Source organism: Phyllopteryx taeniolatus, chromosome 5, assembly GCF_024500385.1.
Source record: "Phyllopteryx taeniolatus isolate TA_2022b chromosome 5, UOR_Ptae_1.2, whole genome shotgun sequence".
Taxonomy (NCBI): domain Eukaryota; kingdom Metazoa; phylum Chordata; class Actinopteri; order Syngnathiformes; family Syngnathidae; genus Phyllopteryx; species Phyllopteryx taeniolatus.
The window spans coordinates 22,670,444-23,174,211 of record NC_084506.1 but is presented as its reverse complement, the minus strand read 5'-3'; the positions used below and the strand labels follow the sequence as shown (position 1 = coordinate 23,174,211).

At 41.2% G+C, this 503,768-nt stretch overlaps 11 protein-coding genes, 5 long non-coding RNA genes and 1 other non-coding gene across 35 annotated transcripts in view; 10 read left to right on the top strand and 7 right to left on the bottom strand.

Moving 5' to 3' along the window:
* Nucleotides 1-36,215: 36,215 nt before the first annotated feature.
* On the bottom strand, nucleotides 36,216-96,716 carry kitlga (kit ligand a). The gene is made up of 10 exons (XM_061773879.1): nucleotides 96,393-96,716; nucleotides 57,395-57,505; nucleotides 51,157-51,213; nucleotides 49,509-49,661; nucleotides 48,185-48,362; nucleotides 45,564-45,623; nucleotides 43,846-43,943; nucleotides 43,566-43,675; nucleotides 43,413-43,467; nucleotides 36,216-42,208 (listed from the first exon to the last, which is right to left on the bottom strand). Exons 1-9 carry the CDS (start codon nucleotides 96,405-96,407, stop codon nucleotides 43,437-43,439), a joined length of 813 nt encoding a protein of 270 aa, XP_061629863.1. The 5' UTR covers nucleotides 96,408-96,716; the 3' UTR covers nucleotides 36,216-42,208; nucleotides 43,413-43,436.
* A 559-nt stretch (nucleotides 96,717-97,275) lies between these two features.
* On the top strand, nucleotides 97,276-120,143 carry LOC133478169 (uncharacterized). Of its 2 annotated transcripts, none has more exons than XR_009788608.1 (4): nucleotides 97,276-98,353; nucleotides 105,895-105,956; nucleotides 106,061-106,117; nucleotides 119,809-120,143. It is a non-coding gene; the product is annotated as an uncharacterized LOC133478169 (long non-coding RNA). The 2 variants fall into 2 exon arrangements; XR_009788607.1 differs by having other exon boundaries at nucleotides 97,276-98,675.
* Nucleotides 120,144-152,498: 32,355 nt separating this feature from the next.
* Nucleotides 152,499-171,935, top strand: LOC133478165 (uncharacterized). Of its 2 annotated transcripts, XR_009788604.1 has the most exons (3): nucleotides 152,499-152,846; nucleotides 170,778-170,874; nucleotides 171,148-171,935. It is a non-coding gene; the product is annotated as an uncharacterized LOC133478165 (long non-coding RNA). The 2 variants fall into 2 exon arrangements; XR_009788603.1 differs by having other exon boundaries at nucleotides 170,778-171,935.
* On the bottom strand, nucleotides 154,537-245,238 carry si:dkey-106n21.1 (solute carrier family 23 member 1). Of its 14 annotated transcripts, XR_009788591.1 has the most exons (16): nucleotides 244,901-245,237; nucleotides 207,291-207,422; nucleotides 201,113-201,270; nucleotides 197,944-198,124; nucleotides 196,445-196,626; nucleotides 187,974-188,091; nucleotides 186,000-186,156; nucleotides 177,611-177,864; nucleotides 173,122-173,286; nucleotides 169,960-170,068; nucleotides 165,591-165,762; nucleotides 162,046-162,259; nucleotides 158,791-159,309; nucleotides 157,213-157,332; nucleotides 156,312-156,407; nucleotides 155,283-155,299 (listed from the first exon to the last, which is right to left on the bottom strand). XR_009788591.1 is itself a non-coding variant. In XM_061773875.1 (13 exons), the coding sequence occupies exons 1-13, from the start codon at nucleotides 244,985-244,987 to the stop codon at nucleotides 155,290-155,292; spliced, it is 1,821 nt and encodes a 606-aa protein (XP_061629859.1). In that variant the 5' UTR covers nucleotides 244,988-245,226; the 3' UTR covers nucleotides 155,157-155,289. The 14 variants fall into 14 exon arrangements, 4 of the variants coding, with proteins under 4 accessions (XP_061629858.1, XP_061629860.1, XP_061629859.1 ...); XR_009788594.1 differs by lacking the exon at nucleotides 157,213-157,332 and having other exon boundaries at nucleotides 155,255-155,299; nucleotides 201,113-201,305; nucleotides 244,901-245,238; XR_009788590.1 differs by lacking the exon at nucleotides 157,213-157,332 and having other exon boundaries at nucleotides 155,255-155,299.
* On the top strand, nucleotides 178,735-185,542 carry LOC133478164 (uncharacterized). Of its 3 annotated transcripts, none has more exons than XR_009788602.1 (4): nucleotides 179,046-180,970; nucleotides 181,591-183,855; nucleotides 183,957-184,129; nucleotides 185,280-185,542. It is a non-coding gene; the product is annotated as an uncharacterized LOC133478164 (long non-coding RNA). The 3 variants fall into 3 exon arrangements; XR_009788601.1 differs by having other exon boundaries at nucleotides 185,277-185,542; XR_009788600.1 differs by lacking the exons at nucleotides 183,957-184,129; nucleotides 185,280-185,542 and having other exon boundaries at nucleotides 178,735-180,970; nucleotides 181,591-183,910.
* A 244-nt stretch (nucleotides 245,239-245,482) lies between the features above and the next one.
* LOC133478166 (uncharacterized) lies at nucleotides 245,483-255,304 on the bottom strand. Its single transcript, XR_009788605.1, has 4 exons — nucleotides 255,239-255,304; nucleotides 247,811-247,925; nucleotides 247,348-247,438; nucleotides 245,483-247,235 (listed from the first exon to the last, which is right to left on the bottom strand). It is a non-coding gene; the product is annotated as an uncharacterized LOC133478166 (long non-coding RNA).
* A 1,079-nt stretch (nucleotides 255,305-256,383) lies between these two features.
* dusp6 (dual specificity phosphatase 6) lies at nucleotides 256,384-262,404 on the bottom strand. Its single transcript, XM_061773872.1, has 3 exons — nucleotides 261,569-262,404; nucleotides 260,097-260,525; nucleotides 256,384-257,521 (listed from the first exon to the last, which is right to left on the bottom strand). Exons 1-3 carry the CDS (start codon nucleotides 261,996-261,998, stop codon nucleotides 257,187-257,189), a joined length of 1,194 nt encoding a protein of 397 aa, XP_061629856.1. The 5' UTR covers nucleotides 261,999-262,404; the 3' UTR covers nucleotides 256,384-257,186.
* Nucleotides 262,405-273,070: 10,666 nt separating this feature from the next.
* poc1b (POC1 centriolar protein B) lies at nucleotides 273,071-315,662 on the bottom strand. The gene is made up of 12 exons (XM_061773869.1): nucleotides 315,196-315,662; nucleotides 314,896-314,980; nucleotides 312,220-312,391; nucleotides 311,421-311,600; nucleotides 310,464-310,571; nucleotides 310,268-310,383; nucleotides 310,077-310,210; nucleotides 309,196-309,264; nucleotides 307,881-308,033; nucleotides 307,647-307,814; nucleotides 275,957-276,274; nucleotides 273,071-275,157 (listed from the first exon to the last, which is right to left on the bottom strand). The coding sequence occupies exons 1-12, from the start codon at nucleotides 315,229-315,231 to the stop codon at nucleotides 275,044-275,046; spliced, it is 1,653 nt and encodes a 550-aa protein (XP_061629853.1). The 5' UTR covers nucleotides 315,232-315,662; the 3' UTR covers nucleotides 273,071-275,043.
* Nucleotides 315,663-316,045: 383 nt separating this feature from the next.
* Nucleotides 316,046-322,641, top strand: cep41 (centrosomal protein 41). Of its 2 annotated transcripts, XM_061773870.1 has the most exons (11): nucleotides 316,046-316,735; nucleotides 317,010-317,073; nucleotides 317,167-317,214; nucleotides 317,284-317,345; nucleotides 317,550-317,619; nucleotides 317,694-317,826; nucleotides 318,835-318,995; nucleotides 319,799-319,866; nucleotides 319,980-320,094; nucleotides 320,181-320,396; nucleotides 321,908-322,641. In XM_061773870.1, exons 1-11 carry the CDS (start codon nucleotides 316,703-316,705, stop codon nucleotides 322,039-322,041), a joined length of 1,104 nt encoding a protein of 367 aa, XP_061629854.1. In that variant the 5' UTR covers nucleotides 316,046-316,702; the 3' UTR covers nucleotides 322,042-322,641. The 2 variants fall into 2 exon arrangements, with proteins under 2 accessions (XP_061629854.1, XP_061629855.1); XM_061773871.1 differs by lacking the exon at nucleotides 317,167-317,214.
* A 760-nt stretch (nucleotides 322,642-323,401) lies between these two features.
* cpa5 (carboxypeptidase A5) lies at nucleotides 323,402-329,960 on the bottom strand. The gene is made up of 12 exons (XM_061773868.1): nucleotides 329,838-329,960; nucleotides 328,552-328,827; nucleotides 327,466-327,544; nucleotides 327,235-327,369; nucleotides 326,514-326,618; nucleotides 326,335-326,436; nucleotides 325,387-325,488; nucleotides 325,185-325,295; nucleotides 325,025-325,115; nucleotides 324,253-324,452; nucleotides 324,093-324,177; nucleotides 323,402-323,655 (listed from the first exon to the last, which is right to left on the bottom strand). The coding sequence occupies exons 2-12, from the start codon at nucleotides 328,614-328,616 to the stop codon at nucleotides 323,468-323,470; spliced, it is 1,263 nt and encodes a 420-aa protein (XP_061629852.1). The 5' UTR covers nucleotides 328,617-328,827; nucleotides 329,838-329,960; the 3' UTR covers nucleotides 323,402-323,467.
* A 1,457-nt stretch (nucleotides 329,961-331,417) lies between these two features.
* On the top strand, nucleotides 331,418-344,469 carry tes (testis derived transcript (3 LIM domains)). Its single transcript, XM_061773867.1, has 8 exons — nucleotides 331,418-331,649; nucleotides 334,936-335,021; nucleotides 336,298-336,370; nucleotides 337,296-337,721; nucleotides 338,976-339,392; nucleotides 342,027-342,242; nucleotides 342,497-342,655; nucleotides 344,019-344,469. The coding sequence occupies exons 1-8, from the start codon at nucleotides 331,623-331,625 to the stop codon at nucleotides 344,208-344,210; spliced, it is 1,596 nt and encodes a 531-aa protein (XP_061629851.1). The 5' UTR covers nucleotides 331,418-331,622; the 3' UTR covers nucleotides 344,211-344,469.
* A 797-nt stretch (nucleotides 344,470-345,266) lies between these two features.
* trnan-guu (transfer RNA asparagine (anticodon GUU)) lies at nucleotides 345,267-345,340 on the top strand. Its single transcript has one exon. It is a non-coding gene; the product is annotated as a tRNA-Asn (tRNA).
* A 1,735-nt stretch (nucleotides 345,341-347,075) lies between these two features.
* Nucleotides 347,076-349,686, bottom strand: LOC133478676 (uncharacterized). The gene is made up of 3 exons (XR_009788734.1): nucleotides 349,577-349,686; nucleotides 347,785-347,888; nucleotides 347,076-347,703 (listed from the first exon to the last, which is right to left on the bottom strand). It is a non-coding gene; the product is annotated as an uncharacterized LOC133478676 (long non-coding RNA).
* A 15,514-nt stretch (nucleotides 349,687-365,200) lies between these two features.
* cav2 (caveolin 2) lies at nucleotides 365,201-371,588 on the top strand. The gene is made up of 3 exons (XM_061773866.1): nucleotides 365,201-365,622; nucleotides 366,781-366,968; nucleotides 369,728-371,588. The coding sequence occupies exons 1-3, from the start codon at nucleotides 365,470-365,472 to the stop codon at nucleotides 369,876-369,878; spliced, it is 492 nt and encodes a 163-aa protein (XP_061629850.1). The 5' UTR covers nucleotides 365,201-365,469; the 3' UTR covers nucleotides 369,879-371,588.
* Nucleotides 371,589-373,108: 1,520 nt separating this feature from the next.
* On the top strand, nucleotides 373,109-382,892 carry cav1 (caveolin 1). Its single transcript, XM_061773865.1, has 3 exons — nucleotides 373,109-373,251; nucleotides 374,380-374,574; nucleotides 380,293-382,892. The coding sequence occupies exons 1-3, from the start codon at nucleotides 373,216-373,218 to the stop codon at nucleotides 380,632-380,634; spliced, it is 573 nt and encodes a 190-aa protein (XP_061629849.1). The 5' UTR covers nucleotides 373,109-373,215; the 3' UTR covers nucleotides 380,635-382,892.
* A 15,971-nt stretch (nucleotides 382,893-398,863) lies between these two features.
* Nucleotides 398,864-477,764, top strand: met (MET proto-oncogene, receptor tyrosine kinase). The gene is made up of 22 exons (XM_061773864.1): nucleotides 398,864-399,099; nucleotides 404,120-405,125; nucleotides 406,745-406,942; nucleotides 424,998-425,201; nucleotides 430,853-430,978; nucleotides 431,116-431,292; nucleotides 433,975-434,132; nucleotides 434,534-434,651; nucleotides 435,242-435,378; nucleotides 437,705-437,869; nucleotides 441,208-441,307; nucleotides 448,364-448,573; nucleotides 455,019-455,168; nucleotides 458,919-459,072; nucleotides 460,385-460,519; nucleotides 464,211-464,465; nucleotides 464,962-465,042; nucleotides 470,374-470,555; nucleotides 472,017-472,126; nucleotides 472,833-472,998; nucleotides 473,407-473,543; nucleotides 475,919-477,764. Exons 2-22 carry the CDS (start codon nucleotides 404,121-404,123, stop codon nucleotides 476,184-476,186), a joined length of 4,236 nt encoding a protein of 1,411 aa, XP_061629848.1. The 5' UTR covers nucleotides 398,864-399,099; nucleotide 404,120; the 3' UTR covers nucleotides 476,187-477,764.
* An 8,352-nt stretch (nucleotides 477,765-486,116) lies between these two features.
* Nucleotides 486,117-503,768, top strand: part of LOC133478153 (F-actin-capping protein subunit alpha-2) — an 18,952-nt gene continuing 1,300 nt past the window's right edge. Inside the window, exons 1-8 of the mRNA XM_061773862.1 lie at nucleotides 486,117-486,259; nucleotides 498,933-498,996; nucleotides 500,352-500,403; nucleotides 501,257-501,320; nucleotides 502,077-502,283; nucleotides 503,301-503,380; nucleotides 503,465-503,543; nucleotides 503,609-503,680. Of these exons, the coding sequence (XP_061629846.1) occupies nucleotides 486,140-486,259; nucleotides 498,933-498,996; nucleotides 500,352-500,403; nucleotides 501,257-501,320; nucleotides 502,077-502,283; nucleotides 503,301-503,380; nucleotides 503,465-503,543; nucleotides 503,609-503,680 (738 nt within the window). The 5' untranslated portion in view covers nucleotides 486,117-486,139. The remainder of the gene's footprint in view (nucleotides 486,260-498,932; nucleotides 498,997-500,351; nucleotides 500,404-501,256; nucleotides 501,321-502,076; nucleotides 502,284-503,300; nucleotides 503,381-503,464; nucleotides 503,544-503,608; nucleotides 503,681-503,768) is intronic.

The following is a 503,768-nucleotide window of genomic DNA, read 5'->3' as shown; positions in this document are numbered from 1 at the left end:
GAGGCTGACGCTCTAACCAGTCGTCCACCGTGCCGCCAATCCTACATATCCAAAAATCTAATTAACATCTCCAGAAAATATGCTGTAAACGGTAAAGACATTTTGGCATTAAAAGTTTAAAAAATATTACTTTAAAATATTTTTTTTTTCTTAGACACAATTATGACTGTTTGATAGATAAAACTGCCAGCAATTAAAATACCCTTAAAATTTATTGATTTTCAAAAGGAAATTAAGTGGGCCATGTCTTTACCGTTATTCAGCAAATTGTATTAAAATGACCCACATTATGATCTATTGTACCAAACGCTGCACTGAGATCCAATAAGACTAGAACTTGCACCTTTACAGAGTAAGTGTTCAACCTTATATCATTTAGCACAGTGATAAGACTTTGTACTGTGATGAGGTTGCAAACCTGATTGAAATTTGTCATTTAAGTTCATAAAATTACTGAGTACTCATTCACTGCCAGCCTTCTCAGTTAAAATGGATATTTGACTTCTATAACCGTCAATGGCAGTGAGTGATTAAAATACACTTTCTCAACAAACATGGGTATGAAGTGGAGATTTGAGGTGGGCTTACATTTTTTTTAAGAAGGGTCTTAATGGCAGCTCCTTTCAGGGGTTAGGAAACATGCCTGACTGAAGTGTGAAATTATTTGCTGCAGATCAGTTAAAACTGACTGGAATAGTTTTCAAAAAGTCAGGTGGTATTGAGTCAAGACAGCAATTTGATTGTTTCAGCTGCTGAACCGTTTCCTCTACAGTTTTTTTTTTTTTTTTTGTCAACTGTATAAAATTCTGACATGGTAATTGCGTTATTCCTGGATGGTTTTTAGGACATGTTGCTTCAGTTGATCATTTTCCTGATTTGTGTTGATATTCACCTGATGCTGATGGATGTATTTTTCACTAAACCCCCAATTTGACACCCTAACCATTGTTTATAACACTTACCCAGGTTTTAAAGTATAATTTGAAACATTACCCTGACTTGAAACCAAAACACTAGCTTAAAACCTTAGACCTGATGAACCCCAAGCCTAACTTGAGACCCAAATGTGCAACATGATATGCCGTGATGTTTTATCAGTTTGTCTTAGCTGGAGGTCTGCTCTCATGAGTGACAGTCTTAGTTATCTTTAGGTGGAAGTTATGCTGGTGTGTGTTGTTCTCTTATTGGCCTGTCAATCGTGTGTTTGCTACCACTGTGACCTCCCACTCTGTGTGTGTTTGTGTGTTTTTGTGTGTCTGTTCCTCAAATAGGCGGCACGGTGGACGACTGGTTTGAGAGTCAGCCTCACAGTTCTGAGGACCCGGGTTCAAACCCCGGTCCCGCCTGTGTGGAGTTTGCATGTTCTCCCCGTGCCTTCGTGGGTTTTCTCCGGGCACTCCGGTTTCCTCCCAAATCCCAAAAACATGCATTAATTGTAGACTCTAAATTGCCTGTAGGTGTGATTGTGAGTGCGCATGGTTGTCTGTTTGTATGTGCCCTGCGATTGGCTGGCAACCAGTTCAGGGTGTACCCCGCCTCCTGCCCGATGACAGCTGGGATAGGCTCCAGCACGCCCGCAACCCTAGTGAGGAGAAGCGGTTCCGAAAATGGATGGATGGATGTTCCTCAAATATTAGCAACATGACGGGTGCAGACCGGCATGGGCCTGTCATTTTTCTTCATTTTTGTTCAGCTGTTTTGCATGTTTTTCAACTGTCAATCACGTGTCCATAATGTACACACAATTTTTCATCGAGGAGATAATGACAAATAGTCCATTCCTGTGTCAAACTGTGGTATTTATTGTGTTGAGGTGTATATACAGGTGTATCTCAGTAAATTTGAATTAGAAAACTTGTACTTGTATTACAACTTGTACTTGAAAAATTTATTATTTTAGTTGAATTCGAAGTTTTTTAAAGTTAAATTTTTATTTTCGAAAATAATTGTACCAGTCATGCATGACACCAACCACAATACCCAAGATGAAAGGGCTGGACTTGGCTTCAGGCATCCTTACCAGCCAAAAAAATAATATGAGCATCATATATTTTAAAAAAAAAATTCTCCATCTGTGTGGCAGATGTGCTAACGTGTCAGCCAACGTGCCGCCGTGTGTGTGTACGTGTATATACAGTGGGTACGCAAAGTATTCAGACCCCTTAAAATTTTCATTTTTTGTTATATTGTAGCCATTTGCTAAATTTTAACATTTAAGTTCAATTTTAATATTTAAGTTCATATTTTTTCCTCATTAATATACACACAGCACCCCATATTGACAGGGAAAAAATGGAATTGTTGAAATTTTTGCTGACATTAAAAAGAAAAACTGAAATATCACACAGCCATAAGTATTCAAACCCTTTGCTGTGACACTCATATTTAACTCGGGTGCTGTCCATTTCTTCTGATCATCCTTGAGATGGTTCTACACCTTCATTGGAGTCCAGCTGTGTTTGATTATACTGATTGGACTTGATTAGGAAAGCCACACACCTGTCTATATAAGACCTTACAGCTCACAGTGCATGTCAGAGCAAATGAGAATCATGAGGTCAAAGGAACTGCCTGAAGAGCTCAGAGACAGAATTGTGACAAGGGACAGAGCTGGACAAGGTTACAAAAACATTTCTGCTGCACTTAAGATTCCTAAGAGGCCAGTGACCTCCATAATCCATAAAAGGAAGACGTTTGGGACGACCAGAACCCTTCCTAGAGCTGGCCGTCCGGCCAAACTGAGCAATCGGGGGAGAAGAGCCTTGGTGAGTGAGTCCTCAATGGTGGGTAGGGGGGTACCGACAATCCTTTCAGCAGTTTTGATTGTCCGTTGCAGTCGAAGTTTGTCCTTTTTTGTAGCAGCACCGAACCAGACTGTGATGGAAGAACACAGGACTGATTCGATGACCGCTGTGTAGAACTGTCTCAGCAGCTCCGGTGGCAGGCTGTGCTTTCTCAGAAGCCGCAGGAAGTACATCCTCTGCTGGGCCTTTTTGAGGACGGAGTTGATGTTGGTCGCCCACTTCAGGTCCTGAGAGATTGTAATTCCCAGGAACTTGAAGGTCTCGACGGTTGACACAAGGCAGCTGGACAACGTGAGGGGCAGCTGTGGCGAAGGATGCCTCCTGAAGTCCACGATCATCTCTACAGTCTTGAGCGTGTTCAGCTCCAGGTTGTGTCGGCCGCACCACAGCTCCAGCCGCTCCGCTTCCTGTCGATATGCAGACTCGTCACCGTCCTTGATGAGGCCGATGACAGTGGTGTCATCTGCAAACTTCAGGAGTTTGACAGTCGGGTTTGCTGAGGTGCAGTCGTTCGTGTAGAGAGAGAAGAGCAGCGGAGAGAGGACACAACCTTGGGGCGCCCCAGTGCTGATGCTGCGTGTGGATGAGGTGGCCTCCCCCAGCCTGACCTGCTGTGTCCTGCCCGTCAGAAAGCTGTAAATCCACTGGCAAATGGCAGGTGAGACGCTGAGCTGGAGAAGCTAGGATGAAAGGAGTTCAGGGATGATGGTGTTGAACGCTAAGCTGAAGTCCACGAACAGGACCCTCGCGTAGGTCCCTGCACTGTCGAGGTGTTCTAGGATGAAGTGCAGTCCCATGTTGACTGCATCATCCGCAGACCTGTTCGCTTGGTAGGCAAACTGCAGGGGGTCCAGCAGGGGACCTGTGACACTCTTGAGGTGGTCCAGCACGAGACGTTCAAAGGACTTCATGACCACAGATGTCAAAGCGACAGGCCTGTAGTCATTCAGACCCGAGATTGCAGGTTTCTTGGGGACTGGAATGATGGTGGAGCGTTTGAAACAGGAATGTGGATGACACATCGGTTAAAATCTAAATTCAAAGTGCAAGCCACATAAAATCAGTGGACAATAACATCATGTTCACACATGTGGATGTCAATGACAATAAATTTGCCTTTTTGGATTGAGATGTCCATATTGGAGAGGACAAAGGCCTCCATGTTGCGGTTTACAGAAAACCCACACACACTGACCAAGACTTTTTGACTCACACCACCCTCTGGAACACAAAAAGGGCATTATCCTTACCCTACAACATGGAGCGAATAACATCCCAACCAGTCAGACAAAAGAGGCTATAAGATATTTAAAACCTTAAGTGCTTTATAAAATCAATTCACTCCCCAGACATGACAACACACAGATACACTTGTTAGTAAAGTAAGTTTAAAAAAAAAAAAGTGCTCAAATCACAATAAGTGCATGTAAAACCACAAGAAAAATCATACTCATAAATAAATAATTTAAACAAAGTGCAAGTGTTAAGGGCTCGGTTAGGGTATAGGGTTATTTTTTCGAGGCATTTGTAATGTGCTGTCAAATCTACTTTCAGTTTTCAAACAATGAAGGACTCCTTTCTGTGTTGCAGCAAGATCGCTAGAAATCGTGGTAGCTGATGGCTCATGACAGCTAATCAATTAACGCATGTTTTCCATGGAGTTTGACGAGGATTGTGGCTCGCTTGGGATTGGTCGCGGATCAGGGCGTGGTTTCAAGAAGACTCCTGGCTCGCTGCTTGGGAAGTTGCGAAACTCGTGTATGATCAGTTTTATCATGACAATGCGGATATTGTTACATCACAACAATGATCTGGTCGGATTTGGAACCAGATTAAGTTGAAGGGAAAAAAAGAGTACGGTATAGGATTATGCATTGCTCAGGTATGAGTTTGTTTTTAGGGATCGGGGGGTTGTGTTTCCTCAAGTTAGGTTTTGGTCTAGTGTTAGGGGTTAGAAATTGTCAGGGTTAGGTCAAAAGTTTAGTTTTCAGTGACGGTTTGATAGAAATTTGGGTTTTAGGGGTTACGGTTATATTTTTAATAGGGTTGAGAGTTAGGTATTGTTAAGGCTTTTAGAGTTAAGGTTACAAGAGTTAAGGATTTGAGTTTGGTTATAGTTGTCAGGTTTGGTAATGGTTTAGCTTCGGGAAAAACGTAGGGGGTTTGGTGACTGGTACGGGCAAGGTTAGAGGTGAGGGTTTTTTTTTGGCGAAGTGAAAGTGTTAGGGTTAGTGGTAAGGATAAGGTTCTGGGTTAGAGGTTAGGGTTTTGGTTTGGGGAAGTGCAAGAGTTTTGGTTAGGGTTAGACTTTGTTAGGGTTAGCCTTTAGGTTCTAGATGAGACATTAAAGTTAGTTTGTTTGGGTTAGGTTTTAGATTAGTGGTAAGTTTGTTTTGGGGTTTGGGTCGGGGTTTGTTTTTAGCTATAAATTAAACAAATAGTTTTTTATGGTCCCCGTTGCGGTGGTTCGGCACAGCCTCGTCTTATTTTGGTGGGCTCATTTCCTGCACCACACTGCTTGTAGTTTGCTTTATTGTTTCAGGCTGGGCTGGGCATCTTGTGGAGAGACACTCATTCTTGCGCACCTGCAACCATTCCGGAATCAACTGGGTTTAAAGAGCCCGCCGGATCGACAAGCAGGCGCCAGATGATTTCCGCTTCCACAAGTGGTACTTCGGCCTCCGAGCACGTGAAAATTCCTGGTTTTGATTCCGTGTTTTTTCTCCACCGGTGCTTTTCAAACTTCTCGTCGCCATGTCCTTCGCCCAGCCTGACTCTGCATTGTCTCAAGTCTCTCTTCTCCCCAACCGACCCAAGAACCACCTCGCCGACCCAAGAACCACCTCGGCCCTCGTGATCGGCTTTCTTGCTTCGCCCTAGCAACCAACCCAATTGCTGCTCGCCCTGTGACTGCGTACACGTAATCTCCCCTGATATATTAAACAAAGCATCCACTCTAACCATACGTCTCCTGTTCGCTTTTGGGTCCACATCCGCATCACTAAAGACAACCGTAACACCCCGTGGGTCATTTGGGTATGCGACACACTTAATGATCGGCCAATAGACACGAACAAATAGTCCATACATTAGACAACACCGACAGACATAACGAAGAACATACTTGACACGCTATAATACTGAAAGCACCCTTCATTATGACCAGGCTAGCTGGATCTCTACCAGTATCTTATTTAAACTGCTTTCAGGGTTTTATGGCTTGTGGAACACAAAAGAAAATTGGAAATGTTGGGCAGGCTACTTGGAAAATGGGGTGAGCTAAGCTACGAGCTATTCTACATTAATGTAGCTGAAATACATTGAAGATACACACAAGAGGAATGTAGCTAGCTAAGCTACAATAACAAGACAAACGTATCTTAAATACATTAAAGGTACTTTAGATGGGTGGAGCCTCTAAAAGACACAAACACAAAAACTTTGTAATTGTTCTATTGGGGTATAAATTAATACTTAACTATAGTCTGATTACTATTTTATAAATAGCAATGCTCGACATAGCTCCTTACCGCAATAAGCCATGATATTTGAGTAACGTGTTACCGGCAACAAAAATAACAGTGCTGTCACTGGATTAGTCCAACACATTGATATTGCAATGGTAGTAAGAAGCATGATTAATCAAAGATTTTAGAATGACTTTTTTTTTTAATATATCATCATGCGTTACTATATTGAATATAGCACGGACGTTAACATTGCTGAAGTAAGACTTCAACTAGTTGTGATGACTAGCTTATTTAGCTATGTTATGTTATGCGATGTTCTCTTCATGATATAGGCTACCAAGTTGTGTGTCCTCACTATTTGGACCTCGGCTACTGCCCCATACCATCAGACCGAAATGAGCCCACTCTGATCCGCATAACTCTATTGGTGAGAAAAGTCCTTGAGCCAATATATAAAACCTGGATTCAAATGGAATTCCCTAGGTTAAATGTCTGCAAGAAACTTAGGTTGGTAGTGTTAAAAGCAGATGCGAAGTCCCCAAGTAGAATCTTAGCATGTGTCTTTGGTTTCTCAAGGTGAGTGTGCAAAAGGTGCATTAACATCAGCATTGCATTGTCCACCCCACTGGAGACATGATAAGTGAATTGCATGGGTTTGGAATACAATGTACCTTTTTACCAAACATTAAAGGCACGACATGACCAGTGATGTCATCGCTATTGGTCGGACGTCATTGGACTCTGTGGGTCTTGGCAATTTTGGAACTGGTAAAATTGTAATCTTTTCCACAGGATAGGAACTTTACAGAGGTTTAGGGAGGATTTAATAAAGTCAGTGTACACAGTGGCTAACAGTTGTGCACAGTGCTTAAGGATATTACTGCAGATTTTGTCAGGCCAGTGCTATTTCATGGATTAATGGAAAAGCTCAAAGATATACAATTGTCTGTCGTTTAGGACGTGTGTTTGTGGGGGTGGGGGTCAGCACGATGCCAGTTCCAGTATTTCAAAGCAACATTCCATATTATGTTCCTGGTGGCCCCATTTTAGGCCACTGGGGACAAAAGAGGAGGGTTGTGAGCAGGGAACGGGGGGTAAATTGAGGCCCCGGATTTCCGACACGGGGTCCAACCAAGCTCCCTGGTGTCTAAGTTACATCCATAGAAAAAACTTTTGACAGAATGTGTCAAATATGAGCAACCTCATCAGAATGAGACTGACAGTGAGGGAATGTACTGGCATCCATAGCAGACCACCGGCTGTAACATAATGCTCCTTTGAGCCTTCGGGACTCAGCAACCCCTTCCCCCACGGCCTGTCATGGCATGGTGATAGACTGTGAGAAAGGGCCAAAATCCCACAGCGCGCTACGTTCCGGGAAAACGAGGCCGCCGGGAGCTTAGTGTAAATGTAGCTTCAGCTGGTTTGCCCTTTCCAGTCACTCACCTCCATCCAGTAGCAAAGTTTTATATAAAATCTCGTCACTCTGTGAACTCACCTCACTGCGCTATCATTGGTTAAATCGGTGTCACGTTTAACGAGCACCATGTTGTTACCCTGCGTCTCCATTCTGCCCCCACAGCCCACCACCATACACAGACACACACAGGTGTGCGGTAAACTACGCTGCCATTTTGTAAGTGGATTTTTTTTCAAAATGGTTTGTTGTGGGGCTATCGGCTGCTCCACTTGTCCTGGACAAGGTGTAAAGATTCATCGTTCCCCGAGAAACCCAGAAAGACTCCTAATTCTTTTTTTTTTTTTTTTTTTTTTTAACATTTTTGGGGGTTTTATGCAGTATACAAAACATTGAAATACAATATGAATACAAAATAGATACAATACAAGATAGAAAAATAAACCCATCCCACACAGAGCACATTTTGTGTTTCAACAGGAAAAAGTAAATAGACAAAATAACTTGGTAAATGACTCCATTATTTAATTTCATGTTTTACATTCAGCAGCTCAGTCTGGTGTTAAAATGGATTGCACCTCGTTAATTAGGACCAAAAAATGGGTTCCAAGTCTTATTGAACTTTCCTAACTCTCCACAGATCAACAGGCCAATTTTTTCAAGGCAAGAGATGCTATCCCCTAAGCAACTTTCCATCATGGTCATGCCACACTACTTTGTAGTGTTCTTCTTGGGTTTAGTGTGGGTTCGTTCTTAAGCTTAAGCACTTTTTCACATGACTATTAAAATCTCTTAAAATGACCTTAGCGATATCAGGTGACAGTGAATTGAGTTTGTGGGACAGATTGAAAATAACCCCACCCGCACGGGTCTGCTTAGTGATTGTAGCGTGCCGGTCAGTCCTGACCACAAAGAAGGTGCGGCGTCGCACCTCATTGGACGTCATGTTGTTATCCAAGCATGTCTCTGTGATAGCCATGACACAGGAAGTCCAGTACTTTTGCAGGTGTTGGAAATTAACAGTCAGCTTGTCAGTTTTTGATTTTGGGGACAGAGCGTTGATGAGCATCGTGACAGGCAGATGAAGTTTGTTTTTCAGTCTCACTCTTCACCGTATATGCCCTTTAGATCCTCGTTTGTGCTTTGTCTGTCCATTTCTTTGGCTTGGGCCTTAGATAGTTTGGTATAGAGTTTACTACGACTGCATGATCTGTAGATAAACGATCAGACATCAGTATAGGAATTCTTATATTATATCTTATATTGGAATGCACCCGCCATGCCAGTGACGTGAAAGTCAATAGTAATCCATCCATCCATCCATCCATTTTCAACACCGCTTATCCTGGTTAGGGTCGCGGGACGCTGGAGCCTATTCCAGCTGACTTCGGGCGAAAGGCGGACTACACCCTGAACTGGGCGCCAGTCAGTCGCAGGGCACATATAGACACGGACCACCATTCACACTCACATTCACACCGTCACTGAGTGGGAACTGAACCCACGCTGCCTGCACCAAAGTCAGGCGAGTGTACCACTACACCATCAGTGACTTGTCAATAGTAATGTATTTTTTATTTATAAAGCGCTTGACAGTAAGAGCAGATATTGAAAGAAAAAAAACCCAAAAAAAACCGGATACACAAAATACAGAGTAGAATTCAAACATTAAAAGCCATCTTAAAAAGATGAGTTTTGGTGTGGGTTTTGAAGCGGTACAGAGTGGTGCAAACACGGATGTGTTTTGGGAGTGTGTTCCAGAGAGAGGGGACAGCTATGGCGAAGGCTCTGTCGTCCCAGATCCGGTGCTTGGTCCTGAGGGGTACGGAAAGTAGGTTTGCATCAGAGGAATGGATGGGGCGGGAAGGAGAGTGGTGGTGGAGCAGGTCTTTGAGGTAGGACGTAGGCCTGTCATGATAACACATTGTTGGGACAATATATTTTCCCCAAAACTATGACGATACATAATTTTTGTTTTGTTTTGTTTTTTATGCCTTTGAAATCATGTAAATTGAGGCCCGCCCTCGGGCTGCAGGGCTGTGTGGTTGGTCCGCTTAAAGGTTAGAGGACAAAAATTAAAAAATTGTCCTTGATAACGCTAGAACCCCTTTATATACCACCACTGCCATTTCAAAGTGATTATATAGCAGATACACAGCAGTTAAAACGATAAATATGATGGAGAATGCGCCTTCTGCTTTTTGCATCCCGGGCCTTCCAGTCTTCGTCTCTTTCCGGCGCTGTGATGTCACACAAGCCAAACATCCTGTTCATTCGGCATTGTGTGCTATTGTTCCCTGCTATTGGTCCCGTCCTTGTATATTTGTTGTCATATGATTTAACAATGTCACGATGGTTTATTGTCTGGCATTTGGTTGTACAAATGGTTCAGGCAGCGGCAAGAGTTTTTTTTGGGGGGGGGGATTTCCAAGTGAAGAAGGAATACGTGACCAGTCAATAGGGAAAGTCAATCGACAGGTGAAGAAACGTGGTCAGCAAGCATTCCAAACTGTGCTGATCACTTCGAACTGGCGTGTTTTGAAAAAGGCTGAGCAGAAAGCATTGGATACAGAGGCAGTAGCTGAAACGCTGTTTTGTTGTAACGCAACTCGAGCGAGGGGCACACAATATATAGGAATACTGCATACTATGTAAAAGCTTGTGCCGTGTCACTGAAATATATATGAATATATAATACGTATAGTCATGCTAAAAAATATTGGCACCCCTGGGGTGCCATTATTTCAAGCCATGACTGTATAAAAAGACATGCTTTTGACATACCGTCACATCGAGCCAGTGATGTGACGGTATGCAGCTCTCTTTTGCTGCTTGGCTGCTCGTCATCGTCACTGTCTGATCGGCTCAAACGTACGCTTTGACGATCCCAAGTTCAGTCGGTTGCTCCTGTACGTCGAAATCCTCCTCCTGCTCCACATATTCCAACACTCACCATTGCGTATAGTGTGTAGCGCGCTGTGTTTGGCAATTGCAACCTCACTCCTGGTAGCACTTGCGGAGGATAGAGTAACCACACCCCGGTGTCTTGAGCTCCGGGTATGTTCGGGGAGGACACAATATGCGTCATAAAAACCTTATTTTTAGCTAAACTATGGTTGAAAACTTGCTGGAAGTTACGTCTATGTACAAGCTCATTTCCAATTAACTTTGGATCTTGTGTTAAACATAAATAAAAACAGAATACAATGATTTGCAAATTATGTTCGACCTATATTTAATTGAATACACGACAAAGACAAGATATTTAATGTGAAAACTGATAAACTTTATTGTTTTTATCAAATAATCATTAACTTAGAATTTTATGGCTGCAACACGGGGTCCCGAAATCAATGTCCTGTAGGTGCTTAAGGTAACAAAGCTTGTTCCTTGCTCTGGGCCAAAATGTCGTTTTCTTTCAAGTGAGTTTCACTCAAGATTCATACAAGTGAAAGTATTTTTCCTTGGGGCAAAAATGTCAGCGAATCTCTCTCATTGATGCACCCTCTTTCACACCTGCAACATTCCAAACACCAAAGTTCACACACTTTTAATGTCTATTCACATACATTTAACACACAGTTAGTTGTATTTCAGTTATTAGTTTTATTATTCTTGTAGTTGTGATGTTAGATGTGTTGTTATTGTACCTATGTTGTTACGCGTGTTACTCGTGTTGTTACTGTAGTTGTGTATGTGTGTTGTTACTGTAGGTGTGTAGTTGTGCTGTTACGTGTTGTTAGTTGTTAAATGCCTTGTTATTTTTCACTGTAGGTGTGTTGTGTTGTTTTGCTGCGTTTGTTGTTATTAGGGTTATGCATGAGTCGGTGGTGACTTTTAAAAAAAAAAAGAATTTTTTAATCAGTTTATTTGAAAGGGGACAATGCAATTTCATAAAACACATGAAATACACATGGTTAAAAAAGCCAGAATTAGCCTGTAGTCCCCTGGCCATGATGTAAAAAAGCAGTAAAATACATCTACAAGACAATATAATACAGGATACATAATCAAAGACTTACTATACTATTAAGAGAGAAAACCACAAATCATTTGATCATAACAAAAAAACAACAACATCATAACATACTTGTATTTTAGTGTTGGCAGCTATAGGTGTTAACTAGCCACATTTTCATTTTTTTTGTGAAGGCCTTGTATGTTGTAAGCAGTTTGACCTCCTCAGGTACTGAGTTCCACTCACCAGCGCTCCTCACTGACCAGGCTGACTTACTGAAAGTGCTCCTGTGCAGAGGAATGAGACAGTCACCTCTGACAGAGCCTCGAGTGACACGCTCAGAGCTGTTTCTTTGGCTGATGAACTCAGCCAGAGGAGCTGGAGCCAAATCATGCAGTACTTTATAAATCAAATTTAAATCTGCAAATATGTGAAGACTGTCCCAGTTTAAAAGACAATTTTTTTAAAATTGCACAGTGATGATAGTGCCTTGGTTTTTTATCCATCACTTTAATTACTTGTTTGTACAAAACTTCCAATGTTTTTTTTGCATTCTGACCAGCCTGGGACCAACTGGTTATGCAATAGTTAAAGTGACAAAGAATCATTGAATGTAAGTAAATTTTTGCGGCTTCAGTTGACATTTCATTTCGAATTGCACGAAAATTTGCGAGGTTTAATTTGATATTTTTACACAATTTGTCAATATGGGCTTTAAAGGAAAGCTGTGAATCTATTATTAACCCAAGATATTTGTATTGGCTGACAATTTGCATTTTTTCTCCATTAACAAGTATGTCGGGGTCAGATGATACTCTATTTGTTTTAGTGAAATACATGCCTACAGTTTTAGAAACGTTTAGCTGTAGACAGCACTCCTGCAACCAAGTTGTGACACAGGACATTGTATTAGTGCGTTTAGCAGCAACAGTATCTTTGGAGCGACCATGAACAAAGAAAACTGTGTCGTCTGCATACATTACGCACTCTGCTTCAGAACAAACAGTGGGCAAATCGTTCATATGAAGACTAAATAAAAGAGGGCCTAATATTGATCCCTGAGGGACTCCAGAGGTTAGCCTAAGAGACTCTGATCTGCAGTTGTTAACTGATACAGATTGTGTTCGGTCATGCAGATATGATTCAATCCAGCTCACAGCTTTGCGAGAGAAGTTAAAATTTGAGAGCTTGGTAAGAAGAACAGAGTGATTTACTGTATCGAAAGCTTTCCTGAGGTCCAAGAACACCGCCCCTACAACTCCACCCTTGTCGAGAGAAGATTTTATTTTCTCAATGAAGAGGCATGTAGCCATTTCAGTGGAATGCTTGGATCTGAAACCAAACTGCATGGCGTGGAGAGAGGGGGAGCTGCTGTTTAAATAATGGACAATCTGCTCTGACACCCATTTTTCTGCAACTTTGGAAATGGCCGGAAGAATGCTTATAGGTCGGTAGTTATTCAGAGAAGTTGAGTCACCGGATTTAAAGACAGTGGTAACAATAGCAGATTTCCAGGCCTTTGGAAAGTGACCAGATGAAATAGAAAGATTAATGATTGAGGCAATAGGAGTAGCATGAGTTGAACCTAGATCTTTGAGCATGTTCGTGTCCATTCCAAAAACATCCTTTGCCTTAGATGGTTTGAGTGAATGAATTAAATCGATAACTTTGGTCTCAGTAATATTTGTAATAGTAAAGAACTGCGTTGCAGACAATGCAGGGTATTCCTTCCTTTGTTTTACTGCAAACCTAGAAGAGATTTCTGACACAGATTCAATGAAGTAGTTGTTAAAAGCATCAGCCATCACTTGAGGTTCCGTCAGGATGTTTCCATTTAATTGAATTTGCATTAGTTTTGTTTTGTTATTTTGTGTATCACCGAATAGTTTTTTAATATAATTCCAGGTTATTTTTGAATTTCCCTTCGCACTATTCAAAGCAGTAATGAAAAAGTCACCTTTAGATTTTCTTATTTCTTTCACTACCCTATTTCTCAGTGAAATAAAGTGGTGTCTATTGTATCCTGATTTGACAACTTCAAGGAATGATCGCGTTCTTTCATCAGTTTCAGAATAAATGTGTTTAACCAAGGAAGGCCATTCTTTCTAGCTTTTAGTTTAATTATCCGTGTAAATTGTATAATAATTTCTTGTATTTTGTTGGCAAATTTAGAACAATCCTCATCAAAATGTTTACCAGCGAGTAATGCATCCCAATTTACTTCTTGGATAGAATCTTGGAAATTTTGTTGTTCATGTTTTGGTATCCTATTGGATTCAGTGGTGGCCAAGGGTTTGAAGCGCTTTTTATTTAATTTTCTTGTGACCATTATAAGATAGTGATCAGACAATCCTGTGACCATATTGTATGGCTTCAAGATCCTTTCTGGCCTATTAGTAAAAGCTAGATCAATCTGAGTTCGGGTGGAGTTTGTAATTCTCGTAGGGCCAGTAATTACCTGAGTCATATCCATATCATCCATAACCCTTTTCAATTTTTTCCTAACTTTGTTAACTTCCCAATTAACATTTAGGTCACCCATTATTATCACCTCTTTTGCAAGATTGAGTTGTTTCAGTAAAATTTCCAGCTTTTCATAAAAAGCTGCATTTGATGAGGGAGGCCTATAAATAACTACAAGAATAAAAGACATTTGCTGTGACAAAGAAACAGTTAGTCCAATAAATTCTAATTCATTCTCATCTGTAACATGTATTTCATTACAATTAAAAGTGTCCTTGGCATAAATCATAACACCTTCTCTCTTAGAACCCTGTCTGTCGTTTCTAAACATTTTATAACCAGGTATAGATAGTATTGCTGAGGGCGAAGATTCATGGAGCCATGTCTCAGATAGGCAGAGGAAGTCAATATTTGAGTCAGTGAGAAGGTGATTGACCTGATCACTTTTTGTTAAAATGCTTCGTATATTTAAGTGTGCCGGCAGTGGTGGACGCCCAGCCGGCAGAGGTGGAGGCCCAGCCGGCAGTGGTGGAGGTACAGCTAGCAGAGGTAGAAGCCCAGCTAGCAGAGGCAGAGGCCCAGCCAGCAGAGGCAGAGGCCCAGCCAGCAGAGGCAGAGGCCCAGCCAGCAGAGGCAGAGGCCCAACCAGCAGAGACAGAGGCCCAACCAGCAGAGGCGGAAGCCCAGCTACCAGTGGTGGAGGCCCAGCTAGCAGTAGTGGAGGCCCAGCCGGCGATGGTGGAGGCCCAGCCAGCAGTGGTGGAGGCCCACCCAGCAGTGGTGGAGGCCCAGCTAGCAGTGGTGTTGGCCCAGGTGGCAGTGGTAGAGGCCCAGCTAGCAGAGGTGGAGGCCCAGCTAGCAGTGGTGGAGGCCCAGCCGGAAATGGTGGAGGCCCAGCTAGCAGTGGTGGAGGTCCAGCTAGCAGTGGTGTTGGCCCAACTAGCAGTGGTGTTGGCCCAACTAGCAGTGGTAGAGGCCCAGCCGGTAGAGGAGGAGGCCTAGCTAGCAATGATGTTAGCTGATCTAGCATTGGTGTTAGCCCGCCTGCTCGAGGTAAAGGCCCAGTTGGCAGTGATGTTGGCCCAGGTAGCAGAGGTGGAGGCCCAGCTAGCACTGGCCCAGGGTTTAGTTCAACATCACCAGCCAAAAGAAGTATCAGCAAGAGATTAAATACACCCAGGAGTGGTTTGCCTGTGACAGCCTGTTCCTGCTCACCTGGGGGTGGCCTAGCATGGCCATAGTCCAGTACCCTTGTGAATAGCATGTGCTGACTCCATCTGGCTGGATACAAGGTTAGAGTGTCCCTTTTTCTTGGACATGTTGAATTTAGCAGAAGATAGAGGGTTATCCAAACAGCAAAGGAATACGTTGATAGCATAATCCATGGTCCTATTTGATCTTTGGATGACTTTTTAAGCAAACGCACAGGACCTGCCAAACTGTGTGGCTGCACCCCGGCAGCCATCTTGTTTTTGACTTGAATTGTTACTCGAGGCTATGATTGAATCCGAATTTTTTGACTCAAATCAGAACAAATTTTAGAATATCGTACTACAACCCCAATTCCAATGAAGTTGGGACATTGTGTTAAACAAAAATAAAACCGGAATACAATGATTTGCAAATCATGTTCAACCTATATTTAATTGAATACACTACAAAGACAAGATATTTAATGTTCAAACTGATAAACTTGATTGTTTTTAACAAATAATCATTGACTTAGAATTTTATGGCTGCAACACGTTCCAAAAAAGCTGGGACAGGGTCATGTTTACCACTTATATAGTATATCACCTTTTCTTTGAACAACATTCAATAAACCTTTGGGAACTAAGGACACTAATTGTCGAAGCTTTGTAGGTGGAATTTTTCCCCATTGTTGCTTGATGTACAGCTTCAGCTGTTCAACAGTCCGGGGTCTCCGTTGTCGTCTTTTATGCTTCATAATGCGGCACACATTTTCAATGGCAGACAGGTCTGGACTGTAGGCAGGCCAGTCTAGTACCCGCACTCTTTTACTATGAAGCCACGCTGTTGTAACAGGTGCAGAATTTGGTTTGGCATTGTCTTGCTGAAATAAGCAGGGGCGTCCATGAAAAAGATGTTGCTTGGATGGCAGCATATGTTTCTCCAAAACCTGTATGTACCTTTCAGCATTAATGGTGCCTTCACAGATGTGTAAGTTACACATACCATTGGCACTAACACAGCCCCATACCATCACAAATGCTGGCTTTTGGACTTTGCGTCCATAACAGTCCGGATGCTTCTTTTCCTCTTTGGCCCGGAGGACACGACGTCTACAATTTCCAAAAACAATTTGAAATGTGGACTCGTCGGACCACAGAACACTTTTCCACTTTGCATTGGTCAATCTTAGATGAGCTCAGGCCCAGAGAAGCCGGCGGCGTTTCTGGGTGTTGTTGATAAATGGCTTTTGCTTTGCATAGTAGAGTTTCAAGTTGCACTTACGGATGTAGCGCTAAACTATATTTACTGACATTGGTTTTCTGAAGTGTTCCTGAGCCCACGTGGTGATATCCTTTACACATTGATGTCGGTTTTTGATGCAGTGCCGCCTGAGGGATCGAAGGTCACGGGCATTCAATGTTGGTTTTTGGCCTTGCCGCTCACATGCAGTGATTTCTCCAGATACTCTGAACCGTTTGATGATATTATGGACCGTAGATGATGAAATCCCTAAATTCCTTGCAATTGTACGTTGAGGAACATTGTCCTTAAACTGTTCGACTATTTTCTCACGCACTTGTTCACACAGAGGTGAACCTCGCCCCATCTTTGCTTGTGAATGACTGCGCAATTCAGGGAAGCTCCTTTTATACCCAATCATGGCACCCACCTGTTCCCAATTAGCCTGTTCACCTGTGGGATGTTCCAAACAGGTGTTTGATGAGCACTGGGTTTCAACTATATATTTTGTCATGTTAGTCCTGGAACCTTTCTGACACACCTCATATGCTACCGTCAGCATTAACACTATCTCCATTCATTTACTATTGGACCAATCAGGCCAAGTTGCTATTCTAGGTCTAAGCGACACGGCCTTCCTCTCGGCCCAACTCAACTGTGCTGTGCCACCAGGTCCAAGTGAGCTTTCCTTAAAGGCCCAATCATCCAGTGCTGAGCCTCCACACCTGACACAGCAGTGCTATGCGCCCAGGCCCAAACAAGCAGTGATGCACCCATATTTCCGACATAGCTGGTGCTGGCCCGACCCAACGGTGCTGTAACCACTGACCCGACGTAACAGCGCTTCACCCTCCCAGGTCCCACCTAGCGGTGCTGCCCCTCCAGGGCTGACAAAGCGAAGCTGTGCCCCCAGGACTGTGGAGCGGAAGAATGCCTGCTGACCGAAGTGATGGAAAAAAAAGAAAATATTCCTTTTAGGATTTTTTTTCTGTTCAAAGAATGGGGAAGAATGTGGTGACGCCAGCATAGAATGCATGAGCATTTTCTTTGGCTTGAGTTCTGCTGGCCTTCAAGCATGTTATAACAAACAGAAGCCAACTTCCACCTGTTTGCAATGATGCTGAGCAAGCCAAGCGGCGTACACATGGAAGCCATTAGCATCATAAAAGTACATTTTACGCAAATGACCGCATTTGAAGAGGATTTGTCTTTCCTTTCCTGATTTATTCCCAAATGTAAGAGATGCAGGAATCGATACAGACCCATGCCAGTTGCTGTATGTGCACTACTAAGCAAATATGCTGCTTTTTATGGATGTATTTGTGCGTTTTTATGATTTTTGAATTTGATTTTTGTTGTTGGTTTCTGGGGATTATGCTAAAAATGGTCTGTGCACTTTCACATGAAAAGATGACTTTAGAGACGAAGTCATTAATCAAATGAAATAGTAGTATAAAGTATTTATGTCATCATCTGATGTATACTGCATGTGATGTGTTAAAAGCTATCATGTGTTCATGTGTGGTCTTCTGGCGACCTGGCTGAGGTGGTAGAGTGGTTGTCTCCCAACTCGATGGTTCTGGGTTCGACTCTCAGACCTTGTTACCATGTTGTTGAGCAAGATACTGGACCTCCAGTTGCTCCTGATACTATGTCATCAGTGGCAAATAGGCAAGACCTTACCTACCCTTGAGGGGTACAGACAAGCTATACAAGTGAAAACCTGTTTACATTTACCATGTATGCTATGACTTGTACAGTATTTATATGTGTCACTTATGTATATGTTATAATATGTATGTTATCATTTATGTGTATGTTTTCTTGTGTTCTTATGTATATGTTAACATTCATTTACAGTATATGTTATTGTTACGGTTCCAGCGAGGTGTATCGGAGTAACAAAAATGTTAACCTGTATAATAAAGTAGAAAATAGATGCAAATGAAACCACCACAAAACCACCACTTCCGCCTCATATTTTTGTCATGAAAATTAAGAAAATATTCTTGATCTCATTAGTGCATTGAAAATTAGAATCTTGACCTCAGCATAAATGTAAACAATAATATTAATAATAGTAAAGACAAAGTAATTACGTGTCTAGTAATTACTCAAAATTACACCTTTTTTAAAATCCAAATGTGGTCCCCCTACTTTAGCGGTGTCAAATTATCATATTTGTATTTATCTATATATTATTAATGTATTATCATGTGTTTTTATGTATGTTATTATGTACGTTGTTCCTATCTTTATCATTTATTTATATATTATCATGTGTTTGTATGGCTTAGCATTTATGTATGTTATTGTGTTTTTATGTACAGTATGTTATAATTTATGCATTTATATGTTATTGCTAATGTATATAATAGGGATGGGTGAGTACCAATACCAAGTATTGTTAGCTGATACCAGCATTATTTCAAGGTATCCGATACTTGTGAAGACTGCTGATACCAGTGACTGATACGTAAGGCAAAACAAAATCTGACATTCAAGTCCTCCTCGCCAGTAGTTGGCGCCACACTGCGGTGGTTTGACACTTTGGTGAATCATCATCTGTGTCAGAAAGAAAGGTTTTTGTTTACATTTATCTGTTATCGTGTTAATTGAAATTCCATGTATCTAAAGTACAAGTGGTTTTGGTACTCAGTATCTATGAGTACTCGTACTGGTATTGGTCTGAAAAAAGTGGTATCAAACATCCCTAGCATAGAATGTAATGTGTTTTAATGCACATGTTATCATTTGTGTATATGTTTTCACATGTTTTAACGTTGATGTTCTGTTTTATGTTATCATTTACGTATATGTTATCATATTCTTTAGTTTTTAGTTTATGTATACGTATGTCGTTATGTTTTGATGTATATGTGACCATTTGGTACTTTGATTTATTTATTTTTTGCCCCTCTACTTTCATGACAGTAAAGTGTGTGCGTGGGCGCGCATGCGTGTGAGTGAGTGAGCGTGACAGTGCTTGTTAAAGTTTGCTTGTTATTTTGCCTGCTTTGAGGTCTCATCAATAATGTTAATACTCTCTGTTATGACTATGTAATATTTTTCCTCCTTTTGACACTTTTGGGACCTCTTTGAGCAACAATAAGATGGTTAGTGGTTCTCGGCAACACCCTTCCTACACACGTCAAGCCAAATATTTTGATTCAATAAAGACTTGAAAGACGATTATGTTATGAATTTCAAACAAAAGAAAACATTGTCAATCAAGAAAAAGTTCTTGCTTGTTAGATCAAAGTGTTGAATGGAATTTAGCTTTTATGTTGAAGTTATTGATTGAAGATGTTATTATTGAAGATACAATAATGCAATAAATATGGCACCGGGCAGCACAGTGAATTACTGGTTTTCACATCTGCCTCACAGTTCTGAGGACCGGGGTTCAAATCCCGGCCTCGCTTGTGTGGAGTTTGCATGTTCTCGCCGTCCTTGCGTGGTTTTTCTCCGAGTACTCCGGTTTCCTCCCACGTCCCAAAAACATGCACGGTAGGTTAATTGAAGACTCTAAATTGCCCGTAGGTGTGAATGTGAGTACGAATGGTTGTTTGTTTATATGTGCCCTGCGATTGGCTGGCCTCTCGCCCAAAGTCAGCTGAGATAAGCTCCAGCATCCCCGCGACCCGAGTGAGGAGAAGGGATACAGAAAATGGATGGATCGACGGATATGGCACGGTTCAGTTTAACAGTACTTATTTTTACATTTGTACCATGGTTAAATTGGAAAAAATGAGACGCCTGAAGTGAGAAGCAAATTGGACTGTTCAAATAAACGTTTAATGTGCATGTTATAGTAATCATCATTCTTCAATGAACAAGACATATATAGCACCGTGAAAAAATATTTGCCCCCTTCTCAAATTCTCATTTGTTTTGCAGTTTCCACAGAGCTCTGTGGAGATTTTATGGCCTTCTCTTCCTTGCGGAAATTGTTTTACAAGTAATTCAGCATCACTGGAGGGTTTACTTTTTTAAGGTCATGACACAGCATTTCAATCAGATTCAAGTCTGAACTTTGATTAGGCCACTCCAAAACCTTCATTTTGTTTTTGTTTTTTTACACCATTTTTTTTTTTTTTTTTCCGCCATTCAGAAGTTGACGTGCTGGTGTGCTTTAGATCATTTTCCTGCTGCGGAACCCAAAGCAAAGTAAAGCAAATTTATTTATATATCACATTTCATACACAAGGTAACTCAATGTGGTTTACATGATTAAAAGCATTTAAAAACGAAGGCTTATAAGCATTTAAAACAAAGAGAAATAAAAATACAATGAAAACAGCGTATAGTGGAAGAGAGATCATTTAACATAAAATGTACATTTGTTTGACTATCTTAAACATTAAAGTGGGGAAACTATGCAAAAAAAAAATTAAGAATTTGAGAAGGGGGCAATACTTATTCACAGCACTGTAAATACTAAATACAAGTGTGAGGTGCCTAAACATGTTCGACATTCAAAATGTTTGCTCATCTCTCTCTCATAATTGATGGGACGAACTGACATTCACCGCCTAATCTCTATCTTCTCACAAGCTGTGTTTAGCTCAAATCCAAAGCGATGCAACGCCGGCATCTACAGGGATCTGTTAGTCACTGCAGTGGTCTACACATCTGAATTTTACTGGCAAGCTGGGTGAGACCCTCTGCCACACCTACCCGTTGAAAAACCCGTTGAAAAACATATACAACCCCAATTCCACAGAACACTTTTTCACTTTGCATCAGTCCATTTTAGATGAGCTCGGCCCCAGAGAACCCGGCGGCGTTTCTAGGTGTTGTTGATAAATGGCTTTTGCTTTGCATAGTAGAGTTTCAAGTGGCACTTACGGATGTAGCGCCGAACTGTATCTACTGACATTGGTTTTCTGAAGTGTTCCGGAGCCCATGTGGTGATATCCTTTACACATTGATGTCTGTTTTGATGCAGTGCCGCCTGAGGGATCGAAGGTCACGGGCATTCAATGTGGGTTTTCGGCCTTGCCGCTCACAAGCAGTGATTTCTCCAGATACTCTGAACCGTTTGATGATATTATGGACCGTAGATGATGAAATCCCTAAATTCCTTGCAATTGTACGTTGAGGAACATTGTCCTTAAACTGTTCGACTATTTTCTCACGCACTTGTTCACACAGAGGTGAACCTCGCCCCATCTTTGCTTGTGAATGACTGCGCAATTCAGGGAAGCTCCTTTTATACCCAATCATGGCACCCACCTGTTCCCAATTAGCCTGTTCACCTGTGGGATGTTCCAAACAGGTGTTTGATGAGCATTCCTCAACTTTCTCAGTCTTTTTTGCCACATGTCCCATCTTTTGTAGAACATCTTGCAGCCATAAAATTCTAAGTTGATTATTTGCTAAAAACAATTAAGTTTATTAGTTTGAACATTAAATATCTTGTCTTTGTAGTGTATTCAATTAAATATAGGTTGAACATGATTTGCAAATCATTGTCACTAATGTTTTTATTTGTTCAACACAACGTCCCAACTTCATTGGAATTGTGGTTGTACTTCGGTGGCATTATATATTGGATTCCAGTTGACGAATATAAATGTCAATGGCAGTGAATGAGTTAAACAGTGGTGTGTAGACTTTTTCTATCCACTCTATATGTTTTTGTAAGTAAAGACAATATTGTCTTCCACAAAGTTAGCCTAAATATTTTTGTAAACTTCAAAGTCAATTTGGTCAACCGAACGAACTCAAGAACCCAAAGTACAATAGACCCCCACGATAGGGACTGGGTCGGACCGCAAATATGCAGATAAGTGATTATATTTGCATTGAATTTTTATTTTATTTCAATTTTTTAACCAAAAATTCTTGAATAAGAGGGGATGAACCGCCACTAACCGTTTTGGGGGTTGGTTCACCCCTAAAAAGGAAAAAAAAAACTTTTTTTTTTTTTTAATAGATATTTAAAAAAAAAATAAAACATCTTGATAGGTGAATTGTAAGTATGCACTGTATTTTTTTCAAGACAATTTAAGTTATAAAAGAAATTAAACCATGGTTTTGTAAACATCAAATACCATTTTGAACTAGCTACTTTTTTAGGGTAGATCAAAGACAACATTCTATGAACCAAATGTACATGTTTTTGTGTACATCACAGACAATTCAGAACTTGTATTTATTTTGGAAAGACAACGTTCAATGAACCTAATGTACATAGAATTTTAAACATCACAATTTAGAGCCTTCTCCAGACCTAAAATACGTTTCTGGCACTGTACGACTTTCTAATACAGTGATCCCTCGTTTTTTCGCGGTTAATGGGGACCAGAACCCCCCGCAAAAGGTGAAAAACCGCGAAGTAGGATTTGCCCCCCCCATAGGAATTTTTGTGTGTGTATGTGGGTACCAGAATGTGTAAAATATGTAAACAGTATTTATACTTTACATATTTGAGAAAAAGATTACAACAGTACACGTATTTACTTAAATCTTTAATTATAAAACCTTACACAGTAATTAACATTCATCAAGCTTGCCTCCTGAGAGAGGCGAAGAGGCTTGCGTTGGTGGTGGAGGAGAGGCTCTCACTTGACTCGTAGAGGCTTTAGGCTCATTCGCAGACTCTTCTGCTGGAGGCGCTGATGGCGTAGCTGGGGTTTTACCTTGGAGAAAAACATGGTGATGGGTAGTTGTTGTCTTTGTTTTTTCTTTTGCTTCAAAATTCCCCTGCACAAGGACATAACCCCGTCTCTTATTATGCAGAGTTACCACACGTTTCGCAGTTTTGCGGATGTTTGCTTCCTCTTTCTTGATGTACTGCACTGTTGATTCATTAATGCCATAATGGCGTGCCACAGATGCATAACTTCTGCCCTCTTTGATCATATCTAAAAGTTTCACTTTTATGCTGATGGTCATCATCTTCTTCTTCCTCTTGGGTGCCCCGTAGGAAGCTTTCGCAGGGGTACAGCGCTTAGGCGGCATTGTAAGGGCTTAACTAATCCCAAAAAGTTATCGCTTAAACAAAAAAGTTATCACGAACACAACACTAAGATACAGTATGCGAGACAGTCAACAGCGTGGACGAGACTGGTGAGACACAACAAGGGAAGATGCTGGGTGAGGCTGCGATGATGCGCAGCCAATCAGCTGACGGGATAGATCCACTCGTGCTCTCACTGGTCGAGGTCGCGGCGGGAACCAATCATGCGCCTTGTATGAGTGCCCGTGGCATGTACAGTACAGTACAGGCATGTACAAAGCCTCTGAGTCAACTCATCTCTTTGTTTGGCATGCAGGGAAACCTTGTCTCTCGTGCATCAATATGAAACAACACGTCTTTCCGCAATATGGCTGTATTTTTTTCATTTATATTTTTAATTACATTTTTATTTTTTATTTTTTTGATGAATATTTTGGGAAAACCCCTGAAGCCGCAAAACGTGAAGCGCGAAGTGGCGAGGGAACACTGTATACCTATTTTGCAAATATCAGCGTCAATTATCAATGAACCTATTGTACAAATACGTATCAGACTTCCACCCAGGTAACGTACATGTCTTTGTAAAGATCAAAAGACTATTTAGTCTTCTACAACCCTAAACATCAAACATCAAAGACACATTTGAGCCACTCAGCTGCCCTGTAACAACACATGCAAAGCAAAGGCTTGGAAAAAGTCTTTCTGGATTGATGTATGTCAGCGACATGCCGCTCGTATTTTTCGAATCTTTTGGCGCCGGACTGTCATTGATGATCGTTCTGAGTGGTCGCTGTCGCTCTGTCGCTTCTCATGAATATTCACAAAGACTGGTCCTGAGGCCCCGGCACAAGCTCCTCTCTGTGCAGCCCCTGAAGGATTCTCCTAAATGTCAGCTTTGACTAATCGACGCATGGAGCTCTGTTCCAAACACGGTCATGTGCTGACACAGCTAACAAACAGCTGAGATGAGTCTCTATTTAGTCCTTTCTTGAATTCTCAAGAGTGTTTTGCAAGTCAATTTGGGCCTTGGTCAAGTTTTGGGTTTTTGGTCCTTTGCAGGCACCTAGGTGACTGTGGTTTTGGTCAGTGGTCTGTTGCAGGCGGTTTCGGTCATTTTTCTGTTTTGTGGTTTTGGTCATTGGACTGTTGCAGTTGGTTTTGGTCTGTTCCAGGTGGTTTTGTGGGTTTGGTGCTTGGTCTGTTTCATGTTTTCTTGCTCTGCTGCAGATGGTTTTGTGGAGCTCTGTTTCAAATGTGGTCATGTGCTAACTCAGTTAACACCCAGGCAAGGACAAGGATCCATGTTGTGGTTCTCTCAAGCTGTTAATGTTTGTCTTGGACATGCCCAATGTCAAGGATGCCAAACTCAAGCTTTCATGTCACACAATTCATACGTTTGGATATTAGCACTGTTAGAAGTACAAACAAACACACACACACACACACACACGTTCGCACATTACCGCCTTGCAAATGGTACATCACAGCTACATACTATAGATTAATACCAGGCATGTACATACATTAAAATGGTATTTGGACTGTTCAATGTCGTCATTAGAGTTTCACTTGGTTTGTTACTTGGTCAGTCGAAGGTGGCTCTGTGGTTTTGGTCCTTGAGCTTTTGCTGGGTTTTGTGGGACTGTAGCAGATGGTTTTGTGGTATTGGTCTTTTGTCTGTTTTAATGTACTTTGGGGTTGTTGCAAATGGTTTTGAGATTTGGTCCTTGGTAGAATGTACCGTAATTTGTCATTTATAATGAGCTTTTTTCCCCCCCCCAAAAATTGTCAAAAGTCAATAGTATGCATTATACATAGGTATAGGAGAAAATGAAAAAGACTTTCACAATTTATACATGTATGTCGCCATCTAGAGGTTAGGAAAAAGCTGTACACTTTCATTCCAATATGCCACCGCCCCCTAGAGGTTATGAAAAAGTTGTACACTTTCATTCTAGTATGCCACCTAGAGGTTATGAAAAGGTTGTAGCCTACACTTTCATTTCAATATGACAGGGGTACATATGACTGCATATATGTACAATTGTCCTCATAAGTTTACATACCCAGGCAGAATTTGTGACATTTTAATTTATTTTTTTATACGATTGATGACTGACCAACAACCATCATTAATTTCTTTATGGTTATGTTTTGTTTAATGATAATGTTTTTCTGAAATGCTTGACAGTTTAATTTGAATCCCATTAAAATCAAATTAAATGAGTTTCGCCTAGTCCTTCATGTTTTCTTGAAAGAATTGTACACATCTTACAAATTCTCCCTGGGTAATCAAACATATGAGCACAACAGTGTGTTTTGTCATTTAGTAAATAAAAGTATGGCTGTGAATTTCAAAATAAGAACAAATAAAAAGAAAGTATTATGTGTTCAAATAAAGTGCTTAACTTCAGAATAATTCTATGAAAAAAAAAGAAAATACAGATAATATTTCATGTTTTGGTATGCATAGAAGTAAAATCATGCATTGTAAAAACGCATTATACATAGGTTGAAGGGTTTTCCAGAATTTTCAGGTCAATTTTGGGGTGCGCATTATGCACGAGAAATTACGGTAAGTGGTTTTGGTCCTTGGTTTGTCACAAGTGGCTTTGGTCCATTTGAGGTGTTTTTAGTTGTTGCGGGTGCTTTTATGTGAGTGTGTGTGGGGGGTGTTGGTTCTTGATTAATTTCCAGGAGTTTTAATTTTTGGTCCTTGGTCCATTTCACATCGTTTTGGTCCTTGATCAACTTCTAAATGGCAGATACTGCCAGCCATTTTAGAGAATTTTGACTGGTCTTTCAAGACCCACTTAATATTATAAACTGAAACTATCTTGAGAATTGAGTAAGTAGATTCTCTTCTTTGAAATGCGATGTTGACTCAACACATGGACCGGGTTGAACTTCCATCCATCCATTTTCTTTCCCGCTTGTCCTCACTATGGTCGCGGGCTGCTGGAGCCTTTCCCAGCTATTTTCGGGTGGGAGGCGGGGTACACCCTGAACCGGTCGCCAGCCAATCGCAGGGCACATAGAAACAAACAACCATTCACACCTACGGGCAATTTTAAAGTCCTCAATCAACCTACCCTGCATGTTTTTGGGATGTGGGAGGAAACCGGAGTGCCTGGAGAAAACCCACCCAGGCACGGGGAGAACATGCAAACTCCACACAGGCGGGGCCGTGATTTGAACCCCGGTCCTCAGAACTGTGAGGCAGATGTGCTAACCAGTCGACCATTCCGCTGGGTTGAACTTCAGTGGCATATTTATACATGGTGCCGTCATTACATCACGACACACACTTTATACCAAGGGTGTCCAAACTTTTTCCTTTGAGAACCCATCCATCCATCCATTTTCTGTACCACTTATCCTCACCAGGGTCGCGGGGATGCTGGCGCCTACCTCAGCTGACTCTGGGCGGGGTACACCCTGAACTGGTCGCCAGCCAATTGCAGGGCACAAATAAACCAACAATCAGTCACAGTCACATGCACACCATTGGGCACTTTAGAGTCATCAATTAACCTACTATGCATGTTTTTCGAATGTGGGAGGAAACCGGAGTACCCAGAGAAAATGTCCCCCACCCCACCGTCCCCCAGTATCATCCGTGCCCGTGGTCGAGTGCTAAGCTAATGCGCTAGAATGCAGTGTTGATGTCATGTTGATTGTGTGACGTCTGACAAAGAGCAGGTGTCCCTAATGCCACGGCTTTCAAAAGAACGCGACCCCGCTTTTGTTTGTGCGCTCTCTCTTTCAACGCTATCGTCTTTCCTTCCTTTTTCGATGTGAGAGTGAAAATGGAGGCGGCTCTTCGTCATTCAAGAGGAGACAAAGTGACAACACCCACGCCAGCACCAACAACATCCTTTTAAGATGACAAACTCAGCCGCGCTTTATTTCCTCTTTCACTCCACTTTTTAAAGCTCATTTAATTGAATCAAGATATTCAATTATTTTTTTTAGGTTGAAAAATAAATACGTTAATAGATAATTTAAAAAAAAGGATAAACTGCCATCCATCCATTTTCTATGCAGCTTGTCCTCATTAGTGTCACAGTCACAGGTGAGCTGCACCCTAACCCATCTGATTTATGGCACACCCTAGACTGGTTGCTAACCAATCTCAGAGCACATATAGACAAACAATAATTTACACTCACAATTTAAGAGTCTTAGATGAACCTAATATGCATGCTTTTGGAATGTGGGAAGAAGCCAAAGTACCTATAGAAAACACACCCAAGCACAGAAGGAACATGCAATCCACACCAGAAGACCAGGGATCAGATTCGAACACTCGACCTTCAAATTGTGAGGCAGACATGTTAACCGTTCGTCTACCGAGTTGCCTGATTACTTTTGATATTTTACCTTTTTTTTAATTTGTTTTGTCTTCTTTTAATGTTTAATTATTCATCCATCCATCCATTTTCTGAGCCGCTTCTCCTCACTGGGGTCGCGGGCGTGCTGGAGCCTATCCCAGCTATCAACGGGCAGGAGGCGGGGTACACCCTGAACTGGTTGCCAGCCAATCGCAGGGCACATACAAACAAACAACCATTCGCACTCACAGTCACACCTACGGGCAATTTAGAGTCTCCAATTTATGCATGTTTTTTTTTTGGGGGATGTGGGAGGAAACCGGAGTGCCCGGGGAAAACCCACGCAGGCACGGGGAGAACATGCAAACTCCACACAGGCGGGACTGTGAGGCAGACGCTCTAACCAGTCGGCCGCCGTGTGTGTGTGTGTGTGTGTGTGTGTGTGTGTGTGTGCGTGTGTGTGTATATATATATATATCTATATATCTATAGATATATATATATATAGATATATATATATATGTGTGTGTGTGTGAGTATATATTTTGTATATTTTTTTACTTTATTTTTATCATGTCCTGTTCTTATAGTTCTTTGGTATTTATTCATTTATTTAATTTTTAACCTTTTAAATATTTTTTTTACCTTTGATTGTATTTACCTTTTAGATGTCTTCTTGAAAATGTTTATTTATTTACTTTTTGTCATTTTTATTCTTTACTTTTATCTTTTATTTCTTATTTCTTGTACCTTATTTTAATCTTAATCTTTATTAATTATTCATTATTATTATTATTATTAATCATAGTTTTTCTATATGTGCCTAACAATGAATATTAACCAGTGCTTTGTTTGTCTGTATGCAACTTGACTTTGAGGCACATGGAGGCGAGCTGTTTAAAGTGACTCACTTGCCCTGAATGGAGCTGAAGGGGGGAGGTAGAGGGGTGGGAAAGGGAGTGGGGGGAATCCACTTAGTCACAGCGAACACGGCTGACCTAGGATCAGATGATGGGGGCCGGACTTGTCGCGCGTGTGCTGGTTGGAGTGATTCATCCAAGTGCCACCAGGCCCTCGGCCCCCTTCTTCCTGTCCCTCACCCCCCACTTGGCCTCCCACGCCGGTGACTTGCTGCCTTTCATTGTCGCCTGTGTGCTGCTGCTCCTGTTTAAACACTGTAGAAAAATAAAGCATAAAAAATTCACACCTCAACCTTCCTAAGTAGAAAAATAAAGGAGAATAAACATCACACCGTGCAGTTTCAAGGCAATCACCACGGTGTGCTCAAGGTCTTTGGAGATGTTCAAGGGCTTTTGGTCCTTGGCATGTTCTTTTTTTTATACTTGTTGTTAAAAGAAAAGGTGATGTAACACAGTGGTAAACATGACTCTGTCCCAGCATTTTTGGAACGTGTTGCTGCCATGAAATTCTAAGTTAATGATTATTTGCTAAAAACAATAAAGTTTAACAGTTTGAACATGAAATATCTTTTCTTTGTAGTGTATTCAATTAAATATAGGTTGAACATGATTTGCAAATCATTGTATTCTGTTTTTATTTATGTTTAACACAACGTCCCAACTTTATTGGAATTGGGGTTGTACAAATATATACCCTCATCTGTGGTGATGGTGGTGTGCTCTTCTTGCCGTCGCTCTCTCCCATTAATCCTGAAATTGTGTCTTTTGTAGTCGTATTTTTTGTGTAACTTTCTCCATTACCAATAATTCTTGGTCGGTGCTTTCATGTCCTTTGTTTTCGTTTAGATTCCATGGAGTTTTGTTTCATGTTTTACTGTGTCCCATGTGGTTCATGTCTCGTGTGCTCATTTCGTTATGGTTTCCACCTGTTCTCAGCCTTGTGTCAACCTATCAGCTCCCTCCAGCTACTCGTGTCTTGTCCGGGTGTTCCTTGTTGTCTCGTTAGTTTGCTTTTATTGAGTTCCCTTGTTGTATGTCGTCTGTCATCCTGTCATGTTTCTGTAGTGGTTAGTTCTTCGTTCACTGGTGTGTTTTTTTCCCCTTCTCAACTTTGTTAATGTAGCCTTTTACCTTCATGATCCTTGTTTGCCTTTTTGGCTTGTTAAATTAAAATTCCTTTTTTTTTTTTTTTTAGATTCCTGCACTCCTGCCTTGCCTCCCTGCTTCTCTCCAACTGGGTCCTCCACCTTCTTGCCTCCAAGCAAACACCACAGAAGACACTAACCCTGACAGGTGGCTCCATAAAATAATCTCATGTGCTTTTTTTACTCGCTGATAGCAGCACTTGAACAAGATTCTCGTCCGTCTTTTGGATTACATTTGTCTTAGATTCCCCAAGTACAGTGGTGCCTTACTTGAAATGGGAGTGACCTGACTTAGGAGGTTTTTTTTTTAGGTATGACTGTGGTTCGGACAATACATTTTTTTTTGGTTTGACTTTTGAGATACAGGCACTGTGGTAGAGAACTCTCCTCAACTCATTTCACAACAAGCAGCAGTTTGACAGATAGAGGCTTCAAGCTGCTTATCGCTACTCCCAGTTAAGGTTTACTGTTAAACTCAACATACAACAACAATAATTACATGTTGCGTGTTTAAAACGAACACATAGCTTTGCCTTAATAAAGTCCATTTATGCTAACAAACAATGCAAAATGCCGTAAATGGGCCAACGAATAACATCCGTGTTGCGGTGTTATAACCCTTGAATCAACACATATTTGAACACAAACCGTGGAGCAATACATGTAGACAGACAATATAACAATACTCAGGCATATTATTTGTGAAAAAAGAAATACAAGGAATAGGAATTACAGCAGTTTACTGAATTATTTTTTAAACCCTTCTTTGTGTAGACAGTATATATATATGTACAGTGGGTATGGAAAGTATTCAGACCCCCTTAAATTTTTCACTCTTTGTAATATTGCAGCCATTTGGTAAAATAATATTCTCATTAATGTGCACACAGCACCCCATATTGACAGAAAAAATTGAATTGTTAAAATTTTTGCAGATTTTATTAAAAGAGAAAAATAGAAATATCACACAGCCATAAGTATTCAGACCCTTTGCTGTGACACTCATATTTAACTCTGGTGCTGTCAATTTCTTCTGATCATCCTTGACATGGTTCTACACTGTCATTGGAGTCCAGCTGTGTTTGATTATACTGATTGGACTTGATTAGGAACGCCACACACCTGTGACCTTACAGCTCACAGTGCATGTCAGAACAAATGAGAATCATGAGGTCAAAGGAACTGCCTGAAGAGTTCAGAGACAGAATTGTGGCAAGGCTCAGATCTGGCCATGGTTACAAAAAAAATTCTGCTGCACTTAAGGTTCCAAACAGCATAGTGGCCTCCATAATCCTTACATGGAAGACGTTTGGGACGACCAGAACCCTTCCTAGAGCTGGCCGTCCGGCCAAACTGAGCAATCGGAGGAGAAGAGCCTTGGTGAGAGAGGTAAAGAAGAACTCACTGTGGCTGAGCTCCAGAGATGCAGTTGGGAGATGGGAGAAAGTTCTAGAAAGTCAACCATCACTGCAGCCCTCTACCAGTCGGGGCTTGAGTTTTTCGCCTTAATTCTAAGTGGCATGTGTGGAGAAAACCAGGCACTGCTCATCACCACTCCAATACAGTCCCAACATTGAAACATGGTGGTGGCAGCGTCATGCTGTGGGGGTGTTTTTCAGCTGCAGGGACAGGACGACTGGTTGCAATCGAACAAAAGATGAATGCGGCCAAGTAACGGGATATCCTGGATGAAAACCGTCTCCAGAGTGCTCAGGACCTCAGACTTGGCCTAAGGTTCACCTTCCAACAAGACACTGACCCTAAGCACACAGCTCAAATAACGAACGAGTGGCTTCAGAACAACTCCGTGATTGTTCCTGAATGGCCCAGCCAGAGCCCTGACTTAAACCCAATTGAGCATATCTGAAAAGACCTGAAAATGCCTGTCTACCAACATTCACCATCCACCCTGACAGAACTGGAGAGGATCTGCAAGGAGGAATGGCAGATGATCCCCAAATCCAGGTGTGAAAAACTTGTTGCATCATTCCCAAAAAGACTCATGGCTGTATTAGCTCAAAAAGGTGCTTCTACTAAATACTGAGCAAAGGGTCTGAATACTTATGGCTGTGTGATATTTCAGTTTTTCTTTTTAATAAAGCTGCAAAGATTTAAACAATTCAGTTTTTTGTGTCAATATGGGGTGCTGTATGTACATTAATGTGGAAAAAATGAACTTAAAGCATTTTAGCAAATGGCTGCAATACAAGAAAGTTTGAAATATTTAAGGGGGTCTGAATACTTTCTGTACCCACTGTGTGCGTGTGTGTGCGTGCTATATATGTGGCATTTTTTCCTATATTTTTTCTGGTTGGGCTGGAACTGATTAATGGCATTTCCATTCATTTCAATGGGAAAAGAAGATTTGCGGTAAAAGTGATTTGTGTTACAAGTGTAGTCACAGAACGAAATTATTAAACTCGACCACTGTTGCATTTGTTTTTGGTAGTTCATAACCTTTTTTTTTTTTTTAACCCCATCATATTCTTTTATCTTCTGGCAAGACCAGAATTTACAGTTTGTACCGTATATGGACTGCATCCATGTGTTAACATGCTCTCCAGCCTCGTTGCTGGAAAGATACCTTTTATTTCCCAGTCTTTTCAGTAAAAAAAAATATAATAAAATAAATCAGACCATATTTCTCCAGATCCTGGAGTTAGTGGATGTGCATCGTGTTTTATAAATGGGCAGCCATTCTTCCTCAGTTAGTTTTTTAAATTCCTTTTTTCCATTTTTCTTTGCAAAACATCCATCAATCCATTTGCCGCTTAGGACTGAATTTGTTTGCCAAATGTGAAGCAACTCAAAATCTTTGTGTCTTAATCCATATATCTATTTTATTAGTTTTTGTTTTTACATCCAATTGGTGACCCAATTTTCTTAGTAGATCTTTTTGTGTTATTACATTCCGTACCTAAGTGTCTGTCATCCCTGTTCTATATTTTTCCATCTTGCAAGATACTTACCATTGCACAGATACATGATTTGATTTAAGTGGCATAGAAGTATTCCTTGAGGTTTGGCGAAGCCAGTCCTCATCTTTCTCTAGGGAGCTGCAGCGTATTGTATCTGGTTCTGGGTTTCTTTCCTCATAAATATAAACTTGTATATCCACCTCTTCCCACTCCATCAACTGCTTTTATGGAATGATTATCTCTATCCTAGAACTGAAGTCCAGAATAAAAGATGGCCATCACTCCAAGTCTCCAAGTTTTTGTTTTGTTTTGATAAAGGGTTTTGGTTCTTTATCTATTGCAAGTTGTTTTGTGGTTTTAGTCCTAGTTCTGTTTTTGGTGGTTTTATGGCTTTGGTTCATTGCAAGTACAGTAGAGTCCAGCATATTCGCAGTTCGGCATTCGTGAATTCACCTGAAAGAAGTTTTGGGAACCTAGCCTCAGTTATTCGCGGGATACTCCCCAATTTCCAGTAAAATGGCAAAAAAAATAAATGCAGAGGTCAGAAGGTGAAGGTTGTACCTACACACACTCTCACTCAGTCTGCTCCCAACTCATCCAATCACAAATTTAACGCCATCCGTGTTTTGTGATTGATAGTCAGCGGGAAAGCATAGATAAGATGGTGACGCCCACTCAAAAGACACAGTCAGTCTGGCATTTTAGTTTCAACCAGCCATTTTGACTCAGTTACACTTTCAAGACTGTTTTTTTTTTAAAAGCAGACCACAAAGCCAGTTCCACCAAAAAAGCTGGAAATTTGATAGGCATGTCTATTATGAAGAAATTTACAAAAAGTCTCAAGAAGCCATGCCCAAAAAGTAGGCCATTTTGATTTGAACCTGCCATTTTAAACTCAGTTCCAAGTGTCCTTCATTTCTGAACTCGTGCCACCAAATTTGAACCACGTATACTAGACAGATGTACGACGCAAAATGGACATGAATTTATCAGTTGGATGCAGTTTTTGGCGGCGTGTCCGCTCCCTCCTGCCCAGCAAAGTCACCACTGGGAGGCAGCCTGTCGGACCTTTCACAGGAGTATTACAGCACAGTCCGACGCGACGATAAGCCTCCTGTTACGGCCTCTCGGGACGGTGCCGTACGGGGGTGGACGGGGGCCGTGTATTCTCCCGTGGCTGCGGGGAAGAGCGGCATAATGGCCAGGACGCATCATCATCGCGGCAAGCTGAGAAGGCCTGACCTGTGACTGCGCTACTGTGCTCATTCCCACACGCCTTCAGCATGCCGCATAATGACACTTTTTGTTAGACAGGGAGGGAGGGCGAGAGAGAGAGAGAGAGTGACACAGACAGTGTAAAACATTTTGTTTGGGTTTCAACCACAGGGTTAGGGTTTAACGTTTGGGTTAAATTTTTGGATTTTTCAACTTGCGCTAAGGTTTTACACAGGAGTTAGGCTTTCAAATTAGGGTTTGAAGCCAAAGTTAGGGTGGCAAATTAGGGTTTACCCCAATGTTAGGCTGAAAAACAACGGTTAAGGTTTCAAATCAGAGTTTGATGCCAAGGTTATGGGTGCAAATTAGGGTTTCGAGATTGGATTAGGGTTTCAAACAAGTGTTATGGTTTCAAAGTTTTAAACTGGCATTCACACCTATGGGTAATTTAGAGTCTTCAAATAACCTACCATGCATGTTTTTGGGATGTGGGAGGAAACCGGAGTGCCCGGAGAAAACCCACGCAAGCACGGGGAGAACATGCAAACTCCACACAGGCGGGGCCGGGGATTGAACCCCGGTCCTCAGAACTGTGAGGCAGACACTCTAACCAATCGTCCACCGTGCCGCCTAATTTATGAATGTTCCCTGAAATGTTCACATTATCACATTTTGCTGTGCTCAGCATTGAGAGCAAGCATGCAAAGGCACTGGACCTACAGGTAGATATTTTTGTTCAAAATTTTGCCGACCACCATAATAATTGTCGTCTTAAATTGGCTTAAAGAGCTTTGTGAATATATCTGATAAATCTTGCTAATGTAGACTGTGTGAAAGACTGTGACTAAATATAGACTGTCAAATATTTATACTAAAAACTTTCAAATTGGAATTGTTGAGAATTGTTATTGTATAGGGGCGGCACGGTGGTTGACTGGTTAGAGCGTCAGCCTCACAGTTCTGAGGACCCGGGTTCAATCCCCGGCCCCGCCTGTGTGGAGTTTGCATGTTCTCCCCGTGCCTGCGTGGGTTTTCTCCGGGCACTCCGGTTTCCTCCCACATCCCAAAAACATGCATGAATTGGACACTCTAAATTGCCCGTAGGGATGACTGTGAGTGCGAATGGTTGTTTGTTCCTATGTGCCCTGCGATTGGCTGGCAACCAGTTCAGGGTGTACCCCGCCTCCTGCCCGATGACAGCTGGGATAGGCTCCAGCACGTCCGCGACCCTAGTGAGGAGAAGCGGCTCAGAAAATGGATGGATGGATGTTATTGTATAGGCTACAAGCACTGGGTTAGTGTTCAACATTAAGCTACTGTATGTTATTCATGTGATATGCATAAAACTTAACAGGGAATGCGGAAAATGAAATCTGAACTCGAAATGTGTGTGTGTGTGTGTGTGTGTGTGTGTGTGTGTGTGTGTGGGAGTGGGTTATAACCCCCACCCAACTAGACTTCCTGCCACCCCAGGTAAAATCTTTTCGAACTGCCACTGGCGTGCGTACAGCATTGTCACTGCTTTTGACTGGTGTGTCAACAGACAATGTGAGCGGGTACCCCTATTAAATACAGAATGAAACTGAGAATGGTGATAACTGCTGGCTACTTAAATTTGTCGATGGAGCTCAGTATTTGTCTCCAAAATCACGTTTGACCAGCGGTCTATCCTGATGTGGTCTGAGCAGGCATAAGTTTAGACCGACTTTCTGCCACCAAATCGTCACTCCGCCGTGTCAAAGGACACACCCTCGTCGCAATGGAAAGCCCAGCTTGGCCCAGACCGGTCTACCAAATTGGCAAACACGCGCAGTGAGCCTTGCGCTTGCATGACAATCGGAATCCGCTGGCTATGAAAACTGAGCTCTTGGTGCATCTCCTCTCACCCACACACAACCTTTAAAAACACCTGGGGGGAGCTCATCACAGCTTGGGAATCCCTGATGGCCTTTTCCAAACATTTTAAACCATGCAACCCCTTCTACAGGCAGACACTCGTCAATCCAGATTTGCCACACCCTGATCACCTTTCAAACATTTTGTGGAGCTAATACGTCACACTTTTTGACTGACATGTAGCTAATGAGCCTTTTCGTAAAAAGTCAAAAGTGTTTTGAGCTGGAGTGAATGCCTGAAGGGGGCATGTTGGGAAAGAAAATCATGCAAATTACTCAGGATACATGTACTTTATTCATATTGTTTGTATGCTTGTTTACATTTATACAAAAATAAAGAATACAGTAGAGTTCTCACCCAGAGTAGCAGCTGGGCATTCATCATCATCATAAACATAATAGTAATAATAATAATATCAATATCTGGCGGCGAGGTGGACGACTCATGAGCACATCCATCTCACAATTCGGAGGTTGTGGGTTCAAATCTGGGCTCTTGCAATCCTGTTTGGAGCTTGCATGTTTTCCCCGTGTCTGCGTGGGTTTTCTCCGAGTACTCCGGTTTCCTCCCACATTCCAAAAACATGAATGGTTGGTTAATTGAAGACTAAATTGTCCATAGGTGTGAATGTGAGTGCAAATGGTTGTTTGTCTGTACCCTGCCTCTCGCCCAGTCAGGGATAGGATAGAGCGCCCGCAACCCTTGTGAGGGTAAGCGGTCATGGAATGAATAGATAGATGAATATCAATATCTGCCTTTTTTGTGAGCCAACCAGACTTATTCTGCAGCTCTTTTGATTGTCCCACCATGAGGTTTAAAAAAAAAAAAAAAAGGCATTCAGGACCAGTAGGAACAATGGAATTCTGTAGATGGGCGAAAGTTCTCGAAACAAATGCACCACTACATTTTCATTCATTCACAGCTTTTGTCAAAAGTCAACGTGTAGGTGAAAGACGAGCTCTGTCGCAACAAGGCGGGAGAAGAAAGGGCAGAATTGTAGCAGTAGCATCTCTGGTCAGAACACTCCAGGATAAATGAGCTCCTTTTTTGAAGCAACAAATACGCTACGATGCTAAGCTAACGACAAACGTGCAAAATGTACTGTATATGGGAAAGCAAACAAGTGGATGGCAAAGGCGAGCAAGAAATCCATTCATTGACAATTATGCCCATTGTGTGGAACTGGTTGTCCATTAATCCTCCTGTTATCTTTTGGGTCAAAATAACCCTTAGTGATGTATACAACTCAAGACAAAATATTTTTTAAAAATAGGATGAAACTTCTTATGCTGGCCTTGTTCTTGGTCGTTAAAAAATTATGACAGCTTACCATGCATACTGTATGTTGCTGGTCATATGGGCCCGTTGTAAGGTTAATGGAAATATGTTTTTAAATGTAAAAAAGGATGGAACTTCTTGTTCACTTCAAAAAAAGATATGTCACAGGTCAAATTGACCCATTGTAAGAGTTTACACTCAATACTCAATAAAAAATATGTAAAACAAAATGTAAAACAACAACAACATTGTTGTGGGTCAATTTGACCCATTCTAATGTTCTTGATCATTTGATTCTTATCAGTGGTTAAATATGCATTTACATTTTGTTAAGTTCTTGGTCTTTTTATGGTTAAACAGCCAGGGGTCGCATTAGCCCGTCAACATAAGTGCTGTAGCAAAGAAACTAATGTAACAGGAAGGGTCATCACAATCACTTGAAGCAGGAAACAGGAGTTCAGAACAAGATAAGATTCCGTCCAATCAAACAAAAGGCACAAAACTACAAGTGGACTTCCATTCAAAGAAATTCAAAGAGAACTTGATCCATTTGATTACAGTGTGGATGCTGTTGTCATGAGCAAGAAAACAATTGATTGTGATGATAGATACAGAGTAGCTGTCTCTTAAATCAAAAGCAGCCTGATGTTTTGACGATACCTGAGACTAACATGGACAATTTTGAGTTAAATTGTTATTTTTATATTGTTAAATCTAATTTCATTTGGAATGAAACGTGTAAATTTGATTTTTAATGTAGTTTTAGTTTGAATTAAAGTCAAAATTAGGTGAATAATAACGCTTTCATGTTTTGATGATCAACTTTGACTGATGATTTAAAAATATTTTTAGAAATTTTAATTGAACATAAAATATCACTCAATCATTATCAATCACATTTTTCATTTAGTTTTCCATCCATCCATCCATCCATTTTCCGAACCGCTCATCCTCATGAGGGTCGTGGGTGTGCTGGAGCCTATCCCAGCTGACTCTGGGCGAGAGGCGGGGTACACCCGGAACTGGTCGCCAGCCAATCGCAGGGCACATATAAACAAACAACCATTTGCACTCACATTCACACCTATGAGCAATTTAGAATCTTCAATGCACCTACCATGCATATTTTAGGGATGTGGGAGGAAACCGGAGTACCTGGAGATAACCCACGCAGGCACGGGGAGAACATGTAAACTCCACACAGGTGGGGCCAGGGATTGAAACCAGGTCCTCAGAACTGTGAGGCTGATGTGCTAACCAGTCGCCCGCCGTGCCGCCAATAAGCCGGTACGTGATCATGGACAATTTATTTTTAATTTAATTAAATGTTAACTTTTTAAAAAAATTTAAATTAAAACTTTCATTTCAAATTTATTTACACAAATAAGAGTTGAAATGAGGCCAGTAAATACAATATCCAATAAATATGTCATATGTATGTTTTGACAATACCTGACACCATCAGGGACAATTTTAAGTTAATAAGATTTTATTAAACATTTTACAATTTCTTATTTGTTTTAATTCAAATTAAATTAGTGCAGTAATTACTATTTTATTACATTTTGTCAAAATATTTGGAGTCCAAATTTGACAAATAATATTTAGTATACATGTTGTGTTAATGTTTTTTAATTTTTAAATATAATTTATTTATACTGTAACATTTTCTGTAACATCAATCAAAATGTATAGGCTTTGTCATGTAAGCTTTTTAAATTTCATTTTCATTACCCATTTTTAAATTAAAATCATTAAATATTTTAGATAGAAAGTAAACTTTTGACAAAATTCTAAATGTTTCATCATGTTACTTTAACTACAATTTTGAGGCCAGTAATTGCCTACAAAATGTTGTGAATGTAGCATCTGTACTGTGTGTGAGTATCCCGATGGTGACTCATGCTTGTAGCCTTAGCGCAGTTCGCTTTAGGCACATCAAGGACGCGCAGAGAAGTGGAAGCAAATGGATGGCTGGACGGATGAAGACGTCTGCTGTATGTTAGCCGCAAAGCAGCCTCCCAGAGTGGACGTTTTATAGGGTTAGCCTCCACTGGTGCTATGCTAATTGACGTAGCTTTTTGACTTTGACATTAATCAGACCGTTGACTTGACTTGACCATTGACGTAAGGCAAAATAAAAAAAATTAAAAAGGAGGATGCGCATGTTTTTTTGTTTGTTTTTGTTTTTTTTAACCATGTATATCATTAGGCTATGCTAGGCTAAAGGCGCAAATGAGCGTTCATGACTCTTTTAATGCGTTATCGTGTTGTCTCCCTTAGTTAGCATATCAGTGTAGCTTGTGTTTGAATACAGTGGAATCTCCAAAGCGACAATCTAAGTCCAGCGGGCAAGCGTCAAAGGACTAATGAAGAAAAATATAACCAGGGAGTGACGCCTCATTCAAAAGCAGCAAGACAGCAGATGGCACAGTGACAATAATGAAACGAAAGAGTGGTAGCAGCCACGCTCGCGCTACAACTGGCTGCTGTAGTCTTTGTTTCTTTATTGTCACACCTCATCTTGTTTTAGTTAACTTATTTTTATACAACCCCAATTCCAATGAAGTTGGGAGAACAGAATACCATGATTTGCAAATCACGTTCAACCGATATTTAATTGAATACACTACAAAGACAAGATATTTAATGTTCAAACTGATCAACTTTATTGTTTTTAGCAAATAATCATTAACTTCGAATTTTATGGCTGCAACACGTTCCAAAAAAGCTGGGACAGGGTCATGTTTACCACTGTGTAACCTTTCACCTTTCTTTTAACAACATTCAATAAATGTTTGGGAACTAAGGACACTAATTGTTGAAGCTTTGTAGGTGGAATACTTTCCCATTCTTGCTTGATGTACAGCTTCAGCTGTCCAACAGTCCGGGGGGTCTCTGTTGTCGTATTTTACGTTTCATAATGCGCCACACATTTTCAATGGGAGACAGGTGTCTAGTACCTGCACTCTTTTACCACGAAGCCACGCTGCTGTAACACGTGCAGAATGTGGTTTGGCATTGTCTTGCTGAAATAAGCAGGGGCGTCCATGAAAAAGACGTTGCTTGGATGGCAGCATATGTTTCTCCAAAACCTGTATGTACTTTTCAGCATTAATGGTGCCTTCACAGATGTGGAAGTTACCCATGCCATTGGCACTAACACAGCCCCATACCATCACAGATGCTGGCTTTTGAACTTTGCGTCCATAACAGTCTGGATGCTTCTTTTCCTCTTTGGCCCGGAGGACACAACGTCTACAATTTCCAAAAACAATTTGAAATGTGGACTCGTAGGACCACAGAACACTTTTCCACTTTGCATCAGTCCATCTTAGATGAGCTCGGGCCCAGAGAAGCCGGCAGCGTTTCTGGGTGTTGTTGATAAATGGCTTTTGCTTTGCATAGTAGAGTTTCAAGTTGCACTTGAAATGACTGCGCAATTCACGGAAGCTCATTTTATACCCAATCATGGCACCCACCTGTTCCCAATTAGCCTGTTCACCTGTGGGATGTTTCAAACAGGTGTTTAATGAGCATTCCTCAACTTTCTCATATTTCTTTGCCACCTGTCCCAGCTTTTTTGGAACGTGTTGCAGCCATAAAATTCTTAAGTTAATGATTATTTGCTTAAAACAAAGTTTATCAGTTTGAAAATTAAATATCTTGTCTTTGTAGTGTATTCAATTAAATATAGGTTGAACATGATTTGCAAATCATTGTGTTCCGTTTTTATTTATGTTTAACACAATGTCTCAACTTCATTGGAATTGGGGTTGTACTTCAATGACAGTTAATGATATATATAAACAGAGCTTAGGTTTTTATAGTTGTATGACTTAAAGAGCCTGTCAAGTGAATTTCAAAATACATTGTACTGTACATGTTTGAAGATAATTGCTGAAAACGAAGACTGAGAACTATGTAGTTCTTAATTTGGAAATATAATGTTAAAATGTCTTTCACCATTTCAGTATCCCTGTTTTATTTGGGTGTAGTTAAAATGGCGTCAAAGTGACGCACTTAAGAGCCTGCATGAGTCGCCCCTCCCACGCTATATAAAAACTTGAGCGCCTTATCCGCCGCGATTGCGATGTGCTGTTTGCTAGCTAGCTTCGCCTCCATCCCGAAAATGCATCATCCTTTCAGATAGTTGTCTGCCGTTTGAGAATTGAGTGAACGAGTTGATTTTTCAGGATAGTGAAGCCTGATTTACTCAGTGATTTTTGTGATCATTCAAATTTGGCAGGGTTGTTAACAACAGTCTTCTCTGCGGTGTCAAATTTACATGAGATATTTATTTTAACTTTACAGGGGCTTAACAGCTTTTATGACAGTTACAAATGTTAAAAGTGTTTATTTTATTATATGATATTTGCATTTGTTCCTAAAGGCAAAAGTGTTTTGAAGGTTCCACTGTATGTGAATGTGTTCCTTTTCCCTATGTAATGTCATCTTTTCCCGCCCCGTGCCTTAACCTAACGGTCTGCGAACTACACAGCGGAATGAGTGTGCGGCGCAAAGGTGCTCCTGGAGTGTGGCAATAAATAAATAGAGCATGCACGCCCCACAAGGAGACTAAAATCGAGATGATGATCTTGAGGAATGATCTTGAGGGAAGAGGGGAGGATATCCAATGAGTGGAGGTAGTGTGGGGGGTGTCGTTGGCGTGGTCATAATCCGGTTTTCTCTTCTTTCTGCTTAAAGTTTATGACAATGTCAGAAAGTACGGGAGAAGAAATATTGGGTGGGGGCAGGGATTTCTAATAAAAAAATCTGTCTTTTTTTTCTTGTTGTTTTCTTACTCCTCGATGAATGAACACAGTCTTAAAGCAAAAATGAAAAGCTTATCCGTACAGTAGAACGGTCGGCGGTGGGTGGCAAGACCATACAAAATGGTGATGGTTGGTGGCGATCGAAGCAGAGGGAGCAGTCTTTGTTTCTTTTTTGTTTTTGTTTTTTTCCTCTATGGGAACGTCATTTTCATCACCTGGAGAGCCACACACACACACACACACACACACAAATATTATTAGAAATTAATGCACAAGACGAGTCAAATAAGACTGGCATAAATCACCCAAAATTTGCATCGGTGGAAATAAGACTATCCTAATTCTCAAATGTTTTGCAGGTTAAAATAAGACCCAGATCCCATAAAACTACCATAAATAGCATAAAAGTCTCACTGGATCAAATTTATGATAAATAATGTACAGTTAAAAAAAAATCTTAAATCAGCTAAAATATGTGCAGTTAAAAAAATTTAAAATTAAAACATGACTACCCTAAATCGCACAAAGATTGCACAGGTTAAAACAAGACTATTGCGAGAACCACAACATTGGATTTGTTCAACTTAGATTATTGTTAAAAAATAAAACAAGATTAACGGAAATCCCTGCACAGGTTAGAACAAAACTACCGTAAAGTCCCTCAAAAAAAAAAAAAAATACACAAGATTACCTCAAATCCCTTAAAATGTTTTATTGTTAAAACAGGATGACTATAAACACTTCAAACGTTACATTGGTTTACAGGTTTTAGACTACATTAAATCGACCAAAGGTTGTGAAGGTTAAACAAGACTACTGTAATGGCCACAAAACTTTTGAAGGTTAAAACAAGACTACTGTGAATAGCCAAACGTTTTGCTGGTTACAACAACACCAACGTAAGTCGCCTAAAAGTAACACAGGTTCATAAAGAGACGAATGAAAATGTATCAAAAGTTGCACTTGTTCAAAGAACACTACCATCAATCTCTAGAAAGTTGTACAGGTTGAAATGAGACTAGTGTAAATCCCATAAAAGTAGTTCTGGTTAAAACGAGACTACCATAAAGCTCCCAAAAGTTGTGCATCTTCAGACAGCATTACCATAAATGTCTCAAGTGTTGCCCTGCTTAAAACAAAACTCTAATATCTCTAATATCTCTAAACAGCTGCAGAGATAACAATCAGACAACTGTAAATCCCTGAAAAGTTGTACTGGTTAAAATAAGACTACTCTATGTGCAGTTTGAAATGAGACTACCATAAACTCCATACAGGTTGTGCAATTAAAACAATAATTAAAATTAAATTAAAACAAGATTATCGTAACTCTCCCCCCTTAAAATTCCAGACGTTCAAATGAGACTACTGACACAAATGTGACAAAATAATGCAAATAGAGAGATCAAAATGTCTTACCAACTCAAGCAGTTGTAGGGTTCATTACACAGTTTCAATCATGTTCAACCTGTTTCTGGGTCAAGGAAAAGAAAGAAAAGAACAGTGTCAGATGGGATGGGAAAAGGAGCAAGGATTGGGTTTTTCTTAACAAACGAGGAAAAAAACCCATACTTTTTTGTAATTTGGGGCTCTAGCGGGGGTGCGCTCCCTTCTGTTCCTGCGAAGAGAACGCCTTCTCCGGGAGTCTGCGGAAAATCTTGGCTGTTCCGTCGCGATCTGAGCTGCTCAGGGCAGAGTGGAAAATCATTTTCAATACAGTAATACAGTAAAACGTCCGCGTGATGTCTGCAGTGGTTGGAAGGCCGCCGGCTCTGCCGCAGTAAATTCCAGGGAAGCCATCAGCTACTAATTTAAAATAAAAAAATAAAAAAAAGTGACAAGCATGACTCACCTTCCAGATGAGCAGCAGGATGAGAGCCAGGAACGGAATAAAGAGTAAAGACAGGAGACTTCGCTCCACAACCTCCGGAAGCAGACGCGCTCCTTGGTCTGTGCAAAGCAACATCAAGAACAGCAGCAACATCAACATCAATCATGTCGACATCTTCGTCGTCATCATCGTCAACGACAACAACAGCATCAACAACAAAAGCAAACCCCAAACATCATCATCAACAAAGTCGTAATACAGATGGAAAATGAGCTTTTTGCTAAATCTGGAGCAAGCATCTCTTCATGTCTTTTGATATTGGTTAACGTAGGTGCACATTGTCCATAAACACTATATATATATATATATATATATATATATATATATATGAAACACTACTTTGAAGACCGAAACGTGACTTGAAATCAGAATTTGATTGCCTAACCGTTGTTTAAAACCCTAACCAAGGCTTTAAATCATATTTTGAAAACACAATCCTAATTTGAAACCCTAGCACTAAACTAAACCTGGCTTGAAACCAAAATTGAAACCCTAACCCTTGTTTAAAGCCCTAACCCAGGCTTGAAACACTTACTTGAAAACCCTAAACCAGATTTGAAACCATACTTTGAAACTAACCCTAACTTTGACTTGTAACACTACTTTGAAAACCAAAACCTGTCTTAAAATCCTACTGGTAAAAAAGTTTACCAGTAACCAGGGGGAAAATCAGTTTGCGGCGGTTTGACTGGTTAGCACATCCGCCTCACAGTTCTGAGGACCCGGGTTCAAATCCCGGCCCCGCCTGTGTGGAGTTTGTATGTTCTCCCAGTGCCTGCGTGGGTTTTCTCCGGGTACTCCGGTTTCCTCCCGCATCCCAAAAACATGCGTGGTAGGTTAATTGAAGACTCTAAATTGCCCGTAGGTATGAATGATTGTTTGTTTATATGTGGCCTGCGATTGGCTGGCGACCGGTTCAGGGCGTACCCCGCCTCTGGCCCGAATATAGCTGGGATAGGCTCGGGCAAGCCCGAGACCCTCGTGGGGATGAGTGGAACGGAAGATAAATGACTGAATGAAAATCAGTTTGTGACTAACCCCGTGGACTCACGTCATATAAAAGATCTTCATAAGCACTTTCTGCTTTTATCATTTTCAGTTTGCCAGTATGTTTTCATGAAATGAAAAAAATCACACAAAAATGTTTTTTCTTGTTGTTGTTTTTTCGCTCGACAATGTCCAAAACCAACAAGCACTTTAATTTAATCTCACAAACATGATCTCATGATCATTTGCACGTGAAATGTTTTTATAACAGTTCCCCTGACCTATAAATCAGTTCCTGTTACATTTTTATATGTGGCGGAGCGTAATTGTTCTGTCTCAGTCAACTGCTGACTTTTTACACAAGTATGGTTAATTCAGTTACATTTTATCTTAATTCGCATGACAGGTTAAAAGGTTATAAAATGGAGCAGGCTATGGTGAGTCGCAAGGGTTCAGGACAACAAATCCATCACGAAGGAGGAACTTCAAAGCAAAGCGATGGGACCAAATGTCAAATCTGACCAGATCTGTCAATCAGACCAGCTGGAGTAGTTTCACGGCTACGCACTAACAATTGCACACACGCACGCGCGCATGTGCGCGCACACACACACAAACACACACACACTTCAAACATACTCATACACAGTAGCTTAACATGGGAAGAACAGAAGAGACTGAAAAAAACTTACGTGTTTGGCAGTCGGTGGGCACGTCACACTCTGAGGTTTTATTGCTGGAGGACAGCAATTCTAAAACAAGCAAAGAGAAACAGATTTATAGATTTCAAATAAATATATGCACAGCGGTGCCGTGACCACGCTCGTTACGCAAAACACTTAAATCGCAAATCATTTTTTCCAATTAAAGTGAATGGAAATGCCAATAATCCGTTTCAGCCCCCCGTAAAAACAACAACAAAAATTTTAATTAGATAAAAGAACACTTTATAATAGTGTACTCAGTAAAAGCATACATTAATGACATTGTTAAATAGAATGTAAAAAACTGAAAAAGTTAATGCCACAATTTTTCCCCTTCAATTCAATGGACATTGTGCTGCTCCTGGTGTGCTTTCCTTGGCCACCTGCAGGCGGTATAATACAGACATAGAGACATGAAAAATAGTTTCACAACTGACTCAGTAGGCTGCAGTAATAGTCATTTTTCGCAAAGGATAAGGAATATATGCCTGCGAGTATTGTAGTATTGTCTGTCTACATGCGTTTGTGTTCAAATATCCGTTGCTTAAAGGGTTATAACACTGAGACACTGATGCTATTCGTTACAAGCCGTCTATGGAGTTTTGCATTGTTTACAGACTTATCCCAAAGAAAAGCTATGCGATTGTTTTAAATACACAACATTCACCGGTAATTCTCTTTGTTTTATGTTTTGTTTGAAGTATTTAAAGTGGGAGTGGCAATAGTCAGCTTGAAGCCTCTTTTTTGACAAATTGAAGAACTGCTAACTACTGCTTTTTGCGAAGTGAGTTGAGTTCACTGCCACCATACAGAAGAATTCGTATCTCACATTTTTGCAAGTCAAAGCAAAAACAATAAAAACCAGTCGCTTGAGGGCTAGTATCTCAAAAAACTCGGGAAACCAGGTCATTTATGAGGAGGCTTCACATATGTCGTCACTCGAGGGAAGTGGGGGGAAAAAAAGGAGCTCTCCTTGCCACATGTGAAGGGTTATTGTAATGCCGTCGCATGTGGGCAAGGAGAGCCAAAGTCGCCCTCGCACTTTCAACCATTTATTGAACGGGACAAATAGTCAATGGCACAAATACAAAATGAGAACACTCACAAGTAGCTGCAATAGAACAGACTAAGCGGCCATGATCCTGACATCACTCACTACGCCGCGCCCCTTAAAGGCACACATACAACTTCTTGTGACTTTTGGCTTGTATGCAGAAATTGGACTTCATAAAACCAGTTTATTTCTTTATATTGTCATTTATTATTGTTAATTTCTTTTTTAAATCATAGTGGTATTTTTGTTTATTAACAACACAACCAAAAATCTGTGGTGTTTTTTTGGGGTGTGCTGCAATAGATGAATGACATTTCAATTAATTTCAATAGGGAGAAGTGATTTGAGACGCGAGGAAATTGACTTGTAAACTTGGTCACAGTTATGCTGTCAGTAGTTACAGATGTAAAACAAAAATGTTCATTTCACTCCAACATACGTATACCTTTCAATAGCAAAATCAGAGAAAATGGTGTTGTAGTGTTTCCACAACTGTACGTGAATACAGTATTGACAGTAGATGATTTCCTCAGCTGTGAATCCATGAAGGTGTGAAGACTGTGACACATTTGTACGCGTTAGCGTTTGACGCCGCAATGCTAGGAATACTTGTGTGGACTAACAAGGGAAACGTCAACATTTTATTTGGCCGAGACAATGTTCCACTTCTTAAAATAACTTTCCCACACAGCCGAGAAGCACTCGTTCAAAGTTCAACACAAAATGTTCTGGAAAAATATGCCTCCAAAAAGTCAAATCGAGGACAATGACAGAAAATATCAACAGATTTCAGATCAATGAGCAGCTTCGGGATGAGCTGGCTATTTTTGTGTGTGGGTTGTGATGCCGCGACAGATGCGTACCAGTGAGATGACGACCATAAAATTATAGATACAGTCATAATATGAAAAAAAAAATGAGAAAGTCGAAAAGTCCATGACGAGTGGTCATTTTACAGGGATTAAGTAGCAAAAGTATGAAAGAGACTTGTTCATGTTATGAGAATAAAGTTGAAATTATGAAGATAGACATTTTTACAGGAAAAAAGTTGCAGTACAAATGGAGTTACAAGAACGTTATGTTACAGAAAAATATTCCAAAAATCATCATTATAAGAAGAAAGTACAAATAATATAAAAATGTTGGAACGTTAGACTATGAATAAGTAATATTTAATGAAAATTGCAATATATATATATATATATATATATATATATTTAATGTTTACCCAAAGAATGAACTTGAGAGATGAACGGAATAAATAGTAAAGACAGGAGACTTCGCTCCACAACCTGCGGAAGCCCAAAAAGTAATGAAGTTACCAGAACAAAATTTTAAAAAAGGATAAAAATTTTTGTCATGGGAAAAAATCCACAAAAAAAGATTTCACAAGAAAAAAGGCGTAATATTATGAAATAAAAGGTGTACTAATTTGTAAATATTTTGCAAAGTTAGGAGATTTTTCTTTTTTTGTACTATTACGGACAAAAAGCAATATTGTAACAAAACAACTGTACTTTTTGATCAGCATCTACAGGCATAGGCGAGCACATACCTTTTAAATATTGTTCTGTTTGCATGTGGGGCGTGGTGGGGCAGGGAGGCGGCTCGCAGTCGTCAGAGTCGTCTCTGTGCTGTGCGCTCGCCAGGAAGTTGGACACAAACTCAAAGTATTGCTCCGTGGGCCACCGCTCCTCGTGGAAGTGGCACTCAAAGTCGTACATGACAGCTTCCTGCTCAAGCAAAAAAAAAAACCCACATTTTTTTACATTTGACTTTTTTTTTGTTATGACACTTGGGGGAGGTCATTTGTAGACGAATTTAAAAAAAGAAAGTTAAAATGTGCACGTAAAATCTATACATTTTTGAAATGTATTACATTTACTAAATTTTATTTTTATTTTAATAATAAAATAATTGTCCATTCTCATTTAATTTTTTTGTCTATTACGTATAATGAACTTTGACTCAACAAATTATAAAATGTTGAAAATAGTAAAAATAGCTATGCAAAAATACCGCATGTAAAAAAAAAAAAAAGTTCAATTTAATACAAAAATGTATTGGAATATTTATAATTACAGTATTTTTAACCAATATTTAATAAAAAGAAAAAAAAAGAAAAAATGTTAAGGTTGGTAAAATAGTTTATTTTGACAATAAAATAATACATTAATTTTTAATGTCATGAACAAATCATTTAATTAGAATTAATTAACCAGTTAAAAAAATGAATATGCTAACGTATATATCAAATTCTTTATTCACTAATATCATTTTATATGATCATAGCAAAAGAATTAACCAATAATTGAATGAGAACACTAATTAATAATTTATTCTCATTTTTTCTTTCCTGGGATAGGCTCCAGCACGTCCGTGACCCTAGTGAGGATAAGCGACCGGAAAATGGATGGATGGATATAATTAATGTAATTATAATTAACTTAACCCATTATTCATTAAAATAATTTGTTTAAATATATTTTGAAAATGGTTTATTTTACAAATATTCTCTATTGTATTTAACTGTTAAATGTGTATCTATGCAGTTGTTTATTTTAATATTTGTTTTCTTTTATCATTTAAATTAATGAATTAATCAGTTATTTATCAAATACATTTTGCAGGTAAATGTATTCACAAAGTTATTTTCCCAGTATTTGTTTTTGCTTCATTATTTACAATACATCAATTAAACGATATTTAATGAACTACAATACCCATCCCTCCATCCATTTTCTGAGCTGCTTATCCTCACAAGGGTCGCGGGAGTGCTGGAGCCTTGAACTATAATACAAATAGTTAAATGCACACAGTATATACAAAAATAGAATAAAACTAATCAGAATAAATAGATTTAAATGACCAGTTCTCACCACGGAGCCCATGTTGAGCCGTAGCTCTTGGAGCATTTGTATAAATATGCTAATGTCTTTTCTGTTGGACGAAATGTTGCCAAACTTGTGCGCTAAGTTTTGTAAACTCTCCTCCAGGTAGAAGACGTTGAGCTTGACCCAGCACATCCCACCCTGACAACACACACGCACGCACACACACACACACACACACACACACACACACAAATCAACAAATGTAGAAACATGCATGGAACATTTTCACATAATATTAAAACTTTGTATAACATGACAACATTTTTGGGTATTACTCTTTGACTTTTTATTACGACTTTGTTGTCGTGACTTTAAAACTTCCCAATGTAATATTATAGTTTACACATTACAACTTTTTATTCCACTTTATAAGGTAGTATTACAACTTTGTTCTCATGACATTACAACATTTCTGTTAATATATTCAGATTATTCTCTGATTATGAAACATTTTCAGTGTAATATTATGATTTTCTTTTGTCGTAACAGTACACATTTTTTTCGAATATTAGTCATTGGTTCATATTACAACTTTTCAACGTAATATGAAGACTTTGAACTCCTACCATTACAACATTTTAGCCATAAAAAAGTAGAATATTACAATATTATTTGAGCTTGTAATATTACAATATTTTATACGTCAATTGCAACTTTGTTCTCAAAACATTACATTTTTGCGTAATATTATGACTTGATTTATTATTGTTACATAATGTATTATATTACATGATATGATTTTTTGCAAAACAATTTCTTAATATTAGTACGTTCCTCTTATAACATTACATCTTTTCAACCCCAATATTATGACTCTTCACTCATAACATTACAACTTTTTTTCTTAATATTCTGACTTTACTTTCATATTATAACTTACATAATTATTTTTATTGTAACATAACATAACATTACACCTTTTTGTCTTGTAGTTGTAACTTCTGATTCTCTCAATTTTCTTCTGAATATTACATCTATTCCTGTAAAATTAAAACTTTGAAAAATTATTACTTTTGTTTCATAACATTACAATTTTTAATGTAATGTAATTTGTTCTTGTAACGTTGTCATTGTTTTATATTACAACAATATTGTCTTAAAATTGCAAGTTTTACTCATACCTTTTTCCCTTAATATTATGACTTTATTCCCATAAAAATAAAACTTTTCACAGTAATATTACTTAGTTTCCTTATTCTTGTAACATTACAACTCTTTAAAATTACCATGACTTTATTCTCATAACATGACATCATATTAATGTAGTAATACTGTATGTCTTTATTCTCGTAGCAAGCCATCCATCCATCCATTTTCTTTACCACTTATCCTCACTAGGGTCGTGGACTGCTGGAGCCTTTTTTTTTAATTACTATTTTGTGTATATATTTTTTTTATTCTCAAAACATTAGAATTTTATCATGATACGACTATTCTCCTAACATTCCAACTTTTTTTTCTGAACTATTCTTGTTGCATTTCAACGTTTTTTTGTGGTATCCTTTTCATGTCATGTGAATTTTTCTGCCTTTTGGCAACGTTTGCATCACACATGTGCGACATTTGACACAAAGCTGTCCGAGAACTTTCAAGTCACCAAATGGTTTCACTGAGGGAAAAAAAAAGACCTTACCTCTTCTTTTGGAACGTAATGTACAGGAATTTTGTAGTCTTTGGGAATATTATGTTTCTGTGGAAAGGCAACAAGAAACAGACAACGTGAATGTTAAAACACAACTGAGCGTTAAACAAATGGAGAGGCAGATTGTAAGGCAGTCAAGCGGATTTCTTTTGAAGTAAAAAATGTCAAAGCCTTTGTCCAACTAATTACTGTACTGCACTTATTATGTTGAGGCTTGGTGGCTGCGATAGGAACAATGCACAGTAAAAATCCAGATGTTCTTTGTCAACTGTGTATCCTCAAAGTAAGATTCTCAACTTGCAACTCTCATGGTCAGCAGTTTGTACTTTTTTATTTATTTTTAATGCTTAAAAAGATGTAATGTTACAAGGATAAAGTCAGCGTTGGAATTTCCTCAGAATAAAATCAAATTATTTGGAAAACATTTATGTTATGATAGAAAAGGCTATATAATGTCGACAATAAAGTTACACCTTTACACTAGAAAAGCCAGGGTTTTCTTACTCCTGCTGCAATGCCTCGAGGACAGCCCACAGGCTCGGTGGTTTAAAATTAACAACTCAACGGCCTACAATTGGCCCCCTTTCTTTTGTAAATGTGACCATTTTTGCCAGATTAGCGGTACACAGACGTGACACGCTGATTGTCTAACAGGGACATCGGAATGTGGTCGTCCACAAGAAGGCTCAGCTTGAAAAAAAGAAAGGACTATCAAAGGTTTTGGTCAACACCACCTTGTGTGATGTTGAAAATAGCATAGGCAAGATCCGAGGTCTGGTCACGGGGGCAGTAGCTTTAGCAGGGACGCCCAGACTTCCCTCTCCCCAGCCACCTCATCCAGCTCTTCCGGGGGGATCCCGAGGCGTTCCCAGGCCTGCGGAAAGACGTAGTCTCTCCAGCGAGTCCTGGGTCGTCCCCGGTGTCTCCTCCCGGTGGGACATGCCTGGAACACCTCACCAGGGAGGCGTCTGGGAGGCATCCGAATCAGATGCCCCAGCCACCTCATATGGCTCCTCTCATACTCAGAGGAACAGCGACTCTACTCTGAGATCCTCCCAGATGACCGAGCTTCTCACCTATCTCTAAGGGAGAGCCCGGACACCCTGCGGAGGAAACTCATTTCGGCCTCTTGTATCCGGGATCTTGTTCTTTCGGTCACGATCCACAGCTCGTGACCATAGGTGAGGGTAGGAACGTAGATCGACCAGTAAATCGAGAGCTTCGCCTTTCGGCTTCGCCCCTTCTTTACCACAACGGACCGATACAAAGTCCGCATCACTGCAGACACTGCACTGATCCGCCTATCGATCTCCCGTTCCATTCTTTCCTCACTCGTGAACAAGACCCCAAGATACTTGAACTCCTCCACTTGGGGCAGGATCTCATCGCCGACCTGGAGAGGGCATGCCACCCTTTTCCGACTGAGGACCATGGTCTCAGATTTGGAGGTGCTGATTCTCATCCCAGCCGCTTCGCACTCTGCTGCGAACTGCTCCAGTGAGAGTTGGAGATCACGGCTTGATGAAGCCAACAGAACCACATCATATGCAAAAAGCAGAGATGCAATAGTGAGGACACCAAACCGGACCCCCTCTGCGCCTCGGGTGCGCCTTGAAATTCTGTCCATAAAAGTTATGAACAGAATCGGTGACAAAGGGCAGTCTTGGCGGAGTCCAACCCTCACCGGGAACGAGTCCGACTTACTGCCGGATATGCGGACCAAACTCTGACTCCGGTCGTACAGGGACCGAACAGCCCGTAACAGGGCGTTCGGTACCCCATACTCCCGAAGCACCCCCCACAGGACTCCCCGAGGGACATGGGGGGGGCCTTCTCCAAGTCCACAAAACACATGTAGACTGGTTGGGCGAACTCCCATGCACCATCGAGGACCCTGCTGAAGGTGTAGAGGTGGTCCACTGTTTCATGGCCAGGACGAAAATCACACTGCTCCTCCTGAATCTGAGATTCGACTTCCCGATGGACCTTCCTCTCCAGCACCCCTGAATAGACCTTACTAGGGAGGCTGAGGAGTTTGATCCCCCTGTAGTTGGAAGACACCCTACGGTACCCCTTCTTAAAAAGGAGGACCACCACGCCAGTCTGCCAATTCAGAGGCACTGTCCCCAATGTCCACAAGATGTTGCAGAGGCTTGTCAACCAGGACAGCCCTACAACATCCAGAGCCTTTAGGAACTCGGGACGAATCTCATCCACCCCCGGAGCCTTGCAACCGAGGAGCTTTTTAACCACCTCGGTGACCTCAACCCCAGAGATAGGAGAGTCCATCTCAGAGAACCCAGACTCTGCTTCTTCATGGGAAGGCGTGTCGGTGGAATTGAGGAGGTCTTCGAAGTATTCTCCCCACCGACTCACAACGTCCCGAGTCGAGGTCAGCAGCGCCCCATCCCCACTATACAGAGTGTTGGTGGTGCGCTGCTTTCCTCTCCTGAGACGACGGATGGTGGACCAGAATTTCCTCGAAAACATCCGGAAGTCTTTCTCCATGGCCTCACCGAACTCCTCCCATACCCGGGTTTTGCTTCAGCGACCACCAAAGCTGCATTCCGCTTGGCCAGCTGGTACCCATCAGCTGCCTCAGGAGTCCCACGGGCCAAAAAAGCCCGATAGGACTCCTTCTTCAGGTTGACGGCATCCCTCACCATTGGTGTCCACCAACGGGTTTGGGGATTGCCGCCACGACAGGCACCAACCACCTTACGGCCACAGTTCCGGTCGGCCGCCTCAGCAATGGAGGCGCGGAACATGGTCCATTCAGACTCGATGTCCCCCGCCTCCCCCAGAACATGAGCAAAGTTCTGTCGGAGGTGGGAATTGAAACTCCTTCTGACAGGGGATTCTGCCAAAAGTTCCCAGAAGACCCTCACAATACATTTGGGCCTGCCAGGTCGGACCGGCATCTTCCCCCACCATCGGAACCAACTCACCACCAGGTGGTGATCAGTTGACAGCTCCGCCCCTCTCTTCACCCGAGTGTCCAAGACATGAGGCCGCAAGTCCGATGACACGACCACAAAGTCAATCATCAAACTGCGACCTAGGGTGTCCTGGTGCCAAGTGCACCTGTGGACATGCTTATGCTTGAACGTGGTGTTCGTTATGGACAATCCGTGATGAGCACAGAATTCCAATAACAGAACACCGCTCGGGGTCTGATTGGGGGGGGCGTTCCTCCCAATCACGCCCTTCCAGGTCTCACTGTCATTGCCCACGTGAGCATTGAAGTCCCCCAGCAGAACGATGGAGCACTCTCCAGCACCCCCTCGAAAGACTCCAAAAAGGGTGGGTACTCTGAACTGCTGTTTGGTGCATAAGCACAAACAACAGTCAGGACCCGTTCCCCCACCAGAAGGCGGAGGGAGGCTACCCTCTTATCCACCGGGGTGAACCCCAACGTACAGTTGCCGAGCCGGGGGACAATAAGTATACCCACACCTGCTCTGCGCCTCTCACCATGGGCAACTCCAGACTGGAAGAGAGTCCAACCCCTCTCAAGAGGACTGGTACCAGAGCCCAAGCTGTGTGTGGAGGCGAGTCCGACTATATCTAGTCGGAACTTCTCGACCTCAAACACCAGCTCGGGCTCCTTCCCTGCCAGAGAGGTGACGTTCTACGTCCCCAGAGCCAGCTTCTGTAGCCGGGGATCGGATCACCAAGGTCCCTGCCTTCGGCTACCGCCCAGCTCCCACTGCACCCGACCCCTATGGCCCCTCCCACAGGAGGTGAGCCCATGGGAAGGGGGACCCACGTTACCCTTTCGGGCTGTGCCCGACTGGGCCCCATGGGCGCAGGCCCGGCCACCAGGCTCTCTCCTCCGAGGCCTGGCTCCAGAGGGGGGCCACGGTGACCATCATAAGGGGTCTTTGAACCGTGCTTTGTCTGGTCCCTCACCTAGGACCTGTTTGTCATGGGTGACCCTGCCAGAGGCATAAAGCCCCAGACAACTTAACTCCTAGGATCATTGGGACACACAAACCCCTCCACCACGATAAGGTGACGGCTCAAGGAGGGGCATAAGCAAGATGATGATTATTTTCCACAAAATAATGGCGAAACAGTCAACAGGCCTCCCTCCTATTTCTTCCGTAGTCCATATTCAAGTGGCCTTGTTGAAAACTGCCATTGACATTTTGATTTTTCAATATGGTTTTATTTCATTTATTTTGAAGTTTTTTATTGCGGTACGTTTTTATATTTTTCTTGATAGCACTACTTTTCATGTGTATGTGTATGTTATATATACATACTTTTTTCTTTTTTTATAACCATGCAGCACTTTGTGCGACTGTGGACATTGTAAGTGTGTTATATAAATGAACAGTGAAAATCCTGGTGAAAATAACAAAATGAGAAAATAAATTGAACACAATGCTGTGAGAAACTATTGTACACTAGTTCTAAACCGCTACCTCTCTCTTGTTACATTACGACACACTGATTTTGATAGAATTGACTGGCTGCACGCTAACACAACACTGCATACTTTTTGTTTGATACATGTCATGACAGATAGACACCCAGATCTCCTTATAAACATGGTTACATTACACACGGACACAACAAACGCATAAAATATAAACACAGGGTACGTTCGGAAATTCAGTCCGACGCTCTCACCGTGCCCCGAGATTGTGGTACTCAGAGACAGAGTGAGCTCCATTTTCAATAACTTTACTAATGAACGTGTTGGCTATTCGCAGGGATACGTCAGTAACTATAAATTATATGTTTATAAAAACGTCAAGGTCTGTATCTGTAATGGGATGTATCAAACAAAAGTGTATGCAGTGTTGTGTTAGCATACAGTCCGCTGGTATTTGCTAGGACGCCACAGGGTGGAATTTCCCTTCCGTTAGCCGTTTTTCCTTTCCTTTCCGTAACAAGGAACAAAGCAACAACAATGGCGACCGTGGAACAGTGTCTGCTAGAACAAATGGACCTAGATGACCAGATGATACGTTTAATTATGCTGCAAAATCAATTGAGAAGGCGGCAGCGTAGGTGCTATGTGGAACCGGGAGGAACGCTGATTACATCATCACAGCATGTGACTAAAACGGACCAATCACGAGAGATGATCTCCACGGCATTCTATGCGCAACTATTTTTGCCGTGTGCGCGTCAAGCTACGCAGAGGGGCCGGGCGGACCAATTCGTCGGTCACGTGATGCAATGCGGGCGTAGTCGGCCGCGCGACCGCGGGAGTATAGAGAGGCCTTCAGTTCTCGTTCAGTAACTGTGTCGAGAGTAGAGAGTAATTGCTTCATTTACAGAACAATGGTGACAAGATTGTGAAGAATGGTGAAAAAACTGAACGAGCAAGCCCTTTCGGCATGCAAATTAGAAAAGCCAAATTGCTGGACTGTTCACACCTACCTGAGTTGGGATATTAGTTCAAACTCATCCAGCCACTGGGCTCCTCTTGAGGCATTATACAGTAGGTAGAAAAGCCAAATGTCTGGGCTTTGGACATTCTAGTGTTAATATGAAAATGCAGAAGTAATATCACAAAAAAAGGTGTAATTTTATGGGAAGATGTCATAAAATTAAGAAAAAGATTATGGTGAAAGGTCACTGTATTATTGAAAAAAGTTGTCAAGCTACTGGAGTAAAGTCCTAACATTACAAACAAAAAGCTGCTGATTGTGGGATAAAGTTTGAATTTTTTACAAGAATATGTATAAACGCACGCACACACACACGCACACACACACACACACACACATATATAAATATATAGGTATATGTATTATATGAATATGCTGTAATAGGATGAAAATGAAATAATATATTTTTTAAAAAGTTGTAATCCAGTTAGAATAAAGTAAAAAATATACGGAAAAACCATGTAATGTTTATCAGGAAAAATTTGTCACATTTTTAAAAGTTACGTTATGGGCAAACGCCTGAACATTACCAAAAAAAAAGTTCTACCATAAGTTGCAGTACGAAAGAAGTTGTAATGTTACGAATTTAAAGTTGTAATATTGGGGAAAAAAATAGTGTAATGTTCAAAGAATAACTTTGAAATATTATGGGAAAAATGGTGTAAACTTAATGTTTTGCATGACAGATTTACTTTAATTTGCTACAAATTGTAATGCAAATGTACAGTATGGATGCTGTTTCAATGGACCATAACATGGGTATGTAAGAAAAGTAGACTATCATTGGAATCGTTTTGGATAGAAGCAGCATTTGTTCTTACCAAAATTGAGAGTCTCGACACGTCATCTGTCACTGGGTTGACGTCAAATTTACTTGAATGCACCCCGAGCGTGATCAGCAGCAGTAAATGGACAAAGACGCGTATCCGAATCTGACAAAAACACAAATAAACAACAAGTCAATAACAACTTAACAGTCACATGTGCTGGGAGTCCATTCCTATGGAATTTTCCAATTATAGGAAAAGAGTACTGCCTATTCTTAGAAAGGAAAAATAAATATCAGGCTTTACTCATTCTGTGACTGTTACTGTTTTATGACAATCAAGTCGTAAGATTCCAAAACAAATGTTGTAATGTCACAAGAATCCAGGATATCCCTTTACTTGGCCGCATTCATCTTTTGTTCGATTGCAACCAGTCGTCCTGTCCCTGCAGCTGAAAAACACGCCCACAGCATGATGCTGGCACCACCATGCTTCACTGTTGGGACTGTATTGGAGTGGTGATGAGCAGTGCCTGGTTTTCTCCACACATACCGCTTAGAATTAAGGCCAAAAAGTTCTATCTTGGTCTCATCAGACCAGAGAATCTCATTTCTCACCATCTTGGAGTCCTTCAAGTATTATTTAGCAAAGTCCACGTGGGCTTTCATGTGTCTTGCACTGAGGAGAGGCTTCCGTCGGGCCACTCTGCCATAAAGCCCCGACTTGTGGAGGGCTGCAGTGATGGTTGACTTTCTAGAACTTTCTCCCATCTCCCGACTGCATCTCTGGAGCTCAGCCACAGTGATCTCTGGGTTCTCCTTTACCTCGCTCACCAAGGTTCTTCTCCCCCGATTGCTCAGTTTTGGGCGGATGGCCAGCTCTAGGAAGGGTCATCTCAAACATCTTCCATTTAAGGATTATGGAGGCCACTGTGCTCTTCGGAACCTTAAGTGCAGCAGAAATGTTTTTGGAACCATGGCCAGATCTGTGTCTTGCCGCAATTCTGTCTCTGAGCTCTTCAGGCAGTTCCTTTGACCTCATGATTCTCATTTGCTCTGACATGCACTGTGAGCTGTAAGGTCTTACCGTATTTTCACGACCATAAGGTGCACCGTATTAAAAGGCACAGTCTTAGTTACGGGGTCTATTTCTGTATTTAACACATACATAGGGCGCACCGTATTATTGGGCGCAGGCATGGTAAAACATACGCTAGCTTAAAACATACCGTAGCATGCATGCACACTAAAACAATGTTTTTTAAAAAGGCAGCGGGAGCAAAACTGAGTTCGGTTGTACTTTATTGAAGTATTTAACAATTTACTCACGTTATTTTTTGATCAATCCTCATCCACAATTCCATCAAAGTCCTCATCTTCTGTATCCGAAATGAACAGCTGGGCAAGTTCTCCATCAAACACGCCAGGTTCCCTCTCGTCATTGTCGGAGTCAGTCTTGTTACTGTGCGGCTCCTCAGAAATGATGCCGGCTTTTACGAAAGCGCGAACAACAGTGCAAGCAGACACGTTAGCCCAAGCATCCAAAATCCATTCACAAATTGTGGCGTAACTCGCCCGGCGCTGCCTCCTAGTCTTAGTAAAGCTGTGTTCACCATCTGTCATCCATCGCTCCCACGCCGCTCGCAACTTCACTATGAACGCCCTGTTTATACCGATGTCCAGCGGTTGGAGTTCCTTCGTCAAGCCTCCCGGAATGATGGCAAGCTCCGAGTTACTGCACTCAGTCGAATGGTGACTGTAGAGACGCTTCTCCTGGCTGTTCTTTGCTCATTAATCCATTGCTCGAGTTGGTCTTCCAACTCGGGCCACCTCGCCTTGTTTCCACGGAAACTCAGCTTCGTCTTCTTGACTTGACGAAGCTCGTTTTCCTGCTTCCTCCACTTGCGAACCATGGATTCGTTGATCTTGAATTCTCTCGCGGCTGCTCGATTCCCATGTTCCTCCGCGTAACTAATAGCTTGCAGTTTAAACTGTGCCTCGTAAGCGTTCATCTTCGTAGGTGCCATTTTCGGGGGTCCTTAGCCAAACTGATGCACATACTGGAACTATATACCGACTGGGGGCGTGTCTTTAGCGTCCTCTGTCACGCGCACCCTTCCCCCTTTACATCCGCATGCTGTCCTCAGTCATGTCCGCCTTTCCTCTATATAACCAGCGTGTTGGCAGGAAATGCTCCCAGTCAGTCAAGCGGAGCGCTCATCAAAGTCACACAACAACATTTATAGATTTTGGAACTTGGTGCACACATAGGGTGCGACGTATTATAAGGCGCCCTGTCCATTTTGGAGAAAATGTAAGACTTTTAAGTGCGCCTTATGGTCGTGAAAATACGGTATATAGACAGGCGTGTGGCTTTCCTAATCAAGTCCAATCAGTATAATTAAACACAGCTGGACTCCAGTGAAGATGTAGAACCATCTCAAGGATGGTCAGAAGAAATGGACAGCACCCGAGTTAAATATATGAGTGTCTCAGCAAAGGGTCTGAACACTTATGGCTGTGTGATATTTCAGTTTTTCTTCTTTAATAAATCCTACATGGTGGATTATAATGCATCAACATGTCATTCTATACACTACTAGTTCTATGGCTACTGCTGTGGTATAATTGGACGATATTATTTATTACTTACAACGGCCCAACAGGCAACAGGTTAAAATCTCTGTTTTCTGTTTTAAATTTGATGTTCATTTTCCTTGGGTCCCCTGAAATGCTGCTTTTGTATTTATTTTTTTTCTTTTCACATTGTTCGTTGCTCCAAATTTGAGTGTAATTGTGAATATTGCTGCTGTCACCATCTATCCATCGAATTAAAGTCCTAACATTTTGGAAAAAAGTAAGCCAAGTCTTGTCGGCTTAAATGTTGGTTAAATAAAACCCAAGTTAAAGATGTGATGAACAGAGAGCACAAAAAGAAAACTGAAGGAAGCCTGCTAGACAGTTAATACATGATTTATTTGTACAACCCACTAATCACGCTAAAATCTTGTTTTGGCGTCACATTGGGGCGTCGCAGTGCACCACAGTTATTAATTTATTTAGGTCGACAACATTTCATAGTTAGATAATCAGTTGATCATCACAAGACATCTGCAGCTTAAGGAAGACAAATGTAAAACTTACATTTTTATCACCACGACTTACTTTAAAACTACCAAAAGTACCACACTTTTTACACAGAACCCAGGTAAGCAAGATATTGCTTTTTTTGGGATCAGATAATGTGACCTATAAAATAGTTGTCATACAGCAACAATTGCTTCTAATGTAACAAGGCAGAAGAAGTGAGGGTTAGGCACAAAAACCTCACACCCCGCATTCCAGAATTGTGGAATTCCTGTTCACACAGGCGTTGTCCTGCCTCTGGAAATTGTCCCGGTCGATTTTCTTCCCCGATTTCATGTCTGTGCATCGGTACTACAAAGATCTGCGATTTATCTGTGTTCACAAAGAACACAACAGGCATGTCGAAAGAAAGGCCGATAGTGGTGCTCAAGCACATGCCCTTTTTCCCTGGATGAAAAAAGTGCCTAATTTTTTTTTGTATCATCCATATTTAAAGAATAAAAATGACCCTTTCTCATCATTTCCCCACAAAAGCATTTTGACATTTGACGGGCATTCATTTGAATTGTTGTGACAATTGTCAACTGATCGAGCACATGCTCTCGCCTTGCCCCTGCCTCCTCCTCCACTTACATCTTATGTAGTACTGAGCGCCAGAGACACGCCATCCTTCAAGTAGATCATTAAATTAGTGTCTGGTGTGACGCATAAAATAGTTGTCAGATGGCAAAAATTGCTTTCAACGCAAAACTTCACACCCATCTGTTCCGAATATCCTTTCACAGGTGCTGTCCTCTGTTACCACTTATGGGTGGACTACAACTCCCCAGTCCATGTTGGTACCATTCACACAGAACAGCGACAGAAAAAAACAACCACAAAAAGACGGCTTTGACAGAGAGATCAAAGCAGAGAAATTCCAGGGTCAATATGTATTTAAGTACCACCGCTGAAACCAGAAACCTTTACAGGTCGAACCCTGATTTTTTTTATTGGGGTAGCTGGGAAATAGGGCTGAAAAGTCCCGGTTTCAATAGGTAAGTGTAACATACATTACATTCAAACATTCAAACCTTTTCTTTCTTAAGGTCAACACTTTCTAACAATCGGGCCAAAATTTTAGCATTTTTCCCTTCCTTGTGATCAAAGTCAGCAAAGACCCAATCGTTGGATGTCTCTGAAAGACATCCTTAGAGATCATCCTGTGGTGTGTGGTGTGTTAAGAGCGATTTCTCAACCCTGACCTGCTGTTCAATATTCCTGAAAACCTTATGCGTGCCATCAAAACTGAGTCGGGCTGAGTCATAGACACATTGTGATGTGAAACGGAACAATAGTCAACCAGGAGGCCAGGAAGTACAACTCTCATAAGTTCATCCATTTTCTTTGGCGCATATCCTGATTCGGGTTGTGGGTGAGCTGGAGCCTATCCCAGCTGAGAAGCAGGGGACCTGTCGTCAGCCAATCCCAGGGCACATATAGACAAACAAGTTTTTGCACTGGCAGTCACACCTTGAGACAATTTAGGGACTTGGATTAACCCAAAATGCATGCTTTTCGCATATGGGAGGCAGCCGGCGTACCGGGAGAAAACTCAGCAAGCACTTGGAGAACATAAAAGCCAGTGATGTGGAGTAACGCAGTACAAATACTTTGTTACGATTAAGGATGTCTCGATCCGATCATGTGATCGAAAATCGGGTGGATCACGTGATTTGCAGCTGATCGAGAGCAGGTGAAAAAGATCGGTTTTATTCATTTTCTGACATTTCAATGTCACAAAGTGACAAAATAGTCCAAAGGCACAAAGCTCTTGCCAAATGGAACCGCAAGAGCTTCATTTTATATTAAACAATGTTACTTTTCAGGGTATTTTTGGTACCGGTATAATACAAGTGACTGAAAGAGACACACAGACTTGTGTGCTTGTGTGTGTGCGTGCGTGACACTCACGCACAAACACAATCTCTGCCCTCCCTGAGCGTGCTTTCGACATTTTAATGACACCCCAGGTGTAGTTTACTGTTAAACTAAGCAACAAAAATAATTACACATGTTGTATATTTAAATACAAGACAGACGTGAGAAATTTAGATTTAAATTTAAAATTTAAAAATCGCCATCTTAATGCTAAGAGTGAATGGAAACCCCCATTGACAGGCTAGCTAGAATTAGCATTAGATCACAGGTGGGATTTACCTTCGAATAACAAATATTTATACACAAACTCCATAGTAACACATATAGAAAGGTAATATAACAATAATCTTCTTTTTTTCTATTTTTTCTTTTTTTTATACAGCGAAGGTGTCGCTCCATCGCACCACACCGCCCTTACGAGGCCAAGGCATGCACAGCAGGAACAGCAGATACAGTCCCCCCCCCCACGACTTTCTGACATGAAATCAGACTGAAATTTTCCTGTTTTAGGTCAATTAGGATTATCAAAATTATTTGCATTTGCTAACTATACATTTCCCCCCCTATATTTTAATATGATTATTTTACTTGTTACAAATCTATTCTTTGGTTGTTCTTTTAAATATTAAAAGTTGAGTTTTGGCACTTATACGTATCGGATTGGGACTCGGTTTTGGCAGATACCTAAAATCAAAGACTTGGTTGCAAAAGAATTATTGGGACATGCCAAGTTACAATACTTTTTTTTAGTTATCGTTACTTGAGTATTTAGTTTTCGGATGACTTTTTACTTTTCACCATCTATTTGACAATAGATATCTGTACTTTCTACTCATTCCTTTATCAAAAAAGGCTTGTCACTTTTTTCAACCTTGGTTGATGATGAAACATAAAACACAAATGGAGAGAGCTAAGATCAACTGTAGTTGGGTTCTTGTTATAAGGGAGCATTGACAGTGATGATGCAACAGTTTTAGAGAAGCAATAGCTTTATTTAAAAGAATTGTTTGATGTCGTTAGCTCCAAGGATTGATAGCGAACACGTTGTCTGGCATGTCTTTCTAATCTGAGAAAAAAAGAGAAGAAAAAAACACATATAGATAAGGTGTATTTTTTCAGTTGTTATCATCTAATTTAGCATTTCTTGTGAGTCAGTTCACGTTAGCAAAGCGATGGGAACACGTTGTTTTGATAGCTATGTCCTACTGGATTTTCTTTCATCTCCTTAGGAGCGCAATGCAGTTAATCATGCATCCATTATCTGAGCCGCTTCTTCTCACTAGGGTCGTGGGAGAGCTGGAGCCTATCCCAGCTATCATTGGGCATGAGGCGGGGTACACCACCCTGAACTGGTTGCCAGCCAATCGCAGGGCACATATAAACAAACAAGCATCGGCACTCACATTCACACCTACGGTCAATTTAGAGTTGTCAATTAACCTACCATGCATGTTTTTGGGATGTGGGAGGAAACCGGAGTGCCCGGAGAAAACCCACGCAGGCACGGGGAGAACATGCAAACTCCACACAGGCGGGGCCGGGGATTGAGCCCGGGTCCTCAGAACTGTGAGGCTGACGCTCTAACCAGTCGCTCACCGTGCCGCCTGCAGTTAATCAATAAAACTTTTATTTTCATACTACAAAAGCAACATAAAGGGCTTTCCTTTTTTCCCCAACTTTAACTTCAACAATAAGTCAATTTCAAAGTCTCTACTTTTTCTTGCTGTTACTCAAATAGAGGAGTAGATTAAGTACTTCTAGTTTGAACAACAGTCTTCTTTTGTATCGCTACTTCTTTTTAAAGTACAGGGTGAGTACTTTTGCCACCTGTGACGAAACCGTCACACAGGAAGGCCAGAGCCGAGATTCAAACTCAGAACCTCAGAACTTTAAGGCAGACGTGCTAAGCACCGTGCTGCAACATTTTTTATTCCCGCTTTTGAACTTTGGAATAAATAGGCGAGGATAGTAAGAACCTTGCCTTGATATGCGTCCAAACAGCCTCAAACTCACCCGCCCAGCAGGCTTCGTTCACATCAATCCAAGTTAACACTAAAACGCTAGTGGCTGTTTTGTCTAGTTCCATTTGGAAATTACTTTCAGACCACCGGCGGCAGGGCTCCCCCATCCAGTCAGTTGCAACACTAAGCAAAAGCTATCAGATGACAGCGCGCTGTGGCCATGGGTGTGGCGTTTTCTATGCAAATACTGCTCAAACACGGCGAGGATCAGTGTCTCACTCAAGAACAGCATACCATTCACACAAGAGGATCAGCTCAGTGCCTGACAGCTACATGAAGGACGTCTTCCCAAATGTGATGTTTCGAAGGAAAAACCACACACACACAATGACCGTGGTTCTTTGTTTCGAGTACACATGCTCTGCACTTATTAACATCAACGCCAAACACCAAAATTGTCATTGATGTTTACAAAAACACATACATCAGGTTAATTCAAGACTAAATTGTTATTACTGTTTACCAATACATGTATATTAGGTTTCTTGAAGACTAAATTGTTGTCAGTCTTTGCAAATGCGCGTACGTCACGTTGATTAAAAACTAAAGTGTTGTCAGTTCTTAACCAAAACGTGTTAGGTTTATTGAAGACTACTTGCTTTACCTAAAATAAAATGTGTCAATGTCTCAATTGTGATCAATGTTTACAAAAACACATACATTAGTTTCATTAAATGTTTTTTTTTTTCGTTTTTTTTCAACTTATATTAGGGTTGTTAAAGACTAAATTGTCCTTGCTTTTAAGGTTCATTGAAAATTTAATTGTCTTAAATGTTTACAAAATGTATATAAGGATCATTTAAAGACTAAACTCTCTTTTATGTTCATAGGAAAACATCAATGTATAAAACGAAGAGGCCACATTTTCTTGATTGACCAAGGGGAAAAATTAACAAATCATTTAAATACATTACAATTATTACAGTTTAATATGTACATTTCTAACGGGATAGAAGAAACTGACTGGTCTCTACTTGTCACTTCAGCTGTAATTAAGTGATTAGGATCACTTCTATTACATTCAACATAAAGATCATAGTGAACCACTATGTCAATTTATGCCAAAGAATGTTTCCCAAGAAGCATTGCAGGTGTTTATATAAGGCGGCATCTGAAGTTTAGCCCAAAAACTTAACAAAAAAAACGTTAGCAATTCCCAAAGGGATGTCAGCAAGCTGAGCCTTGTCGGATATGTTCTTTTTGGATTGCCACACTGGTCTCGCAGGGACTTGTTGCAATTTGTGCGAAAAGCGCTTACGTCCACACTTTCCGTCGCTCACAACAGGAAGAACGGCGAGCGGCGGTCCCCTAGGTGGCAGGAAGGACGTAAATAAAGCCGTAAAAACAAAAACAAAGAGCTATTCATTTTCTAATTGTCATCCTCAGCGTTGTTTTAGGGATGTCTTGAAAGGGGGGAATCCATGACTAATAGGGAATCCATGACTAATAGCTCAAACTCCAAGATAAATAGGCTCGCTTCAACATTGAGACGCCACCCAAAACACGCGGAGACTATGGTACAAAGCATATTATTCTTTAAAGACACACTGAAATCCCTGTGAGGCATCTTGTTGGTAGAATCCGCTGGGGCCAGCAAGAAAAATAACTGACACCAATATACACTCACATAATCCACGACCACCTTTCATACTGTCTGTCAAAACCGGCTTTGGAAAAAGGGGGTATCAACACTGAAAGGGGTAGATGAAAGCGACAAGGTCAAGTATCAGAGGGGGACGGGTGCTGTGTGAAAGTGAATAGTGAAAAAAGTAAAGACGCACACTCAGATTTTCTCCTGTTTTCCTGCTCTGTGTGAAAGGTACCAAAAAGGAATGGAGGGAGCAAAGAGACCCACAAAGCTTCCGGGCTTCGGTGGTAGTAACAGAAGTGGAGCAGAGGCGGGGCGGAGATGGTGTGAAAGGGAACAGTGGTAAGTCACAATTTTTAACACCGTGCACCCAGCTTTACCCCAATGTGGTGTGCTATCTGTGTGAAAGGTACCAACAAGCAATGGTGGGATAAAAGTGACCTCGAAAGTTCTCAGCTTCAGAGGTAGTAAAAGAGGTAGACCAGAGGCAGGACGGCGGTTGTGTGATAGCTAATAGTGGAAATCTGCAACATTTAACACCGCGCGTTCAGTGTGAAAGGTACTCACAAGGAATGGAGGGATGAAAGCGACACAGAAGGTTTAGTACTAGAGACGGGACAGCAGCTGAGTCCAAGTGTATAGTGGAAAACCGGAAAGGGGGTGTAAGGTTTCACACAGGATACGCTGCATTTTCTCTGTGTCGCTGTTTTGTGTAAAAGGTAAAGACATGGAATGGGTAGCACGAAAGCAAACCAACAAGTTCCTGGTTTCTGAGGTAGTATCAGAGGCTGAGCAGAGGCCGGACAGTGGTTGTGTGAAAGGGAATACTGGAAAACCGGTAAGGGGGAGTTTGACCTTTTATTCTTGTGTTGCTTTCATGGGTGAAAGGTATCGAAATGGAATTAGTAAGCACAAAAGTGACCTAGCAAGTTCTCGGTTTCGGAGTTTGTGTCAGGGGCATAACAGAGATGAGATGGTGGCTGTGCAAAATGGGAATAGCAAACGCTCTTGCTTTTTCACTGCTTTTTCCGATGTCGTGTAGGGTACGATTCAGTCTTTGATATACACCACATACCGTACCGTGTTGGCCCTCTCTTCACTCGCACAGACAACTCTACTGGTCCATGTTTATCTGTAAAACACTCATTGGCAAGAGCCCACCCTATCGTTGCTCTCTGCTCACCATGCATACCACCACCCGTACTTTCCGTTCCATCAGTTTTATTAACCTCTTTGTTCCCAAAGTCTGCACTACTTTTGATCGATTTTCTTTTCAATTTTTACATTTTTTAGTGTTGCTAGACTCCATCCATCCATTTTCTGAGCCGCTTTTCCTCACTAGGGTCGCGGGCGTGCTGGAGCCCATCCCAGCTATCATCGGGCAGGAGGCGGAGTACACCCTGAACTGGTTGCCAGCCAATCGCAGGGCACATACAAACAAACAACCATTCGCACTCACATTCACACCTACGGGCAATTTCGAGTCTCCAATTAATGCATGTTTTTGGGATGTGGGAGGAAACCGGAGTGCCCGGAGAAAACCCACGCAGGCACGGGGAGAACATGCAAACTCCACACAGGCGGGTCTGGGGATTGAACCCCGGTCCCCAGAACTGTGAGGCTAACACTCTTAACCAGTCGTCCACCGTGCCGCCGTTGCTACACTCGACAACAAATAATACAACTCATCTCATTCATCCCAATGTCATTGTTTAAAAAGGTAGTGAGGGATATTGTACATGATCGCTGCACCTGTTTTTAGCTTATGAGCCTTATATTCATCATATGCTATGATGTAATGTAATGTATTATGTACATATGTAACTATATCACATCGTACAGTTAGTTATTGTCGTTATTCGTATTTGCTTTTATTTTGCTTTGTTTTTGTCTACAGCCAAGTCGGCATTGCAAATGACAATTTTCGGCCCTCTCCCACGGGCGCCGTCTAGGGCTATTCACTGGAATTGTGAGTTACTTAGTAATAATAGCTTTGCTTATTTCATGCAGTTAGCCATCAACCTCTGCCTACAACCCGAAAAATGCATCTTCATAGAAGTGTTATGTGTTATTTGGGGTAGCGTCTCTGTTGTGGTGACCTGCAAGCAGCTCACACAGCGAGCCGATGGCGAGTTGGACGGCTCCACTGCAGAGTGGCCTGCTACTAGCGGCTAGGCTAGTACTCATTAGCCACTAGTTGGCTCATGGTCCAGCGGACCGACATTGGCTCCGTCCAATACTCCACAGCCTTACCCATTGCGACCCGTGTAGATCCACACAACAGAGATCCTTAAGGGAAACATAACTGTTTATTACGTTTGCTAGCCAGCGAGTTAACGAGCTAGCGACCTTACCTCAACAGCGGTGGGGTCGTTTAAAACATTTAAAACTCTGACTTGTTGTGTGTGGGTGTCTTTAAGGGAAGTTAATTGTTTATTAAACATAACCACAGCGGCACATGTTATTCAGCCAGTAGCTGACTACAGAAACTTGAGCACACAGCGTACGAGCCATCGTATTCAATTGACAAGTGAAGGCCTGTCTAGAGTGCCATAAATGGAAACGCCCACACGGTCAGAGCCTTATTTTACATACATGGTGATTTTGTTCATTCATTAAAATTTGGCAGGCTTTTTAAAAAGACTCTTCTCTGTGGTGTGTCAAGTTTACATGACATTTTTTGGCCCACTTTGGTGCATCTGTAACCTCAAATGTTTTTGTAAACATCAAAGACAAATTAGTTTTCAATTTACCAAAATGATGTGTTTTATAAACATCAAATACCGTTTGGAACCTAATGGGGGGGGGGGAAAAACAGTAACCATCAACGAACAACAATTTAGAATCATCAATGAACCTAATGCACGTTATATAAACAAACAGAATTTGCTCTTAATGAAGATACCATAATTATGTGCTTTTGTAAACAGCCTTATATTCAGCAACATCATCGTTTACGCACATGAAAATACGGTGACTTTCAAACAAAGCTGGTCTACGACAAAGAGCTTGTTTTTAAATATATGGGAAATGGTCGCTTCCAGGTTCACACAACAGTGCTAACCATACTGTCCCATTATTATTATTATTTTTTTAATTTGCTTTCACACAGCTGTTGTCCCGCCTCCGCGAAGCCTGATATCTCCAAAATTGTGGAATTCCTGGGTTACCTTAATCCCCCATTCCATGTCAGTACCTTTCACACAGCAAACAGTGTGACGTATGAAGTAGTTGTTGTATAGTGACAATTTCAACACAAGAAGGCGGTGAGATTCCCTTTCACACCGCCATCGTCCTGCCTCTAATGTGACTTCAGCTCCAAATTCCATGTCTGTAGAACAGCGACAAAGAAAACAGCTATCTTTGTGACGTATTAGATAGTTGCTGGACTTTTGCTTTTTTTTACCGGCATCTTAAGACACACACAAAAAACGCGCATATGTGAATTCACGAATAACGAACGAATACACGTTTTGTGACTTTTGTTGGTGGTCGGCTGTCAGATAATATGTGTTCAATTAAAGGTTGGCAAATATTGGCTTAGACTCATGCACATAAACTGTACGAGCCCCCCTGGCCTCCACCAGAACCATCTTTGGACTCAGTAAAACACCTAAGCTAAAGTCCATCGCATGCTGCTAGTGTTAGTAGCATATCGAAAGTTGGACATTTTGCAGCCCCACATATGGAGTCAGGCTTTTCAATGCTCCCACGTGTCGTCTTTACTATGACACAATTGTTCCATGTTTCCCCAGGTCAGAGGGGCCATAGCGCAGTGGTTGTGTGAGCCTTATCTTAAGGGTCCACAAAATCTTTTTCCATAAATTATGCGGTGTCAAGTTTAAAAATTTGGGAATAAAATGTTTTTTTATAAAATTACTCATCCATACCTTAGCTTTGGGCTGATTAAAATCTGATATGATTGTGACGTATTATCACATAATTCTGCATCTCTCTCACACTCTTTTGTCATGTAGAGTTGTACAAGTGAGGCAAGACAACCTTGGCTTAGAAGCACATAGACTACTCATGAAAAAAAATAAGGGTATTGGGGTTCTGGGTGGCGGTACAGTGGTTGATTGTTTAGCACATCTGCCTCACAGTTCTGAGAACCAGGGTTCAAATGGTAGGTTGGTTGAAGAGTCTAAATTGCCCGTAGGTGTGAATGTGAGTGCGAATGGTTGTTTGTTTCTATGTCCCCTGCCATTGGCTGGCTGTGCCTTGCCATTTGCTGGCGACCAGTTCAATTCGCCCGAAGATGGCTGGGATAGGTTCCAGCACGCCCTTGACCCGCGTGAGGGTGAAGTTTCAGAATAAATCTAAAATTCACTTTAACCTTTACAAGTGAACTTAATTTGACCTCTCAAGTCTTGAATTCATATGTCCACTCACATGCACACCTACGGGCAATTTAGAGTTGTCAATCAACCTAGCATGAATGTTTTTGGGATGTGGGAGGAAACCAGAGTGCCCGGAGAAAACCCACGCAGGCACGGGGAGCACATGCAAACTCCACACAGGCGGGCCCCAGAACTGTGAGGCAGACGCTCTAACCAGTCGTCCACCGTGCCGCTAAAAACAACTTAAAATAAACAATTAAAACAAAAACAAACAATAAAAATACTAACCAGTGACTGAGTCTTAAGCCGGGTTGAAAGCCAGAGAATAAAAATGGGTTTAAAGATGGACCGTGAGGGGGCTTCTCTCATGTGCAGAGGAAGATCATTCTGTAATGTGGGACCAGTGGCAGAAAACTCCCTATCCTCTCTGAGCTTCAGCTTAGACCTCGGTACCTCAAGAAGCAGAATTACCATATATTTCATTTGGTTACGTACTAAACCATCCATCCATTTTCTGTATCACTTATCCTCACTCGGGTCGCGGGCGTGATGAAGGCTTTCCCAGCTATGTTCGGGTGAGAGGCGGGGTACAACCTGAACCAGCCAATCGCAGGGGACATATCAAGAAACAACCATTCGCACTCACATTCACACCTACGGGCAATTTAGAGTCTTCAATCAACCTACCATGCATGTTTTTGGGATGTGGGAGGAAACCGGAGTACCTGGAGAAAAGCCATGCAGGCACGGGGAGAACATGCAAACTCCACACAGGTCATAAATATCAAGGTTCAAATGTGGTCTTTAGGGGTATACATGGTAGTTATGTTTAATTTGAATTAGGTGGTCCTTGGGGGAAAAAAATCACCCTGTAAGTGGCCCCTGCATTTAAAAGAGACAAGAAATCCTCAAAGCTTTCCGGAAGTTCAGTGTCACAAAGTACTGCCCGTCAAAGCCACTATTTTCCTGCGTCACAGTCCTGTGGTGAAAGGTGGAAGGGGAGGTTGAAATTGCCCCGCAGGGTTACCGTCATAACGGGTGGTCCTTTAAGAGGGAAAATGTGTAAGGGAACTTTAATTAATACATTCAACTTTATTGCCAGTGTTTCTATTTTCATTTTTTTTTATTTACAAATGCATTCTGGCAACAATATGACTCATCTTGTAAACTGATGACTGAGCACATTTTTACTGCAGCCTTTTGCTTGTAAAATTCCTTATTTATTCTCGCAGTATTGCAACATCAAAACTTTCTGAAAACACTAGGTCAGGCGTGGCCCAGGGGTCACATGCTTTATTCTGGCCCACGAGCATTACATTATCAAGAGTCCTTAAACATTTGTTGCATTTATTTAGCCACTTTCTTGTCTTCAAATTGTTGAATAAAAATGTATTAATTGATTAAAAACATTTACCTCATTAAATAATTGTTTAGTTTAATTATTGTAAATAACATAATATTAGTATTGTAATTGTTAATTAATTATAATAACATTTTGATAATTATATTTTTTATAAAATAAAAATGGGCATGAATTATTTTTTTACTATGAAAATAAACTCTTGTCAAATTAATTTAGACATTTCTCCCTAAAGTTGGTTAGTTAGAATGTCTGAATTCATTTTTGTTGTTGTTTTGTTTTATTCATTATCTCATTAAACAACTAGGTTAGTTATTTATTCTAAATAATAAAGTAAAATATTTGTCAACTTATTGAAAAATTAGTCAATTAATCATGATATCTTCTTTTCCTTTCAGCTTGTCCCTTTAGGGGTCGCCACAGCGCGTCATCCTTTTCCATGTAAGCCTATCTCCTGCATCCTCCTCTCGAACATCAACTGCCTTCATGTCTTCCCTCACTACATCCATCAACCTTCTCTTTGGCCTTCCTCTAGCTCTCTTGCCTGGCAGCTCCATCCTTAACATCCTTCTACCAATATACTGACTCTCTCTCCTCTGGACGTGTCCAAGCCATCGAAGTCTGCTCTCTCTAACTTTGTCTCCAAAACATCAAACCTTGGCTGTCCCTCTGATGAGCTCATTTCTAATTTTATCCAACCTGGTCACTCCGAGAGCGAACCTCAACATCTTCATTTCCGCCACCTCCAGCTCTGCTTCCTGTTGTCTCTTCAGTGCCACTGTCTCTAATCCGTACATCATGGCTGGCCTCACCACTGTTTTATAAACTTTGCCCTTCATCCTAGCAGAGACTCTTCTGTCACATAAACACACCTGACACCTTCCTCCACACGTTCCAACCTGCTTGGACCCGTTTCTTCACTTCCTGACCACACTCACCATTGCTCTGGACGGTTGAACCCAAGTATTTAAAATCCTCCACCCTTGCTATCTCGTCTCCCTGTAGCCTCACTCTTCCCCCACCACTCCTCTCATTCATGCACATATATTCTGTCTTACTTTGGCTAATCTTCATTCCTCTGCTTTCCAGTGCATCCCTCCATCTTTATAACTGTTCCTCCACCTGCTCCCTGCTTTCACTGCAGATCACGATGTCATCTGCGAACATCATGGTCCACGGGGATTCCAGTCTAACCTCATCTGTCGGCCTATCCATCACCACTGCAAACAGGAAAGGGCTCAGAGCTGATCTGTGATGCAGTCCCACCTCCACCTTAAATTTGTCTGTCACACCTACAGCACACCTCACCACTGTTCTGCTGCCCTCATAAATGTCATGTATTATTCTAACATACTTCTCTGCCACTCCAGACTTCCGCATGCAGTACCACAGTTCCTCTCTGGGTACTCTGTCATAGGCTTTCTCTAGATCTACAAAGACACAATGTAGCTCCTTCTGACCTTCTCTGTATTTTTCCATCAACATCCTCAAGGCAAATAATGCATCTGTGGTACTCTTTCTAGGCATGAAACCATACTGTTGCTCGCAAATACTCACTTCTGTCCTGAGTCTAGCCTCCACTACTCTTTCCCATAACTTCATTGTGTGGCTCATCAACTTTATTCCTCTATAGTTCCCAAAGCTCGGCACATCACCCTTGTTCTTAAAAATGGGCACCAGCACACTTTTCCTCCATTCCTCAGGCATCTTCACACGCGCTAGAACTCTATTGAACAAGCTGGCCAAAAACTCCATAGCCACCTCTCTTAGATGCTTCCATACCTCCACGGGAATGTCATCAGGACCCACTGCCTTTCCATTTTTCATCCTCTTTAATGCCTTTCTAACTTCCACCTTACTAATCATTGCCACTTCCTGGTCCACCACACTTGCCTCTTCTACTCTCCTTTCTGTCTCATTTTCCTCATTCATCAACTCCTCAAAGTATTCTTTCCATCTATCTAGCACACTACTGGCACCAGTCAACATATTTCCATCTCTATCCTTAATCACCCTAACTTGCTGCACAGCCTTCCAATCTCTATCCCTCTGTCTGGCCAACCTGTATAGATCCTTTTCTCCTTCTTGAGTGTCCAACCTGGCATACATGCCATCATATGCCTCTTGTTTGGCCTTTGCCACTTCTACCTTTGCCCTATGTCGCATCTCAATGTATTCTTTCGCCTCTCCTCTGTCCTCTCGGTGCCCCACTTCTTCTTAGCTAACCTTTTTCCTTGTATGATTTCCTGTACTGTGAGGTTCCACTACCAAGTCTCCTTCTCTCCTTTCCTGCCAGAATATACACCAAGTACTCTCCTGCCTGCCTCTCTGATCACCTTGGCTGTAGTGGTCCAGTCTTCTGCTCCTCCTGTCCGCCGAGAACCTGTCTCACCTCTTCCCGAAAACACTCGTCCTGTCTCATCTTCCACCACATGGTTCTCTGCTCTGCCTTTGTCTTCCTAATCTTCCTCCCCACCACCAGAGTCATCTTACACACCACCATCCTATGCTGTCTAGCCACACTCTCTCCTACCACTACCTTGCAGTCGGTAACCTCCTTCAGATTACATCGTCTGCACAAAATGTAATCCACCTGCGTGCTTCTACCTCCGCTCTTGTAGGTCACCCTATGTTCCTGCCTCTTCTGCAAAAAAGTGTTCACTACAGCCATTTGCATCCTTTTTGCAAAGTCTACCAGCATCTGTCCCTCCAAGTTCCTTTCCCAGATGCCGTACTTACCCATCACTTCTTCATCACCCCTATTTCCTTCACCAACATGTCCATTACAATCTGCACCAATCACGACTCTCTCTCTGTCTGGGATGCTCAGAACTACTTCGTCTAGCTCCTTCCAGAATTTCTCTTTCACCTCTAGGTCACATCCTACCTGTGGGGCATAGCCGCTAATCACATTATACATAACACCCTAAATTTCTAGTTTCAGCCATATCACTCGATCTGATATTCTTCTCACCTCCAAGACATTCTTAGCCAACTCTTCTTTTAAAATAACCCTACTCCATTTCTCTTCGCATCTACACCATGGTAAAATAATTCAAACCTTGCCCCTAAACTTCTAGCCTTACTGCCTTTCCACCTGGTCTCCTGGAAACACAATATATCAACATTTCTCCTAATCATCATGTCAACCAACTCCTGAGATTTTCCTGTCATAGTCCCAACATTCAAACTCCCCACATTCAGTTCTAGGCTCTGTACTTTCCTCTTCTCTTCTGCCGAAGAACCCGCTTTCCACCTCTTCTTCTTCGACTTCCGACCCACAGTAGCTGAATTTCCAACGGCACCCTGCAGGTTGATGGCGCCGGTGACGGACGTTGTTAACCCGGGCCACGACCGATCCAGTATGGAATTCTTTGGATGAACGCTCATATTTGTTTGGCAAAGTTTTAAGCCGGATGCCCTTCCTGACGCAACCCTCTGCATTTATCCGGGCTTGGGACCGGCCTACAGTTTGCACTGGCATGTGCCCCCCATAGGGTCAATTAATCAGAATATAATGTAATATAAATAGTAAAATATTTTTTATTTTAATATTTACAATACATTTTTAAATAATACAGGTACTTATTGCATTATTCAAATAAACTATTTTAAATTAAATTTGTGACTTTTGAAGAATCCACGGTCACGTTGTTTTTGATGCAGTTCGAGAACCCAAAAGACGAACGGAGCCCTGGAGTGTAACTTTTATCACCCAAGTATCACACTATAGAATGCAGGACTGCGTGCAAACCTGTTTTAGCCTGTTTGATTTTTTGGAAGACGCTTAATTGGAAAACACAGTGCTGGCCAAGATGATAGATGTGCAGACCTTTAATTAGCCAGTAAGTCACAAGTTCAAGTAGCTCAAAGGGACTTTGTTTAATCAAATATATCACAAATGTTTTATTTGATTTCAACCAGAAATGCACATGGCTAATGGCACATGGTGTGCTGTTGAACAAGATTAAGATTCTTATCTTGAGGGCATGCACTCAGGAAAAGCAATACACCTCTTTCAAATATTTTACAATCTCCGCACTCCTGTGATTTGGACTGTTTTGTTTACCTTCTGGCTCCATACATGCACGCTATTTACTTAGCTGCCAAATTCGCATTGTACTGAGCCAAGAGGGTTGAAGTTCAAATGTCAATGTAGCGCTCAGGGATGAAAACAAATAACAATTACAGATAACATTTCAGATGTTGCACATTATTGTTTAATTTTTGTTTATTCTTTTTACTATTAGCATTTAGAGTCACTGAGATTCTGAGTTGTCTCCCAGGAAAAAAAAGAACAGAACCGTAGAAAATTTCAACAACGACAAAGAAGAAGACAACAATAAGGAAAACGACTCAATGAAGATAGATGTTAGAGAGCTACGAGACATGGCACAAAGCTGCTATGTTACTCCCAGCAAAAGAGAATAAACAGAGGAAGAAGTGGCAGACTGTACAAAACAACAACGGCGACAAAGACAACAGCGGTGCTCGGGGACTTGGTAAAAAGCATCCCAGGTGGTGGCAGTATTTTTTACATTTTCTTATAGTTTTAAGGGAAAACAAAAAGAAAACTTATTTTACTTCATCATATTTTTAAACATTTGGAGCCTGTGCTAGCTAAACGAAGAAGAAGACAGGAACCATAGAAGAAGACAAGAACAAAGAAGACATAACAGGTGCATATCATTAACCTAACAGCATATTTGCGTAAGTCATTTTTAACTTGGGGACTACTGGCACTATATCAATAAAAAATACCAATGTGCTTCTGAAAAACTGTTTTTTTTCTTAATGTCTGTAGATTATCAGTCATCCAGGTCATAATCATCCTCAAAAGTTGAATCGAGGGAATGGACTCTTTGTCTTGTTGAATTTGTTGTGTTTTTTTTTTTGTGTTCTGAAAACATTGAAAAATTACTTATTTTACTGTGTTGTAAAATAAAGTGATTACTGCAATATTGCAATAAAAAAAAGACAACGACCAAGAAGAGAACATCAGAAGCTTATGTTGATGCTGCAAAACTCAAAGATTCCACAGTATCGACACCAAACATCATCCAGATATTTTCCCTGTTAACAAAGCCTAACTAAGAATAAAACCATGAAAACATGTTTTTTTCACATCATGGTTTTAACATTGTCACAGCAAACAATGGGAGAAAAAATAAGAAGCAAACGTAGAAGAAGAAAACAAGATCCATCCATCCATTTTCCATACCGCTTATACTCACCAGGGTCGCGGGCGTGCTGGAGCCTGTGCCAGCTATCTTTGGGTGAGAGGCGGGATACACCCTGAACTGGTCGCCAGCCAATCGCAGGGCAGATATAGACAAATAACTATTTGTACTCGCATTCAATGTAGAGTCTTTAATAAACCTACCATGCATGTTTTTGGGATGTGGGAGGAAACTGGAGTACCCGGCGAAAAACCACGCAGGCACGGGGAGAACATGCAAACTCCACACAGGCGGGGCCGGGGATTGAATCCCGGTCCTCAGAACTGTTAAGCACATTTGCTAACCAGTCTCAAGGAGACATTCAAGACAAATTCAAGTACTTGTACGTTGAAGAGTGCTACGAGGAAATTCGCCCAAATGAGTCACATTCGCAAGGAGGTACTGTATACTAGACAGATGGGTGATGATTAATGGCTAATCTTTTTAAGTTATGCTATCAAGTGTGGACAGAGCATGGCCTCGAAAGATCTTTTCTAGGATTTGCCATAGATAAAAGTGGGGGGGGAAAAATAAGCCTCCAGCACCATTTTGACAAATCCACACGGAATTGGGTGGACGTGTCTATCTTAACAGGACGCACGTAAAAAGTCTCAAGGACCAATACCAGATGGGCTGTGCTACTTTGTGAAGTTTTTTTGTCTACGCCATCTAATGTGGGCAGAGAATGGGGACAAAATATTGCAATAATATCGTACAGCAAGTCACTTATAATGTGTCTCAGGGAAATTTTCCCCTGCATGAAAAGAGAGAGGAAGCCAGCCATTATGGTTAGAAGAGGGCATTTGTGTCATTTACAGGGGTCCTTCAAAAGCAAACTGCTATCATTTTAGATCAGGCAGTGGCCTGCGTGACTGATCTGAGGACAATGGCCACATCGACGCTTCCCCCGTTGCAGCTAAAATGCATCATTAGCTGGAGTTAATCCCATAAAACGAAACATGCAGGGCCTCGCATGACACGGGTTCCGTGATTTCACGCTAATCTCCAGCCCTCCGTCATTGTTTTGTGATACGTTTCATGGCGAGGATTAGCGGTGAACATGTTTAAGGCTGTCCTGGCCGTCCAAATGTTAATCTCAAATGATTGTTTTTTGGTCACATAAATTTGCTTTGTAGGTCGAACGGTAGCTGCAGTTAAAACATCCATGGTTTGACTTAGCAAGTTGAAATTTGGTAGGCAGATCTATTATGAGTAGGCACACAGAAAAATGTGACTGCAAGCATGAAAACACACAGGAAGTCTGCCACTTTGGTTTTAAATTCTCATTTTGGGCTCATTTTGACCATTTCCATGGGTCTTAATAAAAGGAACTTGTCTTTGGGATTGTATCCGATTGCTACAAAATTTCAAGCATCTATAAAATCCATATTAGGCTAATTTTGGCCCGAAATGAGGCACTTATACTCGACATCTGGACGACGCTAAATTTAAATATTTTTTTAGTTATCGACATTGTGTGTAGGTTGAGCATGTTGATGAAGTTTGGTGATGTCATATACTGCCCTGCAGTTCCATTATTGGAGCCGGGAGGGCATTTTGTGTCCTCTCTCTCCCCCCTCCCCACACTGTTTTCAACACGTCTTCAATTAGCCTCATCACCACCGGTGTATATAAGCCTGCCTGTTCCCGGAAATCCTCGTCAAAGTATTGCAGCCTCTCCTAGCAGTACCACGGCCCACCTTACTAGTAAGCCGCTGAAGTCCTCGTTCCCTTGTTAACTCTTGTGTCTCCTTGTTCCCAGTGCTCCCCTGTGTTCCTGACCCACGTCATTCCTGCCACCAAGCCAGCTGCCTGTTCTGTCCACTGCCTGCCACCTGTCAACGCCGTCGCCGCCTGCCAACACATCCACGACCACCTCCATAACCTTTCCTCAAGAAACTGTTCATCATTTTACATCTGCCTCCGCCTGCTCTTGGGTCCAGCTACTCCCCACACGTGACAGAATACTTTGGCCACTATGGACCCAGCAACTCCGGAGGCACTGAAGAACGCACTAACCCTCCAAGGCGCCCACATTGGACGACAGGACAAAATACTGTAAGAAATCCCCGAAACGCTCCACTCCCTTTCGCAACAGATCTCCCTCCTTTCCCAACAGATGCAATCCATTCAACCCCCTGTAAGTACTCCTCCCGAGCCTGCAGCCTCCGAGCCACCCCGCTTCCCGTACAAAGAACCTCATGTCCCTCTGCCCGAGCCTTACTCCGGGGACCTAGGTGCACGGAGCCAGTTTACTCTTAATTGCTCATTCGTATTCAATCTCCAACCGTACAGTTATCCCACCGAATGTTCCAAAGGAGCATATGTCACTAACCTCCTCCGTGGCAAAGCAGCAAAATGGTCAACTTCATTATGGCACAACTCCTCCCCGGTCCTCCTTTCGTTCGATTCCTTTTCCGCCAAACTCCGTAAGGTTTTCAATCACCCCATTCAGGGCAAAGAAGCCACCCGTCGTCTCCTCACACTCACTCAGGGCGCTAAGTCCTGTAGCAGAGTATTACATTGACTTCCGTATCCTTGCGGGTGAATGCGGGTGGGATGACGCAGCCCTTAGGGGAATCTTTTCAAATGGTCTCGCCGAACAAATCAAAGACAAGCTTGCGGTCCGGGACGAGCCCTCCTCCTCTCCCCGTTGCATCTGATTAATCCATGCGAATAGGTAAAACACGTTTAGATCCACAAGAACGTCAGCATTGTGTCATCCAGCGGCTGTGCATCTACTGCGGTCAATCTGGTCATTTTATTTCCTCGTGCCCCCGCCGACCAAAAGATGTCGCGGTGAGCCAAACCTCCGTTCCCTCAAGCTCTCCCTCGCACATGACTGTTCCCGCTTACATTATCATTTCTGCTCATTACACCCCCATCACTGCCCTTATTGATTCCTGTGCCGATGATAATTTTATTCATGAAGAATTAATTCACCAGCTCCAAATCCCTCTCCAACCACTTTCGTCCCCGAATAAAGTCACAGCCCTGGATGGCCGAGTAATTTCCCCGGTCACCCACCAAACAGTACCCATCACACTCCGTATTTAAGGCAATCACCGTGAAAACATTTCCCTTTTTGTCATTCCATCCCCTGAGACCCCCTTAGTTCTTGGTATTCCCTGGCTCCGAGTCCACAACCCCGCCATAGACTGGACTTGTTTATCCATCAGCGGATGGAGTTCTCATTGCCATTTCCACTGTCTGCTCTCTGCCGTTCCACCACCAGAAGACCCACCACCCTCTGTGGCCACAGTGGACCTGTCCCAAATTCCAGAAGAATAGCATGACCTCTCCCCAGTATTCAGCAAGGACTTGGCCATCTCGCCAATTTCTACTGCCGATTCATCCGTAATTACAGCAAGGTCGCTATTCCCCTCACCAGGCTCACATCCACCAGCTCCATCTTTCAGTGGACCCCGGCAGCCTCACAAGCATTCAATAAACTCAAATCCCTGTTCACCACTGCTCCCATTCTGCATCACCCTGACCCTTCCCTCCAGTTCATGGTGGAGGTTGACGCCTCGGATGCCGGAACTGGAGCAGTCCTCTCGCAGCGAGACCCCACGACCCATAAACTTCACCCCTGTGCTTTTTTTTCCCGTCGCTTATCTCCAGTGTAAAGGAATTATGACGTCGGAAACCACGGGCTGCTGGCCAGAATATGGGCCCTGGAAGAATGGAGGCACTGGCTGAAGGGGACTAAACAACCATTTCTCATTTTGACTGACCAGAAAAACCTCGCTTACCTCTATACCGCTAAACGTCTCAACCCCCGACAAGCACGCTGGGCACTATTCCTCATCAGATTCAATTTTAGTCTCTCCTTCCGTCCCGGTTCCCGTAACAGCAAGGCAGATGCCCTCTGCCATATTCACTCACCACCCTTTAGCTCAGCATAACCCGAATCCATCCTTCCAGCCTCCTGTTTTGTTGGAGTGGCCACGTGGGAGATTGAGCAGGTGGTCAAGGAGGCCCAAAAGAACCATCCTGATCCCAAGACCAGGCTCCTGACCGCCTGTTTGTCCTGGATTCAGGACGTTCGGAAGTCTTACAGTGGGCCCACAACTGGCATCACCCGTACTACCCAGTTCATTCAACAGCACTTCTGGTGGCCCAGCCTCTTCAAAAACACCGAGAGTTCGTTCAAGCCTGCTCCGTCTGCGCCCGAGGCAAGTCTTCTCACTGACCTCCAGCTGGCCTGCTGCGCCCCTTGCCTGTTCCCAGCCACCCTTGGTCTCACATTGTCATCGACTTCGTAACCGGCCTGCCCCCCTCAGAAGGTAACACAGTTATTTTCACAATAATTGATCGCTTTTCCAAATCTGTCCATTACGTACCACTCCCCAAACTACCCTCTACCTTTGATACTGCTAACCTCCTTGTCTAGCATGTCTTTAGACTCCACGGTATTCCCATCGATATTGTCTCTGACAGAGGTCCTCAGTTCTCATCCCTGGTATGGAAGGAATTCTGTAAAGCAGTGGGCGCAACGGCCAGCTTGTCGTCAGGATATCAGCCGCAGACCAACGGCCAGACGGAGTGGGCAAACCAATCCCTAGAATCAGCCCTCTGTTGTGTTGCCGCACGCAACCCTACCTCCTGGAGCTCATTCCTCCCGTGGATTGAGTATGCCGACAACTCCCTCACCAGTTCCGCTAGCGGTATGTCCCCATTCATGGCTTGCTATGGTTACCAACTCCCATTATTCAAAGAACAGGAGCAGGCAGTGGCAGTCCCCGCCGTCACGGATCATCTCCAGAGAATCCAGGCAGTGTGAAAAGACGTCCAAGCGGCATTGACCCGGTCCGCCACACGCAATAAACAGCTCGCGGACCGTCATCGTTCCCCGACGCCCAAATACAAGGTGGGCCAAGCTGTCTGGCTTTCTTCTCACGACCTCCCGCTTCAGACAGAGTCCCAGAAACTAACTCCGCATTTCATTGGTCCCTTCCCCATTACCAAGATCATCAATCCCACTTCCGTCCAATTGAAGCTTCCACAGTTCCTGAAAATTCATCCCACATTCCACATCTCTTTGCTGAAGCCTGTCTCCACCTGCGCCCTACTCCCCACACGTGACAGATGACTCGCCATTGGTTCACTCGCGTACCCCAGGGGTTTTGGAAAATTGAAACCCGAAATACAATTTCACTTTAGAACATGAATTTTGGTAGGCCATGCCAAAAAAAAGAAATAGAAAACAGGACGTTTTTGTCTGAAGTGACTATTTTATTTCCATGACTTGCCATAAAACATGAAATTCTACTGACTCAACTCCACAAGATCAGACATTGACCAAAGGTTCAGTTGGTAACATGAAATTTGGTAGGCATATTTATCCTGAGAAGACCCACAAAGACTTTAGGAAGCCATGCCCGAAACCAGGACAGGAAGTCTGCCATTTTGGTTTAAAGCGGCCATTTTTGTGACATTTCCAGGGATCCATCAAAAGCAAAATATTTTGCCCAACTGCCACCAAATTTGATGCACATAAAAATTACATTTTTTGTTTTGTTTTTTGTTTTGGTAATTACATGTGGGTAGTGTGCCAGCCTAGTTAGAAGACTTGTCTTGAAGCAAAACAATAAATAACTCATCTCTGGAAGCGTTGGCATCCTTCAGACTCTGCATACTGCCATCAAATCCTCCGTCCTGCTTGCAGCTTTAACATTAAACTGGAGACCAAAAGAGCCGCTGATGGCAGTAAAATTATAAAGATAAGAAACTCCCGACTGCCTCTGAAGTCTTTTATGTCCCGGGCATCATTATCTCCAAACATGCCGATAACATCAGACCACTACGCAGACTAAAAAGGCTAAATACCAAAGCAGGCAGAAAAACACGAAGTGTGCTTTGTGTTTTTCCCGCCGTCGATGGACTCTCGCTTGCTCGCTGCTCTTGATGTGCTAATCGATTTAGTCTTTGAGCTCTGCCCGTCTGCTGAGGAGCACTTAAATCATTCGATCTAATACGGATGAAGAAGAACAGACAGACGGGAGTCACTTGAGGCAAGCAGGAGAGAGTCTCCTTACTAATCCGACAGGCAACTAGACGACGCTTTTTTTTTTTTTTAACACAATCACAAATACCAAAATATTACAAATATGAATATGTAACCCTAAGCCTAGTTTGAAACCCAGCGTTAAAACCCTAACCGAAGCGTGAAATGTTAATTTGAAACACTAAGCCTTGTTTGAAACCCTAACCAAGTTGTTTATTTATTTTTGTATTGGTTTTTTTAAACCTTAATTTGAAACACTAACCTTGCTTGAAAACTGTGATTTGAAACGCAAACTGTTGTTTGAAACCCTATTTTGAAAACCTACTTAGTGGATCCACACTGTCACTCTTTGGCACCCAATGCACCTAAAATGATGAGCGCTGCAATCACAAGCAAGAACTGGACTGGCTGTTCCAAAGCATAGCCGTGCTGACTTGAACCAGGCTGGACTGGACCATTTGGTGGAAACGGGGTATGCTTTACGTTAATGTTAGCTCTGGGGTGTCCGTGCTCCCTGCAACATGTTTGCATTAAGGTGATGAAAACGAGATGATTCAACTTTACTACTAGTTGTTTCTTTTTCCTGGTGGGTATGGGGAGTGTCTATTTGAGGGAAGCGTAAGCCGATAACGCAGCCGCTAGTTAATCGGAGACACGGCATCTATTTGAGGGATGACCCCGATTTGACGTCATGCGAAGCTAACAAAAACAACATACTATATCACAATTCTACCAAGGGATCCCCTGCAAGGTTTACGCACGAATCACTTACAGTATGCAAGTAAACATGGCCTCCACTTAATTTATGAAATATGCTTTCTCTTTCGGATAAAAAGGGGAGGGAACCAAATTTAAAGTCTTTTGTAATATTGTGGCTTTATTCTCATAACATTGATTTGAAATGATTTCCCCTGATATCATTTCAACTTTTGGTAGTAATTTTAGGACTTCTAGTTTAGTTGCGACTGGAGGGAGGAGCCTCATTGTGTAATTGCAATACACCAGAGGGATCTGTGAGCTGAAGTGCCAGGATGAGGCAATCATTTTGCATTCACACAATAGCAGACAGCAAAAATAAATTGTGTTCTTTCTGATATATATGAATATATATGAATTTGTAAAAGAGTCCGAGCTATTGCATGTCTTTACTGTTATTCCGATTGTATAAAGAAAGAAGTTAATGGGTTTAATGAGTAATTAGGATCATTTATGCACTTGTATCTGCAGAGTTTGAAAGGCTATACATGTAAATTGTTCACCTCACACAACTTTTATGAAGCTGGTTTTGTCTCTTTCTCTTATGCACTTTTTGTCTTGAAGCGTCGTTCAACGGGCCATTAGTTTTATAAGATTATAAATGTTTCTGTAACGTTACAATTTTCTTTACTTTTTCTGGTAATATTACATTATTTTATTAACATTAAAACTTTTTTCCTTAATATTACAACTTTATTCCCATTTTTCTTTTCAGAATATTGAAACATTCTTCCCGAAAGTTTACAACTTTTAATTGTAATATTACATCTTTATTCTTGTTACATTGCAACTTTTACCCGTAAGATTAGGTCTTTACTCTAAGTATTTTGAGTTTTTGATAATATTAACTTGACCTTGGAGATTTTTTGTGTTCTGACCTCATTCTCGTAAATTAAAACTTTTTTCTGTAATATTGCGAAATTGACATCACAACTTTTTTTCCCCTGAATATTCCGTTTTATTTTCATAACATCACAACTTTAAGATGACAACTTTTGCCGTAATAGTGTGACTTTATTCTTCTATTCTTGTAACATTACAACTTTTACCCAGACTATTCTGACTTTATTTCTAGCATCTGGACTTTTTGGATTATATTACTTTACGTTACAATTTTTCTCATAATATTCCAACTTTGTTCTTGAAACATTTCAAAATTGGGGGTCGTAATTCATCAAACATTGGATTCTGATTGCCATTAGTAACCTGGATTGCACAAAGATGTGTTACTCATCTTCCTGTGTCCATTCCGCAAACAGTCAGACTAATTTTATTCCCGGAAAAACAAATTTTATGGTTTATGCAACCGTAAGATTCCTGGAATGGGTAAAGATGTCCCTCTTGATCTTCCATTTTGGTTGCATGAATGAGTGATGGCTGGTCCTCATTTGAGGACATGACATCTTCACTCAGAGGCACCATGTCCAGCTTGTTAACGCAGCTGACACGGTCTGCTGAGAAAGGGTAAGGTCACATCGCCAACAGATGTGCGTACTTAGCAAAGCAACACAAGCCAAGCCTCAATGCTAAGTTCCATCAGCCTTTCTTAGGCGTTATTGCATTATAAATTAGCTTTAATCTACCAGACCTTCATCATTATATAGTTTGGTTGAACATTTTGGTTTTAAAATACATGATACACAGCTCAATTGTGTTTTATGTAGCAGTTTTACAGTCAACTTCAACTGGGAGTGACAAATCAAAAGCTTGAAGCAAGAACGCTTTGTCTCCTAATTGGAGAACTGAGTCTTCTTTTCGTTTCCTCCAAGTGATATAATACGATAGTCTCCCATTTCTTGACAGCGAGAGAGTGAGAACAGAAGCTAAGGAGTACTTTAAAAAGTGTGCTCTATGAGGTTGAAATGTGTTAAAAGCTTGTGTGTGGGGGGATAAATTACAGATATAAAAGTGTCTTTATTTGGGCTCTCTGTTGTGGATTTTCACCTTTCACTGTTGGGTCTGGTATACAGTATATCCCTGTGATAAATGGGTTGGCCACCAAGACTTGACTTGAATGGCAAAAATTCACAAAAGATCGACACCCCCCCAAAAAAAAAAAAAAAAAATTATATATATATATATATTAATGCAGTAGTTTAAACCATTAGGCCAACAAGCCAGATTTGGTCCTCCGCATCATTTTATGCAGCCTGCAAAAGCTGGCCTCAATGTTTCTTTGACTTCTGGCGTTTGTAATATGGCAGAGTGCTTATTAGGGTTCCCACGTAGAACATATTAGGTAAAGTCAAATCACGCTCGAGCCATATGCAAAGTCTGTAAACAAATACAGTGCAGCTCAATGCCTGGCTAGCAAACATTATGGCTCACCAAATGTTTAAAAAAAATAATAATAATGATGCAGTACAAACGCAACTTTTATAAGCCTTTCTCGGGCTCTTCAGATAAAGCTAACGCAATTAATAAATTTAATGTTTTGTCTTTTTACAGCATAATAATTCACAAAAACTGTTGCTGGATGCACTGGTCTGCATTGCTCAGTTCCTATTACTAGGACTACAAACTAACTAAATCACTTTGTTTTGCATTTTTTTCCCTTACTGTACTTAATCTGAACTGAAATGTAACCCTAAAACCAAGGTATGCGCCTAACACAGACGTTTAGCTGACCGTTACCTCGATATATATAGCACTATATCAGCCCAAATCACTTCAATATCATTTCAAACTCATCTTACACTTATTCTTACTTACTCACTCTAATTACAATTGGAAATAAATTTATTACAGATTATATGATTTGGGGAAAAAATGCAGGACAGGAAATCATCAAGCCACCTACAAAGGACAAAGGACCTAAAGCCCTTGCAGTCGTGTAAGGACACGTTTTGGTCCTTAGTAGACCAAAACCAATTACAATGGACCAAAACCACCAGAAACAGACCCAGTACGACAATCACTTGCAATAGCCCAAGGATCAAAAGCACCTGCAACGGATCAAATGCGCAGTGGAACTTTAAGGATGCTGGCATGTACTGCATGCCACTGTTTCACCAATACCAATTACTACTTTACTATTACACATTTTATGTTTTTTTGTGACACGACAACAACAAAGTCACAATATAGAGTGATACCTTGAATTATGAGTTGAATTCAATCTGGGACTTACTGTAGCTGGAAACTCAGTTTATTCAAATATTAAATCAATTTTCCCCGTTGAAATTGTTTGAAATTCCATGAATCTGTTCCAGCCCCTTCCCCCCCAAATATCACCACCATTTTTTGTTAATAAATAAAAATAGCACCACACTGTATTAAAAAACAGTTAAGACATAATCAAAGAGAATGTAAATAAATTTTATATCGTATAGTGTAATAATTATTGTATGGACTGTCGTATTTGAGCGTTGGATGTGTACCTTTAAGGGTTGTGGCCTTTTGAGTGACATCAGGAGCTTGAGTTGGGGTGGCCACAGTTAGTCTGTGTGTGAGCACCTGGACATGAGTTGTGGCCAACAGCAGCGGCTTGCAAGTGTTCTCATTTTGTATTTGTTTGTTTGACTGTCCAGTTCAATCAACGGCTGAAAGTGCATCAACAGTTGTGTCTCTCCTTACCCACATTCAAGGGCATTGGAGTACCTTATTTGCTACATTCCCCCCCCCACACACACACACACACACACACATCACTCCAGCAACTGTGTATCTGAAGCTTGCTCGTAAGTATAATTTTGGCTCACAGCAAAAAGCAAAAAAAAAATAAATAAATAAATTGACGAAGCGACATCTCGTCACTAGCGTAGCCGGAAAGTGACAATTTCTTTCAATGCAACAGCTGTTAGTCAGGTCTCTAACTTCACAACCCCAGTTCTGACTTTTCGAGATTCCCGTGCCGTCCCGTATCTCTTACACCTCTGTTACTACTTCAAGCCTCTTTCACACACAGATTCCGCAAAATGGCAGAAGCATGATGCCAGCATCTGGTGTGACAGATAAAAAAGTTGTCGGAAAATGACGATCGCTTTTAATGCAACAGGGCGGGAAAAGTGAGTGATTTGTGAGGGGTTAAACTTCACACCCCTGTTACCACTTTCAGCTATTCAATTTTACACAAATCCTGCTAAATTGGCATACCAGACCAACGCAACAAGATGGTAAAAGTGACTGTGGGGTACAGATACAGTAAGTTGTGTTTTGCGAAATCTGCCACTTCAAACGACAGGAACTCCGCATCGGCATCTGGCTTCTGCTACCGTGTGAATGTCCGAAACAAACACCCCCCCCAAATCACTCCCGATTGTTATATACGTAAGAGGCTAGCCTTCAGTGTTTCATCTGTTTTTGGTTTTTTTTTTGTTTCATATTACTCTAAATTACAACCAACAAGCTGTGGCCGGATTCCCTCCACTTTGATGTGGCTCTGCTATGGAAAATCTAGGCCCCACAGAACAATTTGCATTAAGTGAACACACATCATCTGATCAAGACAGAGAAAACTTCCTGATATGCTTTACATGTCCTCAAAATGGAGTCAGACAATGCGGATGGCTGAAGAGAACGTTTAAAACGTGCAGTCTCATCATCGCACGAAATGAGGACAACCCGTCAGGCAGTAACGTCACTACTAAATAACGTTTAAATACATGATCTTGTTGAACAAACAAACGCTAAAGACAACATTTTACAGTCATGTGCAAATGCAAATGTATTTTACAAAAACTTAAGATTTGTTAAAGATAAAATTGGGTTGGATTTTACAGTACTGTGTATCGTGTTCATAAATAAGGCAGAGGAAAAAGTGAATTACTATTTTTTGTCCTCATTGCACAAAGTGATTGTTGCAGAATGCTAGTGATGAAACGCTGAAAGTTCCTAAAATTTGGGTTTTGGTGATTACAGAAAAACATCTTTTCCCCCAGCTTTAGAAAACACGAAAGTCATCCATTAGTTGTAGTAGTAAAGAAAATGTATGTTACCAATCTTCCTTTTAAAATAAATCAAATAATAGTTGGATTTCAAAACTATTTATCCATCAAGTTGTTGTGTTTATGTAATTATATAAGGCAGTAATTCATTTATATTGGTTCACAGTCATAACGTTCCTCAGAGAAAAGCCATAACTACAACATGGCCCGTCACAAAAAAGTTTGACAACCAAAATAAAATTAATTATCCTCATTAAATATAAACATTTTCCTGATGTACTTGTCTTGCTTTGCAATGAAACAAAGGGTAAAAAAAAAAAAAAAAGAAATTTTAAAAAAGCAACTTATTGTTATTGATATTATTTCAGCTATGATTTTACTGGTTTGGCAGGTTTTTTTCCTCAAAAATAGATGTTTAACTGGTGTCAGAGTGTCCTTGGAAAAATGTCTATACTGTAAGGAGTCCCGAGCTGGATCCAAAGTTTGAGAAGCCCTGTTCTAAACAGTCAAATACTAAAGGCTAGACAGGAAGCAATGTGAGGTTGTCACGAGAAAAAGCTTTTAGGAATAGTCTGAATAATACAAAGAGAGCAAAATAAGTGGAGCACTACAGAGAGGAACGTCTAGATGGAGTTCATAGATTGGCTACGAGAAAGAAAAAAAGATGGAAAAGAAGGTAGCATTGTGCTAACAGCTGCACGCTAACTCAAAAATAAGGCTAAGTAAAATTAATTACAAGCGTGTTTCTTGGAAATACAACACATGCACACCTCCATTTAAGTCTGCCATGCATAAATCCAATGTTATTTCCTAGTATCGATACAATCGATTGATTACCTTTTAAAATGATTTTAATTCATACATTTTTGTCTGGAAGGATAACTTGTCCATTATGTCACAAAAAGCTGAACATTTTGTAGTTGTAATGGTTTTAATCTGTTTAATAAGTAATAAGTAAAGCAATGTGAAAGGATAAGTTAAATTTGTAAAATGTCTATATTTATTATAATGGGATTTTGTTTTCATGGAAAATGTGGACTTGTGGGAAAAGTGGGAATTTTTTTGGGAGTGTGAAAAGTACTTAATGAGAAGTCCTGAATGAGTCGAACATTTTGACGTTGTTTGAATTGGTTGCGAAACGTGGAAGTTTTAGAAGAACAAAAAGAGGGGGAAATAATATTATCATTAAAAATGTTGGTGCAGAATAAAAGTCACTTTACACTGTCTTTTTTTCTATTTCGTTTCAGGAATATTAGAATGCTCAACAACCTGAAGTCAGTATGGGTAAAGGCGCTTCCATTGTTTCCGCATTGCCATTTTGGAAACACAGTTTCATCCAGACTACATTTTATCAGAGTTCTCGTCGGCATGTGTTCCATGCATGTGCATTGGTCGGACAGAGAAGACGGAGAAGATACGATGTGGGACCGCTGAATGAGAATTCAGCACACTTGTGCAGGAAATGAAAGTTTTGAACTATTTACCTTCATCCATCCATCCATCCATCCATTTTCTACTGCTTATCCGAGGTCAGGTCGCGGGGGCAGTAGCCTTAGCAGGGACGCCCAGACTTCCCTCTCCCAAGCCACTTCATCCAGCTCTTCCGGGGGTATCCCGAGGCGTTCCCAGGCCAGCCGAAGGACGTAGTCTCTCCAGCGTGTCCTGGGTCGTCCCCGGGGGTGTCCTCCCGGTGGGACGTGCCCGGAACACCTCACCAGGGAGGCATCCGAATCAGATGCCCCAGCCACCTCATCTGGCTCCTCTCGATGTGGAGGAGCAGCGATTCTACTCTGAGATCCTCCCGGATGACCGAGCTTCTCACCCTATCTCTAAGGGAGAGCCCGGACACCCTGCGGAGGAAACTCATTTCGGCCTCTTGTATCCGGGATCTTGTTCTTTCGGTCACGACCCACAGCTCGTGACCATAGGTGAGGGTAGGAACGTAGATCGACCGGTAAATTGAGAGCTTCGCCTTTTGGCTTAGCTCCTTCTTTACCACAACGGACCGATACAATGTCTGCATCACTGCAGACGCTGCACCGATCCGCCTGTCGATCTCCCGTTCCATTCTTCCCTCACTCGTGAACAAGCCCCCAAGATACTTGAACTCCTCCACTTGGGGCAGGATCTCATCCCCGACCTGGAGAGGGCACGCCACCCTTTTCCGAATGAGGACCATGGTCTCAGATTTGGAGGTGCTGATTCTTATCCCAGCCGCTTCACACTCGACTGCAAACTGCTCCAGTGAGAGTTGGAGATCACGGCTTGATGAAGCCAACAGAACCACTTCATCTGCAAAAAGCAGAGATGCAATACTGAGGCCACCAAACCGGACCCCCTCTACGCCTCGGCTGCGCCTTGAAATTCTGTCCATAAAAGTTATGAAAAGAATCGGTGACAAAGGGCAGCCTTGGCGGAGTCCAACCCTCACCGGGAACGAGTCCGACTTACTGCCGGATATGTGGACCAAACTCTGACTCCGGTGGTACGGGGACCGAACAGCCCGTATCAGGGGGTTTGGTACCCCATACTCCCGAAGCACCCTCCACAGGACTTCCTGAGGGACACGGTTGAACCCCTTCTCCAAGTCCACAAAATACATGTAGACTGGTTGGGCGAACTCCCATGTACCCTCGAGGACCCTGTCGAGGGTGTAGAGAGGGTCCACTGTTCCACGGCCAGGACGAAAACCACACTGCTCCTCCTGAATCTGAGATTCGACTTCCCGACGGACCCTCCTCTCCACCACCCGTGAATAGACCTTACCAGGGAGGGTGAGGAGTGTGATCCCCCTGTAGTTGGAACACACCCTCCGGTCACCCTTCTTAAAAAGGGGGACCACCACCCCAGTCTGCCAATCCAGAGGCACTGTCCCCGATGTCCTTGCGATGTTACAGAGGCGTGTCAACCAGGACAGCCCCACAACATCCAGAGCCTTTAGGAACTCCGGGCGAATCTCATCCACCCCCGGGGCCTTGCCACCGAGGAGCTTTTTAACCACCTCGGTGACCTCAAACCCAGAGATAGGAGAGCCGCCTCAGAGAACCCGCACTCTGCTTCCTCATGGGAAGGCGTGTCGGTGGAATTGAGGAGGTCTTCGAAGTATTCTCCCCACCGACTCACAACGTCCCGAGTCGAGGTCAGCAGCGCCCCATCCCCACTATACACAGTGTTCGTGGTGCACTGCTTTCCTCTCCTGAGACGCCGGATGGTGGACCAAAATTTCCTCGAAGCCGTCCGGTGGTCTCACCGAACTCCTCCCATACCCGAGTTTTTGCTTCAGCGACCACCAAAGCTGCATTCCGCTTGGCCCATCAGCTGCCTCAGGAGTCCCACCGGCCAAAAAAGCCCGATAGGAATCCTTCTTCAGCTTGACGCCATCCCTCACCGTTGGTGTCCACCAACGGGTTTGGGGATTGCCGCCACGACAGGCACCGACCACCTTACAGCCACAGCTCCGGTCGGCCACCTCAGCAATGGAGGCGCGGAACATGGTCCACTCGGACTCGATGTCCCCCGCCTGCCCCGGAACATGAGCAAAGTTCTGTCGGAGGTGGGAGTTGAAACTCCTTCTGACAGGTGATTCTGGCAGACGTTCCCAGCAGACCCTCACAATACGTTTGGGCCTGCCATGTCGGACCGGCATCTACCCCCACCATCTGAGCCAACTCACCACCAGGTGGGGATCAGTTGACAGCTCCGCCCCTCTCTTCACCTGAGTCTCCAAGACATGTGGCCGCAAGTCAGATGACACGACCACAAAGTCGATCATCGAACTGCGACCTAGGGTGTCCTGGTGCCAAGTGCACGTGTGGACACCCTTATGCTTGAACATGGTGTTCGTTATGGACAATCCATGATGAGCACAGAAGTCTAATAACAGAACACCGCTCGGGTTCTGATCGGGGGGGGGGGCCTCCCAATCACACCCTTCCAGGTCTCACTGTCATTGCCCACGTGAGCATTGAAGTCCCCCAGCAGAACGATGGAGTCCCCAGCGGGAGCGCTCTCCAGCACCCCCTCCAAGGACTCCAAAAAGGGTGGGTACTCTGAACTGCTGGTTGGTGCATAGGCACAAACAACAGTCAGGACCCGCCCCCCCACCTGAAGGCGGAGGGAGGCTACCCTCTCGTCCACCGGGGTGAACCCCAACGTACAGGCGCCAAGCCGGGGGGCAATAAGTATACCTACACCTGCTCGACGCCTCTCACTGTGGGCAACTCCAGAGTGGAAGAGAGTCCAACCTCTCGAGAGGACTGGTACCAGAGCCCAAGCTGTGTGTGGAGGCGAGTCAGACTATCTAGTCTAGTCGGAACTTCTCAACTTCACACACCAGCTCGGGCTCCTTCCCTGCCAGAGAGGTCACATTCCACGTCCCTAGAGCCAGCTTCTGTAGTTGGGGATCGGATCGCCAAGGTACCCGCCTTCGGGCACCGCCCAGCTCACACTGCACCCGACCCCAATGACTCCTCCCACAGGTGGTGAGCCCATGGGAAGGACATCATTTACCTTCACATTCTTTTACATTTGAAATAAATTATAAAGATGGGGATATTGGCAGATCTCCTCACACAAGCATGAGGCGAAGCAGACGTCTGTTGTTGGTGGTGGTTGCTCTGGCTCATGCATTGTTAGCGGGCTTAAAGTGTATGCGTTCAGTTGGCAGAGTCACAAAAATTCGGTTGCGCGCGGTGAACCGCAGATGGCTGCGAGTACCCTCATGCACAGGAGTGGATGATGATATTTACATCAAATGGGCGTGGCACGGTGGCCGACTGGTTAGAGCGTCGGCCTCACAGTTCTGAGGATCCGGGTTCAATCCCCGGCCCCGCTTGTGTGGAGTTTGCATGTTCTCCCCGTGCCTGCGTGGGTTTTCTCCGGCACTCCGGTTTCCTCGAGCTCTACTCTGATCTGATTGATTTGAAACAAGACTTGAAGTAAGATAATAATCAATCAATGTGAATATTTTCCAAATGCACTTGTAATTATTTGCACCCCAGGAAATTGAAAAAAAAAGTCAATTGTCATTATTTATAGCTTATTAGGTTAGGAACATATTGGTCCAGCCCATTTGAGATCAAATTGGGATCGATGTGGCCCATGAACCAAAATGAGTTTGACACCGCTGGTCTAATGCATAGCTGTTAATGTTAACCCTCTGATGCATTACTAATGAGATTCCTATAAGTAGCTGTCCACTGTTGTGACTGCATGCATCAGAGAGTTAATATAGAACCCACTCATGCGTTGGTCAAAACTACAAGACCACACAATCATTGACATTTTACTTACATCTTTAAGCAAAGCAAACTACATCAGACAACATTCTTGTTTTTTTTCCCCTCCTTCCATGGTGACTTCAGGTAATGAGGCGTTTGTATCAGTATGGGATGGCCACTTGATTAGGGATATCGAGGAGGACTGCAACCCGTCTTGTCGTCTCTGTGGTTTTGCACACAAAACATCCCGACAGCTCATATCTCGTATTTAAAAGAGGGTTTTGGACTTTATTAGTGGAAGAGGCAAACAAACACAGGTAAAGAAAATAAGCCAGCAACTGCATAAAAGCCATGTTTTGTTTCATTTAACTCGCCTCAGAGGACGTAGCCTGAGTGCAAAACCAAAAAAAAAAACAGCGGTCTATTAAGAAGGTATTGTTCCATCCTAGGGTCATTGATGGTGTAGTGATAGACTCGCCTGACTTTGGTGTGGGCAGCGTGGGTTCAGTTCCCACTCAGTGACGGTGTGAATGTGAGTGCGAATGGTTGGTGTCTATATGTGCCCTCCGACTGACTGGCGAGCAGTTCTGCGTGTCGTCCGCCTTTCGCCCGGAGTCAGCTGGGATAAGCTCCAGCGCCCCGTGACCCTAACCAGGATAAGCGGTGTTGAAAATGGATGGATGGATGTTCCATCCTAGCAGTACCAAAAGGGACAAAGAAACACCATCAATATGTTCTTTACAGAAGGGCTTAATGGGACATAATAATCAAAATAGGAGAAAACAAAGTCTACGTTCCTTAACAGGTAGGCATGAGGCCAGATTCAAACCCAAAACCTTCCAACTGTGAGGCGGATGTGCTAACCATTAGTCCGCAGCCCTGCCCCACATAAATGTGATAGTCAAAATAGTAGAAAAAAACAAGTGTCAAGTCAAAGGTTGAAGTGTTTGAACCTGAGGACGAAGTAACCTGAAGCAGTGGTGGTGCGTTTAAATACCACTTCTTCAAAAAACATCTGTGAGGTTCATTGACTCAGTCGGAGATAGTAAATTGTTTACAAAAACATGTATGCTACTACTACTACTGATAATAATAATAATAATAATAATAATAATAATAATAATAATAATAATAATAATAATAATAATAGGCGGCACGGTGGGCGACTGGTTAGAGCGTCAGCCTCACAGTTCTGAGGTGCGGGGTTCAATCCCCGTCCCCACCTGTGTGGAGTTTGCATGTTCTCCCCGTGCCTGCGTGGGTTTTCTCCGGGCACTCCGGTTTCCTCCCACATCCCAAAAACATGCATGAATTGGAGACTCTAAATTGCCCGTCGCCATGACTGTGAGTGCGAATGGTTGTTTGTTTCTATGTGCCCTGCGATTGGCTGGCAACCAGTTCAGGGTGTACCCCGCCTCCTGCCCGATGACAGCTGGGATAGGCTCCAGCACGCCCGCGACCCTAGTGAGGAGAAGCGGCTCAGAAAATGGATAATAATAATAATTACGCAGTCACTGATGGTGTAGTGGTACACTCGCCTGACTTTGGTGCAGGCAGCGTGGGTTCAGTTCCCACTCAGTGACAGTGTGAATGTGAGTGCGAATGGTGGTCCGTGTCTATATGTGCCTTGCGACTGACTGGCGACCAGTTCAGGGTGTAGTCCGCCTTTCGCCCGAAGTCAGCTGGAATAGGCTCCAGCGTCCCGCGACCCTAACCAGGATAAGCGGTGTTGGATGGATGAATAATTACGCCGTGGTGGTGCATTCATGGACCACATCACACCTACATTAGGTTCATTGACTCAAAAGTGTTCCAAAATAACACATTTTTGGAGACAGTTTTGTTTTACAAAAATAGTACACTATGTTCAACCATAATAACTTAATAAAGTGCCTCTGAATTTACCCAATGGTCCTTAAGTCCTGAACCGGTGGTGCATTAAAGGATCACATCTTATCACAGAAATCACCAACATCACTGACAACAGTCATAACAATTACCTGGATTTACATAGCGCCTTTCAAGGGCGCCAAAGTACTGGAACAGTGGCGCGTTCAAGGACCCCGCCATCTCACAAAATCACCACCATCCGGTTCATCAATTCTAAATTGTCTTTCATGTTAACAGTAATCATAATAATATTTTTTATTTATAGCGTAACATTCAAGGGGCCAAATGACACAAGTACCTCTTTAAGCAGTTGTGCGTTCAAGGGCCACATCGTCTCATAGCCTTTCAAGGAACCAAATGACGATTAAATCCTGAAGCAATAGCGGCATTATGTAGCCACATCATCTTACAAAATCACTTTCACTAGGTTCACTGACGGAAGTAAATTTTAGCCTTCTATGTCCTGAGCCATCCAGGATAACAGTCCCCCCCCCCCCCCCCCCCCCCCCCCCAAAAAAAGCAAGATTTAAATATTAAAACTATGCTGCTGTGCTATGTCAAGTAAAATCGCAACTGTACACACATCGATCTTCGCGGGACGCCATTATTAAAATCAGCATTGTACGTGCGAAAGTGTCACACGCAACAGCAAGAAAGAAAAAAGCTGCAACAATGCATGCAATAACAATTAATAATAATAATAATAATAACAATAATAATAATAACAATAATAATAATAATAATAATCCACACTTACTTTTGGCTTCTTCATATGGAACGACAGGGGACAAGCTCGAGTGTGCGAAAGCCTATTTTATTTTACTTCTACGGGCAGGAAAGGGGTTGTCATCATCTTGTGTGCACATATCCAGCGCGTCAAAATTAGTATCCAAGAAGAGGAGGCAAAAAAATACAAAAAAACAAAATCAAAACTGAAAATAAAATTATTAATAATAAAAAAAATAAAAAATAAATGAAGGAGAAGAAGGACGTGGTAGGACGACTCAAGTCAGTGACAGAGTGAGTGACTTTTGCAGGCGGCGTGCAAAAAAAAAAGCGTCTGAGCTTTGCGCGTACATCCAGAAGGCTTCCGCCGGGGGGCGGGGGGTGGTGGTGCGCAAAGCTTTATAATATGGAGTGCAAACTACAGCCAGAGAGAGAGAGAGAGACACGGCCTCCTACTCTTTCTCCGCCCCTGAGGAGTAGAGAGGTGGCGTTGACTTTTACAGCCGCGCGCATGCACTCGTTTTAACCCCCTCCTGACCGTCCGCGTCCAACTGCCTTCCATTTCACAAAAAATAATATGCCGCTGAGTAATCGCACTGTTTTCCAAACGTCCAATCCAAGATAGCGGCGGTTGTAGGATCAGAGATTTGAGAGGGGGTCTGCGATTTCATTTGAGCCTAAAACTGGTCTACAAACACCTGTGCCAGTCAGTAAGCTATTTTCAGTAGCACCTTGGCTTTATTTAGCATTATCACATGTACACGACATGACAAAAAGGGTGATTTCTCTAATTCCAGATGAAACAGAGGACAGTGGTGCTGTCTGACCACCTGAATCGTTTCCTAGCTAGAGAAAAACGTCAGCTAGCTTCAGCGTCCCTAAAAAGTGGCTTCGAACCGTCTATGCTCGACGACCTTCCACCAGATGTTGCAGAGTGGGTTCAGGTAGCACTGATGCTGGAGCGTAAGGATGGAAGGCCTTATTACCCCCTCTCAATAACAAATATTCATCATGACAAAAAGAAAAATCACACAGCGCACACCCAAAGAAAAATATTTGGAAAAGATATAAATGCTTAAATAATGATGACCTCGTTTCAATGTGTTCACTATTTATTTTGTGTGAAATCGTGGCCTGTTTAAAAGTACACAGGGTTGATAGACTCGCAGGAAGCCGTTTGTTGTGCTTGCTGCCATCTAATGGAAGATAATTTAATCGTTCTGTCTTTCCCTGTACATCGCTGGGATAGATGGATAAACAAAGATATGTTTGTAATTAGTAATTGTTAATTTTCTAACAAACGAAGCAAAAATGGCACCACGACACCCTGGTTTTGAATCACTGCTGTAATGTACATTTAAAAGGAAACAATGTTTTTGATTGACAAGAACACACACAATGTTCCTGTTTTTGTGTGATATACCTTCATAATCTCAAATACATGTATATTTTTGAACTGAAAAGTTAAACATCTACAATGTTAGGTTTATTGACTCGAAATTGTCTTTGATGTATATAAAATTCATCTTGTTGGAGACAATAAATTATTTCCAAAAACATGTAATGTTCATAGGAGACAGAAAATGAAAAAAGTTGACTCCAAATTGTCTTTGATGTTTACGAAATGAGTATGCTAAGTTCATGGAAGACTGAAAACGTCTTGGATGTTTATAACAAAATTGGTTCGTTGGAGACGACAAATGATTTTGTACAGTAACTCTAATTACACTATTGTGTCTTTGATGTTTAAAAAATCAATTAGTGTCCAAAAGACTCAAGTATTTGTATGTTTCAGGCAGGCGAAGTTTGGCCAGCTAAGTTTTGGGTCCTTTGTGGCTCGTGTGTACGCAAACGGTTGAGCGTGGTAGAAAAGAGAGAGCGGCACTGCTAATGGTTCCGTAGTTAATTAGTGTGACCTAGTTCGATTTTACAACCCGTCATTTGGGAGCAAGAGGTGTCTGTCTTCCTTTACCGAGTGTGCGTCCTTGAGAGGTGAGTGGGAACCGCCACTTCTATGTTCATTATGAGTTTTCGTGAAGTTAAGTCCTTCCGCTACCTGTCGAGTTGTGCCGCTTTAGCATTAGCAATGGTTAGCTGAATGTCTGTTTGTCCTTATTTAATGTGCCTTATTTTCCGTACAATGAATAAGCCTATTAACACATTTGGTTAGAAATATCTCTCTTCAGTTAGGAATTCTGTCCTTTGTTTCTCATTGTAGAGACCACAACCACATATAAACAAGTATAAACACAGACGCATACAAGATACCTCAATCACCCCAAATAACACAAAAGTGGAAAGTAAAGCGGACAAAGTAAAAGTGGACAATATTTGATGTTTATTCGAAACTGTTGGAATGAATTTACATTTATTTGATGATGTTGTATAAAGTTGAATTGCACCATCAAACTGGCTCCTTACTCCGCCATCTTGGGCGCTCTGGCCGGCACTGCAACTTGTGTAAGATAGAAATTTGAACTCCCCTATTACAGTCACTATTTACACATATCGACATAAGTATTAGTCTGTGTCTTTAATGTTTCCAACCCAGCAGACTCTGTTAATGTGTTTACAAAAACCCTACATTTAGTTAATTACTTTAAAATTTCTTTGTTTACAAAAAGCACTTTGTTGGTGACACTCAATTGCTTACAAAACATGTATGCTATGTTCATAGAAGATGACAAATAATAATTTAAAAAAATGGACTCAATTCTTTGTTTACAAAATTAGTACGCTAGGTTAATTGAAGACTGAATTATCATTGTTTACAAAATCAAATCAAAGCTTGAAACTGCCATTGTTTGTCTTTTTTAAATCCTTTTTTCCCTTGTTTTGTTTCAAAATTATGTTTAATTGTCTTATGTTCACCGTGTATTGTGTGCAGCACTTTGTTTCAGCTGCGGTTGTTCTTAAAGTGCTCTATAAATAAAATTGAGAGTTGAGCGAGGGAAAACCTATCATGTACGGAATGTTTGGTATGTTGACTCAATTGTCTTTGTTCACAAATCTTCCATGTTTACAAAATTACATACATTAGGCTAATTGGTTGTAAATTGTCTTAATGTTCACAAAGGGTTGACTAAAAATTGACTAAATTAAAAAGTAACATGTTAGGTTTTTGAAAGTGTCTTTGATGTTTACAAAATCACATTTATTGCAGGCAATGTAGAATATAAATTATGTCCATTATTAAAACTCCCCGTCACCTTATCGTGGTGGAGGGGTTTGTGTTTCCCAATGATCCTAGGAGCTAAGTTGTCTGGGGCTTTATGCCCCTGGCACGGTCACCCATGGCCCGTCCTTGAGCTGTCACCTTATCGTGGTGGAGGGGTTTGTGTGTCCCAATGATCGTAGGAGCTTTATACCCCTGGCAGGGTCACCCATGACAAACAGGTCCTAGGTGAGGGACCAGACAAAGCATGGCTCAAAGACCCCTTATGATGATGACAAACGATGGACTTGTTTTTCCCTTGCCCGGACGCGGGTCACCGGGGCCCCCCACTGGAGCCAGGCCTGGTGGTGGGGCTCGAAGGCGAGCGCCTGGTGGCCGGGCCTGCACCCATGGGGCCTGGCCGGGCACAGCCCGAAAGGGTAACTTGGGTCCCCCTTCCCATGGGCTCACCACCTGTGGGAGGGGCCATTTGGGTCTGGTGCAGTGTGAGCTGGGCGGTGGCCGAAGGCGGGGACCTTGGCGATCCGATCCGAGAAGCTGGCTCTAGGGACGTGGAATGTCACCTCTGGCAGGGAAGGAGCCTGAGCTGGTGTGTGAGGTCGAGAAGTTCATTGGGCCGCAGGGACCCAATGTTACCCCCACAGCCCCCCCCCCCCCCTACACCCCCACCCCCTCCACCCCCAGGAGAGCAAGACGCCCCCCCCCCAACCCGCAGGGCCCACAATTCAGCCAGTCCCAGCCCGAGGGCGGGAGAGTGTCCCTTGTTTGTTGGAAAGGAGGGCGGATAGGGGCACCCGACAAGGGAACGATAAGGGGGGGTAACCAAGGAGCAGCCGCGGGCCATGAGAGGTCTGCCCCAACACCAAGCAGTTATCCAGCTCGGCCTCAGGAGCACCGCCATGCAAGTAAGTGAGACCCATCTCCCCCCCTGTTACTATGACTGCCAGGTCCCCGACTGGCGGTCATTGGCCCTACACAGTGTATCGGTGCATTCAAATCTGGAGAGGTCAATGAGCCGAGTGGGTGGGGGCAGGGCTGCCAGGCACTATTGCCTAACAGCCAAACCCCCACGACCCACCGCCCCCCAGAGATAGGTGTATGTAGTGCATTAAAACATGGGGAGTGTGTGTAACGCATTTAAAATCTAGGGGGGGGGGGGGGGGGGCGCACGGACCAGGAAACAGCACAGACATGCTGAAACCCGATCTGACACCCACACCCTCCTGATCCCATACCAGTCCCCTCTTCAAACCAATTTTTTATTCCTTTGCTTTCAACACGACACACTGCCCTTATTTTAGTATTGCAATTTGTTTTGATTATTTTTAACTTTGTTATTGTTTTTGTTTAATTTTCTTTTTTTTTTTTTGATTTAGGTTCAGCACTTTGTTTCAGCTGATGTTGTTTTTAAAGTGCGCTATCCATAGTTGAGTCGAGCTTATTGTCTTTGCTATTTACCAAACAGATGCTATGTTAGTAGAAAAATAAAACGTCTCTGTTTACAAAATCAGTTTGTTGGTGATAATACGTTGTATTTGAGGCAAAAAAAACACAACCTTACATTAGGTCTATATAGACAATATATTTTCTTTAAAAAAAATAATGTACATTGTTTTTTACTTTGAATTGTCTTTGTTTACTAAGAACACGTTTGTCCATTGAAGACTAAATTGTCTTTGACAAAATCATGTACATTGTTATCCTTGACTGTAAATAGTATTTCATCTTTACCAAAATTACAATAGGTTCATAGACTCCATAGTGTCTTTGTCTCACAGTCTGGTTTGGTGCTGCTACAAAAAAGGACGAACTCCGACTGCAACGGACAATCAAAACTGCTGAAAAATTGTCGGTACCCCCCATCCCCCACCCCCACCCCACCCCACCACCCCTACCTACCTACCCTTGAGTACTTGCACGCTGCCAGAACTAAGACAAGACCATGCAAAATCTTCTTGGACCCTCCGCATCCTGGTCACCACCTCTTCCAGCTCCTTCCCTCAGGTAGGCACTACCGAACAATGCAAACTAAAACAAGCAGACATTCCAACAGCTTCTTCCCTCTTGGAATTAACTTCTTTAACAGTTAAATTGCAATTCCATTGTAACATGCCAATTTTTTTGTCTTGGATTTGTTGTCACATTTCTGTCGGGCCAATTATACATTACTCTTGTATTACACTGTAGCAGTCTCGCCATGCTGCACTATTTGCATATCTGTTGTTGACCAATACTGGCCACTCGTGCCTGAGTATCATCTGCAACATTTGCACAATCGACATTGTCCCAGATTATCGCACTACTAGTCACTTTAAACTGCATACATTTCTTGAAATCTCTGCACCCTTTGCACAATGGTCATTGCACCGGACTATTGTTGTATTAGTCATTTCAAACTGCTCTAAGTGCAAGAGGACTTGGCATCTTTTTTCCACAATTGTCAAAAAATTCTACCGGCATTACCACGTTACCGGCAACCTTTTATTGCTCAGTGACCTTTTACTTTTTATTTTATTATATAAATGTCTTTTATATCTCAAAAGTATTCTGTTGTTGTACTAGAGCAGCTCCAACTGCCGGAGATAAATCCTTGTGTTTTTGACATACTTGGCAAATAAAGATGATTCTGATGTTTAATCATCTACATTGTTTTCATTGACTCAAAATTGTCTTTATTGACCACAATCGTTCACATTCACTGACTCCAGTTTGTCTTTGGTGTTTAAAAATGTACACTACAATTTGTCTTTGGTGTTTAAAAATTTACACTGCGTGTGGTGTGAGTGACAGGTAATCAGTCAAGGGTCTGTCGCCAGCATTCAGCAGTAAACCTCAGCCTCTCCCCTTGTGGGCCCCCCAGCTGATAAGGATAATGGATGGATTCTCAACAGTTCCTGTTTGCAGAGCTGCATTAGCACTGTGAGGAAATGGGTTACCCTTTTATGTACAGCAACATTAAGTGAGCTGACTCCTTTTTGCCGACAGGGATGATCATCACTGTCACGCTTGTTTTACAATTGTAGGAATGGGTACTGAACAGACCGTTTTGTGCTCTCTGATGTGGACCGTTGTATCCCCAGACACAAGATCAACACAAGTTCCAAGGAGACCACTTCCACCCCTCTGTCGTACAAATTAAGATAAAAAAATGTCTGTCCACAGGAAATAACATTTTAGCCCAAGCAGAAGCCTGACAAATCAGCACGTTGCACCATGGTTGCCAAAAACAAACAACTTATTGATGACTAAATCTTTTGGTTTTTCTTTTTAAGCATGTCATGTTCAGCTGCCGGGCCTTGTACAATGGTGGATCTGTATGCCTTTTGTGCTGGAACAATTTTGCTGTGCAACAGGGGAGTTTGAAGTACTTTTTTAAAATTATTATTATTATCAGAATCATCTTTTATTTGTCCAAAAAACACTTTTGAGACATAAAGACATTGACCAAAAAAAAAAAACATTCACTGAGCAATAAAGGTTTGCTAGTTATCTGGTAATGCCGGTACATTATTTTTTTTTGACAATTGTACAAAAAAATGCAGAGTCCTCTAGCACTTAGACCAGTTCGAATGACTAATATTGCAATAGTCCGATGCAATGACCATTGTGCAAAGGGCGCCGAGACTTCAAGCGAGTAGTACGATAATATGGTGTTTATTGGAAACGCAGCCGGACAGAAAAGGGTTTTGGGCGACAGACAGAGTGGATAAGGGGCATAGGGGTGCGAACCACAGCAGAATAGTGAGACTGTCTAAATATTTGAGCACAAGTAATATTACAACAGTCAAATCGTGTTCCTATTTGTTGATAGGGTGGGGACATCCTGGGACATGCAATAACTGAACAAGATGAGAGAGGACCGAATGGGACAGGACCAGATGGCGCCTACCCATGTGGTCGCCTCGGTTATGCGCGCTCTAGTATTGTTTTTGTTTTTCGTTCGTCTTTGGAGACATTACACGACTCACTTACACAAGGGGAGACTTGCTAAGCATAAAGGAGGCTACTCCGGACTTTCTTTCACCAACTTGCAAATCCGCTAAATCTTTCCCCTGAGTTACTCACTGGAGCAACGACCGCGGTCTTTGGCGCATGGAGGCGGAGGCGGCACCGCCACAGAGTGAAGCGAGCCTGTATCCAGGTGAAGCTCCGCAAGAGAGGATACAGAGTGGCGTTTCCGTCCATCCACCTCGCGAATCTACGCTACCTACCCAACAAAATGGACGAGCTTCATCTTCTGATAAAGACTTTGGACGTTCCGCCGCCATGTGCTTTACGGAGACTTGGCTTTGTGACGCTGTACCCGATGGCACTGTCATGCTTCGATCTTCACAGGGCAGACGGCGACATGGAATCACCGGGGAAAACAAAAGGCGGCGGGATATGCTTCTATATCAACGAAAAATGGTGTGCGGACGTCACGGAGCTCAGCACACACTGCAGCCCATTTGGAGTCGCTGTTTTTGAACTGTAATCCATTCTACTCGACTCACGAGTTCGCATCATTCATTCTGGCTGGTGCATACATTCCGCCTCGAGCTAACACGAACGCCGCACTGCTAATGCGGCGTAAACAAAACGAAATAATAAAAAAAAAAAAAACGGACTCCTGCCACCATCGGACACTGGCGTGCACAGGGGTCTAAAATGAGAAGATATGATTTGGTACCATTCAGTGATGCCGGTAACACGTGACTCCAAAAATCTGCCATTCTGAGTAACGAGCAAAGTAATGTTTCAGTTACTTCTTCAATCCAACAATAGTTACTGTTGCAGCAGCAATGTGTCTCACCAAATGGTAATTTGTAGCTGGTGAATCAAATGGAGAGTAGTCCATATGTGCAGAAGCATTTAACCGAGACCACCCATTTTTCCAACAAGTAGAAGAAAGCAATTGGGGAAGTGATTGTTTATTACCCAATGCACAGAGACGGTGCACTACCATAAAAGTGCAAAGAAATGCACAATTTCACGTTATTTTGCATGGTAAAGAGTGTATTTGATTGTTGTTACGTTTTTATTTACAGATTTAAGAATACAGTTTTACTGGCGTCTTAAATATTTACAATGAAAAGTGAGAACTCACAACTTTGTCGGTGAGCTCCTTGAACGCACTGGACGGCTGACATCAGAAAGTTTCCTCGCATCAAAATTACTGTGTGTGTGTGTGTGTGTGTGTGTGTGTGTGTGTGTGACTCACGTTTACGTACACGCCCGCACTAAGGCACGCGCGCACAGTTGCTTTCATGGACCACATTTGGCAGTCTACTGAGAATGGTGTGTTTGTTTACGTTTAGGAACTTAATGTATTGTGTTGGCATGTCAAGTCTGGTGTTGCCACAGTTACCTTGAAAAAGTAACTTAGTTACTTTACTCATTACTTGAGCTTAACAGTAACTTAGTTACTTTACTGATTAGTTGATTTCAAAAGTAACTAAGTTGGAAAAAAGTAACTTTTTAGTTACTTTCAGCAGCTGCCGAGTGGCAGGAATATCACTTATGCACAGTACAAAAAGAGCATGAGCTTAACCGTACCCATTACTTGGTACTGTACGCCACACAAGTTACAGAATGATGTCATCAACATGAAAAAAATAACTTAAATATTAGTGAAGTTGAAGCCACATTAACTCATTCACTCCCAATGCCGTGCAAAGACGTCAATGGCGTTTTTTTACCGGGGATGGGTAGGGTAGGGTCTTGTGCAGTTTGTGTGATCATCAAGCCTCTGGATAACAGCAATGAGGAATGGCACCCTGTAGAGGCCAACAATGCCTTGAGGTGAATGTCCCTCCCTTAGAGGAAGAAGGGGGGTGCAAGAGACAATGAGAAGACATAATCTATAGTGCAAACATAAGGGCAGGAAAATAGAAGACAAAACAAATCTAAAAAAAAAAAAAAAAAGCTAGTACTAGAAATGTATTGCGCCAGGGCAAGAAAAATATTCCCCCGACCGACAGGAATGACGCCTTAGATCATGCGGGGGGAATAAAGGATGACGCTCCGAGCCAATCACTTTGTTGCAAATCTATCGCCCAAAATGCCGGCCCATACATCTGGCGGGATGCTCTCGGCCGCTTGCCGGCTGATCTGCCGACCAGGATTTGAATAAATGGGATCCGGAATTGTCAGATGCGTGAACTCCCGTTTGGATAGCCAAGTTTCATCCCGAGCTTCCTCCAATGAAGTCCGACAAAGGCGAAGACTTGGGTAACTCGTTTGCAGCCAGCGTTAGCTACATTTAGCAAGCAAACATGCTCCTTCAATCCTTGTTACATAAAAACATAATTTAGTCCCACTCGTTCACATTACATTGTAACATCTGTTGCAAGTACTGATTAGAATTTTCCATTTACAGCTCGTCCATCTTCCAGGAATTCCAGACCTGCGAGTCGAACGTCTTTTAGGATTGCCATGAAGGTAATTATTTTTTTTTTAAATTTTTTTATTTTTCACCCTTCCACAACACATCAATGAAAAGTATTCTCTAGTAATCGTATGTATTTTTTTTTTTAAACTTACAGGTTATGCATCCAGCAGACGTTCGACTCTCATTCCAGTACGCAGTGCAGACAAAAAAGGTAATTGAAAGCTTTTTTTTTTTCCCTCCGCGTCCTATGACCGCAATTTCAACAATATATTTTTATAGTAATAGTTATATTTCTAAACTGCATGGGTTGTGCTTAGAGCAGAAGTAGTAACTGGTTTCAAGGAGAATGACAACCACAGAAGATCCCATTCACTGCCACAGAAGAATAATATCCAGAATTTTGCTAGAATTTATGCGCAAGGTAATAAAAACCTGGACTATTGAGCAAACGGTAAACGAGGAGAATTTGGAGGAATAAATTGCAAGTGTGGAAACCCCATTTTTTTCATGCATTTTTGTCTAATGTAAATTCTGTACCGTTATACTTGTAAATAAATCATTTTTTTGTCAAAAGTACTTTCTCAGTGTTGTTGGTTTTGGTGTTTACATCGTCATCGGACACAATATTCTGTGGGGCTTGAAAAATCTGTGAAATAGCTCGAAAATGCCTGGCAGTCTAGGGGTTCCCTGCTCAGGAAAAGGCTGGCAGTGAATGAGTTAAATGAGCAACTTAGAGCAGACTTAACATGCCAAATAGCCACCTAAATATAAACTGGGATCTTTTTAGAATCAATTTTAGCCCCCTTTTACACGACTTTGAAAAGTTATGTACAAATGACCCCAACTCTCTCTGTAAAAGACATCCTCATTAGCTGAGTTTTGTGTTAAAATGGATAAACCACTGGAACTATTTTGTTGCGGCTCTGATCGGCGTGTGAAAGGCGCTTTCATACTGTCCGCAGAATTCAAACATTTTTTGTCTGTAATTGTCCGACAATTTTCAATAGTTTTTCGAAATGTGGGTACAATCTTGCAATAGACTGTGAACTGTAGTCCCTGGTTAATTGTCCCTGTCTTCACTCACGCAGCCAAAGTCACTGATCCATTATGTGTAAAACACTCATTGACAAGACCCCACCCTATTGTCGCTCTCTGCTCACCATACCTACCACCACCTGCACTTTGCGTTCCAACAGTTTTATTTACCTCTTCATTCAAAGGTCCTCACTACTTTAAGGCTCTGATGCTACCATTTGGCGGGATCTCTGTTTTGAAAGGGGCTTTCACACTCTTTTACAATTTAGCAATATGCCCCCTTCGTTGAGGTCTATGTAAAAGGCAAAGGCGAGCAAAGTCTTTTATTACATAGTCGCAGGATCTGTGTGAAGGAGGCTCAAGGAGTCTGATAATTACGATGTCATCTCTTCACTGGACAACGTTATCCTATGCCTCCAATAACAACCAAATGAAAACCCATGACAAGTCACGAAAAGGGGCAAAACACTGGTGTAAAGAGCACGCAGAGGGAAGGCAGTAGAACAACGCCGCCGCTAAACTCATTTGCATGTTGCGCAAGGTGATAAAAACCTGGACTATGAGCACATGGTAAACGAGGAGAATTTGGAGGAATAAAGTGCAAGTGTGGGAACCCCATTTTTTCATGCATTTTTGTCTAATGTAAATTCTGTACCGTTATACTTGTAAATAAATTATTTTTTTGTCAAAAGTACTTTCTCAGTGTTGTTGGTTTTGGTGTTTACATCGTCATCGGACACAATATTCTGTGGGGCTTGAAAAATCTGTGAAATAGCTCGAAAATGCCTGGCAGTCTAGGGGTTGCCTGCTCAGGAAAAGGCTGGCAGTGAATGAGTTAAATGAGCAACTTAGAGCAGACTTGACATGCCAAATAGCCACCTAAATATAAACAGGCACACCATTCTCAGTAGACTTCTTTAAAGACTCTTAACTGATCAATAGACAGACAGACAGACACACAGACTGTAGCAACCCTGCTGATTGTGTGGGGGTCCATGAAGGCAACTGCGTGTGTGTGTGTGTGTGTGCGTGCATATTGTGTACAACGAACCTTAGTATTATCCTCTTTAGAGAAACTTGAAGTAGTGACTGTATTTCCAGTTTAAGTATGCCAGTCCCTCGTCAGAGTCGTCAGCGTCCATTGTCTTTGCGCCGGTGGCTGCTTGGGTACACGTGAGTTGACTATGTGCGGAAAAAGTGCAACACGTCACGTGACGTAATTGCCCCAGACGGCTCCGTTTATATGTATTTCGCCTTTTTTTTCAATATTGTAGTTAGTCGTCGTGTGCATTTTAGTTATGGATAGTTAAGGATATAGTGTGTTTCATTAGTCATTACTAAAACAAAGGCTGAAAAGTCTACACTTATGACATGCACCGTGTCTGAATCAAGTGTCTTGGTTATTGACTTGCCACATGTTCCCAAGCACTGTAATTTGTTCATGATAAATATCTGTTGCCTGACCATAAATATTATTATTCAAAAGCATATTAAGCTCTGCTTCTTGTGAACAAAAAAATTATTATTGGCAGATAAACCAAAGTAACTGTAATCTTACTACTCTAACATGAAAAGTAGTCATGGCGATATGAAGCCTCATAAAGGATCGTAACGCTTCGGCCATTGGTTCGAGTAATGGTCCATTTCTTGATGCTTCATGTGCACACGAAACTACCTGCTGACCAAATGTATAATTACAGGCAACTGTATCTTAGGCCACATGATGTGTGACGCATTGCAATATGGTGGTGGTTGTGGCACCTGGAAATAACTGATTGACAAAAAAAAAAATGTGGACGAAATTGTGTCGACATGAAATAAGTATTGTGTGCGTAACTGTTTCCAAAATCATCACAAGTAATCATATACAGGCACATCTTAAAAAAAATTAATATGGTAGAAAACGCAATTGATTTCAGTACTCACACATAAAGTCATTAAACACTCGGGAAAATACTTTTCAGAGGGCAAATTCCTGCCTAAATTCTACATTAAAAATAGATTCCATTGTTTCATCATAGTTTGTTACATTATCTTCTAGTTTCTAGAGATGGTGAATTCGGAATTGTCATTTGCTGTAAGCTATAATCAAAATTATACATGAATAAAAAATCATGAAATATTTCAGTGTGTGTGGTGCATCTCTAGAATGAGTTTCACTTTTTGAATTGAACTACTTAACTAAATTACGCTTTTGACACTATTATAATTTATTGAGCTGTACCAGGATGGCAGCTTTTGTAATAGTTTGTCAACTTTGGAGAATGGCATAAATCCACATTTTCACGAAGCTGCTTGATGGGATCTAAATTGCTGTGTCAAAGTGTCACACATTGTGTCAAATTCTGAACCACTTCCTGAAGTGGTACAGTGGGGCAGCAAAGCTCCCGACGGCACCATTTCCGGCCCCTCCCCCAAATGAAGCAAGCTTCGATACGCGCCTCGCGGACACGCCCGCTTCATTACTCGACACGCCTCGAAGGCTTGGCACAACCCGTAACATCACTAACGCGTAGATTTCTTATGATGTCACCGGACCACATTTCACTGGTCAAGTCTGGACCAAGTTGCTGATTTAATGTGGGTTAAACTACACTAATATTTAAGTTATTGGTTCATGTTGATAACATGATTCAGTAACTTGTGTGGCGTACATTACCAAGTATTGGGTACAGTTAAGGCTCCTTTATACTCGCGCGGACGGCAACCGCGGCTGTCCCGCGCTTAGTTTCCCTTTATAGTCGCGTGTAACCTACTCGTGCAGTTTTGAAAAGGTACTGCAGTTCACCTCCAAGTCAGGGGTGTCGCTACAGCTTGTATTGGCTAGGACGCCACAGGGTGGAGTTTCCTCTGCATTTTTTTGGCCATTTCCGCTCGCCGTTTTTGCTTTCCTTTCAGTAACAAGGAACAAAGCAACCACAATGGTGACCGAGGGACAGTGTCTGCTAGAACAAATGGTCCTAGACGACCAGATGATGCGTTTAATTATGTAATTAATGCTCTGATGCTACCATTGATCTCGTGATCTCTGCTTTGTGATTAAAAATCGATAGAGAAGGCGGCGGCGTAAATGGGATGTAGAACCAAGGGGCACGCAGAGTACGTCATCACAGCATAACTAAACGATCATGACTAAAACGGACAAATCACGAGAGATGATGTCCGGCGTTCGACGCGCAGCAACAATTTTTGCCGTGTGCACGTCAAGCTACGCAAAGGGGCCGCGTGGGCCAATTGGCCAGTCACGTGATGCAATGCGGGCGTTGTCGGCTGCGCGACGGCGGGAGTATAAAGAAGCCTTTAAGCTCATGCTTTTTTTTATACTGTGGATAAGTGACATTACTGCAACTTGGCAGCTGCTGAAAGTAACTAAAGGTACTTTTTTCTAACAGTTACTTTTGAAATCAAATAATCAGTAAAGTAACTCGGGTGCTTTTAAGCTCAAGTAACCAGTACAGTAACTAAGTTACTTTTTCAAGGTAACTGAGGCAACACTGGTCACATTACATTTTATTTTCATTACACATTACATTACATTTCTGCATGACATTCTTTCCCAGGCAAACAGAATCAAGGTTCACCATTTTAATGAAAGGTGACCAACTTAAAGTAATCAATTTGCTTATGTCTGGCAGAGATATTTGCTAGTGTTACTTACTCTTATGACCAGATTTAGCCATTGGTTAATGTTGATAGCTTGTTTATTTTTCCAGTTTTACAGTGTTGTTTTTTTAGCGATTGCTAGAATTTCAAGTATTGGTTGAGCATGTTTATTTGGAAGATCTATACCTTTTAAATCACATAGCAGACAAAGATTAGGAAAAATCAGTTCAAAACTGAGGAAGGTTTCTGTGTAACTAGTGATGGGTATTATAATACTATAACATCATTCATATGACATCATATTTGGCTAGCTAAGTAAGTGTTTGAAGTTGGGTGCGTCAAGTCCTCCTCCTGTTTTACCTTTCTGAAGGCTAGCTAGGCTGAAAGCGGTTGAAATCGAAATAGTCTTTTGTGATTACAAAAACAAGTACGTTAACGTCATTGAAAACTCAAAATTTGCTTCGCTGCTTCCAAAATCATGTACCTTAGCTTCAGTGAAGATGTAATTGTGTTCATGTTTGGATCATTGCAGACTAAATGGTCTTTGATGATGATAAAAAATTGTACATTTGGTTCATTGAAGACTGCTGGATTTGTGACTAAATTGTCAGTTTACAAAAACAGTATATTAGCTTCAATGAAGACTGTTAACTATAGATAAAACATGACCATTAGCTCAACTGCACAAATCTTTCATTGACATTAACAAAAAGATGCATTAGCTTCATTAGTCTCAAAATGTTCTTTGCTGTTTAGGAAACGGTACATTAGTTGTATGAAATGGTCTTTGCTGTTCACAAAAACACATGTTCACTTCATCAAAGGCTTTCAATTTCCTTCAGCCACGAACGTTAGCTTAATTGAAGACTAAATTCTTTGATTACAAAGACACATACACTAGGTTCGTTGAAGACTAAATGTTCTTGGTTGTTTAGGAAAACAAACATTTGCTGTATTGCAAAATACAAATTATTCCCATCATTCACAAAAGCATACATTGGCTTATTAAAGACTAAATTGTGTTGACTGATTAGAGAAACACACATGCTAGCTTGATAATTTTCTTTGCCATTTACAGAACAGGTACACAAGGTTCATGGAAGACTGGAGGTTCTTCATTCACCCCAAAAAAAAAACCCTCACATTAGCTTCATTGAAGAATAAGGCTACGTTAACACTGCAGGGCATGATGCCTTATTCGGATTTTTGTTAAAGCCGATCTTTTTACGTAGTCGTTCAAATTACACAAACAAAGACCACTTCTAAGGTTGATGAAATGTGTCTGTGATGTCACGCATGAACACAAAACACGATGTCACGTTGCGCATGCACACAAACACGTGGCGTCGCGTTTATGGAAATAAATATGGCCTCTTGTGTAGATCTCATCATGACGCAGTTGTGGCAATTTCAAGGATTTTGTTCAACCAGAGCCAACATTTTCTTATTTATAAGTTATAAAGGATCTTTTCGGCAAAAACAGTTTTTTTTGCTCCTTCGTCCAGTGTTGCTTTTTCCGGACTCTGTTTTGTTGAGCAATTGTGTCATCTGTCGCCTTTCGATGACGGATAGGTCGGATGAGCACGACGCACTCGCATCGGCTTCATATCCACAGATGCATGTCATATTGGGCAGGAAAAAAATCGGAATTGACTTGCAGTGTGAACATAGCCCAATTGTGTGTGTGTGTTTTTTTTAATCTTTTACGAAAATACAGGTTAGCTTCAAAGATGACTGTAAAAAAATTTAAAAACACATACTGTAAGTTAGCTTTATTGAAGACTAAATTGTCTTGGATGATTACAAAAACCTGTTAGGGTCACGAAAGGCTAACTTGTATATTGGTGTTAGTCAGTATTGTTAGTTTTACCAAACTGTGTGCGGTCTTGGAGTCAAGTGCACATCACTGTAGTTTTTCGTTATACACTAGGTGAAACTTTCCATACGTAGATGCAAATAACTGAGCATTATTGGCCATCGAAAGTTCAGTTTCATGCAGACATTTTGGGGGCTTTATCTCTGTTCCTATTTATCCTTGAAACCGGATGAAAGCTGTCAGGGGCAAGGGTTATAAGAGTGTGTCGGTATCTGAATCCAGCTTGGTGGACTACAACAGGCGGCCTTGTGAAATTCTGTCCCAGCGATGACAGAGATCCCCGTGATCTTAACAGTGTTTTTCTGTATTTGTTATCAATCCACATATGACTGAGGCTCTTGTCTTTCGACGCACATGTGACCCAGTACAAATGTCAACACTCTGCTAACGGCACTTTTTCTTGGTTTTTTTTTTTTTTTTTTTTTTTGGGTCACCACGGGGTGTATATGGGCAACGTATGTAAAATATTTGTGCTCAAACACACCCATTTAGACACAGTGAGCCCCAGTGTCTCATCTATGTATTTTATTTTATTTTTTGCTGCAAGTCAAAGCAAGTTTTTACTGTGGATTTCAGTGGAAAGTAAAACCAGCATCTTAATTAGAATGCTATTGATTTTGAGAAGACTTGTCATCAGCTGTAAATTTATGGTTAGTGTTCCATTTAAAAGACTAACATAAAAAGCTGCTGTTGTTTCTTGATTAGGATTAATAGGAATCAGTATGTACCGTATATCCCCTTTTCACAATGCCTCAAACCACCCATATTTTAATGTTCAACTGGGAATGAAGGGGCAATTTTCCGCCATGTAAGAAGGCAACAGAGCTGTAACAGAAGCGGGACGACACCCGGGTCAATGGGTATTCAAGGTGGGTGTGAAGTTTAACACCCGACTCTCACATCTCCCTCACTGTTGTCAAAAGCAATTGTTGCTGTCAGACGCATTTAATAAAATCTATTAGGAAAAGCTACTGTTCTTTCTTGACTGGGATCTTTTAGAATCAATTTTAGCCCCCTTTTACACGACTTCGAAAAGTTATGTACAAATGACCCCAACTCTCTCTCTAAAAGACATCCTCATTAGCTGAGTTTTGTGTTAAAGTGGATAAACCACTGGAACTATTTTGTTGCGGCTCTGATGCTGCAATTTTGCTGAATCGGCGTGTGAAAGGCGCTTTCATACTGTCCGCATAATTCAAACATTTTTTGTCTGTAATTGTCCGACAATTTTCAATAGTTTTTCGAAATGTGGGTACAATCTTGCAATAGACTGTGAACTGTAGTCCCTGGTTAATTGTCCCTGTCTTCACTCACGCAGTCTTTTATTACATAGTCGCAGGATCTGTGTGAAGGAGGCTCAAGGAGTCAACTCTCATGCTGTGTCTTTACCCTGGCTGCCTTTTACTGACATTTAAGCAAAGTATCTGATAATTACGTTGTCATCTCTTCACTGGACAAGGTTATGCTGTGCCTCCAATAACAACCAAATGAAACCCATGACAAGTCACAAAAAGGGGCAAAACACTGGTGTAAAGAGCACGCAGAGGGAAGGCGGTAGAACAACGGCGCCGCTAAACTCATTTGCATGTTGCACATTCATGACAAACACAAAACCAATTGTGTTCCCCACTCCAGTCATCCGGCACACATGCTTATGCTGCACAAACCAGTCAAAACCTTTATTGGGGGTCCAGGCAAGATTTTAAGTAACATTTTGACATTCTTAAGTAACATCTAAGTCTAAAAAGAAGTTAACCATCACTTAATAAAACTAAAATAAGACTAATTTACTCACTCTTTGATGATGATGTCCATAGAGGGAAACCCTGCATATTTGTGGTTTGGCAATTATTGCACATTTTCACTATTCGGGGCAGGGTGTGGTCCCTTTCACTGTACTACAAATCATTTTGGCCATTTCCATTTGACTTGCCGTAAAAACACAAAAAACTCTAGTAATGAAGTCACTTTGCACTTAGTAACATGGAATTTGGGAGGCATCATCAGTAAACCCACCAAGAAGAGACAGAAAAGGGTTAGGGTTTTTCGTTTCGTTCATTTTCGTTTCAAGCAGCCAGTTCCATGACTTGCTATAAAACACTTAACTCTACTGACTCAACTCCACAAGGTTGGCCCTCGACAAAATATTTCACTTATCAACTTGAAATGATTTGTAGTTAGACATTTCTGTCATGACTCATGAGTACAAAGTCTGAGAACCCATTGAAAATGCAATGAAAGCCTGGCATTTTGGTTAGAAGCCATTTCTGTGACATTTCAAGGGGTCCTTCGAAGGTGAACTCATCTTAGAGATTTCATCCGATTGCTACCAAATTTTAGCTGCTCATACGAGACAGATTGGCGACACTAAATTACGAGGAATTTGAATCATTCCGTATTGGTGGAGCATGCCATGAAGTTTGATGACTCACCATTGGTTAAGTCATGCATCCAAGAATTTTGGGAAAATTCAGCCCCCAAAGACAGATTCACTTAGCAACATGAAATTTTGTAAACATGTCTGCTGTATCGTTAGTATACCCACAAAAAAAAAAAGATGCCCAAAAAGACAAAAGTCAGGAAGCCAACTCCTCCTTGAGATTTTGCCCCATTGCTAACAAATCTGAACCACGTATAGATAGCTGACGCTAACTTGGGAGGAGTTTGACTTTTCGCCATTAAGTCTGGTCGCAGCATTTCCCGAAATTTCATATATTCAACTCTAGTAAATGACCTGCACAAGGTAAGTCTTTTGCATTGGGCTCGTTCTTCGCCGCTTGCAGCTTCAATTAATTTAATTACTATGCTCCAGTTTGGCACATCCTGCTCTTTAAAAGTCATATTGTGTGTCAGCAGCTGTTTAGTTCCTTGCACCACATGCTTTCAGCAGCATACCTAACAATGTATCAGAATTGATGTGATTCACTGGCACAAAACCACAGTTTGACAATAATTTGCTTCAAGTTTTATGACTGGGAGCATTAAACAAAACATTCTTTTCATTTTGGTGATGTGTACAATGAGGCTTTTCTAACTTGGACATGTCTTATTTTTCTCAGTAATAGGGAAAACTGGCCTTCTGTTTGTGCACAACTTTTACAGATTACACATTCTCTGTCACATGTCGCCTGCTATTTTTGAACACTACTCACTCACAATGGTCACATCACAGTGGATTGTGTGTAATGTTCTGTGCTTCTGCCTGCTGGCGACATTTTCCCCTGTGTCCGGTCTCATCGTGTTCATTGGTGGGGGCAGTCTCCTAGCCACACACCTGTTTGCAATCAACCTTGATTGGTATTTCGGTGCAGCTCCAGTGGAAGGAAGGTGCCGGAGTAGGAGTGTAACGATTCGATTCACATCACAATTCATGGTTGCCGATGCAATTCAAGGATGATATTGGTGGAGCAAGTGTAGTATCACAATACATGTTCATAATTGACTTCAACGAAAATAAAATAGTTTCAGACGCACTTGCATAAAGACTAGTCGTCTGGTCCTGATTAGTGTTATAACTCTTATCTCATTTGTTATCAAAGTGAATAAGTAATGACTTAGATTACAGTTAAGTGATATTGCAGCTTTTAAGTACCAAAATGACCTTTTCTGTCTGAATTACTCTTGCTTCCTACCACAATCTGTTTAGGCAGCAACCTAATTGGGGCTAAAACAGCTGGGTGTGGTGAATGTCAAGAAATCCCTTGACCCAAATTTTTTTTCCAAGAAAGCCCTTCATGCAACAGCAAAAAAGTGGCAAAATTCGAAGGGATCAATTAATAATTTTGTATTTCAGTGGGCGCTGACCTACGTTTTTTACTTTTCACCAAAATTATGTTAGTCATGCTTACAAGACTATATCACAGCAAAAAACAAAACGAGATATTTGCTTTTGTTTCAAACTACAACCTTCTTAGGCAGCTATCCAGGCTCTTTGCCTTCAATGTCATGAAATCCATTGAGACTAATTATATGCTGATTCCAAGATCTCATTGGTAAATCATCCATCCATCCATCCATTTTCTGAGCCGCTTTTCCTCACTAGGGTCGCGGGCGTGCTGGAGCCTATCCCAGCTATCATCGGGCAGGAGGCGGGGTACACCCTGAACTGGTTGCTAGCCAATCGCAGGGCACATACAAACTAACAACCATTCGCACGCACAGTCACACCTACGGGCAATTTAGAGTCTTCAATTAATGCATGTTTTTGGGATGTGGGAGGAAACCGGAGTGCCCGGAGAAAACCCACTGATCAATTAGACAATTTATATACATCTGTGCTGAATGGCTGCAGACCCCAGAAAGTCAGAGCTTGTCATCAGTGGGACGGGTAGAGAGGGTGTAAACCTTCAAACTCCTCGGTACCCACATCAGCGATGACCTTACATGGACCCACAATGCACAACAAATCATCAGGAGTGTTGTATCCAGAATGAAACTAAAAAACAGCTTCTACTCACACGCCATTAGACTCCTGAACAAATGCCATCACAATCTGTGAACCACACTGTGCAATATTTCTTTTGCTCACTTGAATGTTTACACTGTGCAATACCTCTGCAACCTGCAATAGTTGAATGCCTGCATCCTTGCAAATTACATGCCTATTTTATTGATCTGTCATTATTAACATTTTTCTTTTATCTTTTATATTCTTTGTATAAGTGGAGGAAGACTACAACATAACCTCGTTACAGTTGTTGTATAATTTCAAAGATAATGGACGTTTTTGTTGTTTGACGCCACCGGTTTAGCAAATTCACGAGGCTGGTTGCTCATGAATTTCATTGACAAATGTCTTTCAAGACGATGACTTGTGGGATAACCTAGCTGATATAGATAATAAATCAATTGAATTATACAAGTGACAAAATTCTAACAGATCAAATAAATTATCCATGATGAATAACCAAAATAACTTTAAAATTGTGCTGGTAATATTTTTGTTTTCTGAAGTGTTACACACATTTTTTTTTAAGTAATTATGGTTACAAATGACTTTTTCCCAAAAATAGTTGAATTAGTTAGTAATTATAACTTCATAAATGTTAAATCCTTACTTTTTCAAAAACACTTCAAATATGAGGTTTCACAGATCATGAAGTAGAACACTGTAGACTGGTACTTTATATAATCTAGTATTTATTGGACTTTAAACCCTGCTATTGGTTGGCGACCAGTTCAGGGTGTACCCTGCCTGTCAGGGGTGTGTGTTCCGGTTTTTGTCTTCCCCGTTTTCCACACACCTGCTCCTGAGAGCATCGTGTCTCATTCTTTCTCGTCGCCAGTTCGTTGTACCTTGTCGTCGTGTTCCAGCATTCCTTGTTTCCACGTCAAAGACTCAGTAAGACTAGACCCTGTTCCGATTATCGACCTCGCCTTTTTGCCTCATGTTTTTGGATACTGTTGCCTTTTTTTGGATTGCCTGCCTGTGTACCGACCTGTGCCCGTATATTAAACCTCTCTTTTTTTGAAACTATCCATTTGTTTTGGAGTCGTGCATTTTTGGGTCCTATCCTCGGTTCCGTTCATGACACTGCCTCTCGCCCAAAAATAGCTGCTTTAGGCTCCAGCACGCCTGTCACCCTAGTGATAAGCGGTTCAGAAAATGGATGGTTGGATGGACTTTAAACCGGCGGCACGGTGATCGACTGGTTAGCACATCTGCCTCACATCTGGTTCAAATCCGGCCTCGCCTGTGTGGAGTTTGCATGTTTTCCCCGTGCCTGCGTGGGGACCCCTTCAAAATCCTAACACCAATTAAATATACTACCATGTCTTCCCCAATAATACTGGTACTCCGGTTTCCTCCCACATTCCAAAAAGCATGCACGGTAGGTTAATGGAAGACTAAATTGCCCGTAGGTGTGCATGTGAGTGCAAATGGTTGGTTGTTTATATGTGCCCTGCGATTAATCGGCTGGAGACCAGGGTGTACCCCGCCTCCTGCCCGCAGTTAGTTGGGATAGGATCCAATATACCTGTGACACTAGTGAGGATAAGTGGTGTAGAAAATGGATGGATGGACTTTAAACCACAATTACAGTAGGCCCTAATTGAAGTACTTTCTTCACTACTAAAAGTTTCAACGTGAAGTGCTTTTACCTCAATGTAATGCCAAATTTAACAACCTGTCACACAGCTTCTAGAAAATTGGTACATACTGTACTTTCACATATTTTCAACAAAATATTCTCCCCAACAAGGTTGTGAATGTTCTCATTCATCCAGGTAATTGAATTGAAACTGATGCAACGTTACTGCTCGATCACAGCCTCTAAGACAGATCCACACATTTTAACCCTGAACAAATATTTCACTTGCTCGAAGTTTGTCTTAACACCACATATTTTTTGATTAATGGGAACATTTTATAGAAAAAAATATGGCTGTGCTATGGGATCCCCGGTATGCTTGATCGTAGCAAGCTTGTACTGTACATGGAGGACATGGAAAGGAGGGCTCTGAACTCTATGGGAACAACTCCCAAGTTTTTGGTGCAGATATATGGATGAAACATGGGTTAAAATCCAAAGCCAATAAGTGCAAGCTTTCACTGAATTTCACCAAATTGGGCATAATCAAAACCTGTGGTTACCCCAGCTGTTCATTTACATCTCATTCCAGAAAGGACAAGCGCAAGGTCTACAAGAGTAACAGACTCAACAATATTGTCATTCTGTATGTATCAGGTCTGTCTGAGAAACCGAAGGATTTTTAACCAACACAACATTCCAGTACACTTCAAACCTGGTAACACCCTGAGTCAAAGGCTGGTACACCCCAAAGACTGAACACTAAATCCACAAAAAAGCAACCTGGTGTATGCACAGATGCATATATGGGGGAAACCAAGCAATCACTGAGCAGACACATGGCACAACACAGAGGGGCAAACTCCCCAGGTCAAGACTCTGGTGTCTACTTGCACTCCCAAGAGAAACAGAACTCTTGAGGACAAAAATGTGTATATTCTATAGACAAGGAAGACATGATTTTAAAGCGGAGTAAGAGGCCAAAAGAGATTTACGACATCACCTATCTTCCACTTACAATTCCAAAGTGACTCAATAATTCTGCCTCCAACATTAACAAACAAAAACACAGCCTCTTTTGTTCTTGAGGCAGCTCCATCACCTTTTTACAAGTGATGAAGCCTGCTCAGATGAGAGGCGAAACGTCTTCTAAGACAATCAGTCCACTTGTCATCGATTCAGTGCCCTCAAAATTCTCCATAACAATTAAATTATTGGCTACGGTACTGTAGACCAATTTGAATCCATCTCCTCCGTGCCATGTCTCCTGTACAGCACAGAATGCGTTCGGCTTGCTAAATTTAAATTAGTGTTCGATTGCTAGCAGTGTGACTCTAAAGTGCCTCCTGTTTGCAGGTTTTCTCCCAGTCATAACCAACAATGTCGACGAAACGTGCTGCACCGACAAGGGCACCTGCAGTCGCACCCAAAAGGCAAAGGAAGGTGCTAACTATCGAAGGTGGCATGTCTGTTTATAAGAATCTTCTCGCCCAGAAGAAAAAAGAGCGGCAACAACCATCTATAACTATGTTCTTCTCGAGGAAAAAAAGACAGTGGAAAAGGACGCGAGAGCGGAGCGGCGTCAGGACGAAGAGGGATGGTCAGAGGAAGCGTGAAATACGCGCGGGTCACAATTAATAATTTCTTACGTTTCCAACCTCATACGCTGTTCATTAAAATTTAATTTATTTCTAAAAATTGTCATTTTGTCAAATGTTTATATTTTTATTTCTTAAATGTTTGGGCCTTAAAACAGGTTTTGTTTTACCTTTGTTTCGTTATGGAATAATAACAATTTAGTACTTGTTTTTCTTACAAAGGTTTGAACTTTGAGCGTGTTTAAACGAGAGAAATGTGAGAAAATGTTAATGGTGAGGTTTACAGCCTTAAAACATAAAATAATTGTAAAAATTAAAGTTTCGTACTTCGCTGATTTCACCAATCGCGGCTTATTCCTGGAATGTAACCCCTGCGATAAACAAGGGAACACTGTACTGTATTAGATTGTAGTCCTTGTTTGTAAAATGGTCACTGAAACTTTTTAAATACTATGGGTTCCCAGTCATCGAGGTTAAGGTAATCCGCAGAACATGCAGATTTTTATATCCTAGTTTGAGTCGTGGTTCCTGAGCATGTGCGACGTAGGGGTGCACAGGGCGGCATTCAAGTCAGGACCGGCACGGCTACTTTTGATATACCATCCTTCCTCCAATATGCTAAAACACGCAACATTTGTGGGAAATTCATGAAATACTTTCCAAAGAAAATCCATCATTGGTTAATGCTTCTGTCATTGGCTGGCAACCAGTCCGGCGTGTAGCCCGCCTCTCGCCCGAAGATGGCTGGGATGGGCCCCAGCACGCCCACGACCCTAGTGAGGATATGCGGTACAGAAGATTAATGCTTCTGTGGCATTTTTAATACTTGCTGAACCGCAGAGCTAAGGATTATGTGTAATTTTGAAGGGAAAAAATAATGAAACCAGATGAAAGCAGGCTTTGGATAATGCTATGTGGACAGCTGCATAGTCAGAAGCTTGATTATGGTCAAAGCTTATTCTTTTTTTTTTTTTTAAAACATTTATTTATTTTATTTATTTATTTTTGTTCCCCCCCCCACCTCCGCAGGTCACATCAAAGCTACCATTCACTACACTGTCATAATAAAGGTGCTAAATGTGCCCTGAGGTACATATTTGTCTACACGGTACAAATTTAAACGGTACCTAATGGGGCCCTGACAATTTGTACCCTCATGGTACATATTTGCCTACGAAGGGTACAAATTATCAGGGTCCCAATGTGTACCCTGGTTAAGGGTACAATAGGTGTATACCCTTGAGGGTACTGCCCCTGTGACAAGCCATTGGACCCTCAAAGGTACAAGTTAGGACAAACCTGTGTTCATGAGGTCTAACATGAAATAGAAGAAAATATATTTAAAAAAAAGACAATTTATTAACATAAATTTTTACTTTTTAAACATGAGACATTACCTATGACAAACACAAACACATTTTCACCAATAAACACTTTAAACATCAGACAATAACTTAAATGTTTCACTTTACAAAGAGAGGAATAAAGGCATAGGAATATAAAGGAATAAAGTTCATTATTTTGGTCCCAAGGCCCCATTTGACAAGAGTTAAATCCATTAAATGAGCTGTTGCAAATGCACAACTGGTAGTTTAGGGTTAGGTTAGGTTAACCTCTGACCAATACTGAAACCTCTCTTGTATAAGCCATCTTCCACTCACTGTCCACCAACTGTACAGTTGGATAAGGATTGTCAGAATCACTCTGTTTGAAGAATTGGGGAAACAAATAATTTCAGTCACACCCAGGAAAAGCACATTCCTTGTGCTAGCAGTTCTTAACAGATTTATTGCCAACACTCTCAAACCAACTTGGGGTGAGGGGATTGACACTGGGTATGGAAAGGAATGGAGTGACCATGAATTTCCCACACAAGTCAACAAATGCAGCTTTATTTGCAATACCCCAGACCAGAAACCCCAACCAGATCCTTCCATACCTCTCCCATTGTGATGAACTTGTCAGTCTTCTCTTTAAAGATGTGAGGCAGCAAGACCAGAGCAGCACAGAAGTCAGTATCTATATGGTAAAATGAGGAAACAAAAATAATCAATAATCTTTGAATGCCCATAAAGCTCTGGTTCATAGTGGTTGATAGCTTCCACAACCAATTCAAATTTGGATAAATTGTGGCGGCACGGTGGACAACAAGTTAGCACATCCGCCTGACAGTTCTGAGGACCTGGGTTCAAATCCAGCCTCACCTGTGTGAAGTTTGCATGCCGGGAGGACACGACTTCCACAATTTCCAAAAACAATTTGAAATATGGACTCGGACCACAGAACACTTTTCCACTTTGCATCAGTCCATCTCAGATGAGCTCGGGCCCAGAGAAGCCGGCGGCGTTTCTGGGTGTTGTTGATAAATGGCTTTTGCTTTGCATAGTAGAGTTTCAAGTTCCACTTGCGGATGTAGCGCCGAACTGTATTTACTGACATTGGTTTCCTGAAGTGTTCCTGAGCCCATGTGGTTATATCCTTTACACATTGATGTCTGTTTTTGATGCAGTGCCGCCTGAGGGATCGAAGGTCATTCAATGTTGGTTTTCGGCCTTCCCGCTTACATGCAGTGATTTCTCCAGATTCTCTGAACCTTTTGATGATATTATGGACCGTCGATGATGAAATCCCTAAATTCCTTGCAATTGTACATTGAGGAACATTGTCCTTAAACTGTTCGACTATTTTCTCACGCACTTGTTCACAAAGAGGTGAACCTCGCCCCATCTTTGCTTGTGAATGACTGAGCAAATCAGGGAAGCTCCTTTTATACCCAATCATGGCACCCACCTGTTCCCAATTAGCCTGTTCACCTGCGGGATGTTCCAAAGCCTTGCCGCTTACATGCAGTGATTTCTCCAGATTCTCTGAACCTTTAGATGATATTATGGGCCGTAGATGATCATCATCTTTTCCTTTCGGCTTGTCCCTTTAGGGGTCGCCACAGCTCGTCATCCTTTTCCATGTAAGCCCATTTCCTGCATCCTCCTCTCGAACACCAACTGCCCTCATGTCTTCACTTACGACATCCATCAACCTTCTCTTTGGTCTTCCTCTCGCTCTCTTGCCTGGCAGCTCCATCCTCATCATCCTTCTACCAATATAGTCACTATTTCTCCTCAGGACGTGTCTAAACCATCGAAGTCTGCTCTCTCTAACTTTGTCTCCAAAACATCGGACCTCGGCTGTCCCTCTGAGCTCATTTCTAATTTTATCCAACCTGATAACTCCGAGAGCGAACCTCAACATCTTCATTTCCGCCACCTCCAGCTCTGCTTCCTGTTGTCTCTTCAGTGCCACTGTCTCTAATCCGTACATCATGGCTGGGCCTCACCACTGTTTTATAAACTTTGCCCTTCATCCGAGCAGAGACTCTTCTGTCACATAAACACACCTGACACCTTCCTCCACCCGTTCCAACCTGCTTGGACCCGTTTCTTCACTTCATGACCACACTCACCATTTCTCTGGACGGTTGACCCCAAGTATTTAAAGTACTCCACCCTTGCTATCTCTTCTCCCTGTAGCCTCACTCTTGTAGCCACGATCCCTCTCATTCATACACATATTATGTCTTACTTCGGCTAATCTTCATTCCTCTGCTTTCCAGTGCATGCCTCCATCTTTCTAACTGTTCCTCCACCTGCTCCCTGCTTTCACTGCAGATCACAATGCCATCTGCAAACATCATGGTCCACGGGAATTCCAGTCTAGCCTCATCTGTCAGCCTATCCATCACCACTGCAACCAGGAAGAGGCTCAGGGCTGATGCCTGATGCAGTCCTACCGCCACTTAAATTCGTCTGTCACACCTACAGCACACCTCACCGCTGTTCGACTGACCTCGTACATGTCCTGTATTATTCTAACATACTTCTCTGCCACTCCAGACTTCCGCATGCAGTACCACAGTTCCTCTCTGGGTACTCTGTCATAGGCTTTCTCTAGATCTACAAAGACACAATGTAGCTCCTTCTGACCTTCTCTGTATTTTTCCATCAACATCCTCAAGGCAAATAATGCATCTGTGGTACTCTTTCTAGGCATGAAACCATACTGTTGCTCGCAAATACTCACTTCTGTCCTGAGTCTAGCCTCCACTACTCTTTCCCATAACTTCATTGCGTGGCTCATCAACTTTATTCCTCTATAGTTCCCACAGTTCGGCACATCACCCTTGGTCTTAAAAATGGGCACCAGCACACTTTTCCTCCATTCCCCAGGCATCTTCTCACACGCTAGAATTCTATTGAACAAGCTGGTCAAAAACTCCACAGCTACCTCTCCTAGATGCTTCCATACTGCCACAGGAATGTCATCAGGACCAACTGCCTTTCCATTTTTCATCCTCTTTAATGCCTTTCTAACTTCCCCCTTACTAATCATTACCACTTCCTGGTCCAACACACTTGCCTCTTCTACTCTCCGTTCTCTCATTTTCCTCATTCATCAACTCCTTGAAGTATTCTTTCCATCTAGTTAGCACACTGCTGGGACCAGTCAACATATTTCCATCTCTATCCCCCTGTCTGCCCAACCCGTATAGATCCTTTTCGCCTTATTTACGGTCCAACCTGGCATACATGTCATCATATGCCTCTTGTTTGGCCTTTGCCACCTCTACCTTTTGCCCTGTGTTGCATCTCAATATATTCCTTTCGCTTCTCCTCGGTCTTCTCAGTGTCCCACTTCTTCTTAGCTAACCTTTTTCCTTGTATGATTTCCTGTACTGTGAGGTTCCACCACCAAGTCTCCTTCTCTCCTTTCCTGCCAGAAGATACACCAAGTACTCTCCTGCCTGCCTCTGATCACCTTGGCTGCAGTGGTCCAGTCTTCTGGAAGCTCCTCCCGTCCACCGAGAGCCTGTATCACCTCTTCCCGAAAAGCTGCACAACACTAGTCCTGTCTCAGCTTCCACCACATGGTTCTCTGCTCTGCCTTTGTCTTCCTAATCTTCCTCCCCACCACCAGAGTCATCTTACACACCACCATCCTATGCTGTCTAGCCACACTCTCCCCTACCACTTCCTTACACTCGGTAACCTCCTTCAGATTACATCGCCTGCACAAGATGTAATCCACCTGCATGCTTCTACCTCCGCTCTTGTAGGTCACCCTATTTTTGTGCCTCTTCTGGAAAAAAGTGTTCACTACAGCCATTTGCATCCTTTTTGCAAAGTCTACCACCATCTGTCCCTCCAAGTTCCTTTCCTGGATGCCGTACTTACATGCAGTGATTTCTCCAGATTCTCTGAACCTTTTGATGATATTATGGACCGTCGATGATGAAATCCCTAAATTCCTTGCAATTGTACGTTGAGGAACATTGTCCTTAAACTGTTCGACTATTTTCTCACGCACTTGTTCACAAAGAGGTGAACCTCGCCCTATCTTTGCTTGTGAATGACTGAGCAATTCAGGGAAGCTCCTTTTATACCCAATCATGGGACCCACCTGTGGGATGTTTTGATGAGCATTCCTCAACTTTCTCAGTCTTTTTTGCCACCTGTCCCATCTTTTTGGAACGTGTTGCAGCCATAAAATTATTAAGTTAATGATTTGCTAAAAACAATAAAGTTTATCAGTTTGAACATTAAATACCTTGTGTTTTCAATTAAATATAGGTCGAACATGATTTGCAAATCATTCTGTTTTTATTTATGTCTAACACAACATCCCAACTTCATTGGAATTGTAGATATAGTATATATTACAATATAATTTAATTTTAAACGGGGTTATAAAAATTTCATCCCCCAAATTTACAAACGTAGAAATTTTACATGGGATTATATTTCCATCCATCCATTTTCCGAGCCGCTTCTCCTCACTAGGGTCGCGGGCGTGCTGGAGCCTATCCCAGCTATCATCGGGCAGGAGACGGGGTACACCCTGAACTGGTTGCCAGCCAATCGCATGGCACATACAAACAAACAACCATTCGCACTCACAGTCACACCTACGGGCAATTTAGAGTCACCAATTAATGCATGTTTTTGGGATGTGCGAGGAAACCAGAGTGCCTGGAGAAAACCCACGCAGGCACGGGGAGAACATGCAAACTCCACACAGGCGGGGCCGGGGATTGAACCCGGGTCCTCAGAACTGTGAGGCTGACGCTCTAGCCAGTCGCCCTATCTATTCTATTCTAATCTACTGTGTTCCAGCATTCCGTACAACAGTAGCCTCTTCTGAAATGGTACAGACATGGTCCTTTTGCCAGTCTGGAGCGTTTATGTTCCTTTTATAACCATAAACAGTACTTATTTGTACTTAGAGGTTCTATTTTAAACCCTGTAGGGTACATCACAAAATGTTGTACCTTGGAAATCATAATTGGACCGCAACAGTACCCTTATTTTTGACAGTGCACTGTGCGAGTTTTGTTCGTGAAACGGGGAGTAGAAAGGTATCTTCTCTACTAGAGATGGACAATCTATTAATTATCGCTAAGAATTAATCGTTTGTCTCTATTAAATGCTTTAGCTATCGCATAAACACTGCCGAAAAACGTTGACATTAATTTGGACGACACAACTCACCAGTACTAATCACTTAACGATTGTTACAATTCACTACTGAAGGCCATGGAACACAACTGAAATAAATCCCCCTATAACAGAACAAATTTTCCATTACACCAGTCAGGATTTAGGGAATGTCGTGAAAGACGCATCTGGTGAAGAATAATAACTTTGAGGACTACAAACCACCAATCTTTCATAACATCACTACTTTGCGGATGTTGCCAAACCACTGCATGAGAACAGTTATTGATGTAATTGACACGTACAACATCAGACATGTCTAATCTCCAGCTGCTACTTTGCGGATGTTGCCAAAAGAATGCTGGCGTAGAAAAAAAACTTTGATGGCCTTGAAACGGATGAATGGATTTAATAAAATAAATAACACAGAAAATGTGTATGTAAAACTTTATTTTAAAATGAAATGTGCCATTGTAATATTTTTTTTATTATTATTTATAATTATTACAATTATTATTATTAATTAACCAATTGTGTTAATAGGCCAGATAATTTGCAGTTAAAATGCGGACATTATGTAAAATACAGTTCAAGGATTGCTCCGGACGCCGCGTGTGGCGCCAAACAACAGAGATACTTAAGGGAGAGAGAACTGTTTACAGTATTACGTTCGGTAGCCCGTGAGCTAACGAGCCAGAGAGGTAGCGAGCTCGCTAGACTGGTGGTAGGGTCGTCTAATATGTCAGCGCCTCGCTGGTTGTTTTTGTGTGTGGATTTTCACAGAGAGACCTAAGGGAAAGTTAACAGTTTATTAAACACAGCAACGCACGTTATTCAGCCTGTAGATGACTACAGACATTTGAGCCCATACAGCTACTGTACAAACCTATTTGACCGATAGCTGAAATAAGAGTGGGGTGTTTTTTTTGTACCGCATTCAGCAGACATGCCAATTTTTCATGATTTTGGAGCCTCGTTTTACATACTACCTGATTTAAAAAAATATATTCATTCAAATTTGGCAGGCTTGTTAATATGCTTCTCTGTGGTGTGTCAAATTTATAATACATTTTATTTTCACTTTACAGGGCCTTTAACTACGTATACTGTATGCTATTATTAATAATGACTGCTATTCATGTGAAGACTGATTAACGAGAGATTTTTTTTTCCCCCTTTGCGGACTATGCTTCACTATTTGCTGGCAGTTCGAGTGTGCTCTGGAGTGTTGGTATTCTTTTTTTTTATTGCTGCTTTTAATTTATTGTACTGAAGAATGTTTCCGCCTGTTGTTTGGAATTCTTGCAACAGTTCATCACGTGTACTAAAAACATTTATCGTTAAGTAGTTGTTATAGGTTGTCAATTCCATGTTGTCCCCGTGTGCTAAAATGAAGGGCTATATTGTTAATTTCGAAATCTGGATTATGACAGATTGGGGAGAGCATACTGGGAGCTAATTGAGATCCTGTAGAGAGCAAAGACCGGTGAGAAGAGCAGAGTTAATAGGCAACTCATGATGCTCCTCATTGTGGTGCATCCATTTGATGAGGTATTGTAATTGGTTAGCAAAATAATAGTGTTTAAAGTTGGGAGCATTTAGGCCTCCCACCTGTTTACTTTTCTGAAGAGTGGATAAAGTAATTCTATTTTTCTTATTTTTGGAATCAAAAATTATTACGGCAGAATCTAATGTTTGAAACCATTTAAATGTGGTCTTAAATGGAATCATTGAGAATAAATAATTTATTTGCGTTAAGGTTTTCATTTTTATTGTGACTATTCTTCCCAGTAGTGATATAGGCAAGTTATTCCAGCGTCTTAAATTAGATGAGATTTTTTTCCAGAAGTGGTGTATAATTTAGATTGGTTAGCGTGAGTTTTGGCGAAATATTAATACCTAAATACTTAATGTTTCCTATAGGAATGGGGTAATCTGGGATTTGAGTTGCAGGATTCCATGAGTTTGCTGTTATTGGGAGTATTGTTGATTTTGCGTCAAGTGACATGATGATTGCATTTAGATTTTTACGCTGTGACATGCTTATTAAATTTAACAGACGTCTGACATTATTTTTGGAACTTCTACCTTTAATGAAACCTATCTGGTCATAGTGGATTATCGACGGTAGTACCTTTTCAAGTCTCGCTGCGAGGGCTTTCGAAATAATCTTTATCTAATTAATCAGTGATAAGGGCTGATAATTAGCTGGGAGTGTGGGCTCTTTTCCTGACTTTAGTAATAATTTAATTGAAGCCGTGTTCATATGGCTACTTATTTGACCTTTACGGTTTATCTTTTTGACTGGTCTGAAAAATAGAGGCGCTAGTATTGGCCAGAAATGTTTAATGAATTCAACGGACTGGTCCGGACTGCATATTTTTTAATGTGTCGTGTAATTCTGTGATGGTTAAAGGAACATCAAGACTGTCTTTAATTTCTCTATTTAATTGAGGAATATTTAGATCCTTATTAAAAATTTCAATTTCTTTTTGGTCTTGGTTGTTCGAAGATGCGTATAAAAATGCGTATATTTCATTTATTTCTAGCGGTGACTGTGTGCAGTTTCCGTTTGAATCTTGAATGGCTGTAATTAAGGACTTTATTGCGCTGAAGTTGGTTCGCAAGAAATGTTCCTGATTTATTATTGTACTCAAAGTTAGTGTATCTTAACTGTTGTAGAAAATCTGTTCTTTTTAATAAGATGTCAAATTGATGTTTTGCCTTTTGAAGTTGGTTTCTCAGCGTAACTGTCGAATTATTTGCATATTCTTCTGTGAGGTGTTTAATTTGAAAAATGTGTATTCTCTTTTTGTACGGGTTTTCAGCCTCCATATGTCCACAAGACCAAAGTCGTCCACATACTGCGCTAATATATTGGGGCATTGTGGCTGATTGCTATTTCTGAGATTTGAGCGATCTATTAGGAGTTTTAGTGTAAGGTTAAAGTTGCCTCCCATGATAATTGTAGAATTGGCTAATAAGTTTAACAAGTGTGAAAAGAGCGCATGGAAAAAAGGCTAGATTATCTTTATTAGGAGCGTATACATTGACAATTGTGTGAAGTTTGTTAAATATTGTAGCCTATATAATTATGTTGTTATTATAATTATTAAGACTCAAACTTGTCTCTGGTGGTCACGAAAACACTTGGGACCATTGATAACTAGATTGTCTTTGATGTTAATCTTAGATTCTGTGAGAAAGACAAAAGACAAAGTGTGGGGATGAGAGTGACTCTTGAACCGGCTCCTTCAGGTTTGTTTGACAGCTGCGGTCATTCTAGCAGGATAATGGGCATGTTAAAACCTAGGCTCCCAAATAACCTTACATTTTATCATTTATTATTACTGCACATGATCTGCCCCGATAATTCCACACCACATTACACACATCTGACATTAAATGACATGAACGTTCCTTACAATAGTAGTAATTTCCCTTCTCAGTGTTAAAGATGCCAATATGTTCTGTAACGAAGATTAGCCTTCCTGTAGACTTTGAGGTTTGGTGGCTCCACAATGTTGTTTGTGTCCATTTTTATTCTCTGGAGCTATGCCACCTCACCTTGAAATTTTTTGTATTTATTTTTTTCAAAAGAAATCAAATGCGATTGGTTACAAAATAAATATATAATAATAAGAATAATATATACTTTACCTGTTTAAAAATCCACAAAATCATCTGCCAAACAAGCAAATACAATCAGAAAAAAACATGTCAGAAAAGAGACAAGCAAATACAGTGTGTTGTCTTTACTTAATGAATTTTTTCTTTTCATTTTGTCAGAAAATATGTACCAACATTACAATTTTTCTTCACTTTCTATAGATATTACAAGCAATTTTTTTCTTTACCACATCCCTTCATAACATAAATTGAATAATGTCATACAGTGGTGTCTTGAGATACAAATTAGATTTTTTCCATGACTATGTTTGTAACTCAAAACACATCACAAATCATCTTTCCCCATTGAAATGAATAGAAAAATGCACTCTATAATATATTTGATAAAAACATGCATCCATGACACCATTAAATAGAATTAAAACGGATTAAATGTTTTTGTCACATTTTTTTCCTTCACTGCACATTGTGCTGCTCATTCTGCTGTGTGTCTTGGCCACCTGGGGGCAGTATAAGACACAGCTATACTGTACTGGAGACTCAGTTCCTCTCTGTTTCTCAGTACGGCAGTAATATTAGTCTGTCTTCACAGAGGATAAAGAATATATGCCTGTGAGTATTATTATATGCTCTGTCTACATGTGTTGTGGCACCATTTGTGGTGCTTAAAGGTTAACAACACGGCCACATAGATGCTAATTGTTAGCCCTTGTGACCATGGAGTTTCCCATTGTATATAAGCATTAAGGTAGTGGAGGCTACGAGGTTGTTTTCTTTGTTTTGTTTATAGTTTGACAGTAACCTTCAGTTGAGAGTGGTAATGAACAGGTTGAAGCCTTTTTTTTTTTTTTTTTTAAATAATATATAGTAATTATATCTGCCAAACTACCGCTTGTTGTGCAATGAGTTGAGTCACCTTCCACAATACAGCACTCTATCTCAATATTGTGCTCGCAAGTCAAGGCAAAAGGTCAGCCCATCGACAGTACGTATTTAAAAAAAAAAAAAACCTCGTAAATTGGGTGACTTGTATCTCGAGGCACCACTTAAATCCTGCGTTTGGATGTCACTAGTTTCCATGACTTCTGATTTTTAATTCAATTCATTCCGAAAAATATATAAAATAATGAAATACTGGGGGAAATGTATTTACATAATAATATGATGAGTTGATTATACGTTTGTGTTTTGAACAGTCATTACAGCCTTCATAACTACGATGTGGGTTTCAAATGAGTTTGAAACCCCTGGTCTGAGTGAGCAAGATACTGTAACTGTACTGTAACATGGAATGCACGCAACATTGTGGAGCAACCATATGTCAAAGTTAACTGGAGCACTAATCACCACTAAAGACGTAGTCTAATTACATTCTCACATTAAGATCTTTAACAGTGCAGACTGAGTGGGATATACCGTAAGTGACATAGCTGCCTGGAAGAGATACATGGGACGGACACAACATTGTGAAGCGACCACACGTCAGAGTTGAAAGAATTGGCAATCAAATTGTCAACTCAACATAAAGTAAGTTTATTTTTTTATTACTGCAGACTGGGCGGGACAAGTAAGTGGCCGATCATCTTTAATAGAGCAGAATGCTCATAGTAGACCTCGGACTTGCTGTCTAAATCCCCAATCGCTATTCGCGTTGACAGTAACGAATGACTACACAATCACAATCGAATCGTTACTCCTTGTACTATTCCGAAATAAAGACATGTCGTTGTCCAACAAATGAAAAATCCAATTTGATTATTTGAAAACTATCTATAGCCCCCTAGTTGAGTCCTGATCACAGTGACTCGTGACTTATTTTGGCTGGCACGTTTTGGCAACCGCTTTTTGCCAAAACGCTTCTTTGTAGTTTGAAATGGCTTACTTTAACCAGGATCCCTCACCACATCGTGGCTGTGGTCTGTTTTGTGCCGGTCTGCTTCTACAAAGCCAGCTAGTCAGCTTAGCTGCCAGTTAGCAGTAGCTGGCTAGCTCTCGTTAATCATCCGTCACATATTGAATGAATCTTGCATAAGTTTATCCAATTCTCTTGCCGCAGTCACAGTATGCCATGAACATCCGTACAGCTCCTCACGGCCGCAGAGATTATCGTCTCAGAGAGGACAGCTATGTGCAGCCATGATTCATGTCAACCTACAGGACCTGGAAGCTACTGTAAAACTGTGCATATGCACATGTCAAAATGTCGGCCGTAAAACAAAGGAAGTAAATACGGTGGGGCAGCATCTTGTCTTGGTATGTTGTTCTTTGATTCGTTTTCATTTGAGTCCAAACATTCTGACGAAGTGTTGTTTTTTGTTTTTTTGGCGTACTAGCGAGTTGGCTCGACTTACAACTGGCTTGTTCGTAGCACTAGTGCAGAGCAAATACTAAACACGTAGTGTTGATCCATGGAATATAAACATGGATGACACAATATCGTGGCGCGACAAGAGTCTACAAAATGACAGCATTTTTATCCGATTTTTACTTGAAGATGGACATTCGTAACCAAGTATTTGTCATGAGTTGCCTTATCAGTGATGGGCACCTCCCACTACATGTTTCTCGTAATGGCTGTTCAGTCAGGGATCAAGAAGCCTGGGAACAGATGATCCCTGGCTGGCTGCCGCCCAGCGTGGGGCCATCGGGTTCATGTCTTGGAGAAAATAGAAAGTTGTCTAATCTTCCACCTTGCATCTTGACACTAGCCCCCTGTGACTAGTCGCAGCATCACTGCGCTAAAAACTTCCAATTAACCTGTGATCTGAGTCAAATAAAAACAGCAGTTGATGGCCATGTTGTGTCATCACTGGTAATCCTTCAGCAGTGATTCTCAACTGGTAGGTTGGAAGTAAGCTTCAACCAAGTGTATTTTTTCAGAATTCTCTATAGCAGCCGTCCCCAACCACCGGTCCGCGGACCTGTACCGGGCCGTGAGGCATTTGTTACCGGGCCGCAGAGAAAGAAAGACCAATTTATATCATTTCTGTTGTATTGCAATTCACGTGTCAATGTGTTTTATTTTGAAAATTGACCGGATCTTCTCAGCCGCACCTAACTGGTCTGTGGTGCAAAGAAGGTTGGGGAACACTGCTCAATAGCAATTCATTGATTTCATAAATGCAACACAATATAGTTTTTCTTATATGCATACAGGTAAAAAAGAAAAAAACAACACCAAAAAACGATATATGCAGTATTATGCTCACTTTAAATGTCACAACGGTTTTGTGACGTGCATTTTTTTTTTCTTTCTTTCTGTGGGAGACTGTTGAAATGGCTCTTTGGAATTTGGTTTTATTTGTTTTGCATAATCATGCTAAATGTATTTGTCCTACGTTACAGTTTTCCATCCATCCATTTTCAGTACTGCTAATCCGCAAAAAGAACGCTATGAAGTTGCACAATAAAAACAAAGTTAGTGGTTGCTTGAGGCTTTTGAACAGGTCTGTATGAACTTGATAGATTTACGACATCCAATCGAAGCAATTAATGGGCGATAAATCATATGCTCCATAAGCAATAGACCTTTATCATCTGTAAAACAATCACATACTGTTGTTAGCTTGTAAGCATAAATAATAACATGAATCAATTTTCTTCTGGGAGGCGCTGGTAGTGGGTAAGCAGGAACCTATCTCAGCTGACCTTTGACGAGAAGGAAGCCAGTGACTGGTGACCAGTCCAGGGTGTAAACCCGTCTCTCGCCCAGTCAGCTGGGATAGGCGCTAGCGAACCCGTGACCAGCACTGTAGGAAATGGATGGACATTACTTAGCATTTACACGAACGAGTTAACAACAGAATAGCAGATGATTCAAGTACACTGCCTACTTTGGTACAGATAAAATTTATTTATGGCCCTTGACTGCTGTAATAGGATGTCATAAATCTATCAAGGTTTTAAGCCAACAAGGGTTGGACCGGTTTTTTTTTGTTTTGTTTTTTTTACTGCAGTTTCACTCAAGACACAATTATTGTTTAGTATCGCAGTGAACTCTGCGAATTGTGAATCGCCAAATGCAACTACACCTTCTCACCAATTTTTCTGTTGACCATAACCAAAACTAGTAGCTGGAAAACTCACCTATTCACACCCATCGGTGTATTTTTGTGCACTGTCTGTGACGCCCTAAAATGGCGCCCACACGCTCTGCTACTTTTAAGGTGGAGTAGCTTGCGTTGGTTGCCGATTGATAGAACAGTGTGATGAATGAATGAATGTATTAATTGTCTAGGGAGCTAACGGCTAATTTCCAGGTTAACGCTCTGTGCTGACTCAAGAGGCCGTGGGCAAGCAGACGTAAGAAGGCGCTTGAACTTAACCAGGTGGCCTCTACATTTAAAGGGATTTGACGGGAGGGGTTCACGACCTCTGCCGGTACAGCAGACGACCCACCTCTGCCCCCCCCCGCACAGCTTTAGCATTAATGCTAATCTGCTTAAGTGGCAGGCGGCGAGAGATCACCTGGCATGTTGTTGCAGCCGTTGCAGCGTGTTGTGTTGCAACTTGCTTGCTAATTAAGAGCACGCTGACCTGGAAATGCTGAGCTTGCAAATGCTTGGCAGCGATTGCGTCGACTTGTCAGAGAGAGGTTGAAGCGGGGACATGCTTTGGTGCTGCTCCAGCATCCACGAGGACATTTAGAACAGAAGCTAGTAGGGCTGTCACTATCGAATCTTTATAGAATCGATTCTCCTATGGATTATTGGTCAAATAATCATTGCCCCCTCACCGCTCCCCCCATTATTATTTATTTTTTTATTATTTTACTACAAATTGTATTCCCATCTATGAGGGACAGACTTCGATACTTCAACTACATATGTTAGTACTGAGTGTATGGTATACATTGGTGTCCAAAAGTTGAGACAGCAAAATCTAAAGCATCTTCTTTTTCTGCTCTTTGTCTGTCGCGTGTCTGTTTTGTCGACCAATTGTAACATTTATCGCCATTTGATGATCCATCCATCCATTTTCAACATCGCTTATCCTGGTTAGGGTCACGGGATGTTGGAGCCTATCCTGGCTGACTTTGGGCAAAAGGCGGACTATACCCTGATCTGGTCGCCAGTCAGTCGCAGGGCACATATAGACACGGACAACCATTCACACTCACACTGTCACTGAGTGGGAACTGAACCCACGCTGCCTGCACCAAAGTCAGGCGAGTGAACCACTACACCACCAGTGACATCCCTTTGATGATGGATACTGTAAGTCGGATGACTGCGCCCTGAGCGTCCATATTGCACTTGCGTCGGATACATATCCGATCTATATCTACATAAGAAAGAGGCACAGGTTGGATATGATAAAATCGGAATTGTACTATTTTTTAAGTCGACTTAGCTGAGTTATTTTAATTTTTGTTTTGTTTGTTCTTTTTTTTTTTCTCCCCCCAGCCCTAGAAGCGAACTGTAGCTCCACTCGGGGTGCGTGGCCGTTGGTATTACACAACAGTGTCGAGTGACTGGAATGCTAAACGCCATCTCCACATAACATAACGTCATCTTTAAAACTGTAGACTGGGTGGAACCTGTAAGTGACTCAGGTGTACCTAAATATGGCCGCACGCAATTTTGTGGAGCAACTACGACGCTAATCGTCATGAGAGATGACCACAAAAATACACGATCCAAGGCAGACTGGGTGAACAAATTAGTATCATAGCAAGGGTAGCAAAATTCCAGGGTCTTTCAAGGATGGAAATTAACAGAATTAAACAATTAATTGAAGGTTGGCACTTTTTTACCGTTTTTTGCTCGCTCTGCTTGTTTCGCCTCTGTTTTACGTTTTTTCTTTCTGATAAACTTGTTTTTCTTCAAAAAAAAAAATAGAAGCAGTGACTCCTGGATATTTTTAAACCTGTGTGACTACACTTTTTTTTGTAGGTAGTCCGTTGTTGCCACATTCCAATATTTTCTGATACCCCCTCTCCATTACGTGAGCGTGGCCTGCTAATTAGCCCAAGCCTGCTATTACCAACAAGAGCAGCAATCAAGATGCCTCCCTTTTCCACTGAGGACTGTCACGGACTGCTACAGAGGATGTCGATCCTGGAAACAAAAATCCACCATCTTGAAGTGTATGTGGATGTAAATGGACAGTCGGGGAATGAAATCACTCTACCGATGTCTCAAAATGGTGAGCAGAAGTGTGCTCACAGACAGCCACTTAGCTCAGAATCAGAATCATCTTTATTTGTCAAGTAGGTCCAAAACACACACAAGGAATTTCTCTCCAGTAATTGGAGCTGCTCTAGTACGACAACAGACAGTCAATTGACAGAGAACACTTTTGAGACATAAAGACATTGAGAAAAACAGTCACTGAGCAATAAAGGGTTGCTAGTTATCTGGTAATGCCGGTAAATTATTTTGTATTAATTAAAAACATTTTTTGGGGACAATTGTGCAAAAAGATGCAGAGTCCTTTCACACTTAGAGCAGTTCCAATGACTAATATTACAATAGTACGGTGCAATGACCATTGTGCAAAGGGCGCCGAGACTTCAAGGGAGTAGTACGATAGTCTGGGACAATGTTGATTGTGCAAATGTTGCAGATACTCCTCAGTCAGTGTGCAAATGGAGCAGATGCTACTCTGGCATGAGTGGCCAGTATTGGTCAAAAACAGATATGCAAATAGTGCAGCGTGGTGAGACTACTACAGTGAGTGCACGAGTAATGTATAATTGGCCTGACAGAAATGTGACAACAAATTCAAGACACAAAGACAAAAAATTGCCAACATGTTGCAATGGAATTGTAGGTTAGGTGTTTAAGAAGTTGATTGCAAGAGGGAAGAAGCTGTTGGAATGTCTGCTAGTTCTAGTTTACATTGATCGGTAGCGCCTACCTGAGGGAAGGAGCTGAAAGAGCTGGTGACTGGGATGTGGAGGGTCCGAGAGGATTTTGCACGCTCTTGTCTTAGTTCTGGCAGCGTGCAAGTCTTCAAGGGTGGGTAGGGGGGTACCGACAATCCTCTCAGCAGTTTTGATTGTCCGTTGCAGTCGGAGTTTGTCCTTTTTTGTAGCAACACCAAACCAGACTGTGATGGAAGAATACAGGACTGATTCGATGACCGCTGTGTAGAAATGCCTCAGCAGCTCCTATGGGAGGCCGTGCTTTATCAGAAGCCGCAAGAAGTACATTCTCTGCTGGGCCTTTTTGAGGACAGTGTTGATCTTGATCGGCCACTTCAGGTCCTGAGAGACTGTAATTCCCAGGAACTTGAAGGTCTCGACGGTTGATACAAGGCAGCTGGACAGCGTGAGGGGCAGCTGTGGCGAAGGATGCCTCCTGAAGTCCACGATCATCTCTACGGTCTTGAGCGTGTTCAGCTCCACGTTGTGTCGGCCGCACCACAGCTCCAGCCGCTCCACTTCCTGTCAATATGCAGACTCGTCACCATCCTTGATGAGGCCGATGACAGTGGTGTCATCTGCAAACTTCAGGAGTTTGACAGCCGGGTGCGTTGAGGTGCAGTCGTTCGTGTAGAGAGAGAAGAGCAGCGGAGAGAGGACACAACCTTGGGGGGGCGCCCCAGTGCTGATGCTGCGTGTGGATGAGGTGGCCTCCCGCACCCTCACCTGCTGTGTCCTGCCCGTCAGGAAGCTGTAAATCCACTGGCAGATGGCAGGTGAGATGCTGAGCTGGAGAAGCTTGGAGGAAAGGAATTCAGGGATGATGGTGTTGAACGCTGAGCTGGAGTCCACGAACAGGATGCTCGCGTAGGTCCCTGCACTGTCGAGGTGTTCTAGGATGAAGTGCATTCACATGTTGACTGAATCATCCGCAGACCTGTTTGCTTGGTAGGCAAACTGCAGGGGTCCAGCAGGGGGCCTGTGACGCTCTTGAGGTGGTCCAGCATGAGACGTTCAAAGGACTTCATAACCACAGATGTCAAGGCATAACCACAGATGTCAAGGCGACAGGCCTGTAGTCATTTAGACCAGAGATTGAAGGTTTCTTGGGGACTGGAATGATGGTGGAGCGTTTGAAACAGGATGGTACTTCGCACAGTTCCAGAGATCTATTGAAGATCTGAGTGAAGACTGGAGCGAGCTGGTCCGCGCAGACTTTGGGGCAGGATGGGGACACATTGTCCGGGCCTGCCGCTTTGTTAATCTTTTGTTGTTTGAAGATGCGTCTCACATCTCGTTCGCGGATGGTTAACGCAGAAGACGGTGTGATAGTGGTCGGTGGTGCGGGGTGTGAAAGTGTCCTTTTCAAATCTGCAGTAGAAGGTATTGAAGTCGTTGGCTAGTGTGCTATTGTTCTCAGCTTGGGGGGATCGTCACTTGTAATTTGTCAGCGATTGGAATGCATGCCAGACTGATTTAGAGTCGTTAGTGCTAAACTGTTTTTCCAACTTTGCTGCATAGTTCCTCTTTGCAATGTTAATTTCTTTAGTCAGCTGGTTTCTAGCTCGATTATACAGGGCCCTGTCCCTGCTTTGATATACGTCCTCCTTAGCTTGGCAAAGCTGCTTAAGTTTGGCAGTGAACCACGGCTTGTTGTTGTTGAATGTGCAAAATGACTTTGTTGGTACACACACACATCGTCACAGAAACTGATATAGGATGTGACAGGGTCCTTATATTCATCCAGGCTGCCAGCTGAATTTTCAAAGACACTTCAGTCTGTGCAGTCTAAACAGCTTTGAAGTTCCATCTTTGCTTCATTGGTCCACTTTTTCACTGTTTTCACTGTAGGCTTCGCGCATTTAAGTTCTTGCCTGTACGTCGGTATTAAGTGAATTAAGCAGTGATCAGAAGAGCCCAGGGCTGTACGAAGTTTGGCACGGTATGCGTTTTTTAGCGTCGTATAGCAGTGGTCAAAAATGTTATTTTCCCTGGTAGGACAGTCGATGTGCTGCTTGTATTTAGGGAGTTCGTGGTTGAGTTTAGCCTTGAAAACAACAAAAAGGACGGATGTGGACTGTAGAAACGGTAATTGATCATCAAGCAGTTCTACCTGGAAACCCTAACCTCGGCCACGCACCTGTCATCACTCAGCCCTCATCATCACCTGCATAATAGCCTGCCAGATCCCGGAATCTCTTGCCGGAGTATTAACGCTCTCTTGCGGTACAACGGCTCTCAAGCATCTCGTAAGCCACGCCACTTCTTGTGGTTTTTCTGACCTCTGTGTTTCTCCTTCTCCTCAGTGCTCCCTTTGTGTCCCTCGCCGAGTTGACTCCTTCCACCAAGCCGCCAAGCCCGCCGCCGGTCCTCGCCACCGCCTGCCACACTTTCCCTGCCTCAACAACCCGCCAGCATATCTCAAAGACCAATTCCATTCCCCTTTGTTCAATAAACTTTTCATCACAACCTCTCAGCCTCTGCCTGCTCTTGGGTCCCGTCTGAATCAACTCGTGACAGAATACTTCGGCCAGAATGGACCCAGCAACCTCGGAGGCGTTAAAACATGCACTCACATGCAATCCTTACACTCCCTTACACAACAAGTCTCCCTCCTTTCCTCAATGATGCAAGCCGACCACCCAGCAGTAAGTACTCCTTCCGAGCCTGCAGCCTCAGAGCCACCCCCCCCCGTACAAAGAACCTCATGTCCCTCCGCCCAAGCCCTAATCTGGGGACCTAGGTGCATGTAGCTAGCTTCTTCTTAATTGTTCACTAGTTTTCAACCTTCAACCGTACAGTTATCCCACTGAACAATCCAAGGTCGCATTTGTCACTAACCTCCTCTGCGGCAAAGCAGCCAAATGGTCTACCTTGTTATGGCACAACTCATCCCCGGTACTTTTTGATTCGTTTTCCGCTGAACTTAAAAAAGTCTTCGATCACCCCTTTCAGGGCAGAGAAGCCACCCGCCGCCTCCTTACGCTCACTCAGGGCGCTTGTTCCGGAGCTGCATATGCCATCGAGTTTAGGATACTCGCGGGTGAATGCGAGTGGGATGACGCTGCGCTCAGGGGGATTTTTTATTAACGACCTTTCGGAACAGCTTAAAGATGAGCTCGCTGCCCGGGACGAGCCCTCCTCTCTCGAGGATCTCATCACACCTACCATTCATCTGGATAACAGATGTTGAGGGTCCGAGCACGCAAGATCATCTGCACCTACGACTGCCCCTTCGTCACCCCCCACTGCACCTGAGGAACCCATGCAAATTGGTCATACCCGACTAGATCCCCAGGAACGTCAACGTCGTGTCATCCAGCGGCTGTGCATTTATTGCGGTCAATGAGGTCATTTCATTGCCACTTGCTCCCTGCGACCAAAAGACCATGCTCGCCACGGTCTGAGAGCGCCGTGGTGAGCCAAACCACCATTTCCCCTAGCTCTTCCTCCTGTATGACCGTGACGGCCCTGCTTGCATTCTAGGTTTTTAATAAAGTTCACGTTGGAGAAGATGTATGTGGATCCGAAGAGTGCCAGGACCCCAAATGCATACCTCTTCATATTTATGTAGGGCATGGCATTCCATGTTTCAAACACAAGTTTGTCCTGTTTGGGAAGGTTTGCAATGTCGCTCCATTTGGGATTCTGAGCAAGAACGGCCTTCTGATGGGACACATTTTCAAGATCTTGAACATCGACACCCAGATGTCCTTGTCGGCGATGTCGGCCAGTTCCATCTCCAGATCAGGTTTACTTACACCTGCAAATGCAGTCATGTTCAACAGGGATGGATCGATGCTCAGGGGAGTGACAGGGAAAGAAAAGGTGTTTTTTTCCCCCTCTCTGAACTCACAGAATCGTTTCCCAAATGATGTTTGCATTGCAGTGATTGCAGACTGCAAATACTGTGAATTTATCACATTGCCAGTTTGTTGGAACTCTCTCAAAGAGGGGAAGTGACACAGTGTACCTCGCTGTAAATCATTGGCCAACACTGTCAACTTGTGCTCAAATCCCAACACCTCTTCCAGCATGTGCCAGAGCTGTGCCAACTTTCCCCCGAGGAGATGTGCTCAACGTGTTTAGGTGTGCTTTCATACCAACCATGAAGTGGGGTTTTTCCCAGTCATTCTGGCTGTTCCAGCTCAGGAAAGGTGAGCCTTTTGCTGCCAAGGAAGGTTTTCACCTCTTCCAGACACTCTGCAAAGCGTTTCAGCACTTCTCCTCTGGACAGCCACCGGACTTTATGCAGCAAGATATCAGAATACGTGCTGTCCACCTCATCCAGTAATGAGCGGAACTGACGGTGATTTAACCCTTTTGCCATTATTTTGTTGACAATCTGAATGACAACATCCATTACTTTTGTGCATAAAGGGGGAAATGTTTGCTTACAAAGTGCTTCTTGATGCAAGATGCAATGGAATGTGAGCAGCTTTCTATTCAGCGACTTTTGCAGTAAAGTTACAAAGCCCTTCTGTGCTCCTGTCATACACTGTGCCCCATCAGTAGCCACTGACACCTAGACAGCCTCACAGATGTCCTCCCCCCGTGTTTGGCCTTTTAGCAGTATTAATTCAATCATTTCTTCCTGTGGCCCGGCAGCGGTCGCATATCGGCAGAACAGCGCTATTTGTTCAATGTCATTTTTGTCTTTGGCTACATCACAGGCGATTACATACGCCAAAGCTGCATTGATATCGTCAATCTGCTGTCTGGTGATGTTTTCTGCCATCTTCACAGTTCTGTCTTGGACAGTTTTCGTAGAGAGAGGTATCTCTTTTTTTCTCTTATTTTCCATCCATCCCTCCATCCATCTTCTACCGCTTATCGGAGGTCAGGTCGCGGGGGCAGTAGCTTTAGCAGGGACGCCCAGACTTCCCTTTCCCCAGCCACTTCATCCATCTCTTCCAGGGGGATCCCGAGGTGTTCCCAGGCCAGCCGAAGGATGTAGTCTCTCCAGTGTGTCCTGGGTCGTCCCTGGGGACATGCCCGGAACACCACACCAGGGAGGCGTCCGGGAGGCATCCGAATCAGATGCCCCAGCCACCTCATCTGGCTCCTCTCGATGTGAAGGAGCAACGGCTCTACTCTGAGATCCTCCCGGATGACCGAGCTTCTCACCTATCTCTAAGGGAGAGCCCGGACACCCTGCGGAGGAAACTCATTTCGGCCGCTTGTATCCGGGATCTCGTTCTTTCGGTCACGACCCACAGCTCGTGACCATAGGTGAGGGTAGGAACGTAGATCGACCGGTAAATCGAGAGCTTCGCCTTTCGGCTTAGCTCCTTCTTTACCACAACGGATCGATACAAAGTCCACATCACTTCAGACGCTGCACCGATCCGCCTGTCGATCTCCCGTTCCATTCTTCCCTCACTCGTGAACAAGACCCCAAGATACTTGAACTCCTCCACTTGAGGCAGGATCTCATCCCCGAACTGGAGAGGGCACGCCACCCTTTTCCAACTGAGGACCATGGTCTCAGATTTGGAGGTGCTGATTCTCATCCCAGCCGCTTCACACTCGGCTGCGAGTTGGAGGTCACGGCTTGATGAAGCCAACAGAACCACATCATCTGCAAAAAGCAGAGATGCAATACTAAGGCCACCAAACCGGACCCCCTCTACACCTCGGCTGCGCCTAGAAATTCTGTCCATAAAAGTTATGAACAGAATCTGTGACAAAGGCAGCCTTGGCGGAGTCCAACCCTCACCGGAAACGAGTCCGACTTACTGCCGGATATGCGGACCAAACTCTGACTCCGGTCGTACAGGGACCGAACAGCCCGTATCAGGGGGTTCGGTACCCCATAGTCCCGAAGCACCCCCCACAGGACCACCCGAGGGACACGGTCGAACGCCTTTTCCAAGTCCACAAAACACATGTAGACTGGTTGGGCGAACTCCCATGCACCCTCGAGGACCCTGCCAAGGGTGTAGAGCTGGTCCACTGTTCCACGGCCAGGACGAAAACCACACTGCTCCTCCTGAATCTGGGATTCAACTTCCCGACGGACCCTCCTCTCCAGCACCCCTGAATAGACCTTACCAGGGAGGCTGAGGAGTGTGATCCCCTTGTAGTTGGAACACACCCTCCTTCTTAAAAAGGGGGACCACTAACCTGCCACCGAGGAGCTTTTTAACCACCTCAGTGACCTCAACCCCAGAGATAGGAGAGCCCGCCTCAGAGAACCCAGACTCTGCATGGGAAGGCGTGTCGGTGGAATTGAGGAGGTCTTTGAAGTATTCTCCCCACTGGCTCACAACGTCCCGAGTCGAGGTCAGCAGCGCCCCATCCCCACTATACACAGTGTTGATGGTGCACTGCTTTTCCCTCCTGAGACGTCGGATGGTGGACCAGAATTTCCTCGAAGCCGTCCGGAAGTCTTTCTCCATGGCCTCACCGATCTCCTCCCAGGCCCGAGTTTTTGCTTCAGCGACCACCAAAGCTGCATTCCGCTTGGCCAGCCGGTATCCATCAGCTGCCTCAGGAGTCCCACAGGCCAAAAAGACCCGATAGGACTACTTCTTCAGCTTGACGGCATCCCTCACCATTGGTGTCCACCAACGGGTTCGGTTCTCTTATTTTATTTAGTTTTTTGAAGTCCGAGAATAAATGTTCTGAAATCTTAATGAATGTTTCTCTGAGGTATTCTCCATCTGTAAATGGCTTCCCATGCCTGACTATTTCCCGAGCAGCCACAAAACTAGCACATGTAGTTGAATTTGCTGTCTTAATCCACTTCTTGAAGTGACTTCTGCTCACATCAGCCTTATGTAACAGCTCTGAAACGGCCTTTTTTCGCTCCTCTTCCTCGGGATATTTTTTCGTAAAGGCAGAGTGTTTGTTCTGGAAATGTCTTGCAACGTTTGACTTTTTGTTGTTTGCCAATTTTTCACTGCATCTTAAGCCGACTGGTAAACCAGTTTCATCAGCGGTGAAAGCAAAATAATCTACCCACGTAGCATTAAATGTTATCTTCAGAAATTTTTCTTTTCTTGGATTTATCCATCATTTACTTTCCAGGCAAGGGTAAAAAAGCTCAATAAATCGCGATGGTGGCGTGCTGGATTAATCTGGGCTGCTAGACGTGAGGTATGCCAGGTATACAAGATATTCGAGTGCCGCACATCGGGGGATATGACACATATTTTGGGCGATAAAAATATTAGTTTTATTTTAATGTTACTCATTTACCATAATCTTCAAATTTAAAATTATATTTAAAACAAAAATAAAATACATTTTAATAAAATACTTATTATAATATTTATTTTCCAAAGTCACAGGGAGCCACAACAGAAGGATGAAAGAGCCACACGTGGCTCCGGAGCCACGGGTTGCCGACCCCTGATGATAGTTTCATTCACGCAGGTATAGTACAAGCTCCAACTCCCTCTCCAACCACTCACGTCTCCCAAGAAAGTCACAGCCCTGGATGGCCAAGTCATCTCCAGTCACCCACCAAACATTTCCATTCACCTTGCTGATTTCTGGAAATCACAGGACTTTTTGTCTTTTACCCCATTAGTCCTCGGAATTCCCTGGCTCAAAAAACATAACCCCACCATAGACTGGACGCACTTAGCCATCACCGGATGGAGCCCTCACTGCCACTCACACTGCCTGCTCTCTGCTATAATGCTCTCTGGTAACCCACCACCATCTGGCACGCCGGTTGACCTCTCCCGTGTCCCAAAGAATATCATGATCTCTCCCCTGTTTTCAGTAAAGACCTGGCCATTCCTCAATTAATCTGCTGCCGGGGGGCCCCTCTTCCCTCCAGCCGTCTCTTCAACCTTTCCCGACCTGATAAAAAGGCAATGGAAGACTCCAGCCACGACTCTCTGGCTTTCGGACTCATTTGATCTTCCTCGTCTCCAGTAGGGACCGGCTTCTTTTTTTGTTGAGAAGACAGACACCACTCTCCGCCCCTGTATCGACTACCTTGGACTTAATGACATCTCCGTGAAAAATAAATCTCCGCTTACCCTCATCGACCCCTCATTTGAACCGCACTGTGACGCCCAGATATCCACCAAATTGGACCTGCAAAATGCCTACCACCTCATCCGTATCCAAGAGGGGGATGAATGGAAAACTGCTTTCAATACCCCTCTCGGACACTTCGAATACCAAGTCATGCCGTTCGGATTAACCAACACCCCCCTGTCTTCCAAACCTTCATCAATGACGTCCTCCGCGATATGTTGCACCGGTTAATCTTCGTTTACCTGGACGACATTATCATTTTCGCCGCTCCTTTGAAGAACATCGCAGTCATGTACGCCAAGTCCTCCAGCGCCTCCTTGAAAACCACCTGTATGTCAAATCCGAAAAATGTGACTTCCACCTCCGGACACTTTCTAGGCTACATCATCTCCAAAAGACAACTACAACCCGACCCTGCCAAGATCCAAGCAGAGTTGACTCCTATCACGCCGCCAAGCCCGCCACCTGTCCTCGCCACCGCCTGCCACACGTTCCCTGACTCAACAACCCACCAGCATATCTCAAGGACCATCTCCAGTCCCCTTTGTTCAATAAACCTTTCATCACAACCTCTCAGCCTCTGCCTGCTCTAGGGTCCCGTCTGAGTCAACTCGTGACAAGATCATTCAGAAGCTCCAAAATTGCTTTGCTGAATAGACGACATGCGGCGATCATTTTTGTTTCTGGCATATCAAAAATGTTGACACAAGTGGAAAAGATCTGTTCTCCCTTAGGTTTGATGAATCAGATTGCGCATGATAAATTAATATATTTGCATATACTCCTCACAGAATGCACAAAAAACAAACAAGACAATAATATTGCAATTTTTTTTCTCTCTGTCTGTCCCCTCTCAAACCCTGTTCTGTCCGACTGAACTTTCAATTTAAATCCATCACAATACAAATAACCACAGAGGGAGCATATCAAACTTCTCGGTCGCACAGAAAACTGTTCTGGGCCTTCTGGCATAAATAGGCTGTTTCCTTATCACTTAAGAACAGAGTTAGCTGAGCGTGTAACTCTGTGGACGCACGCAACATTGTGAAGTGCCCTGGTAACTAAATGTTGCTTACATTGAGCCACATAGAAATTCTATCAACGCCATCAAAATCTTTGCATGGACGTGCTAGCACACGCTAACACTTGGCTTTCACGCCTTGAGGCTTTAATCATTTTTTAAAAAAAAGCACACCTTGAGGTTGTTAGCATAGCCTGGATTTTTGCCTTGAATCCATGTTAGTGTAATAACACAAACGCGAAGATTTGAATCACAGTTGGCATCAAGGTATTAACTGTGTGCTCTCCGGTTTGCTTTTTCTTTGCAACAGCCTTAACCTGAAACGAATTAACACAGGAAGTGACATCACATTCAAGCATCACTTGCCACAAGCAAACTGCCATCACTGAGCATTGATGGGTGCTGATTATTAAAATAAATAAATAATGTATATTAAGTTAAAAAACTAATCATTTAGCCTGGATTAAGAATTTTTTTAGGGGGGTAAAGACCCAAAACAGTTGGCCTAACCACAAACAAATAAATCATTTTGGGGGGGCTTCAGGCCCCCCTAAAATAGGGCGAGCGATACCACTGCTTTAAAAAGTATTTGAATAGCTTGGGGGCAGCGCAGCGACTGTTTTGTATCTTGCTCGCGTTAAACCCGGAAATGTATGTCTCTACATTAATAAAAAGGTACTGTAACACCGCAGTAGTAAACGTATACGGAGTAGTATATGTACTCTGAATATTGAACTATTGACAATTTCTCTCCGCCAATTTTATTTACCCCGTGTGTTTTAATAGCTGTTTTATACGTTGTTATATATTCACCCACGGAGGTGCGGGGAGGTGGGGACTTATTGGCACAGCCTACATCATATCGAAACGACGGCTGTTGTTGTAATGCAGAATTCCAGCATAGGGGGCCGACAGTTAGACACAATTGCTTTAATAATAACAAAACATGCATGTGTGTACATGACAACAGTGAATTTAATCAACTTCACTGAGGCTAAATGTGGATTGAGCGATTTCATGAACACATTTTACACCCAGAGGCAAATTATTTAACCTTCCATTTTTCATTTGATAAAATATCCTCATGTGCTCCTTGTAATCAGTGGCCATCCTAGTTTGAATGGTACGCGAGCCCCCCCTTTGGCAGTCCGAGCTTGAATGTCGCCCTGTGTGAGCCTTCTCCTTTGGCGGTCTAAGCTTGAATGACACCCTGTGCGAGACCCCCCTTTGGAGCCTCCTACTCCCCCACCATGCACCCCACCACCAACAACAACACACACCCACACCAATAAATAACACACTGGTGTGGACCTTATATTTTCTCTCAAATGCATTGAATTATAAACAAATAAACAAGAGGAAAGATAATAACAATTAAGGAAACAGAATTTCCTAAACAAATCTTGCATTGCATATGCATCCATCCATTATCTGAGCCGCTTATCACCACAAAGGTCGCGGGAGCACTCGAGCCTATCCCAGCTATCATGGGGCAGGAGGCGGGGTACACTCTGAACTGGTTGCCTGCCAATCGCAGGGCAGCATTGCATATCCATCCATCCATTTTCTTCTGCTTATCTGAGGTCGGGTCGTGGGGGCAGTAACTTTAGCAGGGAAGCCCAGACTTCCTTCTCCCCAGCCACTTTGTCCAGCTCTTCCGGGGGGACCCCGAGGCATTCCCAGGCCAGCCGGGAGACATAGTCTCTCCAGCGTATCCTGAGTCGTCCCCGGGGTCTCCTCCCAGTGGGACGTGCCCGGAACACCTCACCGGGGAGGCATCCTAAACAGATGCCCGAGCCACCTCATCTGGCTCCTCTCAATGCAGAGGAGCAGCGGCTGTAGTTTGAGCCTCTCCCAGATGACAAAGCTTCTCACCCTATCTCAAAGGGAGAGCCCGGACACCCTGCGGAGGAAACTCATTGCAGCCGCTTGTATCCGAGATCTTGTTCTTTCAGTCACGACCCACAGCTCGTGACGATAGGTGAGGGTAGGAACGTAGATCGACCAGTAAATTGAGAGCTTCGCCTTTTTGTCATAGCTCCTTCTTCACCACAACGGACCGATACAAAGTCCGATCCGTCTGCAGTCTGCACCGATCAGTCTGTCGTTCCACTCTTCCCTCAAAGACCCCAAAATACTTGAACTTCTCCACTTGGGGCAGGATCTCATTCCCGACCCGGAGAGGCCACTCCAGCCTTTTCTGACTGAGGACCACGGTCTCAGATTTGGAGGTGCTGATTTTCATCCCAACCGCGTCACATTCTGCTGCGAACTGCTCCAGTGAGAGTTGGAGATCAGGTCTTGATGAAGCCAACAGAAACACATCATCTGCAAAAACCAGAGATGCAATACTGAGGACAGAAAATCAGACCCCCTCTACACCTCAGCTGCACCTAGAAATTCTGTCCATAAACGTTATGAACAGAATTTGTGACAAAGGGCAGCTTTCGGAAAGCGTCACCGAACTCTGACACTGGTTGTACAGGGACCAAACAGGCCATATTAGGGTCGTCGGTTCCCGATATCCCGGAGTACCCCCATCAGGACTCCCCGAGGGACACGGTTGAACGCCTTCTCCAAGTCAAAACACATGTAGACTGGTTGGGCGAACTTCCATGCACCCTCGATGACCCTGCCGAGGGTGTAGAGATGGTCCACTGTTCCACGGCCAGGACAAAAACCACACTGCTCCTCCTGAATCTGAGATTCGACTTCCGGACGGACCCTCCTCTGCAGCACCCCTGACTATACCTTACCAGGGAAGCTGAGGAGTGTGAGTCCCCCTGTAGTTGGAACACACCCTCTGGTCCCCTTTCTTCAAAAGGGGGACCACCACCCCAGTCTGCCAATCCAGATGCACTGTCCCCAATGTCCACGCAATGTTGCAGAGGCGTGTCAACCAGGACAGCCCCACGACATCCAGAGCCTTTAGGAGCTCCGGGAGAATCTCATCCACCCCCGGGGCCTTGCCACCGAGGAGCTTTTTAAGTACCTCGGTCCTCTCAACCCCGGAGATAGGAGAGACCGCCTCAGAAATCCCAGACTCTGCTTCCTCATGGGAAGACGTCTCGGTGGAATCCCCCACCGACTCACGTCCCGAGGCGAGGTCAGCAACGCCCCACCCCCACTCTACACAGTGTTGATGGTGCACTGCTTCCCGCTCCTGAGATGCCAAATGGAGGACCATAATTTCCTCGTAGCTGTCCGGAAGTCTTTCTCCATGGCCTCACCGAACTCTTCCCACGCCCAAGTTTTTACCTCAGCGACCACCAAAGCTGCATTCCGCTTGGCCAGCCAGTACCCATCAGCTGCCTCAGGAGTCCAACAAGCCAAAAAGGCCCGATAGAACTCCTTCTTCAACTTGACGTCATCCCTCACTGCTGTTGTAAACCAACGGGTTTGGGGGTTGTCGCCACGACAGGCACCGACCACCTTACGGCCACAGCTCCAGTCAGCCAGCTCAGCAATGGGGGTGCGGAACATGGTCCACTCGGACTCAATGTACCCCCCCCCCCTGGTGTCCCGGTGCCAAGTGCACGTGTGGACACCACACTTATGTTTGAACATGGTGTTCGTTATGGACAATCCGTGATGAGCACAGAAGTCCAATAACAGAACAGCGCTCAGTTTCTGATTGGGGGGCGTTCCTCCCAATCACAACCTTTGAGGTCTCACTGTTATTGCCCACGTGAGCATTGAAGTCCCACAGCAAAACGATGGTGTCCCCAGCGGGAACGCTCTCCAGCACCCCCTCCAAGTACCAAAGGGTGGGTACTCTGCACTGCTGTTTGGTGCATAGGCACAAACAACAGCCAGGACCCGTCCCCCGACCCGAAGGCAGAAGGAGGCCACCCTCTCGTCCACCGGGGTGAACCCCAACGTACAGGCGCGGAGTCGGGGGCGAATCAGTATGCCCACACGTGCTCGGCGCCTCTCACTGTGGGCAACTCCAACCCCTCTCGAGAGGAATCGTACCAGAGCACCAGCTGTGTGTGGAGGCGAGCGCGACTATGTCTATTAGACTATACACTCATCTGATCGGCTTGATCAGTATGGGGCCAATAATTAGGCTTTGTCGTTATTCGCCGATCTGATCAATGACGTCATTGAGCGGCTCCGCAAATCACATTCACTCCGCATCGCCATCGTGTACAGTACATTTTAATCCAAAAGCTATTTTATTTTTAGCCTTGTCGTGTGTCTTCTGATGTATTACTGTAATATCTGACCACCAATAAAGTTATTGTTAAAAAAAAAAAAAACATGTCGGCGATGTGGGACAGACAACATGTAATGCCTGGATCAGACTGCCAGACAAATTTGGTCTTTCGTGATTGCACTATGTCAGACTCCAGCAATAAAATCTTGTATTCCAATACCACCGCATCCTGTATTTTACGATCCCTGGGCTTTATCTTGTCACCTCAAACGCAACTGGATACACTCGTTACCATGGCGAAGACAACAGCAATAGATCGCGCAAATTTATTGTGTGGGGGGGGAAACAAAATAAATAAGGAAAAACGTGGTGGTCATCACCGATGCTCCGGAGAGGATGTTCATTCAAACACAAAACACATTTGCGTACATTAGACAAATGTATATAGTGATGTGGCGGCACGGTGGCCGACTAGTAGACATTCCAACAGCTTCTTCCCTCTTGCAATCAACTTCTTAAACAGCTAACTTACAATTCCATTACAACAAGCTGGCAATTTTTTGACTTGAGTTCGTTGTCACATTTCTGTATTATGTATTACTCGTGCACTCACTGTAGTTGTCTCGCCGTGCTGCATATAGTGGCCACTCATGCCAGAGTAGCATCTGCTCCATTTGCACACTGATTGAGGAGTATCTGTAACATTTGCACAACCATTGTCCCAGATTATCGCACTACTCGTCACTTTAAACCGCATACACTCCTTGAAGTCTCAGTGCCCTTTGCACAATGGTCATTGCACCGGACTATTGCGATATTAGCCATTCGAACTGAGGACTCTGCATCTTTTTGCACAATTGTTGTTTTTTGTCAATGTCTTTATGTCTCCAAAGTGTTCTGTAAATTGACTGTCTGTTGTACTAGAGCGGCTCCAACTACCGGAGACAAATTCCTTGTGTGTTTTGGACATACTTGGCAAATAAAGATGATTCTGATTCTGATTCTGACTGGTTAGAGCGTCAGCCTCACAGTTCTGTGGACCCTGGTTCAATCCCCGGCCCCGCCTGTGTGGAGATAGCATGTTCTCCCCATGCCTGCGTGGGTTTTCTCCGGGCACTCCGGTTTCCCCCCACATCCCAAAAACATGCATTAATTGGAGACTCTAAATTGCCCGTAGATGTGAATGTGAGTGTGAATGGTTGCTTGTTTGTATGTGCCCTGCGATTGGCTGGCAACCAGTTCAGGGTGTACCCCGCCTCCTGCCCGATGATAGCTGGGATAGGCTCCAGCATGCCCGCGACCCTACTGAGAAGAAGCGGCTCAGAAAATGGATGGATGGATGGATGGATGGATAAAATTTAGGCCACATCCCCTGGCCCATCGAACAACATGAAATGTGGTGGGGTGGTCCATCATGACCGGACAAAAAAAAGTCTCAGAGACCCATGCCCAAAAATGAACAGGAACTACCCACTTACAAAAATGTATGACCCATCAGCGAGATTAATCAACAAGAAATTTGGTCCATCTTGACAGGCTGCATGAAAAAGTCTGAAGGTCCCATTTGGACATTTGGATTTTATGGTGATTTTTTTAAATTTTATTTTAATAAAAACATTTTTAAAGGCATTTTCCTTTCTAGTGCCCCACAAAATTATGCCCTTTAACCAGCCTTATCAATCAAGGTGAAATTTGGTGTGATGGTCCATCACAACTGGACACATGGAAAAAGTCTCAAGGACCCACACATGGAAATAAACAGGAAGTTGGTTCTTTCTTCTGTGAATGGCAGGTATTGTCCTTCAACCAACTCCTCCGAGGAAATTCAGCCAAATAACCCCACTTCTGAGATACTTGATTGGCAGGCCTCAATAAATTGCAAAGGATGGAAAAACAGGAAATTCAAAAACCTCCAAAAAGAATAAGAGCTAATTACAAAACTCGATCTGGTGCTGCATGTCAAGATTGACACGTAGAATGGTCAGTGACTCTGTGGACAGCGAGCATGAGGTCGGCCAATGACTATACGGCGACGACTGGCGCTTTAAATGACTGGCTGAATCTGATGCGCACATGGAACAGCAGACACAGTGGAGCCGCATAAAAGCCTTTTTTTTTTTTTCTTTAAACATGACAATTGATTAGTTCAAGAGCATCGAGCACGAGTCATATGGCAAAGCAAATTTATTTATATAGTGCATTTCATACACAAGGTAACTCAATGTGCTTTACATGATTAAAAGCATTTATCTATCCATCCATTTTCTTAACCGCTTATCTTCACTAGGGTCGCGGGCGTGCTGGAGCCTAGTGATGGGACGAACAACACTGGTGCATCAGCACACGAGTGATAAACCCCGTATTGGTGCGTGTATCGCTTTAAGAAAAAAAAATCACGTGACCAATACAGGAAGTGTGTCGTTTTGATGTGCCGCGCCAAATTGTGTTTATAAGGAAACAAACTGTGTCGACGTGTTGTGGATTTGTTGGATGGAGTTTTGCTGTTGCTGTTGCTGTTGGATTTTCGATTTTCGATTTTTGCTTGCCCTCACCTTGTTCCACTGACTTCATGGATTGTTCCAAGAAGTTTTCCCCTGTCAGGAATAATGTTGATCTTTTGACTCCAAATAAGGTAAATCTTTTTCTCCTTTGGGCATTGGTTACTGTTAGTTTATTAAAATTAAATATGTTTGTACTCTTTTCTGGTAAGAGGTTTGAATTGTTTTCAGCTAAATTCACTTTTTATTGTATTGTAGGTGAAGTGTCGGCTCTGCTCCACAGAGCTAGCTTACATCAATAAGAGCACTTCATCAATGCTGAGGCATTGTACAGCTCGGCATGGCAATTAAGAATTGGCAGATATGGCCTTCAGATGGTAGAAGGCAGTTTTACTAATTGAATTGATAATACTGTTGAAAGTCAGGTCAGACTCTATCAGAACGCCAAGGTTTCGGACTTGGTCTTTGGTTTTTAAAGAGAGTGACTCCAGGTATTTACTAACAGCAATCCTCTTTTCTTTATTGCCAAAAACAATTATCTCAGTTTTGTTGTGGTTTAATTGAAGACGTTTTTGGCTCATCCAGTTATCTGTTTTAGACAGTGACACAACACCTCAATTGAACTGTAGGCATCTGGAGGCACTGCTGGATAGAACTATGTGTCATCTGCAGTGCTATGATAGTCAAAATTAAAGTTCGGAAGAATTTGACCCAAGGGTAGCATATACACCCCTCCTTGAGCCGTCACCTTGTCATCGTGGAGGGGTTTTGTGTCCCAGTGATCCTAGGAGCTAAGTTGTCTGGGGCTTTATGCCCCTGGCAGGGTCACCCATGACAAACAGGTCCTAGGTGAGGGACCAGACAAAGCACGGCTCAAAAACCCCTAATGATGACAACAAACAATGGACTTCGTTTTCCCTTGCCCGGACGCGGGTCACCGGGGCCCCCCACTGGAGCCAGGCCTGGCGGTGGGGCTCGAAGGCGAGCGCCTGCACCCATGGGGCCCAGCCCGAAAGGGTAACGTCGGTCCCCCTTCCCATGGGCTCACCACCTGTGGGAGGGGCCATAGGGGTCGAGTGCAGTGCGAGCTGGGTGGTGGCCGAAGGCGGGGACCTTGGCGATCCGATCCCCGGCTACAGAAGCTGGCTCTAGGGACGTGGAATGTCACCTCTCTGGCAGGGAAGGAGCCCGAGCTGGTGTGTGAGGTCGAGAAGTTCCGACTAGATATAGTTATAGTTAGATATAAAAAAGAAAAAAGTTACAATTTTTAAATGAGTTTTGAATTTTAATAATTCTTAAAAAATTATTCTATTTTTGTATTCAAATATATTTAATTGATTTGATTATGATTAATTACCCAACATAAGAAGAACAATTACAAGCATATGCTACTGGTAAAATCACTGGCTCGATAGTTTTGTGATCCTCCCTGACCGAGGGTTTGTGACGGAGCGGCTGGTGGTGGCGGTTGGCATCGCAACGATGGTAAAATTGTCTCGGTCACTGTTAACTGTCCATCTTCTTTGTCGTACCGGGTCACTGTTGAACAAGTTAAAATAAAAAGCAGAATTGAATCGCTGGACATAACGGGGTGCACACCGCACTGTTGGCCGGAAGAGTTATCCCTTCGTCTTTAAAAAATAAAAAACTTCAGATGAAATTTTTAACTCAAAAACTACCAACACTGAACTATTGAATATACCTATGACCTATACCTATATCTATAATATACCTATTATCTCACATTTAAAGAATGTTATTTTTTTTGTTGGTGTTTTGTTCCTGCTGCCCTCGTGTGGTGAAATGATAAACTTTAATATCTGATGACATATTTAAAAGGCATTTATTTATAGAAAAATTCAAAAGAACATTTTGCAAATCAAAACAGTGACATAACAATTTTCATTTTGGCCACTAAGTCCATCATCTGTACTCGCGGACTTTTGGCTTACATTTAGTACAATTGTTAGTATGAAGCACTTCTTTATTTATTTTTTCTTTTGTAAAAATACAAACATTCTCAGGATTTTTAGTGAGAATAAACATTTTAAGAGTTATCGAAACAAAAACTGCGAAAACAATAACAACAAAAATGCTCTGTATTTACCATATTTTCATCAAATAGTGAGCTCCTTCTAATAGTAGACACTTCGATCTTCCCGGAAGTTACTGTAAATTTAAAAGCAGAACATTTTAAAGAACACCAGCTAACAGATGCCTCCTTTGTCTGCAGTTGAGTAAAAAAGGGGGAAAAAACGGCCCCGTTTGCAACTATTTGGAATTTCATCACCTTTTTTCTCTATTACTGAAATGTAGTAACATCCATTATGTTGCATTGTCTGTCGACTTGTGTTCGTGTTGAGTGTCAAATGAGGTTAACAAATAGGAAGCTGTCACAGCGGGGCGGCCGGCATCGCCTGCTGGCCGTTCTTGTACGACGGCAGGAAGGGCAGGTAGCGGAAGACGCGGAAGCGTTGCCAGATAGCGTCGCAGAAGGGAATGTTGTAGCACGACTGGTCGCACGTGGCCTGGCTTCCCTCTTTTGCTGTCTGCTGCCACTTGCGGAGGCCTCGCTCCTCAGTGCTGCCTGGAAGATAAAGAGGAACAATGCGGGGTGGTTAGTGGATTCGTTTGAGCACATTTTTTTTTTTTGCGGAAAAAACTAAATCCCCTTGCAAATGCGTACTGCTTCAACCCACTTCCAAAAGCACAGTCAGTGTTGCCAACTTAGCGAATTTTCTGAGCCCTCTAGTGACTGTTTAGAAAAAAATCAACTCGTGCCTTTAATTCTCACTAAAAAACAGACAACACAGTTTTGTTTTGTTTTTTTACATTGTCTCTGAAACAAAACATTTTTTTTCCTAAATGAATATATAAATAAATTTATCAGAAACAGTCTAGTTTTTGAAATGTGGTGTAAACACTTTCCTTAATAAACAAGTATTTTAAATGTTCAACAAATTTGGTTCATCTTCATCTTCCTAACGTGGAAAGGGATGGGACAGGGTGCAGTAGAGGAACTTGGAGATTCAGAACAAGAACAGGTTGTATTGAGCACATTTGCAAGGACACACAGGATTGCTGTCTAAGCAAAATTACACCGGGGTTATGGAACAATAAAAGCATGCAAAGGTTATATTAAACTTATAAAGGTTATATTGGTAACCATTACATGGTCCAGATCAATGCTGAATACAAATATATGCTGAGATTCTGCGGTTAGGTGACTTTTTAAGTAAATATCAGGAGGTATTTTTCATAGGGGGAAAAAAAACTTAAATAGGTGACATCACCATTAGTGAATTGCAAATAGGCAGGGGGTCGCTGTATCCATAGAGAGAAAATATTTATAGCTTAGTGTCAGGAAAGATCAATTCGAACTCAGAAGGGGGAAAAAAAAGCATAACTTGTTGTCAGTGTTATTGTCATTTGCTTTTTCTATACATAAAGGGGGGGAAATGCTTAAAATTAGAAATCAGATTTTATAGAAAAAAAATATCATTTTTGGGGAAGGAAATTTTATTTTAAAGAAATATCAGCCAGCCCACGGTATGTGGCTGTGTGCTGATGTACTTGGGAACGAGGCACTTGGATCCTACCTGGAATGGTGTTGTCCAGGATGAAGCCGAAGAAGCCGCCGATGAACATGTGCGTGGTGAAGAGCACCACAATGATCTGGTCTAGCTCTTTGACTCCTTCAAAAGATAACACACCTTTTGTGACACTCGTAAAGGAGAAATGTGATCAGAATTAATAATGGACATTCACAGAGGGCTCAGAGGTCAGGGTGAGATGGGGCCAATTAAAGCAGTGGTCCGAAAACTTGGGGGTCTAAAAAATTTACATTATTTTGTTGAATTTCTAAAAAAAAATAGACATACTGACTGTACAAACGGTGGGATAATATAACATTTACTTTCTTAGCTTTGGGCCCATTAAAAACTATTGATTGTGATTTATCACACAACATCAATGCACGAATTAAGTCGAATCGTGTTTTTTTTTTTTTTTCTTTAGAACAAAACGTAATATTACAAGAATAATTTTGAGAACAAAGGGCACATTTTTCCCAAATATTTTTTCCCGACTAAAGCCATCTTTTCCAGAATAAAAAGCGTAATATGAGAATAAAGTTGAAAAGTTTCAACACGAACGCTGTCAAGTGCCATTTGGACAAAAATAGAGCCACGCCAACTAGCAGACTGGCTATCACAGCGTCATTCAATGGTGCATAACTTAGGCCTGGTAAAAACAAGCATTGTTCAAATCTTTAAAAGAGAGAAAAAATCAGGCACAGTTGTGGTGTGCGCTGACAGGCTCAACACACCGCACACAGAAAGAGTTCTCCAAGGGAGAAATCTCATGTGATCACAAGTGAGCTAACAAAAACGAAGAAGAACAAACACTTATACGGCGGATATTTTGCGGCGATGTTTCACGAGTTTTTTCAAAGGGATCGGCGGCGGGAGTCTGGTAAGTGTGGTCGCAAAAATCTCTCACCTGTAATGAACGGACGAAAGGACAACAAAGCCCCCTGTGGGCCCGATAAGGAAAATCCTTCGCAAACATGGTTCTGCTTCCTTTTGGAAAACTTTTACACCAGCCGGTGAAAATGATGAACTATGAATGGATAAAATGTGCTTATTTGTCACCATTACTAGCACAAAGTCAAAAAGGAAACACTTCGTCATGTTTTAAATTGGTTCCCTGTGTAGTGTTAAACTCCATTCTTATTTTATGTGGCGATAAATACATGTTCATTATGTGTACATCTGCTTGCTCAGAGTAGTGGTGGTGCTGGACAGTAGCGGGCTAGCGGCCCAACAGGACACGGTCAAACAAAACAATAAACAAGCAAAGGTGGTACGAGTAGTAGTAGGAAAATTCATAGAAGAAGTAGAATCAGTAGCACAAGTAGTAGAAGCATTCAAATTAGTAGCGGCAAATAGTAGTAGTGGTAGAACAATTCATAGAATTAATAGCGTGTGTAGTAGTCGTATATAGTAGTAGAACAGTTACTAGAAGTAGTAGATTTAGTAGCGGCAAGTAGTAGAAGTAAGTAATAGAAGAGTATTAGTAATAATAGAAGTAATTAGTCTTAGTATTGGTAGTAGACGTTATAGGAATGATAGTGTACAGTAATAGTATTACTTGTAGTAGTAATAGTAACAGTTGACGTCGTAGTAGTAAAAATGATTATTATTAGTTATTATGACCAGTTTTGGGTGTACTAGAAAAACTAGCGGTACAAGTAAGCAGTAGAATTAGTAATGGCAACTTAGTTAGTTAGAGCTCTCAGTACCATGAGGCACGCATAGACCGCAATTGCGGTTTCTATAATCTGTAGGTGTTTACGGGAGCAGGTGATTGGCCCACTGCCCAACCTCAGCACCTGGAATTCCATGGTGGTCTCCCATGCAAGTACTAACCAGGACCAACCCTGCTTAGTTTCCGAGATCTGACGAGCTCAGGCACTCCCAGGGCAGTGCACGGGATGTGATGATAAGTAGTAGTAGGAATATTATTTGTACCAGTATAAGTAGTAGTCTGAGAATCTACTTTGTACCTAGTAGAAGTAGTGGTAGTAATAGTGATAATAGAAGTACAGTAAGTAGTATTAGTATTAACTATAGAAGTAGTAGTGTAAGTAGTTGGAGAAGTAAAAATAATAGAAGACATAGTGGTGACAGCAGTAGTCGTAGAACAAGTAATAGTAGTAATGATATTTATTTAAAATTCATAATAATAAATAGAAAATGTATTGTTATTGTAGTAGTAGTAGTCAAAGAAATTAGCATTAACAGAAGTTGTAGAAGTACAAATTGTAGTAGTAGTATAAGAGTAGTAGTAGAAGAAGTAAGTTTTAGTATGGGTGAATAGTATTGATAGTAGTACCAGAGGTAATTAGTAGTAGCAGAACTTGTAGTAGTGGTAAATCGAAGTGTTTTTGAAAGCTTGAAGTCATTCCAATTGGAATTGCGCTCACGAAAAACAGAATTGCTGAAAAAGCGAATGAACGGAAAATTGAGACGTCGGACTGCTTTGAATCCACTAAGGTTTATTTCACATTAGACCCACCAGTGCGGTCAACTGTGCAAGTGTAGCAGTGACTATGCGGAAGCGTTGCTTCAGGTCCAGCACGCAGGTCAAAAGTTCATGACCTCGTCTCAAGTCGTCTGGCGGGCGGGCGAGCGACAGTCGAGCAAGGGAGCGAGCCGCGGGGCCCTCCTGCGGCGAGCGTTGTTTATCTCAGCCGGGCAGATTACAGCCGATGACACGCGGGGCCGGCAGCGCCAAGAGGATTGGGGAAGCTAAGCGGCCTAGTCCCGAGACCGGCAGACCGGTCCCACCGCGGATTAGCACTTTCCTCAGAAGATACCAGGATCAACTTCTTATGTCAGCGCCCCTTTCATCTCCGGCAGTGGCGTCGCACTTTGGCTCCAAATCTCGGAGTCGTCACGCTGAAGCGTCTCCCCGTCCATGTTGGCAATGCCTCTCTCTCCAAAGGTCAACACGGTGTCAGATGCCGTGTCTGATGCATATCAGAGCATCCGTGTCGGATGCTCTGATATGCGTTTTAAGAAGCGCTGGGCATATCTGCAGTGGGAAAAGTATTCGTGTCTCAACAAGTAGTGCAGTTAGTAGTAGAAGCAGCAGAGGTAGAAACAGTACAATTAGTAGCAGCAGTATTTTAGTAATAGAAGTAGAAGAGTAGAAAAAAAAGTAGTAGTAGAAATATAATTAGTTCTAGAAGAAAAAGTACTATATTAGTATGAATACCTGCAGAAAAAGTAGTAGTAGGCCATAGTCGAATAGTAGCCGTAGTAGTAGAAGAATAAGTAGTAGTAGTTGAAATGGTAGTAGAAGTTGACGTGAAATTAGAAATAGAAACAGGAGAGGAAATAGTTGTGGAATTTGAAGTAATAGAATTAGTAGTAGATGTAGAAATAGAAGCAGTAGTGTTAGTAGAAACGGTAGAATTAGCAGAAGTACTGTACTTGTAAAAATAAGTAGTAGTAGTAGTAGTAGTAGGGGAAATATAATTAGTTCTACAATAAAAAGTAGTATAGATACTGTATCTCTCTTTCTCTCGCTCTCTCTCTACACACACACACACACACATACACGTATATATCCATCCATCCATCAATTTTCTGAGCCGCTTCTCCTCACTAGGGTCGCGGGCGTGCTGGAGCCTATCCCAGCTATCATCGGGAGGGACCCTGAACCCTGAACTGGTTGCCAGCCAATCGCAGGGCACATACAAACAAACAACCGTTCGCACTCACATTCACACCTACGGGCAATTTAAAGTCACCAATTAATGCATGTTTTTGGGATGTGGGAGGAAACCGGAGTGCCCGGAGAAAACCCACGCAGGCACGGGGAGAACATGCAAACTCCACACAGGCGGGGCCGGGGATTGAACCCGGGTCCTCAGAACTGTGAGGTTGACGCTCTAACCAGTCGGCCACCGTGCCCCCCCCCACACACACACACACACACACACACACACACACGTATATATATATTAATATATATATATAAAGAGAGAGAGTGAGAGAGAGAGAGAGAGAGAGAGAGAAGTAGGAGAGGAATGGTAGCTTTTGTAGTAATAGTAGAAGTTGCTGATATGTGAAATTAGAAGTAGAAACAGTAGTAGAAGTAGAAATTGTTGTAGATGTAGAAATAGAAGTAGTAATACAAGTAGTAGAAGGAGAAAAGTAGGAGTAGTAGTGGTAGTACATTCTAGTAGTAGAAGTAAATACAATAGAAGCAGTTGTGGTAGAATATGTTGTTGTAGAATTAGTAATAGCAGTACAACTACTATTACTAATCGTAGAATAGACAGAAATAGAAGCAGTAGTCATAGAAAAAGGTTAAGTAGAGGTAATATTAGTAGAAGGAGGAACAGTAATAGAGGAAGTAGTAGTAGCGCTAGAAATAGTAGTAGGACATTCTAGTGGTAGAAGTAAAAAAATAAGTTATAGTAGAATTAGTAGTAGTAGATGTAGAATTAAGAAAAAAAGTTGTCATAGTTGTGATACTAGTTCGATAGGAAGTAGTAGTGGGACCAAAGGCAGTAGTCGTAGCAGAAGTAGTAATAGTAGTGGAAGAACTAGAAATCGTAGTAGTAGTAGTAGTAGTGGGTCTGAAAAGTTGAGTCTAGTGTGAAATTCCTCATCCCTCTTCAAAGTGAAATTGAAAGAATTACATATTAGTGACACTCGTGTTCATAGCTGAGGAAGTACTAGTAAAATTAAAATAGAAAATGTCTCCACTATAGCACTTGATGACGACAGGTGTTGAAATCCATTTGTTCCTTAAGTGTTGATGTGAGCTGTCATAGGAGCTGTTCAAGAAGTAACTTGTCTGAAGTATCCGAGCCTGCCCCGCAGCTGATGCTACGTATAATTAAGACAGAGTTCAAGGCAACCTTGCGCTTGCCAAGAATATTCATCACCGCCGCCCCCCCCCCCCCCAGAAAAAAAATGGAAGCTCACATCCGAAGACGACAAGAATGGTGTCTCAGCAACGCCTCCGGCCGTCATGAACGGAACATAGGACAGGACCCAAAATGCACGACTCCAATACAAATGGACAGTTTAAAAAAAGAGAGGTTTAATAAACGAGCAGAGGTCGGTACACAGGCAGGCAATCCGAAAAAGGCAATAGTATCCAAAAAACGTGAGGCAAAGAGGCAAGGTCAATAATCAGAACAGGGTCTAGTCTTACTATGAGTCGGTGACGTGGAAACAAGGAATGGTGGAACGTGACAACAAGATACAACGAACTGGCGACAGGAAAGAATGAGACACGAGGTTAAATGTATGGGGTAATTAGGGTAAACGAGGCACAGGTGGGGAAGATGCTCTCAGGAACAGGTGTGTACGAGACAGGGGGAAGACAACAACCCTAACACAAACCCATGACAGTTGACAGTACCCCCCCCGCCCCCCAGCCCCTTAAGGGCCGACCCCAGACGGAGCCCCAGGATGCGCAACGTGGAAGTCCCGAATGAGGGCGTCATCCACGATAAACCCAGACGGCACAAATGAACGTTCCTCAGGCCCGTAGCCCTCCCAGTCCACCAGATATTGAAACCCCCTCCCCCTCCGACGAGACGACAACAGCCGCCTCACCGTGAAGACAGGGCCCCCATCCACGAAACAGGGGGGAGGTGGGGGCCTGGAAGGCGGGACCAGAGGAGACTCCCGGGCGGGTTTGAGCAGGCTGACGTGAAATACAGGGTGGACCCGCATCGACCTTGGGAGCCTAAGCTTCATGGTGACAGGGTTGATGACCTTTGTGATGGCAAAGGGCCAAACGAACCTGGGAGCGAGCTTCCTGGACTCCACCCGGAGTGGAATATGCTTGGTGGAGAGCCAAACTCGCTGACACACTTTGTAGTAGCCGGTGACCCCCTACGGTCAGCTGCGGTTTTGTAGGACCGGCCTTGGCGTAGCAGCATCTGGCGGGCTCGCTCCCAGGTCCCTCCTGCAGCGTCTCACCAAGGTTAATGCAGCTGGAACTTTGGATTCTGGGGCTACGGCAGGAAACAGAGATGGTTGGTAACCATGCACAATGTGAAAAGGCGATAGACCAGTGGATGCAGAGGGGAGAGAATTGTGAGAGAACTCGACCCAAACCAGTTTCTGAGACCAGGATTGTGGCTCCTGTGAAGTGAGACATCGGAGCCCAGTCTCCAGGGGCATCATGTACAAAGACTTGCGTGGATTTCCTCCTAAAACATGGCGTACGCTCAAATCCAGAAAACGTTCAGATGTATGAAAGTCTGCGTACTCATGAATCCAAGCACATTTCCTTCGTACATTCCAATCAACGTGGAAATGAGCGCACATGTTGGAGTAGACGACTCCTCCCTGTCCACGCCCACATTTGAATATGCCAATCATATTTAAATGAACCCTGCACCTGAGATGCCGATCTCTGCATGATCAGAAAAAAAGGAAAATGAGCAAGGTAATGAAGAAAAATATTTTTTCTGAATGTGAAGTTGCTCAATGAAGTGGAGGCACGCAAGAAAATCCTCTTTGGCACGCTCTCCTACGGCGTTAACAACACGCGAAAGAGGAGTGAATGGGACAGCGCGTGTGCGGCTGTCAATGTTGTGGAGACAGAATAGCGCGCACACGCTGAACTAAAAAAGAAGTGGTCAGACATTAAGGTGGCTGTGAAGCGGAGGACAGCTGCCCACCGCCAAAGTGTGGCCAAAAAAAGGCGGAAGAACCGGCGCGGAGGGCCTCACCCGTTTGAGGAGAGAATCGTGGGTGACGCTGCTCTCTCAGGGGTGACGGGAGCACGTGGCTGACTATGATCACCCCACAAGGTTAATATTATGTATTTTTTATAACTCATAACAAATGTGTTCATACAGCAACTACACTCAGCCTTGTGAGATAAAGGTTCATGCGTAAATGTTGTATGTGTGGTATTTGTAATAAATCTTTTGAATATCAAATAGAAGCACATCAGCATATCAAAGAGGATATCAAAAGCTTTGACTCCTTTTTGATTACTCAATTTATTATTTTAATACACAGGAGAGGACACGCACACTGACAAAAAAAAATCCGGTTTTTTTTAGGAGAAGAGGGGTAAATTATGTCAATTTTAACACATTTTAATCATGTGCAACTGATGTACAAGTTCAAATGAAGTAAATTCAAAGGACTCTTTATTTCAGTGCATGCGCTGGAGTCACAAAGTGATTGTGAGGGTAATAGGCGGCATAAATGATCGCCTTGATCAATTAATAGGTGTCCTCACAAATATCAGTGGTTCATTAAATACACTATTTAACAAATGAATTCTCAGTCCTTGCCTCAATTGCATTGTTGAAATCAAATGTTGCCGGGCATGAATTGTTCATTAGTGCTAATTATTCATGTGTCTCTGGTGTGCAGATTTATTTATACAGTTTCCCCGCATCACCTCTAAGTGTCACCAAAGCACCAAAAGCTGCAGAAACGTGCGTACGCCAGCCGTGCAGTTGGCGTGACGCACCGCACATTTCCACGGTCATTTCACTCTTGATACATCTGAACTTTGCCGTGAAAAAGAACGGACGCCACGTTTTGTGCGTACGCACCTTTTGTACATGAGGCCCCAGGTCCTGGTTCAGCCTCTCGGTTTGTCCGTTGGTTTCAGGATGAAACCCAGATGACAGACTGACGGTAGCAGCTATTGGACTGCAAAACTCCTTCCAAAATCATGAAATGAATTGGGGGCCCCTATCAGATACCACATTCTTGGGAAAACCATGCAACTTGAATACCTGGTTTATCATTAACTCGGCAGTGTCTTTAGCTGAGGGGAGTTTCGGAAGTGCAATGAAGTTTGTGCACACTTAGAGAACCTGTCAACAACTGTGAGAATGGTGGTATTTCCTTTAGAGGCCGGTAATCCCGTCACAAAGTCTGTCTGACCAAGGACGTTGTGGTATTGGCAGGGGTCGCAACTCCCCAGAAGGGTGTTGACGAGAGGGCTTGTTAGCAGCGCATACCTGGCAAGCATTGACGTAATTAATAACATCCCTCCTAACATTAGGCTACAAAAGCGCTGTTCGACCACAGATTGCGTTTTGGCAATGTCTGGGTGACATACAGTCCGGTTAGTGTGAGCCCAGTGGATGACTCTTCCCCTTAAGGTCAGAACCACATAAAGCCGATTTTCAGGGCAATCTTCAGGGCTGAGAGTGTTATTCAGAGCCTGTTTTACCACAGTTTCAACATCCCAGACTAAAGCAGAAATAAAACATGACTTGGGCAAAATAGTCTTAGGGTCGGACAAAGAATTCTCTTCGCAGAAAACACGTGACAAAGCATCCGGCTTACCATTTTCAGAACCAGGTCGGTAGGATAACGAAAATAAATCTTGTGAAAAACAGAGCCCATCTAGCCTGCCTCGCATTTAATCTTTTAGCAGACTTAAGATACTCAAGGTTCTTGTGATCTGTCCATACTAAAAATGGAATCTGTGCCCCCTCTAGCCAGTGCCTCCACTCCACCAAAGCCACCTTGACCGCCAGCAGTTCACGGTCACCTATGTCATAATTTCTTTCAGCTGGAGTCAGTTTTTTAGAGAGATAAGCACAAGGATGTAACTTACCATCCTTGAGACATTTCTGGGAGAGCACTGCTCCTATTCCGGCATAAGACGCATCAACTTCTACCACAAACTGATGTTTGGGATCTGCCAAAGTGAGCGGAGGTAAAGATCGATTTTAGTTTCTGTAAGCCTGACTGACAAACCGGGTTCCACACAAAGGGTCCGTGTGGCGAGGTAACATCATGCAAAGGCGAGGCTATAGAACTGAAATTTCTAATGAATTTTCTGTAGAAATTTGCGAACCCTAAGAACCTTTGTACATCCTTGCGTGACGCGGGAGTGGTCCAATTAATCACGGCATCGACTTTGCAAGGGTCCATTTTGACTTCACCTTGAGCCAGCACGAAACCCAGAAAAGAAACTGACGTCTTGTGGAACTCACATTCCTCAGCCTTGACATAAAGTTCATTCTGCAATAGCCGCTGCAACACAGAGCGGACATGAATAATGTGAGCCTCCTCATCCGGGGAGAATATCAAAATATCGTCCAAATAGACATAAACATACACATTCAACATGTCACGCAAGACATCATTGACAAGGTTTTGGAAAACAGCTTGAGCCTTAGTGAGTCCAAAAGGCATTACCAAATACTCGTAATGTCCCGTTGGTGTGTTGAATGCTGTTTTCCATTCATCCCCCCCCCTTACCCTGACTAGATGATACGCATTTCTTAAGTCCAGTTTGGTGAAAACCTTGGCTCCCTCCAGGAACTCAAAGGCAGTGGATATGAGAGGAAGGGGTACCTGTTTTTCACAGTTATCTCGTCGAGACCCCGGTAATCGATACAGGGTCGCAGGGTCTTGTCCTTTTTGTCCACAAAGAAAAATCCTGCTCCCACAGGAGATGAAGATGGGCGAATGAACCCGGCTGCCAGTGATTCTTCCACATACTCCTTCATACCCTTGTGTTCCGGCCCTGAAAGAGAGAACAACCTCCCGCGTGGAGGTGTTGTTCCAGGCAGCAAGTCAACTGCAGTCATAAGGTCAGTGGGGTGGAAGGGATTTGGCTCTGGACTTGGAAAAAACATCTTTAATGTCATGGTAGCAGCTGGGCACTTGAGATAAGTCATGATACCCAGATGGGGTTTTTGGACAATTCTGGGCGCAATTGCTGCCCCATGACATAACATGCCCAGAGGACCAGTCAATGTGGGGGTTACGTAATTTCAACCAAGGGTTCCGTAAAATAAGGTCATATTTCATAGCGACAAAAACATGAAAACTAATGCGTTCCGAGTGAGAATCAGGAAATGTCAATGTGAGTGTTTGGGTGAGTGATCTTGCCCATAAAACTGCCGTCTGCAGCATAGGTGTTGCGATGGCGTTTTACTTGAAAGGTTCAAAGGTGCATACGTCTAACGAGGAGGGAGTTGAGAAAATTCAATCAATACAGATGTCTGAATATTTTGATCTGGAGAGCATAATGTCACTTTAAGAAGAACCCGGTTAGGGTCTTCCTTAATGAAATTTAGGCTCACCGCTCTCGTACCCTTGTTGCCGGCACCGGCAACATTGACGTGACAGTTGCTCACGGAATGACCCAACTGACCACAGTAGAAGCACCGCCCTTCCCTCAGCCGGCGTTGACGTCCCTCAGGGGAGAGACGGAACCTGTCCAGTTGCATGGGTTCATCTATGGTGACGCTAGCCAGTGGATTGAGACCGGCAACATGGGATCTGCCTTGGTTTGGCTGGTCACCGAGGCTCGTCCTCCAAGTGCGTGGTGACACATCCCTCAGCCGATCTACGTCCAGCTCGCGATCCAAAAGCCTTTTGTCGATTTTTACGGCAAGAGCGATGAGTGTCCAAGTCGGTCGGCAGGTCTAGTGGGACCAAACGATCCTTGACGGCGGGGGATAGTCCTTGAAAAAATGCATCGAGTAGTGCCCTGTTGTTCCACTGACTCTCAGCTGCTAGAATGCAAAACTCAATCGCGTAATCTGACACCCTGCGCTTGCCTTGTTGTAAGGTGACAAGGGTTGCCCAAGAATGACACGCCCAATGGGTGCCCAAGAATGACACCCGGCAGAATTGCGTCTCCATTCAGCAGTAGCCCACGCCTCCGCACGACCAGTCAGGTGGGAAATGACAGAAGCCATCTTTGCCTGCTCAGTGAGTAAGGCAGCTGCCTGCAGCTCAAAGTGGAGTTCGCACTGCGTGATGAACGGCTTAATATTCCCAGACTCTCCAGAGAACCTCTCCGGTCGAGAGAGCTGTGGGCAGACACCAGCGGATGTGGCAGGTGGCGGCATGGTGACTGCTTCACATGGAAACGATAGTACAGTGGCATCGGGTGCTGTACCAGCTGGTTCCTTCTTCTGAACCATATTCATTAGAACTTAAAACTGTGAGGCCACCTTTCTCATCATAGTGTCCTGATGCTCTGACAGTCCCTTAAAATGAAGGTGGAGGGCAGCAAGCTGCTCATCCTGCTTCGATATGTGTTGACCCTGCGCTTGAAGGGCTTTGCGCACCCGGTCTGAGTCTGCTAGGTCCATGTTATGGCCAGTTCGTTCTGTCATGAACATAGGACAGGACCCAAAATGCACAACTCCAATACAAATGGACAGTTTAAAAAAAGAGAGGTTTAATAAACGAGCAGAGGTCGGTACACAGGCAGGCAATCCGAAAAAGGCAACAGTATCCAAAAAACGTGAGGCAAAGAGGCAAGGTCAATAATCAGAACAGGGTCTAGTCTTACTATGAGTCGGTGACGTGGAAACAAGGAATGGTGGAACGTGACAACAAGATACAACGAATTGGCGACCAGAAAGAACGAGACAGGAGGTTAAATGCATGGGGTAATTACGGTAAACGAGGCACAGGTGGGGAAGATTCTCTCATGAGCATGTGTGTACGAGACAGGTGAAACACAACAACCCTAACACACACCCATGACACCGGCAAGCCGTTTGAGCATTTATTCGCTATCTTTGATATCCAGCCTAAGGTCCATGTATAAGTATGCGCTTTGTCCTGACTAGTAGGACAATTCAGTGCACTAGTAGGAAATTGAATGAATTCTTAAACAGCTTTGTGGAAAATAATGACTGAATTATGAATGAAAAGCATTTATTTGATGTCATGTACCAATGCGGCAAAACTGCACTAGTTGACAACAATGCGCTACTAGTATTACTCGTGACAAGATAATATTCTATTAGTTAACATTTATAGCTTCACTGGTAGATGTCAACAAGTGCACAGTTTGGCCTCACTCAGAACAAAGTTGTCCTACTAGTGTGCAGAAATGTTACACAGTAGTGGTGTCTTTTTTTCTAATGTGCCCTAGTTGTTCAACTAGTGAGCCGAATTATTTTACTAGTGAAGTCAAATAGCGTACTAGTACGTGGACCTTAAGATGGATTTCAAGGGTATCGAATAAATTCCCGACCGGCTTGTCATAGCGTCCCCTAGAGGCCGAGCTGCCGGGGTTAGAGCTGACAAAGCCAGTTACAAACATCCGTTCCCCAAAATCCTCACTTCAGCCCAAACAAACAAGCAGTCAAAAGCAGACGTTAAGGCAATTAGGCTCTTCAAATCTGGGCCAGTGGACTCAAAGGTGAGCGAGCAGCCATTGCCATCTGGGCCCCGTGGGATTTGGGAAGGACTCCCGGGTTTTATGGGAGATTAAGGGCTGGCACCACCGCTGCCATTCTGCTGAGGTAATCTGACTGCCAAGACGCCCGTTCTCCAACACACTACAATGATTTCTCATCATATATACAAAACATTTCAAATTCTGTCTTTTATTTTTACTAAAATATGTCTGTCCCTTAAAGTTGCTGTCATTACCGCCACATTGACCATTTTCAGAAGCAATAAAGTTTATTCAAAATCTGATTCTTTAATTCCCTGTGTCATTTTGTCTTGTCACTCAATCACATGCTAGGGCAAAGAGAAGTCAGACATTTTGATAACTGGAAGCGTAAGTTTTTTCCTCATTTGTACCTTTAAGTCACATAATATTTTTATTGCATGCCATTACCAAACGGCTAGTGTTAATATGTTTAAAGATTTTCCTGTAAAACCTTGATAATCATATAAAAATGTTGTACAGGACTAGCTAGCTAAAAGAAACATTTAAGATAACTCTACCAGAATAGCACAGTTAGCTAAAAACTTTGAAATGTCATTACCATCACATAGTGCAGTGTGGTGGTGATGACAGAAATGAAAATCAAAAGTGCCCGAAATCAAATAAACACCCACAACAAAATGTAGACATACTGAAAAAGGCAAAAGAGGCTTGAAAAATAACCTAAATGATAACCAAGGCTGCTCATTCCCATGTGAGTGCAAATAGATCAAGCCTGTCTGTGCTGGTTTTGTCTTTCCACTGAGGCTTTCAATCATGCCTATCTATGAAGTCCAGTTGCTAGTCTACACACCCTTGTTCACATGCCAGGCTTTGGCAATATAAAAACGTGAGAGCTAGATAAATGATTTCAAGCTTTTTTCCCACCATTAATAAAATAACAAAATATCCACATAGACACGTGGGAAAATGTATTATGGACAGATTATAACAAGATTGAACTTTTTGGCCAGAGTTCTAACGGGTATGTTTGTTGCAAACTAGGGCAGCACGATATTGTGCTTTTGACTCTCATGCCGTGAAACAATCAACTTTGCGCCCCGTAGTCCTTTTACTCGTACAAAGCTGTGGAATTGGATGGCATATGTCAAATGTGGTGATTTATGTGCAACTTCCACATCAGACTAAGGCATATAAAAGAAAACCAGTTCAATATTTGTTAATGATCTTGTCCAAAATAAATACATTAAAAATAAAATCACATTTGTAAAATTAAACCAATTTTAAACATATTCAAATGAATGAATAAAAAAAATTAAATGACTGTCTACTGTACCTTATATTTTTTTTCAAACTAGAAAATTTAAAATGTTTACCAAATTAAATGTAATTAAACAAAAGTGAAATAAAATTAGAAAAATATAAAATACAAAACCAGCCATGTGACTGCTGCCTTAAATTCTGTGTTTATTCTTTTTAACTCAATTAAATTAATTATAATACAAATGTAGTTAAAAAAAAGATACAATTAAAATGTTAAAAAAAGAAAAAAAACATAAAATGGACTGGTGTTACCTGTGTCGATGATGCCTGGGTTGGAGTGAAACCACGTTGGCAACACAAGACCGTTGAACGTGGAGAAGCCGAGGATGAGCAGGTTACGAGACGAGTTGAGGTCCACATACTGAAGACATAAAAAGAGAGCATCTACAGTTTACCAAATTTATTGACAGATGCAAAGTATTATGTTGCTCTTGTTCTCATTGCCTCAGCTGAAATCCATTTAGGAACATGCAATGTGATATCATATGGAATGTTGGCATGGAGAGAAAAAAATAATCATTCTGGAGTTTTAGGATTTACTGTGGCTGTTGAGTTTTGTTTTCCTTTGTATTTTATCAGCCTACCCAAGTAATGATCAATTTATATTCTGTTGTAGAAAAAAAAAAGTTTAGTAAAGAGAATACATTTTTTTTTTCTCAAGAAAGTCATGTTTTTGAGGGAAAGGAGTTGTATATTTTTTGAGAACAGTCATATTTTTCAACATAAAAGGTAACAGTAAAAGAATTAAGTCAGTTTTTAGGGGGAAAAAAGTCAAAATAATGCAGGCTAATGTGTGTATTTTTAAAAAGGTAATTGTTTGTTTATATGTGCCCTGCGATTGGCTGGCAACCAGTTCAGGGTGTACCCCGCCTCTCTCCCGAAGATAGCTGGGATAGGCTCCAGCACGCCCGCGACCCTTGTGAGGATAAGCGGTACACGGTATGTATGTATAATTGAAAACTTACGACAGCAAAGTAGTATTTTTCCAAAGATAAAAGAAAAACATTCGTGAGAGACTACGCATGGACAATGTGGGAAAGACCTATTCATTTTTGTTTCTGTTTTTCTAGAACGCCTCCCCAAGTTGCTTCCCCACTGCTAAGAATTCTGGGAACCAGGATAGGAATGGCGAATACTGCTGTGAGGGATGAAATCAAACAAATGCTTGTATGAATTCTCTTTAAGTCATCATGTCTCTTTCATGAGCTTGTTTTTCTTTTTTTCTCTCCTACTCCAAATCATTTCCACATGATGGGGAGAGGGCCTGGTATTTATTGCTTACTGTTAAATGCCTGCAAATAATTTCTTCCCCTTGAAGTGTTAAAATGCAAAGGGCCTGTTCATGCCTTATGTCTGTGAAAATAGATACACTCGTGCGTGCGTGTCTGTGTGTGTGCGTGTGTGTGTGTGTGTGTGTGTGTGTGTGTGTGGTCTTTCCAGGTCAAGCACTATAGCAAGGTCATATCACCTGACTGTGGGAGCACCAGGGAGGATGTGCCCCACATCCCACCCCTAAAACAACAAACATGGCCTGTTTGCCATCTGAATGAGCAGATGCTGATGTCTATTTCTCAGCCAAAATTGAAAAACAAACATCCATTTGAAAATATGATGAACTACAAAGCCTAAATAAATTAACAAAACCACTATTTTTTTAAACTATATACAGTGGTTCCTTGATTTACTTTAATTGTTTCCGTGACAAAGCTCAGAACTCAGTTCACTTCAATTAATACTAATTAAATTAATTGAAATGCCTTTAACCCCTTTCAACTGTTACGGTCTGAGTTTTCCTTAGATTTTTCATATTTTCAGTTTTGGTCATATTAAGGTCACGTTATGTTTTTGGGTGTGCTTAAGCTTATTCCTTTCTTGCCGAAGTGTTGGAATGGGGCAGGGGGTGTTGCTGACCATTCACAGAGCTAAATAAGGGAACACCTGATTCCTGATTCGACTCATCCACTCCTCTAGAAAAGCCTGCCACCACTTTGCCCAAAAATTCTGTCGAGTTCAGTAGTGCTTACATGTGTCTGCATAGTAGTTTATCTCCAGTGGGCTATGGTTTTTTTTTTTTTTTTTTTAATCAGTTTTTGCTACCTGCTACCCCAGAGCTCACTGTGGTGCCTGCTACTTCCTTGTCACCCACAGATAAGTTCTCCTGCCTTCCTAGTTTAATTAGATTTTTAGCTAAAATGGTTTGTCTCCTTCAAATAAATTGCTAAAGGCGATAGTTCTTTGCTTTTCATGGGCCCGCTTGTTTTTCCAGCCATAACAGAATTTTCTGGCCACAAATGGGCCGAGCAGAGACGACATCTGCTCAAAAGGTTCTCGTAATGAAAGGTCTACAGCAGTTAGCCGCAGGAGTGACTCAGTTTGGCAATAAATGACCACCATCGTCGCCCAACTCACTGTCCCAGCCTCAGCAGAAAAGCCCTTGGACGTAACGATCGCCCCATACCATCTCCGCTACCACAGGAACCCCACATCACCAAACCCGCTAAGTATCTCGGTAACTTAGGGACATGTTCACAATTTCTTCACCTGTGTTGTCTCGTGTTTAGCCAGCAACCAGTGACTTATGTCATCAACCATGCAGTGAAAAACTGCATTTATTATGAGTCCAAGCTTCAGCATGGGCAGTGACAATCTCAATTAACAATCCAGGTTTATGCTCCAACTACATGCCGTTCACTCAAAAAATAAACGTTTTTGATCATCCTGTTAAGGGCAAATAAGAAACAAGTCAGCTACTCACTTTAAAGCGAGGCCGTTTCAGTTTTGTATTTTGGCAGCTGAAAATGGCTGGAATGAGTCGGCACTGCAAGGGTTGTTTCTGAAGGGTTTATCCTTCAAAAGTGGTCTGACTCCACAACAGGGCTCCATATGAAACATGTACCCTGTGGGTGAAGCAAGGCTCCACAACTTTTATCTGAACTGGACTTCTTTGCCATTGATAAACTGCTTCCCCTAGTAGGATATCACGCTTTCACTACGCCCTCAGTGACTTCAACTGATGTATGTTTTGTGTAAAGGCGTCATCTTGTTGGAGTCATTAAGTGCACTGAGGAAGCGTTGCACTTCTTGGCAACGGTCGTCTGTGGATTTTGAGTTATCCATTATCTCATCTCTTTGCCTTTGAGAGAGATTTTATTTTCATCTGACCATCTCCTTTGACTGTGCTGCAGGGAGTTAGGAAGTTCTGGGCATCTTTTTTTTCCTCCCCCATCTCTTTCAACTGTAAGAATGACTGGGATGTAGCATATATCACTTTGCCGTCCCAATACATCTCCCAAAATAAATGTACATGTGCGACACTAATACGGGACGCAACTATTTGCCGTATGCAGGCAGTATATAAATCAATGACAAGAATGTTTGAAATACGTATGTATTATATGTATAGTGTACATTTACCTGTAGGTTCGATATTCCCACAGCGGCGATCATTCCAAACATAATCAGAAACATGCCTCCGATAACTGGATCCGGAATGGTAATAAAGATAGCGCCAAACTTCCCGAAGATTCCCAGGACAATCATAAGAATTCCAGTTGTCTGCAGTACCAGTCTGCTACCAACCTGCAATGTACAGTGCAAGGGAGTCAAAAGTCTTTATCATAAGCAGAAAAGAAGCATGTAAAAAGGATAAAGCTTTTGGAGAGTTTCCACAATGTCGGTCGTGGGTCAGGGTTGCTGTGGACTTGGATGCGGATGGGTGACATGTCGAGTGCATCAATTGTACGCTCAACATGTTAATATATTTTGCCAGCGTCAGGCTAAAACCTTCTATGTCCAAATTCAGTCAATTTCACATTTTTCACAAATCAATACTATTGGCCAGTCCCTTCATGGGTATATGTTATTTTGACTCATTATTGACAAATATAATGTGTTGAAAATAGTTTGCTCCCTTTTATGATGCAATGTTAATGGCTCAACAAACATGCAGTTTGTTTTTTTTTGGTTCCCTGAAAAGTGATGGTTTGGAGATAAGAGGTTTCTGCCCAACGCCAGAGACATTTCACGGAGGAGTCTCAAACAACTTCATGCAGTCCTTTAAAAATCAGTAGTGTTCGTGGCCTAACTTGGAAAGTTTAAGGAGGATGGGTTAAAAATAGGAAGGAATGACTTTGGGGCTTTGACCACAGCAATATTGGATTTGGATTCCATCCATCCACCCATTCCATTTTCTGAGCCGCTTCTCCTCATTAGGGTTGCATAAATCCACACAAGGAGACAATCTGAGAGACTGTTTTGCTAAATTAGCCACATATATGCCACTCACTCAATCGAGATACATTATGTGAGGAGCAGCCCGAGGTCTGCAGCGATGGGAACGATTTAATCAGAGCCTTCTCTTTGGACCAGTAAAGCCTTGCCAGCTCCAAGAGGTAAAAACAAAACAAAAAACATCAATGATCCAGTTCTAATTTTGGCTGTCATACCAAACCAGTGTGAACATGTACGGTAAAAAAAATAATAATAATTAGCGCCTTGGTATCCCTAACCACCAAAACCTAACCCTGAGACTAAACCCGAACCCACAAATCGTAAAATCGTAAACATTCTCCAAGATAATTGGGGTTCAGCAGAGGGACTTTAGCTCTGATTGGGACAAAGAGGTGACTGAAAAAGCCATGAACATGATCAAACAAAAAGAACCACAATCATAACCCAAACCCTAACCTACAGTACCCCTATCCAATCCGAAACCCTCAACTTAATCCTAAAATCTCTAACCAACCATAACTGGCTAGCTAACAGACTCCTAACCCTAACTAAACCTAACTCCAAACCTGAACCGCGGACAACCTGAAGCCTGCGGTTTACCTTCTCTATCCACACCGGTACATTTAACAAGGCGCATTCCAAGTAATATGTACGACGTGACCCTGGTGTATCCTTCGTAAAGTTCTCATCGCGTTACGTGATAGAACTGACATAAACTCATTTAGCAGGAATTTCTTTTTCAGAGAAAGTGGGGAGGAGCAACATGAGCTGCAGCAGAGGGAAGTGTTTGCCTGAGTGTTAAGGCGTTTCCTGTTAACACCGCTGTCATGTCAGATGGAAGTTAGAAAAGTAATGAACACCGGAAATGTGCTGGGTCAGGCTTTTTTTTCTTGGTACATTGACACATGCTGCTGTTGATGTTGAATGACAGAAGTCAACCTGAGGCGTAGGGTACAGCCCCTGGGTGATCCTCTGTCTATCGCAGGACTGACGTTTAGTCTTCACATTGTTGCTGTGTAATAAAAACCATGCTGTCACGCCATATTTCTGTTTTATTTCAGGAGCAATAAAAAAAGAACAATATAATTCCATTTTCTCATGTGGCCGCAGACGGAATTCAATTATTATAGGTAAATCAGGGGATTTATTAGCTGCATAAAACATCCAACTTGTACTAATAATTGTGACATTACAAAACTCTTAAAATGCCTTTTATTGGCTTTCATTGTTGCAGTTTATTACAGCCCACAGACACCATCGTTTACACTGGTAACATAAGGGTTAACATAAGACAGGGCTTCAAATTAGGTTTTTAAACCTGGGTTAGGGTTTCAAACCTGGGAATCAAACCAGGATTAGGGTTTCACAAAGTTGGGTTTCAAGCCGGTCTTCGGCTTTCAGACAAGCGTTAGGCTTTCAAAGTAGTCTTAAATCAGTATTAGGGTATCAAATTGGAGTTTCAAATGAAGATTTCAAACGAAGTGTAGGATTTCCAAATAATGTTTTGAGCCACGAATAGGGCTGGAAGTTTGGGTTTCCAATTAGGGTTTCACTAAGGTTTAGAGCACTGTGTCAAACCGGTGGCCCGGGGGCCAGTTCCGGCCCGCCACATCATTTTATCTGGCCCCCGAAAGCAAATCAAAATTGCTCATTGTGTTCTGGTGTAATACCATTGAGATATTTGCAAGCATTTTTTGGTTCCCAATCCCCCTTTGAAAAGAAATGTAATAGTTTAAAAACATGTTCTTATAACCTTCTGATTTCAAAACTGGTTATTCATCAATGTGTTGTGTGTACTGTATGTTTACAGTCATAGCGGCCCTCTGGGGGAAGTCATAACTACGATGTGTCCCGTGACAAAGATGAGTTTGATACCCCTGGTTTAGAGTATCAAATTAGGGTTTGAATGCCCTGTTGTACAATTTGGAGTTAACCACATCATTGTGAAAATGTTCCCCAAAGTTCAAACAATTTTGGGAGGTTGAAAGTCATGCGAGACTTCCACAAATCTCACGAGACTCCACTTGAGTCACTGCTGCGTTAAACGAATAACTTGGGACACGTATGCAAGCCCGAGCACGGACTAACGGTTAAAAATTAGGGGGAGAAGCTTCGAAATGACCATCAGTGCACCTCTTTAGGCCTCACTTTAGGCAGCATCTCAAATATCATGCTAGCACAAATCTAGTATTACATGGACGCCAATTTGTGGACGCTGCCGCTGACAAGCAGATGACTGAGGCCGCTTGCTGTAACTTTGTGATCCTTCCAAGTAAAACAAACAATGACAACCCTGGTTTGTTCCTTGGAAAAATTCTCAACACTCCACCTCAGTGGTTGACACTAATAGCCTTTGACAGGAACTCTTCTTACATGGAGATACTGGAGCGGAGCAGGAGCAAGTGTTTAGCGATAAGGAGGTGCATACACATTTGTTTCTTCGGTACAGTGAACCAAGACTCGTTATAATCTTTTGAACTGTAAATATAATCCAAACTACAACCCCAATTCCAATGAAGTTGGGATGTTGTATTAAACATAAATAAAAACAGAATACAATGATTTGCAAATTGTGATCGACCTATATTTAATTGAATACACTACAAAGACAATATATTTAATGTTCAAACTGATAAACTTGATTGTTTTTAGCAAATAAACATTAACTTAGAATTTTATGGCTGCAACACGTTCCAAAAAAGCTGGGACAGGTGGCAAAAAAGACTGAGAAAGTTGAGGAATGCTCATCACACACCTGTTTGGAACATCCCACAGGTGAACAGGCTAATTGGGAACAGGTGGGTGCCATGATTGGGTATACAAGGAGCTTCCCTGAATTGCTCAGTCATTCACAAGCAAAGATGGGGCGAGGTTCACCCCGTTGTGAACAAGTGCGTGAGAAAATAGTTGAACAATTTTAAAAAAGTGAAAAAATGTCAAAATAATGTAGGCTAATGTGTGTATTTTTAAAAAAGTAATTGTTTCTATGTTCCCTGCAATTGGCTGGCAACCAATTCAGGGTGTACCCGCCTCTCGCCCGAAGATAGCTGGGATAGGCTCCAGCACGTCTGTGACCCTAGTGAGGACAAGCGGTGCAGAAAATGGATGGATGGATGGATGCACTAAACTTCACAAATTTACCTATATGCGTTTTTTTTCTGTGACACCCATCCCCAGCTATTTGCTGACAAAAATCACCTACAATATTTGCATTTTTCCTCTTCGCAAGATACCACAAGGTGGCGACAAAGCCCTGTCTAAAGTAGTACAGTAATTGGTCCAAGGAAGTATATTGAAGTGATACAGCTTGACTGAGAGACAAGCGTTGTTTGTCGGGGAGGAGCTAAGTTTAGCTTGGGTTGTTACGGAAAGTCTTTACACGCTGTACACATGCACATTCGGTGCATTTTTTTCCAAACTCAAATAATCTGGAAGTCATTTATTTCAAAGATAACTTTGTAAGATAAGTTTGGAAATTACATAAAACTGTTCTGTTATCAGTTTGGGTTATATTCACAATTAAAACTATTAAAATTACAAACATTTCAGGGGGGCATCAATTACTTGTGGTTTTTCCTTATTTGCAGCATGGATCGGTCCCTATCACTGCAAAAACTGTAAATTTAAGATATCTTAAATTTGTGAACCGCAAACCAGCAGGGTTTCACCATACCTTGGTGAGACCGAGCGCGGCGATGTTCTGACTGTAGGAGGTGGTCCCATTGCCCGTCCCCCACAGGCCAGCCAAGATGCAGCCGATGCCCTCCACGGCGATGCCGCGGTTGATGGCGTGAGTCGGTGGCGGCGGCGCGCCCGATAAACGGGCACAGGCATAGTAGTCGCCGATGGACTCCATGGTAGAGGCCAACACTCCCGCCATCATGCCCAACACCGACGACATGCTGACGGTGGGCAAGCCCCACTGACCTACGAATGACGGGTTTATGGATTAAGCATCAATTTCCCAGGAAAATTAGGGCATATCTCACTGAAAATTACACTGAATTTAGACCAGAGGTCGGCAAACTTTGGTGCTAATGTTTTCATTTTCAAACAAACAGATGGGCCATTTCTTTCACAGATGAGGTAAAAATAATAATAAAAAAAGAGTTAATGTGTAATAAACCAATCAACCAATGACTTGATTGTACTAATGAACCAAAATAAACCAAATTAATATTTTTTAATTCACCAGTGTTAGGAAAATGCTCAGTGGGCCCAATAAAACAATGAAGTGGGCCATATGTGGCCAGTGAGACACACTTTGCCCACCCCAAATTAGACATTTTAAGACCACCCTCTTTTTTCTTTGCTACACCAGTAATGTTAATGGTTCGAAGTAACCCAGTCTGTTTAATCCTCCCCCCCCCCCCCCAAAAATTAATAAATGAAAAATTCCCCACATTTAGAATGTGTCACAACTGATTAGGTCATTTTTCTAAAATGTATCTTTAGCATGTGTAGGTGCTTTAACATTTACAAATACTGGTAATTGTAAATGAAAATAAAAATAAATAAATAAATAAATAAAAATATGTATATATATATATATATATATATATATAAAATAAAAATAAGAAAAAAACGTTGAGGCCAGCCAAAGAAGTTTTCTCCTTTTTCTGCTTTTTTTGAGGGAAAACAAATTCTTACACGCATCAGTGTGACCTGCCACACAAATATTTCTGGACACCCTGTTATCATCAATATTACATTTTAAATCACTTTCAGTTGGACCTCCTTTGATGTCATAAGACACAACAGCATGCTTTTGTTCTGACAAATAACCCCTCTTTTGGCTTCAGAGGAAATCCTTTGTGGATAATAGTTTTTGATTGTAACTTTGATATAATTTCTTGTGGTTTTCACTTTGAAAAAATAAGATTATGATCATATGAAAGGAAGGGCCTCTTAAATTAGATTATATGCGAAATATGCACCCACATACACAAACACACACACAGTGTGTCTGTGAAGTGGTACAGAAAATGGATGGATATATAGGGGGGGCACAAAACTTGTTTTGATCAATGTTGTTGTTATTTGCTTTTTCTACAAACAGAGAGTAAAAAATGAATACAAATTTTTAATTCTTTAAAAATAAATCATGGATTTTATTTTAAGGCAATATCGCTTAGCCCTTGTCCAAGCAAGGCTAGTTTCTGTGGTGGGAAAACATTTAATCAGTCCCTGCTTTCACATTACATCAGCGCAGTGAACATGGAAGTAGTCGAGCGACCGGAGCGTCGAGGGAAGCAGTTGACAGTCCAGAACCAGTCTAGAAGGTCATGCATGAGGAACTCATTGAACTTGAAACACAACACAGGGACTGAGTGCTATTGGAGGGCATGAGTTAGATAAGTGCAACAGGACAATCGATCAAAAATCTTGTAAGGAAGTTTGCACAGTTTACGCTGCCAGGTGCTAAGATGATGCGAGAAATGTTGCCATGTGTCCAGATGTTTGTATAAAACATCAAATGGTGCCGCTTTTATGTGGCAGATGTTGTTTACTGCCCGCCTCCGAGGATCTTCATCATGGCTTTTTGCCACTGGATATCATTTATTCACAATTAGTCAGCAAGAAAGCAAGCAAAGTCAGAGAGAGGAGAGTCAGGGAGATCTGCATTTGATACTCGTCGTTAAGGGCTCTTCTGAGGAACTCGCTGGGGGAACACGTGAAGAGAAGACAATATTTTTGTCAAGGGCTCATATATCTCATTTATACTGTATTTTCTGTTCGCAGCAATGTTGTTAATGTAAGCACTGCACATCAGCTAGCAATGGTGAATTTCATCAAATTGAATATACCTGTAGTGCAGTGAATTCTACACATAGGAATAATATTGTTGGTACGTACACCTCTGCTATTGAAAGAATGACCCACAATTGCCTCTGGTCTCTTTTACTCTCGTGGCCACATCCAGGGAGGTTGGTTACAGTCCCGTGGACCCTAAACATCTGTATATGTGCAACTGTAGTCACAGGAATATCACGTTCTATCAGTACTGTTCACCAGCACGATGTTCTACAGAGCCAATGGGCTTTTTTTGTAACACAGCGGCCGGTGTCGGCAGCTGGGGCATTTCGACTAGGTGAGCACGCATTTAAGAGACCTAATTATTTCGGTCAGACCCCGCGTGGGATTGACGCCAGGGAAAGCAGGGTGGTAAACTTGCAGAAAAAGGTTCTGATTGCTTTTGGCAGTGGTGGAAGACGTCAATGGCTGCCTAACATAAAGTACAGTAAGTACACAACTAAACAGAGTTATTTTCGAGATTTATATTGAGAAAATTAGAGTATATGTTAATCGTAAGTGGTTTTGCTGCTTCCAAAAGAAAGATTATAATTGCCTTTATTAGTAATTGAGACTTTAAATACTGTATACTATCAGCGATGATCTTGCAACACTATCATTTCAGACTCACCTTACATCCCCTAAAAAAAAAAGTGGCTTAAAGATTGTTTGACTTTGAAAAAATCCAGAGGAACTGTACGTCTACATGCACATGCAGCAGACTCTCCGTAACTTCCACGAACAACACAGGCTAAACTTACAACATACAAATAAATTACTTCAAAATACTTCCTTGACACCACAGCTACGTTCTTATTAGCCAGGTTTTGGCGCCATCTTGTGACATCTTAGAGCATTACAGAAAGAGCACCAAAAATAACAAATAGGTAAGTTTAAAGTGAACTCCGATTGAAATGACAAATAGATTTAATTTTGCAACTACTGACCTCTACGACTGAAATACAGTGGTTTATATTTATAAATTATTCCTATGTTTAAAAAAAAAAATTTGTTTAGACCATAATTTGATACGTCGCTGGCATGTTTTAGCGTGGGCAAAGCATTCTGGGAATGATGACGTAGAATGGCTGTTTTGTCAAATTGTTACGTTGCTGGTCTCTGCGGAGTTAAGCTAGCCACTTGCGAACAACTTTTATCATCAGCGAAAAGAGTTAAAAATGCCATACTACGCTGCTTTGAGATGCAATTTCCAGTCATGACAGAATGCAAAAAAAAGGAGGTAAGCATTCATAGCTTTCCCAAAGAGAAACAGTGGGAGGATGCAGTCGGAAGAGTTGAGCTGCCGAAAGATCCGAGGTTGTTCGAAGCCTTTGATCGCACCCGGCTCATGAGAAAGCTCACCAGTGTGTCTGGGTATAAACGACGGCTTAAATCCAATGCAGTGCCGACTATCTTTTCTCACAAGGAGCCTAAACGGCTGCGTGTGACAACAGAAAGCCGAGCAAAAAGACACGAAAGACAGGAGGCGCTGGCCGCATAACTTGATCAGCCCACTTTCAGCAGCAGCAGTTGTTGTCAACAAACCATCGCCTCCGGACACTGAGTTAGCAGTGAAAAATAGTAAAATAGGTATGCATATAACTTTACTCTCAGTTATTACTGAATGCATTTATAACATCGGTCAAAACGAACAGGTACCATGGGCAGCGGCAGAAATGAAACTCTTTACAGCAGTCTCTTTCTCAGTCGGCATTGGCAAGCAGCAGCTATAAATACACCACTGAATAGGACCAACTCGAGTTTCTTCCCACCCGTCATCTTCATCCTCATTTCTTGTTTCTTCCTCTCTCTCCTCATTTCCCTGATCACACGCTGGCTTGAACTGAAATGGCTGAACAGTGTTCATCGCTGCCAGGGGCTGATACTGTGGCTACTGCGAAAAAGTCCGGGCATCGGGCAAATCCCCATTTGACGTCACTAGCCAGAATGCACTGTGACGAAAAAACAATGGCGGCCTATGTTGAAGGTACGTTTTGTAAAAATACTAGCGGATTAGGCGCCCTCCGGGTGTCTTAACCCTCTAGTTCCTGCGGAAAGCCCAATACTCCAAACCTCATGAATAGTTCACATGCAATAATATTGTACACATAAACAGTTGAAGGTTTTATTGCAATGCTTCAGGATAGACAATATTTTATTTTTTGTCATCGTATTCTCTGCCACTATACACAAAGCATTAGATCTGCCAATCCTTGAGCAACCAACAAAACTGACCATGAGAAAAACATGGAGAAGGCAAATCCAATCCAGCAACTTTCAGAGACAAACCTTGTGACTTGTTGATACTCATTGCAAAACAAATTGATACTGGAAACTGAAGCCTTCTGAATTGAACTGGTAAATCATTATACAATGGTATTCGGGGTCGAACTGCTGTCTCACCTTTAAAAGGACCTGTGATTATAATAGCTTCAAGCACGTTCTATATACTTGAAGTTCAAAGTTTATGTGTCCGTTTTCAAAGAACTTTCTAGAGCAAAAACGTTTTCTTGCACGTTTTTGAACGTTCCTGCACGTTTTTGCACCTTCTGCCATGTTTTTGTACATTTTGCACGTTCCTGCACATTTTGCAATAAGCCTCCATCTATATACTTAAAGCTCAAACTTTGTGTCTCTGGAGCGGGGACGTTTTCTTGCACGTTTTTGAGCGTTCCTGCACGTTTTTGCACATTCCGCCACTTTTTTGCACGTTCCTGCACGTTTTGCAATAAGCCTCCACTTATAGTACATGTTTCTGCATGTTTTTACATGTCCTTGATCGCATGTACTAGTAAGAATTACCTGTCATGATATGATATTATTAGTTTGGTATTTAAAGAGGACGTCGAAACCTTGGAGTTGTGCAGGAACATGCAAAACGTGCGGGAATGTGCCGCAGCATGGGGGGGGGGGGGGTGTGCGGGAACGTGCAGGAGCGTTCGGGGACGTGCGGGATTGCAGTTCTTTGAAAACGGACACACAAACTTTGAGCTTTAAGTATATAGATATAAATATGGAAATGATCATCGAAGTCTTGTTGTTTTGTTACTCAAGTCAAAATCGATCATATATACCAAACATGTCATTGCTACCAGAGTTCACTTTAACAGAGAGTAGACAAAAAGGCTCAGGGCGTATTTGTAACAGATGGAACAAGTGATTTCTGATGGCAAAGCTAATGCCCTCCAAATGGGGTCTTAATGAGCGTCAGCTTTGCCATAGTTGTCGTACCAGCTGTCTTCATTCATCATCGAGATGAAGAAGTACTTCCATGCAACAAGGTCTTTGGATTATTGCAAGGACAGCACTGTGTTATTGTGACATTTTTAGATTAATATGTGGGGGGTGAAAAATAACAAACTGATCTGCAGATATGCAGCTCTAAACTTCAATTTACTGACTCAACTCAACGCTATTTATAGAGTGCAAAAAACAACACGAGCTGAAACAAAGGGCCGTACAAAAATCACCTATAAATCAAACTTATATAACAGAAATAATAATCATTATGATACATGAATAAAATATTCCTTTTTAAATAAAAATGTTAAATTCTAATCTTTGAAAACATGCAACCAATTCCCTCTCACTTTACTTCACTTTCGTGCTGGCTCCTGTCTCTCACGTTTTTGACTCAGTGCGACATCTCTCTGTCTCTCTCTCTCTCTCTCTCTCTTGCTCTCTCTGTCTCTCATTATTTAAATACTAACAGTATATTGCAAACGAGTCCTCATCTTTAGTTGGGCACTTACTGCCGTTACCATGAGCAGCTGATCAGCTATTAACACTGTTAGAATAAATGTACATTTGTTATCCCATATTTACTCTTATAATATTTTCAAAGCATGCATTTAGCAGTATAATGTTGATTGTATCATAAAAGTTGATGTTGTCTGTGAAGAGGACTGTGCCCTCATCAAAAGATAGCGACTGGAACATTTTGCGCTCAAAGGTTGAAGCAATCAGCGCTGATGAAGAACACATCTGCACAATGAGTCATGTATGTGATTGTTTTACGTTGCTGCTGTGTGTGCCCTTATCTCAAGATAAGCAGCAACGTCTGTGTAACTAGGAACCGCCGTGAGAAAATAAAAAGAGAGGGATCGGCAGAGTGTGCTCAGAGCGGTAGGAGATTGTAACTGCGAACAACTCTAACCGTTCTCCTCACGAGTATATAAACCATCTCTTGTCTTCCTTCCTTGTTTATTGTTTATTAAATGTTCTAGGTAGTTTGAACCTGACAAACACCCACCACTTAATAGCGACCCAGACCTTTCTCTGCATCATCTTGAGGAGTTTACCACTACCACCCAACCCCACAAGCTAGCCTGTCAGATCTTGACTGCAATCTTCCATTATGCTACTCTTTGTCGTCAAATCATCTCGCTATCAGCCATTGGTGAGCGCTACTCTTTCACGAACATCCTTCTAAAAAACTCAACATTTGAATTACCCCCATGAGCATTGTTATGCATCCTCGGGTCCCTTAAAATAAGCTACAGAAACCAGGGCTTTTATTACCACTATACCATGTGAAACACTATCACATCAAAGCCAAAAGGTACGTAGAGCTGCATCGGGTTTTGTTGGATGCACAGATTGGCGACAGCTAAGCGTTAGCTTCTGATAAGTGGCACATTGCTCATTGATGACACAGTGTGAGGGATGTGTCTGCTGCTTGCGCCACATACACAGATCCACACCCTGATCGACAAGGGTAATTCACTGGCTGGGTGTAGTGTTGCTTTCAAAAGGGAAAATAGAATCCCTAATATCTTTGTAAGGGCTCGCGTGTGCTTCGCAATCCACAGCCGCATTTTTGGATTCCGGGCTCACTATATAGCCACTTTACCCCAGGACATCATGGTAATGAAATCCATACTCACCACTGGCCCAGCAGTATTTCTGGTGCATAAGAAAAAAATAGGATGTGTGAAGAGTACAATAATTTTTTGATCCTTGGGAGATTTTGAAGAATGCAACAGAGACATGTTATTAAGACATCTGAGAGCTCTTTTAAATTGTGGGGAAAAAATCCATAGTCTGCTTGGTGTCCGCGGACCACCTGTATGAATTATCATCTACCGTTTGTAACAGCACAACTTGTCTGATTTTACATTTAGAATTATCTCCTATAAAGGATTTCCAGTAACCTGTGTTGCTCATTGTCATTATGTCAGGGTAATTGGTATGTATTTAATGTTTACACTTATAGACTCCAGGTACTCCGGTGAGACACGGTGCTATAGGAAGGCTGACTCCCGGGCACACTTGAAAAGAGCCTTCCTCTTTGAAATGAGCAGAGGAAAAACAGACAACACCACAGGCGGTGCAAATCCATTCAAACGTGTTGCTCAGAAATATGTGCCATTTATTGCCTCCCCCCAAAAAAACAGAGGGATTGTGTGTGCGTTCCATGTGTGTGTGCGTTCCATGTTAAAGTGTCAAAGGCGTGCCTCCTAAACACCGTGCTCCAGTACTTACAAGTTAAGATGGCTTTTACAGTATGTGCTTAAACCATATATTGGTGTTAACACTTTGTTTAGCAGCTCTTTCATTGCTCCATTACAAGCCCGATGACAAGCTCCTGCCCGATGACAGCTGGGATAGCCTCCAGCACGCCCGCGACCCTAGTGAGGAGAAGCGGCTCAGAAAATGGATGGATGGATGGATGGATTGTCCACTGTTGAATCGAATCACTTGAATCAATCCCGTCTTGTAGTGATGGAGGCAATTGAAGTGCTCTATTTGCACTTGGAAGAACATTCAGACAGCTTCTGCCATCCCAATAAATATATTGGTTCAAATTTGATTGATTGTAAAACATTTCAGTGAATTGTGTGCAATTGAAGCAATGAGGAGGAGGCAAAATAGACTGCACTACTTGCACTGAGATAGAAACAGGAGTCCAGCACGTTCAGAAAGTTTTTCCCATCCAAATAAAAATAATACTTGTAACCCCAACCCTGACTTGAAGCCCTAATTTGGAACCGTTACCTTGGATTTAAACCCTAATTTGAAACCCTAACTACTTGAAACCTAAATTTGAAACCCTAACTTTGGATTGAAAACCTAACCATGCCTTGAAACCCTCACCTTAGCTTCAAAATGGAGTGCACTAGACTGTTGGCGACCTCATTTTTTTTGAATAGCCCGAACATGGTTATGGCCACCCAATTTAAAACATATGACAGCAAATGTTAGTGTGAGTCTGTATGGTGCTCAGTCAACATGCTAATGCTTTGAAGTAGTCGTTTTCGGGGGATTACCTGGATAGGGAATGTTGAACCAGGGCGAGTTGGCGACGGCGTCCAAGTTGATGTCGGTCCTCGCCGAGAAGCCGTACTTGTCCGACTTGGATGGCAGCACGTCGAAAACGGTCAAAAGGAAACAGACCAGCCAGCCGCCGCACATTCCGAACAAGGCCTGGAGTTTGGCAAGCAGAAATTCTGCATCAGGGAAATTACGACGTGCGCAGCGCTTGAACAGATGCAGGCTGCCCGAAGCCAGAGAAAATTCCCTTGAAATATTTTATTTGGACAACCTGGATTTGGTCTTCTGACGTTATCAGGACATGTTGCTGTATGTGTAGGATTATACGGGGCAGATAATGCGCAGGGATCAGGGTACACGAAGCTTCAAGGTCGGCCATTAGGGTTTTTTAAAACCTTAAAAGCTACTTTCATCTAGGTTGAGGGTGCTCTTACATTAAGTATTTGTTTGCCTGCTTGGTTTTGTTTTTTTCTCTGGGGTTAATGAAACAACCAGTGAAATTTTTAATCCACCTTAAGACTTAATGCAGGTGTGACTTCTTGTACTGGTGTCATCGTATGATGTCTGCTGCAGATCAGTAAAACAGAGGCTTTAAACCGTGACGTTTGCTTAAAACCTCTGTGTGAAACCCTAACCCTGGCTTGGAACCTTAATTTGAAGGCCTCAGCTTGGTTTGAAAGATTAATTCGAAACCCTAACCCAGGTCTGAAACCTAATTTGAAAAACTAACCTTACCTTCAAACCCTAAATTTAAACCTCACCTTGAATCTCAAATTTCTGTTTGAACCCCTAACCCTGGCTTGAAATCGTAATTTGTAACCTTAGCCTTTACCTCAAACCCTAATTCGAAACCCTCACCTTGACTTAAACCCCTTACTTACAACCATAACCTTTGTGCTAAACTAACCAAGATTGGAAGCCTAATTTGAAAACCCTAACCCTGTTTTAGAACCCTAATTTGAAAACCTAAAGCAGCCCTGAAATTCCAATTTGAGTAACTAATCGTTGCTCACTAATCAGTTGAAACCCTCACCTTGGCTTAAAACCCAAAATTTGAACCCCTAAACATTGTTTGAAACTCTAAAGCAAGCATTCGTAACCCTCTCCTTGACTTGAAACCGTAACCAGAGTTTGAAACACTAACCCATGCTTGAAAAGTTGAAACCCTTAACCTTGGCATGAAGCCTTAATTTAAACTCCTAACCCTGGCTTGGGACCCCAATTTCAAACACTGCCCTTGTATTTGAACCTTGATGCAAAATCTAAACCAGGCTTGAAACCCTAACCCTTGTTTCAAACAATAATCATAGTTTGAAACACCAATTTGGACTTAACTGCAAGCGCTCCAACCAAATTTAGCCGGAATATTGAAACTGAGTCTTTATTTAAATCAGTGGCAGTTGTGGACCAAATTCATTGGGGCTGGGGCCAGAGGTTTTGTCAGAGGGGCACAGTTTTAAACACGCACTCACACACTGATTTAACTCTAAGGCCTAAAGCGGAGAACGTATCCTTTTTAAGAGACCCTGTAAAATCAGTCAGGCGGAGTGGTGTTTCGTAACATGGACAGGGCTGGGCGTTGGCTTCTCTTTCAAGTGTTGCTTTCAAAAAAAGCTAATTCCATCACACCAGGACGCCCTATATCGTTTGTGTATCTAACGTTAAAGCGCCCACTGAAAGATGAGAATTCGTATTGATTCTTTCGCATCCAACGCCAGGAACGGAAGTGACTCAGAGTGCTCTTGGGTAACGCTCTGCCACTCAGCTTGACATGTCATGCCAATGAAGAAACACAGCTACTGCAGCCCAGTACATTCCAGAAAGTCACGCTTGGCATGCTCCAGGAGTCAGGCCAGCATCACAGGTGCGAGTGTGTATGCGGTTACTCAACAGTCATATCAAAGCATAATAGTTTGTATGGCAGACCGGCTGAGGGCAAAGGAGTTCAAGCGTGGAAGCTGGTGACTCACCGAGAAGAGCTTGAAGAGAGGGTAGTGGAACACTGTCCACTTCTTGTCCTTGTAGGCAATCAGCGGCACGTCCACTCTGCTCAGGTACTGCGAGAACAGCAGGATGAGGCACACAGTGCTGTGGATGCATGATACACAACAGTGCCATCTTACACATTTTACTTTATTTGAGACTCGAACCTAGTATGAGACACTAACCCAGGCTTGAAATCCTCATTTCAAATCCTAATGTGAAACCGTAACCCTGCCTTGAAATAATAATTTCATACACTAACCTTGGCTTCAAGTCTTAATTTGAAACCAAAACCCAGACTTGAAACTCTAATTTAATATACCTTCAAACAATTGTTGTAAACACTAACCTGGGCTTCAGCCCATAGGACCTAATTTAAAACCCTAAACCTGAATTGAAAATTTGAAACCTAACCCAAGCTTGAAACCCTATTCTAATATATAACCCTAGGCCAATCTTGAAACATAATTCGAAATACTCACCTTGGCTTCAAATCTTGATTTGAAACCCCAACCCTGACCTCAGGCCCTTAATTCAAACCCTAACCCAGACTTGAAAAATGATCCGAAATCTCACCAAAGCTGGAAACCTCAATTTGACACCCAAACCCTTCAGAATTCTACTTTGAAACCCTAACTTAAAACCCAATTTTAAACCTGACCCAATCTTAAAACCGTAATCTAATTTAAAACCATACCCCAGTCTTGAAACCATAATTTTAAACACAAACCTTGACTTCAAAACTTAATTTGAAACCCTAACCCGGCCTTCAAATCCTAATTTGAAAAACTAACTGGCTTGAAACCTTAATTTCAAACTCTCACAAAGGCTTGAAACCCTAAACCTTGCTTGAAATCATACTTTAATTTGAAGCAGTAACTTTGGCTTCAGATCCTCATTTGAAACCATAACCCTTGTTTGAAACCATCATCCAGGCGGGAAATTCTAACTTGAAAACCTATCCCTGTCTTGAGATCCTTGTTTAAAGCCATAACCCTAATAGAAACTTGTAACCACAATAGAAAACTAGAACTAGTTTGAGTAGGCTTGAACGACTAATTTAAAAGTTTAGCTATTAACTGTGGTTTAATTTCTTTTCACACATGAAAATTAAAGAAAATACGGTGAATTCAGATATTTGCTTCTAAATACATTATACATTTTTGAGGATAACTGCCCAAAACATGTGCCAAGACTGAGACCAATGTATTACTGAATTGTGCATTGAAGTGTTTTCCACCATTTCAGTTGTTGCTGATTTTGTGGATGTGGCTAAAATGGAGCTAAGTGAAGCACTCCTGGCTTGCAGGACTCGCTTCAGAACAACCCGGTGACTATTTTTGAATGGTCCAGCCAGAGCCCTGACTTAAACTCAATGGAGCATCTCTGGAAAGACCTGAAAATGGCTGCCCAAGCTGCAACTGCATCCACCACTATAAGGTTGATGTAATAAAAACATTAAAATATATTGAAGCCATAATTTAGTCATGATTATGATTATGACTGTCGCACGGAAATGTTCTTGACAAAATTTTGAAAATATGGAAATTCTGACAAAATGGGACAAATTGTTCTGGAAGGGAATTTTTATAGGTCAGCAGCTCTGTGTATGTACATATGTTGTGGGGTTGTGAAACTACTTTGATTCAATACTTTCAATACCTTCATTCCAATATGATATGTGATATTTAATGTCACAAATTTATATAAAATATGTTACATTTTCGCTGCTCACTGAGGGTGCATTCGGAAACTCAATCTGACGCTCTATTCTACTCCGAGAGTGCGCACATTCCAACAACGCACTGAGTTTCCGAACAGTCCGGAATTTAGCAGAGCACGCTTGCATTTCTGAACGCACCCCGAGAATCATGACGGCCTCACGAGCGACGCCATATTGATATGCGTTATTATATCTTATCTGTTGCTACCGCGTACGTTTGACAGCATCGGATTTAGCGTCTTAGTTGACTAGACGGCAGATTTAGCTTGTAGCACCACGTCACATAGCACATTTCCCAAGTGAAAAAATAAAGCGTAAAAGAAGGGCAAGTTACTCTGCTGCTTTTAAGAAGAAAGTGATCACTGTTGCCCTCAGAAGGGAACCTTACCGTATCATCGAGCATGGATTTGAGTCGATCACCATCTTTTTTCTTGGCTAATATGAGAACTCGAGTAGAAATACAGGGTGAGGAAGTGACACGGACATCAGCGCATACACACAAAGCATGCTTTCAGTCCATTCAGTGGACACGGCCACAGTATTTGAAAGCGAAAATAACGGCTTGAGTTTTAACGATTTTGACGCCTACTTAGTGATTTTTTATTATTTTTTACCAACATGCTCCTCTGTGGTGTGTTAAATTCAAGCCATATTCATTTTCAATTTACAGGTACTTTAAGAATGTTAACATATTAGTTGGAGAAAATTTTCCAGTAATAGATTAATTTTATGTCCATTTCTTCCTGTGGGAAAAACTGTTCAGAACGCTGTGACACTTTCTTGCGGTGTGATGTATTACATGTAAATTAATGTGTTGACAAGCAGCTCATCTGCAGATGTTAAAGAGCAGGACCGCAGCTCTCCCCCGGCTTCGGTGGAAATGTATTCCTGGGAATACATTTTGTCGTGATGCAAAAAAAAAAGAAAAATGGACCTTTACGTGGCTGAAGACAGTCGCAACCCTCCCTTGTACCCCCCTACCCACCCTTGAGGACTTGCACGCTGCCAGAACTAAGACAAGAGCGTGCAAAATCCTCTCGGACCCTCCACATCCCGGTCACCAGCTCTTCCAGCTCCTTCCCTCAGGTAGGCGCTACCGATCAATGCAAACTAGAACTAGCAAACATTCCAACAGCTTCTTCCCTCTTGCGATCAACTTCTTAAACACCTAACCATTACAACATGCTGGCAATTTTTTTACTTGAGTTTGTTGTCACATTTCTGTGGGGCCAATTATATATTACTCGTGCACTCACTGTAGTAGTCTCGCCACGCTGCACTATTTGCATATCTGTTGTTGACCAATACTGGCCACTCATGCCAGAGTAGCATCTGCTCCATTTGCACACTGATTGAGGAGTATCTGCAACATTTGCACAATCAACATTGTCACAGATTATCGTGCTACTCGTCACTTTAAACTGCATACACTCCTCGAAGTCTCGGCGCCCTTTGCACAATGGTCATTGCACCGGACTATTGCAATATTAGTCATTCGAACTGCTCTAAGTGCTAGAGGACTGTGCATCTTTTGCACAATTGTCAAAAAAAAAAAAAAATGTACCGGCATTACCAGATAACTAGCAACCCTTTATTGCTCAGTGACTGTTTTTCTCAATGTCTTTATGTCTCAAAAGTGTTCTCTGTCAATTGACTGTCTGTTGTCGTACTAGAGCGGCTCCAACTACCGGAGACAAATTCCTTGTGTGTTTTTTGGACATGCTTGGCAAATAAAGATGATTGTGATTCTGATTCTGATTGTTGGCCGTGGGCACAACGGCAGGCCGATCTTGAATTATGCAAGTCAATCATTCATTAAAGAAAGCGGGCCTCCATTATTCAAAGCAACAATATAATAACCGATCAAACTTGTGAAGAATGCTACATGAAAGAGAAGGAGTGGGAGAAGTTAATGCCAACCATGTGTGCTGGGCGCGATGCTGCTATAATTCCTCATTATGAGACAGCAAAACAAGCTAATAACATCCTCATTGACGCAAGACATCATGCATTGTCTCCATCTCTAAATACTACAGTCAAATCATCCGTGCCGGCTGCCCCTTCGAGACAGGCAATTACATTGTTCTATACACCACAAATTAACATTGTTCATGCCAGGGAATTGTTCAAAACATCAGTCCAACCTGGCAAGCGTCAATGCTGAAAATTAATTTTTATCTCCTTGAACACTAACCTAAATCAACAACTGCAAGAATTCCTACATACACCTGGAATTTGTGACCATGTACGAATCATAAAGTTGGACGAGAAATAAAATTAGTTGTCTTTGGCAATTATAAAACCATGCATGATGGGTGACGTGAACACTGTAACCTGTCTTTAATGTTTGCAAAAACCCAAAGATTAGGCTCACTCAAGACTCGAAATGGTCTTTTATGATTACAAAAATGCATACGTTAGGTTCATCAAAGACTAAATTGTTTGATGATTACAAAAACACATACGTTTGAATCATCATAGACACTAAATTGTCTGATATTTACCAAGTAGATTACATTAATTGAACACTAAATTGTCAAGGATGTTTACAAAAACGGTTTATCTGAGACCCAAAACATTATATATTTTTGTATTTATTTATTTATATGAATTTAAATAATTTTATACATATATTTTTTTTTTTTATTTGAGACTATAAAATTTCTTTGACATGTACAAAAATGCTTATTTCGGGCACAAAATTTTCTTCTATGTTTATACGACCATGTACGTTAGTTAGATTGATAAAGAGAAGACTCCTTTTTGGTACATACGTTAGGTATAGATATGTGCCAATATCATAACCTTGAGCAAGAATATTGCGGTTTCACGGTATCATGGCATAGCAACTATAGCTCTAAAATTTGTTATTTTGAAATGTTTGGGTAAATAAAAAGAACTTTTTTTATGTTGAACATTCTCCATATGTACATTACTTAACGTAAAAATAAATTCAACATTTAAAATTTTCTACATAAAATCTAAATACAACAGCAAACATACTTTTCTTTCTCAGAAAATAAATAGCTACTTCTCTGCTCTTCTCTGGTTTGTGAAGTAATGTCAGAGCATGTTAGCAATGCTAGTTAGCCATGTTATCTGCCTTGGTAGCAAGTCTATAGTGTTTATTTCACCAATTGTAGACACACTAACTCTGGTAGCTGGTTGCTAGCGTTCATTTCAAGACAGCATGATATTAATAATGTTACCTTATATTTGTTGACGAGATGGGTGTTGCTCTTGTAAACATGATATTGCACCAGCACCGGGAGGGGTAGTGGTCATGTCACTTTGCCTGTACTGGTGACTCCAGAAAAAGAAAACAAACAAAAAAACGCCCCCCCCAAAAAAAGATCATACCGCTGATGGAACGTTTTAGCAGTTTTGAGACTGTGACTTTTTAAAACTGAGCTATACCTTGAAACCAGTAACCGGTCCATGCCTAGTTAGATTTATTTAAATTTGTCTTAAGATTTTTACAAAACCACATACAGACCCTTTCCAAAAAGTTAGAGTATCATGGAAAAGTTTATTTCCATAATTCCATTCAAAAAGTTAAACTTTCATAGATTATAGATTCAGGGCTCACAATTTACACTATTTAAAGTATTTATTTGTTTATTTTTACATAATTTGGGCTTCCAGCTCATAAAACCCACGAAATCCGGAATTCAAAAAATTAGAATACTGTGAAGAAAACAGCCCAAATTTTGCAGGCCATAAATGTTTTCAACTGAGTGTCACACACTAATCATCTACTAAACTCAAATCACCTGCATAGGTTTCTCCAGGTGTCATTAAATTGCTTCAGTTTGGTTCAGTTGTCTCAGTTGGGTTCAATATGGGGAAGACTGCAGACTTGACAACTGGCCAGAAGACCATCATTGATACCCTCCATAGGATGGGTAAGCCACAAAAGTTCATAGCTAAGAAGGCTGGCTGTTCACAGAGTGCTGTGTCCAAGCATATCAATGGAAAGTCTAGTGGAAGGACAAAATGTGGCAGAAGAAGATGTACCAGCAAAAGAGATGACCACCGCTCAGGTCAAGCCGCTTCTGAGCCTGAGCCAACGTAGAAAGTGTCTCAACTGGACCAAGGAGAAGGAGGACTGGACTGTTGGCCAGTGGTCCGAGGTCATTTTTTCCGAGGAAACTAAAGTGTGTGCGTTTCTTTCAAGCTGCTTGAGGTCTAGTGTGAAATATCCACAGTCAGTCATGATTTGGGGAGCAATGTCCAGTGCAGGTGTTGGTAAACTCTGAATGTTTTAGAGGACTTCATGAATCCTTTTGCTGAGGATCTGTAGGGAGATGCAGATTTCATCTTCCAGCAGGACCTGGCCCCGCCCCATACTGCCAGACGCACCAAAACCTGGTTTGATGCCTATGCCATCACAGTGCTTGACTGGCCACCCAACTCGCCCGATCTAAACCCTATTGAGAATCTATGGGGTATTAGCAAGAGGAAAATGAGGGGCACCAGACCCAAAAACAAAGAACTGACAGCAAGCATCAAGGACTCTCAGCCAATGCCACAGGCGGATTGCCTCAATGCCACGGAGCATCAAGACAGTGATTAAAGCAAAGGGATTCCCAACCAAGTACTGGAGATTAACATATCGTTTTGAAAGTACATATTTTGACTGATTTAATGTAACCCTAATTTCTTTCTTTTTTTCTACAAAAACTGAAAAGTACATGGTGATTTCTTCACAGTATTCAAATTTTTTGAATTCCTGATTTTGTAGGTTTTATGAGCTGGAAACCCAAATTATGTAAAAATAAACAAATACATTCATGAAATTGTTTCAATTGTGGGCCTTGAATCTATAATCTATGAAAGTTTAACTTTTTGAATGGAATTATGGAAATAAATAAACTTTTCGATGATATTCAAATTTTTTGGGAAAGGGTCTGTATGTTAGGTTAATTGAAAATTGTCTTTGAGGTTTAACAAACAGGCACGGTGGGCAACTGGTTAGAACGTCTGCCTCACAGTTCTGAGGACCGGGGTTCAAATCCCGGCCCCGCCTGTGTGGAGTTTGCATGTTCTCCCCGTGCCTGCGTGGGTTTTCTTCCACATCCCAAAAACATGCATGGTAGGTTAATTGGAGACTCTCAATTGCCCGTAGGTGTGAATGTGAGCGCGAATGGTTGTTTGTTTGTATGTGCCCTGCGATTGGCTGGCAACCAGTTCAGGGTGTACCACGCCTCCTGCCCGATGATAGCTGGGATAGGCTCCACCACGCCCGCAACCCTAGTGAGGAGAAGCGGCTCAGAAAATGGATGGATGGATGTTTAACAAACACAATCTTGTTAGATTAATCGAAAACTAAACTCTCTTGTGTTTACAAAACCATGTACGTTCGGTTCATTAAACTCCTGTCATTGATGTTTAAAAACTCATGTTTGCTTAAAAATTGTTAAACGGTAAATGTCTTTGATTTTTACAATGTAAGCATTGGGTTTATAGAAGACTTTTAATCATCTTTGAAGTTTAACAAAACCACGCACATTAGGCTTATTGAAAATCGCTTTTGATGTTTTCAAAAACATACATTTTGGTGAATTGAAGACCATCTTTCCTATTTACAAAAACATTTGCGTACATCAAGAAGCAAGGAATAGACTTCAGAATAAAATTGTTCCCAGTGTTTTGTAAGCTCAACGTGTGTGTCTTGACTTTGCACACGACTAGGCTACTTTGCGCCTCTCTGGTGGATACTGGCTAAGAGTCTCTCAGTGCAAATGCAGAAGTTGCTCACTTCGAGCTGGAAATTACATTGAGTGAAGAAAAGTGCTTCATGTTAAGCGTCTGCAGCTGCAGACCCTCTGTGACAAAACCACTTGTGCTGACAAATCCCACTTAATAACTTAAGCTTTTCAGCACCAAAGTCACAGAGAAAAGAAAAACCACCATCAAAACGCATGGGGGCAAGGGGATGAAGATGTAACGTTCTCGCAGTAGTGGCATCAACCTTTCATCTGCAACACAGATTCTCCACAGATGGACAGGGCCTCTTCACCGAAAGCAGACCCGAGGCCTCGTTCAAGGTCTCCACTTTGAAAAGGGGGCTGCTGATAATAATGAAATATGCTGCTGTAAAAGATGAGACTCCACAGCGCATCCTTGATGTGTTTCCTGTGTCTCAGGACAGAAGACATCTCTCACGGACGACCACATGCAAAGTAATGACTGAAAATGTCTGTGTGGCGTCTTTGTCATCCAGGTAAAGGTAAATTCACAAAAGTTGAATTGAGGCAACTGGACTTCTTGTTTGTTGATGTTTCACCTTTTATCCAAAACGCTTCTTCAGTTGTAACATTTTAAGTTTGAGGTCCCCCTATTTATGTCTCTCCTCTCTATGTGGGAGTGTGCCCTGGATGTGGTCACAATAGGGTTCTTGCTGTTGCCCTTTAAAAACAAATGTCCAAATTCTGTATAATAAGGACCCTGGTTTGAAAGAGTTGTGAAAGAAGCCATTTACAGTATGTCAAACTAGAAAGGTCCTCTCTGAACAGAGGATGAGGTTTGCGCCACCTATTTTCTGCTTGCAACAATGTCCTGACATCTCTCCCCCAAATAATGTCTCATTCCACAGGAAGAGTGGCCACTAACAAACTGTTTTGCCACAAGGCAGGTGACTGACCGGTTGGTATGCAGGACGGCTATCAAACTTCATTGCCTTCATCATTAGCATTAGAATGTTTTTATCAGTTATTAGCTGTGCAGACTCACAGAGCAGCGATCCCCCAGTGACCGCCCGACTTCTTGCCGGCCTCTGCGAACAGTGAGAGGCCGATGAGGTTGATTGTCGGCGCGATGGCCAGTGGTCCGATGTATCGGAGCACGAAGCCCACCAGGCCAGTCAAGCCCAGCATGATCTGGACCAGCGACGACACCAAGATGGCTCCCTGGATCTGTCAAGTGAGGGATGAAACGAGCCACTTGTCTTCAGTGAGTTGTGAGGTGATTCAATGCATTTACTATACGTTATAAGTTATGATACTTACTCCAATTATGCAATATGATACCCCTCAGACTAAAAGGCTGTATAATGTACTCCAATTACCAGAGGGGGGACCAAGTCGTTGCTTTGCAAGTCACAAGTAAGTCTCAACTCCTGAGTCAAGTCCCAAGTCGAGATAGGCAAGTCATGAGTCAAGTCGCAAGTCCTACACAGAGTTTTGAGTCCTTTCGAGTCATTTTAACATCAAAGTGATAATATATTTTAATATAAATAATATTTATATATTTAATTCATATATTATATACTTATATAGGTGGAACGGTTGACATCTAGTTAGCACATCCGCCTCACAGTTCTGAGGACCGGGGTTCAAATCCCGGCCCCGCCTGTGTGGAGTTTGCATGTTCTCCCCGTACCTGGGTGGGTTTTCTCCGGCCACTCCGGTTTCCTCCCACATCTCAAAAACATGCATGGTAGGTTGATTGAAGACTCTAAATTGCCCTTAGGTGTCAATGTGTGCGCGAATGGTTGTTTGTTTACATGTGCCCTGCGATTGGCTGGCGACCAGTTCAGGGTGTACCCCGCCTCTTGCCGAAGATTGCTGGGATAGGCTCCAGCACGCCCGTGACTCTAGTGAGGTTAAGCGGAACGGAAGATGAATGAATTAATGAATTAATGAATGTGAAACTTATCACGCTATAGCATGAAGCCATTTTGAAAAAGACATTGTAGATGTTTAAAGTTTCTACGGGTGCTTTGAAATGGTCGCCTTCCCCATTCACACGAGCGAGAAGGAAGCGCTTTCACCCGGTTTGCCGAATGCGGAAGTAGTTTGCGTATATACATCCAATTATGATATGATTCTCTCCAATTATTATATGATTCTCGCAACACGATCCGATTCACTCTAATTACAATGCGATTAACTGCAGTTATGATGCTATTTCATCCAATTATGATACAATTCACTCCAATTACAATATGATTCTCTCTGATTCCAATACAATTCACTCCAATTATCATACACGTGTCTCAATTAAGATGCGATACTATTCAGTCCAATTACAATGCAATACGATTCCCTCCAATTACGTTGCGATTGACTCCCAACTACGATACGATTGACTCCAGTTACAACACAATGTTCTCTGAGTCTGTTTCACTTATTTTCAATTATGATAAGATTAAGCTCCAATTGTGATTCGGTCCAATTACGATGTGATTCTCTTTACATGTCGGTTCGTAGCTAGGAGCATGTTGGACTTACCTCGCGCATTCGTGACATCCACACCTCGTCGCCGCTTTCCATCATCTGCAATGGGCTGGTGCCGTTGTGCCCAGACAACATGGCGGGCCCTTGCAGGGGCGGACACTGCCACTTGGGTAGTGCCAGGATGGCGAGAGTGGGAGTGATGAAGCTAAAGGTGCCGCCCTGGAGGATTGGCAGCCTGCACGCCAATGAGATAAAATGTCATTAGACAGCAGAAACGCACATCTAATAATGATCATAATACGTCTAGTATGTCCATCTAATACGTCCATCCATCCATTTTCTATACCGCTTATCCTCATTAAGGTTACGGGTGAGCCAGCTGACTTTGGGCGAGGGGTTGGGTACAGCCTGGACTGGTCACCAGCCAACCGCAGGGCACATACAGACAGACAAGCATTCACACTCATATTCCTACCTAATGGCAATGTAGAGTTCTTTTTGGGATGTGGAAAGAAGCTGGAGGACCCAGAGAAAACTAGGAAGAACCTGCAACCTTCACACAGGAAGGCCTGAGCTCAGATTTGAACCCTAAACTTCAGAACTGTGAGACAGATGCGCTAACCACTTGTAAAAAATGTGTAAAAGCAATAAGATATTTTGCAATGCATTTTTGTTCCTTGAAAAAAGGCTCAAAAACCTCGTAGTCATAGCCATTTTGGTTTGGAGCGGCTGTTTTAGGGTAATTTGGCCATTTTTTGGTATCTCGCCCTAGAGTGTTTGTCCCCTTATTACAAAATTTGAAGCACATATACTGCAAAACCGGGCGACGCTAACTTAATTAATGCAAACGCTGATGTTAGCTCTGGTGTCTGTGCTCACTCCCACGTCTTACATCGAGGTGAGAACATGGGCTTTGAAGTGGTAGCTTGCGGTGATAAGCAAAGAATTTAGCCTCTTTCACACTAAGCCATCTAAGCCCGGATATTTTCCGGCTTCTGACATAGTAACAGAGGCATAACGGTGTCATGTACAGTTATCGAGAAGCAACATCATCCAACACCTTTCTTGATTAAAACTCTACAGCTAAATGAGCTGAAAGTAGTATAGTTGCCATCTAGCCTTTTGAGGTAATCATACAGTAGTTTGGCCCAGAGCGTTGAAGCCAGGTTATGTAAAGTAGGACTTCACACAAAAGTTTGAAAAATTGGAATGACCCAACTAGGTCAGCAACTCTATTAATTCATGGGCGTAAAGGGTGTGTGTTATCACTAGTGCAGAAAAACCAAAGCGCAATAAAACATGTATTTTTTTTCCTCTTTGTGTTAATTTAGAGCAATTAATTACAGAAAAAAATTACGTTAACTGTGCCCATTTTCCCACCTCGACTTTACAAAAGGTCGTTTGTCTTGGATCCCATTGGCAATGTGAAAAAAATGCAAAGCAAATAAAGATTAGATGTGACCCAAGTGTTTGCCGGGATCTGTGTTTATGTTGCGTTTTGGGTTCTTGCGACCTGCGTGGGCCGGCACCTCAGACAAAAGACTCTTATTTGCTCAGGTTTTGCAGTACAGAGCATGTCCAACTTCATTGTGCTCCATATGTGTGGGAGGCAGCGGCGCACTCATAAAGATGGATGCATCACCAACCTCATGATCATCTCCCTCACTCCCCCGCAGGCGTGCTTAACGGCAGCTCCCGGGAGTTCTATAGACACATGAGCTATACGCGCTAAGCTGAGTACACATGAGTGGAACAGGAGGGAAGGAGCGGGTGAGCCTGATTTGCAAAATTTGTCTGGGCATGAAATTTGAGAAAGTATGTGTGCGTGTGTGTGTGTGTGCGTGTGTGCGCGCGCGTGTGTGTGTGTGTGTACAGTCCTCAGCAAAATAGGTGAAACACTGAGGTGTGATTGGTTGACACTAGGCATCGCCAACCACTCTCACAATGTCATCATAGCTTCACATTCTTTAATATTTTGTACAGGTGCAACAATGAATCAATTAATCAACAAGTAATCGATTATACAATTCATCAATAATGTTTTTTGGTAATCGATTAATCTGTGTGAGACTTTAACTTCTATTAGACAAGGCTTTGGCCTAAGTACATATGTCAGTCTTTCAATAAATAATGGTGGATAGATTATCCACCAAAAATCTGCAAATACAGTAGATGAATTTGAGAATGCCAAACCATGATCTCTGGAGTAGGATTAATAAAAGTTGCGAACAAAAATGAACAAGCAACCTCGCACTCCCTTTTCCATGGCGAATCCTTGAAATGATCAAACTTATTTTTTGCCATGCTATATTAGATTACAGGCAATCTTGGCAATTTAGCGTCGCACATCCGTCTACTTAGATTGATGCTCATTTGGGGGGATTGCCGAGTACATGCCCTGGAATTTGGTCGAAATGGGTGCTTGAAAAACAATGACTGACCTGTTCAATTTCGGGCATGGCTCCTTGAAACTTTGTTGTTATGACAGACGTTCGCCCAACTTCATGTTGATTGGTGAAACTGCTGTTGGGGTTTCACCAGGATACACGTTTGCAAAAATTTGTTCAGTCATGGTGTAATCAGAAACCTATCTATGGGTGAAAAGCAAGCAGTTTGCTCAACTTTCCAGGAGATGCTGTTGAGTTAGTTTTGGGTGGATGTGTTCAGGATAGAATTTATTAATCTTCAGCAGGATATAGACACTTGCAAACATTGATTTTTCAGTCATGGTGTAACCAACATGAAAACCAAATAGGTTTAGTAATTTCCTCAACTTCCGGGGTTCAATCCCCCGGCCCCGCCTGTGGCGAGTTTGCATGTTCTCCCCGTGCCTGCGTGGGTTTTCTCCGGGCACTCCGGTTTCCTCCCACATCCCAAAAACATGCATGGTAGGTTAATTGACAACTCTAAATTGCCCGTAACTGTGAATGTGAGTGTGAATTGTTGTTTGTTTGTATGTGCCCTGCGATTGGCTGGCAAACAGTTCAGGGTGTACCCCGCCTCCTGCCCGAAGATAGCTGGGATAGGCTCCAGCATGCCCGCGACCCTAGTGAGGCGAAGCGGCTCAGACAATAGATGGATGAATTTCCTCAACTTTTCAGGTACCATTATGTTGACATAATCAAGAGTCTTGCAATATTTGTTACATTTATTTTCGTTTTTCCATTAAAATTGGTGAATTAAAATCTATTCCTTAATTAATTTCCTCTCATAAAACTTTTACCTGATGCCAATACCCGTCTGAAGCAGCGTGCTGAGGCCGGACACAAAGAAGATGGTGCAGATGAGCTGGCTTTTGGCCGCGTTGTTGTCACCGATGCAGAGCGGCTCAGCCAGGATGAGCGGAATGGCAATGATGCCACCAAACGCCAGGACGTAATGCTGCGACAGAGTGGACATCTTTGTTTGAGTTGAATCTATAAACAAGTCACAATAGCTTTTTGTATTAAAGAAAATACATCATGGGAAGCTAATTGAAAACATTTAACTAAGTCTTTTTTTTTTCCTAAATTCACGATGGCTGTTTTATCTCAATTGCTCGCTTTGACAACCTCCTGATGGGACAAGCTGAAAATCACACACACACACGCTGTATAATTCAATGTCACCTAATCCACTGTACGTAATCCACTTTAAATGATCAATTCTTTCGGAATCCTTACCTGAATACATCTATGCTATTTTGCCTATGTGAGATTATCTCAGTGATACACAAATTACTCTAAACTGAAATCTGAAAGGGTTATTGATTATGTAAGGAGGAAGACAAAAAATAAAACATAAAAGTCTTACCGGAATAGATGGGAAAAGAACACAAGGGTTGGCCTTTGCAGTGATGTGACGTGAGGTTCATGCGGGTGAGGCACTGACATTAGAGCCAGATTTACAAACGTATGAGCCAAACAGAGTCACGTGGCAGAATGACATTAAAAGCTGCTTAAAAATTATACAAAGCAAACCAAATGTATTTATATAGCGGATTTCATACACAAGGTAACTCAAGCATTCCTTTAACATGCATAATATTTGGCCACAAGAACCATTACATTTCCAGCTGTTGGAAGGAATGTATTAGATCTCACAGTTACTTACTTATTCAATAGGCTACGCCATAAATTACTAGACGGTGTGCAATAAATTCATTTTAATAAGCCAGTCCTTATGGGTGAACTAATCGGTTTGAAAACAGGTTATTTTCTGACCTGATGTTTGAATCAGATCTGTAAGTGCCAGCGTTGGTATTCTGTTCTTAATTAGATCCTGTTTTGATTGGTAGTCCAGCTTTGAGAAATTTTAAGATGCGATATAATATCTGGTGGCCACCACACTTCTGAAGCTGCGGCTCGGGGCTTCCTGTGTTGAGTTTAGGTTTTATCTCCTCCTGTACTCCTCCCACATTCCAAAAAGAACCATGTTAACTTTATTAAAGACTTTAAATTGCCCATAGCTGTAAGTGTAAGTGCTGGTCTGTCTACTGTTGTGTCCTGTAATTGGCTGGTAACCAGTCCAGGATTTACCCATCCTCTTGGCCAAAGTCAACTGTCTTCAGCTCACCTGCGACTATGTGCAATAAAGACTCCATCCATCCATCCATCCATTGTCAACACCGCTTATCCTGGTTAGGGTCACGGGGTGCTGGAACCTATCCCAGCTGACTCCAGTCGAAAGGCGGACTACACCCTGAAGTGGTCGCCAGTCAGTCGCAGGGCACATATAGACACGGACAACCATGCGCATTCACATTCACTCTGTCACTGAGTGGGAACTGATCCCACGCTGCCTGCACCAAAGTCAGGCGAGTGTACCACTACACCATCAGTGACTCAATCAAGACTCAAATTCGAAAACATATATTTTTTGTTTTTTTAATGAGGATAAGCGGTATGGGAAATGGATGCATAGATATAATGTGTCTTCCATGTTTGGTTTTCATTTCTAACAGAATTTTAGAATGGACGGACTTCAGCTACACACTTGATTTTGCAGCTAGCTAGGGCTCTGCGCAGAAGAATGGCAGCAACTTAAACCTGTGAGCTCTTGTATGTCCCCTTTCAGTTGTGGCAGAGTACTGTCTGCCTCAACTCATGCCGGTTTTATGCCATCCAGAAATCAGTATTAAAAGTATTATATACATTAGTCTGAATGTGAAGAGAGCTCAGGTGACTAAGGTTACGTGCTTGAAAACCGCAAGGCATGAAGGGAACAATAATAGGTTGTCACTTAAGATAAAGTTTGATGAAGAAAGGCTCCCAACAAGTTAGGGTTATACTTTATAACGCAACCCCACCGCCGGTGAGGTGCTCGAAATATCAGAAGAATGGGCATGTAGCAACTATTTGCAGAGGCAAGCAAAGCGCGAGATATGCTGGGGAACATGAATATGTGTAATGGACAGATGGAGGAAGTCAGGATAAATACACAGTTTGGCAGTAAGAAACATGGCTCTCCTTTTTGGCAAATTTCAATGAATTTCTTCATTACGTTTTCACGATGATTGACATGCGCTGAGAACATCTCTTCAGTGCTTCATTCCAAACAGCCTTCGTCATGTTCTTTTTTCAAAACTCTGCAGTGTTCCAAGCTGTATAAGTGCAGGTGGTTGAAAAGAAGGCTAAGCTGTCATCATACCTCAACGATAGAGCCAATTCCTATCATCATAACAAACTAGAGTTTTTCAGACGCTGCCTATGCTCTGCATTCACACTACTGCTGACGCCACAGGGCAATCAAACATATGCTGTCTTTCACCAGGATGTTAACATTCTGTTTCACCTCGTTGCCTGTTTTACACATATTTTTTGGTGACATTGCGCTTAAAATTAGACAGATTTATGGTGATCTTTTTGAATGCCTGTAGAGTAGGTCAGAGGGGGGGGGGGGGAGTCAGTTTGAAGGCGGAGGACGCTTCAAGGGAGGGAATGTTCCCCACCACGAGCATTGGGGAGTACCGCCATTCCGGTGATCCAACACTGACGCTGCTGGTTGTGGAAGGTTCAAACAAGATGGCCAGTTTTAGATCTTCTCCAACTGTGAACAAATCTGCAAGGCCTGACCTGGTTGTACTGATAAAAAAGTCAAAAGTTTTGCAAAATTCAACTTCTAAAGCCAGTTCCGCTGAGCTACTTGAGTTTTGGTAAGCATGTCTATTATGAGTAGACCCCAAAAAAAGATAAAAAGATATGCCAGAAAAACACAGAGAAGTCTGCTATTTTGGTTTGAAGCAGCCATTTTAGGGTAATTTTCCCTATTTCCTGGAGATAATTTCAATTTAACCATTTTCCAAAACTTTGCCTCCAAAGCCAAGAATTTAGGATGTTATGGCTGTGCTGGGCGGCACGGTGGCCGACTGGTTAGAGCGTCAGCCTCATAGTTCTGAGGACCTGGGTTCAATCCTCGGTCCCGCATGTGTGGAGTTTGCATGTTCTCCCCGTGCCTGCGTGGGTTTTCTCCAGCACACCTGCGACCCTAGTGAGGATAAGTGGGACAGAAAATGGATGGATGGATAGTAAGATAGGCAATTGGAAGATGTTTGTCTTTGAAGGACAACTGGAAATAGTAAAAATGTTGCATTAAAATGTTTATGTTAACGAGTTTAATTTTAAAATGGCTGCTGCAAACTGAAATGGCAGACTTCCTATACATTTTTGAGTAAGGCTTTTTGAGACATTTTTGAGGGCCTACACATGATAAACATGCCTGCCAAATGACATGCAGCTAAGTTAAACCGACTTTGGGGTGGGGCGTGTTGCAAATAGTTACATTGCTATTATCATCAGAAATTGAAAGGCGGTGAAACTTTCCAATGACTCCGTGCTGCGTACGGGTCTCACTTTGCACTTCGCTTCCCGTTAGTCATCAGAGCAAGCTTTTTTGAGCACTCAAAAAGCTTGAGTTATGAAAAGCGCTCTGTGTAAAAAGAATACTGCTTGGATGTTTAGGTCCAAACTAAGCTGAGTGGGCAGCTATACCATGCTAGTCAATTTGCTTCAAGGGCCCTAACTGCATAAACGCAGTCTTGACAGAAATGTATTCAATACAATTGCTGAGTATGACGTAAATCACAGATGTCAAACTCAAGGCCCAGGTGCCAGATCCCGCCCGCCACATCATTTTTCAAAAGAAAGACATGTGCCTCGACTTCGTTTCTTCCAAAAAAAATAACAAAATTGCAAATTGTCTACAGTTTTAAATGTTTTTTAACGTTTGTATACTGTTATTGCAAGCATTTGCTTTGTTACAAATACCGCTTTTAAAATAAAGTGAAACTTCTGATTTCAAAACCAGTTATCCATCAATTTGTTGTGTAAATGTAATATTATGAGGCAATCATATATTTGTATGGGTTCACAGTCATAATGGCCTTCCGAAGGAAATCATAACTACGATGTGGCCCACGACCAAAATGAGTATGACACCCTGATGTAAAGCCACGTTTTAATTAGCCCTTGGCCTTGTACCGTCATCCCAGTGGGACGTGCCCGGAACACCCCACCAGGGAGGTATCCGGGGCTTAACCTAACCAGATGAAGGAGTCACCTCATCTGGCTCCGCTCACTGCGGCGCAGCAGCGGCTTGACTCTGCGCCCATCCCGGATGACCGAGCTTCTCACCCTATCTCTAAGCGAGAGCCCAGACACCCTGCGAAGGAAAGTCATTTTGGCCGCTTGTATCCGTGATCTTGTTCTTTCGGTCATGACCCACAGCTCATGACCATCGGTGATGATGGGAACGTAGAATAGATCACCCAGTAAATTGAGAGCTTCGGCTTTCGACTCAGTTCCTCCTTCACCATGGCAGACCGATACAGAGTCTGCATCACTGCAGACGCTGCACCAATCTGCCGGTCGATCTGCCACTCTTCCCTCACTTGGGAACCAGACCCCAAGATACTTGAACCACTTGGTGCAGAATCTCATCCCTGACCCGGAGAGAGCACTCCACCCTTTTGCAACTGAGTACCATGGTCTCCGATTTGGAGGTGCTGATTCTCATACCACCCGCTTCACACTCATCTGCGAAAAGCTCCAGGGAGAGTTGAAGATCACAGCTTGATGGAGGCAACAGAACCACATCATCCACAAAAAGCAGAGGTGCTACACTAAGGCTACCAAAACAGCCTCGGTTCTGCCTAGAAATTCTGTCCATAAAGGTTATTAACAGAATTGGTGACCAAGAGCAGGATTGGCATAGTCCAACCCTAAGACCGAGACAAGAGACCATAAAAATCTATTTTAAAAACCATAACAAGCTTAAACAGTTAAAGAGCATTTGCTCTTTAATTTTCATTTTCTTTTAAATATTATATAATATAATATTTTTTTTCAATTAAATTCGTGCAAAAAAAATAAATCCTTGTAGGTATTTAAAAATGTAATTCGAGTGTAAAACTAGAGTACGAGTGTTGCTAAGAGTGCAGAAATAGCCAATTTGGTTGATTTGGCATAAGCTACATTGCCTCTCTTATTTTCTACTCTTTCCTCCATTCTCTTTCTTCCTTTTCTCCAATGGATTTCTACATCAGAATCAGAATCATCTTTATTTGCCAAGTATGTCCAAAACACACAAGGAATTTGTCTCCGGTAGTTGGAGCCGCTCTAGTACAACAGACAGTCAATTTACAGAACACTTTGGAGACAGAAAGACATTGACAAAAAACAACAACAAACAACAATTGTGCAAAAACATACTCACCACTGTCTCACTAACCGGGAACTGTGAGTACTCAATCCATAATATTTGTGCGCGACGAACATCAAGCCTTCTACCTGTGTTGGACTGTGGCACTAGTACCTTGTGAGTGTGTGTGAGTGAGTGTGAGCCCACATTTTCTTTTATTATTTGGTACTTGGTATTCGATGCCATAATCACAGTTGACCATTTACTGTTTTGGAAGCCTTACCTTTATTCATTTAGTGAATTGGGTGCAGTTAGAATACATTTGTTTGGCCTCATTTTACAACGGATCCTAAGTTTTGAGCCTATAGTCTGCATTGTTTTACATACATCATTAATAGGAATTTTAAAAATATAGAAATATATTATAAAAAGTGTAAAAGGAAGCTATTCCAAATATTTCCACGGTTAATTGAGGCACCGCCAACAGTAATTAAAAATGAACTGTTAAATGTTTATCAATTCAGGTAACAGTGCCACGTAGTTAAAGCAGAACCCAGGCCCCGCCCAAAGTGGGAGGGTGCTACACATACATCGCCCAGCAAACGAGTTCATTACGTGCTGCTCGTAACCTTGAAACGTGTGCCGGGACCGCTGTAAACCAAGGACCCCTTCTAGTTGTTATAGGATCTTATTGTCCAACATTGTGTTTGGCCTTTTCAACGCAAGCTTAATTGACCTTTTCCAGAAGCTTTCGTGGACATAACAGCAGCTTGAGATGAATGTACCTGGAATCCGAGCAGGATGCAGAGGTACCAGGGCGGCCGGTCGTTGAGCACGTAGATCAAGTCGGCGCCCGAGTCAGCGGTCTGCTGCCGGGCCTCCACGTCCACCGCTGGCTGCTCGTCGGCCTTTTTGCCCTTTGTAAGAAGCGCATCGTCAAATTAAATCACCCAATGCAAACACACTATATAAAGCACTTGTGAATCCCAATCGACAACATGGATAACACAGCAGAGGGTTTTATTCAGATTTGAATCTTGGCATGTGTAATGGAACGGCTCCACTGCTTCACTGAGAAGCAAATACTGAGCATACGCGCTGAAATTTATTTGGATTTCTGACATGCGCAAGAAGCTAGGGGTGTTGCATAATCACACCCACACACATACACACACACACACACACACATACTGTGAAGGTTTTTTTCAACCCCGGTATTCCACAGAGGTAACGAGACCTATGTATTGAATCTGTTAATACAAATACGTCAGCACCTCCCTATCCTCCGAGTTTCCTAATTCATATCTTGAATTAAGACCAGAGTATTTTTTTAGGGGCCTACTCAAACCACAACATGTACAGATTCAAGTCTATTTAGGTGTGTCCTCGTCATGTTTCTAGGCATTTCTATCGTGCAAGGTGTCGGTGATCATGAAAACAACTGCCCAGTTGTGCCCTATACGTTGCAAAAGCAGGGATTTATCGACATGTTGGAAACTTATGAACCAAGCAAAATTTGTTTTGAATAATGTTATTGTCATTTGCTTTTTTTATATAAGCAAAGAGGGGGGGGGATGGGCTGAGTTTGTATGTATCACCACCTCTTGCTTTGGAATGAGCAAAGCTTATTTTATAAGGTGATTCCTTCAACGTGGGCAAGTGCCGGGTGTGTGTGTGTGGGAGGGGGGTATAAGGAATAGCAGATTTGCATACAACATCACCATGGTATGTTTGACATGTGGTCTAATTCCATTAGCGGCCATGACATATTGAGTTACAGCCAAGAGATGAAAGTATGACTCAGTATGGCTTCCATTAGTGGATGGGGGCCGTCATCCTTCCACCCAGTCAATTTAGCTGAAACTGTCTTTGAGCATAGGAAAACCTTGTGCAGGAGCTACAGGTTAGGGTTAGAGCTGGGGCGGAGGTCCAGTCTACTGCGTCTCCCGTGTGCTGTTATTGTTATCGTGATTACGTCGTCGTCAGTGCTTTCCTTCGTGCCAGCGCTCGTGCAACATCTGGAGAGCTTTGCAACCAACTCAAAGCCAAGCAATAACTATTTTATAAGGAGCAAAGTGGCCCGTGTGTTTTTTCCTTGAAAAATATGACTTTTTTTATTATCTGGAAAAATGAACATTGCTGCAAAATTTAAATTTTTTCCTTTATAAAAACAACAGCTGTATTTTCTAGTATTACTATTTTTTAAAATATGGCTTTATTTTCATAATATTTAAACATTCAAAAAATCTGAAACGCTTTGTGTCGAAAAAGGGATATTTAAAAAAAAAAGACTTGTATTAGTGCTTTTCTTTTTATAAAGTAATCTAAAAATTACAACTTCGAAAAATAAGCCTGTTGTTGTAATATTACAGTTTTTTTCTCTCCCAAAAATCACTTTTTAATCTAGAAATGTATGACATAAATTATTTTGGACTTTTTTCTTGAGCTCATACTTCTTCTCAAACATTTTATCTAGAAGACTACAACTTTATACTCAGTTATTCTCATTTCTTTCTTGGAAAAATCTTACTTTATTATCATAATATTGCTACTTTTTTACTGCGTAGCTAGAAAAATTATGACATGAATTCACTTAGGATTTAGACTTTTTTTTCAAAATAAAAGAAAAACAGACTTTAATCTAGAAAAATAAATGTTTAGTCTTAAAAATGTTCACTTTGTAAAACATAAAAAACACTTTAATCAATAAAATGTCTCAGTGTAAAAAGAAGTTAAACACTGTTAATAGCAACAACAACAAAAACAACAAAGTAATGCAAAAGCTTCATGTGATCTTGCTCCGAAGACCGATTTGTGCTCCTTTTTTTACCGTGTCAGCACTTTTCTGCTGTACATAAAGGTGCTTTTGATACCTGACCTCACTGCCACGTAGCATGACGTCCAGTGAGACGACGCACTACTAACACAATGCAGTCAGAAATAGCCACAAGGGCTCTTTTGTTGTCGTGTTGAATCCAATAGCCTTTGTTATCTTGTCTTTGGTGTCGTGTTTTCGTATTTATGTCACAACAAAGCATCCTGTTCAAGCTCAGGTTTAACAAGATGTTGTGGTACAGTAAATGATAAGGGCGTGTTCCCACTTAGAAGCTGGGTCTCTCGTCCAGATTTAAAAAAAACTTAAAAACCTGGTCGCTACCAAACCAGTGAAACCTAAAACATGTTGCACACCAAAAATGCGAACCCTGAGACGTAACAAGTGGGGCATACCCAGGGTTTTACTCTGTATAAAATTCGGAGGCCTGGGAAAGACACTTGGCCACTGCCCCAAGAAGCTCTGACATTATGAAAACCATTATCTGACCGGAGGCATTTTGAACATCAATTGCAGTAAACACCAAAGTGTTGACCATATCCAGATCATTTCAACTCACGGGAAACTGCTAGTTTAATGCTAACCTATTATGTGAAACACTATAGACGAGCTAACAGAAATTAACATTTTTGTTGCAGCAGTTATATCCCTTGCTACTTCAACACAAACGGAGAAGAAACACATAGAAACAGAGCATAGAACATCGACCTGATGTATACCAAACAATTGGTGTGTAACAAACAAGTAAACCCTGTTGCGTACCATACAAATAATGAATGGTGCACACCAAAGAAGTAAACCATTTGTGCAGCCCAAAGGACCAAACTGTCAGGACAAACTAGAGAACCCGAGCTGTGATGTACTGTATCCTTATACTTTTTAGCTACTGCTGGATGCTAAGTGTTGGCATATTTATGACCACGAGGAACAAGGGCCACATGATACGTGGATTAGGGGGGCTTAAAAACACAAAGAGGTCAACTCCCTGTTCAGAGAGGGCACACGGGACAGATCGCTTTCCTCGGCATCGTACAAAAACTCCACCAGTTCAAGTCACTCTGCTTTCATCACACTAACGGCTTCTTTATACTCGTGCGGACAGCGACCGCGCTGACGTCACTGCGGCTATACTGCACGCAGTTTGCCTTTACACTCGAGCGCAACCCACGCGCGCCGTTTTGAAAGTGTGCTATGGCTGGTATTGGCTACGACGCCACAGGGTGGAGTTTCCTCTGCATTTTTTGGGCCATTTCCGGTAGCCGTTTTTCCTTTCCTTTCCGTAATAAGGAAAAAGCAACCACAATGGCTACCGTGGAACAGTGTCTGCTAGAACAAATGGACCTAGATGACCAGATGGTACGTTTAATTATGCTGCAAAATCGATCGAGAAGGCCGCGGCGTAGGTGCTATGTGGAACCGGGAGGAACGCTGATTACATCATCACTGCATGTGACTAAAACGGACCAATCACGAGAGATGATCTCCGCGGCATTCTACACGCTGCAACAATTTTTACCGTGTGCGCGTCAAGCTACGCAGAGGGGCCGCGCGGGCCAATTCGTCGGTCACATAATGCAATGGCGGCGTTGTCAGCAATGGAAACTTTTGACCCGAGGTAGGTGCTTTCAAGCTGCAAATGTTTTGCCAAGGTTTCCTTGCCTCACTCGTAAAACTCTTCATGAGAAAAAACTTTGAAGGAGGTGAAGGGGGTTCCTGTTACGTTTACATGTCGTTAGCCTCAGAACATATTTGCCTGTCATTTTTAATTTCAAACACAAAATTCCAATATGGTTGCTAAAAACTGTGTTTTTATTCATGTCTTTATAGCTCCTCAGTCATCCAGGTCACAGTAATCCACAAAAGTTGAATCGACTCTTTTTTTTCGTGTTTTCTTTTTTTTCGGAAATGTTCAAAAATGACTCGGGCAATGTGCTATTAAGCTTACGGTATGGACCAGTCGAGCCATGATGCTAGATTGGTTTAACAATAAAATATTATGTTTACCTTTTTGATTTTGCTGTGTGAAAGTGGTAAAATCAGTTCATTGATTTTTGTGAAAACATTTTTTTAGATTTTATTTGAAGGCCATATAACACAGCCCTACTGCAAGGCTTGGACAGCAGTGGTCTCTCATATACACTGCAGGACTTAGTGCCCAACACTGATATTTTATTTTATTTTTGGGTTATTTACATGGATTTTCAGGTGACCAGTGTCCAACATCCCCTGTGTTCACATTTACTAAACAACTTAAACCACTCACACACTCAACAACTTTTTTTCTAGAAAATATTGCTTTATTTTCTGAATATTAAGATTCATTTCTCACAAAATGAGATTGTTTTCATAAGACAAAAATACAACTAAAATTTTTACTTTTTTTTTAACAGCAGGTGATGCCAAAGCAATATTTTTTATGAGATGCGGTTTTGATATGAGCTCAAATACAACAAAAAAAATTATTTTGTCAGACATGATTTTTGTTATCAGTCACTACATCCATCCATCCATTTTCTGAGCCGCTTCTCCTCACGAGGGTCGCGGGCGTGCTGGAGCCTATCCCAGCTGTCATCGGGCAGGAGGCGGGGTACACCCTGAACTGGTTGCCAGCCAATCGCAGGGCACATACAAACAAACAACCATTCGCACTCACATTCACACCTACGGCCAATTTAGAGTCTCCAATGCATGAATGTTTTTGGGATGTGGGAGGAAACCGGAGTGCCCGGAGAAAACCCACGCAGGTACGGGGAGAACATGCAAACTCCACACAGGCAGGGCCGGGGATTGAACCCCGGTCCTCAGAACTGTGAGGCTGACGCTCTAACCAGTCGACCACCGTGCCGCCATCAGTCACTACAGTAAACATCTATTCAAAAGCTGTTTTCTTCTCATTGCAAGTCCTCATGTCATAGTTGTACGTCACTACAGTTTTCTTCTATACACACGAGTAGTGATGTTTGTGTTGCGCATCAGTCACTACAGTTAACATCTATTCAAAATCGTTGTTTTTTTCTAAAAACATATTGAAGTCAAAGTTCCGGTTTATTCACTACAGTTTTCTTCCATACACGCACGAGTCTTGGTGTCAAAGTTGTATATCAGTCACTACAGTTTTCTTCTATACACACGAGTATTGATGTTTGTGTTGCGCATCAGTCACTACAGTTAACGTCTATTCAAAATCTTTTTTTTCTAAAAACATGAATATTGAAGTCAAATTTGCGCTTTATTCACTACAGTTTTCTTCCATACACGCACGAGTCTTGGTGTCAAAGTTGTATATCAGTCACTACAGCATGCAGTCATTCAAAGGTAGTTGATCAGATATGCATGAGTCCTAATGTCAACAGTCACTACAGTGGCCAGCTATTCAAAAGCTCTTCTGTGCAAGTTTTCTCCCACACATGCATGTGTGTTGCCGTCTGTTTTGCACATCCGTCACTACAGTGGGCATGTCATTGCATACGCTGCCACCACAGGTCAGCTCCAACCTTGTGCTCACCATCACATCATTAGTGTGTCTGGTACATTGCATAAATCTACCAACATCCCGCATGCTGACAGGCGCGCTGTCACAACAAAGTCACGTAAATAAATGGAGGTTCTAGTTAAATCTTCACAGCCAACTTGAAGGCATGAGTTCATGAGGCCACACTTCAAACGACACTAAACACATCTGCTTCTTGTCCCAGCAGACGCTTGCGTCTGTTTCAACGTCAAGCAGGTCATTTGTGGCTGTTTGTGGCCATCTGGTGGTGGTCCGCCTGCACTGCTGTGCTGCGCAGTGAACTCTTCTCGAAAATGGAATTAATATTCTGTAGTGGAGTATCATACATTTGTTGGGTTTCAAGAAAAATTCTCATTTTTCAAAATAAAAGGTCGCTTTTTTTCAAGTAAAATTAGTATTTCTACCACAAGTCATAATATTTCAATAGTCATACTTATTCACTTCTTATGAAATATGACTTTAACCTCATAAGACTTTGAGGTTTCTTTCTCCAAAGATTATGGCTTTCCCCCGTAAAGTAAAAAAAAAAAAAAACTTTATTTTGGAGGAATGTTTTTATTTTTATTAAATAATTATTTATATTTTATTTTCATTACACAATATTACTACTTTTGCATTAAAAATTTACTTTTTACTTGAAAAAATGAATTTATTCTTCTCAGATTACAATTGTTTTCTAGAAAAATACAACTTCATCTGAATAATGTTAGTACTTTTCATTACAAAATTGACTTTATATTATCCATCCATCCATCCATCCATTTTCTACCGCTTATCCGAGGTCGGATCGCGGGGGCAGTAGCTTTAGCAGGGACGCCCAGAATTCCATCTCCCCAGCCACTTCATCCAGCTCTTCCGGGGGGATCCCGAGGCGTTCCCAGGCCAGCCGAAGGACGTAGTCTCTCCAGCGTGTCCTGGGTCGTCCCCGGGGTCTCCTCCCGGTGGGACGTGCCCAGAACACCTCACCAGAGTGGCGTCCGGGAGGCATCTGAATCAGATGCCCCAACCACCTCATCTGGCTCCTCTCGATGTGGAGGAGCAGCGGCTCTACTCTGAGATCCTCCTAGATGACCAAGCTTCTGACCCTATTTCTAAGGGAGAGCCGGGACACCCTGCGGAGGAAACTCATTTCGGCCGCTTGTATCCGGGATCTTGTTTTTTCGGTCACGACCCACAGCTCGTGACCATAGGTGAGGGTAGGAACATAGATCGACCGATAAATCGAGAGCTTCGCCTTTCGGCTTAGCTCCTTCTTTACCACAACGGACCGATACAAAGTCCGCATCACTGCAGACGCTGCACCGATCCGCCTGTCATTCTTCCCTCACTTGTGAACAAGACCCCAAGATACTTGAACTCCTCCACTTGGGGCAGGATCTCATCCCAGACCTGGAAAGGGTACCCCACCCTTTTCCGACTGAGGACCATGGTTTCAGATTTGGAGGTGCTGATTCTCATCCCAGCCGCTTCACACTCAGCTGCGACCTCTTCCAGTGAGAGTTGGAGGTCACGGGTTGATGAAGCCAACAGAACCACATCATCTGCAAAACGCAGAGATGCAATACTGAGGCCACCAAACCGGACCCCCTCTATACCTCGGCTGTGCCTCGAAATTCTGTCCATAAAAGTTATGAACAGAATCGGTGACAAAGGGCAGCGTTGGCGGAGTCCAACCCTCACCGGAAACGAGTCCGACTTACTGCCTGATATGTGGACCAAACTTTGTCTCCAGTCGTACAGGGACCGAACAGCCCGTATCAGGGGGTTCGGTACCCCATACTCCCAAAGTACCCCCCACAAGACCCCCAAGGCACACGGTCGAATGACTTCTCCAAGTCCACGAAACACATGTAGCCTGCTTGGGCAAACTCCCATGCACCCTCGAGGACCCTGCCGAGGGTGAAGAGCTGGTCCACTGTTCCACAGCCAGGACGAAAACCACACTGCTTCTCCTTAATCTGAGATTCGACTTCCCAACGGACTCTCCTCTCCAGCACCCCTGAATAGACCTTACCAGGGAGGCTGAGGAATGTGATCCCCCCGTAGTTGGAACACACCCTCCAGTCCCCCTTCTTAAAAAGGGGGACCACCACCCCAGTCTGCCAATCCAGAGGCACTGTCCCCGATGTCCACGCAATGTTGCAGAGGCATGTCAACCATGACAGCCCCACAACATCCAGAGCCTTTAGGAACTCTGGGCGAATCTCATCCACCCCCGGGGCTTGCCATCGAGGAGCTTTTTAACCACCTCTGTGACCTCAACCCCAGAGACAGGAGAGCCCGCCTCAGAGAACCCAGACTCTGCTTCCTCATGGGAAGGCGTGTTGGTGTAATTGAGGAGGTCTTCGAAGTATTCTCCCCACCGGCTCACAACGTCCCGAGTCGAGGTCAGCAGTGCCCCACTATACACAGTGTTGATGGTCCACTGCTTTCCCCTCCTGAGACGCCGGATGGTGGACCAGAATTTCCTCGAAGCCGTCTGGAAGTCTTTCTCCATGGCCTCACCGAACTCCTCCCATACCCGAGTTTTTGCTTCAGCGACCACCAAAGCTGCATTCCCAGCAGACACAGCAGACCCTCACAATACGTTTGGGCCTGCCTCGTCGAACCGGCATCTTCCTCCACCATCGGAGCCAACTCACCATCAGGTGGTGATCAGTTGACAGCTCTGCCCCTCTCTTCACCCAAGTGTCCAAAACATGTGGCCGCACGTCCGATGACACGACCACAAAGTCGATCATCGAACTGCGACCTAGGGTGTCCCGGTCCCAAGTGCACGTGTGGACACCCTTTTGCTTGAACATTGTGTTCATTATGGACAATCTGTGATGAACACAGAAGTCCAATAACAGAACACCGCTCGGGTTCTGATCGGGGGGGCCGTTCCTCCCAATCACGCCCTTCCAGGTCTCACTGTCATTGCCCACGTGAGCATTGAAGTCCCCAAGCAGAACGATGGAGTCCCCAGCGGGAGCATTCTCCAGCACCCCCTCCAAGGACTCCAAAAAGGGTGGGTACTCTGAACTGCTGTTTGGTGCATAGGCACAAACAAGAGTCAGGACCCATCCCCCCACCCGAAGGCCGAGGGAGGCTACCCTCTCGTCCACCGGGGTGAACCCCAACGTACAGGCGCCAAGCCGGGGGGCAATAAGTATACCCACACCTGCTCGGCGCCTCTCACCGTGGGCAACTCCAGAGTGGAAGAGAGTCCAACCCCTCTCGAGAGGACTGGTACCAGAGTCCAAGCTGTATGTGGAGGCGAGTCCGACTATATCTAGTTGGAACTTCTCGGGCTCCTTCCCTGCCAGAGAGGTGACATTCCACATCCCATGAGCCAGCTTCTGTAGCCGGGGATCGGATCGCCAAGGTCCCCGCCTTCGGCCACCGCCCAGCTCGCACTGCACCGACCCCTATGGCCCCTCCCAGAGTTGGTGAGCCCATGGGAAGGGGGACCCATGTTACCCTTTCGGGCTGTGCCCAGCTGGGCCCCATGGGTGCAGGCCCGCCCACCAGGCGCTCACCTTCGAGCCCCACCTCCAGGCCTGGCTCCAGAGGGCGGCCCCAGTGACCCGCGTCCGGGCAAGGGAAACCTTGATCCATTTACAGTTTTCATCATAGGGGTTTTTTAGCCGTGCTTTGTCTGGTCCCTCACCTAGGAGCATGGGTGACCCGACCAGGCGCGTGAAGCCCCAGACAACTTAGCTCCTAGGATCATTGGGACACACAAACCCCTCCACCACGATAAGGTGACGGCTTCCAGGAGAGGGACTTTATATTACTGCTTTTTAATGGCAAAAAATAAGGCTTTAGTCTCATAAGAGACCGATTTTTCCTGAAAAAAAAACCACTTTACATTTAAGAAAGAATACAATTTGATTTTTGTTTAAATAATATTTTCCCCTAAAAATATGACTGACTCCTATAATATTCAAATTTTTAAACATGACATTTATTTTAAGATTACAACCGTTTTCTCAAAAAAAAAAACATTTTAAAAGAAGACTAGATTTTCAAAATAAGATTATTCTTACTCAATATTGGTGCTTTTTTTCTAAAAAAAAAGTTGCAATCTTATAATCTTATAGTATTTTATGAGACTAATTTATGTCTCATAAAATACCAGACAATTGTAAAATTGCGGCTATTTTCTTCACAATACTATTGCTTTTCTAAAAACAAAATAGCTATTCTTGTATTATTATTATTATTATTTTAGTTTTCCTTTAGAATATATAACTTTATTCTCATAACACGATGACTTTATTCTTGTAGCATAATTTCTTTTCAGTGTGGTACAAATACTCCTTTGCAGTTATGAGTTAGTAAATTTACAGTATACGATGCATTGGACGCTTGCCTGTGAACCCGCTAGTGTGTCCAATGTTATGTTAAGCGTGAATATTTGGTGTGTAGCCTCATGTGCACCTTCCGAATCGCAAGTGAACGGATGATCTGGAAGTGCTTATGTCAGTGACCACGTTTACGTTTTTCTGCTAAAAGGAAAAGTAATTACATTATTGTGATAATGTAACAGTCACATTTTTTTTTTAGATATGAATTCAGAATAGTAGTAGAGCAAAGTTGTATTTTTATCCCCAAGATAAAAAGTTAGAATACAGTGAACACCCCCATATACACAGTTCTACATTTGCAAAGTCATACATTCGTGGATTTTTTTTTTTTGTTAAACCAATTCTCAATTTTTCGCACAAAAAACAACCAATTCATTGTTTTGTTTTTTTTGCGCAATAAAAGTTGTTATTTGGTGCCATCTTGTGGCATCTTGGTGCCAAGCAACTGTGTTCAATTGGTTGAGGAGCTTCAATTAAAGAAAAGTAGTGTTTTGCCAACATCTTGTGGCAGCTGTAGGCAATTATAATTTCTCATAGATTTTCATAATCTGGTCTCTATCTAACAAATGCTTTTAACACTGTATTACAAGAATTATGTGCTACTTTTTTCGTTAAAATTGTGACATCACAACAATAGTCTTATTTTTGTCATGAAAAACATCTCTTTCTTTTTATAAAAGAAAGCTATTCCAATTTTTACATAATTGTGTTATTCCTTATCCCAATTTTACTTTAAATTTATTTTCTTAAAAAAAAAAACTCGACACACAAAAATCTTTTTGTTTAAATTCACACTTTAGCCGGTCCCTGGTTTTTCACTCACCCCAACACATTAGCTGCCCTCTCTGAAATGTTTTTAATATTCCATCAGTCACATGGTCCACAGGAAGTTGCATCATTCAGCAAGCCATGGGAAAGCCAAAAATAAGTTCACTCATTATTTTTTCTGCATAGTCGATGATATTTCAGTTATGACTGGGGGTGGGGGGTGTTAAAATCTCGACTTAGTCCTGTTCCCTAAATTACTTGATGTGTGTTTACTTCCAAAATACATTTTTGTGTTCAATCACTGTTTTACGTTCTTGTCAACATGCTATTAGCATAAATGTTATGTGGCTATATTTCAAGCATTTGCTATTTCTATGCTAAAAACTCACTTCAGTTACCTTCAGTCCTGTTTCGCAAATGAGTTGTTTCAGTAAAATAAAACAATGTCATAAAAAATGTTTAAGTTGCCTGAGACATATTTTGAGTTCTTCAATGTGTATTATTAGATTTAGAGTTGAAAAACGACATAAATGTGAGTTCCTTTTGAGAGAACAAGCACATGGCACAGATTTCAGTGGAATGGCCCAAACGCTTGCCTGTTATACTGCTAGTGTGTCCAATGTTGTGTTCAGCGTGACTATTTCCTCTGTAGCGTCACGTGCACCTTCCACGTCACAAGCGCACAAATAATCTTAAAGTGCTAATGTCAGTGACAATAGAAGCACTTTTGTCTTCTAAAGGTCATCACAAGTTTTGACACATTTGGATTATGTAACGTAGGCCGGAACCAATCAACAGCAGTGTCATCTATCATTTCATTTCATCGCTTCAGGGAGATAAATGTGCCGATGGAGTCACAAAAGTTGACCCGATAAAACCTCAGTCGATAAATCTGACACATTTCCCTCTGTTTTGCCTGCACTTTATCTGATCATTCCAAATACATTTCTACGGACAAAGCTGGTGAGGTGTTGTTTTTGACCACAGGAAAAAAACTATGGTTTTCCATTCACGTTCACAGTTGAAAGTTTCCACCATTTGTTACAGTGAGCGCATGACATGAGCTCACAAACCAACAAGCAGAAAGTAGACATTCCCAAATTACGGACTAGAGTTTCGTGTTTTAGCATCGTCCCCGTGTCTATTGTACGTACTACAAATTTGGTAGCAACATCTTTCGGACAAGTTCATCTTTGAGGGGCCCCTGAAAATGGCCACCTCAAACCAAAATGGCTCACTACTTGCGTCTGTTCGGGCATGGTTTCTTCACTTTTTATGGGTCTCCTCATGAAAGACATGCGTACAAAATTGTATTTTGCTAAGTGAAAATCTGACTTTGTGGTGTTGAGTTCAGTAGTTTTGTGTTTTATGGCAAGTCTGTTAGAATGACACATCTGTCATTGTGAGATGAGTCTAAAATGTCCGCTTCAAACCAATATGGCAGACTGTTGCGACGTAAAACTGGTTTTGGGGGAGTGATTTTATACATACGTATTTGTATGTATGTATGTATATATTTATTTATTTCACTCCTGTTTCCTCACACATCCCAAAAACAAGCGTGGTAGGTTGATTGACAACTCTAAATTGCCCATAGGTGTAAATGGTTGTTTGTTTCTATGTGCCCTGCGGTAGACTGGCAACTGGTTCAGGGTGTACCCCGCCTCTCGACCGAAGATAGCGGGGATACGCTCCAGCACGCCCGCGACCGTAGTGAGGATAAGATTGAATTTATTCAATTATCTGAGGGTGCTACCAAGCAGACAAGTGCAGCTTCAAACCAAAATGGAGGACTTCCTGTGTCTTTTCAGGGATGACTCCTGGAGATTTTTTTTCCAAATTTCACATTGCTAATTGAAACTGCCAGTGGTCGTCGCTGTGTTTCTTTGACCCATGGCGCGAACAAAGGTCTTCTTGTCCTTCCGACATTCGCTATACCGATTGGATTTCCTTGTAGCTGGTTCATTGTTAAAGTGACCACCAGAGCGTATGGAATGTGCCGTGCCCATTTTCTGCTATATACTGTATTTCCATCCATCCATTTTCAACACCACTTATCCTGGTTAGGGTCGCAGGGCACTGGAGTCTATCCCAGCTGACTTTGGGCGAAAGGCGGACTACACCCTGAACTGGTCGCCAGTCAGTCGCGGGGCACATGCTATATACAGTATACTGTATATTTTACTACTAAGAGCGGTTAAGTACTTTTTACCTTCGTATGATTGTTATGAATGGTAAAATCTTCATAATATTGTATAAATGACAAAACATGGGCTTCGGAGTCAATAAAGGTTTGATGATGGCAACATTTTGACCCTGGAACAGATTGTTGATGAACAATTAGGGAACATAAAAATGTTGGGAGGTGAAAAAAACGGATTCTTTCGCTTGCGGAAATTGTTTTGTCTCAGTTGACGGCCCAATATATCCCGCTTACATGCGATTTCACCTTCTTCTTTTAGAAGACATGGTATCATGTACAGTGGATATAAAATGTCTACACACCCCTATTTAAATTCCAGGTGATGTAAAAAAATAAAAATAAAAAATGAAATCAAGATCAATCATTTCAAAACTTTTCCCACTATTTATGTGTCCTGTACTCAAGACAACTCGATTGAAATATTTTTTTAATTATTTTCAAGAAAGCAGGTAATCAACTGAGATCATGTGTTTGCACAACTGTGCACGCGCTCAGAACTGGAATGTGGCTCATGTCACATTCAAATTAATGTCAAATGGGAGTCAGTACACACCTGCCACCATTTAAAAGGCTCTGATTAACCAAACAAACTTCTAAGACATGTCCGCCAAATTTCTGAGACTGAAACTGGTGGGTTGGCCTAGGTTTTTATAAAGTGTTCTAAGAAAACTTTTGCACCGCATGGTGATCAGTCCCTGATAAAACAACAACAACAACAACAACAAGGCTGATGTCAATATTTTTCTGATTGATACGCCCACTACAAGTGCACGTTCACACACAAAAATATATCATTTTCCCAACAACTTCATTCGAGACCATGTCGCAAAAATGAGTAAAAATTGAAGTTTAGCAGAAAAGGTTTGACTTTATAATATAAAGGTCTAATTTATTAATCATATGCAGGTATCACCCCTCTTTTCATTGGATTCCATAGTAACTTCTGGTACCCTTTCCCATGTACAAAAATGTCCAGGGTATAAAAGTTGAAAGTCTGGGTGTTCTTTCTGCAGTAATGTTGTGAAACTGTCAGTAAGTGTTCTTATTTTATCACAAGGAATAAAACACTGGGATGACTAACTTACTAATATGGGATAGTCAACGAATGAATGAATGAGGGTAAGTAATTGAGTAACATCTGTGCTTCGGGCTGTTTGTTTTGTCAAAACCAATCTGCTCGTGCAAGCTGTGGCAGTCTGTGGACGTCCTGCCGGCCGGCATTCAGCTGTGAACACGCCGCAGAATACTTTACGACCACTACGATCACTAGCCCATACACAAGCTTTATGTGGGATTTTTGAATATATTTGCCTGTCTGTACACAATTCCACTAACTATTCATGCTGGTATCTGGTATTCTTTTTATTTTTTCATGTATCGTTGTCAACTATTGAGTCATTCATGTCCAGTTTTTGTGACATACAACGCTGCTATTCTTGCTGCTGTTCACATTCCCTTCTTTATGTACAGTATATATGTCATTGATTTAAGAGGCACGGTGACCGACTGGTTAGAGCGTCAGCCTCACAGTTCTGAGGAGCGGGGTTCAATCCCTGGTCCCGCCTGTGTGGAGTTTGCATGTTCTCCCCGTGCCTGCATGGGTTTTCTCTGGGCACTCCAGTTTTCTCCCACATCCCAAAAACATGCACGTTAATTGAAAAACTCTAAATTGCCCGTAGGTGCGAATGGTTGTTTGTTTGTATGTGCCCTGCGATTGGCTGGCAACCAGTTCAGGGTGTACCCCGCCTCCTGCCCGATGACAGCTGGGATAGGCTCCAGCACGCCCTCGACCCGAGTGAGGAGAAGCGGCTCAGAAAATGGATGGATGTCATCGATTTATTCCTGCATAGTGTAGGAAATTGTTGGAATTTTGATCCATTAAAAGCTGTTTTATACTGTAGAAAACAATGCATGTGTGGTAAAATATAAACTAAGTAAAATAAGTGAAATGTTGTTTAAGGTGGAAGGGAGCATGTGGACCATCAGCCTTCCAAGGACGTGTGCTCAGTGAGGATGTGCGAGCATTATTGATTGACGGCTCGCAGCTCTTTTATCTTCGTACCACTATTCAAAATCCCACATTTCCCAGAGACAGACACTTGAACATTCCGATTTCTTCAAAGCAGAGGTGGGAGTAAGTCACATACTATATTTGCAAGTCTCAATTCATAACCTTCAAGTCTCGAGCAAGTCCCAAGTCACTGCTGGAAAAAAAATCAAGCAAGTCGAGTCGCAACTACATTTCAAGCAAGTTGATTCAAGTCTTTACTTGGTTTAAGCAAGTGGCAAGTCAAGTCGTAATATAACCTAATGGGCTTGGCCAATGGAGAATGAAAGCGATTCATAATTAAGGGAATAATATACGACATAAAAATGTTGCCAAATCTTCAATAAAAATGTGAACAAAATCTGCATTCCTCCTGTGTCCTCTACCTTAATTAACTCACTCAGTTGGGTTTGTTCGTTTATTTATTTAGAAGCACTGACTCTGGACAATTGACCACTGCCACTAGATTAAAGGTTACGTTTCAAATGCTATCATCTCAATTTGAAAAACATACTGCAGACAGCTTTATCAAAGAGCTGACACAACAGATCACATTTTAATGGTAAAACTTCAATCACCACGTTCAGTCGTATGAAAATTATATTCAAGCATAGCTACTCACAATTTGTACTGTACTTACTAATTGTCAAGGACTTTTTTATCACCGTGATTGCAAAGTGAGCCGATACAGCTAACCTATAAGGCACCCGGCATCTTCTAGCGCCAATTCTTTAGTCATGCCCGCTTTTTTTTTTAATCTTCACAACTGACCGCTAGCAACGCTGCTTCTCCATTCAGCAGTTGTCATTATATTTTATTTTTTATTTTATTCTACTTTCTGCTATAGAGTCCACACCACTTCGCCTCATTAGTAAATAAGAGAATGAAAAAAAGAGAGTTTTGCGTGCCTATGAACCGAAACGAAAGGTTCAGACAATTATCATAAACCGTTCCCCCCCCCCCCCCCCCCAGTTACGTTACTTAGCTGTACTAAAACGTTCACAATCAAATCATTTTTATTTGTAATCATCCCAAACCAGTCTATGAAACTTAATGTTTGACCAGCTAGCTAAACTGTTACATTAGCTTACCTGTCTGTGAGTTTTGTAGTGACGAATGTTCGACCTCATTGTTGTTGTCTTTAATGTGCGAGTTCCAAACCATGAAGGTTTCCATCCTGTTTTTCAAGGAGTCTTTCAAAAAGGGACTCATCTTAAAGATTTGGTCTGATTGTTACCAAATTTGAAACGGATACACTCGACAGAGGGACAACACGAAATTGCAAAGAAGACTTTTCATAGTTGCATGTGGGGCGGACATTGCAGCAAAGTTTCTCAACTCGCTATAAAACACAAAACTAACAACGAGGCTATTGAGTGGAGGAACTTTTTAAAATTATTATTCGGCCCCAAAGACGATTAACATAGCAACATAAATACATTTTGGAGGGCATGTCCATCATTAGTAGATGCACAAAAAAATGAAGTGACCAAAGCCCACATGTATGAAGTGCTCTTGAATAATTATGGTAGAATTCAATTCTTATTGTACAACCCCAATTCCAATGAAGTTTGGACGTTGTGTTAAACATAAATAAAAACAGAATACAATGATTTGCAAATCATGTTCAACCTATCTTTAATTGAACACACTACAAAGACAAGATATTTAATGTTCAAACTGATTAACTTGATTGTTTTTAGCAAATAATCATTAACTTAGAATTTTATGGCTGCAACACATTCCAAAAAAGCTGGGACAGGGTCATGTTTACCACTGTGTTACATCACCTTTTCTTTGAACAACATTCAATAAACGTTTGGGAACTGAGGACACTAATTGTTGAAGCTTTGTAGGTGGAATTCTTTCCCATTCTTACTTGATGTACAGCTTCAGCTGTTCAACAGTCCGGGGTTTCCGTTGTCGTATTTTATGCTTCATAATGCACCACCCGTTTTCAGTGGGAGACAGGTCTGGACTGCAGGCAGGCCAGTCTAGTACCCGCACTCTTTTACTATGAAGCCACGCTGTTGTAACACATGCAGAATGTGGTTTGGCATTGTCTTGCTGAAATAAGCAGGGGCGTCCGTGAAAAAGACGTTGCTTGGATGGCAGCATATGTTTCTCCAAAACCTGTGTGTACCTTTCAGCATTAATGGTGCCTTCACAGGTGTGTAAGTTAACCATGTTATTGGCACTAACACAGCCCCATACCATCACAGATGCTGGCTTTTGAACTTTGCGTCCATAACAGTCCGGATGGTTTTTTTCCTCTTTGGCCCGGAGGACACGACGTCCACAATTTCCAAAAACAATTTGAAATGTAGACTCGTCAGACCACAGAACACTTTTCCACTTTGCATCAGTCCATCTTAGATGCAAAGTCCAGCGTTTCTGGGTGTTGATGATAAATGGCTTTTGCTTTGCATAGTAGAATTTCAAGTTTCACTTACGGATGTAGCACCGAACTGTATTTATTGACATTGGTTTTCTGAAGTGTTCCTGAGCCCATGTGCTGATATCCTTTACACATTGATGTCGGTTTTTCATGCAGTGCCGCCTGAGGGATCGAAGGTCACAGGCATTCATTGTTGGTTTTCGGCCTTGCCGCTAACATGCAGTGATTTCTCCAGATTCTCTGAAACCTTTTGATGATATTATGGACCGTAGATGATGAAATCCCTAAATTCCTTGCAATTGTACGTTGAGGAACATTGTCCTTAAAGTGTTTGACAATTTCCTCACGCACTTGTTCACAAAGAGGTGAACCACGCCCCATCTTTGCTTGTGAATGACTGAGCAATTCAGGGAAGCTCCTTTTATACCCAATCATGGCACCCACCTGTTCCCAATTAGCCCGTTCACCTGTGTGATGTTCCAAACAGGTTTTTGATGAGCATTCCTCAACTTTCTCAGTCTTTTTTGCCACCTGTCCCAGCTTTTTTGGAACGTGTTGCAGCCATAAAATTCTAAGTTAATGATTATTTGCTAAAAACAATCAAGTTAATCAGTTTGAACATTAAATATCTTGTCTTTGTAGTGTATTCAATTAAATATAGGTTGAACATGATTTGCAAATCATTGTATTCTGTTTTTATTTATGTTTAACACACCGTCCCAACTTCATTGGAATTGGGGTTGTAAGAAAAATACAATGGTAGAAAATATGTTGATGTTGTAGAAAAGAATGAAATACAGCTACTGTAAGTAGCAATGCTGTGTATGTACACGTACCACAAGGTATTATGCATTGTGACAAAGTGTCAAAAACTGTAGAAATCCTTCATCTTGGCTTTCTACAGCCCAAAGTCAAACAAGGTGCAATCTATTTCACTGACATTTAGCACACTTTGTTGATAATTCCACTTCCAGAGTGGCTTACTGCTGTAACGCTGTGAGGACAAGAATCACAACTTCTACAAATATTTCCTAAAATGAAGTTTTGGTTTAGTTTTTGATCATGATGTGGGTGAACTCACCCCAAAAGCCTCGTTGTCGGCTCCCAGATCTTTCAGGCCCAGTTCCAGGCGCTCCTCCTTGACGGTGAGGTGCATGCTGCAGGCGGGCAAACGATAAACAATGCCCCAGGAGTAGTGGGGGGAAAAAAGTAGTGGTACTAAGACAATGGGTCACCACGGCAACTGAAGCTCACAGTCAAGTCACAAGAAAGGGATTCTGGGATCTCCCGCCCCCTTGACTGTACTGTATGGTCATGTGATGCGTGACCAGGACTGGTCCTGTGAGAGCGCGTCCGTCACATGTGCCGCTTCATTGGTCACCCTCGTTATCAGCGGCACGGAAAAGGTTGAGTCGCCCCTTTACCCGCCATCAGTTCACGTCCCAAGCATTCTGGTGCACTTCATGTGGAGATCATCATAAAGAATCTGACTGTAAAGACCCCAAATGCAGTTTGGACAGGTCCACCACCAGCTGTTCCATTCAGTCAACTAACTAACTAAATAACTAAATTTACCATTGCGATGAATGTATTTACCATAAATCATTCCATTTTAAAACCTTTATCAACTGAACAGGTCATGTGTTAGGTAAGGTTGAAATTGTTCACTGACCTATGGATGTAAACTGTCCTATATGGATGGATGGATGATTCATGGATGGATGGATGTAATGTGGGATGGCTGCATGGATGGATGAACGAATGAATCGATGATTGGCTTTCTGGATGGAGAACTGGTTCAATGATGGATGAATGCTTGTTGGATGAATGGATGGTTGGTAGCTGGATGGATGGATGCATGGATGGATAGAATGTGGGCTGAAGGTATGAATGAATGGTTGAATGAATGAACAATTGAGTGGATGGTTGATGGATCGGCTAGCTAAATGGATGGATGATGGAATGATCGTTGGACGGAAAAATGGTTGTGTGGATAAATGAATGGATGGATGGATTGGTCCATGGATTATTACAATTTGTAGATGGATGGCTGAATGAATGTTTTGGTGTTGGATGCATGGTTTGATACATGGATGACGATGGATTAATAACTTGATGAATAGATTGTTAGATGGAAAATGGTTGGCTGTATCAATAAATGAATGACTAGGTCTGGTCTTGGTCAATTATCCAGCTTTGTAAACAGAAGCGGCCACATTAGAGATGAGTGCCGTAGTAAAAAAAGGACTCATGACAGTCTACACTCAGTGGGGTCTCCACCATCTGACATAACAAACATCTGACATTATCATGTGTCACATTCACTCTATTCACGTTAACGCCCTATCGGAGGTCTGCTGGTTTCCCCTGTGCCTTACCTTTCTCTTCCTAATCTTGATCCACTCAATGCCCTAGCGCAGTGGTTCTTAAACCTTTTACACCAACTACCACCTAAAAAAACACTTACTGTAGCTCTCCAATGACCAACATCAAAACACACTCGCTTTGTATGTGTTCATCTAACACGACACAGGTTTTATTCCTAAAGAGTATATTTCATATTATTGTAAGCCACTGTAACATTATGCGTAGTTTGAACATTCCCAGTGAGCTAAAATATACACAACTATACACAAAAGGTAAATGAAAAATTTAATTAACAAATGTTTAAAAATAAATAGTTCTTATAGATTAATACAAATGTGTGAAATAACAAGCAAACAAAAAAGTAAACACACCTGAATTGTACTTAGGCAGAGATTTTTTTCGCGTACCACTAGAAGAACCCCATAATGCCACACGTTGGAAATCAGTCCGAACAAGTCAAGCGTGGAAAAAAGACCGCTCTTCTTTTTGCCCATCCAGGCACGATCAATGGCTTGATGACAAGGTGAGTCTCATGTCATGAGAGTCGACTTGGACAAAATACTCTTAATTATAAGCAGCATAAAATAATAAAAATGGAAGTAATAAGTATAAAGGTCAATAAAACAAAGGAAGAAATGGACAATTAAATAAACATAAAACAATAAAATTGGCACACATCCAATAGTTAAAATGTGATGGAGCATAAGTTTCTCCTTCATTTTTTATTTATTTATTTAAATGACCAATTGTTTAATCTTTATATTTTTTAAATAATTATATATCTATATTAGCTGGGACAGGCTCCAGCATACCCGTGACCTTAGTGAGGGTAAGCGGTGTTGAAAATGGATGGATTGCTGGTTTTATATATATATATATATATATATATCCATCCATCCATTTTCTGAGCCGCTTCTCATCACGAGGGTCGCGGGCGTGCTGGAGCCTATCACAGCTGTCATCGGGCAGGAGGCGGGGTACACCCTGAACCGGTTGTCAGCCAATCGCAGGGCACATACAAACAAACAACCATTCGCACTCACATTCACACCTACGGGCAATTTAGAGTCTCCAATTCATGCATGTTTTTGGGATGTGGGAGGAAACCGGAGTGCCCGGAGAAAACCCACGCAGGCACGGGCAGAACTCCACACAGGCGGGGCCGTGGATTGAACTATATATATATATATATATATATATATATATATATATATATATATATATATATATATATATATATATATATATATATATATATATATATATATATATATATATATATATATATATATATATATATATAAATATATATATATATATATATATTTCTTTTTCTTTTAAGTACAAGTCAATAAAACAGACCAGGTCGAAGTGACCTGTTATATTTTCTATAATATGGGATCTCCAGGCGGCACGGTGGAAGACTGGTTAGTGCGTCTACCTCACAGTTCTGAGGACCTGGGTTCAATCCCCGGCCCCGCCTGTGTGGAGTTTGCATGTTTCTTCCCGTGCCTGCGTGGGTTTTCTCCGGGCACTCCGGTTTCCTCCCACATCCCAAAAACATGCATGGTAGGTTAATTGACGACTCTAAATTGCCCATAGGTGTGAATGTGAGTGCGAATGGTTGTTTGTTTGTATGTGCCGTGGGATTGGCTGGCAACCAGTTCAGGGTGTACCCCGCCTCCTGCCCGATGATAGCTGGGATAGGCTCCAGCACACCCGCGGCCCTAGTGAGGAGAAGCGGCTCAGAAAATGGATGGGTGGATGGATGGATGGGATCTCAATTTCATTTTTATTTTTTAACTTTGGTAGATGAATTTAAAACATACATTTAAGTGTGTCTTTAAATTTTTTATTATTTAAAAATAATCAAAATAACAGGAATATCTTTTGAATTGTTTAGTCATTAATTACATTTAATTATATTCATTTTTCATTTAATTACTTATTTTTGTTATTGTTTTTTAATTAATTAAAATGTATTTAAATTATTGCTTTTTTAATACAATGAAAACTATTTATTATGCACTTTAATTTGATTATTGAATTTTAATTTAACCTCATTTATATTGCTTTTTAGTTATGAAACTATTTGTTAGGTTTTAAGAAAATTATCTTTAATGAATTTGAATATATTTTAGGAAAAAAGTCATTCAGAGTGATTGAGTGTCTACTTAAATAAGTACATAACCAGCATATAGACAGTATACCGGTAGCGTAGTTAGGTCCTTTCACATGCTAACCCACCAAAACCTCAAGGCCTTTGATTTTACAACATTTGAAATAATTGGACACCCTGGCAAGTCTTGCAAAGACACATTGTCCTTTTTTTTACCTCTTTCAGGAAACCACATAAGCACAACCAGTGCTAATGGATTTAATGTAGTGTAGTCTAGTTTACCATCCAAGCGTCGAGCATGACTAAATTGTATGATAACGTTAGTAAAATCAATCGGGAGCCTTGTGACGGCGAGTCCATGGCTGCCGCACATGAGACCGCGTCAAATGTTGCCCCGCTAAAGCTTCGCCCCGAGTCAGCGCGTGTCATTGTGACAGGAAGTTAGCGTGACCTCAAGGGGCGTCCAACTATAGCGGAATGACGTGCAGTCCTCACCCACGTTAATTCGGCTGGCTAACCGCGCGAAATAGACCTCATGTAGCATTACCGTTGGCAAAAGTGCTAAAAAGTGAATAGCATTATTTATTCTTGTTATTATTTATTTATTTATTTAATGGATATAACTTACAGTCTTCTAATCCACCTATGTTGGACTTTTATGCCTTTTGTCCCTTAATGGCCTTCGTACTTCCAAGTTGAGACGCCACGTCACATAGCACCTGAGGTCTGTAGGCCTATACAGTGGGTACGGAAAGTATTCAGACCACCTTAAATGTTTCACTCTTTGTTATAGTGCAGCCATTTGCTAAAATCATTGAAGTTAATTTTTTTCCTCAATGTACACACCGCACTCCATATTGACAGAGAAAAACAGAATTGTTGAAATGTTTGCTGATTTGTTAAAAACGAAAAACTGAAATATCACACAGCCATAAGTATTCAGACCCTTTGCTCAGTATTTAGTAGAAGCACCCTTTTGAGCTAATACAGCCATGAGTCTTTTTGGGAATGTTTTTCACACTTGGATTTGAGGATCATCTGCCATTCCTCCTTGCAGATCCTCTCCAGTTCTGTCAGGTTGGATGGTGCATGTTGGTGGACAGGCATTTTCAGGTCTCTCCAGAGATGCTCATTTGGGTTTAAGTCAGGGCTCTGGCTGGGCCATTCAAGAACAGTAACGGAGTTGTTCTGAAGCCACTCCTTCGGTATTTTAACTGTGTGCTTAGGGTTGTTGTCTTGTTGGAAGGTGAACTTCGGCACAGTCTGAGGTCCTGAGCACTCTGGAGAAGGCTTTCGTCCAGGATATCCTTTTACTTGGCCGCATTCATCTTTCCTTCGATTGCAACCAGTCGTCCTGTCCCTGCAGCTGAAAAACACCCCCACAGCATGATGCTGCCACCACCATGCTTCGCTGTTGGGACTGTATTGGACAGGTGATGAGCACTGCCTGGTTTTCTCCACACATACCGCTTAGAATTAATGCCAGAAAGAATCTTATTTCTCCCCATCTTGGAGTCCTTCAGGTGTTTTTTAGAAAACTCCAAGCGGGCTTTCATGTGTCTTGCGCTGAGGAGAGGCTTCCGTCGGGCCACTCTGCCATAAAGCCCCGACTGGTAGAGGGCTGCAGTGATGGTTGACTTTCTAGAACTTTCTCCCATCTCCCGACTGCATCTCTGGAGCTCAGCCACAGTGATCTTTGGGTTCTTTTTTACCTCGCTCACCAAGGCTCTTCTCCACCGATTGCTCAGTTTGGCCGGACGGCCAGTTCTAGGAAGGGTTCTGGTCGTCCCAAACGTCTTCCATGTAAGGATTATGGAGGCCACTATGCTGTTTGGAACCTTAAGTGCAGCAGAATTTTTTTTGTAACCTTGGCCAGATCTGAGCCTTGCCACAATTCTGTCTCTGAACTCTTCAGCAGTTCCTTTGACCTCATGATTCTCATTTGCTCTGACATGCACTGTGAGTTGTAAGGTCTTATATCGACAGGTGTGTGGCTTTCCTAATCAAGTCCGATCAGTGTAATCAAACACGGTTGCACTCCAATGAAGGTGTAAAACCATCTCAAGGATGGTCAGAAGAAATGGACAGCACCTGATTTAAATATATGAGTGTTAGATTTATGGCTGTGTTATATCAGTATTTCTTTTTTAATAAATCTGCAAAAAATTCAACAATTCTGTTTTTTTCTGTCAATAGTGGGTGCTGTGTGTACATTAATGAGGGGAAAAAAGAACTTATTAAAGAACTTGATTTTAGCAAATGGTTGCAATATAACAAAGTGTGAAAAATTTAAGGGGGTCTGAATACTTTCCGTACCCACTGTATAGGCCGACAGACCTCAGGTGCTATGTGACGTGGCGCTACAAGATAAATCTGCCGTCTAGTCAACGAAGACACTAAATCCGATGCTGTCAAACAGATAAGATATAATAACGGATATCAATATGGCGGCACTCGTGAGGCCGTCATGATTCTCGGGGTGCGTTCAGAAATTCAAGCGTGCTCTGCTAAATTCCGGACTGTTCGTAAAGCGTTGTTGGAATGTGCGCACTCTCGGAGTAGAATAGAGCGTCAGATTGAGTTTCCGAATGCACTCTCAGTGAGCAGTGAAAATGTAACATCCATCCAGCCATCCATTTTCCATACCGCTTATCCTCACTAGGGTCGCGGGCATGCTGGAGCCTATCCCAGCTATCATCGGGCAGGAGGCGTGGTACACCCTGAACTGGTTGCCAGCCAATCACAAGGCACATACAAACAAACAACCATTCGCACTCACATTCACACCTACGGGCAATTTAGAGTCTCCAATTCATGCATGTTTTTGGGATGTGGGAGGAAACCGGAGTGCCCGGAGAAAACCCACGCAGGCACGGGGAGAACATGCAAACTCCACACAGGCGGGGCCGGGGATTGAACCCAGGTCCTCAGAACTGTGAGGCAGACGCTCTAACCAGTCTTTCACCATGCCGCCACCCTGATTTAAAACAAAATGTAACAATTTAAAAAATTAAAAGTCTATTAAAGCAGAATAATCAGATCTCAAACGTCAAAATTAAAACTCAGCACTCTATTTTGAAAACAAACAAATAACATTGTTGAAACAAACAAATAACATTGCCGATAGACTGAATTGGATAGTTTATGTATGCACAATAGTTTTTGGTGTCTATTTTGTGCAATGTACTTCTTGTACGCATACAAGAGTATGTAAGAGGAAGAGATGTACCGTAATTACATCTTCTCTGGCATGCTATTTATATTTCCTATATCTACAATTGCTTCTGAAATTATGCAAATTTCCCCATTGTGCGACTAATAAAAGTTATCTTATCTTATTTTGCAAATATATATAAATAATAATCATATACGTTTAACTTCCCGTGTGCAGTGACGTACTAATTAATTTTCGTTTCAGACGCGGCGTCCCGTGTGGACGTTTATTGTTTTATATTTATATCTCTAAACACGTATTAAATGGCCTGTTATTTTGTTGTTCACAGTTGGTTACTCTCTGCGAAAATGCGGTTCCAGCCAGACCTATTTAACAAGGGTATTGTTTCATCAAATGTATATATATATAAATCGCATATGTATGTACAGTGGGTACGGAAAGTATTCAGACCACCTTAAATTTTTCACTCTTTTTTATACTGCAGCCATTTGCTAAAATCATTTTTGCTAAAAAAAAAATTCCTCATTAATGTACACACAGCACCCCATATTGACAGGAAAAAAAGCGGAATTGTTGAAATTATTACAGATTTATTAAAAACGAAAAACTGAAATATCACACAGCCATAAGTATTCAGACCCTTTGCTCAGTATTTAGTAGAAGCACCCTTTTGAGCTAATACAGCCATGAGTCTTTTTGGGAATGATGCAACAGGTTTTTCACACCTGGATTTGGGGATCCTCTGCCATTCTTCCTTGCAGATCCTCTCCAGTTCCGTCACATTGGATGGTGAATGTTGGTGGACAGCCATTTTCAGGTCTCTCCAGAGATGCTCAATTGGGTTTAAGTCAGGGCTCTGGCTGGGCCATTCAAGAACAGTCACAGAGTTGTTCTGAAACCACTCCTTCTGTATTTTAGCTGGGTGCTCTGTGTTGTACGGAGAGTACCCACTGTATAGGCCGACAGACCTCAAGTGCTAAAATATCATTTCACCTTTAATCTGTTTTGGGTTTCAAATTTTGAAATCCAATTTTAAAACAGTATTATGTTAGCATTTAGGCTAACAAACTAACTATAGCATAGCATAATTTAACAAATAAAACAATACGTGTTTTCATTGGAGCAAACTTATAATATGTTTTCCTTTGTCTATATGTGTCCTGACACTGACTGACGATCAGTCCATTGTTTGTCTGTATGCCGGGCCCCTGACATTTGCGAACGACCAGCCAATTGTTTGTCAATTCAACTCGTCTCTCAAGGCACCACTGTACAGGTAAGGTGTAATATTTGTCAGTGCTTATTGTTAGCTAATTCAGCCTTTTTCGTTATGTTGTTTTATTTTGTTCATGCTGACCTGTTATGAGTTCAAGATTGTCCTGTCAGATTTTAGCTTGCAGCAAAGCTTCAGCCAGTGATTTGTTTTTCCAACTCAGTTTAAAGAAAGTTTAAAATTAATTGATAAATGAGGGAAACTATTTTGCAGAGGTGGGACCAAGTCAGGACGACTGGTTAGAGCTTCTGCCACACAGTTCTGAGGACCTCGGTTCAATCCCCGGCCCCGCCTGTGTGGAGTTTGCATGTTCTCCCCGTGCCTGCGTGGGTTTTCTCCGGGCACTCCGCTTTCCTCCCACATCCCAAAAACATGTGTGGTAGGTTAATTGACAACTCTAAATTGCCCGTAGGTGTAAATGTGAGTGCGAATGGTTGTTTGTTTGTATGTGCCCTGCGATTGGCTGGCAACCAGTTCAGGGTGTACCCCGCCTCCTGCCCGATGTTAGCTGGGATAGGCTCCAGCGCGCCCGCGACCCTAGTGAGGAGAAGAAGCTCAGAAAATGGATGGATGGGACCAAGTCATTGCTTTGCAAGTCACAAGTAAGTCAAGTCAGCTCAAGTCTTTGCCTCAAATCCCGAGTCATTTCCCGAGTCAAGACATGCAAGTCCCGAGCCAAGTCGCAAGTCCTACACTTGGAGTTTCGAGTCCTTTCAAGTTATTTTACCAACAAATTAAAAATATGTTTTCATATACAGTATGTATTTATACTTAATTAATATATTGATTTATGTATTTAACATACAGTATTTGAACATCCATATTTATTTATATAAGACAAATTTGATAAACAACTTCATTGACCCTTTATAAGAAAACTAGGGGGGTGATCAAAAATGTTCCACCTTCAGAGCCACACATCAAGAGGGGGACTTAGTTTATTGCCCCTTCTAAACCGATTGATAGTATGTTTTGAGTTATTCTATGAAAATACTATGCTATGACTTAGTTTTCTCACTTTATTTCTGAAGTGATATTAAACAGCCCTGTCACAAACTAAGAATTTGTATCCAGTAGTGCAGCAATTAGTAGTCGAGTTTTCTACTGACAATTATATTGGAATAATCAAGTATAATGATAAAAATATAATTTTACTTGCTTAAAGAGCAATTATATATGCACAAGAGAAAATGAGAAATTTCACTTAATAATGAACAACCAATTTCCTCTTTTATATAATCAACAGTATTTTTCTTAAATTCACATTGTGCATATAGCTGCATTTTCTTGTCTACAAACATTTCTAGTTAGGTAATTTCAAACAAATATAAATAGATTTCAGTTTAAACTTTGCATTTCTTGTGAGTATCAAAAACACAAGGTATTAATTTAAAAAAGAGGAACACAGGTGTGTCCTCTTGTTATAAAGGTACAATTGTATCCTACTGTGGTATCTCAGTCGGAACACTAGGGGGCACTGGTGTAACTGTTACATCAAAAAGAGGCTAAGAAAAGGACACAAAGAAGAATGTAGTTTCATGTCGAATAGATGCTAGCTGTGTGCTGCTCGATTAGTAAATAAAGTGATTAAAAAAAATAAAAAATACAAGACTGATTGTTGAGAACACTGACTAAACCAGACTGTAATGTACAGGGAGCCCAAGACAGCACACGGTTGGCCCGCCCTGTAACTATTTGGGTGATCGGTTACAAAGCTAGCTGCTAATTCTAACGCAAACACGCATACGTGACGTCAAGCCACAATGCAATGTGGATTATTTATTTAAAAAAATATTTTTATTTTTTTTTGCAATAATTAACGTCCTTATTGTTACGTTAAATGTCGTTGTCTTTTCTGTGTGTGTTAACGGTGGTTTTGGGAATGTATACCTTAATTAGCTGTCACATTTATTGTTGATTAATGCTGCGCTGTTTTTTGTTTTTATTTAAATGAAACCATTAATTTAAGGTAGTGTGTGATCGAACGACTTCTTGGTCAAATCCTCTACCACCGTGTTAACTATTAAAAGATGATAAGAATTAACTATAGACCAGCAACCAAAACGTTGCACATATAGCAACAGAAAGAGACAGCTAGTGTTGGTTTCTCAGTGCTTTGGTAGCAAGTATTTTCAAATCAAGTCCAAGTCCAATTCAAGTCACCAGTCATTGCTTTTCAAGTCCAAGTCAAGTTGCCAAGTCTTTTAACATATTGTCGAGTCTAAAGTCATCAAATTCATGACTCGAGTCTGACTTGAGTCCATGTCATGTGACTCAGTCCACACCTCTGCTATTTTGTGTTCAGAGGCCAAGGGACTTTAAAAAAAAAAAATCATTTATTTATTTATTTATTTTTATTTTGTGTGAAAGTAAATTTACTTAAGTAAAAGAGTTAAACAAGGAGGCTACTACTGTACTTCTTCCTGGGAATAATGAGGAGTACTTGCCATTGTCAATAATGGCCGTCAGGTGGCGCTGTAACCTAAACCAGGAGGCAGTAGTATAGTTATCAGTGAACGCATGCGTCAATCCTCGCTCAGTGAGGAGAAGGGTAGATTAGATAGAGAGAGAGAGAGAGAGAGAGAGAGAGAGAGAGAGAGAGATAGATAGATAGATAGATAGATAGATAGATAGATAGATAGATAGATAGATAGATAGATAGATAGATAGATAGATAGATCTGTTAAACGTTACAGGCAAATTCTAAGTCACATTGACATTTAATTGTCATAAAAAAAAGTTAGTCACTTTAATAGTTAAAAAAAGAGTTAAAATCCTGTGTGCCCATTTACAAATAATGTAAATAATCTGTTCCATGGTCATGCCTTTATTTAGTGTTTAGGCAATGCTTAGTCCTTCTTAACTGTCATACAAGTGTGAAATTCTCCTCTTTTTTTACAGAATGGAAAAAGGCAGTTGATCCCCCTTCCTCTCTCCCTTCTTCATCTTACATCCTCATGAATGAGCCCAGAAAGTATGACATCATCGTTTTTACCCCCCCCCCCATCCCCACACATCCATGCTGCAGCGACATCATCCTGCAGGATTACAGTTTAATCTGAGGAAGATGAAGATGAGGGATGAAGCGCAAGGAGGGCGGAGGGACTCATTCATCATTTTAAGGCCCTCATTCAGTCATACATTCATTCATAGTCGCAGTCGCTGTGTTACATAAGGAGGAAGGAGGAGGGAAGGGGGGAGGTCAAGTGAAGGATGTGCTGGAGGGGGGGGGGGGGTCGGAGGCAAATGCGACCTCCTACCTCACCCCCTCCCCCGTGATGCTACGGAGGATTCCTTCATCTTGAGGATGAGGATGGTGGTGATGGTGCACTGCACTTTAGCATTTAGCACAGGCGCAGGACGAGGATACGTTTTTCTGCTGTACCGGCAGCCAGCAGTAACTATATTCGATACTCACTACATGTAACGAGATTATGGAAATTATTGCAAGATGTATGTAACTGTGGCGGCACGGTGGACGACTGGTTATCACATCTGCCTCACAGTTCTGAGGACCCAGGTTCCAGTCACAGAAAATGTGTAATTAAATTAGTTGCATTTGGACATTTGCATGATTGCAATTTTAGTTAAATTTGAATAATAGCTGTAAAAAATCAGATATTTTTTTTTCACATCACTTCCTTCTTCTAAAGCCGATGCTTGTGATTGGCTCTCTCTGGTCGTGTGCCATTCTCCTGTAGTCTCAAACATAACATTTGTTTCCAAATATGACATTGAAGCGCCACCTTTTGGTGCGATCTGTTAGTTTGTCTTAGATTTTTAACAAGTTATACTCGTAATTACACTTGGACACAAAAGAACAGTGACTTTTGAAAAGCTTTATCTTTTTAATTTGGGATTTTTTTTATGGAACATTCACTCATCTGGGTTGTCATATGAAGCGCTATTATTGAAATTAAACTAAATTTAACTATAATTAAATTTATTACTTAAATTATATAGGAAAATGTGATGACTAAAGAGTTCTCGATAAATTAAATACAATTATTTTGAAGAATTTGACCAATAGCGAGATGGAAAGAAATCAAACTAAAGTTAAGTTATAATAATTCAAACATGTAGAAGATTTTTACCAATACAGATGTGGCAATAAATGAAATGAAATTAAATATGGAATGTCACCAATGCAGAGGTGGTTGTGTGTGTGTGTGTGTGTGTGTAAATGTGTGTCACTTACTGCCAGTCGCTTGCAAAGCGATGACACAAGACATGCGGTGGGGATATGAGGGGAGTTTATAAATGGACCGCAAGGCATGAATCATAAAATGATGATTAACCCATTGCATAAGCTTGTCTGAAGACCTCTGTTCGAAAGAAAAACACACTTTTGTGCCTCTTTCTCATTTAGGGTATTCGTTTGTTACCTCGGTCGGGATCAGAAACTTCTCAGCCAAAACATCAAAAATACGAGTCAAAGGAAGCCTATGCATTGAATCAATTCATGATACAGTACTGAACATCTGTTATAATTTCTTCTCTTCTATTCAGATGTAGTCTACATAAATGGCTGGCTGGCTGGCTGGACGGATGGGTGGGTGGGTTGATGGATGGATGGATGGATGTTTGGCTGGATGATGGACAGATGGATGGATGGATGGATGGAAGATGCATGGTGGGAGTTGAATGAATTCCTGGAAGGTAAGATGGATGAACAATTTGATGGAGAGATCCATGGTGGGTGGATGGATGGATGGATGATCGAGTGAATTTTGGATGGATAACAAATAGATGCCCCTCCTGGAACCCGTCACCTTATCGCGGTGGAGGGGTTTGTGTGTCCCTATGATCCTAGGAGCTAAGTTGTCTGGGGCTTCGCGTCCCTGGTCGGGTCACCCATGGCAAACAGGTCCTAGGTGAGGGACCAGACAAAGCACGGCTAAAAGACCCCTATGATGAAAAATATGAATGGATCTAGGTTTCCCTTGCCCGGACGCGGGTCACCGGGGTTGGGTGCAGTGCGAGCTGGGCGGTGACTGAAGGCAGGGACCTTGGCAATCCGATCCCCGGCTACAAAAGCTGGCTCATGGGATGTGGAATGTCACCTCTCTGGCAGGGAAGGAGCCCGAGCTGGTGTGTGAGGTCGAGAAGTTCCGACGAGATATAGTCGGACTCGCCTCCATACAAAGCTTGGGCTCTGGTAACAGTCCTCTCGAGAGGGGTTGGAGATAGGAGGGCGGTGGGTCGTGGGTGGGGGGGAGGTTGGCTGTTAGGCAGTACTGTCTGGCAGCCCTGCCCCCACCCCCTCGGCTCACTGACCTCTCCAGATTTTAATGCACCACACCACTCGTGGGGGGGGGCACTGATACACTGGGTAGGGGCAATGACTGCCAGTCCGGGACCTGTGGGGCAGTTGGCTGGGGAGGTGGCATTGGGTCCCTGCGGACCCCACCGTTGTCGGGGCGCCTCAATGGGGCAGGCGGACCGCCCTGGGTCCCTCGGTGTGGGACATGTCCCGTCCGCCGAGCTGCTCTCGGGTGGACCCCTGGGCCTGATCCCGCCCCTCGATTGATTGGTCCACCATCTGGCGTCTCAGGAGGGAGAAGCAGTGCACCATCAACACTGTGTATAGTAGGGATGGGGCGCTACTGACGTCGACTCAGGACGTTGTGAGCCGGTGTGGAGAATACTTCGAAGACCTCCTCCATTCCACCGACACGCCTTCCCATGAGGAAGCAGAGTCTGGGATTTCTGAGGCGGTCTCTCCTATCTCTGGGGTTGAGGTCATCGAGGTGGTTAAAATGCTCCTCCGTGGCAAGGCCCCGGGGGTGGATGAGATTCGCCCAGAGTTCCTAAAGGCTCTGGACGTTGTGGGGCTGTCCTGGTTGACATGCCTCTGCAACATCGCATGGACATCAGGGACAGTGCCTCTGGATTGGCAGACTGCGGTGATGGTCCCTGTGATGGTGATGAAGGGGGACCGGAGGGTGTGTTCCAACTACAGGCGGATCACACTCCTCAGCCTCCCTGGTAAGGTCCATTCAGGGGTGCTGGAGAGGAGGGTGAGTTGGGAAGTCGAATCTCGGCTTCAGGAGGAGCACTGTAGTTTTCGTCCTGGCCGTGGAACAGTCGACCAGCTCAACACCCTTGGCAGGATACTCAAGGGTGCACGGGGGTTTGCCCAACCTGTCTACGTGTTTTTTGGACTTGGAGAAGGCATTCGACCGTGTCCCTCGGGGGGTCCTGATACGGACTGTTCAGTCCCTGTACGACTGGAGTCAGAGTTTGGTCCGCATATCCGGCAGTAAGTCGGACTCGTTTCCGGTGAAGGTTGGACTCCGCCGAGGCTGCCCTTTGTCGCCGGTTCTGTTCATAACTTTTATGGACAGAATTTCAAGGCGCACCCGAGGCGTAGAGGGGGTCCGGTTTGGTGGCCTCAGTATTGCATCTCTGCTTTTTGCAGATGATGTGGTTCTTTTGGCTTCATCAGGCCGTGGTCTCCAACTCTCAATGGAGCAGTTCGCAGCCGGGTGTAAAGCGGCTGGAATGAGAATCAGCACCTCCAAATCTGAGACCATGGTCCTCAGTCAGAAAAGGGTGGCGGGGATGAGATCATGCCCCAAGTGGAGGAGTTCAAATATCTTGGGGTCTTGTTCACAAGTGAGGGAAGAATGGAAAAGTAGATCGACAGGCGGATCAGTGCAGCGTCTGCAGTGATGCAGACTTTGTATCGGCCCGTTGTGGTGAAGAAGGAGCTAAGCCGAACGGCAACGCTCTCTATTTACCAGTTGATCTACGTTCCTACCCTCACCTATGGTCACGAGCTGTGGGTCGTGACCGAAAGAACAAGATCCCGGATACAAGCGGCCGAAATGAGTTTCCTCCGCAGGGTGTCCGGCTCTCCCTTGGAGATAGGGTGAGAAGCTCGGTTATCCGGGAGCATCTCAGCGTTGAGCCGCTGCTCCTCCACATCTAGTGGAGCCAGATGAGGTGGCTGGGGCATCTGATGCGGCCTCCCTGGTGAGGTGTTATGGGCACGCGAGGACGACTCAGGACGACTCAGGACACGCTGGAGAGACAACATCTTTCGGTTGGCCTGGGAACGCCTTGGGATCCCCCCCGGAAGCACTCGATGAAGTGACTGGAGAGAGGGAAGTCTGGGCGTCCCTGCTAAAGCTACTGCCCCCACGACCCGACCTCGGAAAAGCGGTAGAAAATGGTTGGATGGATGGACAAATATATGAAGGGATGAATGAACAGGTAGATGGATAAGTGACAAGGTTATTGGGTGGATGGTGGATGGAAAGCAAGCCTCATTTATTGTCACCTCTCAATGTTGATTTGAGAATCACGTATTTTTAATTTTTTTTTTACAAAACAGCAAACCCCAGCAAAATATCGCACTTCACTCTTCATGGTCCCGCTTTTTTGTGTTTGATCATTATTGCGCAATAAAAATGATTTATTACTTAATACTTGGAAAAATATGACTATTCTCAAAAAACTTTACTTTTTCATGAACAAAAAAAGTTCTCATTTTTTTTCTTGAAAAAAAATTCATTTCCGTGAAAAATTTACTTTATTCTTTTATAAGTGTAGTACCTTTTTGTGAAAAATGTATTTCCCTGAAAAAAGTGTTCCAAAATTTGACTGTTCTTGAAAAATACGTATTTTCTTTTTTTAAAATTACTTATTTAAACGTTCTTTTTATTATCAAAAAAGTATTTTCCCTTAAAAAAAACAGCCTTTTATTCTCAAAAATGAAAAAAAATCATAGCAAAAATATGACGATAACTAATTTTTGCTTGAATACAAAACAGAATTTTAAAAATATTTTTCAAGAAAAATACATGCTAAAAGATTATTTGTTCTTAAACAAAAATATGACTTCTGAAAAAAAAAAATTCTCCCAAAAAAATTTTCCTCTAAAAAATATGACAAAAAACTTGAATGAATCCTACGTTTTTCCCTGTAAAAATAGTACTTTATTCAAAAACATTATATATGAAATAACATTTCTGCTGCAAATGAATAAAAACACAATCCCCCCAAAAACCTTTGTAGAAAAATGCGACCTAAAGAAATTTGGCGTAGGTCGACGAAAAATATGAATACTGTATTCTTGAACAACAAAAAAAAAACTTTTTCAACATTTTTTTGTAATAAATTCCCCAAAGAAATCTGCCTTTTTTTTACTTGACATGTACATTGTCTAAAAAGCTATTTTTGGTGTTTGTAATGGTGAGGCAGCAGTCAGGAGATGTGCTACAGTCTATCTGTGCAGCTGTGTTGTCTTGGCCGAGTGGAAAAGGGTCAAAGTTGAGTTTGGCTGTAATCTGCTTGCTTATCAGGCGTGTGTGAAAAAGACCCCCGACCCCCACGGCCCACCGTCATCAATGGCGACCTTGTGTACTTCCTGCGTAGATGAGGTCAGTTCTATTTGGCAGGATGCTCAGGAATTTTTACGGCACCTAAAGTCTGCCGGGAATTCCTCAAGTGTTCCACTTGAAAGCGGGCTCTTAAAGCGGGGTCACGGGTCAGAGGTAGAGTCAATAAAGCCTGACCGGGGTGAACAATGGCAGCTTTCAAAACACTTTACACTTTTTTCTTTTGTTCACTTTGTTAGGGACAGGAAGTCAGACATGTTATTCTTTGTCACTGAGGCCAAAATAACAGCGCAAGTGGGGGGGGGGGGGACTAACCCTTCAAATAAAATACTGTATACATACTGTAACTCACAACAAGCAGACACTCACTCACTCACTCACTCACATGGCCCTCTCCCAGCTTTTTGGGAACATGTTGCAGGCATCAAATTCAAAACGAGTGAGTATTTCCAAAAATAAAAACAAAGCTGATCAGTTTAAACATTAAATATCTTGTTTGTGTGTGTGAATATAGGATTTGCAAATGATTTTACTCAAATTTTAATTTACGTTTTACACAACGTCCCAACTTCATTAGAATTGGGGGCTGTGAGTCATTAACTAACCAATAACTCACTCACGAATGAACCCACTCCTTAATCAAGCAACTCACTCACTATTAAACTAACCCACCCGCTGATTATTCGCTAATTCACTTATTCACTCACTAGTTAACGCGCTCACTAAATAAGCAACCAAGTCACAATAGGGGCGTCGACTTTACAGGTTTAGCCGCAACCTCAGTGAACTTTCGACTCAACAGCGAGCGCCCCCGCTGCCCCCCCCCTCAAGTTTGGAAAGAATGCCTTTTCACTTCCTTGTTTCCATGTGCTGGCCCCGCCCCCTCGCCCATTAAAAAGCAGCTGTCGCGTCAAGCGTCATTATAGGAAAAAACGCAGCCGGAAGCAAAGGGGAAAACATTTTCACCTTTCTTGGAAGCCAAGTCGTAAATGACTTCAACAGAGCAGCGCAGTAGTCACGTAAGGTGAGCCCATCTCAGTGTTGGGCAAGCTACTTGGCAAATACAATACGATTAAACAAAAACTACATTTTCAAATTTTGCAATTGTACTATTGAGGTGTACATGAACATCTTAATTTGAAAATTTGGGGCTAATTACACTACTTACAACCACTGGATTATAACATTTGAAAAGGGAAATGTTGGAATTTTAATATATAGATTTTATGGTTTTGAAAATCTTGGGTAAAAAAGTTTTTTGTTAATTTTTTTGTAACAAAAAAAATGTTTAACCTTCTGAGAATAGTTTTTTTTTTGGGGGGGGGGGCTGGGTATAAGAAAATAACTTCAATCTTATCAAAAAAAAAATAGGTGGCATTTAAAAAAGAAAATCTGAATAAAAATCAACATTTTTGTAAGAAAATAATTTTCAAGGAATCTTTTAGAATTTTCTTATTTTATGAGAAGAACGTTAAGAGTTTTATGTAAAAAAATAGGATTTTTAAAAATTTAATTTATTATTATTATTATTATTATATATTTATTATAAAATAAGGAAAGTCCTTAATATGAAGTCTGATCTCTTCAAGAAATGTTGTTTTCTTTTTTCTATATTAAAAAAAAGCATTCTTTTCCAAGAAAAAGTGATGTTTCATAAAAAGTCATGAAAGTTTTATTGTTGGGGTAAAGAAAAAATTTGCTTTTTGTCTTTTTTTTGAAAAGATGGACTCTCACAAGAAAAAAGTCATACTTATTTCAAGAAAGAAATTAGTTTTTTTTTCTTCGAGGAAAAAAAAAATCCCAGTGACATAAATGATACAGTTCAGGAAACGCATATAAAATAAAATCTAATGAAAATAAAATCTTGAATAAGATATTGAGTTGTACCCACTTCCATTCTATGAATGAAAGTATGAAAAAAATTATAAAACAGCAGTTAATGAAACCAGGCAAAATTATTAGTAAGAAATAAACAAGTAAGTGAAAAATAAATATATTAATAAAATATTTTATTCTGCAATCACACAAAATAAAAATGCATAAAACTCAAATAAAATTAAATCTAATGAATATGAATGGATAAAATATTGAATTTTACCCAGGATGCAATCACAAAAACACATGAAGAAAATCTACATTTAAAACTGTAAGTATAAATATAACAAACTAAGTAACAAAATATTGTCGTCAAAAAAGAATAAAAAGGAATTCGAACAAACAGAATTTTTGAAAAAAATATCTGATTTAAGTAGTATTTATCAGTTACCAATCACAAAAAATATATGTAGAATAAAATGTATATAATAATAATAATAATAAAATATACATTACACCGCAGTGGTAATCCCAAAAATATAAAATAAAATGAAGTAAAATAAATAATAACTTAAAATAATATTTTTTATTTATAAAAATATAACAATAACAATATACGGGTAACAATGTAGCACCCAGAACATAGCCAGGATGCAATGCCACAGAAATAAAATAAAGTAAAATAAAGAAAATAAAAAATATATAGAGTTTTCATTCATTTCTTAATCACACAAAAAGAATAATTCAAATAAAACATTCATTAATGTCAAATTTATTTAATTAAAAAATCAAAATACGGCTATATATCCAACATGCAGCCACACATTTATTAAATTAAATTTAAGGAAAATCAAATTTAAAAAAACAACTGTAAATTAAGTCATATATATTTAATGTATTTTATCCAGAGCACTGGAGCCTGTCCCAGCTGACTTTGAGCAAAATGCAGAGTACACACTAAACTGGTCGTCAGTCAGTCACAGGGCACATATAGACACGGACAAGCATTCACACTCACACACCCCGTAAAAACTTCTCGTGAGAACCAAATGAATAAACATGTTGCAGCGTGCTGTTGGAGGAGCATCAGACAGTAGATATACTGTACATAAGCATCCCTTCACTCACCTTATTCTACACGTTTACATAATCATTATTGCAAAGCGAGGAAGCAAACGCGCTCGCTTACCTTCATGAGGAAGTGGCTGCCTTCCATCTCCAGCTCCATAAGGTCGCCTCGATTTCGGGGAAATATCCTCGGCTTGCTTTTATACATACTTCTTTCTACTCGTGTACTTTGCTCTTTAGAGGACGTTTTCCTCGGTGCATATTGGTAAATGTCTCACTGGCTTATTATGCAATAGGGAAGAAAAGGAGGTGATAACATATTCTCACTCAGTGACGGTCATAAAATTTGAAAACTTGCTTGTCTAATGTATGTACAGTAAAGCGTACAGTGAACCTTGAGTTACAAGTTATTGTCATTTACTATGTTGGCTATGTTTTGGCTTTAGCATCGGTGCTAACGGTTCTGACTTACAATTGAGTTTTTTCACCAAAACATCCATTCACCCATCTGTTCATCCATCTATCATCAATTCATTCATCTTCCGTAAATGCATCCCATTCATTTATCTGTGTGCATCCAGTGATCTTTTTATTCATCCGTCCATCCATCAATCAGCCGTGATTATCCAGCTGTCTTTTAATCCATCCATCCATCCATCCATCCATTTATATATCCATCACCATTTATCCATCTGGTTGCTCATCCGTTCATTTTTTTGTCTATCAAGTCACCCATTCACCCATACACAAACTCATAAAACCATCCATACAACTCGTAATCCACCCATTTATCCGTCCATCTATTCAACCAATGATGCCGAAACCCATCCATCAATTCACCTACCCACCTACCTATTCACCCATCTGTCTGTTAATCCATTCATCCATCAGTCATCTAGTTCATCTATCCATTCATCAACTCATGTAACATCCATTCACCTCCTGAGCCACACATTGATCTAGTCTTTTTTTTTTGTTGTTGTTCTGTTCGGCTGGGGATATGGTTGGGGAGTCGTTGAACTTAAAAACATCACAAAAGAATCAAAGTCCTGGACTCCTTCAATAGGGACGTGTTGAAGCGCCATGTTGGTGGGGGTCTCAGATTTGACTCAATTTTTAGGTTGAGAGAAATTGGTGCGCGGTCACTGATGATGATTGGATGTATTTTGGAGGTAATGCCGAATTGTTTCAAAGAAAAAAAAAATATATTCTTGAGAAAGAGCGGTGAACCGACGAGAAAAAAATGTGTATTTTCTTTTTGTACGTTTTTTTTTAGCCTCCATATGTCAACAAGTCCCAAATTCGTCCATATACCGTTCTAATATATTGGAACATTGTGGCTCACATTCATCTATTCATCTATCCAACTAACCACGCCACCATCTATCCATCCACCATCTGCTCATCCCCATCCACCTCCCTATTCCCCCATCCATCTGTTAAACCATTCATCCATCTACCTATTCATTCCAACCATTTATAAACCCATGCAACCATTCGTCCATCCATGTCCAACCAACCGTGCCACATCCATGTATTCATCTATTCGTTCATCCCTCCATCATCCATTAGTTTGTGCATTCATTCATTCATCCATCCATCCATTAATTCACCCATTCTCTCACTCATCCTCATCCAACTACCGATTCATCCATCCATCTATCTAACCATGCCACCGTCCATCCAGGCATCCATATCGCGATGAATCTTTCCATCCCTTCAATCATCTATGATGTCACCCATCCATCAATCTGCCTTTTCATCCATCCATCTGTTAACTGACCCTTCATCTACCTATTCATCCATCCTTTCACCTATTTATTGATCCATTCATCAATCCATACAAACACCCATCTACCTACTCATCCTTGCATTACCCCATCCATTCATCTATCCATCAATCGCATCATTTATTTATTTCTGCCAACCAATCAACACTGAAATGTGTTTTGTGCAAAACCAATGAGTGACAATCACAATAAATGCAATGATAGACGCGAAAGTGTAAAGTGACTGATTGCGTACACTCAATGAATCATTGAGCTGAGAGTAAGTTTCATCTGTGTCCTTTGCTCCCGTTTTTTTTCTCATTTTGAACTTGTTTTTATATCTTTTTTTTCTCCAAGGCTGTCGTCTTTGTGTGTCTATTTATATACAGTACTCTGTGGTACGCTGCATGAAAACAGCACACATGATTCAGGGCCTTCACACTTAACCTTTTTCAATGGACACATCTCTCTCTCCGTCCATCCATCCATCCATCCATGTATTCATGTAGTGTTGTGTGAGAGAGCCCTGTTGTGTTTCGGCGTGGGCGAGTGAGTTCGGATGACTCAAAGGCTGAAGAGGAGCCAAAGATAGTTTTTTTTTTTTTCTTTCTTTTCGGCCGGAAAGCTTTCATAAGTCTGCATCGTGACTCGCCGGAGAGCCGACAGGTTACGGGTAGACCGCCAGCGCTGAATGGGAAAAATGGCCTTAATCGCAACACATCCCAAAACAAACATCTAATATCCATGATGAAAGTGCTCGACCAATCATCCCCCAGCATATGTGCGACAGTGTACCTACGCTTTATCGGGTTCTTTAAGGCAGGGATGTCAAACTCATTTTTGTCACGGGCCACAACGTAGTTATGACTTCCCTCGGAGGGCCGCTACAACTGTGAACCCATATAAATGAAAGATTACCTCATATACTGTAATTACATACAGTATACACAACACATTGATGAATAACAAGTTTTGAAATCAGAAGCCTATAAAAACATGTTTTTCCACCATTACATTTATTTTCAAAGTGGGATTGGCAACAAAAAAATGCTTGCAAATATCTCAATGGTATTACACCAGAACACAATGAGCAATTTTGATTTGCTTTCGCGGGCCACATAAGATAATGTGGCGGGCCGGAGCTGGCCCCCGGGGCACCAGTTTGACACCTGTGCTATAAGGCATTATTTGTCAGTGTTTTTTTACAGTCCGCAGCCAACTTGGGATATGAGCGCTGTGTGGCAGCAGTGAACTCAACTCACCTCACAATAAGCAGTAGTTTGGCAAATAGTGAACAATTCTTCTTCTTCTTCTTCTTCTTCTTCTTCAAAAAAGGCTTCAAGCTGCTTATTGCCACTTCCAGTTGAAGTTTACTCTCTAGTTAAACAGAAAACGGAGAATTACACATGGTGTATTTCAAACTAGCATCTAGCTGAAGTCGGCTTAGCTTAATGCTAACAAACGATGCAAAACGCTACTGACATGCTAACGGTTAGCATCGACGGTCACAGTTTTAGAAGCAATGGCAATTTGAACACAAACGGTGGAGCAACACATGTAGACAGATAATATAACAATACTCACAGTCATATATTCTTTATCCTGTACGAAAAATGACTAATATTACAGCATCTTACTGAGTCACTTACAGTAGTAGTGGTAGTAGTAGTAGAAGAAGAAAAAGCACTATTTTTCGTTTGTGCCTGCATGATTGTATAGTATTATACTGTCTCCTGGTGGACAAAGCAGGAACAACAGAAGGAGCAGCACAATGAATTGAATTGCAGCATTAAATCATGATGCATAATTCTTTACTACTCTATTTAATTATGTATTTGGGTGTTTATTTGATTACGGGCCTTTTTGTGTCCTTGATGTAAAATGTAAAGAAATAATATATTTAAATAGATTTTTTTCAGTAACGAGCGTGCCTAATTATTAGTGTTGTCTAAAATTTCATGTTAATATTAGTATATTTTGACATTTTTTGAGCGGTTTTATGGTGGTATTTTACAGTTTTCGGATATATGAAGCTCTATCTTTCTACTAAAAAAATGATAAAATGGTGTAACTTTTACCATTAATTCCTTAAAATAGATTTAATGATTTCTCATCACATATGCAAAACATTTCAAATTCTGTCTTTTGTTTTTACAAAAATAAGTCTGTCCCTTAAAGTTGCTGCCAATACCGCCACACTGACCATTTTCAGATCAATAAAGTTTATTCAAAATCTGATTCTTTAATTCACTGTGTCATTTTGTCTTGTCACTCAAGCACATGCTATGGCATAGAGATTCGCACTCACATTCACACCTATGGGCAATTCAGAATCTTCAATCAACCTACCACGCATGTTTTTGGGATGTGGGAGAAAACCCCCGCAGGCACGGGGAGAACATGCAAACTCCACACAGGCGGGGCCGGGATTTGAACCCCGGACCTCACAACTGTGAGGCAAATGTGCTAACCGGTCCTCCACCGTGCCGGCACAGTTTTTTTTATAAAGTACAATATTATGAAGTGCTGTTTTTCCTTATTAAAAATAAAAAAAATGTTTCTGTGTTGTGTTTTGAGTTCGAGTGTGGTGAAGGAACAAATTAAACGTGTGTCTCAAGGCACCACTGTGGTAGAAATATATCTACTTTCTCACAAAGATGCCACGTGATTCGCAGATTTTTCGGGAACCATGCGGTTGACGATGGTTTGGGAGTCAAATGAAGCCACTATGTACACACTCTTGAATTCTTCTGAAAGAAGATTGCCTTTGATCACCTTGCAGAAAAAAAATCCTTACCGTTTAGCTTCCAACGTTTTCTGCAAAGACGATCTTACAGAAAAGGTCGGGAAGCATGCGGTTGACGACGGCTTGGGAGCCAAGTGAGCCCACTATGTACACACTCCTGTCCTCCCACTGCACACATTCCTTCCCCGAATTTCAAAGGTTTCAAAGGTGGCGTGTAACTTTCATGACTTTAACCAGGAAGAAGCAGGAAAGAAATGAAGCAGAATGCAGGAACAATTGCCTGTTTGCTCCCACGCTCCCCTGACGAGTGTGAAAAAGCTGAGAAAGTCACAGTAAGATACTGCTATGCTGCTGTTAGTGCAAAATGCTAATATCACTCTGCTAGTGAGAGATTGTTACAGATAGTAAGCAATTAATCAGAAAATAACTTTCACGGCACTCTTTGCCACTCCCAGTTAAAGTTTACTGTCAAATGAAACCTAAAACAAAGAGAGGGGCCACATCACCTTGAATAACCGCTAGCTGAATGCTAACAACCAATACAAAATGCCATATACGGGCTAAAAAAAAATAACATCGATGGTCCGCTAGTTATAACTCTCTACAATGGATATTTGAACACAAAATATGCAGCAACACATGTAGAGAGATAATTTACGAATACGCAGGCATATATTCTTTATCCTCTGTAAAAAACGACTCTTGCCGAGTCGCTTAGCTGTGAAACTCTTCGTGGTTTGTGTCGGTATGACTGTATTATACTGTTCCTGGAGCATTTTAAGCGGTTACAAAAAAACAAAAACAAAAAACTTCGTAAATCAAGGCACCACTGTTTTGTACATTATTGTACTATTGTCTAGATTTAGTTCCAAGGTAGGATATCATGGCTAAAGGAAGACCCTGCTAAGAGGCCAGAAAGTTTATCCTGGAACTAGGAACTTTTGGCAGAGCATTAATTCCAGCAACGACAAGTAGCAAGGACTAAATGTTCCTTGATTTTAAAATGAAAATTCAGCTTTAATAAAGGTGGGATACACACACACACACACACACACACACACACACACACACACACACACACACACACAGTGTTCGGTGTTTGCTGTTGTTTCGTGAGCCATCTGTTGCTTCCGATGAGATTTTGGGTCACAGCCTGTACCCTGAGTGGGATTAATAATCTGTGTGTGTGTGTGTGTGTGTGTTTGTGCGTGCGTGTGCGTGTGTGTGTGTGTGTGTGTGTGTGTGAGATATCCAGAGAGAGAAAGCAGCAGCAATGAGCTTACAAGGTTTACGAGTGGAGATGATGCTAGCGTGGCTGGCATGCGACAGGGGGAATGTGCATTTCCATGAGCGTGTGTGGGCGTGCAGGTGTGTGTGTGTGTGGTTTTGGAACGCGTAACCGGATCTGCGAGGGCAACAGGAAATTGTTGGAGTGGATGAGGAGGGGCGACTGTGACATGAGACAGGTGGGGGGGGGGGGGGGGGGATAGAAGCCAGTTGTCAATGCAGGGCGTGATGGCCGACAGCATAAGACAAACAACATTTAAAATAAAATGATCATACGAATATAAAAGGTGAATTTAAAATGGATACATTTAAAAGATAAGCATACAGAAAATATAGTACGAATAACAACCCAAAAAAATATGAAAATAAACAAGGATACAAAATAATTACTAAATTAAGAATATACCGAATAACAATGTGAAAAAAATTACAATGTATGTATTAACAACATACAAATAAAATAAATACATACAAATAGATATAAGTAACTTAAAATATGTATATAGAAATGAATAAATACAAATATGAAATGCACAAAATACAAACAAAATGTAAAAAAAAAAATAGAGAATAACTTCATTTGACATACTTAAATATATAACACAAATCTGAAATAAGAAAACATTTGTTTTAATTTGCATCAATAAAGTAATAGATTAACATTTATTAACATTTTCCCCTTCAGTTGAGCAAGCTCCTTTGGAATAAGTCCAGTGCATCCGAAAAGTATTCACAGCACTTCACTTTTTCCAGATTTTATTATGTTAGTCTTATTCCAAAATGGATTTGAATCATTTATTTTTTTTTGTCATTCCTAATTTTGAAAATCTTCAAAAGTAAAGCCGTGTGAAAACTGTCTAAATTTAGTCCTCCGGTTCCCTCTGCACCGAATCATTACAGCCATCCATTATTAACAAAACGGGCTAACATACAGACTTTCAATTTTCAGGCAACAAAAATGCCGCACGGCTCCCACAGGGTGAGGGGAAAAGGAGTTTTACAACGCTTCTCAGACAGTTCAAGCATTTAAGAGACTTATCAACCAATACCAAAAAAATTAATAGATTTGGAAAAAATGTAAGATTTTGTTCTTTTTTTAAGTCCGCGAATAGGTGGATCCGCGGGAGTATGCTGAACAAGATTTCCACCTGATAGCGACGATATCTGTCTTTTAGCACTCTCACTGTAAGTTCCTGGAACTTCTGGAGGATCAGTATGTCTTTGAGACAATTGGAACTATCGTCAAAATGTAGTCCCGGGTAATTTATGTGGGCCAAAAAACCACCTTGGGTAGTATTTTGGAGAGGTCCAGGAAGCTTTGGGGCATGGTCTGTGGCTCTGAACATTTTATATTGAAGCCTTAAATGTACTCAGGTCCTCTAGAAGTTTCAGGAACTTGTACTGTCTGCTCGTGCCTTTTGTACATGGAACTCATAGTAGGGTCTTTATATAGCGCCCATAAATTACCCCAGGACTAAATGCAGACAATATTTCAGCGGTCCAAACACACAATGGTCCTTCAAAAGTTACTAATAATATTACATATTAAATACATAAAAATAAAAATAACTAAATTAAAAGTCAAAAGTACATTTAAAACAAAAACAAATAACATGTTAAGAACATTAAAAATGATCATTTACATTAAAACAAAAATAAGAAAATAAGTAAATGAAAAACTCCATAAAATAAATATATTTAAAATAATAATACATTTTAAATACATAACAATATATATTACAATAAATAAAAGTCTAAAGTACATTTAAAACTAAAATAATGTTAAGTACATTAAAAATGTTATAAAACTACAACTATAAAATATATACAATAAAAATAAACAAATTTAGAGTGCAAAAACTATGTAAGAACTAAATAAAAAATAAATACAAACAAAAACAAATGAGAAATTAAGTACATTAAAAAGTCCATTAGAATTACAAATATAAAGTGATAAATATATACAATAAAAATAAACATATACTGTACAGTATAAAAAATATATAATACATTATTAAATAAAATAGAAACAAAATTTAGTTTTAAAAAAAAACACCCAAGGAAAAACACGTTAAGTACATTAAAAAGTCCATAACATTATAAAATATGTAAAATATAAATAAAATAAATTTAAAATGCAATATATATATATATATATATATATATATATATATATATATAGTAAAAAATAAAACATAACATAAAAATGAACATAAATTTAGAGTGCAAAAACTATGTAAGAAATAAATAAAAAATAAATACAAACAGAAACAAGTGACATTAAGTTAATTAAAAAGTCCATTAGAACTACAAGTATAAAGTGATAAATATATACAATAAATAAATATATACTGCACAGTATAATAAATATATAATACATTATTAAATAAAAAAGATAAAATAGAAACTACATTTAAAGTTTAAAAAAATTAAAACACTCAATATGTTAAGTACATTAAAAAGTCCATAACATTATAAAATATGTAAAATATAAATAAAAGAAATTTAAAATGATATATATATATATATATATATATATATATATAGCGAGAATAATAATAAAACATAACATGTATTATGTTAAAAAGTCCATAAAAATACAAATATAAAACAAATATACGGGATACAATAAAATAGATATACTGCATAAAACACCTAAAAATATAACTACTATTATTAATTTTAAAAAATTTAAGGCCAATACAAAAACTAGATTAAAACAAAAAATGAAGTCTAGAAGTGAATGAAAAATATAAAATAATAAAACATAAATAACATAAAGTAGGCAAAACAATCACTGCCCGAGTACAGTTTAGTTGTTTTTAACTTAAGTGCAATAAGATTGCATTTAGTCTTGAAAAACTGTTTCTTAACATTTATGTATAACTGTGGCAAAGAAATCATGACAGGGAAAAGCTGAAAGTCACTTCTTTATTTAGGTTAAATTTTTATTCACCTTTTATGTTGATTTTTATTTAACATTTATGTGTGAAACATTTTAATTGAATAATTATTTCAGTGCTTTTTAAAAATGTGCCTATATTTAAATGAATTGTTTGTGTTTTAACTGTGCATAATGTTACAGTAACTTACAATAATATTAAATATACTTTTAAGAATAAAACTTCTGTGCATTTATTAAATGAAAAGCTAGGTCTACTATGTTACATTATTTTTAATGATGATGTTGGTACTTGGAGAAGGCCAAGTTTTTTATAAATTTTTTTATTTTTTTATTTTTTTTTAGGTGGCACTCGGTGTAAAAGATTTGAGAACCACTGGAGCGGTGGGGACGAGGCTTTGAATGGACGTTTGGAGCATTCCAGCGCGCCGACCTAAAATTAGCGGCGCTCGTTTCCTGCGCCCTTTAAATCGGCGACGCCCGACACCGGCCGAGGCTGCAGACAGGACGAGCCAGAGCGGGGGTCCGTGCCTGCCAGGCGTTCCCCGCGTGCCCACCCCTACCTGTCAATCAAGCAGACTCATTTAGCCGCTGGATACCGCCAACACAGACTGGACATTAATCACAAAAAGTTCAGGATATTGGGCCCTGGGTGAAACCTAAAATGCACTACAGCTAAGAATCACTGCCTAGTACCGTTTAGTTACATTTAACTTTCAAGGTTCAACCCATTAGCATTCAATCTTTGAGAATTTTTTCTTTTTAAACATTTATTGAGGTACAATTTTTATTGAACATGAAAAAACTCAATATTTAGGCACATTTTTTTCTTCCTATATTTAAGCGTAGTATTACATAAACTGTTCAAATGTTTGACAACCACTGCACTGCTATATTGCAGTTTAACATTTGCGGTTTTTTAAAATAGTAATAATAATGATAATAATGTCATACTGTTAAGGTAAATATGCAGTAGTATGAAGACACACAATGACAACCTGTTGCGTGTCCACAAGGCGTGGCCGTGGATACACACACACACAAAAAACAGTCAATCATTAACTGTCTAACACACACAATGATTCATAAATACACATCCACACAATGATTCATTCTTACTTTCCATTCGTGTTATTTTTTTTTCCCGTGTGGTGCATAATCATTTTCCAAAGGGGTCCAGCATGAGAACAAAGTGAAAAAAACAGCACATCTCCTTCACACACGTCGGAAACATTCCTAAACATCGTGGACTTTATTCAGAACTGACAACTTTCCTCACAGAAACAACTATGTGCCAGCAAATGACTTTATTGGCATGTGTTCAGTCCAGTCATAAGCATTCACACTTTACCACCGTTTATCGTCAGACGCAACCGCAAAAGGTGCAAATACATGATTGACTGTACTTTTTAAAAGTTTTAGCCCACCCACACACCCTTAAAACTTACACAAATGTTTTTAAACACATTTTAAACATATTTGAACACACGCAAGTATAAAATGTATCAAGATACTCCACATATAGTACGACTGTGGCTCTCCTTTCCACATGCGAGGGCATTCCAGCAAGTAGCTACAATGTGAAAACAATGGCTAATAAAAAAAACAACAAAAAACACAAACTATCTGAATGGAAAACGCCAAGGCTTCATCTTGCCGTCACTACGCTAACGTTCCCAAATCATAAGACGTCAATGTGTGAAAATAGTAACTTTGCTCATCACTTATTTGTTCATGAAGCGATGAGTAACTCACCTTCAACTCCTGTTCTTCACTTGGTCAACCCTACGAGGACCCTCTGTAGCTGTCCACAAAAGGTGCCTGACCAAAAAAACAACAATGACACTGTGTGCATCTGTATAAAGGGACAGCATTGTCAACCCCAAAAGAAATTGGAATTTACAACAGCCATGAAAGTTAAATAATCATTTTAGATTTGATCAATAATAAGGGCTGTGTCTCAAGACTTGGTGAAGCAGCATGTGGCTCAAGGTTATTCTGGAACGCCATCTTCTAAGTAATCGTCACAGCAACCTGTTTTTCTTTTCTTTGGTATTTTTGCCATGAAGTCAATAAAAACTTTTAAATACAAAATAAATAAGGAAGAAATATTTTAAAATAAATTACAATTTAATATTTTGTGTCCTGAAATATTAACAAAAAAGTAAAAAAAATAACAAATGATTGAATAAATTACAAATTATTAAAGGGTCAGCCTCACAGTTCTGAGGACCCGGGTTCAATCCCTGGCCCCGCCTGTGTGGAGTTTGCATGTTCTCCCCGTGCCTGCGTGGGTTTTCTCCGGGCACTCCGCTTTCCTCCCACATCCCAGAAACATCCCTGGTAGGTTAATTGACAACTCTAAATTGCCCGTAGGTGTGACTGTGAGTGCGAATGGTTTGTTTGTTTGTATGTGCCCTGCGATTGGCTGGCAACCAGTTCAGGGTGTACCCCGCCTCCTGCCCGATGATCGCTGGGATAGGCTCCAGCATGCCCGCGACCCTAGTGAGGAGAAGCGGCTCAGAAAATGGATGGATGGAAAAATTATAAAATAATCTTTGAAAAACATTTGTTGATTTTGTGCCATCAAGTTGTAATATTTTCAAAATATTTTAAATCAACAAAAATATATTTGATACAATTGAGAATTAAATTATTCTTAAGTAAAAATAAACAAACTAATCTTTGAAACGTTTATGCCAGTCTTTGTGTTTGCTCGCATGCGAACACACTTACGTGCCGCGCCATATCTCTCTCACACCCACACAAACACGCTTTGATATCTTATGGGAGGGGCCCAAAAAAAAAAAAAAAAAAAACTTGCACCTGGCCCAAAACCTTGAAGAACAGGTCTGGACTGTTTATGGCAAAAAGGCATCAATGACACGCAGCACAGCATATTTTGTAGGCAAAATATCAATTTATTAATAAGTTATCTTTACATTCATAGGGGGGGAGGAGGAGGAAGGAAGGGAGGCGTCCACAGTCTTTTTCCTCCCATCATCATGATATTTTTCCCCCTGAAGTAGAAAACAAAAACAAAACACCTGCACCCCAGAAAGTCACATGAGGAGGCTAGATAAATAAGGCAACCTCAGCCGGACTGATTTGTTAGGGGAGGGCTTGCAAACAAGGCCTGTTGTTGGCTCAGAGCAGTGATTCACAAACAACTGGGCTGTGGGTAATCATCATTATCATCATACATTTATGATTCACTCAGTTGGTCCTGGTAAGATCCGTGTGTGTGCGTGTGTGTCTTCAATTCCTGCAAGCTCTTTGCTCTTCTAAACAAACCCAGAAGTCACACTGTAGATGTGGGAGTAAATTACTGTAATTATTTCAGTATATGTACTTTTTTTGTTGTTGACAGTTTTCCAATATGTGGTTGGGAAAGCACTGCAATAGATTACACGTAGATGGAAAAGCCTCCTTTTTGATTGACTGATGATTTTTTTTTTTGGCAAAATCAACAACTATATACACAAGAGCGTCCATTTTGTGTCTTCACAGAAGATGATCACAGAAGTCAGTTTGAGTCCACGACTCAAAATGGTGGTCCGGCTCGAACACACTTTATTGGAGGGACCGCGGCCCCCGGCCCACTTTGTCGCGACCGCCGCCCCCGTTGGACAGAAAACTTTTTCCAGGACTTTTTGGGCCCTCAAATGTGCGATTTTATGGGGGTTCTACTGCCACCCCGCCCTCACGTGGACTCCAGGGGGTCCAGCTGGAAGACGTTGTGGTTGGTAGGGGTGGTGAAGTAGAGGGCCTGGCTACTGGGCGGCGTCATGACGGCGGCGGTGGTGGGCCGGTTGTCGCACGGACTCTTGAGGCCCAGCGTGCGCTCAAAGTCCAGCAGCTGGCCCATGAAGTTGAAGTTGGGTGAGATGTTGGACTTCTTGGTTTTGACGATGTCGTAGGCGTCGTTCATGGACAGCTGCAGTTTCTGCATCAGGTAGGCCACCGTCACCGTCACCGAGCGGCTGATGCCGGCCAGGCAGTGCACCAGCACGCCGCGGTGTTGACCTCGAGCCTCGTCTGGAAGAGAACAGGAAATAAGGCGGAACGTTAACATGTTGAATAGCTATATGGTCGCACACTTTTTTTTCTCTAACTTTTTAGCAAACAAAACATAAAGCATCAAACTGTTTGTGCATCATGATTTAATGCTTCAATTCAATGAATTGTGCTGCTCCTTGTGTGCCAGCCTTGGCCACCTTGGTACACCCTGAACCGGTCGCCAGCCAATTGCAGGGCACATAGAAACAAACAACCATTCGCACTCATATTCACACCTATGGGCAATTTAGAGTCTTCAATCAACCTACCACACATGTTTTTGGGATGTGGGAGGAAACCTGGAGTGTCCGGACAAATCCCACGCAGGCACGGGGAGAACATGCAAACTCCACCCAGGCGGGGCCGGGATTTGAAACCCCAGTCCCCAGAACTGTGCCGGCACCAAACATCCAATCACATTAATTCATAGGCAATGTGGGTTAAGCGTCTTGCCCAGGGACATGATGACGACATGCGCTCGAGCGGGGATACAAACTGGCGACCCTCCGATTGCCCACGAATATATGCCTGTGAGTATTATGTGAGTATGAAACAGCTTGAAGTCTCTTTTTGGAAGAATAGTTCACTACCTGCCAAACTGCTGGTTGTTGTGAAGTGAGTTGAGTTGCATTCACTGCCCCCATAAAGCATTCGTGGCTCAAAGTTTTGCCCTCAATCATGTCTCGAAACCTTGTAAGTCAGTCACTCGTATCTCAAGGCACCACTGTACACCAATTTTTCTCAAAATAATACTGTAGATACGTCAGGGTGTGGAGAAGCTTCTTTGTAAGTATTGTGATGGGCACGCAAAAATTTCAGAGAAATAAGTAATTATGTACACTTAAGTGGAGAGGTATTCCAGAAATCAGTTTCATTGGATATACATCTGTCAGTCACTACAGTAAACTATTTTTATTTTTAAGACAATGAAAGAAACTTTTATTTGATATGCATTAGTTTGGATGTCATCAGGCAGCATGGTGAACAGCCAATCAAAATCTATTTCATTCGGTATGAATGCATTTTGACATCAGTTCCTACAATGGACAGCTATAAAAAAAAACAGTTTTCTTTGATAAGCATTTGTCATGATGTCAACAGTCACTCCAATGGATAGTTTTTTATTTTATTTTATATATATATATATATATATATATATATTTCGGAACATTGTGTCTTTGACGCACTGGTCTCTTATCAGTGCTGAGAGGAGGAGTTGAGGTTATCGGCAGCTCCACAGCGCTCCCGTGTTACAGTACCGCGACGCGCTCGGCTCTAAGAGCAGCAGCACTAAAAGGTCCTGGCTGAAACCAGAGAGCAAAAAGCCGGACGGTAATTCGAGCGCAACAGGAAGGAAGCGCCATTGAAAGTAATCTAGGACATGTCGTGTGTGTGTGTGTGTGTGTGTCCATTACATGAACAAAAGGAGCCATTTACTGGCCCTGTTGACATCCTGTGGCCCTTGACAGCGCCCTCATGACTCTGGCTGCCTTGAGCAGCCCAAATGCCATCATTGTCACGGAAAGGAAGGCGCTAAGAGGCTACGCTAACACAAAACAAGCAGGAATGCCAACATACTTTTTCTCTAGAACGTCAGCCGTTTTATCACATGATCGCTAAAAAAGCTAAAGTACACATTGGGCTCAATTCATATGCTGGACACTTTCAAGACTTTCAGAAATACTTTTTGGGAAAATAGGCCTTTTTGTGAAATATTATGTTTGGGTATTTTGGGATACAATATGAAGATTTTCCTGTTATAAGTTTTGTCCTTTCATCTACATTAAAACTTTTGGAGGTTCACTTTTTTTTTTCCTCCCATGTCCAAAATCCAAAGACATTTTGTGTTTGTTGTTTTTTTGGGGGGAAAAAATTTGGAGATACGTGCTTTTCATTCAGTGACCATGTACTTCTCGCTGTCACGGTTGTTGGTTTTTGGGAGATATGTGCTTTATACAATTTTCTTGCATCCAAAAAAGAAGAAATGTCATGCTTGGTCTTTTTCTGAAGATTTGTCCTTGCATCCATGCATAAACATTCGGACAGACATGCTTTTAATTTTTTGTGCATCTAAATCGCAAAGAAAAGATCACTTTTTGAAATTGTGAGTTACACACTTTAATCGGACTGTGACGTATTCATGTACAAGTTCTGTCCTTTTATTCACACAAAAATTTAGAGGCACATGCTTTGTTGCATCCAAAATGCAAAAAAATGTCACATTTGTTCTTTTTCGGATAGAAATTTGGAAATACATCTTTTTCATTGGCCACCGAGTATGGGTTTTTCTCGTTTGTCCGTTCATTTACACCAACAATTTATTTGTAAAATGTTTTTGTTTGTTTGGATCAAAAACCAGAAGGAACATCATTTTTTATGTTTTTCATGATACAAATTTTAAATTTTTATTATTTTTGTTTAAAAAACCCAAATGTCCTAAAATGGTCTTTTGTGTAAGTCTGTTGCACCACCTGCTGTTTTGGCACATGTTTAACAGCCCACGAATCCAGACAGATGCGATTGTCAACAATTTGTAGTTCAGCGACAAACTTACCAATGAAGTTGATGGCCTCGGGGAAGAACTGTGACAGGTTCTGGCTCCAGTGGTCTGAGATGGGGATCTGCTTATACTTGAATTCGCCAGCGTTCTCAAAAAGGTTGGGCAGGTTTGGCGTGACGTTGAGGATGTACTTGATTCCGTACTCCTCCAGCACGTCCAGGTTGGTGGAGTCCTTGGCGCAGCCCAGGTACAAATGGGGGAGGATCTCCACAGGGAAGGACGACTGCAGGTTGGACAGTGGACTGCCATCTGAGTCGGTGGCGCTGCTAGGGTCCACGTCTGACTCGATGTCTGACGAGTCCGAGCTGATGCGCAGACCGCCCAGGCCCAGGACCTGCGTGGAGGGAGGGCTGCTGTCGGAGGAGCCGTCCAGGTTGGTATCGCACAGGTTGGGGAACTCTGCCTGGAATTTGCTGAAGCCACCTATAAACAGAACACTTGTTAATACATGTCCCGTACAGTGCTTCAAAGGGTTCGTATACAGCCCGGGGGCCCTAGGTTTGCCCACTTGCTGGTGTAAAACCAACCCCTTAACCGCATCCACATTAATGTCATCCACATTTACCATTAAGTTATGCTGGTGTAAAATAAGATGACCTCGACAGTTGCTGCTGGCTTGTCTAATAATAAAACCTTTCCTTGGAATTTTGATTTTGCTAACACGTTTCGACCATAAAGATATGAAAAAATATATATATATTTTGCTTATTTTCAGGGGGGAAGATGTCAAACTTACTAGCCTTTTCCATTTTGTGATATAAAAACTTTAATTATTCCACCAAACTTGCTTGTTTGTTTTTTTTAACAAATGATATACACACACACACACACAAATTTTTACAAATCCAACTTGCTTGCCTGTGTGATATTTTAAGCATAAAAAATATTCTATGAAACTTAAAACTAAACAAATATATAGAAATAACTAAATATTAAATTAATATACCTTTTTTTAAATAAAAATATCTACTTTTTTAAAAATTGTTGGGTCTGGATCTGACAGTTTTATGAGTATCACAAGTTGGTCAGCTAATAAATTATCACATCATACGGCATTAAAAGTGTGATTTCAAGCAATAAAATGTTTCTTAAAATATTTTAAAATACTAAATAAAAAAATAGACAATCTAGAAAAGTAACTTAAAACGTAATATTTGTAATGATAAAAATTGGGAAATACACAAAATTCTATAAATGTAAAATAAAAAGTTTGTCTGATTCTGGCTGTTTTATGTGGGTAAAAAGGCTTTAGACTTCTTAGTAAATTGTTTCCCCCAAACGATACTCTGAAAATATTATTAAAATTAAAAAAAATGTTGGACCTGGCTGTTTGTGTGTATATAAAAAAAAAAAAAAAAAAAAAGATTGAGACTTTTGTGTGTGTGTGATTCATGGGTAACTAGCCAGAGCAATGTACCAACAACAGCTGACGAACTGCGGTCGTCCCGTGGGAACGATTCACTCACCTTCCAGGTAGAAGGCCTTGTAGCCCTCGTCCTTCATGCGGCGCAGCAGCAGCCCGAGCACGGAGCCGCCGTCCACGTTCTCGTTCCACTCGCGGCTGTACTCGTCGTAGAGCACGATGGTGGCGCTCTTGCACCGCCGCGCGAACCGCTCCCGGTCGGGTCCGTCGGCGAGCAGCGCCCGCACAGGTAGGTTGCCCTTGCGAAGGCGGCGCAGCATGAGGCCGGGCAGCGCCACGCTGATGGCGCCCTGGACGTGCGACGACTCGTACGGCTCCTGGCCGCGGCAGTCCATAAGCAGCAGGAGGCAGTCGCGGCGCGGCGCGTCCAGCTGCTCGCGGAGCCACGCCGACGTCTTGCTCACCGCCATGACCACCGAGTCGAGCGGCTGCAGCTTCTGCGAGGGGACCACGGGCTTGAACTTGTCCAGCATTTAGACGGGTCTCGGGAGGAAAGCGCTATTATATCAATGGGCGGCTGGGCTCCGTGTATGTCGGGAGGTTCTGAATGAATCCCACGGCTGCTTCCTGCTCATTCGCTCCGCTTCTTTCTCAACGAGCTCACGCCAAATAAAGTCCGAGGAGCTTGAATTTCCAACAAGCGTCCCGGAACTTGAATGAGTCTTCGCCTCCTTCTCGCGCACTGAAGCCCTGAGAGCGCCGCCGAGCTCCTGAATGGCGGCGGAGGAGGAAGGGGGCGTGGCATCGCATCGGCATTCCAATCGCCAGCCAATCACAAAAGGGCCGAGTGGCGGTCGCCCTAGCAACGGTGGCCGGAAGGCGCGAATACCCCCCTCCCTTTTCTCTCTATGTTGCCCCCCTTCTGTGTTGATGAATTGTTAATGAGTTTTGTCATTCACAAAAAAAAAAAAAAAAAGAGGGAGAGGAATTTCCGCTCCGGATCAAGTGAGTGCAAACACGACGAAGAACTGCGGAAGGAAGGAAAGAGGGAGGGAGGACAAGGGGAGGAAGGGGGGAGTCAGCTTTCACATGCTGCTCCAACACGATCCTATCACTCAAAAGTCTGTTGTTACAACACAAGTAAAAGGCAACACATGCAGCAGTCAAATGGATAAATACATGAATGAAACTACAGAACAAACTTATAAATTATAATGATTAATAAATGATTGAAAGACACAACTCTGGAAAAATATTAAAATATTGAGACCCCCCCCCAGAAAAACGTTTTTTGAGTATTTTGACCATTTTTCATTCAAGTATCCATTCTCTGTACCTATGTACTTTATTTATTTATTTTTTAGAATAAAAGAAAAATGTCCACTCAAACATACCTTGAAAGAGCAAATTCGCCGATAGTTACATTTTTCAAGAGCTGTATTCCTACAGCGATGTTTGATATGTAGGAGATTTGATACATACAATTTCAGTTAACACAATGACATAATTGTGAACAAAGACCTTTCTTTCTGAGGATAAGCGGTGTAAAAAAGGGATGGATGGATGGATGGACCTTTCTTTGTGACGCACATGATGATTATGCAGATGCGTCAAACCACCGCAGTGTAGCGCCAAGTACTGGCGAGGAGGAGTTACTCAATGTCAGATTTCCCGAGAACCCGATACTTTGAAATAAGGCCGGTATCGGCCCAATACTAAGACTAATACTGGTATCGGTCCTCGTTTAATAGATACATTGTCACTGTTCAACCAATGGACAGTTAGATTTTGGGGGGAGAGGTACATCATACTTTTGCATACAAAACCCAAAGAAGTCTCATGTTTAGGTATTTTGGGGGCGGGGGATGAAAATATATACATTCATAGATTTTCCTACTATTCTACAAGTTTTGTCCTTTCATCCTCTCCCAAATATTTGGAGGTATGCAATTTTTTTCCCCAGACAGTAATTTGGAGATACAGTATGTGCTTTTCATTGGCCAGTCACCATGATGTCCCAACTTCATTGGAATTGGGGTTTGTATATTTGATGACATCAGAGTGGCACTTCCTGTTGGAAAGTGGCCCCCATGGCCTTCAAATGTACCCGCAGAGGTCCTGGTCTAGTTCTGGTGTAACAAGCATCCCCCCACTGAGGGGGTCCAACACGGGGCCAGGAACAAAGCATGTGTGTGTGTGTTAGCATATGAACTGAAGTGTGAAGCGGTTCCAGCTTCAACGCGGGGCCCTTGTGAACCCCCCTGGACACCCCACCCCCCTCGTTCTCCATGCAGTGAATGGAGTCAAGATGTTTGGATTCGCCTTTAATTCCATTGTGTTCTTTCACTGCTACTCCGTGCTGTCTGATACACTTTGACCTGCACTTTTTTTAGGAATATTTGGAGGATTTTGGATCACATTTTTTACTAGCCCTGCACACAGGTGTTGACTTTGGATCAGAACCGGATCAGACCACTTCTGAAGACTTTCAGTTGATGGTTTCAAAAGTGACATACATCGAATACTGTGGCAGCTTGACTTTTGAGTTTAAGTCATTCCAGAACTCAATTTACTCCATCCATTGTTGGAAGTGTGCGTCTAATCCTTACCCTTATTGAACACCACAACGTCCGCTGCGTGTTCGTTGCTTTTCCAATGAAAGATAACCAAAGAATGAACTCACAGTCATTGCAATTTGGTCTGTATTTATGTCCAAAAGCTCAGCATGATAAGACACACACACGGAATTCCGGGGCCGTTTTTCCCTGCCCGAAGAGCGCCTCTCCCTCTCGGACCTTACATTTATAGTTGATGCTTAGACACTTCTAGATGTTGCTGCTGTGCCCACGCCCCATCTGGTTTTTGGTCATGAGTGGGCCCAAGAGTGGGTGACGCAGGTACTCTTGCTTGTGTTGTCAAGAGCCTGACTTGTTTTCAGTTCGTCAGCTGTCATCAGGGTCCACTTCTTGCAACATCTGAGACCTCCTGCGACTTCCGCCCTTCTGTGACAAACAAGATAAAAATACACTTGCCAGCATATTGCCAAAGCATATTGCCAAAACGTCTATGTTTATGGCCAAAATCATATGAGAGTACTTACCCTTCTTGCACACAATCTTAGCTGTTATGGTTATTTGATTAACTAGAATATTGTATAATTATTTCTTTAGCTAGAATATTTGCCTAATTCCTACACCATCCATCCATTTTCCATACCGCTTATCCTCACTAAGGTCACAGGCTTGCTGGAACCTATCCCAGCTATCATCGGGCAGGAGGCAGGGTACACCCTGAACTGGTCGGCAGCCAATCGCAGGGCACATATAAACAAACCATTTGCACTCACATTCACACTTACGGGCAATTTAGAGTCTTCATTCAACCTACCACGCATGTTTTTGGGATGTGGGAGGAAACCGGAGCACCTGGAGAAAACCCATGCAGGCACGGGGAGAACATGCAAACTCCACACAGGCGGGGCCGGGATTTGAACCCCGGTCCTCAGAACTGTTAGGCAGACGTGCCGCCCTCAATTGACTCATATATAAAAAATGTCCCCACTGTAATGAATGGAAATTTGTCAATTTTTCTTCCGTGTTTTTTAAAAAAGAAAAATACAACTGTACTGCATAAAAAAAACATCCATCCATCCATTTTCTGAGCTGCTTCTCCTCACTAAGGTCGCGGGCGTGCTGGAGCCTATACCAGCTATCATCGGGCAGGCGGGGTACACCCTGAACTGGTTGCCAGCTAATCGCAGGGCACATACAAACAAACAACCATTCACACTCACATTCAATTAACCTACTGTGCATGTTTTTGGGATATGGGAGGAAACCGGAGTGCCCGGAGAAAACCCACGCAGGAACGGAGAGAACATGCAAACTCCACACAGGCAGGGCCGGGGATTGAACCCCGGTCCTCAGAAGTGTGAGGCAGACACTCCAACCAGTCGTCCACCGTGCCGCCCATAAAAAAACAATAAAACAAAATAAAAGATAATGTTAAGAAATATAATGTATAAAGTGTAATTACTGTACATACTATTGTGTTCATGTGTTGATGTGCTTTTACGGGGCGTGGCTTAATGAGTGACGTCAGGAGCTGGAGTCGGGTTGGCCGGTTTGTCTGGGTGTGAGCGTCTGGGTTTGAGTTGTGGCCTACAGAAGCTCCCTGTAAGTGTTCTCGTTTTGTATTTGTGCGTTTGACTGTTCCATTAAAAAAAACTCCTTGTCCACATGAGTGGGCATTAAATTATAGTACTGAAAATTTTATTTTCAGTTGAACAACACAGAGCCAAAAAAAATAAAAAATAAAAAAAAATCAACCAAGTGAGTGCTTGTAAATTTGGCAAATGGTAAGTCAAGTTACCACGAAAAAAGTTTGAGGTTGCTTGATAAGAATTGATGACAAAAACCATATAAGTGAACCCTGAACTTCTGCTTATATCTGAGACTTTCTAACGTTTGTTTACTTTTTACATTTTTGTTTAGTTTTTGTTTATATTTTAGCCTTAGTTAATCCTTGTTAATTTGTGTTCACAATTTAGTCTTTGTTCACAAATTAACATTTGTTTATATCTTACTTTTTGTGAACTTTTGTTTACAACTTAGTCGTCATTCGTAAAAGCACAGTGTGCCATTGTACATTTCCAAATGAATTTAGTCGCTGATCTACAGTCAATGGGGACTTCCGAGGTAATACAAGTAGGACAGAAAGCAACAACATTCATGTGACTGGTTCAAACTCACATCACAAAGATACACGCGCGCACACACACGAACCTGATTAGCGTGTGTATGTTGTGTATCTTTTGTGTGAGGAGACAAAGGACTTCCCCGTCTGAGACGAGCAGGCAGTGGCAAAGAGACGTGAGGGAGGACATGATTAGCTGCCAACAGAGAAAAGAGGGCGTGGTTGTACACACACGCACACACACACACACACACACTCACACTTGCCCTTCCACGCCGCGACGGTACAGATAACGCGCGCTTGTACTCTGCGATAACGACTTTCAATGCAAACACGTATGGTGGGATGTCATCGGCATGTAGATAAAACGACAGTGGTAGGATTTTAATGGGAGGTCTGATCATCCTAGACGGCAGAAGTAGCTGGGATCAAATAAGAAGTTGCGACTGTCAATATATCATCCTCAGATTTTCAGGCATTGTTGTGCTATGTAGTGGACACTTTTTTTTTTTTTTTTTTTTTGACAGTAAAGCTGAAGATTCAAGATGGCAGCAGTAGCTGCAATCGAAGATTTAAAAAATGACCTTGTCTTTGTCACAATTATTCCTAACCATTCTTCACAAAAGATTCAGGGATTATCGTACTATATCAGGAAAACTTTTGCTTTTGACTTGAGGGCCGATCACAAATAAAAAAAAAAAAAAAAAAAAAAAACCCAAAAAACATTCCTTTTCACGTTTTTACCATTTGCGATTATTCTCAAACCTCAGATTTTCAGGGAATATCGTGCTATGGCAGAGGACTATTTTTGATGGTAGAGTCGATGATTCAATATGGCAGAGGTGGCTGTGATCAAAGTTTAAAAAATGTCATGTTCTTTGTCGCAAATATTGCCAACCATTTTACCCGAAATCTTACCCAGGAATTATTCTCAATCTTCCTCAGATTTTAAAGGATTATCATTCTATGACTATTTTGTGATCATTGATTTTGACCTCTAATTCAAAACGGCAGCGGTAGCTGGGACCAAGGGTAAAAGAAAAGTCAGTCATTTGTCAGTCACAAATGCTGTCAAGTAGTTGCCCTCAGATTTTCAGGGATTATTATTCTAGGAGATCTGATGATTCAAGATGGAAGTGGTAGCTAGGGCAAAAGGTATAAAAAGTCCTATTCGGGATTGTTGTCAATTAATCATCCTCAGATTTCAAAGAATTGTCATTATTCAGTATGTCAAGAACACTATTAATTTTGACTGCAGGGAAGTTCAACTATGGTCCAAAAAAAAGGTCCTTAAATGTCACCTCTCTAAAAATGGCAATTATTCTCAATCTTCCTGAAACTTTCAGGGACTATTGTTTCAATGTCAAGAACACCATCGATTTTGACGGTAGATTTGATCATCCAAAAATGGGGAACAACAACAACAACACTAGTGGTGACACTTTGGTGACAGCAGCTGCTGTCTGCCCCGCCATTCTCTTGCCATTCACATGCTAATGCTACACCAACTATTTACATACATACATACACACACACACATGCACGCACGCGCGCACACACACACACACACACACAATGGCGGCTCTAGTGTTATCAGCAGACCCATCACTTTGTTTGTTCTCTTTGTGTGTGCTTTTTGTACTTCCCTTCATTCAAATCTCAATAGTGTAGAGTTCATTGGTACAAGCAGAATGAATGTGCACACACACAACATTGCAGAGCGACATGGAGTCTACCACAATGTTAATCGTCATTAAAGACACGTTGTCTACATAATATAAGATCGTCTTTAACAGTGCAGACTGGGCGTAACAAATAAGTCTAGTAGGTCCCCGGAACATAAAAAAGGATGCATTCAACATTGTGGAGCCAACACATTTCACCGCTCATCATTGATCAAGACGCTGACTTCACGTAAGGCAAGATTGTGTTTAATACCGCAGACTGGGCGGGGGGAAAAAAAAGCCCTGTAGCTCCCCGCGCAACATAAACATGGATGCACACAACTTTGCGGAGCGAACATGTCAGACTCTACTGGAACACTAATTGTCACAATTTAAGATTATCTTTAATAATATGGACTAAGGGGAACAAATTAGAAGCATAGCTTCCCAGAAAATATACATGGACGTGCACCACATTGTGAAACGACCACATCTCAGTCTGCTGGAACTCAAATATTCTCCAGGTAATGTAAAATCATCTTATATACGACAGACCGGGTAGGACAAATAAATGTTGTACTTCCCCGGAGCACACAATGTAGAGGAATGACCACATGTCAGCATCTACTGGAACACTAAACATTTCCGCATAACGTAAGATCATCTTTAAAATTAGGCGGAACAAATAATAAATATGTAGCGAAACACAACATAGTGGAGTGACCACGTCTCCTGGAATGCTAATCGTCGTTAAAAACGTCCTCTCTCCACATAATGTAACTCCAAACTGGGCGGTACAAATAAGTCTCGTACTTTCCCGGAACATGAACATGGTCGCACAGAACACTGTGGAGCGACCACGTCAGGTAAAGCCATTGTGTCTACATAATGTAACAAAAAAATTGGGCGGAACAAATACGTCTCGTTGCTCCCCCTGGGACATTCACATTGATGGACACGACATTGTGGAGCGACCACATCAAACACCGACCAGCCTTCAGTGTGCTCCGGACTCTTATCTCCGCCGGGCGTAAAAAATGTTAGTAAAAGGTTGGAGGGGGTCTGTTTTTTGTTTAACTTTGACCCCAATTAGCCTTCTATGCCTTGGCTGCAGAGCATCCAGGAAACTTCAGGGAGACCAATGAGCTTGGAGGGACTGTGCCGGAACAAAGACGGAGTGTTACACACCTTCCTGGGACGATAACTCTTTTTAATTGACTCGGCCTAATTGCTTTTTAGGTCCATGCAGCACATATGTGAAGCAGTTTGGACTGATGTGTATTTATGTTTTAAAAGATGAAGTACAGTTGTGTTCAAGGAGGGAAATTCAGGGGGAACTGGGGAATGAAGTCTATGTAACACAGATGTGAAGTTGCAACTTTGCACTTGTGGTAATTTGTATTTTTGTTTGAAAAGATGACATACAGTTGTGTTCACGGGGGAATTTTCCAGGAACAACACAGGTGAGAAGCAGTTGGCACTTTGCACTTGTAACTGTGTGTGTATGTTGAAAAAAAATGTTACCTACAGTTGAGGGGAATGTAGTCCATTTTACTGGCCAATGCAACACAGATGGGACAGGAAAATTACAGGTAATGGTTAGGGAAGGTAGTCCATTTCACAGATTCATGCAACACATATGTAAAAGCAGTTGGCACTTTGTACTTGTTATGGGTATTTATGTTAATAAAGATGACATGCAGTTGTGTTAATTTGGAAAATTCAGATGAATTGGTGGGGATTGTAATAATTTTTTAGGTCAATGCAATACAGATGTGAAGCAGTTGGCACTTTTGCCTTTTTATGTTTAAAAAAGCTGCGATTGGCTCGCAACCAGTTTAGGGTGTACCCCGCCTCCTGCCCGCAGTTAGCTGGGATAGGCTCCAGCACGCCCGCGACCCTAGTGAGGATAAGGGGTACAGAAAATGGATGGATGTTTAAAAAAATATGAAGTACCGTATTAAAAGGCGCAGTCTCAGTTACAGGGTCTATTTCTTTATTTAGCACATACATAAGGCGCACCGTATTATTGGGCGCAGGCCTGGTAAAACATACGCTAGCTTAAAACATACAGTAGCATGCATGCACGCTAGCGTACGTTTTTAAAAAGGCAGCGGGAGCAAAACTGAGTTCGCTTGTACTTTATTGAAGAATTTAACAATGTACTCACGTTATTTTTTTATCAATCCTCATCCACAAATCCATCCAAGTCCTCATCTTCTGTATCCGAAATGAACAGTTGGGCAAGTTCTCCATCAAACATGCCGGGTCCCCTCTCGTCATTGTCGGAGTCAGTCTCGTTGCCGGGGGGCTGTTCAGCAATGATGCCGGCTTTCGCGAAAGCTCGGACAACAGTGAAAGCAGATACCTTAGCCCAGGCATCCACAATCCATACACATATGGTGGCGCAACTCGCCCGGTGCTGCCTCCTAGTCTTAGTAAAGCTGTGTTCGCAATCTGTCATCCATCGCTCCCACACCGCTTGCAACTTCACTTTGAACGCCCCGTTTACACCGATGTCCAGTGGTTGGAGTTCCTTCGTCAAGCCTCCCGGAATGATGGCTAGCTCCGAGTTCATTTGCTGCACTTGGTTTTTCACAGCGGCTGTGAGATGGGCGCGCATGGAGTCACAGATCAACAGGGACAGTGACGCGTGGAAAAAAAACATCCGGTCTCTTTACGTACACCTCACTCAGCCACGCTCTCATTTTCTCCTCATCCATCCAGCCATGCTGTCCTCAGTGACATCCGCCTTTCCTCTATATAAGCAGCGTGTCGCCAGGAAATGCTCCCAGTCAGTCAAGCGGAACGCTCATCAAAGTCACACAACAACATTTACAGATTTTGGAACTTGGTGCACACATAAGGCGCGCCGCATTATAAGGCGCCCTGTCCATTTTGGAGAAAATGTAAGACTTTTAAGTGCGCCTTATGGTCGTGAAAATACGGTAGTTGTGTTCAGAGGAAAATTAAGGGGAATTGTTGGGGAATGCCATCCATTTCACAGGTCCATGCAACACAGATGTGAAGCAGTTGACACTTTGCACTTATGTGTATTTATGTTGAAAAAGATGACATACAGTTGCGTGCAGTGGGAAAATTCAGGGCAATTGTTGGGAAATGTAGTCCATTTTACAGGTCCATGTAAAGGCTTCTTTATACTCGCGCAGGCGGTCACCGCGCTGACGTCACTGCGGCTATACCTGCGCAGTTTGCCTTTATACTCGAGCGCAATCCACGCGCGCTGTTTTGAAAATGTGCTGCAGTTCTCCTCCAAGTCGGGGGTGTCGCTACGGCTGGTATTAGCTAGGACACCACAGGGTGGAGTTTCCTCTGCATTTTCTGGCATTTCCGGTAGCTGTTTTTTCCTTTCCTTTCCGGAACAAGGAACAAAGCAACAACAATGGAGACCGTGCAACAGCACCTGCTAGAACAAATGGACCTAGATGACCAGATGATGCGTTTAATTATGCTGCAAAATTGATCAAGAAGTTGGGGGCGTAGGTGGTACGTGGAACCAAGGGGAACGCTGAGTACATCATCACAGCATGTGACTAAAACGGACCAATCACAAGAGATGATCTCTGCGGCATTCTACGCGCAGCAACAATTTTTGCCGTGTGCGCGTCAAGTGGCACATAGGAGCTACGCGGCCCAATGCGTCGGTCACGTGATGCAATGCAGGCTCTGTCGGCCACGCAAGCGTGGGAGTATAAAAAGGCCTTAATACAGATGCGAAGCAGCAACGTCTTATTTTAAAGATGCTATACCAGGGTTGAATATCAAGAGACCTATTTGGGAATGTCATCCATTTCACAGTTCCATGCAACACAGAGGTGAAGCAGTCTGCACTTTGCACTTGTTATGCGTATTTAGGTTTAAAACAAGGACATACAGTTGCAGTCACAGGGGAAATTCAGGGGAATTTTAATGGGAAATCTAATCCAATGGTCCTGGGAAAGAATAGTTAACAGGTTCATGCAACACAGATGTGAAGATGATGGCAACCTGCACAGCACTTTGCACTTTTTATTATATGTATTTAGGTTTAAAACGAGAAGATAGTTATGTTTATAAGGGAAATTCAAGCAAGTTTTTATGGGGAATGTCCCTGTGATCCAATGGTCCTGGGCTGGAATGGAACGGTTCACAAGTCCATGCAACACAGATGTGAAGCAGTTGGCAATTTGCAGTTGTTATGCGTATTTATGTTCAAAAAGATGACATAAAGTTGTGTTTAAAGGGCAAATTCAGGATCATTTTTGGACAATGCAGTACATTTCACAGGTCAATGCAACACAGATGTGAAGCGGTTATCAGAAACTGTCCATTTACAGCTAAATATTGTATTAGTCCGGTGTCTACTCAGGACTCCCGGGATGCAGCCTGTTTTGCTCGGCGAGCTGCCCATAGGTCTCGTGCCAGGTTGCGGCATCTAAAAAGATTTGCCAGTGTTAAAGCCCTTAAAAGTTCAAAGCTCCTCAGCGGAGGAAAGATCAGCACTTACAATGCGTCAGCCTAAAGATCACTGTCAAACGCCTGCCGCGCTTTTCCCCAACGGACTCCCATCTTGTGGGAACAAACAGTTCCTTGGAAAGTGCTGACTTTGTGTGTTTACCCCACTCACTTCCTGCCATACTGGTGCCTGAGCGTAAATGTCCCCACAACAACAAGAGGAGTTCCTCCCGTTTCCGGCCGGGAAACACCACCGAAGTCCCACTGACAGAACAGGACGCTCCGAGACCAAAATGACAAACATAAAAAGTGAGCCAGGATGGAAGTTTGTAGGAAATATTGGGGAAACATGGGAAAGTGAGAGTGCGGGAGGTAGTAGAGGAAAGAGAGCGAGCGTTACTAGTGATGCATCATACCATGTGTTACAATGGGCAAATTAGATGGTACCTAATGAAGTGTCCAGTTCCATTATAGTGTGTGTGCGTGAGTGTCCAGTGAAAGCAGGCGGGAGTCCAGTCAATCCAATTAGGCAAGTACAGGTAAAGCAGCTGGAGAGATGGAGAGATCGAGGGAGGACAGAGGAGCGAGGGATAAGCAGGGACAACAGCAGATCACCATAGTCACGTAGCAGGTGTAATGCCAAGGTAGCAATGCATTGTGGGACATGACCCACAGCCCCCAAACTCTCAATGGACAAAACATTGCAGTCACTCATTCACAAGAAACGCGACTTAGGTTATATTTAAGAGGAGTTTTGTCAGTCACACCGAAAAAAACAAAACAACATAGTATATGTTTGAAGTTAATATATATTATTTTCTTTCATGGATAATGCAATACAAAATATTAATAAAAAATAAAAAGACAAAATAAAAATAAAAAACAAGATTGCAGTTCATATAACATTTTCTCTTCTGTGTGATGAAATGAAATCAAGCAAATAATAAAACATGTTTGTGTGCAAATATGGTAAATGTAATTTTTTTTTACACATCGATACTATTAGTCTGTCTCCACGTCGTCTGTTATTTTGTTTACACATTATTAATCAATTTAAAGTACATAGCTTGAGGACAAATCTACTAACACTCTTGAACGCTCAACTGTCTGAGAGGTGTTGTAAAACTCGGCCTCTTCCCTCACTCTGCGGAAGCCGTGCGGCATTATGTCGCCTCAAGATTAAAAGTCTGGATGTTTTTTTAGACAATAACAAGCGAAAATAGTTATATTAGATATACTGTATTTGAGTAAGCCTCTTTTGTCAGCCGCGAATGGAAGTGTGAAAATTTTAAAAAATGTAATGAAATAAGATAAAATAAAGTTCATTGTTCATGTATAGTTTTTCTGTATGATTAAATAAGATGAAGTTTGCATTCAGTAATTTAATTTGTAATCATACTTTATCAAGATAAAAAAATTATTCCCTGATAATAAAATAAAACCATCTCACTAAGATGAACAATACTCTTGTAAGATGTAGCGCAATCTGGGTCCAGATGCAACAGAAGGAGCGCGATCTTGCACTTGCACGCCACTTACTGCAGTGACAGGCGGTGAGGGCGCGCCACTTTGCTGCACGAGTGACAGGCTTAAGTGAAAGAGTGACATTAAGGAGCTTCGGCGGATCGGCCGTGTGAGGTGGCGTCCACGAGGCCCGGGGGCAGAAGCAGGAAGTGCTCTCGGTAGGCTTGTGGTCACGATGATCAATGGCCCAATGGATGCCTTAAGCTTCTTAAGGCAGAAAGAGGATCTTCCTCTCATTCACCTTGCCCAACATATTTCTCTCCCTAATACAAGCAAATGGAGCAGCTGAGACTAGGATGGACATCAGGATCCAGGGAAAACGTCCAATGAACTAGGATGAGTCACACTTCACGTTACCGTCTTCCACAAGAGTTAGGGTTTAGAATTAGGGTTTCAAGCCTGGGTATAGGGTTAGGGTTTCAAATCAGGGTTATCATTAAAAATTAGGGATTCAAGTTTAGGTTAGGGTTTCAAGGTAGGATTTTTCAGATTTGAATTGCAGGGCATGATTAATGTTTCTGATTGGGGTTTTAAAATAGGATTAGTGGTTCAAATTATGGTTCGGAAATCAGGGGTTTCGAGCCTGAGCTATGGTTTCCAACAGAGGTTAGGGAATCAGGTCAGGTTTCAACCCAGGGTTAAGGGTTTCACACTAGGGTTAGGGTTTCAAGTCAGAGCTAGGTGTTCAAGTTACTGCTTCAAGTTACGGTTAGTGTTTCAAATTAAAAGTTCCGATCCAGGGTTAGGGCTTCAAACAGAGGTTAGGATTGAAAATTAGGGCATCAAGCCTGAGTGAGTGTTTAAAGCCAGGGCCAATTTGATACCCCAACACTACTCAAAAACTGTACTTTGAAACCCTAATTTAAGATTAGAGTTTTAATCTGTGAACAGGAAACAGTCCGTGAGGCATCTTGAAAGTGTGACTAGATTTCCATTTATTTGACTTCATTGTGATAAAGATTGCTTTAAAATCTCTGGATAGGTTTCACTGGTGTCCTTAACACATTCACTGTCAATGACGGACACAATCCAAATATCCATGTTAACTGGGAGGGCTAGCAGTGTTTAGTGAAGCGGCAATTTTATGTCTCTGGTGGCGGATTTTGTTTGCTGTGCTGTTTTCCACACCACGTCATAGTGACACATCCCGTCCTCTACGAGCCAAGTGTATCTCTGCACAGTTTTTTATGTGAGCGAGGAGGAAGTGCTCACAAACACACACGCGCTTGTCAAATGTACCTCATGTGAGGTGGTCCGGTGAGCTATCGGGTGGTCCTCCAACACGTGTCTGGGCGAGACACTCCTGAACTTTGTTTTCTGTCAGGCTGAGACGCTCCTCCAGCACAGAAACAGTCTGTGGTTGGAAAACAGAACAATGTATATATATATATATATTTTTTTTTTACATTAGCATCAGCATCACCCAACTTCAATCGTCTTGCTATGACAGAAATAACTGTAAAAGTACTTCTTTACAAGAACAATATTTTGTCAGGATGACAAATAGCAGTCTTATGTGAATAAAGGTATATTTTTTCCAAGATGAAGTCACAACATTCTGATATTAAAGTCCAAGTTTAATGAAGAAAGAAAGTCATAGTTAAATAAGCAAATTTAAAAAATAAAACTTCATTCTCATAATATTACACATTACTACTACATTTAAAAAAAAAGGCTTTTGTTCTTGAAAAGATAGGGCTATATTCCAGTAGTACTACACCTTTTGCCCTAAAAATTTTGTTTTTATTCATGCAGGGGTGCCAGATTTATGCAATATGTCACAATCATATCAGAGCTTTTAGTTGACCCAAAGCTGCTACTAATAATTATGATAATAATAATAATCATAATAACTGAATTTGTACACCAACCCATCAAAAAAGATTGCTTTAAAAAAATACGCAAAATAGCAAGGGCGCGAATGATGAGCCGCAGTATCGCGGGAAGACGTAGCTCATTTAAAATCAATAGTAGTCTTGCTCTTATACAGGACACTGGTGTTATTCAAAATCAATAGAGGCCTCCTTTCTGTTTCAACTCAGCAATGATCCTTTCAAATGATTGAAAAGGAAATAAACAAGTATGAGAGGTGAATTTTTTTTGTCAGTCGTTCTTTAAAATTCAAAATAAACAGAGTTATTGCTGCCACTGACCTCCGTGAGGACGCCTAGCTGTTTGACCATGTGCTGCAGGATGGAGTTCAGAACAGGTGGGTGCCCCGACGTTGCCTCCGACATGTCCATCGGGTGTGCCGTTTCGCCGTCTTCCGGCCACCATTTTGTGCTGTTATCCTCTCGCCACGTCCTAAAATCCTTGTCCCGCCTCTTCCTGCTGTTGTCCCCTCGCCGCTTCCTTTGACTTCCCTCCCTGCCGCTATCATCCCTCGTCCAACCTTCATCCTCCGTCGCGACAGAAGACGAACTGTCACGGGCGTGTCCGTCATCAGCGTGGTGGTCATCGGTGCCCTGGCGCTGCAGACAATAACACAGCGATACTTTAAAATCTCATGAAACACATACTGTAGATACATTACAATTAAGCAGGACTTGAGACATTGTGTATGCAAAGTAGTTTATTTTCAAAACAAAATAATTATTTTTTTAAATATTAACCAATAATTTAATACAATAAAAACAAATGAAAAATGGTTTAACTAACAATTTTCTATACTATGGAAAATTGTTTTTTATTAATAAAACAATGATTTATGATTTTTTTATGAGTATAATAAAGACATTTAAATATAATTAACTACCTATAAAATTAATGTAAAATAGTAGATTTTAATAAAATACTTCCTTCTAATTTTTTATAAGCTTTAATAATAAAAGAATACTTAAGTCATTTTTTATTGAATTAGTAATAGTTAAGTTAATTGTAACTAACAAATAATTTAATAAAATAAAAACAAATGGTTTATTTTAATATGTACTTTATGTAAGATACTTTGTAATACAACAATAATTTATGCTCATTTCTTCATTTGACTATTTCTAAGCAATTGTATTATAACTAATTAACAATTATTTAATAAAACAATTCTATCATTAAATTTTTTTATTTTGCTTATATATTGCATTTTATGAAAAAAGTTAAATAATAAAACAATAACCCATGATCACTTCATTTGATTACAGTTAAGTTTATTATAATGAATGAACCAATATTTAATAAAATAACTAATATGAAATGTTTTTTTAAGCATTTTTTTTTTTAAAAAAAGCTGCATTTCTTTAAACAATGCAATGATGACTCACAAGAAGTTGTATTTTGGCACAAAAATACAAATGTTACCCGCATAAGTTATATGTTGGCACAAAGATGCAACAGCTGACCACAGAAAGCTGCTTTTTGGCACAAAAATGACCACAAAAAAATTTACTTTGCCATGAAAAAATAACTAGGCAAAATAAATAAATACATTTTGGCACTGAAATGCAATGCTTGACCACAGACAGCAAAATCCTTTCAGCAAACATGAAATACCTAACCACAAAAAGTTCCATTTTGGTCTACCGATGACAACAAAAAGCTGTATTTTGGCATAAAAACGCCACAAATCTGTGTAATGTACCAACTAGTTACTGGTCACTGCAAAAATGAACCAAAAAAGTTAGCATTATGATGGTTTTAACTGTATCTTATTGGATCGTGTACATAATGAAGCATCTAGTGTGCGCACGCACGCACGCGCACACACACACACACACACAGGAGAGAGGAAGAGAGGAAGAAAGAGGAAGGAAGAGGAGGGTGTCACACATTCCAGACTTAATGCACAGAGCAATCGATTCCGGCGTTCTTCCTGTCACGGCTTCAAAGAGCCGTTAATGATGGAGGGATCGGAGGAGGAGTGTAAAGACACAGGAGGAGGAGGGAAGGTATTAAACGGAGGTGAACAAAGCTGTCAGTGTGACTCTGGCCGGCTATCTCTTCTTCATCGCCTCCTGCTCAGCAGCACATCTGGTAGACATCTGCTGAGCTCATTTATTACTGAGTGCATCCAGACCCCCGCTCGCATTACCCAATACAGGAAGAGTGGCTGCAATCAAACCCATTCAAGAGGCAGATAAGCAGGACGCGCTGAGCACCAATCCACAAGACAACACTGATTAGCCTACGTGCTAATTAAGAGGCATTAAAAGGATGCCATTCGTTTACCATTGTTTACAAACACATGCAATGCTTGAGCATAAAAGGTTGTATTTTTTGGTACAGTTGACCACCAAATGTTGTATTTTCGCAACAAAAAGAGCAATGGTTCACAATTAGAAGATGTATTTGGGCACTAAACTGCAGTGGTTGATCACAAAAAAAAAAGTAGTTTGACAAAATCATTCTATTGTTGACCACAAATGTTGTAAATTCACACAATGTTTTATAATTTTGGAAGAAAAATGCAACATTGACCACAAAAGTTGTATTTCGCACACAAATGATAAAACTATTTGTATTCCATAATAACGGTTAATCACATGGGGGGGAAAAACATTTTTGCATTGGAAATATAATGGTTGACCACAAAAAGTTGAATTTAAGCAGACAAATTTAACAGTTGACCACATAAAGCTGTATTTTGTCACAAAATTGTACTTTGGATTAAAAATATCGTTACAAGAGAACAGAATGCCTTTTATTGTCACTATACACATGGTTCGATAAGATTGAAGGCAGCACAGTTCCTTCTTCAGCGCAGACGTAAGATTAAAAAATAAATCTAACTAATAAAAAAAACACTAAATATTTACAATGAGATAAATAGTAATGCAAGAAGATAAAGAATAGCATTGTATTCTGAGTAGTAGTATTGTACAGTATATGGATTATTGTACAGTGTTCTAAGCACATCAGATATTGCACAGTACTAGAGCTCCAGACACATTTGCATATTGTACAGTCAAGTTCCAAACACATGAATATTATGTTAGTCATTAATCACACACACAAAAAAAGCTGCATTTTGGCATAAAAACCTAATGGTTGACCACAAAAAGCTGTATTTTGGCACACACAAAAAGCAATTTGAAAATTTTTGTTCAAGATGAACACAAAAAGTTGTATTTTGGAGTAAAAATATAACTACTAACCATTAATCACACACGCACGCGCGTGCACACACAAACACACACTTAATTTTAGCATAGAAACACAATGGTTGACTTCAAAAAGTTATAGTATTTATTTATTGAGTTATATGTTTTATGAGTAGTTAAGCACAAAAGTCGAACGGTTGACCACAAAAGTTTGTGTTTTGGCACAAAAATATTGAAGACAAAAAGTTGTATTTTGGAATATAAATGTAATTGTTTATCACAATTTTGTAAAATTCTGGCACAAATATACTGTGGTTAGCCACAAAAAGTTGTCTTTGGGCACAATAATCACATTTTAAGTTGGGCATACATGCAATGGTTGACACCCCAAAAGGTGTATTTTGGTACAACAATGACCACAAAAACTAATCTAATGCTGTGAGAGGTAAAAAAACAAACAAACAAAGAAAAGTCACAGCCCTGGTTTAGTCTGGCGACCGTTCAAAACATCTATTACCCGGTTCTTTTATTCTGGTCGAGGTGATTCTTTGATGATTAGGCCGGATGAAAAGTTTCCCAATTTATTCGAAAATACAGAGTCAAACAATAAGGTTGGTGATGGTTCAGCTCTGGGCTCTTCCTCACGTAGCTCAGAACAACGTCCGTGCCGAAGAGACCGCGGAAGCTTTCGTTGTAGTCATTTGTAGCCCAAAAGACTGCTTCCTGTCGTGACGTTGTCCCGTCTCGGTGTCTGGGTACGTTCGGAAATTCAGTCCAACGCCCTCACTGCACCCCGAGATTGCAGTACTCAGAGACAGAGTGCGTTCCATTTTCTATAACTTTACAAATGAATGTGTTGGCTATTGGCAGGGATACGTCAGTACATCTGCCATATTGAATGTGTCAGTTCTATCGAAGGGCCCACTTCAACAATGCCCCGAGTTCCGAAGGTTCCGGGATGGAGACAGCGCCCCTGGAGTGAACTTCCCAACGTATACTCCGTTGATATTTTGTGTGTTTGTTGTGTTGGTGCGACTAAGTGTGATGCAACTACGGGGTGATTGAAAAGTCAGTTAATGTGGTTCCCAGGCGGCTTGAGAAACTGGTGGCTAATGCTGGCGCCCATATCGAATTGTAAATAAAACTCCATGCAATACACTTTCTTCTCATGTTCATTTCTTATAAGAATTATAGTTCAGAAATAAATTACAAGTACTTAAAAATACGGAGTTACTCGTCAATCACCCTGTATATGTTTATAAGGAGATCTGGGTGTGTATCTGTAATGGCATGTATCAAACAACAAGTGTATGGAGTGTTGTGTAAGCGTGCAGCCAGTAATTTCTATCAATGCTGAACAACAAACAGTATTTTGCTGTCGGTGTTGTTGATTGTAGCATTGGGAAGACCAGAGCCAGTCTCCAGGTAGCAAACAACAACATGAGAGAGAAAAAGCCTCTTGAGTTGACATCAAACAGCTCCTCCATGTCGGAGCAGAGAGCACAGCTAATCCTAGCCCGCATGCTAATGACGCGTTTGATCCCACATCTGTGGAGGGAATTCCAAATGTAGGCGAGGCTAGTTTGAAGATGATGTTACTTTTGATTGCAAACATTACAGCTGACCGGCCGCGGGAGGTCATCGCTTGCTTTCGTAACTGTCACAAGGTTGATTAAAAAAAAAAAAAAGAAAAGTTGGCTTGATTGGACTCTCAGTCAACCAAAGAACATCTCAAAACAAGTATCCATTCCGAAATATCACGCTGAGTGGGATCAGACACAGAAAAAGAACGATGCCATGGCCTTAAATTATATAGTTAAGTGTTGTTTTAAAACTGAATATTTGCCGTCTATTTTCATTTATTTCTTCTGTATAATTCAGTTTTTGTTGTTTTATTTATGTACAGTGTCCTTGAAGGCCACGAGGTGATTACAAATAAAATGTATTATTATTATTATTACTGTATTAATATGGCTTGGTGGCAGTGCGGCAGATGTTCTGTCTCACTCGCTTAAAACTGGAATGTATTTTTAGCATGAGTGAACACTTATGTGCATTTTGATTGGCTGTAATCTGCGTTGTTGCGACCGTGCACGGCACGTCAAAACCAGTGGCCGACTAATCGCCGACTCATAAAAACAGTTGCCAAACCACGCACACTGTAAGACAGTTTAGTCTCTCGGTGTGCGGCAGCAGCCTTTAGATGTTAACGAAAACGCACAATAGAATTTTTAGTATCAATTGTCTTTCATGATGACAGAAAATGATGTTTGTTGAATACTTTTTAATGATGTTAATTTAAGTCTAAATTAATATAAAGTTAGGATCATTACAGTCTAAACTGTCTTTGGCGATTACAAATATTAGGTTTGTTTAAGACCTTTTTTCCCCCCTGAGTTTCCAAAAACTTGGACTCTATGTTGTCTGACTCTAAACACCTAAGTTAGCGTCATTGAACACTATCGTTGATGGTTCATGGATAAAAGTACTGTAGGTGTTTGATGTTGACGTGATGATGTTTATCGACTTGGCGTCAATAATCATCCCCGCACTTTGATCACACAACACACAGGAAATCAGGTGACAGAGATCTAATGACTCTTGCGTGCAAAGACTGCGTTCCGGGTTTGTTAAGGCGCCACGCCCGCAGCCGCAGGAAGACAAAACACCTGTGGGAGATACGGCACCCACAAACCATGTGAGCGTGTCGCCGCCTAAACAAACTCAATGTCCGCCAGAGGTGCAGCTCTCGCTTTTTTCTTTTTTTTTTTTTCTCTCTCTCTCAGAGGAAGCAAACACATCCGCTCGTCTATCTTGGCGACATCCGCCCACGCTCAAACCAAAACATCCTGCTTGGCGGTCTTTCAATGACACACACACACACAGAATAATGTCTCAGCCAAGGACTCGTCATGGCTCAATGGCAAAGCATCATTCAGAGAAAACACACATTTCTCTGGTTAATCTTTGTATTTCAATGCCATAAAACAGGTTTTTTTTGTGGTCAAAATGTTACTTTATGTGACACAATACAATGTTTAGTGGGGAACTGCTGCATTTCTGTGTCCAAATACAACTTATTCTGGTCAACAATTCCCTGTTAATGACAACTTTATATGGTCAACCAGTACCTATTGAAGCCTTAATAAAAAAAATTGTGGTCATCAATTGCCTTTCAGTGCCACAATACATTATCTGGTCAACTATTGCATTGGTATTCCAAAATATACAGTAATATACCTTTTTGTGATCAACCCTTGAAATTGTGTGCCTGAATACACCTTTTGGTAGTCAAACATTGCATTCCCATACAAAAATAAAAAATGTGACAACCATTGCATTTCAATGCCAAGATTAAATTATTTGTGATTGACTATTGCATTAAACTTTTTGTAGTCACCAATTGCATATCAACATACAACTTTTCGTGGTTACCGGTAACCATTGAAATTGAATGCGAACGTACAACTTTTTTTGTGGTATAAAAGGTCATTTCAATGTCAGAATACAAGTTTTTGTGGTCAACCACTGCATTTATGTACGCAAATACAACTTTTTGTAGTCAACCATTAGCTTTGCATGACAAAATACAACCTTTTGTGGACAACAATTGGATTTTAATACCAAACATTTTATTGTCAACCATTGCATTTACATCTCAAAAATGAAATTTGCAACATTTGCACAACAACAAAAGAATTCTAATGCCAACAAAAAACATTTTATAGTCCACCATTGTATTTTCGTGCCAAACTACAACTTTGAATGGTCAACAAGTACATTTTAATGACAAACTGCCGTTTTGCATTCAACTGATGCATTTTCGTGCCAAACTACAACTTTTTGTGGTCAAACATTGGCTTTTTATGGCAAAATACATCCTAAAGATTAATGCAAGTTCAACTAACATACACAAAAACATGGTCATTGGCAGGGGATGGTGGAAGGCACCATTGTCGTGGACATCATCACGATGGTAAACATCCTGTGTCCCTGAACACGAAAAAACACTGTTTGTTCTCCTGCTATACTAAACTTTGACCCACTCGGAAAAACGAGGAGTTCCCCTTTCCAAACAGGCAAGTTGTTTATGCCAATGCCTTGAATGTACTATAAGTCCATTAAATTCAACAAATACAAATATAATGCCACAATACAACATTTTTGTCATTAAGCATTGAATCTGTGTGCCAAAATATAACGTTTTGTGATCAGCAAGTGCATCTTCATGCCAAAATACAACTTTTTGCAGTCAAGCATTACATTTGCATGAATGTATGCCTTGAAGCTAAGTCTATTAAAGCGCCATACTCGTTGAATTAGATCATTCTTCATTGAGCCCATGACGGGAAAGTTTGCAGTGCAGCTGCAAAGTAACAAATACTTATTCACAGTTTTCTTGAAGCAGCAAAGGCTGCTTTTGTTCCGTCATTCATGGGCAGTGGTGAGAAAATGTCTGTAAATCAGAATGACACCCATGACACATGCGTGCCAGGTGCTAACGACACGCGTTAAACGGATTTTATCTGCCAAAAAACACAAAACGTGATTCGCAACCCAACATGTCCAAAGTCGAGGAATGTTCCAGTGGAAACATGTTTGACACTGGAATAATCAATTATCTGCCATCAGGGAGGCCCTGGACATGACCTTCTTCAAGGAAGTTAAATGTAAATTCCTGCCAGTGGACATTCATTTTCACGCAACATGCTAATTTACTTCAAAATTAAAACGTTAGCATTTAAAAAATTGATACTTCACTAAAGAGTGTAAAATACAACATTATCTAAAGCCAGCTTTTTCCAATGTCGCTTTTCTGTGCGAAACATTCAGACAGAATGAAACATGCACAGACTGGGGGAACAAAAGAGGTACCGGTACAACCAGGGGCAAGGACGACAGCGGTGTGAAAGAAAGTACAGTGTTGCCCCGCTATATTGCGGTTCATCATCGCGTCATTGCTATTATGCATTTAAAACAATTTTTTTGTTTTGTTTTTAAACTTTAAAGGGACACTGGCCAATTAAGATATAGAGGTAAGGCTTGAGTAATAGTAATTTATTAGTTTAGCTGGGAAAAGCATCTAAAACCTGAAAAATACACCTCTATTGATTTATTGCAATTTTACGGCAACATTTTCGATGAAGTGGGCGTGTCCATATTGGCCGCTAAATGCGGAAGTGATGTCACAAGTGTGTCAACTTAACGGTGTGCTCGTTGACGACACTTGTTTAAACAATGAAAAGGAGTCAAAGAAAACTACTCTATAGCAACATTTTCTACAGTTTTGGACAAAAATAACCCTTGGCATGCACAAAGGCATTGTCTGCCATGAAAAGAATGTATATGCAGACAAAGAAAGGCAAAAGTGGACAAACGCCTGATCGTTTAGGACTCTAATGCACCAATTTTGCAGGATCTCCAGACAGTAAATTTACAGGTTGACTTCGATACCACGAAAAGACAGAAAATTTGCTTGTATAACACCAATTACACCATCTATCTTAATAGTAGTACTGTACACCATGCCTTTGCCAGTTTCTGCATGAAGTAGAAAAACGCCTGATCTTTTATAACTCTGCTGCACCAATTTTGCAGGATCTCTGCATGAAAGAGGCTCACATTACAGCTGTGTTGACAGTCCTTCAAAGTGATGAAACGCGTTAAAGCTGCATTGGCGTGTCGCCTGTTTCTGTTTTGTGTGTGTTTGTGTGTTTAGGTGGAGACGTCATGACAGTTACTTTTAGTGTGAGGAACTAACCTAACCTCGGCATCCCATGACCATGACTCATCCCTGGCGCGACGTTCTTACATAAGCAGGTGGAACTTCCTCTTTAAAAGCAACTGCAACAGCTCTCAGCCATCTTATTCACCCTTTAGGCTAGAGTTAATGCTAAGCTAATGATATTAATTAAATCCTCTCGGAAAAGCCACGAGCAAAAATACAGCTTTTTGCAGTAAAAAATTGCCAAAAGTCATCTTTTTGTGGTTAACAATTGCACATTTATACCAATATTTTAAAAAATTGGTGAACTGTTATATTTTTGCGCCTAAAGGAAACATTTTATGTGCTCAACAAGTGTGTTTTAATGCTCAAATATAACTGGGGGTCCACAGTTGGATTATCTTGTGCCAATTATACTTTCTGTCATCAACCATTGCACTAGTGCCAAAAAGCAACTTTTTGTTGTCAACTATTGCATTTACACTCCGAAAGACAACTTCGTGCAGTCAAACATTCCATTTTAATGCCTAAATACAACTTTGTTGTGGTCAACAGTTGCAGAGCTTTGCCAAAAACATTTTCTGATTAACCATTGCATTTATACGCCATGATAAAATTTGTGATCAACCTTTGTATTTTTGCTTCTCTATGGATGAAACCAAAACAGCTCAAAGGCTCACTTTTATTGTTAACTGTATAGTGTAGCTTTAATGCTAAGATAATACTGTTAACATCCTAAATCTTCACAAAAGAGCCATGTGAGCTGTTGGCTTTTTTGCCCTCTTAAAGGTTGACAACTCACTTCTTACAGTGTTTTCCCACACTTTAATGTAGCTTTAATGCTAATTTAATTGAGAGTTTTGAGTCTCTAAATGCTTTTGCAGGGGCCACGAGCTAATGGCCATTTTCAGTAAAGACAAAAGCAGCAAAACTTTGTGTTTGCGAAAGATGCGCCGGCATCACGGCTAATGGATTTTATTTAAAGAGATGAGAGTCCGATAACAAGGACGCTCTGGATCACAACTCTCGTCCTCTTCAAAGCGACACAATGATAGTGAAGAAGAGCTCTTCCCCGAACAAAACACTCCAGTGCTCATCACCACGCCAACGCGGCCGCCACTTTAGCCTTATTTAAAATGTTTTCAGCTCAAGCACTTTCCTTTCAATACTGCAGCCGTTTTTAGTTTACCTTTACCCAACCATGACCTTGAAAAACACAAACAGATGTTGTCTTGTGCCTGCCAGGCCACAAGTTGGCGACGTAGACAATCTAGCACGATATCATAGCGGCACGATGAAGCACGACATTGTAGCGTGACATGTTAGTGAGATCACGGCAGGAAATCATAGTTTGACATCACAGTACTCCATAATCACTACATAGGGATTTTTATATAATGGACTACAGTATAATATAGTAGCGGCCTCATCATTCATATGAAAAATTGTTTTGTAACATTAGTCAGGTGCGCTGTTAATTCCGTCATTGCTTTCGTATAATTACAACGTACTGGATCAACATCGGCTGTTAGACCTTGCTTAATAAATACAAATAAATAAATTATCGTAACATTATGTTTTAAGCTAAGTCTATGATTATATACATTGAAGGATACATTGAGGGCACCTTACAGGGTATAACCTCATATTATACCCAATACTCAGTCACTATACAGGAGAATTCGCCATAATGTCACAAATTATTCCGGGTGGCAAAAGTCAAAGCGCTCTCCGATGGCACCAGTAAGAAACAAACCCTTCCATGTCATTTGACCACGGTAGAACTACTACAAAAACAATTTGAGTTTCTTTTCATTGTGTGGTGTTACGAGAATTCTTTTTCACTACTGCCGTAGTTTAATGTGTAAACTGTTGGTCGAAAAGAAGCTGCTACATGAGGTAACTGCTTTGAATGGAGAATTTACATTTCAACAAGTAAGTTGATTAAAAAATAGACATGGTGGAAATTAACAAGACCAATGAGGTATTGGCTACTTATAGTGTTTCCCAAACACCCAGTTGTTTGTGGCGGGCCACCACAAATGAACGTTGGCTGCCTCAAATAGATTTTGGAGCTACCTGTCAATATGCAACCGATGTATTAACTTTCTTTTGCTATGCTGGGATTGTATCGCTTGGCTTCTGCTATGCATCTGCTAATCTATACCATCGATACGATAATGCAAATAAAGTACCGCAAATGACTGAAGGGTCAAAAGAATTGATATATATACATTTGAGAATTGATCTTCTGGTATCAGAGGCAACAACATTTCGGATAGTGTCAATCACTGTAAATCTTTGATACGAAGCTATGGTATGCCAATTGCATAAGACTACATGATGTATGGTCATGCTGTATCTGGTAGAGTACGTTGCCGGCGCTTGCCATCCTCATCAAAGCCTCTGCTCAACCCCCTGACCAGACAAAAAGCCTTTAATACTAGGGCCCGACCGATATGGATTTGTTTAGGTCGATGCCAATTCCAATATCGATCCATCCATTTCCTGAGCCGCTTATTCTCACAAGAGTCGCGGGAGTGCTGGAGCCTATCCCAGCTAACTTCGGGCAGGAGGCGTGGTACACCCTGAACTGGTTGCCAGCCAATCGCAGGGCACATATAAACAAACAACCATTCGCACTCACATTCACACCTACAGGCAATTTTGAGTCTTCAATTAACCCAGTTAGTCACCGTGCCACCCAATTCCAATATTCAGCAGAAAAATATTCAGATAACCGATTAATCGGCAGATTAATTTAAAAATCTAAATTATTAATTTGTCTTCAACTGGGAATGGTAACAAAGAGTTTGAAGCCTGTTTTTTTTAATAATTGTCGACTAATTTGTGGCACGGTGGGAGACTGGTTAGCACATCTGGCTCACAGTTCTGAGAACCGCGGTTCAAATCCCGGCCCCGCCTGTGTGGAGTTTGCATGTTCTCCCCGTGCCTGCGTGGGTTTTCTCCGAGTACTCCGGTTTCCTCCCACTGCCCCAAAACATGCATGGTAGGTTAACTGAATTATCTAAATTGCCCGTAGGTGTGAAAGTCAGTGTGATTGGTTGTTTGTTTATAGTGCCGTTTGATTGGCTTGCGACTGGTTCAGGGTGTACCCCACTTCCGCCCAAAGATAGCTGGGATAGGCTCCAGCACAGCCTCGCGCGACCCTGGTGAGGAGAAGCGGTACAGAAAATGGATGGATGGATATTCTTAATAAAATAACTTCATTTTTAATCCCTTAAGACATACAACAACAAAGATATAAATTACAGGCAGAACATTTGACTGTTGAAAATACTTTGTCAACGGAGCAATTCTCATTTTCAAGTACAAAAACATGCACAAATGCATTAATTGATGAATTATCTTTAGATTCAGACCAGAAATGTATGCAGTATATAACCAACATAGTGAGTGAAATTACTGGCAAAACATTACTTATGCATGATGCCTTTTAACATAACATTTCTTCTTCTCCTTTGCCATAAAAGGGATGATTAAAAAAAAAAGAGACACCTTTCTCAGATGTTGAAACATTTCATCTTCGACACAGTTGTATTTCAAATATACAATCTACAGAGAAAGAATTAAACTGAAACAAAAGCCAATCTTTTTCTTATTCATTTTTAAAAAGGTTCCCATAAAGTTTCCCGACAAGAAATATGTGTGTTCACAGTCACGGAACTCTGGCCAATTATGAATATTTTGAAAAATGGTCTAATATGGGCCAATAAATTCAGGCGACCGATGAATCGATCGGGCACTATTTAATACTTCACAAAAGGAAACGACTGTGGTTGCATCATCTTTTCCGAACGCTTTTCAAAGGTCAAAGAGCCATAAGAGATGCATTGCAGCTATTAATTTTTTAACAAAACAGGCTTACCCGAATGTAATATAACTATTTTGACTCATTATTGTCGAAGGAACATCCAGACTTCAAATCTTGAGGCGAAATAATGCTGTACAGCTCCCGCAGGGTGAGGGAAAAGACGGAGTTTTATGACACTTCTCAAATAGTGACAAGTATTCAAGAGGTTTAATAGATTTGTTCTGAAGCAATTTTCAACACTTTAAAATGGTTAATAATGTATAGAAACAACAGACAACATGGGGACAGACCAATCGTATCGATTTGTGAAAAAATACAAAATTGACAATTTTGGGGGTACAGGGTTTCCGCCCAATACCCACGATATAGGGGATAGAAATTGACACAGCCATAGAAATTGTCTTCCCTCCCCAGGTACCAAACCCTTCTAAAGTACAGTAAGTCATTAATCTTTTGCCATAAAGATGACACAGGGTAAGGAACACCTCACCTTGCCGCAAAACAGGCACTGCGACACTTATTTTGGTACCATGTAGAACATTTGACAATGGAAACAAGGGCAGAAAAGCTGCGTACTGTCACTAATTGATTCAACTTGGTGCAAACACAGCAGAGGAGTGTCTATATGGACACTGCAAGGTGAGGAACTTTCTGTTCCGTCTTTTTATATGAGCCAGTCATTCATGTTCTCAGGTTCCTCATTTTAAGGTGACTGACTACACTACACTTCCTCTTTTCACTTGTGTTTTCACTCAGCTACGTGACACACGGCACATACTGATTCAGATCACTATCACCATTACGTGTGTTGAATAGCAGGTATGACCACACAGTCGCCCCCTACTGATTGCCACCATACATTGTTTAATGGTTATGGTTGAGTTGTTAATCACAAAACTTGGTGACATCTTGTGTGACATCAATGTTTGTTATTTGTCTCCTGTTCTATGGATATACAATGGTGCCTTGTGATACTAGTGACTTGCGAGTTTTTCGAGATACTGTACAAGCCTTCGATTGACCGATTTTTTGCTTTGACTTGCGAGGGCAGACTTTAGATATGAGCACTGTATGGTGGCAGGGACTCAACTCGCTTCACAACAAGCAGCTGTTTGGCAGATCCAATTAGTGAACATTCATTCATTCATTCATCTGTTCTGCTAATCATCACGACGGTCGCGGGCGTGCTGGAGCCTATCCCAGCCATCTCCGGGCGAGAGGCAGGGTACACCCTGAACTGGTTGCCAGCCAATCGCAGGGCACATATGAACAAACAACCATTCGCACTGACATTCATACTATGAGCAACTTAAAGAGTCTTCAATTAACCAACCCTGCATGTTTTTGGGATGTGGGTGGAAACCGGAGTACCCGGAGAAAACCCACACAGGCACGGGGAGAACATGCAAACTCCACACAGGCGGGGCCGGGATTTTAACCCCGGCCTGCAGAACTGTGAGGCAGATGTGCTAACCAGTCTCCCACCGTGCCACAAATTAGTCGACAATTATTAAAAAAAACAGGCTTCAAACTCTTTGTTACCATTCCCAGTTGAAGACAAATTAAATAAAAGTCAATGCTGACACTACAAAGCAGTTATGCAGCAGTGCTATGACCATTTATGCAATGAATTAAACGCAAATGGTACAACAGATGTAGACAGACAGTACTCCGAGTCATACATTCTTTATCCTCTACAAAGAACGACTAATATTAGTGCTGTACTGACGAGGTGAGAAGAGTTAGACCTCTGAATGAACAGTATATATCTCTCTATCTGTCTTATATTGCCCCCAGGTGGCCAAAGCCAGCACACCAGGAGGAACAGCACAGTGGCCATTCAATTGATGCAGTAAAAAAAAAAAAATAATAATTTTTTAATTCTATTTATTTATTTGTGTCATTACACTTTCCCCTCTTTGCATGGTAGTGGCGACATCACACATAAATCAAAAGAAAAAGGCAAAACATTTTGTTAATCCTAAATCTGAAGTCTCGAGATTTGCAGACATCTCCCGAGACACAGGTTTATTTTTTGTTGGTCTCTTCATTTCCTCTTCTATGCTTATTTACACAACTCTGCCATTAGAGGCAGTAGTGACATCACAAAAAAAGCCAAATAACAAGCAAACATTCATAGTTAATCCTTTTGACGCTGACAGAGCTGAAGTCTCATACGTTTTGCTGACATCAAGCTGTTTTTTTTTGTTCCACTCAGTAAGTTTCATGACATGACATAGCCCACGTGGCCATTTCACAAGAAACACATCAGTGAAAAACTAGGTCTATGCTGACACGTTTCGTGTTGTTTTTATGATTTATTTTCCCAACCCTCACCGTTTCTTTCCCAGCAAGTGGAGGCGAATCCTTTCACGTTGAGGAAGTGAATGAGCGTCATTGTGGCTTGGCGTGGGATTAGCCCATTTTAAAGCTCCTCAGTAAGTAAGACTTACCCACATTATTTGCATTTCAGCACACACACATGCACATGTGGAAGTAGAAAATGTAGGACTACAGAGAAGTGGATTTACCACCTGTGTCTTTTACACAGAACCAGCAAGGTGTCATTGCACTCTTCACACTGCCTACACGTCAAATTCATGCATCAGAACCATAAACGAGGAACAGGTATTTGTTTGCCTGTCCCTCTCAGATGAAACACTGATGCAGTGTCCGAAGTAGCTGCTGCAGCTTTCTGCATTTAGATCATTATTGTGGGTACGTGGCTATATCAGCGTCTGTGACAGTGAACATTTCTTGAGAAATAGTTTTTTATTTTCATACATGAAAAAATATGCCACTAAAAGAAAAAGGTAAAATTAAGTTACTTGTGGGATACAGGGAATGAGCCTTCCGCGAATAGCGAAAATCCCCTAACAATTGATGCCCCTTCCTTAACGGGTTCATAACAGCCTATAGATGCCACAAGATGGCGGCGCAGGACTACTTTTGTCTAAATCGAGCTCCTCAACTCACTTAAAAAAAAATTCCCAGCGTATAACGGAGAATAGGTTAGCGAGCAGGTGAATGCGCAAATGCCAAACAGCGAATATGTGGGGGTTCATTGTACTACTGTCTCTTCACCGCATTGATGCACCTCTCACTTTGAGCTGCTCATTCAATGCATTGGCTGCCCACAGTGCAGGAGTGAAGCTTTAACATGAAACATTGGCCCAATCACCCGTTTGCCACCGAAGTAATCAGCTTTTAAACACAATGGTCGGCTGTTAATCTTAGCTTTTTGGCCGGACGGTAGAGCACATGCCATAACGGTTTACCACCAGACAGGACTTCCTTTAAAAGTAATGATCTAGAGCAAACATTTCAATGGTAAAAAAATTGTCAGATTGACACATATAGTGTGCTTTTGGGTCACTGTCCTTGCTGTTCATTGTCACTAACTTGTTTTTCATAAGATTCATATTTAAAAAAATTATTTTTTTTTTTACTGTATATCCCCAAAAACACAACTGTCATGAGATTACCATAATTCTTTTCAAAAAATCAACTTCATGATGTCCGGATTATCATAACATTACTCCCTTTTTACTTTTAATTTTATCACAAGATAACTACTTTTTTTCTCTCTACACCCCCACACTGCACTGTGAAGGCCAAAAACGCTGCATGACCTCGAATCCACCCCATGGCGCCGCCTGTCAATCACGCTGCCGTTGATGCCTGTGGTGGACATGCTGGCTACTCTTGTATCTGCTTTAACCACCTGCTATTAGCATCCCGCAGGCTGCCATTTCGAACAGAGTTTCAGCATTGTTTCTCTCTTTTACCAATAAATGTCAAAAGCGGTTGCAAACACTTTCTAGGGCACATCGGAGCAAGATCCCCCGTTGACCACCAAAATGTATACTGTAAATGTATACTGTAAATGTATACATACATGTATATACATATACATATATGTATATGTATATATATATATATATACACATATACATATATATATACATATACATAATACATATATATATTGCCCAGACTAAAAATAGTCGTTGGCAATAGACTGTATGCAATGAAAAAAATTGAATATTTATGTATCAAAAAGGTCATTAAATAAGCAATAATGGGCTTTCTATTTTATACTATTCTATTCTCAATAAAACCCTTGACCATGCACACAGGCCACATTTGTGCAGCAAGTCTCCTTGTGACCTGCAAACATTTTGCACACTTCAAGTGAGTCCAATGGAAGAAAGTGGGCAATCTTCATAGAAAGTCCCTTTTGCTGCTCTGCTTGCAAATTGATTGTGCCAGTCCAAAAAAAAAACTAACTCATGACAGGAACAGTCAGCCACTGCTGCGATTTCCGCTTTGAAAGTGGATCAGTGTGTTCTGGTTCGCTCATTTGGTTTTCCACGCCAATTCTCATGGTGTCACATTTTGATACAAGTTTCTCTGACAAGGGTTGTAGTCATATAGGGATGAATGGATTATTGTCCTATTTAAAATCAAGAGCCAATCAATTTTGAATGACATGACAAAGGTTGTCCGAGTTGCTGAAATCAAAAATTAAATATTTAGCAATTTAGCATCACCAATCTGTCAAGTATATACGCTTCAAGTTTGGTAGAAATAGGACAAAATCTCAAATTTAATTCAGCCCTATGGGGGGCACAAGCCAGTGCAAACTGTAGGCCGGTCATAAGCCCGGATAAATGCAGAGGGTTGTGTCAGGAAGGGCATCCGGCTTAAAACTTTGCCAAACAAATATGAGCGTTCATCCAAAGAATTCCATACCAGATCGGTCGTGGCCCGGGTTAACAACGTCCGCCACCGGCGCAGTCAAGCTGCAGGGCGCCATTGGAAATTCAGCTACTGTGGGTCGAAGTCGAAGAAGAAGAAGAGGTGGAAAGCGGGTTCTTCGGCAGAAATTGAAGAGGAAATCACAGAGCCTTGAACTGAATGTGGGGACTTTGAATGTTGGGACTATGATAGGAAAATCTCGGGAGTTGGTTGACATGATGATTAGGAGAAAGGTTGATATATTGTGTGTCCAGGAGACCAGGTGGAAAGGCAGTAAGGCTAGAAGTTTAGGGGCAGGGTTTAAATTATTTGACCATGGTGTAGAATGGAAGAGAAATGGAGTCGGGGTTATTTTAAAAGAAGAGTTGGCTAAGAATGTCCTGGAGGTGAAAAGAGTATCAGATCGAGTGATGAGGATGAAACTTGAAATTGAGCGTGTTATGTATAATGTGATTAGTGGCGATGCCCCACAGGTAGGATGTGACCTAGAGGTGAAAGAGAAATTCTGGAAGGAGCTAGACAAAGTAGTTCTGAGCAGCCCAGACAGAGAGAGAGTCATGATTGGTGATATAGGGGTGATCAAGAAGTGATGGGTAAGTACAGCATCCAGGAAAGGAACTTGGAGGGACAGATGCTGGTAGACTTTGCAAAAAGGATGCAAATGGCTGTAGTGAACACTTTTTTGCAGAAGAGGCAGGAACATAGGGTGACCTACAAGAGCGGAGGTAGAAGCACACAGGTGGATTACATCTTGTGCAGACGATGTAATCTGAAGGAGGTTACCGACTGTAAGGTTGTGGTAGGGCAGAGTGTGGCTAGACAGCATAGGATGGTGGTGTGTAAGATGACTCTGGTGGTGGGGAGGAAGATTAGGAAGACAAAGACAGAGCAGAGAACGATGTGGTGGAAGCTGAGACAGGACGAGTGTTGTGCAGCTTTTCGGGAAGAGGTGAGACAGGCTCTCGGCGGACGGGAGGAGCTTCCAGGAGACTGGACCACTGCAGCCGAGGTGATCAGAGAGGCAGGCAGGAGAGTACTTGGTGTATCTTCTGGCAGGAAAGGAGAGAAGGAGACTTGCCGAAAGGAAAAGAAGAAGAAGGACAAAATCCCATGTTTGTCTTGAGAAGGACACCTAAAAATGACTAAATGGCTATTTCAAATCAAAATGGCAGGCTTCCTGTGTATTTTCAAATATGGATTCTGGAGACTTTTTTGTGTCTTTATTCATGATATACATGCATACATTTCTGATCGATCACCCCTTGACATGTTTGATTATAGTACTGTATAGCTTTATATTGTGTTCTAAGTGTACAAAGCTTTACTAAAAAATGAACTTTTGTCGAAGCTGGAACCCATTATTCATGTTTACATTATTTCTTATGGGAAAATTATGTTCAATATAGGACTACCAACTTTTCAATTTACAAACCCTGTTTCAAGCACCAATCAAGTTCATAAATCAAGGTTCCACTTTATAATCATTTGCTCTGAAGTATGCACCGATAGCAAAGCTTCAAGGATATCTCTTCGAGGATATGGCCAGTCTGTTCTCTGGCATCCAGATGGGGAAGATCAAAATGAGCTCTATTGCCACCCTCACATACACACACACAAATACAAGTGCCTCCTAATCAGCTTTTGCACTTAAGCTAATACCAAAAGGAGCGTAAAGAACCTGTGAGGAATTCAATTCTATTGAGAGTAAGCTTGTGGGTAATTGTTAATTGTCCCACAAGAAGACAATGCGTGCATTGCTCTCAGACGCTACGCTAGCTGCCCCAATCATCGCCACGTTCCCACACATACCAGGCGAGTGGCCACCGCCAAACGCGTAAGCGCCTTACATGGAGACCTTAAACTCTGACAAATACCCACACAAACATAACACAACACATTGCAACAGTTGATCACAAAGGGTTGTATTTTGGCGATGAAAAGCAAAGGTGGATCACAAAAGGTTTTTTGTCACAAAAATTCCATGACTTACCATATAAAGTTGTATTTTAACACAAAAATGCAAAGGTTGAATACAGAAAGTTGTATTTTGGCACTGAAATGCAATGGTTGTCTTCAAAAAGTTGTATTTTGGCAATGTCTGACCACAGATAGTTGACTTGAATTGGGGCACTAAAATACTCGGGTGGGTATATGTGGAATGGTTGACCACAAAAAGTTGTATTTAAGCACAAATATCCAACGGTTGAAAAGGTCATATTTTGGCATGAAAATAAAATGGTGAACCACAAAAAGTTGTGTTTTAGCAAAAAAATGCAATGACCACAAAAAGTTGATTAAAAACGTACATCTAAAAAAACAACAACAACAAAACAGTTTCTGCAGTTGAAATTCTGGAGCACAAGAAGATTTCAAACTCAGCGTTTAATTCTGCAAATATTCCCAGCGTGATAAAACGGGAAAGCCAGTAATGACTCAGAAGCTCTTACTAAATGAAGACGTTGTCTCACTTCGCTTAGGCAACAGCGGAACAGAATCTAAAAATGTTGCAACAAAGTGGCAAAATGTTATACATCAACAATTGCATCGACCGCCTTGGACTTGAGATAAACTCTAGATATGTTGAAGTAGAGCATCAAGATGCACATCGAGATTAATAAGGAAGATACTTCAGGAGACAAACCAAGACCAAGCCTTTGGGGCTAAATTATGTTGTGTTAGGTTTTTAAACTAGGGCTACGGTTACACAGTAGGGTTGTAACACAGGGTTAGGGTTTCAATTTAGGGTGTCAACCTGGGCTAGGGTTTCACGGTAGGGCTTTAAATTCAATTTAGGATTTCAAATTAGGATTTAAGGACTTTTTTAGGGTTTCAAGCCAGGGTCAGCGTTTCAAATGTGCAGTTTAAATGAGGGTTTCAAGGCTGGGTTGGGGTTTCAAAGTAAGGTTTCATGCCAAGGTGGGGCGTTCAAAATACAATCTGGGAATCAAGCCATGGTTAAGGTTTTAAAGTAGAGTTGCAAGTCAGGGTTAGGGTTTGAAAGTAGGGGTTCAAGCCAAGGATACAGTTTCAAAGTAGGGGTCAAGTCTAGGTTAGGGTTTCAAACCATGGTTAGGGTTTTAAATATGGGTTTTAAGCCTGGGTTAGGATTTCAAACAAGGCTGGGGTTTCAAATTAGGATTTCAAGACTGGGTTATGGTTTTTAAGTTTGGCGTTCAAATTAAGGTTTCAAACCAGGGTTGGGGTTTCAAGTTGGGTTAGGGTATCAAATTAAAGTCAGGGGGTTTCAAAATACAGTCTGGGAATCAAGACAGGATTAAGGTTTTAAAGTAAGATTTCAAGTTAGGGTTATCAAGTAGAGGTTCATGCCAGGGTAAGATTTTCAAAGTATGGGTCAAGCCTGGGTTAGAGTTTCAAACCACGATTAGGGTCTCAAATATGGGTTTCAAGCCTGGGCTAGGGTTTTAAATAAGTTTTCAAACAAACAACACTGATAGTAGATAGGATTGGATAGTTTATGCACAGACAATAGTAATTAGTTTTCTATTCTGCGCAATGTGCTTCCAAACATCTTCGCTCTGCTATTTTTGTATTGCCTGTATCCACTATTGCTGCTGAAATGATGCAAATTTCCCCATTGTGGAACTGATCGAGGTTATCTTATGTTATAAATATGTATTTTATTAGAGGTCCCATATTTTGGTTATTTAGACCTCCATAGAGTGACTCTCTAACACGGACTTAGTATAAAAGTGTCAATTTCATTTAAAAAAAAATAATAATAATTTAAAAAACCACCTTTAATATACTTTAAACCCTTGTTTTCAGGTGACATATCTGGTTCCATGCTACTTCATTTCTGTTTTCAGACAGCTTCCTATAGAACTGTGTATTATTTTCTCTCATAATAATTTGCTGACTATTTTGCTGTTCAAAGTTGGTTACGCTCCGCTACAATCCCGTTCCAGCCAAACCTGTGAAAAATTATCCAATCATTTCGTTTGGTGTTTTTGCAACTACATGTCACGATAGGGGCGGCACGGTGGGCAACTGATTAGCACATCTGCCTCACAGTTCTGATGACCTGGGTTCAAATCCAGCCTCACCTGTGTGGAGTTTGCATGTTATCGCGTGAATGTCAGTGTGAATGGTTGTTTGTTTTTATGTGCCCTGCGATTGGTTGGCGACTAGTTTAGGGTGTACCCCGCCTCTCGCTCAGAGTTAGCTGGGATAGACTCCAGCACACCGAGTGAGGATAAGCAGTACAGGAAATGAATGAATGTCACGATAGCTTATTAATTAGCATGGCTTCTCTGTCGTTCTCCTGGTAATTACTCCTCATATAACGATACAAGTCTTTCGGCTGGGTTGTTTTGGCGACAAATGTCTTTTGACCTTTAGGGCCATTTTCGGTGACCAAATTTTCGTTGCATCTCTAGTATCCAACCATAAAAATTGCAATAATATCAGATGGTGATTTAGCAAAAATTTTTTTCCAGATGTTCCTGAAGGAGGTCAGAAGAAAGGAAGGGTGGATGCCTTCCAAGAAAACAAACTGTATGATACCTTTGGAAAAACATAAGACAGTCATCAGGAACAGGCCCAGAGCTTGTTTTCCTCCACTAATCTTGCACCAATCTTCCGGGCAACATGAGGACACTAAATCTAATCTCATGCCCGCTGCTCTTCATGGCATCTGACTTTCTGCGTTTAGCTTGTTTGCCTATTTCTTAAGGCAAATCAAGGCAAAACAACAAAAACAGAATAATATTTGCCTTTCAGGCGGAAGGTCCGTGAAGGGATGATCAGTTTGGTGTGGCGTAACAAGCTGACCTCACAAATGGTTAGAAAAAGTTGTATTTTGGCAAAAAATGCAATAGTTGACCACAAAAAGTCATATTATGAAACAAAAATGCAATGCTTGACCACACATGTATTACTCGTGCACTCACTGTAGTTGTCTCGCCATGCTGCACTATTTGCATATACTGGCCACTCATGCCAGAGTAGCATCTGCTCCATTTGCACACTGATTGAGAAGTATCTGCAACATTTGCACAACCAACATTGTCCCAGACTATCGCACTACTCGTCACTTTAAACCGCATACACTCCTTGAAGTCTCGGCGCCCTTTGCACAATGGTCATTGCACCGGACTATTGCAATATTAGTCATTCGAACTGCTCTAAGTGCTAGAGGACTCTGCATCTTTTTGCACAATTGTCAAAAATTTTTTTTTTTTTACCGGCATTACCAGATAACTAGCAACCCTTTACTGCTCAGTGACTGTTTTTTTTTTGTCAATGTCTTTCTGTCTGTAAATTGACTGTCCGTTTTCGTACTAGAGCGGCTCCAACTACCGGAGACAAATTCCTTGTGTGTTTTTGGAAATACTTGGCAAATAAAGATGAGTCTGATTCTGACAAAGTTGGATCTTGGCAAAAAACTGAAATGATGACGTCAAAAAGTTATATTTTGCCACAACATGTTGTGTTATAGAAGATAATACAATGGCTTACCATAAAATGTCATATTTTGGCACAAAAATACAATAGTCAACCACAAAAAGTTGTACTTGTGGCATAAAATGCGACAGTTGGCCCAAAAAAAAGTTTGATTTGGCAAGACAAAGTGGCAAGTTATTAAAAAAAATTCCTATTTTGGCACTGAAATGCAATGGTTGTCAGATTTAGGCACACATAGGAAATGGATGACAACAAATGTCAGATTTTGGCAAAGGAAATGCAAATTAATGTTTTAGTTTACCACAAAAATTATATGTTTGGCTACAAAAATGGTAGCTTACTCCACCATGTAATATTTTGCAGTTAAAATATATATATGTTTGGTCACAAAAAGGTAGTGATACACCAATACCACTTCCTTCAGACGGAGTTTGAGTAGCCTATAAGTATGCAGTATATATACTATCCATCCATCCATTTTCTGAGCTGCTTCTCCTCACTAGGGTTGCGGGCGTGCTGGAGCCTATCCCGGCTATCATCGGGCAGGAGGCGGGGTACACCCTGAACTGGTTGCCAGCCAATCGCAGGACACATACAAACAAACAACCACTCGCACTCACATTCACACTTTTGGGCAATTTAGAGTTGTCAATTAACCTACCATGCATGTTTTTGGGATGTGGGGGGAAACCGGAGTGCCCAGAGAAAACCTACGCAGGCACGGGGAGAACATGCAAACTCCACACAGGCGGGGCCGGGGATTGAACCCTGGTCCTCAGAACCGTGAGGCAGACGCTCTAACCAGTCGCCCACCGTGCTGCCATATATATACTATTTAGAGTAAATTATTTACTTTATCAATAGTTTAGTTCTCTGTATTTGACATGCCACGCGTCGCCTGCCCGGCTTTCTCCATTTTTTTCTTTCATTAACCATTTTTCTGTGCATAATTTGCAATAGTGTTCTCATCCGTGTTTCCTTTAAAGTACTTCCACACGGCTGAGATGGCTCTTAACTACACCTGCTCGGAAGAAATATGCCAGGCTGGTTTAAGCGGCTGCGATTGGCTGGCGACCGGTTCAGGGTGTACCCCGCCTCCCGCCCAAAGATAGCTGGGATAGGGTCCAGCAGCCCGCGACCCAAGTGAGGATAAGCAGTCAAGAAAATGGATGGATGAATGGATGGTTTAAGCGGTATAGGAGCATTTTCTCCAGTCTGAGTACAAGTACAGACGTACAGTATCTGCACCAATATCAGTGCAGGCCTCAAAAAAGGCTACATGACTAAGAAAATGGTAGTTTCCTACAAAAATGCAATAATTTGCCATTAAAATGACTTTTTGGTCACAAAAAGGCTACAGTGGGGATATGACAACAACAGGTTTTGGCTCAGAAACACTTTTTTTTCCATTAAAACACTTTGCTCCAGAAAATACTGTAATAAATAGAAAGAAGAAAAAAAACATTTTCCCTTAAGAGAAAACTATGTGAGATTTACCAAAAGCTTTATTTATCTCTGTCGGACCATAGCCATCAGCTATCTGATAATGAAGCATCGTCTCAAGATGATGAGCTGTAATAACTGGCTTAAATATGTTTATTTGTCATTTTGCAACCTTAAAACAGTAGAAAAGGATCGTCTGGATTATCACAATTTCCAAACTGAATGCGGCAAAGTGCAGAAAGTGTTGATGGCGACACCCAGCCTCCAGCGTTCCAGAGATGTGTTAAATGTGTGTTGCATAAGACAGGGAGATAAAGGACAAGAGAGGTGAGTTGAGAGGGGTGGAAAGGACGGAAAGGACGGCGCAGATACAATCCTGCTGCATTTGTGATGAGGACTTGCCCTCCTTGTGTGTTTATGAGCACGATTTGAGTTTCTGGACAACTGAGCATGAACAAAACTCTTAGCAGGCAACACGGCTGTGACCCGCCCTGTGTCCCTCAATCAGGACAATCAATGATTGTATTTGTATTTGAGTACAAACTTAGAACAGTTGACCACAAAATATTTTCATCATATTTTCGCACATACAATGTAATAGTTGACTAATTTAGGAATGAAAAAGGACTTCAACCAGTAGCACGTATTGAACAACTGCAACTACGCAGCTGCATGGACTCATCATTACACATTTAAATAATGATCAGACATGCAAACACCAAAGGCATGAAAAAGGTGACCAAAAAAAAAAAAAAACATTGTAGGGATGGTGTGTTCCCCTCGGGCCCCCGCAGAGAATTTGTTTGATTTTAACATAAATTCAGCAATCTGGAAGACTCTGAAGAGTACAATAAGGCAAAAAGAAATACATTTCTTCACGCAGAAAAACTAAATTTGCTTAATTTCTTTGCTTTTTTTGTTCTGGCCTCCAATTTAAGCCAGGCCCAGCTCCACCTGCGCCTGATGCCTGCTTCAAGCTGTGCCACATGAATAGCATCCTCCTCTTTAAGCACTCTCATTCTGGAAATGAATTGACTAAAATCATTGTCTGTTTCACTTTATTTTTCACTATTACCAACTTCAAATGCATTCTCCAGGAAAATATTAAGTACAATATTTTTTTGTTTTTATTGTCGATTTCTGAATTTGATGTTAGTTCATTCTTAGTTGTGACATAATCCCAAACATCGCTCCGTCGCTTAATCCATTTAACATGAACATCTGTAAACTAATTAGATAATTGTAGCTGCGTTTCCTAACTAATACAAGATGTACTACCGGATCAAGTCTTGTCGCCGATGTTACGTGTTCTTCGCGGATCCGCTGGGACCACAACCAGGGCCCTGACACACAGCAACTCAACGCGAAAATACAAAAGACCAGTGCAACACATAACACTGGCTTATCTGATGAGAAAAAGTTGCTTAAATGTAACAGTAAAAATAGAGGATGTCCGCTCCAGAGGTAGGTAGAGTAGCCAAGTAACTCACGTAAGTACTCAAGTAAGAGTACTGTTACTTGACAACAATGTGACTCAAGTAAAAGTAAAAAGTACTTTTGACACTAATGACACAAAGTACTGAGTAAATAGTAACTTCTGATTTTTTTAACCACAGCAGAAACATCAATAAAAAAAATTGCAAAATAAAATGTGCATGTGTAAATTCTGATAATGCTGTGTGTGCGCGCGCATGTGTGTGTGTATGCACAGTCAAAACTACAACAAAACATCTGCAATTTACTGTTTTCTCAAGTTATAAGTGAGCTGAAATATCCACGTTTGGGCAGACAGTACCAGACCAATACTACAATACATGAAAGCTGTTGTTTTTGTTCATCTAAATGTAAGCACGACGAGTTGCCTTCATGGTAACGACGACCTTCCCAACGTGACCGCCAAGTAGGCATGACAATCAGTCAGGCTGGCTTATCTAGTGTTAATACCTATGCCGGGGAAGCCCAACGGAAGACGTCGTGTGAGGTCATGTGACTTTCTTGTGTCGTTTGATTGGTCAACTAGACTTAAACGTCACTAGTGCATAAATTGGATTTACGCAAACAGCAGCCAATGTGGAAGTCGAAGTTGTAGTCTCGCACACAAAATTGTTCATAAATAAGCAATAATTGATCAATAAAAGTAGCGAGCAAATTTTTTATCATTGTAACGGAGTAAAAGTACCGTTACTTGTTAACAGCAGAAGCAGCGGAAGTGTTTTTTTTGGTATCATCAACTCCTGTGACTTATCCAAACAAAGCAGGTCCCGAGCGCACAGGTGGAACCTCAGGCCGATGTGCGCGCATGTTAGTCCGCTGCGCAGTAATATTCAGAAATTACATCTGTGTGGATGTGTGGAATGGATCTTGCTGTCAGCGTTCAAGGAGTACAAAACAGCCTATGACGTCAGCGACAAGAAAAACACATCGGATCTATATGATTCACGTAAATGGCCTATTTTGAGTTCAAAACGGCAAATTTCGCCGAAGGCAAACTGATTTGCATGTATGAATAATGTACTGTACTGTAAATGTATTGTTTACGATAGAAAAAAAACCCCACAACCCCACCTTCTTAATGCTTTCCCAGATTGCTTACCGAATCGGACTCTGTATCGACTGATACTAAACATCAAATGACTGGACTCAGGTATAAAAAAATATGATTGGGAAATCCTTATGCACATTTATGCCTGTGTGTGTTTTTTGTTGTGCAGTTTTTGGGAATCCTTGTTTTGGTGGAAAGAAGAAGAATCCTCCCTTCCTTCCTCCCCCTAGAGGTATTGCTATCTTTAGCTCGTTTCCGACACGTCTTGTCACTCCGGCTCTCCTCTCCGCCATCTAAATATGGAAACTAAACCCCCGGCGCAATTCAATCTCCCAGCATCCCCTTTGCGCAGGAAGCTCCACACGAGGTGCAGCGATGTGTGTGCGAATGTGCGAGGCCTAGCGGAGGGATCGGAATTCCAGCATGGACACACAATGCTAAAGGACAAATAACCGCAAAGGAGAGCGCCGGCTCGAGGACACCCGGTTGGTTCACTCTGGCGTCACAAAGAGTGTCGGTGGCAACACACGAGATGATGTCCGGTAACTCTATCGCGCTCTCTCATCCGCCATTTAATCACCTCTTTAATGCACAAATGTACACTGTCTGTAGCACTACCAATTAGCAGCTGTATCGTATTATTTAGCAACAAAAATGCAGAGGATGTCCACAAAAACAGTTGATGATGAAGTTCTTGTACAAAATGTTAACAAGTTGACAACAAAAAGTCATATTTAGGCACAACTGTGAAACACAAATAGAAAAATGCTAACACTGACCACAAATAGTTGTATTTTGGCACAAAAATACAATGGTTCTGATGATGATTCCTGAATAATCATTGTGGTTGAAACTCCCCAATGTGGAGAAGCGAAGGAAAATGAACGTTATCTCTAAACATCAGTGACCTTTGCAATGAATGGTCTCAAATTGCAGCAGAACAGACCAGTGGTTTTGTCCGCCCGTGGCAACCAAAAAAGTCGCAATGACGTATGGTGCAGTATTTTAAATTCTACCCTTGGGGCCATTTAACATTATGTAAACTTTGAGGCCATTATCGCAACTTCTCATCTGTAATGAACAGCAGTGTGTTATCCTCATCCCTCACCAAGGCCAAATCGGAGCCGGAATTTTTCAGGCAGACAAAAATGATAATTTTACCTTGGGCAGAATACCATTCAATGCCAATCAGACGCTTGCTTTGTAATTTAATAATCATTTTAGAAAAGTAAAGAAGAGCTGCTTAAATTGGTGGAGAGGATGCCAAAGAATAACTTTGAAAGCTTTGTGTGTGAAAGGGCCTGAATTTACCAACAAATGAACCACCGTGTCACAAACGACCAAAAGGGGGTCGATGCTGACCGTTGGCGGCGGAACTGCAAGTAGCGGAACCTCCTGCCGATGTACCCACCTCAGGCCACTTCCGCGCTCCCCCATTTCCCACCATCACGTATCCGCCTACGCTGGGAACCATTAAAGCAAAACATGGAGGTGGGGCAAAAAGGAAAGCACTCTGATGAGGGATTGAGTGTGAAAAAGGACTCCTAGTGAGGAGGCGTGACCATAAAAAGTTGTATTGAGGCAGAAAAATGCACTGGAAGATCACGAAAATTTGTACTTAGGCATTAAAATGTGACAGTTGACCACAAAAGGTCATATTTGGCACACAAATCCAGTGGTTGACATTTGGCAAAAAAAATTACAATTTTAAAAAATGCAAAGGTTGACCACAATAGTTTTAGTTAGGCACAGGAATGCAATGGCTGACAACAAAATGTTATATTTTGCCATTAAAAATACAATACTAAAAAAAGTCACAAATGCAATGTTGACCACGATAGGTTGTATTTTGCCATTGAAAGTACAATGGTTGACCACAAAAAGTTGTATTTTGCTATCAAAAAAAGTATTCCTCGACCAAAGCTGTATTTCAGCATTAAAATGCAATGGTTGAACACAAAACTGTATTTTTCCAATAAAAATGCAATGACTGACCACAAATAGTCATTGTCATTAAAACACAGTTTTAAAAGCTAACCATAGAAAAAATATTTAAGCCCAATAGTACTTTAGTCACACACATAAAGTCCTATTTAGACATTAAAAATGCAATGGTTGGCCACAAAATGTTCTATGTTGCAATAAAAAAATGCTATGTTGACGACAAAAAGTTGCATTTCCGGAGTGTAAATGCAATGATTGAGCTCAAAAAGTTGTATTTTCTCATTAGAAATGCCACGGTTGACCACAAAATGTAATTTGCCTTACTTTTTATTTTTAAATTGGATTAAGGCATGAAAATGCAATAGCTACCAATAAAAAAATATATATTTAAGCACGAATGTCATATTTTTCCATTAAAAAATGCAATAGTTGACCACAAAAGGTTGCATTTAAGAACAAAAGTGCAATGATTGACTGCAAACTGTCATATTTATGCACCAAAATTTGATCACTAACCACAAACACTCCTACGAAGACACGAAAAGGCTTACAAAAATGTATCATAAATCTCACGAGATTTGCCAAGATCCCATGTGATGACAGTTTGAAGCGCACATTTCTGCATGTGAGCAACAGTACCCCCAGTGGTGATACGGTGTATTACGCCTGGTTGCTCGCGAGTGGGTGACTTAAACACACTCTGGCTCGTCTATTATTAGACCTCAGCGGAGGGCCCTCAGGGTCCCGGGGGCCGGCACGTGGACTCCTCAAACGCCCCCTCCACCCACTGCTCTCCTCCTCCTGTGATCTCTACATCCCTCCATCTCTCGCTATCTCTTGCCGCTTCTCACTCGCCCAGCACATGCCTTCACATGCGCCAGAGAAGCACCAGGAGGAGGAGGAGGAGGAGGTGGAGGAAGAGTGGGTGGATGGGACGAGTAGAGTGGATACTCCAGATAACATTCCACACGAATGGATCGAGTGGAGCTAGCTCAAGGATCTTAATGTGAAACCGTTCCATCGCCTGATCGTAGTATTACATATACACAATAAATTCATGGATAACTTGTTTTGAAATCAGAAGTCACGGATAATAGATTGTTCAACTATTGTTTAAGTTCCTGGAAAAAGGGGTTTGGTAACAAAAATGCTTTCCCCTGTGTTCTTAACACAGCTGATGAAATAATAACAGAAAGTTTGGTCAAGATCAACTGCCAGCTCCTCAGTTACAGTGCTAAAGCTCAAATTTTGCAATGGGATCGCTGTGTAAAAGATGCTTGAGGTAGTATCAAGATGTTCAGAGTGGGACTCAGGCGATACGGGTCCAGGCCGCAATAGTGCCTTGCCATTGGTGGGACGACGGTGGCTGTTTGTGTCAATCAAGACGACTTTGTTCGAATGACTTCCACTTGGCTTGCTCCATTTATAGCGTCCTCCCACACTGCAGCCACAGGCCATGCAGTGATTGAAGTAAGCCACAACACACACACAGATTATGTCATGTTAGGCAATATATTATATTTAGGAAAATGAAGGTCTTCATTGAGGCATGGTGAGACTGGTTAGCACATCTGCCTTACAGTTCTCAGGACTTATGTGCCTTAAGATTGGCTGGCTATTGAAAATGGATGGATGGATGGATGTTTTGAAGTGTTGCAGCAGGAGGGTGAAAAACCACAGACTGGTCTGCAGTACCACCTAGTGGCCATGACTGTTAAGACATTAATTAACAATCCTCTTCAGTGCCCATAATACTGTAAATGCCAGTCATGTATATTTATAACTAATGCTACCTGTCGTAATACTAAAAGAGTAAAGTAGTAACACTGTGATAAAATTTGCATTTTTTGCGAGAATATTCAGAGAAACATAACATACTTTTTAAGTGTATAAAGTCAGAACAGTTTGTAGTTCAAGTTGTGGTTTTAGACAGCTAAAGTTGTAATATTGCAATAGAAGTTGTAATTTTGCCAAAAACGTCATAATATTGCAAGAAAACTGAATTTTATGAGAATAAAGTTATAGTATTGAAAGAAATTTAAAAATTCTATTAATAAAATATAGAATTTGTGAGATGAGTCATTACAACAATGACTATATACAGTAACATAATAAAGAATAAAATTCGGTATATTGAGAGAAAAGTCAAATTTTGAACAAGAATAAAGTCATAATATTTTGAGAAAAGTCAGATTTTGGGTGAGTAAAAGCTAATGTTGCGAGAAATATTGTATTTCGTGAGCAGTGAAAATGTGATGAGAAAAAAGCAGGAATGTTGTGAGAAGTCATAATTTTATGAGTAGCCATAATTTGCAAGAAGTCGTACATTTCCAACAATAAAATTGTAATACGGAGCAAAAACTCGTAATTTCATGAGAATAAAGTTATAATATTTTGAGAAAAAGTTGTAGTTTTACACAGAATGTCATAGTATTCAAATAAAAGTTGCAATTTTGCGTGAATAAATCGTAATATTGCGAGAATAAAATCATAATATAGTCATACTTTTACAAGAATTAAGTCATAATATTGTGAGAAAAGTCAGATTTTGGTGGGAAAAAAATAGAATATGAGAAATATCATGATTTGTGAAAAGAAAGTCTGAATTTTATGAGAATAAAATTGTTACATGAGAAAATTCAGAATTTTATGAGAGTAGGATTTGTGCGGAAAACTGTAAATTACAAGAATAAAATCCTGATATTGAGGCAAAACTTGTATTTTTACGAAGACCAAGTCACGATAGCAGGAGAAAAGTCAGATTTTGGTGAGAAAAAGCATGATTTGTGAGAAAAGTCCAAATTTTATGAGAATAAAATGAGAATAAAGTTTTGTGAATAAAGCTGGAATTTTACAAAAGTAGCTTCATTAATGCGAGAAAAGTTGTAATATTGCGGGGGGAAAAAATCATCTTCTAAGAATAAAGTCATAATATTGGAATAAAAGTCATAATTCGGCAAGAAAAGCCATAATAATATTACGAGATTTTATATATACATATTCAGACACACACACACACACACACACACACAGCTATATGCATACACATATTGTTTTTTTTTTACAAGAATAAAGTCATATGTACAGAAGACTTTAACTTACTGCAATGATGAACCTGACTTGGAAAGTGACTCACCGCGTCTTGGTGACTAGCTTCTCGGTGACTAGTTTCTCGGTGACTAGCTTCTCGGTGACTAGCTTCTCGGTGACTAGCTTCTCGGTGACTAGCTTCTCGGTGACTAGCTTCTCGGAGCTCGACGATGTCTGGCTCCGCTGAGTGTGTGTCCGTCAACCCCGGACCAACCTGTGAGGATGCAATAAACTAATGCAAACACTTAATTCTCTAAACATAAAGAGATGATCGTCGCACCTCAATGTCCGGGGGGTGGGTCAGGTGAGGGTGGGGCACCCGGGGATGGATATCGGTCAGGTGGGGTGGCGGCTTGAGGACGGCCCGCTGGCTGTGCTGCTCCAGAACCTCCCGGTAGGATTTGGTGTCAAAGTTGGTCTTCCACAACATTACCTGGTTGACGTACACAATACAGGTGTTCACAAAGCTCTTCTTACTAAAAATGCAGTCAGGTTTATTCATTATGATTGAATATACAGTGTTCGCCTGCATATTCGCAATTCACTACTTTCATTTTTATTAATTTTTTTAAGCGCCTATCCGCCATTATTCACTGACTAAGTGACAAAGCCCTTTCTCAAATAAAAGTATTGCTTAGGTACCATCTTATGGCGTCATGGTGCCAAAGAACTATGTTGAAAGGAGGGGAGGAGCTTCATTTAGACAGGCCATAGCCCTGTCTAAAAGAAAAGTAATGCTTTGCGGCCATCTTGTGGAATCTGTAGCCAATTGAAAAACCTTTTTCAGGGGTTGTCAATTACGTGCAGATTTTAGCTATTCGCGGGAGGGCTCTGTCCCTGTATCAGAATATAGATATGGTGGTAACTTGATGAGTTTAATAGGTTCCGTGACTAAGCTCGTCACTCAATTTACTCGTACATTAAATTAATTTTCTCCATTGAAGTTAAATAAAATATATTTTTTTAAAAATAAACAATCAACCAAGGGACAGCTTGTAACTTGAAAAATGTAAGCTATATCATGATAGTTATTTCATGCCAGTGTACATGGTACATGGTATGCCAGTATATGGGCATCTGAAAAAATCACGATATGATATAGCACAAAATCAGTTTGACACTGTTGTATCAGTACTGTATCGTGACAGATGAAGATATGATACATCCCGAAATCGGTATTTGACAGTTTTTCGATAATGTATTGTAACAGATAATAATACATCGTGGCATCAATATTTGATGCCGTTTCCCAATAACGATACAGTGTATCACAATATTGGTATTTAATGCCCGTTGTATTGATACAAGTACTGTGTCATATCATAACAATATATTGATTGATATACTACAATACTCGTGTGTCGATATTGTGTTGTAACAGATAACAATGTGCTACATAGCATCATTGATATTTGATGCCAGTGTGTCAATACTGTATTGTAAGAAATAATGATACAATATATAACAATACTTTTAATACGCGATGCCGGTGTGTCAATACTGTATCGTAACGGATAATGATACGATATGTCATGATATTGATATGTTTTTCAGTGCTTTTGTTCATATAACGTATCTCTAATAAAAGTACCAACCTGAGAATCGACGCCCCCAGAAGCAAAGAGCTCTCCAGCCGTGGAAAAGGCCACAGTGAGGACGGCGCCCTGAAAAGAACAACGAAAGTTCAAGAAAAGGATTTAACACTTTATTCTCAATATGACACATTTTTCTAAATATTACCACTTCAGTATTACTTATTTCCCCAATATTAAGATTTCATATGCGTAACAATACTGTCTTTCATTATACTCCAACTTTAATTTCCTAACGTTATGACTTTTTTCACAAAGATTTTTTATTTACAACTTTATTCTTGTTATATGATGACTTGATTCTCCTAAAATTACACCTTTTTGTAATATTATGGCATTATTCATATCACAACACTATTCCTGTAACAATACCACTTTTTTCATAACCAACACTTACTGTAAAATTACTTCATAATATTAAGACTATGATTGTAACATTCCAAAATGCTTTTGTAATATTACAATCGTGTTCTTGTCACAGCTCAACTTTTTATGGTAATGTTGCAACTTTTTCACTGTAAATGTTCAGAATTTTAAAACTATTCTTGTAACTGTACAACTTTTCTTTTTTGTAATATTCCAACTTTCATCTCTTAAATTTGTAAAACAGCAAAAAAATGTTCATGAGCTCAGGACTTTACAGGTATTTTCATCACATTACTTAACTTATTTTTGTAATATTCAGTCATTATTCTCATAAAAAATAGTCAAATTACACACACTAAAATGCAATACTGGGACTTTTCATGCATTCTCGTTGAATTATAAATTTTATTTACAATATCACAACTTTATTCTTGTAAAGTTATGATTTTTTGGCTGTGCATTACAATAAATAAACTAAAAATAAATACATTCGAACAAAATAAAATAAAACAAAGGACCTTGTGTCCATGCAGCGTGTAGATAAGGCGTCCCTCCAACAGGTCCAGGATCTTGATGGTGCCGTCGCTGGAGCTACTGATCAGGTAGTTATCGGACGGGTGGAAGGAAAAGCTGTTGACACCAGCACTGTGGACTACAAAGCAAACAAAATAAATAGTGTTCCTGAGCTTCTTGTGTGCTGCTTTATTACCTTGATAATGCTGGATGAGCTTATTGGTGCGTATGTCCCAGATTTTAAGGGCGCTATCTGCCCCCGACGATGCGATACAGGTGCCTCTCGAGTTAAAGTCCACATAGGTCGCAGATCTGTAATGTGGAAAATTGTGGGGAAATGTGGAAAAAGTCCCGCAACATCCTGAAAATGTTTTTCTTTTTGTTTTTTTTACCCGTAGCAGTCTGTGAAGCAGTTGATGCAGTTTTTGCTGGACGTGTCCCATAACCTGACAGTGCGGTCGTCCCCGCAAGACACTATGAGGCGACCGTCTGGTGAAAACCTACACGGTATAAAAGGCTCCATCAGCACTTTAAATAAGGGTCCAGATTGTACTAAATGATCGCCCATTTGAGAAATAATCACTCAAATTTCAGAAAAAGCAACACTCCATTAGTACTTAAAATGATAGTCCACACCCTATCAAACGATCATTGAGCGGCTGACTAATCACACAGAATCTGAAAATACATCAAAAGCTGTGATGGCTACAGAGGTGGTAAATCATCATTACTTTAAATAAGCGCCCAAACCACTGTAAACGATCACCGATGTGAGCAATGCTCACTTAAGCCTAAAACGAAAAGTCTTGCATGATTGATTTTTGGGATATCTTCCGTGTATTGTGACATGAATGACAACCCTCCGACATTGTGCCTTGAGATGTAAATGTTAGTGCTAGCACTAGCTAGTTACATAACATTATGTTGCTTGCTTGTGCGCTGTATTAAAAGGATGTGAACATTATCTCAAGCTTTCCTTAAAGAATAGACTGCTCAAAACATCCTCTCCGGAGCACCCGGAGACCATACCACACACGTTTTATCCTCTTTTTTTTTTTTTTTTTTTTAATTTTCAACAATACATTTCTGCAATTATTGTTGTTGTTGCCAACATTGTAAGTTGTATCCAGTAGCGTTGACACATTTTCCTGTCCTGCCGCACCCAACAGGGTTTGATGTACCCCCATGATCGTGAAAGATGGGATACATTGATATTGTTATACATGTTGTGTAGTGTTGCCCTTTTCTGACCGAGACATGATAAGATTATTGCTATTGTGACACCAAAATCTGTCTTTAAGTCTGATCTCGGCATTTGAACAAGGTGCCCAGACCAAATGATCACATACCTGGCGCAGCGCACCCAGTTAGTGTGCTGGTTGAGCGAGTAGAGGAAGCATCGTCTGCAGACGCTCCAAACTTTCACCGATTTATCGTCGGACGCTGTCACCAGCCGCGCGCCATCTTGGGAGAACGCCACGCAGCGCACCGCAGCCGTGTGCGCCTTGAACACCGTCGACTCTCCTTTCCTGAAACACAACACATTTAGAAAAAAGTCAAAATTTTAAAGTGCCTGGAAACGCGACCAAAAAAAAATTTCTTATAAATATATATAAATCTGCCAAATTTGAATGAATTAAAAAAATAATAATAATTCAGTAGGTATATGAAATCAAGCTTCACAATGGTGAAGAAATGACACATAGTCTCAGCTTTCAAACGCTGTTGGCGTGTTCCTAAAAACACGCCCCAGCTGTCACTCAATACATGTCTTCACTCCCGGCTCGTTCCGAGCGATGCACACGCTCTCACGGGCTGCAGAGAGGCACTTTGGCCAAGTTGTATTATCAAGAAGGAAGTAGCAATTGCGCCGAATAGCACTAAAGATGCTCACTACTTTTAAAATCGCACCAGAATACATAAAGATTTTTGGAACTGTTAAAATTCCCAGATTCCACGCAACATTACTACTTTTTTGCCCTTCTTTCACTAATAATGAATCAATCCAGGAAAATTAGTAGAATGCACTCCTAGAAAAGGTTCAATAAGAAAAATGCAAATTTACACAATTAATTTTTTTTCCCCCCCGTGTGCCAAGGTGGGAATGTGAAAGTTCAAAATGGACTTTACAGGTTTTAAGCAACTTACATGGACGGCTTCCACAGTCGCACCATCCTGTCCTTGGATGAGGTCGCCACCAGGTTACCCACAGGGCAGAACTGCACGGCAGTGACGGTGTCTTGATGGTTGACGAAGCGCAAGGACCTCCCCTTAGCCGCCAGGTTCCAGATCATCAGGCTGTTATCAACGGAGCCCGATGCTGACGAAGGAAGGAAACTTCATGAGCATTGTCATGCAAGATATCAGCGAATCACTTCAGCTCACAATTTAAATTTAACAAAAAATTCAAAGTAAAATTCCTCAAAATTAATAAATGTTATTGATTGAGTATACTGACCAGGATAGTTTTATTTTCATATCCCTTCTTTTTAACTTTTTATTTCTAACAGGAATTCAATCCGCCCAAGAAAACTATAACTGCGAGGCTGCTGTGAGCAGCAGACTGAGTATGCATGATATGAGTGTGTGTGTGCGCACACGGCAATGATTGACACACTCTTCTGTCATGCTTTCTGCCACAACAGTCTCTGACTGGCTGTTCCTGTCACGGCGGGACAAGTTTTAAAATAATAATTAAAATTAAATTAGCCGGCACGGTGCACGACTGGTTAGCACATCTGCCTCACAGTTCTGAGGACTGGGGTTCAAATCCCGGCTCCGCCTGTCTGGAGTTTGCATGTTCTGCCCGTGCCTGGGTGGGTTTTCTCCGGGACCTCCGGTTTCCTCCCACATCCCAAAAACATGCGTGGTAGGTTGAGTGAAGACTCTAGATTGCCCGTAGGTGTGAATGTGAGTGCGAATGGTTGTTTGTTTCTATGTGCCCTGCGATTGGCTGGCGACCGGTTCAGGGTGTACCCCGCCTCTCGCCCGAAGATAGCTGGGATAGGCTCTGGCAACCCACGACCCTCATGAGGATAAGCGGTGAAAGAAAATGGATGGATGGATGGATGGATGAAAATGAAATTAAAAGCATAAGATGGGGCCAGAGAAGGATGATTATTCAAAAGAGCATTTTAACAATATTCTGTCAGGTCACACACCTGACGTAGGGCTGCACGATATATTGTTTGATCATCATCATCGCGATGTGTGGATACGCAATAGTTACACTGCAAAGTCCTGTAATGTTGGAGGAAAAAGAACTCAACATGCACAGTGTGCATCATTCCAGAAATAACAATTGGACTGTGAATAGATGAACAAATAGTGAAACACTCTCCAAACAGGAGGCAAAACGTTCATGCTTCAAGTTGTTTGTCCCTCCCAGCTGTAGTTTACTGTAAAACTGTTACATAAAACAAATAATTAGACAACTAATGTCCAATAACGTAAGTGCTAGCATACAGTGATAAGGAAACCTAGACATGCTAATAAAATTATCAGTGTTGTTACGGTTTGAACTGTCCCTTCTTCACGGAGAGCTTGAGGTAATGTTCACATACTTATAATACAGTTAGCAAGCAGGCAACATAACATAACATGTGTTAATTTTGGCTTTGCGGGCCCAAGTTGTTGGTCGTGGATTATGATACACTACATGGAGTTTTGTCGTTTTTGACAAAATATGTCAGGCCTGATCTGGGAAATCAGCCAAGATAGCAAATCACGGCAATAATGGGGCTAAAATACTGTAGTCTCATCCAGGCACAAGGTGCACACAGCAGTGTATGTTGTTTAAAATAATGCACTCAAATAATGTACCCCCACATACTGGAATTTCGGCACCCACGCATTCACCTATTTGATGATTTGTTTTCTCTAATTTCTTTTCTTTTCTTTTTTTTTTAAATGTCAATTATTAGAATTTTTTTTCTTTTGGGGGACGAGGGGGTTTGGGAACCAACCCCGAAAACGCTTATTGATGGTTTATCCCCGCTTAGTCAAGAATTTGGGGGTTTAAAAAAAACTAAACATTTTTACAGTGCAATTATAATGGCTATCCCACGCGAATATCAAGAGTCCACTGTAGGTTAAAACATACTGCATGTGTAAAATTACAGATTAATTAAAAACAAATGAATAGTGTTAGGAATGTGCTAATATACATACAGTATAACTGTGCATGAAAATAAATGATTTTAACTTCATGTCTGGCTGGATACTAACCTGCTCAATACTACACTGCATTTAAATAGCGGTAGACACAAATAACTCAGTATACTTCTGTGCTCTTTTGAGCATAGTTTATTTTCGATTGAAGCTATTATAAATTGTCCAAAAAATACATCGAGGGAAAAAGAAAAATGTCTGCTGGTTTTTACATGTACCGAGTATGTTATCCCGTATTTTTGAAGATCGCAATGTATATCGCAGGGTTACAAAAACAAATTGCAGTGTCATCTTTTTCAAATATCGTACAGCCTTAGCAAAGTGTTTTTTGTTGTTGTTGTTTTTTTTTTAACTGCAAACTCCCTCTTCAAGGATTGTGTTAATATACATGTTTTGACATAATGGACATTTGTTTCCAATACGAAATGCTTATTTTCACATTATATGTATTTTTTCCCCATTTCTGTTTTAAGTTGATGAAAGTTAAAAAAAAAAAAAAAGTTTAGAGTTTGTTTGAATAATGTCCTTGACATTTACTTTTTTATAAGCAGAGAGGAAGTTTTTTTTTATTTTTTTATTATTTTAAGGCCACATCCCTCAGCTCTTTTACTAGGTGAATTTTTACCAATAAAATCCATAAACACGGTTGCTTACCAAGTAGTTTGGAGTTTGGACTGAAATGCACGCAGGTGACGGCGTCCTTGTGGCCCTTGAACAGTCTCTCCATGCTGGGGTCATTCTGTCGTGACAACAGAGACGTACTTTAATATTTTTTCACTTATGTTTGACGTCCTAAGCTCAAAAATTGCTGATAACAAATACAGGAAGTTGGGAGAAAACGTAGCAAATCCTCTTAGCAGACATAAAACGCTTACTCGGCTCCTATTAGCACACACGACTACTTCTTCGCGAGTCTTATTCGTCCCCCCCCCCCAAAAAAAAACTTTTACTCACCAGCACCGAGGCCATAGTGGGTGTTTTTTGCGTCATTCGATGCTAAAGTTAACCGAATTGAACGTTTCCTCCATTACACTCAAACGCAGCGCCTTGGGGAAAGCATCCAGACCCGAGAAGTCAAGCACGGATATAATGATGACCAACCTCACTAACTCCAGTCGACTATCTACAAACTACATAATGTTTTCACTTGTGCATTTTCGGAAGACATTCTGTATGGTGCTAAGTGCTCAAGCGAAACCAGTATCAGGGAAAGAAATGAAATATCAGCTCCGTTCGTGGAAAAAAAAGAGAAAACACAATTAAGTCTCGTCAACTGACATGTATGTTGGTAATTGGTATGGTGAATGAATGACGACATGATGTGTTATCCAGCTAAAAAACGAGTGAAAGTGATGTAGTCCCCTCGTCATCTTAGCCATGACGTATGGCGTCCTTCCTGCCCCTTCGTAACCATGCCGACTTTGCAGTGTCGATGTCTGCGATTGGCTCCGAGGGTTGAATTTGTCCAATCAGCGCGTCCATTGATGGGACTTCGCCGTTTCCTATCGCCTGTTGAAGTTGGCTTCATTTTAATCATACACACCGGCTAAATTGTTCATAGCGAAAAATGACATGTATGTAGATAATTGGAACATTTTAATGAATGACGACATGAGTTGTTATCCAGCTAAAAACAGATACAAATGGCGTATTGCTCATGTCACCGGAGCCATGAAATCAGCGTCTTCCCGATGCTTAGCAACCACACAGACCAATCGTGTCTTTAGGTGCAGTGTCGACGTCTACGATTGGCTCAGAAAGTTAGATACTGTCCAATCGGCGCGTCGATTGATGAGCCCTCGCTCATTTAATTCGCCTATTGAAGTTGGGTAAATATTGTTGCTTTATGGTTTATAATTAGGTAGTAATGTGCCATTGTGTCATTTTATACATTTTCATCCGGTTTTATTATTATTCAAAATAGATTTGCTCGGTGTGTTGAGAGGTGGTGACTATGGGGGATACTATATAATATGATATATTTGACTACTTCATGGTTTATCGGTGTACTTGTAACAAGCAGCCTCCCAGGTAGCTAAGCTAACTTGCTAACATGATATCCCAAATGGAGACGTACGACCTTGACGCTAAAATCTCGCTAGCGTGACGTCCCGAAGTTGGACACGTACGGCATTGATGTAATGATTATGATGATGTAAAGGCTGCTGTTGTCACACCGATGCTCGGACAATTGCCTTAAGCTATTGCCTTACAAACGCGTCTACTCGTCGTGTCGCCGACATCCGTCTTGTGTGCAGACGATCGATTAGTTGGCTCTGCGCATGTTTGGAGAGGCTACTGGAGGAAAATATTGAGGGGGGGAAGGAACTGGTTTAACTTAAAATAATTGGCTTGGGAACCAACCTCGCTCATGAGTTACAAAGTTTCTTCAAGATTTGAACATTTTGTACAACATTTAAGCGTGAAAACGACGCGTTTGGTGTGGAGGCTCTGGTGAAAGATGTCGCTCTACAGGGGCATCGGCGGCGATCAGGTAATTTCTGTTTAAATAATTGTTTTTTACGCATTTATTTGACACTAATGTGGCGTTTATTTTGTGTGTATATTGACGTTGTAGCACAGACTGGTCAGCTAACGCAAACGGAACAACGCCAGCTAGCTGATAGCTGTAGCTTGGAGTTCTGTTGCTATGGCAACCGCAAAGCGCATGCTAACTATGCTGACAAACTGCATTTAAATGACAAAACCTCCCCTTTTTATTTTGTTCCCTAATGAATAAACTCGTCTTGACTGTCCTCGCATCACAGTACATGAGGAAACGGATACCAAAGAATGCCAAGTATCAGCACATCAAAACAAAACTGGACACAGGTAGGCCCGGGTTACTAATATTTATGTTTAATACAGCTCATTAAGCATCAATTTGCATGTGACGTGTTTGTGCGATGTCCCTTAAAAAAACAGGAGTTAGCCTCACCAAGTATTTGGAGCGCCTGGAGGAGATTAAACAACGTGAGGTCAGCAAGTGTCTTGTTTGATACATTACTAAATAAATGACTGATTTAATATCTTTTTTTTCAGACTACAAGTTCAACAAAGGTGAAATCTTCAAGCGTTTTAAAGTGACGACATTTGCAGAGTTGGTGAGATATTTTTACATTCCTACTTCAAGCGTAAAACAAAGGTAAACTCGATGAATTTTTGTTGTGACTTTTAGGGTCCAACTTAGCCCAGAAAACATCGGTGGAGCTCTGCATTTTATGACCCCATTTTTAACTTGCCAAATAAGTGCCAAAACAACTAGTAAGCTAAACACTGTTAATAATAAACCATGGATTCTGCCTCAGATACTTCAAGTGGCGTCAGTGTCGGACCTCAATGAATGTGTCAGCGGTGATTCGTTTCACTGCCTTCATGGTAAATAAAATACATAAGCAATTATGAGTTAATAGCCACTGTAAACTTGCTAACGTGTTAAATGTCTCAATCAGACGGCGGCAGCGGTGACGGCAGCAACATGATAGTGGCTAAAGATAAGTCGGATCACGCCAACGGCATGTTGGAGCCCGAGGATGCGGTGCAGGGTCAGAAACAAAGTCAGACCGTGAGGTCCACATTGCTAAGGTAATAACATGGTAAACAGCGTTCTTGTGTGGAGTATCGTTCAAAAATCAATAGGATGAGGCTTTCGCTGAATTTAAAAATAGATAATGATAATGGAAAAGGAAATACTTTACCGCTTTCCTCCACTATTCACAGGGGGATAGGGACTGACACCCCCAAAAGGTTTTTAATTGCTTATGGATGCCACAAGAGGGCGGCAAAGCACTACTTTCGTGTTAGACAGGACAATAGCCTAACTAAATGAAGCTCCTCTCACTTAAACCTAATTCTTTGGCGACAAGATTCCACAAGATGGCACCAAAAGCAATACTTTTACATTAGACACGGCTTTGGCCTGAGCACAAAAACGGCAAATAGGTGATTTTTCTTTTTTTTTCTTTTTCAAGATCTAACAGAGGATAGGTTAAAAAACAATCTGCAAATAGGTGAATCTGCGGGTAGCAAATCACAAATATGCAGCGAATATTGTATTTACTTAAAAAAATGAAAAACAATGCATGTGAAAATGTATGTGAAATAATTAAATTGACTTACATTTTTTAGCATTTATAAAAATAATTAACAAATGATGTAATGAGATAAATCATTAAAATATACATTTAAATTAATAAATACATTTTAATTAAACAAATTTATTTTTAAACCCTAGCGAGGATAAGCGGTACAGAAAATGGATGGATGGATGGATTTATCTTATAAATTAGGGAAACAGATATTAGAGGACTCTGTAAATTTTCAGGTGGGCCAGATTAAAGGACCCTAAAGTCCATATGTGGCAGCGGTCATACTTTTCCCAGCCTGCTATCGATGCTCACTGAGCTGAAGTCTCACGTGATTTACCAAACTCTTACGTCTGGACTCTGGACTCTTGAGTTATTTAGTGGCACTTTTGAGGGGTTTTTTTTCCCCAGAAAAGTACGCTTTAAGGAAGTTTGAAGACCATTGTGACAGGGGAACAGGTGTTGTAAAGAATTAATCAAAATGGTTGTGCTGTTGTTTCCCCGGTAGCGTGATCAACGGCGTTGGCGAGCTGAACATGAACAGTGACAAAATACAGGCGGCCTGCGCGCACACGGACATGGACATTGAGAAGCCTTACCCGGATTGTCCCTACCTGCTGCTGGACATGCGTGAGCGCGACCTCTACGACCAGTGCCACCTTATCACAGGTAGGTACTATTCCTCCTCCTAAAATAATAATGCATTTTTTGAAGGTGCCTTTCAGAGCACAAAAGTACACCGTACAATCTAACAATAAAATGAAGGGAGAAAACATTTTTAAAAACACAAAAAAAAACAACAATGGAAAAAATAGATTAGGGGGAGTATGAAAATCTGAACAGGTATGTATTGACTCAATAATTTTATGACAAAAAATAGATCAAATCAAAATCTCTGCTTTGAAGCTTCACAGGGATCATTTTTCCACACAGACTAATATCACTGCAGTCTCACACACCACTCCATGTAGAAGAAATACTGTAAATTGGGGCGATGGCGGCGAGACAGGAGGATAGCGTTCCTTTAACTGTCCAAAATTTGGGCTCATTTCACACTTACCAAGGAAGATAAAGTGCCAGCCATTTTCATTCACTGATGCCCACGTCACTCACCGGGCCAATCTCCACCTATTAAAGCCATCCACACTCATAAAGTCAGAGATACTACAGTAGAACATGAGAATGGTGACACTAAGTAGACAAGCTGCACTTCAAAGGCAGATGTAATTGTGTTTAATAATGCAAAATACAAATTTTCTCTGATTAATCGATGGGATAATTGGTAGAATACGCAATTCTAAAAATGTTCAATTGCTGCAGCCCAACTAAATACTCTGTAGGCCAAACTATCATCCCGAGTAATTTATATGGTGGCGATGGAAGTGTGCAGACAATGTGATGTTAATTTATGTGATCTTGAAATGAGAAGGTGATGTCAAGGATGACAACATCTTCGTCGTCTTCCCTTCCAGCTCACAGTTTTCCCATCGCAATGCTGTCTCAGACCATGAACCCCTATACCAAGGAAGTACTGGAATATGTATCCTTCTTTCACAATATTATACAACTTTATTGCTTTTCCTCCCCCTCATTACAAAAAAATGTAGTTGGGAACAGATGTGTGGTTTGATCTTTAACGGTGCGCATTTGTAGAAAAATGCCAAGGATAAGATCATCATCGTGTACGACGAGGACGAGCGCATCGCGAGCCAGGCAGCAACCAGCATGTGCCAGCGAGGATTCGAGAACCTCTTCCTGCTCAGCGGAGGTAAGTCGTCAACGGCATCCCCTCATCGCCACGACGACGACGACGTCACCGCCACAATAACGACGCCCGCTGTTGTCCTCTGCCAGGTCTCAAAGTGGTCGCTCAGAAGTTCCCCGAAGGCATGACGACGGGCCCCCTGCCTGCCTCCTGCCTGCCCGCCGCCGTGCCGTCCAAGTGGAGGAAGTGCGCCCCGCCGCCTCCTCCGCCATTGATGCAGGTGGCGGGGCGAAGATGGAGGTTCACCGCCGACGAGCTCGCCAGGATTGAAGGCCAGCTGGAGAATATCGCCATGATGAGCAGTAGTAAGAAACACTCGACAAGTGCCATGCCATACCATGATACCGTATCACGTTACAGACATCGCGTGATAATTGAGGAAGGAATACGCACATCCAAACATCAAAATGGTCATTTTCATTTACGGTTCGATTCTCTCCAATTAAGAGTCAATAAGATTCACTCGTGATTAACCCCAATTATAATATGATATATTTCACTGCAATATGATTTGATTATCTCTAATTACAATGCAATTCAAACATTAAACTTGTTAAATTGTAAATTGCAATTTGTGTATCTCCAATTAAGATATGTTAACATTCACTCACGTGATACAGGTCATCCCCAAATGTGATATACTTGACTGTAATGTGATTTAATTATTTCCGATTACGATGCAATTCCCCTGAATTATGATATAGTAGGATTCACTCTAATGAGAAGAAATAATTCACTCTAATGATACAACACAATTCCATCAAATTCTAATATTGTTCACCTTAACTACAATGCAAAATGATCCAATTACAATATGATTCACTCTAATAATGATGTGATCGGATGCACTGGAATTACAATGTTATACAAGTCACTCTATTTACAATGTAATCCACTCCAATTATTATACGATTTACTCAAATTACAATACGATTCACCGGATACAATTCATTCCAATTATGATGCGATATGGTTTAATCCCATTGTGATGTAATCCAATTGCAGTACGATATGATCAACTTTAGTTATTTATGATGCAAGATGATGCACTTGACACGACTCACTCTCCTTACAATACGATGCAATTCACGGGGTGTGATTTACATAATATGATGCACTCCAATTATGATACAATTCACACCAATTACAGTATGATTCAGTTGAGTTGCAATGCAACATGTATTCACTACTGTTTTCATACAATGAGTCACTGCAAGTATGATGCAAAATGTAACTACTCCCTCCATTTATGATACAATTCACTCGACTTATGAGCCGATATGATTCATTAAGAGTATGATACAATTCCAATTTACAGATTGAACATAATACGTTTCACACCAATTACGATACATTTCACTTCAATTACGATATGATCTGAGTTACTATAATTACGTTGGCGAAATGAACATTTTCCCTCCATTTATGATACAATTGGAATATGTTTCACTCCAGTTATGATGTGAAATTGCACGATTCACTCCAATTGAGATACTGTACGATACAATTGACTCCAAATACAATGTTACAATATGATACATTTCACTTCATTACAATATGATACGACTCCCTCCAATTTCTATACGATACAATTTGAGTCGCACCAGTGACAATACACTTCACTCCAATTACAAAACAATTCAGTTGATACGATAAACTCTATAAAAAATGTATTATTATTTTATTAAATTGGGTACAAAGTGAATAAGCAAAACTCCTATTTAATGAAATCATGACTATAAATAAATTAATTTATTTAAAAATGTCATATAAAATGTCTAATATTTTTGTGTGTGTGTGTGTGTGTGTGCTTGAGGTCGTACGTCCAGTCGCATGTCAACGTGCAGCAGTTTGTCCAAAGTGTCCGCCATCCGCAGCAACCGCCAGGCGTCCGCAGTGTCCTCTGTGGCCTCCAGGGACAGCGGACGAGTTCAGAGGCCTTGGAAGTGATAACATCACTAACTCCAACATTACCTCCCGATGCCCCTCTCTAGTAGTATTTCCTCCTTTCCTAACATTTGAATGTGTTTGCACATGAGTGTCTTTTGCACTCCAATGAAGGAGCTGTGGATCATGATGATGTTTTTCTCTATTTTTATTAATATTTAATGTGCAAAGCAAAAGCTGCACGAATGCTGTATTTTTGTGAAGCGCATCACAACACGTCTTAATGATCATTGCAAACTGAGTGATGTGTGTGTGTGTGTGTGCGTGTGTGTATTGCATCATGGGCGTCCCTCAGATCAGAAGTGACTTTTTTTCTTCTGACCTTTAAATAAATGTTGCAATTCTTAAGTGTGAGTCTGTTTGCCTATTTACTGAAAGTCCTGCAGGTAAATAAAAAGCTTGGTTAAGCTAATTATGAATAATATTCATTGAACATGTTTGTGTTATTGTTGTCATTGTGCACTGGTTGTACAACTGTTACCCAAATGTTCTTTTGTATCTACAAAACTACAAACATTGATGATATTACTTTAGACTTTATATCATTTTATAATTGATGTATAATTTTACATATAGTTCTATTAAATCTCTGATTTCGTTGAATTCTTTCACTTGTGTAATTTACATATTTATTTTCTTCATTGAATTCTCTATTTATATTCAATCTATTCCTTAATTGGGTTTTACTTTTTTGGACTGTATTTTAATGAGTTAAATTAAATTTTGTACTATAGTTTATAGAATTGGGAGGCACGGTGACCGACTGGTTAGCACATCTGCCTCAGTTCTGAGGACCGGTCTTCAAATCCTGGCTTCACCTGTGTAGAGTTTGCATGTTCTACCTGTGCCTGTGTGCGTTTTCTCCGGGCACTGCGGTTTCCTCCCACATCCCAAAAACATGAGTGGTAGGTTGATTGAAGACTAAATTGCCAATAAGTGTGAATTGTGTGTGCGAATGGTTGTTTCTGTGTGCCCTGCAATTGGCTGGTGACCAGTTCAGGGTGCACAGTGACTCTCGCCCGAAGATAGCTGGGATAGGCTCCAGCACGCCCGTGACCCAGGTGAGGATTAACGGTACAGAAAATGGATGGATGTATAGTATATACATATACATATATATAATGTATAGTTTATACATTATTTTTTTGTAATTTTATTTGTTTTAGTTTGTTATGCTCTATTGAATAGCATTTTCTTCAATATATTGAATCATAATTATGGTGAAATCGTACATTTTACTTAGTTTTTGTATTTTTTAATCAAATCTTTTAAAATTGTGTAAAGTGTTTTGTTTTAGATTTTATTCTGCTTTGTTATTTTCATTTTATTTAATCTAGACAAAAGTATAAAAAGTCCAAAAGAGTGCTTTTTCTGACTTGCTTTATTGGCTTTACTGACCTCCCTCCTCCCGTAGAGGGCGGCATGTGCCTCAGTAGAGGTTCTTGGAGGTGTGGTCCATGATGGCCATGAGGGCCAACCATGTTTCCCTGGCGGTGGGAACGATCTGGTTGGCGGGCAGCACGAAGCCATAGCGTCCTGTGTCGCGCAGCTCGAAGGTGAACGAGTACTTGATGCCCTGATTGTACGTCCAGTCGATAGTTCCACCGCTGGCCTGGTCTGGAACGCGGGACAGTGTTAAAAGGTAAGTGCAGACCTCAGGCAAGGCATGAAATTAAACCACCATCTAGCATCTTAACCACTAAAACTGTTGCTTTCTGTTAAATGGAGGAGTAAAGGTCCCATTTACAGTACACTGCTACGAATGTGGAATTTGGATCAGATCTGGATTTAACTTGGACTGACGTTTTCTGACTATCAGACACAAGTTAGCAGGTTTGTTGACCTTTTGTTATTTTGCTAATTGTTGATTACGCTCCTTTCCTTCCTTTTTAGTTCCAGAGGTACCTTGATTTATGAGTTTAATTTGTTCTGTGACCAAGCTAACTTGGTTCGCTGTGGATTATTTTTTAGTTAGTCAATTCACCATTTGTTCATTGACATGCCTGCCAAACTGATTGGTGGAGGTAATAGTGTAAAGCGTGAGAAGAACTCACAGATGGTGTTGATGATGCTTCCGTATCGGTACCGAGTGCGATAGAGAGAAGCCAGGTCTGTGATGGCCTTCTTGGCCAAATTGTGCTGCACAAACACAAACATAATCAATATGGAACATAACAAGGCATCAGCAATACGACATCTGGGTTGATCGTCTACCAGCTCAGACTGGTCCCTGACAGGCGTCCTGGTGTATCCGTATGGGTATAGCAGCATCTGCGAGTATGAGTGGATGGACACGAAGGACTTGATGTTCCCGTGAGACTTGACAAAGTTCACGATGGAGCTGACCTCCGACTCGGACTGCGCCCGCGGCCCACGGTATGTGTCTGAGCAAGGACTGCCGCTAGCACCGGGGCCTAAGGTAGGATGAAAAATAGTAATGTTTTACTGCTGTAGACAGAGTATGTCCAAGCTTTTGATATTACTTTTTACCCAATGTTGTAATATACCCTACCATCACTAACCTGATGTTACCCTTCTATCGCTAGTTAAAAATGTCCTGCATGGTGTTTGTAGATGTTCTGCCGTCAATGACTCTGTGTGTGTGTGTGCTTGCATCGCTGTGTGTGTAACAAAAAAGGAACGACAACGAACTAAGCATGAAAGCAACAAGCATGCAACAACCTAACAGAAGAACTGTATTACTAACTAAATGACAGAGGAACAAACAACTATCTCCATTTGTCAGTTAGCTTGTTCATTCATAACAAAGGAGCGAACAACTAATGTAATGCATGAAAAGTTGATAGGCTGTTGTAAAAAGGCTATGTTATGTTATGTTAAACTAATGAAAAAACAAACAACTGACCAACTAACTAGCTGAGGAACAAACAACTGACTAACTTAACTAACAAAGAAAGTTGGTTAGTCGGCTGCTACTGTGACAATGTAGATGATGTTGTCATTGTTGGTTACTGTAAGACGTTACCTCCAAAACCAGCATCCCAGTTCCTGTTGGGATCCACTCCCACACAGGAGGAACCAGGGTTGGGCTTCCTGGTCTTACGCCACATGCGGTTCTGGAAAAAAATCACAGCCGACATTCAAAAAAGTCTGGAGCGTAGTGGGTAATTGCAATGCGGACTCACATTACTGTGCGTGTAGTAGAAGCCGTCTGGGTTGGTGACGATCTCCAGGAAGATGTCCATCTTTTTGAGGATGGCAGTGAGGGCGGGATCGCGGCCATAGTCGTTGACGATCTGAAAACGACAAATCGTTGGAAAAAATTAAAAATTTAAAAAAACATAGCTGAAAAAGGATTCACGTAGAAGCTGAGCGTCACCGGATCACCTTCTTGGCAAACCAGGTGCCGCTAGCCTGAGTGACCCATTCACGGGAGTGGATGCCCGTGTCGATCCAGATGGCGGGACGGTTGCTTCCACCCGTGCTGAACTACGAACAAGAAAAGGGTTCAGTTCAATGTTGTTGTCAGGAAAATGCTCACATCATACTAACGAGCTAATGTAAGTAGATGGACAAAACTAAAGTTTTACAAAAGTTTTACTTCTTCCTACTGCTTTTCGAATACTGTACGTATACTTTAACTTTATTTTTATTTTATTTTTGTTTAAATCTTGTCTGTTCTGTTGTTTTTCTGTCACTTTCTCACATGTTCTCAATGAAGAATTCAATCAATCAAAAAACATATTTGTCTAAAATGCTTAGGTCACTAACTACAAACGAAAAAAGCGAACAAACAATTAACTTATTAACAAAAGAACAATAAATGGAGTGAACAAACGACTTACTAACGATGAAATGAACAAAGGTACGACTGACAAACAATTTCGAATGAAGCAACGGACAAGAAAAAATGGTTCTGGAAAAATCGGATCAGAACCAAGAGTCAATTAGTCAAACTAAGTATCTAACTAACTAACTGACTGACTGACAAATGAACCAAAACAAAACCAAGAGTGATGGTCCACCACTCAAACTAAGTAGCTGACTGGCTGGCTGGCTGACTGACCGACCGACTGACTGGATGAATGAAGGACCAACCAGTGGGCCAAAACAAACAAAAGAGGTCAAACTAAGACTTGACTGATTAAATAAACAGTGGACGAAAAGAGTCAGTTAGTCTAACTAACTCACTCACTCACTACCTAATGGACAAAAATGGAAACACAAGAAACTAATAGCTCTCTAACTAACTAACTAAAACTACCAAAATAATCCATCAGTCAAATTAGTTTAAGCATTGCAGGTTTCATGCGTCGGCGTGGCTAGCATTGTTACCTTAAGCACGTTGAGCGGACGCCGCTCATAGCTTTGACCAATCACCAGCTTGCTGACTAGTTTGGGATTCTCGGCCACCAGCATGTCCTGGAAACTGTATATCTGAAACCACCACAATAAGTTGAAGACAACAACCAGCAATCGGACACTCACGAACATAAAAGGGCAATGTGTAACACCTCGCTGATGCTGTGGTATCTAGAGAAGTCGAAGCTATCGGTGTTTCTGGGCTCGGCTTCACGAGCGAAGGCGTCCATCTCCTCCTGCTCCTCGTCCAGGATCATCTGAGGAACAACAACAACTAGCATGTCAATCACTACAGTGCAGACCAAGGCCAAACGATCCTTAACAGGTCCTACTGACAGGCTGAATGATAGTCTTGCACTCAATTCCTGTTGTTCAGCAGTAACGAATCAACAACAATTACAAACACACGACGGAATAAATGAGGGATTAGCTAAATAGAGATGAAAGGAATTACTAACAAAATTGTATGAACAAACAACAAACCACTAACAAACTAATGACAGAATGAACGACCAACTAACAAACTAACTCACTAAGAACCTAAGGACAAACAGCTGCCAAACTAATCTATCAACATCTAACCAACAAATAAACAACTAAAAAAACGCTAAAGATTGAATGAACAACAAACAAACTAACTCACCACCAAACTAACGAAGGAATGCAAAAATAAGCGACTAACTTACAAAACACAGACGCTGAATGACTAGCTTACAACAATTAAACAATTGATTAACTAACATACAAAGGAATGCACAAGCCAGTAATGATTAAAGGAATGACCAAAAGAACTTAATTCACCAGAGGACTGAAGAAGAGCGACTAAAGAACCCAAACCAACTAATTAACTCGTGAATTGAAGGGTGTTCTGACCTGCAGGTCTTCAATCATGACGAAGTAGTCGATGTCGTTGCTGTCCAGGAAAAGTTTGACGGCCTCGAGACTCGCGAGGGGAACTCTGACGTCCACGTGAGCGTGCACGTCACTCGCCTCCTTCCAGAAATCCAGCTGACAAGCGCACATACACACACCAGATTATCAATACAGTACAATATTGATTGAAAAGGTGTGGTTTGATATTGCCTCCAGGGGATGCTGTCTCACCCCATACTCCTCCAAGTCCTCCATTTGCTTCAGAAGAGAGAGCTGTTCATCTTTCGCCACCATGCGAAGAACCTGGTGTCTTTGAATGCAACACACAAAGTTTTAAACCTTTCTACACAACCACACAAAAAGATGTCTTGGAACACAACGCACATTGTTTAACAGTACACATTTTTACACTACAGTGCCAAGAACCTGATGTCTTTGAACACAACACGCGATGGTTTACATATTTTTAAACAACTATTTGAAGAACCTGATGTCTTTGAATACAGCATAGAATGATCTTTACGGAGAACATGATGAATGTGAACACAACACAAAATGATTTAGACAACTTTTTTTACACAGTGCCAAGAACTTGAAGACAACTTTTTACACAACACTGTGAAGAATGTAATGTCATCAAGCGCACACTTTAACCTGATATCTTTGAAGACAACAATCAAAGGTTATTTATACAATGCTTTTCATCCATAAAATGCAACAAAGTGCTTCAGATGGATTAAAATCACCCCCTCTTTCCACTCATGAACGAGGACACAGAGGTTACAAAATAATAATTTAATGACCTGAGGTTGGTTACAGAGCACCAGGTGAGAAAACAGCAACTCACACACTTTTCAACAGTGTGAAGAGCCTGATGTCTTTGAACGCGACATAAAAAGTGTCACAACTTTTAACACAACACCAGTAGGAAATAACTTTCTACATACGAGTGAGGAAAGACGTCTTTGGCATACAGTGTCAAAATAGACTCATTGGCCACTCACTTGTTACTTTAACTATGTACAGCAATATGAAGGGGTGAGGGCACACAAATGCCACGATTATGTTTTTCTCCCCAATGAAAGTACCCCAGACTTTTTATTTGTTTTAATTTTTTTTTATGGTATGGTCTCATCATCAACTTCATCGTTTCCATCTTAACGCATACTGCCAATTGCACAAGTAGCTGGTCCCTAAATTGATGTGGTCAGAAAAAAGTTTTTTTTTCCCAGTCCTTTTGTGGACAGTTCCACCTGGGCTTATGCTCTACTGAGTACAATGTGTACTATGTTTTTGTTTTGTTGGGCATCAACTCACCCCTCAAACGTCTCCTTGCCTAGCGCGGCGACGAGCAACGCGGCCAACACGAGCAAGACCCTCATTGTGACAGACCTCAAGAGTCCCTTCTGGGACCCCCTGCTCGCCCCTTTATGGAACCTCCGGGCTTGGCTTAACGCCACCTTGCTCAAGGGCAGGGAGGTGTTTTGGCAGCTGCTACGATTCCCACGCGACGCTGAAGGCCACCTGGAACTCTAACGTCCCACCTCTGCTTGATTTGGAACTCACACCACTCTTGACTCTTCAGATCTTAATCTGCCCATGGTCAGAAGCAAAGCAAAGCAAATTTATTTATATAGCGCATTTCCTACACACAGTAACTCAGTGTGCTTTACGTGATTAAAAGCATGTAAAAACAAAGAACGAAACAGCGTATAAACATTTAAAACAAAGAGAAAAAAAACAAAATAAAAGTACAATTAAAACAGGGTACAGTGCGAGAAATATCATTTAAAAGTGGAAATACTCTAAAAAGCATGAGAAAAAAGAGTTTTTAACATGGACTTAAAAACATTCACACTTGGGGCTGATGTCACTTCTTTTGGCAACTTATTCCATTTGTGTGCAGCATAATAGCTAAATGCTGCTTCACCATGTTTGCTTTGGATTCTGTGCTCCACTATTTGACCCGAGTCTGGGTTTATATTCCATGAGCTTTTCTTTCATGTATTCAGGACTTAAAACGTTTCGTGATTTATAGACTAGTAGCAGAACTTTAAAATCTATTCTAAAGCTGACTGGTAGTCAGTGTAAAGACTTTAGAATTGGAGTAATATGCTCTGACCTCTTTGTTCTGGTCAGAACCCGAGCTGCAGCATTCTGAATGAGCTACAGCTGTTTAAAATGTCAACAGTTGCATCGTCCTCTTTTTAGGTCTCAAAGTAAATTAAAAACTTCAATAACTAATACTAATAAGCATAATATGAATTAACATGTGCTCAATACTAATAAGCATAATAAAATGAACATGTGCTCCTCTGGGATAAAAATGTAACACACACACACTTGAATGGCACTCTTAAATATGAGTCACATCATTCTCCTGCGGGGAATGTGCAAATATCGGACACTCTTTTGACTCGGCAACATTTATTTTACTTTCAGAAAGAAAAAAACCTTTAGTATTGTTCAAAAGCTGCAGCTTTTTCTTATTTAAGGTAGCTGATAGCAAAGTAAAGGAATACAGGCGATCAAAACACCTGCTACGCTCTCACACAGACACAAACACACACACACACACTGACAGACATTGATGCCAGACGTACCTGCTTACTGAAGATGTCTGAAGACGTGTCCTCCTCTTCTGCCTTCTTGTCACAGTGAGACAGCATTGTCAAACAGAACTTCCTTTTTTATACATCAATTCGTATAGATTGCTGCATGCTCACTGTCACTTGTTTGCAAAACAACATAAATGTACGCAGCCTCTCACAAAACATCTGTCACTTGACACTGTCAACAAAGGTGTTAATACACAGGTGCCAAACTCAAATCCAGCCCACCAAATTATTTTATGTGGCCACCGAAAGCAAACAATATATGTTAACATCCATGATTCTTGCTAAAATCGGCATCAAAATTCCAAATAGTCATACGTAATGAATAACAACAGTGAGATATTGCAAGCATTCTCTTTTGTTACCAAACCCCTTGAACAATAGTTGAACTATTATCCTTGACTTCTGATTTCAAAATGAGTCAACCATCAATGTGTTGTTTATGGTAATAATATGATGAGGTGCTTAAACATTTCTAAGGTTTCACAGTCATAACATAATGCTTAAGATCATCAAACACATGTAACCCAAGTAAACATAAAATACTGTTTTTATATTGTGATGTTATTTATTAACTTATTTAATGCCAGCCATTATGGATTAAGGAAAAATCTATTCAAAGCTACTGTGTGAAAATGACCAATAACAGTGATTAGCCTCTTTTTTTATTTTTTATTTTTTTTTACACTTGAGGTTGTTACACAACAGTTAGGAATGTAAAAATTGTGAAAAACATGTTCGTCGAAGTTTATGACGGAGTTTTAAAAACAATGTTTTAGCGTTCTATTATTCAGTGTTCACCTTCTCTTTACACTTGTATGACAGTTGAAATGTGACTTAAAACGTTGACTGCAGTTATAAAAATGGGCTACTATACTCATGTAAATAAAGTATTCATATGATCAGTATACTTATATAATAACATGCTGCAATATGCAACAAAACATCAGTACTGTATGCTGCAATGAGAGCAAGACTTGACAGTTGACTGATTAATGACTTTTCAGGGTGTGGCAGCATGAACAAGTCCTCCCAGGAAACCACATTGTTTCCTGCCAATTGCTTTGGCAGTGATATGCCCTTAAAGCTATTCTATGTAACACAATAAAAGCGTAAAATATTTTTGGGGGGTGAAGGTAGTAGAGGTTGAAAGTGGGAAATTTGGTTAGGGGTCTCGGAGATTTCCCCAGTCCTTTGTTAGGATCAGGCCCCGCCTTCGTTGCACGCCTATTGGCTTTCATCGTCCCCGCAGTTTGTATGCCTCGTTTCGATTGGCTTGACGGAACATCTGTCAGGCGTCAGCACCGCTTGGGACATGTGAAAGCGAACGGGACTCGAAAAAAAGTGAAAGACGTGTTAAGTTATCGAGAGAAAATAAATGTAATTTAAAAATAAAACAACAGCGATGCCACCCAGTAATGAAACCTATGCCAACCAAGTGACAATATGTTGTTCAATCAAATGCTTATTAATTTAGTATGTCATATAACATTTAAAAACAACAAAAAACCGACAGAATCACACGTCGTAAACGTATCTGAAGTCATCTTATTTTGTAAGTCAACACCGGAAGTGTTGACTTAAGCAGCGATAACTCGATGCTCTTGCGCAGCCGGCTGGCTGGCTTCCAGAACCGAAAGTGGCGTCAAAACCGGCCAGTTTATCGTCTTCGGCCCGTCTCATCGCGTCTCCCTTGCGGGTAACTTGTGACAGCTTTCCCGGCGGCGTCCACTGGGTTCGGTTCGTGTGTTTTCGGAGCCGAGAGAAGCAAACATGGAGATCGAGAAGGAAGTGAAGAAGGTTAGTCAACGCCCTACTAAGGTGCGCGAGGAGTACACAGTGCAGGTGGTCGCCACTCAACAAAACCCCCCAAAACTAGTTCAAACTTGCACCTTTTACAAACTGTCGCTTTAGTCACTCTGTCATTCATCATATCGTTAATTTATGACACCATTCATGCTTTCAGGCCCATTCGGTTTGCAGTTGTCTTAAACTCGCGGCCCGGGGGACAATTGAGGTGCGCGAGACGATATTTTGCGGCCCCCTACTTGACATCGACGTTTTGTGTTGGTGCACCCCATGTTTTTTTTTTTTTTTGAATGGGCCCTTTTATGTTTTTTAAAAATCTCTTTTTAAGCTACCACAGCTCATGCTCATGACAGCTTTATGTGGTGTTTGTCAAGTTAGCCAAAGTGAATTAGCAACGTTAGTCACTCAACTACTCCCAGTTATGTCTTTCTCAAAACCTGCCATGAAGAGAAAGGCTGGTGACAAGCACAGGAAAATTCGGACACAGTATGTGTCCAATTTGTGGCCTTTAATGTGAGCATCAAGGTGTGCGTTGTGGCATCGACGACTGTGGCTCTCCTTGCCCACAGTACCTTATTTGCTATATATTTTTCTTCACTCGAGCGTCAGCATATCTGAAGTTTGCTCTTACCTCAAAGTATGGCTCACAATATAACAGAAAAACACATCAATATCGCATTTTGACTTACAAGTGCCACACTTATGAGTCTTTCGAGTTACGAGGCATTGGTCGGTCAGTTTTATATTTTTTTGTCGTAAGTCAAATTTTTAGTTACACGCAAACTTGAATGAAGTGAAAAAGATGGAGCAATTAATGCGCTCGTATATGTGCATGGAGAGCCAAAGTCACAGATGAACCGTTTATTGAACGGGACAAGCAGTCGAACACATATACATAATGAGAACACTTGCAAGGAGCTGCTGTTGGCCACAGCTCATGCCCAGACCCTCACACACAGACTAATTAGCCAACCAAACTCCAACTCCTGATGCTGGTCGTTAGGCCACACCCCTTAAAGGCACAAATCATACACACGAATACTACAGTGGTACAGTAATCACACTTTATACAAACAATTTATTTCTTTACATTCTCTTTTATTATATTTTGTTTATACTCTACTGTGCGATTTTTTTAAAAGACGTAACCAAAAAAAATTTTGGTCTTTTTTTGGAAAGCTGGAACGGATTAATGGCATTTCAATTTGTTTCAATGGGGAAAATTGATTTGATATGTAACAAGTCACAAGCGTCATCACAGAACTGTATTTGTTCTTTGCAAAAAAAAAAAAACAAGATTTAGAGATGCGTGCTTTTCACTACACACTGACAACTTTTAGTTTTTTTAAGGGGGGGGTTGGTTTTTATGTGTGTTAGGAGTCAGACCCATTTGGGTAGCGTCTTTGTTAGCGTGTTCACAGACGCATAAAGTGATGTTTTGTTGAGCTGCCGGATGACCCAGACAGGCTTCCTAAGGCGTCTAATTTTAATCCCCGGCAGAGATAAACACTCTAAAATGCTGAATGCTCATCGCCACAGCTGTCTTCACTCTTCTTTGTGTCATGAAGCAGATGTTTCGTGGAAACATCTGCACCCACAAGGAAGGAAGTCACACTCGCAAACGTCTCGACATGGTCTGACACGTGAAATTGCCGATGTTCTTCAGAGATGTGCCTAATCTTTTAGTGGAAGCTTCAAAATCCCAAAGGAAAGGATGGAAATAGAACCTTTAGTAACTATACAGAGGATGTTTTAAGTCACTTTAAAATTAACAGTCATACAAGTGTAAACTAAACACTGGTAATAGATGGAAAAACTAACCATAGGAAAAAATTTAAATATAAAAATTCTGTACTCGACTATATAATAGAAATGTGTTTAATTAATAATTTTTATATATTTTTTGCATTCTATAAAATGGTTTCAATTATTCATTTTTTCCATTTTCTTTAGATGTTGAATACATGTTTTTTATTTTTCTACTTTAAAAATGGGTTTTATCATTTTTATTGTATTTCTTTCTTGTTCAAAATGGCTTGAATCATGTTTACTTTTTATTTTGTCACATTTTAAAAATTGGTTGAATTAATCGTTTTTTGTTCTTCCCAAAATGTTAAAGTGGTTTAATAAGGGTCTTTTAATATATTTTTAATTTTTTTTAAATGGGTTAAAGTAGTCCTTTTTATTTTCCCACATTTAATAAAAGGTGCTTAAACTGTGGCTACACAAGGAGTTTACCACCACCAGGGTGTGAATGAGGAGTGAATGAATAATGCATGAAATTGTAAAGTGTCTTTTGAGTGCCTAGAAAAGTGCTATATAAGTGTAATACATTATTATCGCGGGCATGCTGGAGCCTATCCCAGCTATCATCGGGCAGGAGGCGGGGTACACCCTGAACTGGTTGCCAGTCAATCGCAGGGCACATACAAACAAACAACCATTCGCACTCACATTCACACCTACGGGCAATTTAGAGTTGTCAATTAACCTGCATGTTTTTGGGATGTGGGAGGAAACCGGAGTGCCCAGAGAAAACCCACACAGGCACGGGGAGAACATGCAAACTCCACACAGGCGGGGCCGGGGCTTGAACCCCGCACCTCAGAACTGTGAGGCAGACGCTCTAACCAGTCGGTCACCGTGCCGCCTAATACATTATTATTATTTATTTATTTTATCTGTAATATTTTTTTAAATGGGTTACATTAAACTTTTCTATTTTCATTTTTCACATTTTAAAAAATGGCTTGAATAAATCATTTTTTAAATTGATTCTTTTTAAAAAAAGATAACTGTAGTCGAAATACCACAACACGTAACACTCCAGGGAAGATGCATTTTTGGGTTTGTAGGCACAGCTTCATGGCTAACTTCACAATGTAGTAGTAGAAATGGGCTAAGCTATTATTACTGAGCGACTCGGACTTGCGCCGAACAGCCGCCGATGCCGCCCGGTGCTTATAGACTGTAGTGTGGGAGGGCTGACTCACAGCAGAAAGTATCCGCCCCAGCCCGCATGGGTTATCGGGCTATTTTTTGTCCCGCCCAAAAAATCTGGACAACTAAAATGTTGAAAAATGTTGTTTTGTTTGGACAGCTATTCCTTGGACAAATGTGAGTGTTAGAAAAAGATGAAGTGACACACATGAGTCAGCTTGCTTGAGGAACCACGCTGAGTCACCAAGTGACTTGGTGACCATATATGTTCACGAAAGGATGCAGCATTGGATTGTGAACCTCATGAAATGTCCTCTCAATGTTGTTTGTGTTTCAGATGACGCTAGGACACGAGTTTGGTGCGGGCGCTGCCTGCCTCAAGTGTAAAGACAAGTGCGAAGGTTTCGAGCTTCATTTCTGGAGGTGAGACCTCCACCTAGGCTCAACTTGTCTTGGTTATCATCAGTTATCGTCCTACTTTCTGCCTTCACTTTAATTGTGGACACAGTAGATATTTCCATGGACTCCTTTGTGACTCAGTCATTGAACAGAAATCCCTGATTGTGCACCATTAATCCACTCTCTATGTACCAGAAATTGCTTGTATAGTTTTGCATAACCGTGCTAACTAACTTACAAACCCTAACTTACCACTAAACCTAACCCTTACTGAAAAAACCTTAATCCTAGTCATTACCCTAACCCATAAACTTATACAGTATTTTTTAAACTCACTCACTCGCTCACTCACTCGCTCACTCACTCACTCACTCACTCACTCACTCACTCACTCACTCTTACCCTTTCTCTTACCTTAATGGACTAACCCTTTAACTAACTAACTGACTGACTGACTGACTAATGTATTACATTTTAGCGTTTGTCTTTCCTAATTGTAACAACTTATACCACATATAAAGAAATAGTAGCTGATTAAAACAATATAATGTAATGTTTTGTATATGGAACGACAGTCTGTTCAATTCCTCATTTGACACCTTTGGGGGGGAAAAAAAAAAAAAAGATTGGCCACCCATGCCCCTAACTCTTAACTACTAACTAACCCTTACCTTTAGCCTACTCCTAGTCTAACTCGCCAACAACTCACAAACTAACTGCAAGAACATATAAACACACAATAAGAGAATAAAACAGAGGGGGAAACAAAAAACAAGATATGATGTAAAATGTGAAGCTGGATTTTGTTGCCGAGCGCCTCGTTCTCGTTGAGGAACAGTCTCCAGCAGTGAACTTCATTAACAAGAGACAAGACTGCGTCGTTGAACACAGCACACGAACTCGCACAATGACTCATTAGTGGATTCTGGCAAATTCCCAGCGTGTGAGCTCTGACTCGGAACAGCGGCTTGGGAGAAAAGTGTGGACTGGAGACTTAATTAGCAACACTTGACCGATGTCACAACACAAAGGCTCTCCATTCCGCTCTCAAACGTGTCAGCAATCTTATGTTGGCTAAATTGCACAGTAAATGCTTTCAAACACTTTTACACAAGGGCTTTCTTCAACTGTAATTATTAACATATGTTCTCACGTGCGTATTATAGCAGTCATAAACAATTGTGTTCATAATCGCTGACGTTGTCAAAACGCTCGACTGGTCGGTGCATGAAAATTCAGCCATTTGGATGTGTTTGATTAACACATTCATGAATTGTTGGTCCATTGTTGTCTGTTGCAGAAAAATCTGTCGTAACTGCAAGTGTGGCTTGGCGGAACACAATGTGCAGATGAACTCGGAGGAGAACAAAAAGGTCAGGAGCTCCGAAAGTGTCCCCTTCTACTTTAAACACATTATTATCATTTTTTAAAGTATATTTATTTACATTTTTGGGGGGTTTAATTATTTTTAGTTAACTTTAACGCCGTTTCACTATTGTTTCCTTTTTTTCATATTCACACGTGTTTAGTCACTTTTATTTTCCCATATTTTAAAAGAATGTTTACTGAATTATTTAAATTTGTTCAATGCTATGAATCTATCTTTTTTTTCATTTTTCACATTTCTATGGGTTCAGCAAAGTGTAACTTTAAGTAACTCCATTTCACTTTCATTTTTATTTATTTGTATCACGTTTGAATAAAGGGGCGTTTAATTATTATTATTTAAAGATTTTTACCATTGTGGGTGAACACCTGTAAAGCGTTTAGGGCACCGTGATGGTGTAGTTAGTGCTATATAAGTGCACTCCAGTTACCATTTTACTTAATCATTTTTAATGGGTTCAACTGGTCAATTAAAATGTTCCCCATTTAAAAACTTATTTAATGAATCCATGTTTGTATTTTTTTAAAGCGTCTGTTTTTTTCCAGACATTTTAAAATGGGTACAAGTATTTTCTTGCATTTTCATATTTTTTTCCAGATGTTTCAAAGTGGGTTTAATTAGACGTTTTTATGTTTTAATGTTATTGTTGATTGAATTAGTTCATTTTTTCACATTTTTAAAACAATTTGTATTTGCTACTTTTTTTTTTTTTTTTAAATGGATGTAAATCTTTTTTTTTTCCAATGGCGTTTATGGCTTTGGGAAACTTTGAGTAAATACATTTGAGTATTTCTTTTCTTTATCTTTCTCACCGCACATTTCTTAATGAATTTAAAGAAGTTTTTTGTTCTTGCGCCTTTTCCCCAAATACTTTTCTATTGCTTTTCTGATTGGTCTTAATGTCCTTACAGGTAGGGAAACTCTTTGAGGACACCAAGTACACTGGCCTCATCGCCAAGCTGAAGACGGATGGCGTCTCCATGTATCGCGGCAACGCCGTCACCATCACGCTGGGCGGCCCCGCCACCGCCCACACCGTGTTACCTGCCACTGCCGCCGCAGCAGTACCTCACACCACCATCACCGCCGCGGGTTCCGTCCCGCCAGCGGCAGCCTTAGGAGGTATGGCGTCTGGCGGCGTCCAGGCATCCTCAGTAGGTGCGCCGCCCGGCGGCGTCCAGGCCCGGCCGGCACCTCCTGGGGTCGCCCCCGTCAAGGGGAACACGGCGAGTGTTTCCATCAATTCCACCACGGCCAACGTAGTACCAGTCACCAAAGATGAGCCCCTCAAGTCCGTCACGTACGATTGGGCGCCCCCTGTGGCTAACAAATATGTGGTAAGTTATCTTATGGATACGCTTGAGTGATGGGCATAATAATGCGTTAATTGATTGTTAAGAAATGGATTGATAATGTCTTGAAGAAATTGGAGTGCACTTTCAACTATTTTGCTCGCTAAAGAACAACAGCTATAGGTATAAGTTGAGCTTTAACCACTCAGACCTCTGACAGCATTATTCTGATGTACTGTATACAGGAGGCATATAATGTAAAACTGTATATACAATATATATAAAATAATAATTCCAAAGAGTAAAATATTAATTGGTAAATTATCCAAATTAAATAAAGATTCTGTTTAATGCCCACCCTTTTATATACTTTTGATTTCCAAAAATAATTTAAAGTATTTAATTTTATTTGTAATTGTATTTTAAATATCATGTTTTTTAAATTTAAAATATTGTTTCTTTTTATGTTTATTTGAGTATATAGGTATATTAAATATTAACTATTGTATTTTATTTTGAATATATTTTTCTACTTTTTAAAATTTGTTTTGTTACTTAAATTATATTTGAATTAATATTTAAATAGTTAACTACAACGTTTTTGTATTTAAGCTGCATTTTTACATTTTCTTACATAACCTACGGATACATATCTTTTACCAAACCAGTAATTGTGGTTTGGTACCACAATTACCACCACCACTCAACAACTTATTACAACGCTAAGACATGTAATTGTTTACGACTCAGGGGTGTCAAACTCATTTTCATTGGGGCCGACATCGTAGTTATGGTTTTCCTCAGAGGGCTGTTATGACTGCAAGAATTATAGAAAAGTATGATCACCTCATCACTCGTTTTTATGTATACGCCATTGCCCCTTTATTTCATTATGTATATTCAAAGGGGATCGATATATAAAATTTCAATTTACATACTGATTTTCTCAAATCCATTTAGCAAGAAACATCAGGTAGATACCTGTACGTTTGGTTGAAGATGTGGCCTGCTTAGTAAGATTTGCAAGCAGAATTGACATTTTTAGAAGCATTTGTCATCTTTTTCCTGTTTTAAAATTTTTTTTTTTGCTGTAAGTGTTCATATCATAAGTGAAAATGTTGTCACTTCATTTACAGTGCATCACAACACTTGCCTTTCTTTTAAAAAAAATTGTTATTATTTTTTAAATACAAATGGTTGACTGTGCTGGATGTTTGGTCTCTGGTCATATCTTGCACCCAAAATATTTACCTCTTTCTCTTCCATGATTGGTCTGTTTTTTGCTTTCCTTCTTCGCAGGCTGTTCGCTACATTGAGCTGCTCCCACCCGAGAAGCGCCCTGTGACTGGCACGGAAGGCGCCGCCTACCGCCGGCAGCAGATGGCCCGCCAGTTGCCCGAACACGACCAGGACCCCGCCAAGTGCCACGAGCTGAGCCCTGCCGAAGTCAAGCAGATGCAGCAGTTTGTGCGCAAGTACAAGGACGAGGCGCTGGGTGTCGGTGATGTGAGGCTGCCCGAGGAGATTGCTCTGGTGCAGGCGGCGGCCGCGGGTCAGGGTGGACCAGGTGGGGCCAAAGCAGCAGGGCTAGGAACTGTGGGTCTCAAGGGGCCAGCTGGAGCTGGAGGGGCAGGGCCCACATCGGCTGGAGGCGCCGTGGGTACCGCGGCCACCGCTGGAGCCATGACTGCCTCGGGACCCCCGCAGCAAAGCTTCGTAAGGACTTTTACTTTGACGTTCTTATATATTTCTCTTTTTCTCGTACACAACATTGTGGAGCGACCACCTACTTCACCTTGTGTTTACGAAAAGGCTTAAAACCAATTCAATATTATGTAGGTCAACATGTGCTAAGCAGTTAAACATATTTAAAGAACAAAAAAACAGAAATCTGTTTGGTGCTACCGGAGTCGAAGCAAAAAAATATTAGTGTATATCTGTGTGTCTGTATAGTACATTTAAATGTATTTACAGTTTTACAAAAAGCAACATTTTCATTTTTTACAAAATTGACAAAAAAAATACAATAAAATGTGGGATAGCTTGTAACATTCAATTTTTGCTACAATTTCCAATGGAAATAAACTAAAAAAATTATGCCCAAAGTTTTTTTTACATTTGAAAAATGTAATTTAAAATAAAAAGTGTGATATCTTGTAACATTAAAGTTTATTTATAATTTTGAAACTTCAAAAAATTCATTATATTGTTTCCTTTTTAAAAAGAAATACAATAGTATGATATCTTGCAACGTTCAACTTTTGTTCTAATTTTCAAGAGAAAAAATGTGACAAATTTTCATTTAACTTTTTTTTCATTTAAAAAATAATTTTAAATAAAATCTTGTTACAGTCAACATTTATTACCAGGTAAAAAAAACATTTCATCAAACATTTTTTCATTAAAAGCAAAACATAAAAAAACATTTACATTAAAATAAAAAATAAAAAATCATACTTTGTAATACTCAAATGTATTTATCATTTTAATTAGGTCAAATTTTCATTTAACTTTTTTTTTTCTCCTGTTAGAGAAGGTTATGGCTGAGAAAGTGAAGCTCCTCCCCTTACTTAGTTCCTTGGCCCCAAGATGGCACCAAAGCAATATTTTTATATTACACATGGCTTTTCGCCTGAGCACAACAATAGCAAATAGGTGAATTTTTCTGCAAATGACAGAGGCTAGGTTTGGAGGGGGGGGTGGGGCAAACTTGTGAATGCCGAAACGCATGACTGAGACCTGAATCGGGAAAATGCACGAAATGCGGGAGCTCACTCTAGCTTGTCAACTTCTGTTACACTTTTAATCTAAAGAAAATAGTATGCTGGTTCGCAACATTTTCAGTTTTGCGGCAGACCAATAAAAAAATGTGCAAAGGTCACATCAAACCATTCCGGTGGGACACCGGATGTTTGGCTGTTCTGCGTGTGCGGCGCATTGTGTGCATTGGCACCAAACAGGCATTGTGTTATCAGCGCAACAATGAACGCAACATGCTGGAGTAATTCATCTTTCAGTGACAATTAGCCGACATTTCCTGGCATTTAACACACTGACGTGAGGACTTACTTTTATTTGCATTCTGGACTCTCGTCCACATGCTAACTGTGTCATAGGTCACCAAAAGTAGACGTAACTCTATATGAAAGAAAAAATGTTTGATTGTTGCATCATCTATTTTTTGATAAATTTAGTATAGCCCTCGGAACCTCCTTGCTTGGGAAAACAAGACACTTAACTCCTCTACTTTAACCAGTTTATTTTAAAAAAGGAATAGTTTTTATGGGTTCTTTAATGTCTCTTAACTTCATGCAAGTTAGTTTTGTTTTTCATTTCATTTTTTTAACGAGTTTAGTTAACTCGGAGTAACTAGTAATCTAGTAACTCAATCTCAACTCATTTGATTGCTAATTTTCACATTTGTGGCTTTAATTATTTGTAATCTTTTTTTGATGGATTTAGTTAACTAATATTTCAATTTAATTGTTCGACATTTTTTTCCCACATTTATTATGGGTGTAGTTAACATTAGTTAACTTGGAGTAATGCCATTTTACTATTACATTTTTATTTATTCACTTTTTTTTTTCATTTGATTTGTTTTCATATTTTTAATGGGTTTCATAATTTTTTTCTTTTTTTTTGTGGGTGAGTTAATGTCGGTTAACTTGGAGCGACTTGTTTATTTATTTATTTTGTTGATTTCATGACTTTATTATTGTTTGTGTTCACATTCTGCATTGGCTTAATTCATCCATCCCTTTTCCTTACCGCTTATCCTCACTAGCCTATCCCAGCTATCTTCGGGCGGGAGGTGGGGTACACCCTGAACTGGTCGCCAGCCAATCGCAGGGCACACAGACACAAACAACCATTCGCACACACAATTCACACTTATGGGCAATTTAGTCCCGAAGAAAACCCACCCAGGCACAGGGAGAACATGCAAACTCCACACAGGCGGGGCCGGGATTTGAACCCCGGTCCCCGGAACTTTGAGACAGATGTGCTAACCAGTCGAGCACCGTGCCGGTGGCTTAATTCATTGTCAATGTATTTGTATTTATAGTTTGTCAATATTTTAAGTGATTAATATTCCACATTTTTTATGGGTTTAGTCAATTATTATAATTTTATGGATGTTATGGATGTAAATGTTTTTATTTTTTTTAAATTCTGGTTTACTTAACAGTGGTTACCTTGAATAACCCTTTTTTGTTGTTATTTCGCCATTTCTCGAAATTACTTTCTCCAGGTTTCCTTACAGTTAGGGGTTTTAGTGCCACCTGTTGCTTGTACATAAAAATGTAAAAAAAAAAAAACCAAGTCATCATATCTACCTCCCCGCAGTCGTGCCGCCGCTGTGCTCAGCCGATGCGCATGGGCGACCCAGCCGTGTATGCCGAGCGGGCAGGCTATGACAAGCTGTGGCATCCGGCCTGCTTCGTGTGCTGCACCTGTGAAGAGATGCTGGTGGACATGATCTACTTCTGGAAGCGCGGCAAGCTCTACTGCGGACGCCACTACGGCGACAGTGAAAAGCCACGCTGCGCCGGCTGCGATGAGGTATGGCCAGTAGATAGATTCGGTTAGACAAATTCGGAAGACATTTTTAAAATCACTGTAACTTGCGGTTGAAATCACAATACGTTACAGTGATTTTGACCTCACATTTTCCTTGTTATCAAGAACAGTTTGCATGATGTCAGAGGCTTTAGAGTTAGAGGTGGACAGAAGTTAGACAGAGGTCCAAATTTTCTATGCAGGAAAACCCCTGGTGATGAGTAATGGCTCATTTGGGGGGTTTTGTGCTTTCGTAGTTGATCTTCTGTAACGAGTACACGCAGGCCGAGGGCCAAAATTGGCACCTGAAGCACTTCTGCTGCTTCGATTGCGACCTGGTCCTGGCCGGAGAGACATACGTGATGGAGCAGGACAAGCCTGTTTGCACGCCGTGCTACATGAACAACTACGCTGTGGTAAGACAGATTGCACCTGCTCAACATGAAAGACATATATACCTAAACGACACATTTTCCTGTCGCCTCTCAACTAGCCAAACATTGTCTTTAATCTTAAACCAACTATTGCTTGCTACATCCTACGTGAACAAATGCACTGTGGTTTGAAACGCTGCAAAGCCAGTTATTGCTTTCTGTGTGAACAACTACAGTGCGGCGAGACATACTATGGACAGGCTATGGTACAAAGTTTGTACTTCAATGAACCTACTCATTTGCCAACTCACTCACATGCTTGCTTCAAGCTGTTCATTTTTCACTCCCAGTTAAGATTTCCAAAATCCCCGTTATAGTATGCGTAATTCTCAATATATGCTATGCGGGTTCCCTCTAATGGTATGCGAAGAATCACTGAATTAAATGTTCAAAATGTACATAATATTACAGTTGCTTAAACTTAATCCAGTGTCATTACATTTTTACATATTTTTAATACATTTTAATTAAAACATTTAAGTACAGTGGAACCTCGATAGAACACAGTAATAAGGGCGGGGTCTTCCGATATAACTTATTCTCAGTTACATCGAAGCACTTATGCACCCATATTACTGTACGGTACAAAATCTTTTGCCCAGTACAGTACAAAGTTATTGTAAATAAATATAAAAAAAGATGGAAAATGTTTGAAAGTTTCAGATTTTATCCAAACTTACCACACCGGTGTGCTTGGTCATGGTGACATTGAGGAATTAGTGTGCTTCCTAGTTCAAAATCTGTTGCCAAAGGTGAACGGCTTGACAAAAAAAAACAAAAAAAACCTGATACTGGACCAAAAATAGCATGTTGCAGACTCCAAAGACTTGTGTTTTGCACTCCTCAGCATTAACGCCGCAGCCATGCTGCTCTCTCTCTGCTCTATGTACAATAGACAGTAGATATAACCATCGTCGCATGGTTGCCACGTCAATGCCGCACATTCAACATGGCCGGCACGGGAGACACGTCTTTTGGAATTGGATCTTGTAATATTGTACTGTATATCCGTGACCCGGAAACACGTCGGTCCCATTCTCTGCCCGCATTGCACTACAGCGCCAGTAAACCACAGTGGCCAATTCTGGAACTAACAGACTTTGTCAATGGCATTTTAAGTGACAAATGGACTATTTTTGGACACATTGTTCAGTCCCGATGGTCTATTTTATCCAATATCCGTTATATCGGGGTCCGTTTTATCGAGGTTCCACTGTACAGTCTCTTAATTTCCTGTATTCAATCTGTGCATAATGCTGCAGTGGCCTAATGCAACAGCTGCCTTTTTTTATTTATTTGATTTGCTATGCGAACTGTTAGACTTTTACGTCTTTTACGTCCACAGAAATGCGCGGGGTGCGCTGAAGCGGTGGAGCCCGAGGCTCAGCGCGTGTCGTACGGTGCGTACCACTGGCACGCGGCGCCGCAGTGCTTCAAGTGCTCGGGCTGTGCCAAGGTTCTGATGGGCCAGCGCTTCATGGCGGTGCAGGGAAAACTATTCTGCTCTGTTGAGTGCAAGAAGAACACACCCGCCTAGAAGCGTAATTCAAGATGGCAGGCGTGAATTCAAGATGGTAGCGTGGTGTTGAGGTGAATCCATTGTATGAGTGCCTTAAAATTTGCACTTTTTCGATTCAGGTCTCAGTCATGCAACGACTGATTTTCAGAACAACTCCATTAGCTTGTGTCATTAAAATATGAATAAATGACTGAATAGGTTGCATCTCCAGGGAACTCTTCTGTAATGTAAACTGTTAAGAAATGTAATTTTCAACATTAAATGGCCTTTGAATGTGTCATGTATGTATGGCGTGATGGAAAAAAATTGCCGTGAGGCTTTTGTGTTTTTCCTCTCCTGGTTGGAAACCGTTGACAATTCCAGGAAGCGTCATCTCCCGAGGAACAACATGCGCAGTCTCCAATGGCCGCAAGCCTCCTTCCCCTTCAATCGGGCCTGATGTGACCACCTTGTCAACCACCTCCATGACTCTGCAAATGCTCCCTTGGCCTGCAGGGGACGCCAGTGTACGCAAGAAGTGTGAGCTCCAAGCAAGTGAAAGCTTCGGGGGCGTGGTCATATTGAGATGGGCAGGTAGCCACGTAGCAGCTTCCCGCTCACTTTATTTGCACGCTCACTGGCCACTTCGTTAGGTACACAATCTCGTGAAGTCCAACACAAAATCAGTCACTTTTTCAAGAATCCACATGGTGCTTTCCCCATTCTAAATCAATCGGACGGGGTTACAGACTGTGCAGGTGATCGTTGTCCTGTTTTAAGTTTCGCATGGCGCTGTGCTTGGATGTGAAAGTTTGCGTCATGTGACGAGAATATGAATGATTCAATTCACTGAGCATTTACCTTTATAAAATAAAAAAATAAATAAAAAAAAGTCCAACCTTCATTTGTTCTTTGTCCAAACTTTGAACTCGTAAATAACCTTCTGAAGGTTTTATCATGTTCAGACTGATGCGAGCACACCTGCTGAACAAATGTGAACTGAATGCCTTCTTATCAAAACAGTCTTTGCTGGCTAAAATATTTCCATGAAGAAACTGAAGTTGTGAACTGAAGTGGGAATAAGACCGTCTGACCGTCTCTGTGGCGCAATCGGTTAGCGCGTTCGGCTGTTAACCGAAAGGTTGGTGGTTCGAGCCCACCCAGGGACGCTTTTGGGACTTAACTGAATTTCAATTTTACTTTAAAGAATGTATACGGTATGTCTTTTAAAATTGTATTTTCTATTTGAAAATAAAATTATACTTTATTTTATTTTTATTTATCTTTTGACTTAAAATACATTTTGACAGGAAGAGAAATAAGTGAAACCTAAAAGGTTGTGGCCACATTTATTATTAATCATCAAAATTCCTTAGAAGAAGTCAGGCATCTAATTTATTTATATTTTGATTATTATTATTATGATTATTATTTTACTATTTTTTCTAATTTTCCTGTCTGTAAAAAAAAACAATCAAAGACAAAAGAAGGCAAATGAAAATTAATTATATCGAATAAATAATGCCTCATAATTTTATCTGTATGTCAAAAAAATTTTATGAAAAAGAAAAAATGAACTGCCCACTAAATCAACAAGCTGTGCCAAAAAACATATTGTTTTTATATAAAAATAGAATAAAATAAATAAATGTATAAAAAATGCCATAATGTAACTTCTTCCTATGTATGTCAAAATTATTTTAAAATACAAATACGAAAAAAATTAATGTAAACATAAACTATCAAAATTATTGTAAATTAAAAATGCCAAAAAATATATGTTTAGATTTTCTGCCAGTAAACAAATTGTTGATATAAGAATTAAAGTGAAAAATAAATAGAAAAAATAAAATCTTCCACCAAGTTTCACATAATTCTCCACCTGTCAATTTTTTTTAAAATAAAAAGAAATACAAAGTAAAAAAAAAATTCAGAATACCTTTACATCAATAGTGCCACAAAATAAAATGTATTTCTCCGCCTTTCAACAATATACATTTTTAAACTAAAAAAAGACAAATTAAATCAATTAAGTAAAATAAAATTAAGAAAATCACAAAAAAACAGGCCACAAAAATAGATATTTCTCTGACTGTAAAAAATACCTTCATGTATTTTATATTCAAAATTAAAGGTAGAACTGAATACCAAAAATTAATCATGCCACCAAATTTTACATAGATCTCTGCCTGTCAGAAATATTTGATGTAAAAATAAATATCCAAAATAAATAATACCACCAAGTGTCACTTATTTGTCTGCCTGTCCATATAATATTATTGAAAAAATAATAAAGTGAAATTGAAATATACAACTTCCTTTAAATAAATAATTCCACAAATGTACTTTATTTCGCTGTGTTTAAAAAAATAAAAATTAAAAATTAAGTAAAATAAACAAAATTCTAAAAAATCACAAAAAGTAGGCCACCAAAGTAGATATATATATATCTGTCTTTCTGTCAAAAATTTATATTTATATTAAAATTTAAAGTAAAACATGAAAAATGCCACAAAGTTTCTGTCAAATGTCTGTTAAAAATATTTTAAAATAAAAGTGAAAAACCAGAATTGTGAGGTTAGCATATCAGCCTCACAGTTCTGAGGTCGTGAGTTCAAGTCCGGGCTCCGGCCTTCCTGTGCGGAGTTTGGATGTTCTTGTAAGTTTTGTGCCTGCATGGGTTTTGTCCCGGTAGCCTACTCCGGTTTCCTCCCGCATTCCAAAAACATTCATGGTAGGTTCACTGAAGTCTCAAAATAGTCTGTAGGTGTGTATGTGAGTGTGAATGGTTGTTTGTCTACAGCATATGTGCCCTGCGATTAGCTGGCGACCAGTCCAGGGTGTACCCCGCCTCTTGCTTTAAGTCAGCTGGGATAGGCTCAAGCACACACGCGATCCTAGTGAGGATACGCCGTGCAGAGAGTGGATGGATGGCTGGAATCAGAATTCCTAGAAATACTAATTTACATATTTCTCTGTTTGTGTTTAGATAATATTTTCCCCAAATTAAAAAATACATTAGAATGTAGAAAAAAAAAAGGTCATAAATAATCTTCAAAATAAATTAGGCCACAACATTTAATCAAAATCTGGTTTTATATTTGTTATCTAAAAGCTGATACTTTGCTTACGTACATGCAAAAATATGAATGATGTTTTAAGGCCGGGTTGTGGCGCAGCTTGTTTGTACTGTTACACACACACACGCACGCACGCGCACACACGCACGCACGCTTCCCATGACAAGTTTCCCCTTCCTGCCATTGTCTGCTGCGCTGGCAAACATGGAAAGATGGAAAAAGGGTGCAGCAGAATTCCAAAAAGCTCCATGCGCTCAACAATCGATGCGTTCGAGGACCTTTGCCGACGCGTGTAAAAATGTGAGCGCACGGTTCTCCCTCACGACGACAGCAGTGAGCAGCTGGACTGTGATGAATGCTTCCGTTGTTTTGCGAAAACACAATGTAGCTGTTTGCGTGAGTCATTACCTCCGCCAAGCATGAAAGGCCTGCGGCATTAGCCCCTTTCTTACCTATGGCAATTTTTTATGCAAAAACACACCACAATGAGAATACATGAATATAGCTTGTGTGTGTGTGGGTGCGTCACCTACATGTGAAGGGTGGCCCGTGGAAGTGTGGATTTTGGCACTGGCGTCCCCTCCGAGGTCAAAGGTGCTGAGGTGAGCAGCAGGTCACGAGGTGTTGCCGTTGACCCCTGGAATGTGTAAGCAAGTGTAGATGGGAAACGTTTGTAAGAAGATTTTAGAACGGTTCCTGACGGAGGATAGAACCTCAATACTCTGAACATCTTTGGGTTTTTACACCACGATGGGACAAATTTAACCCGTGTCGTCACTCAGTCGCTTTCTTTACATCTTTTCATGACCTGCATACAACAACTGTTAGTCAACTAGTGAGTAAGTTACTGGTTAGTGGTTAATCAGTCAGTTGGTCGGTTGGTTAGTAAGTTAGTTATCAAGGCAGTTCATTGAATTAGTTGGTTGCTTCGTAAATTAGTTGGTGAGTCACTAAGTCAGTTACTGCTGTCCTTTAATTTGTGAGTCGGTCTGGTTGTTAGTTAATCAGTCAGTTCAAATGTTAGTTAGTCAGTCAGTTATTTAAGTATTCAATCACTCAGGTGGTTGATTGGTGGGTTGGTTAGCTAGTTAATTGTTGTTGACTGTTATTCAGTCCAGTTGTTAATTGATTAGTCAGTCAGTAACTCACTCAGTCAGTTACTGTAGTTAGTTACTTATTAAGTCACTCAGGTAATTAGTTAGTAGGTGGTCAGTTAGTTTATTAATTAGTCAGACAGTCTCTAACCAGTTGGTTGTTAGTTTATCTAGTTCGTAAGTCTGCTAGTCAATAAGTTGTTTGTTTGTTAGTGAGTTGGTAAGTCAGTTACTTTAGTCAGTTGTTTAATTTGACACTATTTGACACATATTTTTGATAGTTTGGTAGTGTAGTTAGTTACAGGGTCAGTTGTTGGGTGTGCTTAACCTCCATCTTTGTGAGAACAATTTTACACAGCAGCTCAGAGAGGCCAAGGCAGCGCTCCATGTTTATGACCATACAAGGTCTCGACACATTCCTCACTCCCCCATGGACACGCTACTACAGGAGGAGGAGGAGGAGGAGGAGGAACTTATCTCGTGTGCACTCATTAGTTTGTAACAAGGGATGAGCCGGGGTCAAAGGTAAACCGGAGCAGGTCAAAAAGACGCTTCTGGAATGACAATTCTCCTTCTGGAAGCTTCCTCCCACAAACACTTGAGGCGGATCGAGTGCTTCTCGTGGTGTTTTGCATCAGCAAATCCTGCAGAGGGCGCCAGTAGTAGTGAGTCGACTGGGAAATGATGAATTCAACCAAAATTGGTGCATCAGGGCCCTTACAAATGATTCAACATTTAGCCGTCTTTGTCTTTTTACACAGACCCCAGTGAACCAAAGCGCTGAAAAGAATTGGGCGGGAAAAGTGAGTTTCGGGTATTAAAATGGAACGGCACTATGACCAGACCTTTCCTTTTACACTGGCATTGTCCTACCTGTGTTACTGTTGCGATCCTATCTTCAAAAGTGAAAAATGGTTTACATGGAACAGCAAACCGGGAAGAAGGCAGAAAAATGACGGCTGTGTGAAAGCCTGTTTCACACAGAGATCCTGCTAAATTGCTGTAAAAAGAACTGCAACAAAATGCAGACTTTGCGAAAGCCTCTATAACAAAGAGATGGCACAACATTTCTGGAGAACATCTTGCATTTATCTGCTTTTACCTTTTACACAGGCACCCGCTGTCTCTGCGATTGTGGAACAGTGACAACTGATTTCGAAAGTGTATGAATGAATAGCTTTCTTCACAGTCTCAATCAGGATCTTGTATGGAGCGTGTATATTTTGTTTACCTCATTCCCAGCATGCCTTTTAGGTTTACGTCTCGTGAGTTTTGGCCAAACCGGCTCTTCCTTCGCCTCCTCCTCCTACTCCTCCTCGCAGCATCGCTATCATACCTGCAAGCAGACGGGATGGTGCCGCCTAGTTTTTGTAACGTTTAGGGGCACGGCCGCAAAATCAACACTCGCTAAGCTTGTATGTTTTAGTTTTAGTGACAAGTGGGAGAACAAACGTGGGAAATCCAGGCGTTAATCTTAAAATGTTACCTTAACCTGAGAGTTCAGTTTAGGGTTAGGACGGGGTTTTGGGTTCGGGGTTAGGCCAAGGTTCGCATTTCGGTTACGAGTTAGCTTTAGAGTAAGGGATTAAGTTAGGGGTTACGGGTAAGTAAGCGACGGATAGGATGTACTGTAGGTCTACAAACAGACATAAATTCATCCAGTGAGGTCGGTGGGTCATGATTCTTATTTGAGAACCAGACCGAAAATTGTTATATGCACCCCTGTTAATTGCAATAAGTCTGCATAGATTCTCAGTCATCCAGCTCATCCAAATATGAAATATTGCGTGCCAACTTGGTCATATGATTCCTGACCAGCCGTTCCAGGCAGCCAACTCCCAAATTAATTGGAGAAAAAAAATCTCATCTCGGAAAACAAGACTTTCATTGACACTTTCCACAATGTGACCAGCACAAATGTACAAAGTGAATGCCCACACTTGAGATTTGTTGACGTGTAAAGGCTGTGCCTCAGGAAAACAACCTTACCAATGAAGTCATCCTATTTTTTTTCCACTCACTGGTGAGAGGGGAGGGAATTGTTTGGAAAATGGGCTACTTAGTCACTCCCGCTAATCCGGAGATGTCACGGCGTAACCAGTTCAACATTGGAAAATTCCTCCACTGAAGACATTCCTAAGCCCACCAGGAAACCCCTCCCACCACACCCCCTCGCGTTTTTTTTACCTTCCCGTCTCCAGGTGGTACCGTGGCAGGCGGATGTTGCGTTGAAACAAAAGTAGCGATGACCTGAAGCAGATGCATGTCTGCTGTTTGCTTCGCGGCTCATGTCATGTTGGAGATCTGACTATTTCCAGGGAGACGCACCTGAGCCAACTCCTTGGATTATTAGAAAGTAAAAGATGTACTTAAATAACCATATAATTCAAATGTATTGCACCTACAGTAAGTTAAATAAAAGTCGTACCTAATAAATGTTGGAAAACAGTTCTAAAAGATGAAATACAACTCTGTTGTACTTAACAGTTAAACACAACTGAACTGTACTAACAAATGTACAATACCGGATTGGGGAAAAAAGGTTAAGACCCTGTAATATTGTGCACAGTTTGAATATTTAATTCAGTGATTCTTTTTGTTCCCACGAGAGGGAACCCACATACTGCTAAACATTTTGAGAATCACTACACGAGACAAATGGGCATCGATAAATAGCCCAGCTTGAGAGTTTTCGTCATCGGACGTGGACGGAACTTGGCATGAAATACGCTACAGCCGTCATCCAACTCTACCGCCAAGCTCCATCCACACCCTATGATAAGAACTCACAAGATTTAGCCTCGTGCACGTCTGTCCAGGTTGCAACCCTAGAAATGGCCAAAAATGCTAATACACCAGTAACTTGACTCACGAGTTTCTCGAGTCACTCTGTGTTGTGCGCGAAAATTTGAGATAAGTGCAAGCTCCAGATACGCCTGTGCTGTCTCTCAGACAGCCTGAATGTTGTTCACGCCGTGCATGATATATTTCACACACAGAGGTGTATCTTTTTTTTTTTTTTTTTGCTGTAAATTAGCACTCAGTATGGCTCTTAAGAAAGTGAAAAATAGCCCTGGAATGTGTTGCGGTTACGTTGGCGTCCAGTGAGCTTGAGAAGGCAACTTAGTTTTGGGGGTGGAACAGATTAATTCTATTTCCATTCATTTTAATTGTGTACATTGCATTGGTTTGTGGAAATTTCCTATTGTGAAAGAATTCAGTTCTACTATACAGTCATTTTTAAGATACATAGTTTTTTTAAGCAATCACTTTTAATGGGGTTTTACGGTACACTTACTAGAACGTGTCCCCCCTGATAAATGGGGCTTCACTGTTTTTCGAATAGAAGGCAACATGGTGGCGTATTCATTCCTATGTCATTCAGAATGAGAGTAGTAAGTCTTTAGGGCATGAAGGGGAGGCTCAGTGCTTCTGTCAGTATCCACTTTGGCCTCTCGAATGGCTCCAATAAATACCACCAACTTCCAAAGAGCAGCTCCACGGAGCTTCACAAGGAATGTGTATGTGTGTATGTGTGTGTTTGCGTGTACTGTGCGGCCATTGTGTGAGTGTGCGAGCCCCGCCCAGTCTCTCATCTCCACACATTGTTTCAGCTATTTTCCTTGGGGCCTGTCAGAACATTCCAGTGCTCAGGTGCTCGCTGATTATTTTCCCCTTGAAGACAGAGGCCGTAGCTTGATGTACAGCGTCGTTTTATGAGACGATGTGTAGCTACACAAGTGGAAAATGTTGATATGAACTTTTCTGTAAAAAGAGTTTCGATCTTTCTTTACAGAAATACTCTATTGTGATGTATTGCGGAATCACTGTATCGTGATACTGATATTATCTGTATTGTGTACAATATCAATATTTTTTTGTAACAAATAAATCTGATGTATCGGCAAGAGCACAATCGCTTTTCTTATCTGCGGTTACAAACATGCAAATACATATATCGATTATCACCGTGTCATGAAAATGGTTTCAACGTCAAAATGTTGTCACATCGTATCTTTTGCTATCTGTTCGTTGTGTTGTTTTATCAATGATATCATGACCAAGTGACAAAATATCAATATCTTGATATGATACATAAGCATCGAATATCGATACAACGGTTATTTTATTTATTATTATTATTTTTTTGTGTGTGTAAAAATTTATCGATCTGTGGTTACATACTGTAGATGTTACGATATATCGGTTATCACACAATGGCTGTATTATGATATCGTGAGACTTTCGGTATCCTTGTCTAAATAACCTGATATTTGAAAACTTTACAAAGTAATGATATTTTACTCATACAGCCATTCCCTTGTAAAAAACGTTTTCTGATCTCTGGTTTTATATCGTGGTATTGTGATTTTATTGGTATCGTTGGCAAAATATCCTGATATCGTTGTACAGTACGTCAAATATCAATCAGACCATTGTTGTTGAAACTTTTCTGATCTCTGGTCACGTAGATGTTAGGATGCATCAGTTATCGCACAATGGCTGTTTCATGATATTCTGTATTGTTGGCAAACAAACTGTTAGCTGAATACTGAATACACTTGGGTAACCCTGCGGCCGTTTCTTTGCAAGAAATATTCCGATCTCTTTTTTTTTATCGTGATGTTGTGTTTCTATCATTGGAAAATATCAAATATGAGCATAGTTTACCAATGATACCTTCTTGTTTATCGATACACAAGCATCAAATATAAATATGAGCGTTTTTGGGTCAAGTAGATATGGGGCAGTGGTGTTTATGATGACCTGCAATACAGCGGGATAACATTGTATACCAATTATCGCACGACTGCTGTATTGTGATAGCATTCGTGTTAACCTTCCCGTGTATTGTTCCTGAAGTTTTGGCATTTTCTTCTTGTAGGTGTCCCACTACTTTTGTCCCTCAGGGGGGGTCTTTGGGATGTTCTTGTGATTCTTTTTTTTTTTTTTTTTTCCCCAAGCATCACAACATTCCAGCCTTTTGCTCTCGGCAGTTGGGATGTTTGTCGGGATATTATTTTCCTTGCTCCAACAATAGACGGAAGCGGCCAGCTGATTCCCGCGTCTTTAAACGGGACCAGGAGGACCCTCTCTGGGGTGTCGTTTTGGCAGATGGAGGCTCCGGAACGCACAATAGTCAGGACACGGCGGAGACGAGGGCGTGTGAGGAAATCCCTGAATTTGGCGTTCCAAGTGGCCTCTCCCAGGGTTTTCCCTCTTAATGGACCAGATGTGAGATTGTGTCAGCCAGTGTGTGTGTCAATGCACGTCTTTATGTGTATATGTGTGTGGTGAGTGGCTTTGGAAGGAATTCCTTGGGATGAGAGGGTTTCCCTGTCGGCCCTTTTGACAAACTCTGCCTCGTTTCCAAGGCGGACGGAATTCCCGCACGCATGTGGCGAACGACATCATTTTTCATTTCACTCCCAGTGCTTCACGTTAAAAGATTTTTACTGAAGAGTTTCGAAAAGGGTTTCGCAGGATGATTCGGAAATGTTTTGGGCTTTTCTCCTGAAAAATGAGAAACATCATTGCACAATTGCTTTACCGTGAACCCCCATTCATCGTAAGGTTTCAGAACCACCCCATAGGAGAAAATCCGCAATATGGAGACCATATAAAGAAACTTATTTAAGATGAGTTTTACCACACTCACACACTTTCAACACATGGTAACTTATTAAAACACACTTGTCAAAACGCACTTTTTCAAACAGTTTTTAAAGTTCACAGTCTCTCACTCACAGAGTTCTTTAAATAAGTTTATAACTTTTTATTTGTTGCTGGTTTACTGTAAAACTGACAAATAAAAGAAAATATAATTAAACAGTGGATATTTAAACACCAACATTTTCAATCAAACCATAGAATTTTGCTTAGCAAAAGTTCGCTAACTTAATGCTAACATATGATGCAAAAATCAGAGCAAAAATTAGCATAGATGTTACAAACAACTGCTACTTTAACACACACAGAGAAGCAACACAAACAAACAGAGCATACAACAAACGTGAATAAAACATTCAGATCAGATTATTGTCTCTCAGTTTTCTGACCTCAGGTTATAAAGATCATCGATTTATATCACAATCACTGAATCGTGTTGTACGGTATCGTTGCCACTCATACACAATACTTTGTTGATACACAAGCATTGATACGCAAGCGTCAAATATTGATATGACCGCCTTTGTAAAACAACATAAAACAACAAGTCAACATAAAAGGTTTTCAATATGAAAACACACCTAGTTCTACTATATAGCACAGCCACAGAACTACCTTACAAGAGTCATGTAGCTTAATGCTAACACATAAGCACATAAGCACCATAGACGGGCTAACGGAACTAGTATTGATATTGCGCTTGTTATGAAACTTTAAGCAATGGGTATTTGAACACAAACGGTAGCAACTCTTGCAGGCAGATAATATAAAAATACTCACAGGCATATATTCTTTATCTTCTTCAAAAAAAATGACTAATATTAATTCAGCTGGCGGCACGGTGGCCGACTGGTTAGAGCGTCAGCCTCACAGTTCTGAGGACCCGGGTTCAATCCCCGGCCCCGCCTGTGTGGAGTTTGCATGTTCTCCCTGTGCCTGCGTGGGTTTTCTCCGGGTACTCCGGTTTCCTCCCACATCCCCAAAAAAAACATGCATGAATTGGAGACTCTAAATTGCCCGTAGGCAATTTGAGTGGGAATGGTTGTTTGTTCCTATGTGCCCTGCGATTGGCTGGCAACCAGTTCAGGGTGTACCCCGCCTCCTGCCCGATGACAGCTGGGATAGGCTCCAGCACGCCCGCGACCCTAGTGAGGAGAAGCGGCTCAGAAAATGGATGGATGGATTAATTCAGCTTGGGACAGTCTTCTGTGTTTATTCATCAATTCTACGTGTAGTATTTATGTATTATTCTGCCTCCTGGTGGCCAAGCCAGATGCACAATACCAATTGTTGGTGTATGCAATCATGATGCTCAATATTTATTCTTTACATTCTTTTTAATTATGTCATTGCTGTATGTTTTCAGAAAGAACAGTACTTATTAAAAACATGTTACAACATTTTATATTGTTGTATTAGAGGGGCCTGGAACAGATTAATGGGATTTCCATTCATTTCAATGGGGAAAGATGATTTGAGTTATCTTGAGTTACGAGTGTGGTCACAGAATGAATTAAACTCATAAGTTAAGGCACCACTGTGTTAGAAAACCCCTTTTTATGGATGTCTCAAACAAATAGTGCTTAATGTAACTAAATTAACTAAGTAATTATCTAGATAGATAGATAGATAGATAGATAGATAGATAGATAGATAGATAGATAGATAGATAGATAGATAGATAGATAGATAGATAGATAGATAGATAGATAGATAGATGGATATTAATCTACAGCAGGCATAAAAAAAAAACACTCTTATGTAATCTCTGATTGGTTCCCATTATCATGGCAACCGCATCACAACAATCTCCCAGTCAGCAGGATGGAAGAAAAAAAGTGGGCAGCAGAGGCATGAGCCTGGCGCGTTCGCACTGACATCAGCTGAAGGGAATGCGTGTTTATGTAAGTGTGCGTGTGTGACTTACATCACTTTGGTGTTGCTGTTCAAGTTTGGGAGACTAAATAAATAGTAGGTTAATATATGTAATGTACAGGTGTGTGTGGGACATACACACAAGGCAAGCGTGAGTCACTGAGTGGAAAGTCGCATGATGACTAGTTTTAGTTTTTTTTTCAAAACTGTGGTTTAAATATAAAATATTAAGTGTTTGGGCCCCTTTCCAAAACTGGAGAGCTATGTTCAGTTTTTGAACACAAACGGAGTGTCCGTCTGAGGTTAAACAGGAAATAGTGAGAGTTGACGCTGTCATGCAAGAGAGATGCTTTGTCCAAATACGGGAAGAGGTGAAGCGTAAAGAAGGCTTTTACTTTGTTGTAGAGAGTGGACATGTTCATACTTTTATTTTGTTGAATTACTCACTGCCAACACGGTAGACAACTGGTTAGCACAGCGGCCTCACAGTTCTCGGGACCGGGGTTCAAATCCCGGCACTGCCTGTGTGGGGTTTGCATGTTCTCCCCGTACCTGCGTGGGTTTTCTCCAGGTAGGCCAGTTTCCTCCCACATCCCAAAAACATGCGTGGTAGGTTGATTGAAGACTCTAAATTGCCCGTAGGTGTGAATATGAGTGTGAATGGTTGTTTGTTTCTCTGTGCCCTGCGATTGGCTGGCGACCAGCTCAGGGTGTACCCCGCCGCTCGCCCGAAGATAGCTGGGATACACTCCAGCACGCCCGTGACCCGAGTGAGGATAAGCGGTACGGAAAATGGATGGATGGACGGTTAGGTGCTGCTCAGTATTTGGCTAGCGTTCCAGCAGATGTTTTGAGGACACACCCAGCAGGTCTCCCACGTAGAGTTAAGAACAACAAGGGAGAGGTCATCTCCTCTTTTCCTCGGAATGTTGCTCACAAGCATGCGGAGGAGGAGGAGGAGGAGGATGACCTCTGAACCTGCACTTGACTCTGCTCCACCAATGAGCTCCTGAAAACATCAGCACGAGGCCTACAAAATAGAAGCATAAACACCATGACGACCAACAAGACCATGAAATAAGTCTATCATGTGAAATTCGTGTTGGAACGCTATTGTATTCAATTAACGCAATGACTGATTCAGCAAAATAAAAGCACAGACACCTCAGCTTTATGATGTCCGATTCAACATAATAAAAGCTGAAGAATCAACATGATTATTTACCAATTTCTACTTCATGAAAGTCTGAACATTCCCACTTTATTGTGTCTAATCCGACAAAATAAAAGCATGAACATTCATGCATTATGATGCCCAATTCAAATAAATAAAAGCATGATCATTATTTTACCAATTTCTACAAAATAAAAGGTTGACCATTCACACTTTATGGTGACCAGTTCAACCAAATAAGACTATGAGTAATGAGTAATGACTAATTCAACAAAATAAAAGCATGGACATTCCAACTTTTCAGAAATTATTCAACAAAATAAAATCAGAAACATTGGCACTTTGCAAAGAGTAATTCAATAAAATCAAAGCCTGAACATTCACACTATATCGTGACTCACACTGCAGGAATTCACACGCACACACAGACACACACACACACACACACACACACGCAGCTTTCAGGAAGTGTGCAATAACTCCGATAACGAGAGTGTACGTTTGTTTTTGTGTGCTAATGGCCCGGCTAATTGATGCTAGCAAACAGGAAGTGCGCGCTTTGTTGTCATTGTTGCAAGTGGAGGCTTTATCGCGGACTCTCGGGTCCCCCCGGCCCCTACCTCTGATACTACCTCACCGACTTGAACGCTAACACCTGTCGACAGCTAATCCGCTAGCAGCATGACATGACATTTCCTAGGAGGAAAATTTAACCATTAACATGAGTTAAATTGCTTTTATACTGTTAAAAATGTGACTTAAAACGTTGCCTGTACACTTCATTAAGCTTCTATGACAGCCCCAATTTGATTTCCATTATCGCCTATGGGAAACCCTCTAATAGTTATCTTCTTCTTACACCTGCAACGCTACAACGTTCCAGCGCATTGTGGTCTCGCTCGCCTTCTTCCCAGCATCCCGGTCGAGTCGGCGAACGCACACTTTCCTGGCGCGCGTTCAGGAAGCGCTCGCTCCAAATAAGGCGGAGGAGCAGCGAGCAGGCAGGATGGAAACCTTGGAGACGCTTCCTTGGAGACCGGACCACCATAATAAAACACTCCCTCCGTGACTCCCGGCCCGACCGAGGAATTAGCGCGAAGACACAAGTGTGGGAATACTGTCGTCTCAGAAATGGAGCAAGTATGGACCAAAGTATTGGGACACACATGTTGTTGGAATTCTGACACAGAAATGCAGCAAATGATGACAAAAGACATATACAAAAGTATTGGGACACCCCACAGAAAGTGGCTAAAAGGTCTATTGTTTCCTACTTTTGGAAAAACTTCAAGCTAAGCTCCATGGAGGATCTCGAATTATCCTGGAATTCCCTCACTCAGCACTAACAGGGAATTGCCCCCCCTCCAAATTTAACCGGATGGGACACCAGTACGGTGTATTTTAAGAGGACAGTCCATGGTACCTGTGTGCGTGTTTGCGTGAGTGTGTGAGTGACTGCGTGAGACAGAAAGAGTAGGTGCATGTGTGTGTTGTGCAAGTGTGTGTGAGTGAGGGTGTGTGAGAGTTTGCGAGATGAGCGTGAGAGAGTGAGTGTGTGAGCAAATGTGTGTGTTTATGCATGTAAATGTGTGTGCGTGTGTGAGAGTGAATGAGTGCGTGTAAGTTTGTGTGAAAGTGTGGGTGTGAGTCAGTTCGTGTAAATGTATATGTGTGTGTGTGCGTGTGTGTGTGTGTGTGAGTGTGCGAGTAAGTGTGTGTGAATAAGCAAGTTTGGGTGAGCGTTCAAGTGTGTGTGCGAGTGTGTGTTTCTGAGCGAGTCTCTGTGTATGTGTGCGCCTGTGTCAGAGAGTGTGTGCGAGTGTGTGAGCATGCAAGGGAGTGTGTGTGTTTGTGTGTGTGTGTATATGTGTGTGTGAGTGGTTGTGTGTTTGTGTGAGCGTGCGAGTAAGTAAGTGTGTGTAAAAATAATAATAAATAAGTACGCGAGTGGGTGGCACATCTGCCTCACAGTTCTGAGGAACCGGGTTCAAATCCGGCCTCGCCTGTGTGGAGTTTGCATGTTCCCCCCGTGCCTGCGTGGGTTTTCTCCGGGTACTCGGGTTTCCTCCCACATCCCCCAAAACTCTAAACTACCCGTAGGCGTGAACGTAAGTGCGAATGGTTGTTTGTTCCTATGTGCCCTGCGATTGGCTACCGACCAGTTCAGGGTGTACCCCGCGTACCAGCACGCCCGCGACCCTAGTGAGGAGAAGCGGTACGGAAAATGGATGGAAGCATGTGAGTGCGCGTGTGTGAGCAAGCGAGTGTGTGTGATTGCGGAATGATGACTCATCATCATAATTACAGAGCAAGTCGGGACATTTTCATTCCGAAGACCCCGTGGCCTGCCGGGAGGAGGAGGAGAAGATGGCCGCCACACCCTCTGCTCCTCCTCACCAGGGGATTCCTTCGCCCGACGGGGATGGCATTCCTGTCACAGCGTTGCCATGGCTACCAACCAGGAAAGTCCAAAACACAAAGAATATCCCAGTCAAAATCAAATTTGATGGGAAAATCAAAGTCATTAGTGTAGTTTTGCCAAATTTGTGCATGCTTCTTCTTCTTCTTCTTCTCTTTCCTCCTCTTCTTCTTCCTCCTCTTCTTCTTCTTGACACTCGAGGCTTCTACGGCGCACGTTCACATTTTCTGCAGTGCCTTCAAAGAAGCTTTGTGCTCCTTGGAGACTCTTCCAGACGGACAAGTGAAAGCAGCATTCACCCGCCTGGATGGTAGTCCTGCATGTGGAAAACTACTCTGCGTATGTGTGCGTGTTTGTTATATATGTGTGTGTGTGTGTGTGTGAGAGGCTATGTGTGTGGAGGGGGGGGGGGGGGGGGTTGTTAGTTGTGTGTGTGTTTGTGTGTATTTATATATTTATAAGTGTGTTTTTGTGTGTGTGTTACTATGTTGTATTTAACTATTAACAGTGGTTGACAATATCTCCACTTGTGTTACCGTTAATCGTGTTCGAATGTGACTTGTGCACACTTAATGAGTTTATGATGGCCAAAGTTTGACCCTGGGAGTGATTATTTTTATTTTTATTATTTCCCATGGGGAAAATGTAGCCGTTAACTGTGGTTCACTTCTTTTTACACTTGTAAGACAGTTTGAAAAAAAAACAGTTAGCGTCTTACTGCACGGCCTTTGTGCTCCAATCACAATAAAACATGCTAGTCCATTTCATCCTCGACCATTGATTTTCTTTTCTCGTCACTTAACGTTATTATTTTGTGCAAAGCGGAACATTCCAGTGATAGGCTCGTGCCGCACGCGCGCGCACAGACACACACATACACACAGTCGCTGTTTTTGCCAAAAGAGAGCCAGCCCGGCCCTACATGCATTCCTGTGCCTGCCCCAGGCTGACTGAAGCAGGAACAAGAACATCTTTAAACAGTCTTCTGCAACAACTCTGTGTGTGTGTGTATGTGTGTGTGTGTCAGGATTAAGAAGAATTGAGTAAAGTGTAAAGATCCTGAAGGACGCAATGAAGTTTCTTATGGAAAATATGTTTGAGTGACAGACGATAATGACGCAGCGTACGCATGTTGTAGCTTAGTGCTACATTGTCCAAATATTTCTTAAATTATTATCCATTCACTGGTGTGTTTTACCTCACTGGATTATCCATGTAATAATTTATTTTATTACTTAAATCATTACATTAAATTGTCATAATTTAAATAAATATTTGATGTTTTGTAGCCTGCAGATAAATTGTTTTGTTATTTTTCCTGCAGGAGTGATACAGTCAGATTGTCCATACAGATATGGATTTTTTTTAAATTATTTATTTGATGGTGTGTTGTACCTTGCTAGATTGTACATAAAATTATTAAATTGTTACTTTAAAAATATAATTTATCCACTGGTGTATTTCAGCTGGCTCGATTGTTCATATAAATATTATTCAAATATTAATCAAATGATGCATTTGCTCCTACATTGTCAAAATAATAACAACAATAATAATAATAACTGATATTATTATTAGTTAATAGTATTATTATATCAAAATAATAATATTACTAATAATAATTATTATTACTATTGTTATTATTATTACATCAAAATAAAAATAATAATAATTATTATTATTATTTTACATTCCTTGATCCTCCATATAATGTACATAATTAAATTATTATATTAATTTATATTATAAATAATATAATTAATATTTTAATTATCATATTAATTTATATTCTAAATTATAATAATGCTATTATTATTATTTCAAAAATGTACATATGTTATTTTGGCAGTAGTAATACAGTCTGATAGATTATCCATACAGTTTTTAAGTTATTACTTTAAAATTTATTTATTGGTGTATTTTAGCTTGCTAGATTTATTACACAAATATTATAAAATTATTATTATTTCAATGATGTATTTACTTGTATGTTGTAACCTGTTATACGTTGTCCATAAAATTTGTAAATTACTATTTTTTAAATTATCATTTACTTTTGGGTGAGTTGCAGCTTGCTAGGGAGTGTCCAGATAATTATTATTTATTATTATTAAAGTGGCAGCACTTTGGACAACTGGTTAGAGCATCTGCCTCACAGTTCTGAGGTTCGGGGTTCAATCCCCGGCCCCGCCTGTGTGGAGTTTGCATGTTCTCCCCGTGCCTGCGTGGGTTTTCTCCGGGCACTCCGGTTTCCTCCCACATCCCAAAAACATGCAGGTTAATTGACGTCCCAAAAACATGCGTGGTAGGTTAATTGACAACTCTAAATTGCCCGTAGGTGTGAATGTGAGTGTGAATGGTTGTTTGTTTGTATGTGCCCTGTGATTGGCTGGCAACTGGTTCAGGGTGTACCCCGCCTCCTGCCCGATGATAGCTGGGATAGGCTCCAGCACGCCCGCGACCCGAGTGAGGAGAAACGGCTCAGAAAATGGATGGGTGGATATTATTAAAGTGTGACTCATTCCTTGGTGTACATATGTCCGGATGACTATGAAATCCATATTAATTGACATGCTTATTTACTCACTGGTGTTTTACATGCACGCTAGATCACAGTGTAAATGCCTTCAAAATGGTGCAAAAAATACTGGATTGTATGTCCCGACAGTGTGACACAATCAAATCATTGAACTTTTGCAAGAATTCTGGCCACGGGATTTGGTTTCATAATCGTGTTGCTGCAACATGAAAAGCCTCCGAAAGGTCAGAAAGAAACAATAACAGCAGAGCGAGCACATCCACAAACGAATAAAAAGTCATATTTGCTCTTATTGACAAACATTTATGAGCTTGGCCCATCAGAGACGCTTAAAAGGTGATGATGAAGATGAAGGCATGTGTCCCGAGGCCATGGAAATCCAGCGCAAGAACTGACTGACTGACAAGACGCGTTGCGGCACGCCGGCTCAAGAACGTCTTTGGTGGGGAAACAAGCCTCCGCAGCTCTCAAACATCTGATTTGGACTTTTTTTTTTTTTTGCATGTGAAATATGAAGCAGCATCACCATAGAAAGTCACACAAGCAAAACTAATCACGATGCTAAGCTAACGTGGCTATCAGATCACAGAGGAAAAGTTCAATAGATGACAATATGAAGGAGTAACACTTTTAGCTGTCAAATTACTATTACCTAGCACCAACCTTGCCTTGTTAGCTTATCTTCGTCAGTTAGCATAATCACCGCGTCAGTAGAATTTTGTTAGAATTTTGGCTAACAAGCGATACAAAAATGCTTGGTGAAATTCTCACTAAGGAATTGTGAAAATTCAAGTCATGGGACCTTGCTGAAGTGTACACAGAGTTGACTGGCTGGACATTAAGTGTGGCAAAAGTTATTGGGGAACCAAGTGGACCCAGTAAGCAATTGTCCCTGACAAACAACTAGTTTCTACTTATGTGAAAGAAGCTTTTACACTGACGGCATTCTTCCAACTTCACTGGGTTCTGTATGAAAGGCAACGGTAGATAAGTCTTGCATCTTCTGTTATGGCTCTGATGCGGCAATTTTACAGGAGGTCTGTGTGGAAGGTACTTCTATATGGCAAGTTTGTGGGATTTCTGTGGGAAAGAGGCTCTGATAAGGCAATTTGCTGAATCTTTCTGTGAAATAGGCTGTGGTGTGGCCATTTTACATGAGCTCTGTGTAAAATAGGCTCTCACAGGGCTATTTGCGGGATCTCGGTTTGAAAGAGACTCTTATGTGGCCATGTTTGGGGTTCTCTATGTGAAAGAAATGTGGCTGTTTTTCACGATCTCTGTGTGAAACAGACTCTGAAATGTCATTTTTGTTTGTTTGTTTTTTGTGTGAAACATGCTCTGATAGGGCAATTTTGTGGGATCCATGCGCGAAAGAGTATCTTATGTGGCCATTTTGTGGGATCTCTGTGTAAAAGAAGCTCTAATGAGGCACATTTGTTAGATCTTTGTGTGAAAAAGGTTACGGTGTGGCCATTGTATTTTATCTCTGTGTGGAACAGGGTCTGCTAGGGCCATTTTGCAGGCTCTCTGTGTAAAACTAACTCTGATTTGGCTTGTTTGGAGGAATCTCTATGTGAAAGAGTCTCTGGCATGAACAACCCCCCGTTGGCCCACAACCCTGTGACCTACAAGAATAGATCCACCCCTGCCTTGAGCAAATCTCCCTATTCTGAATCAGAACAAAAGCAAACTGTTATAAGATGACATCGTTAAAGCAGTATTCACTTGAGGATCATAATTAATCAATAATGTGATATGTACACAAATGGGGCCTTGAAACAAAGCATAAAGTAGATGAAACATTTTTTGATTCTGAAGCTTATTTTTATCCATGAGGCATTATGAATATAAACCGTTACTCTTTTAGTTTTTATGCATATGTAAAAACTGTATATAAAACCAGTTTATTAGTAGTTCTAAATGAGTTTTTAAGGTGATTTTTGAACAGATGGAAGGAGCAACGGGCCACGCCGCACACTCCCCTCACACACTCGTGTCACAAAGTGCATTTTGCGCATTAATCTAGCAGGATTTTGTTCTTCTATTGTTCCCGTTGGCCGGGTTGAACCTGATGAATGTTTGTCTGATGTATTTCTGCTTAGCTGACTCACACTGATGGCCCACTTTTGTGACTAGCCTGCCCCAAAACACCACACACACACACACACACACACACACACAGCTTGTTCCAGATTGTGGCGTCTACGCAAAAGCATGTCGCGTAAACAAATGTTCTGATTCTATTAAATGTTAGGACTATTGTCATGAGATTACAACTTTTTTCTTTTACTATTAAAAAGTGACACACTTTACTGGGGTGTACATGGTCAGTGATAGCAATTGAGATGTCGCCATGACAACACTCCTTGTTTTAGTCTATTTTAGTGTGTGAATGTTGTCTGTTTTAACAGTTGAAACTTTGTGTTTTAAGTTGCTGTCTTGGCCACTCTTCCCTTGGAAAAGAGATCCTTGCGCCTCAACTGGGCTGACCTGATTAAGTAAAGGCACAATAAAAATGTAAAAATCAGAACGTGCTGGAAAAAATACTAATATATTTATATTTACATAAATCAATTAATTAATAAAGTCCGTATTTGTATTCCAGTTTTTGTTATTTTTTGTTTGTTTTTTTGTACATGGAGATGAATTCCAAAGTGAAAAGGATATAACGCGTGTTTTCTGAAGCAAGAATAAAGTTGGAAAATTATCAGGAAAAAATAAGAATAAAGTAGTAACTTTCTGATAATATAGTGGTAATATGCAAAAAGTTGGAATTTTACAAGGATAAAGTAATCATATTCTCATATATATTGTCGTGATATGGTATTACGAGAATAGCATTGCAATTTTAAGATTTGCTTTAATGAAAATATGAGAATAAAGTCATATTTTTCTAAAAAGATGTAATATACCAAGAATCGGCTCGTGGCTATTATGTTGAGGAAAACGTCATCTTATCGGTTGCTGCTGTCCTCAAGATCCCGTCGACCCACTTGACCTTTTCCAGAAGATCATTTTAATACTATTCTACTGTCAGCCTGATGGTAGAAATGACAATGTCAGGGCATACAGAGAGTTTTAACATATGTGTGTGTGTTTTTAAAAAAACTGTAAATGTTCCCTTTAAGTGCACGAGTTGAATCAGTACTTCTCCCTCTACCAGAGTCCTTTTATAGCCAGCAGTGGTCCTTCAGTGACTGCACACGCACACGCACACGCAGAGCAGAGCAGCGTGCTGTCGCGCGGTTGACGGTCGACCCCACGCTGCTTTGCAGTGAGCGGGGCGGGGGTGGTGCCTGCTCCTGCTCCTGCTCCTGCTCCTGCTCCTGCTCCTGCTCCTGCTCCTGCTTCTGCTCGTGCCGCAGACGAGCGGAGCGGCTCGCTGACTGCGCACTCGAACCACAACTCGAAGTTCCAAGTGGGGAGCGAGCGAGCTAGCGGGCGACAATGGGTCCGGAGAAGGAGAAGTCGGACACGAGCATCATGGTGGACGAGGACGAGTTCAACAGGTCAATCGTACCCATGCTGGCCCGGAAGGAGGACCGGTTGCCGTCCGCGCAGGAAGACCGAGACCCCGACGACGTCAACGCGCACCTCAAGGTAAAACAAAAACAAACCGGAACTAACTAACCCAGCCTTCCATTGTTTTCAAGTCACCGTGACGCAGAAGTGGGGGGAGTGACGTCATTGATCACACAACCGTTGTTTTGTTAGCGCAGGTGTGCTTCTTCCATCACCGCCATCTCTCTCTCTCTCTCTCTCTCTATCAAAAAATACGACACCGCTGAAAAATTACCAATGCACATTTTTGTTTTAGTCTATAAACTAGAGACAACCTAGCCCCCAAATAGGAATATTGTCATTGACAGCCTTTATTTGCAAAAAAATGAAAATTGCTTAAAGTACCCAAAAAGATAATTTTTTTTTGTTTGTTTGCGTTGTTTTTTGGTGTCTTAATTTTTATTCTCGGAGCTGTATTTATAAAATGTTAAATATATCCAACATACAGACATATGTACAATCCTATTTATTCAATGTAGGATTGTACATGTATACCTGTTATGTTGGATATCTAAATAGAATATTTTTTAAATTAAAAAAATGCGCACCAAAAGGAAAAATAATAATGGTGTGTATAGCATTTTATCCCATATTTGAATTTTTTAGCCCCAAAGAATAAAAACAGTGTCTTTCTGGAGCCACCTTAATTTTTATTTATTTATTATTAGCCACCATCTGTCGCATTTTTATATTAAATATTACATTTTATATTTTTTCATATTTTTAAAAAATCTGAATATGGACATTAAGAAGGACAAATCATAATTCTCTATCACATGCCATCATTTATTTTAATTGTGCAAATAAAAATTGGAAGTAAAACATATTTTTTCGATAGAATTTCAATATTTTCCTTTTTTTTTTAGTTCGTATTTTTCTAAATATAAAAATAACATTGTACTTCCATAAACACGATGAGCACACTCGCGCAGGAGCTGCTGTGTTCCACAGCTCACGCCCAGCCACACACGTGCAGACGTCACGCGGCACGCCACCAGACCCCGCCTCTTAAAGGCACACGACAAGCATGTATCTAAGAGACGCCACAATACATACAGTATTTTTTCTATATTTCAGTTTAATAGATTCAAATGTGGGAGGGGTAAAACTATCTCAAAAATATATTTTTCTTCAAGTCACAATTACGCCCAAGTCAAAGTAGCGATGAGCGACTTTCTGTTTGTTTTTTGCCGTCAGGTGGGCTTCGATGATGTCATCGCCGAGCCGGCATCCGCTCGGACCTTCGACCGGGTTTGGATTTGCAGCCACGCCACTTTCGAGGTGGTCAAATTGGGCCTGTACCGGCTTCTCGGGGCGCTGTTGGCCGTGCCCCTCGCCTTCCTCCTCGGACTCGTCTTCGCCGCTCTCAGCCTCGTACACATCTGGTAAGCGACCACTGAGCGTCAAAGGGTTAACGCTGCGCTTTTTCTTTGGCTTGTGACAACGAGAATATGCACAGAAAATAAGCGAGTTCACGTTCAAAGCGGTAAGACTACTTTTTTTAATGTAAATATATACTTGTATGACAGTAACGGATGCACAAAATGAGACAATAGAGACAGGGAATAAAGTTCAAATATTACAAGAAAAACGTTTTTAAAAAGATAATGTGATTTTATGAGAATGATTTTTTATTTTAAGAGAAGATAGCTGTCATTTGAAGAGTTACATTGTACTACCGCTGGGCAAAGTTGAAATTTTATGAGATGAAATTAAGCAAAAAAAAAGTTGTCATATTATAACAATCAGGCTATAATAATATTAGGAGGAAAAAGTTGTAATTTTTCAAGAATAAAGTCGTAATATATTTTCGAGACAAAACTGGTCATTTCACAAGACTAGAATTATAACAGAAAAAGTTGTAATGTTACATGAACAAAGTTTGCCAAGAATAAAGTCGGAATATTATGCAAAAAAGTTTAAATAATAAAGGAAAAAAGTTGTAATTCTATAAGAATAAAGTCATAATTTTATGAAAAATAAAGTCTGAATATTATACAAAGATATGGTAATATTAAAAGAAAAAAAATTGTAATTTTACAAGAATAAAATTACATTTTTAGAAAAGTTGTAATATTTCGTGAATATAGTTGGAATTTTAGAAGAAAAAGTCATCATTTTACAAAAATTAAGTTGTAACTTTATACTAATTTTTTTGAATTATAAATGAAAGAAGTTGTAATCTTACAATCATAATATTCTGCAAAAAATAGAATATTGTAAGCAAAATTTTGTAATCTAATGACAATCGTCGAATTATTTTCGTAAAAAAATGTAATTTATGAGAACGAAGTTGTAATTTTTCAAGAATCAGGCTATAACATTATTCTGAGGGGAAAAAGCTGTAATTTTGTAAGAATGAAGAAGAAATATGCAAAAAGGTTAATAGTAAAAGCAAAAAGTTGTAATCTAATGACAATAGTCCTAACATTTAATAGAATCAGGCTTTAATATTATTGTGAGAAAAAAGAATTTTAGAAGAATTACGTCAGAATATTATGCAAAAGAAGTTGTAGTATTACGAGAATAATGTCAAAAAACAGTTGAGATTTTAGGAAAATAAATTGATAAATTTATGACAATAAATATGTAATACTGTATTATGCAAAATCAGTTGTCATATTACATGAAAAATTTCAATTTCATGAGTAAAACTTTTATTTCTTTGTATTTTCAGAAACATTTGATCATAATTGAACAAGAATCCGGCTGTGATATTATCGCGAAACAAAAAAGTAGTAACTTTACCGGAACAAAAGTGTAATATTACAAGATTTAAATCATAGTTTTACAAGCTAGTTGTAATATTATGCAAAGAAAAGTTGTACTATTACAAGAAGAAAAAAACCAAACAGAATATGATCCAAAAAGTGTACAAACAAGGAATTTAGGCAAATGTGCTCAATGCCGTCATTTGTTTTAAAAATAGTCGAGAGCCGACGCAGAAATGAAAGTGAGTTCGAAAGAGCCCGACAGACTATTATGGGATGTTTGCAAATGCTCCCAAGGCAAACATTGACACAAGCAATTTATACAGATGACGTCACTTTGCAAAATAGTGAGCCCTTTTCTCCCTAACTCTTATTATGATCATGCGGTGTGTTTTTTTTCTTCTATTTTTTACTGCTGACATCATCACGTGGGCCACCTGGATGCTGTTAAGCAGCAAGCTAACGAGCATATGAGCTAACAGGCAAACGGGCTAACCCAAAGAGAGCGCTCATTGATGGGAAATGCTCGTCGCCACCTGCCAAAAAGTGAGTCCGAGGAAAGTTGGTGCAAACGTGCCAAAAAAAAAAAAAAAAAAAGAAGAAGAAGTTCCACTGAGGATGGAGCGGGAGGAAAAAACAGACAAGATGCTTGACATGCTCTTCAACACCGGCGTGGTATATTCTTCAGACCCTCGGCGGCCATGATGGAGGCAGGAAGTTTCCGCGGGGAGGCGGGAAAGCGCTTTAGGCTTTAGATCGGCCATGTTCGGCCACCTCTGACACAAACAGGAAGTCCAGGTTACAATATCAACAGATTCTTGCTTTGAAAAGAAGTTTTCATCATAAAATCTCTGCTATGTAATGTTGGATGCTAGTAAAAATCAACAGATTCTTGTTTTGACCATAAATCCCTGTCAACATTTGTTAGATACTATTGAAAATCAACAGATTCCTGCATTCACAATCAGTTTTGAACACAAATCTCTGCCATATTGTGTTGGGAACCTGTTCAAAATCAACAGTTTCTTGTTTTGACAATCTGTTTTGATTGGTAACCCCGAAGCCACCATCTTGAGTTGAATAGCATTTAAAAATCAACAGATTCTGGCATTCACAATCAGTTTTTGACCATAAATCTCAGCCGACTTGCGTTGGCATTATCTTAAAAATCAAGTCTTGCTTTCACAAACAGTTTTGACCATGCAATCCCCATCAACGTGTTAGATACTATTAGAAATCAACAGATTCTTGTTTGACCATGCATAGCTGTCATCTCGTGTTAGAGAGCTTTCAAAAGCAACCAATTCTTGCTTTGAAAATGACTCGGTGTTGACTGCTTTGCCGTCTTGTTTCGAATTCTATTCCAAATCAACAGATTGTGTTCCCCATTGTAACCTTTGTCTTTTTTTTTTTTTTTTTTTTGCCCGTCCCAGGCTGGTGATGCCGGGCATCCGGAGCTTCCTGGTGGTTCTGCCGTCCCTGCAGCTGGTGTGGACGAGCCTGACGAACATGTTGGTGGCGCCGTTCTTCCGCAGCCTGGGCACGAGCTTGTCCTCTGTCCACGTCCAGCACGTGGACCAATGACGCACACGAGACGGATTCTCGGGGTCTCCGTGGAGATGTTGCCAAAAAATTGATGTTTGGACTTCTAGCGCAGTGCTTGTAAAACTGGGGCCCACCGGGGGCCTGCGACCTATAGTTTGGGGGTCAACTAAATAATTTGCAATAAATTATTGTGTGGCATCATTTAAAAAAGTGCATTCCGACACATCGTTAGCCTAATAGCGTAGTCGCCTAGGCAATTAGGCTAACTATATGGATGAGGAACTTAGCTTTGGGCCAATTAAAAGCCCTGATGCGAGTGGGACATCAACACATACATCTGAAATCCTTGCATGAACAAAGTCATCTTTTTATTTTTGGAACAAAAGCCTTTTTATTACAGGAATAAAGTCTGTTTTTGTTGAAGACAAAGGGCATATTTTCTCGAAAAATAAAGTCTCATTTTTTGAAGGACAAAAGTATTTTTTTCTGAGAAAATAGCCCCTATTTTATTTTCTTTTTTTTACAATAAAAACATCCAGAACAATACATGTAATACTATGAAAACAAGTTGTTGTTAAAATATGACTTTCTCCCCTCATTAAACTTTGACTTGAATATCATAATATTTCAACTTTATATCCGAAAAATATTTTAAAATATATTTAATAGTTTATTCTTGTAAGATTATGATATTTTTTTTATACCCGTAAAATATGTTGTAAAGATGGATTTTGTTTCTTGAAAAAATATGACTTCATTCCAAAAACATCCCAAATTTTTATCTCTTAAAAATTTGGAATTTGTTTCTGGAAATTGGCAATTTTCTTTTGCACTTTTACAAAATTTCTACGGCATTTAAGGGTACGCGTGGTAGTTGTGTTTAATTGTTTGAAATGACAAGGGTCATCATGACTTCTCAGTGGATATAAGTGGAGAGACCTTTAAAGTTTGAATATAATATCACAATATTACGACTTCATGTTCGAAAACTTCAACTTTATTCTCACAAGATAATTACTTTTACACTGACAATACTGTATCAGTCTTTGTTCTTGTTATGATGATTTTTTTTTTACCCCCTTGGAAAAAAAAATGCCTTCTTTTAACATTTCAACTTTTCCTTTTTAAAAAATAGGAATTTCTTATCATAACAATGAAATGAAAATAGGCCTTTTTTGCAATTAAAGAAATCTTATTGCATTTAGAGGTACACGTGGTAGTTATGTTTAATTGTAAAAAAAAAAAATGGTCAGTGTTACTTATCCATAGATTTAAGTGAAAAAAGCCTTTTAACTTTGACTTTAATATCATATTTTGACCTTATCTTGGAAAAAAATCTGACTTTATTCCTCGTAAGATTATGACTTTTTATTGCAATAAAATTTTGCGATTTAAGTGAAAGTCTTTTGGATGAAACATCTTTGTGACTAGACATGTCCAATTTGTGCTCAGATCAATTCTGTTTGGATACCAGATTGTTTTTGTTTGTTTGGTTTTGTTTTTAAAACTATGAACAAAAGTACGGGGATGCATATGCAGGTGTCCCAATACCTTTGTCCACATGGTGTCGTCTAACAACACAGGCTGCGGAGTGAGACATAATGCTGAGTCATGTTATGTTGGTTTTAAATATATATTGTAAGACGAACGGGGAGGGGAAGATGTATGCTTGTCGCACGTTTACGGGCTGCTTCTTTTTTGTCTGCTTCTGAACATCAAACTAATATAAATAAATATGATTGTTCTATGTCTTCTCGTCAATGACTTGAATTCCACATTTTTCCTTAAAAATACCTGTCTATAGTCGTACAATATGGAAAAAAAATAAAAATCTTGTAATGTTTATTTGGGGCAATGTTTACTTTTTTCCCTTTTTTTGGCACTTTTTGGGGCAAAATATGATGAGTTTAATGTCATAACATTACAACTTTTCATTTTGTAACATTGCAACCTTTATTGTGAAAGTGGACGTTCTTTCTTTAAATATTATGCCATTATTCCCATAACTGTACAACTTTTTCGTAATATTTCAATTTTACTCCTAAAACTACAATTATTTTTTTTCTAATATTGTCATTGAATACTCATACAAATACAAAAACTATTCTCATTAAATTAAGATACTGCAACATTTTGTTCTCAAAAATTATGACTTTATTCGTGTAATGAACTTTATAAAACATACCACTTATTATAACGGGTCTGTTTTCACACCAAAAAGCAGTCATGCAATATTAACATCATAGTCATCATCATCATCATCTTGTAATTACCGGCAACAAGAGCAATAGTGATGTGTTCACTCATCTGTATTATTTAGATATTACAACTATTTGCAACTGTCAGTGGTGGGGCAGCACCCTAGCGCCCTCTATTGACCAGCTGTCACTGTATTTAACAAGTTAACAAGATATCTTTGCAGTTTTCCATCAACCTGGTTGATGTTTATTTTAATTTTTTAAATTGTTTTTTTAGGGGTGGGAGGGGGGGGCACCTTGGTCCCTCTTTCCTGGGGCCCCCAGAGGGTCTAGAAATGCCCCTGCTCGCTAGGGGCTGCTGTAAGCCCCAACTCACACCCAGACGCTCACACGCAGACTAACCGGCCAACCCAACGGCAGCTGGTGACGCCACTCAGTAGGCCACACCCATTAAAGGCACATATCCAACAAACGAATACTACAGTGCGTACAGTAATTACACTTTGTAAAACCCCTTTACATTGTTTTATTGTGATTTATACAACACAGTGCTATTTTTCAGGATTGTTTGTGATTGTTTTTTGTTTTTTTAATCTGACATGCAAGTAAACTAAATTACGATCTGGAAGGACTTAAAATCCAAAATCGAGGCACCACTGTAATTGCACTTTTTTTTTTTTTTTTTTTAATGCAACCCTTATACAGCTTGGTAAAAGTCCACTGATGAGGTGTATCCCCCCGCCCCCCACCCATTTGGGGGAATGCGGCAAAGTGTTGGCTCCACTTGATCTGGCTTGTGCTGAACGGCGCGTATATAAACACCTTGTCGCTCCCAATTATCGCCCAGCCCTCGGCCGACAAGAAGCCTCTTGTACTCCTGCCTGCAAGTCATTCCACGCCACACCAGCACCTCTCCACGCGCACGCGCACGCTCACTTTTGACATCACAGATCACGACACATCAACTCCCTCCTGCAACCTGGAAGCTCCTCCACATCTTCTCATTCTAATCACGTTCGCTGAGGGGGAAAAGGTCGGGAGAATAAATCACCGTGGGAACCCCCCCCCCCCCCCCCCCCCCCCCACCCCATACACACCCACCTCCTTCCTCTTTCCCCAATTTAGCTCCACGCCTGGCAGCCGCCGGATTGCTGTTTCGTCGCTAGAAGGACGACATCATGGCAGGAGGACTGAAGAGCACCGAGCCTGAGGAGGTATACGAGTGGGCTACGCCTGGTTTTTGTTTTGTTTTGTTTGTTTGTTTGTTTTTTATCGTAGAGTTGCGTCTTTGCACTGCATTTTGTGTGTGTGTGTGTGTGTGTGTGTGTGTGCCTCGCGATCTCTAGCACCAGCCGATTGAATGTGTAGGACCCCCGGCGCGTGCGCATTAGCGGGACCGTGCGACATTTAATTCCCCCGCGCGGAATTTTTGCGCGTGAACTTTCCGTGCGTAAAAGACGTATTGCGCACGCTGTGAACGCAGTTTGAAACTTACGTTAATGTCGCTCGCCCACACACACACACACACACACACACACACGCACATGATAAACACAAGACACACTTGATGACGTCAATTTCCAACTGGCACTGGTGCGACTGGCAGCTTTTTCGCCACGTGCTTTTGAGCACTTTTTCTAGCATTTACTGCACAATTAGGCGTTTGTGCCTGTGTGTGTATGTTTACTAACTTTTAGTTCGGCGATTCTCCAAGTGTGGAAAGCATGCCACTAGTGCTGTATATATTATTTATGTACAGAACATGTCTACTTGAAAAGTACAGTACTTCTTTTTTTAGTGCAGCTCAGTTGTATTGAACTTTTAGGAACAATACATTTGCATTTAATCTTGAAGGTTTAAAAAAGAAATTTCCAATATTATTTTATTTCACTTTTATGGCCAATACCTTTTCATTGAGTCATTACTTGAGTAGTTCTTTATAATTTCTAATATTTAAGTGCCGTGTTAATGTTCACAGTATGCATAACGTTAAAGCGGCTTACAATAATATTAATACATATACTTTTTAGGAATAAAACTTTTTCGCTTTTATGAACACTTAGGCCTACTACGTTACCTTATTTTAATGTTGGTCTTTTATATCATATCATATCATGCTGAGTTTGTGCGCACGGGAGGTGTTTCCGGGTGCGTAATTACGCACGGACAAGGCACGTCCAAGCCTTTTTGTGAGGGGAGGGGGTGTTACTGAGGACCCCTTGTGGCTGTTTGGTGGGGTGTGGCAGCGCTCCACCCAGTGCAGCCACTCCACTCTCTCACTCCTTCCTCCTCCTCCTCCTCCTCCTCCTCGTCCTCCCTCACTCCCTCTCCGTCTCGCGCAGGAGTTTGTGCGCTCGCCCTTCATCCGAAAGCAAGGCAACATTTACAAGCCCAACAACAAGAAGCAAACGCACCAGGACGGCGGCGACATGGACAACGACAGCCTCAACGAGAAGTCCATGATGGACGACGTGCACACCAAGGAGATCGACCTGGTCAACCGAGACCCCAAGCACATCAACGACGACGTGGTCAAGGTATTCCAATTTTTTTTAATGTACATATGACGTCATATTAATTGAGAGAGAGTTTACTATGTGGGGGGTAAAATGCAGCCAAGAGGAAACATGCTCAATTTCCTATTGTTGGAGCAGAAATTTCTTTCCACAAGGCTCTTGCACTGTTTATTTCATTTACGTTTGTTGCCCCTAATAAATAAAGTGAGTGGTGGAGTGGCGCCACCTGTTGTCAGCCGGCAGGGATGAGGTGTGTGTATATAAATGTGTGTGCGTGAAAAGCCTGGAAAAGCAGGGAAACACCCTTATTGTGGACATGGCATCCCTACATAGCCACACCCCGCTCAATTTCCAGTCGACTCCCGTCCCATGTGACCATAGCTTTAGCACTACTGTGAACCCCCGTTTATCGTTTAACATTACACACTCACTCGCATTAGCTGAAAAAAAAATCTGCCATGAGACCATGCAAAAAAAAAGAAAAAAAAGTTATGCCCCTTACTCACGCTTTAAACCTATTGGAACACATTTTTTAAACACACTGTAAACATATTTGAACGCCCAAAACAAATTTCAAGCGTAAAATATAATGAAAATACTGTACTTATTAAAATGCTTGTCCATGCATGTGCTCTTTAAGAGGCGGGGCTTGGTGGGGAGGCGTATGAGTGTGAGCTGTGGTCGACAGCAGCTCCTTTGTGAGAGTGTGCTGTGTTTTACTGTTCTCCCGGCCTTCACTAAGCGGCTGAAAGATGCATCGGTAACTGTGGCTCTCCTTTCCCACACGTGAGATAGTACTGCATACTATAAAAAGCCCATAAAAAAATAGTTTTAACTTTACAACTTTTTTCTTGAAATATTTTAATATAGATTTATATTCATATTATACACTTTTTGTAATGTTTTAATTTGTGTAACAAGATTTTTTTTCTCGTCTATTTTTTTTTTTTTTAACATTATGTTTTTATATCATTTTCAAAACTTTTATTTTGTACTCTACCTCTTATAATGTTTTGAATGACATTGGAGCATTTAGGGGCATTCATTTAAATACATTTAGAAATATCGTTTTGACTTGTACTTATTTTATTTTAAAGCTGAATAATTTAATGCACGCAATGCTTTTAATGCATATCTTTATGTTGTATGATATGATCCCGTACTGTACGACTTTAACACTGGTTGATACATTAAAGCGTATCATGCAAATATGCCAGTATTGTGGCAGACAATATGATCTTTCGGCATTGCCATGACATCATTTCTTGTGCTTTTCAAAATATTCCTGAATATTTTAAAAGAGAAGACAATTAGCACATACACGCATTTTGTCACAACGTGCAAGTCGTTTATGTGTAGAAATGATAAGAAGTAAAGTTGAATCTTTTCACTTTTCTGCGTCTCTTGAGAAATGAGTCAGACTCTCCGACCTCCTCCACAATCGGCCACAATCTTAACATCCCCAGTGGAAACATTCAATTACGCTCGTTACTCTGTCTGTAATTATATGTAATACAAAACATTCTGAAACCCGAGAGGCGGGGTCCAGCCCGGACTGGTCGCCAGCCAATCGACTAGTTGCAGATATCAACAACCAACACTCACATTCACACCTATGGACAATTTAGAGCCTTCAAAAAACCCATTCTTTGGAATGTGGCAACAAATTGGAACCCAGAACCTCTCAACTGTGACACAGATTTGCTAACCACTAGGCTGCCATGCTTTCACATTTTGGGTGTAAAAACACTCTTAAAGGAATTCCTTCAGGCAAGCATTTAGAGGCGAGGAGCACCTTTTGGGCTTTCCGCCCGCCCAACCTCCGGACGGGAACGTCAACTTTTCCACATCGTTGCTTGGTGATTTGAGGTCACTGACTCAACTCTGCCACACGCACACACACACACAGGGAACCCCTTCCAGCAAGTTACACACACGCAAATGCAGGGCGGTTGAAGGGAGCTGCAGCTTCCGCAGCTGGTCTCAATCACCGCGCCGCATCAGAACCACGCGTGCCGCTTCGGTTCACTCGCTTGTGACTTTCCATTCAGACGCGGTGTTTCCATAGCTGAGAGCAGCCACTTGCGTGCAATAGAAGGTCTGTGACGCAGCCGCTTGTTCATTGTGTTCTGCTCGTTAGACTCACTCAAAGTGGTAACAATGGGTGACACTTGGCAATGATGGACGGGTGGTTTTTGCATGTGTCTGGCTCATAGTTCTGAGGTTCGGATCTGGACTCAGGCCTCCCTGTGTGGACTTTACGTGTTCATCCTGTGATTACATTCCAAAAATATGCATGTTAGCTTCACTGAAGACTAAATTTCCCATAGGTGTGCAACCAGTCCATTATTTGTGTGTATGTGCCTGGACATTGGCTGACAACCAGTCCAGCGTGTACCCCACCTCTCAGCTGTGATGATAAACTTCATCTTTCTCATGACCCAAATGAGGACGAGCACTACGGAAAATGGAATATGGAATAGTCCTATAAGTTTTAACCACAGTTAATGTTAACATGTAAAAACAATAAAACAATCTTAATGCCGTTGAAAAGTAAACAAAGTAGGAAAAAAAGAACAAAATCACATATTTTATTTTAAGGCCCAGGTGGAAGGTTTGTTGCATTGTGTTGTAAATTTTCATTATTTTATTGTGAAACAGCATGTGACCCGAGCTGACACTTCCTGTCACATGCGAAGCCCCTATAAGGGACACAAGAGTCCATTAACATGCTTCTGTCCCACTTTGTTTGAAGATAGCGCTCTAAGAATAGCACGTCGCTTTTGTTGTTGATGCAAAAATAGGGTTGCCAGGGCGACACGCGTGGGGGTGGGAGGGGCTCACATGCTTCCACGAGACTCCAATTGGGCCTCAGAAGAAGCTTTTCGATGTTGCTGATATTCACGGGCTTTATTTGTTATAGTGCTATCGTCTGGCCTCTTAAAAGCGCCAGAACAATAACACACATCAGAAAGAATTCGCTGTGAGATTTCCAAATAAACACTCAAGTGTTTTAACAAGCGCTTTAAAGTGAAAAAATAGCCTTACTATGATGATTATTATGAAGAGCCCTGCTGCTACTTTTATTCAAGAGGCCTCTTGTACTCTCCTAGTTCAGTGTACTTCTGGAAAGTGGCTCTATGAAGCTTTAATAATGTTACTGTAACTATTTTAAAAACGTGGGAATTTGCATAGTTTTACAATGGAAAGGTGAAAAGTGTATCGTATCGTCAGGGTGCTGAAAAGACAGCACACTATTTCTTACATTAGAAACGTGGGATAATTTATACCAAACCCAACTGAATTGAACAATACTGGTTGGTGGAAACAAGACTTTTGTCTTGTGATTGTTTAAGTTGTTGACACTATATATTTTACATAGGTCTTTATTAAAAAGAGGTCACAGTGTTGTTATTTTTTAGTACATCCAGTCCTGATGCGAAGCTAAGCTAATGAAGATGGATCTACTTATCAGAAAAATTTGGAGCTCCACCTAAGACCTCAAACATTAGCATTGTGTCCATGCATTTAGACTAATGCTAATAGTACTAATGTGCATTAGATATACATATACAGTAGTAAGTCCAGTTTTTGTGCTAAGATGGCACAACTGAACTCGATTTACTTGACAGAGGCATTAGGATTGATCTAAAATGTTATCTTAGTGTACATGATGCACGATACGCATGTAGAGAAATGCTAATGTATGTTCACTAGACGTTTTTAGCATACCCAGTCCTTATGCTAAGCTAGGCTAACTAAGCTGGATCTTCTTGACAAAGGCATTAGCAAAATGGGCGTGTCAATACTTAGGGTATATTCGGAAATTCAATCTGACGCCCAAACTCAACTTTGACAGTGCAGTGCTCTGAGAGGCAAAACACGCTCCCTTTCTTTGAATTTATGAATGACCGCCTTGCCTGAACAGCTTCCATACTCGTCCTGCCTGACGGTGTGATGCTCTGTCTCCCCAGTCAGAGCGGCCAGAGTGCGCTCTGGCAATTTCAGAGTGTGGCGCTCTGAATAACCGAACAGCACATTCCCACGACGCTCTGAGTTTCCGAAAAGGCCGGAGTGTACTGAGCGCACTTGGAGTGCATTTCCGAACGTACCCGTAGTGTACATGCTGAACGACACACATTCAGACCAATGCTAATCTGCGTTAGCTACAGAGCTAGCATGCCTAGTCTTTATGCTAAGCTAGGCTAACCGTAACTCAACTCAATGTACTTGACAGAGGCATTAAAAGACAAGTACACAACTTGGTAGAGAATATAGTATTATTCTTTTCTATTCTACTGTATTAGGAATTAATCCAAAGCGTTATCATAGTGTACATGTTAAGCAACATGCATTTTGGCTAATGTTAATGTGCGTTTGGTCCTTATTTCTGCCTATCTTATGCTAAATTAGGCTAACTAAACTGGATTGACTTGATAGCGTTATTAGATGGGTTCATCTGAAAAGTCCAACTTTATCATAGTGCACATACGTAGACATACATTTAGACTGCATGTTTTTAGCAGTCTAGTCCTTATGCTAAGCTCACTAAGCCAAATCCACTTGACAGAGGCATTTGGAGTTCATGTAAAACCTCACGGATGTTGCCTCCATGAGAACAATGTGAGGTCTACAAAGTTGAGAAGGATAAATATTGACGGTGAGCTCACGAAGCAGGCGAGAGGAATGACAGGGAGTGTCGGTGGTGTGTTGACGCTTCAACGTGACCTTCGCGCTTCCAAGCGGGATGATCCGCTTGGAAGCGCGAGGCCACCTAAAAGAAAGGATTTTACCTTTGCTTTTTACTACTTAAGTCAACATTTTCTCACTTGTTTTCCCCCTCCATGTAAGGTGCCAACGTAGAATGGGGGTGTAGAAGTTGATCCACCATTGTCACCAACGCGCTGACCTTGCCATATGTCAAATTTTCCCGCACTGGCTGTGTGAACGTACAATGTCTCGTTTTGGCGAGTTTGATTTGGTGAATACAATAAAAGCTGGTTCTTTTCAGGAAGGTTCCAAATCAATAGTTTGTCTTCTTTTTCAGAAAGTTCCACTTCAACCATTTGTCTTCTTTTTGTGGATGTTCCACATCAATCATTTATTTTCTTGTAGGGAAGGTTTTAAATCAATAGTTTGTCTTCCTTTTAGGGAAGTGCCACATCAATACTTTTCTTAAATAAACGACCAACACCAATAGTTTGTCTTCTTTATGGGAAAGTGCAACATCAATAGTTTCTCGTCTTTTAGGAAAGAGAAACACCAAGAGCTTGTCGTCATCTTATCTTTTTAAGAAAGTACAATGTTAATAGTTTGTCTTCTTTTTAGGAAAGTGACACCATCCATAGTTTTTCTTCTTTTTAAGAAAGTGCTAAATTAATTGTTTTTTTTCTTTTTTTTAAAAGAAAGTTAGTCTACTTTTAAGGAACATGCTACAGCAATAGTTAAAAAAAAATTTTTTTTTTAGGAAAGTGCAACGTTAAACGCTTGTATTCTTTTTCGGAAAGACTCACAAAGAGCTAATCTTTTTAGAAGAGTGTACAATCAATAGTTTGTCTTCTTTTTAGAAAATTAATGACGCAGAAGATTGCAAAAAGTATAACTGATCAGTTTGAAATCACTCTTTGTTAATCGTAAAAATGTAATTCACAACAGCACACTCTAGTGGATTAACTGATAAACCATCCATTCCCACTGACAGTTCTATACCCTTGTCACTGGTCTTCTTCAATCCCTCAGGTGGACTTCGTGGACGTGATCGCGGAGCCAGCGGGCACGTATAGCTTCGACGGCGTGTGGAAGGCCAGCTTCACCACCTTCACCGTCACCAAGTACTGGTGCTACCGCCTGCTGACAGCACTGGTGGGCATTCCGCTGGCGCTGGTGTGGGGCATCTTCTTTGCCATCCTGTCCTTTGTGCACATCTGGGCAGTAGTGCCCTGTATCAAGAGCTACCTGATCGAGATCCACTGCGTTAGCCGCGTCTACTCCATCTGCGTGCACACCTTCTGCGACCCGCTCTTCGAGGCCATGGGAAAGTGTTTCAGCAACGTGCGGATCAGCACCACCAAGGAGGTGTAGGCGCCATACTGAAGAGGATTCATAGGAATTCATGGGGGTGTGGGGGGTTGGTGGGACAGAGTCTGATAGGACATTTTCACAGGTTGGACATTCCAAGTTGAGGGACTGGGAGGGGGGTGGTATTTCTTTGTGTTCTAGACCTTTCCCTCATGTTTTAATCTATTAAAATCCAAGTGCACACAAAAGCCCCTCCACGCTGGCCATCGAAACTGTCTTTTTCCCAGCTCGTTGTCCTTTGTGTAAGGTAACGGATACAAGAAGGGTGTGTGGTGGGGTGAGGGTTGAAGTTGACCTGCAAATTGGCCATCTTCGGGTATAGTATCAGAGGAAGATGGTGTCAACTTTACCACCCTGGGCTTACTGGCCACGCCCCTTTGTGCCAACGCAATTGTGGCTATCCCAGACACATCTTATTTATCAGAATGTCCCTCAATGTTCCAACTTCAGCGGGTTCTGCCTTCAAGGCACACGCAAATAAATGACGAATAAATAAATGAATTGGCAGGAAGCTGGTATGAATGTGGCGTAAGAGAATTGGTCTGATTTTTAGCCCAATTCCCCCCCTTACTAATAAAATCTGCAGAAGCAAGCTTTTGACATAGTATTAGAAGCGGATCGCTGGAAAAGTGTTAAACTTTTAATGCCACAGATTCATTGGCCACACCCCTCCGTGTCGAAAGCAGTTGTCGCTGTCCCAAACACATCTCATTATCTAAATCTATTAAGTTGCAACAGCCCTGTATACGCACAATTTCCCCCCTTCTGAGGGTTGTCTCTGAGTGGCTGTTAGGGTTATGCCTCCGATGTGCCAAGTTGTAAGGCATTAAGATAACCTAGCCGATTTTGAGCTCGATTCTGCCCCCTTACAAACATAATCTGAATAAACCGGCTTTTGACATAAGGAGTATTGGAGGTGTAACTCGGAAGTCAAGGTACCATTGAAAGCTGCAATGGTTGTGTGAACGCAAAATTCGTCTCGTTCTGTTTTAAAGGCAGATGTGAATGAATGCCAGTACTTACCGTTATGTTTCTGATGTGACAAAAGGTTTAAAAATGTCCGATTATGAACCCGGTTCCGGCCCTTCTGTACAAAATCGTCAAAAACCAGAATATTGGATGTCTCTTCAGATTATCCTGCGGTGTGAGGTGTGTTGAAGTGTGATTTTTTTTCCAACAATTTACAATTAAAAAAATCCTGCCGCAGACAACAGGTAATCAGGAAACGAGCCAAAGCCGGTTTCAGCTGCAATAGAAGTTAAGGAGTTAGCTTAAAGCTAGCCCAACGTCTTCTACTTCTACTCCGACTCTTGATTGTGGTTGATTGATTTTTATTCTCATTTGTGGGGTCCCTTTATGTGTGTACCGGGTTTAGACAAACCGACATTCACCTTGTTCATGTTTGCTCATGGAAGGACGGTGGTCGCAGCGCTAGCTCGGCGGTGGCCCGAATCCTGCTGACACCAAACAAAACCAAACAACCATTGATCCTTTTGCCCCCGCTGTGACCTCAGAAAACCACCCCCCGTCCCTCCGCCCCCCGACCTGGCTTTGCTGCAGTCAGACACACTGAACCCGCCGCCACCCTTTTTTTCGCCGTCCGCCACCCTGGAGACCAACACACCGCCTGCACTTATTCACTTGCTTCAGCTTATGAAAAAAAAAATGCAATTCACCTTTGCGCTTCCCTTTTTAGCCTCCTGCTTGAAAACACGAAGAACTTGGGGCGGCTTACTTTAGCGGCTAACTAACATACTGTACCTGCATACTGCCATTATTGCGTATCAACGTGAACAATATGCAATAAAACTGAATGTCGCTGCCTGCTAACGGTTTGTTTTAGCTTAGCATAGTCTGCTAGCTCGCTAGCTAGCTAGGTGACGACTGATTTCTTGTAAAGACTTGACTTAGACTCTCTTTGCTTTTGAGTTGTTTTCACATACGACAGAAAAACAACGTTGGTGATTAGCGCGTTAACGTTTTTCGTAAAGAACTAACACTTTGTTAAAAACGTAAAAAGCTGACACAAAGTGGGAGGTGCTTTTTGTGTTGCCATTTAAGAACTCAATGTGATATCTCCCATCAGGCAAGGGGAGGGCTCAGCTTTTCACGTTTGCATGCTTTGTCTCTCTTTCTGTCTACCTGCTGTCTTTTTTCCCTCTCACAGGAGGCTCAAAAGGTGATATTTTTATATATAAAGTTTTTCACCTTGCTTTAATTGTACAATACCATGCTGTGCACATTAAAGTTGAATATGACCACGTCTGTGTGTGTGTGTATTTGTGTCAACCTCACGAGGTTATCTTCTTCTTAGGAAAGTGTAAAACCAATTGTTGTTCTTCTATTTTGGAATCCATCCATCCATCCATCCATCCATTTTCAACACCGCTTATCCTGGTTAGGGTCGCGGGGTGCTGGAGCCTATCCCAGCTGACTTCGGGCGAAAGGCAGACTACACCCTGAACTGGTCGCCAGTCAGTCGCAGGGCACATATAGACACGGACAACCATTCGCACTCACATTCATACCGTCACTGAGTGGGAACTGAACCCACACTGCCTGCACCAAAGTCAGGCGAGTGTACCACTACACCATCAGTGACTCTATTTTGGAATGTTCAATATTAATAATTTGTCATCTATCTAATCAAGTGTACTATCACTAGTCTGTCTTCTTTTTTTGGAAAGTACCACATCAATAATTTTGGGGGGGAAATTCCAACATCAACAGTTTGTCTTCTTTTTAGGAATGTTCCACATCAACAGTTTGTCTTTGTTGTTTGTTGTGTCAGGGGTGTCCAAAGTCCCGCCCGAATGCCATCTGCACATTTTTTTAATTGATTAATTGCACTAATTGCAATTATTCTATTAATAAGGGTTATGAGAAAATGTTAAAATGTGAAACATACTACACTATTTTTGAAAGTCAATAAAGTAATGAGCGGCACGGTGGACGACTGGTTAGAGCGTCTGACGACTGGGGTTCAATCCCCGGCTCCGCCTGTGTGGAGTTTGCATGTTCTCCCCGTGCCTACGTGGGTTTTCTCCGGGCACTCCGGTTTCCTCCCACATCCCAAAAACATGCATGGTAGGTTAATTGACAACTCTAAATTGCCCGTAGGTGTGAATGGTTGTTTGTTTGTATGTGACCTGCGATTGGATGGCAACCAGTTCAGGGTGTACCCCGCCTCCTGCCCGATGATAGCTGGGATAGGCTCCAGTACGCCCGCGACCCTAGTGAGGAGAAGCGGCTCAGAAAATGGATGGATGGATAAAGTAATGAAAGTTGAATGTTTCAAACTATCTTTTCATTTTGAATTTTTAGAATTTCAATTTTTTTTCTTGGGAATTTGTCACAACATTTTTCATTTTTTTATGTGACAAGATATCACACTATTTTTTATTTAAAAAAAATAATAAGTTGAATGACACAGTAATACTAATCAATTTTTGCTCATCATCGATAACACCAACCTGCCATTTAGACATTAGTTTTCTTTATGTTCAACTGCCTAGCATATGTTGACCGACAGAAAATGAAATTGGTTTTATCACGTTTCATAAACGGCGGCACGGTGGACAACTGGTTAGAGCGTCAGCCTCACAGTTCTGAGGTGCGGGGTTCAATCCCCGGCCCCGCCCGTGTGGAGTTTGCATGTTCTCCCCGTGCCTGCGTGGGTTTTCTCCGGGCACTCCGGTTTCCTCCCACATCCCAAAAACATGCATGCATTGGAGACTCTAAATTGCCCGTAGGTGTGAATGTGAGTGCGAATGGTTGTTTGTTTGTATGTGCCCTGCGATTGGCTGGCAACCGGTTCAGGGTGTACTCCGCCTCCTGCCCGATGATAGCTGGGATAGGCTCCAGCACGCCCGCGACCCTAGTGAGGAGAAGCGGCTCAGAAAATGGATGGATGGATGGACGTTTCATAAACACGAGGTGACAAGGTTTGGTGTTTGGCTGCCAGATATAACCCAAAAGGTTTATTCTTTTATTCCTTGAAAGAAAAAAAAATCAAAATTAATCCAGCGAAACCTGTGGATGAGGAGGACAAATTGATTGGCTGTCGTAAAAAAAGTTGTAGATAGCAAGACGTCTTTTGGACCACTACTGCCTCCATCATCGGGTTTGTCGAAGGCATTTTCTCACAGATACTTGTAAAATGTTTGGTTGTATTGTCTTTAAATAATTTATCAAAACATGCCAAACGTTTTAAAACGTTTAGCGTACACGTACACGTATTACGTACATGCTAACATGCTAGCTAATAAGTTCGAGTTTAGCACTCATTTTCACAGCATCTCATTACAAAGCTCACCTCTTCTCTCCTTCTCAGAAGATCCACCAGATAATCAGGATCTATCTAAGTACAAATGAATCCTCGCATTGCATCCTTAGCTTGATAAGCATTGGGGGGGGAAAAAAAAGTGCTGGCGGTAGTGTTCTTTTTTTTTTTTTTTACACAATGTAACACTTCCATCTAGTGGATAAAATGGATACGTACAAAAGATAATGGACACGGCAAAGCACAGCACTGTAACTTTTTCAGAGCCTAATCTTGCCCTTTCTGGCCAAATATAGAGTTTTAAAGGAAATTGTTGCCTTTATAAAGGGTGAATAAAGGGTTAAGCACACATTTATCATTTTAACTGCACCATACAGTCACCATATAGTCATTAAGGCAATGTAATGTTTTTGTGGCAAAATGTATCATTTTCAGCCTAATGTAGCCCTTTGTGACTATTTTAAAGGAAAAATGTTTGGATGTTTAGTTGTTTAAAGCACAAATTTATAATTGTAACTGCAACATAAAATCTTTTAAGTCAAACAATGTATTTGTGGCATGATATATCCCTTTTTTTTAACAGATTTGTGGCAAATTACAATATAACTTTCTAATAGCCCGATGAAGCCTATAGAAATATAGTCTTTTACAGGCAAAATGCTTCATTTACAGGCAAAATGCTTCATTTACATGTAATAGCATATTTTAGTACATATTCTGATCATTTTACTGCGCCATACAGTGCTACCTTGAGATACGCATGAGTCAATACATTCAGTGACCACGCTTGTATCTCACTCGTATATCGAATCATCTTTCCCCATTGAAATGAATGGAAATGCCATGAATCAATTCCAGCCTACTGCCCGAAAACCACCAATTTTTGTATTTGTGGTTCTTAACACAGAAAAATAGCACTCTCCGTCTCTCTCATGGCAAACTGTGATAGCTATTGCAAATGACCCAGTAAAATGCTGTATTATTTGTCATTTGTCATAGAGGATAAAGATTATATGCCTGTCCGAATTGTATTACTCTATTTTTATGTGTTTCTCCACCATTCGTGTTCTTCTAAAACTGCAACAATCAATGCTAACCATTTGTATGTCAGTGACGTTTTGCATTGTTTGTTGGCATTAAGCTAAGCGGACTGTCCTAGGGCAAGACTAAACCTTTGTGGTTGTTTTGAATTCACAATGCGTCATTCTCTTTGTTTTATGTTTAGTTTGACAGTTTACTTCAACTGGGAGCCTTTTAAGGCAGATATATTGTTTTTGTCAAACAATACATCGTTTTCATAGCCTTATTTAGTCGCTTTATGGGCAAATGTAAAGTTATAATGGCAGAACATTCCATTGCCTGAAAAGAAATGCACCAAAACATCATTTTTATTGCTTAATGTAGCTCTTTTTGAGAATAAATATCGTGTTTTTATGGAAAAACATTACATTTACATTGTAAACTAGTGTTGTAGGGGGAAAAAAATGACATTTGATGGTAAAATAAAGCCTTTTCACTCAAAACAATGTTTTTGTGGCCTAATAGGCCTTTCCTGAACAAATCTGAGGCAAAACATTTTTTAACCTAACATAGCCTTTTTGTGAGCAAATGTTTTAAAGTTATTTACTTGGGCAAACTAACACGTTTATGAAAAAAAAATCTTATTAATGGCGAAATACCTTATACAGTAGCTTTTTAAGTCAAAATGTAATGCATTGTGGCAAAACATATTTTCATAGGCTAATGAAGGCTTTTTGTTATCAAATATGTTTCAGTGGCAAAATACTGCACTTCTGTGGAAAACTGCTACTTTCCTGATAAAAAATATAGTTTTTTAATATGTTGCGTTTAGTTGAGGCCATGTATTACATTACTGTGCCAAGATATGACTTTTTATGGACAACCATTGCATTGATGTGCACAAATATTCCACTTATGTGGGAAAATATGACCATAATTATTCCCAAAACGGCTTTGCAGTGTCTTTTATGCAACATTGCTAAGCTTCAGGCTGTATGGAAATCTTTCTATTCAAAACATCCATCCATCCATCCATTTTCTGAGCCGCTTCTCCTCACTAGGGTCGCTGGCGTGCTGGAGCCTATCCCAGCTGTCATCGGGCAGGAGGCGGGGTACACCCTGAACTGGTTGCCAGCCAATCGCAGAGCACATACAAACAAACAACCATTCGCACTCACAGTCACACCTACGGGCAATTTAGAGTCTCCAATTTATGCATGTTTTTGGGATGTGGGAGGAAACCGGAGTGCCCGGAGAAAACCCACGCAGGCACGGGGAGAACATGCAAACTCCACACAGGCGGGGCCGGGGATTGAACCCGGGTCCTCAGAACTGTGAGGCTGACGCTCTAACCAGTCGTCCACCGTGCCGCTTCTATTCAAAACAAGAGTAGTTATTGTAATCATTAGAGTAGGAACTGAACTAATTTGTTAACATTACGATGTCATTTTAGGTGCCTCTGCTCATGTGGCCGAATAGTAAAAAAAAAAAAAAAGGTTGGAGGCATACAATTGTACCAAATGTAAATTGATTGATACAATAGATGTGTCTCAATACTTTTGTCCATATAGTATCAAACATTGAATGATTGTGTTACTCTCCAAAGACTGAAGTGGTGCTCGTCTGAGCAAGAACTTTATATTGATTTTCTTGATATCCGCTCCAGTTGCTGCTATCAGTTCGTCACGTGGATATTGGTTGATGCGCTTCAGACATTGAAGATGTTGCGTGAGATGAACCGCGCTGTTGATTTCATTTGACGTCTACGGCATAAGGCGTCCGTCTTGTCAGATGCAGACGTAGGTTTGGATGCTGAGGCCGAGTCATTTCCTGTCATGTGTGCTATTTGTCTTTCTTTGATTTCCTGTTACTGAGAAGGAGGGGGATAAATCCAGCAAGTCAATACTGTCACTTTTAGATAATCAAAAACATGCATGCATGCATTTTCTATAGCGCTTGTCGTCATTATGGTGGAGGGTCAGTTGGAGCCTGTCCCATCAGAATCAGAATCATCTTTATTTCCCAAGTATGTCCAAAAAACACACAAGGAATTTGTCTCCGGTAGTTGGAGCCGCTCTAGTACGACAACAGACAGTCAATTTACAGAACACTTTGGAGACAGAAAGACATTGACAAAAAAAAAAAAATAGTCACTGAGCAGTAAAGGGTTGCTAGTTATCTGGTAATGCCGGTATATATATATTTTTTGACAATTGTGCAAAAAGATGCAGACTCCTCTAGCACTTAGAGCAGTTCGAATGACTAATATTGCAATAGTCCGGTGCAATGACCATTGTGTAAAGGCCGCTGAGACTTCAGGGAGTTTATGCGGTTTAAAGTGACGAGTAGTGCGATTATCTGGGACAATGTGCAAATGTTACAGATACTCCTCAATCAGTGTGCAAATGGAGCAGATGCTACTCTGGCATGAGTGGCCAGTATATGCAAATAGTGCAGCATGGCGAGACAACTACAGTGAGTGCACGAGTAATACATAATTGGCCCCACAGAAATGTGACAACGAACTCAAGTCAAAAAATTGCCAGCATTTTGTAATGGAATTGTAGGTCAGGTGTTTACGAAGTTGATCACAAGAGGGATGAAGCTGTGAAGCATCCCTTCACACCATCCATCCATCCATTTTCTACCGCTTATCCGGGTCGGGTCGCGGGGGCAGTAGCTTTAGCAGGGACGCCCAGACTTCCCTCTCCCCAGCCACTTCATCCAGCTCTTCCGGGGGGTATCCCGAGGCGTTCCCAGGCCAGCCGAAGGACGTAGTCTCTCCAGCGTGTCCTGGGTCGTCCCCGGGGTCTCCTCCCGGTGGGACGTGCCCGGAACACCTCACCAGGGAGGCGTCCGGGAGGCATCCGAATCAGATGCCCCAGCCATCTCATCTGGCTCCTCTCAATGCGGAGGAGCAGCGGCTGTACTCTGAGATCCTCCTGGATGAACAAGCTTCTCACCCTATCTCTAAGGGAGATCCCGGACACCCTGCGGAGGAAACTCATTTCGGCCGGTTGTATCCGGGATCTTGTTCTTTCGGTCACGACCCACAGCTCATGACCATAGGTGAGGGTAGGAACGAAGATCGACCGGTAAATTGAGAGCTTCGCCTTTCGGCTTAGCTCCTTCTTTACCACAACGGACCGATACAAAGTCCGCATCACTCCAGACGCTGCACCGATCCGCCTGTCGATCTCCCGTTCCATTCCTCCCTCACTCGTGAACAAGACCCCAAGATACTTGAACTCCTCCACTTGGGGCAGGATGTCATCCCCGACCTGGAGAGGGCATGCCACCCTTTTCCGACTGAGGACCATGGTCTCAGATTTGGAGGTGCTGATTCTCATCCCAGCCGCTTCACACTCGGCTGCGAACTGCTCCAGTGAGAGTTGGAGCTCACGGCTTGATGAAGCCAACAGAACCACATCATCAGCAAAAAGCAGAGATGCAATACTAAGGCCACCAAACCGGACCCCCTCTACGCCTCGGCTGCGCCTAGAAATTCTGTCCATAAAAGTTAGGAACAGAATCGGCGACAAAGGGCAGCCTTGGCGGAGTCCAACCCTCACCGGGAACGAGTCCGACTTACTGCCGGATATGCGGACCAAACTCTGACACTGGTAGTACAGGGACCGAACAGCCCGTATCAGGGGGTTCTGTACCCCATACTCCCGAAGCACCCTCCACAGGACTCCCCGAGGGACACGGTCGAACGCCTTCTCCAAGTCCACAAAACACATGTAGACTGGTTGGGCGAACTCCCATGCACCCTCGAGGACCCTGCCGAGGGTGTAGAGCTGGTCCACTGTTCCACGGCCAGGACGAAAACCACACTGCTCCTCCTGAATCTGAGATTCGACTTCCCGACGGACGCTCCTCTCCAGCACCCCTGAATAGACCTTACCAGGGAGGCTGAGCAGTGTGATCACCCTGTAGTTGGAACACACCCTCCGGTCACCCTTCTTAAAAAGGGGGACCACCACCCCAGTCTGCCAATCCAGAGGCACTGTCCCCGATGTCCACGCGATGTTGCAGAGGCGTGTCAACCAGGACAGCCCCACAACATCCAGAGCCTTTAGGAACTCCGGGTGAATCTCATCCACCCCCGGGGCCCTGCCACCGAGGAGCTTTTTAACTACCTCGGTGACCTCAAACCCAGAGATAGGAGAGCCCGCCTCAGAGAACCCACACTCTGCTTCCTCATGGGAAGGCGTGTCGCTGGAATTGAGGAGGTCTTCGAAGTATTCTCCCCACCGACTCAAAACGTCCCGAGTCGAGGTCAGCAGCGCCCCATCCCCACTATACACAGTGTTGGTGGTGCACTGCTTTCCTCTCCTGAGACGTCGGATGGTGGAACAGAATTTCCTAGAAGCTGTCCGGAAGTCTTTCTCCATCACTTCACACCTGTTAGACAATTTCTTTAATCAACCCAGGGGTGGAAGTGGACTGGCTATCAGGCACATTTTTGTCCGGTCTCAAATAAAATTAGCCTATTGTTAGTAAAATGTACACTATACCCACATTGGATAAGAGTAAGACATCAAATGCTTTTAAGACATAGCTGCTTTGGATGAGTTCATAAAGCAGCCCTGTATTTTTACCCTGATACAAATGCATGTTTCTGTATTGCTTTGTAAAGGAGAGAGCACCTTTTAACCTGAAGCTATAGCTGCTATATCAAGGATGTTAAGAAAATGTTGTACATAATAGACATGATTAGAGTAAAAGGGATAAAAGAATCAATTGAGCTAAACAGAGCAACAACAACAAAAAGAAAAAGTGGTGTAGTTTACAATTGATGCTACATTTCTGGTAGGTTGAACTGAATGTTGAGTCAATTTACTTTGCTCACCACAGCTGTTATTTGATAGGCTTGTAAAGTCATGATCAATTATAATGAGCCTAAAGGCCAAATCTAGATATTTTTTTCTTTTTAAACATCATGCTGCTATTATTTATTTGGCTATAAGCATGTCTGAAGACAACTCCAGCCCTTTCTGTTTGGTTATCATGGTTGGTGTTAGTCATGACTAGGAGCCTTTTCCAATTATGACCAAAAAATAAAAATGTAACCTTAAGACAGTGAATAGAGCTCAATAGATATAACCCAATGAAATAAGAGGAGCAGTGAGCATTATAGTAGGATATTCGAGTCCCGTGTTGTAATAGCATTGAAATGGTTTTTAGAATGTTGCACAATTTAATAATCTCTCTATATATTTTTTAACAAGTATTCAACTTAACACTTTATAAATTGTGATAATATCTCACTCATTTCCTGTCAAGTACAGCCAGTTGAAGAGAGAGAAGAGAGTACATTTACATGTTGCATGACATACTGGATACCGTTATACACATCACCACAATAATTAGAGTTGAGTTTAGGATAATAGTAAAATACATTACTTCCAGGAACACATACCGTACATGAATTACTATTCAGTTGTGCTCTGCTAATTATGAGGCCGATTTTGTTTGTCCCAGTCCAGTCCTGAATGAACGTAGCATGCATGTTAATGGAATGTGGGTGAAAACTCATGTTAACTTTTGAAGAGCATGCAAACTTAACACAAAGACGTTCCAATGGAAATTCAAACTGACTGTGAGGCAGACATGCTCACCACTACACTGCTGTGAGCCATGAGGCGCCTTAACGATGCATTTTAGATGATTGGGAATGTCCTTTTGGCAAGCTAGATTCAAAACATGTTTTGCAAAAAGTGATGTTTGTAAGTTAGCACAAGAAAACAAGCATGGTTCAACTTGGGTTCAAATTTGAAAATGATCTTTTTATTCAAAACTGAATGAGAAGATGTACGCATATGGGATGAGGACAAGAGGGTGTTAATCAGTTATTTGTCCTCATGGAGCACTTTTTAAACAACTTGATTGATGTCATCAACACTGAGTGCAGCTAAATACCATGTCGACCATACCACTTTTGTATTTATTATTATTATTATTATTTTAAGGCTATAATTGTTCATGGGTTTTGACAGCAACTGTCGACTATAATCTGGAAGAAGCAACATATCCACCAAGATGGCGCAAGACTAACTTCCTTCAAGGCACTTTGTTGGATTAAAAAAAACAAAAACAAAAAACTGCGCACAAAATATAGCAAGGTTGCGGAAATAAACACAATACATCTTTTTTAAACAATAGTATAATGGGTTTTTTTCCATGCCATAGTACACCACATTATAATTCAGAATTAATACTTACAGGGATTTTTTTTTTGCTTGAAAAAATGTTATATGTTACATAACCTGGACCACCTTAACCTTTTAATGACATCATGAAGGTTTTTAGTTATCACTACCAAAATCTGCACATTTTGACATCTTTCTTATAAGGAAAAATAATGAGTTCATTACATACAAACAATCTAAGAGTTGTAAAATCTGGAACTCATTGCCATCAGAAATAAAATCAATTTTAAATAGTCTGTATATTGTGTAGGAGAGTGACTGAATGAAGGTTTTATATCATATAAATGCAATATTGAATTACTGAAGTATGTGGTATGTTTTTATTTTTTTTTAAACTGATTTATGTTTTATATTGTATTGCAATGTTGTGGTAGAGCGCAACCGGGGACTGAAGTTGGCAATTACACCAGCTGTAAACTGTATATGCATCACATCAGCTGCAGACTTGTTTGACTGCATTGTCCCTGTCAAATAAATAAATAAATACATACATACATACATAAGACAAAAATAAAAATTTTAAAAACTCCAACCATCCATCCATTTTCTGAGCCACTTCAACTCAACACGGTCACGGGCGTGCTGGAGCCCATCCCAGCCATCATCGGGCAGGAGGCGGGGCACACCCTGAACTGGTTGCCAGCCAATCGCAGGGCACATACAAACAAACAACCATTCGCACTCACATTCACACCTACTCATAATGAGAATATTTTACTGCATATGAATTCAAATATTGATGGGATTATACCATAATTAATACACACATTGATAAATAAGACATACATATACAGTGTCAACACCCACCTAATAATCTAATACAGTAATTACATATTTACACATTCCTTCCAGTTAATATAAAATTACTGAACAATGAGTTAAAAAAGACAACCAAATAATGATGACATTTATTTGCCTTTCTAATATATATTTTTTTATTTATAAAAAAAAAACCTAGTCAAATTTCTAATGCTAAAAATTCATATTAATAATGGGTAATATTAAAATGTGGAACTCTACATAAGCTCAACAATTGTAATGATTGTATTCTATTAAATGTTTGCATACTCAAATATTACTATTTTGTTAAAAAAAATCTTCCTGAAAACTAAAAAAAAATTTTTTTTTATTGGTGTTAAAATGAAAATCACAAAAGTACAATACTTGCATATACAGTAAATCCTTTTCATTGGCAGCAATGTAGTTAATACAGAGTCGGCCTTTTTTTTTACATTCATAATTTTTGCTTTCCATAAAAACAAATACTGCCACGTAAAGTGTTGTATACATTGTAATGCATATGCCTCATGCGTTGTTATGACATGCCAGCTGCACGCACAGAAAATAGAACGCGCGCATAGCTAGTCGTGTTGCAGGTGCTGCGGTCGCAGGACGGCGTGCTGCGACCTCAGAACCAGAACCAGAACCGCATTTTGAGCTCTTTTACATTCCGACCTCGTCGTCCTTCTTCCTTCTCGCTCTTAAGCATAACAACGCTCATAGCCACAAGAGCCATGAAGACACACCCATTGGGTGCACAAACACACACACACAGACACACACACAGTCGACACACCCCTGTGTGTCCAAGTGTGTGTGCCCCGAGGCCAAGCAAAACTGTGCTCTCTAATCAGACTGACAAGCAAGATATGAAACGTTTTGGCTCGTTACTGCAATGCCAGTGATTAAGCCTCCACCGCTTTTCTGTGGGAACATGCGCCTAAAAAAACAAAAACAAATGAAAAAATTAATAACTCTATGCTTGCAAACATGTTTACTGATTACACTTTTTTTCAACCTGCCTGCGTCACCTGATATAATCATCGACCTTCACCGCAATGCTTTGCCCAGACGCAGTGACGAAAACTCAAATTCCTCGCAATTTAGAGGCGTCTATTAGTCTAGTACAGGTTCGTTAAATTTTGTAGCAATCGGAGAAAATCTATAGGATGTGTTCATCTTTATGCCTGCAAATAAGACTAAAGTTGCTGCTTCAAACCAAAATGGCAGTCTTCCTGTATTTTTTCTAACACGACTTCTTGAGACTTTATTGTGGCTCTACTCATGAAAAACCTATATACCAAATTTGATATTACTAAGTGAAACTGACTTGGGGGGCTGAATTTCTAAATGGGATCGAGACAAAACCTCCAGGACAAGTTTGCCTTTGAAGGACCCCTGGCAAAGAGCCTAAAATAGCTGCATCAAACCAAAATGGCAGACTTCCTGCGTCTTTTCTGGGATGGCTTCTTGAGACTTTAATGTTGGTCTGCTCATGATAGACATGGCTCCCAAATTTCTTGTTGTTAAGTGAACAGCTTTGTGGGCTTCATTAAGGCAGGGTAAGTTGTTTTTGTCAGTGTTAGCTTAGCGGGGCTAGTTGTGTATTTTGGAGGCGGTTACCAAACATAGCTAATCTAGCTCATGCTAATCCAGAGCTAAACATTCGCGTTGCTTGTCATAAAAACACACACACTCATTCTTCTGACACTTGAGGTGCGCTTCAATCATTTAGCACTCTCGCTAATGATGTGCATAATGCACTGTTTGTCCTCGTGGGAGCTATACAGTTAATTAACTAACATCTATTGATAAAAAATTAACGGTGTGATGCTGAGAGTCAAGCATAAACATTAACACTGAAATATTTCAAAGGAATGCTGAGAGATAAATATTTGATTCACAACAATGCTGTGTGTAGGGCAAAAATATTTTTGCCGTCAATACTGACTGATTGATGGTCAAACATATGGTGATAATGCTGAGAGACAAGCATGCACACAAGTATTACAAAAGCTGTTGGTCAAAAGAGAGTCCTCAAGCAATTTAGAGCAATTTAAAATGACTAATAGTGCAATGATCTGGTCCAGTGAAGATTGTGCAAATGGTGCAGAGCGTTCTCAAACACATAAGTGACCAGTAGTAATCAACAACAGTATGCAAATAGTGCAGTGTGATAAAACAATGAGTGTATGAATAATGTAGAAGTGTCCCAACAGAGGTGTACAAAACTGGCAGCATGTTGCAATGAAATTGTAAGTCAACTGTTGAAGAAGTTAATGGCAAGAGGGAAGAAGCTGTTGGAATGTCTGCTGGTTTTAGTTTGCATTGTTCGATAACACCTAGCTGAGGGAAGGAGCTGAAAGAGGTGGTGACCAGGATGTGGAGGGTCCAAGAGGATTTTTCACACACTTGTCTTCTTTGTTCTGGGAGCGTGCAAGTCCTCGAGAGTGGGTAGGTGGGAACCAATAATTTTTCAGCAGTCTTGACTGTCCGTTGCAGTCTGATTTTGTCCATCTTTGTGGAAGTACCAAACCAGACTGTGATGGATGAACACAGGACTGATTCAATGACTGCTGTATAGAACTGCCTCAACAGCTCCTGTGGCAGGCCGTGCTTCCTCAGAAGCCATAGGAAGTGCATCCTCTGCTGGGAGTTTTCGAGGATGGAGTTGATGTTGGTCTCCCACCTCAGGTTCTGAAAGACTGTAATTCCCAGGAACTTGAAGGTCTCGACGGTTGACACAGGGCAGTTGGACAGCGTGAGGGGCAGCTGTGGCGAAGGATGTTTCCTGAAGTCCACGATCATCTCTACAGTATTGAGCGTGTTCAGCTCCAGGTTGTGTCGGCCGCACCACAGCTCCAGCCGCTCTACTTCTTGTCGACACGCAGAATCGTCACCGTCTTTGATGAGGCTGATGACTGCGGTGTCGTCTGCAAACTTCAGAAGTTTGACAGCCGGATGCGTTGAGGTGCAGTCGTTCATGTAGAGAGAAAAGAGCAGCGGAGAGAGGACACATCCTTGGAGTGCCCCGGTGCTGGTGGTGCGTGTAGATGAGGTGGTGTCCTCCAGCCTCACCTGGTGTGTCCTGCCCGTCAGGAAGCTGTAAATCCACTGGCAGATGGCAGACGAGACGCTCAGCTAGGGAAGTTTGGAGGAGAGGAGTTTGGAGATGATGGTGTTGAACGGAGAGCTGAAGTCAACGAACGGGATCCTCGCGTAGGTCCCCGTGCTGTTGAGGTGTTAAGTGCAGTCCCATTTTGACAGCGTCATCCGCAGACCTGGTTGCTCGATAGGCAAAGTGCAGGGGGTCCAGCAGGGGTCCCGTGATGCTCTTGAGGTGATCCAGCACGAGGCGTTCAAAAGACTTCATGACCAAAGATGTCAGGGTGACAGGTCTGTAGTCACCCATTCCTGAAATTGCAGGTTTCATGGGTACTGGGATGATGGTGGAGCGCTTGAGGCAGGATGGGACTTCACACAGTTACAAAGATCTTTTGAATATCTGTGTGAAAACCGGAACAAGCTGGTCCACACAGACTTTTAAGCAGGAGGGGGACTGTATAGTTATACACTTTTGTAGCGTGTTTAAAAAAAGACAATGAGTAACAAAAGAAAAAAACAATAATCTCTCAAATTTTAGGGGTGCTGGAATTCAATTTAGTGGCGCTTGAGCAACCCCCAAAATAGGCTAGTAATGCCTATAATTCACACGAAGGCTATTCAAAAATATTTAGCAAGTGAGTGTTTTCAACATTTACACCAATGCTACTGTGGCTAAAAAAAAAAAATAATTAAACAAATAACACTAAACGTCCAATCATCGTTCTTTCACTGTTCACATCCACTAGGGGGCACATTGGAATTGAATCGGCAAGTTTGCTGTGATATGCTTGTCTCTCAGCATTCATTCATTTTTTTCTGCATGAATGGATGTTTGTAGTGTTTGAGGGAAGCTCCCAGGATATCAGGAACCGAAAAAAGAAAGAGGAAACTATTATCTTAGCGACACAGGGAGGAGTGACATGTGTCATTTTACACAGAAACCGTGACAACATTCAATCATTTCGACACTGGAGCTGTCATCGGCATGCCGATCATGGAGGCCGTGTGCGTGTGTGTAGCCGTCGTTGCTTTCTTTCAGGAAGTGGCACAATGGAATGTTTGGCCGTGATTCACTCCACTCCGCGGCTACGCAGCTCGTTATTTACGGCCCGGCGAGTCGTCGCTACGCGTGTGACTCAGTTTGTGGACGCCGGCGTCAGGTGCAGAGGAAGTGACAATCACTGTCTCTGTGCTTCATGTTAACCTGTAGCGTTTAACGCTCAACTGAGCTGTAGATCAACTGGACAAAATATGTAGGGCACGTTTTTTCTTTTTGGAGGAACCCTGCAAATGGCCCGAGATGAGCCGAAAATGGCCACTTCGAACCAAAATGGCAAACTTCCTGTGTCTTTTCAAGCATGGCTTCTTGAGACTTTTTTATGGGTCTGCTCTTGATAGACATACATACCTGCCAAATTTCATCTTGCTAAGTGCAATTAGTTCTGGGGGCTGAGTATTTCTTTAAAAATTGGGATAAAGTCTCCAAATATTCGCTTTGAAAGAATCAGACATGACCCCAAAATGGCCACTTCAAAATAAAATGTCAGACTTCCCATGTCTTTTGGGCCATGAGGTTTTGAGATTTTTTGGTGGGTCTACTCATAGACATGTACCTAATTTGATTTTGCTAAGTGCAACTGGATTTGGGGGCAAAGTTTTTTTTTTTTTTTTTTTATTCTGGAGTGCACTACAGCTGAACTAATGGTGAGTCATCAAACTTTGCCACCATAATCCGCAAAAACTAAAATATTTCTCAATTTTGAAATTGTCGCAAAAACACATTCTTTACATTCTATTTGATCATGTTACAACTGTATGTTTTTATACAGTACAGTGCTATTTTTTTATTTAAAAAACAAACACAATTTCTTGGGGATGGATTGTCATTTGTTTCAATTTGCGATATGGGTGATTTGAGTTACAATCATGCTTTATGGAATCAATTAACTCGCAAGTCAAGCTATCGCTGCATTTTATAAAGCAGTATTTCCCACTAGTGGGTCCCAGCCTCCCTCTAGTGGTACACCAAAGAATCACAGCCTAATTAAAGTTCAGTTGTATTTAACTTTGAAGTCAATACATATGCATTTCATCGATAAGGACTGTTCTGTTTTTAAATGTTTACAAATTTTACTTCACTTTTATGTGCTTTTATGATTCATTTGAATTAAATCATTAAGTACAGATTTTTTTTAATATTCCTATATTTAAGTGCAGTGTGGATGTTCAATCTGGCATAATGTTACAGTGGTTTACATCCATCCATTTTCTTTACCGCTTATCCTCACTAAGGTCGCGGGCTGCTGGAGCCTATCCCAGCTATCTTCAGGGGGGAGGCGGGGTACACCCCGAACCGGTCGCCAGCCAATCGCAGGGCACATAGAAACAAACAACCATTCGCACTCACATTCACACCTACGGGGAATTTAGAGTCTCCAATCTACCTACCACGAATGTTTTGGGGATGTGGGAGGAAACCGCAGTGCCCGTAGAAAACCCACCCAGGCACGGGGTGAACATGCAAACTCCACACAGGCGGGGCCGGGATTTGAACCCTGGTCCCCAGAACTGTGAGGCAGACGTGCTAACCAGTCGGAGTATTGCTTGTAAAAAGTATCAAAAGCAAAAATGTTTGAGAAACACTGTTTTAAAGTGATATGAAACTAAATATAAGAAAATGTGACTAATAAAACAGTTAACAGAAAAGTAAAAAAAAAAAAAAACGTTTCACCTGAACAGACATACCGAGAATAAAAAAGGAGGCTGGGCACCTGCTGACGTCACAAGACAGGGGGCGTGGCTTGATTGGACGCGTGCGGAGGGGAGCGAGCGCGCACGCAGCGGAGCGGCAAAGCGGCAGCATCGTGTCGGCTGCGCGCACGCATCGCGCTCGCTCCTCACTGGGGAAAGAACGTCAACAAACTGTTTTTGTTTGCTTTTTAGTCACCAAAAAGCAAGAAGAAGAAGAAAAAGGACGCGTTGGAGAAATTGACTTTGCTTTACTTCTGTTTGGACTTACTTGGTGAAGTTTCTTGCCCTGAATATGATTTGAACGCCAACGAACAGGTGACTCCTACCGCCGCTTTATACCTTAAAATTATGATGAATGCTACACTTTGTGCTCGTTTAAGTGGCTTCAATCAATTTGTGTTGTTGACTTCGCTTTGTGTGCGCGCGCGTGTGTGTGTGGTTTTGCTTCCCATGCAAGTGTGTGTGTGTATGTGTGTGTGTACTCTGCATGACTCACTTTCCTCAATTCGCAAAATTTTCACAATTGTGCCTTTGCTACGCCACCATTGTGTGCGTGTGTGTGTATTGCAGGTGCACCCCTGACCCACACACACATTTTAATGGTGATTGTATTATTTCCTTTTTCTTTTTTTTTTTTTTTTAGCAACAAAAGTGACTCCTCGCTGAGCCTCTCTTCACGTTAAAGTTGCCTCAGAGTAATATTGGTGATGCAGTCAATGTAAAAGAAAAAAACAGTTCTTATTTAAGCATTTCTGTGCATTCATTTCATTATTAAGTCTTGCGTGTGACAGTCGTTCCTCATAAAATGCTGCCGACAGAGTCAGGGGCCCCGATGATATTTTTGTCCCCCCCTCCCGCACTATATGTATAGTATATACAGTATATCAATCAATAAATAATACATCCCATCAACTCCGTCTATTCTTAGTCTTTTTAATACACTTTATTACAAAGCGACTAGCTTCTTGTAGTATTAATCCATTTAGCTCATTTATATTTGTAACCATTTTTGACCATTGTAATGTTTTGACTTTATGTTCAATGTTTTCAGCATAGAAACGATGCACTTTTTTTGTCCTTTTCAGTTCCATAAAACAGCATATAACATATATGATATTGTTTTAGATAGTTTACATTTATTTTGTATTATACAATTTATTATTTTTAAATTTTAAGTATTATATTTCATTAGATATTTTGTATTATATTTTATTATTATTATTATTGTTATTATTATTTTATCTTTTTGCATGTATCAATTACTTTATATTTTCATCATTTTTGACCAGTGAGATGTACATGTATGTACAGTATTGTACTGTATATTTTTCGTGATTGAGTGTTGTATAGTTTATATACAGTATGCAGTACATTTTATTCGTATGTATTATAAAATACATCTTTAAGTTGAATTAGAACTACCCACATGATTATATACAGTACATATATACAAAATGAGTGAATAAGATTATTATTATATTTGTATTTTTTTTGTTGTGTATTTATTTTGAAAAAAGTTAAAATTTGTAATGTCTACAAGCCACTTTATTTTGTTTAAGCTACATAAAAACATCTACTATAACACGTGTATTTTTTTTCACAATTAAGTGATATTTTCATTTTAAAAAAATTTCAAGCAACTGCATTTTTTTTTGTCCATTTTTTTTCCGTATTCAGTCAGTCACATAACAAAAATCCTAAAATGGTCTGGGGCCCCTATAGTTTTTAGTGTGCCATTGACATTTAAATATTTAAATCAAATCAAAAAGGGGGTTGTTATTTTCTTAATGGCCATGAGGCCAACCCCCCCCCACCCCCACCCCCTCCCCTTCCAGCATCCACGGGTCCCCTACTCGTCTTTACATGCATTGAAACCACAGAGAAAAAGTCGGCGTCCGTCTCCGTCCCTGGTACTAAGATAATGTGCTGCTGTTGTTTTGATGACTTTCACTCTGCATGTGTCACAACCACATCAAGCTCAGCCAGAATCCAAAAGCACATTTTGCAAATTCTACGGCAGTACCGCAAAGCAACAAAATACCCCCACCCCAAACACACACACCCTTTCCCCTCGCCTGCCGTTATTGCGTCGCCGGGTGATTTATCACGTCCCACCGCCTCTTTGCTTTTAATTGCATTTATCTTAATGCTTCTCAGAGGCCTCACTGTCTTTTAGGCTTGAAGTGCTTGTGTGGCTTCGTAGCCCCTTTCACACAGACATCCCTGCAAAATGTCCGCATCCCGAATTGTGCCTTTCACACCGAACCCAGCAAAGGTGGAATGTTGACTTGTGCACTTTCACACAGAGGCATCATGTATAAAATAGTTGTCGGACAGCAACAATGGCTTTCAAGCAACAGGGCAGGAGAAGCCAGTGTTAATTTTCACTTCTGTGTCCCCGCATCACGGAATGAACGCAACACACAGGCACCGGGTCGACGTCCTTCCCCGATTTGGTGTCAGGGCATCAAAGCCGTAGCAGAAAGTCCTGCATTTATCCACCTACGCCTATCTCACTGAACCCAGTGAAAGGATGTAATCTTGTGCACCTTCACATAGAGACATGGCATCCTGCAATTTAATTGAAATTTTGGAAATATTCATGAGATTCTTTTTCTAAATATTTATTATTAAATTGAATAATGATCATTTCTGTCTGAATCTCTGTTTAGCATTACATTAATTATTTTTTTAAATTTCTGTGTGAATTTTTTTTCTAATTTGATCTAACTTCAATTGAAATTCTGGACATTTTTGTCTGAATTCAATTTCGTTTTTTCAAAATTCAATTAAATGTTGAAATCTTTAGTGTGAATTTATTTTCATCATCAGATTGTTTTGAGGGGAATTGTATGCCCCAATTTGTTTTTGGAAATAGATCTTATTTTATTTTAGATTTTGGTGAGGATAAATGGATGGATTTTGGAAATTTTCATCGGAAATTCTTTATGGACTGTATTTAGATTTTTTTAAATAAAATTAAATATTGATGAGTTCCTTTGAAATTATTAAGCTTTCTTTTATTTTGAAATTTTTGAATTTTCTTTCCAAATTCATTTTTGTAATTTGATTGAATTTTTTTTATTGAGAAATGTTCTTCAGAATTTCTTTTTGTATTATAATTTTTAAAATCAAATTAGCTGTTGAAAATCTCTGTCTCGGGGGGGAATTTCTGTCCGAATTTGTTTTAGTAATTTAAATCTAAGTTGTTGCATCAGAGCCGTAACAGAAAAGCCGGCATTTGTCCACCTTTGCTTTTCACGCAGAAACCAGCGATGGTGGGACGTGATTGCATGGGCTTTCGCGCAGAGACACGGGATCCCGCAATCAGATAATTAGATAACATCAGTGTCTGGTGTGACGTATTAAATAAAAAAAAAGGCTGTTAAATAGTGACAATTGCTTTCAACACAACAGGGACGTATTAAACTTCACACCCCTGTCCCTGCATTGCGGAATTCCCTTCCATGTAGGCACGTTCCGCCTCTAACACTTCTGTCCGATTTTCTGTTGATGCACATCAGAAGATCCGGCATTTACACTATCTGCCCGTGCCTTTCACACAGAGCCAAGTGAGATGCTGACGTGCGCTTTCTCACAGACACGGCGTCCAGCAATCACAAGCACTTTTTGTGTTCCACTTTTCTTGTTCTGCTTTTTGTGATACACGTTTTGTGTTTTTGTGTTCAACTTTTTTTGTCCTTTTGCATTATTTCTTTTGAATTCCATTTCTTGTATTCCACTTTTTGTTGTCCTCTTTTTGTGTTCCACTTTTTGCGTTCCCCTTTTTTTTTATGTTCCGCTTTGTTTTCCACTTTCGGTGTTCTGCCTTTTGTGTTCCACTTCATGTTCCCTTTTGCATTCCACTTTTTGGTGTTCCATTTTTTCATGTTCTTCACATTTGTACTCCAATTTTTTTAGTGTTCCACTTTTAGAATGTTCCACAATTTGTTTTCCACTTTTGGTGTTCTGCCTTTTGCGTTCCACTTTTTGTTCTGCTTTTTTTGTGCCACTCTTTTTAAAGTTCCACTTTTTTCGTGTTACACTTTTCAACTTCCAATTTTTTTGTGCTCCTCCTTTTTATGTTCCTTTTTCTTGTGTTCCACTGTTTTAGTGCTCCACTTGGTTTTCCACCTTTGTTTTGCTTTTGTGTGCTCCTCTTTTTTTATTCCCCTTTTTCATTGTTTTTTTTTTGCTCCACTTCATGTAACCTTTTGCAGTCCATTATTTTGTGATCCATTTTTTTGTGTTCTTATTTGTGTTCCACTTTTTTAGTGTTCCAATGTTTTAATGCTCCACTTTGTTTTCCAGTTTTTTTGTTCCACTTTTTGTGTTACATTTTTATTCTGCTTTTGTGTGCTCCTCTTTTTTGTATTTCCTTTTTTCGTGTGACCTTTTTCACTTATTTGTGTTCCATCCATCCATCCATCCATTTTCAACACCGCTTATCCTGGTTAGGGTCGTGGGGCGCTGGAACCTATCCCAGCTGACTTCGGGCGAAAGGCGGACTACACCCTGAACTGGTCGCCAGTCAGTCGCAGGGCACACATAGACACGTACAACCATTCGCAATCACATTCACACCGTCACTGAGTGGGAACTGAACCCACGCTGCCCGCACCATAGTCAGGCGAGTGTACCACTACACCATCAGTGACTATTTGTGTTCCACTTTTTCAAGTGTTCCACTTTTTTAATGTTCCACTTCTTGTCTTCCACTATTAGAGTGTTTCACTTTGTTTTCCACTCCCGGTGTCCTGCCTTTTATGTTCCACGTTTGGTGTTCTGCCTTTTGTGTGCCGCTCTTTTTTAATGTTCCACTTTCTTTGTTTTATACTTTTTGTCTTCCACTTTCTTGTGTTCCACAGTTTCAGTGTTCCACTTGATTTTCCACTTTTGTGTTCTACTTTTTGTGTTCCACTTTTTGTTCTACTTTTGTGTGCTCTTCTTTTTTGTATTCCCCTTTTTTCGTTATGCTTTTTTGTGTTCCACTTCACATGCCCTTTTGCACTCCACTTTTTTGTATTCCATGTTTTCGTGTTCTTCTTACCTGTGTTCCACTTTTTTAGTGATCCACTGTTCTGATGTTCCAGTTTTTGTGTTCCACTTTTTGTGTTCCACTTTATGTGCACTTTTGCATCCCACTTTTTGTGTTCCAGTGTTTCAGTATTCCACTTTGTTTTTCACTTTTTGTCTTTCACTTTTTTGTTGTTTATTTCTTTGCATTCTCCTAATTTGTGCTCCATTTTTTAAAACTAATTTCAATCTTTTCTACTTCCTTTTTCGTTCCGCTTTTTGTGATCCAAACGTCTAACTTCTCGTGTTTTTCCATCAGGATGAATCTGCGCTTCGTGCAAACGCTGCGTGCCGTGTCGCTGTTGTGGTGGTGGCTGTGCTCGCCGGGGGCGTACGGCCAGTGCGACGAGCCGTCCGAGTCGTCCAAAGTCAACCTTTCGTCAGACCACCGTCTCCCAACGTTCACCGCCGACTTTCCGGTCCAGAACATGGTGACGCTTGATGGTATTGTCTACGTGGGCGCCGTCAACCGGATCTACGCGCTGGCGCCCAACCTTACCAAGCTGTCAGAGTATCGCACGGGGCCGCTGTTCAGCAACGAGACCTGCGGGTCAGGCGGCGGCGGCGGCGAGGTAGACAACCACAATTTAGCCCTGGTGGTGGAGAAGATGTACGACAAAGGCTTGTACAGCTGCGGCTCGGCGGACAACGGCGTCTGCCGCCGCCACGTGCTGGACGACGACGTCAGCCCCAAGACGGTGGACGAGGACGTGTACTGCTTCGCCTCTGAGGTGGGGCTGGGCAGGGGGACACCGGCCGACGCCGACGTGGTGGTCGGTTCGTCGGGCTCACGGGTGCTCAGCGTGGAGAGCAACGTCATCCTGTTCTTCGCGGGCAACTCTGAGATTCCCGGTTCGGGAAGCCCGCCCGACGCCGCGGCTCGACCTCACACCGTCTCCCTGAGGAAGATGAAGACGAGCCAGGACGGGTTCACCTTCTTCTCGGGCCTGTCCCACATGGATCTGATCCCGTCGCTGCGTGGCAAATACTACCTGCATTACGTCCACTCCTTCCACAGTGGGCCCTTCACGTACTTCCTGACGGTGCAGCAGGTGAGTCGGCACTCGCCGTCTTTCCACACGCGGATCGTGCGGATGTGCTCCTCGGATCTGGTCATCCGCCGCTACGTGGAGCTGCCGCTGGAGTGCATCAGCACTGACAAGCGCCGGCGACGCTCGGTCGAGGATGTCAAGGTGTTCAACCTGCTGCAGGCGGCGCACGTGACCAAGGTGGGCGACGACGTGGAGCTGCAGCGCCATCTGAAGGTACGCATACGTAGCTTTATTGTGGGGTTAGATTTTTTTCTTGATTAAATTAAATAGGACGGAAGACTATTTTCGCGAACCGAAACAAAAACATGAATGTTAGGTTCATTGAAGATTGTAAATTGCCCAGGTGTAAATGTGAGTGTTGTTTGTTGGTGTGTGGTTTGTGATTGGATGGCGACCAATCCAGGGTGTAACCCGCCTCTTGCCCAAAGTCAGATGGGATAGACTCCAGGTCACTCTGACCATAATGAGAATAAGTGCCATAGAAAATGGATGGACGGATTGAAAATTTCCACCAGAATTTGGTTTTATAATTAATTTTTTTTCTTGTTAAAATTTTGGAATTTTCTCTCCCAATTTTTTTTTCTGTAATTTTATTTGAAATTTTAGAAATTTTCCTCAGAAATAATTTTTCAAGGTAGATTTCTTAAATTAAATTAAATATTGAAAATTGTTGTCCACATTTCTTTTTATTATGTGATTTCTACTTGAAATTTCTGCCTGCATTTGTTTTTATAATTTGATCTTATTCTATTCAAAAATGTAGACATTTTCATCTGAATTTATTTTTTGTATGCTGATTTTATAAAATTAAATGAATTTTTGAAAATGTCTATCCGAATATCTATGTTAAATGAGATTTATTTTTAATTTGGGGAAATGTCTGTCCAAATTATATTTCTGGGAATTTGACCCTATTTTATTTGAAATTTTGGACATTATCAACAGAATTTATTTTTGTATCTTGATCTTGTCAAACAAAATTAAACATTGAAAATTTGCATCCGAATGTCTTTTTTTAGATTAGATTTTGTTTGCATTTGCATTACAATATTTTTTAGTTATCAACATTTTTTAATTAGATTAAACATTGAATATTTCCATCTGAATTCCTTTATGTAATGTTTTTTTTAATTTGAAATATTGAAAATCTTTGTGAGAATTAGTATTTTTTTGCAATTTGATTTTTTTCAATTAAATGTTGAAAATGGCCGGCACGGTGAACGACTGGTTAGCACATCTGCCTCGCAGTTCGAGGGACAGGGGTCCAAATCCCGGTCCCTCCTGTGTTTGCATGTTCTTCCCGTGCCTGGGTGGGTTTTTTCCGGGCACTCCGGTTTCCTCCCACATCCCAAAAACATGCGTGGTAGGTTGATTGGAGACTCTAAATTGCCCATAGGTGGTAATGTGAGTGTGAATGGTTGTTTGTTTCTATGTGCCCTGCAATTGGCTGGCGACCAGTTTAGGGTGTATCCCGCCTCCCGCCCGAAGATGGCTGGGATAGGCTCCAGCAGCCCGCGACCCTAGTGAGGATGAGTGGTAAAGAAAATGTATGGCCAAATTTATTTTCTTAATTTGATATTTTCAAATTTAAATAAATATTGAAAATGTTCGTCCTAGTTGCTTTCTATATTTTTTTTATTTAGAAATTTTGTGTCGAAAAATTCTTTTTTGTAAAATTTTTTTATTCAATCTTTCTGTTGCTGTTGAAATGGTTGTTGGAAATTCTTTTTGTAATTCGATTTGTTTAAATTAAATGGAATATTGAACATTTTTCACCAAATTTCTTTTTGTAATTAAAGTTTTAATTATTATTATTATTATTTTTGTTTAAGGTGGAGGAGGGTGACGACGTGCTCTTCGCTGCCTTCGCGCGCGGCAAACCCGACTCCAGCGAGCCCACCGCCAACTCGGCCGTGTGTGTCATGAGCATCAAGCACCTCAACAACATGTTCCAGATGTACATGCAGAAGTGCAACACAGTGGACCCGTACCATTTCACCGGCTCTGATGGCAGGGCCTGCTACAACATGGTGAGTGAGTGACCGACATGCAAGCTGCTGGATCGCCATCAAGGACGTTTTTAAACACTTGTGGGTTTGCCTTTGCGTCTTCTCAGCGAAAAACATTAATTTGAAGCAACGTAAACTAACCATCGAACTAACACGATCCATTATCGACGAGTAAGTGTCGCACAAGGTAAAATTAAGTTAACCACTGTTAAGAGTAAAAAAAACAACTCCATTTGAATATTGATAACACAATGCAACGGTTATTTCCATCACATTTTTTTCTACCAAATGCACAAATGCAGAAAAGAAAAGTTAGCCACTGTTCTTTTATTTGTAAATGGTAAAAACGATAAAGCAGCCAAGCTCAACTTTGACAGCAGGTTAGGATCATTAATATGGTAAAAAAAAAATCAAAAGTTGTAAAAAAAAAAAAAAAAAAAAAAAGGTGTACGTGAAATAATATCCTTTGCTCGCTGACCTGCGCTCTCGTGGCATCTCACACAGCCTCATGCAAGATGGCAGATAAAATGCAGAAATTTTGTGCAACTTTAAAGGTGGCTTTTTTTATGCAGTTGTTTTTTTAATTATTAATTTTGAATTTTAAATGTGTAAAATTTCTGTCTGAATTTATTTTCAGAATTAAATTGTTTCATTTGAAATATTCATCCAAATTTATTTTGGAAGTTAGAATTTTTAAATGAAATTACATATTGAAAATTTCCCTTGAATTTAGTTTGTAATTAGATTTTTTTTCCAAAAATGTATTTTTAGAATTAGAATTTTGATCAAATTAAGTTTTGTAATAAGATTTTTTAGCTAATATGTATTTTAAATTTCTCTTCAAATTATTTTTTTGTAATTATTATTATTATTATCCATCCATCTTCTCTACCGCTTCGCCTCACTAGGGTCGCGGGTGTGCTAGAGCCTATCCCAGCTATCTACGGGTAAACCCTGAACCGGTCGCCAGCCAATAATAATAATAATAATCTACAATTGGCTGGCGACCGGTTCAGGGTGTACCCCGCCTCTCGCCCGAAGATAGCTGGGATAGGCTCTAGGATGGATTATTATTATTATTATTATTATTATATTTTTGTATTTGAAATTTTAGAAATTTACATCCAAATTCAATTTTATAACGAGTAATCTGAAATTTGGAAAATTACCATCAGAATTTCTTTTTGTAATTCAAACCTTTTCAAACTTTAAAAATATTGAATGAAAACATCTAATTACAAAAAATTCACATATTTTTAAAAACTGAACATTTTGAACTTTTTCACACAAAATATGTCTTTCATTCCCCTTTAACAGCTTTAACCACATATGTTTCCACAAGAATTAAAACAGCATTAACAAATAATAAAGTTCACTGATGTTCTCTGATGGGAATGGGAAATAAAAATTTCCCCAAAAAATGTTCCCACAAAGTCAAAACCAGCATACAAATGATAAAATGAACAATTAAGATTTAGAGCTGATCAGTCGATAGATTAAGTAAGAGCTTTGTCTCAATACTTTAGTCCATGTAATTGTTTACAGTTAAGGTTTTGAATGATATGACAATTATAAAACCGTGCCTGTTTTCATGCAAAACGTCTTTAGAAGCTTCAAAGTTGTTGCCGCAGCATGGAAATGTTGTGATTCAAAATGAATGCAAATGAGGTCCCTTGTCATTCTAATTATAATGTCTTTTTTAACCTTTTAGCCTAAGAGGACTACCAAATCTTTTTGTACCCGTTTTATCTTCCAGGATCTCGTCCTTTATCGCACGGATGGAATTTAGGAATTTTTCCACTTAAGACTTGTGTGGATGAAAGAGTGAGTGCGAGTTCAAAGTGCGACGCCGTCCGCTTTATCGACCATATTTGGTGAAGTTACCAGTTTTTTTTAATCCCTTCTTTTTTGCTCACATAAAGCATCCATTTTAGGATAAAGTATTACGGACTGCAACCAAAGCTCGCTGCTGCTGTCAGGATAGATCATGTGACCTCGAGGACGCCCTGTCATGAGGGTCCGGGCGGGTCATTCCATTATCGTTGACAAAGTTTATTTACACTGGACGTTTACAGCCACTTGCTACATTGAGGAAGCCCCTCATCTGACAGCAGCACCCCCCGCATCAATCAATCAATCAATCAATCAATCAATCAATCAATCAATCAATAATGATGTAAAGTTAACCAGTGAGCTGTGCAAAGTCTTCAGTCCACTGCACTCTCTATTATTCTTAATTGTGCAGGATGCTTTCCTGTGTCAGAACAGGCACAGAATGAATGGAAAGTAAAAATGAAGCAAAAAAGCTAAAAAAAAATATATTTTTTTTAAAGGAGCAAAAATATTGCCAAAAAGTTGAGGCCAAATGTTTAAAAACAATGCAGTAAAACAATTATTCCAGTTATTGCACCATTAAAATTAAAAAGAAAAAAACTAAAGTAAAATATTTAAGGAAAGTAAAAAAAAGTACAAAACAGCACTATTATCCACGTTTTTAGATCAAAAGTGAACAAATAAAAATACTACAGAAAACACAGAAACAACAAAAGTAAAAAAAAGTAAGAAAAAAGTCCAGTGAAAATAATTCAAGGAACTGCACCACTAAAGAGGGAAAATTCTCAAGAGAAAAAAGTAATGCACTATCTAAAAATATACAAAATAAAAATAAAAAAGAAGACAAAAGTCAAATTTTCAGACTTAAAGCATGAAAAAGTTCAGAAAAAAAGTAAGAGTTCTTTTTAAGTCACAAAAAATAAGAAAAAGTACTGCACCATTATCTCAATTTACAGATGATGAAAAGTGAAACATTAAAAACAAAAGAGCCAACAAAAGTAAACATTCAAATAGGAACAAAAAAACCCTACATCATTATCCAAAGTCGCAGACTATAAACAGTGAAAATAAAAGGACATAACAAAAAAGTAAAAAAATAAAATATATATATATATATATAACAATAATTCTAGAACCTGCATCACCAAAAAAAGTAAACAAAAAAAGTAAAAAAAAAAAAAAAAAAAGTATTGCACCATTATCCAAAATTAGAGATGAAATTTGCTGACGATCCATCCATTTCCTTTACCGCTTATCCTCACCAGGGTCGCGGGTTGCCGGAGTCTATCCCAACCATCTTCGGGTGGTAGGCGGGGTACACCCAAAAAAATGTAAACAACAAAGTGGAAGTAATTTGCCTGAACTGCACCACTGAAAATCAAAAAATTGAAATCGTCAAAATGAAAAATAGAAATTGAAACCTAAAAAAAAAAACTACCAAGTAAATATTTAGAAAGTACAAAAAAAAGGTTATAAAACAAAAACACTTCTGCATCACTGTCCAATATTGCAGACTATTAAAAGCGAAAATGAAAGTAGAAACTAATCCAAAGAAACATACACAAACCAACCAAATAACCAACAAAACAATTTAATAAAACACAGTTGGAGTTGTTTTCGGGGTTTTTGTTGTTCTCGATGACGACTACTATTACTGTACTTCTTTTGACGCGTGGCTCCTGCAGGTCGTTTATCTGGCGGCGTAAACACGTTACAAGGATGTCAGCGGTTATATTTTACGTCCATGTTCCTCTTCGCTGAGCTGAACACCTGCCGCTCTGCTCGTTCATCTTAACGAGTGTCCATTTGACTTTTTATGGAGCGTTTATCTCACTTTGAGTGTGAGGCTGTATGACTTATCAAGATTGTTACAGTACTGGATGCGGCAAAAACAATAGATACTTTGTTGGTGTACGTAAGTAGATTTTTTTCAGGCACCTCTACTTTACTTGAGTATTTATTTTTCTGACGACTCTTGACTTTTATTGGCTACATTTGAAAATAGATTGTACTTTGTAATCCTGACTTTGTCAAAATAGGCTCTTTACTTTTTCAATCTGTATAGATGACATAAAAACGAGGGAAAATCAAGAGAGCTAATGAAAGTCAAGCGAGGTTGAGATCTTGATTAGTTGAAAGCTTGGATCCTTATGAGGCGGAAACAGCTGAATACAGCAGCGACGTTGAGGGACATGTCTTTTTAAATCTTTTGAAAAGTAAATTGAATGGATGGCTGACGATACAACCAGTGGCGGTTCTGGGGTGAGCGTCAGGGGGGCCAGTGCCCCCTAAGCACTGGCCTTGGCCCCCCCTGTGGCCCCTCCTAAAATTGACAATCCCCTCCCAATCCCCTCCCACCGTCGATGCAATTCAATTGACTACAGAAATTTATTGTACAACGACTACAAGAGATTCAGTGAAGCAAGATATTCCCTATCTATGAAAGGAGGAATACATGGATGGACAGAGGCAGAGTACGGACACATACGTACGGACATTTCTGCCCCAGATATCAGACTGTCCAACTCTCCATCTTCTTGTGTGGCCTTCTTCGAGAGAATGGTTTAAAGTCAACAGCAACACAAATGGTTTTGCGGTGAATGTGCCAGCCTTAAAAACCCACCAGCTTTTGGTGTTCAAACATTCTCCAGCTAATCTGAAAAACACATACAAGTCAGGTGCATTTTTTCAGTCGTTATCATTAACTGATTCAGCATTTTTTGTTAGTCAGTTCACAACATTAGCTAAGTTATGGGAAAACAGTGTTTTGTTAGTCATTGTGTCAAAAGTCATTGTGTTGATTTTTTTTGTCAGTCCAATCACTGGTTAATGTCATGAAAAAGACAATTTTCAAGATATTAAAAGAGATATTGTATATAATTGACGATAACAATTCATTTTATTTCTGTAGTTTAGTACATTTCAGTTTCTCCTTCTTTTTTTTACTTCAGTAAAGGAGTTGAATCAGTACGTCTACTATTACCTGTTTTTTTTTTTTTTTTTTTTTTTTAATGATGCAAGTATCTACTTAAGTACAGAGTGTGAATACTTCTGCCACCTCTGGTTTATTACTCGTCCATCAAGCATCTGGCAAGTATTCGCTAGTCGCAAATATGATAAGCAGGCTCATAAATTCATAAAGATTGTTTGGAGCTGAAACTCTCCAGCACACAGAAACTTTTTTTGGTCATGTTTTTCTTTTTTTTTGCTGCTGCTTCAGGAGGGAGGAAAAAAAAGCCTCAGTAGGAATCTGGCGAGCACTGAAAGTACGCCGGAAAGAGCACATTTGAACTTTTTTAAGTGGCGGTTGTCATCGCCAGTGAGCCTCCTAATTCTAGAGCATGATGGATGTTTTTAATGATGACTCACACATTGCTCGATGTTTGGGCAACAGTGGTGCAACTTTCATTGAATTGAATAAAAAAAAAAAAGAGGACAAATCAATGACATAAAGTAGTCAAGGAAATTCAATTAAATGAAAAAAGGAATAAAAAATTCAAAGAAATTATGAAAAATAAACAAAACAAAAAAGCTCAACTAAATTAGGGATGTTTTTTAACAAAAGAAGAACATTAAGATACATTAAGAAAAAGTAGAAATAATTAAAAAAAAAATAAAAAATAAAAAAATTAAAAAAAAAAAATATATATAATTAAAAAGTGTAAAACGTTAAAATTATTTAAGAAAAACAGTAAAAATTAAAATAAATGAACAAAAAGCCAAAAAGCTCAAATAAATGAAGCCAAGTAAAAATAAAATAAGAAAAAAAAATAAAAGTTAAAATAAAGAAAGAAGGCAGTGTGGGAGTTTGCATGTATTTCAAAAAGCACATAAAAATAGCTCATTTTTAAAATAAAAGGTTTTTGTGGAAAAAAATATTTAAACAGTCTAACTAAATGAATAAATAAATAAATTTTAACGAACTTCCTCCATATGTCTACAGATGATGAAAAATGGCCAAAAAGTGAATAAAGTAATAATGAATAAAAGTTATTTCTTTTTAAACTATTTTGACAGTGAAGAATGTTGCTTAACTAAGATTTTATTTCCATGAGTTCCTCTGTGGAAAAAGAAACCCTCCCTTTTAAGGATGGTGTGTTTGTTTTTTAAGGACAAGCTACTAAGTGCGTGTGTGGTGCCAAATGTGAAGCCTGCAAATGTGTATTCATATTCCTTATGTGCATATCATCTAATTAGGAAACACGCTGGTCCAATACATCACAGCCGTGCTTACTTCTTCCTCGTAATGAGAAATGATTGTAGCCAGCGTGAAATCAATGTGTTGGCTATTTTGTCATGAAAAGCAGGGGCGGGCAAATTAAAATGGCCGTCGCTCAAAAAGTGGGACTGGTACGAGGGCGCCGTGTAATCAATCAGTCGGCAGATTGAATTTAAAAGTAATCAGCATTTTCTGGTTTTGCTTCCAATCCATGCTAATCTGATCGTCACTTTGACCTCGCATGTGGACGTGGATCCTTTTTTTCCCCACTGGACTTTTGGGAACGTTGAGCCACACCCGTTTTTAAAGGCACATTTATAGAAAGCTGTATGAGTATTTTTTCCATATCAAGGATGTCCGTCTTAACCCTTACATACGTACTGCTGAGGTCAAACTTCACCTGTTTTGGCATTTGACTGCAATAAAAATACCTTGTGTACTAAGTCTTTCGCCCTGAAATTTTATGTCTTTTCCAACAGTGACCCAAAATATAAAATAATGACAATATTTGAAACTGTCATTATTTTGTAAAGGTGCTACAAACCTTGTGTACACTGAGGCTGAGGATTTTATATACAACAACTTAGCCTTGCAGGGATGCTCCTTTCATACCCAACCATGAACCTGTGGAATGTTCAAAACAAGTGTTGTTGTTGTTGTTTTTTTAGCATTTCTCATCTTTCCTAATCTTTTGATGCCACTGCCCCACCTTTATTGGAACATGTTGCAGGCATGTTGCAATCAAATTCAAAATGAGTGAATATTTGCACAAAAACAAAAACAAGTTCATTGGTTTGAACATGAAATATTTTGTCTTTGTAGTGTATTCAATTGAATATAGCTTGAAAATGTTTTGTAAATCATTGTATTATGTACTTATTTACATTTTACATGACATCCCAACTTCATTAGAATTAGGGTAAAATTATAGTGATTTTATTTTTTTTTTATTTTTTTTACATTCTTGTGGAAAAGGTAAAAAGAATATTTAATAGTGAAACCTAAAAACAACGGAATAGTCTAAGCTTGACTTTGACAACCACTAATATAAAAAAAACAAAAACAAAAAAGGTAATCCGTCGATTTGCTCACATCTTTGAAGACATTATTTTTGCATTGGATCTCATCGGCTGGTGTACCCAATGGAGTATCGAGTGCGCCGATGATTCAGAGGAGTGTGTAGACGTCACAGCGGTTGCGTGCCCGTGCTTGTGCTTGTCCTTGCACCCCCAGCCGTGCTGTTATTGAAATCTGTTTGCCAGCCTGGAAAGCAGCTGTGTTACGTGCCGAGACACTATCTCATTCATGAGCTAAGCTAAGCGTGTTATAGTCACACACTCACACCTGGGGAGGCCCATGCGGTGGTGCGTGTATCCCGAGGCACACCACTGATTTCCACGACGTAACCTTTTAGCAATCATGAAAATTTGATGTGGGGTTTTACTTGATTTTTCAGATTAAACATGATGTCTTTATAAACTGTTAACATTTTCAGGGGGTGTTCGGGGGTGCAGTGGTACACCCCTCGGTGCATCACTGAGTTCCATGACCACCTGTATGTAGCATTTTAGCAGTCGTGAAAATTTGGTGCACAGTGGTACAACCCTGGGCACACCGCTGATTTCCACAACTGCACACCCTTGGATCACTTTTTGTTAACAATATAATCAAATCTTATATGGTGTTCTAGGTTAATTTTCAGGCCTGCATGACTAAACACGATGCCTTTATGGTTTAGACTTTTTCTTGATATGTGCGCGAATAAAGATGGCGTGCCAACTCTATCAACCTTATCCTGGAGCACATGAAAACAAATCAGATGTAGCACTGCTTTCATGGCAAATAGTTCCATTAAATCAGAGATTCCGAAACGGCAGTGCACGCACCCGCTGAGGTGCGTTAACTTGATAGTGAAACACTGATGTGGTGTTTTATTTTAATCTGCAGGTTCACGTCTTAAATCGCTATAAATATTGAGATATTTTGCTTTTTGGGGTGTGTGTGTGGTGTAAAAGGGGGAGGTTTATTGCTAAGGCCTCAAATTTTTTCTGTCTAAGATCCAAGCATGCCCCGGCGTGCCGTGCCAACGTTCAAGACGGGGCATTGGTGCGGGCGGTTCCTCGGCAGGCACAAAAGAATGACTGTTCTTATCCCGTCTTGTCCTGTCCTGTCCTGTCCTGCTTTGTTCCACTTATCGCATCTCTGCATCCAACCATCCATCTCCGGTCGTACTACATTAGCACGGTGGAAAATACCAGCTACTGTAAATGTGAGATTACACCATACAGTAAACAAAATGATTAACTGTGTGAATGCTGAAAGTGTTAGCTGCAAAAAAACTAGCATCACCAGAAGATGAAAGAACATCAGCATCCAATCAGATTTCTCTGATCTTATAGCCGCTAGGATCTGTTGTTGGCTAACGGTTAGCTGATGATGTCGTCGTTCAATAGATGAATTTCGACACTTCCTCTGCGCTTTTGTCTGTTTGTTTCTTGTATCACCAGGCATTTCCACATGAGTTGACAGTGTGGCTCCATTTGGTTAATGATCAATCCTGGGTGCTCGCTTTCTTTCTGTTGTCGCTGGAAAGACCAACGAAGAACAAACGGACAAACCTGCTATCTTTGTTCCCCTGATAACGTGTTGAGTTGTCAAGCTGCAAGCTGTCGGCCTCGCTGGGAAATGAGCAGCAGCCAGACGCACGACCACATGCAAAAAAAAAAAAAAAAAAAAAAAAAAGTTGTGGGGTAGGGATTAGGATTAGTTTTGGGGAGTTAGAGTTAAAAATTGGGGTTAAGATTACAGATTGTCTGTTGCTCAAATGCAGGAGTGCAGTCAAGGAATTGAGCGATCAATTATCCAGGAGCCTCTCAAATATCCACACTATATCCTTTATTTCTCACCAATTTCCTCTCTGTATCATTTTAATATAGCAACGTTGGTCAGGGTAATGTTTCTTCTCTGACAATCGCGTCATGTTGTTTGTGGTTAAATAAAAAATAATAAAGTACAATATATGGTCCCTCAAAACGCCGTTTCTCAATAAGAACACCAGGGGGTGCAGTTTTTCCATTGCAGTAAGTCTGTTTATTTGCGAGGGCTAATCGCCTGGTGTGCGGCGGATGTGAGTGGTCAACTGTACTTTTTTGCAATTGTCAAGTTCAGTCGCTTTTGTTTGCATCGTACGGGACTTGGGCTAGACGTTTGGGTTAAGAGTTAGGCTTAGAAATTAGCGTTGGAGGTTAAGGTAGAAGTCAGGTTTAAGGGGGGAGATCAGGTTTAGGTGGTAAATGCACAACGGTTAAAACAAACTCAGGACAAGTGTCATCCTCCCATCGTGACCAAAACTCCAAAATCAACCTCGTCTCGCTGACATGGGATTTCAGCCGTTTCCTGCCCTTTGAAAAAGTTTCTAATCACAGAGTCCAGTTCGGCGTGGAGGCCTGTGGCCAGCGAGCTTCTACTTCAACTACTAATTGAAAGCTTTGCAGGGACGTACGCACGTACACATACGTGGGAAAAAGAAATTTTGCTTTGAAGACGAAGCTGCAATTAGGACAATAAACTGGAGGATAGTTCAGGTCTTCTAAAGTCTTTAAAGCACTTTCACTAACTGTTAAGTGAAAATTGTGCAGGTTTTTGTCGCCTCTCGACCGATCACAATACTTCTCTAAACTCTCAGGGGTTGCTCTGTCACACTGAGAATCCTATTGGTTTTGAATGCTATCTGATCCAATACACTTGAGTTATCTCAGGGTCCGAGGTCACATGGGTGCGTGTTTTGACAGTCCGGCAAACATCTGCTGCAGACATCTCATTCCAACGTAATCCCAGCACAATGCCAGCACCCCTTATGTGTGTGCGTGTGTGTGCATATGTGTTTGCGCACGCTCAAGTCATGGAGGCGCACACTCACACAATGCATCCCAAACAAGAGGAGCTATTTCGTCTGTCCTTGGGTTTCATCTCCTCTCCCTCTTTATTCCTCCTCATCCTATGTGATGCCAAAGAAGGAAGGTTCCTGCTTGACGGGAACGCCGTTTTCCTCCAAAGAAGACAAACTGTTGATGTTGCAGTTTTCTAAATTGAAGACATATTTACTCCTTGTTGCACTTTCCTAAAAACAATCTGCAGTATTCAAGTTGTACTTTACTAAAAAGAAGACAAACTGTTGATGTGTCACTTTCCTAAAAACAAAACAATCTATTCAAGTTGCATTTTCCTAAAAAGAAATCAAACTATTTAAGTTGTGCTATCCTAAAAAGAAAAAAATATTGATTTTGCTCTTTCCTATAAGGAAGAAAAACTGTTGATTTAGCAATTTTCTAAAAGATGAATTCAATATTTAATTCAATTTTACTTATTTCTGTCATTTTTGGAGATGGTACTACTAGAATTTAGTGCACAAAAGAAACACATTTTTACGGTTTGCATTTTGTCGAGACCGCCTCGTCATTTGCATAAACATGAGTTCCAGCTAACCCCATTCAAATGTACAAGGCTGCGGAAAAAACGCATTCAGCTGCTGTGAGATCTGTTTGCATAAGAATGACCATGTAAACACACTGCAATATGTATGTGCTCTTTGCTGCTGTTTTTGTTAGCGTCAGAGTTTAAACAGGCTCTTAACTCCTCCATGTCCATCTGAACTATAGAGTCATGAGGGACTCAATTAGAGGGAAGCGTTGATTTGTTCAAGTCGGCAATTTAATGAACCTGAGAGATTGTTTGCACATGCTTCTGTCGGTGCTGCTGTTTTGGTTCGTAACAGAGATCAAACAGGCTCAACAGTAAACTATTGTCGATCTGAACGATAGCATCGTAATGGGGGTACCGCCTATTTCAGAGAAGTGTCAATTTGTTTATGGGGACCATTTCAATCACCTGAGATTGATGCCCGCCCAAGCCCGTTTGAAAGGCCCCCTGCGGGTAGATGACCGGGGCCACCGCACCGTCCGCCCCTCCTTTGCATACCCCTGCTTAATGCATTTTAACTTCTGGATCTGGATGTTAGCTCTGGATACCGGGTCTAACTCCTGGTTCTTGCTTGTGGTTCTCACATCTGTCTCTTGCTTCTGGTTCTGACAGCTGGTTCTTTGTTGTAGTTCTGACTTGTTTTTTCAAAATTATGATGTATGATAGGACTACTGGGTTTAGACCCGGGTCAGTTGAGGTTCATTTTTGGAAGGGAGAGTAGTTTTCTAGTTGTTTCTAATGGCGATCACATGCTTCTCTGATTAATGAATGAACAAGTGAATGAAAGGAGTGCACTTGGCTGAGGAGTGTTTGATGGATCAGACCTAAGATTCCGGCGCTCCCAAGCAGGACAATTTTTTATGTCAGTGTCAGTGACCTGCTGACATCCCTCATTTGCTTCCACGTCATTGGAAAGTATGAGCATGGAAAAGTTCCGGAATACTCGAGAGTCAGCTACAATATTCTTTACCCGCCACTTCATTCGGTAGAGCGACACATACACTGTGAATAAAAAATGATGGTGCGCCCTATTTGTGTTTGTCAGCAGTCCATTTCCTGGTTGTCAGAAATTGCCGTGAGATGACTGGACTGTACCATATTTCATTTCGATGCAGGGGGCACACAGCCGTAATGATACAAATGGATGAATTCCTCTAACAAAAGTGATATTAAAACAAACACACACACACCAAATTGGCCTAGACAGGACATGACCATACCGTTTTCATTGTAGGGTGCAGCCGAATTTTTCCATTGAAACTAAAATGGCAAAAAAGACTTTTCTGTTCATTGTATGGATTTCCACACAAGTTAATGGAAATCTTTTATGTTGTAATCCTGATAACTAACTGACTAGCTAAGCAGCAAACTATTTACTTAATTAGCAAAGCATCTCACTACCCATCTGATTAATTGACTGACAAACTAATTGACTAATCAACTAGCTAATTAACTCACAAACTAGAGAACTAGTTTGCTAACAAAGTAGCTGAATAGGTAACCAACTAATAAAAAGGTTACCCTTCGATAAAGTTTAAGTTACATTGCAATGCTGCTAATGAATGGTCAACTAACTGACTACCGAATTTTACTAGCTAACAGACAAGCAAAAAGGCTACCTACATACCTAACTACAGTATCTCATTAACTAGCTAACTACCCCAATAACAAATCTGCTAACTAAATAACAAGCTAACTAAATGACCAATCAGCTAAGTAATCAAATAATTTGACAAACCAAAAGACAAACTAGCTAACTAACAACCTCGATGTGTAATTAGCCTCAATAACACATCTGCTATCTGACTTACTAATCTAAATGACACATCAGCTAACTGACTGACTAACTAGCTAACGGACAACCTAACAGACTAACTAATTAGCTAAGTAGCTAATTGACGAATTAATGGGGCAAAAATCCTGGCGCTTGCTGAATTCTGCCTGGCAACAAGCAACTGTAGTGTACACAAACTAGCGCACTCCAAATCCTTCAAAATAAGCAACATAACGTTGTTGCCATCTTCAGAAGACCATATTGCACGTGTCTCCAGGCCGTTCGCTGGGCGGTGCGTCGGCGCCAGGGGGCAGAGGGCCGTTGCCTTGTTGTCGGCTTTTCTTGACTGACCCTAGCACGATGACAATGGCAGCACACACGCTGTGACAAATGCACATGTACTACGGTGAGAGTCTAGTTGCAGACGGACGTGTGTTGAGGGAGTGCAGGTGGACACGCACGGACACACGTGCACACACACACACAAACACATTTCACTTTCACACACACCCTCAAGCTAGCAACCTCTCTAGTTCACTGATCCCTAGGTCAAAGGTCACCCATTCCAGGGGGTCCACCGGCAATGACTATATTTAGGTTTAACGACGTCAGCATACCTATTGTAAGCATTTCAGCATTTGGGAAATTCTCATTTAGAATAATATCTGACTACATTATAAGGTATAAAGTACTTATCCATCCATTTTCTTTACCGCTTATCCTCACTCGGGTCGCGGGCTGCTGGAGCCTATCCCAGCTATCTTCGGGCGGGAGGCGGGGTACAGTTATTGCTCTACCTTAATGCTTTTCTTACTTAGCTTGCTGTCTTGCTACATGTATAGTCAGAGGTGGGTTGAGTAGCCAAATATTGTACTCAAGTAAGAGTACTGTTACTTAGCATAATATGACTCAAGTAAAAGTAAATAGTAGTCCTCTAAATATTTAATAATATTTAAGTTAGAGTAAGAAAAAAATCGTGAGTAACTTCTGATTGAAAATAAAACATCAGAGCACTCAGGTGCTCAGGTTGCTCTCTTGTTCTATGTTACCATCCCGCCTGTTAGCATGTTATCAGTTTATCATTAGAAACAGTACGTGACTACAGGGCAAGACGTACGTTAAAGGTGGGATGCCAGTTCAGCACTGAAATGGATCCTTGCCTGCCGCTGTTACGGCCATCTTGTGTGAGAAAATCAATAGTATTGTCCTGACCTTAAAAGTGAGTAAGGGGTCTTATTTTTTTACAACCATCCCGTGTGATATAATATCACGCTGGGAGCTATCTGCTTTCATATGTAGGGGGAGGTTGTGTGAGTCCTCCTGGCTTGCGCTAAGCCCCCCTTAGCTCGTCTTTCATCAGGCTGCGCTCGTAATGGAGAGCTGTACTGTGATGCATCATGGGAAACGGCCATGAAGCTTTTTTACCCATCGAGCGCTACTTTTTCGAGAGAGCGTTGCCGGTCCGCTAGCTGCTTGTTGTGTCTGCGCCTGCTGGAGCGTCGAACGAACGCAGTGAGCAGAACCGGAGTTTGATGTAGAAAACCCCCTCCGCACCCCCTTTATGCACCCACCTCCTGCTCTCTTTGTGTTTAGTCATGGCCTTCAGTGGCCGGCCTCGGCTTTCATTAATCATTAATGATCCACAAGGGGGGCTCTTAAGGTCCTTGACCTGGGCGCTTGACCGCGCCGCAGCTTTGCTTGTTTTCTTAGCTTCACTGCATCATGACCTCTGCACGGACGCACGAATGGGAAGGGGGGCTTACAGGTACTGGGAGAAGCCTTGATCTAAGGCAGGGTGGGCAAACTACAGCACAGACAAATGACTCTGACATATTTAAGTTTGAGCTAAAAATTGCTGCTTCCAACCAAATTGGCAGATTTATTGTTTAATTTCAGGCTTGGGTCCTGGAGGATCTTAGTGGGCCTACTCATGATAGACATGTCCATCAAATTCCATGTTGCTAAGTGAAATTGACTTTGGAGGCTGAATCTGCCCCACTGCCCCAATCCCGGGGGCATGGATCTCTGGAAACGATCCCTGAAATGTTTGCATCAAACCAAACTGTCAGACTTCGTGTCTTTTCAGGTATCGTATAGTCTTCTTGCAACTTTTTTTTGGGTCTACTCATGATCGACATGATTACCACATTTTATTTTGTTCAGTGATACTAGCTTCGGAACCTGAATTGTTTTACAATTCCAACAGATACTACCCAGCTGACAAGTTTGTCTTTGAAGGATCCCTGTAAATTCCTATTAAACCGTCCTTTTTAAACCAAAATGGCAGACTTCATTTGTCTTTTCGGCCACTGCTTTTTGAGACGTTTTTGTGGGTCCACTCTTGATAGACATGCCTACCAAATTTCGTGTTGCTCAGTGAAACTAGTTTTGGGGACTGAATTTCCCAAACATTCTGAAGATAGGGAGTCATCAAACTTCGCACCATGCTCCTCCACCCTCACCCGCTGACAATTAGTCAAGTGTTTCACAATTTAGTGTCATCCATTTAATTTATCGTTCCTCAAATTTGGAAAAAAAACTCTGACAAGTTTATCTTTGAAGGACCCCTGAAAATGATGAAAATGGGCCTGTAATGGCTGTCTCAAACCAAGATGACTGACATCCTATGTATTTTTCAGGCAATGCTTCTTGAGACTTTTTCGTGGGTCTACTGCTGCTAGGCATATCCACCAAATATAGATGCAAATATAGTTGAAACTGGATTCATTTTTTTCCTACCAATGTTAATTCTCACCTATGAACTTTGAATTGTCTCAAAGGCTAAAGGTCAGAGTTCATCATTATGTGTGCTGTATCATAGCACTTTGAACTGCACAACAATGGAGAGGGCATGTTTTTCCATAGGTTTCTGTTCTATGGTTATCTCACACACATCCTCTTTGCCATGATTCAGAGCTTTCTGTGTGTGATCTCTGGTCACTCCTATTTTTTTGGCTTATTGGTCTTTTAATGTTCAATATACATAAGCTAGTTGTAAATCTTGACTTATCATAGTGTTTGCAACTGCACCTGTACGTCTCACGTTTCTCTCAGGTTTGTCATGTGACAGATTGATGGCGCCGGGCCAGACTTATCCATGTTTTCGACCAGTTTTGGTTTTTTTTGCCTTTACCGCGGGCCCGTCACCGTACACTCCGGACTTAACTCGTCGCTATTGTCCCAACTACAATGGCGACATGATTGCATTTCACTTTTTACGCTCGCGGCCCGGCGTGTGTAAGAAGATACGCCGGGCTTTAATGTCAAAGACCAACAGAGACCCGCAATGACAAAAACACAACACCTGAGCCTCAGAAAAATTAACAGTGCTTTACTTTTTTTTACACTTGTGGGACAGTAAAGAATGTTTGTAGAACCAAACTGCAGCATGGATGTCAAAGTAAGGGATTTGAACTGAATTTTCAGCATTACATAGAACCCGTGTTTATCACAAGGGATATGTTCCAGACTTAATTGCAATAGGTGAAAATCTGCATGATAGTCCATTGGTAAGAAATATATATATTTACCAGTTCCACACGCTTTATATACATTTAAACTTCTTAAAACACTTTTTAGGGTGGCACGGTGGACGACTGGTTACCACGTCTACCTCACAGTTCTGAGTACTGGGGTTCAAATCCCGGCCCCGCCTGTGTGGAGTTTGCATGTTCTCCCCGTGCCTGCAGTTTCCTCCCACATCCCCAAAACATGCGTGGTAGGTTGATTGAAGACTCTAAATTGCCCGTAGGTGTGAATGTGAGTGCGAATGGTTGTTTGTTTATATGTGCCCTGCGATTGGCTGGCGAGCAGTTCAGGGTGTACCCCGCCACTCACCTGAAGATAGCTGGGATAGGCTCCAGCACGTCCGGGACCCTAGTGAGGATAAGTGTGACCGAAAATGGATGGATGGAAAATACTTTTTAAACACATTGTAAATGTATTTCAGCACAAAAAAACTAAAACAAATTGCAAGCATAAAACGTACAGGAAATACTGTACATATTGTCATGTGACGTTAGCGGCCTGCATGAGTCTTTGGACGTGAGCAATGGCCGACAACAGCTCCTCCATGAGTGGGCTCGTTGTATTTATGTGTTTGCTTTCAATAAATGGCTGAAAAGTGCACTATACTTATAAGTATACTTAAGTATACTTATACTGTAAGTAAGTTATACTTAAGTATACTTATACTGTAAGTATACTCAGATGTGGGAAAGGAGAGCCACCTTCTCCAGTATACTTACATACTGTAAGTATACTGTAAATCCCATAAGACAAGATTGAGTCAAAAAACATGATACAGTATAACGATGAACCATGGTGTAGCAGGGGAGCATCTGAAAATATATTATACTGTCTTAAAATGATATTGTTACAGTATGTCATGTTATCATGTCATGTTTGTCTATAAAGTAAGCCCCCAAATTATTCATTATCTGAGCAAATTTTGTGAATTTTGTTTTTTGAAGATATTTACAAAATATTAATGTAATATAATTTTTCTATATTTTTTCATTGTGAGTGTTATTTTGCTTCATTTAAAAGGAGCCTGCTAACAATAATCTATAGAGCCATAATTCTGATTTGGGATATCCATGTATTGAGGAATGAGTTGTTTTGGACGGAACCTTTTGTCAAAATGTTAACAAATATTATGAAAATGGCTATTAATGTAATGAAACGACAACTACAGTCATTTTTTTTTTCAATATAAAAGCTAGTCACTTTTATATAAAAACAACTAAAATAGATTTTTTTTATTATTATTCTAAAAAAAATATTCTGAACATCCATCCATTTTCGGAACCGCTTATCCTCACCAGGGTGGCGGACGTGCTGGAGAATGAATCGTGAAAATCAATACATCGACGTTCCAGCAACTAAAAGTTCCAGGAACTTCGCAGCCGAGTGTGAAGCGGCTGGGATGAGAATCAGCACCTCCAAATCTGATACCATGGTCCTCAGTCGGAAAAGGGTGGCATGCCCTCTCCGGGTCAGGGATGAGATCCTGCCCCAAGTGGAGGAGTTTAAGTATCTTGAGGTCTTGTTCACGAGTGAGGGAAGAATGGAACGGGAGATCGACAGGCGGATCGGTGCAGTGTCTGCAGTGATGCGGACTTTGTATCGGTCCGTTGTGGTAAAGAAGGAGCTAAGCCGAAAGGCGAAGCTCTCGATTTACCGGTCGATCTACGTTCCTACCCTCACCTATGGTCACAAGCTGTGGGTCGTGTCCTTTGAAAGAACAAGATCCCGGATACAAGCGGCCGAAATGAGTTTCCTCCGCAGGGTGTCCGGGCTCTCGCTTAAAGATAGGGTGAGAAGCTCGTTGATCTCAGAGTAGAGCCGCTGCTCCTCCACATCGAGAGGAGCCAGATGAGATGGCTGGGGCATCTGATTCGGATGCCTCACGGACGCCTCCCTCGTGAGGTGTTCCGGGCACGTCCCACCGGGAGGAGACTCCGGGGACGACCCAGGACACGCTGGAGAGACTACATCTCTCGGCTGGCCTGGGAACGCCTCGGGATCTCCTCGGAAGAGCTTGAGGAAGTGGCTGGGGAGAGGGAAGTCTGGGCGTCCCTGCTAAAGCTACTGCCCCTGCGAATCGACCTCGGATAAGTGGTAGAAAATGGATGGATGCATGGATGGACCTTTGTTTTTTTTATGATTACTATCGACAGTGCTTAACTCCTTTTTTACCCTTATATGACAATGAAGCATTTTAAAACCTAAGACGTTTTGAGTGTCTGATGCCTGTCGTCTCCCTGCAGAGCTCGTCAGACGAGTGCGACCCGCACGAGGGCATCCATGAGGGCAAGGAGGGCAAGTACCGCCTGCAGGTGACCCAGTTTGTGCAACGTCTGGAGTACTGGCACAAGGATCTCACCGGAACCCTGGTAACCTCCATCAAGGTGCTACCTGTCCACGGGCGCGCTGTTGCCTTCCTTGGCACCGCCAATGGACGCCTCATCCAGGTAAGGGGGGCCTGGGACTGAGGCAGTACTTTCCAGAGATCCAGGATCTTTTCGGGTGGGGTCTGCAGTGCTGAACATATCTGACTGGAACCTTAGTATTTAGTTAGTTAGTTAGTTTAGTATTTAGAAAAGCTCCAGCAACTTTTGGGACGTATGGTCTTTGGACTGTAAGAACTTTAACACAGAATGAGGAACCTATTATGTGTTTGCATTGTGTATTTGAACAGCAAAGAACTAGGGTAAAAATTTCCTCCTGGGTTTATGTATCTGGACTGAAGGAAGACTTTGCTATTGGGGTAGTACTTTGTAGAGATCCAGGAATCTCTGGAGTTGATGGTTTTGATAGTAGCATAACCTAACCGATGGATCTTTTGGAGGATCCATTCTGAGTTTGGACTATGGGAAGTATTGTCTCAATTTATTGACGGGTAAGTTAGCAGGGATAAAAGAAGAACCTGCTTGCAGTGGCATACTTTTGAGAGGTCGAGGAACCTTCTGGGTCTGCAGTGCTCAACATATCTGATCTGAACCTTTTAGTTCCAGGAACTACAAGCACCAAGAACTAGCATAACCACATATTTCAACCTCCGAAACTTTTGGAGACCTATTGTGTGTTTGGACCATGGGAACTATGATCTAAATTTAGTTCTGGGTTAAAGTATCAGGGCTGAATGAAGGCATTACTTGGAGAGTACCACTTTGAGAGGTCTAGGAACCTGTGATTGGTTGTTTTGATAACACCGTATTTCGACAGGAGCTTCACAGGAACTACAAACTTTTGGAACCCATTTTTTTCTAATTTAGTTATTGGGTAATATATCTGGGCAAAGAAATGCGGGCTGGGGGGTACTTTTGAAAGGTCTAGCAACATTTTAGACTAGGTTCTGCAGTGCTGAACATATTTGATTGGAACCTTTTCAATCCAGGATCTTCATTTTCCAACTTTAGTTGGAAATGTTTCATAGGAAAAAAAAATCACCCGTGCACACGTTTTTGGGGGATGACAGCCCTCAGCTTGATGTCCGTTCAGTGAGGCTCCGGTGTTGCTCCACTCACGCCATGTTTGGCGCGTAGCATGCAAAAAGCAGCTGTTTGTTGCCGTTCGCACCTGCTGCCTTTCTTTCAGCGTTTTAACGCATTTAAGTCAGGAAGCAGAAGTCATTCACTGTTGTTAAAGGCGTTGCAAGTTTGGGTAGGTTTGCACGACAAATCATAGCGTTTTGACCCCATGCTGTGCCCACGCGCAATGACCAAAACTCAAATGTTTAGTGTTGTGTATCTGTCTAGTAGACATGCTTTAGATTTGGTAGCAATCGGGCAAAATCTCTCGAACAAGTTCTTCTTGTCAGGACCCCTGGAAATAGCCAAAATTGTCCTAAAATGGCTGCTAACCCAAATGGCAGACTTAGTGTATCTTTTCAGACATTTCTTCTCAAGACCTTTTTTGTGGATCTACTCACCATAAACATTGCAACAAAATTTTATGTTGCCAAGTGAAACTGGCTTCAGGTTCAGCACTTTCCAAACATTCCAGGGGGCAAGGATCGCTACAAATTTGCATCAATTGTCCACTTCAAACTGAAATGGCAGACTTTGTGTGTCTTTTCAGACATTTCTTCTCAAGACTTTTTTGTGGGTGTACTCACCACAGACATGCCTAAAAAATCTCATGTTGATAAGTGAAACTGGCTTCATTGGAAGAATTTTCTGAACATTCCATGTGGCAAGGATCCCCTAGAAATTAGCATAAAATGTCTGCTTCAATGCAAAATGTCGGCCTTCCTGTGTCTTTGCAGGTCTACCAAACTTCATGCTGAATTTTCAAAATATTAATTGGGGCAAGGATAACTAGAAATTAGCCTAATATGTCAGTTTCAAACCAAAATGGCAGACCTTCTGTGTCTTTTTAGGAATTACATTTTGAGACTTCTTTTGTGGGTCTACTTGTGATAGACATCCTTGAGAAATTTCGTGTTGCTGAGTGAAATTGGCTTCAGGGGGTGAATTTTCCAAAACGTCTGGTTTGTGCCACTTAACCAATGACGAGTCATCAACCTTTGCTGCCATGCTCCGCCCATGCTCTCTAACCAAAACAAAAATCTTTAGCAAGCTGGCATTGTTGTTTATCAAGTAGGTTATACAGGCTACCAACATGGTAGCAATCAGACAAAATCTCTGGGATTAGTCCGTCTTTGAAAGACACCTGGAAATGTCCAAAATGAGCCTGACAATGCTGTTACAAACCCAAATGGCCTCTGACTGATTCTTTTATTGATGAATCTCGGTGTGTCCCAGTACTTGTGTCCTGCATGGCATAGATGGACAGTTAATTTGAAAGGACAGCTGCTGGAGAAAAACACACAGTAACAGCTGCATGGGACCCTCGCTGTGTTGGGAATGTTGTGCGAGGGAACGTGTCAGCGAAGACCGCCGCTAGGCCATTAACGTGCTGATCAGCGTGAACACCCCCCACCAGCAGCCCCACCACACCGTAACCCACCACTCACGCGTTCTACCATTGGTTATGCCATCCCGCCCTTTTCCGTGCAGCTGTCACCTCTTTCCAGCTCGTTTGTCTTTCACCAATGCATAAGCTTATTCAACTCCTACTCACCATATTGTTTTATTTATATATATATATATATATATATATATATATATATATATATATATATATATATATGTGTGTGTGTGTGTGTGTGTGTGTGTGTGTGTGCGCGTTTATGTATGTATATATATACACACACACACACAGCATATTAATTAAGTGGCAAAGTCACCAGACTCAAGCTTGGATGGCATAGTGAGGGATTTTAACTGTTTTTTCAGGATTATAAAATGTTACAAAAAGTCTTGAAATATTAGCATAACAATATGTTTGTTACACGTGCTACATAATAATTACAACAGGAACAATATTATTACTACTACTAATAGTATTAATAATGGCAATAATAATACCTTTCACTGCAAATCCTAGCTTCGCTAGTGTTGGAAAAAATCTTGGGAATACAGTGTCACCCATCTGTCTACTATACCTGCTTCCGATCGGGCTCATTTGGGCAAATTCCCATGTAGTAATACAAACCCTAGAATTTTCTCAAAATAGCAGTTCCAAACAGAAATGGCCGACTCACTGTTCAGTTTCAGGCATGGGTCCTTCAGACCTTTTCATCTGTCCTGTCATGATACACATCGACCCAATTCTGTGTTGTTTGGTGGAACTGGTGACGGGGTGGGATTTTTTATTTTTTTGTTGCCTAATTTCTTCTAACTTTCAAACAAAGCACAAGTCCTGAAATTTGCTCTAAATGGCCAAATTCATGTTCAAGTTAAGGCATGGGTCCATGAGATTTATTCGTCCATCCCATCGTGATAGACAAGTCCTCCCAGTTTCATCAGTGAACTTTGGAACAAAGCACAAAGCCTCAAATTCGCCCAAAATGGCAGCTCCAAACCAAAATGCCTGGCTCAAATGCAGGTATGGGTCGTTGAGACTTTTTCGTGTCCTGTTTTGATAAAACATGTCCACCCAATTTCCTGTCGATCGGTGAAACTGGTGAATGGGGATGATATTTTCCCCCTAACTTTCTTTCCAATTCCTGGAATTCGCTGTAAATCGCAGCTCCAAACCAAAATGGCCAACTTCCGGTTCAGTTCCAGGTATGGGTCATTGAGACTTTTTTGTAAGTCCTTTTATAATAGACATATCGACCCAATTTCGTGTTGATCGGTCAAAGGTCATCGGTCAGTGGCTTATTTATTATTATTATTTTAAAAAATATATATTTTGCTACTGAGTGAGTTCTGAGGGGGTCGTGTTTGGGACCTCTAAAATACATACATTGGTGAGTTTTCTGGCATTGTGTGTGTGTGTGGGGCGTGGGGGGGGGGGGGGGTGGGCGGGTCTCGTTTTCTGACGATGCGATTGTCTACATACTTCCTCATTCTCACACACATTGTAAGGCGTGCGACCTCCCCAGCGGTTCAACGTTCGCTTTGCAACAGTGAGAAATAATGGCCGCCTGGAGGAGTTAATGGTGGTGTGAATTACAGCTTATTGTATTAGGCGGCTTGGGGAAGGGGGGATGTGGGGGGGCTGGTGTTTGCCGAACAAACAGTGCGACCGCTGTGTCATTCCCACAGTGGACTCAGAGCGAAGCCGAGGGTAAAAATGTTTCCTGAGCGTGGTGACGGAGAGTACGGGTGAGCAGGAAACTGAAATACAGCAAAAGTTGACAGCTTCAAACAATGAACAACACTCATGCCGTCTTTTTGTCGTTTTGCCCAGTGCAGGTGGTCAAGAGGTTGCCAGTTCACAACACAATATTTTTGTACACAAAAGACCGGTTTCTCTCAAATTTTGTATTTGAAACCCTTTTGAAATTGGTTTTCTGAACCCCCCAGACCCACTTAATACAGTAAAACTGCACATTTTAGAGTGGCCTTTTATTGTGGGCAGCCAAAAGAATGCCAGCGCAATAATCACGCTGTCTAATCAGCATCTTGATATGCCACACCTATGAGGTGGATGGATTATCTGAACTCAACTCCATTTTTTTAGACAATGGACCCCCACATTAACGGATTCACCTATTCGCTGATTTAAAAAAAAATGTTTTGAATTAAAAAAAAATTTTTTGGGGGTGGGGGGGACAACCTACCTACCTATTCCCCGCGAATAGCAGGGGTCCACTGTATAGCGCTTTCACAACAACCGTAACTGTATCAAAGGGCTGGACACAAAACATAAAGCAATCATAATAATACATCCATCCATCCATCCATTTTCTGAGCCGCTTCTCCTCACTAGGGTCGCGGGCGTGCTGGAGCCTATCCCAGCTGTCATCGGGCAGGAGGCGGGGTACACCCTGAACTGGTTGCCAGCCAATCACAGGGCCCACATAAACAAACAACCTTTCGCACTCACGTTCACACCTAGGGGCAATTTAGAGTTGTCAATTAACCTACCATGCATGTTTTTGGGATGTGGGAGGAAAGCGGAGTGCCTGGAGAAAACCCACGCAGGCACGGGGAGAGCATGCAAACTCCACACAGGCGGGACCGGGGATTAAACCCCGCTCCTCAGAACTGTGAGGCTGACGCTCTAACCAGTCGTCCACCGTGCCGCAGGCACAAAACAATAAAAGCACTCCACAACAAGTCAATACAACATACAATTACAATTAAATGACAAAAAAGCTGGGAAATTACAAATTAAACAGAACAATTAGTGGAACTCTTGTCACAGGCTGCCAAGTCAATGGCACCATCTTTCAAAATCCTAGATAGAAAGATGATGGATGGATGGATGGACAGAGATAGAGTGATAGAATATAGCAATATAGCGCGATAGATAAATGGAAAATATAACAAAACAAGTACATGTAGTTGTTGTTGCGTAGGAAAAGCTATGTATTGTATGTTTTCAGATAGTCCCTGAATACAACACCTGACTTGGATACAAAAGATAGGTATAACTTAAGAGTTGTATTTCTCCTGTAAATGTTGTTCTAGTGTGTGTGTGTTTGTCACAGGCATTGCACACGTGAGCGTGCTCGTGTTCACAGTGTGTGTTTGTATGCGTTGATGCGTGGTGAAGAGCCTCTCACATGGTTTTGATATGTCACGTGATTATTTTGCTCTTCCAGGTTCGCTTCTCCCGCTTGGCCTCACCACACGTCAACCTGCGCTTGGACTCGCAACCCGTCACGTCCTCGGTGGCGCTGCTCAACGGACAGGACGGCGGAGCTCTGCTGTTGGCAACCGGGAACAAGGTGTTGTCATTGACATTCAAACCTAATTGAATATGTACCGACTTTGAGGAACTTGGGTTCAAAGTTGCAACTGGTAGATGACATACTGACAATTTCTACCATGAATGTTGACTCCTTTGAAATGTAAATTATGGTAGATCACCAAGGTTCCCCTGATTGGCCCAGGCTGCGGTCAGCTGACGACCTGCACTTCCTGTTTACTGTCGTCGCGGGTGACGGAGTGCGGCTGGTGTGATGGCCGCTGCACCCGAGCCCACCAGTGCCCCGTACCCTCCATCTGGACACAGGAGTACTGTGCGCCCATCGTCACCAAGGTAACCGCTGCAGGAAGTAACTCGCACCTGGAAGTAACTTGATATTGACTTCAAAGTAACAGGAAGTAACTTGGAGCCAGATCCAACTTGTGGTAAGAAGAAACCTGAGTAAGAAAGCAGACTCGAAGTTGCAGGAAATAACGTGAGCTAGTAATTAACCTAAATGCAATAACAATTAGCTTGTACCGGGAAATAACTTAGGAAGTAGCTTGAGTAACCTAGAACTACTTTGAGGTAGTCTCTTGCCGATAAATAAGCAAGAAGTAACTTTACCAAGAAGTAACCTATAAGCAACCTATAAGTAACTAAGGAATGACTTGAGTTAGTAAATAACAGGAAGTAACTTGCACATGGAAATAACTTCAGGTAAGAAGCAATATAAATTGTACCAGGAGGTACTGCATGTACCTAGAAAGATGATGAGAAACATAGAACAATGATAGGAAGTAACCTAAAGGTTACAGGAAGTAACTTGCACCTAGAAGTAGCTTGACATAGAAAATTCTGTAACCTCCAAGTAACTTAAAGTAGGAACTAACTTCAAGTATGAATTAACCTAAAAGTGATAGGATTTAACTTGTACCAAGTAGCCTGTGGTAAGAAGTAACTTGAGGTAGGAAGTAACATAGAAGTAACTTGTACCAGTAGGTAAATTAAAATAAGTAAGTAACCTACAAGTAACCAAGAAGTTACTTGAGTTAGGCAGTAACAGGACTTAACTTACGCTTAGAAGTAATTTTAGATAAGAAGTAATGTAGAAGTAACTTGTACCAGGAAGTAACTTGAACAAAGTAAGTAACCAACAAGTCACCAAGGAGTTATCTAAGTTATTAAGTAACATTGAGATGTAGCTTGAGCTGAGGAAGTTAACATGGAGGTAACGAAGTAGCAACCTATATCAGGAAGTTGCCTGCACTTAGAAGTAACCTGAAGTAGGAAGTAACAGAGAAGTAACTTCAGTTTTGAAATAACCTCATAATAAAAGGTAGTAATTTAAGGTAGAAAGAAAGTAGCTGAAAAGTAGATTGAGATTAAGAAATAAACTCCAAGTAACACGAAATAACTTGAAGTAGTAAGTAACCCAGAAATAACATTGACTCACTTGCACTTAGACATAATATAACCAAATAATAACCAGGAAGTGACTTGAGGTAACAAGTAACCGAGAAGTAACATTCACTTGAATCTCGAGTAGAAGTAAGCTGCACTAAGAAGTAACATGAGGTAAGAAGTAACCACTGAGGTAACCATGACGAGCACAAAATGGAGTTATTGTATGTATATGTGTGTACTGGGCAGCAGGATGTCTGTCGGTGTTTGATGTGTGTTGAGTGCAGTGAAGCGGCGTGATGCCGTCACAAAGTCTGTTCCCAACCGTCTCAGATGACCCGCGTGTGGAATGCTGCTTGTGGAAGTGTTTGGACAGTATTCCATCAAGTAGTATTCCGTGGCCCGTTTCCAGCTCTGATGGAGCTTCCCCACCGACGCCAGTGTTGTTCTTGTGTCGTCCGCGGCGAGAGAAGATCTACACGCCGCTGCTTTCTTTACGACCGCGAGAAAACCTGAGAAAACACTTTTCATCTTCTTTTCAAGAGTGGAATGTGCATCCAACATCAAACACACAACATTAGCAACACCTGCACAAGCTAATCACATCCAACTAAAACATATTTCAGTATTTTGTTGACATTTGTTCCGTTTTACCCTTTTAAGATGCTAGCCACAAATTAATAATACCATAAACATTTCAAAATATCACTTTATATGGGCAAAATCATTTCAGCAAGTAAGAACTTTAGGTACAAAGTAACATGAAGTAACCCCAGAAGTAGAAACTCGAAGTAGAAAGTAAAGAAAGTAACTTGAGGTAGTTAGTCACCTAGTAGTAACAGGAACAAACTAGTCCAAAAATTTAAGGTACAAAGTACTGTACCCCAGAAGTAACAGGAAGTAATTGCACCAAGAATTAACTGAGAAAGAGCCCCTGAAGAAACAGAAACTTGCACTCAAAATTAACTTGCAGTAAGAATTAACCTGAGGTAGGAAGTAACTTAGAAGTAGCAGGAAGTGAATTGTACCAGGAAGTAACTTGAGGTAGGAAGTACCCCAGAGGTAACAGAAAGTGACTTGCACCAAGAAGTAACTTGTGGTAGGAAGTAACTTAGCACAAGCCAAAACATAACTTGTACCAGGAAGTAACTTCAGGTAGGAAGTATCCCAGAAGTAACTTGTACCAGGGAACAACTTGAGTTAGGAAGTACCCCAAAAGTGACAGAAAGTAACTTACACTGAAAATGAACTTGCAGTAAGAAGGAAATTGAGGTAGGAAGTGCCCCGGAACTAGCCAAGAATAACTTTCACCCGGAAGTAACTTGAGGGGGGAAGTACCGCAGAAGTAACTTGTAACCCCTCATTTCTCACATGGTTTTGATACATCATGTGATTCTTTTGCAACAGTAACAGAAAGTAACTTGCACTGAAAATGAAGGTGCAGTAAGAAGGTAATTGAAGCAGGAAGTAACCTACAAGTAACAGGAAGTGACTTGTACCGTGAACAAACTTTAGTATTACTAGAAAGAATGTTACCTGGAAGTACGCCAGACGTAACAAGGAGTAGGAAGTACTCGAGAAGTTCCCTCATTAAATAATTCCAAGGTGTCTGATGGGAATGTGTCTTCCCAGGTGTCTCCGTCGTCTGGGCCACTTCGAGGCACCACCGTGGTGACCGTTTGCGGCCGGAACTTCGGCTTCGACCGGACAGAAAGCTTTAAGGCGTCGCTGGTGAGCGTGGAGCTGGCCGGCACCCCCTGCAAACTTCCCAAACAGGACAACCTTAACAGGTCCGTCTGTGTGTGTGTGTGTGTGTGTGTGTGTGTGTGCTGATGCGACAAAGAGCGCCTATAGGAGCAGCTTTAATGGAGCTTATTGTGTGTGTTAAAAAGGAATGTTAAGAAGCCCCCCAGAATCCCATCCCCCCGTATCCCATCCCAGAGTTCAACATTCAGCACATGACTCCGCTAAGTGGAAAATTGCTGGGAAAAAAACCCAGCATCCTGACTTTCTGCTCTTGTTAAAAAAAACAAAAATCAATCCATTAAAAAGCACACACTAAAAAAAACACAACTAAATACACTTCCCAGTCTTTCCCAGTTGCATTCCTCCAGGACGTGATGATGATGATTGGATTAGGAGCATACTAAGTCTTGTGTCTGGGGGGGGGGGGGTGTTGTTGTGTTTTTAGGTGGACTGAGATGCAGTGTTCCCCCACCATCGCTGGGAACTTCACCCCGTCGGGACACGCCGTCAAGGTCACCAGTGGACACAAGGTCGTGCACATGGAGGGCGCCTTCACCTTTGTGGTAAGAAGGATGGCGTCCTTCCAGAAAACTATTTGGACTCTGCTAAAATGTCTGCGTAAAAACCATGGATCTTAGAAGTAACTTACTTTCAAAAATAACTTAAATATAAACGTATCTGCATCAAGAAGTAAACGTGAATCTACAGCTAACTTGCATCTCGAAGTGACTTGCCTCTTGAAGTGATTTGAAGGTAGAGTAGCGTAAGTCTAAAACGCAACTTGTATCCAGAAGTGTCTAGTATCTAAATGTATCTAGATTACGGTAACTTGCATCTAGAAGTAACTCACGTCTAGAAGTTTCTTTCAACTAGAAGTATTTAAAATAAAAAAGTAACTTGAACCTAATTTGAATCTGAAAGTAACTTAAATGAAGGAATTAGTTGCATCTTGAAGTAACTTGCTGGTAAAGTTACTTAAATCTAAACGTAATTTGTACCTAGAAGTAACTTTGATCTAAAAGTCACGCACATGTAGAACTAACTTGAATCTAGAATTAACACATTTAGTAGGGACTTGCATCTTGAAGTAACTTGCAGGTAAAGTATCTTAAATTAGCTTAACTTACAGTATATCCAAAACTGGTCCTTCTAGGATCCAGTGATCGACAAGATCTTCCCGACGTTCGGGCCCAAGTCCGGCGGCACCATGCTGACCATCACAGGTTCTTTCCTGGACACCGGCAACAAACAAGAGATTACTGTTGGCAAGGCGGCCTGTAAAATCCAGAGGTGAGTGACAAACTTTATATACTGAGACGGATTGTGGTGGCTTATTTAGCATCCTTAAATACCACGTCAGAAAGGCTGGTGCACATCGTATGCCAGAAACAAGAATGATTGCGACGTGGTCTATTCAACGATGCAATTTTGGAGCTTCTGAATGATCTACGGGCTGACTTGGAGTCAGTCACAAGAAGGAGTCATGCCATATCGTATGGCAAAATTCCTGTAACAATTGAGACCAGTTTTGTGGGTTTGCTGTCCCATGTTTTGAACACACTTGGGACGAGTTAAATCAAACAAAACATGGCTTTTATACGCTTGCTGGCTTCCCCAAAATCATCTGAACAATGCATTTAAAGTATATTCGGTAGCTCAGTATGTCATGATGGTTTGCATGTTCAGAATCATCTTTATTTGCCAAGTATATCCAAAAAAACACACAATTTGTCTCCGGTAGTTGGAGCCGCTCTAGTACGACAACAGACAGTCAATTGACAGAGAACACTTTTGAGACATAAAGACATTGACAAAAAAAACAGTCACTGAGCAATAAAGGGTTGCTGGTAAAGCCGGTACAAATTTATTTATCCATCCATCCATCCATCCATTTTCTGAGCCGCTTCTCCTCACTAGGGTCGCGGGCGTGCTGGAGCCCATCCCAGCTGTCATCGGGCAGGAGGCGGGGTACACCCTGAACTGGTTGCCAGCCAATCGCAGGGCACATACAAACAAACAACCATTCGCACTCACAGTCATGCCTACGGGAAATTTAGAGTTGTCAATTAACCTACCATGCATGTTTTTGGGATGTGGGAGGAAACCGGAGTGCCCGGAGAAAACCCACGCAGGCACGGGGAGAACATGCAAACTCCACACAGGCGGGGCCGGGGATTGAACCCGGGTCCTCAGAACTGTGAGGCTGACGCTCTAACCAGTCGTCCACCGTGCCGCCCAAATTTATTTATTTATTTATTTTTGGACAATGGTGCAAAAGGTTGCAGAGTCCTCTAGCACTTAGAGCAGTTTGAATGACTAATATAGCAATAGTGCAATGACCATTGTGCAAAGGGCGCCAAGACTTCAAGGAATGTATGCAGTTTAAAGTGACTAGTAGTGCGATAATCTGGGACAATGTTGATTGTGCAAATGTTGCAGATACTCCCCAGTCAGTGTGCAAGTGGGGCAGATGCTACTCTGGCATGAGTGGCCAGTATTGGTCAACAACACATATGCAAATAGTGCATCGTGGGGAGACTACTACAGTGAGTGCACGAGTAATGTATAATTGGCCCGACAGAAATGTGAGAACAAATTCAAGACAAAAAAATTGGCAGCATGTTGCAATGGAATTGTAGGGTCGCTGTTTAAGAAGTTGATTGCAAGAGGGAAGACGCTGTTGGAATGTCTGCTAGTTCTAGTTTGCATTGATCGGTAGCGCCTACCTGAGGGAAGGAGCTGGAAGAGCCGATATGGAGGGTCAGAGAGGATTTTGCACGCTCTTGTCTTAGTTCTGGCAGCGTGCAAGTCTTCAAGGGTGGGTAGAGGGGTACCGACAATCTTTTCAGCAGTTTTGATTGTCCGTTGCAGTTGGAGTTTGTCCTTTTTTGTAGCAGCACCAAACAAGACTGTGATGGAAGAACACAGGACTGATTCGATGGCCGCTGTGTAGAACTGCCTCAGCAGCTCCTGTGGCAGGCCGTGCTTTCTCAGAAGCCGCAGGAAGTACATCCTCTGCTGGGCCTTTTTGAGGACGGAGTTGATGTTGATTGCCCACTTCAGGTCCTGAGAGACTGTAATTCCCAGGAACTTGAAGGTCTCGACGGTTGACACAAGGCAGCTGGACAGCGTGAGGGGCAGCTATGGCAAAGGATGCCTCCTGATGTCCACGATCATCTCGACAGTCTTGACCGTGTTCAGCTCCAGGTTGTGTCGTCCGCACCACAGCTCCAGCCGCTCCACTTCCTGTCGATATGCAGACTCGTCACCGTCCTTGATGAGGCCGATGACAGTGGTATCATCTGCAAACTTCAGGACTTTGACAGCCGGGTGCGTTGAGGTGCAGTCGTTCGTGTAGCGAGAGAAAACCAGCGGCGAGAGGACACAACATTGGGGCGCCCCAGTGGTCTGGAACTTTGCGAAGTACCATCAATGAACACTTCCAATTTCAACACTTCAAACTTCATTTTGCGCTTGCGGTATTACTTTTGACTACTTTTATACCTGCTGCCAACAGCACCCACAATCCATTAGAGTGAATCTACCCAGAATTTAGCGGCAACTAATTGTGATCTTAGTAAATCAGGCCCTAAATGTGGAATTTTGTCGTCCGCAGTTTGTCATCGGCCATGCTGACCTGCAAGACGCCGCCGCACGCGGTCCCGTCGGCACAGCCTGTCAAACTAACGGTGGACTCCGTAGAGCGCCACGCTCCCACCCTCTTCACCTACAACCAGGACCCTCTCATCAACAGCATCCGGCCGTCACGCTCCTTCATCAGGTGACGCACTTTATTATTATTACCAGGACCTCCACCAAGGAGGTAAAAAAAAATGCTTTGACTGCTGTCGTCACCCACTTCCATGCAAATTAATGTACAACCCCAATTCCAATGAAGTTGGGACATTGTGTAAGACATAAATAAAAACAGAATACAATGATTTGAAAATCATGTTCAATCTATATTTAATTGAATACACTACAAAGACAAGATATTTAATGTTCAAACTGATAAACTTTATTGTTTTTAGCAAATAATCATTAACTTTGAATTTTATGGCTGCAACATGTTCCCAAAAAGTTGGGACAGGTGGCAAAAAAGACTGAGAAAGTTGAGGAATGCTCATCAAACACCTGTTTGGAAGATCCCACAGGTGTACAGGCTAATTGGGAACAGGTGGGTGCCATGATTGGGTATAAAAGGAGCTTCCCTGAATTGCTCAGTCATTCAAAAGCAAAGATGGGGCGAGGTTCACCTCTTTGTCAACAAGTGTGTGAGAAAATAGTCGAACAGTTTAAGGACAATGTTCCTTAACGTACAATTGCAAAGAATTTAGGATTTCATCATCTACGGTCCATAATATCATCAAAAGGTTCAGAGAATCTGGAGAAATCACTGCATGTAAGCGGCAAGGCCGAAAACCAACATTGAATGCCCGTGACCTTCGATCCCTCAGGCGGCCTGCATCAAAAACCGACATCAATGTGTAAAGGATATCACCACATGGGCTCAGGAACACTTCAGAAAATCTATTTCAGTAAATACAGTTTGGTGCAGCTTGAAACTCTACTATGCAAAGCAAAAGCCATTTATCAACAACACCCAGAAACGCCACCAGCTTCTCTGGGCCCAAGCTCATCTAAGATGGACTGATGAAAAGTGGAAAAGTGTTCTGTGGTCCGACAAGTCCACATTTCAAATTGTTTTTGGAAATTGTGGACGTCGTGTCCTCCGGGCCAAAGAGGAAAAGAACCATCCGGACTGTTATAGACACAAAGTTCAAAAGCTAGCATCTGTGATGGTATGGGGCTGTGTTAGTGCCAATGGCATGGGTAACTTACACATCTGTGAAGGCACCATTAATGCTGAAAGGTACATACAGGTTTTGGAGAAACATATGCTGCCATCTAAGCAACGTCTTTTTCATGGACGCCCCTGCTTATTTCAGCAAGACAATGCCAAACCACATTCTGCATGTGTTACAACAGCGTGGCTTCGTAGTAAAAGAGTGCAGGTACTAGACTGGCCTGCCTGCAGTCCAGACCTGTCTCCTATTGAAAATGTGTGGCACATTATAAACAACAACGGAGACCCCGGACTGTTGAACAGCTGAAGCTGTACTTAAATAATTCCACCTACAAAGCTTCAACAATTAGTGTCCTCAGTTCCCAAACATTTATTGAATATTGTTAAAAGAAAAGGTGATGTAACACAGTGGTAAACATGACCCTGTCCCAGCTTTTTGGAACGCGTTGCAGCCATAAAATTCTAAGTTAATGATTATTTGCTAGAAACAATAAAGTTTATCAGTTAGAACATTAAGTATCTTGTCTTTGTAGTGTATTCAATTAAATATAGGTTGAACATGATTTGCAAATCATTGTATTCTGTTTTTATTTATGTTTAACACAACGTCCCAACTTCATTGGAATTGGGGTTGTAAATAAATTCTGTCTAATTTGAGTTTATTTCACCAACTATTTTTCATGCAATTGACAATACAATGCATTAAGTGTTTCAATTCAATTCAATTTCAATTGTGACCTAACATTTTATGGTCAATTAACAAAATAAGATTTCATGTAATTTAATTTTATACATAATTTTAGTGTTGTAATTGCATCGAGGTAACTGTATTTAGTTACAATTACCAAAATATTTTTCTAACAAAAACTAATATATAAATATACATCTGTTTTTTTATTGTTTTTTATGTACTCTTATTTTTAATTGAATTTATTTTGTATTATATTTAATTTAGTCAAACATTTAATTTTATCTTAGTTATACTTACATTTTTATATACAGTATATTTTCTGCTAACTTTATTTATTGTTATGTACATTTTGTTCATTTTTTATAATTGAATTGAATTTTATATATTACTTTATTTATAATTGTATTCATTATATTACTTATATAATTTGGTGTATTATATTTATTTAATTCATTTTTACATTAAATTTTGTCTATATTTTCATCTAATTTTGTTTGATTTTCTGTTTATATTGTTTATTTACATTTTATTTTAGTTTTTATTTCATTAATTTGGGATTACGTTTAATTCAATTTATTTTTACATTTACTTTTAAACTATTTGTAATTTTGCGTATAATTTCATTTTATTTTGCGGTCATTTTATTAATTATTTTTTTTCATTAAGTTTTTATTTAACTTGTATTATATTTAATTTTATTTATTTCACTTTTAATTTCAGATTTTCTTTATTTTTTTCATTATTTTTTTTCAATGCTCAACTAACAATATATATACCAACTCCATTTAATTAAATTTTATATAATATAAAGTTGTGTTTGCATCCCCATTTGGTCCATGCAACTGTATTTAAAGTAATTAAATTAAGTGAATATTTTACCCAAACAATTACTCATTAATCATTTGTATTTGATTTCACATATTAATTTAATATGATTTTTTTTTTAAATTTAATTTTACATGTATATTTTTTTATTATTAGCTCCTTTGTATTTGGTTAGATTTACCAAATCATTTGTGTCCAACTAACAAAAACAATTTCATTTTCATTCATTCATCTTCCGCTCCGCTTAGCCTCACTATGTTTGCGGGCATGCTGGAGCCTATCCCAGCTATCTCCGGGTGAGAGGCGGGGTACACCCTGAACTGGTCGCCAGCCAATCGCAGGGCACATATAAACAAACAACCATTTGCACTCACATTCATTCCAACGGGCAATTCAGAGTTTTAAATTAACCTACCCTGCATGTTTTTGGGGATGTGGGAGGAAACCGGAGTACCCGGAGAAAACCCATGCAGGCCCAGGGAGAAAATGCAAACTCCACACATTGAACCTCGGTCCTCAGAACTGTGAGGCAGATGTGCTAACCAGTTCTCCACCGTGCCGCCATTTCATTTTCTTATTTACTTAAATTTTGTGTTGTTTTGCATGTGTAGTACATCAAACACTCAACTTTTGCTGAGTGTGACTATTACGTGACTTTCTGACAGCCCAAAAAGGAAGAGCGTGGGAGGTGACAAGCGGCTAAAAAGCGCTAACACTAACAGCTTTTGGCTCCCACTGGGCATCTCGCGTATCTCCGCGTCAATGGTAACGCTAACTTCCGCTTGTCCTCCCCCAGTGGAGGCTGCACGCTGTCGGCTCACGGCTTCTTCCTGCAGTCGGGCCTCCAGCCTGAAATGGTCCTGACCACTGGACAAGATGCCGTCGTCTTCCACGTGGTGAGTACCACCACTCGAAGATGCGAGTAACTTCAGTGTGGTAGTTTCCTGCTCCTGGAAGTTGTAGCTAAAAGTAAACCAAAAGTGACTGGTTTCTAGATGCAAATTTCATGTGGATGTGACTTTTACCTAGAAGTACATGCGGATGTTCGATTTTCATTTTTTTTCCCGTCCAATCAGTTTTCAGCCTCTGAGGTGGGGATAGATACATGAGGTCCACAGCCATATTTGAGTCACTCACGGTTATCACCATCTCAAATTTTATTTAATCACGTTGCCGAGAGCCGTGACAATGCTCCAGTCACGCATGGATCGCTCGTTCGCACGGAGATGTCTCCATGTGAGAGCGAGACTCATTGCGCCACATTTAAAGGGAATGAGAGGAGCTGCTTTGATTGGCGGTGATTGAAATCGGCTGTTTGAACTCCCACAACAGCGCAGACTGCCCTTTTGTATCAGTAAGTAACTTGAGGTTAAAAAGTCACCAAGAAATAACTTGTACCAGTAAGTAACTTGGAGTAAAACGCAAACTAGTAAGTCACTTAAAAGTAACTTGAGGTAAGTAACCAAGAAGTAACTTGCACCTGGAATTAACTGTAGGTAGAATGAAACAATAATAATCTACTGTAGTAATTTAGTAGCACCAAAGAATATCCCAGGTAGTACAAACCTAACTCATACTGGGAAGTAACTTGTGTTTCTTTGAGAACCATACTCATTTTGGTCCAAGGTGATAGCGGTACCTGTTCCTCTGAGTTTCTCGGCGCATTCCAACTATTATCTTAGTGTAAGACTTTTCAGTGATTACTCAAAACGAGAATCTCCCGCTGAAGACCCAGCAGGAGCATCTGAAGATGAATAGCAATAGGAAAGGAAATGAAGTGTAGCTTAGCGCGCGCAGCGCATGGAATTGTCATCAGCCGTCCTCACGCCCACTTGGAGGAGAAAAGACTCCAGTGTGTGGATGTGGATGGAAAAGAGCTGAGGTTAAATGGAAGACGGAACAGCGCAAAGACAGGAAACGTCTGCTCCGCTTGTCATTCAAGTCCAGTAGCTCGGCAAAGCCTTCAGGATGTTCTGGATCTCTTCAGCCTCACTGGCCACACTTAATACTACTTATACATCTCTTTCAGACACGCACACACACACACACACACACACACATGCACGAGTCACGGCTGTGTTAGAGTGCGTAGAGCCGGGTTTCTACTAACAGTTAAAAAAGCTGTTTTCAATTATATGCAAACATGTTAAATATCTGACGATGTATTTTTTTAAGGGGGGGTCGGGGGGGGGGGGGGGGGGGGGTTGTTATAAATTACCGGCAAATATATATGAGCTAATTGAAATGTGAAATAATAATTACATGTAATGGATTCATTTTGCATTGATAATTACATGATCAATTTATTTTTTGTGTTTGTAATTTGGGAGAGAATTACTTATTTTTTGTTAAATTGTGAATTCTAATTTGAAATACTGTAATTACACTAGTTTATTATTAATGAAACTTCATGTTTATTTCATGACCAGTTAAAAAAAATAGCATTAATAAGTTAAATTATGAAATATAATCTGAAATAATTGTAATTTAATTTTAATTACATTTCAAGTAAATTATTTATTATGACCAATGAATCTTTGTGCCAAAATTATTAATCATATTATTATTCAAGTTATTATTTTATTATTAATTTTAGATAATTTATTAGTCATATAAATCGAATTAAACAGAATAATGAATGAATAAAAATTTTAAATGTAAAAAAAGAATTGTCTGGGGAATTTATGAAATTATGAAATATAATCTAATATAATTTTATAGATGTATTAATTAAATGTAACCAATCTAAAATGGAGTCATTCTTTAGTACATAACCAATTCCTTTGTCATTGTTACCAATTCATTTTACATTAATGTGACAAAATATAATGAGACGAAATATAAACTTAAATAATTATATGAAGAAAAATTTCTTTTTTTTGAACTATGAAAGAATAAATTAAATATAAGAACATGTTATTATATGATTTTTATTGTTTTATTTTGTGCAAAAAAATACTACTGTACAAAACCAATTCATAGATAAATGATGATAAATGATTGCTAGTATTTAATTTAATTTATTTAAAGAATTAATCAACCATTTTTAAAAGTATGTAACGTAAATCAGTTAACTAAAATGAATCTATTTATTGCCTTTACATTTATTTAATAACTGGTCACACAAAAAAACTCCGTATTAATGTTGTTTGTTTATAAAGAGCACATTGGGGAATAGGTTCAATATTGATTATTGTTGTTATTAATTTATCCATATATTAGTGTCAATGTGTCTGCATTAATTTTTTTGCAAAGGCTCTATTTCGCATTGGAAGGCCATTTGTGTAGTGTACCTAATGAAGTATCCGGTAAGCGCAAAGGAAGTGCCCTTGCACGTGAATTTAGGATGATCCAGCAAAGTATTCCCGGATAAGAAGACCCAAGTCTCTCGCAGATTGAGTTACGCTCCAGTTGGCGCTCAAATGAAGGCGTTGAATGTCTTTGAAGGGAAAAAGACTTTTTATTGGGTGTGCCACGGCTCAATAACATTCCACGTTAACAAGTCCTTTTACCTTATTCTTTTGTTGTTGAGGCCTCCACTAAACACCACCTTTGTCTTCTCCAGTATGACCACATGAGAACATGCAAGCACAAGCACGCTTCAAGTCCAAGTCTCACCTGACTACACTGTTTCTGTGAGGAAGTGTGGAAGTTAGGTGTGTAAAAAGTAATCTAGGGAATTACCGTGAATTAAACAATAGGTAACTTGTACCAGGAAGTAACTCTGCTTAGAAGTAACTTGAGGTTAGAAATAACTACAGAGTAAATAAACGTAGCTTTTACCAGAAAGTAACTTGAGACAGGAAGTAACCAAGCAGTAATTGGTAGTAGGAAGTAAGGTAAGATATACGGTTAACCGAGAAGTAACTTGAGGTTCGAAATTAACCTTGAAGGTAACAAAGTAGTAACTTGTGCCAGGAAGTAACTTGCACAAATGTAAGAAGTAAACAAGAACTCACATGTAACAGGAAGTAAACTTAAACAGGAAGTAAACTTAAACTTAGTAAAAAACAGTACCTTGTATCAGGAAGTAACTTATATCAAGAAGTAACTTGCACCTGGACCTTGAGGTAAGACATGGAGTAACCTAGGAAGTTACCCAAAAGTAACTGTTGCCTGGCGGTAACTTAAGTGTAGGAAGTAATCAAAAAGTAACTTGTACAAGGAAGTAACTTGAAGTAAGATGTAACCTAGAAGTAACTTGAGGTTCAGAACTAATCTTGTAAAGTCAAGTTTATTTGTATAGCCATTCACATGCTTCACATGCCCACATTTGACAAAGTTAGGCGACATCCCCTTTTTAAAATTGTAATTATTTTAATTTTTTTCAAAAACAATTTTTCTCTTTTATCAGACTTGATCAGTCGAACAGAGCAGAGTTTCTAGAAGGGAGAGAGAAACAAAGACAAAAGACAAAGCACTAATTGTAAACAGGATGAGAGAAGTAAATCATTACATTATCTACATCAATGAAACATTAAATATGAGTGTTGCATGGGGCTGTAGTGCTACACCCTGTGAGGGAAGGACAGGACAAGATAGAACAGGACAAGGACAGGAGAAGAAGCATGCAGGACAAGGGTCGTGAGCCTGACTGTACAACTGAGGTGTGGTGGCATTAATTATGTGAATTATAAAAGTCTATAGGACGAGAGTATAAGTGAGGGGATACACAAGCAATTTGCATATTCATGAGTTATTTGTCGCAGTAAGTGGGTGACCCCAGATCCAGTGAAAGAGTCTGAAAGGGTGTGTGTCTGCGGATACATGCAAGTGAATTACCGTTTTACATGCACAAAGACTGACTGTCCTGTAATTGCCGTGGCCGCACCGCGGTGTCTGAGGACCCCACCCAATCAATCGAGTGGCGGGAGCAGGCCCAGGGGTCCACCTGAGCGCAACCCGGCGGACGGGACACGTCCCACACCGAGGGACCCAGGGGGTCCGCCGGCCCCACCGAGGCGCCCCGACAACCGGCCACCCAGTGGGGACCGCAGGGACCCAATGCCACCCCCCGAGCCAACCGCCCCAAAACCTTAAAATCGCATCTCAAGTGGACTAGGAGCCAATGGAAGTTGGCCAGTATCGGAGTAATACGATCTAACGTTCTTGTCAAAAGCCTTGCTGCAGCTTGAAGGTAAACAAGTACTAACTTCTACCAAGAAGTACCGTAACTTCTACCAGGGAGCAACTTACACCTAGAAGTTCAATCATGTGGGAAGTAACCAAGAAGTAACTTGTGCCAGGAAGTAACTCGTATGAAGTTATAACTTGGGGTGAGATGTAATGAAGGAAGTAACTAGAGGTTAGAGAGTAGCCATGAAGTAACTTGGAGCAGGAAGTAATTTGCACCTCACATTAGTTAGGAAGTAATCAAGAAGTAGCTTGTAACAAGAAGTTGTGGCCCACACAAAGAGTTTGCAAAGCGTGTGTGTGTGTGTGTGTGTGCGCGCATGCGTGCGTGTGTGTGTATATGTTTGCCCGCAGGAGGCTGTGTGGAGGACGTGCTGCTACGCTCTGCTGTCTTATCTGTCACTGGGCTCCTGTTGAGAGATAATTTGGGAATTTGGCAAACAAACATACTACAACATGTCATCTCTCACACACACACACACACACACACGTACAGAGTCTGATGGCCACAGCTTGACCCGGGATGAATGAGTTTTCCTACTTCCTATGAGAAAATGTTGGGCTGTTATGTCTGTTTGCGCTATTACCACATTCATTTATTAAGCTAAAAGCCTTGTTATGGAAGTGCCTCCTTTCCCCAGAGGAGTGCTGAGTGCTGTGGTTTGCCTTGGAGGAGGTCGTTTGCATACCCCACAGAGTGTAACGTGTCAACACTTGAAGTTGTTTTATTATAAAAAAAAAAAAATAATCTTTTTTAAAGTGCAGAGCAGCACCTGCTGGGTGATAACGCTCCTCTGAAACCTCAAACCATTTAGAGCAGAGCGGGAGTGTTGATACTTGCAGATTTCACACATCACTGAAGTGTGTATAACACAGTATGAGTGGATACTGTAATGTATAATATGCGTGTATGGCACATACAGGTACAGTGTGTAACACGTGTATTACAGCACTGACATTAAAAAGCGCATCCACCATCATGAAGTGCTTTAATGCAGACTCTTTCAGTTTCCGTGAGTTCAGCGACTATATACACTGTGTATGACTATAGTATGTGTGTATGAAAATTACTGTAAGTGTATGACCATATACAGTATCTGTATGACTTGTATGACTTTATACACTGAACAAAAATATAAACAAGGCACTTTTGTTGTCTAAATCTGTGTTGGTGAGCACTTCGACTTTGCCGATATAATTCATCCATAATGACTATATATTACCCCACTGTCAATCCCGAAGCCATCTTGACAGTCATTGTCAATCCATTGTGGGAAGTTAGTCTTCCTAACACCTCCGCGTTAAGATACAAAAAAAAAGCAAGAGTTAGGGCCACAGGGTGAAAAAGGATCTGCCGAAACGTTCTTTCCATCTCAACTTTCCCACAAACATAAAAGAGATTTTGCGTTTCCTCTCCGGCACCAGTGGAGGTTCCTGCACCGTCCGTTTGGGTCGGGACAAGAAAACCCAGTGTTTTCTTTCACAATATGAACATTTAACAACAAAATCGAGCGCAATTGTGCATTGAAAATATCAACAATGGAGCAAATGTATCACCTGACAGGACAAAGATGTGAACAACAAAGTAGTTTGTTCATCCATCGACTCGTGCAGAGGCAAAAGTTCCTTTTTCTGTTTCCCAGTGCACAAAGCAAGCGCTGTAAGGAAGAAAAAAAATGGCACACTTGGAGAAGTTTGGTGTGGAAGAAAAAGCCCGTCAATCTCCAAAAACTGTTTTAACTCCAAAAATAACTCCACACTGTCCTTCAGCTCAATGAACAGGCGAAATGTTTTCAGAAGGGTTTCACTTTTTTTACACCTCGGTATCATCCAAAAACTGAGAAAACTACGTAAGTACAAATGAATACAACATGAGTCCAGGATCAAGGATAGTAGGTAGGAAGGAAGTACAGTGAAGCAGACAACTGTCCTTTTGTAAGTACAAAGAAAATTACCTTGTTCCGCTCGCCAAGGGAGTCAACCCAAGATTCATCACTTCAGCTCGATTTCTTCTTTCTGGAGCTTTGTTCTCTCATGGACATTGTCTTGAAATTCAGGACTTGTGTGTCTGTTGGGTCCTGAAGCTCGTCTTTCCAAAGTCTCAGACTTCTCAGCCCAATTCTATTGGACATCACCTTGAAAGAGTATACCTGTATGTCATTTAAAAGCTTTGTGACATGGAGTACATTTCATTTACAGAGCCAGAGTGCATTTCGTTGACAGAGAGCCTGCAAAATTGCCACGTCACAGAGACAGGGAGATGGAAAATTCCAGGGTTCCGAACGGAATTCATTTCCAGTTCCAAATTCAAAGGTGGACCAGAAGACTGATCCACTTTGAATTTGCCTTGAAATCCCCAAATTGCCACATCATATCTACAACTGAAGATCTGACATGTATCTGCCCTGACCTTTCACACAGAACCCAGAGAAAGTGGGATTTTCCATCAACTATGACACAGAGACACTCAGAGACGTGGCATCCCATCAGATAAGTCAATGACGTTAGCGTCTGGTGTGATACCTTGACTTACGGCTGTCCAACACACAAGTTTTTTTTAGTAACAAGCTATGACTCTTTTGTCAGTTTTTTTGCTTTGTGTTGGGAGCCAAAATGTGAGGTTCAAGCAATCTTTGAATATGCCACCTTTCGAGTCAAGTGAAAACAAAATGGATGTACTGGACTGTAATACCCTCGTATGCAGTTGCCGATGTTACAAAATGATACATACTTAGTACTAATTATGTACTAATCTACTGGATTGTACTATTAAATATGTATTAATTGTATCATCTGTACGCACCTCTTCCCCCAAACAGAGTTGCGTGTATGGCGAGAACCGCACCTCCATCCAGTGTACCACGCCCTCCCTTGCCAAACTGTCCCTGCCGCCGCCGGTGGTCACTAAGGTGGCGTTTATCCTGGACGGTTACTCCACCGACCAGTGGGACCTTATCTACGTGGAGGACCCCCTCTTCCAGGACCCCAAGCTCACGTCCAAGGACAACAAGAGCGTCGTGGAGCTCAAGGTGAGACCTCGTGGGAAATGTTTGAAAATTCAGCCCCCGGAGACAGTTTCGCTTAGCAACATGAAATTTGGTAGGCTTGTCTATCATGGGTAGACCCACAAAAAAGTCTCAAGAAGCTATTCCTGAAAAAGACAAAGGAAATCATCCATTTTGGTTTGAAGCGGCCATTTTAGGCTCATTTCCAGGTGTCCTTCAAGGACGAACTTGTAGTTTGTCTGATTGCTACCAAATTTGAACCACCGAGAGAAGACAGACGCTAAATTGTGAAATTATTTATTTTTTGTCATTGCACGTGGATGGAGCATGGCAACGAAGTTTGTTGAGTTGCCATGAGCTCTGTAAGGTGGCCAAAAATGTCCAATAGTTTTTTTATTTACTCTGCGGCTGACTTTCCATGCACGCTCGCGCACATTCCCACATGCACGCCGGTTTGGGTCACGCCGGGAAGGAAACAATACAGAAAGAAAAACAGGAAGTGGAGTCTGTTTCCCATCGTTTTTTTTCGTTCTGTCTCGGCGGCCCAACCTCTGTGTCTGTGAGCGCATTGTTGATGCTGACAAGGTCAAAGCTCTTGACATTGTCAAACGAGTTAACACAATGAAACAATTTTTTTTTCGCTTTTTAAAAAAAAAAAATATTATTATTATTTTGTTCCGCTGACCGCAGCCCGATGCTTTGTGCCAGCTGCATTCAAAGAGCTTGGATTTTCCTTCTTTTTTTTCTTTTTTTTTTAATCCCAGGGGTGACCTTGGCCCCATGGTTGAATCCACCTCCCCAATTCATCCCTTCATCGGAGACCACTTTTTAAAAAGATTTTTTTTTAACTTCACACAAACAAAGCAGCATCCAATAAGGTTGAATTGTGCTCTCCTTCAGCATTGTCTCATTACTGCCAGCTGCCACACGCACGCACACATATGAACCACGTAGAACGAGAATGGGCTAACTCCTAAACTGTCACTTTGCATTAGCGAGATTTAAAGTTTTATGGCTGCAATCAAGGAATAATTTATGTATTTATTTAAACCTGGGGGATTCATACATTGCTGGATTATATGAACATTTCTGGATATATGTTTACACTGAAATTGTGGTTTTACTCAGATTTTTGCATTTTGCCAAGTACAACCCCAATTCCAATGAAGATGGGACGTTGTGTTAAACATAAATAAAAACAGAATACAATGATTTGCAAATCATGTTCAACCTATATTTAATTTAATACACTACAAAGACAAGTTATTTAATGTTCAAACTGATAAACTTTATTGTATTTAAGCAAATAATCATTAACTTTGAATTTTATGGCTGCAACGCATTCCAAAAAAGCTGGGACAGGTGGCAAAAAAGACTGAGAAAGTTGAGGAATGCTCATCAAAGACCTGTTTGGAACATCCCACAGGTGAACAGGCTAATTGGGAACATGGGGGGCCATGATTGGGTATAAAAGGAGCTTCCCTGAATTACTCAGTCATTCAAAAGCAACGATGGGACGAGGTTAACCTCTTTGTGAACAAGTGTGTGAGAAAATAGTCGAACAGTTTAAGGACAATATTCCTCAACGTACAATTGCAAGGAATTTAGTGATTTCATCATCTACGGTCCATAATATCATCAGAAGGTTCAGAGAATCTGGAGAAATCACTGCATGTAAGCGGCAAGGCCGAAAACCAACATTGAATGCCCGTGACCTTCGATCCCTCAGGCGGCACTGCATCAAAAACCGACATCAATGTGTCAAGGATTTCACCACATGGGCTCAGGAACACTTCAGAAAACCAACGTCAGTAAAATACTCTTCGGCGTGACATCCGTAAGTGCAACTTGAAACTCTACTATGCAAAGCAAAAGCCATTTATCAACAACAACCAGAAACGCCGCCGGCTTCTCTGGGCCCGAGCTCATCTAAGATGGACTGATGAAAAGTGTTCTGTGGTCCGACGAGTCCACATTTCAAATTGTTTTTGGGAATTGTGGACGTCGTGTCCTCCGGGCCAAAGAGGAAAAGAACCATCCGGACTGTTATGGACGCAAAGTTCAAAAGCCAGCATCTGTGATGGTATCGGTCTGTGTTAGTGCTAATTGCATGGGTAACGTACACATCTGTGAAGGCACCATTAATGTGAAAAGTACATACAGGTTTTGGAGAAACATATGCTGCCATCCAAGCAACGTCTTTTTCATGGACGCCCCTGCTTATTTCAGCAAAACAATGCCAAACCACATTCTGCACGTGTGACAACAGCGTGGCTTCGTAGTAAAAGAGTGTGGGTACTAGACTGGCCTGCCTGCAGTCCAGACCTGTCTCCCATTGAAAATGTGTGGCGCAGTATGAAACGTAAAATACGACAACGGAGACCCCGGACTGTTGAACAGCTGAAGCTGTACATCAAGCAAGAATGTGAAATAATTCCACCTACAAAGCTTTAACAATTAGTGTCCTCAGTTCCTAAACATTTATTGAATGTTGTTAAAAGAAAAGGTGATGTAACACAGTGGTAAACATGACCCTGTCCCAGCTTTTTTGGAACGTGTTGCAGCCATACAATTCTAAGTTAATGATTATTTGCGAAAAAAGTATGAACATTAAATATCTTGTCTTTGTAGTGTATTCAATTAAATATAGGTTGAACATGATTTGGAAATCGGCGGCACGGTGGCCGACTGGTTAGAGCGTCAGCCTCACAGTTCTGAGGACCCGGGTTCAATCCCCGGCCCCGCCTGTGTGGAGTTTGCATGTTCTCCCCGTGCCTGCGTGGGTTTTCTCCGGGCACTCCGGTTTCCTCCCACATCCCAAAAAACATGCATGAATTGGAGACTCTAAATTGCCCGTAGGCATGACTGTGAGTGCGGATGGTTGTTTGTTCCTATGTGCCCTGCGATTGGCTGGCAACCAGTTCAGGGTGTACCCCGCCTCCTGCCCGATGACAGCTGGGATTGGCTCCAGCACCCCCGCGACCCTAGTGAGGAGAAGCGGCTCAGAAAATGGATGGATGGATGATTTGGAAATCATTGTATTCTGTTTTTATTTATGTTTAACACAACGTCCCAACTTCATTGGAATTGGGGTTGTATAATGCTTTAAGACTTGTATCATATTGCTTGCACTTTTATCCACAACTGAGGTACTGTCATCATCATCAGTTTGAAATGTTTGATCCTGGTTGGTATCATCTAGGTTGCCTGAAAAAAAGAAAAACTGGAATAATAAAAGAAAGAAAGAAAGAAAGAAAGTACAATAGTGATCTCAATCAAAACAGCCATCAAATCTATCAATATTTCAATGAAGGTGATAAATAACATTGACTTATACAGTAATTAAGCTAAAGAACGACTTATTTTCAGAGTTTTCTTTCAATCGCTGATTTGAACCCCAGTCCTCAGAACTGTGTGGCAGATGTGCTAACCAGTCGTACACCGTGCTACCCACTCTTGTTTTCACTGGGTAATTGAAAACAGACTCGTTAAAGTAGGTTTCGTTCCTTTTATTAAACATCTGCAGAGGACGACGGAACATACGACAGGTAACCTGATAAGTATTGAGTATAATTGACAGTAAAAAATCATTTTTACTTCTCACTTTATTTTACTTGAATACATTTCAGTCTACTTTTTTACTATTACCAACAGTAAGTATTGGCGTTGAAGCAGTGCTTTTACTTTTATCTGTACTTCTACTTTAGTAGGGAGTGTGAGTACTTTTGCCACCTCTGCACTTGATACACATTAACATACTGGTAAACCCACACCGGCCGTGAGTGGCGTGAAGGAACGCCTGCGTGTAGCTTCACGGGAGACTTCCTAGCATTTGTCGCCCTGATACTTTATTTAGAGGTTGGGACAGTTCCTTGCCAGTTTCCGTAACAAAGTTGTCAAGGTGACAGCTGGAAAACGCCACCAAATCCATGCATTATTATACAGTAGATGGCGGTAGATGGTTAGCACATCTGCCTCATAGTTCAGAGGACCGGGGTTCAAATCCCGGCCCCGCCTGTATGGAGTTTACGTGTTCTCCCCGTGCCTGCGTGGGTTTTCTCCGGGTACTCCGGTTTCCTCCAACATCCCAAAAACATGCATGGTTTGATTGATTAGGTTGATTGAAGACTCTAAATTGTCCGTAGGTGTGAATGTGAGTGCGAATGGTTGTTTGTTTACATGTGCCCTGCGATTGGCTTGCGACTAGTTCAGGGTGTACCCTGCCTCTCGCCTTAAGATAGCTGAGATACCCTCCAGCAGGCCCCCAACCCTCGTGAGGATAAACGGTACAGAAAATGGATGGCTGGATTATACAGTAGATGTTATTCATTATATTTTGAGTAATATTTGTTTTGAGTATATTTATTAAATATTTGTATTGATTATTTTTTTGTTATAGTTATTATATATGTTATGTTTCGGTATTTGTTTTATGTATATATATTTAATATTTTTACTTAGGTCTGTTTTTTTTTTAGATTTATTCAAGATTTATGATTTTTTTAAATTTCTTAATTTATTAATTTTTTTAGCAATTTAGTCAATTTTCCATCCATTCAACCATCTTATCTTATCACTGCTTATCCGGAATTTAATATTATTCAATATTTTAAATTATGTCCTTATTTTTGTATATTTAATATTTGTGTATTTATTTAGTGTCTTAGTTATGTTTTAAATATTGATTTTATTAACTGTATTTATTTATATTAATTAACAACGGGACAACATGGGTTTAGTTGTGGACAATTTTTCAAAAATAGTGTCGTAATCAACTATTTTAGATATTATTTCAATATTATTGATATTATTTTAAATATTTATTTCTATATTGAAGGTAAATAATAAAGTAGTATTAAATAATAATAAAAATTCAGTAGTATCAAGTACTATTCTTAACCAAAACAGTTGCTTGGTTACTTTGAACTTTGCTTAATCTGTCTTTAAATATCGTAAAAACTACAATAGTATTAAAATAATATTACTAACTACATGCAGTTGTTTGAAAAATATCTTACTGTAAATTAGATTTTAGCACACACACACAAATGTCAATTATATCGCTCGTGTGTGTGCATGTGGGTGAGCGCAGGAACAGGTGCGAGCCTCCACTCTGTGTCAAATCTGGAAATCCCGACCTGTCACGCGAGGAATGTGATCATTCTTTTTATTGCCTTCTGCTGCACTCAAACAAGCATGCGGCTATTACGTTTGTGTGTGTGTGCGTGCATGTATGCATGTGTATGAAGGGTATATAAAAAAATAAAGTGAGTAAGAAAGTGAGAATGAGCAAAGAGTGACTGGTGTGTTGTTGGCAAACTATAAAAAGCCCTGCAACAAATTGTCTCCATGGGGATAATTCAATGGGACTTCTGCATTGCCCTGATTAGAATAAAAATTTGAATTTATTTATTCAAGTGCAGATGGGCCAGGTGTGAGCAATCAACTTTCATCCGACCCACTGAGCATTTACATTATCAAGAGTCCTGTAATATTTGTTGCATTAATTTAGCTATTTATTTCCTTAAAATTGGTGTATTGTTATTCTGATTCATTCATCTGTTAATATAGTAAAATAAAATACTGCATTAGGAAAATACACAATACCTTTTAATGTATACAGTCAAAGTGTTTTGAGTGTTAAATAATTGGTTAATTATTTAAAAATAATAACATTTCAAAATGAGAATGAAATTTAATTAATTTTTTAATTACGATAAACTTTTACAATTATTCATTCATTCATTTTATGTTCCACTTATCCCCACTAGGGTTGCGGGCGTGCTTGAGCCTATCCCAGCTATCTTCGGGCGAAGGAGGGGTACACCCTGAACTGGTCGCCAGCCAATCGCAGGGCACATAGAAACAAACAACCATTCGCACTCACATTCACACCTATGGGCAATTTAGTGTCTTCAATTAATGCATATTTTTGGCAAGTGGGAGGAAACCGGAGTGCCTGGAGAAAACCTACGCAGGCACGGGGAGAACATGCAAACTCCACACAGACGGGGCCGGGATTTGAACCCCGGTCCTCAGAACTGTGAGACAGATATGCTAAACAGTCGGGCACCGTGCCGCCCTCTTACAATTAATTTGTTGTAAATAATCAAATTAAAAGTATAATTTGTTAAATATGCATTTACAGATTATATACATTGATCTTTATTTTATTTTTATTTTAATCAATGGAGTTATAATGCGTCACTGATGGTGTAGTGGTACACTCGTCTGACTCTGGTGCGGGCAGCGTGGGTTCAGTTCCCACTCAGTGACGGTGCGAATGTGAGTGTGAATGGTTGTCCGTGTCTATATGTGCCCTGTGACTGACTGGCGACCAGTTCAGGGTGTAGTCCGCCTTTCGCCCGTAGTCAGCTGGGATAGGCTCCAGCGCCCCGCGACCCTAACCAGGATAAGCGGTGTTGAAAATGGAAATGGAAATGGAGTTATAATGCTGTCTCTCCGGCAGGGCGACCACATGGACCGGGAGGCGATGAAGTGCCAGGTGCTGACCGTGTCCAACCGCAGCTGCGAGAGCCTCACGCTGGTGGGCAACACGCTGGAGTGCACCGTCCCCAACGAGCTGCAGGCAGCCACCGCCAAGGGGCTGCAGGTGGAGGTGGGCAACAACCACGCTTGATTTCCAACAGTGTCACAGATTATACTAGTGATGTGGAATGACTTCACACACTAAATACGTACAAATTAGGGCTGCACAGTATATCGTTTGGGCATCGTCATCGGAATGTACGTGTGCGCGAGTCAAATCACAGGGTCCTGCGTAATGTTGGTGTATTGATATGCAGTCAATCAACTGTAATATTATTCAAAGACCAGCAGAGAGACCTGGTTGAAATGCTAATAAGATTAGCACAATGTTGCGGTAAATTATAATGCATCAAACAACACACACGGAGCAGCCCGGAGTGTTATATAAGTATTTTTTGGGATGATATCTATTAATGAGGACACTGGAAAGAATTACTTACTTACTGTATCTCTCTTCAGAATGTGACAAACGAATGCACGGCACAACAGATTATATGTGGGGGCATGGGGGACAGCCATGGCATTATTGAAGTGACAAACTTCAGGTAACAAAAATGTGTTTTGCTTAAGATTATGCACTCAAATATCCATCCATCCATTTTCAATACCGCTTATCCTGTTCAGGGTCACAGGGCGCTGGAACCTATCCCAGGTGACTTCGGGCGAAAGGCGGACTACACCCTGAACTGGTCGCCAGTCAGTCGCAGGCCACATATAGACACCAACAACCATTTGCACTCACATTCACCCCGTCACTGAGTGGGAACTGAACCTACGCTGCCCACACCAAAGTCAGTACGCTGACTCTCTAACCAGTCGTCCACCGTGCCACCTTGTTTTAACGTCTCCACTATATTTATTATCACTGTATCATGATACTGTTCATAAAAATATCACAATTGCGTGGTATCGTGATCCCAGATTGTACCTTGAGGGATGTACACAGACTCAGTTCTGTGTTCCCGCTAGAGATGAGCCCAATGTTTTCTCCAAAGTCGCTAGTTTCCACGGCAAAGCATGCCAGCCTTGGTCCACGTTAGAGTTTTATTGTGAGAACAGACACCGGATGCGGAAACCTTTCACTCGTCACGTCTCCCACTAAGGCTTTTACCACTGTCAACCTATCTGTAAAAAGCAAGCGGAACACTGAAGGAATGTTGGAGAAGAAGTCAATAAAGACGATGACGGAAATGTGCAAATCTCTTCTTACGTTCCATATCATTAAAGTGAGGTGGACACTGTTAAAACTGTATCAGAAATGGAACAGGAAATTAACATTTAAATAAGTTGTCAATCTACAAGGATCAAAGGAACACTTTGTAAGAAGAAGTATCATAGATACCAATTTGAACTTGGCTCAGTTCCACCATTTCTGTCAGGAGGAATGGGCCAAAATTCCTGCCAACTGTTGTGAGACGCTTGTGGAAGGATATCCAAAACGTTTGACCCAAGTCATGCAGTTACACTGTATGTAAACTTAATAATAAATCCTTCTCTCATTATTCTGGTATATAGCAAATAGAAATATTTTCGGTATTCCTAATTTACCTAAAACAGGAAAAATTTAGTCTGGTTCCATGTCAGACAGTGAGAAAAAAGGGTATTTGTTTTTTCATACTGCGATTGGCTGGCAACCAGTTCAGGGTGTACCCCGCCTCCTGCCCGAAGATAGCTGGGATAGGCTCCAGCACGCCCACGACCCTTGTGAGGATAAGCGGCTTGGAAAATGGATGGATGGATGTTTTGTCATATGGTGTATTTACATAGACCATCTGGTTTCAATAGGAGATGCATGTAGTGGCGTGTGCCGTTGAGAGATGTTTCATGAGATTAGAGTTACTCACAACGGACGTGGACAAATGTGTTTCTCTGGGACATAATGTACACCTTACATGTACATTCTTGCCTTTTACATCAAAGGCGTTGAAGTAGTGCCTGTAGTTTCCATCCTGAAAACGTCACTTTTACCTTGACAGAACACTCCAAACTCACCAGTACTGCGTCTAGTTCCTTGTTGAATGTTTGCGGCACATTTAGGTTCGTGACAACAACACCCACCTAGTTCAACTCACTGATTGGCTCAGCATAAAATCGTACTCTACCTTAAGCCAATCAGTGTTGTAACGTTTGGAATAGTAATTCATTAGATACCCATTACTGGGTAACAATAATGGCGTCAGTAAAATTCTACCTAAAATCACAGTGGATCGTATAACCCTCCTGTCCTGTTGGTGGCGGTAATGTGCGTTGCAAAATGGTGGACAACTGCCGTGTTGATGGAAATTTTCGCATATAATTGAAAACAGTTAGTAACATTCAGAGATAGATTTGCCTATTTGAGTTAACAAATAAATTTTTATTTTAAATAATTAGTTGCTCAAGAAAAATTTTTTAAAAAGTAGTTACATTTTTAATAGATTTTTTTTTAAAATATATTAAATTGGGTGGGCGAATATCTCTGAATCTTCTGAACTCCTGCTTCCATTCCCCATGTTGCTATTGAGCGTAATAATATGACGTTACATAAAGTGTACAGTTAGCACAAAGCTAACAAAAGCAGACTTCAAACAGGAAGTGCTACCAGCCGATGCTATCAGAGGACCATTATTTTTCTCCAGGCTAATATCCTTTAGCTATGTCCGCACACATACACAGGCACACACACATGCACGCACACAGACACGCACACGCATATCTGAAGTCAAATTGGTAACCTCATATCCACTAAACTTAATAAAAGCAGAGGCAATATCACTGATGTAATCTGACCTCAGATAACTGTGTGTGTGTTTGTGTGTGCGTGCATATGTGTGTAAAAATAATCTGTATATATATGGCTAAAAGGCTCAAGGGGATCAAACCTTAGTAGCCCTTGAATAAAAGTGGTCCGTATGAACCATTCAGTCACACCAAGGTGGACTACTGTATATTCGCATTTTTTAAATGTATTATTTGTATTTTTTTTTTTTAAACAATGCTGTATGTCAGTTTTTCTTATAATGAACCATAGAATTCATTATTATTGTAGTTTTTTTCATATTTTTAATACAACCTTTCTTTTTTAATACATTTTTTAAAAATATGTACACGATATATGAACCATTCAATCGCACTATGGTGGAATTTATTATTATTTACGTTTATTTTTTAATAACAATTTAAAATATATATATCAACCTTCCTTCTAATTATTATTTTTTTGTTTTTAAATGTAAAAAATATATATATAAACCATTTAATCACAATGAGGTGGAATTTATTTCTATTCATTTAATGTTTTCTTTTCGAAAAATCATATTTATATTTATTTTGTTACTCATATTTTAAAAGAATACAATGTATAAAGTTTTTATTTTTCATTATGTTGATTTTTTTTTCAGAATACAAAAATATATGAACGATTCAATCACAACAAAAATGGAATTGATTTGTAGTATTTTAGTTCATTTTTTTAATATTAATTTAGATCTTTCATCTCATTTTTTGTATTTAAATGTAAAAAAACAAGTTATGAACCATTCAGTCGCAATGAGGTGTAATTCGTTATTTCTATTCATTCAATGTTTTCATTTTTTATTAAAATGTAAATTTTAAAATGTATTTTTTTCTTCATATTTTTAGAATTAAAATATATGACTCATCACTTTTGAATTGTTTTTATATTCAAAAATACATGAAGCATGCAATCACAATAAAATGGAATTTGTTGCTTTTGTTTAGTTAAATATACAAATATATGATTTAATCACTTTTTTGGTGCTGTACACACAGACGCACAAACACACACCGAGTTTTATGACGCTCTGTTGATGTGTTCCAGTGGCGACAGGCCGACTCCATCCGTCACCTGGGCAAGGTGACGCTGGCGCAGGAACAAGACTACACGGGTCTGGTAGTGGGTTGTGTGCTGGTCAGCCTGCTCCTGCTGATGCTCGCTACGTTGCTCATGTGGCGCAGGAACAAGCGCATTGACGGTGAGTCACTGGTACCTTCACCAAGGCCTCATAGTGGTGGATTTCTCCATGCTAACTTAGCAGCTAATATAATATGAAAATAACTTTTTCTACTTTCCTGTAGGTGATGCTAACGAGCATTGCAAAAATGGTGGCCAACTGCCAGCTTGTGTGGGAAAAAAAGCTCCTATCAACATCATTAAATTCTGGCGCAAAGCCGAATAAAAATGCAGAAAGGGGAAATTATTTTCACTTTTTTGATGCTACTGTCCACTTGCATTGGGGGGTAGGAAAAAGGGGATTATGGTCAACCATGCTAAGATAAAATAAGGTAAACTCAGCAAAGATAAGATAAGCTACGACCATGCAGGGCTCCACTCTGGCACCATTATTACGTTCCATATGACACTGTTTTGGAAACAGGAGTTCAGAACATTCAAATATGAATTTCCCAATTTCATTTAAAAAAATTATATTCAAAAATACAATTAGTAAATAGTTGCTCAATGAATCTACACATTCTACATTCTATACATTTTTCAAAATCTTTTCCATTTTCACTTCCTTTTGCCCATATTATTTAACAAAAAATATATTTAAAAAGAAATCATTAGGTAGTCGCTGGAGAAAATATGATAAAAAAAAGTATTTAATAAACAAAAAAGAAAGAAAATAAATATTATTTTTAAGGGGATCACTGAATATCTTTGAATGATAATTCTTTTGTGTACGGGAATTTTCATATTATTGAAAACAAAATTTCATGTGTAGAACATTGTTTGCTTGAACAACTATCTCTCTATTTTATACCTGTATACTCCATTAGTTGTTAAATCAAATGGGAAAATCTATCTCTGGATGTTCTTAACTTCTGCTTCTATGCCGATGTCATGTGGATCGGAATAATCGGAATAGTTTTTTTTTAATGTAGTAGAACTGTTTTTTTCTTTAAATATATATTTGTTAATGAGCAAATCTGTCTCTTAATGTTCTGAACTCCTCCTTCAATGGCCAAGTTGTTGTTGAGCAGTTTAATGTCAAAAAAAGTGAAAATGAATACCCCTTTCTGCATTTCTCGTCATATTTCCACAAGAATTTGTCACACATGCGACATCCCGTATGCAGTTTTTCTCAAACTTCCGTCAACGGCAGATAGCGATAGATTGCGCCCTGCTTGCTTAGATTTGAACACAAAAATACTTTTCGTGTACTGGGTGTGTGTCGTGGGTCTTAATGTCTGCTCTTTTTTCTCCATCGTTCCTGGCTGTCTGGCTTCTTTTCCTCCCGTCCTGCTTCCCGTCTTGATGCCCCTCCCCAAACCTCCTTCCTGTAGATTTGTCTGAGGTGTGGTACGACGGCCGCGGTGACATCCAGCATCTGGACAGGCTTGCTAGCGCCAGGGGTGTCAGTCCTACTAACGAAATGGTGTCTCACGAGTCTGTGGACTATAGAAGTACGCTGCTGGACGGTACGTAGATGCTTCCTGCTAACAGCTGCTGCGCCTCTCGGACGCCTTTCCTATTGCTCTTCTGGATGTGTCAGTCACATGTACACGATCACCAAACCAAAAACAATTGCTTTCGACCCAAAGGGTGAAAGCTACTTGGGGTTAAACCAAGTCCACTTTACTACTGCGCATCAACCTTTTATGCTTCGACTAATCGCCAGTCACCAGAGGTGGATAGATTAGCCACACATTGTATTCAAGTAAGGATACTGTTACTTTAGATTGTTATGACTCAATAAAAGTCAAAAGTAGTCCTTCAAAAAAATCCAATTGACAGAAGAGATTTGACTCACTCGTCAGCTGCCATTGCCGTATTATGAGGCTCTGTAAAGCAGCAAAATGTCCGGCCGACAGTTTTCATACACCTGCACCTGTTCCGAGAGTACAAAAATAAACTGGTGGTGGATGAGAAAGGAGGCTACTCTTAAAATAGTGATACCAGCAATATCTCGGGACTGGCGGCGAGGAACGAGGGCAGCGCTGCAGTGAAATTCCATCCTTGTTGCCAAAATGTTACGTCTAATAATATATAAACAACAATTGTGTGCTAACAAGAACTCGATTCATCCTAGAAGTTGTTTGCTACAACACACACCAACATCGTGACACTTGAGTCGCTTGATACTGAAAACACTGACCTCAGTTTATACAGTCGTCGTATAGATGCTACAAGCGATTGGAAATGTTTTACCAAAAATGAGACTGGCAGCAACTCTGTCCTCAAAAAGTGCTTAATTTGTTTTTGTTTTTTTGCCTGCCTACAATGTACTGTCTTACACCACGATATTCGATGTTGGTGTGCGTTGCAGCAAACATCTTTGATGATGAATACAGTTTTTGTTAACACACTGTTGTTGTCTCTGCATTATTACAGTAGACATTATATTTGGTGATGTAGATGGGGTTTTACTTCACGCCTCTGCCAGTATGAATCCTTTGACTAGAGGCGATTGTAGTAGCTGAAGCTAGCAAAAACCGCCATTCTCATCCATAGCCACTTTATTTTCATTCTCTTGGACCCACGCAGACATATGAAGACTGTATTGTCTTGTTGGTTGGACACCTCGCTCCTCCACAGAGCGTTATAGTCCGGTGACGGTAACAGACGGGGACTCGAAAGTCCTCTCTTTGGAACCCAAGATGAAACTGGCAGCAACTACAATTAGCGGAGTCGTGAGTTGTTTTTTCAATCATTTGTTCTTATCTGTTTCTATGCCGGTCCAACAAAATACGTCTTTCCGTGAAACAGGTCTGTGGTGCAAAAAAGGTTGGGGACGAAAAAATATCACGGACGTCATCAACTCTCATCAAATTATAGTCGACTACAAAAAAATGTGTAATTGTTCAACCACTAGTAGCTACTGAGTTTCAAGTGTCAAAAATTCACAACCTGCTTCCGTATTGCGAACATCCCGTTACGCACCGTCTGTATTACATCACTAGCAATTTCCACAGACAGTCTAACTTGCATCAAGGAAAATGGCATTATACTTACCCTTTAACACAAAAACGATCACTTTAATTTTTAAAAATTACCCAAAATGGACTCCAGCTACTGCCAGTTGGCACGTTATCTTGTTCGGCGTGAAATCAACAATCAAGCAACAACTCTCCCCTGCCCCTGAGGACTACAATGATCTCATCAGTCTACCTGGTGTGCAGGAACAGGACTTTAGTTTATTAGCTAATAGCCCAACCACGCGCACCCCCTCAGGACTGATGAACACAACAGAGACAAATATGACATCATCCAGACCTGCTTCAACGCGTCTCAAATATCTCTCACCCTTCCGTGTAGCTAAATGTCGGGCTGTCACTATTATATATTATTATTATTATATATCTTTTAGAATCGATTCTCCTATTGATTACTGATTGAATAATTGAATAATATAATATATATATATATATATATATAATATATATAATTATTTTTTTTTACTACTAACATGCATTTTATTCTCATTTACGAGGGATGGCTTTCACTCCTTAAACTCCATATGTTTGTAGTGAGTGTACAGTATAAATTTGGTGTACAAAATGTTAAATGCTAAACGTTAGCAATCACGATTAGCAGTAGTGCGCTGGCAATGACCATTTTATGTCAATAAACGCTAACTATCATTCAGTTCACTCATACTTATCATGTTATATGTACATTACGCATCGAACAGTCCCTTAAAAATCACTTAAAGACGCTCCTTTGTTATTTTTGGCAAAGTTTGTCATTCACCCAACACTGCGTCCGTCTGCAAAAAAATTTTTACGTGAAGCATGGTTTCTGGCGGTGCAAAAATGGTTCCAGGCGCAACTATTTTATTTAAAAAAACATTTATTTTTTTGGGGCTCCCGGCGCAGCTTCGAGGCAGCAATATTGGGTGCTTCTCATTTCTATATTTAGAACTTTGTAGGTCTTAGCTCCTCTGTTTAAATGCTAGCTCCTCCCACCAGAAATTCCATTGAGGAGCAAGGATATAATGTTTGGGAGAAATAAGGCAATCGTTCATCGATGCCATCATTTCATGAAGACATCTCCTAAAGATGACGTCATGTCATTGACGTGTCACAAATGAACCGTCTGAATGGCCAAATTATTACTATCATGACAAAAGTTCACGTTATGCTTCATACATTAAGTGGGATGACATTAAATTATGTTATTGACATTACAGTTACCCTTTACAACTTTGCAGATGCAAAGACGATCGTGATTGTTCAATCCCAAACCCGTCCTGTTCTCCGACACCTACATCCCACCCTCCTGCACGCAGCTCATTTTTGGAGTGACTCTTAAATATATGTAGTGTTGATATGTTGCTTATGTGAGCCAGTGTAATTAAATCATTTCAGTAATAAATACGGCCCCAAATACAACAGACACTCAGCAAAATATGTATATTCAACCTACAAAAATGAAGGAATGATGAAAACAGCCCATGGAGGCTCCTCGATGCTAGATCCTCGCTCCTACATGTACGTTTAAGACACTCGAGGCAGTCCTTATTATGGCGGCGTGACAACAACTTCCGGGTCGCGTTCAACGTTTTAAGGAGCGAGGAGCTAGGAACATTGGATTTTTGAAGTCGTCAATGTTGACAGTGGAATATTTTAAGTAGTTCCGTTGATTTCTATTGTACTAGGTGGCGAAAGGGGCGGCACGGTGGACGACTGGTTAGAGCTTCAGCCTCACAGTTCTGAGGACCCGGGTTCAATCCCCGGCCCCGCCTGTGTGGAGTTTGCATGTTCTCCCCGTGCCTGCGTGGGTTTTCTCCGGGCACTCCAATTTCCTCCCACATCCCAAAAAACATGCATGAATTGAAGACTCTAAATTACCCGTAGGTGTGAATGTGAGTGCGAATGGTTGTTTGTTTGTATGTGCCCTGCGATTGACTGGCAACCAGTTCAGGGTGTACCCCGCCTCCTGCCCGATGACAGCTGGGATAGGCTCCAGCACGCCCGCGACCCTAGTGAGGAGAAGCGGCTCGGAAAATGGATGGATAGGTGGCGAAAGAAGCCATTGCGATGACATTTTTTCACTTAATGGATTATATCCAGTCCTGTTTATTGTGCAAGGTGGCGTTTATCATAAATAACTGAGATAATACCGGTGACTCATTCCTGCATTTTTTTTTGGTTTGTTGCCCTCACTTAGACCAGAACACAGAGCGACCCGAGACGTGCCGGGCAGTCCCCATCCTGTACGGGTCCGGCCGGGAGCCGCTATCTCCCCGAATGGGGGCGCTGGCCCGCGGGTTTGGGATGGAAAGCGAGCTGGTGTCGCCGCTGCTGATGGCGCCGGTCCACATCGACCTGACCAGTCTGCATCCGGACCTGCTGAGCGAGGTCCAGCATGTGGTGATCGCCCGGGACAGACTCCTGCTGCACCTCAACCAAGTCATCGGGAGAGGTGAGTAGTTGTTATTTGTTAGCAGAAACAGAACCACGGCACTCTGACATAACAAAGACGTCTATGGCTCAAATTCATACCCAACACACCCGGGGCCCGCCCCTTTTAGCTTTAAGATTACCCCGTGAAGGAAAAGGAGCCTCCAAGTTTTCGCCATGGTTTCACCGCGACTAATTCCTGCGGCGCTCGCAACCCGACACCCCCGGCCATCTGCGACGCCGTGATAGGGGAACGTCGCGCTCATTTCATTCCCACCGCCGCCCTCCTGAGAACTTCTATGCCCGCAAACTTCAGCTATAATTCATTGAGGGGGGGGTGTTAATGAATAAAGCCTGGTGTTGAGTTACACTTTCACAGTCACAATTAATTCCATTCTGTGTTTGGAGGTGTATAAACATGAAATATAATATAAATATGCTACACTAGAGTTGTGTAGACATTCAATGTAATGTAAGTATGGTTTCCTAAGTGTATGAAATATGATGTGTTCCGGCAGGTCACTTTGGATGCGTCTTCCACGGAACTTTGCTAGAGCCGAACGGTCAGAACCAACACTGCGCCATCAAGTCTCTGAACCGTAAGTTCCTTCTTCACCGTTATACACTGTACAGTATCATTTTTTTCAAATTGTATTTTTTCTAATGTTTTCACAAATTTTTAAATGTTTTAAAACTTCATATGGATTTTCCATGTTCGTAGTTTTTCTTTATTAAACTTTCAGCCTAACCTTATTTTTTTACTTTATGAATTAAATTCTTTTGATTCAAATTTTTCGTTTTAAACGTTCTCAAGCTATTTGTTTAACTTTTAAAAACTTTTTTTTGTTTCCTTATTTTTCTTAAACTTAAACTTTTTGCTCTATTAAACTTTCAGCCTAACCTTATTTTTTTACTTTAGAAATTAAATTCTTCTGATTAAAATGTTTCTTTCTTTTTTTTGTTCTTTCACAAACTAGTTAACTTTAAAAAAAAAAAATTTGTTTCCTAATTTTTCTACCTCTACATATAATTCATTATTTTACTTAAAAAATATATATTTAAGATTTTTAACTGTTTTAAATGATTAATTAATTCTAATTCATTTTTTAAAATATTTCTTTCATTTTTATAGAATTTTTAAATACATTGTAATTTTTCTACCTCCACATATAATAATTTCCTTACTCTAAGAAATTATTTAAGAATTTATATTTTTGTGTTTTTAATTTTTTTTAATCTTTTTTTTCTTTAATTTTTTACCTTTTAAAACATTTTATATAAATTAGTAATTTTCTTTTTTATTCATCTTTTTTATTAATTGCCTCTCTAAAAACTTTCATGCATTATTTGTTTAACCTTTCAAAACATTTATCATTTTTATTTGTTATTATTTTAACCTCCACAAATAATTTTTGGGGAATTTTAAAAAATTATTTGGAAAAAAATGAATTATTTAATTAAATTATTTTTTACTAAATATAATGTGTTACATCAATTAATTAATTAATTAATTAATTAATACGTTCTTAAAGGATTTCCTAAGACATTTGAATTAGAATTTAAAAATACAATAAAATAACAAATTTTCTATACTGGTTAAAATCCTTTATTGAAAACAAATAAATTCACATTTTCCATTTGTTGTACTTTATAAAACTAATAGTAAATAGTATAGTTTATTTATGTATTTGTTTACTCATGTTAAACGTTCATGCATTATTTACCTTTTTTAACTATTTTTTTAAAATTTATTTATAAATTTGTAATTTTTTCGATTTTTAATTAGTTTAAAAACCTTTTTTCCAATTTCTGGGAGTGTGCAACGGGGCATAATTTTTTAGGGAAACTTTTTGCAACTTTTTTGTAACCTGTTTTTTTTGTTTTTTTTGTCCTGTTCGGCTATTAGGTCAAGCAGAATGGAAGATCTGTATCTCTTTTATGCAGGAACAGTTTTACTGTGTCACAGTGGAGTTTTTAAGCTTACACTGTGGTTTCTTAGTATTATAATTGAAGTTTATTGAGAATCAGAGTCGATCAGTCGAACAGAGGGGGAGAGAGAAACAAAGACAAAAAGACAAAAGCACTAATTGTAAACAGGATGAGAAAAGTAAGTCATTACATTATCTACAACAATGAAACATTAAATATGAGTGTTGCATGGCGCTGTAGTGCTACACCCTGTGAGGGAAGGACAGGACAAGGACAGGAGAAGACGCATGCAGGACAAGGATTGTGAACCCGGCTGTACAACTGATGTGTGGTGGGATTAACTATGTAAATCCCTGGGCATGAGGCCCAGGGGTCCACCCGAGAGCAACCCGGTGGACGAGACACGTCCCACACCGAGGGACCCAAGGCGGTCCACCGGCGCCCCGGCAACTGGCCACCCGGTGGGGGTCGCAGGGACCCAATGCCCAATGCCACCACCCCCCTCCCCACACACACACACACACCCAGGAGAGCCAGACGCCCACCCCACCCCCTCAACCTGCAGGGCCCGTGTTTTGTAACCTGTTTTGATAATTTTTTATTGTTTAAAACATTTTTACTGAATTATTATTATTTTTTTTGTAGTTTTGGACTTTTTAAAGTAGTGTAATGTTATCTGTTATTTTTAATGTTCTTATTATTAATCCTTTTGTTATTATTAATGTATTTTATATTTATATAATAACATATAATGACTAAGCAGACATAGTGACAGACATTCCGTTGCCATCCTCGCGAAACATTTCCAATCAAATACAGTATGACATCACAATCACGTTACAGGAGCATCACTGTATTTCTTTTCTTTAATGGTAGTGGGCTAAAAGTGATGAATTTGCGTGGCCTGGTGAGGATTTTAATCTACTAAAGACGAGAGTGAGGGCACAAAATGGGATGAGGTCTCATCCCCTGGGATCTCAACCTTTTGATTCCTCGTCTCTTTGTTGCCTTTTGTTCCACGTGGAGGCTTCTTCCCGTCGCTATGACAACCAGTGAAAGGGCACACAGGACCTCAAGTCCATAAATTTAATTCCGATGTCACACTTTCATACAGAGATCCTGCAAAATCGATTTGAGTTGGAAAACTTACACCAGGTCACAGACTCATTTTGACGTCATGTCATGTCGTTATGTGTAGGCATAAGAAAGATGCTAGACGAAGTAGCATTCATTTTTTTCAGGATGTAGAAGTGGCATTTGTTTGAAAGTTGTTTGAAAATTGAGCAGGGCGTTGTTTCAGCACATTCACGGCACTAATCCACGGCGTTCGGGAGCAGATTGAACGGACCAAACTCTGACACTGGTAGTACAGGGACCGAACAGCCCGTATCAGGGGGTTCTGCACCCCATACTCCCGAAGCACCCCCCACAGGACTCTACGAGGGACACAGTTGAACGCCTTCTACAAGTCCACAAAACACATGTAGACTGGTTGGGCGAACTCCCATGCACCCTCGAGGACCCTGCCGAGGGTGTAGAGCTGGTCCACTGTTCCACGGCCAGGACGAAAACCACACTGCTCCTCCTGAATCTGAGATTCGACTTCCCGACGGACCCTTCTCTCCAGCACCCCTGAATAGATGTTACCAGACAGGCTGAGGAGTGTGAGCCCCCTGTAGTTGGAACACACTCTCCGGTCCCCCGTTTTAAAAAGGGAGATGAGATTCGCCCTTTTTAAAAACGGGGACCACCAACCCAGTCTGTCAATCCAGAGGCACTGTCCCCGATGTCCACGCGATGGTGCAGAGGCGTGTCAACCAGGACAGCCCCACAACATCCAGAGCCTTTAGGAACCACACCAGGGGTGGAACGAATCTCATCCACCCCTGGGGCCACCACCGAGGAGCTTTTTAACCACCTCGGTGACCTCAACCCCAGAGATTGGAGAGCCCGCCTCAGAGACCCCAGACCCCCTTCCTCATGGGCGTGTTGGTGGAATTGAGGAGGTCTTCGAAGTATTCTCCCCACCGACTCACAACGTCCCGAGTCGAGGTCAGCAGTGCCCCATCCCCAGTATACAGAGTGTTGATGGTGCATTGCTTCCCCCTCCTGAGACGCTGGATGGTGGACCAGAATTTCCTCGAAGCCGTTCGGAAATCGTTCTCCATAGCCTCACCGAACTCCTCCCACGTCGAGTTTTTGCATCAGCAACCACCAAAGCTGCATTCCGCTTGGCCAGCCGGTACCCATCAGCTGCCTCAGGATTCCCACAGGGCAAAAAGGCCCGATAGGACTCCTTCTTCTGCTTGACGGCATCCCTCACCGCTGGTGTCCACCAAAGGGTTTGGGGATTGCCGCCACGACAGGCACCGACTACCTTACGGCCACAGCTGCGGTCGGCCGCCTCAGCAATGGAGGCGCGGAACATGGTTCACTCGGACTCAATGTCCACCGCCTCCCTCGAGACGTGGGTGAAGTTCTGGCGGAGGTGGGAATTGAAACTCCTTCTGACAGGGGACTCTGCCAGACGTTCCCAGCAGACCCTCACAATACGTTTGGGCCTCCCAGGTCAGACCGGCATCTTCCCCCACCATCGGCGCCAACTCACCACTAGGTGGTTATCAGTTGACAGCTCCGCTCCTCTCTTCACCCGAGTGTCCAAGACATAAGGCCGCAAGTCCAATGACACGACCAAAAAGTCGATCATCGAACTGCGACCTAAGGTCTCTTGGTGCCAAGTGCACGTGTGGACACCTTTATGCTTGAACATGCTGTTCGTTATGGACAATCCGTGGTGAACACAGAAGTCCAATAACAGAACACCACTCGGGTTCTGATCTGGGGCGGGGGGGGGGCAATGTGGCCTTCCTCCCAGTCGCACTCCTCCAGGTCTCACTGTCATTGCCCACGTGAGCATTGAAGTCCCCCAGGTTCTACGATGGAGACCCCAGCAGAAGCGCTCTCCAGCACCCCCTCCAAGGACTCCACAAAGGGTGGGTACTCTGAACTGCTGTCAGGACCTGTCCCCCCACCCGAAGGCGGAGGGAGGCTACCCTCTCGTCCACCGGGGTGAACCCCAATCTACAGGTGCCGAGCCGGGGGGCAATAAGTATACCTACACCTACTCGCCGCCTCTCACCGTGGGCAACTCCAGAGTGGAAGAGAGTCCAACCCCACTCGAGAGGACTGGTACCAGAGCCCAAGCTGTGTGTGGAGGCGAGTCCGACTATATCTTGTCAGAACTTCTCGGCCTCGCACACCAGCTTGGGCTCCTTCCCTACCAGAAAGGTGACGTTCCACGTCCCTAGAGCCAGCTTCTGTAGCCGGGGATCGGATCGCCAAGGTCCCTGCCTTCGGTCACCGCTCAGCTCACAATGCACCCGACCCCTATGGCCCTTCCGACAGGTTGTGGGCCCATGGGAAGGGGGACCCACGTTACCCTTCCGGGCTGTGCCCGGCCGGGCCCCATGGGTGCAGGCCCGGCCACCAGGCGCTCACCTTCGAACCCGAGCTCCAGGCCTGGCTCCAGAGGGTGGCCCCGGTGACCCGCGTCTGGGCAAGGGAAAACGTTTTCCTCTGTTTGCAATCATCATAGGGGTATTTGGAGCCGTGCTTTGTCTGGTCTCTCACCTCGGACCTGTTTGTCATGGGTGACCCTGCCAGGGGCATAAAGCCCCAGACAACTTAGCTCCTAGGATCATTGGGACACACAAACCTAACAATCTAACACGTACACATACTGGGAACAGCACGGCTAAGAGAAATGCTACAAAATGAAGGGAATAGACTGTTAGGACTAAATTAATAAAATTTTATGGGACAAATATTAGAATTTGGGTTGTAAATGTATGCCAGCCTGACCCTGACTTTTACCAATCGGCAAATGGAAATTTGGAATCAGGGAGGGGGAGGGTTGTATTTCCTGGGTCATCATTTGACGCAGACGGACTGACCTGCTTCCAGAGGCACCCTTAACGTAACTTCTTTCACCCCACCCAAAGGCATCACGGACTTGGAGGAGGTGACCCAGTTCCTGAAGGAGGGCATCATCATGAAGGATTTCAGCCACGCCAACGTGCTGTCGCTGCTGGGCATCTGCCTGCCGCCCGAGGGCTCGCCGCTCATGGTTCTGCCCTACATGAAACACGGAGACCTGCGCAACTTCATCCGTGATGAGGGACACGTAAGATAAACAGCAGGGTTTTTCCGGCCTCAAATTGAGGCATTGAGCATGCGCCCTCTCTGGCTAGCTTAGTATTTACATGCATTTTGTTGTTCTTCAAATCAAGTAGTGATCCTGTTCATTGCAGGACTTGGGTGAAAATCAGCGATATAAATATAAAAAACATGTTTTTTATTTCTCTTCGCCACTGGTGTCAAACTGGTGGCCCGGGGGCCAGATCCTGCCTGCCACATCATTTTATGTGGCCCACGAAAGCAAATCAAAATTGCTCATTGTGTTCTGGTGTAATACCATTGAGATATTTGCAAGCATTTTTTTGTTACCAATCCCACTTTGAAAAGAAATGTAATAGTCGAAAAACATGTTTTTATAGGCTTCTGATTTCAAAACTGGTTATTCATCAATATGTTGTGTATACTGTATGGAATTACAGTATATGAGGTAATCTTTCATTTATATGGGTTCACAGTCATAGCGGCCCTCCGAGGGAATTCATAACTACAATGTGGCCCGTGGCAAAAATGGGTTTGACACTCCTGCTGTAATCCTTAAAAAGCCTCTCCTACACACTTTAATAAACATATTTAAACCTTTTAAAACACAATTTTTAAACATGTTAGTGTACGTCAACACAAAAAAATAATGTTTAACAGAAAATTAAGGAACTGCGGTAGGTGAACTGCAATATCGCGCGGGATTACTGTATTACAGTGGTGCCTTGAGATAAGAGTTTATTCCATGACTGCTCTCGTAACTCAAAACCCTTGTATCTCAAATCATCTTTCCCCATTGAAATGAATGGAAATGCCATTAATCCAGTCCAGTCCCCCCCCCCCCCCCCCCCAAAAAAAAAAAGTTGCAATGTGTTTTTAATAGGAAAAATATCACACTATAATATTGTACTTTATGAAAACATACAGCAATAATATAATTCAATAGAATTAAACAGTTTTTGCCATATTTTTTGCAATGGACATTGTGCTGCTCCTTCAGAATCTGAATAAAAAATAATCTTTATTTTGCCAAGTATGTCCAAAAAACATACAAGGAATTTGTCTCCGGTAGTTGGAGCCGGTCTATTACGACAACAGACAACAGACCTTCTTGTGTGTGCACCTTGGCCACCTTAGGGCAGTACATTACAGATATAGATACTGTATATATGGAGACGGTCACAACTGCTCAGTAAGCTGCAGTCATATTGGTTGTTTTTTGCGGAGGTTAAAGAAGAAAGAAAAAGAAAAGAAAGAAATTGTTGTGAAGTGAGTTGAGTTCACAGCCACCATACTGTGTTGTGTCAAAACGTTTTGCTCACAAGTTAAATCAAAATTGGTTCAACGACAGCTTGTATCTCGAAAAACTTGTAAATCGGGTCACTGGCACCACTGTGTATTAAAATACAAGTGACGTGATGACTACTCCTCGTGCGTTGTCACTGATTGGTCTGTTGTTGTCTGGCAGAACCCGACGGTGAAGGACCTGATGGGTTTCGGCCTCCAGGTGGCCCGAGGGATGGAGTATCTGGCCAGTAAGAAATTCGTCCACAGAGACTTGGCGGCCAGGAACTGCATGTGAGTCCACAGACTCATCCAACATCCACCAAACGTTTACTGTGACATTTTTATATCCATCCATCCATCCATCCATCCATTTTCTGAGCCGCTTCTCCTCACAACGGTCACGGGAGTGCTGGAGCCTATCCCAGCTGTCATCGGGCAGGAGGCGGGGTACACCCAGAACTGGTTGCCAGCCAATCGCAGGGCACACATAAACAAACAACCATTCGCACTCACATTCACACCTAGGGGCAATTTAGAGACGTCAATTAACCTACCGTGCATGTTTTTGCACGCAGGCACGGGGAGAACATGCAAACTCCACACAGGCGGGGCCGGGGATTGAACCCCGGTCCTCAGAACTGTGAGGCAGACGCTCTAACCAGTCGCCCACCGTGCCGCACATTTTTATATTTTTTGCAATAAATAAACAATATTTAATGAGATGTGTTTTAAAATATCATAATTAACTCAATACATTTTAATTAAGCAATTTTAGAGGGGAAAAAAATAATACAACAAATATTATAAGAATCTTGATAATGTAAATTCTTGTTAGAAGTAAAGAGTAAATATAATATAAGCCAAGTTTAAGTCCATCCTAACTTTGATAATAATGATTGAATATGATTTGAAAGAGCACGCCGCAAATGGCCCTTACTGACTGATTCCTGGAAGAAGGAGAATGTGACGTTGTTTTTTTTTGTTTTTGTGGTGACAGGCTGGACGAGAGCTACACGGTGAAGGTGGCTGACTTCGGGTTGGCGCGCGACGTCTACGACAAAGAGTACTACAGCGTCCACAACAAGAGCGGCGTCAAGCTACCCGTCAAGTGGATGGCGCTGGAGAGCCTGCAGACGCACAAGTTCACCGCCAAGTCCGACGTGGTACCAGAAAAAAAAACATCAAATTCATAGAGGAGTGCCTCAACTTATGAGTTTTCCAGTTATGACCCGCTGCTTGGTGAAGTTACAGTATGAATGAAAAATGTAGCAATTTACCGGTACTGAGTTTAGGTACTGCAATGTCTCCCCACGGAGAGCCACTTTCAGCCGCTTGCAGACATTTATTTGATTTGTTTATTAAAAACAGAAACAGTTCTTCTTTTTGGGAGGGGTTGGAGCGGAATAATGACATTTCAGTTCATTGCAATTGTGAAAATTGATTTGACATTTGAGTCAATTGAGTTACACGCTTGGTCGCGGAACAAATTAAACTCCTAAGTTAAGGTACCACTGTAATGAACAATGTATGACTTTCATGTTTACTGACACTTGTTTGCGTTTAATCTTCAGTGGTCGTTTGGCGTTTTGCTATGGGAGCTGATGACCCGCGGGGCGCCGCCCTACTCCGACGTCAACTCCTTCGACATAACCGTCTTCCTCCTGCAAGGGCGCCGCTTGCTGCAGCCCGAGTTCTGCCCCGACTCCCTGTAAGTGTCATCTCGCACACCACTCGCGCACTGCGTCCGCTTACGTCACATTGAAATACGCAAAAATTAGCTTTTTTTTTTTTCTTTTGGTACTTTGTTTCATCAGACGAGGTGATAGCAATGAGTTTTTGCTTTTGGAAAATTTTAAAAATAATAATGCATGAAAGTTTGAGAAAAAAACAGAAAAGGTTTGAATAATTGTTCATTCATTTTTTTTGTTTTAAAACATTCACAGAACTACTGCATGTAGGGAAGTGCCCAAGAATATTTTGCAAAAAAACGACAAATAAAATAATAAAAAAGTTTTTTTTTTAAATACATACAAACTGATTTAAAAAGTTTGTAAAAGTTAAATAAAATATCTGTAAAAGTTGAGGGGAAAAACAGGGCCATGACAAAAATATTTTTAGAAAACAAGAAGTTTTTTTTATGTATGAGAGTTTCCCAAAAATGAAAAGTTAAAATAAATGTAGTGCATGAAAATAAAAAAATGTAAAGGTTTGAAAAGTATTTTTTTAATAAAAATATATATAATATAAAAAATATTAACTGCATTAATTTCTTTTTTAAATGAAAAGTTAAAATAATTGTTTAGATTTTTTTATATGTTGTAAAACTTAAAAGAAAAATCATGCAAGACAGTGGACAAAAATGTTATGAAAAAGTAAAATAATAGTTTAAAAAAGGCTAAGAAAAATACATGAACGTTGAAAACAATTCATGTTAAAGTTTTTAAGTTAAAAAAACATTCTGTTTATTGTGTAATCATACAAGGTATAATCAACAAGATAAATATGGATCTGGCAGCCTCTCATCAGGATCTTTAATTTAAGGTGCAACTCGATGTGGTTTATGAAAATAAAATGTTTGACCTTGCTACTTGTGAACTATTGAAATACTCTCAAAGCAAATAAAGCATGTGGTGAACAGTGTTTCAGTGCTGTTTTGTGAGCGTGAGAGAGAGGAAAGCAGACAAGCAAAAACACTCGACATGAGCCTAACACGACGTGACAGCTGCAGGCCAAAGCCAACCTTTCTTTTTTCCTTTTTTTTTTTTACTGCCTCTGCTCCTGGAAATCGAATGCCAGACTTCTTTTCCTCTTTGTGTTTCCTTATCTTGACTCGTTGCTTAGCGCCCATTGCGGCGGCATTCCAGCCGCCCTCATCGGGAAGGCCCATCAATCAGGCAAATTGTCAAAGCCAACAGCAGATTTTCAGCAATGTATCACGCCTCCTCTGTCAAAGGTGACCATTTTCTGCTCTCGTCCTGCTTTGACGGACAGCGTATCTCAACACTTTGAGGCGAAATCTGATTGAAACACTCGTGTCATTTTTCTTTTTTTTTTTGCACTTTAACTATTTCAGGTAACTTACGTGGCCAAGTATTTGATGTATATTGGCCTCATATTAGTCAAATTAATCATTGGTCAATGTTCACTAACAATCCCAGGTTGGATACTTGCCGATGTCATTGAAAGAGTAAGGTGGTCCCATTGGAAATCCCACCCCTGAAATTGTGATGGATGTTGAAGAAATTCCTCTAGGACCTCCCCTTCCATACTAATCCGAGGACTGAAACACCTAAAATCCCAAGCAGTATACTTCCCAATATTGTACAGGGATGAAAGTGGTACGATTGGAAAGCCCTCCCCTAAAAATGTGGCAGTAAAATTTTCCTGGTATGACCATGTCATTTTGATCCGTAGAGGGCCGAAACACACAAAATCCTGGATCAGATGCTTCCCAATGTCGTAGAAGGATGCAGGAAAGCCCATTCCTGAAAATGTCATGGTATAAGTAAAATGTGTTCCAGTATGACCTTTCATTCAAGTTATTTCCATCGAAATGACCCATGGACCGCTAAAATAAAATGAAAATCCGGCTCATCTGTTATTTTGCATGATCTTGATTCATCCTGGTATGACCTTTTTTTCAAAATAATCCCAAAACCCCAAATCCTTGGTCTGATATTTCCAGACAATGTAAAAGGACGCCAGTGGTCCCAGCCCTTTAAAAAAAAAATGTAAAAAAGTAAAGTTTTCCAACCGTTTTCCAAACCCCAGGTATTTTTCTTTTTTAATCCAGACCCCAAAGCCTGTTTCACTTGGCAAGCTAAAAATTTGGTGGACTATCATGAGTAGACCCACAAAAAAGTCTCAGGAAGCCATGGCCGAAAATACACAGGAAGTTTGCCATTTGGGTTTAAAGCGGTCATTGTTAGGCTCATTTTGCTTCTTTCCAGGAGTCCGTCAAAAACAACCCTAATGATTCGTGGACAGCCCAAACATCCAAAATCCAAATTTCCCCCTCTTATGTGACTATAGACCCTTTCACACTGACCATCGTTTTCCTGCGTCCTGCCTTCCTCCTTGCAGCTACACCGTGATGGTGGAGTGTTGGCACCCGAAGCCGGAGCATCGTCCATCCTTCTCTGACTTGGTGTCCAGCATCGCCGCCATCTTCTCCAGCTTCAGCGGCGAACACTACGTCCTGCTCAACACCACCTACGTCAACATCGACAAGATGAGCCCTTACCCGTACCTGCTCGCCACCACCGACCCGGCGTCCTCGTCCTCCTCATCTGAACCCCCCACCTCCCACCCGCTCTTGTTTTGCCACCCCGAGCGGGACTGTTGCGCCTGAGGATTACGAGGGTAAGAACTACTGTGTGTCCCAACACTGGACAGAGGACAAGCTCTTAATGTACATAGATTGTTTTGATGGTCTAAAGTTACTGACTTCCCGGACGTTTTTGGGAGGAAGTCGGGAACCTTTACGGACGAGTGTTGTTCCCTTCTTGTTAATGTGAATTATGCTCTATGGAAAAAAATGTTGCAGCTCTGCAACAAAAATTAGACAAACGTCAATGGTTCATCTCATCGTGACTTTTTGGGACAGTTGTGGCTTTTTCAGAAATTCAGCCTCTGGAGCCAGCAACATGGAATTTCAGAGGCACGTCTATCACAAGTAGACCCACAAAAAGGTCTCGAGGCTGTGCCTGGAAATGTGCAGGAAGTCTGCCAATTTGGTTTGGTAGCACCACCTGGAATGTTTTGAAAATTCTGAAGAGCATTTCTTTGTTCTGTCTGTCAATATGCCTCACTGGCATAAATAGATGAATAAAGATACATTATTTCTTGGAAATAAATCATTTTTTGAGAAATTAATCAACATTTTATAATTTCCCACGGCACACTAATGTGGCCTGGCATACTGGTTGGGAACCACTGACTTAGCCACATGAAATTTGGTAGGCATGTATATTGTGAATGAGTAGACCGACAAAAAAAAGACTGAAGAGGCCTTGCCCAAAGAGACACAGGAAGTCTGCCATTTTGTTTTGAAGCAGACATTTTAGGCTCATTCTGGCCACTTCCAGGGGTCCCAACACATTTTTTTAATTATTATTATGCCACCCAAAAAAAATGCAGTTTTACTCAGCAAAATGAAATTTTGTAGGCATTTCTATCATGAGTAGACACAAAAATTCGAAAGAAGCCGTGCCCAAAAGGACACAGGAAGCCAGCCATTTGAGGCTCATTTTAGCCATTTCAAAGGGTCCTACAAAGACAAACTCTTTCGAGAGACTTTGTTTCATTGCTACTAAATTTGAAGCACATACACTAGACAGATGGACAATGCATAATTGCAAAACATTTGATATTTCGTCGTAGCATGTGGGGGTGCATCACGGTGGCAAATTTGGAGTCGAGGCACTGGATGTCTTTGGTCATCATCAAAATAATCATTGATGCTGCAAAGTCACACAGCACCCTTCAAAACATCGCAGATTGGCCAGAAATGACAATTACACACAGAATTTCCACAATAATTGTAAATTGTAAAACAAATTGTTGTTGTCATCGACAGACTGAATGTTTGCTCTGAGAAGAAAATGTCTGTATTATATTTGTAGCGGCGACACAGTGACGACGAACTCACTGCCATGTTGTAAATAAAAGCCTGACGTTAGCCGATTTCATTGTGAAAAAAAACGCAGACTGTGTCTTGTGTGTGTACGTGTGTGTGTGTGTGTGTGTGTGTGTGAGAGAGAGAGAGAGTCAAAACAAGCCTGGAGGTACATGTTCATCTTCTTATGTGATGTTAAAAAAATAAATCCACACCAGTTTCCTATGTGCATGCTTTGCTTGCTCTAATTGAACATCTTGCATGAACACACCTGTACCGCACTCTTGTGTAATTACACGGATGTGAATTATGGCTGCTGTCATTCTTTTCAACAGCTCCAGGCCTGATGGACATATACAATCATACACTGACAATCACACAGGTGTGGGGGTCTTGAAACAAACATCAAAGTGCTTGTTGGGCCTCAAATTTGTGCTGTTGTGCTCACAACAAGGATCCTTCTCTTCCAATTGACTGATGATAACCTCTGACCACAGATACCCTCTCTCCACTAATGACCCCGCAGGTACTGTCTAGACAGCCCCTACTGCCCTCGCCGCACCCATCCCCCGTTTGATCTATGTGAGCCGTGACCGTGGCTTTGAGGGTCTTCGGTTGTTGACTGATACATGTTTTTATGTATGTGATGACATTTTTGAAAATTCAGCCCCTGAAGCAAGTTCAACTTGCAAACATGAAATTTGGTGGGCATGTCTATTCACAAGTAGACCAACAAAAAAAGTCTTAAGAGTGTATGCCAGAAAAGACTCGGCAAGTCTGCTATATTGGTTTTAAGCAGACATTTCCATGGATTCTTCAAAGTCAAACTTGTCTGCTCTGTAGCACCCACGGAAATGTTTTTTTAAAAAATCAGTCCCCGAAGTCAGTTTCACTGAGCAACATTCAATTTGGTAGGCAAGTCTATCAAGAGTAGACAAGCAAACATCTGAAGAAGTCATACAGAAAAACAGGAAGTCTGCCATTTTGGTTTGAAAGCTTAAAGAGAACTCTTCTGTCTGGTTGCACACCTTGGAATGTTATGAAAAATCATCCCCCGAAGCCAGTTTGACTCAGCACCATGACATTTGGAAGCCACGTCTGTTACAAGTAAACCCACCAAAAGTTTCATTAAGCCATGCTAAAAAAGACACAATAAGTCTGCCATTTTACTTTGAAATAGCCATTTTAGGGCTCAGTTCCAAGGATCCTTCAAAGACGAACTTGGTAGCTCATGGAATGTTTTGACCATTTACCTCCCAAGCCAGTTTCACTGAGTAACATGAAGTTTGGTATGTCCATCTATCATCAGTAGAACCACACACAAAAAAAGGCAGGCCTGAAGAGACACAGAAGTCTTCCTTTTTCACTTTGAAATGGCCAAAATGTTCAACCTTGGTTTCATCGAACCATAACACGTGTTTGTAAGACTTTGTTAGTGTCCGATGAAACCAAGGTTAAACTTTTTGGCCATGGTTCCAAAAGGTATGTTTGGCACAAACACACCACTGCTCATCACTGAAAGAACACCATACCAACAATGAAGCATGGTGTTGGCAGTATCATGCTTTAGGGCTGTTTTTCTTCAGCTGGAACTGAGGTCGCAGACAAGAAGAAAGGAATTATGAACAGTTCAAAATAGTAGTTCACATTAGCACAAAGCTTTCAGGCTTCAGTGAGAAAGCAAAAAAAAAAAAAAATGTCAGCAAAAGACTACTAGAGCATCTAAAATGTATTTGTGGTTAATCTGGGGCACTTCAAATTGTGACAGGTGTGTGCTGACTCCCATTTAGCATGAGTTTGAATGTGATTGGTTAGTTCTGATTAGGGCCACCTCCCAGTTGTACAAAGGTGTGCAACCACGTTATCTCAGTATATTTTTACTTACCCTCTCGAAAAGATTAAATAAAAAAAAGTCCAATTGCGTTGTACAGGTTATAGATCACATAAATGGTGGATACATTTTTTAAATGATTTATCTTGGTCTCCTTTTATACCATAAAACCTGGCATTTTGTATATTTGTTCTATCCACTGTATGTCCGATAATGCACAGGAAATACCTGTACGCCATTCTGGTTTCAAGTGGACATTTGAAGTTTATTTCCATGGATAGAAATTCTGAAAATTCAGCCCCCGAAGCCAGTTGGACTTGGCAACATGAAATTTGGTAGGCATGCCTATCATGAGTAGACTCACAAAAAGGTTTCAAGACGCCATGTCCCAAAACCCCCAGGAAGACTGCTGTTAAGCAACCATTTTAGGAGTCAGGTGTCTTTCAAAGAAAAAGTTGCTGATTGGTCCCAAGCTCTGGAATTGTTTTTGACAATTTAGCCCCCAAAACTGGTTTCACTCAGCAACAAGAAATTTGGGAGGCATGTCTACTGACCCACACGAAAAAATTCCCAAGAAGCAAGGCTCAAAAACACTCATGGAACCTTCCATTTTTTTTTGAAGCAGCCATTTTAATCTCATTTTAACCATTTCGAGGCGGCCCTCAAAGACGACACTTGTCCTGGAGATTGTTTTAAAGGTATCCATTTTGAACATTGAACTGCGCAAACTCCCTCCATTTCATTAGCAAGCTGTTAGAAGATGGACCGATGAGCATGCAGCCCACCACTGTGATCTTTGAGCACAGCTAGAGCAAACATCCTGTTGGACACCATTCAAAATCAATCGTGTTCCACTTAGAACAGTTTGCAGATGAAGTTGAGAAGATAAAGCCCTTTTATGGAGGCTTTTAGTCACAATAAGCGATGACAACAGAGCGGTGGATGTCATCCGAGTGTTGTTGACACGGCGACACAAAGCCGTTAGCTAAACGCTAAACTCCTTCTTTACAGCCGTGTCAAATGATCTTAACGGACACGCCCACCCCAGAAGAAGAAGATCAATAACGGAGGTATGTGCCACACTCGCCTACACGTGTACGTGTTCGTATCTGCAAAGAAAACAATAGTGTGTGCTTATACGTAGGAGGGGAGGTAGTGTGCCAAATGGGAAATCTGTGAATCCCGCTTGTCGTTTATGAGGTCCAAACTGATCACGATCAGTTTAAATGGATTCCAAACAACATGGTGGGACCACTAAATGGCAGGAAAAAGGTGGTGCACCAACCGTGGTGCATTCAGGACTTCTGGAAAATCTGGGAATTCCCACTAGAAGCTTATGAGGTGCGCAGAAAAAGCTCAGTTCAAATGTAAATTAAAAAACATGGCTGTCGACGTTATATGGCACAAAAATATACGTTCAAATATGAATATGATACGATGCATTATGTTCTGCTTTACTACAAAAACATATGATAACATATGACACGTACCATACAATACAGTTAAGTATGATGATACGATATGATAAAATATATCAGTTGGATATGTTTGTATAATACGATATACAGTAGTACTGTAAGTGCATTATGGTACCATGTAGTACAGTACGATACGGTATGGTACAATGTGATAGAATACGGTACGGTACGCTATAATATGATAGGGTTTTAATATAATATGGTACAATATGATACAGTACAATAGCCAGATAATGTTGGGGCTTTTATCGAAATTGTTGTGATATAATACTGTGCAAAAAGATAGTTTAATATGGTGTGTATCGATTTGCTCCAAGTAAGGAATTTGTTGCGCTGTTCCGAAACCCTTTTTTCCTGGCCAAAGGCTGGAAATTTCCCACTTTTCATGTTCCTGGAATGCAGCAGGAGGTACCCTGTGTACCTAATAAAGTGGCTGATTAAGTGGACCGTATAGAACTTTCTCTCAACCCAATGGAAACCGGTGGAACAAAGCACACTTGCTGGACTTGATCAAAAGTGAGTCCCTAATAAATCAATTAGGATACAATTTCAGACATGCACACACTACACGCACGCTCATTCGCACTGTGTGTGTTTGTGCGTTATCGTGAGATAAAGCCACCAAAAGAATGTCAAGTAACATTCTGACCTACTGAGTCAACGTGCACCCATTCTAAGCTGTTAATGGGCTTTGGCATGAGAGAAAGCAGGGAGGCGGATGGCACCGGCTGGTAACACACACACACACACACACCATGCTGACAGGCTGTGCATGTACAGGGAATGCTTTATTTATTGGGCTCTAACGTTCCGTGGTGATCACCATAAAACCTGGAATAAAGTGCCCCCCCCCCCCCCAAAAAAAATAAAAAAAATAAAAAAGCCAAATGGAGTGTATCCTTCGACTTTTCTTAGAGTCCTATAGAAGTGCAGTATTGTATGGCAGAGCCTCATATCGTATCATATTGTATTTGTTCATACCCACTGCAGTTTCGTTCCGTATCGCACTGTGTGGTAACGTATTTTGTTGCATCGTAACATATTATACCACACTGCAGTATCGTATTACATCGGATCGCACGAGGCCCAACAATATCTTATCGTATAGTAGACCTACCACGTTATATTTTTTTGGCATGCGTGCATCGAATCTAATCACAACGCGTCGTATTGTACTGTACCGTATTCTTTTGCATTGCTTCCTATCGCATCACATCGTATCGCATCGTATCATCATATCATCGTATCTTATGGTGTCATACCATATTATATGTTTTTTATAGTGTATCATGGAGATGCGGTAAATGACAAGACGAGAAGACAAGTCATCTCACTTTACTCTCCACATACACACTGTTTTCACATCAAAAAGCCAACCACTCCCTTTGAAGCCAACTCCTTTCATCTCTTGCCCTTCTCCTGAAGATACACGTCCCTAGTGAATGTCTCCCTCTTGTGGGTCCCCACAATGTTATTCGTGTGCCGGTCATTTGCACTTCAGCAACTGAGGTTGTTTTTTGATTGTTGTTTCTTTGTTTTTGTTTTTTTTTCTGGTGGATGCAATTGAGCAGCTCTTCTCATGAGGTCAGCTCACATTCCTCACGCGGGCCCTGTCTGATTTTCCACACCTGAATAATTCCACCATCACTCATCCAAAAGTGTAAAAAGGACAGGGAGTTTGGGCACACGCAGCCAGGAATTCCACGGGAGTGCAGTCAGAGGCAGACTGCTGATGAGAGCTCATATCTTCTCACAACTTCTCGTATCTTCTCATAACCTTTCATATCTACTCATAACTTCTCATATCTTGTCAAAAGTGAGACACACAGACAGACGCAGTGAAGCTGGAACTACTCTTTGTCTTGTCAAAGGACATTTCAAATTGACAGTGCAGAAAACCCACAAACATAAATGGATTATGATTTCCTTTACTGGTTTTGTCCATAACGTTTGTCAGAAAATAGGCAAAAATGTTCATCATTGTTTTCCAAAATAAAAGCCGATGTTTGAAAATATCTTCTTTTAATTAAACACAAATATTATCTGCTTTCTTTAAGGACTACAGAAATCTGAGAATATTTACTGAAATTCCAAGGATTTTGACAATTTTAAGTCAAAAAAGGACATAAACAATGAATCGGTTAGCAAAATAGTTGTCCATTAATATGATAATTGATTAGTTGTTAATTAATTTCCAACGGCATCTTATCATATATTACAATGTATCATACAGCACCAAACTGTTTTGCATGGTATCGTATTGTATTGTTTCATATTTTATCCCATCATATCACATTGTCCCACACCATACAGTGTTCCATCATGTTATATGGTCTTGTATAAAAAATTGCACCGTATCATATTTCATTATATCGTACTACAACGGGCCAAACCATATCATATTGTATTTTATCATATCATGCCGTGTCATTTTTTTTTTTTTTTTTTTTTTTTTTTACCGTGTCATATCGTGTGGTATAGAATTGTGTTATTTGCTATTTTTGTAGCGAAACATACTGTCAACTCCTCCAAATGTCAGCGCAAGAACCCTATTGATTTTCAGTTAGATACTGGAAGTAGCTGGCGGACAAAGGTCGTATCGGGTATTTTCCTTTTGTCTGCACTTTACGAACGCAGTTGCCTGACCGGCCCCTAATGACGGATCCTGACGAGGTCTGTAGCGCTTTTTCCGTCTGCTAGATTCTTGGAAAACTGACTAAGGCCAAGAAGATGGTGAGCTCAGTAGAAATAAAATCTGTCATCTTGCTTACGCATCAAGCTTTCACATTGGAGCGTCTTACTCACCTTTTAATAAACTTACTTTTTGCTGAACCGGTGTAGCAGTCTCAACACTATCAGGTTTGTCTCCGCCTCCTTACGCTCACATGTGCTGCCAAGAGGACATTTTGGGAGACAAAAGAAGTTACATTCTGGTCTTTCATCCTCACACTTCATTATGCCACGTCTTTGATATTCCCTCGAGGTGATGATTGTCCAAGCGGGAACAGCGTCATGACTCAGCAGAGGATGACGCTGAGTCACAGTGGTTCCCTTTCACAAGGCCTCAATGCTGCTTTGAGTCCCTTCGCCGTACGCCGCGGGATATTTGGAAGTTTGGGGCCGCTGGAACACCTCCGCCGGCGTGCTTCGTCATTCCAAATCCCCAGCTCGGTTGCCAGGGAACTTGTGTGGCATCTGGAGGGTGCCCTAAAGTAAACTCCACCCAACCGCTCCAAAAATAGACATGATATCATACAATTAGATATTAAGATACAACACTATACTGTACAATTCCACAGTATGTGACCCAATACGACACTGTGCAATACAATAGGATACGAGGCACAATTGCCAGAAGAGTGAATTGTATCGTACAGTGTCATATGTTGTTCATGGGCCCATACTGAAATCCACAGTATTGCATTGTACTGTATAATGTTGTTTCATAGGGTATTGGATCGTATCATATGGCACAACATGGTTTATAATTGCCAAAAGAGCACACCATGAAGCTCCTCACCACACTTCAACATAGTTACGTGGTACCAAGATGCCACAAGATGCCAGCAAAGCACCACACGAAGCTCCTCAACTCACTCCGACATAGTTCCTTGGCATGAAAATGCCACAAGATGGTGGCAAAGCATTACATGAAGCTCCTCACCTCACTGCAGTATGTTGTATTCCATCGTATAGTATCACTGTATAACATCTTTTCGCACAGCATAGTGTCATCTACTGTACTGTATCTTATCATATCATATGTTGTTAGTATCATGTTGCATCGTTATATCGTATAGCTTGGTGTCACATTGTATCTTATTGTACTGTATCGTATTGTATACTTACTTGTGCTTACCATTATGCAAGACAAGTGCATCGGAGTGCAAAAAAGTGTTTTAGTGGATGAAAGTATATTTGCAAGTTGTGTCCGACGAGGTGAAAAGTGCTTAAGGGTTTACCAAAAGGGTGACCAGTTCTATAAGTGGGTTCAGGGCACTGAGCATTTGGTTCAGACAATAGAGTTTTGTGTTTTAGCAATTGAGAAATACTGTAAATGACCTTTTTGTCGCCTGTGCCTTCTGAAAACGAGTGCGTCCTAAATCCTGTCTTACCTCCCCATCTAGTGGCTAAATTCGGCTTTACTAAAGCCTCTCAGACTAAACTTTTCTTGGGTTATTTCAATGGAGAAGAAAATACTGCAGTTAATTATACAAGTACCATTTAAAGCATTAAAAAAGTGAATTGGACTATGAATCAACGAGAAGTGTCATTATTACGGAAGTTACGTCTGTATTCGCACAAAAACTGTTTTCGTCCTGGAGTTATTGTAAACAAAACAAAATAAATATCAATACAAAAAAGAATATTATTATTGTGTTTCAATATTTCTAGTGGGTGTGAATTCAAGGGGAAAAAAATAATCTCACTGTTTTACATTACCTGAGTTTCCCATTTAGAAAACTGTTTGCATATGCGCACATTTAGGCATGAAATTTTAACTAGTATTTATGATATTAGTAAGATTGTCACGACCCCTGCCTAAAAATACTCAAATTTGATGTGTTTGATATTATTTAATGCTAAAGGTTTGGGTAGATTTGTAAGTATGCATTATGCCATAGCAGATGTTTGCCATATCGCTGCGTAGCTCTGGCATTGGTCCTGTAATTTTAGGGTTTTAAATTCAATTCCCATGACAAACTTTGACTTTTTTTGTAACTCATATTTAGAACTATTAATATAGGGTTACCCTTTAATCTCATCTGTTCCAAGTAGCTAATTTTTTTTATTATTCATGCCAGCATCAGCTGTTCCTTGTGAGTTAGTATTAGTTAGTTAGTAAAAATAATAATAATAATTTTTAAAAAATTTAAAAAAACATTTAAAAAAACAGCTCAGTCTAAAATGTTTTGAAAAATAACAAACCTAAGAAAAAAAACATTGCGTTACAATGCTTACTACTAACGACGATAAATGTTCCAGAAAATGTATTTTTTTAAACGTTATTGTTTCATTGTTTTAAATTGTTTGGTGTTCATTTTTGTAAAATTGATGTATAGAACTTTGTTTCAGCTGTGGTTGTGTTTTTTTCAAAGTGCTCTGTCATACAGTTGAGTTGAGAATACAGCCATGCCTTTGACACTGCACTGGAATTAAACAACTTTATTTAAGTGAATTTTATTTCTTTATTGTTAAAAAAAAGACTCGTATTCATTCTACGTTTAAAATGAATTTGTTTTTCTTCTTCTTATTATTATTATTATATCTACCTGTATCTATTAATATTATTATTATATTATATATTATTATTAGTATATCGTAGTATTATTATTATCGGTAGCGGTGTGCGTGTGCGCGCGCGTGCGCGCGCCCCTATGAGCCGAGCCAAGCTGGGGGGAACCACCCATGCGATGACGTCACGGCGCTCTGACAAGCTGGTGGTGCCGGAAGAAAAGATGGCGGATCAAGAGGAGCCGATCAGCAACGAAGAAAAGGTAGGAAGACTTTTTTTTCAATGAGGCAAGTGAAAATCGCTTGGGATTAGACGAGCTGCGATTTTCCCAGGTGGCACTTGACCACGTTTTGAACGTGCTTCCGTTGACGACTGTGTTTATTTGACGGCTGGAATTCGCGGGCCTGCCGCTGCTGCTTGCTTGGGCTCTTCTTATTTTTAGCTCAACTTCCGCTCATTTTAGCCAAGCTCCAAACGGAGACTCCTTGTACGGTGCTGGCTCAAAATAGGAGCGGCGTCGGCGATATAAACTCACCCGAGATAACATATCGCGCGTTGTTTCGCCGCGGGGAACGTCGACTGTTGTTCGCCTTAGCAAAGTTTTTCGTACGCCGCTAGCTGGCGGAGTTTAGCATTTAGCCGCTTGGTGGCTAACAGTTAGCTCGACTTACTAACACGCCCTTTTTGCTGTTTGTAGACCACTTTTTTCGCTGTATAGGCTTTCGACCGTATTTACGACACAAATCAACATTACACGTGGCATTCGTGTCAAATTGAGGTGCTGGTGTGTGTAGTTAACAAGTCATGACAATGTAACCAAGTTGTTTGAAAGGAGGCGGTTATGTTCATTTAAATATATATTAAGATGTGTTTTTATGGGCGTATTTACATACCATCTGCTTTAATAACCTTTATGGCTCACATTAACCGTAAAAAAGAAAACACTTGCAAACTGCCATCAAGCTCCATTTAGAACCTTTACTGAATCAGTATCGCCTTGACTTACGAGTTTATATTGTTGTGTGACCAAGTGTCTAACTGAATTTACTCGTATAACAAATATAGCTTGAGTGTTTTTTTCATTATTTGATTGTGTCTAAAAGTATTCAAGTGAAACTGATGCCATGTTCCAATATACTGCAGGGTTTGTGTTTTTGAACATTTTATTGAAATAAAACAACTTTTCAGCAAAATTAGACTTAGTTGTGTTTTTCAAGTATCTGTACGTGGTAATGGCAAATACTCAAATGTTCTTGTACTCATATTCAGTCTGGTGGTATCTGCATCCCTAGTGTTTATAAAATAATGTACCATTGTATTGTATAAAAACATAGTGGTGAGAAATACACTGGTTTTATATAGTGTAATTACTGTATGTACTGTAGTATTTGTGTGCTGGTTGTGCCTTTAAGGGGCGTGGCCAAGTGAGCGATGTCGGGAGTTGGAGTCAGGATGGCCAGTTTAGTTCAGGATCATCTGGGGATGCGTTGAGGCCTACAGCAGCTTCTGGCGAGTGTTCTAATTTTGTTTTGCGTGTTTCACTGATTGTTCCGTTCAATAAACAGCAGAAAATGCATCGGCGACAGTGGCTCTTGTCAAAATTACATTACAGTACCATAATTGCTCCTTTATTCCCCCCACTAAACTCAAGCAGTGGTGTACGTGAAGCTTGTTCGCTAGTCATATTTTGGCTTGCATAACAAGGACAAAATCGACCAAGCGATACCTTGTAACTTGAAAAACCTGTTAGTTGGTGTTTGTAAGTCTTTAATATAGTTGTACTGATGGGTTCCGGTTTAATTCATTCCATGACCACGCTCTTAACTCAGAACACACTTATCTCAAGTCATCCTTCCCCATTTAAACAAATGAGATACATACGCACCTGTTTGGATGTGTAACCCATGTGCTTATGGGAGTACTTCACAAGAAACACACTGATTGGCTGACTGGCCCATGTGACCGAAATGCTGCATTTGGATGCGGAAGTAACCCAGACAAAACGCTGCTTCACGTTGTACGTTAATCGCCCGATTTATAAAAAAAAAAAAAAAAAAAGAAGAAAACTTTGAATTGCAGTACATATTGATCAAAGACCGTGATCACATTTGGGGTCCTGCGCCATAACCGCTACGCCTGTCTTGGGAGCCTTTATTCTCAATTGACTGGGCAAGTGGCGCCCTTCACGCCGGCCTGTGTCCCTGCCAAGTGCAGATCGACAGCCTCGACGCACTCCAGCTGCATCCTGGCCCGTGGCGGCAGCAACCGGGAAGTCCCGTGAGTTGGCCCTCTGCGGGCCGCAGCCGCCCCCCGTCAAAGAGACAATCTACCGAATTTAAGCGTATTGTCACAGTAATGTTCTTTAGTGGTGTAGTGAATGAATTTTATTTATTGTTACTTGGCTGTTTCAATATTTTTATACCTGCATTACCTTTAAGAGTGTTCCTGTGTTTCTGATTTGACTTAAATTTTTGGGACTCAAGCAAATGAATCACTATTGGTAGGCAGTATCAATTTCTAATATGATAAGTAAAAAAATGTGACCATAAATACTGTCAAATTGATAAATGGACAAATTTTCAGACAGTTTTGTTATTGTGAGCATAGCATGATTATTGCTGCAGCAATAATAAGGTTTTGGAGGTATACGAAACAACTAAAGCCTTTCGAGAAAGACTCGGCCAGCAAAAATAAGAGGTTTTTTGGTTCTCCTACGTTCGCCTCTTCGCCCCACTTGTACCGTGAAACTTCCTGCTATACCGTGAGTCTTACTGCAATATCATGAGCTTTTCCACAATATCCCAATATTTATCGTAGTGTGATATTAATATTGTGATGAAACCGAACCGTAAGATATAGATATCATTACATCCCTACTAACGAGCTTAAACTCGGAGATCGTGCTGTGAAATTAGTATGGGATCCATCTTTTTATTTTTATTTTTATTTAAAAAATTTTTTTTTTTTTTGCTGCTGCTTGTCTCCTCCTGTTTAAGATAAGCAAAGCCAGGGCTTTCTTTTGCAACAATCACAAATACATAATTGCCGATCTCCCGGCTTCCTTCTTGGTTGCTAAATCAGCACTTCCAAATATGGACAGGGTCGGCATTGGACACACTGGGATGCCGGACTCTTTGCGAGCTGCCACATGGACTTTTCACACTGAGCAAGTGCGGTTTGAAAAGGCCTCAAGGCGGCATATTTGTGGAGGAGTAGCTAGCCTAATGTTGGCTACTGGCTGATTGCCGGTCAGCTAGACAGCGAACAGCAGCGTGATGGAAGATCCTGGTCGAGTTCCGATAGGCAGGCAAGGCTCCTTGTGGGGTTGACAGCGGGGAAAGCAGCGTGGTAAACATTTCAAGAGGATCCAGAGAAAGGGCTGGAGCGTTACTCGGAGTGGTGTAAGTTCACGGCTGATCAGCAGCTAGTGACTAGATGGGGCGTCTATTAAGTGATCATTTTTCTTATTTGCGGCGGGTGCATGAGCGGCATTGGACTGCATGCCATGCATGACATGACATGGCTGCTCCTGCGTCGGTAATCCGATATTTCTGAGTACAATTTATCCACCTGAACTCGTCGCTATTTAATTTAAATCGTAATAGTAAAGCAATGTAGATGCTAACTGGCAAAAGAACAGCTTCTTCCTCTTGGCTTTGGGTTTGTTTTAGCTTCCTGGAAGCAGAAGCTAAATCACACACACACTAATAGTGTACAACAGGAAACTCTGGTGAGTCAATGCTTTTGCGGTGTAACATCACTGCATGCACCAAAAGGACGTGTCAGCTACCTGTTAGCGTTCTTCCAGTTTACAGGCAAAAAAATAACAAAACGTCACGCAAATAACTAGAAGTATCGTATCGTAATGAAGGACATCATTTTGTATTGAGTAGTGTTTTGTTGTATTGTATCTTATTGTATTATTTATCATAACGTATGGTATCATATCCTATAGCGGCAGTGTAAACTGATACCGGATCATATCATGTGCTGGCAGAATCATATCACATTGAAGTTTTGTATTGTATATCATGTTGTGTTGTATCTTATTTTTTTTCATCATCATATGGTATCGTATACCGGCTATAGTATTATATCATATTGACGCATGATGTATGTGTGGTATGTTTACCACACTATTGATTGTGTAGTAACTAATCATATTATTTATCTTCCTTATATCATTGGGCATCGAGAATCGAGAACCGCTTGGAACCGGGACTAATGTTCCGGTTCTACCGGAATCGTTCAAATTAAAAAAAATTGGTTCCCAGTTTCAATGCCTAGTCCGCTGACCCCGAATAAGAAGTAGCGAAAACCAAAGAAGAACCGGCGAAAAACCAAAGAAGAAGAACGCGCACGAAGGCGTTCTTGTGCCCAACGGTGGCAGCGGCGAACAAAAGTGTGTCTTAACATTGTTCAAATTAATGACCAGTCGCCTCAGTGCAACACTTGGACTGAAATTATATTGTGCAAAGTAGGCTTTCACGACGTGTAGCGTCTAACGCGCTCCGAGCCCCAGCCTACACCGCGCGGAGCTTCAGTGAAGTCAACTCTGTCAATTGGGTGAGTGAAACAAAATACATCAATGCCAATATTGAGACAGCGAACAAGGTAAACGGTTGGTTGCACTTTTGCACTGACGGCTTTTAGCATTTATTTTAGTCTTCAAACCAACGTAAGAGCCGATGACGTAAAAAAAAGCTTAACATTGAGCTAAAACTTCACCGTAGCAACTTTACATCACAATGAATTGGGACAAAATTTACATAAACGTCTCTCAGTATCACAAACACTAACCTTGTGCCTCATCGGTCGTTAAGGAAAGGAATCAACGTTTTATAGCATTTGGCTCCATCGATTAATTTAAAAACAAATCACCGGTACCGTGTAAAGTTACTTTTCGTCCCAAAATGCTGAGTTCCGGTGCTTACCCTTCAAAATAAAAGGGTACAAGCTTAAAACAGGATGTCAAAACTTGCACATATAAACCATTTGACGTGATAAAACAGTCGCAAGTAATGATTTTAACAATGCTATATTTAACTTTTAGCTGAAACATTAATTAATTAATATTAAGTCAATTGTGTTAGTTCCACACGCATTGCCTTTTCGTTCATAAGTTTGATAGTGATACTGGTTATAAAGAACCCTGAGTCAAATGTTCATTTTAGTCTATGCTGCGGGCTGCTAAGAAAATGGATGTTCATAATTCGGACACCCTTTATTTAAACCTTTTTTGACCCATCCCCCTAAAAGAATCAGAATCGAGAATCGTTTGGAGCCGGAATCGAAATAAGGAACCGGAATTGGGACCGGAATCGCTCAAATTCAAATGATGCCCAACCCGAATTGTATACCAGTAGTATCTTGTCAATATTTATCATACTGTTTACCTGTTGTATCTGGTTATATCAAATATAATAAATGCAATTTTACTATTAATTGGTGTAGTTTTGTAACTAATAATTGGTGGGTTTGATTTATTCTTATATTTGATGTAAAGTGCTTTGTATTGCATTTTTTTATATGAAAAGTGCTTACAAATAAAGCTTGATTGATTGATTTTTTAAATTTCTTTCGGTATTTCGCCTTTCTGTTTTCATGCTTGGATTTTTAAGTTTCAGTTTCGGTCAAGAATTTTAATTTCAGTGCATCACTAGTATATAGGTATAGTAGTACCCTCTTTTTAAATATCTTATTGTACCAAAGCATGCGGTAACCTTTTAGTACAATGTACCGTATTATAGTATTGTTTTGTATCTTATCATACAACGGTGTTTCTTTATAACGTATCATATTGTATCTTATACTGGTTGTATCACTTCTTGTCGATTGTGTTGTATCCTTTACCAGTAGTATCTGGTGGTTGTAGCCCAGCATAACCCATATTGCCGGTATTGTTGTATCATATCGTATACCGGCATTATTGCCGCATAGTATTGTACTGTAGCCTAGCGTACTGTATGCTAGCAGTATCATGTCGTATTGTTTACGAATAGTATCATGTTGTCTTATATTGTAGTCTAGTGTGACATATACTGACAGTATTGTGCTTTGTTTTGTGGTAGCTACTGCATCATATTGTATACTGGTAGTATCCTCTTGTCAATGTGTATTGTACCGGTAATATCTGTGTATATCATATTGTACTGTATTGCATACCGACAGTATGTCATATCTCGTACCTACGACAGTATCGTGCTGTGCTGTATCGTATACCGGGAACATAGTTTCATTCGTAGTCTAGCATACTGGCAGTATTTTATCACATCATAAATTGGTATTGTATTTTATTCTAGCCTAGTGTATCGTATACCAGACAGTACTGTGCTTTGTCCAGTTGTTGTTTTGTATTGTATACCAATAGTATTGGGTTGTGTGTGTCCAAATTGTAGCCTAGTATATTGTATATGTCGGATAAATAAGTCCACCTGGCTCATAAGAATATTTTGGCAGGTTTCATGCCGGAAAGTCTTCAAGAACTTTTCCTTGAATGCTATCGTATCCATAGCAACGCTCTCTACTATGTTACTTTCCCTTTTGGTTTGAACTGCCCGCCATTGCATTGCATTTTATAAATGTATTTTAATTGGTTATGTTTCTTTTGTATTTTAACTCCAGTTGTGGTTGCGGAATAGCCCAACAACCTACTTTCTAGGATTCACCTAAGAATTCCTCTTTGATGCTAATTATATCGTCGCAGTTTGAGGAAATGCAGGCGAAGGAAATCATTTCATGTGTCATCATTTTAAAAAAGTCCTTCATTCCTCCTTTGGAATCAGACAAGCTTCTCATTCTCAGATCGGAAACATTTTCTTCCTGATGATTGACAGCCCCCTTATATCTTTCTTTTGTCAAGCTGGCGATTAAATATTCAGAAATTACTGTAAAGCTCCCTCTTACCCACCCCCATTTTCACCAGCCTTGTCTGTGTAGCTAACCTTATGAATCTGCTTAAATAATTTGGCTTGAAATGAAGGCAGACAGAGCTCAAGCTGCTTAAAAAGAGGCACATTATAACCGCCGTTGGTTGTTTTTATGGATTTTTGTCATGCATATTAATTTGGTGAATCTGGAAAAGTTTGATAAGATGTTCCTGATTGGATTATACCATGTTTTAAGGGTTAATTTCACTTTAAAGGTATTTTTTGAACATCCATCCATCTTCTACCGCTTATCTGAGGTCGGGTCGCGGGGGCAGTAGCTTTAGCAGGGACGCCCAGACTTCCCTTTCCCCAGCCACTTCATCCATCTCTTCCGGGGGGGATCCCAAGGCGTTCCCAGGCTAGGCGAAGGTTGTAGTCTCTCCAGCGTGTCCTGGGTCGTCCCCGGGGTCTCCTCCCGGTGGGACGTGCCCGGAACACCTCACCAGGGAGGTGTCCGGGAGGCATCCGAATCAGATGCCCCAGCCACCTCATCTGGCTCCTCTCGATGTGAAGGAGCAACGGCTCTACTCTGAGATACTCCCGGATGACCGAGCTTCTCACCCTATCTCTAAGGGAGAGCCCGGACACCCTGCGAAGGAAACTCATTTCAGCCGCTTGTATCCGGGATCTCGTTCTTTCGGTCACCCACAGCTCGTGACCATAGGTTAATTTTTTGAACAACAAAATGTAAAACACAAAAGTGCTATTCTGTTATGTAAACATGAGCACATTTAATGACAGTTAAAATTGGGAGTGGCAAATAAAACAGTTTGAAGCATGAACATTTTGCCTGTTATTTGGAGAATTGATCGCAATGTAGCTATGTGAATCAGACTGCACACATCCACTCTGAGTTTGTTTTGTTTATTTGGACGAGACAACGCACCTTAATAAAACAAATTAACCAACGTATATAGTCTCAACATAAACGCGACACGTTGGCAATAGCCCATTAAATGCAAGAGTAGCTAAAAGCAAGTACAATACATGTTGAGTACAAGTGACTTGTGTAAGCTTGGTTAAATGTATATTAATATATAGTATTCGTATATTATCCATCCATTTTCTGTACCGCTTTATCCTCACAAGGGTCGTGCGTATGCTGGAGCCTATACCAGCTAACTTCGGGCGAGAGGCGGGCTACACCCTCAACTGGCCGCCAGCCAATCGCAGGGCACATATAAACAAACAACCATTCGCACACACATCCACACCTAAGGGCAATTTAGAGTCATTATTCAACTTACCATGCATGTTTTTGGGATGTGGGAGGAAACCAGAGTGCCCGGAGAAAACCCACGCAGGCACGGGGAGAACATGCAAACTCCACACAGGCGGGGCCGGGATTTGAACCCCGGTCCTCAGAACTGTGAGGCAGATGTGCTAACCAGTCGAACACCGTGCCGATTAGAATATTAAATATTCATAATTTTAGCAATGTTGTTTGTTTGATCGTGCTGAGTTTTGATTTTGACTTCAGAGATCTGCACAATAAATGTTCTCAGAAGTTAAATCAATTAAGTGTTGCTGAAGGACCATACAACCTAATAACTCTTTTGTCTTTATGTAAATTAAACTGTCCACATTATTGTACATTTAGTGATATAGTCCCAAGACTTATTGAATAAATCAAAACTGAAAAAAAGCTGTTAATAGTTTGTCACTCAAAACTATTCAAAGAAAGGAAAAAAAACAAAAATGTGAAAATATAAAGAAAATATTAGTTGTTCTGCATCTTTCTGGTGGCGTGTGTTTGTTTTGCTGAGATGCAAGTGTTCCTGACAAAATTAAAATGTTCCCGACACAACATCCAGAATGTTCCTGAGAGGTGATGATAAGGGTTGGAATCTCCGTTCACGTTTACACAGTGCTGTTTCAAACAAGTTTGATGTACCACCAAAAGCCTATTAGTAGCCGTGACATCCGCTAACCAGAGGCTGAGCTGCACTGTGTTTGTTCACGGAGGAATCATATCAGTAGAGTCCAAGGCAGTTAACCTTTCTGTGTGGAGATTTCTCTAGTTTTCTGCAAGTAAAACCTATAGTGAGTGAATAATAAAGGCCAGTTGGTGAGTGGTCCAAGAGGGAACAAAGACATTGGTAATGGGGCAGGCATTTTATCCTTTTGTTGTTTTAGCTTCTTGTTTGCAGAATTCATATCATCACGCCACATCGTCACACTCCAACTGGCAAAAATCTTGAGAGGATAATAGAACGGATTGACTATACTGGTTTCCAATAAACACTTTGTCCAATATCATGTTGACTCACGCCCTGATAGAGTAGAGGTATGTTTATTGACACAGGAGCTTCCGACAGCCATTCAAAGTTTACTAGGTCTAGTTGAAGGTTTTGAAGTGTAAATGTTACTCATGTGGGTGGGGGGTTTGGGCTAGCATCTGCTAGATAGAACAGAAGAATCTCAGTTTTTACCTGATCTATCGTGTCTTGGCCTGGTCTGTCCTGGTTCGTCCTTGCTTTTCATGTCAGACAGAAAACTCATTTAGTCCAAACACTTCTCAAACATGAGATGGTAGTTACTTCTCTCCATTGCACTTGCTTATGGAGGCGTTTCCAGTGTCAAAATTGGATACTTCTCCGTAGGATTTGTTGTACAGTAAGCCCCCACAAATGGGAACCTAGCCCTGTCCTGCAGAAAATTTAAAAACCTTGAGTTATTGACAACCCACCACAAAATTGTTTGTAATTGCCTATAGTAATAGTTTAAAAAATATAAATATACCACAATCTGCAATCACTAAACACTGTCATTTATCAGTTTATCAAACTCATCTTTCAACATTACCCTTGAAAAGAAATGGCTTACAAAAGAAGTGATAAATGCAGAAACGCGCATGTAGATCGGCTAAATAACAACTGTCAAGTGACGAGACCTCAATCTTTTGTTAACTTGAGCTTTTTAATAGCCGCTCTGCAAAGCAAGAACAAACACATAGCGAAGACTCTACACAACTTCTTCCGCTAGCAAACCAGGCTAAACTAGGCTCTTCCCTAGTTTAAAAAAGATCTTAGAACAGTCTGTGTCACTTCATCACACCTTCTTGACACAATTAATTACTGGTGCCATGTTGTACCATCCTAGGGTGTTTCAGAAAGAGCACAAAACTGTTAATAGGTGAATTTTTCAAGGAATAGCTGAGAATAGGTTCCACTGAAAAAACAAATAGGTGAATTCTTGAATAGTGAACTACAAAAATGCAGGGGTTCACTGTAGTGTGTGACGTAGCCTGACTGTTGGTCGCTCATTGGTCGAGCAGATTCGTCACAGCTGTGTCCTTACAGAGGTTTTACAAGCGTAGTATTTGATTTGATTGTATATGATGGCAGACAGATTGCCAGAAGAAAATACTACTTTGTTATAATCTCCTCTCCACTTTGCTGCTGTGAGCCTTCTCTCAAATAAAATGTCTCTTTCCTCTGGCCAACAGACTTGAATTTTATGATATTAATTTAAGTGTAGATGTCAATAAAGATAAAGCAGATCTGTAGCAGCGGTTCTGATTTTAAAAGCGTTGCTGCAAACCAATCAAGGCTCGGTTTAAGACCTACCACAAACCATCTCTCTGCGCAGTGGCACGGTAGTTAGTTGTGTCGCCTCAAAGCAAAAATGTTCCAGGAATGCCTGTCGACTCGAGCTTTCATGTGTCGAGATTGCATGTTGGCTCTTGTGTGCGTTCTCTGAAGGCTTCCAAAAACGTAGCTTCATTTGCAGCTCTCCAAAAACATGTGGTAAAGTGGTGCTTAGTCGGTTCGAAACTACACAGATCTTGCTCTAGCGCCATGCCATGTTAAACCAGAACCGATTTTAGTTAACGATTAAAACAAAAATGTCCGACCTGTTTCTTTTTCATATGAACTCCCGACTTTTTCTAAATAAGGCCTGCTTCAAACCAAAATGTCCCACTTGTGGTTCATTTCATACGAACACCCAAACTTCAACCCAAAGTATCCAACTTTTGGTTTGCCTTATATGAAACCCCTTGACAGAAATGAGTAATCAAAATGTGTGCTGTTCTTCGAACGGGTAGTTATCAGATGTTCAGTGTTCTCCCACCTATTCGCATTTCACTACTGGCGAATTCACCAATTCACAGTTTTCTTGGGGGAACTTATCTTCTGTTATTTGCTGAAAAACATGCCTTTTAGCTGTTTTTGTGCTCCTTCTGAAACATCATGAGATCCAATCCATGCAAAGCCGAGTCTGATAGAAACGTAATAGTTTGGTACGGTCTTGTGGCATCTATAGGCAATAGTAAACCTTTTGGGGGTGGTGGGGGGGCATCAATTACTCACCGATTTTTGCTATTCTATTAATAGGGGGTGATTACATTTTAGACAAAGGTATTGGGACACCTAGAGCAAGTGAAAGAGGAGAAAATGTGGAATTTATGTTAAGTTCCATTTCTCTGGTAAGACTGTACTAAATGTTGGGAGTTTTGATTACTTGAGTGAGATCAGAGATTGCTCATGTTGGTTCGTCCACACCAAACTCTTCTAAGCACGCCTTTATCAAGAAACGAACTTTCCTAAACTGTCCACATCGAGGGCCAAAAAGTTTAATCTTATAACTTGAACCAAAATTTTTGCCTCGAAGCTTCGCAGGGATCATTTTCCCACATGGACTCATGCACGACTCCGTGTAGAAATGAGTTGTTGCAAAGACAGCGAGCCAGGACGAAAGACAGAATGTCCAAAGTTTGGGATCATTTCACACTTAAAAAAGATCAAGTGCAATGTGTCTACTGCAAAACAAAACTAACATACCATAACAGCACGTCTAGTATCGTCAACAAAATGTATCAGTGTTGGGGTATTGTAATGTCCCCACAAGTGGTCAAGGATAGACAGCAGCCAGTGCACTTTCAATCACTTCACTTGACAAATGGTAACAAAATAAACATTTAATACGCACATTCATACAAGAGCTGCTATGGCCACAACTGACGCCCGGGCACGCAATATTATGCAAACTGGCTAACAGTTAGCTAGTTAACAGCCAGCCGTTAACCTGGGCTCAGAACAGCCAACTCCACACTCTGATTCGCTTACTCCCATGTCACTCACCATGTTTGGTCCCACCTTTTAAACCCATACATGCTCAAAGTCACAGATACTATAATTTGGAGTGTTAGGATGGTGACCCCAAGTGCACAAAATAATGTGCACCTCACATGCACATTGTTGCTTAAAAATGCTAAATCAATTTTGTCCGATTAATTGATGGGATGATCGGTAGAACAATCATTTCTAAAAATATTTGATAGCTGTGGCCCTACATACAATCCTAAATGTGTTTTATAAGTTGTGTCCCAATACTTCTGTATAAGAACAGTTTTGGTGACCAATCAGACTTGAAACCAAAAAATATTTGACTTCTGGTTTGTTTTATATGAACTCCCCAACTTTCGCTTCAAACCAAATGGACCAACTTGTGGTTTGTCTTGTCTGAAACCCGACTTTTTCTTCAAATTGACACTTCAACCCAAAATGTCCACCACCACTATGATATCCTCCTAGCGCACACAAACAACAACAAACAGCTCTGCAACACACACACACGTACACACAAACTGCTAATACGTGCCCCCGGGACACGAGCACTCACACCCGCACCGTCCTTCCTCGGCTCACCGACGTGCGAGAACCTGGCCGATCCGTTGGACGCTGCCAACGAATCTGGCAAGTCTTCCTCAGCAAATGTTCATGTCCTTATATGGTTGAGAGCCATGCGGGTGAGGGAGGGGCTGTTGTCTCTTTGCCATGTGACCCTGAAACAGGAAGTATCACGCAGACGCAGCAGCAGAGAAATGTGGAAGGAGAAATTGTGCAACTAGTGACATGCCCTGTCTAACCCTATGAATTGGGTTCTTCTTTCACTTCAATTTCTCATTCAAGATATTTTACAACTAAACGGTGTAAGAGTTAAAATAACAATGTTGAGCTTAGCTCCATTTGTGTCTAAACCTCCTTTTTGTCTTGCGTGCAGGTGCGCATAGCAGCAAAATTCATCATTCACGCCCCACCAGGAGAGTTTAATGAAGTTTTTAATGGTGAGTTTTATGTTATTATTATTGTTAAATGTATACATATATAGATTAGTGATGTGCTGAATTTTTGGCCACTTAGACTTTTCCGACCAAAATTGCCCAAAAGTGATCAGAATTTTCGGATTCGAATCGCAACGAATTAAAGAATAAATTACTACTTACTGAAGAGTTACAATGCTGCCACGACACGTTGACCTAAAAAAAATACAAACAAAATATTTCACAATGTTTAGCCTTTGTTTATGCCCACCGCCATTTTGACTTCCTGTGCATGCGCATATGCAATATAGCTACCAAGTCCTGCAACTGACCTTGGATCATGAATCCACATAGCCATCTCCATTGACACAATAACTGCGGAAAGTTGTCCCATGGCCGTGCCCAAGTAGCTGCAAGGATCTTAATGCGTGCGGCAGAATGAATGGGAGCAAGTTGTTTGAGGCAAAAATTTCGTGTCTCCCTATTTTTGTGGGTGACTTAACAGAGTTCCTCAAATGTTTTATCCTAGCCCTTGATATAACAAAGGCTGGCAAATGGAGAAGTGAAATACAAAGTGAAAAATTGTACCAAAAAGCATTAGATGACCTATGCCAAAACTTAAGACGTAGACCCAGTATACTTAAGTTTAGGTGCACTTTCTGACACCAAAATCTCACTCCCCCAATCACACCTCCAAGGGCAAAAAAACAACAAAACAAACGTATCACACTATATTAAAACTTGGGCAAAATCACATCCTTTTATCTGTTAAAATGTCTTGTATGTATTACTTTTTCTTGTGATATCATGAAATCTGGTAAAATTGACTAATAATAATAATTAATTATACTTATACATAGCTTTTCTAGGCACAAGCATTACTCTTGTAAAATTACAAATTGCAATTTTTGACCTTATTTTCATAAATTACAACTTTTATTTACATAAAAAAATAATACATTGCAACTCCTGTAAATTAGGACTTTTTTTCTTGCGACGTTACAGCTTTGTGACAATAGTAAGAAGAGAAGAGCCGCGACTACTGCATTGTAGTTTGGGATAAATTGTGAGCTTAGTCTGCAGGGACAGCGAGAAGTGGCATTAAAAGCCTCATCCCGCCATGATAAGCATCTTGGGGGACGTTGGTCCGGGGATGGGCTATGTGTGTGCGCTTCTTATCTCCCCTTGACAAACACACACAACCTCACACTCTTGAACACAATCAATCCCCTGTCGCCACTTTGTCCACCGTGATGTTTCTGGGATTTTACACCCTGTTCCACTCTGTTCATGTGCTGTGAATGACTCTCTCTCACTTCGTCCCTAACACCTTCCTTGTCTCCTCCCCTTCCCCCTTGTCTCCTTGGCTGTGTTTGTAGATGTGCGATTTCTCCTCGACAATGACAATCTCCTCAGGGAAGGTGCAGCGCAGTAAGTGGTCCCCCCTTGTTATATTGCATCCAATATAGACTGTTCAGCTGCATTTCAATAAATTACAATATGGTAGAAAAGTTCATTTATTTCAGTAGTTCAATTGAAAAAGTGAAATGCCTATATTATAGATTAATTAAACAAATCAGAACATACTTTTCGGAAGGCCAAATCCTACCTGATTTATTTTTGTTTCTTATGTAATATATTCAGTATTCTTAAAACGGTGGAGTTTTTGTTTTTGTTAGCTGCAAACTGTAATAATCAAAAATAGAAACAGATTATCTACGGTGCTACCTTAACTTGCGAGTGTCCCAACTTGTGAGTTATCTTTAGTTTTGAGTCGTTGCTTGGTCTTTTTTTTTTTTTTTTTTTTTTTTTTTTGCTTAGTGTTATGAGACAAAATTTAGATGAGCAATAGCTGGAGTGAAGTTTGAAAAAAAATAAAAAATAATAATAAAGCAATGCCCTAATGCCCTCCCATGTGGGCGAGGAGAGCAGAAATAATATGAATAATATGGCAGAAAAATAACCATAGGACATTCAGCATTTTCATTCAAAGCAATAACAGAGTGGAACAAACTGCCAACTGGGCTCTAAACCTGCACAGATTGTAAAACATTCTGCGCACAATCAAAAAACATACCATTAAGAAAGCAAACATGTCAACATTCATTGTCACGGGGGACTTGTAGTTTATTGAGTCGCATATGTGTATACATACACATGCACACTCACTTGACATCTCATTAGGTACACCTGTGCCATGGAATATCAAAGAAAACTCTACATTTGGAAATATTAGAGCTATTCATTTATCAGTTTTATTGAAACCCCCCTCCTCTCTTTGCAGCGCATTTGCACAATACAACTTGGACCAGTTTACCCCTGTGAAAATTGAGGGCTACGATGACCAGGTGACGTTTTTATTTGTTTTTACTTCAATATGTACCCTTAAAAAGATCCAATAGGTGACTTGTGTTTTTTTTCAGTCATATTTTAGTTTTGGTCATACCTTTCCTCTTTGCCATCACTGCTACTCTTCTGTGGTAGTATCACAAAAGGCAAAGAGAAAGCAAATCACAATCGTGGAGTTGGTTTACAATGCTGACTTTAATGTCATGTGATTGCGTTTGATGGCGCCTGTTGATTTGTGGCTGAAAGAATGCGCGGTAACACCAACAATGATTGCAGAGTGTTACGTTAACATGTCATCATGTCCCAGCATTAATTCTCCCGCCGCCCGAAGTCCCAGTCCCAGCAGCATTGCTGAAGTGTTGACATACACAAGACACTGTTCCTTTGTTGCCTTTTATAAGCTACAGGTACTGAAATTTAGTTTAACAAAAAAGTATTATATTTTCCAAGGGGGAAAAAGCTATAATTTTGGGAGAAAAAATTTATTTTAGAAAATTCAAATAAGTCACCTCTATAAAATGTATTATATTTTCTAGAAAAATAAGTTGCACATTTGTGAGAAGAAAAATTTATTTCCCAGATATTATATAAAAAATATATTTTATATTAAAAAGAGATATTTTCAATATTTTTTTTCCAACAATGAAGCCTGTATATCTTTTAGGGGAATATATTTTCAAGAATGGATTATTCTTATCTAGAAAAAAAAATTGTTATATGTTCCAATGTTGTTGTTTGGCGGTCCTCGCCGGCAGGTCTTAATCACAGAGCACGGGGATCTGGGGAACGGCCGGGTCCTGGACCCCAAGAACAAGATCTCTTTCGCCTTCGACCACTTGAGGAAGGAGGCCAGCGACCCCCGGCGTCACGATGTGGATGGCTCCATGGAAGAGTGGAGGAGTGCCGTGGACTCGGCCGTCAGGGCCTACGTCAAGGAGCACTACCCCAACGGAGTCTGCACCGTGCGTTCTTTTTCATTCATTTATACTAAAACTTGTGGTTAGTCCTTTGCTTTTTTCACAACATGTAGGCTCTTAGAACACTTAATTAGGTACACGTGCACACACCTGCAGTGTTATATCGTGCTTCATCGTTCGCGCCTCCGTTGTATCCCAGATTTTTAAGCGATTAGTTTAATGGGTTTTTAAAGTGTACTTTACTGGCTGCAATGCCCTTACATATGGGAAAGGAGAGCTAAAGTTTCTGATGCATTTCTCCGCTGTTTATTGAATGCCAGGACAACAATAAAACACGAGCACACTTGCATTCATGCTGTCGGCCACAGCTCACGCCCAGACACTTGTGCAGATTCACCAACATCAACACGCCACCCTGCCATGCCCCGCCTCTTAAAGGGACATGCATGTACTGTATCTAACACAGACACTATAATATATACAGTATTTTTTTCATTTTATGAAATTTTTGTTCATCATCATTTACAATCTGTTTAAAAAGTGTGTTTTGATAAGTTTATTCTCTGAAAATAGATACTTTTTTCAGAAAATGATGGCTTTTAGTTTATTTAATTAGGATTTTATTCTGCTAAAATTACGTCTATTCTCTTTTTTTAATATTACAGTAATGTTATGACTATTTGCTGAAAATTGCGACTTTTGTCATATGACTTTATTCTCGTAAAATAAAATAAAACGTCTTGTAGTATTTTGACTTCATTGTTATAAAATTACAGTTTCTTCCTTCACTTAAATATTAAGATTATATTCTGGGATATTGCCACTTTTTTTGTAATTTTATGGATTTTTTTCTTGTAAAATTATATTTATCATATGGTTTTATTCTCCGAAATTAGTGTCTTTTGTAATATGACTGTTGTCATAAAATTTAAAAAAAAACATTCTTTGTAATATTGCCTTTTTTCTGTAATATCTCACAATCATTTTTTTTTTAAGAATTCTGTATTTGTCATGCATACAGCAATATTGTCTTCAAATATGTATGTTTGTTCTTTCCCTCAGATTTACGGCAAAACCATTGACGGGCATCAGACCATCATTGTGTGCATCGAGTGCCATCAGTTTCAGCCCAAAAACTTCTGGTACATTTTATTTACTCAACTGCAGTGGGGAAACGTCTGTCAGGACCAGCTTTCATTTCCCCCCCTCTGGCTCTCTGTCTCTAGGAATGGACGCTGGAGGTCGGAATGGAAATTCACTATCTCTCCATCCTCCACTCAAGTGGCAGGAATCATGAAGATTCAGGTAATTCTAGAAGTCGTCATTTGCACTCTGGCGTCCCCTAACACCGTCCTTGTCTGTCTACGCAGGTTCATTACTACGAGGACGGCAACGTTCAGCTGGTGAGCCACAAGGAAGTGCAGGAGTCCATGTCCATTTCTGTGAGTACCATAGTAGGCCAACATCGTGTATAATACATTCCACGTCCCCACTTTTTACACCAAGATGGTCTGCACTAACCAATTAGTC

Excerpts from the sequence above, each read along its gene's own strand:
- met (XM_061773864.1), top strand. The coding sequence starts at position 404,121 with ATGAATCTGCGCTTCGTGCAAACGCTGCGTGCCGTGTCGCTGTTGTGG. Across the intron at positions 425,202-430,852 it reads CCAATGGACGCCTCATCCAG|GTTCGCTTCTCCCGCTTGGC; the intron begins GTAAGGGGGGCC and ends TTGCTCTTCCAG. Across the intron at positions 455,169-458,918 it reads CCAAGGGGCTGCAGGTGGAG|TGGCGACAGGCCGACTCCAT; the intron begins GTGGGCAACAAC and ends GATGTGTTCCAG.
- cep41 (XM_061773870.1), top strand. The coding sequence starts at position 316,703 with ATGTCGCTCTACAGGGGCATCGGCGGCGATCAG. Across the intron at positions 318,996-319,798 it reads CCAGTGCCACCTTATCACAG|CTCACAGTTTTCCCATCGCA; the intron begins GTAGGTACTATT and ends CTTCCCTTCCAG. Across the intron at positions 319,867-319,979 it reads CCAAGGAAGTACTGGAATAT|AAAAATGCCAAGGATAAGAT; the intron begins GTATCCTTCTTT and ends GCGCATTTGTAG.
- cpa5 (XM_061773868.1), bottom strand. The coding sequence starts at position 328,616 with ATGAGGGTCTTGCTCGTGTTGGCCGCGTTGCTCGTCGCCGCGCTAGGC. Across the intron at positions 325,116-325,184 it reads TCTACTACACGCACAGTAAT|AACCGCATGTGGCGTAAGAC; the intron begins GTGAGTCCGCAT and ends ATTTTTTTCCAG. Across the intron at positions 324,453-325,024 it reads CTGGGATGCTGGTTTTGGAG|GCCCCGGTGCTAGCGGCAGT; the intron begins GTAACGTCTTAC and ends ATCCTACCTTAG.
- tes (XM_061773867.1), top strand. The coding sequence starts at position 331,623 with ATGGAGATCGAGAAGGAAGTGAAGAAG. Across the intron at positions 337,722-338,975 it reads CTGTGGCTAACAAATATGTG|GCTGTTCGCTACATTGAGCT; the intron begins GTAAGTTATCTT and ends CCTTCTTCGCAG. Across the intron at positions 342,656-344,018 it reads ACATGAACAACTACGCTGTG|AAATGCGCGGGGTGCGCTGA; the intron begins GTAAGACAGATT and ends TTACGTCCACAG.
- cav2 (XM_061773866.1), top strand. The coding sequence starts at position 365,470 with ATGGGTCCGGAGAAGGAGAAGTCGGACACGAGCATCATGGTGGACGAG. Across the intron at positions 365,623-366,780 it reads ACGTCAACGCGCACCTCAAG|GTGGGCTTCGATGATGTCAT; the intron begins GTAAAACAAAAA and ends TTTTGCCGTCAG. Across the intron at positions 366,969-369,727 it reads CTCAGCCTCGTACACATCTG|GCTGGTGATGCCGGGCATCC; the intron begins GTAAGCGACCAC and ends TGCCCGTCCCAG.
- poc1b (XM_061773869.1), bottom strand. The coding sequence starts at position 315,231 with ATGACGCAAAAAACACCCACTATGGCCTCGGTGCTG. Across the intron at positions 308,034-309,195 it reads CTGGGGGCGTCGATTCTCAG|GTAATGTTGTGGAAGACCAA; the intron begins GTTGGTACTTTT and ends TACGTCAACCAG. Across the intron at positions 276,275-307,646 it reads AAGCTAGTCACCAAGACGCG|CGCCAGGGCACCGATGACCA; the intron begins GTGAGTCACTTT and ends TATTGTCTGCAG.
- cav1 (XM_061773865.1), top strand. The coding sequence starts at position 373,216 with ATGGCAGGAGGACTGAAGAGCACCGAGCCTGAGGAG. Across the intron at positions 373,252-374,379 it reads AGAGCACCGAGCCTGAGGAG|GAGTTTGTGCGCTCGCCCTT; the intron begins GTATACGAGTGG and ends CGTCTCGCGCAG. Across the intron at positions 374,575-380,292 it reads TCAACGACGACGTGGTCAAG|GTGGACTTCGTGGACGTGAT; the intron begins GTATTCCAATTT and ends TCAATCCCTCAG.
- si:dkey-106n21.1 (XM_061773874.1), bottom strand. The coding sequence starts at position 244,987 with ATGTATAAAAGCAAGCCGAGGATATTTCCCCGAAATCGAGGCGACCTT. Across the intron at positions 186,157-187,973 it reads CTCTCTTCAAGCTCTTCTCG|GCCTTGTTCGGAATGTGCGG; the intron begins GTGAGTCACCAG and ends GCCAAACTCCAG. Across the intron at positions 170,069-173,121 it reads TGGGAATATCGAACCTACAG|TATGTGGACCTCAACTCGTC; the intron begins GTAAATGTACAC and ends TTATGTCTTCAG.
- kitlga (XM_061773879.1), bottom strand. Across the intron at positions 51,214-57,394 it reads TGTCGAGACTCTCAATTTTG|AAACATAATATTCCCAAAGA; the intron begins GTAAGAACAAAT and ends GCCTTTCCACAG. Across the intron at positions 43,676-43,845 it reads TCCTGCTGCTCATCTGGAAG|CTCAGATCGCGACGGAACAG; the intron begins GTGAGTCATGCT and ends TGCCCTGAGCAG.
- dusp6 (XM_061773872.1), bottom strand. The coding sequence starts at position 261,998 with ATGCTGGACAAGTTCAAGCCCGTGGTCCCCTCGCAGAAGCTGCAGCCG. Across the intron at positions 260,526-261,568 it reads CAAGGCCTTCTACCTGGAAG|GTGGCTTCAGCAAATTCCAG; the intron begins GTGAGTGAATCG and ends TTCTGTTTATAG. Across the intron at positions 257,522-260,096 it reads CGAGGCCATCAACTTCATTG|ACGAGGCTCGAGGTCAACAC; the intron begins GTAAGTTTGTCG and ends GTTCTCTTCCAG.